The 540723-nt window shown below is 36.8% G+C and overlaps 1 protein-coding gene and 1 non-coding gene across 13 annotated transcripts; both read left to right on the forward strand.

Annotated features, from left to right (window-relative positions):
- Window positions 1-99077: 99077 nt before the first annotated feature.
- Window positions 99078-463757, forward strand: FER (FER tyrosine kinase). 12 transcript variants are annotated; one of them, XM_074360439.1, is made up of 21 exons: window positions 99148-99206; window positions 100889-100990; window positions 113539-113684; window positions 129756-130022; window positions 157632-157805; window positions 164224-164323; window positions 183185-183368; window positions 185474-185611; window positions 186230-186349; window positions 198630-198752; window positions 206926-207115; window positions 250362-250454; window positions 261021-261224; window positions 271771-271893; window positions 326846-326902; window positions 334389-334504; window positions 336895-336989; window positions 374088-374211; window positions 441617-441771; window positions 455940-456062; window positions 457127-463757. In XM_074360439.1, exons 4-21 carry the CDS (start codon window positions 129816-129818, stop codon window positions 457267-457269), a joined length of 2469 nt encoding a protein of 822 aa, XP_074216540.1. In that variant the 5' UTR covers window positions 99148-99206; window positions 100889-100990; window positions 113539-113684; window positions 129756-129815; the 3' UTR covers window positions 457270-463757. The 12 variants fall into 12 exon arrangements, 11 of the variants coding, with proteins under 11 accessions (XP_074216544.1, XP_074216547.1, XP_074216539.1 ...); XM_074360440.1 differs by lacking the exon at window positions 99148-99206 and adding an exon at window positions 99246-99515; XM_074360438.1 differs by lacking the exon at window positions 100889-100990 and having other exon boundaries at window positions 99094-99206.
- Window positions 159931-160005, forward strand: TRNAA-UGC (transfer RNA alanine (anticodon UGC)). The gene has a single exon. It is a non-coding gene; the product is annotated as a tRNA-Ala (tRNA).
- Window positions 463758-540723: the final 76966 nt, after the last annotated feature.

Here is a 540723-nt window from a genome sequence, read left to right on the forward strand (position 1 = left end):
GGATTGCTGTTTTACTCTGCTGAAAATTCCCATGCTCATGCAAACAGGAAAAGGGAAGAGAAGGATGTGGAAGTGAAAATACAGAAGAGAAACTTTCACTACTTGAGGAACAAGCAATTTGCTTCCCAAAAGTATAGTATTCCCAGAAAGTTCTTACTGTAAAAACTGAGTTGACTCAAGGTGGGAAAAGTTTACTGAAATCTACTTTCTTCAAGTCACATACCCCAAATTGAAATACATAGTGAAAAGAGCAAAGAGACAGGTCACATTCTAGTTCACTCACTCTCTGTGTAGAAACCTGGGCAGTTTAGATATTGTCAGCCTCAATACCCTTACCTGTAAATATGGAAATAATAATGCCTATCTAACAGGGGCTTTAGGACTACATGAGATAATCTATGCAAAAATCCCTTACACTGAGGCCAAGTCCCAAATAGGCATTTAGTAAATATGTTTCCCTTCCTCACACCAACTTTGTGGTTGCCAAATGAAGAAGTTAATGCACTGTAATTTATCGCTGCAATTCTTGTGGGGATAACAGTTACCTGAGCACACCAGAATGAATTTGTTGTACATTCTCACTGACTTGTTCCCTGGCAGGTGTCTTTAAGAATCAGCCCTTTGCTCTCCAGTCATGAGGATATACGATACAGGCATTGCATAAACTAAAGTCTTTAAGCTGTATCAAATAAAAGAGAGATCGTAAATGCATACTCTGAATTTACCTAAAGAGCACTATTCAACAGAGAAGAGCAGTAATAACAGGGAAATATTCTGTTGGAATGAGGAGATAGAAATTTGGTTGAAGCGAGCTGACAGGTCACCAAGCTTTATGGCCCCTCTGCTCTTACGGTTCTCAGACCCTCTGTATCTTAACCTCATGGGGGATGTCACATTTGTGAGAGATACTTATTTGTTCCTAGACCGCACAGCAAGCCGCTGTTCCTGTGTTAACAGTGTGGCCTGTACTCCAAGCGTGGTGTGCTGGACTTCCGGGATGCAGTCTGCTCTCTTGGTTGCTGTTGAAAACTATGATTTTACAACCTGAAGTAATTTGTTTGAGGGAGGGCGCTGCAGCTTTGGGTATTCTCTGCTATGATTGGTAGGATGGGCTTTCAGCCTCCATAATAATGCACAACAGCTGCTGAAGAACATCTCATTCTAAGTGACACCACATTGGAAATGGAGAACCAGCCTCCACAGCCATTTGTACAGTCATTTGTATGATTGAATTTCCCATTTTGAGGGAGGCAGATGACATTTTTATCTAAAAACAATTTAGCTTGCTTTCTTTGGTGAGAGGAGCTAGCTCTACCAGCAGAATACAAAACAGGTTATGGAAAGAGGGAGAACGTCTAAATGGAAGGAATTGCAGCAAAGCAATCAAGTGCAAAGTGATAACACAGTAGCTATCTCTGCCCTTGAATGTTTATTCCCTTCAGTTGGCTCCAGCCCAGTGCTCATAATAAGGATGGATTGGAATAACCAAAAGTTTAATTTGTATTTATCACATGATCCAATTGCTGGGCATTTGAGCATCTTGGGAAACAGGATAGCTTCCTGGGTGAGAAGTGAGAGCTGACTGAGACACTCTGTGTCCCTGTGCACCAGAACCTTGAGCAATTGAGACTGGTTGTCCACTAACTGAACTCCAGCTATATCTAATGCAGCAGCTCTCTCCCTCAAACAAATTACTTCAGGCCATAAATGTGCAATCTCTAACATGTTGTCATGACTGAGGTGGTGTGAGATTGTATTCCGCTTGGTTGTGACGCCTAAATTCAAAAAGGGTATTATGATGGAAAAAGGTGGGGGGTTTAGACATAGTTCCATGTATGGTCCCAAAGAATGTCCTCTGAGGGAAGAATTATGAGTTTGGTCCACCAAATCCAGTATTAGTTTGCTTCAACTTTGAGTTATCTGCATTGTCTCTTCCAAATGTCCCTTCTGCTCTTTCTGTTTTGGACTTTCTCAGAACTTCTTTGAAGAAGGAGGGAGCATTTTCCCTTGACTTCCCCACAGGCCTTTTTCTGTACGCCTCTGCACATTTCACAGACACAGAGCAGGAGGGTTGAACCTCTGTCTTGGCAGATTCCTGGGTACCACTCTGACCACATCTTCCTTATAACCTGTTTTCCTTTTAGTTGAACATGTGGTTGGACATTCTGAGTAAACCCATGTTTACACATGAACTGCTCTAAAATTGAGTTCATTCTTAAGGAAGTGGTTTGAATTCTTCTTGAAAATCGTAATGTGTTGGACTATGCCTTAACAAAAAGGAATAGGGTAACAAGAGCTAAGAGTCTGAAAATACAGCTGTGCTGGGTGCAAAGTAGTGTCCAGGGACCCTCTGCAGAGCTGGCACAGAAGTGAAGGAGCAGACCTCCTCACTGCAACCAGATCTCTAAATTCCGGGATATCTGTGGAAAGTGGGTGGTAATATCATCTCAACAGCTGTTTCTCCTTTGAAGGATGGCTTTTTCTCTCTCCACTGATACCTCTGTGAGCAGGAGGAGAGCCATCAAGGAAGAAGTAGCACCACAGCATTTCTTTCCTGGCACAGCCCCTTTCCCAGGTTGTCCCATTTTTACCAACTGGCAGGCATCCTCCTTGCGCTCAGACATCCATCTGGAAATAAGAAATTTGTCCTATTTGAGGGCAAGAGGGAAAAAGAAATGGGTCTCTGAGTCTTGGAAGAGAAAACCCTACTTAACATAAAGCACCCTGAAGTAAATGCTTGTGAAAATGAATGGGTGGACTGAGATTTCCTCTCTCTTTATTACATGCGGGGATTACATTTTGTCAGGAGAACATGTTGAATTAATACATGGAGATGTGACAACTATTAAGTACAACTTAGTTATAAACCAGAGCCCCTGTCTCTCTACTAATGTTAGAGAAAAACTGAAATTTAGAGAGAAATTTATTATTTGTAAACAAGAAACATGTAGCATTGTTAGCCATTGGCAGCCATCTCACCACCATGAAGAAAGCCAGGCTGAGGACCAAACCTACACAGGGGGAGGGCAAAGCCAAGCACTACAGAGAATTGGAGCCAAAGCCCTGAGAAAACCATGCTTGAAGCCTATCCTATCACAAACTCTTTATCACATGAACTAGTAAATCACTCTGTGTGTTCTAGTCCCTTCAACCAAATACATCCTGACAGACACAGAATTTATTCCCAGAAATAAGTTGTTGAAAGTAACAGACTATAAAATGTAGTTGTTGAATGGAAAATAGGTGGTGAATGCACTTTATTCTAGGCTGGAAAATTGTCAATCATTGTCATATGATAGCCAAATAATTGGTTAAACATAAGGACGGTGACCATGTGCCTACTGAGGCTATAGCAGTAGGAAAACCCAATAGGTTAGAATGCCTGTGGTTGTCAACATGATCCTAAGATTAAAAAGGCAAGCTTAGGCTTAAGAGGGCTTATACAAAAACAACAAAGAAGAAAGTATATATTTCCCAAGAGAGGCCCTCTCTGGAATCCTGAGTTTGGCAGTACTGGAAAAGCCCAGAGAATTACAGAGAAAGACAGGCAAGACTGATCAAAGCTCACCTAAAGCCCCAAACAGAAATGATATAAGCTGTAAACCCCCTGCCTTCCATGCTTGAGTTGGAGGTTCAGTTATTTACAATTACTTAACTTTCACTGAAATTTTACTTACCTTTAGTTACTTTCTTTAAATCAATACAACAAGGCTTAAAATGTGTTGTTGTTTTGGCTTTTAAACCTTTATTCCATTCTGTTGTTCCCGCCTCTTCCAAGAGATTCAAAGTTTGAATATTTTTCTTTTGAGTGCCTGGCTTCTGCTTAATCCAAAAAGATGGATAAGCTAAATGCTACACTATTTGAGTAGGGTGACTTCTTAAACTACATGATCTCAGATCGGGATTCAAAAAATAAACCTGAGTGTTTGTGCTTTAGCAGTAATTCCATGATAAGACATTCATCATTGAACCTAGTTCTGGACAAATGTGGTGTTTGAATGGTGAGCTAGCAATCTCTTCTTGGTGTTGGCTTGTGGCTTGCTCCCTGCCTTCTCTTCTTTTTACTGAGGGCTTGATGATTTCTCCAGGGACCAAGCCTTGGGAATACAGTTCTCCACACCTCCTCTTCCTCCATCTTCCCAATACACACATTGTTCTCTCCAACTCTTTATTTGAACTCCTTTCTAGGATGGTCATGACAACCATTGAATAGTCTTTTCCATATTCTTAACTAAAGCAGAAATCTCCATGGATTCTCAAGATCTCAGTCGTAAGGTACAGAAACACAGTTCCAATTATATGAAGAAGGAATGAATTAGCTCTCATAACACGCCATGGAAAAGCTGAACTCTGATCCTAGGGATGATTGGATATGGGACTCAGATGCCAACAGGACAGTCTCTCTCCAGATTTCTTCTTTGCTTCTTTCCATATGCCAGCTTTGGTCTTCCAGGCCAGCTGTCCTCCCAAGGATCTAATGATGGCCAGACTTAGGTTTATATTTTGATAACTTCCTGACCAGATACGAAAGAGAGTTCTGCCCTGCCAGCTCCAGGTAGGAAAACTTTGAGGAATGATAAAGCCATAAATGTTCTCACTGACTTGACACAGGTCACACACTCTAGCACAGTCAGTAAGGCCACGGGGAAGAGACAACAAGATTCAGCCAACCTGGGCAGGTGCTTTTCCTGATTGAAGAGGATCATTTGCATCTTTCTACAGAGTCATGTGATTGAAATGAGTGAGGAGCACTTTCCAAGAGAAGGTGAGGGGGAACTGTTCTAGGCAGACACAACAATGCCTGTCCACTAAAGACAGCAATGCTGGCAAAGGAACAATCTGTTTAGTGGTGAAGTGGACAAAGAGTATAATAATTGCTGACTCAATAAATGCTACTGAATAGTTAAGTTAGTCTTGAGTTCTCTAGCTTTAGAAGTGGATTTTACTCATTTCTTTGTCCAGAGATTTTTGTTTAACCTCTGACTCACCCCTGTTTGCAGTCTGGGGTCCTTCCGCCTAACTTCTCAAGAAATCTTTATGACTCGTTCAGAAGTAAAGCTACCAGTAAGTCAGGCCATTTACTTGCCTCATTCCTTTTGCAAATTGAAATATTTTCTCCTTCTCAATGTTTGCTATTCCTCAGCCTCAACTCCTGACTCCTCTTTGAACTTAGTGTTTTTTCTACAGCCACAGTCATGATAGCTTCCTAGAAGGTTCATCCTGTCAGCCAGTTGCAAGTTTTGTTAAGGGATATAAATACCCATGGAAAAGTATAATTACACACACAGTCTATGTTTAGGAACCTAGACTACCGTTCACATGGGGATGCCTCTATTTATTATAAATCCCTGATGTGTTGTTGGTGACAAGTGCAAAATGAATACAGGCATATGTCAGAGAGATTGTAGGTTCAGTTCCAGACCACCACAATAAAGTCAATGTTACACTAAAGTGAAAGTGAGTCACAGGAATATTTTGGTTTAAGTGGGCATATAAAAGTTATATTTAAGATGAATGGATAAAGAAAATGTGATACACACACACACACACACACACACACACACTGGAATACTACTTAGCCATAAACAGGAATGAAATAATGCCATTTGTAGCAGCATAGATGGACCTAGAGACTATCATACTAAGTTATACCCTTTAAATTTTGAAGTGAAAGAAATTAGCCCATGCATTGGTATAGGACCTTGTTTAACTTGTTCAAGTGATATGAGTATCAATGTGGAGCAGGGAAACTATGCCAGGATGTTGTGGAGATGCATAAAAATCAGCACACGCACACACACACACACACACACAAATTGCAGCTATGCATTTATGGCACAGAAAGCTAATAGAGGCTTAGTTTTAAAAGGTAGTAAAGTAAATCAAAGACAATAAAGATACCTTCTAAAAAAAATTATGTTTACACTATACTATAGTCTATTAAGTGTGCAATAGTAGTTCGTCTAAAAACAATATACATATCTTAATTAAAAATACTTTATTGCTAAAAATTGCTAACCATCATCCAGCCTTCTGTGAGCTGTAATCTTTTTACAATAGTAACATCAAAAATCTCAGATCACCATAACAAATACAACAATTTTAAAAGTTTGAAATATTGTGAGAATTATCAAAATGTGACACAGTGAGCACATGCTATTGGAAAAAAGGCACCAATAAAGTTACTTGAGGCAGGATTGCCACAAACCTCCAGTTTGTGAAAAATGCAGATTATGTGAAGCACAATACAGCAAATTGTAATAAAAGGGGATGCAGCTGCACTTCCCAAGTCCTATTTCTAACCAGCAATAAATGTGGAGAATCCTGAAGCCAGTCTTTGAGGGGTTTCTCATTGAACTTTCTTGCCAAATGACTGCCTTATTGCAATCAACATGTGGGACACAGACAAGAGTTCCTGAAGGGAGATCATTAGTTGACTATAAATAGCCATCAGACAGACATCCACTGAAAGTATAAGGAGGACTAGCTTGGCAACTAACGTAACAGAGAAGAAACAGAAATGGATAATTGCTTCCTTCTTCTTGGTACAAATACAGAGAAATGGAATAATCTCTCAATGTCTTAGAAATAAGGAATTGCATTCTTTTGAAAGACAAAGCAATAAAATTACGTATTGCATTGGAAAAAAAAAGTAAACTCAGAATCGCATCATTTGCAGCATAACTGCAAATAGGAAACTCAGACAATTTCAAATAGAAACACATGGTGTACAGCATTACCACCATGAATCCTGCTGTCTGAGACAGACACGAGAATCTAACACATTGATCCTGGCAACACTTGTATGACTTTCCATTACAGCAAAGTTACTGAACTGGAAACATGGACTGCCATTTTGCAGAAAGGATAATCTTAAAAACATGGCCATCTTGAGAATGAGAATATGCAGACATCAGACTCTTTATTTCTTGTCTGTTATTGCTAGATTTCTCAGAACTCACAAAACGAAACAAAATAGTTGGTTATCATTTACTAAGACGAGAAAAATAAGAATCTCCTACCTCATATATCAGATTAGTCATTGAGAAAAATGCAAATTAAAACAGCTTGTGGGGAAAATGTGATATTTTGTAGCTATATCTAGTAAGTTTAAAAAGGAAAGTGGTGGAGGATAAAAGGAAGCTCATAATATTAAGAACAGCTGATGTGACTTGTCCAAAAATATCTGTAAGAAACTTGTATGCTGTGAGCTTCATAGTCTATCACTGAAAATGTCATAGTCTCTCTTATTAAATGATGGCATTCAGAGTTCATTTCAAACACAATTTTTATTATTTGTGATTTTTAAAGCAAAATACATTTCAGGAGAAAATCATGAAAATTAAAAACCAAGATAATGTCAAATGTCAAACCAAATACACTGTTTATTTATGATATTAAAGATATTCTTCCCAAAGAAAGTCACATTATAAATGCATACATACTGTATTTCTCATATTGTAAGAGATGGATGTGTATCCCAAGATTCATGGCTAGAAGATAACATAAGTGAGAACTGGTATTTCCTCAGACAATTCACAATCATCAAAAAACAAACACACAAAAACAAACTATAGGCAGAAATCCAAGTGAAAAGAAAAAGAAGAAAAAGCAAGTGACTGTGACCTGACAGTAGTCATGGAGAGATGGCAGATGTGACCAAAGCTACAGCTTTAATAGAAAGGCAGTGGAAGAAGTGGTAACATGTCATAGTGGGGCTTTCGACCCCACACTCACCCATGTTACACAGTACTGGTGTGAAGAGAGAGCATGAGTTGCTTCCAGGAGGATGTCAAATCATGGAACATTTGCCCTAGAAGAAACCCTTCAATGAACCCCGCCCTTCCATCTGACAGACAGGCAGACCAAGATGGGCTGGGGGATTATCTCAGGGTCACAATGTCTTCCCAGCTCTTTCTGGCTAAAAGCGGTGAGAGTTTTTCTAGTTCTTCTCACCAACACAAACACAAAATCTTTGTGGGCCTTGTCCCTGGAAAAGAAGTGTAGATTCAATTTCATTTTTTTAAGTCTTCATTTTCTATCTTTTAAAAAGCAGCTTCCAATCTGTAATATAAAAAATATGTACTCTGGGGAAGGCCAAAGTAACAGAGCTTTTTCATTTCACTTGCATTTTGAATCAGCCCATGTGCCACCTAATGAATATTAGAATCCCAGAATATTTGCAATGAAAGGGCCTTAGGGAGCATTCAGAAGCATATCCCTGCTTAGAAACGGAAAGAGCTCTTTTCACAGGCTCTCTCACCTGCCAGTGTCTCAAAGGAAGCTGAGCAGGGTTTGGGTCCAGCTCTCTTGACCTCCACTCCAGTATACTTACACTGTTCCCTGCTTCTCATCCAGCTCTCAATTTCTTCCTCAGCAAGAAAAAAATAAGAGAAAGAGACTCAGAAGTTCTCATACTGACCTACAGAAATATTTGCTTTTGCTAACATATAATGCCTTAAATTGACATCTTTGCCAACAGTCTGTAGTGCCTATTTGGGGAAATCATCATTCAGGTAACTAAATCACTAGTCCAGCCCTCTCATTTACAAAGGATCATTATTCATGGACTGTTTGGGAACTGCACTTTAAGAACCACCTATGACAAATGATTCTTTCATTCATGCATTCATTCGGCAAATACGTATTGAGAAGTTGCTCTCTGCCAGGAACTGCTAGGTATGGGGGGAAGAAAGTCAAAACACAAGCCCTTCCCTTGTAAGAGAGGCTTACAGTCTCGCGGGAGAGATGGACATACATCAAACATAAGCGGACTTCTGTGTCATGAGGGCTGTGCCACTACTGCTGTCCAATAAAGTACACAGCGCAGTGGTTAACTGGCTCACACTGCCAGGGGGATGTCTCACTCCGGCACTTCTGAAAAATTACGTAATCTCTTTGAGCTTCAGTTGCCTCCTTTTTAGACTGTAAACAAATAATAGTTTCTATGCCATAGGTTGTTATGAGGGTTAACTGAGACTTGTAAACATAATTGGCACATAGTAGGTGCTGAATAAATGTTAGCCATTATTATTAATTTTTCTATAGTAGGAGCACAAAAGAAGCAGTGTTTTATTTGACTTGTGACCATTCTAAAGATGCTTCATAGAGAGGCTTTCCTCCAGCTGAGGTAATGATGGGGAGAAAAAGATTCTGGGCAACAGAAGTTAACATGAGAATACTGCTAAAATCAGGGCACAACCTGACTGGAGAATCTTCTGGCCACAGGGAGTAGCCAGTGCTCAGGATGCAGGCCTGGCTGTCCTACACACAAGACCCAGACAGGAACCAGGGCCAACATGCCATGAGGACCTGGTTCTGTCTTCCTCTCCCTGTCCTGGGCCAGTGAGTCCTATGCCTTGGCCTTTAGTTTCTTATTTGGGAATTAAGGTGGTAAAAGTAGATGATCTCTACTGACCCTCCTAGCTCCCAGATGCTATGGTTTTATCTTAGAATCTAATCAGATCAAGCCTGAAGGTTTATCTTACATTCTGAGCAAAACCAAATTAATGTTATAAGTTGGGAAGCTGCTTAAGAAAGCTATCAGTGCTTCTGTTACTGAACCAAACTTAGGTCAGCTTGCCCAATGCACAGCAGAGCCCATCTAATGACACTGGGTTTGGTGAAGGAAAATACAGCAGTTTTTGCAAGGTGCTCAACCTGGGGCCAAGCAAGGAGTAAGAGCAGCTCATACTCAAGAGAACCAAACTCCCCAGTGGCTTTTAGGGAAGGCTTTTTAAAGACACAGTGAGGGAGAGGGCCATAGCGTGTGTGATCAGCTTGTGCGTGATTCTGATTAGTTGATGGTGAAGTAACAGGTGAGGTGACAGGGGTCAGCATTATCAATTCTTAGGCTCCAGCTAGTCTGAGGGTTACATGTTCATGGTCATCATGCAGTTAGCTTCTTCCACCTGCTGGGGGTTTTAGTGTCTGCAAAACAACTCAAGGATATGCCTCAGGATATCATCTATAGCCCTTGAGGAGGCACTAAAAGTCCCTGACTTTGTTTTATGGCTAAACTATTATTCTTTTGTCTTGCTTGACTGTTTTCCTTTGTTTCTGCCTTTTCTCACTTCTCTGATTAAATTTGCTCTTTGGAACTAGGGGAAGGCAAAAGGAGGCTAAAGCTTTTCGACAAACAAGAGGCAGCCAGGAAACATGGGCGTGGAGGAGTCTGTCCCTGGGAAGGCCCCTCAGGGTCCTGCTGGGTTTCACTGCAAGGGTCTGTGTGAGGAGGTAGTGAGTGGACTGTGGGGAAATGGTGGTCACAAATTCCTGAGTGGTCACTGAATTAAAGAGTCAGCTCTTTTTGTACACACACCAGGGACTCCCTAAAAGTGAAGGATTGATGTGACTCGTGTATAGTGCCCTAGGGTCTTTCAAACTTGTGAACTCGTTCAGCTTCTATTGCAATGTGTTTCAAAAAAAATAGTCTGCTTTTGTCATTTGTAATTTCTTAATCAATGGATACTAAATGTTCTGGTACTATCATGTGGGGATCAGGAAGTACTTTTAACCTGTTAAATGAAGGGTCTTAAGTATGAAAATCCTGAGAATCACCAAACTGGACACTGCTAAATGTATGTATGACAGTTCAAAATGTGTTTTTAAAGAAAGTAAAATGATGCCAATGTAGATTAAATGATACAAAGGATAAGTGAAATACGACAAAAATGGAGAAGTATCCCCTGAAGAATGAGTACAGTCTTTCTTAGAGCATGTGTAGCTTTTCTGTTTCGAAAGTCTGATTCTGAAGATGCTGGTAATGTGGGAAGGATTGTGGACTTCCACAGTCACCCCTCACCCTCCGTGAGTTTGAAAGCTCCCAATAAGACAATTTATGTAAAAGACATTTGCACGGCAGAAGCCACCACCAGACCAGGCTAGTCCTCACTGGCTCTGACTTGGTGTGATAGTGAGAGCCGTTCGTGTTCACAAAGCGCAGGTGAGCTCCACGTTTGAAAATAGGGTTCCTTCATTGTGAAAGCTTCCCCAGGAAGGGTGCTGGACGTAGGCCAGAATCTCAAAGACCATTCCCCACCCTAATTGAGAGGCATTACTCCCCTCCACTAGGCACCTCTCTGAATATTCAGAGATGGTTTTCTAGGACGTTCAGACTCCAGCCTAAGAGATGCAGAGTGGCACTCAGGAATTGGGGACTGGAAGAGATGAATGTATGAAACTTGGTAACAGCTCTACCTGGGACTGAGATCGCCCGCATCCTTCTGTCTATCTATTGGCTTCAAACCATGACTTGAAGTGTGACCTGTACTTACAAAGGGCTTGTCCTCCCCCACCACTCCCACTCAACAGTACTCTTCTCACAGGTCTCCGCAACAATCTCAGTGTTAAATCAGTAGCAATTTTTTAGGCTTGAAGAGACTCTCTCACTTCTATTTGTATAAATCAGGAGCTCTTAATTTAATTTGTTTGTCTCTTTTGTCTGTCCTTGAATCTTCTATTTATGGTTGGAGGACTGGGGAAGCGTAATTGCTTATGGTTCTGGCTATATCAAAACCCTAAGCCAAAAATTTGGTGGAGTTCTTCCTTTGACGTTATCACAACTTACATGTCTGGTTATCCACCAAATCTTGCTTTGTTTTAGTATCTTGAATAGATACTTCATGGGTAATAGGCTGTGTACTAGCTGAGATGAGAGGACATCCAAGGTGAGAAGAGGGGGGAAATGAGCTCCCCGTGATGACCAGCACGGCTGCATCTAATACTGCAGCACAGAATCACTACGCCACTTGCCTCAGTCAGAGTCCTGGAGAAAAGGTGCCAGCAAGAAAGGAGATGGCCCCATGCAGGAAACACATAATTCGCATACATTATTTCATTTAATCCTCATACTAACCCCTACTGATTTACAAGTAAGAAATCTTCTGTGTCAAAAGTTGAAGTAACTTGCCCAGGGAGCCAAGAAATGACAGTGCCAAGATTAAAATCTTGCTATAATTTCAGGCTCAGGAGAAAGGATTTATTGAGAGTAAAAATTTATTGCCCTGACTGGTACATGAAATTTTGTTGTTAGAATTAAATTAATTTTGTGTAGTGGTTTTCCAAATACATTCTTAGAAAAACTACTTCTCTGTAGTTTTTGTGGTTCTTCAGTGGTTCTAGAATATTTTATCTTAACTTCATTCACAAATAGAGTTCTAATTTTAATAAAATACATGTGTTATATACCAACATCTAGGAAATCATGAAATTATTCATTTAAATTCTTATTGTTACTTTTGTAAGTAAATGTTACAAATTGGGAGTTGCAAAAAAAAAAAGATTCTATTAAGAAAAAAATTATTTTTATACAGTTGGAATTCTGTCACCATCCCATTTCCACCACCCTATTTTTCTGCTTCTCTTTTCAGCAATATTTATTGAAAGAATTCATATTTTTTTATCACATCTCCTAAACCCCCATGCTCTCTTCAACTCACTTCAGTCAGGGTTCAATCTCATCAGTGTCACAGAAGCTGACTCTAGTCTATGCCCACACTGCTTTGGCCAGGTTAAGCCAGCCAAATTTGGGGTCTTTTGTTTTTGCTCTGATTTTGTGGTCTCTCAGAAACATTCAATGTACATGCCAGCTCCATTCTCCAAGCCTCTTGCCCCCATGTCCAGGACCCCACAGTTCTCTGGTCTCCCTTCTGCTTTCCTGACATCTCTCTCATGCCCACTGCTGGATCTTCCTCCTTAACTTGGCCCCTAAATATTGGAGAGAAAGGCACTCTCCCCCCTGCTCCTCCCAGTCACCCTCTCTTCATAGGTTGTCTTATCCAGTCCCAAGGCCTTAAATACCATCTACATGCTAATAACTGTTACTGAGCTAGGTTCGCTTCGCCCAACATTTAGCAAACCAAGACGCTGAGATTGGCAGCAAAGCAAGAGTATATTTGCAAGGCAGCCAGGTGAGGAGACAGAAGTCTCATATCTGCCTCCAGAAAGGCAATGGTCTGGGGGTATTTATGGGATAAAGAATAAAGCAGCAGGAAGGTCTGAGGCATGAGGAGTGAGGGGAACTTGGGGAAAGGTGATCAGAACAAGGTGCAATAACCATTGTTCTGCACAGGTGTAACTGAGCTGCAAGCCTCTGCCCCTTCAAAAAATGAAGGTGCTTAGCATGATCTGAGGATGGAGTTTTCAGCCCTCTGATGTTGAAAGGTCACCGAGGAGACACACGCATGCCCAGTTGGAGGGTTGGTGGTCCTAACCAGACTTAATCAGCTCAGCTGGAACTAGAAGAGGCTGACTCCAAAGTCCAAGACAATAACTAGGGCGAGCATCTTGTTGTTTAGGCTGCATGCTTCTTGGAGTGTCAGGTAGTTAGGTAAGTGGTGCACCAGGCAGACAGGTGTTGTGCCTCCCTCCAGCGTAGAAGGACTTGACTTCTAAATGAGTGCCAGCAAGAAACCAGTTAAAACTGGACAGCCATGACTGCGCAGTAGCAGACAGGACTTAACCAGACAGGACCCAGTGTTCATTGTATCATAATTAACATTGTGGTTTAGGACCCCCCACCATGGGTTTTTCTGTGTACACCATGGGTAAGGACACACGCAAAGGGGCCAAACATGACTAAGCACTCCAGGGACAAGAGCCGTCAGTCAATCAAGAGACCACCTCTAAGTGCGGGAGTGAGAGAAAGGGGAGAAGGAAACCGCCACTTTCCCTCCTTGGATCAGCCCGCCTCCCATTCTTGGGGGTGTACTCTTCCTTTACTTTTAAAGAAATCTTTTAAAATCTTTCGCTACACAACGCACTGTCTCTCATTTGCAAACTTGTCTTTCGGGTATGACAAGAACCGGGGTCTTTACCTATTAGGGTAACAGGAGGGCATGCAAGTCTTTTGTAGACAACCTTGATTAGTGAAGGCAGATGAAACGGATTTGACTAGTGACCACCCACAGTTTCATAACTAACCCTTACCTTTAGTTTCAGACTCATGGATTCAGCTGCTCACTCGATACCTCCACTGTCTAACAGATCTCATATTTAATATGCCTAGAGCAAAACTCTTGAACTTTCCCTTCTCAATCTATTTCTTGCTTATTCTGCCCCATTTTCCCATCATGGTAAATGACTCACCATCTACCCAGTTGCTCAGACTAGAAACATAGGAGTCATCCTTTACTCTTTTCCTTAACTTCCTACAGGCAATTTATCAGCAGGTCCTATTAGCTCTATTTCCAAAATGTCTCCTGAATCACTCTACCTCCCTACAACTGTGCTGCTGCCATTTTAGTCCAAATAAATATCATTTCTCCTGGGTTTTGCTCGAGCCTTCTACTTCCATTCTTGTGCCCTTCCTGAAAAATCCATTCTCCACACCACAGCTCAGGGTTTCTCAGCTACAACAATCCTGACATTTTAGGCTGCCTATTTATTTGTTGTGGGGGCTACCACAGGCTTTACAGGATGTTTATTAGCATCCCTGGCTTCTACCCACTCGATGTCAGTGGCACTTTCTAGTTGTTACAGCAAAAAATGTCGACATTGAGAAATGTCCCCTTGGGGGGTATAAATCACCACCCCCTTCCCCATTGAGAACCACTGACATAGCCAAAGTAATTTTTATTTTAAAAATGAATCATCATTAATAATGATCATAAATATTAAAATAAAAAATGTGCCCTCCCTACTTTAAACCCTCCAGTGAGAACCCAGATTTTTTACCATGTCCAAGAAGGCTCTGCATGATCTAGCCTCTGCCAATTTCTCTGCCTTTAAGGCTCCCAGTGGCCTTATTTCTGTTCCTCATATAAATTAAGCTCCTTCTCACTGTAGAGCATTGCCCTTGCTATTCTTTCTATTTAGGAAATGCCTCCCTAACTTCCTAACTTCTGCATGACTACTCTCTGCACATATGGGATCTAGCTTCTCAGCAGTCCCCTCACCACCCTCCCTCATGTGTCCCACTTTACATTTCCTTATCTGCTTTCTTCATAGCATCTGCAGCCACCTGAAATTACCTTATGTATACGATGTGTGTCTATTTCCCCAGCTACAACATAAGCTCCATTCAAGGAAGCTCCTAGTCTGTGGTACACTCCCACTGCCTCTCCAGTGCCGAGAATAGTGCCAGACATGTAGCAGGTGCCTGAGAAATATTCATAGAGTTTTAATTTTTGTTATGTCTTAGCCTAACATGCTAAAGAATTATAAGTGAAGTTTCGCAATCAAATGTTTGTAGATGTTTTTAAGAGAACAGGATACCTGTCACACAGAGGTCAAATGAATTCCTGTGTTGACACCACATGTCTGACAGAACAAATGTGGAAAATGCCCCTCTGGTAAGGAAAAGATGCTAACCTGATTGGATTATGATTGGAGCCCAAAAGCCAATAAGAAAAAACGTTTGGCAAAGTTAACACCATGAAACTTGTTTTCAATTGACCTACGCTGTGTGGAAGCCCATTCCCAGAGGTGAAAACCTAATGAATCTACCTCCTTTGCCATCAAGCCTTCTGTTTGATATAAGCTTTGTCAGGGGAATGAGGTATTGACGTTTTAACGTCTGTGGATTATGGTAATGTGCTTAACGATATTGATCTATTTAGCATTCTGTACTTGCTTTGGCTGCCATCCCAAAAACTCCAAGAGAACGAGGTGTCCAGATGGTCCTAACACGGGCTGTGAAAAGGGATCAAAGAAGTAGCACACCAATGTAATTCATAAAATATTAGACATCACCTTTTGACACCTCACTTAAGCCACAAGCCTAAAGGGAAGGTGCGTAATGAGCCAAATTAATCCTGCCACTGACAAAAATTGTGTGTGTGACAAGAATGAGAACTTCTCAGCTGACCTGCAGTCTGGGAGAGACAGAGAAGCAACTATCCATGGTGAGCCCTTGGGCTCTGCCATTCAGGCAAGGACCTCAGAAGTAATTCAGGAGTGGGTCATACGGACAGGGGAGGCCCTGAGCACCCGGGGGGGGGGGGGGGTCCAAGCGGGCCTAGCAAAAGAACCAGGACAAAAATCAGTGGAGTGAAAAGTACTCAGGCTGCAAAGTTGGGCGGTCCTGGGTTAGCCCCCAGCTCTGCTCCTTACTAATAACTTTTATCTACATGCCTGCCTGTGGGTTGTTTTATTTCCCGATGCTTTCTTTCTTTTTTAACTACAAAATGAAGAAAATAAAGTTTCTTCTCTTATAAGATGGAAGGAGAATAAAAGGTTCTAATGTAAAGCACCTGGATCAGAACAGGCATGTCAGTTTTCCTCTTCCTTCTTCTCTATTTCCTTCCTTGACTCAGTAGCATCTACTGTAAATAAGACTCCATGGGCATTACCTTGAAATCAGCAAAGACCTTCAGAGAGGGAGCCCAGAGTCACTCTTCTATTCTCAGCAGCTTTTGTCAGCTGCCTCAGAGGAAAGATTAGCTGCTGACATTGAGTTGCCCTCTGTTCTGTAAAGGTGATCTAAGTTTTGGCAGGAGCTATTGGGGGATGGAAGGCAGTGCTTGGGGGAGCATCTGTGCCCACTACCCCAAATTGCCAGCCTGCCAGAGAAGAGCAGGAAACAGCAGACCCTGTCCTGCTAAGCTGATTCTCATCACAGATGCCACAGACACTTTACAGCTATTATAACAAAAGCTGAGTCTGCCAGACCTGGCTTCATAAGACGAGGGAATAAACAATAGGTTGCAGATTAAATAACACAGGACATTTTATATTCAAGTTTGAAAATTTAGTAGAAACTGAGAGCATAATAAATAAAAAGGACTGCAATAGCCTTTAATAAAGCAAACAGACCAAGGAGTCATTCATTTACCATATGAAGGATTTGTTTTCTAGGGCAATCATGCAAAAAGGCTTAGCCTACCCTGCAGATGAAAAACTGGCCTGACCCTATCGTGCCAACTTGAATGAACTTTGCAAACAGGATTTTCGAAGTGCTCTTTTTCAATTAATGTTTTAATATTTTGAGCCTTTTCATGGAAATTATAGCTTTAGCTGCTCGAGATGACCTAAGTGACTGCCTGATTTACAAATGCACCCAAGCAATGCCAATGGCCTTTGCAAATTAGATTTTTAAAATAATTCACACAGGCTTTTTAATGTACTCAAGTGCTTCCCCTATGCTGCCTTCTAGCCTGATTCTGAAGCACAAATTTTCAGAGCGTAGTGCACATTTCAACTCTTTTTTTCATACTTTTCCCTTTCCCTTTTAGATAACGTCAACACTCGTTTTTATTTATCAGAGAAGTGAAAAGAGAACCATAGGGCTCAAAATGAGGAGATGTCAATCATCAAGGCCTTCTTGACACTGAGTCTCAGATCATCACCAGATCTTCAGCCCTCTCTCATCATTTTGTGTCTGTATTGTTGTCACAGCCCTTTGCTGTTTTGATCCACTTTATACAAGGTGGCCAAGGTGTTCTTCTCAAAACCTTGCTCTTACCAGTTTTCCCTGCTCAAAAAATACAAAAGCACCCTACTGCCTCCAGTCTGAATTTTCAACTCCCTATCCTGGCTTTTTTCCACCATTGAAAAAAAAAGACGATTTTTTAGAATACTTTTAGGATCACAGCAAAATTGAGCAGATAGTAAAAAACTTCCCATATACTCCTTCCCCTACACACAGCCTCCCCCATGATCCTGCCCTAGATTGTACTTTTGTTACAACTGATGAGTCTATGTTGATCCATCACTATCACCCAAAGTCCATCATTTACATTAGGGTTCACTCTTGGTGTTGTATGTTCTTTGGGTTTTGACAAAGGTACAATGGCATATATCCACAGTTGTACTATTGTACAGAATAGTTTCACTGCCCTAAAGCCTCTGTCCTCTGCCTGTTCATCCTTCTTTCCTCTCTAACCCCTGGCAACCACTCATCTTTTTGCTGTCTCCATATTTCTGCCTTTTCCAGAATGTCATATAGTTGGAATCATACATGATGCAGTCTTTTCAGTTTGGCTTTTTTCACTGAGGAATATGCATTTAAGATTCATTCATGACTTTTCATTCTTTTTAGCACTGAATTGTATCACATTGTCTGGATGTACCAAAGTTTATTTATCGGTGCACCTACTGAAGGACTTATTTGTTTCCAGGTTTCAGCGGTTGTAAATAAAGCTGCAGTAAACATTGGTGTGCAGGTTTTTGTGTGGACATAAGTTTTCATATCATTTGAGTAAATCCCAAGAAGTGCAATTGCTAGATTGTACGGTAAGAATAGGTTTAATTTTGTAAGAAACTGCCAAATTATCTTCCAAAGTGGCTGTTCCTTTTTGCATTCCCACTGGGAATGAATGAGAGTTCCTATTGCTTCACATCCTTGCCAGCATTTGCTGTTGCCAGTGTTTTGGATTTTCACCATTCTAAGAGGTGATGCAACCTAACTGTTAAATCCTGATTTCAATTTACCTTGTCTCTGCAAACGCGTCTGCACTTTTCTCAAACAAGAGCACCCTCCTCTTGTCCAGCGTGTGCTCCAGCTGAGCTCCCACCGGCCTCGGTTCCAGCCTCATGCCTTTGCCCATGTTTTTCCTCACATGAAAGTCTGCCACCTTCTTTTTTTTTTTATTTGTAATTATTTTATTTCTTTTTTCTATATGTATTTTCTTATTGAAATATAGTCAGTTTACAATGTTGTGTCAATTTCCAGTATACAGTATAATGTTCCAGTCATATGTGAACATACATATATTCATTTTCATATTCTTTTTCTCCAAAAATTATGACAAGATATTGAATATAGTTCCCTGTGTTATACAGTATGAACTTATTGTTTATCTATTTTATACATAGTAGTTAGTGTCTGCAGATGTTGAAATGCCACCTTCCTCTGTGTCAAAACATCCTAAGCTCTTCTTTATGGGATCTTCTTGACTGTACCTGACATTATTTCCCTTCCCTTGCTGTGAATTTCTCTAAGGATACTGTTCTCAACCCTAGAGAGATTTAAGAGATTCTGGAGGGCTCGGTCCCATCCCTGGAGATTCTGATGTTATTGAGCTGAGAACAAGGACTTTTTAAAAGTCCTCCAGATGATTCTAAATGTGCTGCCAATGCTGAGAACCAAACACTAGGACTTAGCTTCTTCACTGGACTACCAAGCACTTTACTACAAGTATACTGTATACCCAGGTTCTCTGGAGGTAGGACTCAGCACTAACAATTTTTAAAGCTTCCCAAGTGATTTCAATGTATAGTTAAGGCTGAGAACCGCCGGCTTTCTACCTTACAGTTTGCCTCACATGTATCTTGTCTACCCAACTAGATTGTTAGTTAATAAATGGGGTTTCTACTTTTTGATTAATGATGCCACCCCACACGCTACTCCTAAAACACACCATAATACTGAACACATACCAGAAATTGGTCAGTAAGTTAATATCTAAGTAAGTCCTTCTGGTGGCCTGTTTGATTTTTTTCCCCTTATCAGTTGTTTAGGTCCAAGGAGCAAGATCATGTATCTCAGTATCAAATAGGTCACTTATCTTCACTCAAATTAAATTCCTGTCCCACCGCTAAAGGCTAAAAATGTACCCTCTGCTAAGTGCCCTGCAAATGTGCCATCTTTCAGAGCACAGACCAGCTGAGCAAATGTAGATTATATGGTAGGGCCTGTCACACCACTGAGGAAAAGAAAGGTGTCAGTCAGAGACGAGGAGAAGAAGCATTTACATTCATTACTGATTTTTTTATTTTGAGGATGTTGCTGCATCTTGTTCCATGGTTTTGTTATGATGCCATTATTAACGGCTTGCTGACTTAAAAAAAAAAAAAAGACAACATTAAGGCAGCCAACCAGACAACAGATGCTACTTTCTGGCCCACCTGAGTTGAGCTTCTAGGTCTTTCTTACCAACTTCAGCCTATCCTAGAAATATGATTCAGCTCTTGTATGGTCAGGCCATTCAAGATGACTGTACATCCCCTGCTTGGCCAGGCCTGCTTCACTCACATGACTCTCCAATCCTGTTAATCAAAGGCTTAATCAGTAGCTGCCTACAGGCTTGCCCCTGCCCCAGCTGCTGGTTTCCCTGGTAACTGATGAGCCAACCCGATGTCAGTTCCCACTATAAATGGTAGCCTCCTCCCCTAGTAGTGAAGATTGCGGTTGTGTTCTGTTTGTCATACACCAGCGGGTGGTGTTCCAGGACTTTTTGCTTCTGATTTGTTAAGATTCCCTATCCAATAAACAATTCATTGTCTCTGTAGCTGTTTCTGGGCTCTTTCTTTGGTCTTGCAGCTGAGTTATTCCAGGCTCGCAGGCCTGTAGGATGCAGCCCAACAGCACTCTAGAAATTAGTCTTATTCATTTCTTTCTGTCTTCTTTCCATAAGGAAAAATCTACTGATGGTCAGTCTCAGCAAAGTTTCCAGGGGATGAGTTCCTCCCAGATAGTGAGGCCAAAAATCAGTCCATGAGTCATGTGGTGGAGTGATTGAACTTTGCCTTTCCTAAAATTCACCACTTTTGAGTTTCCTGCTCATTATGATGCTGCTATAATACTAGAGCAGTAAGAGTATTTATTTTGTGAAAAAATATCACTTTCAATGATGCAAATGATGTTAAAGAGAACTAAGCTCATCAAAATGCAGAAGTCAGGTTCTGGTTCAGGACGTTACTGAAAACCTATATTTTTCTCCTTTCCCATGTCCCACAGAAATGACAGTAAAGATATCCAAAGAGGAATAAATCCACAGTAATATGTGACCCTACTTTCTTTTCCCTTTTAAAACAAACAAACAAACAAACAAACAAAACTCCTCCAAGTAGCCTTTGAACTTTTCTCTGAAATGTGTTGATCGTGTCTTCTGATACCATAAGGATGTAGAAACCCTCCCTCTCCTTTATCACCAATGAGCTCTCTGGGCACATTCATGGATCAGTGATCCATTCTGAGCTGGCTCGTCCTGGATGGGCCCAGCTTTCGAATGTCTGCCACTCCCACAGCCTGTTTCAGAAGCCATCTTCCCAGCAGTTGCCTCACTGTTGTGTGCGCTGCCAAGTGAATGAACCAGGGCAGCTCATTGATAAATCCACTGCTTGGGAGACACATTAGGAAGCCAACAAGTGAGATATGCCTAAAAAGATCTCTCTCAAGAGTTCTGAATGTAGGGCATTAGAATGAACCATTCATTTTGGAAACAAAGTGAAACATCCAAAGAGAGAGAGTAAGACATCAAAGTGGTGAATAATCGGGAGTGAAGAGGGGCAACAGACAGAAGCGATGTGAGAGAAGGAAGGTGGAGAGAAGCTGGTGGGAAGCCACAGGGGCAGCAGAAGCAGAGATAATAAGTAGATGAATGGGCCACGACACAAGATGGGGCTTCGGGGAATCCTTTTTAAGGAGAATGGCCTTGGTCAGGATGCTCTTCTGGCTTTTAGCCTTTCATAAAAATCAAAGTCCCATGCACTAAGAATATTAGTGCAGGAAGTTGGAAAAAGGCATAGACCACCTATATATAGTTCCTTTTCTAAGCTACTTACTAAGGCAAACACAACCTCTGTGATTTTTTTTTTTCTTTCTGCTAAAGTATAAAGAAGCTCTTCAAGTATATGTAGCCTATGGCAGTGAGGAAATAAAGGGGGAAAAGGTCTGGACTTCAGTCCTAGGATTCCTTTTTAATTCAGTGTTTGATTCCATAGGTTGATTTCATAGATTGTGTTTATGTGACATCAAAGTAACAGTCGTAACTTACAGGGTGAAAGGGGAGTCTTTGGCACCACGTGACACGAGACTCAAGGTGTCCAACTGGCTTTTTCTTATTTGACCTCTTCGGCTAGCATTTATAGAAAGAGTTCCTCTTCTGCCAGACTGCAATGTTGTTACCTTCCTCCTCCATAGAGGAGCCGTAAATCACTCAGAGGATAAACAGGCAGGTGTTATACAAACACTGAATACAACTGAACATTCCTTTCAAATAGTCTCATGGTAAAACCCACAAGGCTCAAAGAATTTGCAATGCTCTGAAGAAGAAAGCAATATAATAGCCTCAGAAATACTGACATTTCTAGTGAAATAAATCTACAATATTGAATGAGAAAAAAAAAAAAAAACCAAACACTAAAACAACAACAACAAAACAACAAAGTTTATCCATAAAAGGAAGCAACCAATATCAAAGTAAATAAAATGTCTTCCTGTAGCCAGAAAGTACTGCTGTTTCCCACAGGTTTAAACTAAGGTGCTTTTATGCTGCAAAATTATAGTTTACAGTTGCTTGTGTGATTAAGGAAGTGCAGTGAAAATGCCTACCAATCTTCTGGAAGAAACAAAAGCCAGGTGTGAAGTAGAAAGGATAACAAGCTGTTTCCTGTTATTCTTCTCAGGACTTACAAAGTCAGTTCAGTCCAACAAATGTTAGCTTCATTTCTACATGGGAAGCCCTTCATTTTCCTTTTCTCTTTGGCCTAAGTCACACTAGTTTACTGAGCATCTAATATGGGCCACTGGTGAAAGACGCTGAAAATTTAATGACAAAGAAGACTTAGTAGGGGGAGTGGAATTCAAACAAAGGCAAGAGCCTATGTGGCTGGGAAGTAACATCTGAAAGAGACCTTAGAAGGTTGGGCAGATGGAGATGGCTACAGACTGTGTTCCAGAATGAAAGACCAGCACAAGCAAAACATGAATATATAAAATCATTTGAGCTTTGAGACAAGAGCGAATAGTTCAGCTCAGTGTAGATGGGTAGGAGGAGATGTTTGGAAAGATAGATGAAAGCTGTATTTGTCAGAATTCTTCAAGCTCAGAAATGCAAGCATTGGCTCACCTGACTGGAAAGTCAAGGGATGCTCTGCCTGCAATCATAGCTGGATCCAGGGACTCCCACCTTGCTCTCTAAATTTCATCTCTTTTCTCTCTGTTGGTTTTGTTATCATGTTTTACCTGTTAACTCCTGGCAGCTTCAGTCTTTCATCATAACCACTTCTAGCAGTCTCAATAGTAAATGAGCTTTTTTCTCAACTGTTCAGCCAAAAGACTCAGAATAGAGATTCATTGGTCTGATTTAAGTCATTTCTGCCTTTGCCTGAACCAATTACAGTGTCTAGGAGAATGTGTCATATGTCCACTCCTAAAGCCAAGAAGAGGCATCAGTGCCAGCCAAGCCATTCTGATTCTGGAAGGGGGAGTCCCCACAAGGAATCTTAAAGGCACCTACCAAAAAATGAGCTACCTCCTGGGTAGGAAAAATAGCAGGTGTCCCTTCCAGAGGCTGTATTTTGGTGGCTCTGAAACCAATCTGAGGAATATGTACTTGATTCAGCAGGGGCAAGCCACCAAACATTTTTATGCAGAGAAGCAGCATAATTAGTGTTTTTCCAGAATAATATAGTTCCAAAATGAAGAAAAAATAAGAGTTGGGAGTGACTAGAAGTGAGATGACAGGTAAAAGGATCCAGTAATAATTCCTGAAAAGGAAAATGACATTCCAAACCAGAAATGTGGCCCTGATGTTTGAAAGGTGATAGATTAGAAATGGAAGCTGTATCAGCTTGGCTGTTGGCTGAATTCCATGGAAGAGAAAGAAAATGAAGCATCAGCAATAACTGTTGTTTTCAAATCTGGTCAACTGTGGAGAAACAGGGAGTCAGGAGGAGTGGTTTGGGAATGAAGCTAGTTTAGTTTGGCAGAGCTGAGTTTGAGGGTAGGTGGTACTCCCAATAGAGATGTTCATCAGGCAGCTGGGAAGTGAAGTCTGAGTTAAATCCAGCAGCAGAGCCCAGTCCATCCAGATAACAGTGGGAAACACCAAGGTCATCCCAGGAGGCAGTAGGGGAGGTTAGAGCAAGAGCAATCCTGCAGCAGAGAACGGCCAGCCCAACTGGTTTCTATGTTCATATCCAGCAGTTGTGTGGGGGGTGCCTCCAGGTACTGAAGAGCAGTCAAGGGCCTGGGGCTTTGCCTAGTGGTCACCATCGATAGGTAACAGAGGTGAGGAAACAGAACAGGACAGATTATGTAATCAGCTGATTCTTTTCTCGATCTCTCCACTAACAACTGAAAGATTTCATTTCTTCCTTCCACTTTCTTACTTTTCATTCCTCATGTATATTCTAACCCTCCAAGGTTGTAGGCTGGTCTACACAATCTTTCTCTTCCCAGGTCTGTAGTTAATCATTGTCAAAATAGCTGCTCCGTGGATTATCAGCTCCCCCACCGCTGTCACATGCATCCCAGTAGCTCTTGTGAAAGAAGTCATTCCAGACATGGGACTAAGATTTTGCTTTGGATCAGAGTCCTTGTGTGACTGTGGCCAAGTTATTAGTCTTTTGAAACCTCAATTTCCTCATCTGAGAGAAAAAAAGCATACTTCATAGGGTTGGCATGAAGATTAAATAAAACACGTGTGGTGCAGATTCAGTAATGTGGTATTTATGTTGCCCAGTTGTGTTGTCCTAGTGAAAAAAAAATTTGCGAGGGAGGAGTTCAAATCTGGAGAAGAATTCCATCTTCCTGTTCTTGAAAACTTTACTTCACTCCACATAGGGCCCTCATCCATACTACCCTCCCCAGAATCACATGGACAAGATCAGTCTGAGATTCCCATGGACAGTCTTCACTTTCACAGGTCCTGAACAGATGGAAGAGTGAGGTGACTTCCCTTCACCTTGATTGTGAGCACAGGGAGGCTGTTGTCACGGCACAGACCCTCATGGCCCTGGGTGTGCAGAAGCAGAGGAGGGTCGGGGAGCTGCCAAACCTCTGAGCTGCTATCTCATCCTCCTCCACAAATAAGCCAGGATACCATGTTAGCATTAATTCCAACCAAGGTGGAAACATAAGGATGTGTGCTATGTGGAGGGTGTGCTGACACTATGAAGGAGAGAGGCAGGCATGTAATAGTAAAGGGGAAAACAGCAGGAGTTGGGGGTCTTGGAGTCCTGGGGCACAGGGTTATGAGCACAGACCAGCAGGTGAGCTGGAAAGACAGGTGCTGAGAAGGGAACAGTGCCATCTGGGAGAGAAGCAAAAAGCAGGACAAGGTTGCCAAAGCCAAGTGGCATGCCCTTCCTTGTGTGTCTGAGGCCAGCCTCCAGCCTCTTACTATGCGGAGGGCAGAGAATAATAGAAAGAGTTCAGGAAGTCCAGGAATATACACTTTAGAAAATTTGCTCCACAGGACTTTCTGCTTTGTTCATTTGCTACAGATTAGAGTCAAGAGCCTACATCTTCCTTATTCTTTCAGTGTTGTGGTATCTCACCAGAAGGAGTGAAGCAGGAGGACATAAACAGCCAGCACAGGTGGCCTTGGACGGGAACAGGAGGCCTGTGTGGGCTGCAGGTGGGGCCACGCGCAGCAATGTGTAGGAATAACTCTTTAATGAATCTTGCTACTTTGAAAGGGCTGTTCATCCGTCAGGCTGACTCAAAATAAATACAACTGTCACAGCCGGAAGCCCTAAAGAAAGCCCTTCTCTTAGGCACTCATTACAGCTGGGGCTGACATTCGGCAGAATGCAATGGTTTATGCGGCAGGAAGATGACTGGCTGCAGGGCAACAGGGAGATTTTCTTTTGCAAGAATTTCTGTCATGGCCTTTTCTGACCCTTCACCCTGGTGATTGAAATTTGAAAGTAAAATGAATGCCTTTTCCATGAGCTATTGAGTTTTTCTACCCTGCACTTAGCATAACTTGCTACTTGGGGGAAAGAAGGGGATAAAGGGCTCTGTTCAGTCAAATGACTGACTTAATGATCTCCCCAAGCGTCTTGGATTTAAAGTAGGTTTGAGGGTGTAGAGAACATGGGTGTTTTCAACGAGCGATGCAGCTTTATTAGGGCTTGTTATAGAAAGAGAAGCTAATCAGCAAATCAGTGATGAAACCGCAGAGAGGAGAGTGACCTCAGTTTAGAGGTGACTTTAAGCTGTTCCAGTGAACCAGACAACCTTCATTTCCGAGTCCTCTCTGCTTATGTTGACCTGGCATTGGGAAAATGATTCACAAAAGCACCATCCCTGACCTTAGCAAGGAGGGTAGTAGAAAGGGGACAAAGTGTGTTTGTCTTAGGTTTGCCAAAATAAATCTGGTGATTTAACTGAAAAAGAATGGGTATCTATTAGATCTTGGAACGGACAAGGCCAAAAGGAACCATATGGCAGCTCTCTATTTACCTGAAATTGCTTTAGAGATAATTTTTATATTTAAACCCAGGATTTCCAGGATCTTTTTACAATAATCATCTGACACCACAGGAAAGGCCACATCAGGCAGTCAGAGAGGAGGGATGGATGTTGCACTGTAAAGGACACTCAGCACAGGCTTTTTTTTTTTCCCTAGCTAGAAGTTTTCCCGAAAGCCATCAGCATCCATGGCAAGGCAACTTAAAGCTAGTGAGGCTAGAAGTATAGGTGTCCATGCTAAACAGCTGGGACAAGCAGCGTAATTCAGGGAGAAGAGCCTCTGATTGTCCAGTTTGATTTCAAGGTTTGGAAAGTTGTAGAGTGCCCCCAAAAGCACGCCCATCCACTTAGTAAGTAATTCTAGTTATTTAAGAATGAAATTTGAAAGTTACTTTTTTTCATATGGCTACTAAGTTGTTGGACCTAATAAGTGAAACTGTTAGGTGTTTCTTTTGGCCTCGGGGTGCTGTGAAGAAGTACTGAGACCCTAGAAAAGCCATGAACCAAGAAAGTCTGGGAATCTCTGGGTTGAGGTATTCCTAAAACTTCTTCATAATCATAGTGCAACTCTCCTGGACCACTCTTTGTTTCAAAGTAGTCTGCACCCGTGTTTTATCTGTACATCACCATCCTCTGTGTCATAGATGCATTGGTGACGGACCATATTTTTAAGAATGCTCCACTACTGTTTCTGCAAAATGTTAAGCCCCATTTATTCTGAAAAATTTGTTGTTAGAAAATATTCCAAGATGTTCAATAGAAGGTTTGTAAGCAATAACCAGAACTCATATGCCTTCCTTAGGCAGTTGTTAGGAGCTAGCCGTTGAGTACAGTGAATTCCACTCATTTTATCAGGAGAAAATATGTTGGATTGAGCATGCATAGTCAACAACAAATACAGCACTACTGCTGCCTGGCCAATAGCAATTGCAAGTTGCCACTGAAAGCAAAACCTATTACAATTTCCAGTATGTTAAAATGTAGGGGGAAAAAAGCCATATGGATCAACAAAACCAACAAAATATGACGATATCTATCTCAATGCTGTGAGAGTTGAGGTAACAATGTGAAAACATGTTTTGGAAACTATAAAGCACTGCCAGTATTATTCTGATTAGGTACCAGGTGATAAGGGCTTGAAGGAAGGTTATTGAAAGAGGCCATAGAAAAGGAGCTACAAGGTTAAGAGGCAAAGAAATAGGATCAACAAGATTTTAAAAATAGAACGCAATGTGGATCATTCAGCAACTCTCAACTCGTGAAGTCCTGTAGGTGGTGAGGTACCTGCACCCACATTAGAGCTTATGAGAAACATACAACCCACCTGGCAACTCCTCGGTCCTCTATTATATCTCCTTCCAAAGCCACAGCCACAGGCTGAAGTTATGCGCTCCTGACCCGGAATTTATTCAGTGGTAGAACCTAGAGCCCTTAGTAAAATTATGAAGAAAATGTCCTAGATATTTACAGAAAATTACTTACGTATTTCATTCTTGAGAAGCAGTTTAGATTGGTAGTTAAATTTTAAAACTGGTTTTGGCAGAGACAAGTCTGGGTTACAGGTTATAACTATACCTTTTTTTTTAATTGAAGTGTAGTTAACTTACAATATTATATTAGTTTCGGGTGTGCCATAAAGTGATTTGTTATTTTTACAGATTACACACCATATGAAGTTATTATAAAATATTCACTATATTCCCTGCCCTGTATGTTACAACATTGTAACTTATTATTTTATAACTGGTAGTTTATGCCTCTTAATCCCCTTCACTTATTTTGCCCTTCCTGCCCCACCCCACACACTCCCCTTTGGTAACCACTAGATTGTTCTCTGCATCTATGACTCTATTTCCATTTTGTTATATTTGTTGGTTTGTTTTGTTTTTTAGATTCCACATTTAAGTGAAAGCATACAATATTTGTCTTTGACTTATTTCACTAAGTATAATATTCTCTAGGTGCATTCATGTTATCACAAATGGGAAGATTTCATTCTTTATATGGCTGAGTAGTATTCCATTGTGCATATACACCACATTTTCTTTATCCATTCATCTGTTGATGGACATAGGTTGCTTCTGTATCTGGGCTATTGTAAATAATGCTGCTATAATCATTGTGGTACATATATATTTTCTAATTAATGTTTTTATTTTCTTTGTATAAATACCCAGGAGTGGAATTGCTAGATTGCATGGTAGCTCTATCTTTAATTTTTTAAGGAATCTTCATACTATTTTCCATAGTGGCTGTACCAATTTTCATTCCCACCAACAGTGTTCTAGTGTTCCCCTTTCTCCACATGCTCACTATTTTTTAATAATAGCCATTATAACAGGTGTAAGGTGATATCTTATTGTAGTTTTGATTTGCATTTCCCTGATAATTAGTGATGTTAAGCATCTTTTATTTTAAAATACCTTTTATTAGCTGTGTGATTTTGGACCTCTAAGCCTCAGCTTCCTTTTATCATAAAATTGAAATAATTATAGTATCTCCTTCATAGGGTTGTAATGAGGATTAAATAAGATTAAAGCATAAATCACAGATTGTGGCTTACATTTAGTATTTAAATGTCAAAAAGACAAAGACATTGTAGTTCTTTTGCCATCTCTTTGGCAGAGTTGGAATAGTTTCTCATGGGAATTTGTTCTCCTGCCCAGAATTTCATTTGGAAAAGTTTCATGAGCAATTCATAAACAGAAGCCAAATGTGACTCATATGTAGGAACTTTTCACTCATTCCATCTTGCTTAGTATCTCCCTCATGTATGCCACCACTATGTTTTTCCTGATCCAGAACCATACCTTCTAACTAGAAATCTTGCTTCCACTCTCAGCTCACTAGAGTCTGATCTCTACCCACATTTCTAAATGTTCTTCAGAGTCTGTCACTACTCAGGTTAAAATCCCTCCAGCAGCTTCCCATTGCAGTAAGAATAAAATCCAAACTCAACACTTAAGATTTTCCAAGTCTGATGTTTCACCTTACTTCCTACCATATACGTACACTTCTCTCCAACCATGTTGACTTGCCTTGTTTCCTTCTACCTGCCAATCCTGTTCCCACTGCAGGAACTTTTATGTTCCCGTATGTGGCACTTTTCACTTTCTGATAATTTTCTTGTTCATTAATCTATTTAACAACCCTGTTTCCTCCATCTACTCCAGCCCCAGCCTTCAGAAGGTAAGCTCCATGAGAGCAGAAACTGTCTTGCTCTCTGCTCTGTACCCAGTGCCTAAAGCACCATCAGGCATATATGAGGTAGTATATAGATAGTTGTTTCATCGTAAGTGCATACATACAAATTAAACATCAGCAAAATACCATTATATATGTAACCTTCAGGGTACACATTTCTTAAGAGACAACATTCTGTAAGCAGTAAATTGTTACATAGTTCCTATGTGGTGGTGAAGGTCTGGAAGAGTCTTGTCCAGGTACTAACAGACTGAATTTGCACAAAATCAAGGAAATGGTGTTTTACTGTCATTTCTCTTTGTTTTAAAAATGTTCAGTAACCAAAGGCTCATTGTAGTATTTTTCCTTTTATATTAAGAATATCTCCTGGTTCTGGTTCCTGAAAGATTTTCTTGTCAGTTTATTTGAGCAGACAGTACATCTCAAAGATTGACATTCCGTAGCAGTTTGAACCCCCTATAATGACTTGATTCTCCTAGCATTTAACAAGTAAGCTATTCCAAAATACTAGGCTAGCAGTGTGCTCTGAATAACTATTAAAGGATGAAAACCTCATCTTCCCTGTGTATCTATACACATACAGGAATCTCTCCCTGCCCCTTTTCTCTCTCTCTCTCATTTTCTCTATTTGTTGTTGGTGGAGAAAATGTCAATTTACAGTGAGACTTATTTCTTCAAATTCTTTACTCATGAGGCTGGCAAAAACTGAGCCAAAGACATTTATTCTAGTCTGAAGGACTAGTCTCTTTCAAACAATCAGCAGTAACAGCATAGAAATCTGTCAGCATAATAATGGTTGTTCAAAGAATCTGTAACTTAATTGCTGAAAAGGTACAGTAGGAGAAAATGGTCTTCCAACTCTGAATCAATGTAAAAAAAAATTCTATTCAGTTCATTTGAATTAAAATTTTCAGTGAGCAACCTCTGTTACTCTCTAAGTACAATGCAGTCAGCAAGTCAGATATCCAAGGTGGAAGGAAGAACTTTGGGAGCAGTGTACACAGCGTGGAGCACAAGGCTAGGCACTCAGAAGCAAACAGTGGATTTCCCCCTAAGTCTCTTGATTTCTCCTGTGACTCTGGGGATGTGTCTTTAAAAATACTGTAACTCAACTTGACTCAGATACACCCCCAGGTGAGCAAAGTTTGGGGACAGCAGCTCGCTGTGACAGCCTAGTCCATGCCCAGCATAGGGCAGGACATTCACGGACATAAAATCTCATCTCCATCCTCTTAGGTAGGTATTTTATTTCTATTTGCCAAAATAGGAAATGGAGGCACGGGGAGCTTAAATAAATTGCCCAACAATATGTGGTAGATACAGAATGCAAATTAAATTCTGCTCATTTATAGCTATGTTCATTTCACTCAGAATATATTTATTGATTACCTTGAATCCCAGAGGCTGAGGATTCAAACAAACAGGACAGGACATGCTCCAAATGCCCAAAGAGCTTTCACCTAATGTGGGATGGTGTGCGTAAAACAAGTAACCTTTCCAAAGTAGAAATATTATGGCAGGACTCTTGGTAGGGCAAGAGAAAATGGCTCATTTTGCCATAGGGTGAGGGTGGAGGGATACTGAAAATTTTACCAGGATGTGATAACAGATGATTCTTGAAAAAAATGAACAGGAGCCCATGGGGCAATCAATGGGATGAGGAGAAAGAGGAGATGGGGGTGGTGTGGGAGTGGGGTGAAGAGGAAGACAGTGTGGGTGTTGGGAACTGCAGATGCTATGAGTGGGGACTGTAGGGAACTGCAAGTCATTCAGTTGGTCTGGAGTGTGGTGTGTTATCGGGGTGGTGGGAGGTGAACCTGGAGAAGGAGCAGGGGCCAGGCAGGAGGGGCTTGTGTCAGGCTGAGAAGTTCAGACTTTACCATGAAGGTCATGGGGACCCCATAATAGATGACATCCTCAGAATGGTATCTTCTAAAGGTCTTTCCTCAGTGGTATGGAAGAAAGATTAGAAAGAGACCTATTCAAGGAAGCTTTTAGAAGAGGCTTCTGCACCAGTCCTGGCAAGAGAGGCTGACTCCTAGATCCAAAGCAGTGGCTCAGAAATGCACCTGTTTGGGCCCTCTCCACTGCACAGTTCAGACTGGTGTGTTTCTTGAAGTGACTCTTGGTATGCTCCTTTGGCGATGTGAACCAAACTTCAAGGAACGGGAGAGTCTTGCTCTCAGCCACTGTCTGGCTCTCACTCTCCTGTTCACTCCTCCATTTGGATGTTATGAAGGTTGTTGTCTCAGTGATGTTGACCTTGCAAGGGTCCTAAAATTATCACATTAGTCACTCCTTTGCATCAAGTTAAGGGGACCCCTGTTAAAGTTACAGCAGATGCCCTGGGAGGAATACAGCATTATGAGCCACTAATGCCCTGCCCTTAATTGCTTCACCAGATTAATTAGGTGGCTCCCCAGCAAGGCCCTAATCAAAGGGGGACAGAACAGGTAAATGTTGATGAGGTGAGGGAGTAAATGAGATTCAAGCTGAGAGGAACTGTGTACAGCAATCTGGGCAGAAATGGAGCACCAGATACATAGGAGAGGAGTCAAGAAAGAAGGAAGGACAGAGAGTTTTAAAGACAAGGGAGGCCATCTGGGCTCATGAGGCATGGAACCCACTTAGAAGATCCCTTTCATCACCCATGACTGGTCCTCTGTTCTAAAGAGAGTCCCTCACTTGGAACGGGAATGTGGACTAATCAGTGTCATTTTACATTCAGCCAGCTCCTATAACGTGCTGAGCAGAGTATTAGATGCTTTCTATGAATTCTCGCACTCAACCCACATGGCTGTGCTATGAGCTCCACTTCTCCTTCCAGGTTTCCCAGGAGGAAACTGAGGCTCAGGGAGCTTAAGTAAATTGCCCACAGTCATTCACCTGAACAGCAGAGTCGGGATTTGAGTCTAGATCCATTTGGCTCCAAAATCTTAACCACTAAGTCAACTGTACCTTATCTCACCACCCACTCCAGCAATCACTACCTCAACTTTTCTGACTAGTTTAGGGTTCCCATGGCCTGCAGAGGTAGTCTGACATTTTTAAGTCCTGGGATGCATTTTAAAAAGGCCCAACCCCTGTCCAGCTCCCATGTGCACCCAATATGGGCACCTTACTAACCCTCATTGCTGGGAGCTGCACTCTGGGGCTCACCAGACTCATTATCCCTGCAGTTTGAGCACCAACAGAAGTTTACATCCCAAGGAAGCTGCTGGCTTCTTGCAGCAGTAACTGGTAGAGCTGGAATTAAAACCCAGGTCTGTTTGACCTTAAAGCAAATGCATGTCTACTCTATGACCCTCTCAGATGATGCTTAAACTGAACTTGAACATGGGTCATGAGGTGCAGAAGAGTAGAAGCTGTAGGCAGAAGCAATACCATAGGCAAAGGCATGTAGACGAAATGCAGTTAAAAAAAAAAAAGCTTGGAGAACAATGAAGAACTTAACATGCTTGTGAGAGAAGACAGATGGTAAGAGATGAGGTTGGAAAAGAAGTCTGGAATGATGTTGAGAAGGTGATGATTTGTGAAGAATCCAGTGGCAGGGAATGGTCTTGTCAATGAGATGATGCAGGCATCTGAAAACTATGGGGAGAACATGGCCTGCAGGGTTGTGGGCTGGTTATTACTAAGCTATACTGAAGCTTCACAGAGGGGCAGTTAGAAATCAAGAGCTGCTAACAGTTAAAGTTTCAATGTAAGCATTTACCTGGTGGTTTAAAAAAAAAAAAAGGCCCTTGTTTTTGGCAGAGGGCGAGTATCACAGCTGAGGAGCAAAATCAAGATCTGGTGGTTGAGGTTGCTGAACTCTAGTGACATTTAAGTGCTTAGCCAAACTGAGTCTGTGTGCTAAGGTATGGATTGAGATTGGGAAAACCTGGGACCCTGAAATGTCAAATGGGGACATCTGGGTGGGTGCTTCTTTGCAGAACCCTCTGAAAGCTCAGAGCTTTGAGAAGTGACCCACCTCTCGAGAGGAAGGGCTAGAAGCCCCAAGAAGGAAGATTCTGCTGAGTTGTTTCCTCCATAAGGCAACAGATAACCCCCTCAGGTGCTAATTCTACCTGCACTCCTGGCTACCAAGCTAATTATTAGGGTTAACCCTGTATAACTCGACTGGGGACATGCTGGACCTGAGAAGGAAAGAAAAGAGATTTCTATTGAAGGAGCTGCAAGAATTCTTGAGCATGTGTTATACATGAGCTGGGGGATTATCTCTGCAATTTAATTTGGGGAGTATATGATCACAGGGGTCAGAATGTAAAACTGAAAAAGCAAAACTTCAGTAACTTAGACGCTTTCTCAAGACATGGGATTTACCACCTTGACAAAGACCCAAAGAGATGGAACAAACCTTGAGCTATGATGGCTTAGAAACCTGAAAAAAAAAAAAAAAAAAAAGATGTGGAAATGCCTGAGTTCCCTGCAAATAATAGAGGAGAAAATAAAAAGGCTGAAGAAAGTGGGATGCTGCAGTGGATATACGATGTGAAACCAAAGGACCTACTGCACAATTATATATTCCAAGAAGGCACCCAGAGGATACACCATTCACCAAGGCCTTCGGGAATGTGCTGGTGAAGGGGGCACCAGCAACACTCAAGAATCCAGGGCTGGCCTCCTCTGCAGGCCAGGGATGATGGTAAGAGAGATGATCACAGAACCGGACTCATGATGAGAAGTGAAGTAACAGAGGCATGTGGTGGAGCTCAGCCACTAAAAGCCAGAAGGCCACTATCAATCATCATAATAACCAGCAGGGGTAGAGGGGCAGCCAAGGGTGTTTGACTCTGGGAAGTTGTGTAGAAAACTAAAAGAGCATGGTGTCCCAAGGGGCAAAACTGACCAGTGCTGCTTAACATCGATAAGCAGAAGCAAGACCAGAGGGCAAAGCTGCATGAACAGGCAGCTTAGCCCTCCACCACAGTTGTACCAGTACTCCTGTCCTGGACCACATCTGTGACCAGCTGTAGGAGGGGAAAAAGCCTAAGCTTGGTCTGAATGCGGATCAGGTCAGTATGTGAGTATGAGCTGAAAATGGATGGCAATTGTATACAGCCACATTCAGAGATGGCCCTGAAACAGTGGAAAAGGGAAATCTTCCCAGTGAGCAAGTGATATGTCTCATTGTTAACTCTGGGTGCAAGAATAAGTGGCCTAGGCAAGAATATATATAAATTCCTGGGAAATGACCACTGGCTTAACCAGATGATCAGGAACCCAGAAGGAAAAGCACTGAAAGATCAGAGAGAAGACATTCTGGGATTAGAAGCAGAGATAGCATGTGGTAGTGGAGACACAGTATGAGGGGGTTTATTTTACACATTAATGTTTATCAGAATGTATGTACTATGGAAGAGACAGTGAACAACAAAGAAAAGAATGGCAGGTGACATTAGCCACTTTCACCACTGGCAGCGCAGAACTGGAATGACGACCCACGAGCAGAGATGCAGGCTACACACGAATCTACAGCATGTACTTCCATTTGCTAAGGCTGATCTAGCTGCCACTGCCTCTGAGTGTTCAGCTTGTGAGCCACAGAGACAAATTAGTGGTTGATCCCCCTAGCTGGCACTATTCCTTAAGCAAACCAGCCATCTTCTTGGTGGCAAGTGAACACTGAGACCCTCCTACTTTACGAAGGCCAACAGTTCACCCTCCCAGGGACAGATACCGATTCTGGATATGAGTTTGCCTTTCCTCCTCATAGATGCTCAGGCAGCATCACTTTCTGGAGGCTTACAGGGGACAGCAGAGGGTAAAGGACTGGTTGAGGTTCTGGGATCAGTGTCGGGTTGGAATCCTGCTCTGTCCCCTGCTGGCCAAAGGACCATTTAAAGTCACTTAACCTCTCTGACTCTTTGGCTCCTTCTCTCTCTTCTCTCTTCTTGGTCTCTCTTCTATGACCTTTTGGCTCCTTCTTGTACTAATGGGATTAGTTTGAGAACCTTGTTCAAGGGCTGTTGCAAGCACACATGAGAAAATATACGTGACGCACTTAGCACGATGCCTGGCACAGAACCGGCGCCATGTGGTAAAGAGTGGACAAGCAAAAACAAACGAAGAAATGGCAGATTTAGTGCAACAAAACCTCAGCTGCTCCAAGCATGAGGATGTGCACTCTCTGAGCCGAAAGTTGCCAGATCACGACGACAACTCAGCCCCCATCCCTCGCCTCCCTTAACATCCCTCCTCCAGCACCCGCCCCTATCTAGTCTCCTGCCGTCCAGAGCACCCGTACAGAGCACTGAACAGTGGCCTTCAGGGAAGGCGCCATTCTCTGTTCCTGGATACTGCTGAGATTCGAGGGCAGACTCTGCTTTGTACCCCTTGTACCACTGCCTCCACCCTGTACCCCACCTTCTCGGGACTCATTGCTCCAAAGCTGTTGTCCATGTAGAGACTTGCGCCATTCCTGGCTCAGGGAAGAGGTGGAGAGCAGAACGTTTCGTGACGGGCCACTTGGGGGCAGTGTTTCTCCACTTTAATAGTGAGCTTTTCTTCCTGAGGTGGGGATCAGTCAGTTATTTAGGGTACCACGCATCAGCTTTCTGGGGATGGGGAGGTCCAACCCTGATTCAGGCAACAGAGGGAAACAGGAGAGCGGAGGTGGGCTAGGAAGGCTATTCTTTGGTGTAACTTCAAATTCTGAGAGGATTTGGGGAAAGCCTGGTTTCTTGTGTAAGAATGTATTATTCGTTCTTGGGTGGGAGAGCTTCTGAAATTTAGACTGGGGCTCCATCCTTTCAGGCTCAGATCCGGTGTGTGTAGAAATCTGGTGAAATGACAGATGCCCTCTCCAGGAAAATGCACTTACCCTCCCCAAATCAAAGTACAAAAAAAGCAATCCAGGCTATGAGAGGGGGATCCTGCTTTTGGCAGGCCCTAGACGATGGTCCCTGAGGCTCCTTGGCACTCCCCTTTTGTGTGGGAACCTAGCCCAGAGTAAAGCCCTATCCTGCACAGCAGTCCCAAGGAAAGAATGAGGCAACAGGGAGGCATCACTCATACTTAAGAAGGATGTTAGAGATTACCTTCTCATTTTACAAATGGGGAGACTGAGACTGAGGGAAAGACTTACCCAAGGTCACTTTTTTTTTTTTGGCTGATAGCCTAGATAATTTTTTTTATTGAAGTATAGTTGATTTATAATGTTGTGTTAGTTTCAGGTGTACAGCAAAGTGATTCAGAGATAGATATATATAGAGATAGATATATATCTATATATATATATATACACACACACACACACATATTCTTTTTCGTATTCTTTTCCATTATGGTTTATTACAAGATATTGAATATAGTTCCCTGTGCTATACAGTAGGTCCTTGTTGTTTATCTATTTTATATATAGTGATGTGTATCTCTTAGTCCCAAACTCCTAATTTATCCCTCCCCTATCCCCTTTCCCCTTTACTAACCACAGTTTTCTATGTCTGTGAGTCTATTTCTGTTTTGTAAATAAGTTAATTCGTGTCATTTTTTTTAGATTCTATGTATAAGTGATATCATATGGTATTTATCTTTCTCTGTCTGACTTACTTCACTTAGTATGATAATCTCTAGGTCTATCCATCTTGCTGCAAATGGCATTGTTTCTTTCTTTATGGCTGAGTAGTATTCTATTGTATAAATATACCACAACTTCTTTATCCAGTCATCTATTGGTGGACATTTAGGTTGCTTCCGTGTCTTGACTGCTGTAAATAGTGCTGCTGTGAACATTGGGGATAGGAGTTCTTTTTGGATTGGAGAGGCTTGGTCGCTGAGGAGAAATCAATGAAGAGGGCAAGATTGAAGGTACACTCAACATGGAATAAAATTAAATAAATGAGGAACAGAGTTTGTATGGGAGCAGAGGAGGAGGTGAGAACTGGAGCACCTGCCTTTAGGTCTCGGTTTTTCTAGTGTTGTAGGAGGAAAGATTATCTGCTGAAAAGGAGAATGGGGAGTGAGGCAGAGTAGAGACCAAGATGGGGAATGAAGGAAGTAGCTCCCAGCAGTGGATGGACACAAGAACACTCTGGAGCACGTGTAAGGTTGACGGAAGGGGTCCTTCTGAGGCTAGAACTGTGCATCTGTAATTCCAGCCAAGTGATTTCCTTCAGCATCCCTTAGAGGCACCTGTGAAGAACTGGAGATGTTAGCTGTGGTAATACAGGGTGGGGGAATGGCAACCTCTGAGGAGAGCTCTGGGGTGGGGTGAGGGAGAAGAGGGTGTTGGTGATAGATTTTAAATGGCAATTTAACAAGGTCCAGGTTTGGAGGAAGGAGACCTACTCCTGTTGAATGAATAATAAACTGACCACCTTTACTCCCTGCATCTTGTCTAATTCTCCCACATGAAAGTATTTTTCCGTCCACAGATGAAGTCCTTGAGGTGCAGAGAGGTTTATGGAACCTGCCCAGTTTCCCTTAACTCTGTGTAAAGCTTTTGTGAAAAACTCTTCCAAGATTGGAATTGGCTAGGTCAAGGAGACTTTTCTTAAAGGAAACAGAGATAATTGCCCTGGCTGTGTTCAGAATGGGCTCTGACAAGAATGTTAAGAAATTTTGCAAATGAGATTGCTCCTGGTAAGTTGTTCATTCATTATGAGGCCCCTTATCCATTATCTGATAAAGATAATTTGAGTCAAGTAAAGGGTGAAGTTCAAAATGAAAGCAATAAAAGAGGTTTTTTTTTTCAAATCTAATGATGACCATGTTCCCATAAGCATTCTAGTGAATTTAGATTTATGGACATATGTGACTCTGCAACATGTCTTAAAATTATAGTGGATTCCCTGTGGTGCCATCTTTGACGGCTGGCCCCATGCAAATATGAGATTGGACTATTAACCATACAATGTCACAGATGAATGTGGTTCAGGCTCTCACTGGTTTTTGGTTTTGTTTTTTGTTTTTTTTTTTTCGGTAAGAAATTAACAAGAAGAAATGTGAAAAGATTCATTATATACAGAAGAGGAAATGAAATTACTTTCCTGATGTTTTCTCATTGGAGCTGAAAGAAACAGTTCACTGAATTATGTGTAATGAATAAGCACTTCATTAAGGAGAAATTTTATTAAAATAATATTTAAAAAATCCAAAATGAATCAGATCTATCCAAATTTTGAGAACTGCTTAAAAAAAATTGTTCCATGCAAGTGCCAGAAGGAATTCATGCTACAAGTTGATTTTGAATCACTGTTAATGTTGTAAGCCCCTTGCTCATTACAAGTAATAGCCAATTTACTGTGGATTTTTGTTTCCATTTTTTCATTCAGAGCTTAGGAGACATCTTGCCACAGAACCAATATGGGTCAGACTTACATCGTGGTAGGAGTTTTAAATACCTACTCCTTTAGATTCTTAATCCTGTAAGGCTGTCCATTCCGTAAGTGAGAGTGGAAGCCCAGAGGTAACCTGCATGGAGCTACAGTCGGAACCAGCAGTGTCAGTCTGTGCCCTGCATCCTGGGAGAGGGCCATGGCATTCGAGAGGAGAGACATGAAGCTAAGAGAAACTCTACCTAATTCTTAGTCACAGAGCAGGGTAATGAAGAGGGCAAGCATCCTGCAGGTCTGGAAACTTCGGTGCTCAGGGGAAGGTTAAGACGCTTTTATTTTCGAAAGCCTGCTTCTTTTTTTTTTTTTTTTTTTAAGCAGCAGGACTGTATACAGAAGACAGGCTCTGTTAATTGAATAAGAAGGGAGAACTCAACCATAAGTATAGATGCCTTCTAGAGCCTAGAAGAAGTGGAGGAGAGGTGGGGTCTAGAGGTTGACAGTTGTGCCCAGTGACTGGCTTGGGGGCAGAGATAGCAGGAGCAATGATCAGCAGAAAACCACATAATCACGAGTAATGAGGATCTCAGTGCAATTCTGATGAGCTCAACACCAGCCTACCTGGGATTCAGGTGTAATGCTAGAGAGGAGGGCCCCCTAAACAGGACTCATACTGAATTTCCTCCCATGCAATATGATCTTGAAAACTTAAACAAAATACCCTTTCTTTCCCAAAGATTTTTGTAACCAACCCCACCCAGTTAAATACTTATGTTTCTGAATGACAGAGATTACCTTAACTATCCCAGAGATGTTTGTGAGACATATAAAAGGATTTGATTATGAATCACTCAAATAGATTTCTCATTGATGAGAATGTTAAGCAATGTAAAAAAGTGAAAACGTAAGAAGTCACGGGAAGACAGTGATCTGGGGCTTTGGGGGATCCCCCTGGATTTGAGCTGCCCTTCCTCCTGAGCATCTCCCTCCCTCCACTTCTGAAATGGCAGGATCTTTTAGAGTTCCGAGATGGTTTCAGCTTTTTGAATTCCAAAGTGATTTTAGTTTATTGTTCTCTCTGGTGGAGATGTCCACAAAATGTCCAGGTACACATAGCTATTGCTACGAATCAAATCGTCTCTATACCAGGGACGATCTCCCACTGTTCTCATTTCATTTCTGACCAGCCTTTAAAATAACCAAATCAGATCAGTCATTTGGGTTGAAAGACCCAGAAACTAATTGCTGGAGGCATTTAATCACTAATGTTGCCGCCTCTTCTCTCCTGGTTTCCCTTACTAAAATAAACCAGTTATTTTGCCTGTGTCCAAGAAGTAAGATTAGATTGACTACAGTCTTTTCTCGATATTTTTTCTCTCTTAGCCATGTATTATGGTTGGTTAGAGTGGCGATCCAATCTAGGTAGGAAGGTATTTTCAAAAACCTGCTGACTGATCTGAATTCCAACTCCATGAAGGAGACTTGGCCAGAATGTTGTTAGGATGTTCAAATATATGTACTGTTTAAAATCAAAGAGAGAGAAAAAAATTCTGTTAAAGGTGGCCTGAGATGAAGGCATTGAAACTCCTGTTCCAGAGAACTGCTGATGAGTTCTTTCAAGGTGAGGTGCGCCCTTGCATGCAGACAGGACATAAAGGGATCCAAGAAACGAATAAACAAACAGAACGTGTTCTCAAAACTCCTGCTTGATGGCCTCAAAGAAAAAGTAGAAATAGATCAAATCAAAGTCCTTTTTTATAGATGCCGAGGTGGCTTTTTAAAGATCAACACCCTAAATGCCAGATGGTTAATGAAGGTCAGGCAGGCAACTTTCATAATTTGTCATTATGAGTTTAGTCATGTGCCTTTATTAGGAATTGATGGATAACTTCCTACTTGGCAATATTTTAGGGAGTATTTTTCTTATAATATGTAAGGTTTTTTAAAATATGAGCACAAAAGTATAGCATAAAAGCAATTTAGAATTCTTTTTTTTTTTTTTTCTGGTAGAGCTAAGAAGGCAAATGAACCTCACAATAGTCATGTTTATGCAGCCAGATGAGATAGCTGCTTGCTTTTCTTACACCTGGGGCGTCTTTGTGAATCTGAACCACGATTTTGCTGGCATTTTTCCCCCTCTTGGGTCTATTTCCTTTTTTTTTTTTTTTTTTTTTTTGCTGACTTTTGACTTCAAGAACAAAAGATGAGGAAGATAAAGCCAAAGCAACTGCCTTTAAAATGGCCTTTGCAGTACAGATTTTAGAGTCTAGAGGGCATAATTGTTTTAGCTGATCCAAAGCAACAGAAAGCAAAATCTATTAGTCTGTTTCTTACACAGTGACTTAGAGGTTTTAAAATTTGAATCATGAATGCAAGCTTGTTTCTCATTAAAAATTCCAAATTGGTATCTGCAGGAAGGAGCAGCAGAATAAAATGTGCATTTTCTATGGTTGTGGGTGTTTTTAGCAGTGGCCCTGAGCTTGTGAGAGAATATAGAACACGCTCCAAGGGCCCCTTTGGTTCTGCATTTTTTCCTACCTTAGGTTTGTCAAGCTTCTACTCAATCTGTGGTTGAGCTTCATCCCTGCCAAAACAGCAGCCCTCCCCACGAAGAATACATATACACGAACATATATAGTGTACTTACCAAGGATCTCAAGTCATTGAATAGCGTTAAGAAATGACAGGGTTGATTCCAGGTAGTGAGATTTGACTTTTATGAAAATGGTTTCTTTTTAAAATGTACGAACCTCAATCATTTTTCTTCCAAAGATGTTAGCTAGTCAGTGATATTGTGTGGCCCTAACACTGTTTCTTAGTCTATTTGGCCTCTTCTTAAGATTTTCTGAGTCTTCTTTGCCATTTAACCTTTAATTTGATACACTTCTGTTTTCCCTTCTCACATCTTATTCCCTCCTCCTGACCCCCAGCCCCAGATCACATTCCTCTTCATTCATTTCTTCTTCTCCTGTTCATGCCAGCACACTGAGCTATGTCCCCCCTACCACTGGTAAAATGTAAAACACTTTTAAAGCCCATCTTTTCACTGCCACCTCCAAGATACATTCCAGAGTAGCAGGCCCAGTTGAGAGATAATGTGCCCATGGAACTATATTTGTGTTCATTATTTCCAGCAACAGTAGAAAACTATTAGAGCACTCATTCTTGTTATGTGGGATTTTTGTTTGTTTGTTTGTTTTTCATTTGTTTGGGGGAGGTAATTAGATTTACATCTTTATTTATTTTTAGAGGAGGTACTGGGGATTGAACCCAGGACCTTGTTTATGCTAAGCATGTGCTCTACCACTTGAGCTATACCCTCCCCCCTGGATTTTAAAGTCTCTGCTGTTTAATGTTTTCATTCTAGTTCTGTTCTTTGTAATCTAAAAAGAAAATTTATGTCTCCTTCTCAAATTGTGAAAAATAAATCCTAAAATTAGAACTCTCCCTTCTTTCCTGATGGGCTGTGGTATGTATTGGCCTTTTGTTGAAAAAATACAACTCTCTGAGTTGAGTGAATGTCCACCAAGGTCTAGGCTCTGTGCTATTCAGTTTGCAGATCCTACTTCTAAACTTCATAACAACTTTTATGTCCCAGAAAGAAATATAAATGATCAAATTAGGGAAGATACAGTAACCACCTCTGATGGTAAGAAGAACAAAAAATATTATCCCCAAAAGGAAGCAGGTATATAAGGAAACAGTTTATTTTTTTAATCTGACTCCAATATGCAGAATATCTGGGATTTCAGGGGCCAGCTACAGAGCAGAAATATTTCTATTTTTAAGTCTTATGCCACAAACTGAACTGTACAATAAATAGAATTTAATGTTTTTTATATGACAGCTTACTTGTTTACTTTTGTGTCCTGTAAAAGAAACATCGTGCCAGACCAGTTAAATAGTCAGGGGAAACTTTATTCAAGACAATTGCGGGAGAGAGAAATTGAAATAAGTTCCACTGAAACAAAAGGCAGGAGGAGTTTTTAATGCTGGGATGAGCTAGTGGTAAAGTACTGGGGGATTTTAGAGGAGGCTGGTCAATGTGACCAGAAAATCCATACTTACTAATTGTCATTTACCGAAGTTAGGAGTCTGCCCTCCCCTAGGGACCCTGAGACAGGGCATCTGTCATTCTTGATGATTCCATTTCAAGGGGTGGCTCCCTTGTCCTTGAGAAAGACATTTCTGAGTTGTAGAAAATTTACATTTCAAAGAGACAAAGGATTTACAACTGCAAATTTGCTGAAGTAAATACTCTGAGAAAAAGGCTGTCAGGAGCCTAGAGTCAAAAAGAAGCTTATATAAAGAATGGGAATGTTATGGTCATCTTGGCCAGTCCCCATTTTGCTTACCTTCAGAAAATTTAAACATAGTCTTTTTGTGGAGTTTTACTTCCCAATTCCAGGATTCATTACAGTCCCTACCTACCACTCATCAGTTGGGCTGTGGTTCTAAGCACCCCTCTGAATATCAATTGCCCACCTGCCCAATTTATGGCAGAATAGTCCATTGTGCTGGTTAGCACAGCTCCTTCAAGACCAGTGGCTCTCTGCTGCTTCTGCACCATTTTTAGAGGACAAGACTCTTACTTCTAAGTGGCTAGTGAGTCCGTCTAGATAACCTGCCTAGATAACCAGCCTAGTTAACCAGCCTAGTTCTCTCTGCCACATTCCTCATCTAATCAAACAATACATAGCCTGAATGGAGAGAAAGGGAGTAGAAGAAATAAAAAGATAAATACAGTTAATTTCTCAAATATATTTTCCTGCCGCACATCCTAGAGAATAGGCTGATTCAGTCAACAAATACGAAAGCATTAAGATGATGATGTTGTGAATTCACGTGCTCATTCAGGAACACAAAGAAAATGCATCTCATCAGTCTAAAGTCGCTAGAGTCAGTTTAACCTCTATAGTATTCAAGGAATTTTTCTAGATTGAAGCAGTAAATTTAAATATTAAATACATTTTTTTCTCAGTCGTACCCAATTTCAGAATCTTTTATTCTTTAAATATGCTTTTAACTCTCATACTCTTAAGAGTTTTTGACAGTGTGCTGTATTGCTAGCTATATAGGGATTTTCAAATCTTAAGATTTTTTTGACAACTCTGGTCATCACATTTAGTGAAAAAAGATAGGGCAGTGCGTAACTTACCACACAGACTGCAATCTACTTGTGTAATTCTGAAAATTTAGTGAAAAAAGATAGGGCAGTGCGTAACTTACCACACAGACTGCAATCTACTTGTGTAATTCTGAAAAAAATAAGGTATAGTTTTGTACATAATCTCTGTACACGAGGATGAAGCCCATGACAAAATTCTCAGAGACTCTTTATGTGTTGAATAGTCTGGGGTTCATCAAGAATAAGCATCATAAGTCCATGGAATGATTTCTGAAGAGACTGAGAGATAAAATGTGAATTTTTTTTTTTTTTTTTGAAAACTTTGCGGTTTTAAATAACATAGCCGACATTGACAAATACTAAGGTTGAACTGCTCAGGTCATGATGTTGCTGTGAAGACAGATCTTGAAAACTGAAAGTGAGGATAAAGTTGAATAAAAATTTGGGTTGTAGACTTTATAAAAGGATCAAATCCTTAATTAAAAGAAAAAGAAATTTTGCAATGCACATGGTTTCTGTAGGAGATCCCTGGGCAATAGTGCCCCTTCCTACAGGATTTTACTTCTCTCTTTGCTTCCTAAGGATCTCCTGATGCTGCCACCACACCCAGCCTGATTTCAGCACTGAGAGTCCCACATCCTGGGGAACCTCTTAGTCTTGGGCAGACTAAATGGTTCATTGTCCTACCTGTCTGTTAGGAGGGCTCTCTTATGGCTTTCTTTTCCAGTCCTTGAACTTTTCCCTATCCAACCCCACCAGTGTCCCTTTAAGGTGGACAGAATATAAGAATATTGGATGAGCTGGTCTCAGCCTGAGAATAGAAGTGTCGCACTTGTTCAGTTATGTTAGTGTGGCAATAGCTAGTCAGAGGGCCTTGGGCCATAGACTTATACAGGAGTATTTCACTGGTGCTCTTAGAAACAGATGTCATCAAGCTCCAACAGTAGACAGTTGCCCAGAGGTTTATCACAGGCATTACAGGTGCTGATATCAAAGATATGCTGGATCTTTGGATAATGACAATAGTCAAGTAATAGCTATTCCACTGAGTACTGTGTAAATAGTCAAAACACAGTGACTCTAAAGACTTTTTGACCAAATAATCCAGCACACTTGGTCTTTTGTGGACCCAACCGACAAGTATGAACAAAGAGAACGCTCTCAAAAATATTAAAATACCATATACGTGACTAATTAGAAGTGGAGGATTCAATTTACTAAAATTAGAGCTGCCATAACCTCAAATATGAGTGGAAATTTTAAAGTAACTTTTTTTATGTAGAAAAATGTATATACAGAAAAATGAAGAAGATAATGAAAATCATTAATAATTTTATTACACAGAGAAATCCACAGACAACATTTTACCATTTCTTCCTGATCTTTTTCTGTATATACTAACCCATATATGCATACGTAGCATGTAGATATAAGTAGTTCTCCGATTCTTTTTTTTGACATAACATTTGTTAGGGACTGAATGTTTATCTCCCTCTCCAGATTCTTATGTTGAAGTTCTAATCCCCAATGTGATGGTGATTGGAGATGGGGCCTTTGGGGAGTAATTAGGGTTAGATGACGTCATGTGAGTGGGACCCTCATGATGAGATTAATGACCTTATAAGAAGAGACAACAATTCTCTCTCTCTCCCTGACATGTGAGGACACAGCAAGAAGGCAGCCATCTACAAGCCAGGAAGAGAGCTCTCACCAGAAACTGAGTCAGCCAGCACCTTGATCTTAGACTTTCCAGCCTCCAGAACTGTGAGAAGTAAATGTCTTCTGTGAGAAGTAAAAGTAAATGTTTAAGCCACCTAGTCTGTGGTATTTTGTTACGGCATCCCCAGAAGACTAAGACAACAACCATGAAAAATTTCCTATGTTAAGCATTCTTCAAATCCTACATTTATAATGAATAGACAATCATCCACCATACAGCATGAACATAATTTATTTTACAAAACCACTAGTTTAATTCATTTAGGTATATAATGTACACTTTTGGTTGCCCTTCCTGTTTTCCAAAAAGAATAATGATTTTGTTCAGGAATATGTTTCTCCTCCACTTTTACTTCTCTTCGAGGTAACCTTGCACTGCAAAGAGAAGTAATTTCACTACCAGGTCCAGGAGTGGACCTGACTGGTCTAAGAATGATACAACTCCCCTTCCCAGAGATTGGCTCAGGAATGGCATGTGGCCATTTCCAGACAATTAGATGTGAAGGGAAAATCTGATGGAGAGATTTGGAGAAGTTTTCTCATGTGTAAGACAGAGTAATAGGAAGAAACAGACTCTCTTCTGATAGACATTATGAATTGTGGATGTACAGCCATCTTACTGTCTGCCAGCTCTGAGGAATGCAGAAGAGATGAATGGAACGTAGTTCTTTGATGACATTGATGAACCACTGAATCACAACCCTGAAGCCTACCTCCTCCTCTGTACTTCCTGTTATGTGAGATAAATTTCCTCTTTATTCACGTCAGCTTGTGTCAGGGTTTCTGGTATTTGCAGCTAAAATTATTCTGACACAAAATATTTTATAAATTTTGCTGTTACAGCCATCTTTGTGCGTAAATCTTTGTCTATATCTCAGATTAGTTGCTAGAATAGACTTTCTGAAGAGAAAATCCTAGGTCAAAGGTATGAGCATGTTTAATGGTCTTCATACCTATTGCCAAATTTATTCTGAGAAAGATCGCATCAATTTACACTCCCAGCAACAATATATGACTATTTCAGTGTACCTTTACTGGCATCAAATACTATCTTTTTAAAACTTTTGATTGCTGTGATGGAAAAATAATGGTGCCATGGTGTGATATCCATTTGCATCTTTGTTAAGGAGGATGAACATATTTTCGTGTACAGTGTTTATTAGTTACGCACATTTAGTCATTTGTACCTTGTCTGTTCATGTCCTTGGCTGCTTTTTCTTACTGTTTAAAGTGGAATTTGAGGATAAGTAGTCATTTTAAAAAGTTGGTTATAACCTGCTTTTTATTTTAATATCTTGCTAGTTTGGATGGAAGGGCATATTATTACAGGGTAGAAATTGATCTTGGCTCTTTTTTTTTATCTTGGGTTTTTAGCTCATTAAAAAAAAACAAAAAACCTCAAACTCACTAGAGACACAAAAAGCTTCTCTTTCTTAAAACATGTTAGTAGAGAGTTTGGGTAAATTCATGAAATCGTCTGATCATTGTAACCCAAATTCAGATGGAATCTTCTTTTTTATTTCTCTTAGGCTATCTAACTACTCATTTCCAAGCTCCATTTATGACCTTTTCAGCAATATTTAGGTTTCTCTCTACTATTTTAATAACCTGCTGTAACTTTCCTCATGCACCCTTTTGCTAAAAATAGTTTTATGTCAGGTCTTAGGAAATTTGTGTTCACCTGGAGATGAACATGGGTATGTGAAAGAAAAAATGATCTCTAATAACAATACATACTCAGTATATATGAGGCAACACCTGTCCATTTTTATTCTGATAGTGCCCAGTTTTCAGTGTGTCTGCAACCCTAGAAAATAGCACAATGCAGTCTTCATTATTAGTGTGTTCAATTACACCTTTTTATGTAGGTTGGAATTAGCTAGGTGCTCTCTTGAGAGAAAAAGGGAGATGTGATGAATGATACATTGCCAAACTCAGCCCATGGTTTTGTCTGGATTGGAAAGAAAAATATCACCAAGTGTGACAGCTTGCTTTGCCCAGAAACCTTATAAGAAGGAAAGTCAGTATCACCTTTGGGTCTAGCCTTTTATGTAGGTATGTAGGAAGAGTGACAGCCTCCTCAGTGTATTTCTACACATCCTTCTCAGGCAGGGGCACAAGAGTCAGGAATCCTGGATGGGTTATCCTTGAGTTATGTGGGTCTTATCCTAGAAGTCTGTCCCCAGATCAGGCAGTGGGGCTGCAAACACAAAACTCTGGGAGCAGGACTTTAATGACTTAGGAGAAGCGGGCAGGGGGAAGGCAGGGTAGCAGGACCAGAATAAAAAGTAGTCCTGGAACCTGAAACACACAGAAGTGGAAAGAGCTTCTATCACATTTGACTGGCAGCAAAGGAGACTCAAATGTGGAAGCCCAGTGGTTGATTCCACACAACCCAAATTCTAGGTCTGTTGGAGGTAACAAATCTCTGCAAACTAGTTTTAGGAAAAGAGTTGGGTACAGAAAGGTATTATGGGACCCACAGTCAGGAATTTAAGAAGAGATTAGAATCAAGAACAGGAAAATCATCAGGAACCCAGGCCATATTCTGCCATCTCTGCTTCTCAATGTCCATCTACTGCATTCTTCTATGTACCTATGGATAACTTACCTTGGTCCGCACAGAATGTAACAGCTCCCAGCTCGAGTTTACATGTAGTCCAGCCACACAGACCTTGAATCTTTTCTTATTACCCTTAGTCTCTTGCAAACACTTCTCTTTGGATAGGTAAGTAGGTAAGTAGATAGGTAGGCAGGCAGATAGATAGATAGACAGACAGACAGACAGACAGACTCTATTCCGGTTTCTATTCACTGATTGGCCCTAGCTCTAGTCCAGTAAGCTGTGTTTATGACAGGTGAGGTCACAGTGGACAGGTCATGAGCCAAACACAGCCCAGCAGTTTCATGAGTTGAAAGTCCAAGGAGGCCATGGTGGCTAGAACTTATAGGGCAAGGTAATGGGGAGAAGGAGCAAGAAAGTTTTATAGCTCTACAAAGGGCTTTCCTACATCTTCATCTGAGTAATTGTCTGAGTAAGTGTGCATTAAGGAAACTACCCAAGGCCAGGAAATGAACCAGCAGAAAGGAATAACCATAAACATCACTGGAATTAATGCATAGCTAGAAGTAAGTCATGTTCACACCAGTCCAAATGAAAAGATTTCCGAGTACATAGTTCATCAGGTGGGCCACTCAAAGATCTGTTGCCTTGGTGATGGGATCAAATTAGCTCTAGACTAAAGGCTGTTCTGGTCCAAACCAATGCTTAAAAGCAAGCCTCAAAAGATTAAAACTTATTCAAAGTGACTTAACCATGTCCCTAAACAAAGCCCAATGATGATTAAAGGAAAACAAACAAACAAACAAATATATATATAATCCTTAACAACATAAAAGTCAAAATGTTTGGTATCCAATCAAAAATTACCAGGCATACAAAAAGCTGTACAATATGATCCTTAGCTAAGAGAAAATCAATCACACGTATGTTAGAATCAGCAGACAAACTATTAAAACAGCTACTGTTCATCTATTCCATCTGTTCAAGAAGATAGAACAACACACAAACATGATGAGAAGAGAAACTGAAAATATAAGAAAAACCTGAATGAAATTTCTAGAGATGAAAATACAATATCTGAAAGAAATCTGAAAACAATACCTTGAATGAAAAATACACTGCATGGTGCAGACGAAAAGTTATCACTCGCCATATGCCTTTATAAGGGTTAGGTCACTAGCTACTGCAGTCTCTGACGTTCAGCACACCCCGAGAGGAATTCAGGATGGAGATCAGGAATGAGGCACTCTGCACTCTGGGGGAAACTGGCAGAACAGGCCTTCAGATAGTTAGGTATTTTCAGGAGAAAAATTTGTAAGCCCAATTTCTTGCATCTTCTTATATCTAAAAAAGCACTGAAGTCATTAATGGAGACATCTGCTAGTCCCAGACCAGCAGGGACCTTCTTGTGACTAGCAGTAACCTTCTGCCAAGATGTGTGCTTGATTGCACATATCCCTCCTTCACGAAAATCATATATATACTGACCTCCTCCCCGCTATGTCTTTGGAGCAGTTCCTCAGAGTTTACTGAGAGCTGTCTCTTGGGCTGTAGTCCTCATTTTGCCCCAAATAAAACTTAACCAACAACTCTCACGTTATGACCTTTTTTTTCAATTAACAATGGAATTAACAGCAGATTGACACTAAAAAAAAAAAAAATTGTTGGATTTAAAAATATAGCAGCAGAAACTGTCCACAGAGGGAAAAAAATATAAAAAGACTGGAAAAAAACAGAGCATCCATGACCTGAAGAAGAGTATCAAGCAGTCATAAAAGAAAGAATGGGCTGCAAAATGGAAAAAAAAAGTTTGAAGTATTTTCCCAGGTTTAATGAAATTTATAAACCTACAGAAGCAAGAAGCTCAACAAACGTCAAGTGAAGAAACATGAAAAAAAAAAAAAGACAACACTTTGGTAGGCAGAATCATGGCCCCCTAGAGATATCCATGTTCTGATCTCCAGAACTTGTAAATATGTTACCTTATATCACTTTGCAAGGTGAGGGTCTTGAGATGGGGAGATTATCCTGAACTACCTGGGAGAACCCAGTATGGTAACAATGGACTTTATAAAACAAGGCAAAAGAGTTAGAGTCCAGAGAAAGAGATGTGACCACGGAGGCAGAGGTTAAAGTGATGCAAACAACAGGCCAGGAGCCAAGGAATGGAAAGCAGTCTCTAGCAACTGATAAAGGCAAGAAATGGATTCTTCTTAGAGCCCCTAGGGGAAACCTGCCCTGCTACCTCCTTGATTTAGCTCTTTAGGACCCATTTTTGAACTTCTGACATCTAGAAATATAAGATAATGAATTTGTGTTATTTTAAGCCATTAAGTTTATCATAATTTGTTACCACAGCAATAGGAAACTAATGTGAAAGCCAGAGCATATCATAGTGAGATTGCCAAAAAAATGAATGATAAAGAGAAAAATCTTAAAAGCAGCCAAAAAAAAAGAACACATTGCTTATTGAGGTAGAAACTTAAAAGCATCCAGAGGGAATAAAACACACGTTATATATAAAGGAAGAGATCCATTCTGAACACACTGACTTAGTGTCAGAGTTCACTCACTATGCATTCAATAAATGTTTTGGCTTTCATTTTTACACAGCTTGGAATACCATCCTTTTATGAGTAATAATAATATTTCCATTTTTCATGAGCCCCTGCCAGAATCCAGGCTTTTTGATTATATTATCATTATTCCCAGCGCCACTCACGAAATAACCAGTAAGGTTTTGTGGGGGTTTTTTTTTTTTTTTTGTGGGTTTTGTTTTTGTTTTTACCAGTAAGGTTTTGAACCTGAAGATAGACAATTAGTAAGTGGAAGAGGTGGGATCCAAATCCAGATCCTCTTGAGAAGATATGCTCATTTCACCAGGAGCACTTTTCTTTCCTTAGGGAGAACACACACATCCTGCTGCAAAGTCTTAATTAAGTCCTACCTCTTCAGTGAGCTGTCTTCCTCGACAGTCCTAAATACAATAATCCTTATTGTCATTGGGCTACAGTAGCTTGTTTTTAAGGATATACCACTCTCCTTACCCTCAGCCCCTACCTGGTATTCAAGGCCTGCATAGCCCTCATCTGGGCTGACTCTGTAACTTAATTTTTGAACAATAGGATGTAATGGAAATGGAACAGCATAATTTATAAGCTATGTAATTAAAAAATCTAGTAGTTTCTTCTTGGGTCTCTGAAGTGACTCCCTCTTGGAATTCTTGCTCTGAGGGAAGCCAGCCGTCAAATGTGACCACCCTGATACTGCCATGATGTGAGGAAGCCAAACTAGCCAAATGAAGGGGACATGTGAAGAAAGAGACAAATGTCTGACTAGCCCCTAACAGTTCCAACCATCCCTGTCCCAGCTGAGGCAGAAAAAAATGATATTGGATGGAAAGCTGAACCTAAGTAGAGAAATGAAGAGCAGTGGAAATAGTAATTATGTACAGAAATAAAAAATAACATTTTTTCTTACTTAAAAAAATCCTTAAAAAAGACAATTGATGTTAATCAAAAATAGTAACAGTATATTACAGAGGTTGTAAAATGTACAAGTAAAATTTATTACAATATGACAACAATAGCAGGAAGTAAGAGAGGAGAGAAATGGAAGTGTACTGTAGTACAGTTCTTAAGAGTTAACTTGAAGGCATTACTTAAAGGCATACTGTGGTAAGTTAAAGATGTATATTGAAAAGCCTGGTGTAGGAATTGGCCAGCTGCAGCCCGTGAGCCAAATCTGACTTACCAGTGGTCTTATAAATAAAGTTTTATTGGAACACAGCCAAGCCCATTTGTTTTCATATCTGTAGGGCCCCAAAAGCCTCAAGGATTTACCTTCTGGACCTTTAAAGAAAAACTTGTCAATCTTGCCTTAGAATAACCACCAAAAAACCAATAAGACAAAGAAGTATAACTAATAAGTCAACAGTAGAGATAAAACAAACATTAAAAATGCAATTAATCCAAAGGAAGACAGAAAAAGTGGAATAAAGTAACAATCTTCCTGCTGCATCGTATGCAATTGAGCATACTATCCTTGATTTTCCCTCTCCCTATCTGGCTGTTCCTTCTCAGCCTCCTTTCCAGATTTCTCTTCCTCTTCTCCTCTCTTAAATGCTGCTCCATCTAACTCATTAGCTTGTCTGCCACTTGCCACATGCATCCTGCTCTCCAGACATGTGGAAGCAACTATCATTCTATATACTCTATGCTGAGTCTTTGCCGAAGATATTCCCTCTGTGTGAACCTTCTCACTCCTTCCATCCCCCAGTTCCTGCCCCTACTACTGCCCAGTGCCCTTGCTAACTCTGGTTAATTCTACTTCAAATTTGCGGATTCAACTTAGACATGATCTCATAGATCCCAAAAGCCTTCCCTCACCCAACCTCTTAGACCCCCCTACCCATGCCCAAGCTTCTTTCTGCTATTAAGGCTCTTACTGCACTGAATTGTAATTATATGTTTACTTGATTTTCTTCTCCATGAGACCCTAGGATCCTTAAGGCCAGGAGTAGTCTTATTTGACTTTTTTTTTAATCTCCGATACCTATACAGAGTAGGTGTTGAATAAATATTTGTTGAACAAATACACAAAAGTTTAAATGAATATCTACTTATAAAATAACTTGATTAATTTATTAAAGGATATTTATGTGCCAAGCACTGTCCAATGTGCTTTACATGAATTAACCTATTTAATTTTTATAGCAATACCTATTAGGCAGGTGTTATTATTATCCTCATTAACTGATAGATCAAGTAGTTCTCCTAAGGTGGTAAAGAAAGAATCAGGATTCAAACCCAGGCATTCTGATTCCACAGCCTAAGATCTACAATGTTGGAGTTGAAAGAAACCTTAGAGATTGTGTATTCTAACCCCCTCACTTTACAGATGAAGAAGCTGCGGTTCACAGAGCTGTTGTCTTGACCTTCAAAAGGCTAACTGAACATTCAGAAACATTTATAAATTCTTTGTCTTATTTAATTTATAAACTTAGTATCTTCAAACTATAAACACCTCCAGAAAGTGGCATTGTGTAATTCCAGCTGGGTTACAGGGCAGCTGGCAGCTCTCCTAGCAACCACTGTCTGAATGAAAGTGGAATGTGCAGAATTTAATAAACATTCTGAAATCTTTGGAAGAGAGAGAGGCTGCCAAAGACAGAGGAAGGTTAGTTCAAAGAGAATGTATGGATTAAAAGCACAGCAGGAGAAATGTTTGTGCTTGAAACTAAAAATAAAGAAAGATGATAGAAGACAGAAACACAGTAACTTTGTTATCTATAACTAAGCACTCATAATTGACACTGTGTGACCGTATTTGTGCTTGTGTTTATGAAAATGTAATATCCAGGAGTCTATATGCTGAGGTTATTTTTCCATTAATATAGACACAGCATAATAAGAAATAAAGTCCTGCATTCCTACTCATTCTGTGGTAGTCAGGTTTTGTTTTTTCAGCTTTGAAAATAAATGAGATAGACTCTGAGACTGGCTGTTTTTACCACGCCTCAAATAGGCTTTTAAATTTTTATATCATGTTTTGGAAGTGGTTATATTTTTTCTAGAAAGTTTTTTTCCACCTCAAATATTTATACCTGTGAGTAGATATTCCAAAATAATCCTGTAGTAATTCTAATGGTGAGACTGGTGATTCCAGTTACAGGTAGATTATGTTCTGCATTCCCAGTGTCCTAACACAGACATATTTTCAAAATAAATTGCGACTGAGACCTAAGAAATCAGTGCAGACAAAGCAAATAGGTAGAGAATTTCTCAAGAATAACTTCATATTCACAGAGTACAAAGTCTGGCAGTTTTAGATTAAGTTTTGCCTAATGAGCTTGTAGTTAAAAAAAAAATTCTCCAAATCCCCAAAGTTGGCCACCTTGATGGGTTCAAATACTGAATGTTAAATTTGTACATGACTTTGATTATGATGGAAAAGGATATGGTCTTCTATCATTCGTTTTTAAGTTGTAATTCAGTCTATCTTTTGAGGCATTTTTGTATATTTAAAGAAAATAGCCATGATGACAATCACATAATAAGTAAAAACTGTATCCCAAACCGCATTTGGATCATTTGCCTGTTTTTATTAGAAGGAAAAAAAAAAAAATCTTTAGAACAAATATGTATTTCCCATCAATGAGTAGTTTTCAACTTTTCAAACTCTGGGGACTTTTAGTCCTCTTAGACACCCCCCCCCCAACCCCAACCCCAACCCCGGATTAACATCAATCTCTCTCCGTCTCTCCTTAAGGAGATAGGGTGTGAGGGCTTTCTTTCTATAAGGTAATAACTGCAGTCTCTACTAAATAAACTCAGTGGCTGAGGTATTTGTGGGAAATAAACTCAAGGCTAAAAAGCTAAAGAATATTTTAGCCTAGGATTTGACGATAATTGAGTACTACCAGGAGTACACCCTCAAATTAACTCCATTATACTGAACTGGCATCTCTCTACACCTATTTTTCTTCAAGACCTTCTTTACTGACTCTCTCCACATTTAGGAGGTAGCTCTAGAAATTCTGTAGTAAATCTCTCATTTCTCCATAACAAATGCTTTATTTTTAAACTGTCAGTCTTCAACCCTCCTGCAAACTCACTAATTAAGAAGTCATCACACAGCATTAAAAAATTTAAAAGGAAAGAGCTTGGGCCTCCCCTTTCTCTAGTACAAGAAGCACAGGGAAAACATTTATTAGAACCCATGATTTAGAATTAATTAAAAACTATAATCATATGATAAAGAAATCAACTATTTTAAAACAGCCCTAAGCTCTGTCCTTTGGGGAAACTGATTTGACTGTTTACTACCTTAGTTTATTTCAGTTCTGAAATCCAGTTTGTTACCTATGTAAAGGAAAAGGATCTCTTAAATCAAATAGAAACTTTGCTTGCTTTATTTGCTACAGAATGAAAAAAAGTAGCAGAACAGATTTTCATCAATTTTGTAGGGTATGTTTAGGATGATCTGATGCAACAAAAAACAAACAAAAATTAGGTCACAAGAGTATACACACATTTCATTTTGAAAAATCATTAGGATGGCACTTCAAAGAGACAGGACCGTCTCGTCCAGAATAGCTGGAGGCTTTCAGATTTGCACTAGCGATCTGTGCACGTGTACATACTTATTCCATGCAAAAACAGCACTTATTTTTCTGACAATGTTAATGATACTCCAAAGCAATGCTGGGTTGGCCCAGTTAATGCTACAAATGTTTTTTAATATGTAAATCAATCTATAATAAATTCTAGCATGGTCTTAAAATGAGTATCATTCTAGTTTCTTTTTTTATATTATAAACCTTCCTTAAATTAGGAATTAAAAGCTAATTTATTTTAAGATACAATTTCACTGATGCTGAAATTCACTTATTTATGAAGTGAACTGTTCTAATACAATTAGTAAAATTTCTGGTTAATTGTTTTGAATTAACTCATGTCCTGTAGCAGATGCTGTCATGTCCCCCTCATATTCCATGGGCCCAACCCAAAGGTCACCTGTAACTTCAGTGGTGACTCCCAGACATACCAGAGACATCCCTCCTTAAGCACGTGCATCTCCTCCTCAGCTGGGGTATGCTACAGGCCAGAACTGCCAGGGAATTCATCTCTTTAGGAGCTAGGATTAATCAATGAGGGGTGAGAATAGGCAGAGAAATATGCCAGCTTCCTTGCACCTTTGTGGGTCAGTTTTGAGCCATGTTCTCCACTGGGTCTCGGAGCTCCTGGGGGACTGAGCCCACACAGTCATGTATTTGTTAATGCACCCTTGGTCAGTTCTCCTCCTCTCTCTGCCTTACTGCCTCATACTGTGATTCCCAGGATCACGTCCCAGATGACCTCACATACATCCAAAGCCTTGTCTCAAATTTGCTTTGAAGGGAATCCAAACTCAGATAAATTTAAAGCATTGGCAATTCCTTATCTTGGTAGCACTTTTTTTTTTTTTTACATCTAATTAGGAGGTTAGTATCACAAGCTTTTCCACCAAGCAGGCCTAGATTTAAGTCCTGACTTCTCCTCTAGTTAGCTGTGTAATTTGGGCAAGTTAATTAACCTCTCTGAGCTTCAGTCTTATGTATCTATAGAGTGGGAATAATAACAGCACCTGCTTTAAGGTGTTGTGTCTTGCATCTGTGAAATTAAATAATACACTGAGTGTAGTGTAATAACATATAGTGCAAATACCAGCATACCCCTGAGATATTGCAGGTTTGATTCCAGAACAACTCAAAAAAGTAGATACCGTGATCAAGCAGGTCACAAAAATTTGGGGATTTCCCAGCATATAAAAGTTATGTTTACTATACAGTATTACTATACTGTAGTCTAGTAAGTGTGCAATAGCGTTATGGCTAAAATACATCTGTATATAACTACCTCACTTCAAAAATACTGTATTGCTACAAAATGCTAACCATCAACTGAGCCTTCAGTGAGTTGTAATCTTTTTGCTGATGGAGGGTCCTGCCTCTATGTCAATGGCTACTGACTAACCAGGGCAGTGAATGCTGAAGTTTCAGGTGGCTGTGACAATTTCTTAAGATAAGACACCAACGAAATTTGCCACCTCTGTGCACTCTTCCTTTCACAAGCGATTTCTCTGTAGCATGCCATACTGTTTGATAGCATCTTACTCACAGTAGAACTTCTATCAAAATCGGAATCCATCCTCTCAAACTCTGCTGCTGCTTTATCAACTAAGATTATGTAAAATAATCATTTGTCATCATTTCAACAGACTTCACAGCATCTTCACCTGGAGTAGATTCCAGCTCAGGAAACTATTTCCTTAGCTTATCTATAAGAAGCAACCTTTCATTCACTAAAGTTTTATCATAAGATTGTAGCAATTCAGTCATATCTTCAGGCTCCACTTTTAATTCTGTTTCTCATGCTATTAATATCACATTTATAGTTACTTCTTCCACTGAAGTCTTAAACCCCTCAAGGTCATCGATGAGAGTTGGAATCAAGTTCTTTCAAATCCCTGTTAATGTTGATATTTTGACCTCTTCTCATGAATTACAAATATTCTTCATGGCATCTAGAATAGTGAATCCTTTACAGAAGGTTTTCAGTTTAATTTGTCCAGATTCATAAGAAGAATCATTGTCTGTGGCAGCTATAGCCTTACAAAATGTATTTCTTAAAGAATAAGACTTGAAATTCAGAATTACTCTTTGATCCATGGGCTGCAAAATGGCTGTTGAGTTAGCAGGCATGAAAATAGCATTAATCTTACTGTACATCTTTATCAGAGCTCTTGGGTGACAAGGTGACCACTGTCAATAAGCGGTACTATTTGGAAAAGAATCTTTTTTTTTCTGAGCAGTAAATCTCAAAAGTGGGCTTAAAATATTCAGCAAACTGTGTTGTCAACAAATGTGCTGTCATCCAGCCTTTGTTCTCCCATTTATAGAGCACAGGCAGGGTAGATTTAGCATAATTCTTAAGAATTCTAGAATTTTTGGAATATTAAATGAGCATCGGCTTCAAATGCAAGTCACCAGCTGCACTAGCCCCTAACAAGTGAGTCAGCCTGTGCTTTGAAACTTTGAAGCCAGGCAGTAAATTCTCCTCTCTAACTGTAAGTCGTAGATGACATCTTCTTCCAATAGAAGGCTGTTTTATCTACATTGAAAATCTACTGTTTAGTGTAGCCGCCTTCATTCATTTTCTTAACTAGATCTTCTGGATGACTTGGTGTAGATTCTAAATTGGTCCTTTTCATTTCCTTCAAGAACTTTTCCTTTGCATTTACAACTTGGCTAACTGGTGTAAGAAGTCTAGCTTTTGAGCTATATTGGCTTTTGACATGCCTTCCTCATAAAGCTTAATCATTTCTAGCTTTTGATTTAAAGTGAAAGGCATAGGACTCTTTCTTTCTCTTGAAGACTTAGAGGCCATTGTTGGGTTATTAAGTGGCCTAATTTCAGTTAGTTGCATCTTAGGGAATAGGGGGGCCCAAGGAAAGGGAGAGAGATGGGGAAACAGCCCGTCCATGGAGCTATCAGGACACATACAACATTTAAAGTTAAGTTCACTGTTCATATGGGTTTGGTTCCTGGTGCTCCCAAACAATTACAACAGTAACATCAAAGACCACTGATCATAAGTCACCATAAAAAATACAGTAATGATGGAAAAGTTTAAAATATTGCAAAAATTACCAAAATGTGATACAGAGACACAAAGTGAGCAAATGCTGTGGGAGAAATGGTATTGACAGTCTTGCTCAAAGCAGTGTTGCCAGAAGCCTTTAATTTGTAACAAATGTAATATCTGCAAAGTGCAGTGAAGTGAAGCCAATAAAACCAGGTCTGCCTGTACATGTAATACAATGCCTAATAATGTAGTGTAATACAATGCCTAATTCTACATGTAATATTTACATATGAGTAAATGCTCAGTAAGTATTAGTTGTGGTTGCTTCTTGTTTTGTTACTAGAAACACATAACCTGTAGGTTATTTATTAAACAAAAAATAAATAAATTTTAAAAATTACAACCATGGATGTCTAGAACGACCAAAGACACTCATAGAATCTTAATGCAGGAAGAGCTCTTACAGATGCCGTGTCCTCCTCACTGTAAAGTGTGAAGGAGAAACTTAGGCTTAAAAAGGTCACATGGGAGGAGGGTACAGCTCAAGTGGTAGAGTGCTTGCTTAGCATGCGTGACGTCCTGGGTTCAATCTCCAATACCTCCTCTAAAAATAAATACATCTAGTTACTTCCCCCTACCAAAATAAAATAATTAAATAATACAATAATAAATAAAACTTAAAGCTCTTTTTAAAAGTTATTTTTAAATAAAATAAATAAACAAGTCACGTAGCTAGTAAATGGCAGTGCTTGAGTTAGAACACAGGCCTCAGTGTTCTTTACCTCAGCCTGACACTTCCCTAAAAAGCAGGCGGTACTCAAACACCTGGCAGAGGCAGTGTGGGGCCCCTACTCTTGCCACTGTTGGCAGAGACACTAGCCCGTTCTTTCAGCAGCAGCACCCACCACCACTGTAGATACATACCACTCTCAAGTCCTTGCTCCAAAGTTCTGCCGCCTCCTGTTCCTCAGGGTTCTTGGTGGCAAACAACAGCTGCTGATTGTAGATAATTTAGGCTAAAAACAAACAAAATGAACTGACCATAATGTTACTGAGTAGCCCACTGAGCTGGTAGGCAGCTGGAATCTAGGCTCAAAAATGGACAGGAACCAACAGGGCCAAGCTACAGTCAAAATTACATCACAGTAGCAGCTCGTAGCCATTGACGCTCATGCCTCCCTGCTGAATGCCGCATTCCTGGGCACTAGGTACTATGAGACAACCATCCCAGGCTATCGAACCCTGACCCTCACCCCACAAAGGCACATCCAGTCAGCCTTCCCCTTCTCAAGTGCATGCAGTGGTGGGAGAGGGACTGACTACTTGCCACTCTTCATGTTCAGTCATGGTAAGTAGGGCCTTTTTTTTTTTTTTTTAATGATTTCTATGGGCATTTTTTTTTTACTACATTTCAACAAAATCATTGTCTTTATTAGAAATTAGAACTAGGATTAAAAATACATGTAATATTCTGCTCTTGGATTGGAAAACTTAATATTGTTGAAATGGCCATTCTACCCAAAGCAATCTACAGATTTAACGCATTCTCTATCAAAATACCCAGGACATCTTTCACAGAACTAGAACAAATAATCCTAGAATTTATCTGGAACCACAAAAGACCCAGAATTGCCAAAGCAATCCTGAGGAAAACAAAACTGGAGGCATAACCCTCCTAGGCTTTAGACAATACTACAAAGCTACAGCATGGTATTGGCATAAAAACAGACACATATGTCAATGGAACAGAATAGAAAGCCCAGAAATAAGTCCACACAAATGCAGTCAATTAATCTTCAACAAGGAGGCAAGAATATACAATGGAGAAAAGACAGTCTCTTCAGCAAGTGGTGTTGGGAAAGCTGGACAGCTACACATAAATCAATGAAATTAGAACACTCCTTCATATACAAAAATAAACTCAAAGTAGTTTAAAGACCTAAATATAAGACATGACACTATAAAATTCTTAGAAGAGAACATATGCAAAACATTCTCTGATGTAAATGATAGCAATATTTTTTTAGATTAGTTTCCCAAGGAAAGAAATAAAAACAAAAACAAATAAATGGGACTTAGTCAAACTTAAAAGGTTTTTCATAGCAAAGGAAACCATCAACAAAACAAAAAGACAGCCTATGGAATGGGAGAAAATATTTGTAAATGATGCAACCAATAAGGGGGTAATATCCAAAATATACAAACAGCTCATACAATTCAATATTGAAAAAACAAACAGCCCAATCAAAAAATAGACATTAGACCTAAAAAAGGCATTTCTCCAAAGAAAATAAACAGATGGCCAACAGGCACATGGAAAGATTCTCATCACTGCTAATTATTAGAGAAATGCAAATCTAAACCACAATGAGGTATCACACACCAGTCAGAATGGCAATCATCAAAAATAATCTCTACAAATAATAAATGCTAGAGAGGGTGTGGAGAAAAGGATATCCTCGTCCACTGTTGGTGTGAATGAAAATTGGTGCAGCACTATGGAAAGCACTATGGTGGTCTCTGAAAAAACTAAAAATAAGGAAGGGTATAGCTTGGTGGTAGAGTGCATGCTCAGCATGCATGAGGTCCTGGATTCAAACCCCAGTACCGCCATTAAAACAAAGAAACAAACAAACAAAACTAATTACTCCCCCCACCAAAAAAACCCCCTAAAAATAGACCTACCATATGATCCAGCAATCTTACATCCAGAAAAGAGGAAAACTCTAACTCGAAAAGATACACGCAGCACTGTTTACAATAGCCAAGACATGGGAACAACCCAGCGCCCATCAATAGCTGACTAGTTTAAGAAGATGTGGTAAAAATACCATAGAATGTTACTCAGCCAAAAAAAAGAATGCAATATTGCCATCTGCAGCAACATGGATGGACCTAGAGAACATATACTAAGTGAAGTAAGTTAGACAGAGAAAAGACAAATATTATAAGATATTAGTTACATGTGGAATCTAAAACTTAATACAAATGAATCCACGTACAAAACAGAAACAGACTCAAAGACATAGAAAACAAACTTATGGTTACCAAAGGTAAAGGGGAAGGGAAGGAGAAATTAGCAGTATGGGACTAACAGATACCAACTACTATACATAAAATAGATAAGCTACAAAGGTTTACTGGATAATACAGGGAACTATATTCAATATCTTGTAATAACCTATAATGGAAAATAATATGAAAAAATATGTGTATGTATAACTGAATCACTTTGCTGTATACCGGATGCTAACACAATAGTACATAATAGTGTAAATCAACTGTATGTCAAATAAACAAACAAACAAACAAACCATTTCCACCACCCCCCAAAAAGTACATGTAATTTTCATGGAGTTGAAAATTGAATAGAGCATGTAATTATTGATCACTAAAGTTAATATACTTGTGCTAAGAACCTTAATATATTCACTGTTAGAACTCCTTTATAGATTCTTTTCCCATTCATACAACCCACAGCAGTAGGTTAACAAAGTGACAGCTGTAACTGTAATAGGATTGTGATAGGAACAAATTATATTTAAAATATATTTTTAAAGTAAAGTATAAAAGTTTTTAAATGTCATAAGGATGTTACAAAAATGCTGTGTCATCTTATACTCTGATTATTTCTCAAATGCTTGATGTGTATTTATCTATTCTCACCGAAGTGATTCCTTGAAAACATAAGGGAGGGTTAGCTTGTGTTATTTTCTTAGTCCCCACAGACCTCCAGTATTCTGTGAATAGTAGTTAGTTAAAGAATGAATCGCTGGCTGGCAGACTAAATGAATATATATATATATGTGTGTGTGTGTGTGTATGTGTATATATATATATATACATACACACACACACACACATACACATACACTATGCATTGCTTTTCCAGTAGTAGATGTATTTTAATCTGCAGTCACTTTCTTGCCCATCATCATAATGAGAACCACTGGCATGAGTGGAGTCTATGGCTGTAGAACATGTTGTGGGTTTTCCTGAGGTTGGGATTCCATCTTGTTAGGCTACACCAAGTATTTGTTCCTTTGCTTCTGCCGGATTCATGTGCCATGAACTCCTGCTTAGTCATGAAAGAAAGAACAAATTCTCACTCTGGGAGAGTGGGAAGGGCAGCCTGTGACCTCGGGCAAGTTCTTCACCTCACTAAAGATTAGTTTCCTCTTTTGCACTTGGGAATAATAGTGGTACCTACTCCTCTTAGGATCATCCTAAGAATTAAAAGAAGGAACAATGGCCTCTGGCAAGCACTCCAAGAATGCTAATCGTTGTTATTACTTCTGCCTGTACATGATGTAGATGGTAAGGATGCTGCACTAGTGAACACATAGGTTCCCTCCCTAGTGGCCCAGTTAATTTTGCTCCAAATTGTTGGCCGCACCCCGTCCTGTGCTGTCCTTAGGGGAGGAATGGCAAACACAATGACACCACAGAGAGCTGGAGATTTTGCTGAGAGGTAGGAACCTATAAACCCAGCTCTACTGTAAGTTTTAACACAGAGGAAAGAAAGTGATTCTAAAACATTTCTATATATTACAGAGACAGTAGAACAAATGGCAATGTGAGGTGTTCTTCTATTCTATATGATTAAAATGTCACATGATTAACATATGTAAAAAATTTTAATCTATCTTTGATGACATAATTGAGCTACTAATACCATTTGTATTCCAGGCAGCGTGAGATTTGTTTTTACCATCTTACTTTAAACAATTTGTATTCTAAGGCAAGTTAAGGAAAATTTAAACATAAAAAGTTTTCTCTGCCCTTTGGCCTCCTCTCTCCCCTCTACTGTGTATTGTGTATCTGCACTATGCATTGACTATTGAACAGAAATAGCTGTTCATCCATTAAAAGCAACATTCTCCTAGCATCAACAAGACAACTCCTTGGGAGAAAATCGTTCTGCTTAATCTTGGAAGGGGTCACAATGACCCATCATCCATTACTTGCTTTGTATGCTTAGATCTGGATTTTGTAAACTGTCAGTTATATGTCATTTAATGTACAGTTCTCTGTCTCAAAAATTTATATATATAACTGTACTTTGACCTTTAACTAGTGGAGCAGTTTTCAGAGCTTTCTGAGAGGCTGTTTCTGGGTTATAATCCTCAGTTTGGCTGGAATAAAAGTTTCCAGTTCTTTCTTAGGTTGACTGATTAACTTCTTCATTGACAAACAGAAGATAACACCTCCAATTTTACTCCTTAGAATTTATTGTATTCTCAAAGATGCTCAAAGACACGTTTAGACTGACATTTATTAGTTCGTTGTTTGTACTAGCAGAATGCTGTAAGTGTCCGTATATCACTCCCCACCCCACAACACACACAGTTGGGGACTGGTTAAGTAATTTATTGTGAATGGATACTGTGGAACACTATGAGGTTTATGGTCAATTAGCATTCAGCCTCCATTTCAACCCCTTTCTATGTTCTTTCCCAAAGGAAGAAACTATTTTTCTCAAACTCTCTTGCTGCTAGGGTTCTGGATAAGAATTTGCTTCCACCAATGAGAATTGTTTGTGTGAGATTTGGAAGCTGGAAGTAAGATGGGAGCCTCCCTCTTGACGAGCATTAGTGTTTGCAGCCAGACTCAGCATTCCAATGCCGAGTTATCAGCCATGTCATTACCTAGAGGCAGTGGCCCAGATGCAGAAGTCAGTGTCTAGTCACCAACTGCAGAGGGAACTGAGGCAGCTGAGGGGCTGCAGCAGTAGAAATATCAGCAGTTTGCCAACCTCTGGACTAGAGTGATGTGCTGTTGAAATCAGTAGCTAGTAGCCCATCACTGCCTTCTCCTTGAACCCAGCCTACGGTTTTGTAAGTACTTAATTTCCTGTTTTATATTCCTTTCTGTCTGAAGTGCTTAGAGTGATTTCTGTTTCCTGCACTGAATTCTGACAGATAAAAATGCTATATGGATGTCAAGAAGAATCAAAATCTATATGGGCTGTAGAACTGTTACCCCAAAAGGTAAAGACCCCGGTTCTTGTCATACCCGAAAGACAAGTTTGCAAACGAGAGACGGTGCATTGTGTAGCGAAAGATTTTAAAAGATTTCTTTAAAAGTAAAGGAGAAGTACACCTCCAAGAATGGGAGGCGGGCTGATCCAAGGGGGGAAAATCGGCGGTTTTCGTCTCCCCTTTCTCTTACACCCACGCTTAGAGGTGGTCTCTTGATTGACTGACGGCTCTTGTCCCTGGAGTGCTTAGTCATGTTTGGCCCCTTTTGCACTTGTCTTTACCCATGGTGTACACAGAAAAACATGGTGTGTGGGGAGGCTAAACTGCAATGTTAATTATAATACAATTAACATTAGGGCATGTCCAGTTAAGTCCTTTCTGCTACCTCACAGTCCTGTCTGTCAGGTTTTAACCAGTTTTGTTTTCCTTGTTCTTTTGGTTTTTTTGCTGGAACTCATTTAGGAGAAGTAAAGTCCCTTTATGCTGGAGGCGGGCATAACACCATCTTCCGGACCATCCTCCCTCTCCTCCGCCTATCTGCTCAGTGCCCCCACTTACCTAAATACCTAACAGAACAATATTCAAGTTATTGCATTAGAGTACACAAATAGAAGTAGAAAATAGTATGTGTTGTTTTCATTTGTGTAAAAATTAAGTGTGTGTTAATTATATTGTTGACCTGGAACAAATAGACTATCAGATATGTCTCCAGCAAGAATGGGTTCACTCAGGATCAGCAGAGAACTGGAGTCCAGGGTCTGAAAGCATGTCAAGCCTTGTGCAAGTCACCACATGGCAAGGGGAGAAGCCTTTTATAGAGGGGGAAAGGAAGTTGGGAGGGCTATAGTAATCAGAGTCCATAGCTTTTCATTGTCTGAGTCCTTGCCAGGTAAGTCTCATTGGGCTCTGTTATCATCACAGGGCACGAGAGCTCCCCCTTCTGGTCTCCCAGCGCTATTTAATTAGGGTTTCTGTTTACTAATGTTTTACAATATATGCATACATATATGTGCTTGTTTATATGTAGAAACATTCAAGAAGTTTATATAAAAAAGTGAAATCAATAATTTCTTCTGGGAGAACAAAAATGGAGTCTGTGGTAGGAAATAGATTTACATTTCATTTAAAAAACCCTTGGAATCTTTGACTTATTTTTGTATTAATGAAACATACTTTTTCAATTGAAAGCATTTTTAATAATAAGAAAATGATAAGTTTTTGTAAGAATTTGCAAATGAAAAGAAAAAACATCCATTAACCCACCAACCTAACGTATTATTTGCTTTTGTTTATATTTTCTCTAAATCCATGTTTATTTGAATTTTTTAACAGCAAGATCTATACACATACTACTTTATAGGTTGGTTTGGGTTTTTTTTTGTTTTTTGCTTTTTGTTTTGTTTTTGTTTAGCTTATATATAACTAACACTTAGGAAGTGCTTCTCATTTGTCAGGCACAATGATTAGAAATTTCCTAGAATCGTAGTTCATTAAAACTAAGATGTTATTGACCGCAAGATGCACCATTATCTTATGTATCATTAAGAAAGAATTTTTAAAAAATTGCCTGCGAAATTCTTACACAAACAACACATGGGATTTTTTCCTCAAATGAACCGTATATCTCTGGAAATTAAGTAACTTCTATCTAAAGGCAACAGAACATTCCTGACCCACTGATGCTACCACTCTGATGATGGCTCTACAGAAGGTATGAATTGATCAGACCAACCTCTCATTACTTTGAGGTTTCTTTCATCTATTTCACCATTTCTCTTGCCTTCAGTGGCATTGGGCTGGTATATGATAGGCTCATCTCCCAGTGACAAAATGTAACACAGCTTCCTCTCCAAGGCTGCTTTGCATAAATGTGTGGAATTGCAATTTTTCCTTCAGGGACAGATATTTGTTTGCTAGTATCAAATATAAGCCCTCCTGCTCTTTCTTATACTTTGTCCATACACAATAACTTTTATTTCCATGCTAAATCACAGTGTAATGTTGAGGCATTTAAAATGACAATTAAATTCAAATTATGTGGTACCACAATGTGCATAATTCAATTGATGTGACAACCACATGAACAGTGACGGCCAGGTTTACAAGTATAAGCAATAGCCTCTCTATGATTTTAAGACACCTTCAATTATAAGTCACAGCCTGACATTACAGATGTTAAAATAAACGTGGGAAAATATTCTCCTTAGAATGGATGAAATATTATCCATTTGATCTTCAAATAATCTTTAAGTCAATTCTATTATTCCCCAAATGAGAAAACAGGGAAACAAAGAGGTTTTCAAGGTACTTAACTATTAAGAAGCAAGTCTTTTTAAATGCAGTCAATCTGTTTCCAATTCCCATAGTCTTAATCAGTAAACTATGCTGTCTTCTTGTTTTAAAACTTTTCCTTTGTTACTACATAATATTCATAATATGGCTGCTTAATATTCCATCAAAAGAACTAATCAGAATTTAATTAATCATTATCAAATATTAGATAATTAGGTTGCTTCTGATTTTTTATGATAAATTATGCAATTAACATAACAATGTATACAGCTTCTCACAGTCCCAGAGGATGTATATATATTTTTAATACAAAAAAATACATGTTCTAAAAATTTTGGAAAATGCAAACTGTAAAGAAGCAAACAACACAGTTATGATCTCATTACCTAGAGGCAGTCATTCCCAACATGATAGCAAGTTTCTTTTCAATTTTTTTCATAAGTCTTTTCATACAGTTCAGATTATCATGGAAATACCTTTGCATGTTCTATTTTGTTCTCTTGAAGTGTTGTGTTAGTTTTCTGTGGCTGCCTTAATGAATTACCATAAACTTTGTGCCTTGAAACAACAGAAATTTATTCTCTCACAGTTCTGGAGGCCAGGAGTCCAAAATCAAATGTGGGCAGGGCCACTCTACTCCCTTAATTATGACTAATCAAAACATGTTGCTTTTATCATGTTCTAAGATACAATCATAAGTGAAGACAGTAATAACTAGTTGTGAATACTGGCACCTCATCGCATTCTCTTCAGAAGCTACACACACTCAAATCAAGGAAGACTCATTCTCGGTAGTCAGTAATCAGCACTTTCCTTGTTGCTTTAAAATTGCCCTGGAGAGATAGCAAATGAGGATGTGACCTCCTCAAGTTGATAGGTCCTGTGCCCTGTGTGAACCACTCTCCTAAATGCGACTGGACAGGTTTGCTTCAGATGTGTGTTCACAACACAGAAAAACTGAGACAGCTTTCAAGTTGTGGTGGATACCTCATTAATAGTGCTGCTTTAGGAAGAGACTGATGAGTCAACTGTGTTGGGTTTTGTAAGGACTGTTGTCCTCTATCTACAGGTGCTTAGTTTGAATGTAGAACTACCATTTTAAGCTAAAGAATGGATTTGCTGGAGAGGCAGTGCTTTGTGGAAAGAGGAAATATGAACTCAGATCTGGATTCAAACACTGGCTTTGACTGCTCTATTTTCTACAACGTTGGGGAATCTAACCTACCTTTGAGAGTAAATGTCTTCTTTTGTAAAATGAAGATTATAAGGAGTATTTTAGACATTTGTGAAGATTAGAGGTAGTGAATGTAAAAAAATTCATTGCACAGCCAAATTATTTTATATAGCAGGTTATCTTTACAAAGAATAACACAGTGGATACCTAAGTACCTTGTTTATTACTTGAATACGGTTAAGCTTCACTAGTTGTGCCATGTGCTGCCTTAATGCTAATGTCCTTTGTTTTGCATCAACAATGAAAGCCAGTTCAACCCTTGGTGAAAGCTTTCCCTTTGGACGCATATATTCTCCTTCTCCCTATTGTAAAAGCAAAGATTCCTGGAGTAAGACACAATTATGGAGTCTACATTTAAGGGTAAATCTACACTTTAATAGATCAAGTGGATGATTCATTATTCACAGCACACTGGGGACTTAAGTTGACATTGATGCTATGGCATTTCAAATAAAGTAAAGAAAATGATGAGAGATAAATTGATGTCTTTAGAGCAGCACAGCTTAATAAAGTGTAATGTAATTACAAGACCAGCTCATGGTGCTTCAGCACTGATAATTCTGACGCTGGAGTGATCTTGAAATGATTTATCAATGAAGATGTGTATTCTCTTTCTTACAGTAAAATGAAATTATAATCCTATTATATTAATGGTCTTTTGATACATTCATTGTGTGTCGCTTTAAATTTACAAAATTCTGTAGTATTTAGAAAACTCTATAATTCTCCTGTAAATTAAACCAAAAAAAGCTCTTTTGGAAAGCTGACGTCTGAGCCCAACCAACCATTCAGCCAGGGACTGACTTTGACAGCAACTGAGATGTCACATACCAAAGGCTTCTCAAGAAACTACAGGGATGGGAGCTCCAAGTGCAGGAGTTCTCTACCCGAGAGTTGCAAGTTCTTTGAGGGCAGAAACATTGTTATATATATTTGTCCCTTACACAACCTGGAACCTAGCACCATGTGGCTGGGCCAGAGTCGATGCTCAATAAATGTCTGAGGGATGAAGAGTCCTTCTAGTGAAGCAGCGTTTTCTATTGTGGGGCAGGATCACTGTTCAGAAAGTTCTTCACATACAGAACCTACTAAAAGTTATTTTAAAGTATTTTCATTTCTGGTCTATTCCCCTAGTGTTCTCCATGTGTGATATTGATTCATTAGATAGAAAAGGGAAGCATATTAAACTTATAATTAACCTTTTCTCTTGACATGTAATTAGCTAAGATTTATGAGATGCTAAAGGCTGCAATGTCTCAGCAAGGGAGCATAAATAGGGTATTTTCATTTTACTAATCTTGGAATAATACAGTCATTTATTTTCATTGAGACATTATGTATCTGATATATTTTTATTTTAAAGTGGCTAATGATCTTCTAAAAACTTAGATATATTATCCTAGTCCAGTCATGGAACAGAGATCTGATTTTAACTTTTTTTTCACCATAATTGAGGATCAGGTCAGCTCAAGTCCACATAAAATCTTATAAAGTATAAATTCACTTTTCATCTTCATTTTATTAAGATTATTTCATTATTGTGCTACTATCGTAATTCAAAATTATACTGTCAATAGAGTAACATTTTAGATAAACCAAATGATTTGTATAGGAGGATGTATTAAAATTTATATTAAACTAGAATTTGTAACTATTGCACTGTTTTGTAATAAGTTGTAAACTTCTATCAAATAATAGTTATTTTATATAAGACGGAATTAATTTTTAAGATTTCTTCTCTCTTATTTAGGAAGAAATATTTTCCTGTTAAATTTAATAGGCTACCTCCAAGAGAAAGAAATGCCTATAGTAAGGAAACAGATTATAAAGGGTCTAATTTTTCACTTATTTGGGGAAAAAAAAATCTAACTGGCTTGCCAAATGAAATATGAGAGATATTTTAACTTTGGAGTCTTTCTCCTAACTAAAAATGCCTCACAATTTCTCTGTTGTCAGGAACTTAGACATCCAACCTCACCCTGAACTGTCTTTTACCTTACATTTTTGGGGTTTCTAAATCTTGTAAAAACCTAACATCATTTAGATCAGACATTTCCTCCGAAGCCTATACTTTATCATGCCAGCCGATTAAGGAGGCTAAAATGAGCAGCCAGAACTCTTGTTCAAAGCACCACTTTTTCTCATCCATACTGCAGTAAAGCACTCTTTATATCTTTTAATTCACTTTCTAAACTTTAAACCAGAAATAAGAGATAGTTGCTTCATACTTAGCAATCTTCTTTTGCTTCTATTTATTTTAATTCTTGAATTGAAATTGAAGCCTTACCTATAATTATTATCATTACTATTACTATTGTTAGGCCTTTGTAAGTACAACTTATGTTCTGCTGATTCCCTTCCCTCGCTTGTTAGAGGTATGTGATCCTTCACTAACAGGCTTTTATTATAGTCTTCAAGATCCTTCTTTCCCATATTCACTTTTCCCAATCATTTGAATAACATCTATTGTGTTCTATGATTTAATAATTGTTGTTAAACTTATAATTGTGACTTGTAGACTAAAGACTTTTTTAGGAAACACATTTTAATAGCATAAAATATGTGAGTTGAAGGAAGTAAAAATGCCATAAAAACATGAAAGATGTATGAAAAGAAAGAAGCAAAGTTTAGTTAGCTGAACTGTGGTCTTTTGTGTAGGAAGGTCCATACCTTTCTTGTGAGACCTGCCATAAGTCAAAGTCAGGCTTGAAGGAGTAGGAAATGAACTTCCCTGATGCTAAAACTGTTTGCTGAGTCTTTCTAAAAACGCTCCAGTTTGCTTTCTCTCCCTTACTGCTTTTGTGCTAAGCAACCCCCAAACTTCTTCCTTACATTCTTTACAATAATTTTAAACCAGAGGCTATGCTCCAGGAAGAAGGTATGGGCCAATAATCTCAGAAGAATGCACAGGCCCTCTGTAGTAATTCCCCCATGACCCAGAAAGATTCATTGAGGTTAAGGAGAACGTAGCAGCACCCTGTTAAGCACCCTGATAGTTATCACCTCTTCTGTTCCATCTAGTTTTTTCCTATAAAACTTCAAGATCCCAACTCTAAGACACATTCACTGGCACTAGCCTAAGGCACTAGCCTGCTGTGACTCCCCTCTGCCTGGCAAAGCAATAAAGCTGTTCTTTCTAATCCTCTCAAAACTCTGCCTCAGAGTCTCAGTCTGTTTTCGGGGTACAGAGGTCGGTTTTGTGGAACAGGCTGGCCTAGGTTCTTTTTGATTTTTCCTTACAGTGAGGAAAAATGGCTTTTAGCTATTTATTCCATTTCCTGTTTACCAGGAATCTGGGCATTCGTTTTCATTCTCCATTTTGACTGCTATCCCCAGAGAAATTCTTTGTTTCCGGTGATAGCACTGGCTTCTCCCTTTTGAGAGTTGCTGATCCAAGGTTAAAGTTGATTAGTCCCTCAACCTTCTTACAAGTGTTTTATTAAATGGCACCTGTCTGTGCTTAAATATTAGGTAGCAGAGCTATTAGGAAGGAAAGCCAGGAGGATGGCAGACATAAATATCTTCTTCTGTGCTGCTGGGACAAGGTGACCTGGAAGAGAGTCACTGTGTTACTTTAATGAGGATAAACAAGCCCTGCAGGAAGATTCAGATTGTAGAGCCCAAATCATAATGTTCGGTTTGAAGCATACAGGCTCTGTGGTCGGAATGCAGAGATGAATGAGATGCTCTGTCCCCACAAAGCTTGTCTAGATTCTTTTTTCCTATGAAGATAGTAAAGCCCTATTGACCGGACACATCACTATTGGAATAACATAGTAGGATACCTCAGTGAGCATACCTCTATCTCAGGATGAGAAAGGACAGAGTTTGTGTGACACAGAATTTTTGGGGAGGGGGGAGGATGTTTGGCAATTAATACTGTTCATCTCCAACCTTTTACTACTAGATTTACCAAATAGCCGGTATGCCACTGCCATCTTTATTTCCTCGCCACTTCATTCCTTAACCTTTGAGATCATCCAGCTTGATCACTCCTCTGAAACTACATTCTGGTCTTTAAACTGAAACTACATTCTAAAAGCACATAATTTCCTGATTGTTAATTTAATGGTAAAATATAGACAGAACAGCAGGTGGTTATTAGAATGGGCTTTGGAATCAGCAGACCTGGGTTAAAAGTTGAGTCTACTATTGACTAAGTCGCTCTGTGACTTTGAGAAATCAGGATGATAAAATCTATCTCATAAGATTATCATAAGCTTGGAGATAAAATATGTAAAGTACCTAGGACAGAGCAAGGCACATAGTTGATACTCAATAATTTCATGATTATTATTTTTTAAAGGCTTTTTCAGTCTATTTCTCTTGATATTTCTATAACATGTAATAAATGTCCCCATCTCATACATACCAAAAAATGTTTTCTTTCTTTTTCTAGGTCACAAATCTTAAATAATCCTTAATGTCCAATCCTTGGACTGCTATTCTTTATTCCATAAGAAGCTGTTATCACTCTTTACCCAAAGGGATGAAAGGAGGGACTTAGAAGGAAAGAGAATTGTACCACTTTGAGAGAAGTAACCCTCCATGGAGGCAACCCTGTAGAGCAGTCAGTGATACCCTGACCTCACTCTCCTCCTTTCTCTCTGACCTACTACTGGGGCCCCTTATTGGTTGAGAGAGCCAGAGAGCATGGGGAAACCATGGATGTAGTCCTTGTAAGTCAGCCTCCCAGAGCAGAGAGCAAAGTGGAGAAAAGTAAGAGAGGACATGGAGAGGCAAATAGGAGCTATCTGACATAGACACACAGAAACAAATCTAAAGGATGTGTGTAAAAGTTTATGAAAAATATAAAATTTTCTAAACAGAAATCCATGTTTACAGATAAATAGACAATATTCTGAAAATGTCAGTTTCCCACAAATGAATCCATAAATTCAATGTCATTTCAAAAAACATCAAGAGTACTTGATGGAAATTTTAAAGCTGATTCTAAGATATATAAGGAAAAAAAACCGAACCAAACAAATGAACAATGTCATTCTTTTGAAAAAGAACGAAGTACCGAACACTTAAACTGGAACCCTCAAGACTAATTACAAATTTAGGAAAATTAAGACATTACCAAAGGCCCCAAATAAACCTGAATATCTGTGGAAACTTATTATAAAATAGAAGTTATATTATAGGTCAATGAATAAAAGATGAGTGTTAATAAGTGATGCTGAGAAAACTGGTTATCTGTATGGGAATTTTTCAGAAAATTGACTTCGACCTCCCAGAATACACAAAAGTCGATTTCAGGTAAATTAAAGACCTAACTGTAAGAAAAAAAAAGTAAATATTTGTAAGTAAATATAAGAAAATATCCTTATGATCTTGGTGTAAGGAAGAATTTTTTTTAAACAATGCACCAAAAAATATGTGATCTTAGATAGAAAAAATTCCTGAAACAAGGCAAAAAAGGCATAAATCATACAGGAAAAGATTTCTATATTTGGTCATATTAAAGTTAAGAACTTCTGTTCATAACAGACATGATAAAAGGAATGAAAAGACAAGATACAAATTAGCCAAGGAAGGCAAAAATTTGTAACACAAATACTGAGAAAGAACGAGTATACAGGATATAGAAAGAGCTACAAAACAATAGAAAAAGATATATAACCCACTAGAAGGACAGGCAGATAATGAACAAGAACTTCACAAAAGATGAAAATCCGTGGCTAACACAAATAAGAAAGGATGCTAAATTTGATTAGTGATCAGGGAAATCCAAATCTAAATGGCAAATCTGACAATACCAAGTATTAGTAAATATTGGAAACTCCTAATCCTATTGGTGGAAGTGTTAATTGGTACAGTTCCTTTGGAAAAAAGTTTAGCAATAACCTAGTAGAGTTGTACACTCATATTCTACCCAAAGGAATTCTACTCCTGAATAAGTGACCTAGAGGAATTCTTGTGCATGTGCACAAAGATTCAAATATAATAACATTCATAGCAGTTTGGTTTTTAATATGCAAAAACTGGAGATAACTAACCATTACAGTAGAGTAGATAAATTATGATATATTCATACAGCGGAATGCCATACAGAAATGAAAATAGACACTTAGCAATATGAGTTATGAGCTGCTCACAAAATATTGCTGAGTGACAGAAGCAAGTAAAAACAAAAACAGATTTTATGATTCCATTATATACAGTTCAAAAACAGACAAAAGTAAACAACATGTCTTTAAGGATGCGTACATAGGTGTGTAAATAGAAAACAAAGCAAGAGAATAATATAAAAGTAAATGTGGCTGTTACCTCTGGGGAGATGGAAGGGGATACATTAGATGAAGCCACAAAGGAGCTTCCAAGTACTGACTGTTTTATTTTTTAACCTGAACAGTAGATACTCAATGTTCACATTATTATTTTTCTTTATATTGTATGTACACATTTTATACACTCTTATGTTTACATGACATATTTCACAATTGAAAGAAAGCTATACTTTCTCCCTTTGTTAAAATAGATTACATATATTATACCATCAGCCCACTTAAATAAATTTTTATAAACATTCAAACCCATTTGTTAAATTTAAAAAATAGAGAAGGGGAAAACAAATGTATTTTATATTTTTTTACAATATGTGTATATTAATTTTCCTAAATTTATAATTAGTCTTGAGAGTTCCAGTTTAAGTGTCCTGAAAATATTGGTAAATTAAACTACAATAAAATTTAAATATACTATATCTCAAAATATAGATAAATATAGACTTTTACCTATAATATCTATTTTGTATATTATTTCTATATTTTTATACTTAGGAATAATATATACAATTTATCAGCATAGACTATATAGCTCAAATAAGATTAGTGTTTGCATATACCTTACATATTATTCACATATTATTTCTGATTCTGCAATGACCTGAAAGACATCACTGTCCTCATTTTTAAAATAAAGGCATTGAGAACCTGGTAAGTTAACTAATGCCTCAGCCATTTGGCACAGAGCCAGCTAGCACCAATGTAGCCATTTGAATTGATGGCCATCTGACTCCCAAACTGTAATGCTCTCCATTATATTTCAGAATGGTTCTGTTCTTCACTCTCCTGTAGTCTTTGGGTTCACTTCTTTGATATGTGTTATCTGAGAAAGCTTTATGACTTCCTAGGAAGAAGTATACCGCATTTATTCCAAAAGTCAGTTTCTTAATGTTCAAAATGAAGGGTCTAACATTAGTTCCTTTTTTCTAAATTGAGATATAATTAACTTGTAACACTGTATTAGTTTTAGGTGTACAGCAGTTCCTCTAAACACTAAAAGCCTGTGTTTTTTAACCATGATAGTATAGAATTGCCATTCACTTCAAGATTAATGATGCTCCTTTTTTGGGTAAGGTAGGAAACTATAAATAGGTTAAATTAGAAGAAAAGAAAATTATAAATACAAGCCAAGTCCTCACAGCAGAAGGTCATTCTTCCTAACACTTGTTTGTCTTGCTAACTTCTTTCTAAATCGAGGACATTGTGAGATACCCAGGATGAATTTATGAAAAGTCTAAATTATATATTCTGTTTGACAAAATGTCTTGTTTCCAAACTCATTTCAGAATTAGTTGATTAAATTAAAAGTGCAATGCCTCGTAAGTTGTTTTGTGGTACAGGTATAATGAATGATATGGAATGATTTCTGCTTAACATGTCAGTAGTTTAAATCTAAATGGTAATTCAAAAGTACTTAATGGGGCTTAGAAAGCTCTTTTCTTAAGAATTAAAAAGAATTATCCTTGTCAGTTGTTTAAACTCTTAATTTGTTGAAAAAGAAAAGGATAAGTAAGCACTGGCATACTTGAACTTAGGTTCCATCTAAATACTGACAAATTTTCAGATCAGTTTCATGCAGATTAGTTGTTCTACTGATGCTGTCTCTGGTATGTTCTATAGGAAATGCAGCTCTGATCTTATGAATATCTGAGTCTTGTATACAGAACAGGTGCAATTAGAAAAAATTACAGTGACAATGAATGAATTATCCTATTAAAAATCTGTTATTTGAAAATATTTTATCTATTTCTCACTGTTAAGTTTAGTGGGTATATACATTCTCAGGTTTGCATGTAAGCAGGGCTGATTTTGCCCCCCAAAGGACATTTGGCAATGTCTGGAGACATCTTTATTTGTCATACCAGTGGGTGAGGATGGTTGCTACTAGCAATTAGTGGATTTAGTGGGTAGAGAAGCCAGGGATGCTTCTCAATAGTCTACAGTGCACAGGCCAGTTCCCCACAAAGAATCGTCTGCTCCTTACAACAGAGATGGAGGGTTTTTATAGGATTGGGGTTTTTTTCCCCTTTATGGTGGGTTTGTTTGTTTTGGTTTGGTTTTTGGTTTTTGGTTTTTTCTTAAAGCTGTGGACAATGGCACTGCTTACCTCAGTGGGAGATGCCACATGGAGCACCAAGGAGGGGGCATTAAGGAATAATTTCTATGTAAGTTTTTCCACCTTAAATGCTAAGTGGTATTTTTCATATGTGAAGTCAACTCATTTCTAAAATAAAGAGAAACATTACCATCAAAAAAAATATATTATCTGGCCCCAAACTAAAATATTAACAGCGCCAGGAGTGAGAAACACTCCTCTAGCAGAAACTAAAGATACCAACAGCTCTAATGGACTTACTAAAAGTTTTTCTCTAAAAGTTTAGTATGTTAAAAAAGATTTAAAAAAATTTACACTGAATACACATGTATGAGATGTGCTTATAAAATAATGAGACCGAAAAGAGAGAGAGATTGAGACCACTTTGATAGCACATGAAATTAATTGCTAACACTTCAACAATGGTTTACTATTTATAAAATACTTTCTCAACACTCTCACCCTGGCAATATTATCTACAAACCACAGCCTCAACTTTCATCTCTATAATTATGACTTTCAACTATTTATCTCTAGCCCAGACTTCAGTATATTACCACATCCTGACTTTCTGTCCTCAGTATTACCCCTGTCACTCTCTCTGTCTTCATACCACTGCATTAGTTTGGCTTATCCTTGTTTGCCTGGACCACTACGTGACCTCATTGTCCCAGATCACACCATCCTATGGCTATAAAATAAGGAAACACCTTTTCCTTGGTGCACGAACTATAATAGCTGCAGTCCTGACTCACTCCCAGAAACTGGCTCTCATCAAATTATCTGCCAACTGCTTCGGAGAGCCCCCAGGGCTCTGCTGTGTGTTCTCCGGAGCAGGTCCACAGGGTTCTTGTGACTGCTAAGGCTTGAGGACTCCAATGTCTCCCTGTAAGCTCACACTGACTGCTTAGCTGGGTATGGCTTTTTGCAAACTGTTACCAGCACCCTGATCTCAAGAAGGAGGTGTACCCCTCCCCTTTGTGTCTCTTTCTGAAGCATGGGAGGAGCCCTTCCTGAATCTCCCACAGTGTAACCAAGTCCAGACTGTGACTTTTGACAAAACTTCACTGCATGTTTAGGAATAAAAGAAAAGATTAGAATGAGGTAGTTACTTACACCCTGTCCAGGCCCAGACTGATGCCAAGATTCCATATAGGGATCTCATTCCCAGCCAGTCCTCACCTGACCAAGGTGTCTTTCACTTTAGAAATGCCTCCGGAATCTTATTCTTGGAGTCCAATCCAAACTGATTCTAGGACCAGAAACAGACGGAAGTTTTCCCCTTATTCAGTATGAGATCTGCCAGTTTTCATTCTCGGTATAATTGACAGAAGAATTTAAATTCCCTGCGGACAAAACTTCACCACCCCCCCTTATAGGGATATGATTCAGCACCCTCAAAAGAGTCATATCAGAATACAGTGGCCAATACCAGTTCATTTAACCAAAGTCTGGATAATTCCATCTTAAATAAGCTCTCATGAGCCATCAACAACCCAGTGGCAGCTGGGCTGCATCAACCTTATTCTAGTTCATTTTCAGTCTCTCCTCATGAAGCATTTAAAATCTTGATGTCAGCCTCACAAAGAATCACCTTGTTATGATCAAGATGACTTTCCAATCTCCTTCCTCCAGTCTGGCCTCATTCAGTTCACTCCTTTGCTGCTGCCTGTGTCCCATCAGAAGTGCAAATCTGATCAGCCACTTCTTTACTTAAGACTCCAGTGTGGTCTCACATAGGCTTCACAACTCCCTTCTTGCCTATTTCTCCAGCCCCATCATGTTTCTTTTTCCCAACCACATCTTGTGCTCAAGTCCAGACATTCGCAATTACTGCAAATCCCTGAACATAGACTCTCTCTGGTGCCTCTGCCTTTGCTGTTGTCTAGACCAGCCTTTCACCCTGTCATCATGGGGTCATATCTTATTCATCCTTCAAGATGCAACTCAGTTGCCACCTCCTCCAGGAATCCTCTCTTTGCCCCAACCCCACGCCTGAATTAGGAACAACTTCTCTCTGGCCTGGAGTACATTGTACTTATTTCTGACATACCTCTTATCACACTGTACTGAAATGGTTTTTGTCTTCCATAAGACATGGGAGCTCCTGAAAGGCAGAGGAAATGGTGTTGCCCTCTGTGTTCTCAGGCACCTGGCACAAAGCATGCAATAGAGTAAACCCACAGTTATGTATAATGGATGTTGACTCAATATTTTCATTTGACCCTCCTAGCAACCCTGGAAAGCTAGTATTATCTCGAATAGTGCTGGTGGAAAACAGTGAGTCCATTTAATTTAAGACTAAGATGAAAGCAACCATGAAAATTATGGTTACAGAACAGAGTATCAAGTTTATGAATCATGACAATGTAGAAATAATATAATTAACAAAACAGGAAAGGGGGTGAAAAGGTGGGATGTGTGTAAGATGTTGATTTTGTCTGATTTATAAAGTTAGGATTTAAAACTGACAGGTCAAGTAATAAATGTACAGCCACACTTCAAGATATAAAAGTAAACATTATGAAATATAGAAAAATAATGCAGTTAATTAAAATCAGGTTTTAAAGGGTAGGGAGTAGATAAAGGGGGATACTATTCATGGTAGGGATATATATATATTTAGATATATATATAAAGAAATAGAGAATAAAGTATGTTACATAAAGTTATGGAAACTTTTAGCATAAACACACCTAGAATACAACTTTTTACATTTTCAGAAGAAATAATGTACATAATACAAATATAAAAATATATGGTGCATATATAGTAAAAAAAAATAAAAACTAGAAAACATAAATAGGGATATCTATCATATCAATAAATTTACCTATGAAGACAAAAATGGCCCTCAGAAGGATTATAAAAAGATCTAAATGCTATACACAAGATAAATTCCTAACACAAAATATCTAAAAATGTTGAAAATTAAAAAGTATAGAAGCAAGTCACAGACTGAAACAAACAAAAATAACTAATATTGAGAAAATACTATAAAATATTAAAAGACTGAAGGAAAAGAATAGAAAAATGGGCAAGCAACTTGAGCAGACACTGTCAAAAAGCACATCTTTTCATAAACACATGAAAAGGTGCTCTACTTCATTGTTGATCAGGAAAATACAAATTAAAGGCTCTTGAGGGAGAAGGTATAGCTCAAGTGGTAGAGCGCATGACTAGCATGCATAAGGTCCTGGGTTCAACCCCTAGCACCTCCTCCAAAAATAAGTAAACCTAATTACCTCCCTCCACCCACCAAAAAAAAAAAAAAAAAAAAAAAATTAAAGGCTCTAAAACCCCACCAGAATGGCTAACTATTAAAAAGACATTTTTAAAAAACCTCACATGTTGGTGAGGATGGAGGAAATTGAGAACTCTGTGGTGGAATAAACTGGTAGAATCACTTTGGAAAATCATTTGTTGTCATGCTATAAAGCTGAAGAATGTATTTTCTATGATGCAGACATCAATTTCTAGATATATACCCATCAGAAATGTGGGCATATGTGTACCAGCAGACATGTTATAAGAATGCTCATCAACCAAAAACCGGAAACAATTAAATGTTTGTCAAGGGCAGTGATTCATTCATACGATGCAAACAAATAAATTATACTGTAAGCAATGACACAGATGAATCTCACAAGCATAATGTTGAGCTAAAGAGAAAAGACTACATACACACTGTATGATTACTATAAAATTCCATTTATATAAACTCTAAAAATAAGCAAACCTAAACTCTAATGTAAACAGATGCACACTTATATAGTAAAAGAATTAAAAGAACAAGGAAGTAACTAGGTGGTATTTCCCATAAATATCAGGAAAGGATTACACTTATAGAGAGGGACAGGAAGCTGTGGTTGAGGATGGACATGGAGGTAGGGGTGCTTCTTGAGCTTTACCCGTGATTACTTCTTGAACTGAATTGGTGATTACATAACGTTCAAATTGTAGTAGTTCCTTAAATTGCATATTTATGTTTTGTGCAATGTTCTATATATGTGTTTCATTTAACAATAAAAAACTTTTTAAAAAGTAAAATGTAACAGATTCTACAAACTTCCCCTGAATTTTTAAAATAGCCTCTGAAAGATGTTTATGTTTTTACTGTAAGAATGGTTTTATTTTAAAAATCATTTGAAAACTAAAAATACAAAAAAGGTTACAATGATAAAAGTCTATCAAATACATATCTGTGCATGGAAACTTGAATCAAGATCATGCATTTACCAATTCACTCTCCCAAAGACTGTAAGTTCTAATGCTTATCTCATGATGCTACTAAAATCTTTGCTTTGAGATAACTTGGGCTTTATTCATTCAAAGTCAACTTTTAAATTTTAAATAATAACAAATCCATGAGTCATAAAGAGGACGTATTCTAAGATGAGAAAAAATTTCTAAATATGGTGGCATTACCTTAGAGTTTAATAAGGAGTTTAAAACATGTAATTTAAAAAATTTTCTAGTATTCACTTGATATTAATTATTTATAAAACAAACTATGAAAAGCAGAAAGCAAAGCATTTACTATTGATTTTCTAATAGCCATTTGGTAGACAGGTGTCAAGAAAAGAAAAATGATTAGCATTGTATTATATACTATATTATATAATTACATAAATTAATTGATTTTGTTCCCCAGGGGATATTTGGCAATGTGTGGAGGCATTTTTGCTTGCCACAGTGAAGTGTGGAGTGGTTCTAATGGCATCTAGTGGGTAAAGGCGATGCTGTTAAACATCCTACTATGCACAGAAAAGCCCTGCACCCCAACCCCCAACAGTTACCTGGCCCCAAGTGTCAATAACACTAAGGTTGAAAAACCCTGGAATAAACAAGAGAGAGAAGTTATCACATATTGTCAAGCAAAAAGGGAGACTGAAGTTGTGTGATTCCATTTTTGTTAAGAGAAAAAGTGTGTCTGTGTGTACACAAAATACACAAAAATGTTAACAGTGGTTGGCCCTGATTGATGGAATCATGGATGAATTTCATTTCCTTTTGCTTTGTTTTATTTTGCTTATCTGGAATTTATAATTTTTTCCTATTGATCTTTATATCACTTGAACAAGAAAAATGCGAAGTTTGGCTTCTACCAAAGAAAGAACATTGGCTTAGGCATCAGAAAGAACTGAGTTTGAGCACCGGGTGTCTTTCACAAAGAGTATGACCACTTTTACCCTTCTGAGATTGTTTTCTCATTGGTAAAATGGGGAATTAATACCTCACAGACTTGCTCCTTTCCTTCTGTTCACTTTAATACAACACGTACTCACACATGCAGGCACACACACACTGCAACTCAATAGAAAAAATGCTGAGGAAGAATTCATTTTACTGCTATCTTCAATATTTGAAGGAAAGTATATTTATTTAGAGGGTAAGAAGACTGATGAAGATGTGTGAAAATTCTGAAGGGAATTTCTACTCATTTACACCTATTTCACTTAAAACTTTGATTTAACAATGAATTCCTTTTCTTTCCCCATTCAAAACACATTCACTGAGTACCTATAATGTACCAGGCATTGTGCTAATGCTAAGCACAGGAAAAACAAATGGAAAGAAAAAAAGAAAAACAACAGACTCAGTCTCTACCAGTAAGGAAGTCTAATTAATGAGTGGAGAATAATACAAACAACTAGTCATAATACAATATGGTAAATACAATCATAGACGTATTCATGGGACAGGAAGGAAACAAAGAGGAGGAACAGTCAGCTGTACTAGCTACTATTACCAGTATCCTACAGTCCCATGCTTATCTTCTTGCCTAGAACTCTTTTTTAGTTCATAAATAAAACAGATTGATAAAGTAATTTTCTAATCATAAATAGGAAGGAAGAAAAAAAGCAATGGATATGGACGTATAGAAGTTGCCTAAAGTAGAATTATACTGCTGTGAGCAGCAATAAGTAAAGGAAATTAAAGAATAAGATATGGACATATCTAGTCAGGCAGTAAACGAGATGGGGAGTTGAGTTGGCCTACATCCTGTTACTATCTGAAGGGTCTGAAAGGCCTGCTGGCATCTGAGGTGGAGAAATAGATGAAAGGCTCCTGGGTGGGAAGAAAAGGAATCTGTGCACAGTAAACAATTTATATGTTGGATTGGGACACAATTCTTATAAATAAAAAGTGTGCCTGTATTCCATGATTGCAGTTATTTAAAATAATATTATTACTCTGTTGTGCTAGCAAACAGTGGGTTAAGGGCTAAACCTTTCCTGGAGTTAGGGAGATATTTGAGACACCAGGAATCAGTGTGCTAAATAACACAACTGCTCCATAAAGTGCAACGCTTTGAATAGCTTTTAGATTAGAGAATCGAGGTGAAGAGTACACGCTTCCAAAGGAAGTCAACATCAACTGAAGAAAACAGTGAAGGGTGCAGCAGAGTAAAAGTCGTAATTAAATATGAATCCTTGGTTCGATAGAGAACTTTGCAAGCAAGTTAGTTGTTTATGTTTGATTTAGAAGGCAATGAGAAACCACAGATAGTATGATACTGTTTTCTTCAGGTTTTCAAAAATACCTGTTTTGGTCAAACAGGAGATAGAAAGAAATGGCATGGTGCTTATTATAAGGAAAAACTACTAGGACCAAAATCAGCTGCAAGCTTCATCGCCCTATTATGGGGAGGTCAGGGAGACAAGGGGGTGGAGCGTGGGGAAAGATAACATACTGAGTAAAGTCCCACTACTGGGGCTGTGTAAATACTTTCAGCATGAGTCCTCACACTCGGCCTGGAACACTGGTAGAATCTGGCTGATCTCTCCTCATCTTTCAGGTCTCTTTGAAATAGTACTTCCTCAGGGAAGCCTTCCCTTTTCTCCTCTTACTCATCTTCACTGCCCCTCTATACGTTTCTCCCTGTTACAAGTTCTCAAAGGTATAACGAAAGCATATTTAAAGTCTATCTCTTCCATACTCGAACCAACCTCTCATCCTCAAATAAGCTTCAGAAGGGTGCAGACCCTGACAGTTTTCTTCACCGCAAAGCAGGCGTTCATCCCCAGCGCCTTGCAGTACTGACTGATACAGAGCATGTAATCAACAAACACTTATCGAATGAGTGAGATCAGCTTCTGTGTTAAGTGATAACAAGGCCAGGCTCATAGGAAGCACTCAAGACATAAACAGCTCTTACTGATCTTTACACTCCTTAGCTCATTTATGTCTCACAAAAACTCGGGAAATATTAAACCCAGTACTGGGGTCTCGAAAACTAAGGAAAGTTAAGCAAACCGCCCAAAGGCAGGCGACCCCAGAGCCACAGCGCCGGGCCCGGGACCGGCCCTGCGCACCTCCCTGGCCGTGTTCTTCTCGGTTACCCCCGGCGGCGGCCCGCAGGCTCGCCCTCCGCCGCCCGGTCTTCACCCGCTGGCCCGCGGCAGACGAGGCTCGTTTCCGTGGTTGGAAGGAGGCTGCGGGCGGGCGGGAGGCAGCGCCGAGGGCGGGACGGAGACGACCGAAGGCCAGCGCAGGCGGGCGCGGGAAACGCCCGAGACCGTGGTAGCCCAGCCGGCTGGAACCCCTCTCCTCCAAGGGAGCCACTCCGCCTGAGGACTCGGGGCTCACTCCACAGAGTGCAAGACGCCCGGCCTCCGCCGAGACCTGGAGCGGGCAGCGGAGCCCGGACCACCGAGACTCGCCCCAGGACCCCGGCCCCACGCCCGCACCCCCACCAACCCCACCGCGGCCGCTCTAGGAAGCCGGAGGGGCCTCCTCTCTGTGGTTGGGACTGGGCCGCCCCCGCCGGGAGCCGCCCACCCTCGGGCGGGGCCTGGCCTGGGTCCTGGGCGAGGCGCCGGGCCCTGCGAGCAGGGGCAGGATTTGTGCGAGGGCGAGGAGAGGGGCAAGGTCAGGCCTGTGTTCCCCTCACGTGCGGTGGCTGGCTGGCTCTAGGAAATCTCTGCTTTGTAAAAATCTCCGAGAACAACCGTCGTCAGTTTTTGCCCACAAGTCCACCTTCCTTTGCTGCTTGGGGGAAAACAAAAAAACTCTAGCATTTCTTACTTTTTCTTTATTTCACATGCTTTCTTGTGTATTTCTTAATTATGTCTCCAATTCTTGCTATAGAAGCTTCGATATGGTGGAAACAGATGCAAGGCGCCCCTCACTGCGATTTCCTAATCATTGGGCAGAGTATGGGATCAGGACTTATTTTCCCCCCATAAAGAGCTAACAACTTAAAAAAAAAAGAAAGATAAAACATTTGCTCTGCTGTGTCCACTGTAGCCAACTCCGCTAATTCATAAATTTATAGGTACACAACGATCAAGGAGAAGGAAAAAAAAACCACTAGAAGGACAAACACTAAAGATGAGCGGTTCATAAAGCCAAAAGTACTGAAAGTGAGCACGACAGATCCCATTTGAAACTTGAGTTACTCACTGTGAGATAAATAAATGGAAATAGCAAGGGAAGGTGAACTGGGTGGTATGTGTTTCTAAATCTACAATTATCACCCCAAAAAACCTTTCATGATTAGGTTTATTGAGGTGACATGCAATAATTCTTAAATATTCTGCAATTAGAAGAGTTTCTACGTTATGAAGGCATTTTAGAGGATTATAGCAAGAAGGTGAGCATGACACCTTTCATATACTTATTCTTTATTCAAAAGGCTTTTGTTAGTAACCCAGGTCTTTAAAAAGAAGCCTAATTCCGCTTATTTTCATATGAGTACTCTAATGAATACCAATAATGAAGTCAAAAGTTTCTTTGTGTTTCTAGATACAGGTAGAAGCTTTCTTGATGGGTCAGCAAAGGGGTATGGATGATTTAACTAAACAGAAAAAAAAAAAATTGATGCCCTTGACTAGTTAAGAACCCCAAGGAATTCAGTTTCAGTTGGAAAATCTTAGAGCTATTTCAGAATCCTTATTAGAGAGCTTATTATATTATCTGTTTTAAGAATCTGTCTTGGCAATCTTTTATTCTTAGTGGCTCCCTCTGATAACTTCCTCGTTTTATTGCTGTGTGCATAATGATGTTCTTTAGTATATCCAAGAGAGTTTTTGATGTTGGAATATGCAATGACTCAAGTTTCACTCTAGCAGCTTGAAAGAGTGATAATGAGGTGCTCTCTTTTCCACATTTATACTCCCCTTCCAGGCGTATAATTTCATTTAAAAGTTGATATTGTTCTTCTAGGTTTTCTATTCAATAATGAAATGTAAAACAGTGATTGTTCCCCTAAGAACAACTTAAAAGTTTTCTGAGAGCTATGGTAAGGACTTTACAGCAAACTCTAAAGGTATCACTTGGGAATTTAACACAATATGCTTCAAAGCCAGATAAAAAAGAAGGTTTTGAATTGAAGTGTGTGGATGAAAATCTATAATCTGACACTAAATCAGTCAAGATGTAGTGGGTGGCACATAGAATTGCAGGAAAAAAAGTGAAGATTCTGATTGCCCGGAGATTTTATGAGTAGGGCTCAACTCCAACTCAAAATTGTAGGAAGAATTACTTACACTACAAAGACAGAAGGAAAAAGGGTGTTCGAAGATGAGAAGCTCAAGCAAATAAAATACTAAAAATAACAGTAATAATAACTAACATTTTTAGAGCATTTATTAAATGCCAGGCACCAAGATAAACATTTTATATACACAATGCCTCTTAATCCCCCCAGCAGCCCTGTGAAGTTGGTGCTGTTATTATCCTCATCTGACAAATGAGAGAATTAAGATTTAGTTCAGTAATTTCCCCAAGGCCACAAAGCTGAGAAATTGTGGAGCTGGTTCTCAAACTTAGGTTTGCTGGACTTTTGGAGCTATAAAGAGATTTTTAATATCAGCTATGCTATTTTTCACTTTAAGAGATCTGATCTCCCCTGCCATTTGGTCATTTTGCTTGGATGTTGGTCATCCTTTATTTCCTCTCAAAATCACTCCTCTACTTCTGAGTCAATAGACCGACCTGGCAAAGCAGCGGAGGTAACAGTTAAGTGACTCTTGCATTAGATCACTTGGATTCAAATGATGATTTCAACATTAACAAGCTGTGAGACTGAAAATCATGTATTTACCTTCTCTTTGCTGCTGCTGCTTCTTGTTTCCTTTCAATCTGTAAATTGGGATAATATTAGTGCCTAGCCCACATGGTTTTTATAAGACTTAAATGAGACAGTGTGTGTAAAAGCACTTGGTACGTATCTGCGCATATAGTGAGTACTCAGTTTATATTATTTTTATTGGGACCCGATAGTGCTTATGGTAACATTTTCTAACAAGACCCTGTGAAGAATCAGAGTCCCTGCTGATAGGAGAAGGAAGTAAGACATTTACCTCCAGCCCCTTTGGATCTTATGAGTAGTTTACTCAGAGTTGGGGAAGAGAAGATGAAATAAAAGGTTATCTTTGACTAAATGCAATCTCTACCTGCTATAGGAAAAACAATTTTGGGGTATTTTATAACATTGGTGATGGACTAAGTACTAAATAATTCTCTCTAAATTTGGACATTGATTAACATCATTAAATAGTAAAAACTCAGGTTTACTCTGCAAGGAAAGGATTTATAAAGAATGCCTTTTTCATGTCAGTCAAACGGTGCTTAAAGCAGGAGAAAATACGCTGGTAAAAGTGCTAAATTAGAAGGCTTTTTTTCCTTTCTTCTTCAGCCTCTCTCTTTTTCTTTCTCTCTCAAGATGAGCTTTTTATTTGCTATGAAGTAAAGAGAATCTTTAATTTTAAATTATTAGCATGAATTTTACCATCCATCTTTCTATGATATAATGACAATTTTAGATGCAAATATAAGAGCATTTAACTTATATGTAGAATCATTAAAATTATGGAATTCATATTACATAGTTTGTAGGTGAATATGTATCTCATTCTTACCAGAACAATGCAAACTACACACTCAGTTTTTAAAATTTCACTTTTTGATGTGTGCACTTCCATTAACTTCTTTAGCTTTAGCTTACTAGTGAGTAAGAAAGGACAAAAAGGGGAAGTAACTACATGATGCCATATCTCTCCCTTTCCTTTTATGTCATTTTAGTGTAAGTAGTTGGCTAATACAGGAAGTAATACAAATAAGAAAGGGTATGAAAAGGTTTCTTGCATGTTTGTGTTTCTTAGAATGCCACTGCCTTCCTTCTGCATAGAAGCTAGTTCTGCTTTGAATGGAAAGCATAGCATCTCAGGATCGTCAGTGTCCCTGTTAACTCAGTCATAGATACAATGCCCTGACCTCATGCTCACTTTGAACTTGCTGCACTCTCACGAACTGTGCATCCACTGTGCATCTGCTGTATGCAGGAGGCATTGGAATACTAATGAAAAAAGAATGGCAAGAAACAGTGGACACGTGTATTGTGCATACCTTCTCTGCTTACATGTATGTTCCATTGTTCCTTTAGACTTCACTTACAAAACACAAGTTCAAAGATAAAAATTACTGAGAATTTCAAGATGGTGACAGGAGAGCATTAAACCAAGGATAGGGCCCTCTGAGTGGGGCGACCTGTAATTGCATTGTACCTGTGCCAGCACTATACCTGTGTTCACTTTGCTGAATGGACCCACCTTTCCTTTAATGTGTATGCATTGGGAAGCTCTGTATAAAGCAAACCTATTGTCTTAAAATCTTTGGAGAAACATCAATATCACATATTTTCCTGGACTCTTGGGATACTGCTGCATAGGATATTAATTTAGTAAGGGTGCCTCTTTTGGTCCTTAGCTCTAATCTAGACCTAGCAAAGGGAGCTGCATTTAAATTTAGCAGATCATGGCTTTTTGAAAAATGAGGTTAGACTAAAGGGCCTCCAGAATAGACAAAAGCTTCTGATTTTCAAAGAAAATAATAATACATAGTAATACATAGTAATACATAATAATATTTGGCAAAAACTGGAAGTGAATAGAAGAAATGCTATTTCAGCAAAATAGATAAAATATGTAACAGAATTTTTCCAAATTTTTCCCTTTCTCTAACTATAGTTAGACAAATACATGTTCACAGAGCCGTACAAAACATTATATATAGCTGCAAAATATACTTCACCAGACCTGCCCTTGTTAGATATAGCCTCCTTAAGGCGAAGACACAATGTGAGCAATTTGGGATCTGTAAGAGGATGCCATTCATCCACAGTATTTATTATTTCAGTCAGAGTTTTATTTCATTGCAAAGTAACACACTGCAGTGTATCAAGTGTCTGGCAAGTGTCTACATACAGGTTTTTAGTTAAAAAGGGACCAGCATATAAGGGTCTATTTATTAGCATATACTCCTTTACAGGAATGTAATAATGCCTGAGAAATGTTTATTCGTTCATCCACTAATGTTCCAGACATACGGATTCTAGCTCATCTGGTCTTTGAAGTTTTCACAAAGATGAGATTTGAGTTGAGCCTGAAAGAATGGAAAGCATTTCTTTAAAATTGGAGATTTATATGCTGCCTACATGCCCTTTGTCAGATGTGTGATTTGCAAATATTTTCTGTGGCTTGTCTTTTCATTCTCTTGCCTGTATCTTTCATAAATCAATTTTTTCCTAATTTTAATCAAGCCCAATTTACTAATTTTTTCCTTCTTTATATAATGCTTTTGGTGTTGTATGTAAGAACTCTTTCCTTAACTGAAAGTAATAAAGATTTCTCCTGTAATTTTTTCTAAAAGGTTTGTTGTTTTACATTTTATATTTAGGTCTATGATTCATTTTGAGTTAGTTTTTATATAAGGTGAGAGATATGGGTAAAAAACAAGCCACAGTAAATTTTTTCACGTCAATGTCCAGTTGTTCCAGCACTGTTTGTTGAAAAGACTACCTTTTCTCCATTAAATTTTCTTTGCACCTTTGCCAATAATCAATTGATCATATTTGCATGGGTATATTTCTGGACCGTTTATTCTATTCCATTGATCTGTATATCTATGTTTCACTGATACCTCACTCTCTTGATTACTATAGCTTTTTAGTAAGTCTTAAAATCAGGTCATAGGAGTCCTTCATCTTTGTTCTTTCTTTTCAAAACAACAACCAATTTTTAAAATGAGCAAAAGCTTTGAACAGATACTTGACCAAAGAAGATATGTGCCCACTCCTGGTCATATATCCAGAGGGAACTCTAATTCGAAAAGAAACATGCACCCCAATGTTCATAGCAGCACTATACACAGAGTGCTGTGAAAGGGGGTGGGGAAGGATAAACTTGGAATTTGAGATTTGCAAATATTAACTACTATTATATAAAATAGATAAAAGCCAAATTTCTTCTGTATAGCACAGGGAACTATGTTCAATATCTTGTAGTAACCTGTAATGAAAAAGAATATGAAATGAATGTATGTATATATATGTATGACTGAAACATTATGCTCTACACCAGAAATTGACACATTGTAACTGACTATACTTCAATTTAAAATAAATACGTAAAAGAAGATATGTGGATGGCAAATAAACACATGAAAATATGCTCAACAGTATTAGTCCATAAGGAAATATAAATTAAAACCACAATAAGATACCTCTATATACCTACCAGAATGAGAAAACAAACCCACCAATCCACTTCCCCCTCCTCAGAAAAACACCTGACAATACCAAGTGTTAATGAGAATGAGGAAAAATTGGAACTGTTATGCATTACTGGTGGGAATGTAAAATGGTACAGCCATTTTGGGAAAAGTCCGGCAGTTTCCTAGAAATATGCACTTACCACAGGGCCTAGCAATCTCACTCTTAGTTATTTGCCCAAGTGAAATAAAAATTTGCATTCACACAGTAAAACCTGTATATGAATGTTTATAGTAACTTTATTCATAATTGCCCAAAACTGGAAAAAACCCAAATGTCCCTCAACTGGGAAATGGATAAACTATGAAACACTACACTACGATAAAATGGAAGAAATGGCTGATACGCACAGTAACAGATGAATCTCAAATGCATTCTTCTAAGTGAAGAAGGTAGACTCAAAAGGCTATATATTCCATGACTGCGTTAATATGACATTTTGGAAAAGGCAAAACTATAGCGATGAAGAACAGATCAGGGGTTATGTGGAGGTAGGGTTGACTACAAAGGGGTAACATAAGGAGACTGCGTGTGCGCGCGCAGGAGCTGTTTGGAACTGTTCTGCATACTGACAGTGGTGGCGGTTCGATAGCTATGCAGTGGTCAAAACTCATAGAACGGAACACCAAATTTATATATACCATGTATATAAATTAATAATAATGAAATAATAATAAACGAGATGTGGAGGCAAAAAGCATTCCATTGTTGAAGGGGGATGGGGAGAGGTAACAGTGAGGTAGGAGAGAAGTCTGGATATTTAAAATGCTATAGATCAGTAAAGGTTGAAGTCAAGGTTAAGAAACTAGGTTTACCTCTAAACTAAAGCATTTGAATGTGGGAACATCAAAATTAAAATGACCGTTAGGTGGCTTACTCCACTGACAATGTGTACCTTAGAACCCTAGGGAAGCAGGCAAGGAAACTAATTAAGAACTGAAAAGGGCTCCCTTAAGGGTAAAAAAAAACATATCTGAATAAGAATTTATATATTGAAAATCCATTCATTTACACTACCTTAATTATCATAAGATCCAATGAGATTAGATTATCTTCAATTATTATATATAAAAATGGAGGCTCAGAATGTTTAAGGGATTTGCTTCAGTTCACAGTATACAGCTGTGAAGCTAAGACCTGAATCTTAGCTGTTTTATTCTTTACAGTCTCTTTATTTCCTCACTTTTTGTTCATTTCCTTCCTAGCATTTATCAAATCTATAGATGGTTTATCAATTTGTTTTCTGGCTTATGGTCTGTATCTCCTACCTGACTTCAGGTGAAAAGCCCTGTCCCTGCAATTTCCTGTAGTATCCTCAGAGCTTTTCAGTGTTGGTACATGGTGCTCAACAAATATTTATTGAATGAATAACCATCCAAGTTAGAAAGCAAGTTGTGTCTGGCATTATTCTTTTAAACATTTATGCTGTCTGTAGTGATAGGGACAGGTGTTCCTGTTCCTCATCCTGTTCTTTACCCAGTAGTTCTTAACCCTGGCTGTGCAGCAGATTCACCTAGAGATTTTATTTTATTTTATTTTTTTGATATTTATGTTTATCAAAGCAATGCAAGTGAGATGATAGCACACCGTTTATAATATGAAGGAGCCTCCAGCCTTAAACACTGTTACTCTTCAGTTCCCATCCCCATAGCTGTACTCGATATTTCTCAACACTGATGTTTATCCTTCCTAGCATGAAGCATGCTTTCAACACCCAGTCTCGATTTTTCAGAATTGTGGGGCCAACTGGCATCCTTTAAAGTCCAAGCACCCCCATTCCTGGGCACTCAGATGTCTGCCTGCGATCCCTCAAAAGATAAAGTACATTCTTTACTAGGTGTGTTTCCCCTAACAAGCTAATAGCCCTAGGTAATGCCTAATCTTACAATAGCCCAGGCTGGTTTGTTTCAGCTCTGTCTCCATCTTATTAGAGTCATACATCCCACCACTCCTTCACAGACCCTAAACTTCTTAACTCACCAACAACCAGTCAGGGACTTGTGCACAAGCCTATCAGACACCTTGTGACCCCTTGATACCTGGTGTGACCCTCCCTTATAAAAGACCCCAACAACCAACCCTTGGCACTCACACAGGCACCGCTCATCTGTGTGGCCCACTGTTGTCTATGGCAATAAACTCCTTTACTATTCTCCTCCTTCATCTCTAGTAAATTCTTTTACTGCCTGCACAACACCCCCCAACCCCCGAACCCAATGAGAAGAATTAGCAATTATCTTCTTCCTACTATGGAAGAAGAAGATTTAGCTCTCTTGTACTCACTTATACTTCCACTCAAGAGTTTCCTGCACTCTATTCCTACAATACTGTAGGAATTACAATATTGTAATTTTTTTTTGTTAAATCAACATTCAGTGCTTAGAGTAGGATGATTATGTAATTGTCTTTTCAGTCTGTGTCATATATAAACTGTGACTACATTTTAAATGTAAAATCTTTTTTTAAATAAAATTTTTCCCCCTGTGGCTAATAATTGCTTCATCTCTTAAATGCCTGCTCTTAAGTCATCTCCAAATTGTGTCATAATGCTAATACATCTCTCCAAGTAGTAAAATACATCAGGTAATTCACTGATGCTTTTTTTTTTCCCTTGGAGACATCAGTTCTGGAGACTTCCATTCTCCTGCCTCAGGGTGAACTGGCTGCTTTATAGGCCTCTCATACAGTTATTATCCTGGAAATTTCCTTCACCATCATTCTGGCTATTCCCTTTTCCCTTCTCCAATATTGATCCATGTCTTCATCTCTTTTTTTCAATGCCTCTTTTTGGTGAAAACACTTTCAAATACCTTACTAATAAAAGGTTCCATAGGAAGAAGACTTGCTGAGATCTTGCATGTCTGAGAATACCTTCATTCTGTTCTTAGACTTGTTTGATGATTGGGTTTATAGAAAATTCTAAGTTGTAAATAATCTCCCTTTGGAAACTAAAGTTATTGCTCTATTTTCTTCTAGTTTCCAATATCATTGTTGAAGAGTCGAATACCATTCTCTATTATCATGCCTGATCTGCTGTCTGCAATCTGTTTGTTATTCTACTTGAAGCATTTAGGGAATTTTCTTTATCTCTGTTGTTCTGATATTTTAGGATTAAGTGCCTTTCTGTGAGTCTTTTTCATTTATTTTTCCAGCACTCACTAGATCCATTTCAGTCTGGAAACATACTTCTTTCTGTTCTGGGAAATTGTCTTTCTCTGATGGTTCCACCCCCTCCTCCACCCTCCTCCTTTTCTCTTTTTGGAACTCCTATAGATTAGCTGTGCAATCTCCTGGATTGATGCTAAATTTCCTTTTCTCATACTTTTCAATTGGCATTTTGTTCCTCTTTGAGACTTCTCAACTTCACTTTATCTTCTACCATAAATTTAAAAATTTGCTATATTTTAATTTTCCCAAATCTCATTTTTTTCCTCTGAATATTTCTTTAAAAAATAGCATCCTGCTTTTATTCATGGAATTTCTTTCTTTAATGATGTTGCTCATAGTTCCAAAATTTTCTTCTGTTCTCTGCTTCGGTTTTGTTCATCTCTGTCCCACCTCTCCCCATAATTTTTGTTTGTTTGTTTTGGTGTGTGATTTTCATAACTATGGGTTTCCTCAAAAGTGTGGTAGTCCCCTAATATCTCTTCATATTTAAGAGTGAGAGAAGCTACCTGCATGGCTGGAACTTGTGGATTGGTAGACTTCTTTTTGATGCGATTAGGCAAGGAAACACAATGCTGAAAGATTTTCCCCTCCCCTCCAGTGTCCTTTCCAGTATTTTTCCTTGAGCAAGTCAGTTTCCCTAGAAAGTGTTGACCTTAAAAAGAGCCAGCTATTTTACCAGCAAAATAAGTTTATTTGAAAATAGAGAATTTCAACTTAGGACAAGTAAACTATGGTGAATCACAGGTAAATCTGGAGAACAGAGGAGAGGGGCTTGCTTTTTTAGAGGAAAGGAGGAAACTGGGGAGAGCTTTCATCGGCCGCAGGTACTGGGCAGCTTGTTGCTGGGCCAGAGGGCTGAGGTCTATAGACTGAGGTGAGTTACCCGCGTGTGAACTCCCCCTTCAGAGCTTCCCAATCCCGCTTTAAACGAGGCTTCCTTTATTCTTCTTCGCAAACGGAATCCTCCAGTATCCTCTCTGAGGGATACAACTCTGGAAACCATCATTATAGGAGCTGAGTGGGAGAGGAAGTTTCTCTTACTCCCTTCACCCCAGTGGCAGTAAGACACCTCACCCCTATATTCAGGTATGTCAGTGTCTTCAGGACCAGAGCATGTCTAGTTCACTTTCACCAAGGAGTAAATTTTATCGTCTCTGGACTGAGTTAGGGTGGTGTATCATGTAACTGCTTGGTTGGGGAAGTGATCTGAGAGTCTCCCTACTCCTGTTATACACTGTCAACAAATTCTCTTGTTTTCAGCCTCTCTCTCACCTATGCCCTCAAAGATCCCTGGGCCTTGGATTCCTGGTGATCTGCATATGCATTTACATTATTCCAAGGAGCCTGGGGTAGGAACAGGGCTAAATGCCTGTGTTCCACCCACGTGTTGACTAGATTCATTGTTGTTTTTTTTTTTTTTCCAAACACAGATTTTCTGAACTCTTTCCAGACAGAATCTTTCCAAGTCAGAATCACTGGGGGGTAAAGCTAGAAGTCTGTATTTTTGAAAAGATTCTCAGGTGATTCTGATGATGCTAGTGCATTAACCCACATTTAGAGATTACTCTGGCACTCTCCCATGGCACACATTTGACAGTTATCTTTGAAGGTCCAGTGACCCAGGAATAAGGGAATGAGGAAAAGGACAAGTAACTTCTAAGAAAATGATGACTTAAAAAGGGACAGGTCAGTGATCCAGGGGCATTCTGGAGAGGGCACGTCTTGACTGAGAATGTCGGCAGGAGTATTTCTCCATGGTGAGCAGAAGGTCAGGGAAGCAGGGGACCAGCACCGGAGTGCTAGGGACACAGGCAGTCTCTTGCTGGGTGGGATGGTTGTGAGATGGTGTTAATGGATTTGACATCCAATTTGCAGGCAGATAGAAGTCCTCCTCCTCCAACTCTATTTCATCTTCCTTTCTTCCCTTCTTTCCCTCCTTTATTTTCATTATATAGATTTGTAAAATAAAGAAAGCCACATAGCCATCTTGAAAAATTGAAATTTAGAAAGCCAGAAAAAAAAAGTCCTAAAGAAAATTTCACACAAATGTGATCTCTAGTGACAGTATTCATTCAAGAGGACAATTTTCAAAATCAAAGAAATTTATATTCACTGAAGACAGACACTGAGGTATGTCCAGAATAGATAGGTATGATTTCCAGATTGTATGTCTTATCACTCTTTCTATTTTGGGAGTGGTATGTGCAAGTGGTTCGGTATGAACTGTGGATTACAGAGAGCATAAAGCAAAGGAGCTGGTGGAAGGGAGGAAAAGAAGAGACACAAATTAAGGAAAAGAGGAAAGGATAGATATGGAGGCTGTTGAACTAAGATAGCACGTGGCCAATGTTTCTCTTGAAGCCTATTATGAGACAAAATTATACAGGTAAATGGGGGAGGAGGTTGCAGGATGGAAAGATAGGGTAAAATCATTTTTTTACTAATTGCTTAAAATTTGACATTCATGTTATTGTATTCATTTGTCCAGGTAAGTAATGTTATTAGAATAGTCAAAATTGGTATTTGGTAAAATAAAATATATACAGAAACTTATCTATAGGTAGGCAGTACTGTGGCATTTCTAAAGTCATGGTAGTACCTGGTACAGATCTAAATTTTAACAATAGAAAATGAATCTCTTAAGTCTTATGCTAACAACTTCAACTGAGATACACATCCCTTAGGCTCTTTGTGGGTGTCTAGAATTTTATGAAGCCCATGGATCATCTAGACAGGAAATTATTTTCCTTTATTCTTCCATCCTCTCTCTACATTTACAAGGTGTAAATTTACACAGCATATCTGAAATCAAGTGAAACAAAGTGTCTGCTAAATGTGTTGCAATGCAAAGTGATAGTTTTATCTGAGGGAACACTTTAAACTGGATTTGCTATAATTGTTTTTTTTAGTTTGGAAAATGCAGCATAGATTATTGCCATATTCATTTACTTCAAGTACATTCACTCAAATAGCATTTCTTAGCACAATGCTTGGCATATGGCAAGCAGTTTTTAAGTTTGAGTGAATAGGTGAGAACTGAGAGCACTGTTGAAGAACTGGAAAGATTCTGTTTTCAGAGATGGGAGTTCCTTAAGACTCAAACGCACGCACACAGACACACACACACATACAATGTACATCAAATAGTTCTATTTTCCACACCAGCCGTTTATTTAAACCCACTTTCTGCAAATCTGTAATAACAAATTCACCAACCACATCTTTCCAGATTTAGATTTTCTTTGTATAAAGGTAGAGAAGTCCTAGGGTTCTTGGAAAAAATATGCCAAGTTGAAGCAATCCCAAAAGCTGTATTTTGGCTTTGTCTAACCATTTAATGCATAAACATTGATTTCATTCATATTATCTTGACTTATACCACAACATTTAATAGTCACAGAAAATTAATTTCCTTTCTATTTTAAAAGGTTTATTCATATAGGTTTAGTTTGTTTAGTATAGTTAAAAGTCACTACGAAATATATAGCAAACATTAACTTTATTATAATTTCTGACTCTATTAAAATGTATTTGTAGTTCAGTGATAAGTTCTCACTTAATGTGTGGTAATTTTCAAGAACAAGTTAAAAACTAGACACTAATTTCTTTCCTTAACTTCATAGTCTCAATATTTTGGGCATGGGTATTTTTGGGGAAATACAAGTGAAAACAAAATCTCGTAACCCAGAAATTCTCTCCATAACATTTTTCTTATGATAAACATTAGACCAGAATGTGATGTAAATTACAGGCAATCAACAAAGAGATTGCAGACAGAAAGCAGTCTCACCTTTTTATTCAGCCAAGCAGATACAAGCCATTACATAAGTTTTCAAGATAAACGATTACTAGTCATTAAGGAATAGGCCTTGATAACACTGTACACATAACTCATGTTAAGTTTACTTGATAGTTGGAGTGACCATCAGCTTTAGCTAATTAACTTTATGCACAGAAAATACAAACTTCTCATCTTCATGACAGAAGGTAGTTTTACAACTTGGAGCAATTTGCCCACTGAAGTTAGGCATCTACTCTCCCATAGAAACTGGGAGAGAGGGGTTCTATCTCTCTCTTTCTTTTGTTTGAGGTACAGTTGACATATAATATTACATTAGTGTCAAGTGTACAACGTCATTCCATATTTGTATGTATTTCTAAGTGATCACCACAATAGGTCGTTAACATCTGTCATAATATATAGTTACAAATTTTTTTTCTTGTGATGAGAACTTAAGATCTACTTTCTTAGGACCTTTCAAATATATAATACAGTATTATTAACTACAGTCATCATGCTGTACATTATATTCCCATGACTTATTTAAATGGAAGTATGGAAGTTGTACCCTTTTACCACCTTCACCATTTTACCCACTCCCCACCCCCTGTCTGGCAACTTCCCATCTGTCCTATCTGTCTTTTGTATCTTTGAGCTTTTTTTTTTTAATTCCACATAAAAGGGAAATCATATGGTATTTGTCTTTCTCTGTCTGACTTATTTTACTTGGCATAATGCCCTCAAGGTCCATCCATGTTGTTGGAATGGCAAGATTTCATTCTTTTTTACAGTTGAATAATATTCCATCCTGTATACACATGTATACCACAACACCTTCTTTATCCATTCATGGCTGCTATGTCTCTTGATGTTTGCATTTCAAAGAGATAGAGCTGAGGTCCTTGAAAAAGATATTTTTGGGATGTAAAGCTAACAAAATACTAGCTGACGGAGACCTATCTAAGTCTCCAAATAACTTATACACATTTCAAAGCGATGAGAAAGTACTCAACAATTACAAGTTTTCTAAGGCAAATGCTCTAAGAAAGGAAAATCGCTTCCTCCATCTTCAACTGGGAGAATTCAACTTCTGATTTAAAATTTTTTTCTTTACATTTTGCTTCTAATTGGTTATGTGTAACCTTTGCAGTGTTACTTAACCTTTCTCATCTGTAAAATACAAGGTCTCTTAGGCTTAAAAGAAATCCAAATAAACAATCAAAACCCTCATAACACAATGAAAACAATTTTTTTTTGTCTTTACAGACTGTTTCTTTAAAGAAGGAGACAAGAAAAGTCTCACTTAAAATCTGTTTTTCTATGCGTAGGGCTGTTCACTATAGTAAAATAAGTAACTGTTTAGAAAATAAATTTGTTTATAAAAAATATTCATATTTCGTTGACTCCAGGTAATAAAAAAGTTTTGAATGGGGAAGGTGGAGATAGGGTTGACCTTAGAATTTACTTGTTCCAGCCTAAGAATGTGGTTCAACCAAGGCATTGAACGATAGAATGCCTTAAAAAGTCGGGTACAGAAACACACCCCGAAATAGTGACTAATAACACCTATCATATTGTTACAGATCAGCTAGTTATCTTTGTTTTGCTCATATTACTCATTTTCCACCAAATTCTTTTGGTGAATGACGCTTCAGAAACAGCGCTCACTGGAGGAGCAAACCAACTTCGGTTCTTCACATTCTAGACTCAGCAAGAGGTAAGGACTTACTACGGGGCATTACTCACAGAACCTGCCCTAGGCTTTTTCACAGCACCCATCACAACTTCAGCATTGGTTGTCTAGCCTTTTTTAAAAAAGGGGTCTCAGGCAATAATAAGAGGCAGTTCCCGCCTGTAAGGCAATCAGGGTCCAGTGGAGAAGCTGAAAACTATTCTAAAGGAATCAACGTTACAATAGACGCAGGTAAGAAATACACGAAAAGTGACTGATTTTGAGGGTGAAAAGTTCGTATTTAGGGTCCGCGCTCCAAAGCAGCTTCCGTTCCCGGAGATTTCAGCTCCCGGGAACGCCCAGCACCCCGCGGGCACACTTAACATTTTAATCACGCCTCCGCCCCCACCCTCCGAATTCCTTTCCGGCTGCCGACCCGCTGGGTAGTCCCTTCCAGGCGGCCCCAGCTTATCACCCCCGGCCCGGCCACTTCCCGGCCGCGGCCAGGCGAGCCTCCCAAAGTTTCCTGTGACGCCGCCGTCCGCCTCCTGCCGCATCCTGCCCTCACTCCCACCCCGGCAGCCGTGGACGCCGGCGGGAGAAGAGCGAGTTACAGGGACGAGGAGAGCGGCGCCAGCAGGAGGACCTGGTGACCCCACCCGAACCAGGGAGCCGGCCCACAGGGCGGCGGCCACAGCTCCACTCCTCCCCTCGCCACGCCCGCAGCCCCGGGTCCCTGCATACCCACCCGGCCCGGAGCCCGAGTCCCACCCCTCCGGGTCCCGGGCCAATCGGCCGCGCCCCGCCTCCTGGGAGGTAGTGGAAGAGGGAGTTGGGGGTCGTGAGGCAGCGCCCGCCTTCGGCTGGTGCCCATTGGCTGAGACCTCGAGGGTGCCCGGAGACCGGAGTGCAGCCGGATTGGCCGCGGAGCTTCGTGACAGCGGCGCCCATTGGTTGTGGCGGCCCCCGTGACGCGGGGTGGCGACTGGCTCCCGGGTCTGAGGGGCTCCTGCTTGTCAGGTTCTAGGTAGGTGAGTTTCGGGCCGCCGGCGGCAGGCGCTGTTGCCCGGGGCAACACTGGGGGAGACGGGAAGCGGAGGGAAGGCCAGCGGAGGACGGGGGCAACACTCCCTGCCCGCAGTGGGGCGCCTGGGGCTCAGCCCTGCCTGTGGCGGCTGCGCCGAGGGCTCTTTCTCCGCCCTCAGCCACCTCCTCCCTCCCCTGGCTGCGGGGTCTCCGTCCGTCCTGCGCCCGTGGCGGCGCATTCCTGTTTGGGGCTTGGGCCGGGCTGCCCACCCGGCCCGGCGAGGCCCGCCTCTCCCACCTACCGGGGACGGTAGGTTGAGGGGGCGGGTGCCGGAGCGAGGGAGCGGAGGCGGGCGCGCTGGCCCCGCCCCGTAGCCGGGTCGGGGGCCTGCGGGGTGTGGGGCGGTGCTGCGAGGACTGGGCACCGCCCATCACGGCTGGACCCCCTTCTCTCCCGGGACTCCTCTTGGCGCGGCCCTCGGGCTGGGGCGGCCACCCCCAACTCCAACCCCTAGGTGTTCCCCCAACTCCTTCCTACTGATGGGGCCCTGCGGTCTCTCCACCGGCGCAGTCTGCCCCCAGCTCTTCTCCCTTGTCAACCCCACCACCCCCAACCCCTCTTACATCCCTGCTCCTGTCTTGGCCACGGGTGACCCTTAAGAGACAGATTAAGTGTGAAGCTAGCGCAGCTGGGGCAATTTCTGCTCTGTTCTGTCTTTGCCATTTAGGGTTGAGGAGGTGTTTGGAATCTCCTTTAGCATTAGCTTTCTAGAAAACGCTAATTGAGTTGGTGGTGGTAGGGCGGTAGTCGTGCACAGATTTACTGTGAAGTCGCTTTTTACTTTTTGTGCATTTGTGATTTTGACATATAGTGTTGTACCGTCCAAAATCTAGTAATTTATTACGACTCGTAGACTTTCGTTTCCTTTTGTTTTATGGTTAAAAAGCCTTAATCTTTTTATTTCATAAGAAGCTGCTTATATTCATAGTGGTCTCACTGTCATTTTGGCATAAAGTTCTCTAAAGGTGTAGTGCCATTTTTTTTTTCTATTTCTCCTAATATTTTAAGATAATAAATTTCTCAGTTGAAGTCTCCAATATAAAAGTGCAACAGAAAAATCATTAAGAGTAGACCAAAACTATGTTAGTGATTAAAGGCTAGGAAGGGCTTTTCAGCCTATGGCGTGGGAACAGGATTTTTTAAAAGTGTTGCAAAATATTATTTCACTGTGCAGTGTTGGAATCCTGGTGTATCTACCCGTATGGGCTTTAGGAAGATACATTTGTGAAGAGCCACCCATTTGTCAGTCAATGCAAAGGAAGGCTCATTGTATGTTTTGTGATCCGGAAAGCCTTATCTACTAGTTCTCTTGAGCCAAGGGACCTATTTTCAAAGGTACTGGGAATACACTGAGTACATAGGTATACTTGGAAACTTTTTCTCTAGTTTATTCCACGAAAGACTTTTAGTGAAGATGTGTTTCGCTTCAGCACTGATGGTTGGCAGTATTAAATGTATGCCATGGAAATTGTTAATGCAGCTTCTACACTTATTTCAAAGGTTGATATCAGTAGTTGAAATAATTCAGGCTTTTGGTAGACAGATTCTTTTCGTCTTCAACTCTTACGTGGCTATAACTCTGTTCTGCGAACCTTTCAAATTTGCCGTTTTTTTTCCTCCAGCATTTCACTATGATAAATTTCAAACAATGCAGAAAAGTTGAATTGTGCAGTGAATATTCACCACCTACACAGCAATAACATTTTCAAGACAGCTGTCATATGGTATGTACTAAGGAACAGAGGGACTGAAGTGATCGATTTTGAAAATCAGCATAAATACTTATCATACCAAAATTTTGTAAAGTGCCTATTTCCATTTATAGATGGGAACAGCAGTTATAAAAACTATAGTAATTGAATTTCGTGAGACTATTATAAAGCAGTTCTGTGAGTAGAAGTCATCTTTGTAAGTTAAGGCCCAGATGAGTAAACTGCATCTTTTGGTCTGCAGAAAAAAAAAAAAAAAAGGAACTCTATTGAACTTGTTATACAAATAAAAGTTTTGTTTTAAAATTGGACTCTTGTGTAAATAGATTATAGTTTTGTACTTGATTTTTAAATGAGCATCTTCTTTTGAAGACAGGTCCTAGGGACCTGTCAATTATGCATTGTTTTGGTAACATAATAAATTGGACCAATCTTATGTATGTTGTTTTGGCATAAGAATGTATTTTGTAATGGAAAAAGAAAGCTTACAAATGTGAACTTTTTTTAGTAGAACTATTTCATGGAAATTGAAGTAACCTAGAGAGATTTTAAGTTAATTTTGACAAAACTTAAAACTATCTTGGGTATTGTTTCATTGTTTCATTGTGTTGCTAAAGGAATATTTTAATACAGAACTTCAGTTTATAATAAAAGAATAAGAAATGGATTTAAATTCACAAATGTCTATATTATATTTATAATTTTTCCATACTTAGGAAGTTCCTGCACTCTTCTTTAAGTATGTGAATCTGAATCCTGCTTTTCAGTTTTAGTATACCCTAAATCTGTTTTTCATACTTAACCTCATTTAATAACTAATTTCTTAAATACTATAATTGAGCTATGTCTCAGAATTTATAGACCTTTGGATTGCCTCATTATTATTTTTCCATATCTCATTTGACTTTGGCATGCTTATATATGGTTAATTTATCATACAATTGAGAGATAAAAGGGAACAAACAGGTCATAGTTTTGGAACTTTGGAAAGACTAAGATGTTCAGATATTTTTTTAATCAAAGTTCCAAGTTTCCCCCTCCCGCTGCTTCATTCCCTCTTTCCTTTTTTCTCCCTGTCCTATTTTTACTATAAAAATGAAATGCTTTAAAATTAGTTCAAAAAACTATACAGAAAAAAGCCATCAATAATTCCATGATAGTTACTATTTAGGAAAATAACTAAACTTTTGTTTCTTCTGTAACTCTCTACCAATCATTGCAATTTTATGGTCTTTGCTGCAGTGTGTCAGCACTCGCATCTAAACTTGAAGGAGTTACTGAACTTGAGACTCAGTTACCCTAAATTAGACGAGGGCTCCAAGATCTGGAGGAAAAATGGAAAAGAATAAATAGAGGACAGACTAGAGTCAGAACAAAAGAGTCAAACCAAAGCAATTACCCACTTTTTTAAAAAATATAAATATAGGTCTAATTAACCATCTGAAACTGCTGTAAGACTGACAAAATATGGACCCTCTCAAGGTTTTTCTTTGGAATTCAAAATGTCGAGGTGACATGAAGTTTACTTAGTGCCTTCCTACAGAAATTTTCAGATTTCTCTATTTTGGGGATTGCTTCATATTCAGCTTTTTAAAATTTAATTTCATTCTTGACTTAGGCTTATTTCTTAAATATTCAGATTTATCAGACTGCCTAATTTTTAGTCTATACATCCTCACCACTCACTATAAGCTTAATATTGTCTCTTCCTGGGGGAAAGCTGTGGCTCAGTGGTAGAGTGCCTGCTTAGCATACACAAGGTCTTGGGTTCAATCCCCACTACCTCCATCAAAAACCAAACAAATAAATAAACCTAATTATTCCCCCCCCCAACAAACAAAAAAAATTGTCTCTTCCTTTAGAAGGTTTTAATGAAGAGATTGAAAATTTTAATATATATGCTTCTTGCCAAGTCTCAGGGTGTAGTGACAAGAAGATCCATTTATTTTGGAGCCAGATAATCTGGGTTCCAGTCAAAAGTCAGGATTTTCTTCTTAATGTCTTTAAACCAGAGTTTCCTTATCTGTAAAATGCGGATGGTAAAATTGCCTCACAAGATTGTTATGAAGAAGAAATGAGACAATCTAGGTAAAACTGAATTTAGGAAGTCTGAAGTTAGGAAGTGTTCAACTTCCATATTCAGTTCCTTACATGGTAGCTTTCATTTTATCTCTCCTAGTATTACTGTGTTTATTCTGCCATCCTGAAAGTCCCTAAGTTTTGGATTTAGGAAAATAAAATAATGTACATTAAGTTTACTTCAGTTGAATGACATTTGCATTTGTGCAAACCAAATAATTAGAAATATCTCAGATTAGCTCTTCTTTTATAGTTTTTGGGTTACTGTATCTCGGTAGGGATAATCAGAAATTTACCTTAAATGATTTTTACCTCAAAATATATGCAGTTCATCTGAATTCCTGAATTTTTTTTTCACCTTAGATTATCATCTGTTGTTGGATGGTTTCCCTAAATTCCTTTTCTTTAAACCACAAATATTTGCTTAAAAGTGGTACAGAAAAACTAAATGTTATCTTTCTTAAATCTCTAACTAGTGCTCCCTGCCACCTCAAACTACATTTACTTAATCTGTTTAAAACTTAAACTTTATTTTCAAATGTAATAATATGTAAAACTCTGAATGTTTTCTGTCTCCTACTGATGTAAATAATTTTTTTTAGGGTGCACTATTTTACAGAGACCCAATTTCAAAATGTGTGTTATAAGTATGGGATTCTAATTCTTAAAGAACACACACTTAATAGTTTAAATGTACAGACCAGCCTGTAGTTATTGGGTGAGAAGCAAGCGCTGAACTGAGTAAAGAGGATTTGAACTAAATAGTCCTCATTGTCTCATCTAGCAGTGAAAAGATTTTGTCGTCTAAGTCAGTGATTCTCAATATTATTTCCCACCCAGGTACAAGATATTTACATGTGTGACATATTCTAATGTGTAGTTTTCTAGTGCGCTCTCTCTAATTTCTTTGTATTCTCTCCCACTTTAGGAAGCATATCAGAATACAATGAGAATGACATTATTATAGGAATAAACTTGAATCTACTCTGATTTATTGAGGAAAATTAGTCATTAAAAATGTATATAACTATTATTAGTAACTAACACTTGAGACACACCTCATAGTACTATCATTGAGACCCCATTTATTTCTCCATTTTCCTGAAATGACTGCTTCTTCACTTTTTCTTAACAGTCTTGTAATCCTGCAAAAGAAAAGATTACTAATTGTATATGAAATATGGATAATCAAGTGTTACATTTTTAAAGCTAGAGTAATTAATGATGAACATTTAAGAATATTTGAGTAATAGCATCATGGTTTTTATTATAAAAAAGAAATATTATAATAGAAAAACTGAAAGTAGTTTTCCAGTATAAATTATTTTACTTGCAGAAAAAGTATTTCCTTAGTGGGACAAATGGTTTTAGGAAAAGGGGAAACTCTTAATAGTAGAATATTTGTATTCTGGGTGTGTAGTATATAAAAGTGCTCTTTACATTGGCTCAGTTAGAAAAATTTCTTTAAAATTACATTTCTGTGAATGAGATTTCACTTAAATAGTTTGCCCTACATGGAAGTAGTATATACAACATACAGTTAAAAACTATGTTCATTAGACCCTTGACATTAGCATGTGGTATTTCTTGAAATCTTTGTGGATCTAGGATGCAACTCCCTCCATAAAATACAGTAAGATTTAATTGAAAAATTTAAGTGGTCCCCTCAGACCCTAATGATTCTGTAAACAAGACTGCAGTCATCAAAGTTCTTAAACAAATTTTTGCTTTTAAGACGAAGTCTGGGTGATTTTGCATTACATCATTAGCATACATGCAGAGTTTCTTATTCTTGGCTCTTTTGTCCTGGGGGTTTGTAGAACAAAAGAGTATTTCTGGCTTAATCAGAAGGCCTGCTGCACTGTCATAAAGTTGAAGAGTAAGTCCGTGGTCACAGTAGTGCTGCTTGCCGCTTGCTGCTGTTTCTTGGTAATGTTTGACAGGAGTTGAATGCTTCAGGAGTTTGTGTTCTTTCTGCTCTCTGAATGTCTTCAGCTTGGAAAGATTTCCCAAGCTTTTCTTGTCAGTTGTTTGGACTTTTTTGTTAATTACACAGTTTACAAAGATAAATGCATTTGACCGTTCTATCAATTTTCAGTTTTGGTATTAATTGGGTCAGTAGTCACCCTAGCGGCCACAACTACCTCTTGCTTCGTGAAAATGTTTATACAGTGCTCTGACTTTCTCTTGAATTATATTTTCTTCAGAATCACATGCTTTCTATATACATTCTTATTCAGGTTAACCATCATTGCAACTTTCACAGACGTTTTACAAATTTTGCTTTGATAGGAGCAAATGAAACATTTTTAAGCATCATTTTCTTGTTTCAGTATAGAGTCCGTGGTGTATGGTGGACTTTCTAATGATGCAGATTCAGTTAGTGTCACTTTCATATCCCTTCTGAATTTACTCCAAATTTATATATTCTGGTTAAGTACCATCACTTTGACAGATCTCTTTACTTTCTATGTATTGAATAAATTGGCAATAGTAGAGTAATTAAAAGGAACTAACCAATGCAGTTGTCCCAGATGATTTTTAATGACAACTTGACAGATCACTATCCCAGTTACTTATGAACTATTATGTTTGACAAAGTATAAGGTTCTTCATCTAGATTTGTATATAGTAGAACTTTCTACAAAGTAGGAAGCTTATTTCTTTCTCTTACTGATATTTATGTGTTTGTATATATGCGTGTGTATATATGTGTATAGTATATTGTATTATAATTCCTTATTTCTGCATAGCCCCTTTTTCTTCCCCCCTCAACATTTTAACCTCTCAAAAAGAAACAGTTTCTGTCAGTACAAGTTTTTGTGTAAATTACGTGGATTTAGATATTGTTATGGGTAAGGGGGGTTAATATTTCTTTAGTGCCTACTCAAAGTGCTAGACATTTTTGTACATTTGTTTTGATTTTCATGACAACCATGTAGATTGGATAGCTTGTATTTTCTTTTTGTGATCTGGAACCAGTCTTACATCACATCTTTTTATCCAAGGAGACCTAGCTATAAAGTACACCTAGGATTTGAATTTAGGTCTTTCATGTGCTAAACCTGAAATAAATGAAATAATAACAATCTAAATATAGTGAACCAATAGCAGTCCTGGATTTAATGTCAGTTTCACCTATTTGGGAGTGACTCAGAAAAAGTCCGTGCTGAAATATTTGAAGTTTTGCTGAAATGAATTCCTCTTATTGGAAGTGAGACCCTAAGATATGCATGACCCCAGCTAACTAACTGCCCAGTGTCCACATCTTGTCTTGGCTTTTTTCTCTATTTGAAGTTATCCTATAGAATGACTTTTGCCAAATGATTAAATGTTGTTTCTTTGTAAAAAAACTTTCCTTAAAAAGAAAGCCAGCTGCTAGAAGTAAAGAAAAAGTAGAGGCCTAAGAAAGTGGTAGATCTTAGCCAGAATACAGACATTTTTCAGTAAGTTTAAAAATGGAATGTTGAATCCAGTAAGTCTGGATGTGAATCAATTTACCACACCTTCTAGGGAAACAAAAGTTGACTTGTGAAGCATTGTTATTGAAATATTCCAGCTCTGTTGAAAAATTCTCATAGTTTTTAGATTTCTTGAAAATGTTAGAGATCTTATATTCATAAATTCTATCCCATTTCCCTTTTCTCTCACACTCAACAGTATTTGAAAGAGATTTGACTGTTTATAAATAGCTGCTACTTTCTTGAAGTTAACGTTGTTCTTATAAATATCCTAAAATACTAACATGAACAACAGTATTTTTGCTTATAATGTGGTGTCCTTTTCAGAGTTTCACAACTATAGCAGAATAATAGTCTGTGGTGATGGCCTCTCTCTAAGGTTCTGATGTCTTACTAGTGTTTTGGCGCCTTATTTACCCTGTGGCTGAAACTGGGATTCTAACATCAAAATGCCTTAGCCTAGAGACACTTGCTAGTATATACAGTGAACCCATGGTTTTTGAAAGAGAAGGAAGATGATAAGGAGGTGGACATGTCCTTAAGATAGCTTACATTATAAAAAATAATGCAGAAATGTCCTCCGTTACATAGGAAGCAAGTTGTTGCTGAGACAGAGCAGAAAGCCATAAGATTCTCCCTTTTTTGGTTATTGAACAAATGTTAGTAGAATGCACACTTTGTGTAAGGTCTTACCTTATGGCTCCAGATAATTATAAAGGCTAGAGAAGTTTTGGACTATTTTCTTGAGAGAAAGAGTAAGATATAGTGGAAAGAGCATGAATATTAGAAACAGACCACTTAGGATTGCATTTATGCTACCAGTAATTAGTTGTATGAATTTAGGCAAGTAACTTAATTCTTACAGCTTCAGTTTTTTTTTTTTCCCTTGTTCTGAAGACTAATACCAGTTTTGTCTGGTAACTGGTACTGATACTAGATTTTTTAAAACACCTTTCTGTTGCATTAGATCAAAACCCTACTCTCACTAGCTCAGGGCACCAGAATGAACAGGAATGTACTCTCTTCAGGTACAGATGGATTCAAGGGCTCAAACGATGTGCTCAGCAAACTCAGTGGCTTTCCCTTGTGTCAGATGTGCCTTCAGGTAGGCTTTCTCCATGAGGAGCTCCCTAATGGCTCCAGGTTTATGTTCTTTCAATTTAGCAAGCCCAGTGTGAAAAGAGCTTCTCCTACTCATAGTTTTAGCAAAAGTCCTGGGATTACGTCTCCTTGAATGAATTGGGTCATTTTCCATCCTTGATCATAGGGTCAGGAGGATAGTGTACGATGAGAGGCCAGACTTGAATCAGGTGCTAACTACTGGAATGAGGGATAGGAGGTGTGGTCAGCCATGTGCTCTAAACTATGTGGGTTGAGAGTCAGGCTGGGCAGTTCGCTGAAAGAGAAAGCAGGTATTGTGATCATGGGATGGGGGAGTGGATGCTGGACGAGCATAACCAACAGGTATTCACTGTAATCCTCCCAGTGTGCATCCGTGTCCTCCCTTACATATATACCCTTGAAAAAATGCCCTCACCTGACTTAACATAATCTTTCACTTAAAACTTCCAGTGCATTTACCGCTTGACCCCCAACAGAGGAATACAACTCAAAGACTGGTTTAATTACTGCATTTAACTTTAAGTCTAGGATCCCTGGGTAATTTCTCTCAGTTCTGTTTGACAGGGTCAAGGAACTTAGGGTTAAATGATAAATATAACTAATTTTAATAAAACCAGTGTTCAGTGATAGAAGGAAAATAACATAAGGCCAACAAAAATTCTTAGAGAAGAGAAAAAGGGGAAATAATCCACTGAGATTCTCCAATTCATGATATATTCATATTTCATTGGATAGGGAAGGCGAGGACTCTTTGCCTCAGCAGTGGAGTAAGATTTCTAATTAGCCAGTATGGCTGTCTCTTGTTCTACCACCTGGAAAGATCTTTGTTGTTTTTCCTCCTGGTCACAGCCCAGGGGGGTATGAGAAGGATTCCCTTTCTGAGGACTGCACAGCTTCAACAGCCCGTTTGCTGTTGATGAGGGGTTGGAGTCCAGGGAAACAACTTAAGGGTTGAATAGTAACAAATCTTTGTTGGGAGTTTCTTAGGCAATACAACTTTCTTATAAACTTGGTAAGTTTTTGATTTGTTTGCACTTGATCAACTTCTCCCAAGTGCCGAAGCCCAAATCCTAGTCCTTGAATCAAGGCATTGCCTGGTATGTCTCTAGACAACTTTGCCACCCTGACCAGTGAGTGGTTCTCCAACAGAGGCTTTTTTTTTTTTAAACCTCAAGAATGTTTGACAATGTCTGGAGACTTTATTATTGTTGCAAGGGGGTGTTGTGGGTTGAGTAGGCAGGTGTTACTGGCATATAGTAGGTTGTGCCCAAGGGTTCTGTTAAACATCCTGCAATGCACAGGACAGCCTCCCACAACAAAGAATTTTCCAGTCAAAATGTCAGTAGTACTGAGGTTTGAAAACCAGCAAATCTTAGGCTTCTCAGTCTTCATCTTGGCCTGTCTCTAGGCCCTTCAGAGCAACTTCTTGAGGTAATTGTACAGCCAGTTTATCCCTGCTCCCAGGCTGTAAAGCATGTTTTTTGCTACGATGCTTGGGGAGGAGCCTGGAGCATCAGGCCTTCCCCACCTTTTGTGTAGTTAAAAAGACTCAAATTTTAGTGTAGAGATACCTGATTTTCAGTGATGTAAATTGCAAGATTATCAGCCATATTGGATTGGTAGTGAAAGTCTGAAAAGATTTTCCTCTTATTAAGACTTTGTTCAAAGTGTGCTTCTTTTTTTAAGGACCTTACTGAAGACTGCTACATAGTGGGCAATATACCAACATCCTAACATTTTTACTAAGTACCCAACAGTTTCATCCTTAATAGGCATGTGGTCTGATTTGCAAGAGGTGAAACTTTACAAGATATTTTGCTTATTTAGGATTGCTGACTTCTCATCCTACAGTAGAGGGATACCAAATTCCCTTCATTTTCTGTTACTGATTCAATTAGTTGCACACTTTAGGGATGTCATTTGTAATAGCTGATTTTCCAGAATAAATTTTTGTATTTGTTAGTCTTTTGCATGCCAGTGATAGACATCCAATTAGAAAAATCAGTCCTTCCTGTCTCTGTGATTGGCAACTTCGTTTTTTGTTTATGCTCAGACCCCAAACCTTGAAGTTATCCTTACTCTTTTTCTTTCACTTCCCCTACACAGTCTTTCAGTATATTCTGTTGGCTTCAAAATATATCTGAAATCTGACCAGTTCTCACCATCTCTCTCTAATTGGGTCAGCCTGGTCCAACACCATCTTTTTGCTCCTCTACATAACTCATAGCAAGTCTCCCTGAATACTGGTACTCTCAGAATATTAGCCTCTGCATATTAATGTCATTTTTTTGAAAAGTAGGAGATCACATCACTTCTTTCTCAGAATCTTTCAGTGGTTTCCCATGTAACTCAGAGAACAAGGTCAAGTCCTTTAAATGAGCTAGTTTTGTGGTCCTGCTCTCCTTCTCTCCTGCAGGATCTTTCTGTGAACTCAAATTTTACTGTTGTCTCCGCTCTCTCCATGCAGGCCTCCTTGGTCTTCCTTAAAGAGGTATTTTGTACTTACTGTTCCCCCAGCCTGGGGAGTGCTCTTCTCCAGATATCCATATGACTCGCTTCCTTATCTTCTCTAGGTCCTTCCTCTGTAAGGTCTTTGAGTGCCTAACATAAATCTGAATTCTCCTGCCTCTCCCATGCTTCTTACTACCTTTTCTTGCCATTTTCTTCATTATAGCCCTTATCCTTTTCTTTCTTTTTTTTGTAGCCCTTAGCACCACTTAGCACTGTGTATTTTACTTACTTATTTTGTATTTTGTTTCCTTTCTCAAGAATATAATCTCTGTGAGGGCAGGAATTTTTGTCTGTGTTTGTGTGTGTGTGTGTGTAGGAAAATGTATGACACAAAGCTTAGTAGCCTCTCAGCAAGTATTTGTTGAGTGAATTAATAAATAAGAAAAAATACTTTATTGCCTCATGTAACTTAAGTCTGGAACACTGATGAGACTTATGCATCAAGCAGATCTTCAGGGGTGAGGGGGAAGTGTCTTTAGGTTTATTACCCTAGAATTTAAGTCAATGTAAGTAAAAAATATAAATTAACATAAGACATAAGTTTTTTTAAAACAAGAATATAAATTAATGTTTTCCAGGGAAGGGAAGGAAAGGCCTTTATTTCTCTAAAGGTCCCTGGAGATCTCTGTCTTTAGGGAGACACTATCTAGTTTCTAAGACTGTCTGTTGTGCAAATATACTTGTAGTACCTTTTGTTTAGAAGGCTCTGACTGTGCAGGAACCTGAGAAATCCAGAGAGAATTGTTTCCCAACAGTAATTGTAAATTCCAGCAGCTACATCTGTTCACACCTGAGAGATCTAGAGACAAAATGTTTTCAAAGTTTTCCTTATTTCTCTTTTCATCTCGTTGTGCTGCTTTTCTCTGGGTTGGCTCACTATCAAGTAGCAACCTCAGCTAAACATTCTCTTTCTGATTAGTTCCTGTAAGAATTTTGGGATTGAGCCTTATCTAGACAGTTGGGTCATGTGCCCCTTCCTGAGCTCTGCTTGGGGCAGAGGATATGCTGACTGTCCAGATCTGGACACTTGTTCCATCTGCACCTATTCCAGGAACTTTGTGCTTATTCCAGAACTTGAGAGTGGGAACAATTAATGCTACCCGAACTACAATGGTTGAGAATAAGAGAAGGGTATTTCAATAGAAGAATATTGAGATGCTGCTACCAAAAGAAAGGGAGTGGAAAACAACACAGGTCTATCACTTACCCATACATGCACTTCAGTCTTTTTTTTTTTTCATTTTTAAAGCTTAGAGTCTTATTGTATATGGGCATTCTTGCCTGATCTGTTTTTCACCTAACATCATATCATGAATAAGAAATTTTCTTTGAAAACATGATATTTAATTTAATTTTAATTTTATTTAAAAAAATTTTTTTTGCATACTTCCATGATTTTTATCTTTTGCCCTTCATTAACAGGGACCTTGTTTTACTGCCCTCCCCCAAAAAACCAGAAATGAGAAACAAGAGCCCAGTTTTTTTATTTGATCATTTCTCGCATTTGAAGTATTCCTCCATGACATCCTTGGCCTGAGACTCTTTGCCATAGTCCTTAACCACCACACAGCTGCAACCAACCACTTTACAGGGTTTTCCCTCTCTGTCAATTTTACAGAGGCCTACCCATTCCCCTAGCTTCTTGTTGTCATCAACCTTGATCAGGTTGATTTGGTGCTCAGCACAAAGAGCTTCACCAACTTAACATACATAGGCTCATCACAGCTGGATGCAAGCACACAAAGATGGGCTTGGCGCTTGTCTAAGGCTTTGGCAGCTTCGCGAATTCCACGTGCTAGGCCATCATGGATGAGGGCAGTCTTCAGCATGAAATCCCAGTTGAATAGTTGTCTTTCTTGTTCTTAGTTCTTTGAAAATAACTGTTTCTATATACAGTGAGAGACCAAGATACGGAATTCTAGACAACTCTCAAGTTCCTTTGCTGATAGAAAGGCTAAAATAATTTTAAATTAAACAGATTGTCCAGTAATTTTGGAGTCTGTCTTTGGAGTGGAATTTAATAATGTATATACTGTATTTTAGGTACACATTCACTACATTTTGTTTCTTGAGAATCTTTATAAGTAATACTGTTTACTATAGTCTTGGTGGTTTAATTGAAGATATTCTATTGAAAGCAGTACAAAAGAGAAATCATGATTAAAATTTTCATATTTAACTATCATTTTAAGCCATGAATTTTATTATTTAATGTAACAACTTTTGTCAAAGTCTTACTTTACACCACAGTATGCAAATCAGGGAAAGTCATAATTCACCTTAGAATTTCATCCATTCAGTAGTCATTTCTTTGGTTCCAGTTACTGTGTAGGATGCTGGCTATATTAACATAATAATCCCTGTCCTCAATCATGTCACAGTTTAGCGAAAGAAGAGGGATATAATAATACTTTCATTGTATGTAGATTAGGTTTCCAGCCAAGTTCTAGCATTGAGAATCTTGCCAAATCTGGAAGAGAATAAAAAGCTTGTCTGGGAGCAAAGAAGGAACATTTCTGAAATGGATAAAAAGCTTAGAAAAGTAGGAGACTTGGAAGAAATTCTTGACACACTGTGTTTGATCAGTTTCCTGACCAGAAGGAAAAGAGTAATTTTATTTATTGGTCACATCTATGCAGTGTCCTCTGATTCCTGTGAAAGTCAAGGAAGCAGGGGAAATGACAGGAAACAGAATAGGCAAACAAAAAAAGAGGAGCTTGAAAGAGGAGAGCTGATTATAAACCAAGAAATCAGGATTAGAAGTATGGGGGCATGAGGCAAAAAAATGAGAAACTGTGACAGGCCTGTAAACTGCACATTTTGATATCAACTGTAAAGAAGAGAGCCAGTGACCAAGGAACATCCTAGAAATTATTCTAGCTTCAAGGAGTGAGGGAACAGCCAGTGCAAGAGCCGTGCTTCTGCAAACTAATCCTGCTAGACAGAGAGTGGGTGTTTACCAGAAGAACCTTCCCAAACCTTCCCAGCCTTTGACAAAATCTTTCGTGCAGAGTTAATTATTTCTTTAGGTGGTAATATTTTAACATAGTATATTTAAAGTATTTAAAATTTTGCTTCTGTTGAGCTTCATACTAGAAATTAGTTTCATGCTGTGAAAATGGAGAAGAACATGAATGACCTCTTGGACAGTGAGGAAGTAGGTTAGGGAGAAAATAAAATACAGGACTCATTGGGAAAGTTGTGGGAAGAAAGATGAGCGAGTTAGCAGGGGATGGACAAGTTAGGTAAGTAGAGGATTCTTATTTGAATGTGGTGAAGTGATAAACAGCTGACATTGATTTCCAGTAGGAGCATCCTCTACCCCATGTGTCCATTTTTACCTTTTTCTCAGTAGTGAACAGTTCTGACTCCTTGAATTTCTTCTTGCAGCTTGTGTTTTCTGCCTAGACCTATGATCATTCCTGTGAGACCTCACTGCACGCTTTCTCAAGTGTCTTCCTCATCCCTTACGTGTAATCCTTCAACATGGACCTGCTACTTTAGCTAAGATATGACCAGCAATGAATAGTAGTAAGGTAGGATTACTTTACTCTTCTTAGTAAATTAATAAAAATTATATATATATATATTTTTTTTCTGAAACTGTAAAAAGTTTTGACTTGTCTTAATTTTGTGTGTTCTTTATGTTAGATTATTTTCCTACCTAGGCAGTCTACCTTCATTTTATATTTATGTTATTTATTTTTTGCTTGGCACTTACCTTACTGAATTCTATTCCATTTGTTATGTACTTATTATTTTTTTCAACTAACACTGAAAATCAGCAGAATCCCAATCTGTATGTCTCTTTTCCCACTTGTGCACCTACCAGTCCTGTATTTTCAACTGCCTGGAGCCAAACTCAACATAGTTTATTTTTCTTCTCAAAAACTTACTTCTCCTTCTAGTTTTTGTATTTCTACCAATAGTCTATTACCTAGTATAGTTCTATATTCATTTTACTATTTCATGCATTAATTTGATGCACATTAATAGGCTTCTGTTAAGGATCAGAGAATTTCCTGCTTCTGGGGATTTAATGATGAATAAGTTGGATTTCCTATCTTTATTTATAGCTTATATTTAGAAGTGGGTACAGGTTATAAAAGTAAACTGACAAAATAATTATGAATTGCAATAAATTTTTTGAATGAAAGCAAAAGAGCAGATGGCTTGGGGTAAGATGGCAGGAGCTACTTTAGGTAGGGCGATCACAAAAAGCTCCTCTAAGGAGTTGATATTTAAGATGAAATCTGTATATGAGAAGGAGCTATTTCAAGGAGGGTGTGTGTGTGTGTGTGGCGGTATTTTTGGTGGGGAAAGCAATTTGAAGGACTAGAAGAGTGAAATAAGTCAGAGAAAGAGAAATACTGTGTGTTTTCACATTTTTGCAGAATCTTAAAAAGCCAGAAGTGGGGGAGTAGAGAAGTCTGGTTGCCAGAGTCTGGGGAGTGGGGGAAATGGGGAAATGCTGGTCAAGGAGTACAAACTCCCAGCTGTCAGATGAGTCAGTTCTGGGGATCTAGTGCGCAACGTGGTGGTCATCATTACCAATACTGTGTTATATGCTTGAAAGTTTTTAAAGGAGTAAATCTTAAATGTCATCAACACACACACAAAATTATAATTACATATAGGGATGGAGATGTTAACTAGCCCTATTGTGATAATCATTTTACAATATGTATATGTATTTAATTATCACATTGCATACCTTAAATTGACATATATTATATGTCATTAATGTCTCAATAATGCTGGGGGGGCGGAATTAAGAAAAAGGAGGAATAGTGGGTGTAAAGCCTTTGAAGGAGGAAAGAGCTTGGCGAGTTTGAAGAATAGAAGAAAGCCTGGTGTGGCTGACATAAAGAGAGAGGCCGAGATGAGTAAAAGAGGTTATAGAAAAATTCAGGGCTTTGAAGGGTTTGGCAAGTAGTTTGTTTTGTTCTTAAATGATACCATCATTTCAGCTACTGTGTGAGGAATGGCTAGCTGGGGTGAAAGTAAAAGCTGGCAGTTTTAGGAGCTAAGGTGAGAGACGGTGGTACCCTGATAAGATGCTTGCAACAAGAGAGAGATGGATGGGTTTGAGATGCTTTTTTTTTTTTTTTCGGTCAAGATTTAATGGACTTGTGGATATTTGGGGCATGGAAAGAGAGGACACAATCGAGGATGACTCTGATTTTTGGTTTTGAGCAGCTGGGTGGACAATCCTTTTAGGTAGCTATCTTTCCCATTATCTCAAGAGTTTGTTATTTCACCAAAAGGGAAATTAATTATAATGCTACAAATAACATTAGTGCTGGAAATAAAAGCACCTGACAGATTTGAAATGTACTAGTTAATGCTTTATTTTTCTTTTTCCTCTGAAATTTAACTTATATGACTGAGTTAATTATGAATTTAATTTCATTTTCTTTCATTTTTCATGAAAGATTTCAGAATCTTTCTGGAAGTGAAATAATTATGTATACTTTTACACTCTATATTAAGCCTTCTCCCCCATGCTCTCTCTTTAAAAGAGATAAGTCTTTTGAAATTTTAAGCCAGTCTGAAGTCTTTGCAGACTGTTACCCGAAGTTCTGATGTATAATTTTATAGTTATTTTATTTTGCAGATTCTGGAGCATCCTACCCTTAGATTATATCATACTGAGCTCACTGAAAAGGATTTAGCTTGTCTAAACAGTTAGGAGGTTCATTTATTATCGTTTTGTTTTTCTGGTTTCATCAGAGCATATTTATATTCAGCCTTGTAGAACTGATATTTTGGGTACAAACTGAAAAAGTTTTTAATTCAATAGAAATTGAATAGATATTAAAGTAGATCTTCCCAATTCTGTGTTACTTATTTTTTTTAAATTAGTAGTCATATTTTTTGTTTTTTTGCTGAAGAACTTTTCTGATGTTAAGAGTGAGTTAATATTTATTGTCTGTGCTCTATGTGACAAGCATTTGGCTAGCTGTTTTAAACACTATATTTTATCGTTACAACAGTCCTGAGAGTTTTTCCACTTTGTACCTGGTTATCATTTGCGTTTTAGAGCTGAGAAGTAGTTGAGTAATAGGATTTGTAGCTGGGAAGTTATCTCAGGGATTGTCCCCTTCCTCCTCTTTCAGCTGAGACCTACAGAGGTTCCATGACCTGCCCAAGGTCATGCAGCTGGTTTTCACGTTGCTGAGACCAGTGCTGCTTTTACTCCTTATGCTTCCCTCAAGCCGGCCTCCTGTCATGCTGTCTTCCCCCTCCAATATTTCATTTTGAAAACGGTCAGTGCTACAGAAAAAATGAAAAATTCTGGACAGTGAACACCCATATTACCTTTCAACTGTATTCACTCACTATTAACATTTTGCTACATTTTCTCTTTTATATGTTTATATAGTTTTAAAACCACTTGAAATTATATTAATGATATATATTGTATTTATATTATGATATATAAATATATAATATAATATAGGTATTAAAGCATGCATATCCTAAGATTATGGAATTTCCTACATGATTCAAAATCAGTATCTATATAAGAAAATTAACATTAGTATAAGAATATGTTTAATATAATGGTCCATATTAAAATCTCCCCAGTTGTCCCTAAAAAAAGTGTTTGGGGTTTTTGGATTCAGGATTCAATCAGGTTTCATGTATTGCATTTATCCTTATGTCTCTCTTTATTCTCTTTTAATCTTGAAGAGTCCCCGCCTCTTTTTGTTTTTCATGATCTGTATTTTCATTTAAAAGATATAGTTTGTGTATACTTAATGTCTTTTTTGAGAACTGCCTGGTTTCTTACAACATTGTTCATCTAAAACTTATTTTCAATTTCCTTTTTCCTTCCAGTTCTCTGAGGTTGCTAGAGATAAAATTGTTTATTACTAGCTTTTTTAAAAGAAAACATTATTCCAAATTTAACTTTGGCTGAGGTTTTTACATTTGGCTGCATCAGGTTAAAGATTAAAAAAAAAAAACCAAACAAAATAGGAGATTTATGTTGTAGTCAACCCACTGGCACTAGTTGGCGGTTGAAATTCATTTAAAACAGCAGAAGTCTGCAGGAGTTACTCCTCCATGCACCATGCCCCACCCCCACCTTCTAACCAGGAATATGTATATGGTCGCTGTGTATATTATAAAGCTGTAGCAGTCTAAGCCTTCATCTTTGAAAAATGCACAATTCCAAGTGGGAAGTAGATGAAAATGCAAATGATACATAAGCAAGTTAGTACAGGCAGCTGGAGCTTGGCACTATGAGAGAAGGTGTAAGTGCCCGCTCTCTCTTGTCCTTGTGTAGAGTTGGCATTTAGTGAGTGTTCTCTTTCTTCTTTCCTTGCTTCCTTTTGAGCTTCACACATTTGGTTGGCTTTCTTTGAGAATTACATGGCATTTAGGAACAAGTGGAATTTTGTGGGAAGGAAGTAGGAGGTAAGTTCTAAGCAGTATTTTCAAAGTGGGGAGACTCATTTTGGTTGAGAGGGAAGCAAGAAAGTGCCAGTGAGGAAGGGACTACTCTGGAGGTTTTAGGGATGTCTGTGAAGGCTTTTCCTTCCCTTTACTTTAGCCAGGGTTAGATTATACTTCTATGTTCTTACTGCACTTTGCACAATGATTCCTTAGAGCAGTTACTATTATGTGTTAGAACTTTTCTTTTTCTCTAATAAGCTCCCTGAGTTTGCAACCAGCACTGTTTATCTCTGTGTACTCAGGACCTCACTCAGTGCACATTTAAAAAGCATTTATTGGGTGAATAAATGAATGAATAAAAGGCTTTTACTGAGTCATCCAGCAAAAAGACAAAGATTCCTTTCCTGGGCAACTGCAGTAATGGTTTGACCTGCGGTTAGACCAATTTGTTGTTAAGGTGTTGAATTAGAACTAGAATTGGTTAAGGTAAAACCTGAAAAAACGAGGGAATAGAGAAGGGTGAGACTTTCGGTTCAGGAGTCTAGGATATGGAACAGGGATGAAATTGTTCAGTGGAAACCAGAAGCATTCTATGAGAGGGGCCAAGATTCTGTTACACAGATAAAATTTGGGGATTTTTCTGTCTCATAATAGAAGTACTTTTGTCATTTTCTGAATAAAAATAAATCATGTATATTTGGAGGAGAAGTAAATTTTAGTGTTAGGCATTCTGCCTGTGAAATTTGATTTTTATCTTCTTACTGGGGGGTCTTTTCTTTATACCTTTTTTAACACTATAAAATAAAGATATCCTTCTTATAAAAATACAAACTAGAGATACATAAAGTAAAAATGACATTCTTCCCAGTATTCTGACAATCACTCTTCAGTGGTAGCTAATGTTAAAAGTTTGATGTGTATCAATTTGGATTTTTAAAATATATACAGTTATCCCTTGGTGTCTGTGAGGGGTACCACTGATCCAGGATCCTCTGCTAATAGCAATATCTGAGGATGTTCAAGCCTCTTGTATAAAATGATGTAGTATTTGTATTTGGCCCATGCACATCCTCCCATAGACAGGCATGCCTCAGAGATACTGTGGTTTGGTTCCAGGCCACTGCAATAAAGTGGATATTGCAGTAAAGCAAGTCACACAAATTTTCTGGTTTCTCAGTGCATATAGAAGTTATGTTTACATTATACTGTGGTCAGTTAAGTGTGCAGCAGCAGTATGTTTTAAAAAACAATGTACATACCTTAATTAAAAATTACTTTATTTTTGGAAAATGCTTACCATCATTTGAGCCTTCACTGAGTTGTAGGAATAACATCAAAGATCACTGATCACAGACCACCATAACAGATATAATAAGAATGAAAAGTTTGAAATATTGCAAGAATTACTGAAATATGACGAAGAGACACAAAGTGAGCAAATACTGTTGGAAAAATGGCACCGATAGACGTGCTTGATACAGTGTTGCCACAAACTTTAAATTTGTGAAAAACGCAGTATTTGCGAAGTGAATAAAGTGAAGCACAATAAAATGAGGTGTGCCTGCGTTTTACATCATCTCTAGATCACTTATAACACCTAATGCAGTGTAAGTGCTACGTGAATAGTTGCTGGCATGTGGAAAACTCAAGCTTTACTTTTTGGAACTTTCAGAAATTTTTTTTCTTGAATATTTGATCCACAGTTGGTTGAATCTGCAGATGTAGAACCTTTGGATATGAAGGGACAATTGTATTAAAGAACATGCAGGTTTATGTTTGTATAATTTAAAAATTAGGATCATTTGATATGTATGTTCTGAAATTTGCTTTTCCTACTTATCATTTGATTTCTACCTGCATTTCATGTACTTCCAAAATTTGTTAGGTGTAACTTTATTTCAGAATGTAAGAGGACAATCACTAGCAGAAGGTAACAGATAAAAACCAGAGTTAACTGAATATAAGGAGAAGATAAATTTAAAAACCTCATGTTAAGGAAAATACCTACTAGTTTTTACTTGTGTATTTGCTCTCTGTTAATTTAGAAATACCTCTTTTTGACCTGTTTAATCTTTATAAAGTTGTAAAAGAAATCATTTTTCATGTGTTGTACTTCAGAATAAACACATAAGAGATACTCAGAGTACAACTTTGAGACTCACTGAGTACATCTATGGTGTGCACTTGTATGCTTGACATTGTGTGAGGATGTAGTTGTGAGTAGGATACTGTCATTCCTGAGTGCTGTGATAATAAAGAGCAGAGACAGAGAAGGCTGCCTAGAGGAGGTGATCTGAGAGAGGCTTTAAATACTAGTAAGAGGTAGCCAAGCCTTAAAAAAATGGCTAGGGCGAGTAAAGAAGAATCGATTTAGAGTTGGAGGTTTTTAGGACAAGTGCAATAGAAAATCCAGTTGATTCATTATGTGTAGAGGAAGAAGTAGGAGGGCTCTGTGTCCCAGTTTGCCCAGGACAGACCAGGTTTTCACCCATAGTCCTGGCATAGTAAAGAACAGCACCCCATTTTACTCTTAAAATTACCCCAGTTCTGGATGATAAGTGAAATCCTTACCCTAGAAGGGAAGGAGTATAGGGGGAGCTGATAAATTTTAAGGAAAACAGTTTGATCAGTAGTACTTTTGAGGCTTAAAGTAGGTGTTGTAGCAACTTAGACTTCAGAGAGAGTAGGAAGGTAGTAGGTTTGACCTAAAACTAGAATATTAAAATTTAGCATTGCAGAGGTGAAACAATTTTGGATTCAGGCTCTGGCCAGTAGCAACGGGTAGTTGAAATGGATTTGATTGAATGGGTCTTTGGTGAAGAGAAAGACTACAGCTGTTAAAATCTCCATGAGTGAAGGTAGGAGTTGGGTTGGGTTCAAGAATAAGACTTGAGTGGCAAGATGGAGAGTGAGAGGCAGATTTGGAGACAAATAACAGCAAGGTGGGGTAGGATTTGGTAAGGCTGAATGGTATAGATTTCAAAGGAGAAGAGATTTTTGGATAAGATGGGAAGAGCAGTGGTTTGGAAATGACACTAAGAAATCAGGATAAGGTTACTCATCCCTCCACCACCCCTGGTACTCCAGCCCCATGGGTATGGGTGGTGGAATGTAGGCAGGGTGTATCCTCACCTGAGAGCCCTGTGTTTTGGGGGAGCCAGGTGTCAGATGGGAATTGGAGGGTAGAGATTTAGAGAAGTTTATTTACAAACTGAATGGAATTCTAGAAGAACAATTTAGGGCACTACTATAGAGAAGGATGGGACGGGAGCAGGGGTTAGATTTTGCCTTTTGGGGAAAGGTGGAATTATACAAAAAAGCCAAGGATGGAACTGACTTTCCTCTATGTTCTAAACAAGGGCACAAGATCTGTCCAGTCTGGGCTCCCTGACAGGCTTTCTCATTGCAGAGCAGGAGCTGGTTTTGACCCGTAGTTCATATAACTTAAAACTGATGAAACTTGTTGCTTGCCATTCTGTTAGTGTTTGTGTGCCTTTAATGAACCTATTTGAAAGTACACATACAGATTTTGAAATTATTTTGACTTCTCTGCACAGTGTTACTCTCTTTGAAGGAAAAAAAAAAATTGGCCTAATATGAAAACTGAACTTTTTTTATAATAATTGATCATATAGGAAGAGTTAAGTCAAGAGGTATCTATTTGTAAGTTCCCAGCAAAGTATCCACATTTCCTTAACTTAGGGCTGCTACTGACAGGTCCTTTCCTTGACTTAGCTGTAGACAGGCTCCTCTGAGACCTCTTCCTGACTAGGCCCTCTCCTTTTCATACTTTGTATCTGTCTTTCCATTGCTCAATTTTTGCAAGAATCCTGCAAAGTGCCCCAAATAATTTTAAATGTCAATACTTAAGAAACATTTTTAAAATAAAAAGAATTAAAAATAACACAGTGTTCATTTTTAGACTCACAGCTTTTATTCAGTATTCTCTCTAAATGGAACGTCATTATCTATTAATTCTGTTCCAGTAGGCTGGCTGGCCAATCCAGTGTGTTCAGTTGAATTTAACCTTTATTTTAAATTAAGCTAACAGCAACACTTTCAAATAAAGAAAGCATGGGAGGAATTTTAGATACCGTATCTGTTTAAGGTGGTCAAGTTTAGCATATATTAACTGGTAGTAAATGATGTTGTCTTTGTCATGAAACTTTGGTGACTGCTCATTCCTACCTGTTTAACTGCTTCTGAAAAAGCTCCTCACTTTGTATTCATGTGAGGTCAGTTTTTGGTTTGTAACTGTGGTTATTACTTGTATACTCGGTGGCTTTTTGTGACTGTTTCAGTCTTGCTGCAAGCAGCTTACTATTTTGTTCAAATAGAGTCACTGTTTCTGACTTCTGTCAGTATTGAAGTATATAAAAGTTAAGAAATACAATTAAGTAATTATTTTTGTACTTCAACTGGTTAATGATTTTATAGTCTTTATCAATGAACAAACATTTTCAGATAAAGTAACTTGAACCATAAATGGATTTTGATGGGTTTTATTAGTCAAAGATTATAAATTCAAACTCAATTAAATTTCTTGCAAACTCTATTAAGTCTATTATATATCTCTTGGGGGAGAAGTAAAAGATTTTTCTATTTCTATTTATTCACTTATTTTCTGATTTTTCTAAATAAGCATACCCCAGTGGCATATTTGAATTTCTCTGTCAATGTTAAAAAAAAAAAAAAGGAAATAATTAAATATTTTTTAAGACATATTTTTGACCATAAGATATTCTATGTTAAAATAAATCTCCCTTACTTGAAAAAGAGTATTCAATATACATTAAAGTTTCTTAATACTATATAAAAGCACTATGTCCATCTGTGTATTTGGAGAATGTAAAAGTTGCCAGAAACTCTTATACTTACAGGAACTACCAGGGGAATTCTATTATCCTGCCAAGGATATTTATATTTTGCTATCTAATAATGTCTATTTTTGTTTAAGAATTATGTATTTATGGATCTATTTTATATAGAATGAAATTCTAGTTTTTGAAAATATGGGAGTTTTTAATGGTTATTTTACAGTTTTTTAATCACTATTTATGGTGAATTGAAAACTCAACATAATTCACTTGATCCTAAATACTAGGCTGAGTACCTTTAAATAAGATAGACTTAAATAAATCTAAATAGTCAGTTTACTGGGATTTTTACTAGTTTCATTTTTTTAAAAAAAGAAGCTATTTGAAAATAGTCATCTTTGTTAATTAACATGCATGTACTTTTGCATAATACTCTGTTTCAGCCTGATTTGTACTTACTGTCCACTAAATTATAGAAATTTTTGTTTTGAAATCTTATTTACAAATTAAAAAAAATGAGTTTGCTCTTGCAATTATTTGTAATAAATTGAATGCCTACTGAATTCTGGGTGGTAATTTTAGCCCCAGTGATATAAACATGAAAATGCTGTAATATTCTTATTTCCATGTAGCTTCTCATTTAATGGGGGAGATAAAGCTAAACAAATAATTAAAATACTCTATGAGAAGTGTTGCATAATCACAGATACAAACATGATCCCTGAAATCTGAGAAAAGGGAATGCCTAAGTAGGCCTGAGTGGTTGTGGTTGTGGGGATGGTCAGAGAAGGCTTCACAGAGAATATAGCTTTAAAGTTAGTTGCTGATAATTCTCCAGGCAAACAAGGGAGAAAAAACATTTAGATTGAAGGAACAACATCTTCAAAGGCACAGAGGTATGTATGATCATGAGACATTTAACGAACCACAGGTAGTAAGTTACTGTCCTATTGAAGATTTTCAATTGAAGCCTAAATATTTTATCTATTATATTAGGAGACTCTGGGGCACAGGCCATCAGTCACTCTTCACATTTGACTTGCAGGTCTTGGTCTATCTTTGTGGGCTGTGGTTCCAATGACAGTTTAATTTTCAGGGTCTCTGTGCTGTTGTTTTGGTTTGCTTTATCTGGTATCGCTGGGGCTCCCACTGGTTCCTGCTAGAGCTGCTTGAGGGAGTAGAAGACCTTTCTCAGGCTGAGCTACTAGATGTCTCTGGTTAGAGGAATGAGATGGGATTTCTTTATCATGAATCCTAGCTACCCCGATGTCTCTGGACAGGAAAGGAGAGCCTTGGACCCACAGAGAACAAGTACCTTCCTGGACTGGACCTCTTGCTGAAGCTTGGTCCCTCTTGCTAGTTCCGTGCACCTGCTCTTGTATTTCTGGGTGGGGAAGGAGATCCTGGGACCTGTGGGGTCAGGAAGGCTTCCTGACTGGACTGCTTGCTGTAGCTGGGTCTCTCGTGCTGGTTCTTCCTGCCTAGTTCCATTTCTCTTGGCAGAAAAAGGGATTCTCAGGCCTGTCAGAGAAGGTGAGTGCTTCCGCTGGCTGTTTATTTTTGGTGCAGTTCATAATCTGTCTCCTTTGCTGATGATGTCTGGCTTGCCTGATGTTGTCAGAGGGACTCTTGTTGGATCCTGGGGGGAGTTAGCCTGTATGGGCTGCCTTTTGTTACTAGACTGGAGATTGGGAAAGGTCAGATTTGGATGGCCTTTTTCTATTGGGTGAGGGGACCACGAGACACCCTGCCTCTGTGCTGTTCTTCTGGTCCTAGGGCCAAAGGAATTCGCCTTCTTCCTATATTTTCAAAGTTCTTTGGTTGTCTCTTTCACTATTCCAGTGTTTATAGTTATGGGATTTGTGGAGTGTAGCTGGGAAAAATGGTCTTTGCCGTCTTGTCTGGATCAACAGCTAGGTTTTACTTTTAATTTGGATTTCTTTGTCACATGAGCATGGAGATAGAAGGGTGGGGAGATATTGGCTGGATCTGAGTTTGGCCTTGTTGGGTTTCCTGAGACTTACTCTGTCTTATGAGATTCCATAAACATCTTGTACTCCTGGATTTAATTATATCCCCCGTTTCTTCACGGAGCCCTGGAAAATGACAAGCCAAGGCCGCCCTCCCTGCATTTTTTCAGGTCCTGTCTTGGTACAGAGAAGCTTTTTTTTGGTTATTTTCTTGATTTTTCCCTAGGTTGGCTTGTTCAGTCTCTGCTGAATTTTCACATTGGAGCATTTCACATTGGTGACTTCTCATGTTTTGCTAACTCTACTTCCTCAGAGTATCTTCTGAAAGTTAGGGTAGTTTGGGCACATTTCCATGCTGCCTAGAACACCAGAATTTTCTCTTACTTTCCTTTGCTGTGAAACTTGTGGCATAAAGTTGTGCTCCTTTATTTGCTGATGATATGTTTAAATTTTTGTTTTTCTTTAAATATTTTTATACTTTTAATTGGTGATTGGAGATAGGAGCTTCTGAGGTACTGCTTTTACTATACCGACTTTACCTGAAAATTCCAATAGTGACTTCTTGCAGTTTTTACATCTCTCTGACATTGACATTGCCAATAACTTCTTTTTTATCCCAGCTTCTGTAACTCTGTCAAACCTGTTATTCTTTTGCTTACTTAATCCCTTCCCTTTGTTTGGCCTCTCTTCCTCTGGTTCTTCCATTGACAGGTTCTCCTGGGCTTTGTCCTTCACTCTGCTTTTCTGTTAGCATTCAGTCTATTGAGATTATCGCCTGTAAGCAAGTATTCTCAAAATTAAGATCTTTAGCTTTAATATTTTACCTAAACTTCTGTTTCCTGCTGAAATGAATGTATTTTCTTTAAATTAGCTCCGTATTGTCATTCTTCCATTTCTATTGATGTTGTCATCATTTCTTATTAAAGCCTTCAAGTTGTCATTGGATCATCTGTCTCTCATTTCTTCCCTAAATCCATTCACTAGGTCAAGCCTCTTTGATCTTAATTCTCACTGATGTTGTCAATTGTAGATCCTCACTTCTCAGGCTATGTAGCTGTAATGACTTACTAATTTGCCCTTTCATGTCTTATTTTGTTTTTCTCCCTTCAAGCCATTTTATACTTAGCTTACAGACTAAAATCTGTCTCTCTCTCTCTCTTTTAATTACCTACAATGTACATATAGAAAAGTGCACAAATCACAGGTGCTCAGCTTTATGAAATTTCACAAACTGAACACACTTGTGTAACTAGCACTAGCAGAGTAATCATTTAAAACATCACCTTTCATGACCTTGTCATTTTGTCTTAAAAATCCATTAATTAAAGAAATTTGGTCCTAATCAGTTTTCTTCACATTACAGTAGCAAGAGATAAATTGGTATGCCTTCTGCCACTGCTTGCCACATCTAGCTTGATTTTGGAGACTTTTTTTTTTTTGCTTCACCCCCTGTTCACTTATTTTCTCCATGCTGCTTCTACTTCCTGAAATACATTACCTTTTTGACTTTTTGCAGTCTAAATCATGGTTATTATTCCAGCCTTAGTTCATATCTTGCAATTTCTAGGAAGCTTTCTTTTCTGGCCTATTCTAAGCTGCATTAATACTATCTTTTTCTCTTCAAAAACTCTTTAATTAATTAATTTTTAAAATAGGTTATATCAACACATTCACTTAAAACAAAATTCAAATGTACAATGAAAAGATGTCCCATCCTGTGCCCCACACACTACATGTTCTAGAAAAATTTTGTGCACTTACAAGCAAATTTAGTCTCTGTTATTCTTCCTCCTTTTTACACAATGTAAGCTTACCAAGTTCTGTATTTTGCTTTTTTCCAGTTCTTTTACAAATTATTTATTTGTTTATTTGCTTATTTATTTATTGTTTTTGTTTGTTTTGGGGGGAGGTAATTAGGTTTATATTTATTTTAGTGGAGGTACTGGGGATTGAACTCAGGACCTTGTGCATGCTAAGCATGCACTCTAGCACTGAACTATACACTCCCCTCATCTAGTTCTTAATGATAGTTCCATATCAATACAAAAAAAAATTTCTCATTTTTATTTTAAAGCTGAATGGTATTCCACTGAATGAATATGCCATGATCACGTCTACCACACAACATGGTGGTGAAGGTTGGGCACTGAACAAATTCACATAGGCTATGATTTGGATGGAACTCCAACACTATTGAAATGATGTTTTATATATATTATTTGATATCTATGGAAAATTATCTATAGGATATCATTTCCCTAATTCCTAAAGTATTTATAATCTCTACTAATTTGGTAATTGGACATAGTCTTAGTTAATTATGGAGTTGTTTTGAAATGTTTTTATTTGTCATTCCTCAAGGAGTAGTACCATGTATTAGATTATTTTATATTAACCCTGACCTAGAATATTGCTGTATATAAATAAGTCTTTAGGATGGGTTGGAGTGTTTTTCAGATAGCAGCCAGATTCTGTTTCCTTTTTTATTCTTTTAAGCTCTTTATAATCTTTTCAAAGTTTCTGATAACGGAAGAAAAAAAGATTGTCAAGGCTTAGACTAGAGCTAGATGTATTTAGAAGCAGAAATGATATTTATTCCAAGTTACAGAATTAAATGAACCACAACTCAGATACAGTTTAAAAAAAAAAAAGCAAAATGTTTCACCTTTCTTTGTCCTCAAAAAAATGTTTCTTATTCTTTTATTGGAAACATGGAATGAGATAGAGTATATCTTCACGGAGACTTAGTTGAGCTATACATAAAATAACAGAAAAATGTTCATTTTTGTGACCCATAAAGATACAGTATATCAAAGAAAAAATTTTAAAGCTACTACCTACGAAGTGAAAAAACTGGAATTATACTACTTGATATTAAAGTGAATGTCAGGTCCCTTGTATTGATTTATTTATGTTAAGGCCCATTTAGTGTCCTGTTTGCTGAAGTACATTTTTCTACAACTTTTTTCCCCTCTTCTTGTTTGATCGTAAAATGGGGCAGTTTTCAGTTTGGAAAAACTGTAATTGTTGTTTTCGGCAAACCCACATTTTCACCATCTCTTTAGATGACGTCACTGAGGTTGGAGAGATAGACCTCTTCTCACTTTTCTGTATAGCTTAGAAGATTTCAGCTGAATTAACAAAAAATTGACTTCTGGTATGATGAGCCACCTAAAAATAAAAGATGTGTTTCTTTACTTCTTCTCACTGACCCTGAAGATTCACTATCTGAAGTTCTAGGAGAGTAGAGAGGAAAATAAATTCTATCATAGTTCTTGGGATTTATAGCAAACAAGCAGGATATTTTGGGGGAAGTTTCTGATAACCGTCCTTTAGATGATTGTAAGTTATGCTGCAGTGATTTTTCTAAAACAACTTTGAGATACAACTCACATGCTGAAGAATTCACCCATTTAAACTGTACAGTTTAGTGGTTTTGATTCTGTTCATGGAGTTGTCCTAAGCATCACCACAATTAATTTTTGAACACTTCCATCATCCCAAAATGAAATCCAGTACTCATTAGCAGTAACTCCTCATTTCACCTCAAATTCATTGGCTTTAGGCAACCACTAATCTAATTTTCTGTCTCTAGATAAAGATTCTGGACATTTCACATAAGAAGGTAATGTAGTATGTCAGTCTTTTGGTTTGGCTTCTTCACTTAGCATAAAGTTTACAAGGTTTATCCATGTTGTGGCTTGTGTCAATACTTCATTCCTTTTCATTGCCAGATAAGATTTCTTTGTATGATACATCATGATCCATTGATCAGTTGATGAACATTTAGGTTGTTCCACTTTGTGACTCTTACCAGCGATTGTGTTTGAACATTCATGTACAACTTTTTGTGTAAGCGTATGTTTTCATTACTCTTGGGTATATACATAAGAGTGGAATTTCTGGGTTATATCTGATAACTCTGTGTTTAACTTGAGGAACTGCCCATTTTACATTTACATTAGCAGTATATGATGGTACTAATTTTTTTCACAGTTTCCAACACTAGATATTATCTATTTTTTTTTATTATAGACTTCCTAGTGGTATGGAATGGTATCTCATTGTGGTTTTGATTGTTTGTTTTTCCTAGTGAATAATGATATTGAAAGTCTTTTCATTGCTTAGTGGACATTTATTTGTAAACCTTATTTGGAGAAATGTCTGCTCAAATCCTTTGCCCATTTGTAGTTGATTTGTCTTTTTTATTACTGAGTTCTAATAATTCTTTATATAATCCAGATAGAAGTATTCTTATCAGATATATGATTTATAAATATTTTCTCCCATTCTGTGGTCTTATCACTTACTTGATGGTGGCATTTGAGGTACAGAATTTTTTAATTTTGATGAAACCAAATTTATGTATTTTTATTTTGTTGCTTATACTTTTGGTGTCCTTTCTAGGAAACCATTACCTGAGCCAAGGTCACAAAGATTTACTGTTGTTTTCTTCTGAGAGTTTTATAGTTTCAGCTCTGATATTTATATCTGTGATTCCTTTAGAGTTAATTTTTCGTCTATGGTCTGAGAAGGCATCCTGCTTAATTCTGTTGCATGTGCAGTCCAATTGTCCTAGCACCATTAATAGAAAAGACTTCTTTTCCCCCATTGAATAGACTTGGCACTGAAGTGTGAGTCCTCAAACTTTGTTGTTCTTCTTCAGGGTTTTTTTGGTTTGTTATTTATTTGGTTATTCTGGCTCCCTTGCATTTCGATATATATTCTAGGATTAACTTGTTAAGTTTTGCAAAAAAAAAAAAAGCTAGCTTAGATTTTAATATGGATTGAATTAAGTCTGTAGATCAAATTGAAGAGTATAGCTTTCTTAAAAATATTAAGTCTTTTGGCTCCATTAACATGAGTCTTTCCATTTATTTAGGTCTTCTTTAATTTTTTTCAAAAATGTTTTGTAACTTAAAGAGTAAATGTTTGGGTTAGTTTTGTAAAATTTATTCTTAATTATTTTATTCTTTGTGGTGCTGTTGTAAATAGAATTTTTTAATTTCATTTTTGGATTGATCATTGCTAGTATATAGAAATACAGTTGATATTTGTATATTGATCTTGCACTCTGTAAACTTACTGAGCTCATTTATTAGTTCTAATACTTTTTAAATTGCATTCCTTAGGATTTTCTATATACTGTGTCACAACATCTGCAAATATATTTTTACTTTTTCCGTTCCAATTTCAATGGAAATTATTTCATTTATTTTATTGTACTGGCTGGAACCTCCATTATAATTTTGAATAGAAGTGGTGAGAATCCTCATCTTATTCCTGATCTTTGGGGGAAAGCTTTCAGTTATAGTGATTTTTTTTTTTTTCACTCTAAAAAGAATGGGCCATAACTTTGCTTTGAAGACTAATTTCCTTTTGATTTAAGATTTTTTCCTTCTGTTTACATATGCAGATATGTGCTGATTAGAAGGCTACTTGTGCAGTGTGGAGGATAAGACAGTGCCTTACAAAAATGGGGTTTGGGAGTGACCTGAAGAATTCACATGAAGCTGTGTTAAAATTGCAAGACTGGGAATTACGGTTACTGGAAACAGTGAAGAAATTCATGGCCCTGAGAATAAAAAGTGATAAAGAATACGCATCTACTTTACAGAACCTTTGCAATCAAGTTGATAAGGAAAGTACTATCCAAATGAATTATGTCAGCAATGTGTCTAAGGTAAGAAGAATGATTTCATCATTTATTTTCTATAGCATTATAGTTGTCCTTAAGGCAAATAGATCATACTATTGAATTAGCACACCCAAGTCAGCATTCTGAGTTAGTGGTTCCATAATCTTGCTGATTACAGAATCTCATGGGGGAAGTTTCAAAAATTCTAAAATTTTGGCCGTACTCCTGTTATTCTGAGTCAGGAGGTCTGATGTTTTTTAACTTTGAAATTTTTTTTTCCTAGTAGATAGCCAGATTATTCTAACGATCAGTTAGGTTTGAGAACCATTCTTAGAAATTTTGTTTTCTTTATTACCCTACCGTCTTGGGTCCCTTGAGCCTTGCTGTTTTCTTCTTTCAAAACAAGCTTTCATTATAACTCACCTTCTCTGAATTCTGTGATTCGTTAGTGCAGTGAATCACATGGAATATTTTAGTATATAGGTGTTCTTTGCTGTCATTTCATTGCTAAATAATAATACATTGATGATTTAATCACACTTAAAAATCCTTTGGATAAGCAGCATATTTTTTTAAACTCCAAGATTATAAAATATCATACAAAATTTAAAAAAAGGGCTATAAAAATAAAGACCAAAATTGTGCTGTTCTTTGAAGGCGTAAAAGGTAAAATGTTACACATCTGAATAATTCTTCAAGTTTTGGTGTATTTATTTTCATTGTCTTACTTAAGCATCACATTTTGCTATATTTATTCAAAGTTAAAATTTTTTTTAACCTTACTTTGAAAAGTTAAAAAAAATTGGTGTGTTTCTTGCACTCTAAGGGTGCAAGAAAGGGTCTTAGAATTTGAGTAAATTGTAGAGGAAACTGTTTCTTACGGGAAATGTGTGTGTGTGTGGTGTGTGTGATCAGGTAAATATTTGTGATTTCGTTGACTAACCCTAATGTTTATATCTTTCCTTTCCTGGGACAGTGAGATTCCCCAAAGAGCAATTCTCTAGTCTCTAGCCTGAAGGTAGGTTTGCCTGATGTGGCAAATTAAAATATAGAACACTAGTTAAATTTGCATGCAATATTTGAGACATGCATACACTAAAAATTATTTATCATTTATCTGAAATTCAAATTTAACTGGTGTCCTATATTTTGTTTGACTACTAGTGTTACGAATAGATAGGGAAAATACAGTGTTCAAAGAGTCATAATTTAGTTATTTTCTCCTGTTTTTGGTCAGCTGTCTTGGTGTTACTGAGCGCAGAGCCTCTTTGGCTCATGTTTACCTCTTGTTTCTTCTGTGCCGGGGGAAGAGCAGTTGCGTGTCTGTGTGGGCAGAGTAGTGGGAACTATAGAATTTTGGCTGTTCCTCACATAGGCTTTGGGTCAGTCCTCCTGCTTCAGTGCCCTCTCCTTTACCTTCATTTATATGTCTTAGTTTCTAAGCTTTACTGGAGTTACCTGACCCTATAAATTGCCTCCCCCCCGCCCCGTTTTACTTAAATATAATTGACATGCATCACTCTATAAGTTTAAGGTGTATAGCATGATGGTTTGATTTACATACATTGTGAAGTGATTACCACAATAGATTTAGTTAACATCTACCATGTATAGCTATAATAAAAAGAAAAAAGTTTCTCCTTTTGATGAAAACTCTTGGGATGTACTCACTTAACAACTCTCCTATGTATCACATAGCAGTGTTAATGACAGCTGCCATGCTGTACATTATATCCCTAGTACTTATTTATCTTATGTACCTTTTGATCCCTTTCCTCCAATTCCCCCACCCACCACGTTGCCTTTTCCCCTTGACTTCCCTTTTGCAGAACACTTAATGTTCAACTTTTCCTGATAGGCACATCAGTAACCACTTACTTGCTTTTCATTTTCTTGTATTTTGTTGGCATGTCTTATCTGTGATTGTTGCCTTTTCTGTTTTGTTTGTTATTGCAAGTGTATACTTTAAATAAGTATATTGTATTTTAGTGGGGTTTTGGAAAGGAGGGGAAAAATAGCCATGTGTTTTATTTACTATGTTTAACTGGAGTTACACTCTTTAGAAAAAGTAAGGTAGTGAAAGAAACAAGAAATAGGATTAATAGGTGAGAAGATGGAGGATTTATGAGGTTAGGATAGAGGAGGAATTATCCATGTGTGTACTGAAGTGTCATGTATTTTCGTGAGGAATAAATGGAGACAAATACTAAGATAATTAAGGAAGGCAGGCAGGAGAATTTTTGCGATGGGAAAGGAGGCTGGGAAAAGGTGACAGATTGGGAGGAAGTGGTTTTAAGGGAATAGTATTGCCTTTCACCGAAGAAATGTTGATAGATAACAGTTGAACAATGGTTGGAAACCCAAAGAAAAACAAGGAGTATGTCAGTCAGCCTTTCCTCTTGACACTGAAAATCCATCATTTATTCTACCTTAAAGAAAAGTCCAGGATATCCATTTTTTCTTTAGAGCACTGTGTTTTTGGTGTTGTGTCTAAAAAAAAAAAAACTTGGCCGTATCCAGAGGTGTTTTCTCCTATGTTTGCATCTGGAAGTTTCATGGTTTTAAGCATTTATATTTAGGTCTATAACCTATTTTTAGTTAATTATTGGATATGGGGCAAGGTATAGATTAAAGGTTTTTTTTTAACTAACAGATATTCATTTATTCCAGCAACATTGTCTCAATTGATATTCTGTTTTCTATTGCATTGATTTCTGCTCTGAAATCTATTAAATTTTTTTCCCACTTAATTTGGGTTTTGTTTGCTCTTTTTTTTCCCCTTGGGTTAATAAGGTATAAATTGAGATTATTAATTTAAGGCTTTTCTTCTATTGTAATTCATATAAACTTATAGTGTTTTTAATTTTGTCTAATTCTCATATGCTTATTTTCATTTTCTTTCAGTTTAGGATGTATTTTAATTTACCTTTTGATGTCTTCTTTGGACCATGTGTTCATTTAAAGTCTGTTATTTAATTTCCAAGTATTTTTTTTTCTAGAGATAATTTTGTTACTGATTTAAAATTTAGTCCCATTGTTTTCCAAGATTCTATTTTATGTGACTTGAATCCTTTAACATTTATGAATACTTGTTTCATGGCCTAGAGTATGTTCTGTCTTTTATGTGTACGTTATGTTCTGCTGTTGTTGTTTGGAGTGTTTTATAAGTGACAATTTGGTCAAGATGTTGATCGTAGTGTTCAAGTTGTTTGTACCCCTACCCTTTTTTGTCCACCTGTTCTATCAGTTATTGAGATAGGTATGTTGAAATCTCTGATTATAATTGTGAATATGTCTGTTTCTCCCTGCAGTTTAATCAGTTTTTCTTTCATGTATTTTGAGTCTCTGTTACGAAGTGGATAAATGTTTAGAATTGTTACTTTTTTATGATAAATGAATTAATTTGTATTTTAGGTGACTGATGTTTAGGATTTCTAAATCTGTATGAATTGACCATTTATGAAATTAGCTTCTTTATCTCTGGTAGTCTTCTTTGCTATGAAATCTATTCTGTCTGATATTAATATAACCACCCTAGCTTTCTTTTGGTTAATGTTAGCATGGTATGTCTTTTTTCATCCTATTTGTTATATTTAAAGTGGATTTCTTATAGGTAGAATGTAGGTAGGTCTTGCTTTGTTTCCTAATATGATAATCTTTGTCATTTAATTGGTGTGTTTAGACTGTTATCATTTAATGTGATTATTGATTTGGTTAAGTTTAAATCTGTCAGGTTGCCATTTGTTTTCCCTTTGTCCTACGTGCTCTTTCTTCATTCTTATTCTCCTTTTTTCTCCTTATTTTGGGTTGAGTTTTTTTATGATTCCATTTTTACCTTCTTTGTTGGATTATCACCTGTCACTGTTTATTGTGTTATTTCAGTGGTTGCTTTAGGGTTTATAGGATACATCTTTAACTTACTGTACATCTATGTTTTAGGGATAATGTAGAACCTCATCTATATAATATCCTTGCCACACTATACCTCCATTTCTGCCTATCCTTTGTGCTATTGTTGACATAACTTTAATTCTACTTATGTTATAGGCCCCGCAATACATTCTTCTCCTCCTTGTCCTCCTCTTCTTCCTCTTCCTCCTCCTTCTTGTTATAAATAATTGATTATCTTTTGTATAATTTAAATAATAAGAACGTAAGCTTTTACGTGTACCCATTGAGTTACCCTTCATTTCTTTGTGTAGATCCAGGTTTCCACCTGGTACTATTTTCCTCCTGCTTGAAGAGCTCCTTTTAACATTTCCTGTAATGGAAATCTGCTGGTAATTCATTTTTTCAAATTTTGTAAGTGTGAAAATATTTTTGTGGTTTTTGTTTTCGAAAAGTATTTGCTATATATAGAATCCTAGCTTGGCACAATTTTATTTCACTACTTCAAAGATGTATTGTTGTCTTGCATTTTTTTTTTTTTGATAAATATTTGTGCCTAAGTTTCCCCTCCTCTGACTGTGCTTAAGATTTTCTCTTTATCACTGATTTTAGGCAATTTGTTATGTGCCTTTGTGTAGTTTTTTTCATGTTTCTTGTGCTAAAGTTCTGTGGATCTTAGAAAACTGGGGGCTTACAATTTTTAGATGCTTTAGAAAAATATCTGCCATTATTTTTTCAAAAATTTTTTTTAGTCCTTCTTCCCTGTTCTTTCCTTTGGGGGCTCCAATTTCATACATATTTGGCTGTTTGAAGTTATCCCTTAGTTTACGGGTGCTCTGTTTATTTATTTTTCTGTTTTCTGTGTTTCTGTGTTTCAACTGTGGCTAGTTTCTACTGTTATGTCTTCCATTTCAGTAATCTTGTTTTTATGTAGTGTTACTATCATTCAATGTATTTTTCAGCTCAGATATTTTTCACTTCCAGTACTTTCCTTCTTTCCTTCCTTCCCCCTTTCCTTCTTATCTTCTTTCCTTCTCTCTTTCATGTTGGGATAATTTTTTTCTTAAATTCAGGTAAAACTGGTACATATTAGTTTCAGGTGTACAACATAACCGATATCTGTATACACTATGAAGTGATCATTGCTGTAAGTCTAGTTGTCAGCCATCACCAAACACTTGCTCTCTTCACTCTTTACACCTACTCCCCAGCCCCTTCTGTCTGATAACCACCAGTCTGTTATCTGTACTTGTGAATTTTGTTTTATTTTCTTTGTTTGTTTTGTTTTTTGGATTCTACATATACGTGAAATCATACAGTATTGATCTTTCTCTGACTGACTTAGTTCATTAGCGTAATGCCCTCAACATCCATCCGTGTGGTCACAAATGGCAGGCTTTCATTCTTTGTAATGGTTGGATAATATTCATGTGTGTGTGTGTACATGTATACATCTTATTTATTTATTTATTCATGAGTGGACACTTAGATCATTTTCGTATCTGGCTATTGTAAAAAATGCTGCAATGAACATTATGGGTGTATGTATTTCTTTGAATTAGTGTTTTTGTTTACTTTGGATAAATATCCAGCAGTGGAATAGCTAGATTGTATGGTACTTTATATATTTTGAATATTAGCCCCTTAATGGATATATAATTTGCAAATATTTTCTCCTATTCAGTAGAGTGACTTTCTGTTTTGTTTATGGTTTCCTTTACTGTATAGAAGCTTTTTAATTTAATATAATCCCAATTGTTTGTTTTTGCTTTTGTTGCCATTGCCTTTGGATCAGATCCAAAAAAATATCTCTGAGAGTGATGTCAAGGATCTTCCTTACGTATGTATTCTTCTAGGGGTTTTATGGTTTATGGTCTTACATTCAAGTCTTTAATCCATTTTGAGTTGATTTTTATATATGGTATAAGACAGTCATTCACTTATATTCTCCTGCATGTGGCTGTCCAATTTTCCCAATACACCATTTATTGACGAGACTATCCTTTCCCATTTTATAGTCTTGCCTCCTTTGTTGTGAATTGATTGACTATATATGTCTGGTTTTATTTCTTGTCTCTCTGTTTTGTTCCACTGACCCACATGTCTCTTCTTACTCTACTGTCATAGTGTTTTGATTACTATTGCTTGATTACTGCAGTTTGAAATGAGGTATCATGATACCTCCAGCTTTGTTTTTCTTTCTCAGGATTGCTTTGGTTATTTGGGCACTTTCGTCCCATACAAATTTTAGAATTATTTGTTCTAGAACTGTGTAAAATGTCTTTGGAATTTTGATAGGGATTGCATTGAATTTGTGGATTACGTTGGGTCATGTGGACATTTCAACAATATCAATTCTTTCAACCCATAGTCATGAAATGTGTTTCCATTTATATGTGTTTTCTTCAGTTTCTTTCATAATGTCTAATAGTTTTAAGTGTATAGATCTTTTAGTTCCTTGGTTAAATTTATTCCTAGGGATTTTATTCTTTTTGATGCCACTGTAAATTGAATTGTTTTCATAATTTAGCTTTGTGATAGTTCATTATTTGTATAGAAATGAAACACATTTTGTATATTAATTTGTATCCTGGAACTTAACTGAATATATTTATTACTTCTAAGAGTTTTTTGGTGGAGTCTTCAGGGTTTTCTATATGTAGAGTCATTTCATCTGAAAATAGTGGCAGTTTTATTTCATCCTTTCCTATTTGTATGCCTTTTATTTCTTTTTCTTGCCTAATTACCAGGGCTAGGACTTCCAATACTATGTTGAATAAAAGTGGTGAGACTGGAGACTGATCTTGGATGAAAAGCTCTCAGCTTTTCACAATTGAGTATGATGTTGGCTGTGAGTTTGTTATATGTGACGTATACCTAAGTTGAGAATTTTTATCATGAATGGATGTTGAATTTTATCATATGCTTTTCCCTATCGAGAAGATCATATGATTTTTAGCCTTCATTTTATTAATATGGTGTACCATAGTTATTGATTTGCAGATGTTGAATTGCATCCTTGGAATTCCTGCATCCTTGGAATTAATTCCCATTGTTCATGGTGTATGATCCTTGTAATGCATTGTTGAATTTGGTTTGCTAATATTTTGTTGATGATTTTTGCATTTATGTTCATCAGGCATATTAGCCTGTAATTTTCTTTTTTCATTGGTATCTTTGTCTGGTTTTGGTATCAGAGTAATGCTGGTCTCCTAAAATGAATTTGGAAGTCCCTCTTCTTCAGTTTTCTGGAAGAGTTGGAGAAGAAGAGATATTAAATCTTCATTTAATATTTGGTAGAATTTACCAATGAATCTGTGTGGTTCCGTAGACTTTTGAATGTTGGGTGGTTTTTTGATTACTGATTCAGTCTTCTTACTAGTAAAGAGTCTATTCAGATTTTCTACTTCTTCATGATTCAATCTTGGGAGCTTGTGTATTTCTAGGAATTTATCCAATGTTTTTCACTTTTCTAGTTTTTTTTGACATGTAACTATATTTGTTACATTTGTATCCTAAATGTATCCTTTGTATTTCTGGGGTATCAGTTGTAACATCTCTTTGATTTTATTTGAGCCTTCATTCTTTATCTTGGTGAGTCTAGATAAAGGTTTTTCAATTTTATTTTTCGTTTCAAAGAACTAGTTCTTAGTTTCACTAATCGTTTCTGTTGTTATTTTAGTCTCTATTTTATAATTTCTCCTCTGATCTTTATTATTTCCTTTCTTTTACTAACTGTGGGCTTTGTATGTTCTTCTTTTCCTAGTTCCTTTAGGTGTAAGTTAGATTATTTGGGATTTTTTTTGTTTCTTGAGGGCCTTTCTCTATTTCAGCTTCCCTCTTAGAGCAGCATTTAGTGCATTCCATAAATTCTGGGTTGTTTTATTCCATTTTCATTTGTCTCATAATATTTTTAATTTCCACCTTGATTTCTTTGTTGACACATTAGTGGTTTGCTAACTGTTTAATCTTCATATATTTGTGATTTATCCAGTTTTCTTCTTATAATCGATTTCTAGTTTCATACCATTGTTATCGGAAAGATGCTTGATATGATTTCAGTCTTCCTAAATGTATTGAGACTTGTTTAATGGTTAACATGTGGTTTATCCTTGAGAATATTCCATGTGCCTTTGAGAAGAATGTTTATTCTGCTTTTGTGTGGAATATTCTGTTTATACCTTTTAAGTCCATCTGGTTTTACATTTCATTTAAGGCTAATGTTTCTTTATTGATTTTCTGTCTATATGATCTATCTATTGTTGTAAATGGGGTTAAAGACTTCTACTATTATTATATTGCTGTCACATTTCCCATTGAGATGTGTTAATAGTTACTTTGTATACTTACACATTTCTGTGTTAAGTGTGTAAATATTTATAAATATTATATCTTCTTTTTGGATTGACCATTTTATTATTATGTAATGTGCTTGTCTTTTTTTTTTAAACATTTTTTAACTGAGTTATAGTCATTTTACAATATTGTGTCAAATTCCAGTGTAGAGCATAATTTTTCAGGTATACATGAACATGCATTCATTGTCACATTTTTTTTTTTTTTTTGCTGTGAGCTACCATAATATCATGTATATATTTCGCTGTGTTATAGAGTATAATCTTGTTTATCTATTCTGCATATGCCTGTCAGTATCTACAAATTTTGAACTCCCAGTCTGTCCCTTCCCACCCCCCCACCCCCTTGGCAACCACAAGTTTGTATTCTATGTCTAGTCTGTTTCTGTTTTGTATTAATGTTTTGGGTTCTTTTAGATTCCACATATGAGCAATCTCATATGGTATTTTTCTTTCTCTTTCTGGCTTACTTTACTTAGAATGACATTCTCCAGGGACATCCATGTTGCTGCAAATGGCATTATGTTGTCATTTTTATGGCTGAATAGTATTCCATTGTATAAATATACCACATCTTCTTTATCCAGTCGTCTGTTGATGGACATTTAAGCTGTTTCCATGTCTTGGCTATTGTAAATAGTGCTGCTATGAACATTGGGGTGCAGGTGTCTTTTTGAAGTAGGATTCCTTCTGGATATATGCCCAGGAGTGGGATTTTTTTTATTATGTTCTTTGTTTTAAAGTCTATTTTGTCTAATGTAAGTATGACTATTCCAGCTTTCTTTTCATTTCTGTTTGCATGGAAAATTTTTCCATGCCCTTCTTTTTCAGTCTGTGGGTCCTTAGATCTAAAATAACTTTCTTCTTCATAATGTATGTTAGTCTTGTTTTGTTTTGTTTTGTTAATCCATTTAGGCGCTCAGTGTCTTTTGTTGAGTAATTTAGTCCATTTACACTGAAAGTAAATATTGGTGGGTGTGAACTTATTTCTATTTTGTTAATTGTTTTCTGGCTTATTTTGTAGTTTCTCTTTCTTCCTGTCTTTATCTCTTGCTCTCTTCACTTGTGGTTTTATGAATTGCTTTAGTGTTATGTTGAATTCTATTCTCAATATCTTTTGTATGTCTGCTGTATGTTTTGCTTTGTGGTTACCTTGAGGTTCACATATAGCTGTCTCTGTATATAGCAGTCTGTTTTAAATTGGTAGCGGCTTAAATTCGAATACATTCTAAAAACTTTACATTTTTATTGCCCTCCCGGAAACTTTGTGTTTTTGTTGTCATACTCTACATCTTTTTTATTTTGTGTATTCCTTAACTAATTATTGTAGTTTTAATTTTCCTCCTTTGGCTTTTAAACTTCATACTAGCTTTATAAGTGGTTAATACTACCTTTCCTATATATTTGCTTTTACCAGTGAGACTTTCACTCATATATATATATACTATAATATATATATATTATTGTTAGTTGGTGCTGTCTTTTCAGCCTAAAGAAGACCTTTAACACTTCTTGTAATATTGGTTTAGTGGTGATGAACTCATTTAGCTTTGCTTATTTGGAAAGCTCTTTATATCTCATTTAATTCTGAATTGTAGTCTTTCCAGGTATAGTATTTTTGGTTATAAATTTTTTACTTGCAGTACTTTGAATATATTATGCCACTCCCTTCTGGTCTGCAGAGTTTCTGCTGAAAGGTCAGCCAGTAGTCTTAACGTGGGTTCCCTTTTATGTAACAAGTTGTTTTTCTCTTGCTGCTTTTAAGAGTCTCTCTTTATCTTTAACTCTTGACAGTTTATTTATAATTTATCTTGGTGGTCATCTTATTTAGAACTCTCTGTGCTTCCTGTACTTGTATGTCTGTTTCCTTCCCCAGGTTAGGGAAGTTTTTGGCCATTATTTTTTCAAATAAGTTTTCTGCCCCTTTCTCTCTCTCTTATTTTTCTGCTCCTTACCCCCGTGGGTTCCCCCTGGCCTCCATAAAGTGAATGTTATTTTCCTTGATGTTGTCTTGTAAGTCTCCTAAGTATCTTCACTTTTTAAAATTCCTGTTTCTTTTTGCTACTCTGTTTGGGTGAGTTCTGCTGGCCTATCTTCCAGGTTGCTGTTTTGTTCTTCAACTTCATCTAGTCTGCTTTTGAACCCTGTAGGGTATTTTTCAGTCCAGTTATTGTATTCTTCAACTCTGTGACATCTGTTTAGTATTTTCTTGTATTTCTTATAGGTCTCACTGTGTTCATTCATTCTTCTTCTTAGTTCAGTAAGCATCTCTTTAACTCTTTATCAGGTATAGTATTTTACTTGTCTCTGTTTCATTAAGGTCTTTTTCTGAGGTTTTGTCTTATTCCTTTGGAACATGTTCCTCTGTTTCTTCCTTTTGCTTGATGCTGTGTGTTTGTTTCTATGTATTAGGAGAAATAGCTATCTCTCCCAGTCTTGAAGGACTAGGCCTTATGTAGGAGATGGCTCTTATCATTCAGCCTTATCCTAGCTCTTGGTTATCTCTGAGACCTTTGTGATTGTCTGAGTAGCCTGACTTAAAAAAAAAAAAAAGTTTATTTATTAATTTTTTGGGGGTGGGGGTAATTAGGTTTAGTGCCACCATCCATGAGGAAAATCCCAACTAATTCCTGTCCATCCAGCAGATACTTTAAGATTAGCAACGGAATCTCCTTCATATATAATCCAGTCACCTTTCAAACTGCTGCCTTTGTGCTGTTTCCTGGAACCAGTGAGTCCACACATGAGCCCTGCAACAGAAGTACCTCAGATGGCCCCCTGGGTGTAAGCCCCATTGGTTTCTAAAGCCAGATGTCTTGGCGGCCTTGTCTCTCTGGTGTGGGTGTCAAGGGTTTAGGTGCCCAGTGCGCGGCACAAATACTTTGATCCTCAAAGAGAGGTCTGGGCTTATGAGATGCCTCCCTACCGTGTATCAGTGTGTTGGGATGGGGTTTTAGGTGACACTGCATCTTTGCCTCTACTGCCCATCTAGTTTTAAGTTCTTTTTAGCTGAAATTATTCCAGATGTAGATGTAGATTTGGTATGTCTTGGAAGAGGGTGAGATCAGGCTTGCTATGCCACCATGTTGGACTGCCGCCCCTCCAACCCCTGGGCTCTTGAATAACCCTATCAGTGATTTTAACTAACCCTCTCCCTAATCTCTCCTGTTCCAGCTGTGTCCCTTCCTCCCTCCCTCCTCCTCCTCTGGCAGTGTCACTTCCTGTCTCACCAGTATTTCAATTTACATATGCCTGTGTGCCAGTGCTTTATTTTTTCATATCTGCCAGATTCAGATCCTCCTTTTGCCCCATGCCTGTACTTATGGTGGAGGAATTGGAGAGAAGAAAACAGAAACTTGAGTAGTTGAGCCATTTTCATGTTGAAAATTAACAAGTCGTAAATAAATGAATCATCTATAATAGTTCAGTTTGAATCTTTTAAAATATTTTCCATTTGTCTAATTAATATAATTTATTCTTTTTTTCAGTTTCTTGAACAGATGGAATACAGTCATAATAACTTTTATTCCTCCTGTCTTCTATCACCGGTGCTACTTCTGGGCCAGTTTGATTGATTTTTCCCCCTTATTTTATATTCCTGCATCTGCATGTCTGGTAATCTTTGATTTGATGCCAGATATTATGAATTTAAATTATTAGTTACTGAATAGTTTTACATTTCTTTATATATTATTGAGCTTTGTTGGGATATAGTTAAGTTACTTGGACATAGCTTGATCTTTTTGGTTTTTGTTTTTTATATTTATTAAGTAGCCCAGCAGTATGTGTAGTCTAGAGTGAATTTATCTCTTCTGCTGGGGCAAGATCATTCTCAGTATTCAGAGGATGCTCCCCATATTATGAGGTTTTATACTCTGGCTGTTGGAACCTGGCACAATTCCGTGGTCCTATGTGAGCTCTAGACAGTGTTTTCTGTAATCCTTACAGATGGGTTATTTCCTTGGCATAGAGTAGTTTCCTCACATCCTGAGCTGATCAGCACTTAGCTTAATATTTGAGAAGGAGTCTTTGTGGATCTCCTGAGTCTTCTCTTCGTACACCTCCCTCCTCTGCAGTACTGTGTCCTTGTGTCTTCTCCAGTACTGTACCCTGATGTCTCTTTGCTCTGAACAGTCTCTTTAACTCACAGAGATAACTGTGTTCTACTTGGCTCTTCTTCCCTGGGCCATGGCTTGTACATTTTCTCCATTCAGTAAGCTGTGATAATCTCAGGACTCAGTTCATTTATTTATAGTCTTTCAGAGTTCAGTGTCCTTCCTTGCCTAATGTCCAATGGCTTGAACATTATTTCTTGTATTTCGTCCAGTTTTTAGTTGTTTTATGCAAGGGGATAAATATGTGCCTGTTTCTCTATCTTGACTGGAAGCGGAAGTCTTGTAACTAGTGATTTTTATGTCTTTACTTAAAAAATTTAAAATATACAGCAGAGTTTCAAGAATAGAACAAAAAACAGAGTCCCCTATCTACTCTATTGATTAGTTAACATTTTGCTGTATTTGATCTGTGGTTCCCTTTTTCTCTTAATATAACTTTTATATATGTATATATATATACACATATATATATATGTTTTGAATGATTCACAAGATAGTTGAAGACATCATGTCTCTTTATTCTTAAATATTTAAGCATGTATTTTCTAAGAACAAATCCACAATATAATGATCAAATTTGGGAAAATTGGCAATGTTACCACGCTATTATCAGCTTTTGTCAGTTGTTCCAATATTGTCCCTTTTTGGCAAAAAATTTTTTTTTCATCCTGATTCAGAGTCTAATCCAGAATCACTCATTTCATTTAGTTATGCTTCTTCAGTTCCTTTAATCTGGAATGTAAGTGTGAGAATTCACACTCTGTGCCATGTAGTTTTCCTTTTTTGGTTAAAGTTATTTTGAAGTGTGTACATTCTGTCTTTAATCCTGAGGGCATGGTTTTTGTGTGGTTTTACTTTTATGTTTTTATTGTTTGTGTTGCATTTGGAAGAGATATTGGGAGATAGAAGCCTAGGTAGCCATATTTGCTTTTAGTTACCCGAACTCTTTCCCTGTCATTCTTCGAATACTTCTTATTTCCTGACTTAATAAAATACTCCAGGCTCATCTTTTGAATCTTCCCTTTTCCAGTCCTTCATTAAAGTCTTTCCCTAAGGGATTTTTGGTTCCTTTTAGCAGAAAGAATATTTAGATATTCAGCCAAGTTACTATGTTGGAATATTATGTCTCAGAGTATATTGCAATCACAAGTAATGCTGTAATGAGTAACTTTGTTACAGATATGTTTTTGTATCCTTATGAGTATCCTTAGAGTAAGTTCCTGGAAATGGAGTTTCTTGGTCAAAGTGTAAATGTTTTTGCTATATATTGCCAATATAAATAAATATAAATTTCCTTTATAGCCCTGTATCATTTTGTGTATCCAACAGGAATATGTGAAACTACCAATTGTCACTTAATCTGGGCAACAGAGTATTATTGTTAATCTGATAGTTAAGAAATGATACCTACTATGGCTTTTAACTTATACTTCACTAATTATGAATGAAATTAAATACCTTTTCATATGTTAATGGCTATTTTAGTTTGAAGGCTTGTTTTGCTCTATGCTAAAGGTGAATTTTATCTTGTGTTTTTTTACACATCTACAATTACACTTGTCAGAAATAAAAGACATCCAGATGGGAAAGAAGCAGCAAAAAATTGTCTCTGTCTGTGGAGGATGTGTTATTATATATAGAAAATACTGAAGATGCCACCAAGAGACTAATGAAACTAATAGATGAATTCAGTAAAGTTGCAGGATAGAAAATCAATGTTCAAAAATCATTGGGTTTCTATACATTAACAATGAACTATCTGAAAAAGAAATAAAGATAACAATCCCATATACAATTCATCAAGTAACATTAAAATACTTAGGAATAAAGTTTACCGGAAAGGGAAATATCAATACACTGAAAATTGTATAAGATATTGATGAAAGAAACTGAAGGAGATACAAATAAATGGAAAGGTATTCTGTGCTAATGAAATGGAAGACTTAATATTGTTAAAATACCCTTACTATCCAAAGCCATCTATAGATTCAGTGCAATTCCTATCAAAATTCTAATGGCATTTTTCACAGAAATAGAAAAAAAAATGTTAAATACACATGGAACTACGAAGACCTGGAATAGCCAGAGTAATTCTGAGAAAGTAGACAAAGCTGGATGCATCACAATTCCTGATTTCAAAATTTATTATAAAGCTATAGTAATCAATACAGTATGGTACTGACATAAAAACAGATACATAGACCAGTGGAACAGAATTGAGAGTCCAGAAATAAACCCACGTAGATGTGGTCAACTAAAGTTTGGCAAGGGAGCCAAGAATAGTCTAATATTGGATGTTAGGAAAACTGAATGTGCCCATGTAAAAGGATATTTAAAATTGGACCCCTATCTTACACCACTCACAAAAATTAACTGAAAATGGATTGTAAACTTAAATGTAAAACCCAAAACTGCAAAGCTACTAGAAGAAAATATAGGGAAAAAATTTCTTGACATTGGTCTTGGCAACAGTTTTTTGGATATGACACCAAAAAGCTCAAGCAACAAAAGCGAAAATGTATAAGCAACAAAAGCATTAATAAAAAGCTTCTGTACAGCAAAAAGACAAAAACAAAAACAAAACCCTCAGCAAAATGAATAGGCAACCTACAGAATAGGAGAAAAATTAGCAAACTGTTTTTTTGATATAATATCAAAAATACAAGGAACTCATATAACTCAAAAGCAAAAAAAAATCCAGTTAAAAATTATCATGGCAGCATGAGATGATCCCTTTGTCTCTCTCCTTTAATCTGCAACCAGTAAAGCATCCATAACTCAACAAAGGAGCCTATTTCCTAAACACTAGAAGGCTGGAGAATTCTGCACATCATTACATCTAAAGGTGGGTATATTGAAACAGATAGAGGCGGGAGATGGGGAACAGTGAAGGCAGTGCATGTGATCTCATACCCTTGAGCCTGCAGACTCAGAGAACCTCGTAGCACCAGGGGAGGCAGCTTACACACCAGATTCATGGCTGCACAGGTACCCACAGCCACCTGGAACTCAACAGCAGTGGCAGTGGAGCCTGCAACCACATCCCTCCAGCTGCAGATGTGCCAACCACTCCAACTCCTCCCCTATGTCCCCCACCCAGTGGCAGAGCCTGTGTACCCTACAATTCTGGCCACAGCAGAGACACATGAGGCCCTGGCTGCCATACACCCTTTCCCTCCACCTGTGGCAGCAGAGCCTGCCATTCAGGAGACTGAAAACTGAAAACACAGAAGCACCTGACATCCTGGTGCCTCAGTGGGTGACACTGCTGATACCAGCAGCATTAAGGCACCAGTGACCCTGGAGGCACAAGCAGTGACATCTAGGGTACCGGGTGACACCTCTGATAGAGGCAGTGGAAGGTGTAAAGTGCCAGCTCTCAAATACAACCAGAGCTCAGGTAAGACAAACCAGGAATTTGTGCTGTAGTGCCATCTACTGGGAAATAAAAGAGCGACTCTATTAACTTACTGAATCCTTAGAATCAAGAGTTTTTTTGGTTGTTTTTTTTTAAGCTTTATATGAAGAAGAAAGCTATTCTCTTCTTCAGATTTGCTGGCAGAGTAGCAATTCATTAAGCACTATGAAGAACCATGGTAACACAGAATTGTAAAAGGAAAATGACTATTCTCCAGAAAATAAACTTGAAGTCATGGAATATTGCAATCTGATAGAATTCAAAATAGCTGTCATGAAGAAACTCAGCGATGTACAAGAAAACTCAGAAAGGCAATTGTATGAGCTCAGGAATAAAATTAATGAGCAAAAGGAATACTTTACCAAAAAGATTGAAACTCTATATAATAACAAAACAGAAATTCTGGAGTTAAATCAATAAATAAGATGGAGAACTCACTAGAAAGCTTTGGAAATAGAGCAGACCATATGGAAGAGAGAATTAACAAGCTCAAAGATAGAAATCTAGAAATGGTATAAGTAGAAGAGGAGAGAGCATTAAGATTTAAAAAAGAAGGAGGAGGAGGAGCAGGTGGAGGAGGAGAAGAAGGAAGAAGAGAAGAAGAAAAGAAGAAGAATAAGAGGAAGAATAGGAAGAGGAGGAGGAGAAGAAGAAGAAATTCTGTGAGAACTATCCATCTCTTTTGGGAAGGGCAACATTAGGATAATGGGTATCCCAGAAGAAGAGGGAAAAGGGAGCCGAGAATTTAGTTAAAGAAATAATAGCTGAGAACATCCCAAACCTGGGGAAGGAACTAGATATATGAATACATGAAGCTTAGAGAACTCCTAATTAATTCAATGCAAAAAGACCTTCTCCAAGACACATTACATTAAAATTCTCCAAAGGAAATGTGAAGAAATGATTTAAATATTTTTTCTAGTATTATTGAAATATTATTGACATATAACATATTTAAATTTAAGTTGTATGATGAGATGATTTGATACCCATATGTATTGTGAAATGGTTACCATAGAGAAGTTAGTTAACATCTCCACCCCTCACCTTTTTGTGTGTGTGGTGATAACACTTATGATCTACTCTCTTAACGAGTTTCAAGTATATAATGTGGCTAATGAAGACACAATTTTAAAGGAATCCAGGGAAAAAGGATGGTAACCTATAAAACAATCCACATTTGGCCATCAGTAGATTTCTCAGCAGAAACTCTACCAGCCTGGAGAAAGTGGATTGACATAATCAAAATATTGATATATTAAAAATATCAGCCAAGAAAATTCTGTGCAGCAAAGTTATCCTTCAGATATGAAGGAGAAATAAAGACTTTTGAAGACAAATGAAAGCTGAGGGAGATCATCACTGTTAAATCTGCTTTATAAGAAATGTTGAAAGGAGCTCTTCTACCTGAAATGAAAAGGCCAACATGCACAAAACTATGAATAAGGTGATAAATAGAAACAGAATCAGAAAATTGCAACTCCATATCAGAATAAGTTGTTTAAACACTTAATTATAACATGAAGGGAAAAAAGCAGTAAAAGAAAAAAACCTACAGCTACTTCCATTTGGTAATAAACTCACAATATAAAAGGGATAATTTGAGATGATAAAATATAAAATTGGAAGTGGAAAAGGATGAAACCATATAGGCAAATGAAAATGCGATGTTGTCAGCACAAAAAGGACTATTTTATCTATGAGATGTTTTACACAAACTTCATGGTAACCATAAAACAAATCTAGAGCAGAGACATGAAACAAAAAAGAGGAAACAGAAAATACTCTTGCAAAACCACCAAACTAAAATGGCAGACAGAAACACAAGGAAAAAGGAATGATGGAATTATAGAGCAACTAGAAAACAAAAGATAAAACAGCAGAACTAAGTACTTAAATAGTAATAATTACCCTAAATGTAGATGGATTGAATCAAAAGACACAGAGTGGCTGGCTGGATTAAAAAATAAGGCCCAACCATATGCAGCTTCCATGAGACTCATCTTAGCTCTAAAAACAAACATAGGCTAAAAGTGAAGGGATGGAAGAAGATACTCCAAGTAAATGGCAGTGAAAAGAAAGTGCCAACAAATTGGACAACCTAGAAGAAGTGGATAAATTCTTTAGTGATACTTTACAACCTTCCAATACTGAATGACAAAGAAGTAGAAAATCTGAATAGAGTGATCAGTAAGAAGGGGACTGAAACAAAAATCTCCCCAAAACAGAATTCCAGGACTAGACAGCTTCACTGGGTAATTCCGCCAAACATTCAAAGATTTAATACCTGTACTTCTTAAACTCTTCCAAAAAATTGAAGAGGAAGGAATGCTTCTTAACTCATTTTATGAGGTCAACATTATTTGGATCCCAAAACCAGACAAGGACTACACACACACATACAAATTACAGGGTATTATCTCTGATGAACAAATATGCAGAAATCCTCAACAAAATATTAGCAAGCCAAAGAAACAATACAGTTGACCCTTGAACAACACAGATTTTGAACTGCACAGGTACACTTATACACAGATTTTTTTTCAGTAGTAAATACAGTACTATATGATATGCGGTTGGTTGAATCCAAGGGTGCAGAACCTTGAATATGGAGGGCTAACTATGGGACTTGGGTGTCTGCATGTTTGGTATCTGTGATGGGTCCTGGAACCAATCCCCCTTGTATACTGAGTGACAACTGTACATTGAAAGGATCGTACGCCATGATCAAGTGTGATTTATTCCAGGGATACAAGGATGGTTTCACATCCACAAATCAATCAGTTTGATTCACCACATTAACAAAACGAAGGGTAAAAATCATATGATAATCTTAGTTGATGAACAAAAAGAATTTGACAAGACTCAGCACCCATTTGTGGTAAAAACTCTCAATAAAATGTGTATGGAGGAACATACCTCAATATAATAAATGACATATTGACAAATCCACAGCTAATATCATACTCAAAGCTGAAAAATTTAAAGTTGCCTCTCTAAGATCAGGAACAAGACAAGGATGCCTACTCACACTTTCATTCAACATAGTACTAGGAGTCCTAGCCACAGTGATTAGGCAAGAAAAAGAAATAAAAGGCATTCAAATTGGAAAGGAAGATTGAAACCTGTCACTATTTGTGGATTCCATGATTTTATATGTAGAAAGCCCTAAAGACTCTATCAAAAAACTATTAGAAATAATCAATAAATATAGTAAAGTTGCCAGGTACGGAATCAATATATAAACATTTTAAAATTGTTTTTCTGAATATTTTCAATCTGAGGTTGGTTGAATCCACAGATGAACCAGCTGATATGGAGGGCTGACTTTATGCCTTAACCATTTAATACATGTAAAATCATACGAAGTTTTTATTATGTTTCCTTGAGGAGTTTTTTGAGCGTTGTGCCTCTAATGCCATTTTCCCATATGCTGTGTGGTTTTTGTTGTGAGATCTTGCACAATCCAGTGATTATTAGGGTCACAAATGTTTGTTGCAGGAGAACTTGTACATTAGAATTACTTCAGAAGCTTTAAGATACTGATGCCTGGCCCCATCCCAAACCTATCAAATCAGAATCTCAGGTCATGGGATTCAAGAATTGGTAGTTTTAAAATGCCCTCAGGTGATTCTTACTGCAGCCCAGGTAGCTTTGAGAAAATGCAGAAAGACAGGCTCTTCTGAATGGAAACTACCTAAGGTTTCCTCTGTACTTACAAATGAGTCTTTGAAAACCTCAGTTTTAGGGAAATTTAATGACTTGTCTTTTGGATTTCTGTATCTCATAAGGACTCAGATTCTAAAAAACATTCTTATTTTGTAATAGTCCAAGTCTGAATAAAAAACTGATTCAGAGAAACATTTTGAATTATTGTGTGGTACAGAAGCTACACATTCTTCTTCATGCATTTTTATGCTGTATTTAAAAAATATTCAAGAAAGAAGAAAGAAAGCAAGTAGTTGGAAGATACAGTCTACAGAGAAAAGCTATTTATGACAACTAGTATTTAGGTATTTTTCAAGCTTGAGTCATTCTGTTGATTATTTTCAATGCTTTACTGTAATTATAGCTCTAGTAGTAGTTTGTTCTTTGACTCAATGTCCTGGAATAAATACTTTTTGGTATAAGAACTCAGAACACTTCAATTACTACCTGTTTATGAAATACTGATTTACCTTACCACACATCTGTTAGTTCAGAGGTGGAAAGCATGATGTGCTTTTCTAAAATATGGAAAAATTTCCCTTAAATGTAGTTTGCTCTTTTCAAAAGTTGAGTACAGTGTTTACTTTCTTTATATTGTATATTCATTCTAATATAACCAATACTCCTTACCTATATTGGCTTTCTAAGAGTAAAATAGACATTTTAGGAGTTATACTAATTATTTTAGAAACTTGCTGTGCTATTTAATATGCTATTTATTTAACTGATCTCTTTTTGGGAGGGGAGGTAGAGGAGAATAATATTTCTGTAAATTGAATCATTATTCCTTCTTTTTTACTGTGAAATAAGGGATGCATTTATTTCTAGGGATTATTTTTGGTCACAAGATGCCAACATAAAATAATCACATTTAGGAATTCAGAAAATCTTTTGAAATAATGCATTTCATGTAAAAACAGTATTTTATAATATTAATATTATTTAATGTACAACTTGGCATTCTGAAAATTTTTCTAAAACTTAAAAGTACTAAACCAGACATTTGTTTTCCCAGGACATAGAGAAATGTGTACTCTGTCTCTCTTAAAGTGATGCTGTTACTAATTATCCAGTGTGGAACTGGGGTTGGTTAGATAAGAAGATGGTGATTTATTTCTTAATTGTTATTGCTTAGGGATATTTGAAGCATTGGTTATGATTCTAGTTAGAAACGCAAAGAGTGAGAGGCCTCTTCTGTTTTCACCTTCATTTCTTCTAACAGAGTATGTCATATCAAGTACTCTCTAATCTTGGCCTCAAAGGGCTTCTTCACCTTAGCTGCTACTCATGCTACAAAGCAGGTGGCCTACAGGGAGTAGGTAGCTTTCCCCATGCCTCTTAGCTTGTACTTTAATGATAAAGTACTAAGTACAGGTTCGTGTAATATGTAACCAGTTTATAAAGTGCTCTCATCAGTTTAGCTTAGGTAGTTATTCTCAAAGTAATCTTTAGATACAAGAACTGGAGGTCTTTAGGTCCCCATGCTTCTGTATCCCCTGAGCCCCTTAGGTTGTATCCAGTCTAACACATTAAGAGGTAGATTTGGGCTGAGTCTGAGCTCTTGCATTTGTTAGCTGTGTGGCCTTGGACAGATTATTCTCTCTGACACCATTTATAAGATGAAGATATGTGTCTCAGAGTGTTGATATAAGGGGTAAATAAGAGAAAGCTTATGAGTGTATGTGATAAAGAGGAAGAGCAGAGGGTGGTCTAGGCAAGTAAGGTTAACTTTAATAGGGGTGGAATTGGGGAGAAGTCATGGAGAACATCAAACCACCTCTTGGTTCTGTGTTACACAGGATATGAGAGAAGAAAACAGAATATATTTGGTGGAGCTTCAGAGAAAGGGAATATCTTAAGTATACAGCCTGGTTCATACTTTCTGGGAGCAAATGCAGAGTTTTTAATGGTTTATCCCCTAGACGTCTGTTTGAGGAGTTTTAAAGAAGAGTAGATTGAGCAGTAGCTGGAAGAATTCGTTGGATTAGGAAAAGAAAGGCTTTGTTTTTTAAAGAAATGTTGAGCTGAAAGAGCCAATCAAGGAGATTTTGGGGATACAGAAAATAGGGAATAACAGCTAGAACAACTTCTTTAGGACATGGGTGTGGAGTGGGAATGGGGTGCAGCAGGGTGGAGAACAGGAATATTGCACAAAAGCTGGAGGGAAGTAGGCAAACATCTCCTGACTGTAATTTATTTGTCTTCTTTAAAATTTCCAAATAGGCCATCCCTGTATTAACAAAGATCCACTCGAGCTGGATCGATAAAGAAATCTTCTGTGGACACGAGCTACAAAGCTCAAGGAATTTATGAGGATGACAGCAGAGAGGGACGTAGCCAAGCAGCGAACAGTCACGGGTCCTGGGGCTGGGAGAGACTGCGGAGGTCTTGTTTCAACCCCTAACTTTTGGTAGGACAAACTGTTGAGCTTATGTGATTTGCTTCTGAAGGACAAAAGTGAGACTCTGGCCAGTTATCTTTGTTCCTCAGAAGAACAAGAAGAGTAGCCTCTCAGTCCAAGGAGAACAAAAGCAGTTGAGGGGCACTGAGTCTAGAAAGCGGGAAGAGAAAGTATTGGGAAAGAAAAGGTAATGTAATTTTCCTTCTTGTTTTGAATCTGTGCTTAGACATTTAGATTTACTCCTTTTTTAATAGCAGTAGTAATAACCTGGTGGTCATGTGGTTTCCAGAAATGACTCTCTTACCGCTGAGATCGGGCAGTGACTGAGCTGGTGCAGCTCAGCACACTTGGTACCACTCTGCAGAACTCAGATACTGACTTCAGTTATGTGGATTATTTTGATTCTCTTTTATGTAAAAATATTTAATAATCTTTTGTCTGCATGTTATTTTTATTCACAATTTGTTTTGATTATGATGTTAGTGTTTGATAACCTGAGAATTTATAGTACTTGAATAATAGGGACTTAAAAGTTTCAACTCTTCCATTGTTAGAAAGGCTTTAATTAAATAGAGAAGCCAAAAGTCCCCTGACATTAAAGGACATACTTAACTCAGATGATCCGTTTCTTGCTGACTCACCAAGTAACCTCAGTCCTTTGGTTTTTAAAAAGTCTCCACCAGATGAGAACTTACCTGTAGAGAATTCTGGATACTGTGATATAAACTATGCAGGAAAGGAGACCAGTCAATTCCTGCTGTATTTACAGGGGAAGAAATTTTAAATGCTGTAAGAAAAAAATAACATACCCACAAACTTTTCAAAATGAATTGTAGAATTCATGGGTTTCATAGATGTAATCAGTTTGTGGAAATTATTATATTATCATTGTAAAATACTGGAATGTCCCAAGGCTGTATGACTCAGCTATGGTACTGATAGTGTAGGGTTTTTTTTTTTTTTTTTCCCATGCTTTTTGTGGTGGGGTTCATTGAATTTCTTGAATCTGTGGGGTTTTAGTTTTCATCATTTTGAATATCTTCAGCTGTTATTTCTTCAAATACTTTCTCTGTCCCCCTCTGTCTCCTTTGATGTTTCTAATTACACATTTATTAGAACTCTAGAAGGTGTCCTACAGTTCAGTGATACTCTGTTTCTTTTTTAAAAATTCTTTTTTCTGCCTGTTTCATTTTTGATAGTTTACATTGCCGTGTGTTGTTGAGTTTGTTTGGGGACACAGTTAAGTTACTTGGAAAGAGTTTGGATTTTTTTGGATCTTGATTTTAAGATTTGTTAGGCAGGACTAGAGCAGTGCTAACTCCAGGGCTAATTACTCCCCACTGGCATGGCAAAACCTTTTGAATATTCTACCCAACATTCCATGAATGATGAGTTTTCCAGTGTGGCTGGTGGGAACAGGCCCTATTCCTGGCCGTGGGTGAACGCCAGGTGCTGTTCCCTCTATCTTGTCAGCTAGTTCTTTGCCCAGCTTGTGTAGTTTTCTCTCAGGCATGCAGTCATCAGTATTCCGCTGAATACTGGACAGAGTGGTGTTTGCTGCACATCTCCAGGCTTTTCTCTCTGTGTACCTCTGTCATCTCCAGTAGTCTGTCCCATGAACTCTGGCTGCTTTGCTCTTCCCAGACCTTCAGCTTTGTCTCCTCAACCCAGGGATTCCAGTCCTGTGCTTCCTGCTCAGTCCCATGTCTGAGTTTCATGCATTATGTTCAGCTTTCCAGTAGTTTTCAATGGGAAGATGAGTTTGATTCCAGTTAGAATGTCATGACCAGAAGTTCCTTACTTTACAAATTATTTTATCTCCTCTTTCTAGCATTGTTCCTGGTACAAAGGAATCATGACCAATGTTTTCTTACTTCCTTCAGATCATTTCTGAGTATCTGCTACAATTTGTTAATTATAAATTACTAATACATAGAAATATAAGCAGTATGGTAGGATCTTTACATCACGTTTCATACCTTTTTGTTGTTGTATATGCCTGAATGGAATAAATTTTTTTCCTGTGGAAATATTCTAGCATTAAAAAAAATTAATTAAGACTTTACTTCCCCAGAGTAACTTAAATTAGGGAGTTTTTTGTTTTTTTTTTACTACTTTATGGAGGAGCTGCTAATATTTTCTGCTATCTTTGAATTGATACTGTTTTATATTTTTTCACACTATCAAGTAATGATTAGAAAATAACTCATCTTAATCTGTATTATTTTACTTTAGATATAATTTTGGCTTCTAGTGTAATGATTGTTTCCTGTTACATGTGAGAGCTGCAGTTTAATTTCATGGAAGCATCTGTCCTAAATTTGGAATGATACAGTGTTTCATATTTTAATAGGCTCTATGTTTGGAAATGCTGTCGTTTGTAGTGGTAGGTCACAAGGTATGTGTGTTTTTAGCAACTTGTGAATGGAATTTGAGTTGGCACAGAAATCATTTTGTTTTTGATTAATTCTAATATTTACATTTTTACCAGGCAATTAAGTTTTTTTTTTTTAATACATATGCCCACACAGGACATTTATTTACTTTATAGAAATAATTTGGTACTCAATAAGTGGTTCTGAAGTTTGACTTTTTTTAGTTTATTATATATTTTGGGTTTTCTCTGTATCATTTTACTTGGTTAGTTTACTTTTTTTTAAAGGCTGCATATCATTTTATTCATGTCTTTCATTTCTTACTTAACTTTTTTGGCTATTAAAACTATGATAAATGTCCTTGTTAATATAATCTGAATGGTTATGCAAATGTTTTTTGTGAGATAAATTCCAAGAAGTAGAATTTCTGGGTATAAAGTTTTGCCCTCTTAGAATTTTAATAGCTATTGCCGAATTGTTTTTCAGTAATTTACATTTCTACTAACAGTGCAGTGGAGAACCTGTTTCCCCACACTCTCACCTGTAGTGTGCAGTTGTTTCTTTAATTTTGTCAACCTGTTACATGAGAAATAGTAATTTCAAATGGCTTCATTTTTATTTTTTGCTATTAAAAAGGGTAAACCTCTTCCTTTCAAATCATTCACTTCTTCAGAGGCATCTAAGAAATAATATTAAATAACACTGTTTATATTAAACAGCCTGGGTTGTGTTTGACTTATATTTGACTATTAAATATTTATATTTTTATGTTATAAAACATAGGTGTAGGATTTTTCTTTAAATGAAAAGTAAAGCCACTGTAGGCTTTTGCTACTCTAAGGGGAATAATTTGGAAAGGAGCATGAGGAAAAGAAAAGTCACCAATTAGGAGGTGCTGCAGTAGTCCAAGCCAGAGATAATCATAACTTCCAAAGGGGTGAGAGTGAAGATGAAGAGAAATGGGTGGATTTGTAGATTTTGGAGGAAGAATCAGAAAGACTTTTTTCTTTTTCCTTTTTTTTTTTTTAAACAAGAGAAAATCAAAAGTTTATTAGCATATGTGTTCCATTTACATTTGGGAGCACTTAGAGATCAGTAAAAGGGTTGGTAAGAACTTAATGCTTATATACCATTTTATCAAAAGAACAGTACATTTTTATAGAACAGAAAGACTTCCTGATGAATTGCACATGTGGGAGGATGACAAGCTTTAGAAGAGCTGACATTTTTTAGGAAGAGAGATTATGTTTATTAGCAGTATTAGGATGTTGGGAGTGGGCTCAAGCCAGGTTTTTGTTAAAACTGGGCTATAAATGGAAAGTCCTGATAAGAAATATAAGGAGGTTTCTAATCATAGAGCATCAGTTCCTGACAGTACAGGATTTTATAGACAGTGTCCTTGGTCTGATTAGGAGATATTGAGAGTGATACAGGGTTGCCAGTTGGGGTGGTTATATATACCTTGGGAGGTTTTGACTTCCCACAGTGACTACAGTGAGCAGGGCTATTAGGCAGGATATGTGCCCTCCTGAGAGGTGGAGGGCAACCTGATCTAGTTGTGTGATCTTTTATGTTAGCTTCTATGATGGCTTCTTCCTAGTCTGCAAGGACTCCTATACAGAATCATAAAAAATTATTGCTACAAAGCACTTAGAGAATATTTATTTTTTGAAGGTACAGAATATTTGTTTTTTGAGAAAGAAACTTATTCTTCTCACTTCAAAAATTTTTTTTTCGGGGTAGCCTTAACATTCTCCACGTTATAGAATGTTTTCTTAACATTGTATTTTTTTAGAGTGAAAATATAAAATGAAAAAAGCAAAGCTACAAGAGTTCTAGGGCCATTTAGTTGATGTTTTTAATCCACATTTGTATAGTTTTTTGTTGTTTTCATCTTTGTTAAACTTTGTGTTTTAATGCGAGTATGCCAGTTTTAAATAGCTTTGTGGTATCAAGAGCATCTTAGGTTTTTGATTTTGAAAGTAAATATAATGAGTTCATAACCCACCTATCTTATTTCATTTTCATAATTGCATTTTGCAACTAAAAATGACATTTTCCCTTAAACAAATGTCCTCAAAGATTACTTTTTTAAAAAACATATTGTGGTGTATCAGGACACTAAAATAAAATTACTAAATTAGACTGGTGAGTTCTGTGACTAAGAATGTGCTTCCTTTAGGCTATGCTTTTAATTTAGATACCTGTTAAATTTTGATTTAATATTATTTTAGAATATTAATAGAAACAATTAATTCTGTTCACTCATACGTCAAAAGTAATAGTATAGAAAATTTGTTCTTGTAAAATATCTGAAACCATATGTTGTGTATTTTTTGTGTCTTTGGCATGGATCCTTTCTGGCTGTGATAAATCTCCAGTAATTATTTCTGAATAGAATTTTGGAGACCTGAAAGTAACCTCTGTTACTTTTTTTTTTTTTTTTTGAGTATTTATAAGCTAGGAAGTCAAGTGACAAACGACTTGTCCATCTAGCAGTATCCATATGCCCACTTGTCCCAAACCCACCATTATGTGTGTCTGCTATGGTGGCAAAATGTTTTTCTACAAAAACCATAGAGAACTAATGATATTTATTAAGAAAAGATATTATTAAGAAAAGAGAAAAGATAGAAATATAGAGAATACATGTATTTAAGACATAAGCAGCAGAGCAGGTACAAAGATTGAGAAAGAATTTTTAGGAAGGGTGGAAGGCAGGTTGGTTTGTTGGAAGATAAAAAGCCATAAAAACCAAAAAAGAGTTTCAGGGAGAAGTGAGTCAGTAAGATCAGATGCCTCAGAGAAACATAAAAATGAAGATGGAGATAAACAACAAGGTCCCAAGGTGTAGTACAGGAAACTATATTCAGTATCATGTAATAAACCATAATGGAAAAGAATACGAAAAAGAATGTTTATATAACTGAATCACTTTGCTGTACATGAGAAACTAACACAACTATAATAAATCAACTATATTTCATTTGAAAAAATCAAGATGAGTAAATTTCTGTTGTATTTGATCATTAGGAAGTGCTGACCTCACTCAGGTCATGGTGTGGGCAGAAGCCATATATCAGTGTGTTGAAAAACAAACAAGAAGTGATAAAATGAAGACTGCAAGTGTGGATCCTCAAAGGGTCCCTTAATCCCTGTCCTAGTATTCTGCATTGTTTCTGATTACTGACTTTTAAAGCCTTTGCACTTGAATTTGAAGATGTTAAATATGAACTAATCATTTAGCTCATTACACAGTTGCCAGAAACCTGACATTTTTATCTTAATGTTATAATTTGTATAAAACTAATTAAAGTTCCTGAACACTTAAAGCACAGCTAAATGGAAACCTCTAATACAAGTGCTAATTTTATTTCTTATTTCTTTTAAAAAGTCTTGGCTACTTATGATTCAGCAGACAGAACAACTTAGTAGAATAATGAAGACACATGCAGAGGACCTAAATTCTGGACCTTTACACAGGCTCACCATGATGATCAAAGACAAGCAGCAGGTGAAGAAGAGTTATATAGGTGTTCATCAGCAGATAGAAGCAGAGATGATAAAGGTTTGTCTTTCCATGCTGGAATTCTTTCTTTAATTTGATTTTTAAATTCAATGAAGTACTTTCTCTTGTTTGACTTTAAAAGATTGTTTAGTCATCATTTCCTAACAACAAATAGATATCAGTATATTTTTATTGAATATAAAACATTATTGATTTTAAGATAAACTGTTATTTTACATACTCCCATGAAAGAAAAAATGCTCAATTAAACTATGATACAATACTTTTTTATCACTTAGAATTTTTATTTTTTACTTGCTGAAATAGCTCTTTTAAGCTTTTAAAAATATTAATTTGTATCATGTAATACTATGTATATAATAAAAAAGAAAATATAGGCAAAATAAATTAGTTGGGATATTTCTAAATTTTCTTTACATTCAGAGTCTGTCTTTTCTGGATAATTTTTTGCAATGGTTTTTATTATGAAAATTTGCCAATGTACAGAAGAAGAGAGAATAGTAAAATGAAATCTCATTGACCTATCCATCCAAATATTCAATTAAAAAAAAAAATCTGTACTCTTACCTACTTTTCTTTTACAGTGGATAATTTTAAAGAAAATTCCAGTTATTATTTTACCCATAGATATTTTCGTATGTATTGCTAAAAAAAAAGTCCTCTTTTAAAAAAAGAAAACATAACTATTATCATTAACCCACCTTAAAATAACAATAGTTCCTTAGTATTTTTAATTATCCTGACTGGGCTCAAATGATTGTTAAATTTTTTTTTATAGTTGGCTCATTTTGAATCATGACAGAACTGTATAATTTATTCTATAGAACTGAATTTCCTTCACTTTGGAGTTTGCTGTTAGCATCATGTGATACAATTTCACATATACCTCGATCCTTCAGTTTTCCTGTAAACTGGGAGTTAGATCTAGAGGCTTGATAAGATTCTGACTGTTTATTTTGGGTAAGGATACATCACAGTTGCTGGTATAGACTTATTATTATTTCATATCAGGAGAGAGGTATATAATGTCTGCTTATTTATCTTTTTGTGGTGTTAAACTTGACTAATAGGTTTCAATGTTGCCAGCCTAATCAACCTAGTAAAAGAGTTTCTTTTCAGCCTTTCAACTGATAGTTTTAGAAACAATTGTTCATTGCTTAGATCCATTTGTTCAATGGAGGCTATAAAATGGCAACATTTTACATCTGTCATTCCTAATGCAGTTGTTAGCTAGAATCTTTCAATAAAAATGTTTCCTGTGTCAGCTTTTTGACTACCTTGAAGTATAGTTCATACAGGAAAGGCAGGATAAATGCTTGCTTTTTGACATTAATTTGCCAATTTGCAGAACAGTGAATTGGTTCTTTAGCAAATTCAAAAGTTAAGACTTCCAATTTTCAGTCCAGCATGTAAGAAGTTTGGAAGTTGTCACTCCATCCTAACAACAAGTAAAAAGCTGAACAAACCTAAAGATGAACAACTCTTCTTGGATCCATTAGAGAAGGTAGGTCATAGATCAAATGCTGCCCCCAAAGTGGAGAGACCGACAAGCAAATACAGAGAATCACAACTTTTCACAGCAGCTCGGGAACCAGTACTGGCTATAGAAAAACCTGAATTATAATTGACAAATTCTGGAGGTTCAGTGTGAACAACTCTGACACTTAAAAACTTCAGGAGGACCCAATCTTTGAGAGGCTTTTATACTTTTGTAAGTTTTACCTCCCGATCCCTATGAGGTTCTTATGGTGAATATAGGAGAAAAATGGCATGCTCTTGTCATGATTTGCAAACTCTAGAGAAGCCACTAAAAAAAAAAAAAAAAAAAAAAAGGAAAAAAAGAAGTATAGCTGGTATGCTAAGAAATGACAGAAAATAGAATCATATAAAATACTCAGTTTAAAGCCATAAAGACAGAAAAAGAGTGGAAGACAAAAATAGGAACAAATAGTAAGGGTAACAAATAGGAAACAATAACAAATATAGTAGATATTAATACAAATATATCAATAATTACTTTGAAAGTTATTGGTCTTAAACCAATTAAAAGACAGGTTTTGTCAGAATGGATCAAAAAAATAGTGCATGTACAATTACTAATATCAGAAGTGAAATAGGAGACATTACTACATATCCTATGGATATTAAAAGAATAATGAAGGTGGGAGAGGGTATAGCTCAGTGGTAGAGCACATGCCTTGCATGCATGAGGTCTGGAGTTCAATCCCCAGTAACTCCATTGAAATATAAACGAATAAGTAAGTAAACCTAATTACCTCCCCAAAATAAAAATACTTGCTTAGTAAACATTAAAAAAAAGTAAAAGGATAATGAAGGAATAGTATTAACACCTCTATGCATACAAATTTGATAATTTAGGAGAAATGGGCCAATTCCTTCAAGGACGCAATCTGCTGAAACTCACAGAAGAAGAAACATAATCTGAATAGGCATGCATCTGTTAAAGTAATTGAATCGATAACTGATGACCTTCCAAAACAGAAAGCACCAGGCTCTGATGCCTTTAGGCTCACATGGCTTCACTGGCAAATTCTATCAGACATTTAAGGAAGAAATGATACCAGTTCTCTACAAACTATTTCAGAAAAAGAAACAGAGGGAAACTTCCTACTCCATTCTGTGAGGCCAGCATTACCTAACAAAAGCAAAGACATTAGAAGAAAAGAAAACTACAGACCAATGTATCTATCTCATGAACATAGATGCAAAAATTCTTAATAGACTATTTGGAAATAAAATCCAACAGTGTAGAAAAAGAATTATATACCTAGACCAAGTGGGATTTATTTCAGATTTGAAAGGCTGTTTCAAGATTTGAAAATAAGTTAATGGAATCCATGACATCAACAGACTAAAAGAAAAAAGTCACGTGAGCATACGAATAGGTGCAGAAAAATCATTTGACAAAAATCCAACACCAATTCATGATGAAAACTCATGGTAAACCAGGAATAAAGGGGAACTTCCTCAACTTGATAAAGGATATCTACAAAAATCTTACAGCTAATATCATACTTAATTGTGAGAAACTTGTAACTTTCCCACTAACATCAGGAGCAAGACAAGGATGTCCCGTCTCACCACTGCTTGTTAACATAAAACTGGAAATCTTAGCTAATGTAACAAGAAAAAGAAAATGTATACAGATTGGGAATGAAGAAATAAAGACATCTTTGTGTACAGATGACATGACTGTACAAGATCTACAGGAGGAAAATGACAGAATTCTAATGAGAGAAATCAAGGAAATAATTGTAGAGATGTATTATGTTCATGGATATGAGAAAACCCAATATTGTCAAGATATCAGTTATTCCCAATTTGCAGTATAGATTCAACACAATCCCAATAAAAATCTCAGCAAGTTATTTTGTGTATATTGCCAAACTGATTCTGAAGTTTGTAAGGAGAAGCAAAAGACCCAGAATGGCTAACAGAATAATAAAGGAGAAGAACAAAACTGGAGGACCAACACTACCTAACTTTGAGAATTACTATAAAGACAGAGTAATCAAGATAGTTTGGTATTTGGGAAAGACAATAGACAAATAAACAAAAGACCAGTAGAACAGAACAGAGGGTCCGAAGTAGATCCACATAAATATAACTACCTGATCTTTGACAAAGGGGCAAGGTCAGTATGGGGGAGAAAAGTTAATATTTTCAACAAATGGTGCTGGAACAACAGATAGCCGCTTGCAAAAAATGAATCTAGACACAGATCTTACACCATTCACAAAAATTAATTCAAAATGGATTATAGATGTAAATATAAAACATAAAATATTAAACTCTTGGAAGATAAATAGGAGAGAACCTAAATAACTTTGGGTATGGAGATGACTTTTCAGATACATCCATGAAAGAAATAATTGATAAGATGGAATTCATCAAAGTTGAAAACTTCTGCTCTGTTTTCCTTTCTTTCTTTTTTTAAAAAATTGTAACTCCACAGAAACATGTGTGGCACATGTCACAAACAGCAAAGGAACAACATGAATTTTCATCAAGAGAAATTTTACTAATACTGGACTTAAAGTACAAAGTGACTCCAATCTCAAAGGATGTTGCATCTTTAATACAAATTTAAGGGAAAGTAAGAGCATTGGAAATGAAACTCAAAAGGGTCTCAAGCACACTATGGGGTCCTCTATAAGCAAGTATGGAACTATAATGATTTCATAAATTTAAAAGAAATAACAAACTGAAAGCAGCCTGATATGCAAGATAAAATGAACCAGATTGGCAAAATTCTCAGACAGGTTTCAACAACAGATGTCAATGGGATACAACAGTTAAAAATTATATAAAGTGGGAAAATGTTCAATCCCATGAGACCAGAGCAGTAATTGTGATGACTAGTTACCCAGACGTAAGTGTCCATATTTCTTGCCTGCTCCAAGCAAACACACACACACACACACACACACACACATGTTCCCCTCCAAAAAACAAACAAAAAAAAACAAAACAAAACAAAAAGAAACTACATAATACAGTGTCAAAAGAATGAGAAGATAAGCCATAGACTGGCAGAAGATAATTGCAAAGACACATCTGATAAAGGACTGTTACCTAAAATATACAAAGAACTCTTAAAAGTCCACTAAGAAAACAAACAACCTGATTGAAAAACAGACATCTCACCAAAGATACACAGATGGCAAATAAGCGCATGAAAAGTTGCTTCTTTTATCATCAGAAATGCAAATCAAAGCAACAGTGAGATACACTACACATCTGTTAGAATGCTCCAAATCCAGAACACCAACACTAAAGCTGGTGAGGATGTGGAGCAACAGGAACACTTATTCATTGCTGATGGGAATGCAAAATAATCCAACCACTTTGGAAGACAGTTTCACTGTTTCTTACAAAACTAAAAATACTCTGACCATAGGACCCTGCAATTGAGCTCCTTGGTATTTTCCCAAAGGAGCTGAAAACATATGTCCACACTGAAGCTCACACAGTTGTTTATAGCAGCTTTCTTCATAACTGTGAAAACTTGGAAGCAACCAAATGGTCCTTTATTAAATTAATGGATAAATAAACCGTGTGGTGCATCCAGACAAAGGAATACTATTCGGCTCTCAAAGGAAATGAGCTACCAAGCCACAGAAAGACATGGAGGAACTTTAAATGCGTATTACTAAGTGAAAGATGACACCCTGAAAAATCTGTATGATTCTAATTATATGATATTCCAGAAAAGTCACAACTATGGAGACAGTAAAAAGATTATTTGTTCTCAGGGTTTAGTGGGGAGAGAAGAACGAATAGATGGAGTAGAGAGGATTTTTTGACAGTGAAAAATGACTGTGTGCTGCTATAATGATGGATACATGTCATTATATGTTTGTTCAAACCCATAAAATGTACAACACCAAGAGTGGAACTTAATATAAATTATGTACTTGTGTGGCAGTGATGTGTTGTAGTTTTATTAGTTGTAACAAATGTACCACTGTTGTAGGGGAATGTTAATAGTGGGGGAGGCTGTGCATGTATAGGGATAAAAGATAAATGGGAAATCTCTGTACTTTGTGATCAATTTTGCTGTGATACAAAAACTGCTCTAAAATGTAAAGTCCATTAAAAACAAAACATTAACCAGTGAAGTATCTTTTAAAAGGGAATCATTTGAATTTATTTATATCTAAATCATAGTTGTTGATATTTTGTTTATTTACACAGTGCCATCCTTCATGTGTCAAGAACATTGGTGATGCACAATTTGTTTAAAGTGGGTTCTGGCATTTTCCAAATTGCTTATGCCCCTTTAGCAAGTTTTTAATGCTGCTCATTTCTTACTTTTCTTAGAAGGCTTATTAGAAGTTTTTCGGATATCTCGGACTCTGATTTTTTCCTCAAATGCTATTTATGGCTTTTTGACAAGAGTCAAGGACTTGGGTTTGTCTAGCCTTACTGTAGATAATAACTAAGCTCATACGTGCATGGAGTGACCACTCTCATGATTGCTGCCGGGTCAGCAATGATCATTAGATGCATCTTCTTTTCACAGATGTTACAATGTAAAAAAAAAAAATTATTTTAGAGCTGGTGAATTGTGACAACTCAGAGTTATTCTGTATAATTAAGTATTTTAATTTTATTTTAAAATTAGCATATTTTAGAGAAAATATTTCTGTATGCAGCAATGAATTATTGGTCTTTAAATTTTAGAAAATGATGGCACTATTTCTTGACTTGCTCTTCTTTTTAAGAAGTATTTTTCCCTTTTTCATATGCTGTTGAATTTATCACCAATTTCTAAGCTAATTTTAATTATTGTTTGTAAATTGTATATTGAAGAGCAACTCTGACCTATAAGCAGTAAAATATGTATTAGTCAGTGCTTTGGAAGTTAAGTTCTTGACTGATGGAAATTTAAAGGCATTAAAAAAACTTTTTTTGTTTTTCTTTTTTTGGACAGGTTACAAAGACAGAATTAGAGAAATTAAAAACCAGCTATAGACAATTAATAAAAGAAATGAATTCTGCCAAAGAGAAATATAAAGAAGCTGTAGCTAAAGGTATGGCAATTTATGAAAAATGTTTATTTTAGTGATTTTTTATTCTTATCATTTGAAAGTTACCTTTGTAAGTGGTGGAATGATTCTTAGACCAATTCAGATTTTAAAATATTAAAATAAGACAAAATAGACTAATTAATAAGTCTATATTGTCCTAAAATTTTCATAATTAGCTTTGAAAGTAAATGGGACGAGAAACACTGTTATAACCAGAGATTTATGGTTATAGTCTTTAGTTGTGACTAATCTTCATATTTAGATTTTTAAATTAAAAATTTTTTTCTGTTCTTCCTGGTTAAATATAAGATTTATTTGCAATGCTTTAAAAAAATTCTTCAACTTCTGTTTCTCTTTTATTAATGTATTTTCTCTTTGTCTTTTACTTGTATATTATGTTGTTATTTTGTTGAGGTTATTGAAATAAACAGCTCCTACATTTGGATATACCTTGCACAATGAAAATACTGTGTTTTTGTTGTTATTCCCAGTAAACTAGGAGAGGTACTGATTTAGATGAACATTCCCCCTCCATCCTTACTTCCTCCCTTTCTGTCTCCCTTCCCCTCATCCTCCTCTCACTCCTCCTTGCTTCCTTCCTCTCCTTCCTTCTCTCCCTTGCTCTCCCTTCTTCTAATATTCCCTTGAACATTTATTCCCTTTGTGTCTTCCTTTCTCCTTGTCTCCACCCCTCCCACATTCACTTCACGTTTCTGCTTCTTGCCGTGTTTCTATTGCTGTTTTAGGGAAGATGAATTAATGTTTGTTCAGTTTATTTTTACTTATTTTCTTGGTACCTCAACCTATATTTTGAGATTATGATGTCTTTTTAATGCAAACACAGCTTTTAAAATGTTTTTGTAATTCAATTGTGTAAGTTATTTAAGTGAAGAAAAGATAAAAAAGGAATAGTGGAAAGTTCATAGACTTTACAGTCAGATGGTCTTGGATGTTAGTTCCGATGTTGTTTCATAGATTTTCAAACTTCATGTACCTAATTTTTATTCCTTTGTTATTTTAAAGAATGCTTTATATAATCAAGAAATATTTACTGAGCACTTACTATCTTTAAATTATTGAGATTCAAACAGTATTTCCTAGGCATTCAAGGAGCTTACCCATTTCTGGTTACTATTCTAACGGGAAATCCAAGTCTTACCCTTTTCCAAAATTTAGCGTTTATGCAAGGGATTTCTTGCTAAACCATCAAGAGTAATTTAGAAATAGTTTTGTACACTGAGCATTACTACTCAATCTGTCAAAGTAGTTCATTTTATAAAGTTCATTACCTAATACTTGGTTAGCATTCTCAAATTAGTTTCCTATGTTATAAATATCCATATTTAAATTTACCCAGAGCAAGTGACGACTTAATCCAACTATATTGTAATCCATCTATGCCTAGTATTTCACACTAACTCTATATCTGTTGGAGAATGAATAGTTAGAAAAAGGAATATATAATTGCTCCCAAGTCTTTAGTACCTATTTTTAATGGTATAGCTTACTTTTGTTTAAAAAAAAGAAATCTAAATCTGGTATCATAATAAAGTTTTAAATAGTTCTTTTACCTAATATTTATATTGTCAGAGATTATTCACAGGTAATAATTGTTCTTTATTACTTTTGATATAGACGAAACACCACTTAGTGTTGTATTAATAGTAGGAAGGCACTAGAAAATCTGAATACCATAGTTTTAATTGATCTTCAGAAGTATATCATTTGACTGAGTCTCCTGAACTTAACATATGTGAGTTCATTTACGTTACTCTTTCCAAAGTTATTAGTGATAGTATTTTCCTATTTTCAAGAATTTGATTACTCCTATTAAGTCAGTTTATAATGTATAGAGTATACACTTTTAAAGTAAGTTTTTATGTAACAAGGTAAATGCATGAGACATACATAAAGTTCCCTTTTATAATCAAAAGTACTATCTATATCTATATACTCATGTTTACATGTTTACTTGAAAAAGTATAAAATTATATTTTTGAAAACTTTGTATCTATTTTCAGACTGCTTCTATGTTTAACATAGAAGTAGGGTCTTATTTGTGTTTGTAAAATTATTTACTCTTTTTTAATTAAAAAGATTTTGTTCTTATTATTTTGGGGGGGGTAATTAGGTTTACTTATTTATTTATTTTTAGACGAGGTACTGGAGATTGAACCTAGGACCTAGTGTATGCTAAGCATGTACTCTACCACTTGAGCTATACCCTCCTGCCCCATTTACTCTCTATAAGGCTGATGTGATGGCAAATTCTTCCAGAATTTACAGGCTCTATGTCAGAACCTTAGTTCATCTGGAGAGGCCAGACCAGGCCATTTCTGGAATGGGCCTTAGCTGCTGGGGCACTGGCACTGGATACCGAAGCTGTGGCTCTGGCATTCAGAGTTATTAATTTAGACATTAGGAGGTTTTGATAAAGCTATTTAAAGCCCCAGTCTGGTATATAGCATCCAGTTTGAGAAGACAAGGCATTGGGAGAGATAGGATCTGGTAATAGTTCCTATAGTAGGTAAGGGTTACATTCAGGGTTTGATTTGGTTTGGAGTCAAGGACTCAGTTACTGCAACTGGAGGTTCAGCAGTAGCAGTAGATCAGTAGGAAGCCTGGGCTAATACTGAAGTTCCAAACTCCTCTCCCCTGCTGCATAGATTATACAAAATGCTTTAACTTTTGAATGTTAGAACTTACATCCAAAGGAACACTGACTTATGTTCAGTCTAATGTAAAACATAATGTTCATTTGTAATATGAATATAGCATCATTTTAGTCAATTTTTTTTGGTAATATACCTTAAATTTCAAACTCATTTTGCTCTATGCAGTGCTGAGAGAATAACTATTTGTCTTAATTTGACTTGGACTAATTTGAACATTAGTCTGTTGATTGTTATTTATAACAAGTATACTGAGAACAACCAAAATAATTTTAGCCTTTTAAGCTGAAGTTAATAATTTAGAGAGTTTCCTGATAGCATGTAATAACAAGTTTTTGAATGCAAAATACTCAGGTTTTACTTTCCTATTGCACATTAAGTTCTGAATACTTTAAGTTGGTTACTCACATGGCTAGGTTTGCCATAAAACAATTTCGTGACTATAAAGCTTGTATCCAAACTGAAGTTTTGACATAATGGTGGTAAATGTTGGAAAAATTTGCCATCACATCATCTTTATGAAGAATAAATGACTTTACCAAAGAACTCCTGCAGGATCGTATTATCTATGAACAAAGACAGTTTTACTTTTCCTTTTCAATCTGTATGTCTTTTCTTTTTTATTTTCTTTTTCTTGCTTAGTTGCCCTAGGTATAACCTCTAGTACAGTAGTGAATAGAAGTAGAAAGCAAGCATGTTTGCTTTGTTCCTGATCTGAGGGGGAAAGGCTTTCATCATTAGTATGCAGTCAACTATAGTTTTTCAAAGATTTTTCTTATTATCAGGTTGAAGAAGTTCCTTTTTATTCCTGCTTAAATTAAGAATGGATGTTGGGTTTTGTCAAATGCTTTTTCTATATCTATTGAAATGAGTATTTTTTCTTCTTTTAGCTTGATATGGTAATTTTTTTTGATTGATTTTCACATGTTTCAAATATTGTACCAACTTCACATTCTTAGGATAAATTCTTCTTGGTTATGATGTATTATTATTTTTTATGTTGTTCAATGTGGTTGGCTAGGTTTTTTTTAATAAATATTTATCTTTGTCTCTGTTTCTTTCATCTTTGTCTCATTTTTTTATAAGGATAATACTGTCCTCTTCATGATTACCGTCTCTTCAATTTTGTAGAAATATTTGTGTTCAATTTGTGTTCAGTAGTATTTCTTAAATATTGGTAGGATTCACTTGTGAAATCATCTAGGTCTGCTTGTTGCATTTTTTCTTTTTTGCTGAGGTTTTTAAACTATAAATTAAATTTCTTTAGTTTATATAGGGCTATTCAGTTTATCTGTTTTTGTTTGAATTTTAGTAGGTTGTATCTTTCAAGGAATTGTGCATTTCATTTAAACTGTTTAATTTATTGATACTAAGTTTTTCAGAATATTCCCTTATTCACCTTTTTATATTTGTAGAATCTGTGGTGATGATTTCCTCTTCATTCTTGATATTGGTCCTTTATGTCGTCTCTTTTTCCTAATCATTCTGGCTGGAGGTATATTGATTTTATTAACCTCAAGATCAGCTTTAGGCTTTTTTAAAAAATATTTTTCTGCTTTCTATTTAGTTGACTTAAGCTCTAATCTTTATTTTTTCCTTCTTTCTGCTTGCTTTAGGCTTAGTTTGCATCAACTTTTCTATTTTTTTTTTTTTAATGTGGAAGCTCAGGTCGTTGATTTGAGAACTATCTTCTTTTCTAATATAGGCATTTAGTGCTGTGAATTTCCCTAAGTACTGTTTTAGCAACATTCCATAAATTTGTATGTTTTATGTCTTCATTTTCCTTCAATTCAAAATACTTTATAACTTCCTCTTAGGTTTTTTCCTTTGATCCATAGATTATTTAGAAGTGTACTTAGTTTACTAACATTTTGGCATTGAATTTTTTTCTATTTTTGATTTATAATTTAATTTCATTTGGTCTGAGAATGTTCTTTATATGACTTTATTCCTTTTAAATTTATATATACATGTTATATGGTTCATAGTATGGTTTCTCATGGTAAATGCTTCATGTGCACTTGGTAAGAATATGTATTCTGCTATTGTTGGTTGGAGTGGTGTGTATTCCTAGCTTGATCCAGTTGGTTACTAATGTTATTAAAAATTTTTATCTTCTTACTGATTTTCTGTCTACATGTTCTGTTGATTATTGAGAGAGGGCAATTGAAATTCCCCACTGTAATTGTAGATTTGTCTATTTCTTTTCATAGTTCTGTCAGTTTTGCTTAATGTATTTTGAAACTCTGTTATTGAGTGTAAAAGCCATCATGATTGTATTCTTGATGCTTTGACCCTTTTGTCATATGAAGTGACCTTTATTATCCCTGGTATTTTTCTTTGCTGTATTATCTATTCTATCTGATTTTAACATGAGATACTTTGATTAGTGTTTACATGGTGTCTCTTGTTTTCATTCTTTTAGTTTAACATGCTTCAGACTTTATTCTTGAAGTCTGTTTCTTGTAAGCAGCATATAATTAAGTTTTACTTTTTTTATCTTGATAATCTCTACATCTTAATTGTGATTTTTGATAATGTTAGGTTTAAAGCTGTCATCTTATAGTTTTTTTCCTCTTTGTTCCATCTGTTCTTTGTTCTACTTTTCCTTTTTTCTGCCTTTGGATTAATTGAAAACATTTCTTAAAATTCTCATTATCTTCTTTGCTGTCTTATTAGTAATAACTTTTCTTTTTTTAATTTTACCTTTATTTTCTATAGTGTACCTTCAAGTCATATTTTATCACCTTATGTATATTATGAGATCCTTACAATAGAACAGTCTTCCTGTATTTGTGGTATTGTTTGATATATTTTACCTTTGTATATGTTTTGAACTTTACACTATATTGTTAACATTTTTGTTTTTGTTTAGTCAATTCTCTTTAAAATAATAATAAAGCATCTCACATATTTATCCATCTAGTTTTCTTTTCTAGCATTCTTTATTCCATCTAGTATCATTTTACTTTTGCCTAAATGCCTTACTTTGATATTTATTGTAATGTAAATCTGCAGGTAGTAAATTCAGCTTTTGTATGTCTGAAAAATTTTTATTTTACCTTTGTTTTTGAAATATATTTTTGTTGGGTATAGGATTCTGTTTGGCCAGTTTTTTTTCTGTTATCTTTAAAGATGTCGGCTTAGTGTCATGTCAAGAAGAAATCTGCTTTATCTTCTCGTTGCTCTGCATGTTTTATGTTCCTTTGGCAGCTTTCAGGATTTCCTTTTTATTATTGGTTTTGAACAATTTTATTTTGATGCATCTTGCTGCACATTCTTTTTCCCTTATGTTTGTGGCTTTTTGAACTTTTTATATCTGAGAATTTATAGTTTTCATCAGATTTGGAAACCTTTCAGCCATTATTTCTTCACATGTATTTTCTGTCTCCCCCTCTATTTCTGCTCTCCTCTGGAGACTCCAGTTACATGTGTATTAGGCTGCTTGTGGTTGTCTCACGGCCTACTGATGCTCTGTTCATTTTTTCCCCCTTGTCTAGTTTTGCTTTCTGTTTCATTTTGGTTAGGGTCTGTGGTTATGTCTACAATTCTACCAATCTTATCTTTTGCAGCATCTAATCTGCCTTTAATCCCATGCAGTGTATTTTTCATCTCAGGTCTTGTAGATTTTGCCTGAATAATTACAATTTGGGTCTTTTCTTAAATCTTCCATGTATCTACTTAACATTTTAACCTAAATTTTAGAGTCTTGGTGGACTTCATCTTCCTTCTTCATTTGTTCTGAAAGTTGTATGAGTTTATTCATTCTCAGATTTTTTTTTTCCCTCACTATAATCCCCGCTTGTTTATGCTGTAGAAAATATAAGCATCTTTATCTGTATGCCTACATGCAGGTCCTTGTTCATATGCTGTATAGTATTTTTTACCAAGTTAAAAAGTATTTTTTAAGAATAAATGTGTGCTAATTTTGTAAAATATAAGCAATATCATATTGAACCATATAGTATTGAATTAAGCAAATTTAAATATGATTTTGCTTTGAAGTTTTATAGTTGACTTGAAGATATACTGAAATATCAGAAAAGATGTTCAGAATAACGATTTCATAGTTATGTATTCTGATGGCTAGACCTATACTACAGGTTTACCTTCACTAAGCCTCAAAATACAAACAAAAGGATTTGTGGGACTTCTGTTACATGGGTAGAAGTCTGAATGCTTCTGCTTTATCATCATATTCAGGGAAAAAAAAAAAACAAGACAAAGTGAGCTACTCCATAGCATACATGCCCATGCCAGTTGGTCTAAAGAAGTTTGAAAGATGCACTCTTCACCCACTTTTATAACAAGAGAGGGGAAACAGACTCTCTTTCAAATTCTTCTTTCTCTATGACACATGTAAAAGAATGCTAAAGGATTGGTAAAATCCCTGATTATTTACAAGCCTTCACTTACCCTTTAGGCAGATGGAGTAAGAAAGTGTCTACTGCTAGAACTGTGGGAAATTGGTTGGAAGTCTCATTCAGAAGTAAATTTTTCTGTAATTGGGAAGTAGATTTTCTTAAATTGCCTCTTCACGCATTATGAATAGTTCTGCAATATTTTATAGCCAATTAAAATTGATTAGATCTATTGAGTTGTCTCTTTAGAGTACTTTAATTATGAAAACCAGTTTGAAATGAGTCCAGACTTGAGACAGATGGTTAAATTTCTGTTTAAATAAATCCAAATTTTAAAAAAATTAATAAAACTTTGAAAAGGCTATTTTAGTTGATTTCTTCATTTTGACTCCACTAAGAGTGGCATCTGACTTTCTTACTTGATAATCTTTATATCTTGGAGATTTAAAAAAAATCAGATCATATATGGAGGTCCTCTAGAAAAATACTCTGAAATTTAAATTTACCTCTCAGTTCTACATATGGAAGAAGTACATTTTTGGATACATGACTTACTAAAGACCAAACCAGAGCTCAGGGTGTGTTTGTTGATCATCAGTTCTGTTTAAATGACCTGAAAGCTGGAGGTTTTCTATTTTTTTTTTTCAGACCTACGTTTTAATACATGATATATCAGCAGGTAACTTATGGCATGAATGCTTCTCACTGCATGGAACTTAATATAATAGGGTCTTCACAGGGTCATAAAGAGTAATGGCCCTCAGTTATTAATCTAATTTGCATTGTGCTGAAGCCACAGAAATTGGAGTGACAGTTCTAATGTTCTCATTAGATGCTGAAATATTACATGGGATGGAATATGCTACATGATTCATTTGTATTCTGCAGAAACTTCATAAAAATAAAATGAAAGCACAATAATTTGATTTGTCCCTATTTGCTTAGTTTTATTAAGTAAAAGAGACCAAGTTTAATATATAAAGAGATTAAGAGAAGTTATATACTTTTGCTGATTTTCCTCTATATTTTATAGGTGAGCTCCTTAACAATATTAGTTTTGGACTTGATTACTAGAAAGATGATATAAACATATACAGAAGGTAAAATTGTAATCTTTCTATAACTTTTAATTTTTTAAAAATTATCTAAGTTTAAATTAAAAAAAGAACTATATCAATTTATGCATTTTCTTGTTATGTGCCAGGCACTGTTATTTGCATTAATGGTACTGTAAATAAGAAAACACACGGAAATCCCTGCCTCTTTGAGCTTATGTTTTAGAGCAGAAGATAGCTGAGTAGTAAACAAATGAGTAATGCATATTTAGTATGTTAGATGGTGGTAGGTATGATGGAGAAAACACAGTAGGTAGATAGGATGTTGGGAGGAGAATCAGGTTAGGTATCATGAAGAAAGACACATTTAAATGAATGATGAGAGGAGTGAGGGAGTGAAGCATGTGATTATCTGGGACAAAGAGTGCTCCAGGAAGAGGGAAAAGCCAAAGCAAAGTCATTGAGATGGGATCATGCTGGGCATATCTGAAGAGTAGTATAGGCACCTGTGCGCTGGACCTGAGGGACTGGTAAAGGAAAGGTGTGGAGGTGTGAGATGAGATCAGAGGAAGCATGATGGTGGATTATGCAGGATCTTGCTAGTTGTTTTAAAACTTTGGCTTTTACTCTGAGTAAGATGGGAAGCCCAATGGAGGGTTTTGAGCAGAGGAATGACATGAACTTACATTTTGACAGGATAATTCTTGCAGCTTTGTAGAGAATAGACTGAGGGGTGGGGGAAGGATGGAAGTAAGGAGATCACTTCCAGGCTATTGGAGTAATCCAGGCAAGGGCTCAGGCTGACTTCTTCCTGGGTGGTAGCAGCAGAGGTGATGAGAAGTGGTCACATTCTGGATATACATATAATCAATTCTTGTTATTTATGGCAGTTATGTTATATAAAATCACCATGATTACTAAATTAGCATTACCTGTTTACTGAATCATTGCCCTGGGTGGACATAACATAAGGGGTTAGAGCCCTGTAAGCATGGTCACAACATTTTTGACACTTGATCAGTACATCATTTTTTTTTAATGTGTATTTCTGCTAAAAGACACCTTCTTTAAAACACATTGTTGACTTATTAACATTGAACTCACAGCTAGCAGTGCTATTACTCGTGAGTAAACAAAGCTTTCTAACACACGTTTACTCTGTGAGGCACATCAGAACCTTCTTTAGTTTAAGAATACTAAACTGCACTTTAACATTATGCTTGGGGGCCGTTTTAAGCAGCAGAATCACTAGAAAAAGCACAAAAATGCAAAAAATATAAAACTGAATAGATTGCAAAAAGGACAGTTTACACTACAATTGCTGAAACAAAAAGGCAGAGCATAGCCTTTCAACCTCAGTTGAGAATGGATGTATCAAGTGACTCCTTTGCTGCTCTGCATGTGTACACGTCCGTGATTGACCTGGAAAGCACTGTGTGTATCGAGTTTTAGGCATTAGGCAAACTTGGAAATATGGAATACATGGATATTGAGGATCCAGTATATATTGAAAATAGAGCCTAAAGGAGTTGCTGATGAATTGAATGTAGTGTGGGAGAGAAAGAAGCCAAAAATAATTCCAAGATTTTTGGCCTGATCAACAGGAAGGATGACACTGTTGTTACTGAGATGGAGAAAAATATAGGAGGAGCATATTTGAAGGTGAAGATCAAGAGTTTGGTTTTGGGATTCTTATTTGACATCTACATGGAGATACCAAGTTTGCTCTAGAATCTCTTAAGTTTTGAGTTCCAGGGAGAATTCCGAGTTTGATTTATAAATTTGATTGTCAGTTGGTATTTAAAGCCATGAGATTTGATGGCATTGCCCAGGGTTTTAATTAAGATAGAAAAGAGAACAGCCCTAAGACTGAGCCCAATATTAAGAAGTCAGGGAAATGAGAAAGAAATTGTAAAGAAGAGTAAAATAAAAGGAAAACCAAAAGAAAGTATCACTCTGGAAGCCAGATGGGGTGAAATGATTTCAAAAAGAACAAGTGATCATGTAATGATTAAGAGTTGAGTACTGCTAAGAAACTCTTAGCGATTTGTATTTAGCGAAAAGTACGTTTTTGGTGACTTTGACAAGAACAGTTTCAGTGGAGCAATAGGGGAACAATCTAAATGGGATGGGTTTAAGAAAGAATGAGAAGGAAAAAACTGCAAATAACTAGTATAGACAAATCTTTTTAGGGGTTTTGCAGTGAAGATAAAGAGAAACAACTAAAAGAAGTAGAGTCAAGGGAGGACTTTTTCTTTTTCTTTTTCTTTCTTTCTTTTTTTAAATTTAGGAGCTGTTTCAGCTTGCTTGCTGACCATAAATACTCCCTTAAAAAAGGAAAAGTCATGAGGCAACAGAATGAAGGGAGAATTGCTGGAGCAATGTCCTTGGATAGGACTAGAGAATAGGTCTGCTACCCGAGGGAACGGATTGGTCTTAGCTAGGAGCAAGGGCAGTTTACTCATTGTTAAAACCTAGTAGCGGCTAAATACATACCCTTACTATTCAGAAAAGAGGTTAGGTAGGCTGGTAAGAGTTTGTGGAAGTTCTCTTAAGATTCCCCCCACCCCCCCGCATAGGGTTTCATGGGTTATACCTCTTCGTACTTACATGATTCTACATTCACAACCACAAGATACAGATCAGTAAGTAGACAGTGAAAACATTTTCTCCTACCTATTACACAGTATTTTTTTTTCCTCTGGAGGCAACCAGTGTGATGTTTATTACAGATGTAGTTTCTGCATAACCTGAAACTTTTAAACCACTTCATTAAAGATATTCATTGATTTATTAGATAACTTTCCATATTATCATCCATTATTAGGAATTTGAGGCCCCTGAGTGGTTGGTTATGCATACTAAATAGTGGTGATTTCTACCCTCCCTCTTCTACAGTTATATTCTAATGTTATGATGACTGTTTTGTGAGCCTCTATTTAGATTTTCTTGTCAAGCATCTTTTAGGAAGAGACTATGACTATATGTCCCTTATAGAATTTAGTACATAATGGAATCTGGATAAAGATTTATAGGATAAATGCCTTTTTCTGTAAATGTTGTTCTTCCACACATTTGACTAGTCTTGTCAAGTAGAATGATAGTTTTTAAAAAACATTCTGGCTGTCTTTATCTATTAATATTATAGTATAAGCATACTTTGAAACATAACATATTAAAACCAAGTTGTTTTCTTTCCCCTATCCTGGGAAGTCAGTATTTCAATATTCAGAGGACAAATCATTGAGACTTTTCATCCCTAAGCTAAATAACTCATTTATTTTAGATTTAATGAATATTCAAATACTTTTGAACTTTAGTCAATTTTCACAACTTTCCATTTTTTAACTTTTACTTTGATATTATATCAGACAACAGAAAATTTATAAGAATAATACAAAGAATCCCTGTGTGTTTCACCCATATTCTCCAAATATTAATATTTTACCACATTTACTTTATCCTCTTTTCTGTCTGTACATGAGAGAGAAGCTGAAACTGGTTCTTCTGTCCTTTTCACATGCTCCTGTAATTTATTTGCACTTATTTTTTGGCCCATCTTATACTTTTCCTGCTCGAGGTCTTGCTCCATTTCTCTAAGGAGCCACAGATCCATTTAGCAGAAAATAGTACTAAGGAACCAGTATTTGGGCACTGGGTTTGCTCATTGCTACTGGGATGTCTTTGTTCTAGATCCTTTCAACAGACAGACATAGGAAACAAGCAAGTGTACACACACACACACATACACACACACACACACACATACACACATACATATACATATACCATGCCTATTTCTATATCTATTGCTCTATCCATATTAAAACTGAAGTGTTCCCATTGATACTTCCAATTCCATTTGAACACCAAACAGTTCATTCTATCCTGTTCATGTATTTTTAACTTCCTTCTCTGACAGTGAGAAACCTGGCTTCTGTTACTCACAATCTACTTAATTTGCTCAATTGTAAAATAACAGAAGAATTGTTAATTAATGCCTCTGAAAAAGGAAGCCTACTAACTACAGTTTGGAATTTGTTTAGAGCTCTTTTTGTCTTTAGTCTTCCACTATAGTCAAATATTGTTTCCAAAGTTAGATTAATTCTTTTCTTCTTCACACCTTTCAGTGTAATTACATTACTCACTAGGAAATGCAGGTTGGTTCAGTTGTTCATATTGTATCCCATTTTAAGTTGTATGACCTCTCATACCCTTGTTGATTTTGTTTGCTTATTTATTTTGTTAATGGTTAAACACTGATGATTTCAAAAGTCAGAACTGTACAGAACTATATACTTAGGAAACTATATCTTCTTTAATCGTTTCTTTCTTTCTTACACAAAAACTACAATATTATGACATACTTTCTCATTTTGATTTTCTGACATTGTATCCTGAAAAATCACAATATTTCAGTTTGTAGATATCTTTGTTATTCTTTTTAACTGCTGCATAGCACTTCATCATAAGTTATTCAAGCACTTTTCTACATATGGGCATACAGTTTATTTCTAGTTTTTTCCCCCCAATTATTAATACTACTACCATGAATAACCTTGTGTCAAATTTGTTTGTTTTTTTGTTTTATGTTTTATTTTAACTGTTGAAGGGGTAAATTTCTAGAAGTATGAATGCAGGGTTAAAATGTAAATGTATGTGTAGTTTTGTTAGATACTACCAAATTTCCTTCTATAAAAATCATACCAATTGACATTCCCGCCAGATACGTATAAGAGTATCAGTTTCTCCACATCTTTGCCTAAACAGTGTTTGCCAATTTGGTCGGTAATTTTAATTTGTATTTTATTATAAGTTAGGGAGTGAGGTTGACCACCTTTTTATATGTTTAAAGGCTATTTTAAAGTATTTATTTTTAGTGAATTCTCTTTTGCCCATTTTTAAAAATTGATGTTTGATTTTTTCTTTTAAAATTTTAAGAATTTAAAACATACGGTGGATAGTCCTTCATCTATTATGCATGGTGCATACATTTTCTATGAGTTTGTCAATTGTCATTTGACTTTGTTTATGGCATTTTGTTTTCTTTCCACAAGTGACAATACTCTAGCTACTGATATTGCTGTGAGAAGTAAATTGTCCTTTGTCTCTCTGTCCCAGAAGTCTTGTATCTTCTGCCCACACCCATTAAATTGAGGCAGCCTAACTTTTTAGCTTGTCAAGTAGGGTAGAATCTTAACACCTTTCATGTTTCTGAGAAAGATTTAAGTGACCTTTTAATCTATTTTTATTTTTACTTTTTTTTCCCTTCAGGATTTTTCTTTCTTCTTTCATTTTAGCCATTTCTCCCTCTAAAGTGTTACCTTTCTAAGACTGCCTCTCTTGTCTTTGATAAGCACTTTTAAGTCCCTTTATTGAAGTTAGTTCTGTGATCTACCATTACACTTTTTCAGTATTTTCACCTGTAGAGTGGGCTTTCTTGCTGATGGTGGTTTTGGATGAGTCTTAGGCATACTGCTTATTCTTCTCTTCTCTCTTTAGTGTATTTTTCTTTTCCTTTTCCTCCCCACCCCATCCCCCACCAAGAATAGCTTTTGGTGTCCATGAAGGCTTGCAGTGGGAGGGTGAGAGATCATTTGCAAAGACTTGATGTTTATTTTTCTACTTGTAGAAAATTTTAAATTTGGACATTTTCTGCCTGTTATACTGAGGGTGCAGGTTTTATTTATTCTTTCTTTTTGTTCCTTACTATATTTTTAGATGATATATGGGAGATTCCAAACGATGCTGCAAACACTATCCCAGCTACCCAAAATCCCCCCATTCACAGCTTTGTTATTATAGAATATAGACTTAACCAGGGTGTATCTTTCAATTTATAGGGTATTAAAAGACTATGGGTCAATTAACTCTAGCAATCATTATATGCAAGAAGGTGGTATTGCATAGAGCTAGGGAGCTTGCTCTTTTAAGGTATTTTTTATTGAATTTTAAAATGCCACTATTTTAGTTCTTTGAACCATTTAAAACCCACAATGCATGTTCAGTAAACATTTCTTGACTGATACATCATATTTTCTTAAACTAGGAAATTTATTAAAACTAGCATAGTATGGATTTACATCTTATTTCTTTTTAATGCTTTATGGGAACATATAATCAAAAAGATTTTTTTCAGCTCTCCAAATTCTGTATCTTCTTTAGCCTTTGTTATTGACTGTGCATTTTGACAATTTTCTGCCATTTGATTTCCATCACAACCCAATGAATTGAGAAGGGCAGACAATATAACTTCCAGGATTAAAAATGAGAAGCTAAGATTTAGGTTAAACGACTTGCTTGGGCTGCATAGCTAATCAAAGGAGAAGCTGAGATGAAAACTGACTTCTTAATTTTGTTATTGTCAGAACATCACTGAATAAAAAAGGTAGCTCATTCATTGTTCCCACATATCATACTTGACCTTTAACTTCCATGTGAAAAAAAGTATGTGGACATTTGACCCAAGTAACTCATAAGTAAAGATGAATTCTTGTTTATTTTCTTTTTACTCATAGTAGTAAGAAAACATTGTATAGTGGAGGAGGAATGTTTTGAAAGAAAGGAAAAATTTAAGATGGTCGAATGTTTATTTATCCAAATCAAAGCAGAGACTACTTGTAAGCACTTTACTTTTGGAAAATAATCACTTCTCATTTGTTATCCGGAGACTTTCCACAATAATATTTAACAAACGGTAAATGATTCAGAAGTTTATAATAAAAAGATACTTGACTTTCTAGACTAGCTTAATGACTAGTATAGCCTGTCACTTGTAAATGTCAAGCTTACATAATTGTGTTTTACTAGCTTCATAATCTTGTTTATGGCATGACATGTTGTATACACATTCTTTTATTACAAACATTAAACAGATTTGTCAACAAGTCATGGCAAAAGAATTGTAATTCTATCTCTTTGTGAATTTCATTATGTGGAGGAGGAAAAATTAGATGTTTTCCTCCCTGTTAATTGACATGTAGAACAACTCTGTGTCCTGCTTCAGTGCTTCTCATCATTAAAAAATATATATATATATAGCAATGGAGGTATGATTCTGTGTCACATTAGAATTTATTCACTCTATGTACTTCACATTAATTTTAAGCTCAAATGTGGTTATTTAAAAGTTAGGAAAGCATAATAGTGATCTGAGATATTCTGAACCCAAAAGCTATGTGGCAGGAATCATGTTGGGTAGTTTTTTGCAATATATTTTGTTAAGTGAATGGAATTTAAAAAATCTTTTTGTAATTTTGGTTTTCACACAGTATTACTATTTCTTGAATTTACTTATATGATCTCTTTGGAACACTAAATATTTCTTTTAAAGCAAATCAAGAAAAAGTATAGTAGCATCCCATTTCAAATCATGGCAAGTGAGCATGTTTTTGAAACTTTTTGCTCATATCTACAAGGGTGGGAGTGTGGTGTGCATGCACAAGTACACCTTGTAACCAGATGCATAAGTGTATGTGAACTGTTGAGTACAGCAAACAAATAAACCCAAAAGCCCTACTAAGACATACCCCCAAAGTCAATTTTAAACCCAAAGCTGTTTTTAAAGAATTTATTAGTGTTATGTATTATTATAATTTTAATGTAATCGAGTCTGCCTTGGATGTTTTTAAAAGCATTAAATTTTTTTCTAAGTTGTGTTAATGACAACTGATAAGCTATTGGTAATTAGATTTTGGCTGTGAAAGCCTTCTTCACATTGTTTATCATTCACTATCTGATAAACAGAAAGAAGTATTTGGGAAATTCTTAACTTTTCTAATGTTATTTTGGACTATAAAATCTTACTCATCTGAGTGTTGTGTATTTAGTGAATCATTTCTACACCAGTTAGAAAGACAGATGGATAGTGTGCAATTTAAAAATCTGTGCAAATAGGAGGACAGATGGGTGGTTTAAATGTCTCCATGAAAATGTTTGCATGGAGAGCTTGACTCCTGAAGTTATACTAAAAAATCTGAGTAATTAATTGGGAATAATAGAGTTCATATAAAAAGGAATTTTTTTTAAAAAAGTGATATAAAATAGGAAATTCATTACTACCTATTATTTTAAAACTTATAAAAATCAACAAATTAGAACACAGAACTCAAATATTGTTGCTTTATTTTCTTATTATGAGCGTGTGGACTCTAGAAAACTTCTTTATTACTTGGAATTAATTTATCTGCATACTTGTACATGAACGTTTGATCTGTGTATTGTCAGAATTTGTTGAATTTCCAGTAACAGCGACTTAAACTAGCAAACAAACAAAAAAGCTGAAAAACATCAACCCAAAGAAAAGGGCCTTAGAAGGGACTTCTCTGGCAAATGTTCAGGAACTTTCACTGCAGCTGGTGTTCAGGCATTAATGTGACTTAGCTCTCAGCCAAAAGAATGGTTCCTATTTGCTTGGGTATACAATTTGGATCTTGGGTGTCGGCTTCAGATGGGAGTCTCCCCCTATGTGTATGAGTAGGGAAAAAGGGGGGTTGTCATTTTAGAGGTAGGCTGCAGGGCTGGCCATAGGTGTATCAATTGTACTGGATCTTGGGGACTTTTTTGAAATGTATTTTTGCAAGAAGGATGCTAAGTAGCAATGTTTATGGGTAAATAAATACAGTATTTTATGAAAAAAACTATTAAAGTAACTGAACATGTAGGAGGATGTGTTCCTGACAATGTTGAAAGTCATTTGTGATTAGTATTACCGAAGTGGTTTATTAATTGCTAAGTTAAAAACAATTATCCCTCATGTCATATAGAGTTACAGCTACTCTAGGGATTTATGTTAACTGAGGCAAAACATTTATTGGTTTCTGCATGAACATTTAAAAAAATTCTAAATTCCAATTATAGAAGTTTTGAAGAATCACACAGCTTTCTTCATTATAAGAGGAAGAAATATTTAGTAAGTTTTTCACTTCAGTTACATATGTATTAAAATGTATATGATTGTTTACTGGTTCGTGGCATAAAATATATTATCCTGTGGGTTGTAGTCAAAAAGTGAGAAAGCCCACTTCTTTAATGGCCAACGTTATCTTCTTCTGATCCTTTCAGATTGGAACTGAATTAATATATTTGCTCTTATCTTCCCACTCTGGTATTAGAACCGCTTTCCAGTCAGCTGTGAAAGGGATTAGGAAGGATACTCTGGTGATTATTTTCTCATCAAGAAGTTCTTTATGTTATAAAGTGAAATAGGTTATCGAAGGCAAGATTTTGAGAATAACGTAGGCAATTATTAAATCTGCATGTGCAGCTGATCTACTTTTGCTACAGAATTAAGCTCTGTAAGATATTATTTGCAGCTCCCTTAGAGAAGTCAGTGGTGGTTCAAGTACCTGGAAACACTTGAATTTGTTGGTAGTAGAGACATACCAGTCTGCTGGGAAGGTTTGTTTCCTTTTCACCAGCTAGATGGGGTTCCTGTGGCTCAGAATTAGATTGATGAGAAAGGCAAGAAAAGTGTTCTAATTCTGTTGCTCTGCCTGAGCATGGTCTGAGGTCTCCTTTCTCCACAAAAACCCTGGCTTTTTCTCTGCTTTTGGCCCTGGGCTGGGACATTCTCCTGTAGGAAACACTTTTCTGACTCCTGTCTATAGGGAATACTGAGATGGTTGCTGAGCCTCAACAGAGTGGCAGCAGAGGAGAACCTCTGGTGTTAAAAGTTCTCAACGAAAGATACATTTTGGGGAGAAGATTCATTTGGGGGACTCTCCTTGGATAGTGGGCAAAAATTAATAAATATTTTGAAAAGGTTATTTCCTCAATCTAAATAATTAAAGAGACATATTTGTTCAGTTTACAGCAAAAAAAAAAACTGCTTAAAAATTTCATTTATTTATGTAGTCATTCATTTATATTGCCAATCTGTAAATATTTTCTGAATGATTTTAGTAGAGGAACTATGAAAAGTTTTAGTTCATAATATTATCATCTCTTAGACTCCTTGCATCAAGTCTAAATTTCTCTGCTTGACTTCCACATCATTCATAACCTAAAATTGCCCTACTTCTCTAGATATATGTCCTTCATTTCCTCCAAACTTGCTGTCTTTGAGCTTATTTCTTTGCTTGCCTATGTAACATTGCTATTCTCTCCATGTTTTCACTCAATATTCCAGATCACCAGCCCATAGACTCTATGTCCAAGACTCTGTTTTGCCAAATACTGAATTCCTAATGCCTAGCACAGTTCCTGGTGGTGAAGAGTTAATGATATTTATTGAATGAAAGGAAGGAAGAAATGGAGAAAGAGAGGATGAGAGGGAGGAACTATTGTCTATCCTGTCTTTCTTATACCTTTCCAGACTTGCCTCATCTTTTAAGGTCTGTTTTCTCTGCAAAGTCTTCTCTGATTTCCCTGGTCTTTATTGGTGTTTCAAACACAGACCTCAAAATTTAACATTATTTACAAGCTTTCTTGTTTTCTTGGTTATACAATTTCACGTGTACTGTTGTTCCAATTTGGTGTGAGCTCTTTGAAGATGAGAAGGATCATATTATGCCTGTACAATTTTTCACAAAATTGTATATTAACCTTTATTCATCAAACCTTTACTGCAAAGCATAATTCCTTCAGAGCATTTTCTACACATAGTACCGGCAAACAAAGGGTACCTTGCCTTAGAGCTGAGTAGATAGTATATGTTCAAGAAACTTTTTATTATCTGTAAAGTATGTGAAATAACATAAAATAATGGTAACTCAGTGAAGAAAATAGAACTTGTTTTATTATCTCCGTGCTGACTTTGTCCAATGTTTTCTTCAGGGAAAGAAACTGAAAAGGCCAAGGAACGTTATGACAAAGCCACAATGAAACTTCACATGTTGCATAACCAGTATGTATTGGCATTGAAAGGGGCACAGCTTCATCAGAATCAGTATTATGACACTACACTTCCTCTGCTTCTGGATTCCTTACAAAAGATGCAAGAAGAAATGATAAAAGCACTGTAAGATACATTTCCTATTTGATGTGAAATCCCTTCATAAAATGATTTTAACATTTTTTTCTTATCTGGTTAAACTTTTGTATAAAAGTTTTCTTAAAAGTTTTGTAAGCTGCATTATTGAACTAGTTCAGAGGGTATTTCAAATCTGTTTTACGCTGAGTCTTCTTGATTTTCACTTCTGGTGTCCCTTCACTTTATACTCCTCCCAAACCATCTATCTAGCCCCAAGAATGGCTTTTGTTTTTGTATGTTTTTGTTTTGCTCCTGTTAGCTGGAAATTAAATTAGTGAAAAAAATCATTAGTTGACAAGTGTTAAGAAGTGGATATCTGCCTCCAGAGGCTTGGGTGTTTAAATCTTGAGCAACTGATAAGCCCAAAGAAAATACTTTTTTGGTTTATTTGCCAGCTTCATGTTGTATGAGATTAAAATCAGCAAATATTTCTTGAAGTTCTACTGTACGCTAAGCACACTGCTGCTTGGGGACATTGGGATGAGTAGGCACAGTTTTTGCCTTCAAGGAGCTAACAGCAAGCTTTGCTCAGTAATTCAAATGCATACATGTTTACCACATACATTGGTTCAATACAACAGAAAAAGATAAGCCACACTTTGGTAGACTTTATCTCCTTTATTGCTAGTTTAGGTGATCCCTCATTTTCCCAATAAAAATATAAAATGTTTTTAGTCAACTTGAATATGTAAACTTTTAAGGGTATTGATAAAATAGTGAAATGTCTACTTAAAATATTTAACCCATAAGTCTAGTTATATCTACTTTAAATTACTTATTGTTGATTTATAAATATTTCCTTTCCTACAATCATTTTATGAATCAATATTTTTTAAAACTGTCTATGCGTCTTCAGTAATAGTATCATCGTCACAAGGACATCCTTTTGAGACGTATGGTAGTTTCACACGGTGTATTATCTTTACTTTTAAATAAATTATTTTAGATCTAGCATTTAAAAAGCCCATGCACAATTATCACTGAAATTGAATCCTATGTCACAGATACTCATTCATCTAACATTAGATTTCTTCCTTTCCCTCCCCCCATTTGTCTTAAAGATGAGTATTAATGATCTCCACATCATAACCACTTACTGTATTAATTTATAAGAATTTTCTAGATAAGTTCATTTATACTAATATCATTCACTGTGTTCAACTGTGAGATCATAACCCCAAAGATATTTACTACATCTGTATTAAATTCTTTTGCCTCCCTCTTTTCTTTAAATTATCTATCATGTGATTTCTATAATCATTCCAAACTAGCATTGCCTAAAGCAGTTTAAATTTAATTTTTTTACCCAAACAGTATTTTGCTACTCAAAGTAAAGGAATTGAGAGAATACTTCATAATAAGAGAGATTTTGTAGGGATTACTTTTATTAGTAATGATTTTGGAAAAACAAAAAATGCCTTATATTTACTTGTGTTATGCAGGATCAGCTTGTCTGTCTAAACTTGTTAAGGCTGCTAATGAGCAATGGTATATTTTTACAATATAGCATTCTTAAGTTGGGAATTGGATCTTTGCAACAGAATAGTTTTTCCTTTTTCATTTATTAGATAAGGCTAATAACTTTTATGAACATTTTTGCTACTAACTGGAGGTCAAGAGAAGAGATTGCAATGTCACTGAAGGTATGAACTGGTTAAATTGACTAAGTATATGGAAAAGAGCAGAGGCTTGGGAGCAAGAGAAGAACCAGGAGGCAGGGCATGTGAGGAAGTGGCAGAAGCTGAAAGAAATATTAGAGACAGGCTTTGATCCACAGTCCACTTCTGTGGTAATGTTTAGACACAGAAAGTGATTAATACTGGCTTACATTTTGGACACATTAGATGGATGTTGGAAAAGGTAAGGCCTTATTCTAAATCATTTGCAATTATTATATCAGATGTATGCTAATCCGTACATTTGTAAAATCATTTCACTTCGCTCTCCAGGTCTGTGAAATAAGGTGGTGCATGAAATCACCATCTGTAAAAATTGGCATTACATTTCTTATGTTTATTGTTCTAAATCCTTTTTGAGCCTCTGTTTCCCTGATAAAACTTTAAAATGTAGTAAAATTTTATTTTTGTTTTCAGAAAAGGTATATTTGATGAATACAGCCAGATAACCAGTCTTGTTACAGAGGAAATAGTGAATGTCCATAAAGAGATTCAAATGTCGGTTGAACAGATAGACCCTAGCACAGAATACAATAATTTCATAGAAGTCCACAGGTATGCATGATATTTTCCTTCTTCTTTCAGTATTTATAACAGAATTATTTTTTTCTACCATATAATATTTAACTGAATTAAGATAAGAAATATTGAAGAGCTTGTTTAGGACATAAGCTATTTCAGATTAATTTGTTTGCCTTCGATTATTTCCAAAGTCCTTTCTCAATGATGATAACTAGTAAATTTATATAATGATCTTTAAATATTTCTCAGTTGTTACTATATTATCACTTAAATCCATATTTAATCTATGAAACTATTTTTTCCTTTTAACTTTTACATAGTGATTGTAGATGTATGGCTTTATATTTGTATTAAACTTTATAATGATAATGGATCAATTACTTTTCTATGCATGCATCACCATATTTTATACTCATTACCAGTGTGAAAAGAATAAAACAGGTTAATATCTATTTTCTCCAAATGAGGAAACTAAGGCTGAAATTACTTGACTAAATCTTTGAGGCCTATGGTTTAGCTTGATTTATTCTATTTGTGTTTACATTGTTAACATAATTTTAAATAAGAACAAATATTCTGCCTTTGGTGTGTACTAAATATATTATGATAATGTATTCATATTGATCAGAATTATTTGGCATGCTTTATTAGAACAACAGCTGCTACGGAGCAAGAAATTGAATTTGATACTTCCTTACTAGAAGAAAATGAAAACCTTCAAGCAAATGAGATTATGTGGAATAATTTAACAGCAGAAAGTTTGCAAGTAATGTAAGTATTTAGAAAATCTGAACAGTTTAAATGTTACTGTTATTATTTATAGTTGAACTTTATCAGATTTAAAATTCCAATTTTTATTTTCTTGGAAGTGATGAAAACGTAAATTAAAAATGAACTGGTCAGAGTGAAATACTTAACTCATTATCATCAGTAATTTTGGTAATTCTGAAAATTGGAATTCTGTGTGATGTTATACTCCTTTGCCCAATTATTGCTAATATTTTATTTAGAATAATGCTTTATTTTTTTCAAAATTTATATAAATTTTTGATCCCGTTTTACTCTCTAAACTTATTAGAAAAAACATTTTGGAGATGAGAGCTGGAGATAAGAAGAGACTCACAGATGTCAGAAGCATTTAGTTAGGAAAATTTGACTTTTAATTGAATTCCTTTCTCTTTAAGCAGAAATCTCTTTTAGGCTATTATATTAATTCCTTTTTCACTTTGTTGTTACTGTTGCATAAAATTTTAAGAGTTTGGGGAAATCAATGTATTTTTCGGTTCTTTTCAAATATTAAAGGCTATTAATAGTACATTTTTAGGGGTTCACTTCTGGGCTCTCTATTCTGTTCCATTGGTCCATATGTCTGTTTTTGTACCAATACCATGCTGTCTTGATTACTGTAGTTCTATAGTATTGTCTGAAGTCTGGGAGAGTTATTCCTCCAGCCTCTTTCTTTCTCTTCAGTAATGCTTTGGCAATTCTAGGTCTTTGATGGTTCCATATGAATTTTATTACGATTTTTTCTAGTTCTGTGAAATATGTCCTGGGTAATTGGATAGGGATTGCATTAAATCTGTAGATTGCCTTGGGCAGTGTGACCATTTTAACAATATTGATTCTTCCAATCCAGGAGCATGGGATATCTTTCCATTTTTTTAAGTCTTTTTTAATTTCCTTTATCAGTGTTTTATAGTTTTCTGTGTATAAGTCTTTCACCTTCTTGGTTAGATTTACTCCTAGGTAGTTTATTACTTTGGGTGCTATTTTAAAGGGGATTGTTTCTTTATTTTCTTTTTCTGTTGATTCATCATTAGTGTAAAGAAATGCAACTGATTTTTGAACATTAATCTTGTAACCTGCTACCTTGCTGAATTCTTCAATTATTTCTGGTAGTTTTTGTGTGGACCTTTTAGGGTTTTCTATATATAGTATCATGCCATCTGCACATGGTGACACTTTTACCCCTTCTTTTCCAATTTGGATCCCTTTTGTTTCTCTCTCTTGCCTGACTGCTGTGGCTAGGACTTCCAAGAGTATGTTGAATAGGAGTGGTGATAGTGGGTATCCTTGTCTTGTCCCAGATTTTAATGGGAAGCTTTTGAGTTTTTCACCGTTGAGTACTATGCTGGCTGTAGGTTTGTCATATATAGCTTTTATTATGTTGAGATATGTTCCCTCTATACCCACTTTGGTGAGAGTTTTTATATATTTATACAATGGAATACAATTCAGCCATAAAAACCGACAACGTAACGCCATTTGCAGCAACATTGATGTTACTGGAGAATGTCATTCTAAGTGAAGTAAGCCAGAAAGAGGAAGAAAAATACCATATAAGATCGCTCATATGCAGAGTCTAAAAAGAAATTAATAAATACGAAACAGAAACAGACTCATAGACATAGAATACAAACTTGTGGTTGCCAAGGGGATGGAGGGTGGGAAGGGATTGGGAGTTCAAAATGTAGAATAGATAAACAAGATTGTACCATGTAGCACAGGGAAATATATACAGGACCTTGTGGTGGCTCACAGTGAAAGAGAATGTGACAATGAATGTATGTATGTTCATGTATAACTGAAAAATTGTGCTCTACACTGGAATTTGACACAACATTGTAAAATGACTATAACTCAATAAAAATGTTTAAAAAAAGTACATTTTTAAATTTACAAAACATAATTAAGTCATTCTACTTTAAAATATTTAACCTATCTCCTGATTTTGTTCAGCAGCAACACAAAGAAACATATTTATTAATAAGTGTTGTATGTACCTATCCCTGGTGAGAACTAGGGGTAGAAATGATTACGCACTCATTTTCTCTTCGGTATTGGACATATCATCTGACCTGTTGAAATTTTACCTCAAAAGACTCAGCCGAAAGTCCCTATCTAATGTAATTAACAGAGCATGGGAGTACCCTGCATTAGAGGGTTTTCCTTAGCAGCCATATTGAGTTTCTTGAAGCTTCAAGTTTTGAAGCCCTTCACAGGAATCTCACTTTGACTTTATATACACTGTTATAATGTCAGCTATGTCTAAACCAGAGATTTTCCTCTTGAGCAACTTTTGTTCCCAGGGGACATTTGACACAGTCCGGAGACATTTTTATTTATCAGGTGGGAAGTTGCTACTGGTATCTCGTAGACAGAGGCCATGGATGCCATTAAACATCCGATAGTTCACAGGACAGCTTCCTACAACAAAGAATTATCTGGCAAAAATGTCAGTAGTGTCGAGGTTGGGAAACTGCTCTAAACAATAGAGTTGAATGCATGGCATAAAATGGATAGTAGTGTTTCTCATTCTTGTACAGTGACAAATTCCATTCATTAATTCCTGTGCTGCTTGGTGAAGGAACATGACATAAATTGCTCTTGCTTTTTTATTTTTAAATTGTACTGCTCCCAAGTAATTCATTGATTTATTTACTATGTGTTCAAGGTTGCAAGTGTTAATACTTCCAAGGAGTTTATGCTAAAATTGATCAATTCTTGTAATACACCAAGAAAGAATGAGCATATTGATATTAGAGTATTATGTGGTAAAATTAAAAATAGCTACCTGTTATCAGCTTATGTCAAATAAGAGATTTCGTGACCAAGGAAGAATTTGTTTTATTGCTTTTCAGGGTATAATTAGAGCAAAACTAGTTATACTCATAAATCATTATTTCTTAATTATGATGTTGAAGCAGTGAACAAAAATGTAATAAATTAAAAATAATAACTCTTTGATAATATGATGGAAGATTTAATTGCTTACCTCTTACTAAGGCAAAACTTTGGCTACATTTCATTGAACAGTGTCTAAATTCAGGATATGAGTTTGAGATTAGGCCCTCCTCAAGAATTTTATTCCAGGAATGAGTTATTCAGTGTACCTGTTGGCACTGTTAAAATAACCTAAGATAATTCCATTAAAAATATATATGTGTGTGTGTATATTTTTTTAATGCAAGAGGAGAATCTTTCTTTTTACCATAGTATTAGTGCTTTAAAGTTAAACTAATATCTTTTCTTTCCTGAGGCATTAATTTGTTAATTTTGTTGTTTGTGTTGGAATATTATGATTAATAGAAATGAATGAAACAAATCAACAGATAGTTTGTGGAAAAATAAATACAATGACCAATAATCCTGTAACAATTAAAGAAACATAATTTTTAAAAAAAAATACGTGTGTGTGTGTATGTGTGTGTATGTGTATATGTGTATATATATATATGTAATTTGGATAGAGCCCAAGGACTATGAAGATCTCAAAACAGTTGCCTTGTTTTGGCAAAACACTGGAAACACCCTAAATATTCATCAGTAAGGGATTGGCTAAATGAATTATATGTCCATACTAACTCCACAATTTTTCCATATTATTCAGGTTTTAAGTAGAATAAGATAGGCTTTTATATATGTTTGTATGGAAAGATCACCAGAGTGTATGACAAAGAACTAAAGCAGGTTATAATATTTATGGAATGAGTCCATTAATAAAAAATAGTACAGACATGTATTTGTATGTACATAGAACAGATTTTGGAATGGAGGTGAATGGATGGGCTAAGTTGGGAAGCATGTTGGGCCCAATATTTATAATAATGTTAAATAAATGTGGTTTCATTTCTCATCTCTTTGCAGTTTTATTGTTAGAATGACTGTCTCCAGAATATTAGCTATTTATTTTCCTTTCTGTTATATCAGTTCCTTATTCTTTCACTAAGCATTTGTTCCTTAATCATAGTGCTTTATGTAGTTTTGGAATAGAACACTCTTCAAAATTCTGTTCGAAAATGCTAATACTTTATGGCCTGTGCTTCCCTGTATTCTGCATCTACACTTTTTCTTAGGCCATCCAGAAACTCTAATGCATTAATATGAAATGGTATTAAGGAGAACGTCAGAAACATTTTTCTTTTTCTTTTGCATCCCTTTATGTTTATTTGAGTGATCGGTGACTCTATCCTTTGTGAAGTTTAGATTAGTTGGAAAGTGAGAATCATTACTTTTTGACTCTTGGGGAATTTTCCTATAAATAGAAGTCATACTGGCAATCTATCAGACTGCTGATTAGTAATGACTAGGAAAAAAAATTGGACCACATTTCTCTTAGACTCTTCAGAATTCTTGGCAAGATATCAAATGTTGTGAATGATTTATTAGTATCTTTGTTGAATGAGTAAGTGAATGAAGACGGTTTTATGGAGAGGTGTCAGGGAACTTTCTGAATAGTGGATCTCTTCTCTGCCTTTCTATTAGGATCACTTACGGAGCTTTAGAAAATGCTGATGCCTGGGGCCCGACCCAAACCAGTTAAATCAGATTTTCTAGGGTTATGTTACTGGACTCTTTGCAGAAAGAATTCAGAGAAGAGGCTCAGAGCGAAAAACAAAAAAGTGACAGTGAATATATGTATGTTCATGTATAACTGAATAATTGTGCTCTACACTGGAATTTGACACAACATTGTAAAATGAATATAACTCAATAAAAAATGTTAAAAAAATTCAGAATTCAGAGAAGAGACACAGAGGTCAAGAAAGTAAAGTGATTAAAATATGCTCATGGATTAATACTGGCATTTGACAGTACTCTTCTGCATGAAAAGCTATTTTTAAAGTGAAATACGTAAAATCTCATTACATATCTGCATTAACAGGTGACATGATAGTTGATTTTGATAAGTACTAACTTTGAATCCCAATGAAAGGAAATAATCACCCTCGAAAGATTTCTGTCCTTCTCAATAGTTGACTGGTATTACATTAAATTGTAATTCAGTATTTTGAATTTGTCAATGAAATATTTGGGATTATTTGTTTTCTCTTTTATTATATTACTGCCTTTATGATATCCTTGATTTTGCCTCTTGGGGGCAAAACCTAAAATGTTTACTCTTCAGACCTTTACAGAAAATATTTGCTGACTTCTGTTGTAAGGAGTGACATCACTTTAACCCATTAGACTGTCTGAATCAACCTTGTCAATCAGTGGAATGACAAATGCTGCAGTACTCTCACGTCTTCAGCAGAACTTTGGTTTTATCATGTCTGTTTTTGGTTGTTTTTATCTATAATCGTAGCTCCAGTTTGGTCTTTAGTTGAACATATACTACAGTTGTGTCAGGTTGTATTAGAGGAATACTCTGTGTGAGTGAGTTGGGAAGATTTGGAAATATGTAGTATTAGTAGACAGATGATATATTAGAAGGACAGTTTGGTCAAGGGAAACAAATCACACGGTAGATTTGTTGGATTGAGTTGGATTAGGTTGTGTATTAGGAGATAAATATTTTTAACAGAAACTCAGAAATTTTGCACAGTTGATTAGGAGCCATCCTCTCCTGTTTCTTTTTTTCTTTTTTTAATTGAAGTATAGTCATTTACAATGTGTCAGTTTCTGATGTACAACATAATGTTTCAGTCAGACATATGCATTTTCATATTCTTTTTCACTGTAGGTTACTACAAGATACTAAATATAATTCCCTGTACTATACAGAAGAAATTTATTTTTTATCTATTTTATATATAGTAGTTAATATTTATAAATCTCAAACTCCCACTTTATCCCTTCCCACCCCCTTCTCCCACGATCACCATAAGTTTGTTTTCTATGTCTGTGAGTCTGTTTCTGTTTTGTAAATAGGTTCATTAGTGTCTTCTATTTTCTGTTCTGTTTAATCTTCTGAAATGCTAATAAAGATTTTTGTCATGAGAGAGGTCATTCATAAATTGCTGTGTTGCTGCAATTGTATTTTAAGAAAGAGATCACAAGAAATTTTTTTTCTTTAATTTTTGTGATAGTAATAAATAGAGAAAAAGAGTTGTCAGAAAAGTTACAACTGTAACCCTTATCTCATTTGGCTTTTATTAACCCAAATATCACAATTAATGTGACAGCATTAGGAGATGGTAATTTACAATTGTTTTGGGAAGTCAGATCTCCACTAGAGTGCTGTAAGATTTAGATGAGAGCCAATGGTTTGAGTATATAAAAAGTATTGTGTAAGTTTTGAAAATTTGTTATTATCCACAATAATTGTTTTAGGCTTTTATATCTTTAAATACAGCTACATTTTAAAAAATTATCTGATTCATGCAGATGAAAACATCTGCAAAATCTTACAAAAGGATATGCAATGAAAATCAAAATTCTCCCACTTTTTTGTAGATCCTCTTTCACCCTTCCAGTGTGAATGCATGAAAAAAGTTTATATATCTTTCCAGATTATATATACAAACATATGATTGTATATAAATTGTTTTCTTTGCTTAAGTTGGGGTTATTCTATGCATACTCTTTTGTATCATCCTCTTTTTTTAGTATATATGAAGTGTTCTTAATAGTGTACAATGTCTTACAGCTCTTGTATATGTAATGTAATTCATTTAATTTAGTTAATTTAGTTATTTACTGGTGGACATTTATGTTATTTCCAGTTTTTTTCTGATTGCCAGGGGGTGGATGCAGGTTTTGTGGAGCCTGAAGCTATAAAATTTGGAGAGGGGACATCTAAAAGAAAAGCTATACAAATTTACAAATATAAAATTAAGCTCGGAGTCTTGGAAGGTATCATGCAAGTGAGGTGTCTAAAGGTTATGTGTCATTAGCACCATAGTAAATTCACCTTTGGTTATTGCGAGTGTAAGTAGTGGCACAATCAACATCCTTGTATTTACATCTTTGTGCACTTGTTGAAGCATATACATTGGATAAATTCTCTGAGGTGGAATTTCTAAAATGGAGGGTATTTGTTAAGATCATGGGCTTAGGGTCTAAGCTGTCTGGGCTCCATTACCAGGTCTTCCACTTAGCAGCTCTGTGAACTTAGACAAGATCCTTAACCTCTTTGTACTTCAGTTCCTCATATGACAATGGAATTAATAGTAATAGTTTTATAATAATAATAATGGTTTTGAAATGCTTAAACTGTGCTTGGCACTGAGTAAATGTTAAGTATTTTGTTAGTTCTGTGAGTTTTTTAATGCCAGTATCATTTTATGATATTTAAATGTTTTGCATCATAATTGTTTAAGTGTACTGTGATATTTAATTTAAAACTTTAAATAAGCCATTTGAACTGTTAATATTCTATTTGTGTACAAAACATATATAACAATGATATCATGTTGAATAGTGCTTTGAAATTTGCAAACTGTTTTTACATTTATTATGTCATCTATATATAAACTGTAATTACTAGTATGCTTCTCTCTTTACTTAATCCACCCTACTTCAGCTTTTTTTAAGGGGGATGGTAAAAAAGGGCTAATATTTTCCCCATATAGCTCCGTTCTTCTAAATTATGTCTTTTCTACTTTAAACTTGCAAATATGGATCTGTAGAGATTTATAATTATTAAGAAGTTTTGACTTTAGAAGTAAAGAAGTAAAGATTTGCCTTTACTCATTTTTTTTTTTTAATTTAAGAAAACTTTGCATAAAGCTTAGCTAATGCTTTTTTGTGCTAAGGCTGTAAAAGAGGTACCATTTTATTGATGTGATCAAGAGCTAGATAGGGTAGAGGAAACTAATATTATTTCCTTTCCTCTGATCTCCTCCTTTCTTTATTCATGTCTCCTTTCTTCCTTCCTCCATGCTTCATTGCTGAACCTAGCAGGTAGTAAATTCTAGCGAACGTAACAGACCTGCCACAGAGCAGAAGTGTTGGCTCTCTAGGCCTTTGTTTTAACGTCTAGGACCTTTCAAACTCTTTAGGGAAGCTAATAAGCTGGTGGTAGGTTTCTTTCTCTCTCTGGGTTAAAATTGTTTTAACACAAATCAGAAATTTGAAAAGTAATCATAAGTACTACCTCATTCTTCTCACAAATGAGCTGACATCTGTACTTCAGAAGTTTAGCATATAAAAAAACTCACATTTAATTTCTCATTGAAAGCTTACATGCTTTTTTTAGGAGGCTGCACGACGGCTAAAGGAAGCAGGGAGTATTAACGGATTTGGATTTTCATATACTGTGCTAGAATTTGCCACCTGCCAGTGATCTCTGATAGACATGGCTAGGCAGCCTAAGGTGGTTGAAACAGTGGGTCTGGACTCCGGCTTTCACCTCATTCGTCCCTTCCTACCCCATTTCAAAGTAAAAATAGCAGTTAAAAGCAGGGCAGCAATACAATTACCTAGGGTAACTATGATGTTCTCCACAATCAAATGTCTTCCCTTGAATTTTTCCGAATGATGAATATGAAGAAATCAATAAAAGCTCTCACTTTTTGCTTTCTGTTAGATTTGTGGTGATGTTATTATTGTTATGCCACATCACATCAGTGTGTGTGTGTGTGTGTGTGGGCACGCGCGCATGTGTGTGTGTGTACGTGCTTAGACGTACTATTTTATTTGTATCAAGGATAGCAAATAAGTACATGCTTATATTAATTTCTCATGGAACTGATATTCTTAACATTTCCAAAAAGTTAAAAGTTCTTAGAAATAACATTGTTGTAAAGGGAAAAGCAACTTTTAATTATGAGTAGCTCCAGTATTTTTAGTGTAGCATTCTTGCAGTATTTCTTTACTTGTCCTTCATTGGGAATAATGTGTAAATAATATAAGTTGTTCTTGTTTAATTTAAAAAATATTCAATCCTACCTCTGCCTTGGGAGCAACATTATTTTTTGTATCCAATGTTAACAAAATATTCTTTAAAAAAGGAGCAGACAAAATTTAAAGATACTTTTCAGAAAAACATTTCTTGTGAAATTAATAAAATTGTTTAATAATATAAAGTTGCATTTATAGGGAACGTGCTGTGCTTCAAAATCTATACTAGGAACTTTAAAAATATACACCATAGCTACAGGAACTCTTTACATTAGTTTTTAAATTGGTTTCCATTTTATTAGAGAAGGAAGTGGACATTTAGAAAAGCTAAGTAAAATTGCACCTGAGGGTGTCTGGTTCTAGACCTGGTGTCTGTTATACCAGAGTAAGGTGCTTTACAAGATGCACTAGAGATAAAGAGTTGTAAACACAAGTAATTCTCTTACTTGTTGTGTTAAGGTAAAGTGATTAGCTTGATGATAAAATTTTTACATGAAAGGAGTCAGCCCTGTACTAATGACATACATACATGTATATATGTTTATAATGTCATGTTGAGGGGAGAGAAAGAAAGAGAGAGAATGCTAAAGCTTCCTTCATTGCATCTCTGCAGCAGTGGTTCATATATCAGGTCAGCCCACATGGTGGGTAAAATTCATAAATTGTGCTGTTCACATATTGAGGTAGCTCTTTGGTTTCACTTTCTAGATAATTCAGAATGATACAAATCAGGAGAGTCTTGGGAATTATTAGGGAGTTGCAGAAAAAGCTTAGTGTGTGATCTTCTGAAGAGAAACGCAGGACATAGAGAATTGGGTTGAGCGCATATTGTGTGTAAGACACTGTACTAAGTGTCGGGGTATGCTGTGAAGAGTGAGCCCGTGGTGCCTGCATCTTACAGTTTGGTGGGACTATGTATGTATTTCAAGATGGAGCATAGGACATGGTACAGTGAGAAGAACTGAGAAGAAACTAGGGAAAGAAACAGTAATTAATAGTTAAAAAGAGGAAAGAAAAAGAAGAGGGTTGGAGGAAAACAGTTGAAGTCTCTTCTACCAGAATGTAAGTTTCCTGAATCCAAACTTGTTTATTGTTGTATTCCTGGTGTCTGGCTGAGTGCCTGACACAAGGTATGTGCTTAGTAAACACCTGTTTAAATAAATGAATGAAGAATTGAAAAGAGAGGTGAATGGAAAATTGAGCAGAAAAAGAGAGCATGAGCAAACTCTCTGGTGTCTCTTCTTATAAGGACACTAATCCCATCATCAAGTCTTCTCTCTCAGGAACTCATCTAACCCTAATTACCTCCCAAAGGCTCCATTTCCAAAACCATCACAGTGGGTGTTAGGATTTCAACATATGAATTTAGAGGAAATACAATTCAGTCAGTAGCACATATTACACATACATTTATTTCAATATAAATGGAACTATGCCACATGTTGTGTTCTGCATAATGCCTTTTAATTTAAAACTATGTCTAGGAAGAACCTTTTATGTGTGCATGTCATTCTTTTTAGTGACTATATGCTATTCTATTTCTTAAGTGGGTTAAAATTTATTCAGTTATTCCCCTGTTGATGAACATTTAAATGTTTTTTTAGTTTTTTGTTTTATAAACAATGTTGTAACGAACGTCTTCATATGGACTATTTGTGTGTACGTTGTAAAGTATTTTGGTAAGACATTTTTAGATGGTCAAAGAATATTCTAATTCGAAATTTGAGAGACAATTCCAAGTTGACCTCTAAAAATCTGTGCCACTTTTCTCACATCAGCAGGATATATGTCTTCCTTCCTTCCTTCCTACAATATTGAGATATTTTCACTCTTTCATTCTTGTCAGTTTTAGTAGGTGAAGAATAACCTTATTGAATCTGCAGATATTTAATTGTGGGTCAGATTACATTAAATATTTCCATGTGCGTATCAATCATTTGAATTTTTCTTGATTAAGTTCCCATTCTGTTCTTTGTCCATTTTCATATTAGGTTGTCTTTTTTCAAAGGATTTTTCTACATGGGGTTTTGCTTATAATTTACATTGCAAATATTTCTTTAAGGTTTTTTTTTTTTTTACTTTTGACTTAATCAACTCTTTAAATTTAAATTTTCATATACTTGAGTTATTTAATATTTTCTTTTGTATATTTTGCATTTCATATCTTGCTTTAAAAGGCTGAAGAAAAAATGTTAATGTGATATGATAACTGTGTGTATTTTTAAAATTATTGATAGCAATTTTTTTTAATTGAACTGTAGTTGACTTACAATAGTTTCAGGTGTGCAGCAAAGTGATTCATTGTATATATATGTACATTGTATATATATATGTATATATACATTTTTTTCAGATTCTTTTCCATTATAGGTTATTACAGAATATTGAATATAATTCCCTGTATGTACAGTAAATCCTTGTTGTTTATTTTAAATATAGTAGTGTGTATCTGTTAATCCCATACTCCTAATTTATCCCTCCCCTTCCTTTCTCTTTTGGTAACCATAGTTTTCTATGTTTGTGAATCTATTTCTGTTTTGTAAATAAATTCATTTGTATTGTTTTTTAGATTACAGCTGTTTATGTTTTTGTGGTGGAAATATTCCTATTCAGAACCAATTGCATCTTATGTAACCAAAAAATTATCTGGTCTATGTGTACATATTAATTTTGTGTGTTTAATTATCTTTAAATCTAAATAGAAAATACCCCTAAAGCATTATTGCAATATGTGAAAATAGAAATAGCTTATATCAGTTTAAATTGCCATGTGACTGAGCCTTTCTTTGCTTTAAAATGAGGATAATAGTATCTCTCTCATAGGTTGCAGTGAGGATTAAATGAGACGACATACGCAAATAATGCTAGATACCATTTACTCAAATGCCTACTAAGTACCAGTCATTACTTATGCATTAGTGTATGCGATCCTCACAACAATGCTTTCAAGCAGATGTTACAGTACTGAAAACACAAATGAGAAAATAGATTCAATGAGCTGAAGCAAGTTGTCCAGGATCTCAGATAAAAAGTGGCAAAGCCAGCATGTAAATAAATACATGTTAATCTGAAAGCAAAAACCATGGTTATTTCACTATACATTATTCCTGGGAGATGACAGGATTTTTTACTTTAATTCTTTTCTCGTTCTCCATTTTCTGTTTCTGTTTCTCTTTTTCTGTCTGTTGAATAAGACTCTCTAAAACAGACGCCCAAGAGTACTTACTGTCATTACTGATAAGTTCTTTTCTGAGCTGTCCAGTAAGGTAGCCATTAGCCACATGTGTCTGTTCAGCACTTGAAATGTGGTTGATATAAGTGAGGAACTGAAATTTTACTCTTATTTAAGATTTAATTTAAATTAAATTGCACGTGACTACTGTTTTGGACATCGCAACCTTAGATGTAGGAATGCTTTTTTTTGTGTGTATAACATGAGTATAATTAATGTATTGATTGATAATGAGAAAACTGTTCATTCTAGGTTGAAAACTGTAGCAGAAGAACTTATGCAGACACAACAAATGCTTTTAAACAAGGAGGAAGCTGTCCTGGAGCTAGAAAAGAGAATTGAGGAATCTTCTAAGACCTATGAAAAGAAGTCTGAGTGAGTAAAACAAAGATAATTTGAAGGAAGAAAGTTTAATTGATGTAATTTTATAGAAATACTTCAGCTACATGGTATTATAGACTTAAATTTCATTTTAAGTATAAAACTGTGTATGGTTGAGTTACTTTATAGGACACTAGAAAGTGATTTTGTGTTTTTATCAATATAGTGTACTGATCATATATCTCAGTATTTTAATCATTTGAACTATTTTCTGAAAAACCCTGTTAAAAGCTGTCTTTACTTCCCCTCATCAGTGTCCACCAGAGTCACTGTGAATTCCTTGTTAAGAAAGTGACAGGTCAGTATTATCTAGAAATTGGCTTCTACTGTGTTAGAAGAAAGCAGATAAACTTATTAGAAGATAGTCTGCTTCACCTATAAAACTCCTGTGATTTGCTGTACTGGTTTGCTTTTCTACTGTTTTTCTTGTTGCTTTCTGGATCTGTAAATATATTCATGGATCCTCTGACTTTACCTGTTTTGGTATATTCTTGTTTTTATAGATTTCAATAATTATGATTTCTACTGTTTTAAAGTTAAAATTTTGATCTAAAATTATAATTTCTAACCTGACTTTGGTCATTGTTTGCATCTCCAGTGGCTTACTACAGTTTCTCTAATCTTTGACTAGAACATATAGATTTCTTGCCCTCATACTTTCACAGTTGGCTTGATTTGTCAAGACTTTCAAGGAAATTGTGATGTGTAGGACTTCTCTGGTCTATACGTGCTCTTACTTCTATACAACTTTTCAAATATTTTTCACTTCTCTCAAATCTCCAGTCCTCTTGTATCCTCCGTTGTAGTCAGCAGATGGTCCTCTCCTACGTTACAGAAAAAACTAGAATCATCAGGTGGCAAGTGCCTTATTTTATGGAATTAGATATCTAAATTCACCATATTTGTACCCATTCTCTTTCCTTACTTCCATAGAGGATCTATGCCTTGTCCTGTCTGTTTCTTATGCCCGTTTTTTTTGTATCCCATTGTCTCTTACTTTCCTAGAAATCTTATATTATTTCATATATTATGAAATTCTCTTTCCTTTTCATCTTGACTGGGTCCTGTGCTCACTTTTTAAATATTTTCAAGTTAGTTAACCTCTACTTCTCTTCCCACACTAGATAACCTTTCTTTAATCTCTATATTTTCTCAGCTACTGTCTTTGCCTTCTGTTTCTTAGTCAGACATGTTCTAAGAGTGATAATGTTCATTCATGTTTTCAACTCTCACTTAGTACTCAACCCATAGATATCTGGCTTCTGCCCCATCACTATTTTTTTAAATATATTTTTATTGAAGTATAGTCAGTTTACAATGTTGTGTCAATTTCTGGTGTACAGCACAATACTTCAGTCATATAGGAACATACATATATTCATTTTCATATTCTTTTTCACCATAAGTTACAAGATATTGAATATAGTTCCCTGTGCTATACAGTATAAACTTGCCCCATCACTATTGAAATAGGTATCTGTAAGATCACCAGCGACTGCTCCATTCCTAAATTTAGCAACTCTCCTACTTGAACTCCTCACAGTTTCTTTGTTGACTTCATGTTGTTCTTTTTCCTTGGACTTTGGACCAAAATGTTAGATCTTATTCCTCTCTTTTTGGCCACTCCTTTATAAACTGATTCTCCTTCACTCAGAGTTACTCAAGGCTTGACCCTAGGCTATGTCACTCTCCTCCCTGCACTCTATCCCTAGGTGATCCCCTGAAGATGACCCATATTTATTACTCTTGCTTAGATTTCTTCTCTGAGCTCCATGGCCATGTAATCAAGTGCTTACTTGACATGCCGCCTTGGATGTCTTAGAAGTACCCTCAGTTTCTCATGTCTAAGGCTGAATTAAACATCTGTTCAAATATGTAGGAATGTATCTGACCAAGGAGATGAAGGACTTATAGGCAGAGAACTATAAAACATTGACTAAGGAAATTAAAGGTGACTTGAAGAAATGGAAAGATCCTATGCTCTTGGATTAGAAGAATTAATATTGTTAGAATGGCCATAGTACCCAAAGCAATCTACAGAGTTAATGCAATCTCTATCAAATTACCTTGGACATTTTTCACAGAACTAGAACAAAGAATCCTAAAATTTCATATGGAATCACAGAAGACCCAGAATTGCCAAAGCAATACTGAAGAAAAAGAATGAAGCTGGAGGAATAACTCTCCCAGACTTCAGACAATACTACAGAGCTACAGTAATCAAAACAGCATGGTATTGGCACAAAAACAGACATATGGATCAATGAAACAGACTAGACAGCCCAGAAATAAACCCACACAGACTTACAGTCAATTAATCTTCAACAAAGGAGGCAAGAACATACAATGGAGAAAAGACAGTCTCTTCAGCAAGTGGTGTTGGGAAAACTGGACAGTCACATGTAAAAAACTCGACAGCCACACGTAAATCAGTGAAATTAGAACACTCTCTCACACCATACGCAAAAGTAGACTCAAAATGGCTTAAAGACAAATATAACACAAGACACTATAAACCTCCTAGAAGAAACAGGCAAAACATTCTCTGACGTAAATCTTCGCAGTGTTCTTCTAGGGCAGTCTACCCAGGCAATAGAAATAAAAGCCAAATAAATAAATGTGATCTGATTAAACTTATAAGCACAGCAAAGGGAACCACAAGCAAAACAAAACGACAGCCTACGGAATGGGAGAAAATATTTGCAAATAATGTGACTGACAAAAGCTTAATTTCCAGAATATATAAACAGCTCATACAACTTAATAACAACAACAACAGAAAACCCAACTCAATCCAAAAATGGGCAGAAGACCTAAACAAGCAATTGTCCATTGAAGACATATAAATGTCCAATAGGCACATGAGAAAATGCTCAGTATCACTAATTATCAGAGAAATGTAAATCAGAATTGCAATGAAGTATCATCTCACACCAATCAGAATGGCCATCATTAAAGTCTATGAACAATAAATTCTGGAGAGGGTGTGGAAAAAAGAGAACCCTCCTACACTGTTGGTGGGAATGTAGTTTGGTGCAGCCACTATGGAGAACAGTATGGAGATTCCTTAAAAAACTAAAAATAAACTTACCATATGATCCAGCAATCCCACTCCTGGGCATATATCTGTAGAGAATTCTAATTTGCAAGATACATGCAGCCCAATGTTCATAGCAGCACTATTTACAATAGCTAAAACATGGAAACAACCTAAATGTCCATCTACAGATGACTGGATAAAGATGTCTTATATTTATACAATGGAATACTGCTTAGCCATAAAAAAGAATAAAATATAAAGCCATTTGCAGCAACATGGATGGACCTAGAGATCGTCCTTCCAAGTGACGTAATCCAGAAAGAGAAAGAAAAATACCATATGATATCACTTATATGTGGAATCTAAAAAAAAAAAAAGACAAACAAATTTATTTACAAAACATAAACTGACTCACAGACATAGTAAATAAACTTACGTTAACTGGGGGGAAAGGAGGTGGAAAGGGATAAATTGGGAATTTGAGATTTGCAGATACTGTCTACTATATATAAAATAGGTGAACAAGAAGTTCATACTATATATAGCACAGGGAACTATATTCAATATCTTGTAGTAAACCCATAATGAAAAAGAATGTGAAAAGGAATTTATGTATGTATTTGTGTGAAACATTATGCTATATACCAGAAATTGACACATTATAAACTGACTATAATTCAATAAGAAAAAAAGAAAGAAAAAGCAATAGCGTATTTGTTCCTGTAAAAATATAATATATGAAAGACTAATGTTAAAACCTTTACATAATTTAACATAAATTTCTCCAAAACATACTATAACAGTGAAAAAATAAACTCTATGAGAAATAATTTGATAGCTTTGATTCCTATAATTAAATAATGTGAAAAATAAAGTTAAAGAATGATTTTTATTTGACATAACATTCTCACTAACAAATGAAGAATTTTAACTGATATAAATAAGGCAGGTCTCAGTTGAGGTGTAGCTATTGCAAAATTTTATTTAGAAAAATAAAGTGAAAGGAATAAAACCAGTCATTTGAAATGGTATAATTTTAACACAACACAAAGTATCAGTCTAATATACATATCTTTACTCATTACTTCCAAAGCGTATTTATTCAAATGGAAATAATATCAGTCTTCTCCTGATTTATGATCCTTGACTACTGTATTAGAAAATAGCATATAGGAAAATATACCAAGCATATGTCACTTATGACTCATTGGTATAAAGTGCTGGTAGTATTACCGTTGATTTTAATGCTAGGTTTGAGTTCCAAAACGTGAACGGTTATTCAGTTTTATATTGTTCTGTATCATTATCACCCAGTACTTAAAAGTACTTTATACAATTAAAATCATAACTCTTAGAGCCATGCAGAATCTTAAGAGATCAGTTGGTTCAATCTCCCTATCTTTCAAATTATGTGACATCTGAAGGCCAGAAATTTTAAGAGACTTGCAAAGATTCACATCTAGCTTGTAACGAAGGTAATACTTGAACCATCTGAAGTATTCTGGTTTGCAAATTCAGGGACCTTTTATTTTTGTCTCAGAATTTTTAGATTATATGTATTTAAAATGTGCTGTGTAAATAGGGAATTCATTTATCAATATTTATTGCACATCCACTAGATGCTATGAATACAGTGAAAGGTAAGGCATATATGGCATCATGTCTCATGGAGCATATGCTTCTGCTGAACAGGAAGTAAACAATTGTGACAATTGCTGTGGAACAAGAAGTTCAGGTAGAGGAATAGCAAAGCACCTACTTAAGATAGGTGATCAGGGTTCTCCCATGAAGTGGTGTTTTTCCTGAGATGTGAAGGACAGAAGGTGCCCTCCGTGTGAACAGTACGTGGAAGGTTAAGTCCTAGATGGGGAGTAAATAGCATATGCGAAAGTCCTGATCCCTTCCGTGTTTTAAATTTATTTATGGCTTCCCATGCATCTTGTGTTACACAATCATGCATTTATTATAATTTTCTTCTTATTGAAATATGCATAGCTTGTTTGCTAAATGGTGGTATAAGCATATAAGTTACTGACTACAGCAGTACATTTTAAAAAGTAATTGTTGAACAAACTCAAGATGTTACTGTGTGTGAAATGGTCATTATGCGTAGAGCTCAGTGGGATTAATTGGATAAAGCTAAAGTTGCTCATTGATTTCATGATCGGACGTATTGATTGAAAAAAGTTAGTGCTTGAGCCACATTAAAGGGTATATACCTCCCACAAATCTCATTGTTCTGAAACCACTAAACTAAAAGCCAGGAAATTAATATTTTAACCTAATTCTTGGTGTTAGGACAGTGTCTCAGAATTCCGATTGCCAATGTGATAAAATAGATATTTGAAACTCCTGAAGAAGAATAAAAAAGGGTCTGTTTTCTAGAACAGATTATTTAGGGACCCATGGTATATGAGATGTCAAGAACCTCATGTTACCAGAGGAAGCTTGATGCAGCAGCAGGGATGCATATTTTTAAATTAATTTTTAAATTTTGAGATAATTACAGATTGACGTGTAGTTGTAAGAATTAATACAGATTCTGTAAACCCTATACTCAGTCTCCCTTAATGGTAACATCTTACAAAATTATAATATGATATCATAATCCAGATATTAACATTGCTACAGTCGTGATGTGTAACATCCCCATCACTGCAAAGGATCACTAATTTGGTACTTTCATAGCTGTGCTGCCTTCCGTCTACCCCCTTCTTAACTCGTGGCAGCCATTAATCTGTTTTCCATTTCTATAATTTTGTCTTTTCCAGAAAGTTATATAAATGGAATCACACTGTATGTGCTCTTTTGAAATTGTCTTTTTACATTTATCATAATTCTCTAGTGATTCATGCAGGTACTTTCATTCCTTTTTTATCCTTAAGTTGCATTCTGTGGTAAGTGTGTTAGTTTCCTAGGACTGCCATAACAAAGTACCAGAAATCAAGCAGCTTAAAAAGGACAGACATTTATTCCTTCATAGTTCTAGAGGCCAAAAGTCTGAAGTAAAGTGTTGGCAGACTGGTTTCAGCCTTTCATAGAGTTGAGAATAAAATGAAATACATGTTTGTTACTCCCATAAATACATTTTTTGAATTTTAGTCAGATACTGAGTGTTTACTTTTTTGGTGACTATTGTTCCTTACTTGTCATTTTGTATTTCATTTTTGAAAAGCTTATTTTCATTCTTTAAAGTATACTTTCCTATTGATTTTGTCTACATTTGTGAGGTCATTAACCTTTTTTGGGGGGACTGATCTTGCAGATATACTTGAGAAATTTTTTTTTACCATCTTATCTTGTACATTTAAAATAGCTTCTTATACTGCTGTCATTGGTGGGATTCTTTTGGTAGCTGGGAAATGCAAAGGGGGAACCATCAGGGAGCTTTAGGTTTATATGGGTGTAATCTTTTCCAGGACCTGGTCCTTACCGATTTGTGTTCACAAAAATAATTATTTCAAAAATCAACTTTATCTGTGGAGATTTGCCGAGAAATAAAAAAAGATAACTAATTTATTATGAGAAAGTAGTTAACTACCTAATAAGCAAACCAACATGAATTTATTAGGAAATCTGTGTGGATTGAGAGCACAGGTTACAGTTTGTTGAATGATAATGATGTAAATGATAATTGCCATTTACTGAATTCTTACTTTATGGTAGGCACTGTGCTAGTGATTTTTCAAATATTATCGCATTCTTGAAGTCTCAGAAAAAGCCTAAAAGTAAGTGTATTATCATCAGTTTTTCCAGTGATAAAATTGAAGATGAGAAAAGCATAGTGATTAAGTCATGAAGTTGAATCTGTCCTAATTCAGTATAATTACGGTCTTTCCACTGTGCCGTGCTGATTTTACTTGGGAAGGACGAATGAGCTCTGACAGTACAGCGTATCTCTCTATTACTTTTGCTGTTAACTCCATGGTTGGAGAGGTTTGTCTTTTGCATATTGCTAGGTCTCTCTTACAAATACTCATTTGTTATACTTTTTCCAAATTTCACTCAGTTCTCTGAGTCCTCTTTATTAGAATGCTCACTTGAAGCTCATTGCAGCATGATTGAGGGGATTACAGCTTTCTGTATAGCATTCACCGAGGCTGCATCTTGTGCTCAGTTTGATTGGAATTTAGTTTTCAAAATACTGATCAGCAACATATTTATAAACAAATCTCTCTTACTGTGTGTTCCTTTTGTCTGATTACTTATTCAGGTTATGTTGATCTTTAAATGTTCCAGTTTGAAAAGGTAACATTTTCTGACCTTATTCTCCAGCTCTGAAGCTTTCCCTAAATGATAATCTATTGTCTTTTATGTAGTAATAACTTACATTCAGTAGTGCATGGCACAATTCTTTAAGGTATTAATATGCTGTGTATGACAGTGTTTACAGATGTGTTCTCCACCACCACTACCTTTTCTCTTGTAGCTTTAATGTGAGTGAATTAGTTTGAAATCCCCATTAGGGGCAGCCTCTAAGGGCTAAAAAGTCACAAAAAGGCAGCATGTAGCCTATGTAGTTCTCTAAGGAGATATGGGGAAGTCTCCTGTCTGTATAACAGTGACACTGCAAAAATTTGGAGGCTTATGTTATACTCATTCCCTCAGTCTGTTCTCAGTCAGAACAGCTTTCCCCAACTCTAAACACACACCCTTCACAATATGTACACAGCTTAGTTCCAGGCTGTCACCTTGATTTGATTTATTTTACTCTAGGCACAGATCTGACTTTAGCTCTATTCCATTTGAGATTTGAAGTAAATTAAGATTCTGCTTCAGTCATATTAATTCATTTTAGGCTCTACACTTCTGGACCTTAGTGTCTGTACTTTGTGAGGTAGATGGTTTAGCTGTAAAATAAAATGAATGCCATAGGTCATAATATATTTGAAAGCATCTTGAATGTGCTTTTGCTTCCAAACATTTCCTTCAGTTTTGTTGATGTTAGCTAAATTTAATAACTACCATGATAACTCAAAATTTGTTCAGTTTCATAATTATGATTCTGAAGGACTCATAAAGGGGAAAATGAAGGAAAATAGGAGTATAATATACATGTATACTTTTGTTTAAATTTTATTTCTTAAAGAAATTGAAATAATTTATATTAAATGTGTTCTCTTTTAGTATTGTACTTCTGCTAAGCCAAAAACAGACACTCGAAGAGCTGAAACAGTCAGTCCAGCAGCTGAGGTGCACTGAGGCAAAGTTTATAGCCCAGAAAGAATTACTAGAGCAAAAAGTGCAAGAAAATGATGGGAAAGAGCCTCCTCCAGTAGTAAATTATGAAGAAGATGCACGATCAGTTACATCTATGGTAAGCCAAAGAATAATCAAATGAGAAACTTGAAAGAGTAGTATATAGGTAATGAGTGAATGCAAAAAAAATTCCAGTTGCTATAACAAAGTATTACTCTTGTTAATATGCAGGTCCTATTAAACTTGTTTGTAAATGCAAAATAGACTTGTCAGTCACCTCAGGTCACCTGGAGAGCACTTTCAGGAACCATCTGTAGAGTCAAAGGAAAAAGCTCTTCTCTCGCCTTCAAAACTGAAAACAAAGACTGCAATTGTTTTTATTCCTGGGAGACAGCAGGAATGTAGGGTGTTATTCTTAAGATAGAAGTAAGAAATAAGGAGAAAGATATTTGTTAATTTTTTTCCTTTTTAAGAACAATAGAATTTATCTGAGATTGATGATGTGTTTATTGTTTTCACAAAACAAAACATTGATTTTGTTTAAAAAAGATTTTTCCTTATAATTATCCTTAAACTACAATAAACACATGGAAATCTACCAACTAGAAGAAATTCAACTTTGTACAGCTTTCACTAACTGTTTAATAATGCCTAGTATAAATACTTTCTTTCTCTCTTCCCGTTCCTTCCTTCCTTCCTTTATCTTATGTTGGTAGGTCTCACCAAGGGGCAGTTTTGCCCCCCAGGGAACATTTGGCAATGTCTTCAGAAATTTTTGGTTGTCACAACTGTGGACACTCTTGGCTTCTAGTGGTGAGAGGCCAGTGATGCTGCTAAATATCATACAATGCACATTACAGCCCCGCCCTTCATACACCCCACACAAAATTATTCAACCTAAAATAGCAGTAGTGCCAAGGCTGAAGAAGTCTCAGCTGTATCCTTGGTTTATCTGTGGGTAACTGGATGCTGTCTATAAACAGAACTATTCTAGTTAGTGATGCTATAGCTGATATTTTAGTAATTTTTAGTTTATGTGATTCTAAATAGTACAATGTGATTGTTAAATGGATTCAAATGTCTCCATAGGGGAAGCAAAAGGCTGCATTTGAAATTCCCAATTTCAGATAAATCCGGAAATCAGTATGAAGTGTTTAAATTATTGTGGTTATTGCTATTTTTATTATTAATAGAGCCATAGTGATCTATACATTACATTGTGAATTATTAATTATAATTCTTTGCTCTCCTTTACTGTCCTACCAGATACTAAGGGTCCTACCATGTAGACCAAGGACCCTACTTGATTCCCTTTCTTGCTTTATGATCCTTGATAACTACCTGGCATATTCATTTTTTTTAGGGGAACTTCTGAAGTTTTTTCTTTTGCTTGGCTTTTGAGACCTTAGCAAGTAAATCTTTTACTCTCTGAGTGTGGTTTATAGTATTTCCTTGTCTCCATGTGGATGTGACATTATTTACTTCATAGTCTGATTTTGTGACAGATAGGTTTGTTTTTTTTTGTTTTTTTTTTTTTGTGGGGGGGTTAGCAATGTCTACTTTATTTCTACAATTAATAATCTATCACAATAGAGAATACATAAAACCAAGAGTAAAGATGCTTTCAGGTAAGAGACAGTTATTTGGGGAGAATTAAGACTATAATCACCAATATTACTATTATATTCTGTTTTTAATTATTCTATATAATCAAGTCAAGCCTCTCTTTTCCTCTTATATTTTACAGATAATTCTTTTTTTTTAACATTTTTTATTGATTTATAATCATTTTACAATGTTGTGTCAAATTCCAGTGTTCAGCACAATTTTTCAGTCATACATGGACATATACACACTCATTGTCACATTTTTTTCTCTGTTAGTTACCATAACGTTTTGTGTAAATTTCCCTGTGCTATACAGTATAATCTTGTTTATCTATTCTACAATTTTGAAATCCCAGTCTATCCCTTCCCACCCTCTGCCCCCCTTTGTGACAGATAGGTTAAAACTGGCTATCTAATTTATTTTAAGTAATTCTCTATGCAGATGACCCATGTTGGCATTATTATTATTATGATAAACTAAAGACAGTTATCCAGGTCACTAAATGATAGCATATCCCCATTTGATAACTACAACTAAAAACTAGACTGAATTTAAAATACAGCAGTTCATTAATTCTTACTTGTAATCATTGAAGTTTTTATCTTTCATAATCATTGAAGAAAAGATTTTTCAATAAATAAATTAGTAATATTTTAGAGAGAATATATAATACAGTTTAAGAATATAAACTACTTTCTGGTACTTTCAAATTTGCTCTTGTACCTGTTTATTAAATGATGATAATACCTTATTACCAATTAGTGCATCGTATTTTATTTTATTCAATTTATTTTAAATACTTGAAATGCTGTTTCTTTCTACATGTCGTAATTCTTCCTTGAAGCAATGCCTCTAGTAAGTCTTTAAGGAATTTACAAAGGAATGCTATATGTAGTTTAAAGTACTAAAGTAATAGTTTGTATATCAGACTGGGTATTCCCCAAATTGATGCCAGTTAATGAGATTTTACAGTGTATTTCATAAAACAATTAGAAATAGTTGCAGTACGTAGTTCTTAAAACTTAATAATACTCCCACGTATATCAGTGAAAGTTTTACATAATTCAGTCTGTTCAGTTAATAATTCAAATATTACTTTTTTATTGAAGTATAGTCAGTCAAATTACAATATGTCATTTCCTGGTGTACAGCATGATGTTTCAGTCATACATACATATATTTGTTTTCTAGAATATAACTTTTCAGTTTATTCAGAAACAGTCAAAATATTAAAACTGTAAATGGTTTTCCCCCAAATGATTGTTTAAGCATTGTTTTATGAATAACATTACAAAAAAAGCCTGAAATTAACATAAGCAGCTCTGTTGTTTTTTCCTCTTTATAAATTCCAACCTTATAAATGGTGTAAAATTTCAGCAAGGGAAGTTTAGTTGAATATTGGAAGAATTGGGAGAGCTAAAAATTAAACCATGATATCATGGAAAATTGTGAAAACTTAGCCTAAATATTATTTAAGAGTAAGCATTAACTATTTCACATGATTCTAATTAATGGCAGTGTTAACCAAAATACAGACTCTTCGGTGGTGAATGCTTCTGTGGAAGAGTAACTTTAAGGTGCTGCACCACTGAAATGGGCCAGTGATTCTGTATTCTTATAAAAATTCTAGGGTGATTCAGATGTGTCATCAGGGTTGGGACTGTAGTCAAGCTCTTAGATGTATTGATGTTTATTTTGACTATATAATTCAATGAAAATTAAAGCCTATCTATTAATTTAAATCTAAAAAATTGTGGAGGCTAGTAATAGAAACATCTTTGCCAAGAAAAGTCATTCATCTAATGTTGCCTTTTTTCACCTGTGTGAAATACCAAGGAGGAAATGATAAATATTAAGTGTTGCACAGTAATTCTCTATTACCTGTAGATAATATGTTTCATTTATTTATTCATGCAGTATTTGTTGAGCACTTACTATGTGTCAAGGACATTTCTAGATGCTTGTAATATCTCAGTGAATAAAACTAGTGAAGACTCTCTCTTAGAGGTTACATTGTTTGGTGAGTGGCAGTTAATAAATAAGTAAATTATATGTTATATTGGAAGATGCTAAATGCCAAGATATAAAAACAAAGCAAGGTAGGAGGTTGGGGATCTAGAGTGTCCGAGGTTGGGACACAATTTCAAATTCAAATAAAGGTACACATTATTGAGAAAGTGATGTTTGAACAAAGACTTGAAATGGGAAGCTAGAAAGCCACATACATTCTGGGAAAAGAGCATGCCAGTCAGAGGGTGTGTTTGTTGCAAAGACTATAAGGCTGGGGCATGCCTGGACTGACTAAGGTACAGTAAGGAGGTCTGAGTAGAGGGAAGGTGAGAGTATAGAGAATGGCATTAGAGAAATATGGAGAAGAGATCTCAGGGCCTGTGGGACATAATTAAGGATTATGGATTTTCTCTGAATGAAATGGGGAGCCATTGGGTTGGGGAGTTAGTTATAAGAGAGGAATGACATGCTTTGACTTTTTGATATAAATGGATCACTGTGCTGAGAATATACTTAAGGTAAATATGGATGGAAGAATGAAGTTATAATAGTAACCTAGGTGATGAAAGATGACAGTTTAAGCAAGGATGGTATCATGGGAAGGGACAAGAAATGTTTAACTCTGGATATGTTTTGAAGGTTAAGCCCATGAGATTTTTTTTTTTTTTTGACCTTAAGGAAAAACAAAATTTTATTCAAACAACAAACCATAGTTATATTCAGCTCAGAAAACTCCATAATAAAAAAGAAAGAAGTAAAAATGACAAACGATGTGAAGATGTATTTTGCACATCAACACAACATATTCAGTTGAAATATATATATATATATATTTTAGATATATATCTCTATTTTTTAAACATTTTTTATTGAGTTATAGTCATTTTACAACGTTGTGTCAAATTCCAGTGTAAAGCACAAATGTGAGGTATGAGACCTAAGAGTCAAGGATGACATAGTTTTTAGCAGGATTATTAGAGAAATAGAGCTTGTTTCAAGCACATGGAAAGACTGCACATAGAGGAGCTTTGATAAAGAAGGGTAAGACTTCAGTTTGACTCTCCAAACAACATCAAAACAGTCTGTGTGGAAATTGGTAGTTGGCCCTGGAGTTCCATAGTATGGTTTGAACTGGAGATATAAATTCAAGAGTTGTTGGCCTCAAATGGTATTTTAAATCATTTGGCTGTACAAGGTTATCAAGCAAAGAGAGGCTAGAGCAGAAAAGAGAAAGAAAGACTGAACTCCAGAGCACTTCAGGATAGGAGATCCAGACAAGAAAGAATCACAAAGAGACTAAGAAGAAATGAACAGTGAGGTAGTAGGAAATCAAGAGAATTTGGTGTCCTCGAGGTGTTCCAAGGAGAAGTGAGTCCAGAATTTGCAACAGGCTGAGTTAAGGCAAAAGAAACAGTTGTACTGACTGCAGGAATTTTCCAAACTTTTTGAATCAAAATGTCCAAGAGGGGAACTATAGCATGGAATACACTGTCTCTAGAAATATTGGTCCAATCCCTTTTCAAAGAGTGTCCTGAAGAGACCACTGTGCAATGGAATGTACTTTGGGGAATGCTGAATAAGAAGATAAATCCTTTCTTATCTAATTGCGGTACTGACAGGTTAAATGTGCTGATACTTCTGAAGGTGTTTAGAGTTGTTCAAATGCTCTATAAACCCAAAGGTTATTTTATCTTATTCTTCATTTCTAGCTCTGCAGGGCTGAAAAATCTGCCTTCTGGGGCAGACTGTTGGCTGCCGTTGGATAATGATGGAAGTAACCAGGATTTTCTAGTCCCTGAGTAAACATTAGCTGACTTTCTTCTCTCTCACGTGCTCGCTCTCAATTTATTTATTGGAAAACATCACATGTTTGTTTTTAGCTGTTAGTTGTAATCATAAGTTCTGAACAAGTATGTGTTGAATCGAGGAACTGGACTTCATTTTCACTTCAGAGTAATCTAGTTACTTTACTGTAAAACAGCAGGTGCTGTGGACCAAATATAATAATTTTTGTTCAAAGAATCTCCCTTATATGTCAGATATATCTGGAATTGATGGCACCATAGAATGATTTCTTAACTTTTAAATATGCTTAGCCATCCTATAATTGCCTTTACTTTGATGTTTCTGAAATTGCACATTTTTATGCCCTTTTGCTAGACTAATATACAACATATTTATATTCTCTGCATACTTTACTGTTACTTCTGCTTAGATGAACAGTACTATCAGTAAATTCTGTTTTGTTACATATCCAACCAACAAAATATCTGGTTTGTTGATTAAATATTGTCTGTCATTATGATTCAGTAGTACTTCATTTTACCATTTTTCTATATATTTTCTGTTTTATAGTTAAACACTAAATTGGGCTTATATCAATTGAGACATACTGTTGACAACATCATTGAGCTCTATATGTTTTCATTATCAAGTACATTTTCTTTCTTTAAATATATAAGATAAACATTAACTCCAAGCCTTACTCATCAAATACACTGAGAGACATACCAGACTAAGAATCAGGAGACCTGAATTGAACTTTGTCTCTGCTGTCTAACTGTAGTCAGTTTGCTTAACTTTTCTGAGTTTTCTTTTCCATAAAAGGAGTAAGTGAATATCTATTCATCTTGCCTGACAAGATTTCTATGGTCTGAAATGAGATAATATTTGTAAAGTATTTTGTATATTATGAAATACTGTTAAAATAAAAGATTGTATTTCAGTTTTTTCTAATAATGTGCCTTAGTTCACATGTAAATTAATTTATAGATACTCTTTGAATTCATAAGTATGAATTGTAGATTTTCTGCAGGATTAACTTATGTATTTCTTATTTGTAAAGGCAAAACCTTGATTAACTTCTCTGAGTAGATGGTACATGTACATGTACTGGGGTCTAAATGTCCTTTCCTTAGTCCCCAGTTCCCTACCTCGGAGATAACCTTCCAGAAACACCATATGCAAAAGCCAAATTTATATTGCATGTTTTCTGCTTTTTTATATTACACATCTGAAACTAATACAATGTTGTCTGTCAATGATATGACATGAATAATATGAAATGAAAAGACTAACTCAGAAAGCTATTTGCACCCCCATATTCCTAGTAGCATTATTTACAATAGCCAAGGTACAGAAACAACGTAAATGTCCATTAGTAAATGAACAGCTAAAGAAAATGTGAGATTGATATATATAAAATATTTATATAAAATGGAATATTATTCAGCCATAAAAATGAATACTGCCATTTGTGAAAATATAAATGGACCCTGAGGGCGTTTTGCTAAGTGAAATAAGTCAGAGAAAGATAAATACTGTATGATCTCACTTAAATGTAGAATCTTAAACAAAACAAAACAAAAATATGAACTCATAGATACAGAGAACAGATTGTGTGTGGTTGCCAGAGTCAGGGATGGGGTATGGGTGAAATGGATGAAGGTGGTCAAAAGGTATAAACTTCCAGTTATAAAGTAAATAAGGGGAATATAATATACAGCATGGTGATGACAGTTAAAGTACTCTGTTGTACATTCAAAAGTTGCTAAGAGTAGATCTTGAAAGTTCTCATCACAAAAAAAAAAATTTTACAACTGTGTGGTTATGATGATCATTTCTCAGTATATACAAATATCAAATCATTATATTACACATCTGAAACTAATATAATGTTATCTGTCAATTGTATTCAGTTAAAAAAGATTCCTTTAAATATTCATTTTTCTTTAGTTCATACAAATAAAGTCAGTTCATATCACAGACTAGTTAATGGATGATGCCAGAGACTTTTTTTGCATTAGGCCTCAGTATCTTCATTATCAGGGGAGAAAAAAGTAACCCTTAAAAATTCGAACTGTTTTTATTCTGTATTTTAACTATTTCCTGTGCTCGTATTTTTATGCATATACAGTGAATATATAAGCCAAATCAAGTAAACAGTAAATGAAAAGTAACTTTTTTATTTTTATACACATACATGCATAATATATACATGCATAATATATAAACCAAATGAAAAATCTACTTTTCATTTTCATATATTTATATATGAATATGTATATATGTGTACGTATTTCTAATTTGTCTTTTTAATTATGGATCTCTTAATATCTTAGTACAAACTTAACACCCAAAGGTTATCTAGCTCTAAAGGGATATAATAAAAGGACAAAGTAAAGTTAGGCAAGAATTAAATACCTGCTAATTTCCCAACATGTAAATTAGGAATCACAGTTTTCCTTACTCTTGGGTTTGTTGTGAGGAATGGTTCAAAGTTTACACATTTAAGAAGTGCATAGAATAGTGCCTGCCACTTAGTAAGCTACTGTTGTCTTTTATGTAGATGATATTTGAGTATCACAGGAATGATGACTTAATGTGTGCTTATTTCTCAGCTAGTCTTTATTCTTGGTCTTGGTATTATTTTTCATTAAGCATAAATCTTTTAAAAGTGTATCCTATTAGTTTAGATGATAGATAAGCATGTTTGAGATCTGCATTGTGTTTGAAGTACTGGGTATCCAAGAGGGATTGGTTCCAGGAGCCCCTGCAGTAGTTACAGTTTAGTATTTGCATATGACCTACACCCATGATGATACTTTAAATCATCTCCAGATTACTTATAATACCTAATACAATGTAAATGCAATGGGAATAGTTGACTGCACAGGGCAAACGGAAGTTTTACTTTTTGGAAATTCCTGGAATTTTTTTTTTCCCCAGATATTTTTGATCTCCATTTGGTTGAATCTGTGAATGTAGAACCTACAGATATGGAGGGCCGACTGTATTGTGTCCTTTAGCCATAATAGGTTACAAAATATTTTTTAAATAAAGTATCATGTAATTAACTTATTACTTATGTATTGCTGACATCAATAGCATTGACCAGCTAATTTTTTAAAGAAAAGTTTTAGTGTTATTAGTTTACTTGAAGCCCACTTTCTTCTTCTACTACATGGTTAAAATTTATGTTTAAAATTTTGCACAAAGCAGTTTTTACACAAATATTACTCATGTTATATTAATGCCAGTCTTCTTTAATAGTTTGAAAGAAAAAAATTCCTAAATGCCGTTGTATTTTATAACTTCATTCCTAAAATAACATTTTTCTTTAAAGTTTGCAGTTATAGAAAATTCAATTAACAGCTTTTAATACTCATATTGCCTTTTAAAAATAACTCTCTTTGTTGTCAATTTATGCCATACTATTATTTATTCATTCTATTAGTTGAACTCTGTTTTTTCTTCATACTTTGTTGATTCCTTTCTTTCAGTGTTATTTAAAGGCTGTCTTTCTACCAGCAGGGCAGGGTGGAGAAAATGTGGAAACTTGAATCTAATCATCATGAGTTCAGTTGCTTTAAGTGAATTTTTACACCCCTAAACCTCAGTTTCTTCATCTGTAAAATGTATTTAGTAATGTGCACCTTACAGAATTGTTACGGGGACTAAAGGAGTGAATGCGAAGACAAAGGCAAATTCTAGAGCCCCAGAGATAGTTAGGAAGGTGCTTAGTATGCACTTGGTTTTTGGTCCCTTCTCTTTTCCCTATCCTCTCCATTTCTCTTTTTAAATCTTTTCTTCTATACCTTGTACCTTTGTCCCCATTCTCCTGTTCCCCTCCTCTGCCTTATTAGACAGTGTTAACCAACTTCTATAAGTATCTATTGTGTGCCACAGATGGAGGCATCCAGGAATAATAGACGAGGTCTCTGCACTTGAAAATCAGCATTCAGCAGGCAGAAAGTTGCCATAAATAATTGATTAACAAGAAAACATCAGAGTTAAGTGCTGTGATGAAATTGGTCATTAATATTCCTCAGGCTTTAGCCTGGAGCCCTTGGCCTTCAATCCTTTTCTCTTCTTTTTAATCATGTATCTGTGGGCTTTCTTTCCCTTCTGTCATGATTTAAACATCAATTGATGACTCCCAAATCTACATTTCCAAGGAAATTAGGAATACTGGAATACCACTCAAGATAAAAATGAAAAATGAAAGCAGAAAAGTTAGGTGACTTATGCAAATTCACAAAAGAGTTAAATGTAACATAGCATTTTAATTTATTAATAGTGATTTTATTATTATTTACACGGTAATTAGATTTTCTTCCTGTGGATTTTTTTCTTGGATTACTGTTTACTTAACTTTTAGACAGTAATAACTGACATTCATTCTGTGTTAATTAAAAATTTAAGAAAATCTTTGGACTATTACATATTGTAGTTTAACACAGATACATTGTTTGAAAAGACAGGAGAAATTTAATCATCTAAAGAAAAAATATTTTTAGAAACATGGTTAATTTTTCATGATACTGAATAATAAAATTGCTAAAAATTTCTATTCATGAATGAATACAATTCTTCCTTTTTTCCTATATTATAGAATTTTGGGTTTTTTTTTTTTTTTTTTTTTTACACCCATTAAAGTAAATCAATCAAAAGCAACTACTTGGCATGTGGAGCACTGCATAACATATTCAGGACATTTCTTAAAAATTTTAAAATAATCTAATTTCCTTCTGTCTGAAGAAAGTTATTTCAGCCTCTACAATTTATTTGCTAAGTCCTTGATTAAACTGAATAGTGTCTGTCTTAAAATTTATCTTTTGACTTGATTTGTAGGTGGACGGTTGACCTTGCATGTAGTAGCGAAGGATTCATATATTTTTATCTCCGAAGTCTTTTGTCTTAAACTTTAAAAATTATTATTATGACAGATTAATTTCTTTAATTTAATTGAGAGGTTTAATAAAGAGAATATGTGAATATTATGATTTACTGATTCATTTGGTACCTAATGAAAGAATTTTAAATCCTAATAAATTTTCCCTTTTATTATAATGTTCTGCAGAAAATTATTTCTTATTATTAATATTTAAAAGATTAAGACTCAGCTGTTAATTTTTAAAATCATTGGTTTAGTTTGTAAATCTCAAATGAATGGTAAGATCTTGGACTAAGGAAAGATTTTTCTCTGTCAGAATTTACCTAGAGATCTTTTAGTGTAGGAGCTAATTCTTCCAGATAAATTCTCAAAATTGTTTAAAAATCATTTAATCCTTTGAAGGAGAAGCAACTCAATCAGAAAAAATCAGTTATACTTCTGTGTACTGTGTAGCACATGTTATAAGGGACTACAAGAAGAATATAAACAAATTTTATCTGCTTTCATTTTGAAACTTGATTGAATGCTGTCATACTGATGATGTTAGAAACGTAGCATTTGGACAGCTAGAAGTTTACATTATTTAAAACAGCATAGTTAAAATACAAGAACATTCAGGTAGATTAATAGAAAAGAATACTCAGCCCAAAGAAGCCTATATGTGGTCTTAATATAAGGATATAAGACTATTTTAAGTAAAATGAAAGATTGAAAGACTATTCTGTATGTTTGATAAATACCAGTTTGGATCTTAAGCTCATGCCACATAAAAAAATAAATTTCAGATATATTACTCAAATATAAAAAAACAGCTGCAAAACTACTAAAGAAAATATAAGTGAACATTTTTCTATGTTGAAAAACAAAAGTTAAATTACAGAGTAAAAGCTAGAAATAATATGTGCTGCAAATATGACAAAGGATTAATGTTTTAAAATATGCAAGCAAATCATCCAAATTGGTTTATAAAAGTAATGCATCAATTTAGAATGGACAAAGAACATGAATAAGAAATGAATAATAAAGAAAATATAAGCTTTAATAAAAATATGAAAAGTTCAACCACACTAGTAATGAAAATAATGATTAAGAAATGCAATTAGAAAATAATGAGTTATTTAACTTGTCTGTTACCATCCACAGTGGCCTCCTTTTAGCCTATTCACCATGCTCCAGCCGAAGTAATCTTTTAAAATTTCAGATCAGAACAAATCTGGTTATATTGTCCCCCTCTCCAAGAATGGCTACTTACAATTCTTAGGATAAGCAGCACTTTCTCTAAATGGTCTGCCTAAATGCTTTATATTTTTTGGCCCCTACCATGGACTCCGGCCAGCCAGAATGGATGCTGGTCCTATCCACCCTATGGAAGAAATAGCAAAAAAAAAAAAAAAAAAAAAAAAAAAAAAAAAAAAAGGTGGGATATAAGGGCTGAAGTCCTGGGAGAAAAATCTTAGAGTAGTTCAAGGACTGATTGTTTTAATCTAGTTTAAGAACAAGTATAGTTGAGTAAGATAAAAAGGGGTTTGTAAGAAGCTATTAAGTGTGGTCTGAACTCTCACAAGTGAAGCAGTTCTGACTGGTAGTTGTGAATGGGATAATGTGATGCTGAAGTTAAGCATGAATGAACATTGTTGGAGATGAAGACATCCAAGGAACTTAGAAATACAAGAATAATTCTGATAATGTTAGGGGTTCTTCTAGAAAAAAAATAATCATAAGCCACTTGCAAAGATCTCAATAAATGAAGGAGAATGTCTGAGAGGCCAGTAAATGATAGCATTGAGAATGAAAATGTCCTAGATTCACTTATGCTGTTAGTAGAAATACCTCATCTTATATAGGCAAAATCGTAAGCTTAGTATGCTGAGAAAGTGTTGCATCCTTCAAGTCTCCTGGAGTTGAAAAAAGTTTGAGAACTGCTGGGCAAAGGATTTTGTCTTAAAGAGCTCTTTTAAATTCTGAATGCCTCTTATCAAAGTAGCACACTAAGTGTTGTGAGATATGGATATGTACCTAAAATCAGGAGCTTGGGTCGCTAAAGAGAGTGGCAGTTACCCTCAGTGGGTAGTGCAAGCATGTTAAAAGAATTTGATGGCGGTCCCAATACAGGTAAGCAGGCTAGTGAGTGGGTGTGGTGTTAAAAGGAAAAGTAAGAGATTGCTGAAGGTGAATTTAATCTATTTTACAATTTCGTCTAGGCCTGGCCTTTCCCTTTTCAAAAGTAGTTTAGGTTGGAGAGATGTAGAAAAAAATTAGAGGAGAAATCAAAAGGAAAAGGTCTTGAAATTTGGAAAGGAGAACTGACTTCTTTTTCTGTGAGAAGGCCAGGGCTATAGGTGGAAAGAAATGGGCTTAGCATGAATAAGGAGGAAAAGGGGTAGCTAGTAACTTGGGAAATGTGAAAGGTGGCTGGTTTCAGAGGTCAGTGACTAAAGAACTGAGAACAGGATTGGTGGAAGGAGAAAGTCAAGTAAAGTCAAATGAGATCCAGCTATAAGAAAAAGCTCTTCTTTCTGTTTTTACTGATGTATAGTTGATGTATAATATTAGATAAATTGCAGGTGTATAATATAGTGATTCACAATTTTTAAAGAATATACTCCATTTATAGTTATATAATAGTATAAAATATTGGCTATATTCCTTATGTTGTAAAATGTATCCTTGTAGCTTATTTTATACATACTGGTACATGTATCTCTTCAAATTTATGTCCTTGTTTTCTTCAAATAAATACCCACCAGTGGAATTGCTGAGTCATATGGTAGGTCTATTTTTAGTTTTTTGAGAAACCTCCATACTGTTTTCCACGGTGGCTGCACCAGTTTACATTGCTACCAACAGTGTACGAGTGTTCCCTTTTCTCCACATCCCACCAACATTTGTTATATGTGTTCTTTTTGATGATGGTAATTCTGATAGGTGTGAGGTGATATCTCATTGTGTTTTTGATTTGCATTTTCTTTATGATTAGCAACGTTGAGCATCTTTTCCTTTGCCTGTTGGCCATATGTATGTCCTCTTTGGAAAATTATCTATTCAGGTCCTCTGCTCATTTTTTAATTGGGTTATTTTTTTTCTGATGTTGAGTTGTATGAGCTGTATAGTTTGGATATTAACCCCTTATTGGCCATATCATTTGCAAATATTTTCTCCCATTTAGTAGATTTTCGTTTTGTTAATGGTTTTCCTTTGCTGTGCAGAAGCTTTTAAGTTTAATTAGGTTCCATTTGTTTATTTTTGCTTTTACTTCCTTTGCTTTAAAAGACAGATCCAAAAAAAATTTGCTACAATTTATGTCAAAGAGTGTTCTGCCCATGTTTTCCTCTAGGAGTTTTATTCTTTTTCAGAGTGTAATACCTAAAGAAAAGAAATACCTAACGATAAGAAGTTACCAGCAGGTGGAGCTCAGTGTCAGAGAAACCAAATTTCTGAAATTGAGCTATTTTTCACCTTACATTTTAAAAATTAAATTAAATTAATGCATACAGTTTTGAAATTTATATGTGAAGGTTTTTCTGTTTTTAACATGCCTACCAAAAGTCATCACCCTGCCATGTGGTTCTTAAATATGTGAAAGTAACGCTTTGGTTATTCTGATCATTTAAAATTCTTTGTTATTTCTGGTATTATATATAATGTATGACAGTTCATTTGCATGGAGAAAACATGCTGAAAGTGAATTTAATTTATAAAGACTGACTTAGAATTTGATCATTTCATTCAGTAATTGGACTGATACGCTCATATTAAACTTGTCAATACCCTCAAATCTGCAAGTATCATAATATTGGTCTTCTTAGTAAATTGCAAATTAGCTGTTAAAGCCAAAAATCGTGGGAATCGCCCTTGTGTTCACTCTTTCACAAAGCTCACATCCGCTCCATCAGTAAATTCTCATGGTGCCACTTCCAAAATACGTCCCAAATCTGACTTCTTGGCAGCACCTTCACTGTGATCATCCTAATAAAACACATCAGAAAGTGTAGCTTGGACTGCTTCTGCCAGACTATCTGTCTGCTCCCTTGCTCTTCCTACATTATATTTTCTATATAGTAACTAAAGTTGATCTTAATGTCATCTTGTATAGCTCCTGCTTATGGCCCTCCAGTGGCATCCTTATGTAACTAGAATAAAATTCCCTAGCATAGCTTAAACTACATGATCATGTCCCTGCCCACCTGCCCCCAGCATAGCCTACTCCTCCTCATCTACCACATCTAGCCTTTCTGATCTCACTGCCCTTTGAGCAGACCAAGCCTCTTCTCATCCCAGGGCCTTTCTGTTTCCTCTCTCCTTAATAACTCTTTCCCCGGTTCTTCATATGACTAACTGCCTTCTTTTCATCATTTCAGCTCAAATGTCATTCTTTTGAGACATCTCTGTGACTTCTGTAGCTGTAATAGGCTTTTATATTATCATCCCTCCATCCCTACCATTGTTATGTTTCCTATTGCCCTTTTCCATTTCTTACATAACTTACTTCTAGTATTTTTGCTGCTACTACTACTGTTTTGTTGGCTAAAGTTTACTAAGTGGGAGGTTTCTTCTAAGCATTTCTATGTATTAAATACTTTAGTGTGTGTAGTTATATGTTATTAACTCATTTGATTGTGTATATACATATGTATGAATGGTTTTTAGTATCTATTTTCTTCCCCTATAATCTTTACTAGCGCCCCCAAAGTGCAGCTCCTACAAGACAAACACCCTCATTTTGTTTACCACAACATCCTTTGCCTTGAGCAGTACTTGGCAAATAGTGGAGGCTCAGTAAATATTTTCTGAATATTGGGCAAGCTCTTAGAATTCATAATAACAAATAGAGTGATCAAATATTTAAGTAAAATTACCTTCTAGGGGAAAGGGAACATTTTCAGAGGAAGAAATCGTGCCTAACTGATTATTCTTGGAGTTCTTTTACATGAAGGTAATAGAGCATATAAAATCATGTACTTAGGCTTTGGGAAAGACTTGACAGTGTTCTTTATCAAAGATGACTAAATGGTAAGTCACCGCTGGATGGGAAATGTACTTTTAGCACGGCCCAAGAAAAGGTTTAAAATCAGAAATCAAAGGGTGGAAATAAATAGGTATTTATTTAGCTGGAAAAGTATAAACATCAAGGTACTTAAGCAGTTAATAATCCCATCTGTTACGGGTTGAATTGTTTCCTGAAAAAGACATGTTGGAATCCTAATACCCAGTACCTGTGAACATGCCCTTAATTGAAAATAGGATCTGTAGATGTAATCAAATTAAGATGAGGTCTTCAGGATAGGTTCTGATTCAATATGACTTTATTCCTTATTAGAAGAAAACATAGGCTGACATGCAGGGAATACAGCCATGTGAAGAAAGAGGCAGAGATTGAAGTTACACTGCCACACGCAGAGATTGCCTGGGGCTACCTGAAGCTGTAAGAGGCAAGGAAGGATCCTTCCCTAGAGATTTTGGAGGGAGAATGACCGTGTCATAACCTTGATTTCAGACTTCTAGCGTCCAGAACTTTGAGAAAATAAATTTCTATTCCTTTAAGCCACCCAGTTTGTAGTATTTTGTTAACAGCAGACCTAGGACTCTAATGCAGCATCCTTTGTGTTTATTTTCTTTGTAAGTGATCTGAAAGACTGCCTAGTGAGGTATTTAGATGATATCAAATGTTTCTAGTTGTGAAGAGTAAAACCAATGGGTACAAATGATCACAGAAGGAATACCTGAATTAGATTTTTCTCGGCTAGAACAAGATGCGAGAAATCTAGCTTTTCTAGATTTTATACTCCTTGATTGTGAACATTAATTTTATTTTATCTCCAAGCTTGTTCCCAGACTTGAAGTTCTGTGATTTTATGAACCTCTGAATTTATATGCCAGGCACCTAGTAAATGCTCAATAAGTATTGAAAGAATAAATAAATACAACCAAACAGGAAATAAAGAAAGAGTGAAGAATATAAGTAAATCTACGTTATATGTTTTAAGTAGCCTAGGGAGAAAAATGAAACCAAGGAAAGAACTTTGACAGTTAAAATTCATTGTTTATTGAGTGTGTCAACCTATAGCAAAAAGACAAAGTTAATAAATTGCTAATGCATCCTTTGAGACACTGTTTTGGCAACAATACATTTGTTGAGGTAGAGCAGGGACTTAGCCCAAGAAGCATAGGATTGTAGTTAATTGCTTAGATTTTGGAGCACGGTTACTTGTATGTGAATCCTGGATTAACCATTTATTGGCCATGTAACACTGGGCAAGTTAGTTCACCTTTCTGTGCCTCAGTTTTCTCATCTGTTAACTAGGGCTTGTGTTAGAACCTACCTCATAGGGTTATTATGGGGGATTAAATGAGATAATCCACCTAAAATGTTTTAAACAATGCCTAGCTCATAAAAAGCTCATTACCCATGTTATCTATTATTATTTTTTAAATGTAACATTTTATTAAATTATTCTCAAAATATAAAATGGAGCTTTTCCCTGATGAACGTGATGTAAAGGTGGATGGTTGTTATAGGCAACAAAGTCAAAATGTTGATTTATTTAAAATAGAGAAATAGAGGAAATTATACAACCAGGTAAGTCATAATTTTTTTTTAAGTGCATGGAATTGGAAAGGGAGGCAAATGATTTAAAGGTGCTGTGTCAGAACTGTGACCCAGGAAAGTTTTGCCGAGTAAGACTTTTGTATAGTAGGTCTCTCTCGCTCTTTTCCTATTTCTCTTATTTGTTTTAAAAAAGATTTCTTAAACTTTGGTCCATTTTAAAGAATGTTCTGCATGGTACCTGAATATGGTATCTGGCATCTAGTATAGTTGCATAATATCTTCTTTTTTAAAAAAATGAATGAATAAAACAGCAATTTACATAGCAATTAACAAGCTATTATAGAACATATCAAAACAGGAGTCTTATTTTCTTTTTTTAAAAATTTGTTCTTGTTGTTTAGGGGGGAAATAATTTAGGTTTGTTCATTTGTTATTTTAATTATTTAATTTAATAGGTACTGGGGATCGAACTCAGGCCCTCGTCCATGCTAAGCATGCACTCTACTACTTGAGCTATACCCTCCCCCAGAAGTCTTATTTTCAAATTAAACATTTATGGTTTTAAGTCTCCCGACACTCTGCTGCTTCTCCAGCTCTGTCACTTCATTGTATGTTATTAAGTTTGACACAGTCTTGCAAGGAAATCTTTAATTTTTATTTTTATTGAGACCTTAAAGATCATTTGTGTGTAGATTCTTTCTCTTTGAATCAGAATTATTAAACATTGGAGATTTTTACCTCAGTAAAATTAATTAAAAACCACTGGATTAAGAGAGGCTTTGTAGCAAAGCTTTTTGCAAGGTTTAGTTTCAAAAAGTGCTTGAAAGTTTGGTCTGTTTTCAGAGAACTTAAGATTCAAGTTCCTAAAGCAGAAGACTTCTTGTTGTACAGGAAGAAAATGAGTTACTTTATTTAAAAAGTCACTTAGAAAACAGATTTATTTCTTAAATAATGGGTCTTCACTTAATGCATGAAGGTTTCCTCTTTACTGCTCAGTAAGCTAATAGCATTTGTTGGATATGTGAATGCCTGTAACCCAGAACTGACTGGTATACTTCCCTCCCAACAGGGGGAGATAGAGTCAAATAGGAGGTGCAGATCTGTCTTCTCTATCTTGCTTTTGGCTCAGACAGGAAGGTCTGTGGACAGACTGGCTTCTGTGGGCCCACTATCATCAGCTTTTGGCTAAGGTCTGAGATGTTGAAGAAAAGTAAATGTTTCTGTTGTGAGGGTAAGCTGCAGCCCAGTTCTGACTCCCAGTCCTGTCAAACATGTGCTGTAAGGTACAGCAAGGAGGCTGCCTTTCCTTCCACATCAGAAGAGAAAAGAGACCAGGTAAGGGGGAGGCCTCTCAGGCCTGCTCTGCTCCGGGCCCGGAGGTCGTCTGAGAGCCCAGCAGAGCCTCTGCTTTGTGGCTTTTCTTCATAACGGGGAAGAATACTTCTCTTTGGCTGCTGGATGTGAGAGTAGACAATTCTTTTGAAGGAATTCTATCACTTCTATTCTAACAGCGGCCAATCCAAGCCCATTAAAAAGTGAGAGTGGCTTGTCTTCCACTTTTATCTTTTTTGTTCCCTTTGGTCACCTCTCGGCTGTGAGAAAAATACGTGCTTTCTAATATTCCGAAACATGAGAAGGGAAATGAGTGCAGTTTTGTTGGATATCTGAGGAGAATCATTGCTCATTTTAAAATCTGTGGTGGTATTAAGATTTCTTTTCTCCAGATTTCAGTTTTTTTACTGGCTTGTGAACCTAATGTTACCTTCTTATTTTCAATTTCTGTCAGCAAAGGAAAATAACATTTTTCTTGATAGGTATTAAATCAGTGATAATACCTAATAAAGTTTTTCACTATGATGTATAGTTCAGTACTAATTTCATAATCAGTTCTTGTGGTTTAATTTAGTAACCTGGAACACACTAACTTCTTAATATTTTAATGCATAACATATCATTTCTATGAATAATAGGAATGGAGTCCTACCTTAGATAAGGATTATGCTTTTATGTTATTTTGCAGTTTAAACTTAATTGCCTGACCCTGCAAGTCCCTTAATTAATGACCCTATATTTTAGGCTGTCATTCTTTTAGATTCACTGTATTAGGAAAAATAAATTCTGGCCTTCAGATAAGAATGGTAAATGTCAAAAAGAACATTCAGTGATTATATAGCGTCAATATTTTTTCTTCTATTTGAAGAGAGTTTAATCAACATATAATTCCTGTTTTAATGTTACTAAATTCGGTAAGTTATGGTGTTCTAAATATTAGTGTCTTATAGTCACTGGGTAAGTATTTTTCATAAGTATAGGAATCATTCCTTATATTTGTAAGTTTTGTGTTATCTTGATTTAGAGAGTCATAAAAATGTTAGAGGATGTGGAATCCATTGGTGCCATCTTGTCCAGTTTATCATTTTTATGTAACAATGCCCCTGAAGCCTGAGATAATTAGTGACTCACATAGTTGGCTAGTGACTTACACAACTCTAATTTTCTGTAGCTTTAAAATAAAGTCTTGCTTCCTTTTCACTCTTTATTTCCTGATATGTTTTACGATCCTTATTTGATACTTTTCTGTATTTATATGTATTTTTTAATATATCTCATCATTGTTTTTTCAGACAACTTTATGTTCTTTATTTCTCATTTTTGAAGTTATTTTTAGTCCTCTTAACTTTTATTTTGTGTCAGCTCTGTTGCATGTTTTCAAAATAAAGTAGAAAAGATTAAAATTTTATTATTTATTGTATAAATTTCTACATCATCCTGCATTATTACTACACTATCTTAAGTAAATAGGATAAGAGTTTCTGTGTTGGTGGCTAACAGGCACCGTCCTGAGGAAGACATTTAATACAGGTATGCACACTATCTTTAAATTTTCAAACAATTCACCAAGTAAATACTTATTGAACTCTCATACCTGTGAACTTCTACCCATAACCATGGTAGTTTATCTTTGGTTATTAGCTAATGCTGGCCTAAATATAAGAAGTTTATGATAAATCTATAAATATACTTTTAAATATTTAAACATTTATCATCAGTCTGCTTAGGCAGATGTTACTACACCCACTCAGACACACACATGTTCAGATTCACATGTACTAGCTTATGTGATGAGTTCATACCTCAACTGATCAAAGGAGAAGGCTTCTGTATCTTTGTGGGGTCACTATTTGTCCTCTTTTCATAGCGGTGTTCTGACTAATTTGGTTTTTATTCTCTGATATTATTTGATGATGTTTCTAGTAAATTCTTATCACCGTTAAGATACATACTGACTCTTGAGGGCTAATTTTAGGCAGGAGCTGTTCCCTTTTACCAGAAATGTAGATTCTGATGAAAGGTCCAGGCCTAGTTTGTCTTATTCTGGTAACGCCCCCTGCCCCCACCATCTTGCTGTCACTAGCCATCTGCTGCCTCCGTCACGTCACGTAGCATGTCATGTTAGTTCTGCGTTGTATGTGGCAGACCCATTCTTTACTGTATTTTCACTTCTCTGAAGCATCCTTGTACAGCTCTTCATCTTCTCAGAATTTTTTTACTGTGAGCACTAGCATCTTATTCTGGTAAGCAAACTTTTCAAGAGAAGGTCATTCACCCTCTCACATCCCATATAACTCAGCGTTGAGAAGTGTTCCTTAATACTGCCTTTTTTATTCATTCACTTTATGTGAAAGCCTCTGTGTTTTTGAGGCTTGTGGGGTTCGGTTGTACTACATTTACTCCTTCTCATTGACGACAGCTCTTTCATATTTCTGTTCATTCTTCTTCATTTATCAAAGATTGTGTTCTCTGGTTCATTGTCTCTTTTTCTACCCTTAGCTATTTGGGATTACTTTAGCATTCATGTGGAAGACCCATCCAAAACCTTAGTTTCTGTGTCCATCAGTCTAAAAATAATGTTGACCACGGGACAGTGGCTGGTAAGCAAGTTTAGACCAAGAGGCTTCCTCTTAAAGGAGGAAGAGAACTCTTTGGCCTTCGTCCCTCTTGAGTTTCTGGCACCAGCTCTGGAATACTTACTTTACAAACTTCTTGTTTTTTAAGAAACATAGAGTATTATTAAGTTAGTTTAATTTTAGGCACAGTTTTGCCACATGTCTCTGAGTGTAATTCTGACTGAAAAAGTAAAATTTTAGTAAAAATAGAAAAATGTGACTCAGCATAGTTCTGCTATTTTCATTGTTATTATTTATTTGTTGGTATGTTTTAGAAGGTGCTCACGAGGTCACCAGAGCAGGAGGAGCAAGCAGATGAGGGGCTCTTGATTTCAGATATTTGAAGTTTGGGGTGTCCTAAACTTTACTGTAGAGATGATTAGCAGGCAGTTATAACATAACCCATAACCTGATCACTGTGCTAGTGATCATGCAGGACATGCATACCAAGGGCTGGGAATTGTAGAGACCACCCGAGAAATCTGCTTTCCACAGAGCTCAGATAAAATGAACACTGAATAGGCTGCAACAGATTTGGCAGGACCTCTTTCCAGGATGGGAGTGAAAACCTGGAAAATGCTACCCGAATTTAAGGCATGCAAGTGTAGTTTTACATATAAAAACAAGTAGAAAAACACCCGATTTCTCCACAGGTCATTCTCTCTGTGACCTCTTCTCTGAAACTGAAGTTAGGAGAAAAAAATTACCTATTTGGATTTCACAGATAAATGTCACTAAGTTCACACAATACAGATCATACGCCTTACTCAGAAAGAATCTTAGACCTTTTTACTCTTATTTAAAAGCAGTTCTAATGAACTTATCATCATGATTTCTCAGAGTGCTGTAGATTAGAAAGAGCAAATGGTAAATAGCGAGTGTAGGCGTGGGGTGGCGGAGGAGAGGGGGTGGAGCAGACTCAGGCACTGTCAGTAACAATAAGTGATAACCCGTATTTTAAAACCAAGGGAGGAATCTGGGATAGAAAAAGGTACAAAATACAGATGGAGGAAACCAAAACAGTTAAAGTCTTGATTTAGCAAGATAAGGCCAGATTATGTTCATTGTGATCTATGTAAGAAGACAGAAACATAAATTTGTTTTGTAAGGATAACCCTTTTTAAAGATATGGCCAAGTGAACATCTCATTAGTGCCATTTAGTTCAGAAGTAAGTTATTCTTTTAAAAATTCTCAATTCTACTCAAGTTTAAAGATATAATTAGCTACTTGATTGATTTTATTTTGACCTTTAAAGCCTTAAGGCAACTTGTGGGTAATTCTTTGAATCTATGTATAATTCTTAGAGCACTGAAGCTGCTTTTAAAAAATTCTAGATATTAGTCCTTCGGTTCCATAAATTATCTTGTTGCTGCACAATCAGTGTAGGGAAGAGAACAAATGGTATGACTGAGATTATATCATAGATTTGAATGTAAGAATTAGTATTCTGAGTAAGAACTTATTATTGTTCTTGCAAAAGTTATTTAACCACTCCAACCTTTGGCCTTATAAAATGAGGTAACAGGACCTGCTATATAGGGTTCTAGATGGTTAAATGTACAGAGGAATGCATGGACAGGGTACAGGGCTTTTGGCACATAGTTAGTGCTCAGTAAATATTAGCTACCTTGCACGTTAGAGCCATTTTCTAAGCATGTCAGTATTTTTTCAACAGAGATTTCAAGTGTATATTATGGCTATCCTCTTTGACATAGCCTACAAACCTTTAGCAGAGGTAGGGAGTGAGAGAAGCAATTGCTAATAACAATGATACTTTCAGTTTTATTCACCTATTTGAGTATTTAATAATACCTAAAAAAATCGTTTGACTTCTCACTGAACTATTTTGAGATTTAATGAATTTATAGGCACTGAATGGAGCATGTCTGAAATGTGGACCCAAACTTTCCTGTGTCTGTATTCAAAGGCCTTTCCCCTATCCTGGTGTTTTATCTTTAATGGCAAAAAAAAGATAATTTTATTTGTCATGAATGTTTTGTAATTTTCAGTCATATCTAACCTTTCACCATTCCAGGCCTAAAATTCTTGTGTGTGAGTGTGTGTGAGTGAGTGAGTATATCTTCATATTAGCAGCATTCCACGTCCTGTAATTATTTTAAATTAAGTTTTACTGGTATTTTTCTTTTTTTTTATTACAATCTTGGTGTGATATGCAAAATAGTGTATCATTTTGGGGGTATAAATGAACATGTTTTGTATTAAATGTTACGAATTTTGAATGTTGTTTTAGTGTAACAATTTAATTTTAGTAATCAGAGCCTTTCCTCCCCACCCCGTCATAAATTTTTGAATGAATGACCAGTGCCCAGCATTTGGTTGACTTTGGGGATGTAATCTAGGCAATGTGTTATAGGGGAAAAGGGAGAAAGGATGGAGTTAGCTTTGTCATCATATGTGTGTCACGAGTAAGGTTATTTTACCTCCTCTAATCTTCATTTTCTCATCTATTAAAAGTGAAAAGACTGAAGTAGATAAATCTCTCTCTAGCTTGGAAGATTTCTTCTGTCACTGACTCCGTATCAAACAGTTTTGTTACATGACTGCTCCGTGGAAAAAAAAGTATAATGGAATAAAGACTGACCTAGTAATTTTTATACTTATTTTCAATGTTAATCTTTTTATTACATGCCCTATCTATATAAGCTTATATTGATCAACTTATTTTTTCTTAGTCTTTGGTTGGCTTTGAAATTCCTTCTTTCTTTGCTCCCACCTTATTATCGGAAACAATGTTGGACCCCCAAAATATGAAAAGAAACTTCAAGCCACATGTGCTAATTAGTGTGAAAATAGATGCTAGCAAAGCAAATAAAAAAGTTAGCCAGTGTTCCAGCTCCAGCACTGTAAGTGAATGCAAAGCCCAAAGGAGACGTTCCTGTGACCTTGCTACTGCTGAGCTGTGAATATTGCTGCATAGTTTCTGGAGTTATCAGGGTTCCTGTTGAGAAAAACTGTCTTTGAAACTGCAGCTGTATTTCTGACTGTGAATTTTGGAGCAAAGTGTTGTTTTATTAAGAGATAAGGTTCTAAAACCTGGAGTGAGAAATGAACAATAAAAATGCACATATACACATTTTAATCTCACTGTATAGAATTTATGGGAATAATCCAATTTTTGACCAGTTTTTGTAAATAATAGAATTCATATAAGGTTTTTTTGTTTGTTTGTTTGTTTGTTTTTTGATGTTTAGGATAGCCGATGATCACTTTACAAGGTAAATATTTAGTGATTCTTTGTCAGATATGTTATTAGTTTCCTTGGACTGCTATAACAAATTACCACAAACTTGATGGATTAAAACAACATAAATTTATTCTCTCACAGTTGGTTAAAACTCAAAAGTGTCTACAGACTTGGTTTCTTCTGGAGACTCTGAGTTTAAGGAAGCTTCTCACTGGATTTAGGACCCACCTGGAAAATCCAGGATCACCTCATTTTGAGATCCTTAATTTAATTATATCTGCAAAAACTCCTTTGCAGGTTCTCCTTTTACAGGGGGAGTCACGTCCAACCCATTAGAGCTTGTGTGTGTATTCTCTTTAATTATCAAGAAAGTTTTCAAAAGTTGAAGCTTTGATTGTGGGTAAGACCCTCAACTTTGAGAGAAGCTACTTCTTTTGGCCTTTTATTCAAATATTTTTTAAGTATCTATTCTATGGACCTCAGAAATATTAAATAAATTAGCCCAAGGTCGTGTGGTCAAACTGCTACAATTTATCAGCTTTGATATCAAATTCTTGCACTTAATCATCGTGCTGTTTTGCCTGCCTGGAGTAGATTTTGCCAGCCCCGACCTCGTATTTTCCAAATAATCCTTTCCAAACATCTCAGAAAGGAATGTTGTTTAAATTTTGGTCAATAAATGTCCACTAAATTGCTATATAGGTACAATAATCATAGGACTTTCTGGTCTCTTAATACAGATGATGACACTTGATTCTAGTCCTGGTTTTGACTTTAACTCAGACTTGAACCAGAAACATCTCCAAACTTCTGGTAAAACAAGATTATTTTTATGATATCTCTCAGTTCTGAAATATTATGACTGTTTTTTAAAGGACTTTTTCCCCAAATTTTGTCTGGAGACATTTTGCAAGTAGAATGTCTTTGCATATTACAATGTGTACTTTTATGAGATAGAACTTTTCCTGTGGTTTTTTTGTTTAATTTATAACAGATTTTTAATGAAACACAAAAAAGCCAATGCTTCCATATGGAAACCTATAAACTTTCAGAAATGAATCTAAAATGTACGTATGTATTTATTTATTTAAATATATTTTTATTGAAATATAGTCAGTTTACAGTGTTGTGCCAATTTCTGGTGTACAGCACAGTACTTCAGTCATATAGGAACATACATATATTCATTTCCATATTCATTTTAATCATAAGTTACTACAAGATATTGAATATAGTTCCCTGTGCTATACACAGGTATACAAGATAAACTTGTTTATCTGTTTTATATATAGTAGTTAGTATCTGCAAATCTTGAACTCCCAGTTTATCCCTTCCCACCTCCTTCCCCTCCTGGTAACCATGTTTGTTTTCTGTCTGTGAGTCTGTTTCTGTTTTGTAAATAAGTTTGTCTTTTTTTTTTTTTTTAAGATTCCACATGTAAGTGATACCATATGGTATTTTTCTTTCTCTTTCTGGCTTACTTCACTTAGAATGACATTCTCCAGGTCCATCCATGTTGCTGCAAATGGCACTATTTTATTCTTTTTTATGGCTGAGTAGTATTTCGTTGTATAAATATACTGCAACAGTCAACTGTTGATGGACATTTAAGTTGTTTCCGTGTCTTGGCTATTGTAAATAGTGCTGCTATGGACATTGGGGTGCATATATTTTTAAAATTAAGGTTCCCTCTGGTTATATGCCCAGGAGTGGGGTTGCTGGAACATATGGTAAGTCTATTTTTAGTCTTTTAATGAATCTCCATACTGTTTTCCATCATGGCTGCACAAAACTACATTCCCACGAGCAGTGTAGGAGGGTTCCCTTTTCTCCACAGCCTCTCTAGCATTTATTGTTCATGGACTTTTGAATAATGACCATTCTGACTGGTGTGAAGTGATAACCTCATTGTAGTTTTGATTTGCAGTTTTCTGATAATTAGCGATACTGAGCATCTTTTCATGTGCCTGTTGGCCATTTGTATGTCTTCATTGGAGAATTGCTTATTTAGGTCTTCTGCCCATTTTTGGATTGGGTTGTTTGTTTCTCTGTTATTAAGTTGTATGAACTGTTTATACATCCTGGAAATTAAGCCCTTGTCAGTCTCATCTTTTGCAAATATTTCCTCCATTCTGTAGGTTGTCTTTTTGTTTTGCTTATGGTTTCCTTTGCTGTGCAAAAGCTTGTAAGCTAATTAGGTCCCATTTGTTTATTTTTGCTTTTATTTCTATTGCTTGGGTCTTTTCCTGTGTTTTGATTATAGTATTGGCAACATATTTATAGAAGATTAACTAGTTACTGGATACTGGGAGCTTTGCTTAGTCCTTTCCATGCCACATTTAATCCTTATAGCAGCCCTATTAGGCAAAACTATTATTATTTCTGATAGACAGTACTATTATTATTGAAATTGATGTACAGAGTCTTGTGCAACTTGTCTACAGTCATATGGATTGGAAGTAAGAGATCCAGGATTTGAACCCGTCAGTCTGACTGCAGAATCGGTTCTCTTTACAACTGCTTAGATAGCCTCTGTTGTATAGTTTCTGTACTTTAAGTGATGTAATAGGGGCTAAAAAATTATGGCCCTTTGTGCCAAATCTGGCCTACTGTCTATTGTTGGGTGGCCAAAAGCTAAGATTTGCTTTTATGTCTTTAAATGATTGAAAAAAAAATCAGAAGAAAGATAATACTTTGTGCCATATAAAGTTTATATGAAACCAGAGTTCAGTGTCTATAAATAAAGTTTTATTGGAACACAGCCTTGCTTATTTGTGATATATTGACTGGAGCTGCTTTCCTACTACAGCGCTGCATACATCGACCTGGTTGAGTAGTGGTGACAGACACCACGTGGCCCAGGAACCTAAAATATTTCCTGTCCTACCCTTCACAGAAAATATGTGCCAGCCAACGTAATATGCTGGTAATTTGTTGTTTTTATTATTTATTGCTTTTATAGCAAAAACATTAAGGAGAACTTTTTAGGTAATATAGTTTCTCAAAAATGCATGTTTTAAATAAAGTTTTAGATTATTTTAAGGTTATTTTTAATATTACATGTCAAAGTAAACTTTTGTCAGGAATCAAGAAATGGTAAAAAATATTTAGGAAATCATATAATTGAGAATTGTATTTGAAAAATACATTTGTAGGCATGTTAGTAATAATTTGTAAATTTTCACAGAATGTTATATCAACTTCATAATGCAATGTCCAAAAGTATTTTAAATATTTTCTCTATGTTTGAGGTAATTATCTAGTAGAATATCCTTTGCTTATTTTGATGACTCATATTTAATTATCTATATTTGAGAAGATTCACATTCTCCATTTGTACACTTAGTTCAGCCTTAGTATGAAGAAAGTGAAAATATTAAGTCTGAAGTGAAAATTTATTATTAATTATTTGGTAAATGTAATAATTATACTTGAATTAATAGTCCAGTTAGGTAATCACAAATAGCCATCCCACACGGATTTCTCATTTTAATCTGCATCACATGTCCTATTAAGAGAACTACATGTTGTGTTTCAGTGAAATTACATTCTTGTATTAATCTATCAGATGATTTTTAATGAACTGCTATAGGCCTTTTGAAGACAGGAGTATGAAATTGTAATAGTTCTCATGCAGACTAACCACATGAGATTTAGTCTACATACTTGTACATTTTTTTCTCTTCTAGTTTATGTATTTATGTAAAAGCAAAACTGGTTAAGAAAGCATTGTTTTTACTTTCTTAGGCGTTGTGGTTAGTATTGGCCAAATGATTAGTGTTATGTTTGTGTAACTTCTATTTTGCTTTGTTTTTTTTAAATCTCTCTTCAACATGCATTTTAAAATAACAAGTTCTTGTTAATCTTATACACCTATAATATCTAATTAACATTGCTTTTTGTTAAAGTTACGGGAATTTGAGGATAAACTCTTTAATCAATGTTATTTCTAGCAGATTTGAATCTTTAAAAATACAGTTATTTTTAAACTTAATTTTTCAAATGTCTTTACCAGACAGATATTCATTTGCTTGAATACTTTGCTGGTTGAATTCCTTCGTTAAGCATACATTGGCTGATACAGTTTTTCTATACTTTTAACTTGTTCACTCTTGTGTAAAAGCTTTAAAATAATGAGAAGCATGTATAATGTACTAGCCAGTATCTAATTTATGTATCTTGGTTTTTCTTTAAAATCTTTTTCAGTTTTATGATATTTTTGTAATTTACGTAAATGGACTTCTGAAGAATAATTTTACAAGTAAACATGAGTAAATGATAGGTCAAATATCTATATACATTAAATTGTAAAGACCCAGTTAAAATACCTTGTTCCCATACAGAGATTATTACTATCTGTAATAGCTTTGAAACTTTCTATCTCAGCAGACATTTAGAAAATATTACTTCAATAAAAATGTTTAGAGACAATTTCTCATGTTAACTTTGCAAACTAATTATTATAATTTATCTTTATAATAATATAGTTATTAGCTTATGTCAATGCATTAAGATACCATCATGTAAGTTTTAACTGGAGCCTGAGATAGAATAACTTATTTTATGTGGAAAAGTAAATATGAACTTTCTTAAGTTAGAAAAAGAACTTAGGTACATTAAAGTTCATATTAGGAATTTGGACAAGCTAGGGGTAGGAAAGAAACTTAAAACATCTGCTTGAATTAAAACTTATCCAAAGAGAGATGGGAAATTGAAGATGACCAAGGAAGAGAATTTAAAAGAGTTATAGATAACTAAGCTAGGTTTGGTATAGAGTCAGCCCTGTTTATCCACTTTCTAAGTTTTTTATGGACTCATTTCTCTTTGTCACATGGCTAAATATCATGGTGCTAAATGAAGATTATCCCATAAGGGTCCATAGAAGGATATCAGTGAACTTGAGAATATCTGTATGCTATTGCTGGACCACGTTTGAATGCTTGTAGAGTGTATTAACCATGCCTCTATTTGCTTCAGTCATTTACTATATTTCATTTTCCTCATCTGTAAAAAGGAGAAAAATAATAGTACCTACCTAGTAAAGTAGTTGCAAGGATTACATGAATTAATATATGTAAAGCTCTTTTAAAAAGTTTGTTACATAGTATTAGCTTTGATTATATTTATTTTCTTCCTCACCACCACCATCATTATTATTATTACAGTAATGAGTCTATTTAAAACTTTTCTTGATTTGTTTATAATTATGCTTTCAAAGAATCTAAATTTAAAAAAAATATTCATATAAAAGTCAAACATTTATCCTGCCTTTCCTGTATGAACTGTGTTATCAAATAATTACCAATTTACCAAATAAGTGATGAGAGAAAGCATCTTTTGATAGAAATATTCCAACTAATAATCGGGAAGTAAATGATCAAATTTAGAGCGGTATCACCATTTTATAATACCCCATGAATTAGTGAATATAGACCTTGAGCATCAGTAACAGCTAACATCACAACGTTGTCTCCTGATATATGCCACTATGATCTCCCTAAAGGTATTGAATCTAAGTCTGACCTAGCCTCTGATCCCAGCTGCCGCTTTGCATAAAAGAGGACAGAGGACGTGTTGGACTGCCCCATGAGTATGAAATCTTCCATATCCATGCTGTTCAAAACTCTGAGTCAGAGGCTGGGTTTTTGAACAGCTACATTGTAAGGAAAATGTAAGGATGGAGAAGGAATTTATAGATTAAAAGATGCTTAGAAATACATTAAATAAATTTTTTATAATGTTCAAGACTAGAATTATATTGTCTAGGGTTGCACACTAAAAACTAAAAATAAGACTAAAAATAATGCAAGTATGTGATTTATTTTGGAGGGAATGATGGTGGTTACTTTGGAGGGAAGGATACAGGTGCTTGTAATTGGGACATGTCATCTGGAAGCCTTCTGCAGTATTTGGCAAAGTTCTATGACTCGAACAGGGTGGTGATTACAGGGATATTTACCTTAAACTATGTATTTCTTGTGTTTGATTTTTTATATCAGTTTTTAATGATGAATAATTAAGATAATTTAAATATCCTAATTAAAATATTTGGAAATTGTCCTGTGCTCTATCCACCAAATCTAACTCATAGAGTAAAATTGATTTAGAAAATGTGTTCATGGATTCACCAAACTTTATGTATATGTGTGAGTATGTGTTGTGTGTATGTATATATGTTATTCTGTGTGTGTGTGTTTATGTACTCTATGACAGGCATTGCTCTGGTTATCTATTGCAATGTAACAGGTCACTGCAAAATTTAATGGCTTATATAATGAATTATTCCATTTGATTATGAAACTCCATTTGGGAAGAGATCAGTGCAGAAGGCTTATCTTTGTTCCATGTGTCATAACTTCGAACAGTTGGACTAGAGGCCTTAGAATCCGCTTCCTAAGTGGATAACTCATGATTTGCAGTTTGGGTGCTGCTCGCTGCAAGCTCAACTGAGCTCTGTGTATCTCCTTATGGGTCTGTCTGTGGGTCACTTGAGGTTTGTTATAGCTTGTGGTGGCTAGGTTCAAGAGTGTGTATTCCAGAAGAACCAGAAGGAAGCTGGTTTTATGACCCAGCCTCAGAAGGCATGTAGTGTCATTTTCATCATAATCACATACCTGCCCAAATTCAAGGAGAACATGCCCACTTCTCAATAAAAAAAGAATCGAAGTCTTCATGGCAGGAAGAGCCCGTGCGATGGAGATATTGTTGAGGCCATTTTTCAAAGTGCTGTATGCCACACATATTATCCCAGCTTTGTATACAAAGCAGAATGATATAAAGTCCTTGCCCTCAAGGAGCTCACAGTTGAGTGAGAGGCAAGTTAACAGATAATTATAACCAGAGTGTGGTGATGAGTTCCATGAGAGTGAAGGCTGGATACTGTCAGTGCATAAGAAGGGTGCTCTACATTTAGAGTGTCAAATCTCAGGGTAGAAGTGTGCTTTGGATCTGAAGAAGGTATAAGAGGTGGGTAAGCCAAAAAAAAATTGGAATGATATTTCAGGAAAAGGAAGAAGCATCATATATAACTTAGGTAAGAGAAAATATGATACGTTCTAAATCTTCAGTATTTATAAATGAATGTATTACAGGCGTGAAAAGTCAAGTGGTGAGAGATGGGATTGAATAAGTATGTAGGAGCTATAGTATGGAAAAACCTTTGTGTATGCATTGGGATTTTATTGTGAACTGAGTGGGGAAGCTGTTTAAGATGGTAAGCAGCAGAGTGAAATGATCTGGTTTACCTTTATACAAAGACCACTCTGAACAATCCAGGGCAGTGATGCTGGTGCCTGAGCTAACATCACATCAGGGGGCACTGGAAGAAGGGGGCTGATTTTAGAGATAGTTTATAGATACAGACTTTAGAATGTAGTGACTGACTGGCTACAGATATGAGGGAGAACGAGTACCAAGACAGACCTCCAGATCTCTGCCTCAGGAATTCTGTAGTTGTTGGTGCTAGTCACAGAAGATAAGGCTCATAGGAAAAGAAGTAGCTTGGACTGAGGGAAGGATGAGGAGTTCTAGTTAGAGGTCCAGCCTTGAGATGTAGCTGTTGGGAATCATCAGCATGCAGATGGTAATTGAAGTGATGGAGATAAACGTATTTGATTAGGGAAAGAGAAGTGAGGGCCAAGGATAGTAGTGTTGGGTGACCGGCATTTAAGGGGCAGGCAAAGGTTAGAAGATGTTGTAAGGAAGAATGAGGTAGAACAACCAGACAGAGAGAAGAAAAACCAACAGACAGTGATGTTACTGAAGCCTAGGGAAAAGAGGGTAAGAGTCAACAGGAAAACATTCCTGGCAAAGTCAAATAAAGTACCTAATGTTTTTGGCAACATCAAGGTTATATTGGGGGACAAATTAAAATTTCAGTGACATGAGAAGCAAGTAGATAACAAGGAATAAACAGAAGTGTTTATATAGTTGATTTTTTTCTTTTTTTCTCTTTTTTTTGGGGATAATTAGGCTTATTTATTTATTTTTAGAGGAGGTACTAGGGATTGAACTCAGGACCTTGTATATGCTAAACATGTGCTCTACCACTTGAGCTATACCCTCCCCCTGATTTTTTTTATTTTCTATCAGCACTTTCAAGTAGCTAAGTTTTGGGGGGAAGGAAAAGTTAGGGTAATGATCTGTGGAAAATAAAGTATATTTTAGTTAGACCACTATACCATTGTTGAGATTGATCATTGTGAGTGTCATTGGGCTTTCACCCATTGACAGAACACTTCCTAATTACCTGCTTTCTTGTATAATTTTCCTTGGTTAACTTATCTGCTTTAATTTTAGATGAAACAAAGAAAGGCTAGGGTACTTTTGATAATGCTTTCATAGTGCATCTGGTGGGGTTTTTTTGTTTGCTTTTGTTTTATTTTCTTAATGAGAGGAAAATTCCAGACTCCTTTTTTAAAATTAAAAAATGGTGAGATAATCTTTTTTCTTTATCTTTTTTCAGGATTGTTGTTTAATTAACATTCATCCTCTGTTGAATTATTGTTTCTCTTGGTATTATTTCAAATGAAAATATCATGTGTCTGTCAATCAGTTCTACAGATATTATACTACAGTTTGAGTAGTACTGATAAAAGATCATTCTTTTACTTGGAATAAAGTATAGTTATGCAAAGGTATTCTGATTAGAAATAATACAAACTAATCGTATAATTTCAGTGACTTATGTGGCCAAGGGAATCACTGATATTTTTGCCTTATATTGAAGATTAAAAAAGTAATACCTGAGTTCTTTCATCTTCACATCCGTTAGAGATAAAGTTCTTTATGCCCTTTGAATTTTAAATGTGAATTGTGAGCTTATCATGAATTAAGGGGCTTTAAAATGCTTTCTGAGGAGTGAATTTTTACTTCTGAGAAACTGTGAATATGACTAAAAGGTGTTTCAAGGCTGTGGAAAAATGTTTGCAGTGTCGAAAACCATGAAAGTATATATTAGAATCAAATGCCCTACACCTATATAGTGTTATTCTAATTCTCTTGGTTATGTTAAAAAAAAAAATCTGCTGAGCTTGCTCTGTGCCATTGAGCAGAGCAGCTCGTGTTAAATAGACCTTGATTGGCTCTTAACAACTTCCTCTTTTCCTCACCCATCCTAAGAAGTCGTGAATCCATCTGATTATTACAAGACATTACAAATATTTGTATCAGCCTTCCTCCTTTTTAATAGGAAAACTTTTCTTCTCTATAAACATTTCTGAATCTCAGATAAAGCACATTGCAGCAGCTCCTACCTTAGGAAGTTAATGCTTAACAGGGAGGAAGTATTTGCATTGTGGATCTTGAAAAGGAGTGCTAGCCTGACTAAGGAATGAAGACAGTGAAGAACAATCATGTCCTTTAAAAACTGTGCTTTCTAAGGTATGTGGGTCATGCGAACTTAGGGGAATTTAATCAAGACATTTGACATTCCCAATGGCCATTATTTTAATAAAATACAGCCTCTATATTTTCAGGGCCTCTACTTCCAAGCCAGCAAATCATTTTTTAACTCTAGTTGTTTCTTGAGATAGAAAGTATATAATCAGAGCCAAAAAGAATGTTGTAGGCTGGGAAAACTCATCAGGAATAAACATTTAACCACCATTCATAACCTTTCAGATACTTTTACTAGAATCTTCATGAAGTTTTGCGCTGACTAAGATAACTACAGGAAACCTTCCTGGAAAGACCTTATTTGGGGGGTTCAGTCAGCTCTGTAATAAGAGCTATAGAGATTTGCCTCAAGCTGATGGATGAAAAAAATACAATTAGTGTTTCTAGACTACGCTTTCTTTGTTATTATCTTTTCTTTGAGTGTTTGCAGTAGATGTGGATTAAGGTATTTTCTGTAAGGACAGAGATGGACAAGGCTAGCTATAAATCCAACAGGAACAGAGGGATTTAGGGGGTGTTCTGATTCTCATATCTCTAAACCTTTCTCCAATGTAACAATTTTGCTTAATAAAAAATATAATTTTAGAGGATAATGGTCATTTTATTCTACCTTTAATAATTTTATGAAACTGTTGATAAGGTTATTTGGTGATTAATTTTCAGATGAGGAATTGTGGTTTGGATGATGACACTTAATCAGAGTTCTTCCTGATTATAAGTCTGATGTTTAGAGTTACCCGTTGTCTGTTCCAGGACAGTAGTTTTGTATGCTCTTCATCTGTTATTGATTCTACTCTGCTTAGTGCCTATTGAAGAAATAGTTAATGAATTTCTGAAAATACCAGTATTTCCAGTGGGTGCTTTATTAACTTAAATAGACTAGAGCCTGTTATGTGGGAATAGACACTTGGTCATGAGAGTGCTATCCGACATAGTGAACTCTTTCGGTAATTTGCAGGGTAGGGGCAGGAATAAAGAGCAAGCAGTAGGTGGAGCAGGGTGTGTGGTGAAGGGAGAGGTTCATTCCTTCCTCTCTTCATTCCTCCCTCCCTCCTTTTCTCCATCCTTTTTCTCTTACAACCTCTCCTACTTTTTTTTCCCTATGGGAACAACTTAAGTAAATATAAAAGCTGATGGGACAGTACATCAAAGTTAGGTCTATTAGGTTTTTTAAGGCATAAGGTTCTTGGGAGGGCAGAAAGGGGTGAGGTACTAGTAGAGTGCTCATCCTTGGATGGGAGAGAGAAAGCTCTGTGTTTCCAGTAATGGGAAGAGAAGGAATGGATGTGTAGGTTTGAAAAGGCAAAATGAAGAGGTTGCCGCCTTGTAGTTTGTTTCAAAAGAAGCTGGAGGGAGTAGAACAGGTGGTTTTTATATGTAAGAAAAGTGAGAAAGGTTTGAAATGGTTGACAGTGGCAGTGGGAGGGTTAAGAAGTGAGTTGGCTGGAGAAATGTAGTCTTGTGAGATATTTAGGGCCCATTTGAAGTAATAATGATGTGATTCTCTCCAGCAGTGCTGAGTTGCTGAGTACAAGCTGAGAGAGATCAGAAAGTTAGAGCATCCAGGGTTGGGGTTTGCTACATGGGTATTCAACTGAGAGAAAGGATTGCAAGGGAGTTTAGACTGTTGGCAAGTGTGTCATTGAAATGATGTATCATGGCATCTCAGTTAGAAAAAAGAGAAGAAAAGAAAAGGTGATTGATTGGGAGAAATTAGCCTTACTAAGCCTAACTCAAAGCCTTAAAATTTCAGTAAGATTGAAAAATGGTTATAGTGGAACTGATTGAAAGCAAATTGATAGTGGGGCAGATGAGTGTGGCCCCAGAAACAGAGGAGCTGGAATTAGTTAATTTGGAGCTGTTGTATGTGATGATAATGTCCAAGAAAAAACCATGACTGAAAAAGTGGAGGAAAATGTTTTCCCTTCTACCCCTTCATAATGAAAGCTTTGTAACAGGTTTTCCTGAAGTGAATTTTGCAGAATAATATTTCCTCTAAAAGTAGAGTACATGTACTAATGCAGTATTGAGGCTCTGAGACATAGCGTATTTAAGAAATCCATTTAAATTTGTTTAACTGGGTAGTTCTAAAATCTGTGGGATTATTGAACCTTTTGTAGTATAACGTTTTCACCAGCATGTTAAGCAGTTATTTTGTGTGTCCATGTGCTAAAACTGTTAAATTAATGGGAATTAGTAAGAGTAATTATCTCAACATAATGTGTTTATTTTACAAAGAATTTTTACATTTATCTGCATGTATTTCAGTCTTAAAATATTTGTTTTCCTATTGAAAGTAAATATGTGTCCAAAACATTAAAAATGTTAGTGTATTATTTTGTTAGGGACAATTGTGATATTTGTAATCATTTATTAGAACTCTTGAAATTACTACTGGATATTCTAGGAACACCCTAGTGTGTCCATTCTATGTAATAGTCAACCAAGGCAGATTAGTTAAAGCATAAAAAGAGGATTTATCCACTCATGTAACTGGATATATGAGATATTCAAACCATGTCATCAAGAATTTGTCTGTCTTCATTCCTTAGTTCTACCTTTTATTGTATTGACTTCATTCTCAGGCAGATGGTACCATCAATCCCACAGTGTGGCAGTTTCTCTTAGAGGGCCTGAGGGTGACACAAATGCTTAGGACCTGGTTGACTTCTGTCTAAAACAGATTGCCCAGTTGGATGTTGTTTGCTGATAATAGAAGTGCTATATTATAAGCACCACATTCCTTTCTTTAAAATTCACTATTTTCTGTTCTTTTATTAAGTCTTAGACTTTTCTTTTAGGTTATGCAGTTTTTGATTCCATTCTAATAAGTAAAATCTTGACTGAGGCCTTGAAACTTCAAATGTTCTCAATTACTAGTTCCAGTAACAAAAGGAGCTCTGAACAGATAAGAGCTATATACATGTTCAGTATGAGAATATCAAAACAGTAAAAACCGTTCAGGAAATTTCTTAGATAAAGTTGGAAACTTACAGAAATGAAATATGTGAATAATAAGTCTTTATATTGTCCTTGTGAGGTCCTCTGCAGCAAATGTAAAACCAGTAATCTTCATCCCCCTACCCCATCAAAGCAATCAACAAAATCAAACAAACAAAACAAGATAACAAGAAGCAAAACCTTTGAGAAGTCCACACTTTAGCACTTTAAATAATCTTCTGAGGAATACAGGCTTTAACTCAAAAGGCCTTTTGTGGTAATTGACTAATTTAGGAAATGGTAGTTAAATTCAAGTCTATACCTTTGATAAATTAATGGCCTTTTTCTTTGTCATACCAAAGACCCTTAAATTGTGTCTTTATATTTTCTTGGTTTGTGGATAAAGGTAAATAAAATGATGACTAGTAGATTACTTGTCTTAATTAAGTACATAAGAATTCTGCATCCTGTTTGGGTATGGAAAGTTGCCAGACCATCATTCTTACCTCATAACCAAAATAAGGAGGATAAGCTACAAAATAATGTTAAAAAAATACTCACCAGAGATTTGAGCACTGAAAGAAATCTAAATGAACCAAAATCCAGGAATGACAAGCCTTTCATGGGGAAAAAAAAAAAGACCTACCACTACATGCATCCTTGGTGGAACTTTATGATAAGAGGAATCGTCCATGAAAGTGGGTAAGAAGAAATCAACTCAACAAGCTTTTAACACTCTTGTAATAACAGTGTGTAGGCTGATGTGACATATTAGAATCTGGAGGAGCCCTACCCACAGAGTGAGACAGCTAACACTGACTGGTATTTGCTCAGGGGGCTTCACTGAATGGAGCAGGGGATCAGAGAAGGAGACTTGGGAAAGAATATTCCAAATGAAGCCCTCCCCACGCCACCACAAGGTGGTGCAGTGTTGTTGTGGAGGGTGGTACTTGAGGTTTGGGCAGGAAGACTGAGCAGTCCAGATTTTCACAATCTGAGACATGGAGGTCAAGAAAGTAAAGTGAGCATTTATTAAGGGATAGATACTTTGCTCTCAAGGAGACAGCAGGCAGGCTCAGGTGAGCAACTACCTGAGTTTCTGTGTAACCCTGTGGTTACATAGGGTATAAAAATCAATGGGCAGAATATTCACTGGGGAGGGAGGGATTTGGATTCATATTCCCTGATTTTCATCACAGCTCCACCTTCCCAAGGAGGAGGGGATTTTTGTCCTTATTTAGTCTAGGTCAGAAGTGTCATGGTGTTGGTGCCTGATGGGTACTTCTAATCAGCAAGGCTAATTTTATTGTAATGAGGGCATAATGAAGAAAATTCAAACACTGGAGATTTCTGCCTTTCCCTACCTTTCTTTGCCTACCTCCAGGACACTTGTCACCCCAGAATGTGTGATTTCTTATCAGTTTGGAGGTTCCTGATTTTCTGTGTCTGCCCAAGGACCTCCATTGTTCACAAGAAGTGTGGTTTGCTGCCATTTGGCCCTGTGCCCCCCTTTCTCTGCTCACATCTAGCTGTCTGCCTGCTGTAACAGATACATGCCCCATAGAGTTGAAAACAGATACTGAAGTACCATGTATGTGAATATCCATAGCAGCACTGTTCACATTACTCAAAAGATGGAAACAGCCCAGATGTCCTTGTCGATATTGGTAAAACTCAAGTAATAATAGCTACTATTTATTACCGTTCGTTATGGTAAGGGAGAAAGGGAGGAAGAAAGAAGGGAAAATGGGAGGCAGAGAGGGGAGAGAGAGGAGAGACAAGGAAGCTGCTGTGAGAAAGACCCATGCAGCCCACACAGGTAGTGATCAAAGGTTTGTTTTAACTTGATCAAAACAATGTGCTAACTAGAGTAATGAGCCTGGGAGTTTGTGAGGGTGTGGCGGAATTTGGTAAAGTGCCTTGGTTTCTAGACGTAGGGATCGCTAATGAAATAATACTTTCATTCTCGTTTTCATGTATTTTTTGTTTTATAATTTATTAGTTTAATCAAAGAAGATAAATGGACTGCCGTAGTATGATGTCCCTTAATTGTTTTAAAAGTGCAGTCTCAGTTAAGATGAGTCTTGATAATTTAACTCATACTAGTGTAATTTTTCAAAAAACTGAAATGCACAGTTGGTTTACTGAGCAAGCTTTATCAGTACTTAAATTGTGGAGTTAGTGAGGTGCCAAAGGAAACTGGTTGGTGTGCATCTTGCACTACTGGATAATTTATAAAAAAGAATTATACTACATTTTTGCTCATACATTTGAGAAAAGCACCATGGGACATGAATTATATTTAGATATTGAACAGGAAGGGAGCTGATTAAGCCTCCTGCTTGGGACTTGTTTCCCTAGAGAAATCATTTAAGAGATATAGAGCCAAAAAAAGCAAGAAGAATGATAGGACATTTTACATCCTAGGTTTTGTTGAACTCTATTCTGTTACACTGTAAATTTCTTTAGCCTTGTGATTTTAAGACAAATTCTTAATCATTTAAATGTTTCTCTTGCATACTTCGTTTCCAGTTTCATTATTTCAGAATATAATTCTTGACCTAGCAACGGGGCTGTCTTTCTTTTAATAAATATTCTTAATATGCAAGCATCAAAGAAAAAAGACAGCATGACAAACTAGGTTACTAGGCAGTGAATACTTGTAAAATGATTTGTCTTCAGTCAGAACCTGATTGCTAAAATAAATCATTTAGAAACTGTTTTAATACTTAAATTCTGTATCCTGATGCGATTAGAAACTGTGTATCCTTCATTCTCTCCAGCAAATCAACATCTGCAAAAGACTAAGTTATTTGTTTATTTATAAATGTATTCCTTTGATGAGGGACATACTGATATTTGCAATATTTCTTTTTCATTGTGGAGTCATCAACAGTATAGAACTTTTTTCAGGAAACAATCTTCTCTAGGGTTATAATTTTCCTGTAGTTATTTCTCACAAAATCCCTCCAAGTTTCATGGTTGCTTTGCATAAGTAGTCCCAAAGATATTTGGCACTCAGCCTGGAGTTTGAGCATGCATATTATCTTTTTCTTGAATAATATTACCTCCTGATTTGAATAAGTATCTGACTGTTCCTACAGGGCCAAATAATCACTTTCATTGTTCCTTCTAAGAATGTTATTAAATTGAGTTTATTTACAGGAATCTGTGAGAAATAATATATGGTTATTTTTTCCATGAGCTATTATAACAGAGTGTTCTGGTGTTACCTTTCACCGCACATAGTTCACTGTTCCCTTTGAGGGGCAAGTTCTGAGCGCATCCTCAGGCAGAATGTTACTAACGTTCCCAGCCTAGTGCAATGGAACTCTTCTCAGGGAGTTTCCTCAACGATCAGTGCAGTGCAAATGACTGGGGAGTTGAACACCGGTCACAGAATTGTTGAGATGAAGATTTTAATCTAGTCCAGTGTACTCTTGTTTACTGATAGGGAAACTGAGAGCCAGAGTAGTTAAGTGATTTACTCAGATTTATACCCTTTATCCGTTCTGACATCAAGAACCTTATTCTTTCTACCTTAGTGCCTCCTTTAGAAGTCTTGCTTTGAGAACTGTTATGTGCCTTTTGGTTAAAATCATTAATTTGTAATTTACTGTAGCATCTAGACAGACTGTCATTTGGAAGAGCTGTTAATTTTTGTCAGTCACTTCAGTCAGCAAAATTTCAATACTTACCTTTTGTATCTCTGCGTGTGCTTTAGTGGACAGCGGAGGGAGGTAACTTGAGAGCCTCTTTTAATGCAATTTGAGAGTTTTAGTAAAGATTAATTTAATAACTTGATAGGTATGGTTTTACTTGAACCGTAATTTAGGAATTATTTTTTACAAGAATTTTTTTTTAGTTGATCATAGATAGACTTTTAATTATTATGAAAATTCCTTAGTTATCTTATATGTCTATAGAGGGAGAGATTGAGAGCCCCTGCTTCATTTAATTTTAAAGTTATGAGAAACTGCCCTTCAAGGAGATGTGAAACTGCATCTAGAACTTTTCTTTCAAAATAGGTTTACAGCTGTACTTTCAGCATTTTTATGAATGTTATTATTCATAGTATTACTTTGTAACATCATGTATTATTTTATAACATTGCCTCTTATTTACCCGCCTCACTGGCCCGCACCTACCTCTACTGTCCTTTGGCCAAAACGCATCTCTGTTTATCTGGAAAAGGCTCTTTACCTTGTCACTACTTGAGGTGGATAAAATGAATATATCACCTCCAGCCTTGACAGGCTTACAGGAAAAGTTAGGCACTGTGTTTGTGGTAATTGGATGGAAGCTTTTTCATTTTAATTTTAATTTTTTAAGTAGCCATTTAATTCTTTGATACAAAAATCAGCCTATCAGTGAATTCAGCGTAGTCTGATGTGTTGTTAGGTAGACCACAATTTAAAGCTGATGTGTAAAACTGATACGTAAAGACTAGAGCTTTAGCGAGTGAATCCCATGTTTTATTTGTGGAAATCTGGGCATCGAGTGAGCTGACACTGATTAAAATGTTTTATAAACCCTATTGATTATTCCTGTATGAAACTTAAGGTCTACTTATTGCTTCTGTTAATACATTTTTTGTATCAGCCTATTTAAAGAGTACCTTTAAATGAAAGAGTGCTTTCGTTAATCATATATCCCTTTGAGCACACAATATATTATGCTTTGTAACAATATTGAAGGAAGCAATTTTTGACGTCTTCTTTACCCCACACCTGGAACTATCCATTAGTCTTCTCTAATAATAACATCTTAAGAAAATGTTTTCTTTTTTAGTATTATTAAAGGGTTTGGGGAGAAATTGTTCTCTTTCGTTTTGTAGGGTTTGAGGCCTAAGATACAGCTTAAGGAGAGGTTGTTTTTTTTTTTTTTTTTTTACCATCTCAGGGGATATTATTAAATAATATGCAAATAAAATGGTTTCTAATACTTGAGACTCTTCCCTTAATTTTCTGCTTTTCTGCCTAACCTCCCATGCAATTTTCTGTTCTGTTCTTATAGTGCGTGGGGACTATACTCTCTGTAATATTTTGAGAGCACTGACTCAGAGGAGAAGCCTGAATTTACAGTAGAGGTGCCTGCAGCTTTCTTGTGAAACTTTGCCAGATCGGCAAGGTTGGCACTTTCATCTTACCTTCCTGTCAGTAGTGGCTACAGACTTCGCAGTGTGTGTGCTTTACACCGTTGTGGCCCACTCTTCATAAATCTAATTACAAAACAACTGCTGTGTGTGCCTTCCTGCCCGCTCTTCTATTCTCCATATCCTGGCTATACTTTTTTAAAATCAGTTTTTACCTTCCCGAATGTTTTTATTCCTGGAGAGTTCTCAAGCACCAGAAATAGATTAAAAAGAAAAAACACCCAGTTGAAGATGGACATGCTCTAATGAAAGGTCACCGTATTCCTTCAGTAATTCAAGACTTTCTTTTAGCACTTCTTGTGGCTCAATTACAGTGATTTTTGCTAAAAAGTAAAACTGAATCTGTAGCTAGGACTAAGGCTGTGGAGTGTGTGCTCACATTCCTAAGGTGATGATCAATTGTACTACAGTAAAGATTCATTTTTTAAAAGTCAATTTTATTAAATATGTACATGCTTTTAACGTGTTAATTTTTAACTACTTATGGTAATTTACTTCTGAGTTCCCTTTGAGGAAGGTTTGTATTATTTTTTCCATTTTATAGTGATCAAATTGAGTTCTAGCTTGTGATTTACATAGGTCATAAGCAAGTTAATGATTTAAGTGATGATGATGTTAAAAAAGAAGTTGAGATGATCTGTTCTGTTTCAGGGTTATCCTAAGACTATTTTCAATCATTAATAGGTATATGTTTGTGGAGTAATGCGAACTAATAGTGCCACAACTATTAGAATGAAAGCAAATAAAGTGAGAAGAGGCAAGTAGAGAGACAAAAGTTACATTTCAGAAACTATGGTGTTTATCAGGCAGCATGTAACCAAAAATGTCTTCGTTTACACAGACATATGCTAGGTATTGGACACAAAGGAAACAAAAGATAATATTTGTAGCCTACTCTAGTTATTTGCTGCTGACAAGTAAAATTGAGCATCACTACTGAAGGAAGACAAATGGAAATTCAGTACTTGGCAGTAGGGTATCTTGTTCTTTGTCTGCTGCTAACAGTTGATATGTAGTCATTATTGGAAAATTAGTCAATGCTTCCATTATAAATCCTCACACACGCTTTGCCATTATTCTCCTTCTTTCCTCCTGGTTCTCATGTTTGTTTTTCTCCTTTCTCTTCTTTCCTACCCTCTTATATGCTCCATTCACTTGTGTTTGTAAAATGGATTTAAGGCTTTGAAATTTTGAGGAAAAATTTCCTTCAGTTGTGGTATGTGATCAGAATTACGCATCCAACAGCAAACAGCAACCTGGATTACTTTCCTTAGTGATAGTTCTACAACTACTTCCTTCTTCTCCTTTCTCCTCTTCTCTTGTTGTCAACGAACAGCGTGGTCGTCATCGTCATCATCATCATATGAATCTTTGGGAAACTTTCTGGCCTCTTAAGTGGAATTCATTGTTTAAAAATGTGTTCCATCTAATTCTCCTCCTGTTTGTTTCCAATTTGTTTTTTCCTTGAAAATCCCTCACAACTACAGTACTATCTGAAATCTTTTATGTTAGAATGTTTCCTTCTAGCTTGTGTCTTTTTCTCCCCTGCATGCTAATAGCACTTGGTTTTCTGTGTGTTTCCTTTGCATTTCTTGTTTTCTCTCATCTCATGAATTCCTATTTCTTTCTTACTGCTCTCCCCACTCCTCCTCACTTCCCCCTTAATGAAGACATTTATTGAGGGGTCAGGAAGGTAAAATGCTGTAGAGTTTATATGCATTTGGTTATTTGTCATCTTTAATGATAGGGAGTTTACATTTTATTTAGTTGGAAGGCATAATGGATGGATGTAAGCTGTGGATAAGTACCTAAATACCTATAAGTGTGTATGTGTTGGATAGTTTACTATTGCTGAAGGCTTCTTTCTTAATCTCTCCAGGAAAGAAAGGAGAGGCTATCCAAATTTGAGTCTATTCGCCATTCAATTGCTGGAATGATTAGGTCTCCAAAATCTTCACTGGGCACTTCAACAGTAAGTAGGATGAACTCTGTGCTACTGAAAATCTTCATTGTCTAGCTTCTTTCTGATATACCAGTGAATATCATATGTAAATTTGTTCTTACAAATGGAAAGGTGGGTACAGCATTTAACTTTTTGTATGTGTATGAAGCTTTGCATATATGTATATAATAAAACCCCATATAACACTGATGTAGGAAGGAAGAAATATATGTGTAGATTTTTTGTACTACATGTTAATAATTACAGGAATCATTTTATGTACTTTGGGGCCTTATTAGAAGAAAAATATAAACACATTGTTTTACAGTGAAACATTTTTATAACAGGGATTATTGTATATGTATTTTTAAATGTATCAGTGTATATGTGTGTTCATATTTTTAAGAACCTTTTAATTAGAATTTAAGTCTGCTTGGAATTTGGGCTTGGCATATCAGAGTAATGCATAAATTACTAATTATTCCTAGTAACAGCAGCTATAGCCAAGCAAGATAAAAAAATTCTTATCCCATTTATATAGTAAAATCATAAAGTGTTTTTCTTACTTCATTATCTATAAAAGTAAATTATAAAACTTTTTATTCTTGCCATGCCTCATTCACAAAAGAGCTTTATAATCGTATCTTAATGATGGTTGAACAACAGTATTCAATACAAACTAATTATACTCTATTTCCACCATCTTGTCAAGTTTCTAAAGAGTGATATCTTAATGTTTGTTCTTATTCTTCAAAAGTTTAGCTAAGACAATGTACCCTACTCTTATTTAGAAAAAAATAGTATTTTCCTAACCAGATGAGTTAAATGTCCATTCAAATTTTGGATTCATTTGCTATAATTTCTTTTTAATATGTAACACATTCCCATATTTATTCTACTCAGGCAACAATCTTTTATACACAATAAAGGCAAAGCATCAGGTATTTTAATTAACAAAAAAAGAAGAAAATTGTATTTTTATATAAAAGAGATTTTCAACTTATATTTTAGCCTTTGATGCTCCCACTGTCACTTCCAACATACAAAAGTATTCTGTGGGAGTAGGGAGGGAGCCCTGAAATAATGCAGATGATCTCATGTGGCATTAAAAAGCAAATGAAAATAAAAATAATTATGGGCAAGAGTTACATCATAAGTAAATCTCTTTCAAATCTTATCTCCTATTCTTGTTTTCTTAAATTCATGATTTACAGCTTTGCAAATAAATAATAGTTCATAGGACTTGGTTTATTATGATTTGACATTCAAACTAAAGTGTAGGAGAGTAGATTAAGAATTTATAAGAAGTTCCAGAAACTCTGTGAGGCCAGTTTTTTGATAACTTTTATTAGGAGAAAAAGAAAATCAGGTCTTAAAATATTAAAACACAGTTTTTTTGGTGGGGGAGGTAGGTATAGCTGAGTGGTAGAGCACGTGCTTAGCATGCACGAGGTCCTGAGTTCAATCCCCAGTACCTCCATTTAAAAAATAAGTAAGTAAGTAAGTAAATAAATAGATAAGTAAATAATTAAATAAACCCAATTCCGCCCCAAAATAAACAGCTTATACAACTCAACATCAAAAAACAAACAAACAAACAAATAAACAAAAAACAGAAAGAAAAAAAAACCCAAGAAACAAGTTTTTTTAAAAAAAGAAAAACATAGTTCTAGAAAAGAAATGTTCAGATACCCCAGTGAGCCCTTTGTAAAGTTATTTAACATTAAAATAAGTCAGTGAAACACAGGGGCATAGTTAAGTTGTTATTAACTCACCTTTATTTCACTGAGGTCAGAGGTCTTTGTGCTGGCAACTAATAGCTGTATATTGGTGGCTAGTTCATGAAGGGTGTGTCCCACAGTTTTTCTTTCTGTGTGCTGTGAAAGAGCAAGCTTAACTTGAATAAAATGTTTTAAACACTTGGGAGCCAAGCTCATTATAAACTCACGGTTTCCTTTAGCTTTATTCTTAGAGGTAAAGGTAGGAGAGTAGAATTTAGAGCTTAAAAAGTTTAACTAGTCACAGAACAATAAGAAATCGATGATTGTGAGAATGGGGTGACATTTCCCATGTTTGTTTGTTTTTCTCCCCCATGACCTGGGATGTCTGAGAACCTTGTGCTCTCAAGACGGATGTCTAGGGGAGCACCAGTGGCTCTGAGACTTCATGTTACATACGTTACTTTGAAGCTCATAGTTATGAGAACTTCAGCTTTTGGCTGTGATTTGGTAAGTCAGGGCTAATCAGAAGATGAGAGAGCTTTTTTTTTTTTCCCCTTTAAGACACACTGATTTACAGAGGAGAAATCCATTTTGCTCATTATGATGAAGTTGTATAGGAGTGGCTATCCTAAAATATGTTAGGTATAATATTGGTATACACTATAACTTTTTTTCATACCTGAAGATATTTACATGTTGTTTTCTCCACTTATAAGTGGTATTTACCTTATTCTTAAGTAAAATTACTATGTTGATAGTCATTGACATAGGTTAATGTTTGCTTTTTAACAGAGTGCTTTTACCCTAAATGAAGTGCTTTTCCTGCAAAGTGTATGCCTCATTCAAATATACATTTTTTTTATAAACTTACCAACATCCATAAAGCTATGAGATGCCCATTTCATCTAAGAAAATGTTCTCTCTCTAATTGAGATTTCTAGGGAATGCTCACTTCCTCTCCCTAGTCGATCACATTTTTGTCTTCGTGATTAAGACAGTCATTATCTCCATCAGTTAAGTGCCCTTTGGTATTTCCTGATTCGTTTAGAAATCTCATGAACCAAAAGGATTGAGACAGTCTGGCTTATGAAGCTATGCTACACTATGAATAAAGGTATAAAACTAGTTCTCTGAGGTGTTAGATATCCTATTTATTTGGAGAAGGAGGTTTTTCCTTAAACTATACAGGTAACTGAAGTCTTGAGTCTCAATTTGAATGTGAAGGTGAAGGTTTCAGTGTTAAGCATAATAATCTAAGATGAATAACATTTAGAGGCTACTTAATCATAATTTAAAATTTTTCTGACATAATATAGTATTTTTGGAGTGTTCTAATTTGGTAAAGGTAACATAGAAAAAGGAAATTTTTTAGTTACTAAAAATGACTTTTTATTCATAAAAAAAGTTAAAAAAAAACCCTGCCAAAATGACATACATAAACACATTTAAATTATTTTATTGTGATATGCTTCATACAACGTTAAAGTCACCATTTAAAAGAGTACACACAGTGGTTTTAGCATATTCATTATGTTTTGCAACCATCATCACTATCTAATTTCAGAACATTTTAATCTCCCTCATAAAAAATTCCATTCCTCTTAGCAATTAGTCTCAATTCCCCCCTTTCTTAACTTTCTGGCAATCACTCATCCATTTTTGATCCCTGTGGATTTGCCTTTTCTGGATATTTCATATAACCAGAGTGATACAATATATGACATTTTGTGTCTAGTTTCTTTCACGTGGTATGCTGTTTCCAAGGTTCACCCGTGGTGTAGCATGTGACAGTCCTTCATTCCTTTTCATGACAGAATGGTGTTGCACTGTATGGATTTATCACAAATTGTTTATCCGTTCTTCAGCTGACGGACATTTGGGTTGTACCACCTTTGGGCTGTAATGAATAATGCTGCAATGAACATTCATATACAACTTTTTATGTAAACATATATTTTTTAATCTCTCAGTTATATACCTAGGAATTACTGGGTCATATGGTAATTCTATGTTTAAGTTTTTGAGGAACTGCCAAACTGTTGTCCACAATGGTTGCAACGTTTTACATTCTCACCAACAATGTATGCAATGTATGAGTGTTTCAATTTATCTGCAACCTCAACATTTTTTTCCCATTTTTAAAACATTATAGGCATCCTGTATGAAAGAAGTGGTATTTCATTGTAGTTTTATTTGTATTTGCCTGATGACTAATAACGTTAAGCATCTTTCAATGTGCTTATTGGCCACCTATGTATGTTCTTTGGAGATATGACTATTCATATGCTTTGCATACTTTTTAATTGGTGTTTTTTTCATTGTTGAGTTATAAAGGTTCTTAATATACTCTGGATACAATCCCCTTATCAGATACATAATTTGGAAAAAATTTTTCTTAGTTTGTGAATTTTTTTACTTTCCTGATAGTGTTCTGTGACATACAAAAGTTTTAATTTTGACAAAGTCCAGTATATCTATTTTTCTTTCCTTGCACATACTTTTGGTGTCATATCTGAAAAAAATCAGTGTCTAATGCAAGGTCATGAAAATTTTCATCTGTGTTTCCTTCTGAGAGTTTTATAGTTTTAGCTCTTACATATAGGTCTTTGATCTATTATGAGTTAACTTTTGTATATGATGTGAGGTAGATGTCTAAATTCATTCTTTTGTATGTAAACATATTTAACTTAAAATTAAAAAAAAGCAGGAACTATGAAATCACTTTCTTTACTCAAATAAACATACAAAAATTGGAAATATAAAACAATTTCAGATAAATTAAACAATTATTTGCAAGATATATAGGGAAAGGAATTAATCATAATATCCCCATTGGACTTGTCGTAGCTATTTATTTCAACATTTTTAACAGGCGAAATGTAGAACTATGGGTGAAGACAGTCTAATATAACACTTCAGTCAGCAGTGTTGCTGGAAGGATGTGAGACAGTTAGCTCATAGATGAATTTGGCTTTAGCTGAGTTTTAGTATCTGATGGTAAATGTTTGCTATTTATTGTTAGGATCATTTTAATATGTTACATCAGCTAAGCATGTGCTCTTTTTTTCCACTGTACTGAAAGAGTTTAATAACGTATCATTAGTACCTCCAGGCACTGAGATCTACTCCATACTCAACATCTTCCCATACTTCAGAAAGTTATAAATTTGCATTGAGAACTGTTTCTCATAGATTTCTTCTGAAGTCAAGGCCAGGTGTATTAGACAGGATTCGTTGCAGAATTTGAAAGCCTACTGGCAATCGTAAGTGTGCATTTCCATTGAAAGTCTTTCAAACCACATTATATTTGATGAGATCTGTTCTAGTCATGTCAAGAATACTGCCCTCCCTCCAGAGGCATTGTTTTTCTTGCAGAACGTTTGTTATAAGGGCTGAGCAAACAGTTTGTTCCATCTTACAGCCATTTTTGAGTACTAGTTGTTCACAGATCAATGGAGTGCAGAACACCCTTATAATATAACAGTAGCACTTTTTGAAAAATGTTCTTTAAAACCAGAATAAAGCACATTTTGGTCCAGATAATTATTCTTCAGACATCAGAAGAATTATTAAAGTTATTCAACTTCTGTCTCCTTAAAATTAGTATTTTTCTATATTCTGTTGACATATAGATTACTTTAATTTTAGAATTACTTTGCACTTGAATTTAGAAAATACAAATATTAAAAAAGAAAGATGTGCTTCCATTATATATAATAATATAGTAGATAAGATTTACTTGTTCGCTTCTTTTTAAAAAATTAGCAAATTATAATTCAGCTATGTTTAAGTTGTACATCATTTCTTGTGTTGGTATTATAATGCTTGGTTTCCACTATTAGCATAGGAGAATGTCGTAATTTTCATTCATAATATAATAAACTGCTTATATTTTTTACTGTTCTCCTTCAAGTCTTACAAAGCAACCTTGTTCTTCCTGAAACAAGGCATGTTGTTAAATTCAGCTTAAATAGTATATATTTTAAACCTCAGTTGTCTTCTTTTGTTCTTAAGGTCTTTATTTATTTTATTCTTTGTTTTACTTACTTATTTATTTTCGCCCAGGCACTAAGATGTAGAAAAATGAGAAACAAGGGAAAATGCAAATTAAATTTCTTGAATAGTATCACTGCCATAAATACACTAAATTCTCCAATATAGTCAGTCATGTTTAAGAAAACTAAATGTTATTCTCAGAACTGCAGGTTTTGAATCACTAGTACTATTATACATAATTTTCAAGAAGAGCCTATCAGGATTTATTTTCTTTAATTTCACTTTGTAGGGAGTAAATCTATTTTATATGTTTGCTCAAATGCTTAATTAAAACAAATGACCCAAATCATGTCAGAGTGATAATACATTCTAGACAAGCGATCCTAACTTGAAGATAAATGTTTAAATTTACTGAGCTATGATTTCATACTGACTCACTGGAATAATCTGGTAATAGTTTTAGTTGAGATGTGTAATTTTAAATTAGCACTGAGTACCATTAATGGACTAAAACATGTTTTTATTGATACTGTGTCACATTTTATATGTAATATTATATGAGCTTAAGGAAAGGATATTTGATACTGAAAAAATAAAACTGAAAAAAAAAACACAGTGAAATGATCGGATGAGAGAGGATGAGTGAAAGTCACAAGCACAATTAGAAAAAGTAAATGGATAAAAAGAATAAAGAATGATTACTAATAAAGAGAAGATGAGTAAGGGAATTAAAGAAGCAGGGTTAAAAAACCAGCAAAGTCAGGGGAAATCAGAAGGTGTTGGAGGAAGCACTCATGTTAGACCAAAAATGAATGACTTTAAAGAAAAAATATTTTGCTAGAGATAGTGTCTCCTATTAGAGATCCAATAAGGTGCACAAAAAGGCAATCAAGGAAATGAGAAATTGTAGAAGTAAGGTAATATTTGAGTTTGGCCTACCTGTCTATTTTTTTAAATAAAGTTTTGGGAAGAATTGTGTAAGAATGAGAATCTCTGATTAGTATGTAATTATGCCTAGTCATTTTGATAGACCACAGTTATATTACTAGCTAAAGACTGAGCTAAATCAAATTCTCATAAAGTATAAACAATTATTAATTAAGACATTTGTGAATAAGACTTTTGTTGCTAGTTGCATAGTGGAAAGTGAACATTAGGTGAAGTATATTTATCATGAAAATAAGATACCAATGCATGAAAAAAATAGTGAATTCTACTTTACTGCTGAAAAATTAGAATTTGCAGATTTACAGATAGGCCATAGTGCCTGTTAAAGACAGAACTACTGCTCTAATTTATTTATATCCTGTTCGTCTAGCTTAAAGGAAAATGATTGTTAAGGTCAAATATCCAGAATATTCTTTATTTTTCATTATTTTCAGAATTAACTTATTCAATAAATTCAAAACATAATTGTTTAGAAATTTGGGGTAAAAAGTAACAGGAAGAACATTATTATTCACGCTTTCATTTTATGTTAAGCATTTGTTCAACTATCAAACTCTAAATGATATAAAATACATTTCCTACCTATGGCTACATTTCCCTTTCACTGAAAATAACTTTTACTACCGTCAGGCAGATTTCTATTCAATACACCAAAATTTCCCACCTTTTGCAAGTGTTTGGTGATTCTCTTATTTCTGATTGTATGACATTTGATTCTTAATTGTCTCCTAAAATTTCCCAGTGATATATAGCTTTAAAATTAAAGAGGTCTTATGGAATTTTTGAGCAATGTCTAAAATCCTGTAGGTAACTTGTAGTCACCCTAGTAGTATATTATTATACTAGATTTGAAATAATTCATCACTTAGATTATTAAACTAATAACTAAACTTGATAAAAATTTTTATGATTGTGTTAAAGTTTTATTTAGTTTGTTCAAGCTCATTGAGAGGTTTCCTTGTATATTTTTCATGCTGTTTTCTTTTATTTTTTAATGGTTTCTTATTTAGGTGCTTAATTTGAATAAAATCCAGAGTTTGATTTTTTTTTTTAAACTTCTGTCGTTGCCTCTCAAGAAGGAGCTCATCTTGTGTTCAAATGTTTGTGGTAAAAGCATACAAATCTTCATTATATACTTATGAATTAATTCAAGAATTAGCCTGAACTAAGTAAGAAACAAATAGCTTATTTTTAAGTCAAGAAAAAAAGTATTTCCGTTTTCTAGTACTGACTCCTCATTGTCTCTTCATTTAAACCAATCTTTTAATTTCACTATCCCAGTATGTTTTGCTGGAATATTCTTTAGGAACAAGGCCCAGGGAAAATAACTAAACAGCTAGCCTAGTCAATCAGGAAAGCTTGTCTTATTATGTATAATTTAGTAACTGTTGGATTACTATACATTAAAAAAGGAGATTTCCCCTTTCCCATATCTTTGGCAAACATTTTAGATAACTTACTGACAAGGAAAAATCTTTCCCCACTGAGGCTTAGAAAGATGTGATACTTTAATTAAAAAACTTTATTTCATTTTTGATGTCGTTATGAAGGCTTTTGGGATGCTGGATTTTGTTGATACATCCTACATTCTTTTACTGTCAAGCTTGAAAAATTGTGTTGGACTTTAATTGAAATCATATTAATAAAAACATTCCTTCCGATGTTTCCAGGGAAGTCCCTGAAGGACCTGGTAGACCAGATAGGAGAAATGTACATCCTTTCCCTGTGTGTGTGTGCACACACACATACACACACACACACCCACAGTAAGTTCAGCCTACACTTCCTAACAGTATTGTCTAGGGGCTGGGGAACAAAAGATCCCTGAGCTTCCCTTCCTACCCAAAAGAAGCCAATATACCCAAAGAACTGGAGCGTAATCCCTATGAAATAGCATTGTAAGTTCCTTCCTATTCAATTCTTCTTCTTCTTCGTTTTTTAATAAACAAAGAAACAAACAAACTTAGATGTTTCAGGATGATTTTTTTCCCAAAGATATCCCTCACCTTCAGATCCTTAAAGTAATTTCTCAGTGTTAGCTGAGCTCTTGTGTTTCAAATGCCCTTTTGACTTAATGAATTCTCTAGGCTCTGCATTCTCTCAATTCTAAATAAATCAAAATTTGGGAGGATAGGTTGAATAGGACAAGAAATCAAGCACATGAACATCCTTGTTTATGATGCTTTTCTATTATGTAGACCTTTTTTGAGAGATAATGATAAAAACAAGTTCTTTGCACAGAGGTGACACTGAATTTCTTATTTTATTGATTTTTCCCCCTCTGGAAAAATATCAGTAAAACACTTTGCTATTGGCAAAACTTGGGAAATATCTCTATTATAGTAAAATTTTTAGTATTTACTGTATTGAAATGCACTGTGACAATTTTGGAAAAGAAATATTTAGTAATTTTGGCTATCTACTTTAATAATTATAAACTGTTGGTATCAGTATACAGAAGTTAATTTTGTGTGGATTATGCATTTGTTTTTAAAAGTATTACTTTTTTACCTCTTGTAGTTGTGGCTGGTTCTATTATATAATTCACTTTTTAAACCAATTTTAGGGAACACAGTTTAATTTTGGGGGAAATACTATACTTATAATTAGTACTGAAAGAAAAAAGGCTGATTTAACTTACAAAGTTTCCATGTACAATAACACCATGTATATATTTAAAGAATTAAAGATTATCCAAGTGGTAGAAGTAGAAACCAAACAATGGACTTTGGAGTCTATTTGGGATTTCTCAAGGTTTTTTTTTTTAAATCAGTAGGATGGATTTTTGAAACCTCCTCAAAGCTAGTTTTTATTTACCAGAAAAATACCGTATTTTTCCCTGTATAGAGTTCATAATATTATCCTGAAAAACTTTGTGTGTAGATATTTGCCTTTCATTTATTCTTAATTCTGATTTTTCCAGTTTGTAAATTACTTTCTCACCAGGTATTGTGCGTATTGTATTTTGAGAACGTTAAGAGTGAGTGCACATTACTGTACCTTCTCCATAAACTACTCTTACCATCTGGGGCAGTTTAGTTTCTGTGGATGATAACAATAAACAAATAGCTTTTTACTTGTAACCAGAAAATGTGGGATTTCATCTATCATTAATTAGAAACATTTCAAGGAGACATGGCCAGCTGTTACCTCTGCTATTTGTTATCAGCATTTGGCCTCCTAAAGGAACAGGCGATTTGCTTTTCTTGCTGCACTCATGACTTACATTCCTCCCTTGTTTTTGCCATATGTTTGTAATTGTGTGTGGTGGTTTTCAGTGATGCTGTTTTACCTAAGGCTTTATGTGCCATTGCCGTACAGGATCAGGACCAGCCGTGTGGCAGAGGTAATGGTTAAGGAAGTCAGAGGAATCAGTTTAAGAATGGGAGTTCACAGCAATAAGGCAGCATGAAATGAAGCCTTAGATAGTGCCCCGGGGGCCTATGACTTGGAAAGCCCACTGTCTATGTGATTAAGAGTTACTTTCATAAAAAGAAATAACTCAACTTTTAATTTAATTAAAAATGTAGTTGCTTTGTGATAAATTTCTCTGATAATGCTCCCTTTTCATCGTAATTCTCTGATTGAAAAAATTGAAATATATGGATTTATTTTATGATATGGTAAGACTGTAAATGCTAACTCTACATGCTAATACTGTGTTGTACCTATGTATGATAGACAGAAAAAAAGAAACAATAACCTTGAAGTATTGAAGGATATGTATTTGTGCTAAACTTCAGCACTAGTGTGCCAGGATGCATGTTCTTTAAAAGTTAGGAAAATTTCAGATTCATCATATAACTTCTAATTGATCAGTTAAAGGGAGGAACATATATAAGAAGTGTTTATAATTGCTATGAGTTTTACCGGAAAAGAATTGCTATTTTTTCTAATTTAGTTTTTTTTTTTTTTTCAATATTTGCTCAAGTTCTGTGATTCGATCCCCATAATTGAGAAGCCTCTGGCAGAACAGGACTGGTACCATGGTGCAATTCCCAGAATAGAAGCGCAAGATCTGTTAAAACAACAAGGAGACTTCTTGGTGCGAGAGAGTCATGGGAAACCTGGTGAATATGTCCTTTCTGTATTTTCTGATGGACAAAGGAGACACTTTATCATACAATTTGTTAATGTACGTTTCCAATTTAGTTTATATGCATATTTTGATGTAGTTCATTGTGGTAGAATTGTAATACAATAATAAATAGTTTGTGATAAATGAATGTAACACAAAGTTTAGGACTTAATTTTTTTTTTCTGAGTTCCTTAGATACAGTGCACCAAAATTCATTAAAATGTTAATCTTTTTAAGGAAATACATATTTTAAAATGTAAGTTAAAAATAATCATTACAAATTTACATTAAATTTAAATGCATAAATATTTAAAATATTTTAAGTTAAATTTGAACATTAAAGATACTTTAAATTAAAAATAAAAAGAAATAATGTGATTATCATAAATTTTTCTGGAGAAACTTAATTATGAATTTTATGCTCTTGAAGCTGGCCCTTGAAATTGCATTCAAAAATGTTACCATGAGAGATTTTTAAAATATTCTATTAAATAGTAATAATAACATTTTTTAATAAATGGGAAAGTGATGGTTGAATTGGTTTTATGATACATTGAGGATTAAGGTTTATTCCCCTCTTTTTGTATGAGCTATTATTTGTTAGCATTAATGAACAATACATAGGAATTGAGAAACAATTTTTAAAAATGATTTATTCACATTGCTTGTTCTAATACTGATTTATTTATCGAATTTTATTTAAGTATTGCCAAACTACTTCTTATTATCTGTTACATTCTTCATCAAGAAGAGATGAGTGATCTCAAAATTTTAACTTTACCCACTGAGAAATTTTTAATATTTTTTAGCATATGAAGGAATTGAGGCCTCTTTTTGTCATTTTTTAACCCATCATTTCAAATGGAATGCATTTTCAAGTTGGCTGTCTATAGGATTGAAGCTTATTTCCAGGCACTATACTGATACTAATTACATTACAAGAAGATTGAACCATTATCATTAGATGAACTTCATAGGGTTTTAGGAACATATATGTTCAAGTTCATACATAGTTCACATACATATAAGTTCATCTAATGATAATATGTATTACATATTGTATTATCTATTATGTAGATATAATTCTGAGATGAGATTCACATATCATAAAAGTAACCATTTAAAAGTGGCATGTAGTATAATCACATCTAGGAGTTATATTTAAGTGAAAATAGATACCATTCAGTTAGGTTAAGGGGAATAAGTCCTTTAAAGTATATATTATAATTTTTATACGGTTTGTTAATTTTGCATTGTATTCTGACCTCAACTTGATAATTATGGTTGCCTACTCTCATACATCCAAGCTACTGTTTCTAATAGTATGTCATTCCATATTTCCCTGGCAAACTCTTTTATAATTTGTATGTGCCTTTAAGTTATGGATGTAGATGATCTTATTACAACCTGTGACCATGTTGGCAACATTTATAAAATGGTATGAGAATTGTAGAAAGATCGTAGGTAAGGTATGAACTAACTACAATTTACATGAGTGTTTCCTTCTACTTCTAAGCTCTGAAAGTTACTATTTTGATATACGTCATATATTAGACTGAAATATTTCACTTATTACCTCTTGTAGTTTAAAATATAACCATAGGAATTTAAATTGGTATTTTTAGAAACAAAAAGGAAAGGGTTCACTTGCAAATTATCACTTATCTTTAATATTGCCATTTTGTTTTAAGTGACTAAAGTGAACAGCATAATATATTTTAAAAATTAGACATTGTTAAAAGGTCACATTTAAAGATTTTATTCAGCTTCCTCTGTCATTGAAATTTTCCAATGATCTCGATTAAAGAAGAGAGCTGTAAGTGCTTCAGGTATTACACTGCTTAATTTTATTTAGTTCGCCCTAACTATATAATGGTGAGTTCTTCAATCAGTTGAAAATAAGAGTTTTAAGGTGATATTGCATGTTTGGAGAATTTTTAATTCTTTTTCTTTTTGTGGAGATGAATCTTAGATGAGCTAAAATTATCCCATTTCATTTCTCATATACCTGTTGCCCGGAAGGGGTCAATAAATGGGGGAATTTATTATCAGATATTTAATGATTGCCTATTATATTCCAATGTGAGAATTTATAATCCAGTAGTAGATTATAAAAACTGTACATAAATGAGGGGACAGGGGTCCTAAGAAAGGAAGATATAAAGAAATATGGGATTTTAGAGAATGGAAAAAATGTTAAATAGTGAATCAATGGAAATGAGGTTTTAGTCCCAGATCTGCACTTTACAAGCTCTGTTGTTTGGGAAGTAATGAGGGTAATGGCCAATACAGTGATTGTGAGAATCAGACAGAGCAGTGAATACATTATTTGTAACACGTAAAGTGCTATGCAGATAGTTAAGCATTTTTACTGTTGTTTGATGACTTGATTTGAGAAAACCTACAAATGTACTCTGCAAGAAATATCAATGTAATTGGAAAAGTTAATTTAAAATATTTTTTTGGTTCCTATTTATTGGGATTTATTGGTGAAATTTAAATAGTAATAAAGTGTTTTAGAATTTATATATTTAGGTTTGAGGTATCCATTGATCACAGTTATTTTTAGCAACATTGCCTCTGTCAGCGAGAGTCTAGTTTGCCAGTTATTTTGAAGCTTTGTTTCTATGTGCATCTCACAGATTTTTTTTTAACATGGTGTAAAACTGCACGCAGTGAACATTATGACTGATCAACATAAACGCAGACACTTTCAGTTTTTTCAGTACTCCAGAAGAGAATATCTCTCTGTTGTTTTAGCTAATTCAAGCAAAAAGAGTTGTACTTTTTACTGGACATTAATTATATTGATTTCATAAAGCCAGATATATTAAGCCTATCTAAGTATCTGAATCTTAGTGTAATTTTAATGTTCTTTACTCTAACCTGTTTATGGTGCTTGATAAAAAGCCATAGTCAGAGTTTGTACCTAAAACTGTTTATTTTGTGTCATAAATGTTGATAGATTTTTTAGAGATTCCAATAGTATTGTTCCATTTGATTAGTTAATATATAATCAAATCCTTGCTTTTGTATATGATAAACAAGAATACACGTGATAAAACAAAGGTTCTCCAAAAAGAACTTTTTATGCCATTACTAATAGGAAAGTACCAATTCCTATTTCTCTATTTATCTGGCACATGTTTGCTAAAAACACACTAATGCAGAGTATCGTGTTATGCAGAGTAGGGAGGTGAAACTGAAAATGGTGGCCTTCTCAGTGAGCTTGAAACCAGGTAGATGAGACATTAACAGACTTCATGAACAGAGTTAGAATTAGGGATGATTGAGCCAGAAATTTGAGTTAATATCTGGTGATGAATTTAAAAATAACAACATAAATGTTTAAAAATAAAACTTGAGGAAAAATCCTCTATGTAATAGCATATCATTTTTAATTTTTTTATTCATCCATTCATTCATTCATTCAGGAAATACTAAATGAACAAGTACTCTATAAGGCCCAGGGATAACAGGCCAATAAAACAAAAATTACACAAAAGTGGAGTTTGTGAATAATTACTATGTGAAATTGGGTAGCTCAGTGTATTAAATCATCAGTTCATTCAACAGATAGTTATTGGATGTCTATCATGTGCTAAGTTCCACTTTGAGCTGATGGATATAGTCTCTGAATGTACCAGACAGGTTTACTTTGTTTTACTGCCACCATCTTTAGGCTCGTTGAACTACCTTTTACATTCATACTGTGGGTCTTAAGGAAGATTAAGTGAAAATAAATAGAGACCCAAAACTTGTTTGGATGACAGTTAATTCCAGGTTTGTGGCCTTATTCTTGTACGCTTAAGATCATTTTAACTGTTCTGCTCCAGCCATCCAAGGATTCAAGAGAAGGCAATGAATACCTTCATGTCAAAATGAAACCATCATAAGATAACATTTTCTGTGCCCTGACACACAGTTAGGGACTTAGGAGACTTCCTTCTTAACAATAAACAAAACCATTTCAAAACCTTATTAATTTCCAGGAAATTCTAATTTAGTGAGTACTTTTAAGGCCGCTAGATATAATGGTGGAGCTTATAGTCACAGTCATTCACAAATCATACACACAATATACTGCAGTTAAGTGCTGTAAAGATCCACAGTGCTGTAAAAGCTTTTAACTGTGAAACTTAAGGAAGGTTTAAGTGTGAGACAATAACTGAAGAATGAATACAGTTAAGTAGGAGAAGCCATATCAGAATCTTATTAATATTATTCTTCAGATACCCCAACAATTCTGACTGTGTGCTGGTTTAATTAGTTATATAACTATTCAGTGTGCCCTTTTTATTTGAGAAAGCTAATGTTTATGTTTAATAGTTTCATTTTCATGTGTTACCCCAAAAAGGGGTGAATTAGCTTTTTGTTTTTATTCCGCTTACTTAGCCTCTTTCAGAAATGATTTTTCTTTTTTTCCTAAGCGTATTTATCCTCAATTTTTGTTCAGGAGATCTACTCAGGCATATTATTTCAAATTACATATTTATTGAATCCCCTTCTCATTTTTGTGTGTTTATTCTGTTCTGTCTGACTTCCTTGCATAATAATAGCCCTCTGGAAATACGTGTAGCAACAAAATCTGATTCTGCTTCTTACATGTTTTTCATTTATATGCCTGATTGATTCTTCAGTAGCACAGTGATAGGTCTGGAAGAGATTCTAGATATAGTAAATGTTTAAAAAACAAAAGTAATGCCCACTCATAATAAGAATTCAGAAATATGTATCATGGAATGTGTGTTTCACAGTAACACCCCCTTAAGGGCTCAGTGTTTATTCTTTGAAATTTTTAGAATATATTCTAATTTTAATTGGAATGTATCTATATAGTTTTTATTTTACAAAAATTGAATTGTGCATTTTAAATTTATACTTCTTTTTTTTCTTTTTTACTTTTTTTTCAGGGGGAGGTAATTAGATTTATATATGTATTTTAATGGAGGTACTGGGAATTGAACCCAGAACCTCAGGCATGCTGAGAATGCACTTTACCACTGAGCTATACCCTCCCCCTTTACTCCTTATTTTTTAATGACATATTGCATGATATTTAACATGTAATGCAAATGACAATCAACAAATGATCTTTATAGGAATTTGTAGAAATGTATTCTATGCTATTATTTTTTATTGCTTCTTCTGGAATTAACCTAAGAGATCATTAGTAGCTCCAAAGAGAAGTCTCATATTTAAAAGTTAACCTGAATTCTCTGTCGTATTATTGTTAAAACCATGTAGAAGAACTTAAAAAAGAATCCATGTATATGTGAATCCAGCCTCAAGTCATCTGAACTATAAGAAATTTACACAGATCTGTACAAGGTCAAATATAATATTCAGAATTTTGAGTGTATCAAGAAACAAGTCCTCAATAGCCTTGGTGAATGTAATATTCTTGTTTTTTAATTGAAGTATAATTGACTTACAATATTATATTTGTTTCAGATGTACATCAAAGTGATTAGATATTTTTATACACTGCAAAATGATCATCGCAATACATCTAGTTACCATACAAAGTTATTACAGTTTTATTGACTATATTCCCTATGCTGTATATTACATCCTTGTGACATTTATTTTATGACTAGAAATTCATACCTCTTAATCTCTGTTACCTATTTCTTTCTCCCCTCCCCCCTCCCCTCTGTCAGCCACCAGCTTGTTCTCTGTATCTGTAAGTCTGTTTCTATTTTGTTATGTTTTTTGTTTTGTTTTTTAGATTCCTCATATGGTATTTGTCTTGCTGTGACTTATTTCACTTAACATAATACTCTCTAGGTCCATCTGCGTTGTCAGAAATGGCAAGATTTCATTCTCTTTATGGCTGAGTAATATTCCTGTGTGTGTGTGTGTGTGTGTGTTTGTGTAGACACACACATATCCTCTTTATCCATTCCCCTACTGATGGACTCTTAGGTTGCTTCCATATCTTGGCTTTTGTAAATAATGCTGCATTAAACATAGGGGTGCCTATATCTTTTCTAATTAGTGTTTTTGTTTTCTTCAGAATAATACTGAAAAGTGAAATTGTCAGATCATATGGTCGTTCTGTTTTTAATTTTTTGAGGAAACTCCATACTGTCTTCCATAGTGGCTGTAGCAGTTTACATCTTCACCAATAGTGCATGAGGGTTCCATATATGTACTATTCTTGACTTTTTAGTTGCTTATATGAACTGTATAAGCAAACCAGTCTCAGCATCATTTTTAGATTCAATACTTTATCTTCATCTTTAAGAAAGTGAGTTAATTGGTTTTGCACATGACTTAAAAAAATATAATTGCTTGGAATCGGTTCCTTTTTTTGGTCCAGGAAGGAAATACTGCTGCTTGTACCACTCACTGTATTAGTCGATGGTGATTACTGTGTCAATGACAGAAAACTATCTTTAGATTCAAAACTAGATATGTTTCTAAATTAAGAAAGGGATGCTGAAAATTCCCCATTATTTTATTCCCTACTTGTCTAGTTGTAGGAAACATATTAGAAATTTATGTAAGACATTATGACACTAGAGGCTGATTTGAAATTTCATTCTGTGTGAACTCCATCTCATTGCTTACTTTTTATTAAACATTGTGCCGGGGGTTTCTTGAGTGTGTGAACTTTCCAGTATTCATTTCTATGTTGAGTTGTCCTACTTGTCCCTTTAACTTTACAGTTGTTTTATATGCACTGCATTTCATTGATTCACATGTGTTTATTTATCCACAATATATGCCAGGCACTGTTTTTCACCATGGGGATACTCTGATGAACAAAACAAATGTAAAAATTTATCACCTTGTGAACTTACATTCTAGAAGAGGAGACAGGCAATAAAAAAGATAAATAAGTAAAATATATATATATATATATTTTGTTTTGTTTTTGTTTTTTCTTTAACGTTTTTTATTGATTTATAATAATTCTACAATGTTGTGTCAAATTCCAGTGTTCAGCACAATTTTTCAGTTATACATGAACATATATATTCATTGTCACATTTTTTTCTCTGTGAGCTACCATAAGATTTTGTGTATATTTCCCTGTGCTATACAGTATAATCTTGTTTATCTATTCTACAATTTTGAAATCCCAGTCTATCCCTTCCCACTCTCTGCCCCCTTGGCAACCACAAGTTTGTATTCTATGCCTATGAGTCTATTTCTGTTTTGTATTTATGCTTTGTTTTTTTGTTTGTTTGTTTTTGTTTTTGTTTTTTAGATTCCACATATGAGCGATCTCATATGGTATTTTTCTTTCTCTTTCTGGCTTACTTCACTTAGAATGACATTCTCCAGGAGCATCCATGTTGCTGCAAATGGCGTTATGTTGTTGGTTTTTATGGCTGAGTAGTATTCCATTGTATAAATATACCACATCTTCTTTATCCAGTCACCTATTGATGGACATTTAGGCTGTTTCCATGTCTTGGCTATTGTAAATAGTGCTACCATGAACATTGGGGTGCAGGTGTCATCCTGAAGTAGGGTTCCTTCTGGTTACAAGCCCAGGAGTGGTATTCCTGGGTCATATGGTAAGTCTATTCCTAGTCTTTTGAGGAATCTCCACACTGTTTTCCACAGTGGCTGCAACAAACTGCATTCCCACCAACAGTGTAGGAGGGTTCCCCTTTCTCCACAGCCTCTCCAGCATTTGTCATTTGTGGATTTTTGAATGACGGCTATTCTGACTGGTGTGAGGTGATACCTCATTGTAGTTTTGATTTGCATTTCTCTGATAATTAGTGATATTGAGCATTTTTTCATGTGCCTTTTGATCATTTGTATGTCTTCCTTGGAGAATTGCTTGTTTAGGTCTTCTGCCCATTTTTGGATTGGGTTGTTTATTTTTTTCTTATTGAGTCGTATGAACTGCTTATATATTCTGGAGATCAAGCCTTTGTCGGTTTCATTTGCAAAATTTTTCTCCCATTCCGTAGGTTGTCTTTTTGTTTTACATATGGTTTCCTTTGCTGTGCAGAAGCTTGTAAGTTTCATTAGGTCCCATTTGTTTGTTCTTGCTTTTATTTCTTCTAGGAGAAAATTTTTGAGATGTATGTCAGATAATGTTTTGCCTATGTTTTCCTCTAGGAGGTTTATTGTATCTTGTCTTATGTTTAAGTCTTTGATCAAGTAAAATATATATGATGTTAAATAGTGATCAATTCTATGAAGAAAAATTCAGTAAGGAAAAGGCAGTAAAAAATTTAGTTGGCATGAGAAAGTGGATATTAAATATTATGTATAATGGCCAGAGTAGATGTCACTGAATAAGTGACATTTGATGAAAGACTGGAAGGAAGTAAGGGAGCCATTACCCAAATGGTCATTTGAAGAACTATTTCAAGCAGCAAATGTAAACTCCCTGAGGAAGGAATGTGTGGTGTGTATAAAACAAGAGGGAAATGTGTGGCTGAAGGGGAAAGCAGGTGGGGTGGGGGATTTGGTAAGAGGTAAGGTGGAAAATAGGTTAGAGGACAGAGTGGAGAGCCTTGCAGACCATAGTAAAGACTTTGGCTTTTATTCTGATGGAGATGAGAATTTTGAGCACAGTAGTGGAATGGTCTGTTGTAACAGGATCTCCTGGCTCTGTGTTAAGAGTAGACTGAAGGAAGACAAAGAGAGAAACTTTCTCTCTCTCCCTTTCTCTCTATGTATATATATATAAACTTTATTGAGGAATAAATAACAATTATAATAGTGTAATCTAAAGTGTAAAGTGTACAACATGATAATTTGATATACATTGTAAAATGGTTTCCAAGATCAAGATAATTAACACATCACCTCACGTAGTTAACATTTTTTTTTTCTTCTTTCTGGTGAGACTGCTTAAGATCTACTCGCAGGAACTTTAAGTATATAGTACCATATGTTTGACTGAAATATTGTTATTGTTATTATTACATTTATACCTCTGTAACTTTTTATATTTCTTCATTTCTTAATTTCATATAAGAATGCTTTCTAGGATATTTGATTATTTACAGATAATCATTATTCCTTGAGAAATGTAATTTACACTTTTGAAGTGTTCTTTGAAAATGTTTTTTTATCACATATTCAGATTTGGAATTATTTTTGTAATCCAAGGTTTATTATTTGTATAATGATACATAATTGAGTGTGTAGCATGTGCCATATACTAAGCAGTGGTTTGCATGCTAACACTCAAGCCTCACACTCTGTGCGGAGGTCCAGATATTATTTCTGTTTCAGTGAATAAACTGAGACATTGAGAGGACTTGCTCAGTGCCTTGCACCTCTAGAAATACAGTACTGTCATCAGTGTGAATTATTCTTAAGCCTCTTTGCTAACATATCATAGTAGGTCTGGCCCTTATGTGCAAAAATTCCTTAATCAATTTATTAACGACTGCCTTGAATTGACCCTAACACAAACTGCCTAAGTTGAACTATATAGTTAAGTGTTAAAGTAAACTAATGCATGTTTGTCCCTCACTTGATGAAACAGAAATACTCATTTAAGAAGTTGTATATAAATTGAATTCTGGTAAATTGAATCTAGTTTTATACTGTAGAAAAGGAGCTTTGAGTGTTTTATCTTTTAACTGGGAAAATAATTTTCCAGTAATGTAAATAATATCCAAATTTTGAGAGTTTTGAAATTTTTATTTCTTAAGAGTTTTCTTAAAATGGCTCAAACACGTATCAGTGTCTGTACGCATCACCAGTATATGTACAGATGCACTCTTAGTGACCAATCAGATGGATGCCGTTATTACAGTACACTGTATTATAACGCCCGTTGCATTGAAAAATTTGCCCAATAAGATGTTTTTTCCTTGACAAATTTATTGCCATCTATTTATCCATATGATAACCGCCAACTTGCATGCCTATATGAAATATGAAGACAAAGATAAGGGTTCTTGGCAGAGTTTGGGAAAATGTGACTCACCTGAAACTTTATGAGATCAAGAAGTGCTAAGTTTTGACCATGCTGATATGTGCAGTTTTGTTGTTGCTGCATTTTATTTGTTTATCAAAGGTGTGTGAATGACTGAGTGGTTTTGGTGAAAGAATAACATGTGAATAACCCTAGTATAGAAAAATCAATTAATACTATGTTGATAAAAAGGAAATAAATGATCATTAGAGGTATTGTTAAAATATATTATTACATTGGATATACTTCCTCAAACTTTTGACATGATTTTTGATTTTGAAAATTTTATCTAATGAAACATATATGCAAACATATATACACATATTTCTTGTTCTTTAACTTAAATGTATCCTTGCTTTATTTCCTTTGGTTATCATTTTAGCAAAGTGCATTCCAGGTCTGTTTTTAAGTTTTTCTTTTTCTTCCTTTTTAACAATTATAATTATATTCAGTCATTATGAAAATTAATTTCTTGATGCAAAGGTACATTTTTCAGCACGCTGGAATTTGTCTATTTTCATTTTTACCATCTTAACCATTTTTAAGTGTATAGTTCGATAGTGTTGACTAGCTTCACATTATTGTACAGTGATCATTTTTCTTAAATGGAACTTAATTTATTGATGACTGTAGTGGTGCTGAAGCAATGTCTTCATATTTAATGTACTTTATTCTACTTTGTTGTTCTTTCTTCAGAATTTATATCGATTTGAAGGCACTGGGTTTTCAAACATCCCTCAACTTATAGACCATCACTATACAACAAAACAGGTCATCACTAAAAAATCAGGTGTAGTTCTGCTGAATCCTATTCCTAAGGTAGGTGCATATATACACTTTCTTTTTTAAAGACTGCTTTATAAGTTATTTCCACAGTAAATAAAGTTCTCAGATTATTTATAGAGTTTGGAAACAAAAGGGCATTGTGATTACCATTAATACTAGTATGATTGAAGCATAGAATTTCCTTGGTTTTATTAAGATGGGAGATGTGTTGCCTTTATTCAGTGATTGCTAGGTTACAGATAGCCTGGTTTTTTTTTTTTGTTTTCCTTCCCATGTTTTCTTGGAGTATTTGAAGCTTTCTTTCACACTATAAGGTTCAGAGTTTGAAAGATTCAGTTAATAAAAAATTCTGAGATGTAGAACTCAAAGAAAATGTCCAGCACTCATGAGTAAATTAGAATTTTAATTTGAAGTGTCAAGTTTAATATTTATTTTAAGACACTGGAACTTTTAAAAACTATCCCGTTCTCCTCAAAGGCAGTAAATCGTAACTTCACTGTGTAGAGCCAGGTAGCTGGGTGAGAGATTGTTCTAGGTCATTTTTACCTCTCACATCTATCATAGAACAGATTGCTTTCATGTGGTTTTAAAGAGATTTGTGAGGTAGGGAATGGATATGAGGAAGGTTTGTGTTTTTAAGGTAAAAACTGTGAGACCTGGACTCAGAGATACAGTACAGCTGGGTTAGCTTCTAAGCGCTTTGAATATTCCAGGAATTAGGCTGGGGTCAGTATGAGTCTTTTCCTTGGGAGCCCTCTAATAAGAATAGTACAGTGATAGGAAAGTCATCAAACCTGGTAGGTTAATACTTGCTGATTTGAGTTTTTCATATCTAGGAATGACTTTTAATATAAAGCAATTGTTATTCCCAAGAATGCTAGTATATAATCCAAATTAGCTGAGCTAATTTAAAAAACAATTACTATATTTCCCTTTGTAAGTCTAGAACATAATGTCAGTGTCGGTACCTATATTATTCAGTCTTTATTGAGGGGCTGAACTTTAACATTCTTCTCACAGAAGATTTTAACAGTCAGTTGCTAAACACTAAATTCTGAGGCTAACGAATTGGCCTCCTTGCATTATTTTCTAGAATTATGAGAACAGCTCATTCTTTGTTAGCATTTTTCCATTCCCCCTTTTTTCATTTTAATTGCAGAAAACCCTATAAAATTTCTCCTTTAATCTAGAACAAGCTGTCATATTTTTTCTTAAGTAAAAAAAAAGTATCAATGTTTTCTCTTTCATCAATGAGTAATAATTTCCATTGTTTTGCAGAATTCTAAGAGCCCTTTTCTTTAGTTCAGCTCATCTATTTTCATGGCTTCATTTACTATTAATGTGTCAGTGACTAGCAAATTATATTTCTAGCTCAGTTTTATATCTTTCTCAAATCTAAATATTTTCTACTTTTCACCTAAAACTGAGTTTATTATTTTTAACCACAAAATTTGTTCTATTTTAGTAAATGGTACCACCATATACCCAACTGCTCAAACCATAAACCTAGGGCTATCTTGGACATCTCTTCACCACTGCCCTCTCTCCAGCACTCTAAGTGACAGGAGTTTTGTATACTTAATTGTTGTACATGTGGAAGTGTGAACTCAATTTCAGTATATCCTAGTATGAAATAAAATTCACTACAGTGAAGATACTTTTTACCGTGTTAAGTTAATGAGATACAGAACGTGGTTTTCAGAGATACTCATATCTCATTTCACAGGCTAACTAAATATTTGCACATCTCCTTGCTTAACCAGGTCTAAATTGAGAGATCAAAGCCATAAAAGAGACACATAAAAATGCTCATGTGGGCTTGTATAGGAGTATATAATTGCAAATAAAGCAGTAGTCCTCACAGTATAAAATTTTCCATGAAACGAGCCTTGATGAATGGAGTAGATTCTCTGGACGGTTACACGGCCAATTATTCTCTTTCTCCCAAACCCCCAATACTGGCCGTGGAGCTGATTATCCTATCATTTTATAGCACTAGCCATGAAAATAACTGTAAACTGAAAGCTATACAAAATTAAGGGGCTACATATGATTGTTTTATGAGGTAGAAATTTGAAGTTTATCTAGCTGACTATTAACCTGATCTAAAGTACTGATACTTGAAATACGCAAATCATTATCTCAGTTTGTAGTAAATATTGTTATGCACTTGATTTAAAGAATCGTATCACTTTTTCAAAAGAAAATCACAAAGCAGAGGTTGTGAAAGTAGGTAATTTTCAATTATGACTGGAGAACAAATTGATATGGATTTCATTATGGGGGTATTATCTGTTACGTGTTTTCCTTTGGGAAGTTTTTTGTATGCTTATAACTGGTATCTATTCCTTGATTTAATTTGTGTAGAGTCAATATCTTTGACCATATAACGTGCTGTTAAATATCTAATTTCCACCTTGCTGAACTTCATTTTTAACCTGTGTAAAGAATACTACTTTGGTCTCAGTATAATTTCTGTTAATAGCAACTTACTTTTCTCCATTTATTTGTTTCTAACCCATAAAAATGGAAGTATAACATCCATACATAACTAGAGGACATGGTGGCCACAGCAGTCTCTTCTTTATCTCCAGGCATACAGGAAACTAGACAATCTAAATTAGAGAAATTATTTAATGTTCTCATGATAATAAAGCTAGCAGGTGCCTGACCCTCCACTGGCTGATTTCTCCTGCACTACTTCCCAAAGCCTGTGTAAAGATATGGGAGATGAAAGGCATGTTGTAAATGGGTAATTGATCCCTCATGATCATCATCCTTACATTACCAAAGACATTGGGATGCACAGGGCCTGCTCTTTACTGAGTTCAGTGTCTATTCAAATGTCACTTCATCAGAGAGGCCTTTTCTGACTACCATGTGTGAAACAGCACCTCACCCCTTATGTTCCTCTCTTCTCCTTGCTTTCTCTTTGTCGTGGTTATGTTTACCTGATATTATGTGATGCATTTTTAGTTGTCTGTCTTTCCCAAGAGAAACAAAAATTCCATAAGGGCCAGAATTACATTTAACAATCAGTGAAACTGTATTCCCAGTAGCTAGAACATTACTAGCCCATAGTAGGTGTTCAGTAAATGTTGAAGAATTGAATTCATTGAGCGATTGCTAGGATCCAGGTACTTCTGAGCTTTTTATATGTGTTAACGCTAGATATTCCTATGAAGTAAGTATTGTTATTAACCACATACAGTTTTATGAATGAGGAACTGAAGCTTAAAATGGTGAATGACTTGCATAAGATAACACAACTATTAAGAGGTGGGATTTGAGCCCATGTTCTTAACCACTATCTGCCTGGATTATAGAGTCCAGATTTTGGAGACTTTAGAAAATAAAATGTTTATTTTAAGGAACATAAATGTGGGTTTAAGGGAAAGGAAGTATCTTTGATTCCATAAAATGTCAAACTGAAAAAGTCTTTAACATAGCAGAAACAGTAGGTTTCTATAAAAGGAAAATTATTAAACAGTAACATTGGGTGGCAGAGCTGGGATTTGAGGTAAAATATAGGACTTTGTAAGATAGGTAAGAAAGACATCTAGTTCAACTTTAACATTTAAATGTGCCTTGAAAGTTTGTCTTGTTAAGTTTAATATTTCTTCAAATTTAGCTGTTTTAAAAACATTTTCTTTCTGAATGAAAGTTAAAGTTTAGGATTAAATTCAGGCAAGTTAGGCAGTGAACTGTTAAGTTGAACCTTAGACAAATGACTTGCCTACCAGCTTAAATCAAGTAATTGTGGCTTTTTAATCAGAATTTGATATAGCATGCCAGAATATTAGAAGCAGATTTTTGAGATGAAAGTAAATCTTTTTGTGACTGAAAGTAACTTGTCATGAGGAGACGGGCTCCTGGCTGTAGCATTCTTGATCAGACTCATGCAAAGAACAGTTTATAAGAGGGGAAAGCTGTACTTTTAATTTAGGTACTTCATTCACTTTTTGTTTGTTTGTTTAGCTTCAGACCACTTAAAGACTATTTACTTTACCTTAAACTTAAATAATGTAGCTGCTTCTTCTAATACTACCGTTTAATGATTTTCCATTAATAGAGGCTTACGATACAATTTTTGTTATGTTGAGGTGTTTTTTGATTTAACACTTTATAGAATTAAAGAGACTTCCTGTTCCTTAAATCTACATCCATGTTCCTTAATTCCTTAATTATTTCATTAAATTATTAAAATCATTTAAAATTTTAATAAAGAGAAAATTGAAAAATATATGTGATTCAATATTTATTCACTTAGCAAATACTTACTTGGCACTGAGCCTGTGCTTGTTAGTGTTCTGTATTATGTCAGAGTGTAATAAATGCTGTGAAAGTGAAGCAGGTTAAGGAGATAATGACCTGAGTGTGATGATGAAGGCAGGGTTTAGGTGGTGTGTGTGTGTGTATTTGTTTAGGGGAGAGCTGCCTTTTTAAAAAAACATTGTAATCAAAGAAGGCCTCCTAATGAATTTGGAGGAGAAATATCTAGCAAGAACTATAATAGCATGTTGTGCTAAGGGAAATACAGATAATATTTGAATGTTTAGCTTTCACTTAGCATAGTTTGGGAAGTCAAATTATACTTGGATTTTATGGTTGTTCCATTTAATAAAATTAAAAAAAGTCATAGAACATATAACATAGACTGACTCAATTTTTTATCTCAAAATTTACCAGCAGATATTATGAAAAAGAGCAATGTTGGATTCAAAAAATTGATAGACTTTGGAGACCAATATTTGTTATGTGATTTTTCAAAGGTATTTCATGCATAAGTCTACCTCAGACTTTCTTAAATATCATAATATTTTTAGTTTGAAGAGTCAAGTTTTTTGGTTATGAGTTGCATATTCTTATCTACCCTATAAATATTTGAAGAGAGATGGGGCTAGGCAGATGAGGCCTAAATGGCCAAAAGAATAAGTTACTGAAATTTTTTAAAATGCAGACTGAATGATCTGATTTGGTATTTATAGCACAAACATTGCCCGTTGTGTATCATTCCATCATTTTAAAGTATTTATGAAATCTGTGTACACAAACTCTGGGAAACATGTGGAAAGGTGCAAGAAAATGTATAAAGAGATTTCTGGTGTGAACATGGTTGATAATTTAACATTTTTTCCCTGTTCCTTATTCAAAACCATAGAATAAGAACAATAACAGCAAAAATAAAAAATCTATGAACTGCATTTTTATAAAACTAAGAGCTATATATAATTCACAGACCTCAAAATACATGTTGAGGTAATTAAAAGCACTTTATACTGGCAGAAGTTGTGTAATACAAAGTTAAGAAGTGATCAAAGAACCACGTTGCTATGGATCCTACCAAGCTCCTGAAAAAATGCCTGTTGAAAGGGAGGAGTTCACCCTGAAGTTTTTGGCTATATTCCTTGCTTGCATCAATGAATGTAGGACTGGGTGGGGAGAAAAAATTTTTACATACAGCTTAAGAGATGCAGCCCAAGCTGCACATAGAGAAAAATTCAGAGCCTTAAATACTTACATAAATAAAACAAAAAGAATAAAATAAATGAATTAAGTGTACAATTCAAAAAATTAGAAAAAAACAACCAAACCCACAATTAAACAAAAGGAAAGCAAAAGAAAGGAATTAACAAAGATACAATCATAAAGGAATGAATTAGAAAAAGGGAAAACAAAAAAAATGTATATATATACATATAATAACTGCTTTTTAAGAGATCAACACCAATTTAAAATATTTGCTAATCTAATCAAGAAAAATTATGCTGCAAAGGGTTAATCTCTTTAATATATAAAGAACATCTAGAAATTAATAAAAGACAGTCAAATAGAAAAATTGACAATGGACATGGGTGGATAGTTTAAAAATTAAAAATACAAATGATTTTTTAAAGATATGACAGGTGATTACCTCACTTAGTAGAATAAAGGAAAATTAAAACTATAATGAGATGTTATTTTTTTCACCTGTTAAATAGTCATAAACTCACAGCTGAATAATTCACTTCTTTGGCAAAGATGTGCAGAAAAAAACCATTAGGTAATTTGGCAATGGAAGTATAAATTAGAAAAACCTCTGTAGAAAATAATATGGCAGAATCTAGAAGAATTATAAAATGTATATACCTTTGACTTAGCAATAATGCTTCTACAATTTATCCTTTAGTTATATTTGTGTCTAAATGAAACAATATTAGTGCAAGGTTATTCACTTCAGCATTGTTTGTAATATCAAGAGATTGGAAATAAAGTGGTCATTACTAGAAGTCTAGTTAAATCAATTATGGTAACCCAGCCAATGGAATACTGTGAATGAGAAAGCTTTCTATATACTGATTGGCGAGTTCCAAGATACATTGTTAGTAAAAGGAACTAAGCTATGATACAGAGTTTATGTTATGTTGTCTTTATAGGGAAGGTATTAGAGTATAAGATTGTATGTCTGAATTTGCCTTTATGTGATAAATAAATTTTATATACTCAAACTAGGACTGATGTTGATGTGTATGTAACAGGGGTTACACGTTTGAGGAGAGGGTTGAAATTGGCAGCAGAGGTGTAAGGGAATCTTTTTACAGTTTACACTTGATATTTTCCACTTTTTAAAAGCACTGTGAATGTACTACTCATTCAAAGTTAAAAAAAAAGTATTGAAACCATGGTACCTGCCCTCAAGCATCTACAATTTTTCAGGGAGATATTAAAAAATGATTGTTAAGAGGATAAAATGTTCATGTTACATATTGTTAAAGTAGAAAAGGCAATTTATAAAATACCATTTTAGAATTACCTCATTTTCATAAAATGAAATAGAGTGTATATGTACATATATATAGCAAAGTTGAAAGACTATATTCCAAAACATTATAATTATTTTGGGTTGGAGGAATTATGGGTATTTTTTGGCTTAAGTGCAGTTTAATTTTTTTCATTGAACATATTATGAATTTTGTAATGTTAAAAATTTTCTAGGGGAGGGTATAGCTCAAGTGGTAGAGTGCATGCTTAGCATGCACAAGGTCCTGGGTTCAATCCCCAGTACCTCCTCCAAATACAAATAAATAAGTAAACTAAATTACCTCTCCCTCATAAAAAAAAAAAAAAAGGAATAAAGAATTGACACAACATTGTAAAATTATTATAAATCAATAAAAAAGTTAAAAAATTTTTCTAAAATCATATTATATGATAATGTTGAGTAGACTACTATAAAACAGTGTTTCTAAAACTTTTTTTTCCCCCGCAATGCATAGAAAGAAATTGCATTGTATATTGAGACTCAGGAAACACGACACTGGGAGTGTTGACATGTGTGTGTTTCTAACTGAGACAAATTTTAGAAAATAACTTTTTATATTTCTTACATGTGATGTAGTCTATTATATTTTTTAAAAGTCTGCATTCAAAAAGTTGATTTTATGAGCCTCAGTCTGAAAGATACCTATGTAAAGGAACTTTTAAAATTGATTTTTAAAGTAGCAATATGTGCTCTAGGAACTTAGAGGAAGAACATATGGCCTCGGAATGATTCATAGAGAAAAATGAGTTTGAAGTAGGTCTTGAGGTTAGGCAGAAGGGATAGGGAAATTATTTGGGGTTCTGGTAAGGGAATAATCAAAACATGGGAAATTCTGAGACTTGTTTTAAGGAAGGCAGGATCAGTTGCCTTGACAGAAACAGGTGATTTAAAAAGATGAGTAATCTGATAAGTTTAGGTTAAAGTCAGATTTTTGAGAGCCTAGAATACCATGATTAGGATTTGTCTACGGGAAATGCCATCTCACTGCAGGTTTGTAAGCAAGGGTGAATGTGAACTAAGTACATCTGAAGTACAGTTGGTGATAGATACCACATACCTCACTAAAATGCTGAAGGCTTTCTAGCCTTTTATTTGCTTGAAGAAGGTAAGATATTTATTGGCGTATTTAAAAAAAATGAAAATCAATTTTCATTTTTCTGTGTTTCACAAAGAGCTTGTGTAGCCATATCCAAATTATATTTCAGTGAAAAATGTTAAAATAAAATAGAAACAAATGATCAGTTACAGGGAAAAAATAAGTAATGATGGAAATTTAACAACAGTAAATAAAATATGAAATGCAGTTTCTTAAAGACCTGTAATAATTTCCATGTTGAGCCTGAAGTTTAGCTGTAAGCCATTGTAGAAAAAGTTAACTGGTTTTATGATTAGAGAGGAGGAAGGACATTAATTTGTTTTAAAGTTTTAGTATCAATAAGTTCTAACGGAAATTTCTCTCTTGGGATGTGGGATATAACAATGTCCTTAACAACATTTCTGCAAAAGTTTAGAAATAGATTTCATAGGCTGTTGCTTTTAGTGTCCTTTAATAATAACCAAGGGCATAATATTAAAATATAACTTAATGAAGAGCATTCTGCACTAGAATTTTTTTCTCTATTTTCAGTTTTTGCTGAATAGAATAGTAAAACCCTAGGATCCAGATTTATGATCAAATAGTGATAATATTAGCATTAAATACATTAAAAATTTAAACAAGTATCAAAATACCAAAAGATTATACCTGTGACATTTACAAATATCTCACTTAACTGTATACCTGAATACTTTAATATTTAGTTAAATTGGTAGAGAATCCACACACTGAGTATAAAAAAAAACCCTTAACATGTTGAAGTATTATTATTTTCATTCATACTTTCCCCTTACTGGGGAAAAAAAAAAGCCCACAATGTGTTGCCAATAATTGATTTTATTTTATTTTGTAAGTCATCAATTCTAAATAATTTAATGGAGGATCACTTTGACTGTCTGTCTTACTTTTCAAATCTTGAAACAGATATTGAAAACATATTTGATGTTCTAAAAACCCCAGGATACAATGAATTTAAATTAGTGAGATCTAGAAAATGAGGAAAGTCTCTAGGCATTCAACAGAGTAGTAGACAGAGGCATTCGAAGTCTGAGTAGTCTCAGGGTTGAAACTTACATAATTCAAAGCAGAAGAGGTCAGTAGCACAGGAGGGGCCGGTGAAAGGTGGTAAGGAGTGAGGTGAGTTGCTGAGAAGTAGAATACGACAGAGAGAAGAGGGGACCCATTCTGCCTCCCTCCATGCTGGGCTAGTCTCACAAGTCAGTTGACCCCTCTTCCTTATAACTACTCTCCTCCCTCTGCCCCTGTAGCCTGCAGCCCATTGAACTTCTGAGGTAGAAAACCTCTAATGACAATGTATAATTTCCATTTTATTGTTAGTCAACTTTATTTAATATAGATTTTCATGATGTATTCACAAAAATGTCCTCTCCTCTGGGCTCATATTGAACTTCGCAGTAGTTACAGTACTTACTTTGTTCAGTCTGCTGTTATTGTTCATTTCATATGTCTGACATCCCCATTAGATAATAAGGTCCTTGAGAGCAATAAGGACAGTTTTACTCACGTTTTATGTATCTCACAGTATCTAATGCATAAGTCAGTAAATATTTACTGTGACTTTTGAGAAAATCTAGACATTTAATAAATACTTAATATGATATTTGAAAATTTTGTAACTAAAAGATCTTAGCATTCTGTTTTTAGAATAATATAAAAATATTAGCTTTTAATGTTTCTAAAGTGGAGCATGGTTTAGATTTCTGAATGACATCCCTTTGGAAATGACACATTCCATTTCAATTCTACTTGTTTAATAGTTTCTTTTTCATATTTTCATTTCCTCCTTTTATTGCTCTATATTTGAAGACACTGTTTCACATAGTTACATATTCTTGCAAACTTCATAAATATTTTTAAGGACATTGATGCTCTCTTATTCAGTTTAATCTGCATTTTATACTACTCTGAACTATATTTGATTGGTTCCATAAAATTCATTTGACACTTTGATGAGATTTCTCTCTGATATTAACTTTAAAATGGTGAAGCAATCTTATGTCATATTTTTATTTCTTATTTGCAAATTATTGCCCTGTATTAACCCATATCAAAGGTGAAAATAAAATATAAGAAGAGGCATTGCTTGTTTCTACTTCTTAAAAGAACCATTTATCTTTCTTTACCATATTAACTAAATTAGTGTTCACCTTCTGCTACATTATCCTTGAAGGGGACAATGTAATTGTGCCACAAAAGACTTGTCCTACATTCTACTTTACATAGACTAAATATGCATGCTGAGAATTTTAATGACATTGAAATAATAGAACTTAAGTTAGAAAGACCAAGGACATTAAAAAGATATCTTCAAGTGATTTTTTTTAATGGAAAGCCTCATTCATGTATAAGCCTTAGAGAAAATGAAACTTTAAGTTCTTCCTTCTGTTATTTATATAACACCTGGCGTATATTAAACCCACACCAAGAAATAAGGTCTTATAACAGAAATGCCCATACAGGGACATTATAATCTCATGGACATCCTTGAATCTTGATTGATGACTATTTAATAAGAAATAAACCCAAGAGCAGCAAAGATGAGTTATAGTTTCGTGTGTGTCTCTTAGTAATAAAGGATCCTCATGTTCAAATCATGGCCTCACTGTTTTGTGGTCTTACCATTGGAAATATTTTGTAATGATGGGTTCAGAAGGTATGATTATACTAATACTTTCTAGTAATGCTACTTTCTCTTTTAAATAATGAATCTGTATCTTTTTTTGTCCTTGGAGTCACTTCAGTTGGAGACCACGAGCATCATTTTTTAATGTCCCTAACAGTAGAGTTTTTTGAATCTACTCTAGAAATAACTTCTAAAAGACTCCTCTTGTAGTTCTGAACATGGGGTTTCAGGAAGCTCACCAGTGTTCATCTGAAATGGTCAGAATTTTCTAGGAATTCACAGGATTTAAACATATCTCTGACTGTCTCTTTAGTTAGCATTCAGCAAATACATATTGAGTGCCTATTTTATAATAGAAACTCTATTAGGTACTGAACTTGTCCTCAAAGAAGTTAGAGTCTGGGAAGACAGACAAGTAAATAAGAATTGTGATTGAGGTCGTAAATCCTATTCTAAAGGAAATTGATGGTCTTTTACAGGATTTAAGAAGGGCATGTTCCTTGACAGATCATGGAATGCTTCCAAGAGTTGTGAAGGATGACTGAGGGTGTACAGGTGAAGGGTCTGACCAGAGCATAGTGTTTCTGACAAAGGAGTTATACCTGATCTTGGGGGGAGAAATTCTGGGCAACATTTGATGATGTAAGAGTTCCAGTTTGTACACTTGGTGTGCAGAGTATACTAGTAGTCAGGGGAGTAGGGGAGAAGAGGTGTTGTAGGCAAAGTAATGCTCCCCCAAAGTGGCTGTGTCCTAGTCCCCAGAACCTGTGGTTGTGTTCTGTTACATAGCGAAAGAGACTTTGTGGATATGATTATGTCAAACATCTTGAGATGAAGAGATTATTCTGGAATATACAGATAGGCCTAATAATTACAAGGATACTTAAAAGGGGATGGTGGAAGCAGGAGAGTTAGAGACAGACAAGGAATGTGACTCTGAAAGTACTGGTTGGAGTCATGTGGCCAAGAGCCAAGGAATGCAGGCAGCCTCTAGAAGCTGGAAAAGGCAAGAACTGATTCTCCTCTAGAGCTTCCAGAAGGAACGCAGCTCTGCCAACACCTTGATTTCAGCCACCAGAGACCCATTTCAAATTTAGGAGCTCTGGAATTTAAGATATGAAATTTGTGTTGCTTTAAGCCACTAAGTCTGTGAAAATTTGTTAATAGTATATTAGAAAACTAATAGAGGTAGTGAGATTGGAGAAGTTAAAAGGTGCCAAGTAATAATTACCTCATACTAAAGGGTTTGGTCTTTGTCTCAGGGGTAATAGGAAGCTTTGAATGGTTTTGTCATGGGAAAAGTTAATATCAGATCAGATCATAAGGCTTCACTGTGGAAACCTATTAGTGAGTGATTGACAGGTAAGACATAGAAGTTGGAGTGAATATGAAAAGGTAGAAGTGGGATTTAAAAAATGAGTATTTGTAGTTTGGGTGAGATTGCAAATGATTAGCTTAGTTGCATGTCAGAGTCAACAAGACTTGTCAAAGACTGTGGTGGGTGAGAGAGAGGTGTAAGGATTACTTTCAGGTTTATAAATTGAGCAGCGAGGTGACTATGTCACAGACTGAGATCTGGTCGAAAACAAAGTTTAGGAGGAAAACAGGGGCATGTTGAGTGCAAAGTGTATGTGACACTTCCAAATAGATTGTCTTGAAGGAGACGGATATACATAACTAGAATTTAAGAGCAATCTCAGGGATGCAGAATTGGGCTTGGGAGCCACCCACATGTAGAGAAAATACCTGAAGGCTTAAAATAGAAGAGAAAATACGTAGATGAGAAGAGGGCCTCTGACACATGGTCCAGGGATGGAGGATGAGGTGGCTCAGTGGTCTTCCTCACCCACTTCCTCCTCTACACTCCTGCTGCCTTTCGTCACTCTGAACCTATGTTGCTGTCTTTCCTTTAGGATCATTTTTTCTCCTCTTGTCACTAGATTTGCCTTTCTAAAATAATATTTTATCATATCAGTTTCCTGTTTAAAAAACCTATGATAATTTTTTTGTTTTGTTTTGTGAATCAAGCATGGTTATTAGTCTATTTAGGATTTTCTCTAATATGGTCCTTGTTCGTCTGCCCAGTTTAGCCCCTTCTTCCTTGCCTTTGTTTTTTTCCTTTCCTTCTGCACTGTGAGAATGCATGTATAAGAATATAGAACCTCAAAGTCAACATATACAAACATGAACTCATTATGCTGATTAACTCCTTCATCCCCCATGGGCCCTGCTTCTCAGTTGTGGTCTTTGTTAACACCATCCATTTTGGCATCTAAGCTATAAAAATTTTTGGAACATTCATATAATCCTTCTTTTCCCTCAGCCTTCACAGTTAATGAGTCATGGATCCTGAAACTGCTGCCTTGTAAATGGCTTTCAAATCTGTTACCTCCTTTACTCCTGTTCCCCTCCTTGCTGCTGCTACCTCTGCTGAGTCCGTCATTGAAAGGGGTCCAAAAGACACTTGTGAAGAGTCGCTTGCTTCTCATGCTTGCTAATCCTTTGCCCTGTTATCATGTTTAAGTGTTTGGGATGTCTAGGTAGTAACTGATCATGTCAGAGAAATGCTTCAAATATTCCAAGAAATCTGTATTTCCTATTGTTCAGGTTGAAACATCCTAGCATTCAAGGACCCTTTTTGATCTAGCTCCATTCAGCCTTTCCAGTTGTTTTTCCCACCAGTGCTTCACATGTCTGAAGTTGTAGCTTGTTAAAAAATCCCTTTCGCTTCTCAGAATGACATCTGCTGTTTCACAGCTTTCAATCTTTGTAATGCTGTTCTCTTTTCCTGGGGTGCGTTTTGAGTATCATTTCCTATTTACAGCCTTTGTTAACCCCACCAGTTCAATTTTGGTTCTCCTTTCCCTGTACTTCCCTGGAATTCTGCACAGGCCATGAGTGCATCGCTTATTTTGTAGTATTAAAATTATTTTATTTTTATATACTTTGAGTTGTGCATCTGTGAAGTGATGGACTGTATTAATTCACTTTTGTCTTCCTTAAGCCCGGTTTAATGATGGCCTACAAAAGGTGCCACAGTATTATGAGTTGAAATAATATTTAAAGAACGTAGGATAATATGAACTCATAGATGCATTTGTGTACAAGAAGTCCAAAAAAATCTAGGCATTAATAGGAATGTTATAATTAACAAAGCAAGTGATAGTCTGGGTCTTACTCATTGCCTGTAGTAGCACCTAGATGACTTAGACTGTAATTCCAGTAGTCACTTTCAAGAAAGAGGCAATGAAACCAGAAAAGATCCCGATTGGGAGAATTATAGGGATGACTAATTTGGAAATGTTATACAACTACCAATAATTAAGGAAACAATTGTTGTTCAATGATTCAGTGATTTTTCTTGTTTTGATTTTTTTAATGTGTGTCATCCTTCCAGGGCTTACTGGTAGCTAATGGAGTAAATTTCCACGCTGTGAAAGAGTGTGCTTCTTATTCCGAGCCATCATAGATCTGTGAATCAGAATACTTCCCTAGATGTTTTGGAGAAGCCCAAATCACTGAATTGATTGTTGGCAGTTTGCATTTCCTTTATAACCCCTTAGAAATTCTGATTTGGAGTTAGAGGCAGTTAAAGCGATGTCCTTCCCTTTAAGGTTTCCCCCAAATATTTCCTGGAGCTGAGTAGGCAAGAAAGGCTGTTCAGAGGCTGATTCAGCTTGACAACTATCCTCGCTGGACTGTGTTTCTTACAAGACTTTAGACAACACACTTGATCGCTTTGAGACCCAACCTTTTCTTACCTACTTTAAGTGTTGTTGTAAAGGCCTGGTAGTGAAAGCATTTGGTAAACTCACAAGTCCTTTAAAAATGTCACGTATTATCATATAGTTTGCAATGAAATTGTGGCTAACTGGCTTGGAAAGTATAATATCCACAAACTTGGGAAAATGTATTATCCACTGAGCTTTGGAAACTTAAAAAAAAAAAAAGCAAGATATTTGGATACTAGGTCATCTTTTTCATAAAAACACAAACTTCCTTAATATCCATTAGGTTCCTGTTACAGAAATATAAATTTGACCTAGATATATTAAGACATGCTTGCAATCTGGGACAAAAGACAGGGGAGACACTATATCATGTGTGGGTTATAGATTGAACTAATGAGTTATACTGAATTCTTTCTGAAAATAGATATTAGTTATATTTTGATGGTGAACCCTCTCAATAAACTAAGAAAACCGTGGAGAAAGATATGGAAGTCAAAGTTACTAAAATCGGAAAGTAGAACAATAACTGGAAAAATGAATTTAGACAGTGTTTTTGAGTGATAGGCTGTATATTTCATATTTATATATTAAGATGTATTTCACATTTGTATATTAAGTCATATATTATATATTACATCAAACCCAAGAGTTCAAGAAATGTTATACAGCATTACTTTGAGTAAAGAGAAAGACATAATTTAAAAAAATCATTTAAAAAAGTAATTTGTACTAAAATATCCATTTCCAACCTAAGCATATCAGGAACTGACATGAAATAATCCTAACTATGTTAATACTGAATATTATGCAGTGTTAGTTCCCCCCACCTTACTGGTAAAAAAGAATTCATACTACAGGCTGATTTTGCTGTGTTGACTAAGTGGCCATGAAAGATATTATCTTCTGTTTTGATAAATTCTTTATTGCTCCAATTCCTCTATCTTATCAGATTCATTCAAGCCAGTGTATTTGAAATTGTTTCAAAATTGGTTAATATTCAGGCGTTTTGGCGAGAACATAGGGTATACTTAGAAATCATGGTGAAAGAACTGTCTTTGAGGGTTTAGAGCAATAAAAAAAAAGTGAATTTCCAAACATCCTGCAGAAGATTGAATATATTTACTGTTGTCACCAGATTCCCATAGTCCTCAAGTGGTTGTTGACTGTCCCCATATTACTGAATGATAATGAAGAAGCAAGATAATGAAGAACACTGGCCTCAGACGTTTTGTTGCATGAACATGCAGCCTAATTAGTTCTCTTGCTGTTTGCTCAAATTTTAGTAAAAACTGAATGTATGTTAGTTAGAAGGGCAAAATCATGACTTCTTGGTGGAGTATTTTAGAGAAAGTTTCCTGGAAGGAATTTGGGTCATCATTTGAAGTAAATGAGTTGGTGGATTGAATGATTCTAATCTTGATGAGATGCTACGGCAATGTAGAAGTGTGTACAGCATCAGAAACAATTTTAGAGATAATTGAGCATCACATTTAGTATTTGTGGGGAAGGAGTCACTAGCACAAAATTATAAGACTGATGGCATCTCTGACCAAGATTTATAGAAAGACCATGACATAACACATTCTCGCAGTCTTAACTCTTTCCTGCTTGCTCAGCACTTGTTTTCTCTTACTTTTCTCTCCACTTTCTTAAAATGTCTTGGTGCTTTTGGGCTAAACCAAGTTGAAATCAATTATGTTTTAAAACTGAGTCGATTCTTGGCAGAAATCTAGACAGCTGATTCATAGTATTCTTCTAGGTATGAAATACATGCAAAGTAGTGAATTAACTTTTGTCATCTTCTGACAGTGAAGTTTTTGACATGACAGACGTTCTTAGCAGTTTCATCCACACATCAAGCAAGTGACTGGTATTTCTAAGCTCATATGGAACCCCTAGGCTGAGAGCGGAGGGAACAGTAGAGTTATTCATCTGGAGTTTGTCAGTAAAATTTGATTTTAGGCGCTTTAGAATTTTAATAGCAGCATCGAGGTCACAGAGGAGCAAGAGAATCAGCAGAATTTAAGGTCATAGCGGAGCAAGAGATAAATGGTAGTTTCAAAGTGGCAAGTTATTCTAGGTCAGCTAAAGTGTGTTACCCAGGTCCTTCTTCCAAAAAAGGATAGTGTTGTGAGACAATTCAAAAAACCTACTCAAGATGTGCTAATCCAGATACACAAATGTTCTTTTCCCCTTTGCTCTGTCACCTTTTCTCTCCCTTTTTCTGCCCTTCCGGCTTCTTTCATGCAGTCACCAAGTATTTATTGAGCACCTATTATGCATCTGGTGCTGGTAATGCAGTAGAAAACAAAACAGACCTAGTACCTATGCTTTTGAAACCTGTACTTTGGGGAATATGCCCACTAGATTACCAGAAACTACTCAGTTAAGTTAATAATAACTTAGAAGATAGAAATATAAAAGTTGAATAAAATGTCCTACCCTAATCAGGTAATTATATGCACAAGTGTAAGTATTTTTAGGGTCTAAAACTGAAAAATATAAAATTTAAAAACCTTTTTATTGAAGTATAGTTGATGTATGCTACTATATAAGTTACAGATGTACAATATTGTGATTCACAGTTATTAAAGGTTATACTCCATTTATAGTTATTATAAAATACTGGTTATGTTCCCTGTATTGTACAATATATCCTTGTAGCTTATTTTATATCTAATAGTTTGTACCTCTTAATTCCCTACCCATATATTGTCCCTACCCTCTACCCTCTCCCCCCACTGGTAGCCACTAGTTTGTTCTCTATATCTGTGAGTCTGTTTCTTTTTGTTATATTCACTAGTTTGTTTTATCTTTTAGATTCCACATATAAGTGATGTTATAGTATTTGTCTTTCTCTATCTGACTTATTTCATTTAGCATAATACCCTCCAAGTACATCCATGTTGTTGCAAATGGCAAAAATTTCTTCTTTTATGGCTGAATGGTATATCCTTTATATACACGACATCTTCTTTATCCATTCATCTGTTGATGGGCACTTAGATTGCTTCCACATCTTGGCAATTAAAAATAATGCTGCTGTGGACATTGGGGTGCATGTATCTTTTTGAATTACTGTCTTTATTTCTTTCAGATATATACCCAGAAATGGAATTGCTGGGTCATATGAAAGTTCTATTTTTAGTTTTTTGACAAACCTCCAGACTGTTTCCCACAGTGGCTACACCAGTTGACATTCCCACCAACAGTGTATGAGGGTTCCTCTTTTTCTACATCCTCACCAACATTTGTTATTTGTGTTCTTTTTGGTAGTCATTTGGACAGGTGTGAGATGATGTCTCATTGTGGTTTTGATTTGCATTTTCCTGGTGATTAGTGATGTTGAACATCTTTTTGTGTGCCTGTTGGCTAACTGCACGTCCTCTTTGGAAGAATGTCTATTCAAGTCTTCTGCCCATTTTTTGATCAGAATATTTGTTTTTATGATGTTGAGTTGCATGAGCTGTTCATGTATTTTGGATATTAACTCCTTATTGATCATATCATTTGCAAATATTTTCTCCCAGTCCATAGGTTGCCTTTTCACTTTGTTGATAGTTTCCTTTGTGGTGCAAAACCTTTAAGTTTAATTAGGGTCTATTTATTTATTTTTGCTTTTATTTCCTTTGTTTTAGGAGACAGATCCAAAAAAAAAATTGCTACAATTTATATCAAAGAGTGTTCTTGCCTCTGTTTTCCTCTAGGAGTTTTATGGTTTCCAGTCTTAATTTAGGTCTTTAATCCATTTGGAGTTTACTTTTGTATATGGTGTTGGAGAATGTTCTAATTTCATTCTTTTACATGTCGCTGTCCAGTTTTCCCAGCCTCAAAGCCAAAAAAATATTTTTTAAAATTAGCTTAGGCATGAAATAAAATCTGATGAATCTGAAAGGAAACTAATACTTACAAGTATCATTTTAGTGGTCAGTCAACTCAAGCAATATTAGAAGAAAAACATGATTTTGCTAACTTATTTTAACCTGGTGGTCCTCATTTATATTCCACTTGTGTAGATAAATATTATAATCATAATTGTAATAAGCATGGTTAATAATTAATTTTATAAGTTTCAAAGTGCCAGACTCAAATTCTGTAAAAAGTACTGTGTGTGACGTCTTGATTTATACATACATAGCAATGTTTCAAGTTAAAAAAATATGATGACACTTTTTGTAGTATTGTTGTATGCAAGTGTATATGTATATGTAACTACACCCTGCCTGCTTACTTACAATTCAAAGAAGCAAACAGAAGGGAAGGAGATTTGAAAAAAAAAATTACACTTGAAGGGACAATAAAGGAAATGGATGAGAGGATAGCAGAAAGTATGTTAATACCAGATGAGTAATTTAGAAGTGTCAATAGGAGTGATTTTTTGGTAGTTGAAAGAGATGAAGTTGATACTATTACTTGATTCTATTATAGTATCAAGAGAGACAGAAAATACATCTTTATAAGGCTAGAAATAAGGGAGAAAATGATGAGAGTGATTATCCAGTGAAATAGAAAGCTGAGTCATCTTCATTAGCATCTGTAAAATAAAGCTTAAATAAAACCAGGCAATACAGAGACCCTCTACTCAGGTATATTGCGGAACTGAAGTGTGTTTTTAGACAAACATTCATAATTTGTCCTACTGATAACTATTAAAATAATCTGAGTACTCTTAACATTAAAGTATGTACATAACTTATGCAGCATGAAATAAAGCTTTGTTGAAAATGTACCTGTGATCTTGACATAAACATTTTATATTTATACATACATTTGTTTACATACATACATATGTGTGTGTGTATGTATATATATATATATATATATATATACATACACACACACAGATATATCTTATATAACGATGCTGTTATTTTTAATGAGACATACAGGCGAATATTATTAGTAATACAACATATTGAAGAAAATGTCAGTATTGAGACTCAGTACCCAGGTTGCACACACACACGCACATTCAGGGGGCATAAGGGTGGGTCAGAGCTGGAGCATCTTTGCCCTTGGAAAATCAATCATTTTGTGCTTAAAGTAAAGGCATTTACTGATAAATGCTTTTCAGTAGAAAACATCTTGTGGCTGTCTGCCTAGAGAAATTGTGTGTGTGTGTGTGGGGGGGGTGTTTCCCCTGAATTCTAACTTATAACTAAAAAGTTGATTGGATTATTGCATAGTTTAATTGTTCTACTTATTAGTAGGGCAAAGGGAAAAAAGTAATCCTGAGTGATTACAAACAATGAGCTATCATGTTTCCGAGAAAACAAACTTTAAAAACTCCAATTAATGAAAAATTATTGATTTAGTCATCTATGTGTAAAGCTTTAAAATTTAGTGAAAAGATGCAGAGTTAATAGAAATAAAACACTTTTCAAACAGATAGACCAACTTTGATCTCTTATTTTTTAAGGGTTATATATGATTTTTAGGATTGCCATTTATACCACATCTGTACAAAATTCGTAATCTCAGACAGATGAATGTTTTTTCCGTTCAAATTCTGCTCCTTTAGTCATTACTTATTTATTTATTCATTCAAAAATTTTATCAAGTGCGGATTTTTTTTTTTTTTAGCACTTGGTATTTTACTCAGGAAAAATTCCCTTTAAGCAATTTCAAGCCCTCAAGCTATAGCCTCGCCACGGGAAATATATTAAATCATCTCAAAGTTTTCTCTTCCTTTGGCTGAATAATTCTAGTTCTTTTTCCTCCCCATATATCTCAAATTCAAGATGAGAATGTTTTTCTGATATTAAATAGTCGAATGAAATATACTGTCCCCAAATCCAGCCTTATCTGTCTTTATATTGAAAGCTTAATGTCAAACTTAAGTTTTGAAGGTGAGTGAAAGGACAGGGCCTTTGAGCTGGATATTTGACATTTGCTGCCCTGTACTGTGTGGGGATGCTTGAGGAATTAGGCAATAGTGCTAATCAATAAAATGAATAATATGAGTTGAGGTAAAAGTATGGCCAGAAACAGCCTTACAGAGCTGCAACAGATACCAAAATTCTTTTTTCTATTATAATTTTTTATTTAACATTTTTATTGAGTTATAGTCACTTTACAATGTTATGTCAAATTCCAGTGTAGAGCACAATTTTTCAGTTATACATGAACATACATATATTCATTGTCACATTTTTTTCCGCTGTGAGCTACCACAAGATCTTGTATGTATTTCCCTGTGCTGTACAGTATAATCTTTTTTATCTATTCTACATTTTGAAATCCCAGTCTGTCCCTTCCCACCTCCCGCCCCAAAATTCTTAAGAAGTAAAATCTAGTCTCTGTTAAAATAGAAAGTAACAAAGAGTTAGTGAAAAGGTAAGATCGAAAACACCAAACTAGGAAAAGAGATGCAACCTAGATAAGGGGGAAAAAAAGGGAAATCATGATATTTTTTCTGTATTGAACACCTGAAAAAGAAAACAGAGACAATAGAAAGCTAGTCTACTAGCTTCTGATCTGGAAGCAGAAACACCAAATTACAAGCAAATTAAATCTTTGAAATTCCTGCTCTCTGCCACTATCAGTATTAATTTATTAATATCTTGATATTAGTTCTGTATAAAGTAATCTTTAAGTGAATGTTTTAGATTTTTAAGTGAATATGGACTTCCTGATTGCTTTTTGGAATTAAAAACATGTAAATTTCTAGTTAAAAGTTCCTATTTTTACAGTTATATACAGTCAACTTTCCTCTTTTCAGTGCACACTCTGAGTTTTGATAAATATTTTGAGTCATGTGTCTGCTAAAGGAATCAAGATTCAGCCACTGTTTGTTCAACCCACCAAGTTCCCTGTGCTCCTGCTTTGTAGTCAGCCTCTCCCCTTAGCCCCTGGCAAATGCTGACCTGTTTTTGTCCCTATCATTCTGATTTTTCCAGAAAGTCCTGTGGGTGTAATCATACAGTGTGTGCAACTTGAAAGTGAGCCTGGGACTTGTGTTTCAAGAGGCCAAGCAGTTCCTAAGAGCAGCATGCTGGGATGCTGCTGGGTTTATTTGCTCACTTCCATAAACACAGTTGGTAAAGAAACAGTCTGGATGGATGGAGATGGTCTGTTAGCCATGTCATATAGCAGGCAGCATGAACTTTGCATCAGTTTCCCTTCCCCACATATCAGAGGTGTGGGAAACTCTCTCTCTAGCTTCCTAGGCTGTCTGCTGGATAAACATCTTTGAAAAGATGGTCTGAAATGTGTAGAAATGCCAGGGACAAATGTCTCCTAATGTTGGGATTATCTTCTCCAGCTTTCTCCTCTTCAAGATTTTCACCATACTCACTGATTCCCACTTTTTCCATTTTATTCCAGCCGTGAAGAGGGGGTTTCTTTTGGAGTTCAGATGCTGTGCAGCTTTACTTAACTGAGGTTGCAGTTGGGGTAAAAGGGTGAGAGAAAAGCAAGAGAAAAAGGATCAGGATCTCCCCCCGCACTTTTGGGACCACACAGCTTGCCTTTTCACGTTTCTCTTCAGGGTTAAGGTATTCCCCTCATTGTCCCCACCATGCAAACCTGTGACTGCAGCTGCTTTCAGGGACAGGCAGGTTGGGAGAAAAGAAAGAGGGAAAAAAAGACGGAGGTAATCTCTCCACCCTCTGGCTAGTAGAGGCCTGTTCTCCCGGTTCCCTGACCAGAAAGGCAGGGCTTCTCTCTCAGTTTTTGTACCCTTTCCTCTTGACATATTTCCTCTCCGAGTTCCCCTGTGGGTCAAAGTCAGGGGACAATAGAGAAGAAATAACCAGGAAACTCATCTTTACTGTGAGTTTTTATAAGTTTTGCATGTCCTCCCCAATCTGCCTCCCATTGTTAAATTTTCAGTTTGCTCAGCTTTTTGTATTTTGTCCAGAGTTTTAGTTGTAATCAGTAGGAGAGAGAGATGGTAGTGAGATTACTTCATTTTGTTTGTTACTGGAAGTCTCCACTCAAGTTGCTTTTTAAGTGATTTTTTACACATTTTATTTTGGAAAATTTTCTAGAGAATTCTTTGTAGGTTCTTTTATTATTTGTTTTGTTATATAAATTATTTCAAACATGAAAAAATATGCAGAATGAAATCGTAAGTACATATATCCAAACGTTTAACTTTTTTTTACATTTTACCATACTTAAGTTTTTTAGAAAGAAGAATTTAAACAGTATGGATGAATGTGAAGCCCTCTTTTATTCTACTCCTCTTTCAGTCCCAGTGTTACCTACTTATTTGATTTATCTTTTCTTATACTGTAATTATACTATGTTACTGGTACTAGCCACATACAGTATTTGTATGTTCTGCGTTTGTTGCGTGTTTTTCAATTTATAAAACTTTATCATTCTGCAACTTGCTTTTTGTACTCAACATTTTTAAAAATTATTTTTGTCCATATTAATAGTGGTGGTGTCTGATTTATTTATTTTAACTGGTTTTAATTTTTTGATCATTTAAAATTTTTTATGGATATAACGCAATTCATATATTTTCCTTTTAACCAATGTTTTGACTTTTTTATTTGCCATTAATTTTTAACACGAGTAGTGTATCAAGAATTATCCTTGTATAGATATGAGGTATGTGTGTGAGTTGCTCTTATTATTTATACCTGGAAGTGAAGTAGCAAGATGAAAGGGTATGCACATCTTTAATTTTGTCAGATGTTGCTGGAGTTAATTCCCAATGTGTTTGTGTCAATTTATACTCCTATCACTAGGATAACAGAGTTTTCTTTTCCATACGTCTTTACCATACTTTCTATTTTTGCCATTCTGATAGATACAGTTTCAGTTGTATCCCTCTGATCACTGGAGAGATTGAACATCTTCTTCTGTATGTATTGGCTTTTCTGGTCTCGACTTCTGTGAATTGTATATTTGCTGTTTCAAGCTGAGATCCTGGATCTATTTTTAGTTCCTTTTACTAAGTAGGAGCAAGGCCCTTGCTATAACTGTGTAATTTCAGACACATGACACACAGAAACACAACAGGTTGCAGCATCAACTCTACTTACTGTTTGTATCTCTGTTCTCTGAAAGTGTTTATTTTGTTCCTGAGTCCAGCATAGCTTTTTTGACTATTTTTAAAATTTTACCTGTCATTCCTACGTGTTTGAGGCAGAGGTGGTATTTTAAAGCATGAATTCACTGTTTCATCATGACCCTTTGTTTTGATAAAGATGCCGAATAAATTAGGCATAAATTGACTTGAGATTTTATCTAAATTGGCTTAAGATAAAAAGTCAAACATAAGATGAATAAATTTAGATTAAAATGTAAGACTTCTGTATATCAAAAAGCATCATTACAGAATTAGAAAATTATTTGCAACAGATATGGCAGGAATGCATTTATTTAATATACAGAGTGCATCTAGTCTAGGAAAAGCAAATTCACCCTCTAGTAGAAAAACTAGCGAAGAAAAGGAACAGTTCACAAAAGAAAAACAGATGGAAAACATGAAAAACTATTTAACCCGTGCATTTAAACAAGTATAAATTAAAAAGCAATTCCCTCTAACTTTTCCTTTCAAATTGACAGTATTGGAAAATAATACATGTCATTGCTACTGAAGGTTTGAGGAAATGAGGACTCATTCCCTGCTGATGAAAATGTAAATTGCTACAGTTTTTCTGGGGTGATGGGCGGGATGGGTATCTAAAGCTGTGCTGTGCAGTGCCACATAGCAAGTCATCACATTGTGATTTATTAAGTTAAATATTTATTTCTGCAGTCTCAGACCACATTTCAAGTGCTCAGTAGACATGAATAGCTAGTGGCTACGTATCGTACACAGCATATGTAGAACATTAGCATAATCACAGGATGTTTCACTGGATTTCACTCATCAGTAGTTTCAAAACATTCATATATCCTTTTTCCCCAGTAACCCTACTTCTAGGAATATAGTCTAAAGAATTGTTAGAAGTTAGGGATCTTCACCAAAGCATTGAAAACAATGGCAAAATTTGGGAAATAACCCAAATGTCCACAAAAAGGAACAGGTAAATGATTAAAAGTTCATATAAAAGAAAATTATGGAGCCCATTAAAATATGTTTTTGCATTAGTTAATGTCATGGTAACATGCTCATAATATGCTGTTAACTGAACAAACAGGTCATAAATATTTATTTATAGCATGATTATGGATTTGCTTTAAAATACTTTAAAATTTATATTACAAACCACAGTAGTGTTAGCAAATTTTTGGTGATAGTTTCTATCAGACACACATACACACTCATATATTACTTTTATAGTCACACAAAAAATAAAAAAATTAAAAGTACATTGGTTTGGGATCTGTCTGGTTTTAAACCTTGTGAAGAAGTTAGTAATTGTGACCATGTTAGGTGGTTAGTTTCATTTAACATTTAGTGTTGATTGGTATAGTTACATATTTAAGTATCATATTATGTGTGTATAGGTGATATATCTCTCTGTGTGCATATGTGAAGGCCTACTAGAAACCAGAATTCAACCCAGATGGCTTACATGAAGAGATTTTTAAAAAATTTCTTTAAAACTCCTAACAGAAACATGGACAGGATGAGGGATGGTTACTTCCCCAGAAACTGAACACAGTAGCAAGTCATTACTCTCCCGAGGAATAAAGGGACAAGAGGTAGAAACAGAATTCTCAGAGCCAAGTGTGTGCTGGAACTTTACAGGTGGAAATTCCCAGCAGAAGCTTTAATTGTGAAGAGATGCAGCAACTGCCAAAAACACAGCACCAAGCAAGAGTAGTGAGGAAAACACCACCCAGACCTCTTCTCTTTCACCCTTGGAATCTAACTGGAAGTCCATCAACTTTTCAGACAATCTTCATAGCAAAGTCTTTGGAGTCAGCCTCCGAAGGCACGGAACAGGGCAGGGTAGAGTAGAGGATAGAAGAGGTTAGAGGGGAAAGCAGGTTGGTAAGTGGAGAATAACCAGACTGTGTGTGTGCATTTATTCATACATACTCAGATAACACTTGTATATGTGGTACGTTAATGGGTGGTATTATATGACATGAGATGTGTGGTACATATATGTATAAGTGTACGTCATCTATGTGTGGGAAATTCCAGCATTTGCATATACTCACATACACATATGTACTTACACAAGATGTTTAAGTTCAAGTAAGTATAGAACACTGCTAAATTGGTTGGAAAAGAATTCTAGTCTAGAGAAGGGACTTCACAAAACCTAGGGAACCTTCAGAAAACACCCATTTTAGTTGTATGTGCTCTTGCACACAAATGAGAGCTTACCAAACACACAATTTAAATATACCTTCCGTTGAAGTTCCTTGAAAGCAAAGGCTATGTATCTAAGCTTGTATTTTCTAAACTCTAGTACAGTGCTGCATGTCTGGGAATGTCAATCATTGTACGAATGACTGAACAACTTCTCCCATCTAACTAAGTAAACATTGTTTTCCCTCAACCAGAGTATAAACTCACTTAAGATATATCCATATTTTTATGGAGACCATTTTTAGCACAATTGAATCAAAAGCAACTGTAAATATTTTTGAATTATTCTTGTTAATTGAGATGTACTCTGAGATCACCTCATGGTTTGGTTTACAGTATTTTACATAGCTACTTATGTGTTCTTCGTAAGACTCTCATGGGGCAGACCACAGCAGCGTTAAGATCATTTTGTACGATGACTTTGAATCTTGGGGCTATTAAACAATTTTCCCTTTTCTTTCTACTCTTTCATAATGAGATAGTGAAATGAAGAAACTTGTGAAGAGTTATCACTGAGCCGTAAGCAAGATTTTGCTTTTTATATTTACCACGTACCTGTAATGAAAAGCAGCTCTCTTCGACGTTTTTGTTTTGTTTTGTTTTGTTTTTGTTTGTTTGTTTGTTTTTATTTTGTTTTGTGTGTAGAGCACTAATAGAAATCGGGAACCTGGGGAAGAGAATTGTTATTTACATGTGATTTGCAAATGTAAGTTAATAATTGTATATTAGCTTCTTTTTGAATAAATCTACTTTTATTTTACTTTATAATGCAAACATCCCCTGAAATTAGCTTTAAAAAAGTGATTGTGATACTTATATAGTGGAAAGATCTAATCTATCTCACCCCACTTAAGATTATTAAAGCAATCTATTGATTCTTAAGAGCAAACTTGTAGAGGAAAAGCTTTGATAAAAACTTTCTTCAATTCTTTGTTTTAAAAGTTTACTTAACTTTAGTGTTGAATAAAATTAGAATACTTTGGAATCTATGCTTTGTCTACTCTGATGTGCTAAGCAAATGTCATGATTATTGGAACAGATCTAGTTCACCTTTAAAGATTGGTTATTTGGAAAATTGAGATGTAATCTTTAACTTTATTTTATTTAGGATTTAAAAAGCAGTTTTAATTACATGGTTTATTGATTGTTCAGTGGACTTTTGAAGTAATACTTGCCATTCTAAAACACTTGAGCTATTGTTATCATTATGTTAGTATAGTGGTCCTGTTTTTTTTTTTTGTTTTTTTTTTTGGCCAGAAATAGTAAGAGACAGCAATCTTTGCAATGTCATTTCATTTTAAAAGACACTTTACATGGTTTCAGTCAGATCTATGGAGGGATAATTTTTATAGAGAGAAATTAAAATAAATTATTTTAGCATATATTGTAGTATTTAGACATGCATATAGTTGTATAACCATTACCACAAGTTATAGAGCAGTTCTGTCACCCTCTAAAATTCTGTGCCCTTTTCTAGTCAACCTAGCCCTTTAAAACTTATCAAGAATGTCCTCTAAAAGAAATCTTCTACTGTATGTCCTTTTGTGTTTGACCTGTTTCATTGCACACACAGCACAGTTGAGATGCACACATACTGCTGCACAAATCAGTGATTTTCTCCTTTTTATTGCTGAGTAGCAGCTCATTGTGTAGCTATACCACAGCCTGTTTATCCATTCCCCAGCTGAAAGATATTTCGAGGTTTTTTTTCCTTTTTTTCTAAAGTTTATTTTATTTTGGGGGGGGGCAGGTAATTAGGTTTATCTATTTATTTAAATGGAGGCACACTGAGGATTGAACCCAGGACCTCAGGCATGCTAGGCAGGCACTCTAGCACTGAGCCATACCCACCCTGCCCATCTCCAGGTTTTGCCCGTTATTGATTTAACTGCTATAGACATTCACATACAGGTTGTTGTGTGAACGTAAGTTTTCGTTTCTCTTCAGTATATACCTAGGGATGGGACTGGTGGTTTGTCTGGTAAATGTATGTTTATAAGAAACCGCCAAACTCTTTTCCCAAGCAGCTGTGCCATTTTGCATCCCTGCCAGTAATACAAGGGAACTCTATAGTCACTCTACATTCTAGCCAGGGCTTGGTTTTGTCAGTTTTTAAAAATAACTTAGGCATTAATTACTTTCAGCCGTTCTCATAGGCAAGCCACTGTGTCTCATTGTGTTGTTAATTTACATTTTCCAAATGATAATGATGCTGAGCATAATTTCAGGTGCTTATTTGTGCTCCATATATATTTGGTGGGTGCTTTACTTTTAACAACTATGTAAGGTAGAAACTACTTAACTATCATTAAGATGATAATCCTGTGCTCATGGGGGAAATAAAGTGTGCCCCCCCCTTTAAAATTACATCACTGAGTTTATTAACACATGAAGTTGATTTTTAAAATAGTGTCTTCTTGTCTACTTAAATGACAAAATGGTACTTCTCCTCCCTGACTACAACTGTCATTACAGACATTTACCACGTTGCTGATAATAATAGTTCTCATGTCAGTTCTTTTCCCCACTTCCCACAGCTATTTCCAAACTGTATTTTTCTCAAGCTTGTAAGCCGTTTCATTCCTTGAATCTTAGCAGGTGATCTTACTTCTTTTAGTAAGAACCTGAGAAGAAACTCCCATGCACTCTGCAAACAATTACTTTCACCTGTCCTCACCTTCGTCTTTCTCTATTATCCCAACTCTTATCCATTCATCTAACCTGGGTCTTTGATTTTTTGTTTTTCTCCGGTTAAAAAACTGATATGGACTGCATGTTTGTGTCCCCCCCCCCCCCCCCCCAGCTCATACGTTAAAACTCTAACACCCAGTGGGTTGATATTAAGAGATGGGGTCTTTGAGAGGCAATTAGGTTCAGGTGAAGTCATGAGGGTGGAGCCGCCATGAGGGTGGAGCCGCCATGAGGGTGGAGCCTCCACGAGGAATAAGCGTCCTTGTAAAAAGAGAACGAGTCAGCAGCTTTCTTTTTTTGCCGTGTGAGGATACAGCAGGAAGGTGTTTGTCTACAAACCAGGAGGAGTTTTCTCTCCCGGCACCAGACATTATACCCATTGGCGCCTTGATGGTGAACTTCCCAGCCTCCAGAACTGTAAGAAATAAATATTTTTTGTTTAAACCACCTAGTATATGGTATATTGTTATAGCAGCCCAAACCAAGATACTCATCAGCTTTGTGCCGTCTCTTCACACTTCCCTTGTGCCTTTGATAGATCAGTTTTCTCCTTTTGAAAAATACTTCTCTTGCTCTCTTGCAGTCTTTTCCTCAGCCACTCCGTCCTTATCTTAAGCAATAATGGCCAAAGCCATTCAACTCATTTGAAACCCACTGAAAAAAGGCTTCTACCCTGACCACCTTGCTGAAATTGAACCCTCAAGTGTCTGAGATGACTTCTCATTACTAGCTTCAGTGACCTCTTCTCAGCCTTCAGCCTGCTTGAAATCTCTGCTACTTCTTGACAGTTCTGACTGCTTTTTTTTTTTTAAGAGACTATCTTCTGCCTCTGCTTTTTGCTTCTTCAAGAGTGCAGTCCTGTGCTGATTCTTGTTTCAGTTAATCAGTCATGTGTAATACACTAAGCAAAAACTTAGTGTCTTAAAACTGTTCTATTATTTTTCATGATTCTGTGGGTTGATGGGATAGTACTGCTGATTCAGCTGGGGCTCAGTCATGTGTTTGCTTTTAGGGGTGGGCTCAGCTGATGGCTTAAATGGCTGGTCTTTAATGCCAGGCTTCACATCATCATGATCTCAGCATAGTGCTGTAAGATCATGAAGATGACAACTTCAAGGCTTCTTGAGGTCTAGGCTTTGTAATTTGCAGAGAACCACTTCTGCCACAATCTCTGGGTCCAAGTAAGTAATAAAGCAGGTCAGGATTCAAGGTGAAGAAGAGACTTCCTGTCTGGATGGGAGGACAAAGTCACATTTCAAAATGGCATATATACTTGGACGTGGACATGAAACAGTCTGTCACAATTCTTAACTTTTGAAACTTACTCTGTTTTCTCTCTTGATTCTCCTTTCTATCCCTCTTTAAATGTTTTGTGCTCCCATTCTCTTACCAGTCTAGGGAACTTTTGACCAATTATTATCGCCTCCAAGGATCAACACCTGGATTTGAGTGTCCCAAATTAAAATAGTACAAAAAAGAATTATCTCCATTACTGGCCCCATGCCTTTGTCTCTTTTCCTGGTTTCATATCTTGATCCGTGATCCATGGCATTATCTGTGCAGTTATGCAGACTAGATTTGGGGATACCTTCCCTTACCTCCCAAATCCATCTGCTCAGGTAGTTCTGCTGATGATAAATCTTAAACACCTGACCATTCTCATTTTCTACCCCAAGCTGTTATTAAGATTCACATTATTCTCTTTACTTGACTTTTTATGGTGTCTTGGAGTTTTGAACATACGGGTTTTGGCATAAATAAAATGAATTTATTTTTGAAAAAAAAATGAGAGAGATGGATATACAGAAATACAAAAGAAATTAATCATTTTCTTCTTTGTGCTCTTGATACTTGGTTCATAATGCTAATATAACCGTTTATTGTGTTTATTATTGTGAAAGTGTCTGCGATGGGGAGAATGTAGAAGCCATGGGCCATTATGTGCCCACTACATGAGAGGCTGGCTTCAAATGCTTAGCAAATTAGGTTAGTAGAGAGAGTGATGACGCCAAAGATAATGTTTGCATAGGTCAATACAACACAGCTGGGTTCGTGATTAATTACAGAGAGGATGGTTGTGGAGAATTGGGGAACTGCTTATTTAGTTGGCTTTTCATAGCATGGGTAGCGACATTGCCTTCTGTTAGCTGGCAAGTTTGACATCTGCCGATGGAAATGGCATTTACTTATTTTGAGGCTCAATTTGAAATCCCATTGCTAGTTTAGTCCTTTTCAGAAGGTACTTACAACTCTTCCCCCCTTCTTTTTTTAATTCATTTGTTTCAAAGTAAAAGATTTTATTTTTAAAGCAATAGCTTTTCTTTGTGTAATATGCATTCCAGAAAGTCTTTCCAAAGGTTGCCTTCTCTGAGACCTGTGTGGTGTTATTGTGATGGTACTACAGCAGCAGTATGTATGGAGCTCAATATTGGAGAGATTTGTTCAGAGAGATAGGTTTGTGTCTCGATGGAACATTAAATGAATGTAGAAGTGTGGATGAAAATAAATGCTAACTACAATTTCCTTTAAATTATGAAGCATTTATTTCCTTCCTTTAGCTTTTGCCCAAAATGGAAAGGGAAAAAATAAAGGTAAATGCTGGAAAAGTCTAGGAGAATATGATGAATAATGAAATGAAGAAAAATAAAAACTATCCATGTCTTATTTGACAGACTTAAAATAACAAAAGTAAAGGACACTAGAATTAAATACTGCCTTCGCATACCTAACTCACTGATTTCTCACATTGCTGAACATGTGGAGTGGAATTACCCATTAGAAAGGATGGAGTCTGGAATGCATTTTCTGACTTTAGTTTTATCTTTGTTTTTAAAGTAATCTTTTTAGCTGTTAATTTTTAAAGAACACTCTAAGTGTCTCTATAGATGTTAATTTGAAATTATGATATTTGTGTCTCCAGAAATAATGTCAGACTCAATCTAGTTACAGGGAAAAGTTGCTCTTATGGTTGACAGTTACATGGGTCATGAATCTTATGTATGTATGATTTCATAAGCTCCTAAGAGTGATCATGAATATAAATAAATGACCTAATTTTAGGTCATGTGTTTTAAGACAGAAAGCTCTTGTTGCAAAACAGTAGTAAAATTTTGAATATATGTTGGTGTATTTAGTCAATACTTAGAACCTCACTATTCCTTATTTGGAAATTGGATATATTTCCCTCAAGATTATTCTAGATTTTCCCCATTTGCTATGGACTGAATTGACTCTTCCCCTTCATCACCCCCGCCATTGATACACTGAAACTCTACCTCACAATGTGGCTATATTTGGAGGTAGGGCTTTTAGGAGATAATTTAAGATTAAATGAGGTCGTAAGAATAGGATTTGGGGGTCCCAAAAAGGAACGAAGAGAGATCTCTTTCCACACGCATGCATGTGTATACTTAGAAAAAGCCATGAGAGGACACATGGAGAGTTCTCCCCAGGAACGACATTGGCTAGTACCTTCCTCTTGAACTTCCCAGCCTCCAAAACTATGAGAAAATAAATCTCAGTTGTTTTAAGTTGCCCAGTCTGTGGTATTTTGTTATGGCAGCTGGAGCAGATTCATATACCCCTGTAATAAACAAGCTGTTTCCTTCCTGTATTTCTTATTTCTCTTGCATAGGTATCTTAAGAATTTTTGCATTACATGTCTTTTAGTGAAATGAGACTACTTTTTTATGAAGCTCTTAAATGTTTGTGCTTGAGAAAATAGCAGGACCTATAGGGGACATGGAAGGAAAAATTTTCCTGAATTTGTGGATTTGTCTAGACTATAACATGAAATTTGTCAAAAAGATGTTACGCATTTTGCAGATCATAAACTATTACAGGAAACACAGAATTTAAGGTATTTTATTTTCATGAATTTCTAGATATAAAGCTAATTGATAAGAGAATTGTTCTGTTTTGAAGCAAAATGTTAGATATGTTCTCTGTTCATGATTGCTGAGATCACACACAAAGGGCATAGTAAGATTTTCATGCTTTATAAATAAGTATTACATATTCAGACATTTCATTTATTTTTGGATCTTTTGTCTGAAATAAAATTCACATGAAAAGATAAAAATCTGCTTAAGATACACATTTTAATTCTTTTAGCTTGGTCCAAATACAAATAAAATTCATTTAGTTTTTATTCTGTTGATTAATTTTGGAGAGTATATATTATTTCACTGTCCTTAACTTTATTATGGTCATTTTACTTGTTTAAAGTTAAAAAACATCCTTTTTTTTGCAATGGATAGATTTTTTTTGAAATGTAATAGACATTTTTAAGGTATTAGACAATTTTAAGGTATACAATGTGTTGATCTGATATATTTGTATATTATAGCATAATTACGACTGTAGCATTAGATGCCTATCACCTTACGTAATTATCACTTCCTTTTTATGGCGGAAACAATTAAGATCTAGTCTCTTAGCAACTTTGTAACTTATATAATGTAGTATTGTTGACTATAGGCTGTAGGCTTTTTTTAGAGTTCATATATAAGTGATAGCATACAGTGTTTGTCATTGTCTACCTGACTTGTCTCACTTAGTATAATGCACTCAGAGTCCATTCATTTTGTTGGCAAATGGCCAGATTCCCTTCTTTCTCATGGCTGAATAATAACTCCATTGTGTGTATATATATGTGTATGTGTGTGTGTATATATATAATCAAAACTTTATCCATTCATCTGTTGGTGGACGCTTAGATTGTTTTCGTGTATTGGCTGTTGTAAATAACTACTATCAGCATAGGGGTGCATGTATCTTCTCAAGATAGTAATTTGATTGCCTTCAAATATATAAACCCAGAAGTAGGATTGCTGTATCATAAGGTTTTCTATTTTTAATTTTTTAAGGAATCTCCATACTGTTTTCCATAGTGGGGAAATCAATTTACATTTCTGCTAATAGGGTACAAGGGTTCTCTTATTTCCACATCCTTGCCAACACTTGTTATCTTTTGTCTTCTTTATGATGGTCATTCTGACTGGTATGAAGTGATAGCTCGTTGTGTTTTGATTTGCATTTGCCTGGCGACTAGTAATGTTGAGTAGTTGCTTCATGTACCTGTTGGCTATATGGATGTCATCTATGGAAAAATGTCTACTTAGTTCCTCTGCCAATTTTTTAAAAATTGAATTGTTTGGCTTTGTTATAGAGTTGTCAGAATTCTTTATATATTTTGGATATTAACGCCCTTATTAGATATATGGCCTGTAAATATTTTTTCCATTCCATAGGTTGCCTTTTTTCTTTTGCTGTGCAGAAGCTTTTTAGTTTGATGTAGTCTCACTTGTTTTTGTTTTGCTTTTGTTTCCTTTGCTTTTGGTGCCTTATGCAATTACTTATACTGACTAGAAAGCGTTAGTAAGAATCATTAGCTAATACTTTTGCTTTATCCTGCCCATTTAGAAACATACTTGTTTTCATATTGATCATATAAAGATTTAGTGCTGATAAACAATTTAATATGTCATTGTAGAGTTAAAATAATACCTTATCATTGGGATTATACATATAGAGAAATCTAGATAACCAAGGTTTTTATACCCCTTTTTTCCATTTTCATTCACCTTTTCACAGTTTTCAATATAGTTTGGCAGTGAAGAATACAGACTTTAGTATCAAATACTTGAACCCTGATGGTGCAGGTGTGTAGAGTGGGTAAATTTATCAATCTAAACTTTAGTTTCCTCATCTATAAACTGAATTTATGATTGCCTGGTAGGCTTGTACAGATATAAATGGATTCATATATATATATATGTAAAAATCATATAAATCATATACATGTAAGCATTATAGTGTCTGGCGTAGGGTACTCTTTCAAAATGTCATAGCTATTCTAAATATTTCCCACCGCATTTTAAAGGATTCACTATGCTCTCTAAGCAAAATAGGAACTTATAGAGAGGACTCAAGTTGCAGAGTTGCATTTCCCCCATGTTGTTTTCTGAGCTATCTTTTGCTAGCCCTTTGGTGGATAAGCAATGAGGAAAAAATGCGAAACCAGAATATGAAAGCTTGATTGCTAGTTGGGTAATATCATTATTAAACCATGTCTGTCTGAGAAGCCACTTGTCTTAACTCAGAAGGTTGAAATGTCAAAGCTGATTCATGCAAATCACAGCTGTTATGCAACACCCAAGTATTACAGTAATTCAAAAGATCAAGCAGACATCAGGCACAGACGTAGTACTTCTTTCCTGAGGGACTTGAGTCCATGATATACGGCTTCAAAAAGAGTCCCTTTCTCCATATGTGGATAAGTTTAGCTTTTAAATTAATTATTCTTTTTGAATTGCTATTCTTTTGGTCCATTAATTTTATAGGAAAGAAACTCTTGTGTAACTACCTCCTATTCTCTAGCTAGCCATGCCCTCATAAATCCTCAAATTACAGGTTTATGTAAGATAAGCAATGTGGAAGACCGGGTATATCCTGCTAAGCTTTATAGATAAGTCCTCCCTGGTTACTTTCTCCTAGTATACACCAGAGTATTAGTGTTGTCAAAGTGTGATCCGCAGACCAGCAGCATCCACATCACCTGGGGACTTAGCAGAAATACAAATTTTTGGGCCCTATGCCAGACCTACTGAGTCAGAAACTCATGGGGTGCGACCCATCAATCTTGCAAGGTCCTCCAGATGATTCTGATGTAGGCTAAAGTTTGAAAAACCACCCTGTTCATAACTTTACAAAGAGGTCTGGTGGAGGTCATTCATTCCTTCTGGCATTCTGCCCTGCAGTGCCAGGAAAGAAGTAAGTCACAAGGCTGCGACAACTCTTTCCTTCCCAAACTTAACCTTTGATACATATAAATCAATCTACTTCTGTAAAGTTCTAAAGACTGAAAAAATACTGATGATAATGATAGAAGCTTATTATCATCAAGATAATCTTGGAGAAGAAAAATTCTACCAGTGCTGCACTTTAAAAATATTTAAAAATTTCTTTCTTTTGGGATTGACCTCATGGTAACTTTTCAACCAGCATAAAATGGGTCTTGTTACTTTGCTGTCAAATTGTTTTTCAACAAGTTTGACCACCTGCCACATCTACCAGGTTTGACCCTTAATGACTGACTTTATAAAATTAAATCTACTTGCAGAGGTTGGTAATCTGCTAACACTGGAAATGTCCTTAAGCTCGGAGGGCAGTTTTTAAAATGGATTCCCAAAGTTGTTTTGAGCAAGAGAGGTATTTGTGGAATAAGTTACTTTGAAATTGTGCTTAAAAAAAAATCAGTAATATTACTTTATAGTCATATAAAATACAGCATAAATTTGGTCATGTCACTTGTCTCTGCTACAATTGTAGAAATATTCTGAATCAAGTGGTATTTTTTATTACTGTCAAAGCATAAAGACCGTCAGGTTATTAGTATACCTGTAACCAGGAGTTAAGGAACTGTTCTACCTTTATTCTCCTTAAAATTCAAGTTATTTTCAGTGTTTTTGCTTCACATATTAAGTAAAATGATACTAGTGTAGCTCCTTTAACACATCTATTGTCACAAATGCCAAAATATTTCACGCCCACCTCATGATCAGATTCAAAAGAAACAAATGACTTTTTGCTCTACTCAGTGCTGTCTTACTACTATTTTAAGTAACAAACTTAGATATTTAGTTGGTATGCAGGAGAAGAGTGAAATTTAAGTTTTGACTATAAGCCTTTTTAAGTTTTCTTTGGCCTGAATAAGAGTAATACCAGATGCCATAATACTGGGTTCTCTGCTGTGGAATCTTCTTGGATCTTTCTTTTAATCTTGAAACCAAGAAACTTATAGTCAGATAAAGTTTCTCTGAAGAGATATAATTTGATACAAAATGAATATCATAGTAGTATATTTGAATAATTATTAAGTAACTTAATGAAATTTTGACTCCCAAGCAAAAATTGCCTTTCATTTTTACTGTTCTGACAGTTTGCTGCTTTCTGATTTGCTAGAAGCATGTTTGAATATTTTGCATATGCTGAATATAGAATATATTGTCTTCTAAAAGTAGTGTCTATTGGCCATTTTCCTACCTAATAGCCTTTAGTTTATAATGAAAGATTCTCAGTATGTATCTTAATACTTTATAGAATTACTAAGTCTTTGGGATAATATATGTCCCATCTTACAAAGTAGATAACTCTTAATAGACTGTTAAGTCTTATACAAATAAGATTAGTTGAAATGCAAATGCTTAGTTTCCTTAGATTTGGTAGGTATTTGTGAAACATGACCTCATAAAACATTTTTTCTAAAAGTTGTTCTGTTTTCCTGTTACCACTGTAAGAACTATAATTCAACAAACATTTTATGAAATATTGATTATGTATGTGTCAGACATTACAAGACAAAGCTCCTTAAGTGTGCAGCCTACTTTATACAGGGAGGAGATACAGAAAAGTAAACAAATAAGTTAAAAGATAATTATAGTTTGATGTTGGTGAAGAGGAAACAAGTGAAGTGGTGATGTCCTTAGATTGAGAAGGCGTTCCTACAGCTCATGCTGTGATTCCGCTTTGGCTGCCCACAGTTGTACCCTGCCCACAGTTGAGGAATGTATGTCCACATATAGTTTGTGGATTCCCCTTCAGAGTCTCGAGGACTTAAGATTTCCTGCCCCAGCAACCCTGGGCCCACCTCCATGGCCTGTCCAGATCCATGCTCTCAAGGGTAGACCCTCTAAAGGTGACTAACAGGTGACTGTTCATGGCACATATAGATGTGCAGGATGGGGTATCTCCAGGCATATACATGCTGGGCTCCTTGAGGAATGCAATGGAATCACAAGTGGGAAGAGAAGCACTATTCTTAGGGAATGAGGCCTGGATTAAAGTTCTCTTATAGCATCAAAATGTTTTCTTCTTAAAGTAACCTTTTTTTATTGGCCAGTTTCTTTTACCATGTTCTAGTGCAGAGCTCTTGAGAAGTATTTGACTTTCCAGATTGTTCAGAGGGTACATTTGTCAAAGGAATGTAATAACATGTTTTATGTAACAGTTTGTTAACTCAGTGTGTAACTTCTACATATTTAGGTACGTGATATTGGGCCCTACAAATGTTAATGATGTAATATAGAGATATTGTACTACCACTTGAAGTCTGTTTTGGATCAGATGGTCAGGTAAGATTTCTCTGAGGAAGTACAGTTTGACTCAAAGTCCTGGAGTATGAAAATGGGTTACCTGTGAAAGAAATTACAGAGATAAATAAGTTCTAGGCAGAGTGACTTTGTAGTACAAATGTACAGAGTTCAAGATCAACAATAACCACAGACTTTATATAAATAGTGAAAAGAGGCCCTCACAGGAGGGAGTGGAATGAGATAAGTGTAGAGATCTGTAGGAACCAGATTGTGTCCTAATGTGTTATGGGAAAGAGTTTTTATTTTAAGACCAGTGGGACACTGTTGGAGGATTTCATAAAAAGAATAAGTTCTTAATTACATTTACATTTACATATTCTGATGCATTCAGAATACTTGTGAGGTGAGAGTGGAAGTGGGGAATAAGGCTGAAAGACTGTTGGAGTGGTCTAGGGGAGAAATAATGTTTACTTGGTCTTGAGTGGTGGGATTAGAGAGGGACAGAAAGTTAATGTGTTAGATGATCTTCTGGAAGTAGATGCAACATTTCCTCATGGATTCTATATGGGGGATGAAGTAGAGAAGAGACTCAAGAATGGCTCTGTAAGATTTTTGGTTGGAGAAACTGGTTAGATAGTAGTTAATACTGATGGAGGTGGGAAAAGAGTTCTATTAAGAATAGGGTTAGTTTGAGATACTGTTAGACATTCAAATAAGAGATGTCAAGTATATAATCATGTATCTAAGTCTAGAACTCAGGACCAATATGGACTCTGTTTCTTGAACATACCATGCTGTTCTCATGTCTTGGAGCCTTTGTTCCAGCTGTGTCTTCTGTCTGGAATATTCTTTTCTTGTCTTGGCTGATTTCAGTAGCAGTTTAAATGCCAGTCTCTCTAAATGGATACCTCCACTTTTATTCTCTATCTCAGTATTGTTTGTGTTTTGTATCTTTTATTATTTTTTTTTTGTAATTTGCAAACATATTTTCACTTTCTCCTCACCTCACAAAGAGGGAATTTGCTTCTGTCACCTTCTTTAGGTGACACCCAGCACAGTAACTGTCACTTGATAGATACTCAATAAACACTTGTTGAAGGAGGGAAAGAATGTATGAACGGGGTCATTGTTTGCTTACAAGGAAAGACAACGTGATTGAGGTAGATGAGTGTGAGAGACGATGGACTGCCCTCTCCCCAAAGGTTTGAGGGCCCTCAAGTAAGGAGAATGGTTAGTGTTCAGTAAGCACTTATTGTGTGTTAAGCACTGTGCTGAGCACTTCATAAAAAAATCTCATTTAGTATTTAGAACTACTCTATAGGGTAGCCTCTGTTTTTTATCTTTATCTTGAGACCAGGAGACTGAGGCTGAAAGAGGGGGAGGTTGATGGAAACTACACAGCACAGCCACAGAGAAAGCCCAGGCAGTGGGCCTCCACAGCCTCCTCTCCTGACCGTCACGTAGCAGATGGCTCACGCTGCAGTACCATGGAGCATTTGGTTTCTTTAGCTTTAGGAACTGTTGAGGAAGGTTCTGACAAATCCCATGGACTCTTCCTCAATACCACTCAGCCCCCTTTTGCGAGCGTCAGGTTTCAGACTAACTCCACTGGCCCCAAATGGCCCTGCTCTGTCTTTCTTGAGGAGAGAACAGGTGGCACTCCTCACAGACCTTTTCCTCATGAGGCTGCCACGCACACAGAGTGGACAGTCGTTCCTAGGAGCACTGGGGCCCTGGCCCACTTCAACTCAGAAGTGTCTCCTTTCCATTTGACCACCGGAGGGAGAGCCAAACCCACCTGAAAGAGACCTCATCTTAATGGCCAAAGTGTGGAGGGTGGGGAAGAAAGAGCAAGGGTAGATGCTAAGACTGGAAGGAAAAAGCTAGAGGTTTCATCTCTGCTGCTCTCTGGGGATAAAGGTCCTGAGGAATCCTTTTCTTTCTCCTGTTCTCACTGGATAATAAACTCCTAAAGCAGAATCTATACTTGGTTCTCATTTTAATGACCCCTTGTGCCTTTCACATTCTATTTGTTACATTCAATCCCATCAGTAAAAGGGATAATTATTTAAGACATAGTATTTATGGATGAATACTAAGATATATCTTGTAAAAATTTGATAGGCCGAGTTGAACCTGCATATTTTTCTAGCTGGTTATTTTTAGTTATCCAGCTTCCAGAACCTGGAAAGGGCTGTGTCAGCATTTTTTCACCTATACCAGCTGCATGCCTCCCTTTCGAGGGTATCACTGTTAGCTCTGAGAGTTTTAGACAAGAAAAATGAGACATTCTAAAATAGAGGTGAATGGAAGTAAGTTGGAAAATATTAGTAAAAGTACCAGAAGTTACACACCCTTTCTTCAATTAATGGAACAGAAGTTTATAATGTAAGTAGGGAAATAGAGTAGACATGAATTAAAAATAAGCATTAAAATTCTCTGTAGAAAGACAGGATGAAAGTATACCATACAGAAACAAAAACTCTTTATGTAACTTGCAGATAAAATAATGAAGTAAGTCTTTCCTAAATAACCATTTGGGGGGAAAGAACTTGTGGATTATTTAGCATTAATTTATAGAGCATTTAAGCAAATATTCAATTACTAAAACCTCCTCAAGCAGATTCCAGACAGGCAAACTACTTTGCATACTTGTCAATAAGGATTTTTACTCCAGAGCAACCCTGATAACTAATGACAAAGCTGATCAAATTCTGAATAATCCCTGGACTCTAAAAATATGCTGTGGCTGAGATTTTGAGTGGAACAAATGTGCTAAGCAGGCTAAGCAGGTATTGAAGCAGAGTGACTGGAAAACTGTATGTAAAAGAAGAGCAGAGATAGCAATTACTGCTCAGTATGAATAGTGGAAAATTACAGACTCTGACAATCATTTTATGTTCTGTATTGTGGCATTTGGTTAATTATTCCTTCTAAGGATTATACGTTGGGCTTATGGCTTCAAAATAAAAGCTCTGAAATGTCATGTTGTCAATATGTTCAGAAATTTTATCTACTTCAGGTGTTAAATCTTTGTACTGAGATTTTTTTAAAAGTCTGTCCTTTTGTTTAAAAAAAAAAAACAACTATTATACAGGATGATTACTCCTATCCATTTGACCATGTGATGGGTTAAAGCTTACATTTCCACTATTTGTGGTCCAATTCTCAATTGGACCTACATTACATTGGCTCTTACTTAGAAATAGGATGTATTATTGGAGATAGAGTGTATTACTGTATTCATGAGTTGTCCTGTATTTGTTTAAGACAGAAGTAATTATCAAAAAAAGATTAAAGTGAAAATGTTGTATTAAAATCTAATTCTTCAACCTTATGGAAAAAATTCCTTTTTTATTGAATTTTGAATATGGGAAAGATATATAGGGGTAGGATAAGGTCATTCTGCAGTATCATTAGACGTATTTCTCTTAGGTGAGTTTTCTTCTTGGAGAACCAAATATGAATCAGAGTGAAGCATTCATTTAAATCATACTCCTAATCACTCTGAGTTATCTGCTTGATCTAATTTCATATGTGTCCCTAAATCCTTGTAAAGCCCTTTTTTAAAAGCATGACTTTAGGGGAGAAATGTACAGCTATCTCAGAGTGATTTGGCAGGGATTAATTGGTGTAATAGATAATGACCATCTGTACCCTGTGGCAGTCCACCAGGAAGTGCAGTTAGTCCCCTACAGCCTGGGCAGACGTGGCTAGTTGTCTTCCATAGGTGAACAAAGGAGAAGCTGCTTATTTGCCACTTTGTTCACTGCATCTAAAATAGCTACACTTGCGAAGCCAAAGTAATTCTAAGATTCAGGTTTTAACATTTTAAAGCTATCATTAGGCTTTATTTGTAGCTATTTTTATTGCTCATGCCTACTATTATATCTATTCATGTGCAAGGATGGAGGATTTCAAGAACCTAGTGTTTTCATGAAAGTGGAAAATACTATTATAATGACTTAATTTTTCTTTTTTAATGATTTCTTTAAATTATATAGAAAAATTGGTAGAGTTACTAATGGAAAATAAAATATTTGTTATATCTTATCTAGTAGGAATAAGTGATCTGGAGACTGCCAAGTAATTTTTTTAGGTTATAGATTATATAAAGGTTTTACAAAGTTGATTCATAATTCTGCTAGCTATTTAGTCATTTTACTTAATTACGACTTAAAAGTTTTATTTTATTTTTGACCCCAGAATTGTGATTGTACAAAATGTAAGGCATTAACTTAGATTACAGTCCAGTAAATTCAGTTAATGAAGAACAATCTATAATTGAATTACTTAGCAATCTTAATGCTGAAAACAGAGTATATAAACCATAAGTCAGAAATCTTTTAGGACTAGAATTTGAAACTTGAAACAGAATGTATAACCCATTGTATTTCAGTTAAAGCTGATAACTGCATGATAGACAATCTCTGAAATTGAGAAAGTCATATGCATTGCTTTAAATACATTATTCTATTGTGGGAGGCAGTATAATTTGTTAGAAAGAACACAGCCTTCAGAGTCAGATGTCGGTTCAAACACTGTTTCTGCCTTTGGCTGTACTCAACTGATCTCAGAACCTGAAAGCCCTCACAGAGTGTCTTTATGGTCCCACTACCACCTACTGTTTCATTCCTTCAGTGGACAGACTCACATAGATTAATATAAAGTTGTACTCGAGGTTAAGTTTGATTACAGCAAAGGAGACATGCAAGAACAGAAGGAATAGCAAAGGAGAGGTCAAAGACAGGCTTTCTTGCCCTATTTAAGCAGCAATTGCTTGGGCATGTCTTTCTTTCGACCTACAAACTACACAGACATTTGTGATACTCATGGCTCAGAAAACTTTGAGTCTTGGAGTCCAGAATTCTAGAGGGAGCAGATCACATACCTGCCACATGAGCAGTCGTGCTGAGGACCTCAAGCCAGGTACCAGATGCACAGCATGACTCTTCAGGTTTATTTTAAACATGCTGACAACATATTCATCTTGACCTGCCACTTCAGGCATATGGACCAGCATTACTGAGTAACTTTTGAATATTCCAGCAGTTTAGTTCTCAGTTTGACTGCAGGTCATCAATCACCATGACTATCAAGATGAGCAGGAACTAAGTGAAAATGACTTGCTGTGTTCAACTCTTTCTTCTCACAGAGTTGTTATGAAAGTTAAACGGAGGTCCCATAAGTCCCTTTTACAGTGTCTCATCCTAATTAGCCTTCTGACTGGCTTCAGTGTCTGCCCCATTGGAGTATCTGGGTACATAAAACAATTCATTGAGGAGTAGGAAGAAAGTGTTAGAACTCTGTTTATATTTATTTTTGATCACATTCTTTTAGTTTTCCTTCATCTGAGAATGTCTGTTTTCCCTTTATTCTTAAAAAAAATTTTTGCCACATTTCTTTTCTTTCAACACGTGAAAAATACTGTGCTACTTCCTTCTGAACACTATAGTTTCAGAGGAGAAACTTGTCACTTGAGTCGTCTCCTTCCAGGTAATATGTCATTGCTCTCTGGCTGCTTTCTAGACTTTTTCTTTGCCATTTTCAGAAATTTAATTATGATTTGCCTTAGTTAAGATAAGTTGAGAGAAACTGAAGTTTCTCTCAGCTTCCTGAGTGTGTTGGTCTGTCTCTCACTGAATGTGGCAGTTTTTCAGTCATTTTCCTTTGAGTAGTCTTTCAGCATGAATGTATGGGACGCAGATGATACAAATGTGGGACCTTTTGTTGCTGTTCCACAGGTTCCTGAGGCTCTGTTCATTTTTTGAAAAATCTTTTTGTTGTTAAAAGTGGCGCAAATTCTACTGATCAAGTTCAGTGATTCTGTCCTGTTGTAATCTTCACTTTACCGTTGAGCTTATTCAATGAGTTTATTTTTGTTGCTGAGTTTTTCAGTTCTAGGTTTTTCACTTTTCTTATAACTTCTGTTTCTACTGCTGAGATAATCTGTTTTCATTTATTTTAAGGGATTTTGATTGTTGAAGCATTTTTGTGGCTGCTTTAAAATTCTTGTCAGGTGATTCTAACATCTGATCTCTCTCAATGTTGGTATCAGTTGACTGTCTTGTCTCATGAAGGTTGTGATTTCTTGCCTGTGGTTGTGATGGGTGATTTTTAATTGTACTCGGGACATTTTACGTTGTTAGGAGACTCTGGGTCCTACTTAAATCTTTCATTTTTGCAGGCAGTTACCTTGTTTAGGTTTAGCATGCAAGTTCTGGCCTTCTTTTGTGGACTGTGGTTTAAGTGATCATTTAAATTTTAGAGCCTTTGTGGTATTATTTTGGTTTGCTGGTTGATCTGGTTTCCACTTGCTCCTTTAGAGCTATACTGGGATGGACAGAGTTTCCCCTGGGTGGGCTGCCAGGTGTTTCCCTGTGGTGGACGGAATTTCCGGCACACAGGCTGTTCGATGCTTTTTGGCTGAAGTCCCCTGCCTGTTGTCAACAGAGAGCACTTCCCAGGCTGGGAGTGGGTGCCTGCTGTGCGATTCTCTCTGTGAGTGCACCCCAGCTGCCTGTGTCTGGGAAGGACAAAGAGGCTTCCCAGGCTGGGCTGCCTTTTGTGGCAGCTTTTCCCTTGCTGGAAACTTACCTACCTTGTTATATCTTGATCAGGGTGGGAGATAGCAGGTCTGTAGGGACAGAGCACTTCCCAATCTTGGTGGCCTGTTGTGCTGGGGTCCCTCCTGCTGGTACTTCTGGGCCAATCCTGTACTTCTGTCAGGGCAGGGGAGTCTCAGACGCAGTGGGAAAGAGAGTATTTCCCTTGACTGCTTATTTTTAGCTGGACTCCCATTCAGTCCCCTTGCAGAGGGTCCTGGGTTCACCTGGTGTTGGGGAGGACGGCTGTTTGACCCAGAAGAATGGGCCTATCTGGCCTGTCTTCTGTTGCTAGGTTGAGAGCTAACCTCTTTATGTTGTGTGGAGGGGACTAAGTCATCCTGCCACTATGGTGTCCCCCCTTTCCTGGGATCCCAAAGCCATTCACTTTCCTCTTACCGCCTTTCAGAGTTCTTTCCTCGTTCCTTACATTGCATCCAGGTTTACAGTTACACTTAGTGAAAAGAAGCAAGGAAAGTTGTATTTATACCAGTTTGCCCAGTGACTGCATCACTTTAGTTTATGCTGTATAGGATATATTATGTATCGGTATAGTGGAACAAATGCTCATATTAAAAAAAATTAATGGGTTACACAATACAAGTTTAGAGATGCCTGGTTATAAGATTAAGTGAATGCTAGATTGCTTGGTATTTAAAGCTCTCCATGGTTTGATCAGAAAATGTAATTTTAGTTTTTTCACCCAACTCTACTCCCTTTAACAGCTCCTTGCTTTCACCATATTGGTGTAATCACTCTCCCTAGAAGATTCCCGCTTTTTTCTATGCATTTGCTAAAGTTATTTTCTCCTTTTAGTGTATCAGAATTATAACCATGTTCAAGGCTTATCTTAAATTCTGCCTCTTTTTTGAAGCTTTTTCTGACTTCTCTAATACAATATGGCTTCTTTTTTTCTGACTTTTATCATTTGTTATATTACTCTTATGACACTTTAAATAACGTTTTGAACAGACTATACTTTAAAAGTGTATCTCTGATTTATTCTTTGGAGATGAACTTTCCTAGAGAAGCAATGCTTGCAATGATGTTTGGATTCTTAAATTTATTGATGATGTATTTAAGGTATGGGTCATAACCACCATTTTATAAGGGCCTAATAGAATATACCCTTATGCTTTTAGAGTATGTCTTAAAATTCCAGGACTGTATTTCTCCCCAGCCTTTCATCTCTTCCCCTCCAGTTATGTATAACATTGAGTTCCATAGGAATAATGACTCCTGGGGCCTGTGGCAGAGACTGCTGCCTGGTATACAGGGGGAAAAATTTGTTAGGAATGAAACAGGAAAACAAACCCTCTGGTCTGAGGAGAGGCTGGGAATAAGAAAGCTAGCATTGGTGGAATGATGACAGGCACCACCCACAGGTGAAGAAGCATTGGGATCACTGACCAACCCTGTCCTCCACCCCTGAGCAGGTGTACATACATCCTGTGCCTTTGTCCACCCCAAACTGCTTACACTTAACCCTTTCCTTTCAAGGACCCTTGGGAGTACCATAGCTGTTTTCTTTCCACAAACACTATGACTTCTGACCACCCAAAGCAAAACTTTATGGTTTTCTTAGTTTGGTAGCTTGTAGGAAGTTAAGGAAAAGTTATTCTGAAAAATTTGGGAAACCTTTTTGCCTCTTCTGTGAAGCTTCTTTATCCATCTTCTTTCTACTGACCACCTGCACCTCAGTGTTCCAGCTCTAGACTATTCATACGTCTGACTCTTTAGTCTCCATATGCTTATGTTAAAGCCCTTGAGAATAGGAACTCTGTTCAGCTTATTTTTTAATTCACATGTCTTTGAATTTCTAGCACAATTCAGTACAAGTATGTATATGGTGGGATGGATTGGAAGCCAGGCTCTGAGCTGCATCTCAGCTTCCATTGTTTCCAAACATAATATTTTGCTGTTCTGGCTTTCTGTTAGCGAGTTGCCATAGTCTGGTATAATCCAGACTGTTTTATATCTCCCTGTGTATGACATTGTGCCTCAAAGTGAGTCCTGAAAAAGTCTTTGCTAGTAGTGTCTCTGACTCTGTGGAGCCCATTCATGTATTTTTTATGAACTAGACCAGACCTCTTGACTGCTCTCATCAGGGGTCCTGCTTTCTTCCAAGGGAGTCTGATTACATTTTATTGTTACATTGTAGTCGCAGGTGTGTGTTTTCTAGTTTCCACTCTTCTGTTCCCCATTTATTGTTTATATCCCTTTCAGAAAAGGAATGATTCTTTTTAGATAAATCTTAAGTTGTAAATTTTATTTGCAGTTCTTGGGCTAGAATGAATGCAGTTTGAAATTAACAGTTAGAATGAATCTATTGAAAACCTGTCATGTTTCTGTTACACCAATTTCTGTGAGTTAAATATGTTTTCTCTACGATAATGGAGATACAGAGAATAGAAAAGAGGTAGAAAGATTTCCCAAACTTTTCAGAGTAACTTTTCCTTAACTTCCTACAAGCTACTACATACTGTGACATGCTTCATTGTGAGAAAGGTTGAGTTTTAAAAATTCACTCTACTATAAGGAACTAATTTGGAAATTACTTCATGGCTTAGTTGTGAATTTTAGCCTTACTTGTGTTTCAGAAACAAATTTTCCCTTTAATTCACTTTGTCAAGCACTTTAATCAATATTGCTTCTTTATGCTTCAGCATGTCTTTCTACCTTTTGTCCATATTTACTAGTTAATTTCTGAAAGCCAGAGTTTTTCTGAGAAATAAACAGGGTATGAGTTAGCAAATAGAGTTGGCATGGAATTCTGCTGCAGAATATGGTGCTAAAATTGTGTTAACTGTTAAGGAAACTTCTAATCTCTGTTGTTTTACTTAAATTTCATTCTTTTTACTTTGAGATTTTGGTGTAAAACATGGACAATAACCCTTGTTAGGTAAATTCATTTCCAAGATCTGATTTTGAGCAGATTATTCATGTTTTCTTATAGAATTACCATTTTACCCTAAAAGTATGTGATTTACAAAGATTGATCACAATCACAGATAAGAAATTTGGCCTCAAGATACTTTAAAATTATATCATCCCTAAGAAAATGAAATTAGAATATTCAGTGTAATTTTACAAATTTCATTTTGTAAGCAACTTTTAAGTGTCCTGAGTATGTAAACAATTCAATGTTAAAAAAATACTATCTCAGAAGATTTTTTTTAGATACTGGAAAATTTTTCTAGCAGTGTTTGTCCTTTTAATCATTATGTCTTTTTGGTAAGACTTAAATCATCTATTTAGAAACATATCAGGTGCATTCTGATGGCTTTTTGAGGAAAAAGACCAGGAAGCCATTTTATGCTAGTTGTAGTATGCTTAAAGAATGCGGAGACTACGGCTGTTACTGCTAGAGCATATTGGAGTATTTGCTTCTTCCACGTGATGCAACACCTCCTCTCTTAGTAACAAGGGTGAATTCTGGATGCATATTTATAAGTCTCCTAACTAGAAACAGTGGAAGCATAGGTATATACTCCAAAATACTGCATAGAGGTTTAGGGTGAGGTCAGCAAAAACAACACTCACACTAAATATTAAGATAAAACCCCAAATGTTAATATCTGTAAACTAGACTGAGTATTTGTTTAGCTTACCTAAGTCATCTGAGTTATTGTTTAGTTTGCCTATTAACTTAGAATTGCCCATTTCTTTTTGTCTTTATTAAAGTAGGTATAACTGGTATTACCTTTGAAATTTAAACACATTTATTTTTACATTCAATGAGTAGTTTAGACTCTACAAATAAATATATATGTGGGAGATTTGGAGTAAAGCTAGAAAGAGGCAACGTAAGATAGATGTGTACTCTGGTATAGACAGGATTTGTTAAGGACAAGAGGGACAGGAAGCTTTAGAGGAGAGACATCCTTTAGGATTGTAAGTCTTTGAGAAATCAGGATACACGTAAGGTAAAGAGTTGCTGGAGATGCTGTCAGTGCAGTGCTCATATTGTTTGGACCTTTCAGTGTACTCGGGCCACCTTTCATTTTCAGGCATCATCTTTGATCTTTTTACTAGTTCCACAGAGGGCTCCTCTTCCCATGTTTGCTGCACAAACTGCCAGGGTATAACACTCCTTTTCCTTACAAGCTTCAACTAATGATTCTCAGGAGTTTCCCTATGAATACCCCTCAGTGGGCTAGTTCTGAGGCATGTGACTTGTATCATTTTACAGAGTTTGCCCAAGTTAGGTGACTGGCTTAATAGCTTACCTTTTATTGGTTGCCTCCACTTGCCTGTATCACTTCGCTACTTCCTTACTTACTTGCACTTCTCAAATTAACTCCTTACATTTGAATTCTTGTCTCAGGGTCTGCTTCGAGGGGAACCCAAACCTAAGACAGGGGCAGAAGCAGAAGTTATTAGAAACAGATTCAGCAGCCTCAGCCAGCTCCCAGGAGAGCAATGAGACCAACTTAACCCATTTCTTCTCAATTTCACTCACAAATCAACCAGTAAGATTAACTACTATTTTCTTAGATGAGCCATTAGAAGGTATATTGTGATTTCTTGGGCTCATATGGCCACAAAAATCTTTTATCTCCAGCCCCTGTCTTCCAATGACTATCAAAGTGCCTAATTTCTAGCTCTTAAATATGTCTAAAATCTGTGTCATGGCATGTTAATAGTTGTAGATCATGACATCCTCATCAATTACTTATTTTAGCCAAAAGATTTTTAAATTTAGTTGCCTTCTGTCCAACGATATGAAAACTAGGTTATGAAATGGTAAAATCCCAACAGTGGTGTTGGGAAGGCTGGACAATTACATGTAAAACAACGAAATTAAAACACTCTCTCATACCATATTCAAAAAATAAACTCAAAATGGTTTAAAACCTAGATGTAAGACATGACACCATAAAACTCCTAGAAGAGAACATAGGCAGAATACTCTGACATAAATTGTAACAATATTTTCTTAGATCAGCCTCTAAAGGCAAAAGAAATGAAAGCAAACTAAACAAATGGAACCTAGTGAAACTTAGAAGCTTTGACACAAGAAAGGAAACCATCATCAAAACTAAAAGACAACCTGCTGACTATGGACTGGGAGAAAATATTTGCAAATGATGTGACTGAAAAGAGATTAGTATCCAAAATATACAAATAGCTCATACAACTCAATTAAAAAAAAAAAAACCAAATCAAAGAAAGGCAGAAAACCTAAATAGACATTTTTCCAAAGAAGACACAAAGACGACTAACAGGCACATGAAAAGGTGCTCAACATCTCTAATTATTAGAGAAATGAAAGTCAAAACAATGCGGTATCACCTCACACTAGTCAGAATGGCTATCAAAAGGTCTACAAATAATGTTGGACAGAATGTGGAAAAAAGGGAACCCTTGTACACTGTTAGAATGTCAATTGGTACAGCCACTGTGGAAAACACTGCAGAGATCGCTTAAACTAAAAATAGAGCTACCGTATGATCCAGCAGTTCCACTCTTGGGCATGTCTCATTCAATAAAAACTCAACTTTTTATAATCAGTTGGGAATGCCTATGTCCTTCCACATTCTTCTTCTTGAAAATCCACTGTTTCCCTGCTAACAATTTTCAAATGAATAGTTACATTTAGAAACAGAAAAAAACCTATTCCCTATATCATAGTTAATGATTCAGTGAATACACTGTGCTAAGAAATTAGTAAAATGAATTTATCTTGGCAATGAAGGAAAAGTTTGAAGATTATGGTATTGTTTCTTTTATTTGTGGATATAATGTAAACAGGTGGTGTGGGATGTACATATGTTTCAGGAAGCTAAGTAGATCATGATGTATTGTTCGTTTTAATTTAACCATATATATGCTCTCAGATATATTTAATGCTTACTACATATATTTTCAGAAATGCTTAGAAATTACTTCATGTGAAAAAATGATATAAGGAATGTATGACATTTAACACTGGAAAACCTTGCCCTCTGGAGGATGTAATTTTTGTCCTTAAACATATAATTTGCTGTTATGTAGCAGACAGGGGTGTTCCAGTACTTGAACCAATTGATAAGAGATAAATCTAATAAAATCCATGTGAGAATTAAGGCAACTGAAAATTAGATTGACTTTGTTGATTGAGCTGAGTGTTCCCCATCACAGGGTGTTTTAGTTATTTCTCAGTTGCCTAAAGTCGTAATTCTCATCTGCTGTGAAAGCAGTGTTTGATAAAGATCTGTGGAATGAGTGGATGACTAAACTGTAGGATGGATGGATGGTAACTGTTGGGGCGGAAGGTTGGGCTGGATGATCTCTGCTGGATGGTTGGGCTGGATGACCTTTCCAGTCCAGGTTTCTTTGGTGTTTTTCTTCTAGTAGAGTGAGAGAAGTATATTCAACAGCAAGATGGGCTATAGTGATTGAGCTCAGGAGAGGAGCAGTGTCCCTAGTATAGGGAAACAAATATGCAAAGGGTTAAGGAACATCCACCATTGTAGTAAAGTTTTACAGACGTTAGTTAGTGGTAGCAGCACAGGGCTGGGAACCAAGAAACCTTCATTGCTTTAACACAATTTTTTTAAAAAATCTCTTTCGGATTTTTACTAATATCTATAAATTAAATATTTCTCATTGTTTAGCTTACTTTACTTTTAAATTATAATTGCCACTTGCTTCTTTTTTTCATTAAAGTAGGTAACACTGATGTTACCTTTGAAGTTTAAATGAATTTCTTTTGATATTCAGTGGGTAGTTTGGACTTGGTAGTATTTTCCAACCCAATTTTGCATGCCACAAGATTTCTGAAACAGTATACAAATAGCTTGATATATCCTAAAAACTTGACTGAGAAATGTTGTTATGACAACTATGTTTTTAAAATGTACTGAAAATTGGAAAATTTTAAATTTCCCATGGAAATAAAGGATGATCTACACTTCCAATAAAGACTTCTAAATTGGGATTTGGACAACTACTTATAATGTAGAGAGTAGGATGAAGTTCTGGGAGGTGAGCAACTTATTGCCATAAAGTTGGTTGGGAGGAGGTGTGTTATGAAGGTTATGCAAGGTGCATGAATAGGCTATCTAGTAACATAACACTCATTTATCATATATTGTAGATAAATATCTAAGATTTTAATATTCAGGTTATAGATAGTATGTTCCATATTTGACCCTTCTTTTCAATTACCTGACTTATTATTCTTATATGTATAATTTAGACTCAGAAAATTATTGTACTACTCAGTTTTATTGTAAATGTAATGCTCTTGACCACACTGAAGAGACCAGTCAGAAGCAAGGCAGAACTTGTTGAATGGTAGACCAAAGACAGAAGATCAAGGTTCTTAACTCTGTCACTTAGTACCTATGTGATTGTGGTCAGGATTTTATCTTCTCAGGGCCTTGGTTTTCAATGCGAAGTGGAGGTAATGCATTTCCTGCCAATGTAATAGGAGTTCTTCTGAGATTTAGCAAGCAGGTGTATCTGGAACATGTTAAAAATGTGTCCCCACTTGTTCTTTACCAGTGTGGATTTCAGACAAGTAGTAATACTTACTTGCCTCTGCCTGTACTATGTTCTGACTTGAAATCTACTTTTAAGCAGTTTTAAAAAGTATTCTGGTGAGTTGAAGAAACACAGAATTTCATAAGTTTTTAAAAACTGTATCAAGATCTTAGAGTTGCCCCCATTCCCCCGTTTAAAAATGAGTGATCCAATTTAGACCAAATAATTTGATGTTTCAAAATTCTATTTTTTCATTTTGAGAGAGAACTGATAAATGGGGGAAGTATCTATTTCTTTCACCACAATAATGATGTTAGTATTCATGAATTAACATAAGGAGTAGAATCCGAATGTCAGTAACACATAGACTCTAAGTCAAGTGTTTTGTAGTTTCAGCATCAGGCAGATTTAATCATTAGTTTTGAACATAGGTTTGTGGATATTCCTATATGGTCACAAATCACTGGCAAGCAGATGAAACAATAAAACTGTCAACTCTTTTCATTATTCTTTGAATGCATATTTTTATGTCTATTTCATTTCTGTTGATTTATACTTCAGTGCAACCTTTATTTTCATTCAGTACTACTAAATCTGTGAAACCAAAGGAGATGTTACTATTCCTGTTTCTTGGAAGAGAATGAGGCAGTCTGCCTCCATTCCTTCTGTTCTTCTCCAGACTCAAGAATGTTGCACAAACCTCCTTATCTCTCTATAGAAAACAGAGCAAAGCTAAAGACAAGAATATGTGGTATAATCTCTGTAGGAGATACCAGCTCTGAAGCCGTTGTTAAGGAGGGAGCTGCAGCTGTTTCTAGCAACCCTTCTGAGTGTGACTTTTCTTTCCTTTGGAACGAAAGGGACAGGAAGAGAGGTCAGTAAAGATAATAGGAAAGTCAAGGATCCAAACTCCATGTTACTTAATGTCCCTGTTCCCTGTCTTACCTTTGAATTATCTTCTGCTGTAGTCTGTTTGTTCGCTTTTTGTTCCCCCAACAATAAAGTTATAAAAAGAGTTGGACCTCCTTTTGTTACCGCATCTGTCATCATCTGAGAAGGATAGTGTAAGGTGAATCTTTAGTATCATCATCTATCTGAAGTTGCCTGCTTTTCTCAACCACTCAGCAGCCTCAGTAGGAGTATTTCTTACATTACCCAAGAGAGGAGTTGGGTGGTTCCCCTCTTCAGGGTTTCAGGAGTTTGACCCTCTACCCACGTTTCTATAAAATTTCACCTATCAAATTGCCACCAAGGCTCCCCTGAGGGATTTTGTCCCTCCCTTTTATAGACTGAGTCACAAGTCTTAATTCTGAGACTCTAGGCTGCTTCTCTTTGGTCTTCATTTTAGCTAAAACAGATTAAAAACAACCTCATTCTTGACTTTCTTCCTCTCAATTTTAGGTTTTTTGGTTATGCATTTAATCATGTCTCCTGGCCTTGTATTGACTAATGCATTTTTCTACCCATTGCTGGGAAGGTTATTTTTGTGACCTCAAACTAGGAGTGACCACTAGGTAGCAGCCATTCTGGCAACAGTAAATAATGGTTCCACATCCCTTTCAACCTCCCCTCCCCCTCCTTAAACCCTTTCCCTGACAATAGCACCCCTCATCCCCTTCCCCACCAGTAACACCTTAGCCGTTATTTAAATTACAGAGTCAGGGTCCTTTTACTGTTCCACCCCAGTCACCAACTGTAGAGAAGCATCCTCATAATCTCATGATATTGTTAATTTTTGTAATTTTAGTATTCAAATAGCATAAAGTGGCATCTTGTGGTTTGTATCTGAATGTCACTGACTAATGGTGTCAAGCTTCTTTTGATGTGCTTATTGTTTATTTGTCCATCCTTTGTTTTGGGGTTTTTTTTTTTTTTGCATTTCTTTAATTGAAGTATAGTCAGTTTACAATGTTGTGTCCATCCTCTTCTGTTAAGTGTTCTACCCAGTTTTGTTTTAATTGGGTTGTTCGTCGTTATGTTTCTGAGGTGTGTGTTCTCTTTACGTTTTACATGGAGATTATTTGCCAACTATATGTAGGCAGAAATGTTCTCCCAGATTGGAGTTGTACTTTTTGTTTTTTAAAAATGAGCCTTGTGAGGAAATGTTTTTAATTTTGATGAATTCCAGTTGTTTCTTTTTTATGCTTTTTGTGTCCTGTCTCAGAAATCTTTGCTCATGATTATCCACTTTGTTGTACAGATATTCTCCTGTGTTTTATTCCAGGACCTTTATCGTTCTAGCTTTAGGTTTAGGTTCAGAAACTTGTCACAGAGGGAGAAAACTTCCTTCTACCCATCTAGGTTCTTCTGGCTGGTCTAAGAATTAAATTGACATGAGACTGATTAACAGCAGGATGTCAAATCCAATTTTGTACATACAGGAACCCCACACATATGCGAAGTTTCAGAGATAGAAACGTAAAATGAGGTGTATATGTCATCCTGAGCTAAGGAGTGGGGTAGGGACCTGAGGATTCAGAGAGGAGGAGGGTCATTCACTGATAAGAAGAGCACATGTTTAGTAATTTGGACGTTTGCACTGTCATACAGATAGGTCCTAAATAGTTATTTCTGGTAATAACTCTTATTATAGGCAAAGCCCCCAAATTAAATTCTTTAAGGAAGAAGTAAAATTTTCCCTTGAGCCTGCAGAGTCTCAACTGTCTTTAGCTCAGAACAATCCATGTGGCAAAGTAGCACATCTTGGAAGGGGCTGGTCTGAACCCCTACAGATGATCCATGTAAACTGTTGTTGTTAAAAAATCATTGTTGTTCCCTTCTCTGACGTATTTGTCACATGGTGCTTCAGAAGGTAAAGTACTTCGCATGGCTGCCCAGGACATTTTAAAGCCATAGTTAGGGTGGATTTTCACTTCAAGATGGTGGATTCTTGTTAAAGTTACTTGTTAAATATCATAGTTATATTTCAGTCTGTATATTGATTTTAAAAATCAAGAATAAAATCTATCCCTCTAGGACTTTCTTTTCTTCCCTCTCTCCCCCATCCCCTCATTTTTCTTTCTCTCCTTTCTTTCCTCCCTTTCTCTCCTTCTTCCTTGCACCATTCATTTTTCCTTCCTTGTACTTATTTGTTTGTTGCTTTATTATGGTACAGGAAGTTACTTGGGAAAGATGTAGGACTTTATGCAGTGTCATAGACAGCCATAATTCATGGCTGGTTGTGGAAAAATAGCTCTCAGTAATGTGGTTTGTGTAGAAAAATATTTACGATCAAGTGAGAATTGGAATTTTACATTGCAAAATGAAATTCCATCATATACTGATGACAACTTTTTTGAAATGACAAATAATAGCATTGACTCAGCTTTATGGTGAGAGGAGAGTGCATGCTGTCTTCTAGTTACAAGGATACTATCATTTAGAAGGCTGAGAATTCTGATAGAAATTTGCTATAATGTAGATCTTAAAATGCTATTGTGTAGTAACATTTCTTAAATCTGTTTTATAACCTCTTGAGGTTACATCTTCTTAAGTGTGCTGATTGAATGGTCAGAATGAAATATCCCTTAGGTTTATTTACCACTGCCTCAGATGCATCTTAAAGGAACTGCTTTCATACTTGAGCTTAAAAAAAAAAACTGTTCTTTTTCTTTGCTGTAGGACAAGAAATGGGTTCTCAATCATGAAGATGTCATATTGGGAGAATTAATAGGCAAGGTATGTAATCCATTCAGCTGAACAACCAAAAGCCTTTATAGCTATTGTGAACTCTGTAGATTCCTTTATTTTCTTCAAAGCCTTTCATATATTCCAGCACACAGAAAGGCACATTTACACATGAACCTGGAAGAACACAGTACCATATCTGTTATGAATGCTGTGGTGGTCACTGAAACAGAAGTGTGAAAATCTTTGAAAAGTTTAAGGATTATCTTGACTTTTTAAAATAGTGTATGTATATTTTCCTCTGAAAGGACTAAAATCCACAATAATTTTATTGCAGGGTAGTAAAGCCAAAACTAGTGAGCTGAGATTTGAAAAGAAACTGTGAGGTAATTGAAGTTTAAACACCTTAGTCTTAATCCATTTGTTTCTGGTTATACCTGATAGTTCAAAAAAAAAAAAAAAAGCAATACTGCTCTTTTGGGGTTTCAAGGTTGTATATAGAATCACAGCATGGGAGAAGATTGGAAATTTTTTTTGTATACATATTTTTATCGAAGTATAGAAAGTTTACAATGTGTCAATTTCTGGTGTACAGCATAATACTTCAGTTATACATGAACATACATATATTCGTTTTCATATTCTTTTACCATAAGTTACTACAAGATATTAAATACAGTTCCCTGTGCTATACAGCATAATCCTGTTTGTTTATTTTATATATATTAGTATCTGCAAATCTCAAACTCCCAATTTATCCCTTCCTACCTGCTTCCCCCCTGGTAACCATAAGTTTGTTTTCTCTGTCTGTGAGTCTGTTTCTGTTTTGTAAATAAGTTTGTTTGTCTTTTTTTCCCTTAGATTCCACATATAAGTGATATCATATGGTATTTTTCTTTCTCTTTCTGGTGTACATGTTATTTCAGTCTGAAAATTACATGGACGAGACACATTTCAGTATGTTCATTTTGTAGCTAGCTCTGTTAGTGGTCAGTGGAGGCAGCTGTACATGATGAAAGTCCCTTTCTTCCAGCCTAGTTGGAAGTTTCTTCCAACACGTAGGCCATATGAAAGTGTGTTATGTCTAACAATAATGATGGACGTTTAATCATTAATGAAATTGTTTATTTGCAAATATATTGTTTATTCATAACTCAGTTCCAGTAGGTAAATACTCACTTCTTTGTCAATGACTTAATCAGTGATGCTTACATTAGAAAGTGTGAGTGGAGTTTAGGTTCATAATGAAATGTGAAAAATAGTATAAAATCCAACTATTTAGGGAAAACTATCACTCATACATTCCTGAGTGATCAGTACTAGAATTTAAGGCTCAGCATTTTGAGTAGAGAAGTAAATGATTATTCACTGCTTTTTTGATTCAAATGTAAACTTGATGAATTGACAGATTTCCCATTTTTTAGCCCTGATGTGTATTGAGAAAGTAAATCTCTCTCGAAATAATCTACCTCCCAGAATTCTTAATATTTTAAAATATTATTTCCAAATGCAAGCATTAAATTGCTATTAGAAAGCAGTTTCTATTGACTGCTAATACTTACTTAGTAAATTCTGAAGAATTTCAAGCTAAAAGCAGTAGCTGATGTGTTTATTTCCTCTGTGCGGTGGTCATCATTCTTAAGGAAATATTCCTTCTTATTCATTACCTTAGGTCAATAACCCAGTAGCAGAGATTGGGCCAAAAATTATTACAAGGAAATTAAGTAAATTTCCATGAAAATACAAGTAAATAATAAGTTAAAAAACTAAACCACTTACTTGAAATAGTGTGTTGAGTAGGGCAGATTTTTCAGTACTAAGAAAAACACAATTTCGGTTAAAGTGAAATATTTCAATTATTTTTATGTTTAGTTTAATATGTGATATGGTATTCCACATATTAGGATTTTTAGCCCTTAGGTCCTTAGTGAGGCTATTTCAAAGAATAATTATTTTCAATGACAAGGCAGTGGTATGATGTCAGTTTTAATAAATTTAATCATTTTAAAGAAAACACTTCAACCTTAGAGACACTGTATAGCTTAATTTTAGCTAATGTTTTTGAGTAAAATTTATCATTTCATATTTTCATTACTCTTCTGAATAAATACATATAGTATATTGCTTGAAAGTTCATGGGTAAAAAAAAAAAAAGAGAATTAGCCATGGTTCCTCTATTTATGGACTTTGGAATTTAATGGTAATATAAGGTTGAGACAAGAACATATTTTTTTGTTGAGTACTATATTCCTGTAGACTGTACTTGATGTATAGTTGGTATTCAGGAAATATTTTATTCACCCCTGAAATATTTATTGAATGCCTGCTATGTGTCAGGCACTCTTCTAGGCACTTGTAATATGTCACTAAACAAAGCAGACAAATATCCTTCCCCTTATGGACCTCATATTTTATCCAGGAGAGAAAGACACATAAACAGCAAACTTAATACATAGGTAAATGTTATAGTGTTAAAGGGTGCTAAACCTTGTGAAAAACATGGGCATGTATAATCTGTTAGTGCTACTGCGTTGGAGTTCTAATTCGTAGCAGGGAAATTTGGGTGCGCCTTATTAAAATTGTTACTTGGAGAGGAGGGATCTAGCTATGTGGACATATGAGGAAGAGGGTTCTGGGCAGAACCACTGCAAATTACATTAGAGGAGCAAGTGAGATAGTTGGCCTGTAACTGAGTAAGCAAGGAAGACTGATAGAACAGGAAGTCAGTGAGGAGGTGAGGGTATGGATCATGCACAGCCTTGTAGGTCACTATAATTACTTTGGCTCTAAGTATGTGTGAAAAGGTAAGCTGGTGGATGATTTTGAGTAGAGGAGCTGCATGATCTTACATTCCACAGAGTCCACTCTGGCTGTTGTATTGAGAATAGGCTGAGCTGGAAGGTTAGGGAACTACTGTACTTGTCTAACTTAGCGTGATGGTTGCTGGATCAGAGTGGTGGCAGTAGAGGTGGTGAGAAGTGGTGAGTTCTGGATTTGTTTTTCAAGTTGAACCAACTGAATTTCCTGATTCTCTGTGAGGCAAGAGACAAAGAGGACAGTGGGCATAGGTGCAGGAGGTTTGGGGGGACAAGGTTAGGAGTTTGGATGCACATATTGAGCTTTGTCTCTTAGACTTCCTAGTGGAACTGTTGGGAAGACAACTGGATGTTAAGTCTGGAGTTTAGAAAAGACGTCTGGATCAAAAGTACAAATTTAGTAGTTGTCATTTACAAATTTGGTAATTTATTTGTATGGTATTTAAAGCCATTAGACTAGATGAGTTCAACAGTGGAGTGAGTCTAGATAGAGAAAAGGAGACAGAAATTGAGCCATGGTCACTTAAAAATTAAGAGGCTAGAAAGAAGAGAAGCAAGATAATTGATGATGAGAAAGAGAAATCTCCTAGAAGGCAGTAAACCAGGAGATGTGATGCCTTGGAAGCCAAGAGAAGAAAGTCTGTCAAAGAGGAGACAGTGATCAATGGTGCCAAATGCTACTGAGAAACAGGTCAAATGAGATGATGACAGAGAACCATTGAACTTAACACTGAAGAGATCACTGGTGACTTGATTGAGTACTTTCTTTGGAATGCTTTACGTGAAAGCCAAGTTGGAGTATTTTTAACAGAGGATGGGAGCAGAGGGATTAGAGATAGCAAGGATGTAACTCTTTGAAGTTTTGTTGTGAAAGGAAGCAGAGACATGTGTTGTTAGTTTCAACAGAATTGGTTTGTGTGTTGTTTAATCTAGAGAAGTAGCATGCTAGTTTGCACTTAGGAATAATGAAATGAAAAATTAATGACTTTGGAAGGAGATGAGAATTGCCAGAGTAATATCATTGAGTGGGTAAGAGGGGATGGAATTTGGTTTACAGTGAAGGATTGATTTTAATGGAAACACAGTAGTTCATTTTTATAATAGCAAGGAAGATTGGTGAGAGGATAAATGTGGGCCTGAGAGTCTGGAAGTTCTCCTTAGATGCTTCAGTTTTCTCAGTAAATTAGGAAACAAAATTATTAGCTAAGAATGAGGGTATGGGGAGGTAAAGTGATTTTGAGAACATGGTGTAAGGGGGAAATAGTTAATTAGAAGAATGAGAGTGTGAATGATCTGGAGAATTGTAATATGACTATTGAGCAGCATTAAGGACCTCCTAGAGGTTTGAGTTGATAAATTTAAAATGAAACTAGTCAATATGGTTGTGAATTTTTCTCCAGCCACATTTAGCTGCACAGGTACAGAGTGGGCTGTATTGCATTTAATCCATGTTGTGGGTTTGATGAAGGAGTTCTACAAATTAAGAGGAACAAAGAAGCTGAGGGTGTATGGTAAGCAGTTGTTACAATTATTGGCCATGGAATTTAAGCTAAATAAGGAAGCAAGAGAGTATATTAAGGGTGTGGTGGACAATAAAAAGTAATAAATCTAAAAATTTGGAAGTTCCTATAAGGTCAAATGATTTTAAGACTGGATATTAGAGGAAGTAAGCCAGAAAAATAGATGCCAGCCAGAAGATGGGGTGAATTAAATAGATATTAAAGAGGAGTTGTGTTATTGGTCAGGGCAAAGTTATAATCATAGAAGATACAAGATCACTGGAAGAGACATGGTTATGAAATAGAGATTTTTGGAGTGTTTGGAGGATCTTTAAGTGTCTATTGAAATTGCAAAGTACTAAGATGGAGTAACACTGGATACAGTGATCCAGGAGTACAAGTTGTCAATAAATGAGGGAAAATATTTTGAAATTCAGTAGCTGCTAGCCACAGTAAGGGGTAGTAGGTATATAATCAAATGATTAAGGTTGAAAGCTAGGGTTTCCTAGGAATGCAGGATGGAAAATATCTTGAAAGCAGTGATAAGGAGCTGATAGAATCCTTTGTTCCATCTGCAGGGTAGTGGGAGAATGATGGTGTGTGTGATGGGGGGTGGATATGGGGGGGAGGGTCATCTCTTTAATTTTAGGAAATGAAGCTTACCTACTATTTAAGTGTTCTCAACTGAGAGCTAGGTTTCTGTTACAACAAGAAGGGGACGAGAATGACCAATGAATAGGTTAAAGATAAGATTTTGGTGGACCATGAATTCCAGAAGGTACAGTGGAAGTTGGGGATAGAAGGGAAATGGTTGGAGATAATGGGTGGAATGGAAGTCTGCAGAACCTAATGAGAATTAGAGAGGGGGAGGTAAGGACCTAAGACCAGGACCTCCTTAGGAGGACTGACTTAAACATGGACAAGACACACAATGAAGTTTAGCCACATGAACTTAAGACTGGTAGTGGAGATGAAGCTGTTCCCACTAAATGGTAGGGAGTGATGGGTGTCGTAGGCTTTTTCCTGATCTCTTTGGATGAAGAAGCAGTGGTCTGTGATAGTCTTTTTCTCAGTGTTTGGGGATTCCTCCCTTGACCATCCTTGATGGAGTTGAAGTCTTCTGAGTAATGATTGTTAAATGAGAGTTCAAAATTTTCAAATGCCTAGTATGTACCAAGACCAGTTATATAGGGCAGAAATCATTAGAAGGGTACAAAAGGGCAATGGGATGGTAAGTGTTCAAGAATGAGATACGTAATTTTGAGAAGATCAAGAAAATCTTCATGAAGGAGGGGCATAAGAAATGGACTTCAAGTTTAGTTGGCATGTTCTCTGAAGATGGGGGGAACTGTAGAGAAGGCATGACATACATTTTGGGATCAGTAAGTATTTGAAATTATGGCACATGTTATTAGTCAGAGGCTGTGATGTGGCATTAGACAAAGGCTGAAAAAGTGATGTAATGGAAGGATAGATATTAAATAAGGCAGTAGTATAATCACAGTGTCTCTTGGGAAGATGAATCTGGGAGTGTTGTGGTGGATTGGAGAGATGAGGGGCTGATGATGAGATTAGCATAGGTGAGAAAAATGAGGTCTTGAATCAGGTTAGTGAGTCTGAGGTGCTAGGAGGGAGACAAAAATATTCTGGAAGAAGGATCTGAATGCTTGTAGAGAGAGTAATGGTCCTTGTAAATGAAAAAGGTGATTTAGTCAAGAAATTTCCTCTAATGAATAAAATGTTAAGTTTTAGACAAGATGAATTGGAAGTGCTTCAGAATCATTCAGATGGAGGCCCAGCAGTAGTCATGTGTAATATCTTCTCTAAACACTATCAGTGTTGTAATAAATGATGTGATAATTGTGGGAGGGAAAAAAATCCTAGAATGACAGGGAAGGATGTAAAGCTAAAAATTTTTCTTCTAGTTTGTGATGAATGTGTACTGTGTTGAATTTATGTTTACTTTTCATGTAAGAGTGATTAATCCTTGTTTCTAATAAATAGTTAAGAGTTGAATATTAAAGAATATGAAAACAAATTTATGTATATGTATGACTAAAACACTATGCTGTACACCAGAAATGACACATTATATCTGACCCATTGTAACTGACTATACTTCAATAAAAAGAAGAGTTGAATATTAGATTTAAGAATAATACTATTCTTTACTGAAATATTCAAATATACTTAAAATATTAAGTAAAGTAAATGTTAAATTAAGCAAAATAGTAATTATTTAATGAAGTAATTTAATACATTTATTAAAATAAGGATTTTAGTAATTTTAAATTATTAGTAACAAAATTTATACATCTTGAACTATTGGTTAAGTTACATTGATCTTAGAACTCGAACTCACTAATTATCAGACTCCTATTTTAGTTACTTCTTACTCAACAAGGATAGCATTGAAGCTTTTTATAATATAGTGCTTTCATATTATGCTTATAGCTATGTAAAAAAATGTATGTATACATAGAAGAACTTGAAGGGAATACTCAAAATAGCTTTTGTATTAAACTTATAGATCTTCTCTGTATTATTTATTTCACAATTATAATAAAGGTGACTTCAAACTGGAAATAAGGCATTTTAAATTGAAATATGTTCTAGCCAGAGGATAAGGTTAGAAGTTTAGATGTTTGATAGAAATGAGTTCACGGGTGGCACTGGCATATGGGCAAGCACTTCCTCTTCTTGGTACCTTTCAGAGATTGACAACCTGCAGCAGTGGCTGTTGACTGTCCATCATCTGTTGCCTCTCCCCTAGTCTTCTCCAGCTGACCTCTGGCTGTGTGGATCAATACCACCAGTCACCTCACAGAATCTTTGTTTTGTCTTTAAACATTAATGGATATATATTTTTAATCTAATAAAATTTAGATCTTAGGGAGTAAAGGGAACTAGGTGGAATGAAATTTAAGTCCTTCTGACAGTGTTAGAGTTTCTCCTTTTATTTTCTTTCATTTTTTTCCCCCATTTTCCTTTTCAATTCTCCTCGAACATCAGATACCCCAAATGGCTGGTGTGTTGGGGGGTATGTTTAAAGGTGGAAGATTGGTAGGAACAGTATTCCCAATCTTCATTTCCACTTAAAACACTGAGCTGACAGAGTACTTTGATTAACTCAAAACTCATCATTATATACTTTCCTTGTATTTTGCAAAGATTTATGTGGATGTCTTACACCCCAAACAATAAATATATTTGTATTTTCAGGGAAATTTTGGTGAAGTATTTAAGGGCACATTAAAGGATAAAACTGCTGTTGCTGTTAAAACATGTAAAGAAGATCTTCCTCAGGAACTGAAAATAAAATTTTTACAAGAAGCCAAGTGAGTTCTCTAAAGTAATGTAAATATGTGTTTATAACAGAAGTGATTCATTAAAGTGTAAGTTTGAAGATACCTTAAATTATGATTAGGTGAAGTAGAAGTAAGCACTTATCATACAATGTGGAAACGTTTTTTTGTTTTTGAGTTAGATTATAGGTTAGTTAGGCAATCACAATCAAAAGAACCAGATTCTAAAAAATACTGAGTATTCTTCGGGTCTTAAAAGCAAAAAATATTGCAATTTTTTAATCACACATACGTATATATGCAATGCTGTGATTATCTTTATAATAAAAATATTACTGTATTCTACATATAAAAGACATAATTTACATATATATAGGTATATAATTATATCTATCCTACCCCTTAGATATTGCTTAAGTCTTTATTTCCAGCTGTTAGCTTTTTTTTTTTTCCTGAGAACCTCAGATTTCTTCTTTAACTCAGTTCTGGCATTTGTTCCAAATTTTGCATATTGTTTCTTTTCTATCTGATATTCTAGGATGATAGTCTTCTCTTTCTTCTATTTTAGCTAAAATTTAATGTTCCAACTTGCCAGCCCTGTGTTGCAGATATTTAAAACTATCACATTAGTGGTAAAATCTGGTATATACATCAAAACACAAAACAAATGGAAAGGTGCTTTGGACAGAGTGGAAATGGACGTATGAATGAGATGGATGGAAGGGAGAGAAGGAGAATATGTAGATCCACAGATTGGTGGTATAAAGGGGAGGAGAGAAAGGTGTGGGTGCATGTGTGTGTGTTTTGTCTCCATGTTGGTGTTGTATATAAAACTGAAGTTTTTTGTAAAGCACTATTGGAGAACAGAGGGCATAGCAATGAAAGAACAAAGTTCCATGGCAGAGAGCACCTTGATGTCATTTCTCCATTATCTAAAAGTGAATATTTATAGCAATGGATTAAACTAGTCGGGTGCATTTATTAAATATTATCTATAGAATAAAATAATTTTTTTCATGTATATTATTAGCAATTCAGAAAAAGTATTCTATGAGTAATTTAAAGGTATGCTATCACAATTGAAGTTCATATGCTCATTATTTTCGTTATTCATAGGTATTTTAAGGTACAGGTTATATCTAACATTCTTTAAAAAATATTTAATCTTCTAGCTCTCTAATTTTTTATTTTATTGCAAAATAAAAAGTTTACTTTCTTGTAAAGTGAGACCATGAAATTTTATGTTAAAAATGAAAATTATATTCATGCAAACTCCCAAATATCCTTTAATAGATGATAGAGCTTTATATTTAGATGTTTAATATTATTTGGGTTCATCTTGGCTGTTTTGTGGAACTTGTTTATTAAGCACTTTTCAACCTAAGAAATGACATTTTGGATTAAAGTCAAATGTTCTAAAACTTCCTTTCTAGTTTCTCATAGAAACTGCAAGCTCAGTTATTGACAGACTATTTACCTCATCTCTAGAATTCCTCCCAGTCTATCTTTTCATTTATAAATCATTATATATTTTTCAATTGATAACATTTTTTAGAGCTGTCTCTGCTTTAGTTGTGCTTGTACAAAACATATATGAACTCTTATCTTTCTTCAAATGAAGTTATTTTTTCATTATCTTAGGAAAGAAAGTGCATTTTTGAAACATGAGTGAATTTATAACTGTATCAACAGGATAATATGGAATAACATTTGGTAACAGAAATCATCAGAGTAGACAGGCCTCTGAGGGAGTCTAATCTATTTTTAACTCATACTTGGAGCCCTATGGATGAGTCTAAGCTACTTTTATAGCCCTCTGAAATTCTGCCTTTATCCAAACAAGGTCTTCTCTGCCTCAGCCTAAGTCTTACATTACTCATTGTTTAACCTTCTACCAGCTTTCTCAAAACTTTTGACTTTTTACTATTTTGAAAGTGATCATGATCACCAAGAAAGTATGGAGTATAAAATCTCAATATGAAGTGATTACCCTATAGCATTTACCAATATGAATTGTTCTTACTTTTATTTATTTTAAATGAAGTATGTACAGTGCTGCCCTGACAGTGTATGGATTTTAGTCCACTAATACTTTGCAGCTATGCTTTTGTGAGAGTGGTTAAAATCAAATATTATAAAGGGAATTCTGCATACTTTGAACTAAATAAGTTATTACTATTTAGCATGGTTGTTATTCAGAGTGGCTAATAATTCTTAAGTGAATATGTAATTGGATTAAGAATTGACTCATTTGTACCTTTATTTTGACAATATTTATCAAAAATTTATACATCCTATTTATCATAATTTGGGTTCATCCTAAAGTTTTAAAAATTGTGTGTTCTACTTGTGCACATTACTCATGTTCACAAATTAATGCTTATTATTTAAACGGTAACTATTCTTATACTTCTCTCATTCAGAATTCTCAAGCAGTATGATCATCCCAATATTGTCAAACTTATAGGAGTATGCACACAAAGACAGCCTATCTACATCATTATGGAACTGGTTCCAGGTAATACAATTTCAGAGATTTCCTCGATGACATTTTAATGTCATGTTTTACTGCTTTTATATGTTCAGTCTCTTTGATTTCCCCTTGTAAAGTTTGAGAATTTTGTTTAACATTTTCCTGATGACAAAGAGCTTGTACACGTACTCGATATTTTTATAGTCCATAATACTATGCTATTTTCTAGAAAATGTCAGCCAAACTTTTTAATAGAAGATATATTACTACAGTGTGGTTACACATGGAGTTCAGTTATATGTAATGTTGCTGTGAGAAAAGCTATTTAGAAAAATAGTCTACTTAGTTTGACTTTATAATAATGATAGTATTATCTTATATTTAGTTCACTGTATATCATTTTCCAAGTACATTACCACACATCCTCTTGTTTGGTTGTGCAAAATAATACCATAATGCTTTGGGTCACAATCTATGAACTTCTTTCATATGTGTACAAAAAAAATGTAATCTGTAGGAATTTGTCCTTGTATTTCTTTCTGGTGACTTTCAACACCTCCAGGTATTTTGGTTAGCCACTTTTGCCAACAAACAAGAATAGCATCAAACTGATATTGTATATCTTTAAGTTACTTTTATTGTATTTTTTTCTGTTGTAGAAAATATAATCAAAGGTAAAAATTTTATCTTGATAAGATTTACAAATACAATAATGTTTAATAACTGAAAAGGATTTACTTTGTTACCTTAGTACCTACTTATTCATTTTTAAAAAAGAAAAAGGAATATGAAAAATATTTCTTAACTTTAACATATAGCAAGTAAATCTGATATTGTAGATTGCCCCTTAGAAACTGTTCACAGAATTCTTTTATGACTTAAGGATAATTGGTCTCATTTTGTCCTGCTGGTTTGATTGCTCTTGGAACATTTCTTTATTATGATGTAACTGTAGGATTCCTAGCGCATAGTCATTTTCATCCTCAAGATAGCAATGTATATTTGCATGATTTACAGTATTTATGATTTATATCTTAAAGTAGGTTTAGTGACGTTATGGAAAAAATAGACTACAGTCTGAAATTTTAAAAACAATTGCATAGCCTGTAATTTTAAGTAAAATAGAATGTTTAAGTATTATAAATACATACAATTGTTCACATAAGTACAAATGAAGCCCCCAGTTAATAAGGGATGTCACTGAGAAACTTAGATTTGAGGGATAGAGTAGACTTGATGAGGAAACGTGATATTGTTGTTACTATGAATGATTAAAGGAACATGGATAACAAATTCCTGATGGCAGTTCCAAGTTGAAAAAAACAAAAGATAGTCTTGCAAGCAAGCCAGGGAAGTGTTTATCTAGACACTAAACTAGTAACCTTTATTGATTTTATTTTTTAGATAATTAAGAATAATGAACTTCATTAGAAAGTTCAAACTGTAATGAAAGTAGGAAATAAAAAATGAAAAATCTCCCACTCAACAATCTAATCCTATCCCAAAGCTAATTGCTGTTTAGTTTTTTGTGTTTTCTTTTCCCCAGGAAAATATTTAATATAGATACTTTGATTTTATGCAAATCTTTTAATTATTAAAATCATAATACTATTTCTGATCTTTTTTCTCTTATTAGTGTAACATGGTTTCCTTGTTTCATATTCATCCATATAGTTCTATGTTTTCTTTATAATGGCTACAGAATATTCCATTATATGGTTTTATATAATTTAATCAATCTATTTATGGATACTTTGGTTGTTTCCATTTTTATTTTGGGGGCTTTTTCTATTTTAAATTGTGCTCATTTAATGTCTGTGGATTTATATCATAAGAATCATTTTGAAGTATATGTATTGGGTAAATTTTCAGCAATGGGATGGTTGGAGCTGAGTTTATGTGCATTTTGATTTATGGTTAATATATTGCTGCACAACAAATGATCACAACTTAGCAGCTTTAAACAATATCCATTTATTACCTCATTGTTATGTAGGTTAGAAGTCCAGGCAGGATTGACTGGGTTCTCAGCTCAGGGACTCACAAAGCCAACAATCAGGATATCAAACTGAGTTCTTATCTGGAGGTACTGGGGAAGCATCCACTATGAAGTTCCTTCATGTTGGTGGCAGTCTCATTTCTTGCAGCTGAAATAGAATAAGGTTTCCTTTCTTGCTGTCAGCCAGGGGCATCTCCCAGCTCCTTAAGGTTTCCTATATTCTTTCATCTTCAGACCCAGGGTGTCACATCATTCAAGTTCCTTGAATTTCTCTACTTCTTTTGTTGTTATTGTTGTTCTGTTTTGTTTCTCAAAAAAGCTGGGAGAGTACTCTATGCTTTTTTGAAAGGGCTCATAATTGAATCAGGCTCACCTGGATAATCACCCTTTCTCTAGGGCAGCTGTGCCGTGTGACAGACATAATTACGGAACTGATATCTCATCATGTTCACATGTTCCAGGGGTCAGGGTGGACATTTTGGGGAGGCTGTCTTCAAATTCTGCCTCCCACAGTAGACTTTGCTAACTTTTCTTGAAGATTAGTTGCAGTGTGGAATCTGAAACCACACTGACTTTTCATACTGTTAATTCCATTGGTTGAACTTGTATGATGAATCCATGATTTTGTAGCATCATGCTTTGTCATTTCTTATTTGGAAAATGTCTACTGACCAGGTTATATCCTATCACTATCTTCTAAATAGTGACATAATTCATTATACAATATCAAAGGTTCATGTTCATTAATGTCACTGCTGATCTCCCTTGAAAAGTAGTTAAAAGTGGTGATGGTGGCCAGTATGTGTTTTCCAAAATGGTAACTTTTATTTGAAAGCTTGGATTTTGTCACTGGCAACAAAAACTGTTTTTTCCTTCAAGTGCCAGGCTTACTTCACTCAATTTTGATAGAATGTCTGTCAAATAACTAATTTTTGAGAACCATAATTTGTCCATCTTTTTGAAAACTGATGTATACTTTGTATATGTACACTTTATTGTATTGACATATGTATACACGTGTGAAACCACCACAATCAAAGTAATGAACACATCTATCATCCCCCAATTTTCCTTATGCCTCTTTTTAGTCCCTCCCTCCTACCCTTCTCTTCCCCTTGTTCCAGTCAACCCCTTATCTGCTTCCTGTCACTGTACATTAGTTTGCATTTCTTAGAAGTTGACATAAATGGAGTCATACAGTCTGTATTACCCCCCTCTTTTTTTTTTTTTTTTGGTCTAGTTTGTTTCATTCAGTGTAATTTTGAGATTGATCCATGTTGTAATGTTTATCAGTAGTTCATTGTTTTTTATTGCTGAGTAGAATTATATCATGAATATATCACACTTGTTATCAGCTCTGAAGAGACTTTCAGATTGTTTCCTGTTTGGGGCTACTGCAAAGTGTAGAAAGTGTTTCACTGTGGTTTTAATTTGCATTTCCCAACTGACTAACGATGTCATGTGCTAATTTGCCATTCATAAATTCATCTGCCCATTTTAAAAATTGGGTTGTTTTCTTGTGAGTCTTGGTTCTTTATATATTCTGGATACAAGTCCTTTATCAGACATATAATTTTCAAATATTTGCTCTCAGTCTGACTTATCTTTTCATTCTCTTAACAGTATCTTTTGAAGAGCAGAAGTTTTTAATTTTGAAGTTTAAATTATTCTTTTATAGTTCAAATCCAAGGTCACAAAGATTTTCCCCTATGTTTACTTCTATAATATTTATAGTTTTAGAATTTATAGTTGAGTCTATGACATTTCAAGTTAATTTTTAAAGGTGAGTAATGGTTTGAAGTTCTTACTTTTAGCATATGAATATCCAGTTGTTCCAGCATCCTTTCTCTCCTGACTTTTTACCTTCATTTTTATATATTTATGTATAGTTCTATTTCTTTATTTTCTGTGGACCTTTTCTTAAATTTTTATTTTATTTATCTTTTTTTATATTTTTTAAATTGAGTTATAGTCATTCTACAATGTTGTATCAGATTCCAGTGTAGAGCTCAATTTTTGTTATACATGAACATACATGTATTCATTGTCACATTTTTTTTTCACGGTAGGCTACCACAAGATCTTATATATATTTCCCTGTGCTATACAGTATAATCTTGTTTATCTATTCTGCATATGCCTGTCAGTATCTACAAATTTTGAAATCCCAATCTATCCCTTCCTACCCTCCGCCCCCTTGGCAACCAGAAGTTTATATTCTACGTCTGAGTCTATTTCTGTTTTGTATTTATGTTCTTCTTTTTTTTTTTTTTTTTTTTTTCAGATTCCACATATGAGCGATCTCATATGGTATTTTTCTTTTTCTTTTTGGCTTACTTCACTCTGTGGATCTTTTTGTTTGTCTTAATGCCTAAATACTATATTATCTTCACCACTGTAGCTTTACAATAAGTCTTGTATCAGGTAATGTTAGTCCTGTAACTTTCTTTTTAAAATTGTTTTGGTTGTTAGAGGTACTTTGAACTTCTATGTCAATTTTATTATTAGTTTTTCAGTTTCTATAGAAAGGCTTGCAGGAATTTAGATTGGGATTACACTGAATCTGTAGATCAGTTTAGGGGTGAATAGACTTCTTAACAATATTGAGTCTTCTGGCCCGTCAACATGGTATATCTTCCAAGTAAGATAGGTCTTCTTTAATTTCTCTCAGCAAGGTTCTGTAGAGTTTAGTGTACAGGACTTTATATCTTTTGTTAAACTTACCTCTGAGTATTTGATTTTTTATGATGCTATTGTAAGTAACTTTTAAAAAGTATATCCACCTTGGAAGTTGTAGAAGATACGAAGAACACTGTTAGTCACCTTGACCTATTGGCATTTACAGGACATTTTATACAATATCACCAGAATGTGCATTTTTCTCAGGTACACAGAGAATATTTACTGAGATAGACCATATTATGGGCCATAAAAAAAAGTCTCAATACATTCATAAGAATTTTAAGTTCTGGGGTGGGGAGGGTATAGCTCAGTGGTAGATTGTGTGCTTGGCATGCAAGAGGTCCTAGGTTCAATCCCCACTACCTCCATTAAAAATAAATAAATGAATAAACCTAATTACCTCCCCCTCCAAAAAATAAATAAACAAAAAAAATTATTAAAAAAAAAAAGAATTTAAGTTCCATGAACACAATGCAAACAAAGTAGAATTCAAGAATAGAATGATCTCTGAAAATTTTCTAAATATTTGGAAACTGAAAAATGCATATCTGAATAACCAATGGGTCAGAGAGGAAATTAGAAAATCTTTTGAACTAAATGGAAAAAAAAATCATAGTATTTATGCAATGCCTGTAAAGCAGTACTTAGGGAAATAATTATAGCACTAAATGCCTGTATTAGAAAAGAAGAAAAGACTCAAAATAATGACCTCTACTTCTACCTTAAACAGAAATGCAAATTAACCCAAAATATGTAGAGGGAAGGAAAAAATATAGATAGAAGAAATCAGTAGAATGGAAAAAACAAAATCAATGAAACTAAACACTAGTCCCTTGAGATTAATAAAATTGATAAACCTCTCCATAGGCTCTTCAGAAAAAAGAAGACACAAATTACCAATATCAAGAATGAGAGAGGTGATGACATTACAGAGTCTACAGATAATAAAAAGATATTAAGGAAATATTATGAATAGCTTTATGTAAATAAATTCAGCAACTTAGATGAAATGGACAGATTTCCTGAAAGACACAAACTACCAAAGCTCATTCCACCTTCATAGTCCCATATCTTTTATAGAATTGGTCAACCATCCTTCAAAGAAAACTCCAGGCTCAGATGACTTCACTAGTGAATTATACCAAACTTTTAAGAATAAAACACAATTCTACACAAATTTTCAGAAAATGGAGAAGGAGAGACTACTTCTCAACTCATTGAGACCATCATTACCTGATTCTAAAACTCAACAGGATAACTATAGACTATATATAATTTTATATATAATATATATTATACATATATATAAATTATATATAATAATTATATATATATATATATATATATATATATATATATATAAAAAATTCTGGGCACACTTTTAATCAAGCAAATACAGCAGTATATAAAAATACATCGTGATCAAGTGGGATTTATCCTAGGACTACAAGCTGATTTAACCTTCAAATGTCAATTTAACTCATATTCATACAATTTAAAACTATAGAATCATCTCAGTGGATGCAGGAAAATCTTTTGGAAAAATCCGACATCCATTCCTGATAAGAATTCTGTGAAAATGAGGAATAGAAGAAAAGTTCCTCATTATGAGTGTCTTCTAAGAAAGACCCACGGATAACATCATATTTAATGGCAAATGACTGAATGCTTTCCACATTTATATCAGAAATAAGACAAATATGCCTGCATTTACCACTTCAACATTGTACTGAATGTTCTAGCTTCTAGAACAATATAGCAAAAAAAAAAAAAAAAAAGAAAAATAAATGAAAAAGCATCACTTAACATATTTAAGGTATTTTTTATCTTTGCCACAATACTTCTTTGCCAGTGTTTGAAATTGAAATAATAGCTATTACACTAATATGAGACATTATAGCAGTCTGGTAAAACTACTACAACACTTAAAAATAAGTGTCTGCTTTTTTGTTTTAAATATTTTTAAAGTAATTTAAGATAACAAATTGCCTTCAGTGAATTTTCAGACACAGCTTTGAAATCTCTTAATAAACCAGTTATGTCTAATAGTCTAATGTCATGAGAATTGGGCCAAAATTGCCTGTTCAAAAACAAAGAGCTAGTAATTTTGACATTTTCAAGTTAAGCCTTGGTAACAAACTTTTCTTGTTTTCTACTACTTCCTTTCAATATGCTGTTTAACTTTTATGCACCTTTTCCTTTCCCTTTAGTAAACACATGTACATATAAGAATATAAAGATAAGTCAGCCAAATACCATAAAGTTCCTTATAAAAATATTTCCACTGTACAATGAAGATCCAATGAGTATATGGTTATGAAAAGCATAGGTGGGATTTATCCCAAGTATACAAGCCTGCTTCAGTATTTGAAAATCTATTAATGTAATTCATCACATCAACAGGCTAAAAGAAAAATCACATCATATCAACAGATACATAGAAAGCATTTGACCAAATATAATACTCATTCATGATAAAAAAAAAATTAAGTAAACTAGGAATAGGGGGAAGCTTCTCAATTTGATTTTTAAAAATCTATAAAATTCTACAGCTAAAATCATACTTAATGATGAAAGGCTTAAAGTTTCCTACTAGGATTAGGAGCCATGGCAAAGATACCCCTCTCACCATTCCTTTTTAATATCTTACTGAAAGTCCTAGCTAATGCAAGAAGACAATAAAAGAAAACAAAAGTTAAACTGATTGGAATGGAAGAAATAAAACTGTTTTTGTAGAACACAGTTTGGCAGCTTTTTACAAAACTAAATGTACTTTTACGATGCAATCCATCAATCACAGTCTTTAGTATTTACCCAAAGTAGTTCAAAACTTAAATCCACACAAAAACCTGCACAAGGATATTTATAGTAGCTTAATTTATAATGCCAAAAGGTGGGAACAACCAAGATCCTCTGCCCTAGGTGCGTGGATAAAGAAACTCTGCTATTTCCAAACAGTGGTTTCAGCGCTCAAAAGAAGCTGTCAAACTATGAAAAGTCATGGAGGGAGCTTAAATGTATATTACTAAATAAAAGAGGCCAATTTGAAAAGGCTGCAAACTGTATGATCCCACAAATATGGCATTCTGAAAAAGGGAAAGCTGTGGAGTCAGTTAAATAAGGGAAAGTACATTAGTTGCCAAGGATTATGGAAGAGGGAGAGATGAATAGGCAGAGCGCAGAGGATTTGTATAGGATAGTTAAACTACCATGTGTGACATAATAGTAGATACCTGTCATTTCACATTTGCCCAACACATAGAATGTACAACACCAAGAGTGAACTCTGATGAAAACTTCGGACTTTGAGTGATAATGATGTGTCAATATAGGTCCATCAGTTGTAACAAATATAACAAATTCTGGTAAGGGATTTGATATCGGGGTAGGGCTGTACTGTGAGGGGCAGGGATTATAAGGGAAATCTCTGTACCTTCCTCTCAGTTTTCCTTTGAATTAGAAACTGCTCTCAAAAAGTTGTTTTGTTTTTGGTATTATATTCTAACAGAACTATTCTACTTTTTTTTAAATTGAAGTACAGTCAGTTACAATGTGTCAATTTCTGGTGTACAGCACAATGTCCCAGTCATGCATATAGATACATATATTCATAAAAAAAATCTTAATATTTTAAAAAAAATCAGATAGAGACTTCGTTGTCTTTGAGTCAGTTTTAAGATCTGTCTCCCTCCTCCATTCACTTAGCTCCTCCTTCCCTCCCATTCCAACATTCAGTGACATATGTGCATAGTCACTGAAAGCCTGTAGAGGATAGTGATCGAGATCTTGAGCTCTAGTAAGTGTTCGTGAAGATGTGGAAAAACTGGAACCCTCTCATATTGCTAGTAGAATGTAAAATGATGCAGCCACTTTGCAAAAGAATTTCACAATTTCTCAAAAAGTGAACACAAAATTTCTGCATAAACTAACAGTTTTGATCCTAGGTTATCTACCCAAGAGAATTGAAACATATGTCCACCTAAAGACTATGCACATATTCATAGAATCATTATTTATAATAGCCAGAAAGTAGAAAGAACCCAAATATCCATCAACTGATTAATGAATAAACAATATAGTATATCTGTACAATAGTAATATTACTATTAAGTAATGAAGAGTGATAAGCTAATAAAACATGACAGAGAATAGATGAACCTCAAAAACTTAGTGCTAATTGAAACAAGTCCGATGCAAAAGACTACATACTGTATGATTCCATTTCTATGAAATGCCCAGAAAAGATATCTATAGATAAAGAAGATCGATGGGTTTCTGGGACTTGGGCACTGGGTGTTTAGATGGGGATTGACTATACACAGGCATCAGGAATGTTTTTGGAGTAATGAAAGTGTTCTAAACTGGATCATAGTAACAGTTACATACCTCTGTAAATTTGTCAAAACTCATTGAACTGTACATTAAGATAGGTAAATTTTATGTATATAAACTGAACTTCAGTACAGCTCTTAAAAAAATAGAAGTCCCAAGAGCCAGGCATTTTTGGCCAGAAGCTTATATGTTGCTCAGTCTGCTTAACGCTTCTGTGCTTCAGTTTCCTCACTTATAAGAATAATTGGGTGGTTATAAGAGCTAGTATACAGTGATTGTGTGTGTGTGCCAAACACACATACACACATTTTATATATATGTACATCTTAAAGTGTTTAACCATAATAACCCCTCTATGTGTTCTTATTATCATGTCATAATTTTTATTGTTATTTTATAATTGGCCAAGAGAAGAAAGTGACAAGTTAGAATGACTGCTACAGTCCAGCCAGAACTTTAACCCAGCCTCTGAATTTGCCCCTGCCCCTGATTCCAATCCTACCCCTAGATTTCTGTAGGCAAGAGTGACCTGACAACAAATTGGAGAGCATAAAATTTGTTTGTATTCTTCCCTTTCCATCACCATTTGTGACTGTTTTGTTTGTATGTTTTAGTATTTAGCCTTCATGGTTCTTTCTTTCCTTAATATGTAAAACTAAAGTGGCTGGATTAAATGACTACTAAATTTTAGTTCTAACCTGTAATTATTTAGTTAAGAAGATTTGTCTTAAATTTGAAACCTCTCATAAAAACACTCAGACTACTTCAGAACAGTACCTTGCTGTCCTTTCCTCCTTTTGCAAAAGACATGATGGGGAAATAACCAGCTAGTTTTAATTTTTATAAAAGTAGCATGATAATGTACAATATTTTACATTTACATAATATTTTATGGTTGTCAAAACACATTAATTAACATTGTGTCATTTGTTCTACCAGGCGGTATTGTTATCTCTATTTACAAATAAGCTAAATGAGGTTCAGAGAGCTTAGAGTGACTTGTCAACGTCAGTTAAATAGCAACTGGGAAAATAGTGCTCTTTCTATTTTCTGTTATGTCATTCAATTTATAAGTGGGTCAAAATATATAATCCTTTTATGAATTGAAAATATAAATGAAAATTCGAGCCAAATGTCTATGCAAGATACCCTCTAGGCAAATAAGTGAATCTCTGTTCTATAATTTCTCAACCTTGTGCACAGATAAGTAAATAGCTTATTACAGTCAACAGGAAGGTTTTTGTTTGAGTTAGTGTTTTCTCTACTGGGAATCAAGCTGTGGATGGGAGATTTAGAAAACTGGTAGGTTAAATGCGAGATTTAATAGCTGCTTAGTGTCTTATATGCAAGCCATTTCTAAAATGTATTGTGCAGAGATTTAATATGCTCTTGTTCCGTCAGATAACTGAGCCCTTTGGAATCATAAACCTGAAACATATTTTAACTAGAGTAATGTTTGAGGAGATTATAAGTATTTGAGAATTCAAGTTTAGAGTGAATACTCCAAGATGATCCTGTCTTCATTTGCATCATCTCTTGAATTACAAATACTTTATTTACTTGCTTGTGGGTTGCTGGATAAGTGAAACCAAACAACAGGCAATTCTAAATGGTGCTAGGAAATACTGAAAACAAAAACAAACTCTAATATGCTAAAAGATGACCCCATTTTATTTTGCAAACAAGTGGTTTATTAATTAGAAATTCAAATAAAGGAAATATTGAGAGGATTTTCTTTAAGTGACAGGCTATTCCTTAAAGGAATATTAGTGGTGCGGGCAGCTGTCATTTGTTTTCATATATGTGGTTAAATTAGGGCTGTGATAAGATAGCCCGATGAATAGGAAACCAAGCACCTTAACCTCCAAGCATACAATGTTAAGTGCAGATCCTGGATAGAGGAAATATTTTTAGCAAGCCTTAAAACATTAGTCTTCACTCTTTTACCAGAAATGTGTAACTTCCTTTCTCTTTTGAACCTGGATATTCTCTGAGTTCAGAACTTACTGAAACTAATTGAATGTTATATTATTTGGTACATTCCTCAGCTCAGACGCATGCATGATCTTTGGCAATCCTCAAACTTACCTTAATTTTAAAATGACTTACGGTTTTGGAATTCTTAGAATTATTGAAAAATTTTTACCAAGTTTTACACATCATCAAAATATATCTCACCTTTGTAAAAAGTTTGAAAAAAAATTTAGCTTATGCAATTTGTATTGTCTATAGAGATTTTAGCTTAGAAATTTGGACATGATTATCTATATTGTTCTTGTAAATGTCTTTGAACTTTGAGTAGAAATCTTACCATTGTCAGAATTTTAATTTTTCATTTTAATTATTCATTTTCATTTGTAATTTCTAGGATAAGTTCACTAATTTTAGCCAGAAGGTTAAATACTTAAAAAAAATAAATATTTTACCCTTCCAGTTCATAGTGAAATTTTACATTTTTACATGATTCTCAGAGTCGATTTCTGTTATGTGATATCACAGTTATCTAAGGTTATTATAGAGTCCTTGTAAGTAACAGCTTCTGTTTCTTTGATAACAAAGTCCCAATGTTTTGGCTCTGGATACTTGCCTAACATTTGTTTCTTTCAGTCATAAATGTAGAAAGGGTAAATTGTACCAACCAAAGGTTAAGGAACGTGGCTCCTGGCACTCACTAAAAGAGCTCTCAAAATCTGAACTAGCACCTTACCTTACACAGATTTAACCCATCACCCATCATACAGTTCATCACGAGTTTATAACAGTAGCACTTCAAACAGTAAATTTTTAGTTCAAGGAAAAGGACAATATAGTAATTCTCAAATTAATATTTTCTGCCTCAAATTATAAGATACGTTGACTCAGCAGCTTAATTTTTTAATGTTGTTAGTAAATTACTAAAGAACTTAATTTTGTGGAGCTTCTTACTTTGTTGTTTAGAGATGTTGCTAGAATTCTCTTTTCATATAAATTTGGTGTGAGTCTAAATGAGTAATTACAAATTCATACATTGTAAATTTCAATTTGGGAGAATGGGTAACTTTCCTGTGTTAACTGATATTATAACATCTAAACTTAGATATTGGTCTTTGTTTTATAATTCAAGCATATTACATTAATGAAAAGTAAAATAAATTGGCTTGGTTGCCATTTTATATCACAGATAATACTTTTGGTATAATGTAAATTACTTCCAAAACAACATTTTAAAAAGACAGCATCTTTAAATTGATATTTCTTTCTCAGCCAAATGATAGTGGGTTGTCCTAATGTTTCATTTGCTGCCTAATATCCCAAAGCAAATGCAGATGGAATAGCTTAAACTGGCCATTTTTCCAGGCACTAAAGGCACTAATATCTCTTGAAATTAGTTGCTTTATTTAATTTATGCGTGACGTAAATTGATAAGCTGGTGGTATTCCACACATGTGGTATTGGCATTTTTCTAATTTTTGGGGGTAAACCACACCCTTCTAGCAGTGCATATTCTTTCCCAGAGGTTTAACTAAACACTAAAAACATTAACTCAAAGCTGTAAGAAATGAAATCTAAAATATAACAACTGTTACTGTTATTACCTCTTTGACTTGAGTGGTTGTAAAGAAGTGCTTAGGGACTTTCGTTTCTATCAATGAGCAAAGGTTTGTATATTAAAACAGAGACTAAGTTTTCATGGAACATTTGAGCTGTAGATACATTGTGTATATCTGAGCAATGTTACTCATGTTTTTTATGTTCTGGGCACCTGAAGGCACTTGGACCTGTAAATACCTCCTGCAAGGAAACAGATTGTCTGGTGAGCAGGACAAAGCATGTTCTGAACCATAGTCTCTTAGATCCTGTTTTATGTCTTTATGGTAATTGAAGTCCTTAACGATTTAAAGGAAAGTGGAAGAGTTATGAACACATACATATCTTTCTACATGGGAAAAATACTGATTAGCTTTACTATTGTTTTGTTACCATTTTTTAGTTTTTGTTCCTATACATGGGAAAGTCTTAAAATTCAGAGAAAGTTTAATATTTTGAATGATAAGAAAATTTACTTTATTGTTGAAAGCCTACTTATATTTGATGTAAATGTTAGAAGTATGAACAGGTAAAACTGTGGTGAATTCAACTGAAATAAAAAATTTTTACATATACAATCTTTTATTCTTTGAACAAACAAATGGGTTTTCCCCTATAATCTATCTATCTGATGTATATGAGTCTGACAGTACTTATTAGTATGAGATTTTTGTATTATTAGAATTGTAAGGAAAACTCTTATTCAAACAATGAGAATACAAAATATTTCAAAGATAAAGAGACAACTGAAAATCGGTCGAATCAGAGTTCTTAAAAAAATACTGTGTTGTTTATGTTGAAAGTTGAAAAGTGCAGATGTTGGTTTTTTTCCTACTTGCATTACAGTACCATATATATTCAGACTATTTTATGTAGAAATCAAACAAATGCCTCTCTTGTCAGCATTAGCTGAAGATCTTGCAATGCTCTGTTCTTTCTTTTGTTTATAAATTTTATCCCTTTCTAGTTGTAAGTTATTTATATTCCTTTCTAGTTGTAAGTTACCATGCGTATTGTGAAATGATGGGCAAACTTCTTAAATTGATGGAAGAAATGAAAACCTTATCCATTAATACTTGAAAAGGCATCTCACTCTTCTCATATATACCAATATTCTTTGAATAGAATTTTACTTAAAAACTACTTAAGGCTAGATATTCTACTGGGTTATTTATTCATTTGCTCAACAAACAGTTCCTGAACGCCTACCATGCATGCCACATACTGGTGATTCAACAATGAAGAAAACGGATCAAAAGACCCCACAAAAAGCAAAACTTCCTGCTCTCATGAAGCCTTTGTTCTAGTTGGGGAAGAAATATGATAGATAAGCTAAACAAAAACAGTATGTTAAACAGTTGAAAAAAATAAAGCGTACAGGGAAGAGGATAGCAACTGTGTGGATGGGCAGAGGTTGAAGTCTTAGAGAGACTGACTAGGAAAGGCCTCGGTAAGTGTGGAACGTGTGGGTGAAATGCGGAAGGAGAGGGAGCAAACAGGCATGTAGGCGTCTGGAGGATGGGCACTCCAGGCTTCACAGAGTTGGAGAAAGAGCAATGTGGCTGAAGTCATGGTAGGAGAGAGTAATAGGAGATGAGGTTAGAGAGGGAGTGGGGTTCAGACCACGCAAAGTCTTGTAGCTCATAGCAATGACTTACTTCATTTTAAGGAGTCATCCTGTGGTGATTACCCTAAACTGAACATGCCTATATTCTTACTGACCTTGTCAGCTTTCAAGGTAAATAATATAAAGACAGCTTCATCTTCATGACAAATTTCTTGGGAAATACTGAATATCTTCTAGGCCTTCAAGGCCTACGAGTCTGTGTTACGTTGTCTCCAGTGGATGAGAATGTCTGTTTTTGACTTTTTCCCCTTTTTCTTCCTAAATTTGAATAAACTTTTATGGATGAAATCATTCTTCTACTTACTAAATGGTCATTTTTATGACCAGCCAAATTAATTACTGCTGAAAATCCATTATACATTTTTTTTTCCCTTTTCTCATTTCTCCACTGGTTTTCTGGTCATATTTAATCTCTCTCTTCTCATTTAGATGCTCTTTTTTTTCCGTTTCCAGGTTTTCAGGTGCTATATAACATAAAACATTTTCACAAATTCATCTTGAGGGATCGTACTTAGATTAAGTGCTGCATAGCCTCATGTCATTGAAAATGTGAAAATAATATTAGAAACTGTCATTATAATAAGGTTTTGTGTATATGGAACTTTCTGCTCTTTATTTGCCTTCATTTGTCCTTCTGTGTGAGACTGAAGTAGATTGTCATTGGCACCTATTTATGAGCATGAATTTCAATTCCAGGAAGAATATGATTTGGTACCTGACACAGCTGTGCCTTAGATTGAGAGCTTAATAAATACACCTAGAAAATGTAACCTTTGCTAGAAAGAACAAATTTGCCTAAATTCTTCTGTGTCAAACTTGAGAAAACAGTATCACATTTGACAATACCTGCATTCAAAATGAAAGTCTGTATATAGCAAGCTGGGAAAGATTTCAAAAGTGACTCTATATAGCATCTTTAATAATTTTTTATTTTAAGAGATACATAGATTAAATATTTTCTGTTTTCTAAGACATTGTTTTATTTTGTATTTTCCTTCTCTTACCTGTTAGTCTTTTACATGTTTGTCTGTGGGTTCATACTGAGAGTATTTTCAAGATCTTTGATAAGACTTCCAAATGAATTTATCTTGTAAGATGACATTTGCTACCAGCAAAGTGGTTGATTTTCTATATTTGCTATCTTGGCTACTAACTATCAAGAAAGAAACCCTTTCTATATTTAACATCTGTCATTTGTTGGTTGTTTAGTCAAAATGTTAATTAACTAATTAAAAATTAATCCAAGGCATTCATTTCTTTCTCTTTCTACTAGAGCAACACCAAACAATTAAATTTTAATTTAATAGAAAAGAGTGCTATTAATATATACATTGGTAAATTCTTTTTTCTTGATTTTTAAAATATAAAACCTTTAGATTTCAGGAAAACACAAAATTTCAGATAGCAGCTTTCATTAGACCAAACATTTTATCTAAAGTCAGCCATAAATAACGAAGGAAATACGATTCTGAGATAAATTATGAAACATACTTATTTGCAATAGGAAAGCATTTGAAATGTAGTCCAGGCAAAATCACAGTTCACAGACTCAGAAATTCATACCAAGAGACAGACAAGTCAAGATTAGAAGACTAGTGGATAGTAAGTCGGTGGTTTGGAGGTCGTATAATCATTGGAGAGCTCAAAACCTGTCAGAGGTGGACAAGAATGAGTGGAATAACAATGTCTGTAATGTGCTGGTTGTATAGAAGACTTACAGCATGTAAGACAAGATTAGATGATAAAATAATTTGAACTGTCTTCATCACCTGAGTGTACTAAAGATAGATTTATGAAGAATTTAACTGTAATAGTTGAGGTGGAAAATGATTAAGCTATGAAGAGTAGTTTTTGAGTCCAAGTTAAGGTAGGTGCTGGCAGTATTCCAGAGAAAATAGCAAGGTTTTTACCAAAAGGAAAGATGATGTTGATGTCAAGAGTCTTTCAAAACATTCTTGTATTTCCAAGACAATGTTGAGGTGTGTGTGTTATCCATTTCATAAAGATCAGCTTATGGGTTTTTCTATTCGAATAATGTCTAAGTTGTTAAGGAAATAAAAGATGTTAAATGCATTGAATTAAATATTTGGCCTGTTTTGCTTCATTTTTAAGACAGCTAAAATTTTCATTGTAGATTGGACATTTAAGTTGTTTTGTATAATCCATAGGCCAGTGTAAGTTTAAACTATTGAATAATTCCAAGAATGTGCTTGTATAACTTTTTACAGTGGCTGATCATAAATTAACCCATGGGGTTTGTGTGGTCTTTTGATGAGTATAAATTGGATTCATTGACAAACCATTTTTCAGATACAGTATGTTACAGATTAAGTGATGTGAAACGTGAGTAAATCTTAATTTACTGTGCCTAGTATTCACTAATAAGACCGAACTTCATTTAAAAAACACCTGATGATTCTCGAACTATAAACAGAGACAAAATCAGAGAATTGACATCTTGCTCTTAGTATTCTATATAGATAATGATACACCGTATACCAAATTTAATTTTTATCTGAAACAGGTATTGCTATTTTAATGAAAATCAGTGTTTTAAGCATCAAAATTCTGCATATGTGGTTAGTTTTCTAATGTTTCCTGTGTCTCCTCTATATGCTCCCCTCCTGAATCATTCATTCTGTCTCTCGTCTCTCATCACTCATCATCTCTCATTTCTCTTGGCGTAATCTTGCTGCCCCTGCCCTGCTTTTTTACTAAGAAATAATTGGCATGTATCACTGTATAAGTTTAAGGCCTACGACATGATGGTTTGATTTATGTATACTGTGAAATGATTCCCATAATAGGTTTAGCGAACATCTATCCTCTCATATACATGTAATAAAAAGAAAAGAAGGAAAAGGTTTTTCCTTTTGATGAGAACTCTAAGGATTAACTCTCTTAAAAACTTTCCCTTATATCACTCAGCTGTGTTAGCTACAGTCATCATGTTGTACATTACATCCGTAATCTTAAAACTTGAAGTTTGTATCTTTTGACCACCTTCTTCAAATTCTCTTTCCCCGTATCCCTGGCCTCTGGTAGCTTTAAATCTGATTTTTTTTCCCCATGACTTCTTTGTTTATTTTTTTAAGATTCCACATGTAAGTGAGAACATACAGTATTTGTCTTGCTTTCAAGGTCCATCCATATTGCCACAAATGGTGGGATTTCCTTGTTTTTAAATGGCTGAATAATACTCCATTGTGCATGTACACACACACACACACAACTTTATTCATTCATCCATTGATGGACACTTAGGTTATTTCCATATCTTGGCTATTGTAAGTAATGCTGCTATAAACATGGAGATGCAGATATCTTTTCAAGTTAGTGCTCTTGTTTCCTTTGGGTATATCCCCAGAAGGGGAATTGCTGGATCATAAGGTAGTTCCGTTTCTAATTTTTTTAGGATCCTCCGTGGTGTTTTCCATAGTGACTGTACCAGTTTACATTCCCACTCACAGTGCATAGAGGTTCCTTTTCTCCCCATCCTTGCCAGCATTTGTTACTTTTTTTATCTTTTTGATGATGGTCATTCTAACAGATATAACACAGTGTCTCATTGTAGTTGTGATTTGCATTTCCCTAATGACTAGTGATGTTGAGCACCTTTTTTTTTTTAACAATTTTTATTGATTTATAATCATTTTACAATGTTGTGTCAAACTCCAGTGTAGAGCACAATTTTTCAATTATACTTGAACATATATATATTCATTGTCACATTCCTTTCTCTGTGAGCTACCACATGATCTTGTATATATTTCCCTGTGCTATACAGTATAATCTTTCTACATCTATATCTTATCTTATACAGTATATCTATTCTACAATTTTGAAGTCCCAGTCTATCTCTTCCCACCCCCCACCCCCTTGGCAACCACAAGTCTGTATTCTGTATCTATGAGTCTGCTTCTGTTTTGTATTTATGTCTGGTTTTTTTTTTTTTTTTTAGATTCCACATATGAGCGATCTCATATGGCATTTTTCTTTCTCTTTCTGGCTTACTTCACTTAGAATGACATTCTCCAGGAGCATCCATGTTGCTGCAAATGGCGTTATGTTGTTGGTTTTTATGGCTGAGTAGTATTCCATTGTATAAATATACCACCTCTTCTTTATCTAGTCACCTGTTGAGGGACATTTAGGCTGTTTCCATGTCTTGGCTATTGTAAATAGTGCTGCTATGAACATTGGGTGCAGGTGTCATCCTGAAGTAGGGCACCTTTTCATGTACCAGTTGGCCTTTTTTATATCTTCTTTGAAGAAATGTCTAGTTAGGCAGATCCTTTGCAGATTTTTTAATTGGGTTATTTGTGGGGTTTTACTATTGAGTTGTATGAATTCCTTATATATTTTGGGTATTAACTCCTTATCAGATATATGGTTAGCAAATATATTTTCATTCTGTAGGTTTCCTTTTCACTTTGTTGATGGTTTATTTTGCTCTGCAAAAGATTTTTCATGTGATGTGGTCCCACTTGTTTATTTTTGATCTTGTTGCTTGTACTTTAGGTGTCAGACCTAAAAAATCATTTCCAAGACCCACATCAAGGAGCTTTATTCCTGTTTTCCTCTAAGTAGTTTCATGGTTTCAGGTCTTAAATTTAAGTATTTATCCATTTTGAGTTAATTTTTGTGAGTGTTGTAAGATAAGGGTCTATTTTCATTATTTTACATGTGAATATCCAGTTTTCCTAGCACCATTTATTGAAGAGACTGCCTTTTCTCCATTGAATATTCTTGGCTCTTTTGTCAAATACTAGTTGACTGCATATGCTTGGGTTTCTTTCTGGGCTCTCTATGCTGTTCTGTTGATCTATTTGTTAGTTTTTATACTAGTAGAATGCTATTCTGATAAGTATAGCTTGAAATAAGAAAGTATGATGCCTCCTGCTTTGCTCTTTTTTCTCAAGATTGCTTTGGCTATTTGGGGTCTTCTGATGTTACATATAAATTTTAGGAGTGCTTTTCCTACTTTTATAAAAAATGCCATAGGAGTCTTAATAGGAATTGCTTTAAATCTACAGATTGCTTTGGGTAGTATGGATATTTGAACAATTCTTCCAGTCCATGAACATGGGATATCTCTCCATTTATTGTGTCTTCTTCAGTTTGTTTCATCAGTGTCTTGTAGTTTTCAGTGTAGAGATCTTTGATCTCCTTGGTTAAGTTTATTCTTCAGTATCTCATTGTTTTTGATGCTGTTATGAGCGAGTTCATTTTATTTCTCTTTCAGGTAAGTCATTTGTGTATAGTAATGCTACTAATTTTTGTATGTTAATTTTTGTATACTGTAATGTTACTGAATTCATTTACTAGATATAACAGTGTTTTTGGTTTGAGCCTAGGATTATATATATATAATCATGTCATCTGCAAATGGAGCACTTTTGCTTCTTCCTTTTCAATTCTGATACCTTTTTTATTTTTCCTTGCCTGATTGGTCTGGCAGACTTCCGGTATTATGTTGAATAAAAGTGAGGAGAATGAGCACTCCTGGCTTGTTCTGATCTTGGAGGAAAAACTTTCAGCCTTTCAAAATTAAGTATAACATACTTATATGTGGGCTTACCATATATGGCCTTTATTATGTTAAAGATATTCCTTTCACACAATATTGTTAAGTGTTTTTAAGAATGGATGTTGAATTCTGTCAAATACATTTTCTATGTCTATTTAGATGATTATATGATGTTTTTTTCATTCTATTAATGTGAGGTATCACATTGATTTTCATATGTTGAACCATCCTTGCATCCTAGGTGTAAACTGCACTTGATTATAATTAATGATCCTTCACCTCTTTTAAATATGTCTACCTTTTAGTCACTGTCCTTAATATCAGCTACCTTCTCTGGCTTTGCATTTCCCTAATGATTAGTGATGTTGAGCACCTTTTCATATACCTGTTGGCCTTTTATACACTGCCTTTAATACCAGTTTAATACATTATTAAAAGCAATAATAGAACCACATAGTGCGAGATTTTAACAGTAGTTCTAAAGTAAAAGAAGTTGAGACTTTTTGGGGTAGAAATGTTTCTGAATCAATCTATGAGAGAGTCAGGTGTCACAGTGGGCTGTTCCAGGAGAAATTGTATTTAAAGCACAGATTTAATTGTAATGGAATTTGTTGAGATATTCACACCATTTTTATTTCCCCTTACTATATAAATTAGCTCCTAAATCCAGTCTAGTCTGGCCACTTAACTAGAAATCCTTAAAAAAAAATCTTAAGGTGAAACAGTCTTTTGTTACATCAGTGAACTGTGGAATTTAATTTTTCAACAATATTCTCCCTATTTACCACTCATATAAAAAGATAATATCAGTTTGTTATGGATCACTTACAATGCAAGGCCTTTTGGAAACTGTCCTTAAACCTAGTAGAAGCAGACCACTTACTCTGGGCCACTCATCAGCGCAATACTCCTGGTTTCCTGGCCTTTTCTAGACAGCCAAAGGGCCCGTTTTCATTATGCATACTCCTTTCCCTTTCATCTGGTTTTTACTGTCTTGTCATTAATCTACTTACTTGACTTTCTTTCATCCATAGCCAGCAACCACTCTCTATATCATTTGGCTCTGTAATGACAGCCAAACAGAAATATAAGAATAATGGCAAAGGAATGGATATTACATTACTAATACAATTTTTTAACTTCTTCAAATTCGGCAAGAAGACTTTATTTTATAAAGGACTTCAAACATATTATTGGGTTAGTTTGTCATAATCATGAATAAATCTACTTTGTTTTACCCTACATAATACTTAAGTGTTACTGTAGTTTCTGTTTTAAAGAGGAGGAACTTATGACTCAGAGAGGTTATTTAGTATAAGTCTGTAAATCAAAAGAGTATAAATTACACTAGCAATCACTGGTATTAGCTATCACCAGTGCCCCCAAGGTGTTGTAAAAATTCAAGGCTGAGCCCAAGAGTTATCTGGGAGTGCTTCAAAGTGGTTCACCATCTATGAGAAGAGCACCCAGAGTGTAAGAATAATAAAGGAGCAAAAATGAAGACATATACTACTAGTGACATCCCTCTTTACTTCATATTATACAGCATTAATGGATTCAAGTATATGTCCATGGAATCTACAAAGTATCACGGCAGTGATGATCTTGAAAATAATGCTTATGGAGAAGCTGGTGGTTTATTAGTTCATTACTAACCAGAACTTTTTTTTTTTTGACTCCTTATGTCAAGAAGGTGATTAAAATCTGCATGACTTACTTAATGGTGCATTATTTATACATAGCCAGCTCTAGGTACATCTTTTTAAAAGTAGTCACTGTCTGACTTCCATTTTCTTCTTTTTCTGAGTCAACTAGGGTAGGTCTGGAGAATCAAGCTAGGTCGCACTCAGGTCCTTTGCTCTTGGGCTTCCCTCAGGAAAGTTGAGTGTGCCTTTGATTGGGTGTGTTTACTGAGTCCTCTCCTTTCCTGTCATTTAAGCAATGAGAGGAAGAAGGTGATAAACTGCTTTAGCGTAGAAAACTGTTGTAGAAACTAGGTGTACACTCAGTAAATATTTACCAAGTCACTCTTACATGCTGGACATACTCTCTAGGAATATAAAAAGATCATAAGTTCTTTAGTAGATGGCCTATAGAAGTTTACATCTGGAAAATATTGCCACCAACAGATAGACATAGAATGTCCTGACTGTATTTGGTATCTTAAATCTTGCCACAGCCACCAACTTGAATACCAGACTGAGTGAATGATGGGCGGCTTTTAAAGATAAATTTGTATAAAATAGCCTTTTCTGTTTTTTTCTGGTAGTAGTGAAAGAAGACTACATATTTACCAAAACCTGTTTTATCTTAGTTGAATAACATAGACCTATTCAAAATCAATTAAATAAGATGCTGTGATTATGGAAGTATCCTAACCATTGCTACACCAGAGGAGAAGGGAAGAGAGAAGAAATAGTCCTTGAAAGTGAAGGAAAGCTTCTATGAAAGATGATGTATATTTAAAAAGAACAACAACAACACTTTCCTCTGTCTGGGAAAATGGAGAGTAGGAAGTTGATGAAGGGTTTTTGACATATGGTGACTCCAGGTTGGCGCTCTAGAGCATGGAACGAAAAGTAGTCTTTCATCATAAATCTTGAGTGTGTTTTGGTGTGGTTTTACCCCATATTTCCTGAGTGAATTAATTGCAAGACACAGTAGTAGTAATTTTAGGTTTTTTCTCACTTTTTCCTTGCATTTAATAAAATATTTCCTCTTTTTGTATAAATGGAAGTCAGATAAACAGTGTCCTGGTTGTAGAAGGGAGACTTATCTGTGTAAATGTTAGAAACCCTAGGGAAGATTCTGCCTGGAGGGCACTGTAGCTGGGCAAGAAAATGATAACCCTTAAAAGGTTATAGTTTCAAGGCAGAAGGTGTCATGTCAGATTAGATCCGGCAAATTGTTAGGGTACCTTTCTCCTGTGTACACTGCCCTGTAGTGTGCTTGCTGTAAGACACTAGAGCTGGCCGCTGCCTGCGGTCCAGCTCGTTCTCCTCCTGATCCCACACTCAGACTAAATGCTAACATGTGCTCTGGGAGCCATTTCTAGCAATTTAGGGATTATTTAAAGGAACTCATTTCCTTTTGTCATTCTTTCTGCATTGTTTGGATCGCTGTCTCACCATGGTCTACATTTAAGGTTATGAGTTCGGTTGTTTTAATAAAACTGCCTTTTTTTGATTAATACAATTGTTTTTGTTCTTAGGTATAGTGAATAAAGTGTAACCAAAGTGAAAAAGAAAATCCCAGTTACATATGGCGTTTGTCTCTCTGCTTGCTCACTGAGCTTGTATTCCTGTCATAAAATGAAAATAATATTCAGTAAGAAATGACCAACAATAACTTGACAAGAATACTCAGGTATTCTGAATTCTTTTGTTGGTGGCATTTAACTACCACTTTAATGAAAACAGTTTTAATTGCCTGTTTGCACATGGTGTTGTACAAGGTGACTTGCCTACTAGGCTGTGCCTTTTGGGAGTTTGAGATAAAAGACTTGGAATACTCCATTTGAATAGTTGTGAGAAGGTCACATAGATAATAACTTAATAAAAAAAATCTATATAAACAGTTAATGAACTATTTACTGTTTGTAAAAGTGAAGTTATATGGGTCATGAAGGGATAGAGGACACATTACTAATCTGGAATTGATGATATTGGTAAAAGTCATCTTTTGCTGAATGAGGAAGGAAGATGCTTAAGGATTTTAAGTCTGAATACTGAGAGTTAATGAACTGGCAAACTGTAAGGCAGGATGATTCCTTTTTTTTTTTTTTGGCTAGAGTTTGTTATTTAAAAACAAAGTTCTTACTGGTCCAAAAGAAAATGATTAAGAGTTTGGTTTAAAGCACCAACAGTAAGGCTAAATGATAGAGACAAGGAAAAGGATTGCCAATTGGATATGCAGAATAAAGTACGTTAATAAATGAATCATTATTCTCAGATTACTTGAGTCAGATGTCACAGAAGCAGCGGCACTGATGATTGGGATGGAGAGAGTCGGGAATGGGGAAGAACAGAGAGCTTTATCAGCAGATCATACACACAGATGACAGTGTCACAGTCGTGGCACAGAGAGAGACGACCCTGGGTAGTAAGAGTGGAAGAAGATTCTCCAGTAAATATAAAACAAACAAAGTTAGAATGAGAAGCCATTCTGCAAGTTTACATGGTAGAAAACTATTGAAGTTAATCTTAAAGACATATGGAAACTGGGTTTGTTTGTTTTCCTTTAGATAACTAGAATTTTATTGCATGCATGAGTCTTATCTCTTTCCTGAACGTATTTGTCCAAAGGAAAATGTTTAAGTCAGTTTACTTTAATGTATCTCTTTTTCTACTTTGACTTGGGAGCGTTCAGTGTAATTGGGAACCTGTTTCATTATGATCTGAATTAGGGGGAGTATCTGTTTATGGCCCAACATTCTTGTGCTTCTAGAGGATTCTAATTGTTTCTAACACAGACTTACATTATACTAGAAAAAACTCCAAATAAAGCATTTATATATATATATATATATATATTTTATTGAAGTATAGTCAGTTTACAATGTTGTGTCAGTTTCTGGTGTACAACATAATGCTTTAGTCATACATGAACATACATATATTCATTTTCATATTCCATTTCACCATAAGTTATTAGAAAATAATGAATATAGTTTCCTGTGCTATACAGGATAAAATTGTTGTTTATCTATTTTATGTATAGTGGTTAGTATCTGCAGATCTTGAACTCCCAATTTACCCCTTCCCACACCCATCCCCACCCCCGGTAACCATAAGTTTATTTTCTATGTCTGTGAGTCTGTTTCTGTTTTGTAAATGAGTACCCCCCCCCCTTTTTTTTAAGTTTCCACATATAAGTGATATCATATGGTATTTTTCTTTCTCTTTCTGGCTTACTTCACTTAGAATGACAATCTTCAGGTCAATCCATGCTGCTGCAAATGGCATTATTTTATTCTTTTTTTATAGCTGAGTAGGATTCCATTGTATAAATGTACCAAAGCTTTCTTTATCCAATATTTGCTGATGGACATTTAGGTTGTTTTCATGTCTTGGCTATTGTAAATAGTGCTTCTATGAACATTGGGGTGCATGTATCTTTTTGAATTAAGGTTCCCTCTGGATATATGCCCAGGAGTGGGATTGTTGGATCATGTGGTAAGTCTATTTTTAGTCTTTTGATGAATCTCCATACTGGCTGCACCAAACTACATTCCCACCCCTAGTGTAGGAGGGTTCTCTTTTTTCCACACCCTCTCCAGCATTTATCATTTGTGGAGTTTTGAATAATGGTCATTTTGACTGATGTGAGGTGATACCTCATTGTAGTTTTGATTTGCTTCTCTGATAATTAGCAATATTGAGCATTTTTTCATGTGCCTATTGGCCATTTGTATGTCTTCACTAGAGAATTGCTTGTTTATGTCTTCTGCCCATTTTTAGATTGGGTTGTTTGTTTTTTTCTTATTAAGTTGTATAAGCTGTTTATATATTCTAGAAATTAAGCCTGTCAGTCTCATGTTTTGCAAATATTTTCTCCCATTCTGTAGGCTGTCTTTTTGTTTTGTTTATGGTTTCCTTTGCTGTGCAAAAGCTTATAATTTTAACTAGGTTCCATTTGTTTATTTTTGCTTTTATTTCTATTGTCTGGGTTGACTGCTCTAAGAGAACTTTGCTAAGATTTATGTCAGAGAATGTTTTGCCTAAGTTTTCTTCAAAGAGGTTTATAGTGTCTTATGTTTAAGTCTTTAAGCCATTTTGAGTTTATTTTATGTATGTTGTGCCAGAGTATTCTAGCTTGATTTACATACAGCTGGCCTGTTATCCCAACACCATTTGCTGAAGAGATTGCCTTTACTCCATTGTATGTTCTTGTCTCCTTTGTTACAAGCTTTTTATGACAAACCTACAGTCAGCATAATATTCAACTGTGAAAAGTTGAAAGCCTTCCCACTAAAATCTGCAACAAGACAAAGATGACCACTCTCACCACTTCTATTCAATATAGTACTGGAAGTCCTAGCCATAGCTATTAGTAAAGAAAAGAAAAATCCAAATTGGAAGAGAAGAGGTAAACTTGTCATTATATGTGGATGAAATGATACTGTATGTAGAAAATAGTCTAAAGGCTTCACACAAAAATTACTAGAGCTGATACAAGAATTCAGCAAGGTAACAGGATACAAGATTAACATACAGAAATCAGTGCATTTCTTTACACTAACAATGAAATATCAGAAAGTAAAGAAACAGTCTCTTTTAAAGTTGCATCCAAAAGAATAAAATACTTAGGAATAAATCTGACCAAGGAAATGAAAGACTTATATGCAGAGAACTACAAAACATTGACTAAGGAAATTAAAGATGACTTAAAGAAATGGAAAGATAATCCTGTGTTCTTGGGTTGAAAGAATTAATATTGTTAGAATGGCCATAATACCCAAAGCAATCTACAGATTGAATGCGATCTCTATCAAATTACCCAGGTCACTTTTCACAGAACTAAAACAGATAATCCTAAAACTTATATGGAATCACAGAAGGCCCAGAATTGTCAAAGCAATACTGAAGAAAAAGGGAAAATTCAATATTGGAGTGAACCCAACTTAGCTTTTCCTCTTAAGCAGTTACTTAGGAGAAAACTTCAAAAATTCACCATCTGTAGTGCCAGTTTAGTGTAAAATTTCAGCAACGTGAAAATATTAACAAACACATACAGAAATCTGAGTCTTGTTTATATGCATATTTGCTTTTCATGAGCTCTTTGTTTTTGTTTATGTCTAGCCCTTTTAAAATAAACACAGGTGCTTCTTTGTTTTCCTTCCATTGAAATCCTGCTCCATCTTTCACAGCCTTACCTACTTTCTGAATCCTTCTTCAGTCCCACAAATCAGATTTCATTGTTTCTGAATCATTATAACATATTATTAAATATATGCATATTATGCATATATTTAGCTACTGTTTCACTGTCATTTAATATAGTTTATTTCTGAAATTTTTGTCTTTCCTTATTAGACTGAGAACAACTAGAAGATACAGTATTCAGTAATCTTTAGTAGCCCTTCAGCAATTTACCTAGAATCCTGTGGAATTGAGTTAAGCACTGACATTTTTTTAGTCTTAATTTTTCTACTGCAAAGTCCTTTGAACATTACTCCTTCTTGTATCCTTTCTAGATACGATGCTCTATCTCTGCCTGCATTCAATATCTTACAGTAACCTATAATTTAAAAAATATGAAAATGAATATATGTATATGTATGACTGAAACATTATGTTGTGCACCAGAAATTGACCCATTGTAAACTGTCTATACTTCAATTTTAAAAATGTCTTAAAAAATCAAGTTTTATGGATAGTGAGTCACAAAATCAAAAGAGATTCTGCTGTAGGCTACCTTAGATTTCTGATAAGTGATTTTAAAAATGTGTGTAATTTGTTCCTTGATGAGTAAGGATGGCAGTTAGTATTTGACATGAAAGCAAAGACAAGAAACAGTCAGGCTTCGCATAAGTAGCAGACAGTAGATTATAGATGGAGAAGATGGAAGGAAATTTATTATCTCAATGTACTTGTGTTTTATGTGTAAATGTGATACAAGGATATTTCAAAATGAAAATCCGTAAGTGTAAGACACTACATTAACAGAATAAACAACAAGAGTCACAAGAGCATCTCAATTAATGCAGGAAAAATTTTTGACAAAATTCAATACCTTTTCATGGTCAAAACACTCAAGAAACTAGGAGTAAAAAAAAAAAAATATTTCTATATAATAAGACCGTATAAAAAAGCTCACAGCTAACATCCTTCTCAATAGTTACAAACTAAAAGTTTTTCCTCGAAGATCAGAAGCAAGGGAAAGATGCCCACTCTTAACATACCACTTCTGTTTAACATAGTACTAGACGTCTTAGCCAGAGCAATTAAGTAAAAGAAATGAAAGGCCTCCAAATTGGAAAAGGGAAAGTAAAATCATCTCTGTTCTCAGATAATGTGATCTTACATTGAGAAAACCTGGAAGATTCCACATACCAGAAAACCCCCACTAGACCTAATAAAGAAATTCAGCCAAGTTGCTGGGCATAAAATCAGGACTCAAAAATCAGTTGTATTCTTATATATTAATAATGAACAATCCTAAAAGGAAATTAAGAAAACAGTCCCATTTACAATAGCATCAAAAAGAATAAATTACTTAGGAATAAACTTAACCAAATATATAACAGACTTATACGCAAAAATTATAAAACATTGCTGAAAGGAATTAAAGAAGACACAAATAAATGGAAAGACATCCTGTGTTTATGAATTGAAAGACTTAATTAATATTGTTAAAATCTTCATACTACCCAGAGCAGTCTAGAGATTTGATGCACTACCTATAAAATCCCAGTGGCTTTTTTTTTTCTCTTTTTTTTGGCAGGAAAAAAAAAAAATCCTAAAATTCACATGAATCTCAAAGGACCCAGAATAGCCATATAATATTGAGAAAGAAGTGAAAATTTGGAGGCCTCATACTTCATGATTTCAAAACATACTGTTTTGATTACTGTAGCTTTGTAGTATGATACTGCCATAAAGACAGGCAGCCAAATGGACCTAAATAGAGGTCCCAGAAGTTAAACCCTGGCATATACAGTCAAATGATCTTTGACAAGGGTGCCAAGAGTACAGAATGGGAAAGAATAGTCTCTTCAACAAATAATGTTGGGAAAACTGGATATTCATATGAGGTAGAATGGAGATGGACCCTTACCTTACACCTATACAAAAATTATCTGAAAATGGATTAAAGACCTAAACAAAAGATATGAAACTGTAGAACTAGAAGAAATCATAGGGGAAAACTTAATGACATTGGAATGGTCAGTGATTTCTTGGAAATGACACCAAAATCACTGGCAACAAGAGCAAAAAAAGACCCTAAAACAGGATCTTGGAGAGCAATATGCACACCCATGTTCATTGCAGTATTACTGACAATAGCCCAGAGGTAGAAACAACTTGTCCCTCAGTGGGTGAATGGATTAAGAAAATGTGTCATATACATACCATGAGATATTCTTCAGCGTTAAAGAAGAAAATCCTATCAAATGCTGCAACATGGATGAACCTTTAGGACATTATGCTAAGTGAAATAAACCAATCAGAAAAAGACAAATACTGTATAATTCCATTTATATGAGGTATCTAAACTAATCAAACTCATAGAAACAGGAAATAGGGTGGTGGTTGCCAGGGGCTGGTAGGAGGAGGAAACAGAGTTGTTCAGTAGGTTTCAGTCACACAAGATGAAAAAATTCTAGGGATCTGTTGTACAGCAATGTGAATTTAGTTTACAATATTATACTGTACACTTAAAATTATTAAGAGGATAAGTTTATGATTTTTATACCATAACTTTTTAAAAAGAAAAAACGAGACTCCTGTTTTTCCTGACTTTTCTTTAATACTGACATTCCCAACTCTTTGGTGCAATTTCTTCTTTAAAAGTATATTTTAAAGTAATATTTTTTAATCTGATAGAAAGTTTCATAATTTGTGATCAAAACCTTTGTGTAATTATATTCTATGTCCAAAAGCATAAATATGGAGATATAAGTATACGTTTCTAATTATTTTAAATAATAAGATTATGTAATAGTTCTTGTCACTGATGTTGACTTGGGGATTTTAACATCTTTAAAATATCTAGCCTATGATAAATTCAATTTCTAAAAATACTGTTAACTTTTATAAACATTTTCCCCTTATTAAATTGCAATGTACTTTTGGATGGGTCTTTTTGTCCCATATCTCTTTAAAAATCTATCTAAGGAAGCTTGAATTGATGCCTTTTCCTTTTTACTCTGCAGGTTTTCCTGTAGTAGATAAAGACATCAAAATAAGCATTGCACTGTTTTTTTTTTCTTTTTTTTTAAACAAAAATGCCATTGTAGTATCTAAGTATTTGAAGGGTGTTCCAGGAGGCTTTAGAGCCAACATCTTTATACACCTGATTTTCCTATCCATGTTTGTCTTTATACTTTATGTCAAAGGCAACTTTGAGGGGCATAAGCAGCCACAAAATAGAGAAGTAAGTAGTGTAGCATGAAAGCAGGGAGAGACAGACAGTGGAACTTCTTTGCCCTGGTGGCAGATGGTGGGTTGTGGATGGGGAGGGGAGCAGGGGATTTATGATGTCATTCCATGGTATGTTTTTGTGTGTAAATCTGTATCAGCCTTAGGACATAAAATTAGTTGGTAAACTTACCTTTCCAGTGTCCTTTTTGAGCATTTAAAAATAGCGCTACTGAGCCCAGATGCAAAAAACACACAGTGAAAAGTAAAATTTTGGTTGAAAGTAGCCAGAGCAATCATAAGAAGCATTTAATGAGAGGGACTACAGCTACATGGAATACTGAGTAGTATTTTAAAACAAGAATCAGCAAATTTTTTCTGTAAAAGATCAGATGGTAAAATTTTTAGGTGTTGAGAGCCATACAATACAGTCTCTTACCACAACTCTGCCATCATAGCTTGAAAGTGTACTGTAGGCAATGTGTAAAGGAACGAGTGTGGTGGTTTTCCAATAAGTATTTACAGAAACAAGTAGCGAGCTGATTTTGGCCTCTAGGCCATAGTTGGCAGATAATTGCCTTCCAATTTCAATAATATCACCAAAATCACCCTTTTAAAAGTCAAGTAAATTCATTTCCCTCTTCCACAATGTGAAAAAGCTGATTATCTCCAAAGTCCCTTCTAGTAACTGACATTCTCGGAGTTTGTGAAAGATGACTCTGGTATCTGTCCTGGCCGATCACGTCAGGTCTGGCAAGATTATAGCTGGTGCCCTTTGAACCAGCAAGTTAAAAATACTGTAAAACATGCTCTTTTATTTCAAAGAACTGTTATCCTGACTGCTTTGGAGTTATGTTCTCAAAGATCATCTCTGAAGGAGAAATGCAAAAGGTCCCACTATTCTGCAGTGTTAGCAGAACACGGCTATTACAGAGCCTCATCTGAAAAGACTGATGTCATGTATTAATCTAAACTGGGAAAACCACATACTCAGCTCTGCATTTGGCCCTGCTGAATTACGTTACTTAGGTAGCAAGCTGTTTAGCAAGTGCATCTTTAAAAAGAAGACAATGGTGACAGAAAAGCCAAGTATATTCTTGGAGTCATTTTCAGTTCTTCAGTGTTTCATATTTCTCTTCTTTTCCCACAAATGGGCTTTCTAGCTTACTGTTGAGTATTATCAGATAAAATGCTTTGGGTTTTTTTTTTTTTTTTTTTTTTGATAGTTCTTAGTATAAACCCTCATCACCTCGATTAACAACTAGAGAATCCTCCTGGCTAGTCTCTCCATGGAATCCTCTCTCCTGGGGGTGCCTACGTGTAGCCGCCATGATCCTTTGCTTCAGTGTTTGCATTGATCCTTTCTTCTTCGAGAACTTGTTTTGGCTTATCTCCTATTATATAAAATCTGTTTTGCGTTTCATGTAGTACAAGTTGAATCAGCATTCATTGTTAATTATCATATAGATCTTTTCTCCTTATTTATTATTGTTTGTTTTTTTTTTTTAATTTTGGTGGTGAAGGGAGCAAGGAGGTAATTAGGTTTGTTTACTTTTAGAGGAGGTACTGTGGATTGAACCCAGGACCTTGTGCATGCTAAGCATGCACTCTACCTCTTGAGCTCTTCCCTTCATCTCCCCTTATTTCTGATGGGCTGGTTAACAGCCACAACTCTCATTAAAGAGAGAAAAAAGAGCAAAAAACATTTTTTGATGAGAACTCTGAAAATGACATAAATGGAGCCCCCATAATAGCTGCTGTAATTTAATAGTTGCTTTGATTATGATCCTGTTTTAAATGTGTAAGTGAATACAACTGAACCAAACTTCTCAGGAACAAATTGATACCCTAAAATACAAGGGTAATGAATTATACATTTTGTATATCACCAGGGATTGATACCTCTTAATCTGATAACCTTTGAAGTTGTTTGAAGATAAATTAAGATATCTACATGATTCAATGACAGAAAATTGTTAGTGGTATGGCCCTGATGATCCCTTTTCTCTAATGACAAATTGATAAATTAGTATTCTTGTTTACATAATAACCTCTGAGTTGGTTTAATATGATCAGTTCCTCAGAGTCCCATTAATACTGAAAGAACAGGTAGGATCAGATTTCCACAGCATGGAGTAAGAAATCTTTGAGAAAGAGCTGTTGAGATTAAAACAGCCTTCTCTCCTCTCACTAGAAGTTGGCTGCAAACAAAATAAAGCACTTCTGCTTATTATTTCCTACTTGTTCCAGGCATTGAATATATATATATATATATATTTTTAAATCCTCAAAATCTGATGTAAATATTGTTTTAGCCATAAGGAATCTTTGAGTTGCTAGTATGGGAGATATATGAAAAATTTATAGGGATTTTATTCGTTCACTTAATAGAAAAATCTAGAGGGAAGTCATTCTTTAGACAGTGTTTGATCCAGTAGTTCAAACATGTCACCAAAAACTATTCTCTTTCCTTCACTTTTCCTGCTTTTTGGGGTGATAGCTTCATCCCAAGGCTGCCAGTCTTTGTGGCACCACGTGCTGTCCTTTACACTTCCACTTGCAGAGAATGCTGCCTTTCTATTACTGCTCTCAAAAAAAAAAAAAAAAGTTTCCTTGTATGTCAGTGGGCTGAATTAAACACTGTGCCTGTCCCTGAGCCAGTCAGTGGGGAATGGGCTTCATTGACTGGGTTAAGCAAATCTAGAACCCCTCACCCCCTTACTGTTGAAGTCAGGTTAATACCTTTCAAAATGGGAGAAGGACAGTCTTCTAAAGGAAATTGAGGGGAATGAGGGAAAATTGACATGCAACAAACAACTAGTCCCCGCTGTAGCTCTTCCTCATTTTATATGCAAAGTAACTTCAATAATAAAAATAATAAGTTGTACTAGTATTTCTTGTGTGTACCATGTGCAAGGCATATGCTTAGTGCTTTAGATACCTTTTAGTCTTCAAAACCATCTTGAGAAATAAATGAAATAAATCCTTATATTTTAAAGAAGTTTAGAGAGATTGAACAGCTTACCAAAGGTTACACAGATAATCAGACATAGATCAGTGTAACTTCAGTGTCCATGCTTTTCACCATGTCATACTGTTTCCGTCGTAAACCAAAAGTTGGCTATAAAAACATGCTAAGAATTGTCTGAGAAATTCATCATTGGTGAAGAATTCTAGAAAATAATCCACTTTATCTTGGTTTAATGTGCAGTATACCTATACAGAAATAAGCCTTGTTAAGAGAGAATTATGAAAGGGGAATTGCTGTCTTGTTCTGCCCATTTTTGAATACCAAGATCCTTACCACAATGGTCAGGTGAGATCCTCTAGGCTATGTGCACACACACACGGACGGATACCAACACGTATACACATAAATACATGTGTGCTGCAAATATGATTATTGTATATATCACACGTTCTAAGAGAGGTTCTTTAACTTGGCACGTAATGAAAATGACAAAAGGATGAGTTCAAAGGAACAGATGCTATCCTCTACAGTAACTTCACAGTGAATACTAAGGGTTATATCATCTGATGTGGTCTCCAGTTCTTCATGTAGTGGTATTAATCAAGTAGAGTGCCTAAAGGAATATTTCTGGCCCAGTCCGAGTTGTTTTCTTGGTGTCTCATAATCTGTCCTTTGGAGAGTTTACTTTTTGCTTCAGAGTTCTTAATGCGTGCACTTGCCCAAGGCTTCGGCTTTCAGTACTGAATCATAATCATTTAAATTTCTACTGGAGGTCTTTCTTCTGTACAGTGTTCTGCAAGAAGCTGACGAGGGCTTTGGGATGGTGCAGCTCTGCTCCTTTACTTAAGATCACTGGGTCTGTGGCATGAATAACTAAAAATTGGGGAAAAAAAATAAATTTACTTTAATGATTTAATGATTTTAAGCAGGAAATTTCTCTAAGGCAGAAATATTGTTGGATTAGCTAAGAGACAATCAGATACACCTTCGTCTGTATCTTTGTGTCACAGTATTTGCAAATAGCTATATCTAACTCTACCTTCCTAGTACTTTTATTGACTTGGCATCATTTTTTTCAGGCAATTTTTAATGCAGTCTAAGTGTTGTCTTTTCTTTGTCTATTAATATAGTATGCATTTGTTGGTTTATAGTCTTATCTACTGAGGATTGCTCCTCTGCAAACTATTATTTTTTTTAATGATGCAGTTTGAAGTAGTGTTACAGAAGCATCTATCAAGATGAGCTCAGTCTTAAACTAAGTTTTGTTGTCGGAATATGAAGAATTTTATGGCATTCATTAGATGCCTTTGATAAGAAATGTAATGTCATCCTTTCCTAAACATTATTTTAGCATTTAACAAGTGCTTGAAAAGCATAGTTCTAACCATTGAAGAGGGGCTTAGGAAGAAATGTTTAAAATTAATAAAAAATTTCATAGGTAGCTTGTCTTCATGGGTAGTTTATAATCTGCAAGAACAAGGAGATATTTATACATTGCTCATTCATTCATTCAAGAAATGTTTACTGAGGTATTGCATGCTAGACATTCTGTAGTAGGTGCTGAAATTATCATGCTGAACAACAGAAGCACAACTCTCTTTACAGGATGTACAGTCTGGGCTGGGGGTTGGGGTGCCAGAAAGACTATATGAAGGACTAAATTTAAAAAGAGCAGGAAGCAGAAGGAAAAGTGGTGAATGTGAGCTAATTTTGGAAAGAAATTATATTAGGATTCCACAGAACACTGAGGGTATGTCAGATGATGCTTTAAATCAAATTCCACAAAAGATTTTTTTCATTTGAAAGTCATTCCAGTGGGGAGGGGTGTATTGTAGCTCAAGCGGTAGAATGCATGCTTAGCATGCACGAGCTCCTGGGTTCAATAACCAGCACCTCCTCTAAAAATAAATAAGTAAACCTGATTACCTCCCTCTGCCAAAAATTGAAAAAAAAAAAAAGTCATTACATAGTTTAAATAAAATGCTAATGTGGTTTCAAGACCAAGAGGGTGCACTTTTTATAAAATAGACCAACATATATCTAACAAAATAATTAATACATGTGAATATTGGTCCAGGTAATGAACTGAATATTGATTTCAAGTCCATTTTTGGTGCGTATAAAAGTTGAGAAATTAGTAGTTAATTTTGCTATTTACTGTTACAGTTACGTGTTTCATTCAGAAAATTAAGTCAAAATTGATAGAGGCTATTTTAGTAGTCTTCATAGTAATACATGTGTATTCTTTTTAAAAGAACAAAAAAAAATTATCTGACACCATTAAGATTTTTTTTAAAGCATATAGCTTATTGAGTTTGTAAATAGTCCACCTAAATTTGTGTAATACTTGGTTTGTGAATAGAAGAGGAAATTAGAAAAAGAGAACATTGTAAGGAGAGTTAGGCAGGTATTTATTTTCTAGATACTCTCATTAAAGAAAAAGCCATTAAGTCTCCACCTCTAGAGTAGTTGTATTTAAGGCCTAGATCCCTGGTGAAGAGGATAATAAAGATCAGGAAACGACAATTAAAATGCTAATCCCTCTCTCAGAGTTCTGGCTTAATGTCTGAGGGCCTAATAGAAAGAGGAAAGTAGGAATGACTGTTTTTAGAGAACATTCATTCTAATATATACTTTAACTTGGTTTTGTTTTGTTTAATAATGAACTGCATTATACATTAACAAGGAAAAATAATCAAGCCATTGCCTTTAATGCTATGTTGTTAATGAACGTGTAGTTTAAGGCTACACTATTTTTTTTTAATTGAAGTATAGTCAGTTTTCAACTTCAGTTTATTGTGTCAACTTCTGGTGTATAATATATATACATATATAAATTCCTTTTCATATTATTTTTTATTATAGGTTAGTACAAAATATTGAATATAGTTCCCTGTACGATACACTAGAACCTTGTTGTCTATTTCATATGTAGTAATTAGTATCTGTAAATCCCAAACTCCCAATTTATCCTTCTACCCTCCCCTCTCCCCGCTGGTAACCATAAATTTGTTTTCTATGTCTGTGAGTCTATCTCTACTTTATAAATAAGTTCACTTGTGTCATTTTTTTTTTTTTTTTTAGATTCCACGTATGAGTAATATCACATGGTCTTTTTCTTTCTCTGGGTTACTTAGAATGACAGTCTCCAAATCCATCCGTATTACTGCAAATGGCCTTATTTCATATATTTTTATGGCTGAGTAGTATTCCATTGTGGATATATACACCACAGCTTCTTTATCCAGTCATCTGTCAGTGGACATTTAGCTTAAAGGCTGCACTATATAATGTGGTCATTGCTGGCCACATGGGGCTGCTGAGCTGTTTAGCTTTTGAAATGTGGTTAGTGCTTCTAAAACACTGAATATCAAATTTGATTTAATTTTAATTGATCTAAATTTAAAAGTTGATACATGATTCAGTTATTGGGAAAGTTTAAGTATGTTTGGAACAAACTAGGTATATGAATCTACCTTTTCCAGCTGTAAATTTGATGAAATCTAAATGCAGATCAAATATTTCAAATGAAAATTCACATCTAAATTGAGATGTCCCATAAATGTAAAATGCACCTTCTATTTTAAAGATGTAGGATGATAAAACGTAAAATATCTCTACCATAATTTTTATAATGATGCCTGTTGTTATAATAATATTTGGGGTATATTGGGCTAAAGAAAAAACTTAATAAAATCAGATTCACTCTTTTGTTGTTGTCACTTTTTTAAATGTGGCTAATGGTATATTTAAAATTACTACGTGGCTTGCATTATATTTCTTTTGGACTGTACTGGTTTAATGAGTTTCTCTAGGATGTCACTGGAATCTGTCTGATGTAATCTGGCTCAGCACTAAGTCTCATCAAAATCATAGCTTTTTTTTTTTTTCTGTCTGACTCTACTGTCAGTGATGGTGTTGTTAATCTCAACTTTTTAAACAATCACTTATTCTGATGAGTAATTCAATATGATCTACTTTTTTGTTCCACTTATAACAACTGTAATTTTAAATTTGGCATTAGAGACAATAAAATTTCCTAGAAAATTTTAGTCAGGCAAATTGGTGAGAAATTGTGACAAAGGAAAAAGTAGAACTTTGAATATTATTATGTATTAAGTACTTTCACTGACAAAGTACTTTCACTGAAAAAGTACTTAAAGTGCATCTAGGAAAATTTGTGGTGTCTGCTTTCTCATAAGTTCTGTTCTTTTCATGTTTTCTTTTTATCCCCACCTCAAACAAAATGGTCAAAAAATATGGTTAAACGTGGAATGCTTTTCTGTCGGGTATCTCTATAGGTGACAAATATGACTTTCATCATGATCTTGTCTCATCTGTCAATTCTTCTAGGAGGTGATTTCCTCTCCTTTCTGAGGAAGAAGAAGGATGAAATAAAACTCAAACAATTAGTGAAATTTTCATTGGATGCTGCTTCTGGTATGGCATATCTGGAGAGTAAAAACTGTATACACAGGTAAGGAGAATCATTTTGAAACATCTTCCAGTTTTATTAATAGAATGCTAGAAAGCCGATATATTTGCTATCGTTCAGCAATGAATTTCTTTCACAAAACATGTATTTCCTTGTTGCTTTTCATATTTTGTGTGAAAGCATTCTTTGATAGCTGTTTCCATAGTCGACAGAAACACTTGTTTTTTGTCTTACCTGAGGTAAGTACATCTCATTAGACAATGACTCGCTTACTAATTAACATTTGTTTTAGTATAATCATGAATAGCATGGTGATAAGATGTACCACATGTTAGTCACATACGCAGCTACAATCTTAGAGCCAGAAAAGATTGATTCGTGTGTTACCTATTCTCATTTTTCAAAGAAACTACTTACAAGGTCATAGCAAAGTGTAACAGTAAAACAATTCATGACAGTGAATTTGGCCAAGGGTAAAAGATTTTAGCATACTAGTTATTTCAAAGGAGATGTTAGAAAACTTTCTCTAATAATATAAGACCAGCAACTTGGTCTTAATGTTTTATAGATGGTGGTTTTAGTTGCTTTTAGCTGAGTGTCCTTTATTGCTAAATGTCAGTACACCTTAAGCTTTCTTGCAGAATTTATGTCAGATCCTAAATATGGCTAAGTGTATATAAGCAAAATGAAGTCGGGGATTGATAAAGTTTTTTGCTGGAAACAGCACCGTATACTGTTTAATGTGAAGCAGGGTTCATTGTTAGACCGAACTATTGTGGGCTTTATCTAAGCTGGTTGGTTACTGAGGTGTATTTTCCTCTAATGTGTTTCATTATTAGCCTTTGACTTAACATTTTGGTGAAGTTGTGTAATGTAGAATTGCAGCAGAACAAAGTTATTTTCACCTGAAATATACATTTATTTGATTTCAATGAATATTTTTGACTTAATTTTCCCAGAATATTTTGTTTAGTATTCAGTTTTATTGTGAAACTAGAATTATGACTTATATTTCAGATATAGTTCAATGACTGCATGTGTTTTAAAATACATTTCAATAGGGATACTATTTTTCTGGAAATTAAGATAACTAAAACTAAACCACTGTCACTGTATTTCCATTTTTACTTTGTATGAATATAGACTGTGTTTCCTTTTCATGAATATAAGTCAAATCACACTCTAAGAAATTTTTAAAGACTTAAAAATTTGATTTTGGATAAGAATTACATTATCACTAATTTCAATGAGAGGAAACTTTTTTTGTTAAAAGTAACAATACAGGATTTTGCCCTTTATTTAGGGAAAGCTAACTGCCATCTGCAATTTAGAATGGTTTCAATTCTGTTGATAGAGGCACTTAAAAAAAATACAGTCATACATTTGCAACGAAAGCAATCACTAAAAGGCAGCAAGACACTGAAACAACAGTTTACTCAACCACAATGCACCGGAAATTAAAGGCTGTTATTGGTAACTGACAATAAGACAGTTTCAATAATGTGTATTTATTATGGTTTAAAGTCATAGATAGACTAATTGTGGGTGGCAGTTACCTTTTAAAAATTTACCCCACGTACCAGTTCATAACATTATCTGCTGTAATATTTTTCCACTTTGCTTTTTGAGAATTTTCATTCTATTACAAATTTTTAATAGTCAGCCCATGCTTGACCACAACCTGGGAGACTAGACACAGTCCTCTCCTATTTGCCTGTGGGAAAGATTCCTGACTGAGCATTCTGAACAATGTCACTGAGAGCAGGTTTGACAAATAGGTTGCAGTGCTAACTTTCAGTGATTGGTAGTGGCTGTCTGTGTTGTGCATTGAGAAGGATTCCAGGATCAGTGACGATCCAGTGATCGGTTAGTCACATCTGTCAGGGTGCTGACAAGCGGTAACACAAAAACCTCAAATTTGTCATCTGTCGCATAGCATATTTTCTTTTTGTCTTCATTTTCATAAGTACTTTTTTCATAAGGGTGTCCTTACTAACTATTATAGCAACAATATATTATTTTTCTGTAGTCACGTTCACTGATACCATCTCAACTATCTGCTATCCTCATTTCCCTTGTTAACCATGATTACTGGATCAATTTTCTGGTATCTCTAGCCAATGGTCTTAGAGTGTTCCTCTTCAAACTTATGTAAGTGCTCTTGTAGATGAATTCATTTTTTTTTTCTTTTCATTTTGGTACTTCACCAATACATGACACAATATTGAGAAAATAAATCATTTTCTGTGTTTTATTTTTTGTAGAAGTGAATTGTGCTATAGAACCTGGTTCTTTGTGTCTTCCTGTGGAAGTGTTTCTTTGGTAGTAGTAGTCATTGCAGTAGAGTTTTAACTGATTTATAGTTTAAAGATACACTTAGGACATGTTATGTGTTTTTCTTCTAAGAAATATCAAATATGTACCTATACTTACATAGTGTAAGTATAAAATAAATATATGAATACTATACATATAGTATTCACTACAGTGAAAAGTGTTTTTTCCTCATTAGAAAAATTTCTGAGGTCTTTCAGAATTTAAAGTATCTAAAACTTGATTGAAAGTTTCCTTTCATTTTTCAAGTAATAAAGAAAGGCACCACGCCCAATTCTTGACATTCCAAAATATCTGCATGTCTAACAGTTCTAAAGTCTGTGTCCCATAAATCAAAGCAAGAAATTTAAATATGCTTTAAATTTTATATGAACTTATATATGTTATTCTGTTCACTAAATTAGAGGTCACTGGAATTCAGTACTTGAAAATATTTCTAATTGTATCTCCCCAGGATAATATCTTAAGTTCTGGGGGACACATTATCTTTTTTTCGCTATGTTTTATTATTTTGATTACTATGAGAAGAACAGAGCAGTGATTCATTATTGATAAATAAGTATGACAGCTACAAAATGGAAACAAGTAATTGCATAAAGAAATAGCCTGATTTTGGAAAATGTTCTTGTTGTAATTTCCATTTAACTTTCAAGAATGTTCTCTTGATACACTGAGTTTCTGACTGAAACTTTTTCTGTTTGTAGTTAGAGAATGCTGGATATATTGTGTTTCAGTTGAGTTGTAAACAACTCCATTTTCTTTATAATTATTCTGTAGGCGAATGTGAAATTTTCTTTCCTACTTGCACTTTATAAGAATACTTGAAGTACACTGATGAACTTTGGAGGGAGGTTTACTTACAATGGTATGTTATTAGATTGTTAGGTGTCACTGTAGAAAGATTATTAAACCTAATTATTTTTGATGGTAAATGGATTGAAGTTTGACATTATACTAGATTTAAATGGTAATAGCATTTACAGTTTTACTGCTGATGAGTTCTACTGCAAGATTTATGTTTACTTGGATTTATTTTTAAAAGTGGTTCAGTGCCATCTTCTTTGTTTGTCCATAGAAAATAAAGGGAGGATAAACTCTTGATTGCCGCATATTTGAGTTAAAGTCCATAATCTGTGGGAGTATTGGAAGCATTTCTTCATTTTATGATATTCTGTGTCGTTGTCAATACTGGAAAAGGTGTTTTGGAGAGGTGCCATAGGATATGATTTCTTAGTCTATTTTAAACCTTGTGCTGATTCCTCTTCATTTTTGGTTCTCTTCCACAATGATGTTTCTTTGTTATGGAGTAAGGTTAACAATTCTACAAATGAAGGTATATAAGACCACATATATTTTATTATTTAGTAAGGGTTTTGCTTCTCTATTGAGAAAAATATTTCCAGTACTTCACAAACACAGAGAGTAGCCTATTCTGCACCAAGGTGATAGCAACATGAAAAGTATGGTCCCTGCCTTCAAATGGATGTAACAGAAAAATAACAATGCAAAGAGGTAATCAATTTAAGTGATAATATGTACAAAATACCATGGGAGTAATATCAAGAGGGTCTAATGTGACTTATCAGTATGAGAGCTATGGTGGTGAGTAATCAGAGAAAGTTTTACAGAGGATACTGTTTGAGACTTGATGAATGAGTGTGTTGTTGAATAGACAGAGAAAGAATATTGTGGCTGAAGGAAAGTTGAAAGCAAAGTTACAGTGTTTTTCCTGAGAAAGCACAACTTAATCACAGAGTGACAAAGAGTTCAATATTATCAAAATGGGAAGTCCAAGGGACATCGGGCTGAGCCAGATGTACAAGGTTATTCTTACCAAGAGCCGTGTATACCATTTAGTTTGGCTAAACTTCAGGAATATCTAGCCATACATTCAGGTACTTTTAAGACACTTAAAATGATACGGTTTTTAACTGGGAAAGAAAAATAATTTGAACAAAATTTACAAAACTCTGAAAAATGTATAGTCTTGTGAAAAGGTGTAGGCATGGGATCGATTATTTTTATGTTTCAATGGAAAAACTAATTTAGGAAAGCTAAGAGCACCCAGAAAGGAACAATATTACTTTCACTAAAATAGGTTCTAGAAGATTGTTTCATCCAGTGATTTCTGATAAGTCTTAGGCACATGTACTTTTTAAGATAAATGGAAGATGCCACTTCTATCTTATTTTTGTTTTTCATGATTTCATTTTATAAAGCTAAAGATTTGGGATGAAATCAATCATTTACATTTTTTCCAGTGATTCTTTAGAGTTTTTCTTTACTTTTTAAATGCAACTGATTACCTAGCATCTGAGTTCTTCCAAAGCTTTGAGTGTACTGAGGAAGTTTCCTTGTGCTCAGTGAATGTTCGTATTATTTAAATGGTAGGATAAAACTAAAATAGGTGAAGTTTTTTTAATGTTTTGAACCCTTCATATTTTCTTTGTCTCATGTTGAGCCATATATATAATGGAAGGGAACTTAAGATCACTTTACAGAAGAAGTAATTAAGGTCCAGAGAGATTAAGTGAAGGTCATATAGAGAATTTATGGCGGGACTACTGCCTACACTACCTAACAGTGGTCTTAGATGTGTAGACTTCATTCTAACACATTCCCAGTCCTTCCAATGCCAGTGTTCTATTCTGTCTCCTTCGAGTGTTAGTAATCCTAACAGCTGACATTTATTACTTACTGAGTACCAGGCACTATGCTTATTAAGTGCTTTAGATGCAACATCTGAGAATGTAAGCTCCACAAAGGCAATAATTTTACCTGTATTGTTCACTGTTGGATCAGTACCTGGCACTTAGAAGTGCATGAATGAATCCTCAAAACAACTGGAGGTACTATTGCTATGTCTGTTTTAACATGAGGAAATGCATGATCAGGGAGGTATCTTGCCCAAGATCATATGAAAAGAAAGTGGCCAGTCCAGGATGTGGATCCCAGAACTCTGGTTCGAGAGCCCCAACTCTGAATCACTGCACTGGTCTGGACTGCTTTCCATAAGAAATGCATGTTCTGACCAATTAGGAGATTCAGGGCAGAAAGCCAGATAGCATTTGGTGTGGTGGCTGTAATCAGCATCTGGACTCTTTGTGATCATGAGTAAAAAACAGAAGAGGATGCTGAAGCCTGCAAAATGAATTTTAGAAAGATATACCAAGGTGTGTTTTTTGTTGTTTTTTAAATGAACAGTTGCTGAAATGCAGCAGTATTTTGTTATTGCTTCCCCATTTAATTAAAGGTTGAAAATTTATTTTTTTCATTTTTTATACACTATTGTTTAGATACCTCCTTCTGCTTTATCTGTTAATTAAAAACACAGGATTAGCATAGAAATGCTATAATCTCAGTGAGTTGACTAAGCATTTATGACTGATTTTCTTGTTCTAACATTTGATTACAATTTTGAATATATTAAGCTGTATTTTATTTTTCGCTTCTAAACCAATTTTGCTACAGTACAGAGAGAACTGCTCAATAATTTTAAATGTGTCAAAAATATTTGGTCCTTCTCTAGTTTAACCTTTTTTGTTTCCCTAGTGCAATTTGGTATTTGCATATACAGTGTGATTATCCTCCAAAAGATATCACAAGAACAACCTTTCTAAAAATTATTTATCCTGCTACTTTATTCACTGTCAGAATTTCCCATCTCTCATTTCACTCACTTTAATTAAGTGATTTTTACCTAAAGTCACATGTCTGTTTCCAGGAATGAAAAAGGAATCCTTCTCATACTGGAATCAGTGAACATGTTGGCTCGAGTTAAAATACCGGAATATCTAGCTGTTTTCTTAGAAAACAAAAATGAGGGATTTGGAGTAAGTGGTCAGAGAACAGAAAAGCTTTGCTTTACGGTTACTGGTGGGAAAGGTGCAGCATGTATAGGATACTGTTCAGGAACTCAGCTCAGTCTAGTAAATAAAATGCACATGCTGGAGACTGAGAAGCAGGGAAAGGAGGAAGCAGGAGTACCTGACAGCTATTTCATGGTTCAGTTACTGCCTTGCCTGTTACGTAGAAATGATAGGAAATCTGGCCTGTACCTCATTCTCTATTATTTCTGACTTTTATTCAAATAACTACGTTAAGTGCATTTCTGGTTCAGAATGTCAAAAGTGATCTTTATATTAAACAAATACAAATGGTTAGGTTACCGTTTTCTCTTAGGGACTATTTGATTACAAAGAACAGAAATTGCTTAAGCGAACTTAACTCTATGTTCTTATAAATTTCCTATTGCTTATCTCACAGAACTCAAAAGACAGCAAGTTCAGCCAGCTTTGGGAGCTGTTGGAATTAGGAACCGCAAAGCAGTCAGGAACCAAGGCAGCATCTCTTTTTCTTTACCCTCAGCGCTCTCTTGCTTTTTCATTATTTCTTCTTGTTATGTTGCTGCTTCATTTCCCTCTGGCTCTGAAGACTACATTCCTCTGCCCCATTTGCAAAGGTCTCTCAAGTGATATTTGAGTCAACATAACCTTCCTGGCCTCACATCTGCAGATAATTAATTAGTCTTTGAGATCTAATATCAAATACTTGGCAGAAAGAATTGATTGGCCCAGCTTACATTAGGTGTCTGCCCTTCCTTTAATCAATAACATGACCAGACAGGGAAGAGTAGGCAGGATCACGGTTACATAGATTTGCAGGAGCTGATTTCTGTGTGTGAGGGGATAATTCTCAGAGGATGGGACATGTACTAAGCAGGCTCCCTAAAAGATGGCCATCACTCATTCATTGAGTACTTCCTATTTGGAAAGCACATTAATTATCTTATTTAGTCCTCATATTTCTGTAACGATGGTGTCTCTATTTTACAGTAGAAAAAATTGAGCCACCAAAGTAAGTAACTTGTCCAATGCCATAGAGCTGGTAAGGGGAAGATCTGAGCCTAGATTGAGTGAATGACAAAACCTATGAAACTTAAGCAAAATATTTAAACTATGTGTTAGATATGTCTCTGCTTTTGTGAATATGATCAACCATGTGGACATCTCTCTTACAAAGTACATCTTAAAACCATGTAATAAATGCTGATTTAGAGAAAGCCTCATTGTAGGGATGAGAGAATTTTTTACAGGTCTTACCTCCATGTTTTCCTGGGGTGATTCATTACCACACAGTTGCATGTGGTAGGACTGGCTGACTTTTTGCAGCAGGTGGTCCATGCAGTCTCCTTAAATCCCAGCTCACATCATATCCATACAATAGGCGGGAGATCAAGCCCAGAACCATGGAGTTGGGTAACCGTTCGTTAAATTCCGGTTCCCAAGTAAACCTGAGTTATGCTTGCGTAGCTAGCTTTTTCTAGTCTTGGTCAAAGAGAAATTCTGGCCTCTGAGGACTCCATCAGAACATGGTTGACACAGAGGCAGGCTTACTCTTCTTGCTTGCAAATTGTTTCCTGCTCTCTGGTGACCAAGGCAGGATCAGAGCCACCAGCAAATGGAACTAGAGAAATCAAACCTGAGCCATTTACTAGGTATTGACTCACCTCACTAATTTTGAGAATCGCTAGGGGTTTTTTGCCCAGTTATTATCTTAAAATATTATTTTTATTTTATGAAATACAGAAGCACAATGAGAAGCCCTTTACATTCCTATATTTCCCTTTTCAGGTATCTCAATGCCAATCAGACTGTCTCCCTCTGCATTTGCCAACTATAGTAGCCTGGAAGGCTAGCATTTGCAGCGCTGTTTAACAGCTTCAGCATAGTGGTTAAGATCACAGATTTGGCACTGGAATGCTCTGTGTTTGAATCCTGGCTCTGCTACACATCAGCTGTGTGACATTGGACCTCTGCCTCCACCTTGACATTTCCTATTACCTTTACCCTGTTTATTGTTTTATCAGTTCTTATCATGACCTGGTATTTATTTTACTTACATCTACATATGCATGTATGTGTGTATAAGTATATGTATGGCAGTGGTACATACAGACTTTCCCTCTACCCTTCTAGGTTCTCTCAGCTAAGACCCTCCTGTAATGAAAGACAGATTAATTGGAGAAAAATAGAAGTTTAATTGCAAGTATACCTCCTGTATACATGGGAGATACCCAGGAAAACAGAGTAACTCCCCCAAATGACCCAAGCCACTATCTTAAATATCATTTTCAGCTAAAGACTGGTATTGGGGTAGTGGGAGGCCAGTTACAGGAGGTTACTAGGAAAACCACAGTGAACAAGGGTAAGGTTGTTATGCAGATCGGTCCAGTATCTCCTCCATTGATTAGAGTTGCTAGAGATGTAGTCATTCCCCTCTTCCTGGTACAGAGAGGGAGACATCCTTACAAATGGAGATCTCCCTTATAAGTATAAATGTCTCTTACTAAAGGGTTAGTCTTCAGAGCTTCTTCAGTGTCTGCTCAAATAATCAGCTCAAACCAATTCCTAACCCTAAGAGGCATATTTTGAGGTGGCAAATTCTGCTCCCTTTCAGTGGTGAATCAACAAACTCTGCCCTTAAAAGCTTATAGAAGTGACAGAAAGCAGGTAATAAATGAATTTTAAAAATAGTAAGCAAGTTATTATTAAATATTCCACGTAGTGGTAAATGTTATAGAGAGGTATAATATAGGATTAAAGGGAATGAGAAGGTGGCAGCAGGCACTGTTTTATAAAGGGTGTGAGAGGAGACCCAAAAGAGATAAAGGAGTGAGGGCTGTGTATATCAGTGAAAAGAACATTCCTAGCTGTGGATGTGGCAGGTACTGAGATAGGTGCATGCCAGATGTGTCCAAAGAAGGCCAACAAGGGAGACAGGAAATGAGGTTAGATGGTTATTGGATGGCCAGATCAGGAAGATCTTGTAAGTCACTTTGCTTTTAGTCTGCACCAGATGGGGGCCCTTGAGGACAGACTTGATCTGCCCCAGGTTTTAGAGTAGTTGGAATTCTTTAAAAAATATACTGGCAAGGAGCAAGTGCAGAAACAAGATGAGCAGGTAAAGAGCTATTGCAGTGATGTAAATGAGAGATTATGGGAGCTGGACCAGGATGGTAGTGGTGGAGACCACTAGAAGTGGCCAGTTCTGGGTGTATGTTGCAGATAGGGCCATCAGGATTTGCTACTATGTTAGATCTCCTACGTAAGCAAAAAGAGTGAAAGATGACTTCACATTCTCAGAGACTTTCAACAGTCTTCTGGTATTGTTTTCCTCATAAATTCAGGTAGCTCTAAGATACTCTCCAATGTTTTATATTTTCCGGAATTCTAATAATTCTAACATGACTCCTTCAAACTGTAATGAGCCAAAAGCATAACACGTAGCTTTCTTTTTACTGGGAGCCTCCGAAATGCCAAGAAACATGCTAATGATGGTGACAAATCCAACAGCGGACCGAGCGCCCCTCCCACTGGCAGTCAGGCTTTCCCTCACTAATGCCGTCATTCTTGTAATGGAAGAAAATACAAGCAAGTGACCTCAAGATCTTATCTGCAGGTTTTTGCACTTAAATTAGACATGTTTTCCAAATAAGTTATAGATCTTTAAGAAGGCTACCTTGCACATAGTATCCTAGGTCACAGACCCACTGATTTTAAAGAGATAAGTAAAATAATGCATGCCAAATTATGCATAAGTAAAATTATATATGCATTATTTATACAGGGTCGTATTTTTCCCCAGGATCTCTGGTTTTATGATTTGTAGATGAAAATTATTATTTGCCTAACCTAATAACTCAGTAATGTTGCTGGTTAATAATGCCAGTGATTCATGTCTGATTCTCGGAGAATGTGATCTGTAGAACTAAAGTGCCACATAAGAGACGATGTCATTCACTTGCTGTTTTGTTTAATACTCAAAAGGCCATTTTCTTCTAATGTAAGGATTTGGACTGTGAGATAAAATGACTTCTATTTTGATAAACATTAAATTTTTATAAAATAGCTTAGAAACAGTAGTTAATGGTCTGGTACACTTAATTATACTCCTTATGAATAGGTATTTTTATTATAGAAAAGAAACCACTTGATGCTTTTGTGTTCTCCATTTGACCTTTTAATGCTGAACATTTTTAGTGCACAGTTTGATTTGCTTTTGGGGGTAAGGAAATAGTGCAAATTTTCTGTGAACATTTTTCATTGAGTACTTTTTATAGTAAGGATGTGATAAATATCTGATGTATGAATGAATGAGTAAATGGATAAATTAATGAGTAAATGAAATAGATCTCTTATCTGCTATCCAGAGTTCTAGTTGGATGCCATTAGATGACTACTAGGAAAGTAATCCTAAATTGCTTCACCCTTAAATATTAATTGTGTATTTTCATTTTTCACTGGTTCATTTCTTTATGTAGCATAAATGAAGAGGTAATTATGTCTAATGCAGACCAGTATGCGGTATACAAACAGACCAAAACTCCTTTTCTGTCACAGGTTAAAATGAAGGTTTTAGGATGCTTAGAGCATTTTTTGAATCATGTGAATGTGATCATTCCAGAGTTTTAGTGAGACAATATCAGTTCTGTTCTCAGAATACTGTCATCCTCCAAGAGTCACAGAAGGTGAATACTACCGTGTTTCAATCCATTTTTCATCTAACAGTAGTTACTTGTTATATTGACCCTGTTCTATTACAGGCAGTGATCAGGGCTTAAGAAAGTGGCAGTAATTTATAACATGCTGAAAAGTATTAATTTTTAACATGTACTTTGAAATAATTGGCAGTAAATATCAGATGTGTTATTATGCATTAAAGTGCTTGGCAGGCACATACTTCATTTAGCCTCTTTCTCCCTCACCTGCCCTCTGTCCATTCATCACGTGAATAACGAGAGAATGTGAATGGATGGCTAGAAAAGTGCCGGGGTACTTAGTTCCTTACCACTTCAGAAACTTTAATTCCCAGTGAGTAATATGTCTCCCTTCATTTTTAAAATTCCCATTATGCCTCTTTAAAGTTAGGCTTCTATTTACTTACATAAATTAGTGAAGGAATAAAATTAAAATAATTATATTTGCTGTTTGAGATCTTTTAAAACCCAAGGCAGGACTTAACCATATGTCATTCATACAAGAAACTGTTTAGAAGTGGGATATGACCCCATGATGAGGCCATGGAAGGCATCTCTGAAGAAGTGACTCTTGAACTGAAAGTTAAGAGGTAACCAAGGAAAGATGGAAGAGAGGAGAGCAAACAGTCAACAGGGAAAGAGAGTGGCTTGGAGGTGGGAAGGAGAATGGGCTTCCAGGACAGTGAAAGACAATCATATTATGGCTAGGTTAAATACCAACTTAAGATGCAACCAGAGAGGTGGCAGGGACCAGACCCTGTGAGGTGGGCCCGGAGCAGGAGTTGCTGCTAACCGTGAGAGTAATGGAAGCCACTATAGGGTTTTGCTTAGGAGAGATCAGATTTATGTTTCATGCAGGTTATGCTGGCTGGAGGGAAGAGTAGAGACAGGGAAGGGAAGCTTTCAGGGAAAGTCATTACCAAGACACCTTCCATGCTTCTGACTTGTGCAGCTAGATCATGGGTTGTTATACTCAGGAAATACTGAAAAGGAGCATGGTTTTTTGGCTTGTTTAGTTTTGGGTTTTTGAGGGGAGAAATTGTGGGTGAAATTTATTCTGAGGCATGTTGAATCTGAAGTGCCTATAAGATATCTGTGAAGCTATTGAATAGGTAGGTGAGTATTTAGACCTAGAACTCAAGGGAAAAGTCTGATGTGGAGATAACAATGTGGAAGTGATGAAAGCAAAATGAATACATAAATGGATAAGTGAATCAGTGAAACTGAATTAATCAGGAATCAATGAAAAATATTTGAGGATAAAAGAGCAAGGAAGAATATATTTGATTTTTAACTCTACATATAAATATTTTAAAAACTATCAGCTTATTTTGCCTCTAGATTTTTTTAAATGAGAAGGCAATTTAAATATTACTTCTAACTTTTGTTGGTAGTATCCAGTATTTGTCATTTCTAGTACCATTAACGTAGTTTGACACTAAAATAACTCTAAAATAAGGTTTACTTATTTGCTTACTCAAGAATTCACTCTTACTTGCTTCCTTTAAAATTAAAAAAAAATTTATTTCAGCCTTGATAACTTTGTAGCCCCACAAATAACAATGACAAGTAAAAAATGAAAGAGGAAAATGTATTTTCATTGTACTCAGAAATGTTCCTAATTCTGTGCAAATAAATTACCAGTTGAAAAAAGAAATTTATAAAAGCACCATATAGAAAGAAACCTGTTTCCTTTGGAAAGTTTTCTTCTCTGGGAAGAAAACGAGGAAAGTAACTGATCTTGCTTCTTGGAGGTCTTGCTGTCTGGCCAGTAGACCTCATTTTGTAACATCTGAAATAAGATAGCAATGAAATCTGTGAGCTCGGAATACAGATTTGTGCTATTCTCCAGTGACTGGGCTTTAACGATGGCAACAATGAAAGTGTCTCTTACTGTTTTTTTCACATCTCAAGGCATGTATGTTAGTTTACATAAAATAAGACATTTCCCTAGTTTTTCTATGATTTAAAAAAATAAATTTCAAGACAAAAATAATCATCTTTCTAAAAAAGTATATTATATCCAGATTTTCTCCCCTCTGTCAAGAGAGGATTAACAATGCCTCCTTCACAATCAGTGGCTCTAAGCTTAAATTAAGAGATAGGAAAGCCTTTGAGAAAACTAAATGGCAATTCACATTAAACAGTGTTAAATTACTGTCCAAGTATAGACGATGAGGGAGTTGCTCACCAAGGCATATTAGAAGATGAAAGAAAACAAAGATGGATGAAGAAATAAATAGGTTAAAGTTGCCAGTTAAAAAGGTTTGACTGGGGTAAAAGCAGGTGGTAATCATTATTCTGTGTTTAGAATGTGGTCTCTGTGTAGCTGCTGCAAAGGACGACAGTGTCAGCTATTGTGGTCGGAGGTAGAATTTACTATTGGCGGCCAGTGCTGGGCTTTTCCTGGGCTACGGCTCCAGACCACGTACTGAAAGAGATCGCTCTGTGTATACCTTTTCTCTTATTTTCCTATTTCCATTTTCAAGGCTTTATTTATGTAGAAGAAAAACACAAAAACATTGAAAAAGTTTTACCTAATGTGTTTGTTAGTTTTCCTTCCTTTATATGCAAGAGAGGAATTAGCTTTTCCCTCATCATCTTTATGAATCCCCTATTCGTGCTGAATTGCAACCATTTCATGAAATATTGGAGTGTTGCTTGAACAGAATGTCTAATGCAGAAGAGCCACTGCAGTTTTCAGCAGTGTGTGTTCTGCCTGTTTTTCACAATGCTGTTTGCACCCTGCTGGGGAGCGTAGACAGCCAGTTTTCTGATCTGACATGTGAGAGATACTGCCTCCTCGCCATAGCATGAAGCCTTTCACATTTTCATAGATGTCTGCACCCTCTTGATTCATCTCATCTGCCTGTCTTTCCTGATCCCTCTGCCTATCCAAGTGTCTTTCCCAATGCAAGAAAATATGGTCATGGTCTAGAATCACCTCAGTTTTGAGAAGAGATAAGGGTAGATTTGCATCACTGCTGAATCTAAAAGCAGCCTGGTGACACCGGGATACAATGCTTATCTTCCAGGAGCACTGTTAACAGTGCAGTTAGTAGCATGAGGGGCTTGTTACATTGCTGCTGGAGGGATGGGTGGTTACCCCCTGCCTGAGCTTGATCTGCTCTTGGATCTGCTGCCTGTGTACCTATGACTTGGATCTGTCAGGGGTCCTCATTTATGCAGGAGGAAGGGATCCAGGAAAGGTGTGAATTTCATTTATCTTTTTTCTCATTTTTTAAAACTTTCCAAGAAGCAAGGGTAACAGGATATTTCAGAAACCTTTTTATATTACAGGATGAAAAGGTGTGAGAACCACTGCTTTCAAACTGTACGTTAAAGGAGATCTCTTTTTACTTGTTGTTGGAGCAACAGAAATCTACTTAAATTTTTCATTTGAAGCTCATCTGTTGGAGTTACTGTTCCTCTGAAGTTGTTCAAATATTGTTGCTTTATAAACACATACACAGCAAAAGCTGTGACTCTCTTGAGGGATGAAACTGTATTTTATTCACCTTAAGGCCATATTCCCATTGGTGGCAAAGTGCCGGGCATATATAGTACACCTGAGTAAGGCATACATTAAAGAATCAAATGTAGATTAAATTGTTGAGGAATCTTAAATTTTTGCAGCACAAAATATACTTGATTTTTATAAATACTCTTGGATGATGATACTTGGTAGGAAAAAAGGAAATTTCCCTAATTTATTCCAAAAAGCATAATGTACTCAACATGTTATGCCAAATTATTTAATATGCAAGAGAAAAACCATGGGAAATAGGTAACAGATGAAACAAGAAATCAAAAGAGAAAAATATATAATCAGAGTCATAAGAGTGGCATTTCTAAGACAGTATTGCCCTTACATGTGGTAATGATGGTTCATGCTGAAGGACATTCTTAGAAATGAAAGTCTTTGTGCACACAGTGAGCAGTTTGTAGGCAGTGATGGGCGTTCATTTCCCTGCGCACTGCATTGATGCTCCTCCCTTGAAGATACAAGGACTTGCCATGGGGTTGATTCCATAAGGCGAGCCTTTTGTAACTTACCATGAATACAGATGGTGAGCTTGGCATACCCAGGACTGGGTTTAATATCACTCATTTCTTTTAAGGTTCCTAGTAGCTACCAGTTATTCATTTTTCTTCTGTCATTTTCGGATTGTGCAATACTAGAGATGTTTGGATACAGAAGTAAACTGTATTAAAGTGATATTCTGTGAATGGAACTGTCATCCTCATTTTTGATACGTTAATATCAAATCTCATTGCATATAAAGTTATCTACAATTGTACAGGGTTTTAACTTGGAACTTCTGAGGATAATAGAAAGGGTTAGACAAACATGCATGAATCCTTGCTCTAGAACTTTTTCTTTAGGGCCAGACAGTGAATATTTTAGGCTCTCCAGGTCATATGGTCTCCAACACAACTACTCAACTCTGCCATTGTAATTCAAAAGAAGCTATAGAAAATAGGTAAACAAAACAGCCTGTGTTGCAATAAAACTTATTTGCAAATACGAGCAGCCAACAAGATTTGGCCCCGGGGCCATGTTTTGCTGACCCATGCATTAGAATAACTAAAAATATTTAAAAGAGGGTTACATCCCTCTTAGCCTTTCTACCTCTTATTTTACTTTGAGACCAGGCTCAAATCCCCTCCACCAGCTTCCGCTCCTTCTTGTCTCTTCTCTCTGTTACCTGTTCCGTATCTTCTCTTCCAAAATGAATGGAATGTCTTGTTTCTCCAGCTACATTGTTAGCCATTTGGTTATTTCCTTCCTTCCTTCCTGACCCCTTCCCTTCCCTACTCTTTCTACCCCCTCACTTCTTACTAGATGAGCCAGTAGATAATTTGTTGCTAAAACTGAGTTCAACTCTTAACTATCATTATAAGAGATACTATGAAAGTAATTAATTAGTATCTTTTAATTTCTCAGGCCCTAGCATAGTCACCATTCAGTGCTTATTTTTGCTAATGAAGATCTTAAATCTTTTTCTAACATTTTTAAAGAAAGTTTTGAAGGCTAGGGAGACCAGTTAGGCAAAATATTACATAGTAGTAGAGATGGAAAAGAGGTGGGAAATTAAACAGTTATAATTTATTGAAAGGAGTCATTTATCTCAGACTTAGATTGAATCCAGATGTTTTCCAAGTATCAAACTATTAACCAGCCTAGGCAGTTCAATGGAAAAAGGCTTATTACATGGGCATAGCAAAGTGGCATAGCGACAAAGTGTCTCTACATCCAGGAGTTTTGTGTGATTTATAATAATGGTTTTCTTATCTGCAGGTTATGTTCACTGTAAGATTATGAAAACAGGCCAAGTTATTTTTAAATATCTCTGTAGGTAAGCTTCTGTTAGTTCTCCACCAGACAGATTTTATGGGTTTTTTCCACCAGAAAAACTCCTCTTTTCCTTTGGGAGGATTAGAATTTTCAGCTTCCATTGACTTGTGGTTTGTGGTATTTTTTATTCTTAAATTTTGTAGTTAGGAGCTTTTTCTTTATAACTCAAAATTATAAAAATATACCATATAAAAAATGACTATAAATTCTTCCCTTTTCTTCCTACTCCTCCTCCTCCTTTTCTCAAGCCACGTTGGCCCACCCTGTGCAAAGTGTACTCTGTCAGTTTTGCGAGAGAATTTTAAAATGAGTAAGAAGTTCCCTTCCAAGGGGTTTTCATATAAAAGAAAAATGTAAGACACATGAGTACAACCGGAGTATCACATGGAAAATGATGAGCTACAAAAGAAGTCAAATAAAGTAGTATGAATTAGGAAAACTTTTCTTTCATTAGGTCAGATAAGTGAGCAGGAGACAGTGTGTGAGAGTTAGAAGTGTCAGACGAATGGTACTGGTGTCCTGAAGAGGTCGCTACACTTCCAAAAATGTTTAACCTAAGCTGGAGAGATGGAAACCTGTGAAATACAATTTTTACCAGTTTTCTTTGCTGATAGATGTTGATAAACAATGTAATATTGCTGATTCTAGATACCAGTTATAATGGAATTGTTTTAGCTTTAGCCCTGGTAAAAGTTTTGACTGCTCCTGTTACTTCATAGATTTTCTCTTTTCTCTTTGTAAGGAGAATGCTGTTAGATGATAAAAAAACAAAACAACACTGTCAACACATTGCTTTATTTCTGTCTGCAAGTATAATTTGACCATGTCTTTGTTATGTAAAATGTTAAGAAATTTATCACTCTTCCAGTTCTAAAGCATACCTGATGAATTAAATCAAATCGAAACCAATTTCTTTGTCTGAAATGTTGCAATTTTGCCTCATTCTGAGAAACAAATGGATATTCACATTCTTCTTGTGGTGATGTCCTTGATTATAGGCTGCCACCACATTTCAAGATAATTGTTACTGACACAGTACACATACAACATTTGCATTGTGTTTTGCCTTTAGGATGCCAGTCTTCGTAAGTAAAGACAAACACATAGTTTGAGTGAAGACAAATGGCATTTTAAGCATAATACTCTTTCCCACTTTTTCCTCTTATATGAAAGAAAATTATTCAGCAGTTCAAAATACGGACTTAAGTGGAACGAATAATGAAAAAATACATCTATATGTGATCACGCTTTTTAAAATGTCAGAACAGAAGATGAATGGAATTTTGAGGCTGACGTTAAAAGATTTAGCTACTTTCTGTCAATATACATGTCAGAGCTCTTGGGTGAGACCCTGTTGTGAGACGGCTTGCCTAGGCTTTCAGGTTTCCATTTCGTCCATCCTATGGGATTTTACCTTTATTTTAAGGGACTTTGTTGACAGTACTGGTTCTTTCTCGGGTGTAGTATGCTTACACCATTAAGCTCATAATGTTACAATTTCAGAGAAGTCTCTTCCCCTCCAGGATAGCATTCTAGAATGGTAAAGGTCATCCATTAAATGTTGAGCTCATTTTTCTATACATGGATGAGATCACTGTATGAAATTCTATGGGTCAGAAGTGTCACTGACTACAACATAATTTGAATCCTGTATGCCTTACAGTTCATGTTTGTGCCAAATAAAGAAATACCAAGTTCTTATAAATCATATGGGCATTCTTATATACTAAGGTAGGGGTAAATGTAAGTTTATCATTTTGTGAATTTTAAGTACCAATGGTGGTAAACCTTATGCAAAATGAGGTACCTGAGGACTTCCAGATGCCTGAATTTTTGGTGATAATTAGCTGTATATTATTCTGACATCCTCCCTCTATAGTGAAATTTGATGACAGCTCTGCCTCCCAGCAAGGGGCTTTGCATAAAGTGGTGGTCTACCAATGTTAATTGACTAAATGATAATCTGATAATGTAAATTAAATTTATTTAAAAATGGTGAACTATACAAATACGTAATGTTGTAATATTCATTGTATAGGATCAGCCCTCAAAGCTATCTTGTTGAAATAAAAATAGAGAATCAAAGTATTAGTTACTCCTTGTGGAGTGTATATACCTAAGTGTAGCGGACATAGTTCTTATACCCCTGAGAAACATGCTTTAACTATTTTCTCCTTGTTTTCTTTACTTAGTAACATTGCATTCACATTTGCTTCTAAAATCAGAAGCTGAGTAATCATTTTATAGGTAGAGATTGAAGTTTTCCACGATCAGTGACTGCTAGGAAAAAGGTTAATTCACATTTTCATCATTGCTTCTTTTAGCTAAAGAGCATTTTAACCTCTCTGTCATCTCAGAATGTCTGTCAGTGTCTCTACATGAACAGTGATACTGTCCAGAAACCTTTCAGAGGAACAGAAAACTAGGTACTTGGCAGTTTCCTTTATCCTTCTTATAATAACGAATTTGAAAGCTTTGAGAAACAAAATGCAGAGGAAAATTATTAGCCATACTTTTCCATTCAGTGGCTTGTACAAAGACCCAATAGTTCATATGGAGTATGAACACTTTGTGCACTGGTGAAATGGAAGAAGTTTTTCATTAAATGCCTGTGTAAATTCCTAAAAATCACTGTGTGGATTCTCTTCCTTTACTCTGTATTCAGAAAGGCATCAGTTGTCCTTAGAAACGTAACACCTGTCAGCTGTAAGATTTGCTCTGTGTTTTCATAGAAGAAAGACATTTTTGTTAGTGGTTTTCTTTACTGCCTTCCTTGATGGACTGCAGCCTTCAATTGAGATCTCAAAACTGTGACTCTGAGCCAATTACTTAACCTCTTGTGGGAGAAAATCATTTAATAGGAAGAGAATATAAGATCAGAAATGTGAGTCCTCCCTTTAAGACAAGTTGACTACTACTCAGCAAGGAAAGTCTTAAAGCAATTTTTTTTTTTCCAGTAAACTTACTCTTCTCAAGATCCTAGCACCTCAGGGGATAAATATTTAGAAGTATTGGCTGTACTTTCCTCTTAAATACATTAGAACTGTATACATAATATAGTGGATTCAAATGATTTGTAAACCATTGTTTGGATAATTATATAACCATAAAGTAACTGTCATTGTGAAAATTGTGATTTAAACATCTTATAAGTTTATATAAATGATTTTAGGTAAATAAGTTTGCTAAGTTTTTCTCAGAGGTGCATTATATTCAAGGACTGTAAAAACATCTATAGTTCAGTTTACTCTCTCCTTCTGTGGTCAGATTTTTTTAAATAACATGATTTTAGTCCACCTCTCCATCAATTCATACGTAAATCTGTACAATTAGGATGATAATGGTACTTAGGAGTTTTGGTGAGTTTGTGTTTGGCACAGCGCCTAGAATATTCTAATCACTCCATCAGTGTGAGCTGCTAGTAGTAGTAGAACTGTTTCTGAAATGTTAAAGTAGCAGACAGGAAGAACTGAATTTTTAATCTCTTTGTGTGCTTCGTCTAAAAACTTGATACCCCCAGGGGTTTTATATTATAAATCATCTCGTGGAAGACTTGGTTACTTGAGACGTAGGAGTTTTAGGGTAACAGCATTCATGCATTAGCCATAGTATCCTTGTTCCTAAATTGGAAATTCTTTTTAGGCATCACCTGATGCCTCCAGGACTCCTTGTTCTTCTGACTTTTCATAAAGGATGAAACAGTGACGGCTGGGACTGCTACATCCAGGGATGGCTCATTCATTTCTAAGTGCTCAGAACCTCATATCTGTGGCTATTTTTTCTTTCCCAATGCAGCCAGTAATTGGCTCAGTTCCAGAAACCATAGTTTCAGTCTGAGAGACTCCCTGACCTTTATTGAATTTTCTGTGGATAACTACAGCTATGTGCTTGGAAATAATTGCTGCTGTTACCTTTAAAACGCAGAAAAATACCTCTTAAACATCCTCTGTGTGATCTTGGATAGCTCCTCAAGCCCAAAGGGCCCTTCTTCTCCTCTCCCTCGCAGCCAGTCCTCTAGTCATCTGAGCTGCATCTTAGGTGTGTCCTGAGATAGGGGCGCTACAGGTTCCCACGCTAGCTACCTCTTAAAGCAGTCTAGCCTCCTTCCCCTCGGATGGGCTGGAGCCACAGGAGCAATACTCCCTTGCTTTGATCTGCTGTTTATTTATCTTATCCATTATATGTGGAGCTACTGCATAGAAGGTGCTTGGAAAAAAGACATTGAGATCTTGATTTCAGAACTGAGCCCTTCAGAACCCAAACATGGGCCAGGAAAATTTTGTAAGTCAAAGTGATCAGATAATATTCATTTTCAGTAAGGGGATTGATTAATGAATAAGAATTCAATGCCTGCAGCATTTCTCACAGCTCTGAACTGACAGCGAATAGAGACAAACCTCCTCACACCTGATCTCTGCTTTCAGCCATTTCGCAGACACTTAGTGCAACATTTATTTTGTGCAAAGCATTGCACTAGGTACTGGCTGTATCACTCTTTGTAATTATATAGCTTATAATCATTTAGGGAAGGTAGATAAAAAGGTAAACACATAATTAGATACTCTCCAGTTGTGATAAAAGCTGTGATGGAAGCAAACAGGATACAATGATGAGAATAAATTGTATGGAAGTGGGAAGGGAAAATCTACTTTCTTAGGGGATCAGGAAAGACGTCTGAGAATTCTACATTTTGATGAGAACTGAAGGAGTTAGTAATGTGAAGACTGGGGGGAACAGACTCCCAGGCTATATTTGAAAGGTCACTAGGGGGTCCATCAGCCAGCAGAAAAGATGGCTGTCTTTTCTGTTGCACACATTCTGTCTTACCCTTGCACATACTTCCAATACACAGACGCCTATTACTAACCACTGCATTCTTAACTGGGAAAATTGTGAGATTATTTTTTTACAATGTTTTAAATATTTATTGGAATTTATTGTATATATTTCCATCTAATCATGACTTACCTTTCAGTATATTCTCTTATGGGAAACAAGAAATCTTTGTCACACATCTGTATTGAATGCCAACACAAAATTCGAAATAGAGATCATTTTAAGGTTATCTGCCTTTGAGAATTATCTCTGCTAGTATTTCATTGTAACACCTAATGAAGAGTTGTATATACATTGTGTGTTTGTCATACCTAAAATAATAATAAATCATTAAGTAATAAATGTAAATATTTAGTAATAATATTACTAAATACTATTAATAATAAATTGTTGACTTCTTAATCCATATAAACCATGCTTCAACTTTTTTTTACAATTTTTTAAAGACTGCTATTTAAGATGGATATTCCTAATTAGCTGTATTAGAAGTCATAAAAAGTGAAAATATCCTTCATGTTTTTATGTTCAAACTTAATTTTTATATTTCACTAGGGGCTCAGAATCAGCCAGTATTTTCAGAAGTAGGCCCCTGAAATCAATACATATGTTCTCTAAATAACAATTATTATCTATAATAGCATAAAAATGCTAATTTATGTTCTTGGTAACTTTTTTCTCCTCCTCTCATTTTCAACATTTGATCTTTACCTATAGTAAACAGAAACTAATAAATGTCATGTTAGAGTCATTCATTATTCATTGAATAACAAGTCCCTCCTGTGTACAGGGAACTATGCTACAGGCCAGAGGTGCAGACAGATACTGAAAGAATTCATGTGTGATACCAAGCTATTGGTTTTTTTCTTGAGTATAGTGAATATATTTTAGTATTAGGTGACTGTAAAACAAGCAGATTGTTCATGTATTCATTGTTGCTATAAATTTTTGATCACTTTATAACTTGTATGTCACTGTATTATGAAGGGTCATTGCCAGCAGGAAGAAGTAGCAGTTCTTATACAGACTAGGCATTTTATCTTTTTTTTCCAGTATTGCTTCACCCATGTTTGGTTTCAACTTTTCCCAGTTTTATTGAAAGCTGTAAATCAGAGATTTTATGTCTCTGATTTAGCATTTAAATTGATGTGTGAAATATAAAAGTGGCCTAGCCAGCTGCAGGGCAGCAGTGTTGAAGGTTCAGTTTATTCTAGCATGGACAAAAAACATAGATTTCCTCAGCCTCTCCTTCTCTATCCAGTTATTGATTACACAGATCTTTGTCATACCTTTGTGAAAGATACAAGTTTTTCATGGAGAAATACATAAAACTGTTTCTTAATAATGAAATAGTTTTCAAGTTCCTAGAACCTCAAGGTACATTTTTTTTTACACGTAATCCTGAATTTTGGCATATTGTGAATATCTGTGACCACTTTGAGTTGTCAGTTTTGTGTGCACAAACCAGGTCTTCATCTTAATAAGGCATTCACACTTTTAGTATCAGTATATGATTTTAGACTGTTGTCTAAAGCCTCATTAATGATTTGATATTTCTAATTCATGTTTGGGAGTTACTTAATGAAAAGCAGGAAAAATGCTGTAAGGATAGTTTGTCATCATTTGGGTGTTTGCTGTTGTATAATATACACTTCATCATGTGTTTTATCTCTAATGTAGCAATGCAGAGTGAGGATTAAAAGTATTATGATGCCCACATTAATATTCAACAATATCCATAGGTTAACCAAGTACAGAGTTCTAAAGTATGTGGGTGGCAATATACTTAAAATAATAAATTCACATATTATGCAAATAAAAATGGATTGTAATTTTTATTTTACTATCTGGAGCATGCATTTACTATACCACCTATTCAAATGCAAATGTAGTTTTGGTCTGGAAACTTTATAAAATGATTCTAAAGTATATATAGAAAGATAGATATGCCAAAATAATGAAGAAAACACTGTAAAAGGAAAAAAATATGATGACCTTTACCATTTGTGTGTTAAAACATTTTATAAAGTATAGTAATTAAAACAGTAATGTGTGGGCATAAATACATACAAAAATATTGGTGAAAATAGAATAGAATGTCAAGAAAAAGACTTAAGATAAATCTTTAGAATATGGTAAAAGTATTATTATAAATTAGTAGGAAAACATTTATTTTAATAAACGGTGCTGGAACAATTAGCTAACAATTAGGGGTAGGACTGGAATAAGGGCAGAGGAATAAAGTTACTCATACTTAATTTTATTACAAAACGAAGATATCTTTCCCCACATAAATAATGTTACAGATAATACTAATGAGTACTTTTCGTCTGTCAGTAATAATATGTCAGCCATCAAATGCCAATATGGTGTTAGTTAAGAGCACAAAATAATCTATATGTGTTTTCTGATGTGCTTTTAGCTAATAGTTTTATGTTAGGTAGAGGCATAGTCGAGGCATGTTAGCATCATGCATACTGCTTGTTAGAACAGTCAGATATGTAAATTAAAACAGCTTTGCTGTCAGACCCGTTTCAAATCCTGGCTTTGCTGCTACTCCAGCGTCTCCAAACCTCATCTGTATGTTACCTAGCTCATAAAGTAGTTGCAAGGATTACATAGAAAAAAAAAGTCTAAAGTACTTGACCACTTATTGCATAAATATATAATAATCAATTGCTATTATAATTATCACTAACATTATTGTTATGTTTTCTTTGAGGAATCAACCAAACATGCTGTTATCAGTATTGGAAACCAAATTCTGGTTATTTTCAGAAACTTAAAAATGACCAAAACCTGAAAATAAAACCAAAATGTGCAACTGGTAGTAAACCAAATGCCAAATTTGGAGTATGCACTGTGACTTCCTAACCTTCCCCTATAGGAAAGATGCAACAAGTTAAGGAAATTCCTGAAAGGGGGACAACTAAAATAAGTACACAGATAAATTACTACCTCACAAAGGCATTCATTTATTCATTCATTCAGTCTATTAAGTACTTTATTATATGCCACACACTATTCTATGAGCTTGGGATATGTCAGAGAACAAAACAGAAATGGCCACCTTACAATCTTTTCAGTGAAATTCATACTGTTAGCCTTTATAACCCCAACAGACTCTTCTGTGAAGCCAAGATGGGAAAACAGCAGGCTCGTAACAGGTAGAGCCAGGGAAAGGAGGTCATTTTTTGAACTATCTCAAGACAGAAGACCATCAGGCCAAAATCCAATGCCCATTATCTGAGGAGACTGGTGTCCTGAAGTCCAGTTCAGGCTGACATTGACATCCAAGTGGCCTGTGGGTCTGTGAGGAATGGCCAGGCTGGGGGGAATACAGTAAGAGGTGGAGAGGGGACAGGCTATACTAATTTTTTTTCTTTATTATATATATGTATATATTTTTATTGAAGTATAGTCAGTTTACAATGTTGTGTCAATTTCTGGTGTATAACACAGTGTTTCAGTCATACATACACATACATATATTTGTTTTCATATTCTTTTTCATAATAGTTTACTACAAGATGTTGAATATAGTTCCCTGTGCTATACAGTATGAACTTGTTTATCTATTCTATATGTATCAATTAGTATCTGCAAATCTCTAACTCCTAATTTATCCCCTCCCACTCCCCTCCCTCCCTGGTAACCACACGTTTGTTCTCTATGTCTTGAGAGTCTCTTTCTGTTTTGCAAATAAGTTAGTCTTTTTTTTTTTTTTTAAGATTCCACGTATAAGTGATATCATATGGTATTTTTCCTTCTCTTTTGGCTTACTTAGAATGACAGTCTCCAGGTCCATCCATGTTGCTGCAAATGGCATTTTATTCTTTTTTATGGCTGAATAGTAGTCCATGGTATAAATATACCACAACTTCTTTATCCAGTCATCTCTTGATGAACATTTAGGTTGTTTCCATGTCTTGGCTATTGTAAATAGTGCTGCTATGAACATTGGGGTGTATATATCTTTTTGAATTAAGGTTTCCTCTGGATATATCAGGCTATACTAATTGAAAAAGAACAGTGACAACTTAAAATATGGTCCAGATGGCAGGTCCTGGGGGAAGGGGACTGTCAGGTCATCAGAGCCACAGTTGATGGGAGCCAAGGGTAGACTCCAGGCTCCTCTCAGTAGGCAACTGAAATAAAAAACAAACCAAGAATAGAGACTGACTCTGTGGTGGTTGACAGAAGGGCTGGGGGCAGACAGAATGGGGTGTTGTGTGGAGGGAAGCCTGTTGTTTACTAGTCAGAGCATGTTTACACCTACATAATTTCTACGATGATTTTTTTCTAACATGTATAAGTCATTGCATAAAATGTTTACAGCAATTAAGTTGTAAGTCTTTCCTAATGAAAATTTTGAATTTTATTGGAAAGAAAATACCTGTGTTTTGGGAGGAAGGGTTGTCCGTCTTAATAAAGTATGTATTGTAAATTGATGAGTTTGGAATTAACTGTAAGTGAGAAGTAAGTTAATAACTTCCTGGCCTTCACTTTAAAGAGTGCTCCTCTCAGAAGAGAAAGGCACTATGAAAATACAGAAACAATGTTAGAAAATTTGATGATATGACTCAGAGACAAATAGAAAAGTTCTGCCTTTACTATTAAAATTCATCCTGCAGCAACAGCAGCAGCAAAAACAAAGTAGTAGCCCAGATTATTACTCGCTATTTAAAGAACTACTTATTCCTAAATATTGATAAATAATAATAGTTTGGTGACTGGCTATTTTACTAGAAAACTTCACAAAGAATAGTGAACACCACATTTTAAAATATTTGTTTATAGATTTAAGTTGCAAAAATTTTATCTGATACTGTATAATTATCAAGATTTTAAAGGCACTTACTAATATATCTGAGATAAAAAGAAGGCCCATGTTACCTTCATTTGACTATGTGAAAAATTGAAGCAAGACCTTCAAGAAAACATGATGTAGTCGCTAGCTTCTCCATTTGTCCAATGATTGTTCCCTAGATCCAGATTAATAGACCCAAACTACATTCCATATATTTCCCATCAGAGAACTAGTTTCTCTTTAGTGTCTGTTTTCAGCACTCTCTTCAGGGCTATGAACAAAATTTAGAATAAAAGATTGCATCAAATGTAGCTCATAATCATTCTTAAAAATGTGTTTCAACTCCGATATTTGTTCTTAAAAACTAGTGTTTTAATCACAGATGTTATTTTTACCTCTGATTAATAATTGGGCCCTTAATTAATACTGATAGCAAAAAGATTTGTCTAAGACATCAGGAATAATTTTCTCTCTTCCTAAATTGTTATGATAAATAAATAATTTTTCTATTTTTAAGGAAGTGTACCAGCCCATGAGTACCTCATTTCTCTCATTTAAAAGACAAAATAATGTCTCTTACATTTTATTTTCCTGTGAAACTGAAACATGGAAAAGTATATAAGTATCAAAAATACTCCATTGAGCTGGTATAATAATAAAACCTCAAATACTTAAAGAAAAAGTCCATACTGTGTAGTCCATACTGCAGTCGTTTAAAAACTAAACATAGAACGGTGACATATCCCAGACAATTGGTTGTACAGTTTTATTTTTAAAAAATGAGGATAGCCATGTTCCAAGAAAAAATCAATTGAATTTATTTTACAGTATTTATCAAAATTAAGTAGATGAAATAGAAATGTAACATCAAGAGGAGAAGTTTTTACAATCTTGATGTTTTTCTTCTGTTATTTATTAAAAATGATTGTAAATAGTATGCTGATACAGGTAGACTTCTCCCTCCAGCTGTTGAGGGGCCTGTCCCAAACAAGTAACTCAAATTAGATTTTGTTCTTAAAAATTTCAGAGTTGGCTCCTACATAGATTTAGCTTTGATAATTAAACCAGACAGTGACTATTGATGCTTCTGTTAGAAGCAGTTTAGCCAGAAACTCAGCTCAGCAGTCAAGCCCTGAGAAGGACATACGGTCTCTGTTGTGGAAGAGCTTGAAGGAGGAAGAGAATAGAAATGTCAGTGAAACCAGTGCAGTCGCACTATAAAGGTGTGTTCCTAGAAACAAGATTAATATACAGGAAGAATGATGCACCCTGTCCGAGGACACCAAAAACAGCTTCCTAGGGGACATGGCTCAGGAATCTTGTCCTGATATCCAAGTGGGGGGGTCACCCTTTAAACAGCAAAGGTTTCTTTCTCTCATTAGACTGTGAACTGCCTCAGGGGGGAGACCATGGATAGTTTCTTTACCAACTATTTCTTCAGAGCCTGGGATAATAGTCACTGCTCAAGAAGGCATTGCTGAATGAATCATGTGAAGAGAGGAAAGGGCATAGCAGGCAGAAAAGTAATCATCTACATTAGATGTTCAGGAGACCATAAACTGTGGGTGCCCTTTGAGCAAGTCAAGACAGGTGGGAGAATGGTTAGAGGCCAAGCTGGAGGGATAGTAATAGTGACAGTTAATACGTAGTGCTGGAGTACCACAGATTATTTTAAGTACCTTATGTATATTAATTCATTTAATTCTTACAAAAAACCTCATGTGCCATTATTATTCCTCCATTTTTATAGATGAGGAAACTGAGGTACAGTGAAGGTAAGTAATCTTCCCAAGATCATGTAGCTGATTTTCAATGCAGATCACTCTTAATAGTGTTGAGCTTTTTGTATTTAGTTGAAACATACCTAGTTGCCATTTGCCATTTTTAAACATGAAAATGGTTAATCATCAGTAATTACAATAAGTATCAGTACTGTCATACAGATGAGTTTGGATATTATAGCCATAGATGGAGTACTGGAAGGGCTTTAAGCAAGGGAAACAAAATGAGATTTATTTAGGCAGTGAACTATAGACTTCTGACTCACCATACACCTATAGGTAGGACACGACAGAAGTATTCTCCAAAATTGTCCAGGACCCTCCCACTCCAGGCCTGGCTTATTCCCATTTCTTTGTAAATTGACCTGACTCGTCACCGTTTGGCCTCACACCTTTGGCCTTCACTGTTCCATGGACTTTGGCTGACACCTTGCTGTTTCTGATGGCTTTTGCCACTGCAAGATGGAGTTCTAATAACCAACCCTCAAATGTAAAAACGTAAGTGAAGAAACTCTCTGTAAACGTTTACACAACCACGCTTCCTTCTTCTTGGCTTGAGCCATCCCAGATCCACCCATGAAGCATATTGATATTAGACTGGATAAGAGGTAACTTGAAACATAAGAGATGAAAAAAAGAGTACATATATAAAAAGTGTTTTCACCCGTTCTTTTCTGGTTTTGTGTTTTGGAAATGTCGCCAAGTGCGAATAGCACATACATACCACGTACACAGGCATTTTGGAATGTTCTCACGAGTAGTCTCTACTCTGTACTCTCTTGAAAGACAGTCTTGAAAACAATGATAGAAATTACATTTATTGAGATAGTTATAGCTTACAAATTACTTTCAAAAGCAGATTCTCATTTGATGCTCTTAGAAACCAAGAGTAGTAATTATCACCATTTTAGAGGTGAAAGAACAGAGGTTTAATGAGGATACATGTGCTTTCAGAGCTTCCATCTAGGCTTCCTACCCTTCAAATCCATCCTTTTTTCCCACTACAATGCAAAATCTATCCACATTTATAAATTTAATAAGTCAAAATAGTATTTTATTAATAGTGGATGATAGTGGAAACACATGGGTCTCTAGTCCATGCTTTAACTTAGTTACGTCTGCTGTATTTGTACAAACCAAATAACCTCTCAACTCTGTGATTATTACTAGGGTGACCTATGGTATTTCTGTGGTCATAAAAGTAATTTTGATATTGTCCATATGAAGCAAAGAAGCCTTATTCTAATGTAACAGTCAGGTAACACAGGCTGTGAAACTTGTCTGTACAATCTAATGCTGTAGCTTCAGTTTTCCAAAGTCTCTTAGTTTCTTTGGGAGGAAGTATTTTTTAATTGCGTCTTAATCAGTTTATAAAAGCCACTGTTATAATTACCTGGCCTTTTCAGTTGGGACCTTACTAGGCTCTGTAAGAGAAGGGGGAGATGGATAAGGAAGCCTCCAGCCTAGAGCAAGTCATGAGGGCTTCAAAGCTTTACTCATGACTTCCAGAAGAAGAAAATGGGAAGGAACAGGAGTTGCTTTGTCGGTGCCTGAGCAGTGCACCCACCAACGTGCCCCTCCCTGAGGGTTTACTAAAGTTGTGTCCTTCTGCCACGTTTGTTCCTGGTCAGCTTTCATGCCAGGCCTCCTCTTCTCTGTTCAAATGTGCCTAAAGCCTCTGCTAAGGCACCAGCCTTGGTCTGGCTTTTAGGAATTTGGGGAAGTGCAAGAGTAGGGCAAGACAGGTTTCCAAATACTAGGAATAGAGCCATGGCAGAACCCATGACAGTGTCCAAGGTAAAATCCAGCTGATAAATCACAAACTGATTTAACAAGACTCCCATCCAGAGGTACTAGAAAGAGAATGAACCAGTGTCTGATGGAAAGGAGCCACGTACAGGGATAGAGAGATCAGTGACAAGGAGGTGGTAAGAGGCTAAGCCTGATGAAAGGCCCATAAGAGATGAGCACTCTTTAGAGCACCCCTGTGGCTTCAGCCCTATGAGGAAGGAAGCAATTAAGGACACCAAAACCGATTCTCAACCCACTCCAGTCTTCAGGGCTTGAAGTTTCTACCAGGCTTGATTCTACTCTTTCCCTTGTGAACTTGGCCAGCATCCATTTAACTTGGGAAGGATAGCCTGTCCTGGTTTCCCCTTGAAGACACGGTAGGCCTACTGTCCAGCCCTAGCTCCTGACTCATGCACTGGTTGGGTCTTCCCAGTTCCCTGCAGTCCAACTCAAGCCAGGACGATTTCTGTCACATTGGAACTGGAGGGACTTCTGCCTAGAGGAGCACAGGAGAGAATGTCACAAATAGGATGCACAGGAAAAGGAGGGTGGGGGAAAAAGGGACAGCTACTCTACCTCTTGGTTTAATAAAAGAGGAAAGTAATTTATCTCCTTAAATTGCCTTTGGGATACTTGTAGGCCTTCAGGAGGTTTCATAATTCTTATTATTTCTTATTAATTATCTTACATGTTTCTTGTAGTGGGCATAATCAAAGACAGTAAAAAGACGTTTGAAGAAAAATTCACTGAGACCTTAATGTTAACTAAAAGACTTAGGCTTAGTGACTCCCCCCAGAACTTCTATTTTTCTTGTTTGAAGCAGTATTGTCACCTCAAAAATTCTTCATTTCTCCAGTTACTCCCCTACTTTTAGTATGCAGTCAGTTGTCCCTGGGCTTCCCTCTGATGTTTCACAGATTGGGAGCGGTGCAGTCACTTACCCTCTCTGAACAGTTAGGAGACAACTATAGTTGTCAAAGAAAGAAAGAAGGGCCTTTTCTATGATGCATGCAATGTGAATGCCAGGGAAAGGTTGAATTCAAGAGCTTTTTCAGAGGTAGAATAATGATAAATTGTTAGTATTGGTAAATTATGGATGTGATAAATGACAGAGTGAAGGAAAGGGAAGAGTCAAAGGAGATTTTGAGAATACACTTCTAACACGGGTAGGGGGCCCATGGCAATCCATGAATCCGTGAGTCCAGGATAGGGAATAAGGATCAGGAGCAGATTCTGGGGAAGGAAAGATCTGACATCTGTTTTGGACTGGCTCAGTTTGAAATACCTGTAGTGTCTCTAAGAAGAGGAATCTTTACAGTCCAGCTGAAATAGTGACTTGGGAGATACAGAACTGGGATCTGTTGATGCCTATGTGATCATTAAAGCCATCAGAGAGAATGAGGTTGCTAAGGAGAGTGAGGAGAAGGGGCCTGGGCTAGAGCAACATTTAAGGAGAAGGAAGAAGAGCCACTGAAAGTGACTCAGAAGGAGCACAGAGGTGCTGAACAGGTCACGGGAGGTACAGGTGAGCCTTGGGTCTTTTCTTTAACATTGTCTATCACTCCCTTCCTGTCTCCCACAGATACCTTCCTGAATCTCTGTCTTGCTACCAATCTTGCAGAGGATTCCCACTCCCACCCTGTACCCCTAAAGGATAGGGCCCATGTCTTGTCTTCTCATTCATCACAACTTAGGGACCTTGCTAACGGAGAGGAAGCTTGTTCCTATTGAACCTTACCAAGGGGGCATCTTTTAGGAAATACAGTTTGACTGTCACTTCATTTGCAGATGTCAAAATGATTTTTATTTCATTTTTTCCCCACTAAGATGTAGATGTTTTCTGGTTAAATCAACATAAAAATTGTAGTAACTCTATGCCCTGGTATGAAAGCAAACCCCCAGTTTTCTTCTGGATAGGATGTGTGGATATGGGAACACACATTTTGCTGACAGGTTCTGAAGCTTAGTATTTTGATAAACTGACCTGGGAATAAGAAGTGATCGAAAACCTTTCCGTTTTACAATGACCGAAGTAAGTATCAGCTAGGAAGATGGGCAGCCACTTAGCTGACAGGATCTACACAGTGCTAGATGAATTGCAGTAAAAAAAAAAAATGGAATCAAAGAGAGAACACTGCTATCAATTACCAGCTGACTGGCGAGTATGTTATTGAATCATATCAGAAATACAGGCCAAAACTTTTTTCTCTGACTCCCCGAAAAAGCTCAAATTGCAGATACTTGTAGTGCCTAGTAAGCAAAGCAGTGCTGCGTTGGGTAATGTGAAATATTATTACAGACAAAGTGCTTACTTTTTTTTCTTTTGCTATTGGCAGAGTAAGCCTATTTTTATTCTGTGCACACGAAAACCATATTCATATTACATAAAAAAGTAATGCATTACTTTAGTGGCTCTTAATAGTGATTCATATAAAGCCTTAAATAGAAAAAAATGGGTTAAAGTAGAGCAGAATTACACCTGTCATAAATTAAAATCACATTTCCTTTTTCGTTATGTTGGATAATTACACAGACACAAATGGAGAAATAGTACAAAACATAGCCTTTCCGAAGCAATATTAAAGGCATCTTGAACCGGCAACTTAGCACACATTAATCATAAGATCGGTCCATTACATGCTCATATTGGCCACATTTTTCAAGTAAATTCCCTGGGAAAGAGTTTGGCTGTCATTTGTAAGATAAGTATCATCAGTGATATTGTTCCTAGCAGCACAGAAAATTTCTTTAAAAACAGTGTTATGAAAGACCTAGGCAACCAGAAAACTGTATCTTTTTAAAATTCTCATCAGAAAGCTATTGATGATTTTTAAGAGAGCAGGAAAGAAAATGACTAAATGCTAAACCTGCTGGAATGACTTCATTGTTTGATGCTGCCCCTTAGGAAAGTCTTGGACTTCAGATGCTTTTTCTTTTAGCACTCCTGCTAGTGACAGAAAAAGATGAAAGCCTTCCGTCTTAGAACTGGAGACATTTAGGAATACGCAGAAAATGCCTTTCATAATCTGTTTCATCTGACAATAGTGTGGAGTATATTTAAATTGCAGTGAATTGGGGAGAAAAAGAATGTTACGTGGTGGAGTAGACATCCTTACGTCCTTATCACTTATGTAAGTGGAGCGCTTCAGAGCAGAGCCTTCTCCACATAAACTATTATTTCCCTTCAACCCTCAAGCAGGGCCATAGTCCACTGAGAAGTCTTCTTGGCCCCATGCTCTGTGCTAGCTCTTCTTCCACACCTCTTGATCATATTATGGCTAGAGAATTGGAAAAGTTTGTAGGAACAAGTAGCTACATACAAACCTCTGTAACATTCAAGTGTCTGACTTAATGGAGGCCCCAGTCGGTCAGCACCTCCAGAGGGCAGAGCAGTGGCCTCTCTTACTTACCTTCTGTACCTCACATGATGAATTCTGTGTGGCACTAGGAAGGACCTTTTTCATGAGTGAAAAAAATTTTAATATTTTTAAAATATAAATTAAACTTCCTTTCTCCCTTTTCCCATAAGCGATGTTAATGATACCCTATTCTATCCTGTTTCATCATGAGTATCTGAAGTATTTATTAGGAATGAGAAAAACTCACAAAAGTTTCAAGTTATAAAATACGGATAAAGGGAGCAATTTTTTCCTCTGCATTGAAGTTTCACTAAACTGAAAAGCCATGGGAGGTACTGCAGATGAACTACAGACATCACCCATGCTCTAGCCATCACCGAGGGCAGAAAAGTTTTGCCTTCTGTATCAGTGAGAACAAGAGAGATTATGTTGCAGTAACAACATGAGAATCTTAGGAACTTAAAACAGCTACATTTATTGCTCACTGCAGTCCATCAAGGGTCAGAAAAGGAGCTCTACTTACAACAGTTGCTTAGGGACACAGGAAGATGGAGGGTCTGTTGCTTCTACGATCACAGAGGCAGGGACTTGCCAAGACATGCACTGGCTCTTAAAGTTCCCTTGTAGACATAACAACCATCCCATCTCAAATTTCACTGACTAAATCAAGTCACATAGCCATACCTGAGTTCAACATGGTGAGGACGTATCATCCTCCTACAGGGAGGGACACCATGCATCTGTGCGCAGTAATGTAGCTACCACACTGGCAATTCTGTCTGCCGTGCTGGTGGAGTGTAGGTTCCTGGACAGTTTCCTTGGTTTATCGTGGGTTTAAAAGCCACCAGCTTAGAAGTCTAGAGACACATCAATTGGGAGAGGCCTTAGACCTCATGATCTATTGTTCTTCCCAGTATGTCTACCAGAGTGTGGATTCCAAAGTACCTTCTTACTAGTTTACAGTGAAATTTCCATGAAAATTATCACCTCCTCCATGGACTTAACATAGTATCTTTGGGCTCAGGGGAAAAAAAGCATTAAAAATAATCTTTGTTGGGAGACTGAAGGTAGGAGAAGGGTACACAAGACTGCTATAAAAACCTGTTTACCTTCCATTATAGACTTAATGGGATTTTTTTTTTTTATTAGGAATTGCTTTTTTACATGAGTTACCAAAATAAGTTGTCAGTGAACCATACTAGAGCATTTGAAAGCTCGATTTTATATGACCCTACCTTCCTTCTCCACTGCTTTTACTATAATAGTTATATGTATGACAAGACTGGTGCATCGTTTGATGGTGAGCCACTGACCAGGTGTGGGAATTATACAGACCAGGACGCTGCAATCTGGGAAGTTTTCATAGAAGAGGTAGAACTTTAGGGACTACAAAATTGTTTTAAATTTTTAAATAACAAGAGCTGTACTTGAGGGAGATAAAAAGAATGGCATGCCTTCATGGAGCATTTATTAAACTGCTATCGAGTGGACTGTGCAAGGTGTCAGGGAGCCAAAGAAGAATGAGAAATGATCTTCTCTTGAAAAGCTGACAGAAGCATACTTAGCATACGGTATAGTTCTGGGGAACTGTGGAGGGAGATTAATTCAAAGGAATCAGAAGTAAATTTAGCTAAGAAAAAACATGAAGACGGACTAGAGAATAGGAAGAAATTAAGCAGCAGACCTCTCAGTGACTAATCTATATATAGATAAATATAATAATAAATGTAGCTTAGGTCGAGCTCCTTTTACACTTCATTGTGGCCTCTTCTGTGAAATCTAGTGTTTTGTATGAAAATATGGGAAGTACAGAGTATTAGAATTGTAGATTGTATTCTGGTAGCCGACACCCAGAGAACCTAAAATTTTCACCTCTTCAATGTCAGGGAGATTGATGGCCAGACAGTGACAAATGGGTCTTTGTTCTTTCGTCCTGTCACTAAAGATGGGCTGTGATTCCTTGATGACAGAATCAGCAACCTTGCATCACTTCTGGTCGCTTACATTTAGACAAGAACCAAGCTACGTTGAGTGATCTGTTCCTGTTTCATTAAGAAGGAGTTCAGGGTCAATGAAAAACGCTAGCAGCTCTGTCATCCCAGTGAGTAGCTCGGACAGTCCAAGTCAGCACTTGCAGCAGTCCTGGGAGCATCAGGAAGAGTTATATCAGGGAACGAGAAACCGCACTGCTTGAGCCAAACCCGCTCCCGGGGCACAAAGGAAAGCGCTTGTTTATGCAATAAAGTGCTTCACTGTAGACACATAAATTTAGTTGTCTTCTTGCCAACCTCAAAGACAGATTGTCTAATCAGTCTTGTGAGTATTGAGTTAAAGAAAGGACAGGGAAAAACATCTGGGGGGCAAACAGAGCCCTAAACTAGGGTCCAGTGTGAATAAAGTTTTCTTAACTTGACGTATTTTTCACCTTTGTACCAGCCTGACTGCAACTTGCACTTCAAAATTTCAGAGGTCTCCTCCTCTGCTCAAATATCACCTCCTCAGAGGCCTTCCTGTAAACCCCATTAAAATAACCTTCACCCCCACTTCCCTTACACTCTATATCCACACCTGTTCTATTTTCCCAATAACACATACAACTGTCAGCAGTTGTATTACTTACCTATTTATTGTCTGTGTGGAACTAATTTGTAAGCTCCCCGAGGAAAGTGATTTGTCCTATTTATTGTTGTATCTCAAAAAATATTTGTTAATTGTCAAAGCCATTACTCACCACAAATGCATGATTTGGGAGACCACATTTTTCCTGGGGAAGGCAGTTCTTATAGCTGAAAGTAGAGAGCTCTCCAGACTTCGAATCCCCTCTTCCCCTGCTGTCTTTTTTTCCTAATACTTTTCCTTCTACCATTTTTTTTTTACTATAATTGTTTTTATAAAAGTAAATCATGTTAAAATATTGACGCTTTTATAAATTGAACATCAAAATAGTTCCTTGTGGTCTCAGAGACTGTGTGGGGGTCCTTGATAAAGAACCCACTTGAAGGGATGAACATTCATCCTGTCCCTGGTGGGGCCTCTGAGCAGCCTTGGGCCCTGGCTTCCTCGGAGATCCGGGTCTTCCCTGCAAAATGAGGAACTCCGTGAATCCTTCCGGGGCCCTCCACTCTGGAGCTTGCTGCTTGTGATTATCTGCATCTCCATGATTTCTTCTCACTCTCATTCACATCCTTAAAAGTGGAAACATCTAAGAAATGGAATTAGTTTGTATGGTTATTTGTTTTAGGGTTTTGTTTTTGGTTTGGTTTGGTTTTCCTACTGCTGAGCTAGACAGAACCATGAAGCTTTTTTAGGACTGAGTCAATTTCTCTTCATTCTTGGAATCACTAAGGGCCAGAGAGCTGCTACAAAGCACCGTTCAGACGTACTAGGGACACAGTGTGTTTCAAGAGCTTACTGCATCCCCAGAGCAAGAAAGGAAGTATAATGAATATGAAAACAAATGTGGATATCTTGTATTCATTCCAATTCCAAATTAAGAAAACTGGAGAATATGAGAATAAACAGGGTATTTAACTTGTAACAATTTCTCTTGAAATCTTCCCTCTATGAGGAAGCTTCAAGTTGTGAACAGGCGAGTAATGCTGCTTGTACTTGTCAAACATCCTTCTCCTGGTTTTTTCAGGGAGCTCAAACAATTTGACTAGGATTATTTCCTCTCTTTATTTTACTTTGTTGATTGAAAACATAACCAAACTTTTGTTGTTATGTTTCTTAAAGACAGGAATATACATTTTTGCTAATAATGTACAGCAAACGCAGCTATAGAAAGCTTTGCCTAACAGAAGTCAGTTTTTCCCTTAGTTGTAAACTTTCAGACAGCCCCACTGTGCCCATGCACATAAAGTCACTGACCACCCAGTGTGTCCCAAAGAACAAGGTGACCCTCACCAGGACTTGCACAGCCGAAACAGGAAAGCAACTCTCTCCCCACAGAAATACTGTCTTTGAAATACACATGCTAAAAAATAGCAAAAGCGTTCCTTTGTGGAGTTTTACTACAGTGACATAAAAAAGGAAACAGGATGTTTAAAGAAAACTTTTTCACATGATTTTATGAAGTTAAATTTACCTTTAAATTATGTGCTTCAGTGCTTTATGTTTGCTTTACAAATATGTTCTTGCCTGAGTTATAAAGACTTCCTCCCGCCCGTGCTTAAACCACTCATCTGTGTTTTGCAATACTTGGCATCTGCCAGAATCTTTCCAAGGAGGCAGACTGGGGGCATCCTGAGTGCTAGCAATTTCTAACATTCAAAAGCAAAATAATGTTTTTCAGGGAATCTTTACTCAAGTGTGGTAGAATGTTTTCTGAGATTATTCAGAACTGAGATTGGTGGAAGAGAGGCTGTATACACAGAGAATGTTATTAGTGAGACTTTATTATTGTCACATTGATATTGCATTTCTCAGGAAATGTATGCTAGTGTTTCTGCTTGCTCTTTTTAAGGCCTTGAGTAAACAGGCTGACATTGAAGCTATCTGGCTACCTACAAAATAGACCTTACAGTTTATAAAATCTACATTAGTATGTTTAAAAAACCAGTAATCTCCCAGAACTTTATACAAATAACAGAAATAGAGAAACGTCAGTGATACACATCTTGGTATTTAGTTTTTAAGATATGTGCAGATAACAGACCAGGCAAGCAGTAAAAAACCATATGATACAAAGATTCCTCAATAAAATTAAGAGAATTTTTTCAAATATATTTTTATCAGAATTATCTGAATTTGAACAACGAAAGAGGAAGACTGATAGATATTTGCAGCATAAGTATCTTCAGTTTTCAGTACTTTTTGAGTGGTTTTAAATATTTTTAGCCATGAAGTAGAGACTTAGGGCTAGCCCTTTCCCAACTCAGGAACACAAGCAGAGAACTCCAGATCTAATCCAACTGGCAGTAAAGAGATTAAATATTTGTATTCCAAGGTTACTGGCTTGAGTAATATTATTGACTATAATGCTTTCATGGTTACAGCATTTTAATCTATCTACATCTCTTCTTTCATTAGTGTAGTTGTTTTATCTGGCTTGTTTTAAAGTTTCCACATGAAGTAACATTTTCTTGTATGTCAGAATTTCTAAGTTATGATTTTGTGACATTTATCCATGCATTCAATTGGTGTGAAGTACCTATGATTTATAAGACGTGATACACATCCTGTAATTATGTGTGCTTCCAAAAAGACAAAAAGTTCTTCCCAATCCAGTCATAGATGAAGTAACAGCAGAATGAATCACAGAGTTTAAGATACTGCTCCATATGGCAAGCACTGCATTGGCAGGACTTTACCTTACCATGTTGTATGTGTCATTATCTCAGAATTGATGGGTTGGCTTAAAGTGCAATGGAGGTTTAAAAAAAAAAAAAAAGCAGAGCCTTAGGATATTTATCAAAGGAATCAGTAATGTGAAAAAGGAACAATTAAAAGAAAATAGATTTTTAATTTTAAACACCAAGAATAAAATTAAGACATTAAAATGTTGGGAAAATATACAGTATATATGACACATGACAGCTTTTAATCATAGAGACTATTTATAAATCAATAAATAAAAATTAAACAACCCAATGGAAAAATTTGTTAAGGAAATGAAAAGGCAATTGAAAATGAAAAAGGCTATTCACAGGAAAATGATTACACAAATGCCCCCCCATAGGAAAAAATTGAATTTAACATATTTGAAAAGTTGTTAAAATTTCATAGTCATAAAAGGAATGAAAATTAAAAATGAATTATTTTTCTCTTGCATATCAAGAGTGAAAAAGCACGCTATGAATCAGTGTGAATGAGAACATGGAGAAGCAGATGTGCGTATGCCCTTGGTGGGAGTGCAAATCGCACAGCCTCTTTGGGCAGTAATTTTAAAATATGTCTCTAAAGTTATGCAATTTTGCATTTTTACTTTATCCCAGATATTTCACTTCAAAGTATATATTCTGTGAAACTAACTACAGATGTACAAGTAGATATGTGTGACCATGTGTTCACTCCAACATTACTCATGGCAGCTGAAAAAAGGGGGGAAAAATCTGGAAAAATAAACCAAAATGTACAGCAATCAAGTATTAGTTATATAAATCGTTAATACACCCACTAATGGAGCATAAATGCTGACATTATAAATCTTGTAATGCAGAGATTTTTTTTTGCTCACTGATTTCTCTATTTCTTAAAAAAAGTTTTTTTATTGTATAGTCAGTTTACAGTGTGTCAATTTCTGGTGTAGAGCATAATGCTTCAGTCATACATATACATACATATATTTATTTTCATACTCTTTTTCATTATAGGTTACTATATGATACTGAATATAGTTCCTGGTGCTATATAGAAGAAACTTGTATTTTATCTATTTTATATATAGTAGTTAGTGTCTGCAAATCTCAAACTCCCAATTTATCCCTTCCCAATCCCTTCCCAATCCCTTCCCCACCTGGTAACCTTAAGTTTGTTTCCTGTCTGTGAGTCTGTTTCTGTTTTGTAAAGAAGTTCATTTGTGTCTTTTTTTTTTTTTAAGATTCCAAATATGAGTGATATCATGTGGCATTTTTCTTTCTCTTTTTGGAAGTCTCACTCAGGCTTCACTCTCTTAAACCAAAATTTAGTCATTGTTACTCATCATGGGGGACAGAGAGAGATTCTTTTTAGTCTGTTTAGGAATTTAATAAAGTGTGTGCTATATTTTACAAAATTTTTCATTAAAAGTAGTTAAAACTGTTTAAAGGGTTCTCTCAAAGGGTTATTAACCCTTAGTTACTTGGATATTTTCCTTATGTAAAATACTTATGTCCATGGCCAGGCTAGTCAAAATGAGGCTTTGCTGTGTGTATATATTTTCACAAAAAGAGTCACCTGCAACATGCTCTGATAGTTGCAGTGTGCAAGATAGGCTTGGAGATGCTGAGAATTAGAAACATTATAAAATAAGGATCTTATACAGACTTGCATATTAACTTGTAAATAAATAATATTATTTAGGGGAGTAAAATATTGCCAAACTATATCTGCTTTACTCCTTGCAATCAATTTCCACCTCATCAAGTTCGATCAGAATCTTAGGTCAAAATGGTTACTCAGGTCACTTTCATTTTTTAGGTTATATTAAAAACATGAAGAAATGCAAAACCAGGTTATAAAAATTGTGGCATCTTTTACTGTCAGTCTTAGCAGACTGTCTCTGTGATCGTCTGTGTGACCTCATTTAGAGATGATGAGAAAAGTCAAATAGAGGCCTCCTAAATGGAGGGTCTCACAGATGACTGTCCTGCTCTTCTCCCTCACCACCACTCCAAAGAGCAAACAGGATTTGAAGCTGTTTGCTTGTAATGGGGATCGGAGGAGGAAGAGATAGAGGAGAGTCAGACCCTCTGAGTGCCCACAGTCTTATCCCTTAGACTGAGCATCTAAGACCAGAAGGTCCTTGGGGTTGCGTGACCTGCCCAGCTGGCACCTCACTTCCTCTCACTCACCGATGCCATCCTCCAACCCCACCTTTCCCAGGGCACCTCTCTCGTGCCCTGTTGCCTTTAAATATACCTTCTATACCCACCTGACCTTTTTCTTTCAGATTCCAGGTAGAAATCCCTTAGCAAGCCCTGTTTCTGTACCAAGTCTGGGCTTCTTACCCATCTTATAACCCTAGCATAGCACTTACCACGCTAAATTGTGATTGTTAAGCTATCTGTCTCACCAGTAGGCTTTAATGACAATGCTCCAGAATATAAAGTACCGCCTTTGGTTATCTAGGACGTAGGAAACCAGCAAACAAATTCATAGAATAGCATGGAAGTCAGGTAGCTGGTTCTCAAGAGAGGAAATAAAGCAGTAAATTATCCCTTTTCATGTCTCAGAATAAAAAATAGGAGCCAATGTATCTTTGAAGTGATAGTTGTTGTTTTAATTCCTATCATTAGCATTTTCCTGGCATATAAATCTACTGAGAAGTTACTAAAAATGAAGTTTCATGTGTCTTTGCTCTTTTATTATTATTAGAACACTCTGTGATGTATTTGTGAAATTTTAAATGTTAGACCCTGAAGTAGAGCCCATTGCAAATTTCTCTTACTTAACTCTGAGTCATCCTAACAGAATACATTATGATTATAACTAAATGATTTTAAGATGATCAGAATGACATTTTGTAAAATTGCTCTTATATTGGAAGTAAGTGATGGGCTTTATAAAATAATGAATTATAGACAAGTATTTGGAAGAACTTGTATCTTTGACTGTTTCTTTTTCCCTTTGAAAATGGAAAAATGGTCTAAAATGGCCCTGCTGAACAGAAAATTGTTATAACTCATTGAATGATGCTTTCCTGCTGTGCTATACTTTTTTGATGGAAGTTTCAAAAAATTCCTAAAGAACATTTTCTATATTTGTTTTCTCTATTTTTGAGTGTTAGGGGTAATAATTTTTTCCACAAACCACTTCGAGACACAAGAACTAGACTCGTAAGTTTAAATTCAGTCAAATTGGATTGGTGGCAAGACTACCAACTTCAAATTTAAAATTAGGTTTTCCATTTTATATATAATATACTGAATTATCACTTTAAAGACCATTACCAAGAAACGTGCTTTTAATAAGAAGAAAAATGCAGAGATTGCTAAATCTATAAGCTGGTGCAAAAGCTACAGGCACACATTTGCCCAGGGTAAAAGATGGAAAACGTGCAGTTAGAAAACATGCCCAGGGTATGTAATTTCTGTCTTGCTTTTCCTCGTGGGGCATATTTTCCATCATTGATGTATTAGGGCATTTGCTATAGCAGAAATTAGTGGAGAAGTTGATCCCAGGAGAGATTGCTCCAGCAAAGAAACTTTTAGAAATAGGTGGTTGTTATTACTTTGACAACTGTCATCTTCTGGAAGATAAGTCACAATGGCTATGATCAAGTTATAATCTGACATCAGCTCAAAACATATTTCATATTTCTGATGTCTTAGAGACAGTGCAAAGGATATGTTTACAGACATTCAAACAGATTTTCCAAGCCTCATCCCAAATTAATTTATAAAATCATAAAACAAATAATTGCATTATTTTTAGCTCCTTAAAAAAATGTGCCATCACTGAGTTACAGTTTACTGTGGTACCTCCTGCTCTTAGGGAGGATTAATACAAGAATTGTCAGTTTGCACAGCATTTCTAAAACTTTGGGGCAACATAGTTAAATATAGTCAAGATCATTTATTCTAAGAGAGAAACACTATTTCTACATGAGCTTAGTTCCAGGAAGAATTTGCATGTATGGATGATTTTGTATGTCACATGAGGAAATACAGCTATGTAACCTCACCTATTTCTTATTCTGCCTTAGCTGCCAAAGTGTAGAATCAGAATCAATGTCTGAATATGATTTAGATGGTCTAGATTTTTTTTTTTTTAATCCCAAATCTGTGTTTTAACGTTCCAGACATCGTCAACATAGTTGCATAGTTTGTGCCCGATGCTAGGGAGTGAATGGGAACTGTAGCCTGCAATCCACTTGCCCACCCAGAGAGGGCACCCTTTTTAATTTTCACAAAAGAATCAAAAGGGTAAAGGTACTCCCTCTACTGTAAGCTCATTAGAATTAGGCAGGGATAAATCATTAATAAATATAAATATCAGTGTTAGGACTCATACAGCCCTCTGGGAAAAGGACTGAATTATAATTACTATCAGAAAAAGATTGTTTGTCTCTGATTTATGTGTATAAAATATATATAAGTATAAAATACATAAAATGTAATAATTCAGATACATATTGAATTCCAAGTATCTGCAACAGATATTTGGTCATTATACCTCTCCACTACAGGTGTCAGGTCTGTCTATATCATTTATGAACCTTTACCAGAAATATGAAAACTGAAGGAACTGGAAAAAACCTTCAAAGATGGTACTGTGTTTTTCTTGCGCTAGAGGGTATCATGTTAAATGCAAGATGATCTTTACAGTATATAAGGTGAAAGTCTTGATGAATTGATTCTGTGTTCCAATTTACTGGGTAAGATAAATAATTCAAAGACAGAAGCAGGGAAGAAATACTCCTACAGCAATAGTTGATGAATTTAAAAGATCTTCAGTTGGCAAGAAGGGCAGGGTTTTGTTATTAATAGAATTTCAGGGCAGAAATACAGTGAAACATCAAACATGTCATTCTTGAGTATCACTTGAGCAACTGAGTGGTTGTTGGTACCATCCTTTGTTAAGGGAGGACAGAAGGACTGACTAGGGTCATGAGCGATTTTAGGTTTTCTGTGGAGTAGTAAAATGGAGGTGTCCAGAGGCATGCAGGTAAGCTCTGGAATAAAAGAGGGCTCCAGGGTAGAGATAAAGAGGTGGGAGTCATGAGGATATAGATGATAATTAGAGATGCAGCAGTGTGTGAAATCATCCAGAGAGAGCCTGTAGACTGAAAAGAAAAGCATTTGGGACCAAACCTTGGGGAACATGGATGTTGAAGGATTTCGTGGGCAGGAGAGATTAAGAGGGTGTATAGCTGCAGGGAATCTGGTGTCTGAGAAGGTAAAGGGACAGTTTCAGGGAGGCAGTGATGTCCAGTGCTACTGCAGGTCAAGGACAGGAAGGCCTCTGGGTGTGCTTAGCAAGTAGCCACAAGGAGGCCAGGGCATGTTCAGTGAAGCGGCAGAGGTGAAACCAAGTTATCATGGGCCAAGAAAGGAGGTGAAGTCGCAGACAGAGAGGAGAGAAATGAGGTGAAATGTGAAGGAGGTTGCATGGGGTCAAGGGCAAGATATGTTCAGATGCTAATGGAAAGAATCAGAGAGGAGGAGGCAGAACAGACTTGCTAATAAGTAAACTACACTAAACGGAGACCTAGTCTTATTTCTCATAGGCCTTTTAACCCAGAAATACAGTAATTTTTGAAAACTGCTCAGTTATGTAGATTTCACACTGGTTACGTTGTTTTGAAGCTGACTATAGCCTCTTACTGTCTCCACAAGCCAGCCAAGCCTGTGCACTTACTATTTTTCAGGGAATCGAAAATATATCCACAATTAGATTGAATCAGGTCTTTATTATCTTCTGAGAGACACTGTTGTATTCTAAAATCTGCTGGCAGTTCAGGGTCACACAGGTTTTCTTAGTGACTCTTTCTATGAAAGCACTTTAAAATGCAATTTACTGCTGTGATCAGCAACAGGGGAAGGCTGGAAAATTTCCACTGTTCTAAATTCCATTCCCCTTGATCTGTCGTGCCTGGATATAGTTGTTGTTTTTTTTAATAATTTATCTTCTTGTTGGACTTTTTGCTGGCATGTCCACTGCTAGTGGTTTTATTTGATCCCTGCCAATGAGTTCTGATACTCTTTTTCTGACATTGAGCATTTTAAGCAGTTTCCTAATGAGTCTACTTCTGTGCTCCAGGGCTGTTAACTTTGATAGATTTCCTATTATGAGAATAAGCTCCAAAAATAATTGACTTGGTTTCCTTAGTGATTCCCCATTTTTGTGGAATTTCATTATTTCTAAAATTTTGGATTTTCATTTGTCTACCCAGAACTTCCCTAGTTTAAATTTAGCTTCCCAGTTTAAGTAAGATCGGCATGTTGGGGACTTGAGAACTTGGGAATGTTCACGCATTTATTCAGCAAACATGTATGGAGAACTACGCCGTGGCATATACCTGAGTGTGGAGGTGCCAGGCTCTCATCACAGGCTCTGCACAGAACTGACATTTAAGACAGTCAGACAAGTAAATCTGTGATTACCATTCAGTGAGGTACACGCCAAGCTGTGCTGTGATGCACAATCGGGGAAGAGGTTCTAAAGGTAACTGTGCTTGGGTTAGATTTTGAAGAACGAGTAGGATTTAGCTAGATAAAGATAGGAGGGAAGATCTGAGTTAGAAGAGAAAAAAAGTGTTTTAAAATATAGTTTGTATTTTATATAAAGAACCTGGGAGTCTGTGAAATAGATGAATTGGAAAGAATGATGGCAGGGAGAATGCTTCACTTAAGAACACCCATCTCCTCCTAGAAGTATGGTCTCTATTTTCTCTTTCAATCTGCCACCTACTTTTCTGTCAATATATATTTTTTAATCTTTTGTTGTTGTTGTTGGAAGGGAGGTAATTAGGTCTATGTATGTATGTATTTATTTAGTTTTAATGGAGGTACTGGGATTGAACCCAGGACCTTGTGCATGCCAGGCATATGCTCTGCCACTGAGCTGTACCCTCTCAGCTCTGTCCATGACACTTCTCTTCAGAACTCTTCAGTGGCTCAACACTGCCTTCTGATGACATTCAGCATCTAAAACTAGTCTTCCTGGGCTTCGGACCTCCTGATCACCCTCAAAAACCCAAGTCCTCGCTGTTCCCTGAACCCACTACACTTTCCTGTTTCCTTATCTTTGCTTAGGTTGTACCTCCTGCTTTGAATGATCTTCTTTCCTTTTCCCTCCCTTCCCTTTCATATCTTACCTAGTTAAAAGCCTGCTTCTCCTAAAAAGCTAAAATTTGTTGAAAAATGATATATCCATATCATGGAAGTCATTAAAAATAATCTTGTCATTAAAATAATTTTTAAGTCATAAAAAATGATTGTGTGGGATGAATATTAAGACAAGATTATTTAACGTGTTAATAGGCAAAGTAGGCTACAATACCGAATGTTTAGTTTACTCACATTTTTAGGAAATGGACCTGCAGGGGACTTTAGACGTATTGAACATGGCATGAATAGTCACTGTCTCTGGCTAGTTGGTAACGGCTGCTCTTTCTCCCCTTTTTAGCCTACTCTGTATTTTCAGGTTTTTTCCTAACAGTGAACATGTGGTTTTTCAGTAGGAAACAAAATGATAGCTGGTATTTTCAACTTTTTAAATAGTTTAAAAAACTCTTACTTTTCCTTCAAGGGGCTCAACTCATTATTTCCATCTTAAGATTCTTCTGCCATCCACCAATCAGAAATAATCTTTTACCTTGTCTCTAATACCATTGCCTGTTTTTTGTCTTCTTATATAATACCACACCTTGTATATTAATTATGTGCTACAATTCCCACAGTATCCAACTGGTGCTATAAACAGAGATCACTATTTGTTGAGTGAATGAATGAATGTATGCTAATGGGAATTCAAACACAGTTCATTTTTTTTAAAGAACATAAAATCTTACTAGGGAGGCAGTACATGCAGTCAAGAAAAACATAAAATAGAAATTCATAAGATAATAGGATAATAATTGTCAAGAACCATATAATTAATGTGGAATGTGGGGTATGGTCAGTGGTGAAGCTGTTTTATAAACAGTGTCAAAAGAATCCTGTTTCTTAAAAGGAGATTCAGGGATTATAGCTGAGATGGACAGGTACCTTTAAAAGAAAGCACTTTTATTTGGAAACATACTTCAGTGACATTTGAAGGTCAAATTATGAATGCAGAGTCACGGACTAAAGTCAGTGAATATAGTTCCAGCCCTCCCTCCTCAAGCCTTTCATACTAGCTCTGGACAAAAATAGAATGTGGCTGCAATAATCTACAGAGCAGATCATCCCCACTGATAACAGGCCATTGACTAGTTTTAATTTACCTGCCTATTGAAATTCTGTTTTCCTAGTGATCATTATGACAGTGACAAAGAAAGGAGTGCATCTTTTTCCTTTTTTTGGTCCCAATTTGAATCTTGTGAAAGCATCTGCCAGGAGGGAAGAAAATGAACCCAAGACATCTTTCTGTCTCAAATCAAATACTTTGTGATAAATTGGAATGCTATTCATGCTTGCTATTTTCTGATATAATACACTAAGAAATAAGGCATCCCAGATAGATTTCTCCCTCTAAAATTAAGAGGTAGCCTGTGGAGCTATACAGGTGTCTCTCAGGGATTCAGTCATAAACCAGACTCAGTAATACTGACTGTTTTTCTTCAGTCTACGTGGGAAGAAGCAGTAATGAATCAAATGACAGGGATAAGAAGTTCATGAGGCATCCTGTCCACCAGGAAGCTTTGCTGCCTCCAAATGTACAGCTGGTTCAGTCAGTTTTCTCTCCTCTCCTTTCTGTACTGGTAGCCTCACAACTTTCCTTGAAGGAATGTTACAGACATAATTACAAATATTCTTTGTAAGTGCTTCATGAGAAGAAAAATCCTATTATGGAAGCTTCCAGTCGTAACTTGTTTTGCAAAATACTAGCCCATCATAGAAAGTTCCTGCCTTACTTCAGGTATTCATATCTAGAGCTGTTAAATTTCAGTTCCCAGTACTAAGTAAATCAATTCATCAAAATCCTGGTTCAAGCTACCTCTTTCCCTTTTGTTTTCATTTCTATTGCCTTTAATTTTAATTTGTCTCATTTTAAAATGAAGAGTAGACATCGCTTGGTAGCATCGCATGTGCTTTCCTGAGTCTCTTTTTGTGAGCAGAATGTCACCTGTCTGCATCATAGATACAGGAAGAGATGGACCTTGGGGACCATACCAATTCTGTGACTCAATAAAAACACACTGAGAATTTTTCTATCTAGTAGCTTCTGAATTTAAGCTAAATATAGATCTCAATACTTTAACTTTCTCAGGAATCTGATAGACTGATGGGTGCAGCATGTGGGAATTTGGAGGGAAATCAACACCTTGATGTATTATTTTATTTTTTCCCACTCTGACCATAATTACCTTTTTCAGATTCTCTCTCTTCAGGGTACACTAAAAGCTTTGGAGAAAGTGTCATATATAAACACAAGTGCAGAGAACACGAGCAAAGTAAATGTGAAAAGATAAAAAATTGCTTTTGGGGAGGGCATAGCTCAGTGGTAGAGTGCAGTGCTTAGTATGCACAAGGTCCTAGGTTCAAACCCCAGTACCTCCATTAAAAATAAAAATAAAAATAAAAATAATAATAATAATAATAATAATAATAATAATAATAATAATAATAATAATAAATAAACTGAATTAACCCCCCCACCAAAAAAACATTGCTTAATATAAAGTGTGACACTGATGTGGTAAATGTATTCTATTTCCAGCTTCATTGTTTATAAAACGTTCATTATTTGTGTAATTAGCCTTTTCTAATACTTTCTAGGAAGCTTTTGTAATTAAAACTTAAAAACTTTTAAATTCTGAGGCCATGAAAATTTTGAAAGAATTTATTAAATTTTTTAGTGGTCTAAAAATAGGTACTTTTCCAGGAACGCCTTGCTCTCAACTCCTTCTTGTACTGTTAATATCTTTAAAATACTAATAAAAATATATATAAATAGGAGTTGTATAACATTTAACAATATAACAATGTCTTAAGTTATGGGTTCTAGTTTTTAGTTTATTTATTAACAATTTGGCATTATAAGCGTTTAAAGGAAAATTAAGGGAAATCATTTGGGTATTGATTCAAACACCTTTTTATGGCATAATACCCTTAAAATAAAGTAATACAAAGATAGTTTATTGAATTTTCACTTGACTGTTTTATAAAAAAATAAAAGAGGTCACAATAGAAAATACAAGTGCCATAAAGACCAGTAGCTGTTCAGCATAAGAAAAAGCCGTTTTAGAGCCATACACTCCCCTCCAAGCCTAACTCCTTCACTAACAAATACTGGCCACAAGGGGTGCTGATCCTGTGAAAATGACTGAACAGAAATCTTGCCAAGATGGTACAGAAAGCAGAAAATTTATCCTCAGAAGCACTTTCACATATTAAAGATAGGCAGTATTTTAATACAGTTGTTTGTTCAGTTTAACTTAAAAAGTAAATTATTTGACTACGTGGTCCCTAAAATATTTTGAAATCCCAGGTGACGAAATCCCATAGTAACATGCTACCCCAAGCCCTCTAGTAATAATAACACACACCATTAACTTTGTCATGATGAAATATATTTATAAGAATCTTAAGGTGCCTTACATATTTTTAATTATCTTCAGTGTGATAAACTTTAAATACAAGAAAATGCACCAATTTTAAGGGTACGGTTGGATGAGTTTTACCCCATGTGCACAGTCATGTCACCAGCACTACACCCCATCACCGCAGAAAGCTCCCTGTACCACTTCATAGTCTGTCCCCTTCTCCCACCCCTGGCCCTGGGAACCGCTAATCTGTTTCTGTTCCTATAGTTGAGCCTCTTCTAAAATTTCAGTTACATGGAACCATTCAGTATATACTAGTGTTCTGTTCCTGCTATTTTCTCTAAAAACGTAATGCCTTTGAGATCCATCCACGTTGTTGCATATAGTTTTTGCCTTTTAAATTCTGAGTAGTATCCCATTTTATACTACAGTTTATTTTTCCAATCACCAGTTTGAGGGACATATGGATTATTTCTATTTGGGGACTATTATAAACAAAGTTGCTATGAATACTCATAGATAAGTCTTTGTCTGAATATATATATTCTTTTCTTGGATAAACATCTAGAAGTTGGATGGCTGGGTTGCATGGAAAAAATTATGTTTAACTTTGTAAGAAACTACCAGTTGTAGTCCAAATTCTGTTCCATCTTGCATGTCCACCACTGTGTATGAGAGTGGCATTTTCTTCCCACATTGAGTAACACTTGTTACTGTTAGTCTTTTTCCCCAGTTTTTCTGATGGGAGTGTAGTGCTCTCTCATTATGGGCTTAATTGTTATTTTATTTTCCAAATGACTAATGATATTGAGCTTCTTTTTATGTGCTTATTTGACATCCTTATGTCTTCTTTTGTGCACTGTCTCTTCAAATCTCTTGCCCTTTTTTCTTTTTTTTCGATTAGGCTTTTGTCTTGTTCTTGAGTTGTAAGCATTTGTTACTTTTTTTTTTTTTGGATTCAAGTCCTTTATCAGATAAAAATTTTACAATTTTTTTCTCTCAAACTGTGGCATGTCCTTTCCTTGTTTTTCTTTCCAAAGAAGTTTCTGTTTTGAATGAAATCCAGTTCATCAATTTCCCTTTTTATGAATCATGCTTTTGGTAGCATATTTAAGAACTCCCTTGTAACCAAGGTTCCAAAGATTTTCTCCTGTGTTTTTCTTTCTAGAAGTTTTATAGCTTAGCTCTTGCTTTCAGGTTTAAGACCTGCACCGCGCCTGCCTCTTGTCCGCACTGACTTGAGGCTCTGTCACTCTTCCCATTTGGTCTTTACTTCTTTATCTGTCCGTATCTGGCTTTGCACAACTTCTGATCAGACTATATCCTGTTGCCTTTTCTGGGGACCCCCAGTTCCAGTCCTGTCCCCTTTCTTCCTGGAGGTCAAAATACATTGGAAATCCCCTTTTAATTGTCTGCCTTTCCCTTTTTCTTTTCAGTAACATTTCTAAGAATATTTCCTTAGGTGTCCTGTACACACCTATTTCATGCCATCCTTTAGAAAAAATGTCAGTTGTTTGTTTTTTTTGTTTTTTTTGTTTTTTTTTTTTTTGGCCTGGTGAAATCTGTGGAAGTTCAGACATGTGTAGGGCTCAAAACAACCCTTTTAAATTTTTCAACAACAAATATTTAAAGTCAGCTAGAACTTAGCGCAAAGTTCAGAAAATTCCACTGTGTTAATGTGACAGCAGTCAGCTATTTAGTCAACCCTCTGTGTAAGGAGAAGATTGAGAGGTTTTTCCCCTAGGTGGTGTCTGATGTAGTTTCCATGTCTGGATCGTTGCCCTAGCAAATATGTAATAATTTACCAAGGCTCTCTTCAAACTGGAAGCGTTTCTGAGCATCCTTCCCCTGTCTACTTCCTCTTCTGCCCATCATGCCATCTGTAGACCTCGACTCTCTCCTGTAAGATCGCATGTTACTACCACTGGATAAACTTCCTAAGGACAGAACCTGATCTTTTTTTAAAGCTGCACAGTACGGTGCTTGCTACATATTTGGTGCCCAGGAAATGTCTGCTGACTCAATGATCTGACCCTTTCTTTAACATTGCCAGAAAAGACGTGCTATCGAGTCCCTATATGCTAAAATATTAAAAATTCCTATGGACAGAAGTTCTGCTATGTCATCTGCTAAATAATTTAGACCAACTTTCTCCAGTACTGTCTTATTTTTCTTAATGACATTATCAACTAAAATGTGTAGTTATACATTGACTGTCACTCTCTTGTACATTCTTGACAGTTTATTAAAGCCAATAGATGCTTTTGAGTTTTTAAGTAATGATCCTTTGAGTTGAGGCTTTATCTCTCTGACACATATCCTTTGGAACAGGAAGACTTCTTTCTCATAAATCATCTTCTTGAACCATTATTAGTTCAGCATGAGTGGAATTCTTTGTTATTGTTGGAGAGAACTTTGGTAAGGCAAATTTTACAGAAAAAAATTTTGAATGTTGGTATAAAAATAAGCATGTTCTCTTCCACTACAACCAGAAAAAAAGGACATTACTTTTAGTACATTGAATTCAATTTTAAAGAAAAGACTCATTTTTAAACATTACTACTACTTAGTATATTCTTTGATAATCTGACATAAATATGATCCAAAATATGATAAAAGAAAAAACCTTCATAGAATAGTTTGGGTACCTGATGATTTTAGACAATAACTTCATTGTTTAGCACATGGCAATGATGAGATTTGTGTGCCTGTTCTATAGCTAACATAATGGATTATAGAAGCATTCAGAAAATAAAACCAATTCCTTATCTGTACCATGGTTGTTCTGCCTATTGTTATATTAATAGAGTCAGTCACCAAAATAACTAAACTGCAGAAAACCTAAGCTAGTTAGCTTAAAAAAAAAAAAATTGGTTCTGAGATTACAGCTGGAAAGGCCTGGTAGCAGATTTGCCCATTCTTTCTCAAAGAGAGATTTGCTCCCAGGAAGGTGTTCCCACAGGCCCCAAGTAGCCTTCCTTCAAATAAGCCGAGCACTGAAGCAGGCACAGCTTCTACAAAAATGACATCACTGCCTGTTTAATAATCAGACCACACACTGGTCTAGTGTGGGATTCCGTAATTACTCTGATTCCACATGGGTTGAATTTGAATGACCTCCCTTCCATTAGTGATAGTATTATTAAAATACTCAAAGGTGGCCTCCATTCTGCTTTGCTAGTGTTTAAGTTGCTGTTTGCTTGAAAAGCAGGTCCTCTGGCCCCTGTTTGGTATTTGCTCCTGATGCTGTCTCACTCCATCTCTGCGGATACTGCTGACGTTTCGTCTGTCACATGTTACACATGGCCCCCTTCTAACTCCCGTCTGTGTCTGTATTGAATTGTGCTGCTTTTGTTTTTGCCCTTTACTATATGTCTAGATTCCCTGTTGCTTTCACTGTTTAGTGCATTTCCCATTTAGTGTCATTAACATATGCCTTTTCGCTGAATCCTCCTTTTTAGAAATGTTTTTTATCCTCACAGACGCTCTTCTCTCAGTTCTGCTCTCTGAGGGCCGTATTGCCACACCTGCTTTTGTTTGTTAGCATGTGCTTCGTCCACCTGATCTTTTCACATTCCTCAGTACATCTTTACCGTCACCCTGCTCCCTCCCTCCTGCTCCCTTCCACTTAGCTTCTTGAAGACTTCTATGATTTTGCCTCCATTTTTTTTAGCAGAATCAATCAACAGTTATTTAGACAGATTGGTGTCATGAATGCTTTTGCTCCTGCTGTTTTTGCTCACATCTTCCTCTTCACTGAATTCCCTTTTTACATATCAAATATGCCCTTGATCATTCTTTTAGATGTGTCCTATCTGCTAATGTATCATTTAACTAGTTTGTACCAGAGGAATGTAAGTTCCATGAGGGCATGCATTTTTGTGCGTCTTGTCACTGTTTTGCCTAGAACGGTGCCTGGCAAATGGTAAGTGGTAAACACATACTTTTTGAGGGAATTAAATCACTTCATTTTCTCTCTTGGCCTCCTCCTTCTCAATTTTAAGTCTTTGATGTAGTGACTATACACTGTCCATCACATTTTCCTGCTTTCTGTTACCAACTATTCCCCATAATTGCTCACCTTTGTTGATGACTCAGGGTCATCATTATCTGCATCACTTACTGTGATTTCTTCTCATCTGATATCACAATTTGCTCAAAGCATCTCACATATGTTTACCTCTAAATTAACTAGCTTCCATGTGCCAGATAATTTAAATTTCTTTTTCTTGTTAGATCAGGTTAGAAGCGGTAGTCCAGAAGCTTGGGACCAGGTAGAGCCCTCTGAGAATGTCATTTGCTAGATACAAAGCTGTCCCAAGAAGCAGTGTCTACAAAAGCTACAGCCTGGTAGTCGTTAGTGTAAAAAAGCTCGAAAGGGAAAATTCAGCCCATAAAAGCTTTGTGGCCCATAAAAAGTTGGATGAGAAAACAAGTTCAAAGCTGAGGATCAGAAGCCAAGCCAGGAGAAACTGTACCAATAAGAAGGTGCCTCCAACAGTTCTCTATTAGGTATGGGTGAAAAAGCAGCAGGTAATAGCTTCAGACCTTCCGTGAAGTGATCATTTTCCTTTTGTCTCTCACACCCCTTGCTGCTGAGCTGTCATTCTCAGTCCTGTTCATACGTCTGCTGTACCAGCGATCTATCACTCCGTCAAATACCACCCCCAGCACGGTGACTTAAAACAACAAACATTTCTTATTTCTTTTTGTTCCATCAGTTCAGGTCACCAGTTTGGGCCTGGCTCAGCTGAATGGTTTTCTGCTGTCTGCCCCTATGGTCACTGAAGTGGCTTCAGACATCTAGAAACTTGACCAGGGCTGGAGGGTTTGGTACAGCCTCACTCACGAGGCTGGGCCTCACTCTTTACATGGTTCCCCTCCCAGGCTTTTTCACATGGCATCAGGAGTGTTCCAGGAAGACAAAGCAGGTGCTTCAAGGCCTCTTGAGGCTACACTCCAGAACTTCAGAATATGACTTGTGCCATACCTACTCGTCAAAGTCACAGGTTAGCCTAGACACAAGGGATGGAGAAGTACAAACATTGTGGCCATGTTTTTCATACCTTATCTGTCTCTGAGAGCCCATTCCTCAGTTTCAAATTTGTAATTTCCAATACTCTAACTTATGTGCTCACATAGCTATTTCTTCTTCCAAAATTGAACTCTTTAAAGGAAGGAATTAGGTTACCTTTGTCTGCAGCACATAGCAGAGGACTTGGTATCTATGAAAGACTTAATAAGGAAAAGTTGAACCAATGGTGGACTGATTGGTTGATATGTACATACAAAGACATGTATGGCTGTCCTGTTTTGTGTGCTTTTAGTAGCTAGATTCTAATGATAAGATTAATGGAATAGCACTTTACAAAGTGTAAAGTAAATTAGAAGTATTGCTATAAAGTAGTATGGGTTTTTGTGTATATTGAGCAGTAACCATAGAATGCTGGGTTCTTAGAACATAGAAACTCATCTGTGTACTAGAGACCTGGTAGTGTTTCCTTTATTGGTTCCCAGATCAAATAACCAGAAATGACTTCCTCTCTTTTCTCTACCATCATTGTTATCAAACATGTTGGGGCTCGTTGTCTAAGATATATATTGTCTTGTGACATGCATTTCATGTGAGATTAATAGCCATTTGTGCCAAAATAACAAGATTTTAATAAGGAAAGTCTGTTTGCAAATATAGCCCTTAATTTCTTTGCTTTAAAAATACTTCGAATATTCTGATAAACCCAACTATTAACCTAGTATCAGCTAAGAACCAGTGGATGGCTTTAAAGTAACAATTTGGTATTTCATGGAATTTAAAAATCCTATATGCTAGTTAAGTTTCCACATAGGTAATTATTCCATATGTGATTTCACCAAGACACTGTGATAGCCACTTGGATTTGCCCCCATCGCTGTACACTGTGCTGAATGTTGTTAAGCAGCTCTCACCTTTTCCTCTGGTAGTTTGGCGAGGACCATAATTAGCAAAAATCTGTGGACTCCTTTAGGCATGACAGGCTTTACATTTATATAAATTATTATTTTGTCCACTTTGAGTCTTTTCAGACGCTTTTATTTTATGTGACTGCGGTCTGCAAGTTAGTAAATGCAAATTTCATTAAGAGACTAAAAGCACATGTGTATGCAAAGTTAATATTTGCTCAGACATGTAATCCTTCATGAATGCAAAATGCAGCTTTTGTGTGGATTACATCAAAGAATCACAGAATGAATAATAACTAATCATAGAAGGACATTTGGTGAATATTTTTTAAAACTTTTATCTTGTAGAAGTTCAAGAAGAGAAAAATGGTTACATATATGAAATCAAGTCTTAATATTACACCACAAAAATAGCCTTATCAAACATAATACAGAATTAAAAATGAGCGAAGATAAAGCAAGCTCTCCTGACTATGGAAAGAAAATACAGAGAGACACAAAAGAAATTGAATTTCAGACCTTTGTTTCCAGATAAAAATGAATTATTATAAAACAGACCTTACTCATAACTTTGGCTCTGCTATTTGGATTTTATATACTGAAAGCAATCAGAGGACTGAAGGGAAATTTATAATAAAGTCTCCTGGGATATCACTTCATAAACCTAGAAAACAACATTAGAAATTGAAATGGGAATAATGAAAATTTCATTTTAAAAGAATGTAAATGAGAGGCAAGGAAAGAACTGTTCAGATACATGAAAGAAAAAGTCATTACTTGTCTTGAATTCCTATAAATACTGAGAAGTGTTTTCCATTAGCAGGATGCTGGTGCCATAGTAAATGTGATTGGACATTTCCCCTCTGTACACAGGGGCTCAAACTGTTCTAAAGACACTTGCTGTGTTATTATTGCCAGATGCGGCTGTCTTCCCACTTGGCTAAGAGTGTGACCTAAGAGTCTATTAAGCATCACCAAACCAGAGGCAGAAGTGCAACTGGCCGTGTGGCTCTGGCTGGCTGGGAGAAATAGCGGGGGGAGGGAGCACAGGGCATTTGGGGGACGTAGTCCATCACTGAGCCTCCCAGCAAAGTGCAGTCTGTTCCTTGCACAGAGAGGATAATCCTGCAAAGAGTTAAGCATCTGTGGATCATTCAGTATCCACATCTAGGTGCATTCCACCATAATTGGGGTGTTTGTTCATTGGTAACTGAACATTCTACAGACTGTAAAAATTTAAATGATCTTGAAGTTCATTGTGGCACCTTGTGCATCACAGATTACACAGTTGCGCTCTCTCCTTTATGTGCCTTTTATGTCTTAAATTAGGTGCCACTGTGAGTATGTATATCACATAGTGAAAGTATAAACAATAACAAATGGTTTTGGGGGAATGTTATGTGCCTTTACACAGAAGAGAAAATAAAATAGAAAATAGAATAGAAAAAGTACTGTATACTTTAGTCCTCTCAATATATTCTGTATTCTCGGGCCTAAGCACTGAGCATGGGCTCTATTTCATCAAACTTAAATGGTAAAGAAATCAGGTCTCAAGAACAAAGTGACAGAAACCTATCTACTCAGGGATTGCAGAGGATACATTTTGTCAAGATAAGAATGAACAATATTTCAAAGGAACTAAAAGAATACTCAACATTGTAGCATACTGAAAACACATAGGCTTTGGAGCAAGACAGATTCCATACTCAACCACTTACCAGCTATTTTTCTTGAGCAAGTTATTTAATCTCTGAGCCTCAGTTTCTTTATTGGTATAATAGAGGTCCCTACACTTTAAACAGGGGTTAGGGATAATAAGTGAAGCTCCTAGTCTCGAGCCTGACACATACAAGGTGCTAAATAAAATGGTTACAGTTATTACAGGCTGAGAAGTGTGTTTTCTTGGTCATAGCGCACAGTTATCCACCAGAGACAAGTGAGAGGAAGTCTGCATTGTGCCCTGGGCTGGGTAGGACTGTTGGCCATGGGGAGTGGCACTCTTGTAGCTTACCCTCCCAGTTTCACCTCCATTGGTGGCTGGCATTCACTCTTACAACGTACTATTTTACTGTTGCAATTAACGAAATACAAAGTTGTTTCATTTTCTCTGTCAGCCATTATAAAATAGACAACTCTTACATCAGGGTAGATGTGGTATAAAGGAATTATAAAATTGTGTCACATTATGCAGGGACCCTTATGCTCAAAGAAGTCAAGAACTAGTGCTCTCATTGCCGAAATCCAGGAAAATGACGTGTGATGTACTTGTTTACACAGATTGTTAAGGAAAACACTGGTAAGACTGGTCTCCAACCCCTAGTCCAGAACCTCCAACGGTGGAGATGTTTGCATAACTGTTTCTGGAAGAATCTGAAATGTATTTAATGTTCAGATTAGTATGCGTGATGTTGAGTATTGACAGACAATACAATGAGTTATGTGAAAAAGATTTAAAATAGCACCTGAATGTATAAAGCACTCAGTAAGTGATGGCGTTTATCATGATGACTATTCAGTAAGGAGTGGTTTTGTCACTTTTCCGTGTGTTACTCAGAGTAACTTTACTGCATCCAGATGTGACATTACAGGTTTTCTCATTAGTCACTCAGGTAAGTGGCTATCATTTTCACTTCTCATACTCTGAGGAATGGGATTGGGTGGTATTTTTATAATCTTTCTTTCAGAAGTCTTTCAGGAGTTGAGGCTTTTGTCATTAGTACTGAGGCTAACTTTGGAGGCAAGCCTTTGCAGTCCATTTTATAGCAGCCTCAGACAGCTACTGGCCTTTAACGTGCAAGCTTAAGACAGCTCGGTTTTGTTGTTGAATTACCCGTTGGGATTTGGTATATTTCTGCGAACTAAAGAGATTTAAACATTTACTTTCCATCAGTGTTTTTTAATTCCGCCCCTCACCTCCTGCCACGGCCCAGTTCCTTTAGACTAGACTCTTTATTTATTAATAGGTTCATCATTAGATCAATATTTATTTAAAATTTGTACCCAGAAATGTAGTCTCTAGAGTTCTGGTATCTCATTTCACAGTGTGGCCAAAGGTGACAGCAGTAAATGGTGAATGAGAGATATTTATATCTGACTATGCAAATAGAGCACCCATTTATAAAACTATAAGCCACCCAGATTAATTATAGTAGTTGAGTACAAAGAATGTTCCCCTTGAGTTTTTCAGGTAAATTTAGCACTGAAGCAAGTGTTAACGCTCTGTGTTTGGTTGTGAATTTTTTTTTCATTATCTGTATTTAGTATGAGTTCCCTTTGCTTAGTTAAATTTGATTTATAAGCTAAATAAAAGACGACGTGGAGTTTGCACTTGTGCGTGTACAGCTGGAAATCTCTTACAGAGAAGTTACCCAAGGAGAGGAGGTGAAAGAGCCCCGAGAAGCACGCGCTCCGGTATGTGCCGAGCGCGCCCATTTGTCAGTAAAGGCAGATGACTTCCGGTAGCTCCCATCGGTGGTTCCCATGCAGGCAGCTGCGACAGGCATGTCAGGCAAGTCAGGCAAGGGCTGTGTTGTCTGGTGCAGCAGCCTCATGAGAGGAGATCACCGAAGGCTTCTGTTTCTGCACAGACGCAGCCCAGGGGAGCTGTATAACGTGTGTATAATACAGCAGATACAGCTCAGCTCCAGTATAAACAGGTGCAGCTGTTGAGGCAGCTGCGTCTCCACTGGTGAGCATCCTCCGCTGTTAAGGAGACAGTAACCTGGTTTAGAACAAACACACTGGAGCTAGGCCTAGACAGTTTTTTAGAAGCCGTGACTGCATTTAGCCCCCACCCAGTGCCTCATCACACTCTTAAATACTTGCCCAGCGCACAGATGGACTTTCCCATAGGGGCCCGCTGCATGCCTCCCCGGCCTGGGCCAGCTCTCCTCAGCCGATTCCCTGTGCTGTTCAGTTTTCCCTGCCTCTTCTTTTTTTTCTCACTATCAGAACGTTTCTGCCCCATCATCTCATTTTCTAAAGATTTTGTATGATGTCTATTCAGTTATCTATTGAAACAATTTATGCCAAATTGTGAACAAAGGGTAGTAAGTGTCTTCTTCCCCACAGGTAACATATTTGCATTTGAGCCGTGGCTTTAAGTAAAATGTAGAGACTCTGATACTGAGGATCCTAAGTGCCTGGCAGGCACAGGAGAGGGGTTTCAGGAACAGGGAGCCCTTGGGCTGTCACCGTGTATACGCCCAGGGCACTGGACCGGCCCTGAGTGGAAAAGCATAAACTACACCGTGACCCACCCAGCACACCTGGCTGCTACTGCATGCCCAGAAGCAGCACTTCCCTCTCGCCCTCCCGGAAGCCTGTCACACTCGACAATTTTTCAAAGGAACAGGAAAAGCACAGTTCAATATTTTGCAGCTGGGGCTTCCTTTGGGGCCTGTTCTTTCAGGAGTAAGCGCCCCATTAACAATGGGCTTGGAGCTGACGAAGGGAGAGGTATGAGGGTGAGGGAGGAGGTTGCGAAGGGAAGAGAGGCAGAGAGGAATCAGGGCGCTAGACAATGAGGGATGTAGAGAGATGTTCACACTTACGTGGATTTTACTCACAGGAAGGATAAGGCAGGTTCTCCAGTGGAAATGAGCCACGTGTGATCTGCAGAAGGATCTGTGATCCTATCACTGTCAGCTAAACAGTGGCTCTGGTATCATTCAGGATGAAATAATTAATTAGGTGCCAGGTCTGTTGCCTAAGCCAGACTTCCCCTCTTGCCCAGCCTTTGTTTCCTGGTGTGTTCTCTGAGACAGTTTCTGGTTCTGTTTGTTGTTGTGTACCAAAGTGTTTTTGGGTTTGGGTGGTTTGTTTTTGTTTTTTGCAACAAGAAACAGGCAATCTTACTCTCCCCTTCTTTGAAAACACTCATGTATATTGTTTTAAAGCAGTTGGTGACATTTGGCTTTTTCAGAAAACAGATTTTTTCACGTGCTTACTATATAGACAGTTTGTTTTTTTCCCTTTTGAGAGGGCAGAGAGTTTGAAATGTTACTTCCTTTCTTAAAGGTAACCAACTTTATTTCTTCTTTTGTTTAAAATTCAGAAGTTGTAGCCATTGGCCGAGGATTAATTGGTACATAGTTTGATTTAAATTCTGAAAGAGGTTTACAAGATGTGTTGAGTGGCGTTAGAACAGGGAGCTACAATTGCAGACTCGGGATTGGGCTGCTGGGATTCCTGCTTCCCCTGCAACTGGCTGTGCAGCCTCAGGCAAATCACCTCACTGTCTAGGCTTCAGGTTCATCATGTATGAAAATGAAGATCATCGATACAGTAATTAGAAAAACTTAAGTGACTTAATATACGAAAAGACCTTAGTATGTACCACATGTCAGGCACTATTCTATATAAATTGTTGTTGTTAGGAGAGCTGAGTTGAATGGCTCTATATTCTAATAGAAAATCCTCAAATAGTTATTCTAAGCAGAAGGAGGAAGAGGGCAGTGATTTTCCAACACATGGTTTCTGTGGCTAAAATGAAAGCTATACTGTGATAAATACGCAGTTTTATATCTGCATGTGGGTATTTTCCAATTACTGGGCTAAACAATTTATATATTTTATTTAATTTTCACTACAACCTTAGGTAGGTACTATTATGATACCCATTTTACAGATGAGAAAACTGAGGCTAAGAGGAGGTAAAAATTTTTTTAACTGAAGTACAGTCAGTTCCTGGTCAATTTCTGGTATACAGCACAATGTCCCAGTCATTTCATATTCTTTGTCATTAAACGTTATTACAAGATAGTGAATTTAGTTCCTTGTGCTATACAGAAGAAACTTGTTTGTTTTTTAATCTATTTTTATTTATAGTGGCTAATATTTGAAAATCTCAAACTTCCAATTTATCCCTCCCACCCCCTTTTCCCAGTAACCATAAGATTGTTTACTATGTCTGCGAGTCCGTTTTTGTTTTTAGTTCATGGTGTCCTTTTTTTGTTGTTTTCACTGGAGAATTGCTTGTTTAGGTTGTATGCCCATTTTGTGATTGGGTTTTTTTTTTTTTTTTACGTTGTATGAGCTGTTTATATATTCTGGAAATTAAGCCTTTGTCAGTCGCATCATTTGCAAATATTTTCTCCCATTCTGTAAGTCGTCTTTTTGTTTTGCTTATGGTTTCCTTTGCTGTGCAAAAGCTTATAAATTTAACTAGTTCCCATTTGTTTATTATTTTTGCTCTTCTATTGCCTGGGTAGACTGCCCTAGGAGAACATTGCTAAGATTTATGTCAGAGAATGTTTTGCCTATGTTTTCTTCTAGGAGGTTTATCATGTCTTATATTTAAGTCTTTAAGCCATTTTGAGTTTGTGTACACTGTGAGGGAGTGTCCTAACTTCACTGATTCACATGCTGCTATCCAGTTTTCCCAACACTACCTGCAGAAAAGACTGTCTTTTCTCCATTGTATATTCTTGCCTCCTTTGTTGAATATTAATTGACCACAAGTCTGTGGGCTTATTTCTGGGCTCTCTCTTCTGTTCCATTGATCCATATGTCAATTTTGATGACTGTAGCACTGTAGTATTGTCTGAAGTTTGGGAAGGTTATTCCTCCAGCTTCGTTCCTTTTCTTCAATATTGCTTTGGCAATTCTGGGGCTTTTGTGATTACATATAAATTTTAGGATTATTTGTTCTGGTTCTGTGAAAATGTCCTGGGTAATTTGATAGGCATCACATTAAATCTGCAGATTGCCGTGGGTAGTATGGCCATTTTAACAATTAAGGTAAACTTCTAAAGGTCCAAGAGCTAGTAAGTGATGTAATGCTTCAGTATTGGTACTTTTAATCACTATATGATGCCCCTCAAATAACCTTGTACCTATCAAAAATAGGTATCTTGTACAGTAATAAGATTCTAAGTTCTGCTAAAGAGTAGAATTCTAATAAGGCAAATGCAGTCTGCTTCATTTATCTCCCACCCTCTGCATTGCTGGTTTTATACCATATATCAGTCAGAATGAGGAAACCACAGGGCCTAAAAGAGGTTTTCTCCTCCCAAATGCTGATTGTTGTTTGTGGCTCAGGACCCAGTGGGGAAAGAAGCAAATATTTCTCTAACTCCTTTCCTATGTGAGGGGTAATAAGTCCTGATTTTGTGGAATTACAGCTGCAAGTAGTAAGTGACATTTGGGGTAAAGCACCGGCAAAGGAGAACACTGGCGCAGCCTCCTGGTTGGTCCTGGTTTACCAGAGGATTTGCTTTGAGAGGAAACATCACTGCAGAGCAAGATGCCCACTGTTGTACTTTCCAGACAGCAAAGCAAATATGCTCATCTCCACTGTCTGCTGGTGTTAGATTTCCTGTAACTGCTCTCATTCCCATTTTATCCATAATTAGCCCATCTTATTATATACGACCTGTAAGACACCCCTTGGTATACACACTCAGAAGTTTGAACTTTGACTCTTCCAATAAGATTACCAGGCAGACCTGCGCGGAGCATTTCCACGTGCTGTGATGTCCTCTGCACGTGGTGAGATACGGCTATCTCCAACAACTCCTGTGACTACCACACCAGCCTGTTAGATTTCTCAGCTCTGAATTCCTAGGGGGCTTGCAGGCTCTAGCACACTGGCTCATATTGACTTGTTCTCTAGCTGTTTCACATGTGAAGAGGCAGGAAGCATAAATGCATCTCCTAGAGTATCTGACTCGGGACTGGGCAACCCTGAGCTTCATCAAGAAAAGAATGGAGAGAAGAGGGGGGCAGAGGTATGTGTCGGCCTTATCTCCCAAATTAGATTGTTGGCTGCTCAGTCCAGAGATCATACCTGTTTCTCCTATCTCCTTTAATACTTTTTAGAACATTAGGCAGTGAGTATGCAGTGCATACTTATTGCCGGCAGACCTCAGGTTTTATTGTAATTCATAGTGTATGCCAAAAAGATACCATTTCCATGCAGTTGAACTTAATGCAACCCAAAGGAAGTAGAGTTTGCTGTAAACGTTATTTACACTGAATTGAAGGTATGTCTATATTAGTTTTAGACTGGCCCCGCATGGAACTGCAATCCTCATTTCAGAGGACTGACTCTAAGCTGGTGTTGCGGTGAAGAGAGTTATGACAGCAGGGGTACATGGAGTTGCGCATAGGTGGTATTCTGAGGAAGGTACTAACAAACGCTGAAATCCTGTGAGTGACTAAAACACTGCAATGATAAAAGCTCGTTCTAACTAAGAGTGACAGCATTTGGCCGCGAGGAGTCGTCACCGGTCCACTGACGAGGACTGGGAGGGGCGCCCCGCTTTGCCACTGTACCTCTGTCGGAAACCAGTTGACCACATGCCTGTAGTCTAATCGATTTCTGGACCCTCTGTTCTGTTCCATCGAGCTGTAATGTATTTTTTCCTTTACTGAACTGAATTGATAACAATAGCTTTATAGTCAGGTTTAAAATCAGGTTAGGTACGTCCTTCAACTTCTTTCTTAAAATTATTTTGATTATTCTAGAACCTTTGCATTCCCAATCCATTTTAGAATCAGTTTGTCTAATTTTACAAAGATGTCTGCTAGAATAATGTTTGGGAGTAAATCTTTGGATTCGTTTGGGAAGAATGGCCATCTTAATCTTATCTTCTACTTCATGAACATGGACTTTCTTTCTATTTATTTATTATTTTTTCTCAGTCAAGTTTTGTAGGTTGAGGTATAAAGAACTTAATTGTCTTATTTTTAGGTATTTGTTTTATTGGCATTACTTTAAATGGAATTTATTTTCCAATTGTTCGCTGCTAGCATTCGAGAATATTTTTTAATATTAACCTTCTTCCTTGCAATGTTGCTCAGTTTATTTATTAGTTCTACTTGTTATGTGTAAATTCCTTGAGATTTTCTACGCAAAAAAAAATCATATTCTCTGCAAATAGTGCAGACCACAACCTATCTCACTGTTCCAGACCTTTTATAGTAGTAGTGGTAATAGCTAGTCTAAGACTTACTTTGAGCCACATGTTGCGTGCTAGCACTTCACAAACATTAGCTAATTTAACCCCGCTAGGGTGTGTTTTTTATACAATTAAAATGAAGGTTAATAAGCCAAGGCCACACAAGTAAGTGGCAGAGCTAGGATTTGTTCTGCCCATCTGCGCTGTAAGTAGGACTTGGGGTTCCTGACCCAATATGATACAATTCCTTCCAACAGATCAAGATGAACCAGCATTTCACTATTGCTCACCTTGTCTAGCAACAAACCAGAGTCTCTCACTCTTGCCCTGGGCACTCACACCACATCTTAAGATTTGGAAGTGACTCAGATTTAATTTTAACCTTGGGCTTTTTCTCAGGTTCTTCACTGTGAAACGTGACCTAAATGAATAAAGCCAATCGTAGCAAATTAGTAAGGCAGGAAATGTCACATTCTTTTCTGAATGTCTTTAGGTTCTACCACCCAAGTTTCCTACTAAAATATAAAACTATGATTTCTCTGATCATCAAATCAGTTATGCATGTCAATTCCAAGGTTAATTTAACACCCTCAAAAAAATACCATCATCACCAGCCAACAGTTGATACAAGTCAGTTGCTAAAGGTACTTCCTAAGTTATAAGAACAATCATGTCAATTAGACTAACTTTTTACAGGTCTTGAGTCATTTTGATATGTAGGGGTGTATTCCAAAGGTAAGTACAGAAAACAGTCACAGCTGAAAGAGAAACAAGTAGTTGATTATTCCTCAGGAGAAAAGAATTACAAAGGAAAACACAGAATAGACAACCGGCCTTCAGCAGGGATCACTCCTAGCCTAAGATAGTATGTATGTATTCATTCAGTAAGCATTTACTGAGCACCTACTATGCGCCAGGTACTCTACCAAGCATTGGAAAAACAGCTCTGAAGAGCAGATGGATCCCATCACCTCTTACATTCTCAAGGGCTTCACACCTGCAGTTGTCACGTTTCCTTCCTGCATTAGGTTTACCCTCTGTACAGTATTATTACCGTCTGCACATATACATGGAACAACCCCCATTGGGGGAGGCAACTCCTTTGACCTGAAACTCCCTCAAGTGGCCTCCCCATTTCTCTCTACCCTTTTACACCAAGTTTACTCAAAAGAGTGTCTAAACTTACTCTCTCTACCTCTTTTTCTCATTCTCTTTGAACACACTCCAATCATTCTTTTACACCCACTGCTCCACTGAAATTGCTCTTGTCAGTCTTATTCAATTCCATGTTGCCAAATCCAGTGGCCAGTTCAGAGTCCTCATCATTCTTGTCTTCTCAGTAGTAGTTGACAGTTAATTTCTGTTCCTCATTGAAAAGCTTTCCTCATTTGGCCTCCAGGACATCAGCCTCCCTTGCTGCTCCTTCCCAGCCTTCTTTCTTCAGCCCTTCTCTAAATTATGCAGTGCTCTAGAACTCAGTTTGTGAATATCTCTTTTCCTGTCTATACTCACGCTTTAGTTGGAAGCATTCTCCAGTCCCAGAGCCTCAAATGCCATCTGAAAGCCGACAACTCTGAGACCTCTCTTCTGACCTTTAGACTAATGTACCCAGCTCCCTACCCAACATCTCTGCTTGGATATCCGATAGACATCTCAAACCCAGCATGTCCAAACCCAAACTCCCCACCCTCAGAACTGGATTACTTTCGACTGCATATAACACAACACACACACACATTAAAAATCCCAAGACACAGATGTAGGCAGACCAGAACATGCATGGCAGCCGTACTCATCAGGGACTTGCTCCTTGTCTCCTGCTGTCTTTCAGTGTGCTCCCTCTTTTTGTCAGTGGGAGGGAGAAATGGAATGGTACTTCTTCTTTCTTTTAAAGAAACTTCCTAGACATTCTAGACAACTGTTCTGCTCACGTCCTATTGACTAGAACTTAGATTACGGCCTTATCTAGCTGCAGAGGAGGTTGGTACTGGATGAAAATATATTTAGCTAACATGAGGATTTTTTTTTTAACTGATAAAGAGGAGGAAATGGACATTAGGAGCCAACTGGCTGTCTGGTCCTCCCCCAGTTTCCCATTTCAGTGTCAGCTCCATTCTTCCAATGGCTTAGGTCAACATATCTTGAGTAATCTGCGACACTCCTTCTCTCCTATTCTGTATCCAATCCACCAGCAAATCCTGTTAATTGTATATCCTTTCAAAATATATTCTAAATCTGATACCTTCTGACCAACTCCACCACTTTCATTTTAACATAGACTATCATCACCTCTCCTCGACTTCTGAAACAGGCTCCTTACTGGTCTCTCTAGCTCTGCCAGTCCATTTTCCACTTCAAAACATAAGTCATATCATGTCATTCCTGTGTGCAGAACTCTCTGGGTACCTCCCAGCTCATGCTGAATAAAATCCAAGGAGCTTACCACTGAAAGGCCATACATCATGTGGTCCTGGACAACTCTGATTAAGTCCCCCGTTCTCTGCCTTACACATTTCACTCCAGCTCTACTGGCTCCCTTGATGTTCCTTGAATATATCAAGCATGAACCACTTTTAGGGCCTGTGTATCTACTATTCCTTCTACCTTGAACCTTGAACACTTCTCCTAGGTGCCCCCATGGCTTGCTCCATAACTGCCTTCAGGTCTTTGATCAAATATCCATTATCAAAGAGACCTTCCCTAATAACCTGTCTAAATAGGATTCCCTCTTAGAAATCTTTTTCCCTTTATGCAGCTCTTTTTCATAACACTTGCCATTTGACCTGTTATCTGACTTTCTGCACACGTGTGTGTATGTGCATGTACTTTATATATATCTAGATATAAACATGTATAGGTACATACATGAATTTGATTATTGAATGTCTTCCCCACTAGAATTAGGGTAGGGACTTGGTCTGTTTTGTTTACTGCTGCCTTTCCTTTTAGTTAAGGGTGGTCAAGACAGAGCTCTCTGAGGAGAGAAATGGAATGGTACTTCCCTTTTCTTTTAAAGAAACTTCCTAGAAATTCTAGACAACTCTTCTGCTTGTATCTCCTTGGCCAGAACTTAGATGATGGCCATAGCAAGCTGCAGGGGAGGCTGGGAAGTACAGCAGTTTGAGCTAAGAAGGAATGAAGAGGACCCAGCTTTGCAGAAGTGTAGGAGAACACCTAGGCGAAGGGGACAGCTGAGTGCTCAGCCCTCCACTGGAAATAAGCTTGCCCTGTTTGGGAGATTTGTCCTGTGTGTCTGGGAACAAAAGGGAGCTGAGTATGGCTGGGATATAGCAAATTATGGAGAGAGTGGAACAAGCTGAGGTGGGCAGAGGCAGGGCCAGAGCATCACGTAGAGTGTTTTGTATCCCAGACGTACAAAAAAAGAAAACAGCAGCCAGCCTCTCCAAACCTCAGCCATCCTACACTGCCAAAGACTACTTCATAGCTACGAGCCACATACAGCTATTTAAATTTAATTAACCAAAAAGAAAGTTTAAAAGTTCAGTTTCTCCATCCCACTAGCCACAGCGCAAGTGTTCAATCAGCACACATGGCTAACAGCCACCTATCCAACAGCACAGGCAGAAAACATCCCCTCACTACAGTCCCCTGGTAGGCAGTGCTGCTCTGGGAAAGCCAGTCAGAGAGGAAATGGTGCCACGTTTGCTTAGCCTCTCCTCTGTGGTTTTTCTCTCTTAACCCTGGAATCGGTGTTTTTCTATTTAAATGTAAGTAATACATGTGGTGCCCAGAAAATTTGCATGTGGCCTGTTCCATATACAAATGTTCTCATGAATGATTTTTACCTATGTCATAAAAGATGGGACAGACTGGTAAATCACAAGCGTTCTTAACCTCATTATGAATACACTGCAAATGTAAAAATGCAAAGTGTGGAAGTCATGAATGTGAAAGCGGCTTTCAATTTGTTTTAATAGGTGTTTTCTATGTCTTATTGTAACCTAGGGATCTTGCTGCGAGAAACTGCCTGGTAGGGGAAAATAATGTTCTGAAAATCAGTGACTTTGGAATGTCTCGTCAAGAGGATGGTGGAGTGTATTCATCTTCTGGCTTAAAGCAGATTCCCATTAAATGGACAGCACCAGAAGCTCTTAATTATGGTAAGAATAGACTTTTTCTTTTTGGCCGGTAAATATGTTCTCCATTAGCACAAAACCTTCATTCACAAGTTCTTTCAGGAGTAGAGCAGACCCCAACTTAGAATGATCCCAGGAGCAACAGAAAAGATGTCTAAGTATTCACTTTGCACTTAAATATGAGCGGAAATGTTATGAATTAAGGTTAATTCACTGACCATATTCAGATTTTTATATGTAAGACTGCTAGATATAAAAGATGGAAATACTTATAAGCATTGGTAAGTATGACTGTGCATCTGAAAGTTTTTCTTATCCAAAAAAAAAAAATTATTTCTATTTTAATAGTCAAACTATACACAGAGTTAAAAAAAAAAAAGTATTGCTGGGGCTCTGGACCATTTCTTTTGAATGTCTTGTAAATTGGTCCAATAATCTCATCTAATGTTAGGTTCTTAAAATATTAAGTCTATCAATTCGGTAGTTTCTTATTCTGAAAATTGACATGGTTTCTTAGCATCTCGGCCTCTGGAACTTGTATAAATCCTATGGGAAGAGAGAGATTGGAGTTACATTTTAAAACAGCAGGGATTTTTTTTTCACTTGCATTTTTATGTGTCATTGTAATTGGAAATAAATACAACTTGCATTATCTGTGGTTGGGATGAAATGGGCTGTAACAAGATGGGTAACAGCTCAAGAATTTTGTTTTAAAAAATTGTGAAATAAAAAATTACATTTTCATTAAGGGAAGCAGCACATGAGCCATGGAGGATGGGTGTAGTATGTTTTGAAAAAAGATACTGTAAAATGATTCTTTGTTGATTTGAAGTCAGAAATTACTTTACTGTGAAAAATTAATAAGGTGTATACAAAGGCCTTAGCTTAATGCCTAAAGACAGGTAATTTTAAAAAAGATTTGAGGTGAAATTCACATAACATAAACAACCATTTTAAAGTGAAAAATTCTGCGGCATTTGGTACAGTTCACAATGCTGTGCAACCACTCACTGCCTTGATCTAGGTCCAAATAAAACCTTATAACCATATTAAGCAGTTACTCTTCATCCCTCCCTCCCCTCAGCCACTGGCAACCGCATAACTGCTTTTTCTTTCTATGTATTTATCTATTCTGCATTTTTCATATCAGTGGAATTATAATACATGACCTTTTTTATATGTGGCTTTTTAGCATAATGTTTTCAAGGTTCATCCATGTTGTAGCATGTATCATTATTTTATTCCTTTTTGTGGCTGAATATTCCATTGTGTTCACTACAATTTGTTTATCCATTGATGTATACTTGAGCAGTTTTTACCTTGTGGCAATTGTGAATAATGCAGCTGTGAACATCTGTATACTAGAATCTGTTTCAGTACCTATTTTCAAGTATTCTGAGTATGCACTAGGAGTCATGGGGTGATTCTATGCTTAACTTTTTGGGGAACAACTAAATGTTTCCAGATTAAGTTTTGGAGTATAATTGGTTTGGAAGTGACTTTGGGTGGATCCAAGACACCAGAATCTGCTTTGTAGCCTATCAGCGACCCCGTGGAATAGATAAATGTAGGTAGTTGTCATTGTGAGAAATTGGCTAAGCTGTTCTAGTTCCCAACAATGATTTTTAGCTTAATACTCCATAGATACTAATCCTCACCCTTAGTTTGTCTTCCCATGTGCTGGCAAGAGAAGCTTTTTGTAAGTTTTCTAGTGATCAGGAACTAAGATCACTATTCCTGAAAATCTAGAGAAAACGGCAGCCCTGCGATTTTCCATAGTTAAGCTCTGTTCCTAAGGAGCAGAATCACAGGATAAGAGAAAGGATTATAGAACGTTTGTATTTACGCAGAGGTTTTCTTTAGATGACAAAACATTGTAAAGCACCTTCTTGTTGATCCTTACAGCATCCCTGCAAACTTGGGAGCCCTAAAGCCTTACCAATCAAATCCAGCTCTCTAGAATTTGTCCTTAACCCTGTTTGCCAGATTTTCTACATTATATTGCCTTTAAAAGTCCTCTTGCTGTTAAACAGTTATGCCAAGCAAAATTCTGCTTCTCAGTCACTGTATTTTAATTGTATTTTAGCTGAATTTCAAGCTGACTAAAGTATTTACAAATCAAAATTCTAATTCCAAGTATCTCTAAGAGCCAGACCTACATGTCATGTAATAAAGACAAGCATGAAGATCTTTGACTGGCAGTGAGGGACCTCTTTTAGCAGTCTTTAATATTAACTTTATAAAATGCAGACCAGCTTAGATGAGACAGAGATTTTAATAGTACATGAGAAAGAAGTTGGGAGTATTTATTACCCAATCCTTAGGGTCTGCAAGTCTCATGGCAACCCTGAGAAATTTTTTGTTTTCACAGACTAAAATTACTAAAGATTGGCTCTTAAATCCTAGCATTCTTTTAAAATAAGAGAAAATACAAATATTTTATGAAAGTCTTATTTCTTGTTATACTACTTGTACGTGTCATACAAATAACATTTTATGATTGGTGGTAAATGTTGCCTCATTTCCAAGGGCCATTTATTCCCCACTGATTCTTTTCTGATCACTTTTGCCCTCAGGAACGTGTGAAATGCTGCCCAGGCTTCCCTCAGTGTGGGGTCAGGGCAGACAGAAAAAGCCTTAGACACACAGAAGTGAACTTATTTTCACCATTATTTTGTCGTTAATGTTATTTAATTTTTAAAAGAGTTACCAAATTAAGTAACATTAATTTTTTTCTTAGTCAAGCAGTAGTAAAGGGCCTACAATGAAATGTAAGCCCCTCCCCCATCCCTGCCTCTAGCCATGTAATTCCCCTGCCTGAAGGCAAAAACTCTTACTCTATTCTTCTCGCCTTCTATTTGTCTATCTCCCTCCCTCTTTTTAAACACACAATGGTGGCGTACTTCAGTCTCCTCAGCATAAATACTGCCTCCATTCTCAGTCCAACTGTCTGCAAAGGTACTGTGTTAGGAAGGGGCAAATAAAAAAAATCTATTTAACAATCATTAGAAGTTCATTTTGTCACCTGGGAATTTGGGACTGATACAAGCTCTAATGAGAGGGAGGTAGGGTTTATAATGGAAAGAGTCCTGGGTCACCCATCAGGACCAGGTTTCCCAACCAGTTATCTCAGCAGTTACGTGACCTTCGCAAGCTGTCTATTTCTCTACACCTATGTTTTTTTCATTTGCAAATAAGAATGATACCTTCCCTTGCAAAGGGTATTGTGAGGAGCAAGTGAGAGACAGAAAAGTAGCTATGACTATAAATTACTTTTAGCCCTTTAAAACTATCCAGCAAGATTCCAGTTTAAGATGGTAACATAGGTGGATCCTGAACTCACCTCCTCCCACAGACACACTAAATCTACAGCTGCACTTGGAGTAGTTGCCCCTAAAAAAAAAAAAAAAAAAAAACCCTAAAAACTAGCTGAACAACTTGTACACATTGGGCAAAGCATTCGGCAAACGAGGAAAAAAAGCCACATTGAAGCAGGTAGGAGGCTGAGATACAATATTGCCATAAATCCCACCCCTGGTTAAGGGACCTGCAATCAGGAGGAAACTCAAAACCAAGAACTTCTCCCATGGGAGTACGGGGGTTTCAACCCCATATCAGACATCCCAGCTTTTAAGATCTGCACCTGAGAGATGAGCCCCAAAACATTTAGCTTTGAAAATAACCTGGGCCAACTGCATGTAAATCAATGAAGTTAGAACCCTTCCTCAAACCATATGCAAAAATAAACTCAAAATGGCTAAACAGAAGACAAGACACCATAAATCTCCTACGAGAGAACACAGGCAAAACATTCTCTGACATAATTCATAGCAATGTTTTCCTAGGTCAGTCTACCAAGGCAATAGAATTAAGAGAAAAAATAAACAAATGAGACTTAAACTTATAAGCTTTTGCACAGCAAAGGAAACCATAAAACAAAAAGACAACCTATGGACTGGGAGAAAATATTTGCAAACAACTCATACAACTCAGTAACAACAACAACAACAACAACAAACAACCCAATCAAAAAAAGGGCAAAATACCTACACAGACATTTCTCTAATGAAGACATACAAATGACAAATAAGCACAAGAGAAGATGCTCAATGTCGCCAATTATCAGAGAAATGCAAGTCAAAACTACAGGGAGGTATCACCTCACACTGGTCAGGATGGCCATCATTAAAAAGTCTACAAATAAAAATCTTTTAATCTGTAAAGTATTAATCTGTGAAGTATATGAGGTCTGAAAATTAAGGTAGTATAATATAAGCATTTTTTTAAAAAATCCAAAAAGTGGATATATTTCTCTTTATAAGAAGTCTTGATTTGTCATTTCAGATTTATGTTAATTTAAAAGGCTATGTGTTACCATAAACAGATTTTCTTTCCTAAGAACATATGAATCATGTTTTAGATTTTTTTAAAAAGTCTACAAATAAATGCTGGAGAATGTATGTAGAAAAGGAAAACCTACACCGTTGGTGGGAGTGTAATTTGGTGCAGCCACTATGAAAAACAGTATGGAGATTTCTTAAAAACTGAGAAGAGTTACCATATAATCCAGCAATCCCCCTTCTGGGCATATATCTATAGAGAACTCCAACTCGAGAAGATACCTGCACCCCAGCGTTCATAGCAAGCAGCACTGTACACAACAGCCAACTCATGGAAACAACCTAAATATCCATCAACAGACAACTGGATAGAAAGTTGTTTTGTACGTATACATACAGACACACACGCACGCACATATCATACACAATAGAATACTACTCAGCCATAAAAAGAATGAAATACCATTTCAGCAACAGTGATAGACCTAGAGACTATCATACTAAGTGAAGTAACTCAGATAAAGACAAGTACATGGTATCACTTATATGGGGAATCTAAAAAAATGATACAAATGAACTTACTTAAAAAACAGAAACAGACTCACATAAAAAACAAATGTAAGGTTACCAAAAGGAAAAGGGGCTGGAGAGATAAATTAGGAAGTTGGGATTTGCATACACGAACAATTGTATACAAAACAGATGAACAACAAGATCCTACTGTACAGCCCATGGAACTATATTCAGTATCTTGTGATAAACTGTAATGAAAAAGAATATATATGTATAACTGAATCACTATGCTGTACACCAGAAACTAACACAACATTGTAAATCAACTATACTTCAATTAAAAACGAGAAAGAAAAAGACAGACCTAGGCTTGTATTGCATTTATGAGACCCACAAGGCTATGGGGAGCTGAGAATTGAGTCTTAAAGGGCTCGCCTGCCCCAGGGCCCAGCACAGGAGCAGCCAAATGAGAGGTTCCTAGACTTTATGTGAAAGAGGCTCATTTGCTAATCTAAAAGCATCAGACTGAGCACAGGCATCTAATTTAACACATCTAGGAACCTGGTAGGGTATTTCCAGGGATGGACGCCAGCGGGCACCATCTTCACACTTCCCCTCTGCTATGCTCCAGAGTGCCAGTATCTCCCAGAGTGCCAGTATCTCCCAGAGAGGAGCTTTTATGCATGTGTGGTGCCCTGGTGTTTGTGGCTGCCACCCAGGAGATGGCCTCTGATCACCAGGCTCTGGAGACCAGGGATCTCTCTCCCTGGGTCCCACAGGACTATAACAATCTTAGAGATTGTTCTTCTGGCAGACTACCACTCCCACGGCACTGCACTGACAGCAGACTGACACCCACCCCTAGTCTTTCTGAGAAACACTATTTGCTGGTCCAGGAGCTTCAGCCTGCAGGGCAGGCCTCTGGGCTGGCACACTTCTAGGGGCCTAGAGAATTGCTCTCAGGGAATAAGGCCAGTGGATGCAATCTTTGTGCTCTCCCTCTGCCTCAGACAAGCTCACTGCTAACTCCAAGAAAGTAGCTTATACTCTCGTCCAGGGCCTCAGTTTTTTTTAAGCTGCTGTCAGGGGACACCTCTACATTGCCTGGCTCTGGCTGCCAGCAGTGTTTACACTCCTGGGTCCCACAGGACTGAGAAAGAGTTCTTGAACAGCTGCCCCGTCAGGCACACCAAGAGCCAAGACTGGGAGCACAGTGTTTCTGTGCGAGGCCTATACCCTCGTCCTGGAGCTTCAGCTGAGGGCAGGCTCCACGCCTGTCACACATCTGGAAGTGCTCTGAGGGAATGCAGGCCAGAGCCCATTTTGTAATGTCCCGCTCTGTGTTACTAAAGCTTGCCAGCATCTCCCAGAAAAGGAGCTTATACACTTGTTTGGAGTCCCTGTGTTTGTGCCTGTCATCCGGGGGACACTCCAGATCACGTGGCTGATGGCCAGCAGGGCTTACACTTGCAGTTGCACAGGCCGGGATGGTTTTACATGCTTTAAAGTTGCCGTCTGAGGGTCTGGCTTCCAATCAGAGTGAATCTAGATGCTAAGACACTCCCCTCCTGGACACTGACAGGTCTTGTAATCCTCAACTACTAGGAGCTACCAAAAAAAAAAAAAAAAAAAAAGGCTGCCTAGACAATCACAAGGGCTTGAGAGACAAGCAGGTTAGGCCAGGGTTGGATGATAAGTTTCATCTTCATCTACCTGATTCAAAGTAAAGGTGGTAAAGAATGGATGAACAGGATGAGAATTTCAACAAAGAGAAAATATAAGAAAGTACCAAAAAGGCGGAACAGAACTGAAGAATACAATATACTAGAAGGTTTCAAAATCATATTGGATGGAGCTGAATCAGTGAGCTCAAAGACAGGGCAGTGGAACTCCCCCAGTCTGAGCAGTGAAAAGAAAAAAGAATAAAAACACGTAAAGATAGCTTAAGGGAGTTATGAGACCAACATCTAGCAGACTAACATTTGCATTATAGGAGTCTCAGATGGAGAAGATAGAGGGAAAGGGGCAGAAAACTAATTTGAAGATATAATGGATGAATCTTCGCTACCTGGGAAAGGAAACAGACATCCAGATCCAGGAAACCCATAGAGTTCCAAATAAGATGACCCTAAAGAGACCCACACCAAGACACATTTTAATTAAAAAGTCAAAAGTTAGAGAATCTTAAAAGCAGCATGAGAAAAATAGCTTGTAATAACAAGGTATCCCCTACACAACTATCAGCAGGTTTTTCAACAGAAACTGTATGCAAGAAGGGAGTGGCAGGATTTATTCACAGTGCTGGAAGAAAAACATTTCCAACGAAGAATATGCTACTTGGCAAAGTTATCGTTCAAAATTCAAGAAGAGATAGAGTTTTCCAGAGAAGCAAAACCTAACGGAGTTCATCACCTCTAAATTGACCTTACAAGGAGTGTTAAAGGGACTTCTCGAAGCTGAAAAGTTGCTAAGTAGTAACAAAATATATTTCAGTATAAATTTCACTGGTAAAGGTAAATGTATAGTAAAGGTAGTGAGTTAATCACTTATAAAGTTAGTATGAAGGTTAAAGACCAAAGAAATTAAAAATAACTAACTATAACTACAAAAATTAGTTAAGGGATATACAAGATTAAAAGATGCAAAATTTGACATCAAAAGCATAAAACATTGCAGGGGTGAATGAAAATGAGGAACTTTATAATGTGTTCGAACTTATGTTTTAATCAACTTTAAAGAGACTATTAAAAATGTATGTTGTTATATGTAAGACTCATGGTTACAACAAAGTCAAAACCTATAGTTGATACACAAAAGATAATGAGAAAAATCTAAGCATACCACTGAAAAAATCAAACCACAAAGGAGGAAAGCAAAAGGAACAAAGAAGAACAAAACAGCGAAAAAGAAATTTAAATGGCAGTAAGTACATATATATATATATATATATATATATATATATATATATATATATATATCAATAATTACTTCAAATGTAAATGGACTAAATTTGCCAATGAAAAGACAGTGTTGCTGACAGAATTAAAAACAAAATCCATTTATATGCTGCCTTCAAGAGACTCACCTCAGATGTAAGGACACACAAAGACTAAAAGTGAGGAGATTCAGAAAGATACTCCATGCAAATGGAAACCTAAAGAAGCTATCAACAAAATTTTGTTTATATCAAACAAAATAGACTTTAAAACAAAGACTCTAATCAAGAAGGGCATTATATAAAGGTAAAGGGGTCGATCCAACAAGAGGATAGAAAATTTGTAAATATTTATGCACTTAATGTAGGAACACTTACATATATAGAGCAAATTTTGACAGACCTTAAAGGAGAAAATAAACAGCAATACAATAATAGTAGAGAACTTCAATACCCTACTCACATCCATGTATATTGTAAAAAAATCAATATGGAAGTGTTAGCGTTAAGTGATACTTCAGATCAGATGATGGACTTAACAGCTATATATATATTCACACACACATATATAATTCCATCCAAAAGAAGAATACACATTTTTCTCTAGTGCACATGGAATATTCCCCAAGATAGATTATATATTAGGCCACAAAGCAAGTTTTAATAAATTTAAGAAGACTGAAATCATATCAAGCATATTTTCTGACTACAATGGTATGAAACTGAGAATCATTTACAAGAAGAAAACTAGGAAATTCACAAATATGTAGAGATTAAACATACTGCGGAACCACCAGTGGGTCAAAAAAGAAATCAAAAGAAAAATTAAAATTACCTTGAGACAAATTAAAATGGAAATAGTACATACCAAAAGTTATAGAATGCAGTAAAAGCAGTTTTGAGGGAAGTTCATAGCAATGCCTGCCTGCCTCAAGAAACCACGAAAATCTCAAACAATCTAACATCATACCTCAAGGAACTAGAAAAAAGAAAAAAAACACAACCCAAATTAGTAGAAGGATCAGGGCAGAAATAAATGAAATAGAGACTAAAAAGACCACAGAAAACATCCATGAAACTAACAGCTGTTTCTTTGAAACGAACTGACAAAATTTTAGCTAGACTCATTAAGAAAAAAGTGAGGGAACCCAAATTAACACAAGTATAAATGAAAAAAAGAGACATTACAACTTGTAACAGATATATAAAGGATAGTTAAGAGGCTATTATAAATAACTATATTCCAACAAACTTGGACAACCTAAAAGAAATGAAAAAAATCTTAGAAACATACAACCTTTCAAGACTGAATCAACCTTTCAACAAACAAAAGCTTAGGACCAAATGCCTCACTGGTGAATTTTACCATGCATTTAAAGAGGATTAATACCAGTTGTCCTCAGACACTTCCAAGACATAGAAGAGAATATACTTCCAAACTCATTTATGAGCCCAACATTACTCTGATACCATAACCAGACAAGAACATCACAAGGTAAGAAAATTACAGGCCATTGTTTTTGATGAAATAGAAGCAAAATTCTCCAACAAAACATTAGCAAACTGAATTCAGCAATACATTAAAAGAACCATACATCATGATGAAGTGGGATTTATTCTAGGCATGCAAGTATGGTTCAGCATCTGCAAATTAATCAACATGACACATCACATTAACCAAATAAAGGCTAAAAATCATGTCATCTCAGTAGATACAGAAAAAACATCTGACAAAATTCAACATCCATTTATGATAAAAACTCTCAAAGTGGATATAGAGGAAATGTATCTAAACATAATAAATGCAATATATGACAATCTCACTGCTAATATCAGACTTCATGGTGATAAGCTGAAAGCTTTTCTTCTAAGAACAGGAACAGAACAAAGATGCTCACTGTCACCACTTTTAGTCAACATAGTATTGGCAGTTTAGCCAGAACCATTAGGCAAGATAAACAAATAAAAGGAATCCCATTTGAACCCTCCTACACTGTTCATGGGAATGTAGCTTGGTACAACCACTATGGAAAACAGTATGGAGATTCCTCAAAAGACTAAAAATAGACTTTTTTGTATGATCCAACAATACCACTCCCGGGCATATATCCAGAGGGAACCTTAATTCAAAAACATACGTGCACCCCAGTGTTCATAGCAGCACTATTTACAATAGCCAAGACATGGAAACAACCTAAATGTCCATCAACAGATGGCGGGATAAGGAAGCTGTGGCATACTTATACAATGGAATACTATTCAGCCATAAAAAATGATAGAACAATGCCATTTGTAGCAACATGGATAGACCTGGAGATTGCCATTTTAAGTGAAGTAAGCAGAAAGAGAAAGAAAAATACCATGTGAAATCACTTATATATGGAATCTAAAAAAATTAAATAAAAAAGACAAACCAACTTATTTACAAAACAGAAACAGACTCACACATAAAGAAAACAAACTTACAGTTACCAGGGCAAGGGGGAGAGGATGGGAAGGGATAAATTGGGAATTCAAGATTTACGGATACTACTATATATAAAATAAAGAAGTTTATACTGTACAACACAGGCAACTATATTCAATATCTTATAGTAACTTATGGTGAAAAAGATTATGAAAACAAATATATATTCACATATGACTAAAGCATTATGCTGTACACCAGAAACTGACACAACATTGTAAACTGAGTATACTTCAATTAAAATATATATATAATAAAATAAGTATTCTCTCAGTTAAAAAAAAGGAATCCCATTTGGAAATGGACAAGTAAAACTGTCACTATTTACAAATGACATGATATTATATATAGAAAACCCTAAAGTTGCCACCAAAAAAACCCCAAAAAACAAAAAACAAAACTGTTAGAACTAATCAATGAATACAGGATACAAAATCAATATACAAAAATCTGTTGTGTTTCTATACACTAACAACAAACTATCAGAAAGAGAAGTTAAGAAAACAATTCCATTTACAGTTGCATCAAACAGAACAAAATACCTAGGAATAAACTTCACCAAGAGGTGAAAAATCTGTACACTGAAAACTGTCAGATGCAACCAAAGAAATTAATGAAGACACAAATAAATGGAAAGATATTCCATGCTTTTGGATTGGAAGAATTGATATTGTTAAAATGTTCATACTACCCAAAGCAATCTAGAGATTCAGCGCAATCTCTCTATCAAAATTCCAATGGCATTTTTCAGACATGGAACAAATAATTCTAAAATTTGTTTGGAATCACAAAAGAGCCAAAGCAATCTTGAGAAAGAAGTACAAGCTGAAGGCATCATACTCCTTGATTTCAAACTATACTACTAAGATGTAGTATTTAAAACAGTATGGTGTTACAATAAACAGACACAAAGAACAACAGAACAGAATAGAAAGCCTAGAAATAAAGCCATGCATATATAGTCAATTAATATATGACAAAGGAGCTAAGAATATACACTGGGAAAAGGACACCTCTTCAGTAAACAGTGAGAAAACTGGACAGCCATATGCAAAAGAATGAAATGGACCATTACCTTACACCATATGCAAAAATTAAGTCAACATGGTTAGACTTACAAGATCTTATGGTAGCTCACAGAGAAAAAAATGTGACAATGACTATATATATATGTTCATGTATAACTGAAAAAGTGTGCTCTACACTGGAATGTGACACAACATTGTAAAATGATTATAACTCAATAAAAAATGTTAAAAAAAATGGTTAGACTTGAATATAAAGACCTGAAGCCATAAAATTCCTAAAAGAAAACCATGGGCAGTAAGCTCCTTGACATTAGTGCTGGAGATATTTTTTTATTTTGCATCAAAACAAAGAGAACAAAAGCAAAAATAAACACTTGGGGCTATTTCAAACCTAAAAGCTTCTGCACAGCAAAGGAAACCATTCACAAAACAAAACCCTACTGAATGAGAGAAAATATTCATAAATCATATCTGATAGGGGTTAATACTTAAATATATAAAGAACTCATACAACTAAAGACAAAAAAAATCCAGTTTAAAAATGGGCAGAAATTCAGAATAGACATTTTTCCAAAGAAGAGATATATATGACCAATAGGTTCATGAAAAGATACTTAACATCACTAATCATCAGGGAAATGCAAATTAAAACCACAATGACATATCACCTTACACCTGTTAGAATGGCTTTTATTAAAAAGACAAGAAATAACAAGCGTTGGCAAGGATGTGGAGAAAAGGATCCCACCTACCCTGTCAGTGGGAATGAAAAGTGGTGCAGCCACTATGGAAAATAGTGTGGCGTTTCCTCATAAAATTAAAAATAGAACTACCATAACATCTAACAGTTCCACTTCCGGGTATTTGTCTGAGGAAAGCCAAAATGCTAACTGAAAAAGATACATGCACCTCCCCATTCACTACCACATTATTTATAACAACCAAGATATAGAAACAATCTAAGTGTCCATCAAAAGAGGACTAAAGAAAGAAGATACGGTGTTTGTGTGTGTGTGTATACATATATATATGCAATAGAATATTATTCAACCATAACAGTGAGATTTTGCCAACTGTGACAACATGGATGGATATTGAGAGCATTATGCCAAGTGGATATGTCAGACAGCGAAAGACACATGCTGTATGATCTCATTTACATGTGAAATCTTAAAAAACAACAACGAAGACAAAACCACTCTCATAGATACAGAGAACAAACTGGTGGCTGCCAGTAAGGGGTTAAACAGGTGAAGATGGTCAAGAGGTACAAACTTCCATCTATAAAACAAGTAAGTCCTGGCGGTGCAACATAAAGTATGGTGGCTGTAATACTGCACTGCATACTTGAAAGTTGCTAAGAGAGTAGATTTTAAAAGTTTTCATCACAAGAAAAAAATTTGACTACAGATAGTGATGAATGTTAGACTTAGTGATTATTTTGCAATATATACAGATATTGAATCATCATGTTGTACACTTGAAACTAATGTTATATGTCAGCTATACCTCAATAAGAAAAACAAGGAATTAACTAATTAATTAATTTTTAAAAATTACCCAGGAAAACCAGATTCAAAAGCCCAGGTTATAAAGTTAGGTTGTAAGCTTTCACTTCTAGGCTGTGACCTTAGTTTACAATACAACCGGCTGTTCTTGATCTGTCCCGGACACCACCTCACAAAAGGACGCATTTGGCTCTCTGTGCCTTGTGCGTCCTTAAAGCGTTAGTTAGTCTTAACTTGTAGCCACTGAATGGTGTTCATGAAAAGTGTTCAATTAATGGGTGCCAAACATGAAAAGAATTGATATGCAGACAAGGAAATTAATCTTCCTACCGACTAGCATAGTGAATGTCGATAATTACTGTCTAGGAAGAAGGAAGCTAATTCACACAGCTGGAGATGATAATCAGCAAGTACACTCCAGACTCTAACGTCAGAGCAGTTATCACGGCACAGCCATACCCTCGTTCTCCGTTTGCTTTTTTCAAGAGAAAGGGCCATCCTACTCAAAGTAACAAGACATTTTTAGAGGAGAGGCATTTATAAATCCTAGAATGGCAGAAACATGTTGGAAAAGTTTGGAAATTCATAACCTTTTGGAGGTTAGAAAGGCCTTTCTTCTTCCCTTCCTTGATTTCACATTCATTCCTAACGGTATCTTGTATTGGCTTTTATCTCTGTGCTTCTCTAATCGATTACCAAGAAAAAAACAAAAACAAAGAAACCTAAGAGCTTATTAGCTCATGTAATTCAGTGAAACAGGTGCACCAAGATATTTTGACAAATCAAGACACCATGTAATTTAAAGAAGTTGTTTTTCTTTTTATCAGTCAACTATGTTAATTTCTGCTCTATTCAAAACACAGAAAAATGTATTTTCCATAAGTGAAACTATCAGGAGAAAATGAGACCTTTTAGCATGTAGGACTATCTGTAAACAGTGATGAGTAAAAAAAACTGAAGTTAAGAAACTTCCCTTATTGCTTTAAGCTTGTTTGTAATTTTAGCTGAAAGAAAATGATGCAGTCAGACAAAATTGCAGAAATCCAACTATTTTAGTCTTCTAGGCATAGATGTGTACAAATTTATATCTTTCTGATATAACCCATCCACTTCACTTGGATGCCACAGGGAAACTAAGCCTGCATGCTGAGTGAATAGTTGTTCTCGGTGGGGGAAAAGTGACTCGGAAGGTTTTTCAGGTAAATGAGCAGCCTGAAGACTGTTCATTTAGTTGGTACTATTACTATTGCTGCAAAGTAAAACTAGTGGAGAATAAGATCAGTAGTTACTCAGTTCCTGATAAGTTTAAATATGTTAATATGTGACTGACATAGACAAACACAACCAGAAGTGGTCGCCCACGTATCCACCAACCTGACCATGGTTTTGTTCGCCCTCCAGGGAGATACAGCTCTGAGAGTGACGTGTGGAGCTTTGGCATCCTGCTCTGGGAGACCTTCAGCTTAGGGGTCTGCCCATACCCCGGAATGACGAATCAGCAAGCCCGAGAGCAAGTGGAAAGAGGTGAGCCCCCAACACAGGGCAGTGTGTCCACATCCAGCGACAGTGCTGTGTCTACATTTCCCGGCGGAGGCGGGGATGTAAACAGCAAGAACGGGTGTTGGTAAATCTACTTTTGAACCTTACAGATGGTGTGGCTCTTACACAACAAAAACCAACAACAACAACAAACTTCAAAAGATTCCAACATTTTAAATATAAAAAGCGGTAGGCTTTGCTCCCACTGCCTCTGCCTCGCACGGCATTTGCAAGGCTGTGCCATTCACTGTCTTCGAGGGAAGTGAGGTTGAGGAACGCTACCTATTTTTTTTTATTCTATGCCAAATAAACACCATTAATATTACTGCAAATTGAAATGTAGTTAGACGTCAGGAAGAAGCAGTCGAGTGTTCCCAGACAGAGATAGGAATAAGTAGGTGATGGTGACACCCTCACCGCACTTGTGTCATCCACGCCTTTCAAAAGAGAAAATACTGTGGACAGAATGGCAGCCCCCGGGCGGGGCATGTGGAAGGACTGGCTTGCTTCCTGCCTCTCGGAATTTGACTTCCTGAGGCAAATGCACACAGGCACGTCCGTGCCACCCAGCACGCTGCTCGGACACTGCCAGGTGACTGAATTAAAGACAAGATTCTTCTCAGACCATAAGGGAATATAACTCATATTCATTTGTATTTCACTTTTGAATTGGTGTTTATAAACCCTCATCCACTCTTCATCTTCAGAAACCTGAATTGAGGAGATGATTTTTTTTTTAAAACTCTGCCCACAGCATTGAAAGCAAATACTTAGAGCAACTAAAGCATGCATTTGTATGTGATTTACGTTACATCAGACTTTGTGACACATGAACAAACTAAAAATGGGTTCTTTGAACTAGAAGGTAATTCTATAATGTTGAAATCTGCATCACTTGTAGAAAAAAAAAAGTTTGCTCTAAAATGGATTTTTTGTTTCTATTAACTGACACTGTAAGGTACTAAAAATGACAAGCAGCACAATGCCCTCTGTGAATATTTTAATCTTATCTCCATTCTAAATTCTCTGTTCTCCTCTTGGGTGTTCAGGATACCGAATGTCGGCCCCTCAGCATTGTCCAGAGGACATTTTTAAAATTATGATGAAGTGTTGGGATTATAAACCTGAAAACCGCCCCAAGTTCACAGAACTTCAGAAGGAGCTCACTGTCATCAAGAAGAAAATCACATAGTGACGGAACAGCGCAAACCCTGCCCGCCTCCAGGACTCCATCCTCCACTCTCGTTCACAATGAGTTTATACCACATTATGTGCAGCAGTCTTCTAAGGTTATTTTTTTTTATTAACTGTTTTTTTTACACTATGTGCCATTAAAAAAGGTCAAAGTTAAATGCATTCAAGAGACAGACAGTCCTACCAAGGGCTTTCTTGCTCCCCACCGCAATCCTGCCATTTCAGCCTGTTGTAAATAGAAAAGCACAGGCTCTAAATGTGAGGGGGAACCAGTCCGTCTTTGTCACACCAGGACCCTTGCTGTTTCTCAGAGGTTCTGACTCCCGGCCCAGCTCATGGGCCACTGGCCTCTGCCACAGACCCTGCTCCGTCGGTGCTGTTGGCTGCACTGGTCACGCCATGTTCGCAACATTCCAGCCAAGGCTGGCTTTCCGCTCTGCTAAGGAAGAGTGTATTTGTCAACATCATTTTATGTTGGGAATTATTTGGACCTCCTAAGGTTTTTCTTTCCTTTCTTGCCAGAAATAAGCGCAGCGTAAGAATCCTCATGTTCCGGTTTTATTAGTAAGGCTGCTGCTTCCCTCCGCTTCCGTTCAGGCATCAGAAAATGATGCATGAAACGTCCTCAAAGAGCACACTTTTAGTTGAGGCCACAGCTTTTCAAGGATGTTGTAGAGAGCTGTGACAGCAAGAAGTAAGTTGGAACAGGAGGGTGGTCTGGAGAAAAGGGCAGCTAGACGGTCATCAAAGAGAAGAAAAGGAAAATATAGAATCTGCCTTCTTATCAGAGTTATGCCTTCACACACACACACACACACACACACACACACACACACACACACACACACACACCCTCTTTATTTTATGGTTTGAATTCATCAAAACGATTCTAAGAAATGTTTATTTTCAGGAGTTCATATTTAAAGCCTTCTTAATGGCCTCAGAAATTTTTGTAGAGGAACTTCAAAGCACAAGTCCACAGAAATAACAACATACTTTTGGTTAAGGACCTTCCCTTAAGAGGAGAAATCCCAAAATTTAATTCCCTTCATGTGAGCCAGTTTCCAAAGCTGTCAGAATTTCATGATCCTAGTTCATAAACATATCCATGTGTGTACACACGTGGGCGTGTGCATGTAGACACACACACACACACATAAAACTAAGAAGCCAGGAAGCTGTAAATGGAGTAAATGGTCAAGAAGTGAAATGAAGATTATTAAGGAAACAGAGAGAGAGAGAGTCAGCCCTCCTACCGCCACTTGCCCCCTTCGTTTACTCTTACACTGTTACCTGGAAATCCCTATCATTAGCTGACAGGTATGCAAGCACAGCTCTGGAGATGCTTCACAGGAATAAAATGTTAACACAGAGTTGAAACTAGAATTCTGTTTAGCTGAATCTTAGCTGCATCCAGGGAACTTACCCCATGCTCTGTGTATAGTTGCCTCTCAGGATAAATATGTGTGGAAGAGATGGTCACGCTCAGGGGTAAATGTGGCTTGGGAGCTTTTAATAAGAGCTCAGGCCTGTGTCCAAAGAGCACATTAGTGACTGTTTGGTCTCCATTCATTGGAAGAGCTTCTGGGATAGAAAATTCCTCCTACCACCTCCAGCTCTTTGCTGCCCGTGAATATCACTGCACAAAACTCACACTCAGTTGATTTTAAAGAGTATACAGGATAATACTGAAGAGAAAAATGGCTTGTGTCCACCATTTCAGTCTCCTTGCCAGCTTTGTACACATTTAATGATTACCACACCCAGACTAAAATGAAAGTTTGAATACACTTGCCCTCAAAAATACTGCAGTATACAAAACAGCTTTTTTTTTTAAATTAGCATCGTTTCCCTTCTGTCAAATATTGGAAAGAAATGAAGCCTTCTCTTGATGGTGTATACTATGGTCAGTTAAAGCACAGATTCATGAATTAAGACCTCTAGTCTTCGGGCACTTGCCAGCTTTCAAAAGCAAGAAAAAAAATGGGGACATTTCCACTCTTTGTCAGTATTTCCAAGTGCATCTCTCTGTACTATTCTTTATTTAAAGAAAACAGCCTCCCATCACTGAGCAGCCCCAATGCTAAGCTCTCAGTAAAAGAGAGAATGATGGTTCGGGCTTCAATTTTGTGAAGACCTGAAGTTTAAATCTTTGCATTCTGGTGCAAAGGATGAACATGGCATTGATATTTCACTCATCCAGGCTGTTAGAATTTGCAATTCACATCATAACTCTGTGCTTAAATTAAAGAAGCTTTTCAAAACATCATGACATCTGCAGCATTTAAATTCTATTTTCTTCTTTGTCCCAAAGCAAGCAGTGGTATAGTTCAGGATTAATAACGCATTGGGAGTCTTTCAGGATCATATCAGTTGCAGAGAATATTAAATTTCATATAGGCACATGCATTAAGAAAAACTTATGCAGATCATTTTTTACCGTTAATTTTGTTGTGCTCGAAGCATAATTTATTCATCCCTTCTGTCACTGATAATTATTGGAATTATATACTTCAGGAGGCTAATCCATATCCGAAAAGCACACGTACAAATACTGTTCTGAATTTGCAAGTTGATGTAGAAAAAGAAGTCTTCAGAAATACATAAAATCATATGACTTGTTTAATAAGAAAACAGTTGTAACCAAAACTGCCACTGGTCTGAATGCAATTCAGCCAGGTCACAAATCTTTGTGTTGTTAATGGCTTTTTTCAAGCATTGCATATATTACTCCTATACAGTTCCTGTCATAATTCCTTAAATTTATGAATACGGAATGAGGGGAGGGTAAGCCCAGGCAGTCTGACTCTCACCTGCATTTTTCTACCTTGAATCATCAAGGAGCCTTTATGACAAATATATAGGTAGGTTATCATTTTTCAAGGAAATAAGTCTTTTATTGTCAAAATAACATTTATTACCAACATTTGAAACCTTAAATTATTTTGTATTCCATGTAATCTAAGGTTACTTCCCAAAGCCAACATATTCTTTCTCTTCCAGGAATATAATAATAAAGGATTAATAAGTTTGTTTAGACTTTCAAAACCAGAGATTTCATTTCAGTCCATCCTGCCACTAGGTCCCCAGTGAAAGGTCTCATGTAATCACTTCTCTTTTCTCTCCCTAATTTCATATTGTCAATAAAGTTCTTCATCCATAATTCACCATTTTATCACAGATACGCTCTTACTGAAACATCTCGCTAGCAGGTCAGTATAGAAGATGAGTCTAATTCTATCAGCCATTATTCAGTGCACATTTCACAACTATTTTTCATTTGAGGGTTGTTTCTAAAAGAAAAGAAAATGTTTATTCATTGAAATAGTCTTAATTTCCTTTAAGCCACGATATAGTTTCCTTGTCTACGTTATACTAATGTTTCAGTTCTGACATACAGTTTTATATGAAGTTTGGCTAATAGCACTAAAATAGCCATGGCTTCACAGTACTGGTGTGAGATTGTGTCAAGAAGTAAGTGTTTTAATTATAATATATGCCACACACTGTGGACCTTGCAGAGGGACAAACATAAAAATTAGGATGCAGAAATGCATGTCCAGGTCGTGTGTTGCTGCCATTCGGTGATCTCAGTCACACCGCTGTATAGTCCATTCTGGGGAGTCATCAGCTGTTCTAGAAACGTACCTGGAAGCCTTCCTTAGTATACAGTGTGAGCACTATTCTGTGGCCGTGTGTCCTTTGAAGTGACGTTGATGGATTCTTTCTGAAAAGAGGTTGTTTGCCTCAACCCTGTTTACATATATATACACTCCCCAATCACACCATTGATATTTTAGATATTTCTTATCAACAGACCTGATTGTCCATAAACACCATTCTGAGTCATATGAAGACTGACTTTTGTATTTAGGAGTTCAGAGCCCTCACACAAAACAGACTAACGCAAAATACAAAGAACAACAAAGGGGACAAATAATTGAAAAAGACAAGGTTTCTTTATGTATTAATATGTTAATTAAATGAAAACAAAGATTTTATATGAAAATGAGTTTATATGACATTTCCATTATACTATTAAGTTAGCATGAAAGTTTACCATTAAAATAAAGTGTTACCTCTTTTGTTACTAACTCTGATTTGCTGATACATATCAGGAATTTTTTAATTAAATATTTTAGTTTTATTTATTTTTTTCTGTTTTGATTAGCTTCATATCAAATCTGAATACTGTATTATTTGGGAGAATACAGACCTACATATTAATTTCTGTAAGAGAAAACACTCTGATTTAAAAGTCCAGATTTCAAGATGACCTCCTTGAAGGAAATACTGGTACAGTTGTGGAGTCCCATAAAATTCTCCTTTAAAAAATAATGCTGTAATACAGAAGGTGTATAAGCTATATATGTTAGTCATAATTCAATTTAAGGAAATATTTATTGCCCCTTGAAAACCATCCTACTGCCTCATACTGCTTCAAAGATTAAATTCTGAATTGTTAAGTGTAGCCATTAAAACTCACTTAGCTGCCCGAGAAGGACAGATTCTTGGAGGTGGTAGAAAAGTCCTGCTGTAGTAAATTCCTAGTCACTTTAAACTGCAGAGCAGTAATGAGCAGAGGCTTCAGCACACCTGTTAATAAGGAGCTGAGGCGAGCATCCACAAAGGAAGAAAGGAAAGAACCGGTTACTCTGAGGCAGGACGAAGCCACCCCTGCAGAGAGTGTGGGATAATTAAAGTGGAACAGTGAAGACCCGGACAATGAATGTCATAGGAGGCCTGAGGGAGCAGGGCCACCAGGCCACAGCCTTCCTGTAGAAAATGTAAAAGATATTGCAGTCAGAAGAAGCAAAAGAGGTCACCCCTCCCGCGCACTTGGGGCCGTCCTCCGTCCCCAGCTCAGAGGCCGTGCTAGGTGGGGAGGGAGACACGTGCTCAGTGTCCTGCCAACTAAAGGGTTTGTCATGTGTGTTTAGACTGAAAAGAGACGACTCAAAGTCTCTCTATGTGTGAGTTAGTGACACCCTCTCTTAAGCTAAGATCACTGATTGTTCTCACTGTATTATAAATCTCTGGCAGCAGTGGGTGAGAGCATGCTGAGATCGGCCTTGTCTCGTCTCTCCTCTAACGTTAACTACCTGGCCCCTGGCGTTACCCCACCTCCCTGCAACGAGCTCTGCTCTGGAGAAGCATGGAACCCAGCAGGGAAGGAGGAAAAGACTCATTCTCCTTGCCTTTATACTCAACATTTTAGGGAAAGCAATCGCAAAGTCATCCTAAAGCCAGGCACAGCCCGGCGAAGGGCAGGCGTGGACGGCAGAGAGAGAGGCACCCAGAAAGACTGAAGGGCAGGAAGGGCAACAGCAAAGAACCACTGCAGGGTGGCTCGTGGGCTCACCTTCCAACAAATCAATGCAGCATCAGTAAGGGAAAGCGAATCCTCAAAAGCCAATTTAGAGGCGCTTCCTGCTGCATTTTATTAAAGTTTACATGCCTCTCAAGTCTCTACAACATTTCTTAAGGGGCGTTGAATTGGATATTGATTTGATTTTCTTTATGCTGCCTCTATTTCTCAGGAGGTAGCCACTGTTGAATGAGAATGACTCTTGCTGGGTGTTTCTGCAAGGATGCAGACATGGCAGGGGTTCTGCCGGCTCCCTAAGCAGTGAGGAGCTGAGCAGTGGGGCACGCATGTCTGGGGTCACCCACACTGGGGCAACTGCTGTCAAAGTTTCTGCCTTTAATTTTATTAAAGAAAAGATACTTGCAACATAAAGACAGATTTAGCTTTCCTCCTTGCTGGCAAACTTGGAGGAGCCCCAAACCAAAAATATTTAAGATTCACTCTGAAAAGATTCAAATCTTCAATTTCTAAATCATCTTCCCAAACATTCCCATTAAAGCCAGAAGATGTGAGTGGTCTACAAAGTAATAAAATGTTGTAAGTGATGGTAATGACCCCAGGAGCAAAATTTTGCAGTATGTTTTCCCTCAGTGTGATTTATTCAGAAGCTTTTCTTGAACTACCACCATGTCAGGTTCAGGGAAGCCTGCTGGATGCTAGTTTTTCTGGGTTTTTTTTTTTTTTTTTTTCTCCTTTCTGGTTGGTACTTCTTTTTCTCATATTCAGTTTCTTAATCCTTACTTTACCAAAACAGAAAAGCCTTTTTGTCATCAGCTTTTATCAGATAATACCTTAATTGACGTGGACCAAAGAGTTTCTCCTCAGGCTTTCTTTCAGGAGGCCCTTGCTTTGTAGGGAGCTCCCTGGCCTCCACTTACTGAGGCCAGTGGCACACCCTGTACATGAGCGGCCCCGTGGCAGACACAGCTTAGAACACAAAGAAGGCCTCGCTGTAGTCTTTGTGGTGGAGACAGGACAGTTAGGCCACAGATGTGTCTGACGAGTGACGCTACCAACAGAGGTTCCTGGGAGACTTTTCGGGATGGAAAGATCCCTGTGTGCAAATGTGTCCTGGGAAGCAGCCTGCTGACTCAGCCAAATAAGCTCACTAGGTGACCCGTCTCCAAAGAAATGTTAAAATGCTAATAATGATTATTTTAAACCCCTGGGCATATTCAGCTTTTCCATTCCACTCTTCTGTGCCAATTCCTTTTGTTTTCCTTCACACTTTTCTGGCCAGTGTATGTCTAAAAGTATTGCAGGTTTGCAATGGCAAAGAGGTTTTCCCTAGCTTCAGAAAAGAGGGTAGCAAACATAAAGACTTAAGTTCAAAAGAAGCCAATCTACCCAGACACACCGACCGCAGAGCGCCACTGTGTTAAAACATAAGCTCTACCCTACACTTCCCCCAGAGCAGTGCCTTTCCTAAAACGCCAGACATCACACCTTTCTCCTGTCTGCTACGAACAGCTCTAGGATCCAGATAGGCACCTTCCAGAAGCAATCCAAAACAGAAGTTAAAATGACATGCTAAGAAGCCAGATTTCAACCATTAAAGCAGACAACAGAAACACTACTTCACCCCTTTGTACTTGTTAGAGCACCCATGAAAAAACTGTAACCATCTAGGCAATTCACCTGATCACAGGAGCTAATACCTTATTTTGAAAGCAAAGAATAGATGTCACTGGGAAAGATCAACATTTTGGGCAACACAGGATGAGGAGAAGGTGGCCGTTAAAAAGGAATCCCAGTTCCCACACTGGAGCAGCAAAAATCTGAGAATGAAAAAAGAAGTTGTGTATGAGTCCAAACTCATTATTAATATTTTCTTCATATAGCTCTTGTCAAACTGTACAACCTTGGGGTCTTTCGAGTTGCCTGAGCAATCTTTATGATGCAAAAAAACTATAACCACCCCCTCATCCCCAATGGGAACTCAAATTTCCAAGTGCCCTGGATTCAGAACCTCAGGGGCTGAGAGGGAATCTGGAATGTTATTACTGAGATTCCAGGCAAAAGGACCATCTTGGTAGTCCTTGCCAGCTCACTGATCCATGCTTTTGTTAATTTTTAAACAGGAAAGGCAGGGGGGATGGGGGTGCAAAACATCCTCTTACAAAGAAATTTTCCTTTTACAAATAATTTGATTTGGTAGAAATAAACTTGCCTGCCTGCTCTTAAGAAATGCCAGGCTGTTGTAAGCAAATGCAGAGGGCATGGTGCCCAGAGCCATGCTCAACATGAGCATGAATGTTTTCTCCAAACCCAAAGCACAGCAGTTCTTATATTTAGACTCTAGGATGCTGTGGAGACCCATCCCCTGCCAGCTTAATTACTTTGCTTCAGCTGCAAGTGGAAGACCAATCCCCACAGAAGCGAACTTGTTCGCCATAATTCCTCCTCAGTTGCCAGCCTTTGCACACTTGCAGTGCACAGAAAATATGCATGAATGAATTCATTATTTTTGGCCTTAGTGTCAAAGAGATTGGTTCCACAAGGTTCACCTGATTCCCTATAATAATTTCATATTTTATGATCCTGTGATTCTCTAATCCTACCTATAGGCTCTGAGCATCAAATCAGAATCAAAGATAAAGGGGAACTGGTAGAGACATAGAGGTGTCTTGGTTATTTCAAATTCATGACCAGAGTGGCCAAAGATGTGAAACTCCCTTTCACTTGATGAACAACAGACACTTCACTGTATGAAATGTCAGTTACCGACACCATCCTGGGACATAATCAGGCTCTCAACATGAACCACTGGTCAGGAGCACACTTCTCATGGTCCTTTTCTGTTTGTCATTTTCCTTCATGAAGCATTGAGATTTCTCACTGAAACAGCTTTATTAGTCAGATGTCTATAGACATGTTTATGTTTAATTTATGTTAAATATATTAAATTAGACGGCCTGCTTAAACAACATGAGTATAGTGGGGGGGGTGAGTTCTGCTGACTTTATGTGATGGTTTTCTTTGTGCTTCTCTTGGTTTGGTCTGGCAAGTGCCCTAAAGGATTGGAACTCTCTGAAGTCACAGCCATATGACCACATAGGGTTAGGAAAAGCCAGGTAACTGCAGGAGAATAAAATCAAGTTGTCGAAGTCCCAAGAACAGCCCTGACTTCTTCAGGAACCCGAGCACACTGAAAGCAAAGATAAAATGTACAAATGGCGGCCATGCCGTGTGACTGTGGGCAGCCCATTGGCCTGAGGCACCGCCATCCCCCTGGTGCAGGCCCACAGCAAGTGGTTGCAGAAATATGACTTTCTGGGTTGCTTCTGCTTCCCTTTGTTAGAAGATGAATGTGGGTCGATGGGGGGTGGAATGGGCCTGCCCTCGGCCCCCCAGGTACAGATGTTCCATCTGCAAGCATAATTCTGAGCAAAGCACTCCTGTGGTGCACAGTTTCCTTTTAGTGCCAGTGCTGTCAGGTTAAAGCACCTTTAATATTCTTCTGTGGTTATTTTAAAATAACATATTTGTGAAGTGGATAAAAGAAACACTGGAAATAGGGTGCTTCTTATAAAAGGCTCAAGTGTAAAACACACCAGCAAGGCCTGTGGTGAGTTTATCTGGCTTTGTAAACAAGTCTAAAGATGAATGAGAGCTAAATATATCAGCAGCTAGTTGTCTGTCTTTTACCATTTTTAACTCAGATCTGTATTTAACACTTATTTATTTGTTAGTTTTACATTCAGAAGAAATACACTTTGAACTTTGGCTAATGTAGGATATTTTAAAATTGTTTTCTACTTTTTAAAAACACTATTTCACCATTTTTGTAAATGTAGACCATCTTTGAATAGCCTTTTTCTTTTCCAAGAGACCAATTACCACTCCTAGGTCTGCTGGACTTTTTTTTTTTTTTTTTTTACTGTATTCTTATAATAAATGTAAAATATTTGTAGCAAACTGTGCCTCGTCTTGTTTAATCTTTCCATTGTGTTTGTATTTCTCTTCCTTTTCCATATAAATTTCTCTAAACAGAAGAAAAGGAAGGAGAGATTTCCATGGTAACTGGCCTCCTAGGGATATAACTGCGTAAAAAATTATTAGCTTTCAGTTTCCCTGTAACTAAGCTTATGAGTTCTGATGATAATGGGTGTGTGTTGCTTACAGTCCAATCACCGCTTCCTCTGTCTCGAAATCAACACTGAAGTGTACTTCGAGTTCCATTTCTCTGTGAAAACTGGCTGTTGGCCAGAGTTTCTGTTATTGTTGTCTCATAACAGGATTTGTTTAGACATAACAAAAGGATTTAGAGGAGAAAGGTGGCTGAGGTGGATGTCTGGAAAGAGAAGCTGCGAGCTGCTACCGTGAGGCAGTGACGGACATGCGTCCTTGCTGGCTCCTGCAAGGGGCCGAGCCCACCACAGAGCCAAGATGCTGGACTTCTGTTTACCCTTCAGTCAGCAAATCGATCACCTTTCTAAAACGGCACACTCTTATTTACACAGGTTCCCCTGTGTTAAAGCAAGCCCTCTTCCCATCCCTGATCTTGGATTAGAAGAGCCAACCAGTGCCTTCTCAAAAACACATTTTCTGTTTGCAGGACAGCCCCCAAGCTTCTTAGGACAGGCAGAACAATACAGCCTTCTTCCACCTCCCCACTTCTGCAGCACTCAGGCTGACCAGGGCTGGGGGTTTCTGGCCCTGGGTGAATCGTTTCACCCTAGCTCTTAGTGGTCTGTCTGAGCCTGCATCCTCCTCTCCAGCAGGTGTGATTTCTGATCCATCATCCCAGACAATCTGTGCTTTTACTGACTTCAGTTAATTAGGACCAGGCGCATCCGTCACCAAGGAAGGTAGACTACTGGACCGAAGTCCCGTTCCCCAGGATGGATGAACAGCATCTCTGAAACTCCCTGGACTTCTCATAAAGCCCTGGACTTCAAGTATCACTGTACATACCCCTCCAGCTAGTGATTTCTTTCAGGCAGATGGTGGTGATGTTGCTTGCAAGGAAACATGGAGGTAAGAGCTAGTTTCTTTTGAAAACATCAATGGTTGCTCCCTCAGTTAAAAGCTGAGTCTAAATGAAGTATATTTTTAAACTCCCCAAATCTGCTACAACTGGACTACATACTTAGGCCAAAACTCATGATTACCACTGAATCAGACAGTTGGTGCTACCTCCTGAGGCATCTGGCGTCGAAACAAGAACCAGGCTGGGAGCTAGGAAACCCGTGATCTCATCCCTGATTGGCCTCTCACTAGTTTGTAAACTTGAACGAGTCACACCACCTTGTAGGCCACAATTACCTCACCTGTAAAATAGGTTGGACTAAATAATTACCTAATACAACCCTTTTTTTTCTTTTCATCCACCACTCTCCCTTCCTAAAAGCATCCTGATTCCCTCTTCAGTATTTGGTGTGATCCTGATGGTGCCCTCTCACTATCGAAGCCAAAAGACAGACCCATCATCTTTCCTTATTTACCCAACTGGAGCTTTTCTCCCAGGACTGAGTCTCACAGGATGGAAGGGACAGGTGGAGGGCACTGCTCCTAGGGAAATACTGCTGTCAAGTTGCCCTGGCCCTCCAGAGCGCCCTTGGTGTCTTTCCATTCCCCAAGCCTTGTTCTCTAGCCTCCTGTTGACCTCGGAGCCTCCTGATGGCCTTCCAGATAATTCCCTTTTAAGTCATCCACAGAGCAGTTCTGTTGCCTGCAGTCAAGGATCCTGACTGATACAGTGATCTCTAAGGGGAGGCCCCTTCCAGCTTCCAGAGACTGTGCTCACCCAAATCTTCTTGGGCTCATTTTAGAATCCCTGAACACCAGCGCTATGCAGGATGGGTTCTGTTCTCTCGCTTTTACAGTGTAGCTGTCAGAATTCAAGAGTGATGAGAAAGAGGAACACTCCCTTAAGGTTCAATCATCTGCTGTGCGATTATCCAAACTAAGCCTTTTAATGTCTCCCCAGCTCTGGACCTAGGTAATTCAAAAGTATAAATGTTTCCTTTGCAGTCTCCCTGTGGTGACAGTGGCACCATAGGATAGTTAAATGAGAAGGTCAATGGACTAGAACATTGTGAGAGGCTAATTGATCTATCACAGCAATACAAATGCCAAGAATTAATAGAAAAATTAACGTCACAGGAAGCCGAGGTATTGACAGCCTTAGAAGCTACTCCCTTCTGGCCCCTCCCACCTCTCACTGGGTTTGGTCTTATTCCAGCCTCAGGAGGGTATTTCCCTTTCCTGCAAACACACTCACACCCCAAATGCTTCCTCCTAGACCTGGGTAAAAGCCAACGAATAATGTAAGCCTGTTGGGTTTTCTCCCCAAGTTAATTTTTAAAGCAGCTCCTGGAAGCCTTCCCTCTGCCTGCAGTCCACCTCTTGTCCCGCTGCCAAACGTCCAGGAATGATTATGACACAGTAATACAGCACAGCGGGACTCCAAGGAGCACACTTACGATGCGTGCGCTGGATGAAAGGCCGTGAGTGCGGCAAGTGGGAGGACTCGCTCACTGGTGTCCCATCAGGCTCACAGTCCTGGGCGCTTAGAACACGGACGCTCCTGCTGCAGCCGCCCCAAAACCCGGAAACCAGGCTTTCGCTCTCCCAGAACTGTTAGTCATCCAGGGAACGCCGATCAGAGACAGGGGGATCCCATCTGCTCTGGTTGAACTATTACTTTTAATCTCAATCAAGTAAAGGGACAGGCAGCTGTCAGCCCCAGCCAGATTGGTTCCTAAATTTCTTTTTATATCAAATGACATCCAGCCTCTCTTCTGAGTAGCTCTGATGCATGGAGAAACTTAGACATGGGAGACCAGCAGAGTTACAAGACCATCGCTCTCTTGGCTTCACCATTCTCTCCCAACCTTCCTCCTCTCCTCCTTCATGCCCACCCTTTCTCATGGATTAAAATCAGTCCTCCATCAGGACACACCCAGTTTCCTACCTCAAAGCAGAATGCCCAGGAAAATAGTCATTGGTGTGTATTGAAGTATATTCTTCAAGTACTAATTTGGGAATATTAGAGGTCATCTACAAGGTTAAACATAAGGTAAAAAAGGAAAATTATAAATAAAAACAAAATTAAATTATAAAGAGCAGAGAAAAACAGAAAACCAAATATCTAAAATTCACTTATTAGGCAATGAATTTCCTGAGAATCAAAAAAAAAAAAGCTGAAAATTCATGAACTAAGCATACACCTGAACAGATTGGAAATGAAGTGAATCTAGAACTTGACGCTTTCTAAGATGGAACATAGAAGTCATGGCAGTGGCTTCCAACTGGAAGCAAATTTACCCCCCAAGGGACATTAACATGTCTGTAGATGTTCTGGGTTTGTCACAGCTGCCAAGTGCTGCTGGCAATGAGGAGGCAGAGGCCAGGGAGCTACTCACCAGCCTACACAGCATGATAGGCACTGGACAGACCCTCACACCAAAGAACTCTCTCACCCAAACGTCAATAGTGCCATGGGTGAGACACCCTGAGCTATGAGACATCTCTGAATTTCCATCCAGTAGAAGAGGAAGACTTTCTTTAACTGGACAAATTTTAAAGGAACAATCGAAGACAAAACAGAAAAATGCTTCTTAATTTATTTCCCTACATTGATACGTTTCACATACTGCTTACATAGAAAAACTAAGCCAAGAGTTGGTTCTTCAATGAGATTTACCAAGAAAAAAGGAATAAACTATCTTAGGAATAAAAAAGTAGAGATGAATAATTACAGCAACAGCAGATTGAAAAGGTAATAAGCGAATACTTATTATGATATAATACTTGTTACAATATGATAATAAATTTGAAAACAAACTTTAAACAAAACAAATTCCTAGAAAAAAATGTGCCAAAGCTTACTCCAGAAAAAAAGACATTCAGAATAGTTCAGTAACTATTAAAGAACTAAAATCATTAGTTTAAAATCTCCCCACAGAACTTAACACAGAGAACTGAAAGCTTACTTTATGCATAAACTTTTACACACATGTTCCTAGTACCTTTTTGTTTGTTTTTTTTTTTCACTATTTTAAATGAAGCTGGAGGAATTTAATAATGAAATCCTTTAATATGGTTCAGTTCACTGCAGGGCTGTTAGAAAATCAGGGATGATGTTCCTAGGTTTAGGAGAGAGATGTAATAATGTATTTTGCTGACATACTTCAAACATCTTTCAAACCATTTACTTTAAACCCTGCAAGGTCACAGAAGGATTTAAAATAACTTTTAACCATAGCAGCTTTTTTCATAACAGCCCCAAACTGGAAAATACCCAAATGTTCTTCAATAGGAAACTATGGGATACACCCAACCCACGAAAAACTACTCAGCAATAAAAAGGAATGAACTGTTGGTACACACAACCTGAATGAACCACAAGAAAATTATGCTAAGTGAAAAGAGCCAGTCTCAAAAGAATTCACACTGCATGATTTCATTTGTGTAGCACTCACCACATAACTGCACATAGATGGAGAACAGATTAGTGATTGCCAGGAGTGAGGAACAGAGAGAGGAGATGGATGTGGCTACAAAGGAGAAACGTAAGGGAGACTACTGGTGGAGACAGTGCAGTTCACTATCATAATTATAGTGGTAGTTACACAGGTGACACACGTGATAAAATGGAAGAGCGCTACGTACACAAACAAGTGACTGTGTGCACAGGTAACGGATGAATTCTGAGTAAGTCCTAAGTATTGTGCCAACGTCAAAATTGTGGGGAAGGCTGGGGAAACATACAGGATTTCCCTGTATATTTCCTGGTAACCTCTGTATATCTATTATTATTTCAAAGTTAAAACTTGAAATCTGTATCTGTATATGAATATTAAAATCTTCTCACAAAGGCAATACCAAGCCTAGAAGTGCAGGGTTTAGAGGGGATGCACCAAGTTTTCAAGGATCAGATATTCGTTCTTACAAACTCATCCAGAGAGAAGACAAAAAAAAAAAAAAAAAAAAAAAGCCTCTCTAATGCATATAAAGAACTAACATAACTCTGAAAACAATGAGCAAAAAAAGTACCAGAAAAATTAAAAGCCAATCGGCATCATGAACATGGATGAACCTCCTACAAAGTAAAGGCAAACTTAATCCAGCCATGAATGAAATATTTAAAATATCAATTCATCAATTTTGAATTAGATTTCTTCCAAGAATAAAAGAAAGGCTTAACTGTATAAAATCTTTTTCACGCAAACTATCACATTAACAGAGAAAAAAGGGAAAAAAAAGTAGAGAAAATTCTACTGGTAGTCAAAAACCTAGTAATCTGGGTAGAAAACTAACTTATTTATAATCGTAAAGGAATCTACAGCAGCCTACAGTCAACACTGGTGAAACATTAGAAGCATTCCCTTTAAAATCAGAAATGAAACAAGGAACATCCAGCACCATTTTCTATACAAACTTGTACTGGATGTCCTAGCTGCTACAGAAAGTCAAGAAAAGAAATATACTGTTATAATTAGAAAGAAAAAAATAAAACTTATCCAGAGATGATATGATAGTTTACATTCTAAACCCAAATACTTATAATGAATAAGAGAATTTAACTAAATTTCTAGATATAAGATCAACATGAAAAAAATCAACGACATTTCTTCACAAGCCAAAAAATAAGAAAGAGTAAGAATAATATTTTAAATGCCACAGCAATAGCAACAAAACTATAAAATACATAGCAGTAAACTAACAAAAGTTTTGAAAACATCAAAGAAGACCATTAAATAAACAGAGTGCTATGTCTTCTGATGTCAAGGGACACTCAGTACTGTAAAAATATCAAAGCTTTCTAAATGATTTACTACAAAAATGCAATACTTGTTTAATATTGAATGCAGATCCTTACAGAAATTAACAAGAGGATTCTAAATTTATATGAAGAACAAAATGGTCAAGAAGAGCAAAGATCCTTAAAAAGAAAACCAAGGATTACAAGGTATAGAGCTTTGCCCTATTAGACAAAACTAATCATAAAGTTACAGTATGGTATTAGCACAGAGAAACAAATAGAAAAATTAACCAGAACAGAGATACTGAAAATAAACCCAATTACAAACACCTGATACACCGTGAAGGTGGTGCTGCAGGTGAGTGGGGGAAAGACAGACCATTCAGTGAAATGTGCAGGGAGACTGGGTTATCCACAAGGGGGAAATGATGTGAAGTCCCGACTTCACAGCCTATGTATACATTTTTTTTTTTTTACTTTAAAACTGACAAGTAGATTAAAACCTTAAATGTCAAAAACAAAACATTAAAAAAATTTGGAAGAGAATATCAGAGTTATTGTTACAACTTTGGAGCAGGAAAATGCTCCTTAAACAAGTCACAAAAGGAAAAAATTACTAAATTAAATTTATATTAAACACTTCAGTTAATCAAAAGACATAGAAGATTAAAAGACAAATTATAAACTGTAAGACAATATTTATAAAACATGTAACTGACAAAAAAATTGATAATCAACAATATATAAAAGATTCCTACAGATCACAAAGAAAGGACATATAACCCAAAAGAAAAATGCCCCACAAACATGAGAAAAAAAGTCAGTAGTAATCATGGGAATGCAAACTGAAACTACAATTACGTATCACTTTATACCTACAAGGTTGGCAACATTTCAAACGTGGACAGTTGCAAGCACAGGTGAGGATATGAAGACTGATGCTCATACAGCCAGGGCACAGACCCAGTGACCCGGCCCTTCCTTCCCTGGGACACGTCTGAGAGCGCGCCTTGTGCAGGTGTCCCGGGAGACATTTTTAAAAATATTTATAATAGCATGGCTTGTAATAGAAAAACAATCCTGAAATGTTCACCAACACAAAAATGGAAAATGAACTGTGATACATTTTTATAGTGAAGTACTCCACAGCACCCAAAGTTAATGAGCTACATTCACAAGCATCAACACGAATGAATCTCAAAAATAAAACTTTGGACACTTCTGCTTCTGCTTGGGATGTAGAAAGCCACAAGAAAGGGTCACTCCCACCCTAAAACCTACGAGAAAATAACTGAATAATCTACAGTATCATGATTTTTTAGACCATCAGAGAGCTTATGTCACAAGGTCACCAAGGAGAGTAAACCGCAGAGTGACAAGTCCTTTGAGGAGACAGGGGCACACAAATTATTCATCTTTGGCCAAGCACAGGAAGAAAGGACGGCCACCATGATAGTGGTTATGTAGAAAACAACTGAAATCAAAACAAATTAAAGGCAAAGTGGAGATGGGTGACCATCTTGGAGCTCCAGTCACAAGAAGTATCTGCAGCCACTTGCCATCTCTTTTCCATGTGTGTCCACCACATGCTCATGAGGGTGGGAACCTGAGAGAACCCTTCCGGGTGACTTAGGCATGAAGAAACTGCCAAGATTTGAGAGTGGAACAAGAGGCCTATGAGAACCCATGTGCAATCTCAGCCCAGCAGAAGTGCAAGGTCACCACTGGTTGCTGCTAGAGGACAGGCAAGAAGCCGGCCTGTGCCCCAGATGTTACACATTCCTGTCACAGGAAACAAAGCCACTTGCCCATGAGGCAGGAAAGCCCCTGAGCCCTAGAACCTTCACTGAGTAAGAGGATGTAGAAGCGGTCTGCCTTTGGGGTGGGGACAGCAATGCTGAGAAACTCCCATTTCTAAGCTCAAGGAAAAAGGGAAAAATAATACAATTTCTGGAATGTATCTAAAGCACTGCCCAGAAGGAAATTTATACCATCTAATGTTTTTACTTATAAAGAAAAAAAATGTTTCAAATTGATGATATAAACTAACTTGACGAGCAAATTAAATTCAAAATAAGAAGATGATAGGGAATAATGAAATAGATAACCAGAAAAAAAGAAAAATGAGAAATGAAATACTAATTTCTTGAAATGACCAATAAAAACAAAAGTCTATCAGATTGGTCAAGGGATAAAAAAGAGAATGTACAGATGACATTCATCAAAAATGAAATAGGGGGATAATCCTACTGACTCTGTACACATTAAAAGAAAAATAAGGAAGCATCATAAACAACTAGCTATGCCAGTAAGTTTGCCAACTTACTAAAATCAACAGATCCCTCCAAAGACACAAAGTACAAAAGCTCAGTCAACAAGAAATCAATAACCTGAATAGCAACACTGTTGACCCCTGAACAACATGGGGGTTCAAGATGCTGACCCTCTGTGCGGTCAAAAATTTGCATATAACGTGTAGTTGTCCTTCTGTGGGAGGTTCCTCCATATCCCCAGTACACACATATCCATGGTCCTGCACCTGTAGATTCCACCAACCACGGTGGTACTGAAGTATTTACTGTTGGAAAAACACCCACCTATATATATAAGTGGACCTGCACAGTTCAAACGTGTGTTCTTCAAAGGTTAATTGTATATTTATCAAATAAAGTGAATTTGTAGTTTAAAACTTTATCACAAAGAAAACTGCAGATGGCTCCATTGATGAATTCTATCAAATACTGATGGCTGAAATAACAATATTACACACCCTCTAGAATGAGGAAAAAGGGAAATACTTCTCAAGTCACTTGATGAGGCCAGCATCACACTAAAACCATAAGCACACAAGGATATTTTGAGAAAACTCCAGACCCATAGTACTCAGGAACACAGATACAAAAACTCTTAACAAAATATTAGGAAATCAAATCCACCAATAGGTAAAAAGGAAAACAAAGCATGAACAAATGTGTTTTATCGCAGGACCACACAGTTGGTTCAACAATCAAAATAATAATACAAATAATAATCAACATTGTCAAAAGACCAATAAAGACCATCCATATGATCACCTCATTGGATGCAGAAAAACATTTGAGAAAATTCCATAGCTTCTGACAATAAAAATTCTTAAAACACTAGGAATAGAAAGGAATATCCTCAACTGATAAAGGGCATCTATGAAAGATCCATGGCTATCATATTTGGTGATTTAAAAAAAAATCAATGTTTTTCTTGCCCTAAAATTGGGAACAAGGCAAGGATACCAACTGTCACCATTTTTATTCATCACTACACTGGCGGTCATAGCAAGACCAATAATGTAAGGAAAACAATAATAAAATCTGAGAAGAACAAAGTACAATCATCTTTATCTGCAGCAATATGACCCTCCATGTAAAATACACTACGAAATTACAGAAAAACCTACTAGAACTCAGTAACAGAAGTTAGTAAGATCACAGGATAAACAGTTAATTTACAAAATCAGCCTGGGTCTATATACTAAGCAACAAAGAACTGAAACTGAAATTTCACAAGACCATTTAAAATAATGTCAAAAACATATACTCTCAAGGATAAATTTAATAAACTGTATGTAAGAACAGAACACTAAAAATACAAATTATTGCTAACAAATTATTGGAGAGAGAAATCATGCTCATTGGTTAAAAGACCAACTATTATGATCTCAAGTTCTCCCAATAATTGATGTAAATTTGATGTATTTCCAATCAGAATTCCATCATGCCAATTTTCAATATTGCTGAGTTGATTCCATAATTTATGGGTAAAAGCCAAAAATTTTGAAAAACAAGACAAAGACTTACACCACTTAATTTGCTATAAATCAGCATTGTATTTGCATTAAAATAAACATACAGATTAATGAAACCAAATTGTGATTCCAGAATATATCCATATATCGTCTATATGATCAAGTGATTTTAAACAGACTGCCAGAATATTAAATATCTCTATATAAAAAATGAACTTTGGCCATTACCTCGCACCATATAAAAATTAACTCTAAATGGATTATAGACCTCAACATAAAAGGTAAAATTATAAAATCTCTAAAAGATAACACAGGAGAAAAATCTTTGTGACCTTCAGTTAGGCAAACAATTTTTAAATAGAATACAAAAGCGCAAACCATAAAAAAAATGAATTGGACTTTTTCAAAATTAAAAACATTTGCTTTTTAAGAGGTACTCTTAATGAAATAACAACAAATGATAGGCTGGGTGAAAATAAAGTCTCCGAACCAACATTTTACCAAAGAAAAATGACAAATAACCAAGAAGCACATACAAAGATGCTCAATGTTGTTATCAAGTAAACACAAATTAAAACCTCAGTGGGATACCACTGCAGAGCCAGCAGAATGGCTAAACCTGTACAGACTGACATTACCACCACCTGCAAGAATGCTGAACTGGAGCTCTCAGACAGTACTCACAGGGATGTAAAACAGCACAGAAACCATTTTGGCCTCTTCTTTTAAACATATACCTATCATATGACCCAGAAAATCTACTTCTAGATATTTACCCAACAGAAATGAAAGCAAAAGACCGTACTTGCAAAAGCTTTTATGCTAAGTGAAAAAAACTCTTACACAAAAGAGTATAAGAGTGACGTCACCAAGATGGTGACATAGGTTGTTCGGACTTTCCTCCCCCTCACAGGAACAGCTAACAACTGCTCATGGACAAAATGCCACTGAGAGAAACCGAGAACACAGGGGTGAGGCGGAGGCACCCTCTGCCCTGCAGAGACCGAGACAGACTGCATTTGGAAAGCCCAGAGGTCTCCCCTGAGCCAGCGGGCTCCTCCAGCAGGAAAAGAGAGCTCGGGTGGACCTATAGCTCCCCCGGCATTGTGGGTCACTACTTGGGAGCCCCCGTTCTCGTCTTGCCCCATGAGGACGGCAGGGGCATGAGCTGACCACCGGGAAACTGATTTCAAGGGAGAAGCCTTGCAACAACCAGCACTCTAATCCTGGCTGACCGAGTTCCTACCTTCAGCGTCCAAGTAGCACTCCCAACCAGCCGCTTTTCTCATTTGCAGAGCCAAGGCGGTGGCACAGTGTGACTGTAGAACTCGGTGCGGTACAGGTCTGCCGGATTCAGGACCTCAGATGAAGAGCCTTCCTGGCCCTGAAGTCCGTTCTTCCCCGAGCAAGGCAGGAGGGCTTACTGATCCAGCCCAGCTCGTTGCTGAGATGAGCTCCCCACCCCACCTGGCCAGAAAGCAGATGGAGAACACCTGGGAGCTGCCTAGCCCAGCAAGTCTCAGGCACGGAGTACGGCAGGCACACACGATCTTCCGCAGAGCAAAACCAGAGGCTCCATTTGGCCAGGAAACGTGGGGAGTGGGTCAGCTCGAGTCAAGACCACAGAGAGCCTTACTGAGCGTGGAGAGTTCCCTTGCTTCATGCAGGCAAGTGGGCTAATTCATTGCCTGGCCCGCGGCTGAGCGTAGCTGCTGGCCCTTCCTGACCAGAAAGCCTGATTGGGAATACCTGGAAAGCTTTATGGAGCTGTCTTCCTGACCTCCCCAGGCAGGAGACCTAATTCAAAGCCTGGCCCACTGCAGAGTGAAGCTTCTGGCCTCTCTTGACGAGAAAGCCTGATAGGGAACACCTGAAAGTGCACGGCCCAGCAAAGCTCAAGCAGAGAGGACAGCAGGCTCAGCTGATCATCCACAGAGCAAAACCAGTGGTACTCTTCAGCCAGGGAACTCGGGGCATGGGTCAGCTTGAGTCAAGTCTGCAAACAAACAGCCTTGCGCGCCCACTTGACGCCGGCAGGAAAACTAACTCATATCCCTGCCCGTTGCTGAATACAGCTTTCAGCCCACTCAGCCAGGGACCCGAACCACAGCACACAGGAAGCTGTATAGCCGTCCAACAGCCAGGCCTACAGTGGGCACTTCAACAAAGAAATAGCCCCTGGCTTCCACCTGGAAGATTATGGAAATCATAATCTACACAGTGGTGGGGGGTTGGGTTTTACAAGGTGTCCGCAGCCTTAAGTGAGTAGGCCGTGGGGCCCAGGCCAAAGTTCACAATAGCCTGCACTTGGTAAGAGGTAAATTTACGCATGCGCCAGTAGCATGAGTATGCATTATAAACAATACGCATGCGCCGGTAGCGTGAGTCCGCATTATGAACACTACGCATGCGCCACTAGCATTATAAAAGGACAAGTGTGTACACCTGAGCTCCGCCCGCCGCGTGAGCCACCGAATTGTTCTGCAGTAAAGTGCGTTTGCTTCATGTCAGCTCCTCACGCATTATGTCGGCTCCTTATGCTTTTTTCTAGTTGGGCAGCTCACCTCCTCGAATCCCTCCCTCTTCGGCCTCCCTCGGCTGACACAAGGACATTGATTTGTCACAATCAGCGAACATACACCGGATTTGTGCACTTCATTGTTTGTAAAACTTATACCAAAGAAAAGTAAACAAATGTTGAACTCTAATGATATTCATGCTGAACTATATAGGAGTGTGATGATGTCTGTGATTTACTTTGAAATGTATTTTTTTTTAAAGATGAACTGATAGAGTCGTGAGATGAAAAAATGAATAGGTATGTGATTTTTTTTAAAGTGTAGAAAAATGTTAATTGTTAAATATAAATAATGGGCATGTGGTTGATCTACGAATTGTTAAAAATCTTCCAACTTTGTTCTTTGTTTGAAATCTGTCATAATAAACTTTTTAAAAAAGCAAGATGCACAACTGTAGCTATAGTAGGTGGTCTTTTATTTCAGAAGTATCTAGAGTAATGCTAGAAAGAAAAGGGGGAGTGATGTGGGCATGCCAGCACACACCTTTAATAGTGTTTTACTCTTTAAATCATGTACATATATAACCTATACAAAACATTTTTTTTAAAAAAGAAGACAGCTTGTCCAATGAAGGAATAAAAGCTTAGGGGTCTAGTTGACCAGCTCCTTTCTCCTGCCTCCCACAATATTTGGAATCCATTCATTCCAAGGTCTTTGGGGAAAAGGAGAAAAGGCAAATGGTTGAGCTTCTTGGAAGCTTGCCTGGAAACTCATTTTGAAATAGTGAGATTTTTGTTTTAGCTACACCTCTATCCTCCCTCCTGCCCTACACACACACTCACCCACACTCACTGTCACACACACACACTCACTCACATAGGATTCTGCATGAATAACCCCATCTCCAGTGTCCCTGCGCCTCCTCCACACCTCCCTCCCCTTGTACCCCAGTTTCTCTCCCCACCACTAGCCTTCCCTCCTCAGAGTAAGGTTTCTCAAGAAGGTACACAGGATGGCAACGATAGGGATTCTAGTCAAGAAACAACCTGCTAAACCACTTCACACAGTTTCTCAGGCAAGTATCCTCCCTGAGAGGTTGCCACTGGGAAATGTTTTGCTCAGAAGTGTGACTGGGCTCAAGAGATATGACCTTGGGAAAGGAATCACCAACTTACACCAGAGTTTTCCCAAGGCTCAATAACCTAAAATTGATACATTGTTCATCTGAATCCTGCCACACATTTTCCCACCCCAACAAAACCAAGCGCTTTGGCCCGCAGCTGGCCCCGAAATGCCAGAGAACACGGCAGGGTCCCTGGTCTAACAGATGCCTGAAGCAAATCAGTGACTCTGAGGGGTAAGGAATTTATGAGATGATAGAGTATTTGGAGAGATGAGAGAGAAAGCATTTTTCACAGGGCGGCAGAATGCTTGTTAAGGCTGATTACTCGGGGGAAAGGCCAGGGAAGGGCAAATACGTTGACTCCACAGCTAAAACTTGGAGCTATGAACAGCAGCCAAGAAAACCCAACTGGTTACGCTGCCTCTAAATGAGAAACATCAAAGAAGAGATTAAATTAGAGCAGCGAATTTTAAATCATGGAGGGGCTGTCTGTCTTTATCAGTGCACATTGCTAATCAAATCCGAATCTCCGTGGTAAGCAGGGAGGATAATACAGAAATAGAGAGAATGTCAAGAGGAGGCTGGCTTGAGAAACGAGTGTCCAGGGACCACAGAGATGTTTAAAATTAATCAGCGAGCCTGCGGGAACTATCCCTGATCTTCCACTTCCCCTTCCTGGAGCCCAGCCTGGCTCTGGGCGAGCCAGAGCCCTGAGGGGTAAATCAGGGAAGAGAAATCACCGGAAGGAAAGAATGGAATTAAAGGATGCAAACAAAAATAAGAGGGGCCGCACTGGAGATCATTTTACACACAACGTGGGCAGCTCAGGGTCTGTGGACATGCTGCTCAGGGCAGTGCCCGGGCTGCACACGGGGCCTCCACAGCTCACAGGACCCCCACGTTTGGATCCTTTCTGGCTGTCAGCCTGGGCTTCGCCTGTATATCCTAACAATTTAGTAGCTTGGAATAATACATATAAATTGAAAAAAAAATTTTTTTGATTTTGTTCTTTAAAAGCCACAATAACTTACTAATGGGATGTGTACCTGTTGGGCACTGCACAGCTTCTCCAACTTTGGAATCAGATTGGACTTAACCACCCCTTATTTCCGGTCCCACACTGGTGTTTATTCAGTACTGGCTTTTTATTGCAGCAGCCATTGAAGATACAGCTTCATAAAGATATGATATCATCAAATAGGCTGAAGTATGTTCTAATGTTGAAACTGTAAGCTACATGGAGCTAGTAATTCACATGATATTCAACAGAGGTTTCCCTCAAATTATTTTTCCATCAAATTTTTAAAATATTCTGTGGGATGCCTGTGAATTTCTATGGTACTTTGGGATGCCTCAGCGCACAATTTGGGAGCCATAGTCCTAGTCATAAGTATTTAGTTATTGGAAGTCTACCTGGGTTCAAATCTTGTCAGTTTCCACATGTATAAAATTTGTTAAATTATGGTGCCTACTTCATATGGGTCTTGTGAAAATTAAATGAGACTATACATTCTTAAACATCTAGCCAAGGATGTGACAAAAAGAAGGACTTTGTATTAGGTTTCTATTGCTACATAACAAATTACCATAAACTTAAAGGCTTTAAACAATACACATTTATCAGCTCACAATTTCCATCAGGAGACACGGCTTAGCTGGGTCCTTTGCACCAGGTTGCAATCTAGTTGTTGGCCAGGACTACAGTGTCATCAGAGACTCAAATGGGGAAAAAATAACTTTCAAGCTCCCTCAGGTTGGTGGCAGAATCCATGTCTTCGAAACTGTAGGAATGAGCTCCCTGTTATTACTGGCTGTTGGCCAGAGGTTGCTTTCAGCTTTCTTAGGCAACCCACAATTTCCTGCCATGTGACCCCCTTCACAGGCAGTTGACTTGACAGCAGCTTGCTTCTTCAAGGCCACTGGAAGAATTTCTCTTCCTAGTCTTAGAAGACAGAGTCTCAAACAATGAAAAATAACCATGGGAGTACATTTGCCACATGAAATAATCTCTTCAAGAGAGTGACATGGGGGAGGAGAGGAGGGGAGGTTTAAATTAAGAGATTAGGATTAACAGAAACACACTACTATATATAAAATTAAATAGATAAACAACAAGGGCTTATACTGTATATTACAGGGAACTATATTCAATATCTTATAATAACTTATAATAAAAAAGAATATGAAAAAATACATATATAACTGAATCACTTTGCTGTACACCTGAAATGAACACAACATTGTAAATCAACTCTACTTCAATAAAAAAGTTAAAAAAAAAAAAAAGAGAGTGACATGCCATCATTTTGCATCACATATTCTGTTCAATAAAAGAATACCACAGGTCCACCCACAGTCAGAGAAGATTATTATAAAAGGACATGACTCACTGGGGGTCACCTTAGGTTTTGTCTGCCACAGCCTTGAAAGTAGTGTCATGCCCCTCTTCTCTTCTCCAAACTAAATATGCCCAGAAGCATCAACTGTAGCCTGTGTAGCAGGTTAAGATTCCTGGCTCTATCCTCTATGCTGACATCAAAAGACATTTGCCTTAAGAGGAAAAGTGGGGTGGTGAGGGGAGGGGGTCTAGCACTACTTTGCTGTATTGAGGAGCTGGGTCCAACGAACAGTGGAGGCACTTTCCACTTTCATTTAATTTACTCACCTTCCCACTCATTTATTCAACCATATTTTATTCAATCATTTCTATGATTCAAGCCCTGGTCTATCCTGAATGAAGACAAAGATTAAGGAAAATTCTCATGGTCCTTGTACATAGGGACTTATCCACCCACACTGGACACACCACCGTTTGAATCCATTCAAATGGTACTTCTAGCACATTTCCCAGCCTGTGACTCCTTTGAGGTTAGGGAATTGACTCTCCCTGGGAAGAGCTGTGGCCACCCATTTAGTACTGATGTGGTCAAGAGCTACTGGCCCTGAGGAGAGAGGGAGATGGCAGAGGTGAGTGACATAGAGGAGAAGGAACATGACCAGAATAGGGTACCTGAGTTTCAGGGCTCTCAGTGTGTGTCCCTGGAGTTCTCCAGACCTCAGTTTCTTCATCTTATCAGAGAAGGGGTGATCTGAACCAGTGGCTACTAAACTTTCCACCACTAAAAACCCATTTTTATTATCCCCTCAACACATATACTTTGAAAAAAAAAAAGTCTATCCAAATCAGCTGTGCATATTAAAAAATAGTCAGTTGATCTCATGAAATCTGCAGTGTTATACCTGTGTTGATATCATTCCAGTCAAACATTGAGAAGCTAAAGCTTTTGGTGGACCCAGATAGCCAGGAGGGGTATGCCACTGAGTCCAAGGCATTAGAAACTGGAAAATGCTAACACACCCAATATTATGGCTGCAGCCCTCTGCATACAGGGACCCCACCTACCCAATATTTCCTCCAAGTGGTATGGAAGCTACTAGGTAATCCTGGAGATGACTTAGGTGATACATCTTATTTATAGTACATGTTTATTCCAATATGCGGTAATAAAAATTTTTACTAGCCCATCAAACCAATGAGATAATATCCATTTAAGATAAACTAAATGAAAAAAATTGTACAGAGTAAATAAACACCAATCCAGGTGGTATATGGCTACAGAAACACTGTGAGGGCTGTATGCAAATAATTGGCATTTGGAAAACCCTGGCTTCCTTCACTCCCAGAGACTCTTCACCCCACATTCAATGATGCTGTGTAAGTGCATTTCCTTTCTCAGGCCAGCCCCCACATACCACCCCAATTCCTTCTGGCTTCTACAAGAATGGGGCTCTTAGACCCACTAGGAAAATTGTGCTCAGAACAGCCAAACTGGCTAACAGGCTCTTTGATTTCTAGGTTTTGAATTGCTGATCAGCTATTTTACAAGAGCCCTAGCTTTCCCATCCCTATAATTCGCTGTCAAGTATCAGACTGCAAAGCAAAACACGACCATGGTCAGGGATATTTGGCCTTGGGGTTTAAAAAAAATAATGATATTGTTCTCACTAAAGATCAAACACAAGGCTTTTTCACTCAGAAGCACATCAAGAACTGTGTTGCCTTGGTGCTTCCTCTGACCCTCCTCTGCGTGATACATGAGGATGCCTGCTTTAAAAATCTTTTTCTTTTTTCTTTTTATTCCCTAGCATTTTTTCCTTGTGAGATGTTGACAGTGAAAAAGTACAAAATAAGCCTAGAGCCTTGACACTAGAGATTACCAGGAGACTAAATGAGATCTGTCCGTCTGTCTGTCTGTCTTGGGTACATCTGCAGGCTCCCTTGCCAGCTCAGCACCATGGACAGAGAGCCATATCGTAGTCTCCTGATTCATTTGTGTTCTCCACGTTCCTTGGAAGCACATTTTTTAAAGGGAGGAAATTGGTATTTTTATATCTCTTATGGATGGGATACTTTCTCCCTATCTATAACTGTCTGGAAATGCTTTTTAGAAATAGAAACCTCAATGATGAGGTAAGGAATAAATCTTTCTTCTAGCTTTGGAGTTAACTGAGAGAGAAAGAATGAATGAGGGCCTCACAGCGAGGCCAGCAGAGCAGCAACACCTTCTCATGTGTCTAGAAGGACCATGCCACTCCACTGTCGTACCCACCCCTCCACGAGGCCAGAGTGGGGAACGGGGGCTGCCTAAGTACTGTCTTCCCAAACTTAGCCCCAGGTGTGGAGTGTGGACATGAGGAAGATCTGCCTTGTACAAAGGCACATGTGCTAAGGACAGATTAAAGGAGGTGGCAACTGACATCTACTCATTTATTACAGAGCAAAATATGTTCCTAGATTGTGGAAAATAGAATGGGTGACAGGAGAACCATATGGGTTAGTTCTCTGAAAGGTTTCAAACACTATACCTCTTCCAGTGGTAAGTGTCATGTGGGAAACTTCCCCCACTCTTTTCTCCCTTTGCATCTGCCCTTCTAAGCTCTGCTTCCCAAATTCTGGCTCCCTGCAGCAGCCCTAGATTTCTCTGTCTGTCTGTCTCCTCATGTGACTCAGTCCTTGGGCTCACGGATCCTTCTTTGCCTACAGTCTTCATATCCCTCAGGGTGCTCAGAAGCCCAGGAAAAGAGCACTTATAGAATACTGCCACCACTCACAGTGGGAATATTCTCTAAGTGCAGGGAGGAGGGAGAATAGAGGAGGTGGAGGAGAAAGTGGTTGATACCCTTTTTTTTCTTAGGAGCCTGTTCTTTAATTTGTATCACTGTTGGAATTTTGGGGAAATCTTCACCTTATGAACATACTTGAAGCTCTTTTATGCCAGTTATGACATTAACAGCCACTGGAATATCTCACATAAGTACAGCTTAGGCTAAATATCAAGGACCTATCCTATCTATTACCTCATCCACCCCAAAGCAATTCTAGCTCAGGACACTCTCAAAGACCTGCCTTTTGGGGGGCATCTACAAGGAAGTGGTGTTGACTGACAGAAATCGCAAGAATCATGCTACTTTCATGCCCACAAAGTAAAGCAATGTCTCAGCTCACTGGTACACAGATGCTAAAGCGGGGTTGGAAGCATGAAAGGGTGGGGCCATAAATGTCTATGGGATGATCTTGACAGTGAAAGAGGATGCTCTTAATAACTAAGCTGGGACCACAGGACCATCACCAGCAAGGTGAGAGGTGCAGTCACCAATTCTAAGACTAAGGGACCCTGCTGGACATTGCCTCCCTAACTGTCCCATTCAGAGCCCTCTTGTTTGCAATATATTAACTTTGTGATATTGAACTTGTGCAAAGTGAGGTTTATTTAGGATGCAGGCAATGCATTGGGGGTGAAGAGGGGCAAGCTTCCAGAAAATATACCTAAAAGGAAATATAGGGAAAAGGAAAAAAAATGATTCCTCATTGGAATTGAACTATATGGAAAATACTGGCAATGTAATTCAGAGCCAGAAATGTGACTCTGCTCAAGTACAGACATATTTCACTCTAAACTGCTCCCCTTTCATTATCTCGTCAGTGCAAGTTCAGCCATCTTGGGCTACTGTGTACAGTTGATTATAAAGGCAGTGTGCTGCTTGCAGGACTCAGTGAAGCTGGCTGGTGCAGACTGGGAAAGAGCAAGGCAAGCAAACAGACTGGCCTGGCACATGAGAAGGAAAGCTTCCCCAGCTGTGGGGGCATGAGTAAGCGATGACATCCCTCAAAATTTCAGTTACCTAAACTGTATGCAGCAGGGGACACAGCTCAAGCCTAAAACACATCCTCTGCAGGATTCAGGCATCAGCTCCAGTTGAAACCACATCCCTGGAGGATTCAGGCCTACCTGGGGATAATTAGAGGACTGGCGGGGCAACCCTCTAGGGGCTATAGTTAGAGAAATAATTAAGGAGTCATGGTCAGTATGGGAGGGTGGAGAGATTTCAGGCACATAGTGTCTGTCAGTCAAATGATTCCCAACTGACACATCCCATTCAGAGGGGCCAATTTACATGCCTTTGTCTCTTTTTCAGAATACCAACTCTAAGGCCAGTTTTACCCTGATATCAAAACCAGATAAGGACACCACAGGAAAAGAAAATTACAGGCCAATGTAGGTGATGAACATAGATGCAAAAAATAAATAAATAAATAAATTCAGCAATACTTTGAAAGGATTATACATTATGATCACATGGTATTTATTCCAGGGAGGTAAGGATAGTTTGACCACCACAAATCAAGGAATGTAATTCACCACATTAACAAAATGAAGTATAAAAACCATATGATGATCTCAACAGATGCAGAAAAAGCTTTTGGCCAAATTCAACAACCATTTATGATAAAAAAGAAAAAAAAAACCTCTCAACAAAGTGGGTATAGAGGAAATGTACCTCAATATAGTAAAGGCCATATTTGACAAACCCACAGCTAACTACATACTTGATGATCAGAAGCTGAAAAGTTTTCCTCTAAGATCAGGAGCAAAACAAGGATGCCCACACTAACCACTTTTATTCAACATAGTATTGGCAGTTTAGCCAGAACAATTAGTCAAGAAAAAGAAACAAACTATTCAAATTAGAAAGGAAGAAGTAAAACTGTCAGTATTTACAGATGGCATGATATTATATATAGAAAACCCTAAAGACTCCATGAAAAAATTGTCAGAACTAATCAAAGAATTCAGTAAAGTTGCAGGATACAAAATCAATATACAAGAGTCTGTTGCATTTCTACACACTAATAACAAACTATCCAAAAGAGAAGTGAAGAAAACAATCTCATTTACAATTGCATCAAAAAGAATAACCTAGGAATAAATTTCACCAAGGAGGTGAAAGATCTGTACACTAAAAACTACAATTTACTGATGAAAAAAACTGAAGAAGACACAAATAAATGGAAAGATAACCATGCTCATGGATTGTAAAAATTAATAGGATTAAATGTCCATACTACCCAAAGAAATCTAGAGAGTCAGTGCAACCCTTATCAAAACTCTAATGGCATTTTTCACAGAAACACAACAAACAAGCCTAAAATTTGTATGGAACCACAAGACCCTGGGTATCCAAAGCAATGTTGAGAAGAACAAAGAACAGAGCTGGAGGCACCATATGCCCGGATTTCAAAGTACACTACAAAGCTACAGTTATCAAAATAGTATTGTATTGGCATAAAAACAGACACATAGATCAATGGGACATAACTGAGAGCCCAGAAATAAATCCACACATATATGGCAAATTAATCATGACATAGGAGCCAAGAATATACAGTGAGGAAAGAACAGTCTCTTCAATAAATATTGGTGGGAAAACCGGACAGCCACATGCAAAAGAATGAAAGTGGGCCGCTGTCTCACACCGTACACAAAAATTAACTCAACGTGGATTAAAGACTCGCATGACAACCTCAAGCCATAAAACTCCTAGAAGAAAACACAGGCAGTAAGCTCCTTGATATCGGTCTCAGTGATGATTTTTTTTGGACTTGACACCAAAGCAAAGGCAACAAAAGCAAAAGTAAACAAGTAGGGCTATATTAAACTAAAATACTTCTGCACAGCAAAAGAAACCATCAACAAAATAAAAAGGCAAGCTACTGAATGGGAGAAAATGTTTGCCAAGCATATATCTGATAAGGGGTTAATATCCAAAATATATAAAGAACTCACACAACTCAATAGCAGAAATAAAATAATAGTGATTAAGTTTAAAAATGGGCAGAGAACCTGAATAGACATTTTCCCAAAGAAAACATAAAGAAAGCCAACAGGTATATGAAAAAGTGCCACTAATCATCAGTGAAATGCAAATCAAAACTGCAGTGAGATGTTACCTTACACATGTCAGAATGGCTATTATCAAAAAGATAAGAAAGAATGAATGTTGGCAAGAATGTGGAAAAAAAGGAAACCCTTGTGCACTGTTGGTGGAAATTTAAATTGCTGCAGCTACTATGGAAAACAGCATAGAGTTTCCCCCCAAAAATTAAAAATAGAACTACCGGCAATTCCACTTCTGGGTATTTATCCAAAGAATATGAAAATACTAATGCAAAAAGATGTACACACCTCCATGTTCACTGCAGCATCGCTTACAATAGCCAAGACATGGAAGTAACCCAAGTGTCCAAATGAAAGATTAATGAATAAAGAAATGTGGTATTTATATACAATGGAATATTATTCAGACATAAAAAAGAATGAAATCTTGTCATTTGTGACAACATGGATGGCACTTGAGACCATTATTCTAAGTGAAGTAAGTCATAAAGACAAATACTGTATGATCTCACTCATATGTTATCACTACTTTCTTTTCAAAAGAAAAAAAGAATCCCCCCCCTCCAAATGAGTAAATAGACAACAGGCTGGTGGTTGCCAGAGGCAGAGGGTGGAGGATCTTGGTGAAATAGGTGAAGGAGGTCAAAAGGTATAAATTTCCAGTTACAAAGTTAAAAAGTCATGGAGATGTAATGTACAGCATGGAGACCATAGGTAATAATATTGTATTGCATACTTCAAAGCTGCTGAGAGTAAGTTTTAAAAGTTCTCATCCCAAGAAAGAAAATTTTGTAACTACATGTGGTGTCAGATGTTAATTAGATTTGCTGTGGTGATCACTTTGCAGTATATACTAATATGGAATCATTATGTTGTACACCTGAAACTAAAACATTGCATGTCAATTATAGCTCAGTAAAAAACAAAAAACTTGTTTATTACTCACAGAAATAGTAGGAGGCAGAGTAACAACTTGCACTTGTTCTCCAAAACCCAGTCCCACAGAGAGACACGACTGGGCCAACTATTACCTGCACATGCAGTGGGGAGCATTACAGGAATGGAGCCCTGAGATTAGCAAGCCCTGATCTCATCTAAGTGTTTCTGGAAAACCTGCCCAGACCTCCTTTCCAGAGCAAGAGATTATCCTGGAATGTAAGGGAATCTGCTCTGAGAAGGGGAGGTGGATGCCCCATCTTTATTAACCTGTAATGTAAGAGACATTGCCATCTTTCCCAGGCTGCTTGCTTGTACAAACATTCTTGAAAACATACTCCAAATCAAATTGGTTTTTGTGCTTAGACATCTAGAAACTTGAGAGATTCATGGAGAATCATCTCCCAATCTGTATGCCAGCACTGTAAACTTGGGCCTGGCAGAGGAAGTAGCTAAGGAAGTTGTTATCTGATGGCCTCAATTTTTCTCTTTTCAGTTAAATACCAAGTAAGATTATTTGCCAAGAAGAAAGGGTGCTGCAGTTGAGGAGGGGATTTTAAAAAGGCAATTCAGACTGGAAAAGCAGCTGATGAAAGTGGAAAGGAAGCTGGCTCAGACTCAGAGAAGACTATTTCAGCATCAAGGGTCCAGCTAAGGTTGGTGATGACATACGTGGTGCACTGAGCAGTGCTCAGTAGCAGAGACCTCAGACTGAAAGATGGATAAAGGAGTGGGAGGGAGACTGCAGGGCAAGCACAGTGTAAGTCAAGAGAGCAAATGCTAGACAGACTGAAGTGAAGGACCATGAGATCTAGGCAGAATTTCCTAAGTCTTTGCAGCTGGCGGCACACAGGGCAAATGGAGACTGCTTGTGGTTAGATGCAACTGACCAGGGGCTCCAGCGCCAGGAGACTGACGGGACTGGTATTGCTACATACCTGTTGCTACATCAGACCTGTTAGAAGGAAGCTCAGGGTTAGAAAAGGAAATAGAGTCCGACGGAGTTAATATATGGGGAAGATTCCAAGGTTAACAGAGGGCTGAAGAGTCTGTATTAGGGGAGAGTGAGGGAAGGACTCAAGGCTATGGTCAGAGAATTGGTACCTTAATAACACTGAGTCTTCCGAACCACACACAGACTTTCCATTCACGTAGGATCCCGCCCAGGGATGTGCCACAGTGTTCCTCTCCTTCTGTCCAAAAAGGCGCCTGCTGGCCTAGTGATGCTCTGTACGGAGGGAAAGGAGGAGAAATATTTTCTCTCTTGTTTTTGAAAACCTTCCACCTACTCTCAGAAGTCTCTGGAGATGCTGTCCTACACACCTGGCTGGTCTGCTCAGCCACACAAGGCCACTAGTGATGCCCTGGGGGCAAGGGGTCCTGAGTCCCCAAATGCCTCTAGTTGATGTGAGTTTCTGCCTTCGTGGATTTTGGAGAGGGGTGGAGACACAGCAGAGCTCCCACTTGCTCCTGCCAGCATCAACCCATGAATTACTCTCCTTTTTCCCACGCAGGCTCACAGTTGGGAAGGATTGTTCTTGATTTCCACAGATTTAAAAAATTTCTTGATTACCTTCAGGGCCCAGGTTTTTGAAATGTAAAACTTTCTTTTTCTGTGTTTCTGCAGTAATAACCCTTCTCTGAGGCAAAGACTCTCAAGTGGTCCAGCTGCTGTCTGGATGGGGGTAAGGGACAGGAAATACAGGGAGGGGGAGAAGCGTCCAGCAATATTTTATTATTTTACTTTATTTTCATCCCAGTACAATATCCAACCCATGTGGCACAGTGCCTGGCCTCCAGCAGCCATGGTAACTCCAGGGCCCTTCACCCCAGTCTCCGTGCATGTGAATTTCTTTCCAGATCTAACATTATCTGTTTCCCCACAACTCTGTGCCTCTAACAGCTAGTCTTCCTCCCTCCTTTCTCCTCGTTTCCCTCCCCGCCCTGCCTGGGAGTTCCCTGGGCACTCTGTACAGGAGCTTACAGAGGACTACAGCCGGGAACAAAAGAGGAGCCTGTTCAACCCAGAGGAAAGAAACAGTTCAGCTCAACCTGGCTGTTTCCTCTCTTATTTTTTAAAACCTCTTACCTACTCACAGAGGTCTCTGGGGATGCAGAGTAACAGGTGCTGACTCCAGCTATTCTTACATCCCCCTTTTCAGTTTATTGGCTTTGAGTTTGATGCTTCTGTCTCCCCTTAGACAGTGCTCTCTGTAAAGACTATGATTTCTCTTCACTGATAATATTGCTCTAAGATGCTTTACCTTCCTTAGAAGAATGTATTCATATCTAGCTTTTCGGATAAGGCTTCTCCTCTAACAGCACAGGGCTAGGACTTGGAGTGTCTCACATTTATTCTGTCTTCAGATGTATTCTTGTCCACACCCACCCTTTGGGCTGGATAGCTGCTGAAGGGGCCTCTTTCGGAACTGTTGGGCTGCCTTCATCTTGCCCAAGGTGATCTTGACAACATTCACAGAAGTTTGTTCTCCTCCTGATCCTCTGGGAACTGATAATACAATCAGCCCAGAGAGGCATCAGGAGACTCGCATGGCTGTGCAATGCCACCTTGCCCAAGCAGCCAGCAATTTGTAGCTTTTCTTTTCCAAAGTCGAGTTGCTTTGTCATGAAATGGAGACTCATTTGGATCCCTTCAAGGGGTATGAAAGTCATGAGAACAGCCAGGGAGGAGAAGAGCTGGAAGTAAGCCTTAGGGTTAAGGGGGAGATGGAGGCTAAAGTTGCTCCGAGACCCTGGGAGTCCTCATCTGTCACAGAGATGGACTTTGAAGATATGCTCCCCAGCCTCTAAGGTGCCTGACCTGAGACAGTGAACTCACCACCAGTCGGCAAGAAATAAGCAGCAAATGGGGAGAGAGTTTCATTTCACAAGAGCCAAACATGGTTCAAGAAATGCACGCATAATCCAAGCTTCTCACCTAAACCAATGATTTAAGTGCTTCTCCTAACTTGGGCTTTATAGACATTGCAGAAGGGGGAAGGCAGAGACCATGAAGAATAAGAACACTGAGGATACTAGGTCTTGGTAATTAATTCAGGGGAGACTAGGACTCAGGGAATTGGTTCTTAGAATGCTTGGAAATGGATCCAACCAGTTGAGCAATGAGATTGTGTGTGAAAATTCAGAGGATAAAGGACATAAAACTCTGGACCAGCAGAACAGCCTGCCTTATTTGAACACTTGCCAGCACTGAACTTCAGAAGACTCCACTGATTCAGTTCTGGCCCCTAGTCTCCTCCAACAGGCTGATGGAAAGAGATTCTCCCCCAGGCATGCTAGGAAGCCTCTGTGAGTAAGCTCTCCATGGAAACCAGGGCAGCTGGCCAGGTCTCCTGCGCCTGCTGGGGTTAATGGTCCCACTCATGGTTAGTTTCCCTTTGGGCCTCCCGTTCTTCCCCCTCTCCCTCCCTATCCCTTGCAGTGCTGCTGTTGATGCAGTAATTCTCAGCTGGTCAGGTTGTTTTGCCAACAACGATCAGGAGGTTCATTTCTGCACACCCGCTCTGGCCTGTCTCCCCCCTGCGCTGATTCAATGCCTCTGGGTTGTCAGGTAGAGGCACAGGTAATTCTGAGGTAGAAAGGTGGTTTTCCTCCACTCAAGTAAAAATTAAAATTACAAAAATTACTGAACATAACCTTACTAAGTATTGCTAATCACTTAATAAGTATTGCCATCTTGTTGCAGATTCCTGGGTTCCTTTAACCAGTTGATTCACCTAGAAACCTGGAGAAGAGTCCAGAACATTCTCTGTAGCCTCTTCTTCTTCCCAAGCAGCCTTTCCCCTCTCATCAGCTTTGAAGACCAGGACACTTTAGTCACACTGACATTCCAGGGAAAATGAGGGGCCTCAGGGTCTAGTGCTGCTGAATTTTACTCAGCTCATCGTCCCTAGGTTTCCATGAAGTATTTGCATTTGTGACAGACGGAATTAGCCTTTTCCTGGCACCCCTGCAATTGTTTCTCTTTCAGTTGCTCCCCATTCCTCCTTCCAGGCTATGGTCAGGCTCACTCTTTGGAGGATTCACGATACCAAGAAACAAATAAAAGTGCAACTTGGTGCTTTTCATCTGATGACTGGATGTTACTGTCATTACTGATTCTGGCAGGATTTTTTTCCCCTCAGGACTGAACAAGGTCTGATCACTTTGGTTTAGTAGCATCATTTATGGAGCCTTTATAATCAGTAGCATTATTTGTAAAGGTGGCATCTTCTAAGGAAAGTTGCATATTTTGACTCACTCTGAGCACCTGCAATAGTCAGACAGGGAAATCTGAGACTTCCTGGAGAGAAGAAAAGCACTGGGGGAGATTGCCTACACCCAGGCTAGGAACTAAGACTTAAAGGACCGATGTGTTCTTGCATGAGGTCCCCACAAATGCAAAATGCACCCTGACTCCAAATGCATTTGAGTCCCTCAGTGCTACCTTCAAGGGAGGCTCTGCATCCCCATACACTCTTCAGAGTCCTGCCAGGGATGAAGGCTAGCCTCGGTGTTCCTTCTCCTCTCTGTGGTCATGAGAGTCTGTGTGGCTATTTAGGTTTTGTTTCTGTGGGGCTCTGGTTTTTTTTTTTTAAAGCAACCTCCTGATTGTGTCAAGTCAAACAGGTACCTGACATCAAGCAGATAATGGTCCCCCTGCAGCAATACTGTTCAACAACTTCACGCCACAGCCTCCCTTGTGGTTTCAGAAGCCCCAAATGCAGTGGCTTAAACGATATAGAAGTTCATTTTTCTCCCACATGTTTCCAGAATTAGGTGGACCAGAACCTGCATGAGGCCTTGGGGAGGTGGGAGGGTGTGTAGGGCTGTGCTGAGTCTACCTCGCTGCCCAGCCACGTGGAGCTCCCGTTCCCAGGCCACTGATGGCTGAGGTGGCTGTCCCAGCTCCAGTTGTCCGTCCACACTCCAGGCAGAGAGAAGGCAGGAAAGTGAGGACAGGGGGCTCTCTCCCTGGAGAGATGCTTCTCAGGAATGGCAAACACCATTTCCACTTAAATATCTGTGACGAGAACTTTGTTATATTTTCATGCCAGCTCCAAGATGGGGGAAAATATAGTCTTTTTTCCTCCCTAGAAATCCTATGTCTCTCTACAAAATGGGTTTCCTGCTACTACAGGAGGAGGAGGAATGGATACTTTGGAGAACAGCCAGCAGGTGTGCCACAGAGCCCCTGTTCCATTCCCCTCAACACACGTAATTTTACATTAAATTATCTTTAATCTTATTCTGTGCTCAAATCCATTCCAGAGGTTGCCAACAGACTCCAAAACTTCACACTAATTTGGATCAAAATCTCTTGAAATTTCCTTCAGTAGCTACTTTGCATTTCCTGCTGAAAACCCACTGACTTTTCTTAATCATGCAGCTGTAGTAGCAGCCTAGTCTTTAACTCCTTGACTCCCACGGCAGAAAGACACACACGCACACAAACTCTCTCACACACACACACACACACACGGGATCCCAAATTCTTATTTTTCCATTCATCCAGAAAGAAATGATAACCACAGATGTCATTTGTTGATAGAACCCTTGTGGCTTTCTTTTGCAACCAGAAGGTGGTCATTTTCCAATCTCCTGTTTAAGAAGAGACAGAGGGCCCTCCTGCAAACAGGAGTCACCAGAGCTGTGTGCCCTGGCATCTCTCGACTATCAAAAACAAGGCCTTCTCACCCTTTAAAGGGAGACTGCTTTTTAATCATAGGAGTAACAGTATAGGTAGAACATGGGGAAGTGAGGTAAAGAAAAAATAGATATTACATATCATCTATACCCTCATTAGTCTCATATAGGCACTGCCATCACTGGGGCAATTTCCTTCTAGCCTTTTTTCAAATGTGCATAATCTTATAAAATATATGCATATATCTTTATTTGACATTATTTCCTAGTATTTTTTGTATATCTACGTTAGTTTTCAATAAGCTCATTATATTAATAGTTATATAATGGAATAGATATATCATAACTTATATAAGTGTTCCCTGTTGTGGGCATGCATGTGGCACCCAACCCTCCTTTCTCTGAGATAATCAACAGTCAGAACTCTACTAAAGATTTATTTCATCTTCAGAATCACAGGGATTCAGAATTTTAGTTTTTAAATAGATATTTTTAACCAGAGTATTTTTACTACACAAATAATACATTCACATTTTTTTTTTAAAGCTAGCCAGACAGTAACCAGAGAGCAGGGCATACAACCATCTCTCCCCACTCCTGGCCCTAGCCCATGCCCAGCTATGCTTCTGCTGTTCCTCTTCTGGTGACCTTCTAACATAACTCTAAACAATATTTATGTGGCTTTAAATATTTACATCTATGAGCTTACGACTCCTGAATTTATATTGTCCTCTTGAGTGAGGATTCTATGTGCATCAAGGTCTAATGGATTCTTTTTTATTTACTTTCTCTAGATTTTTTTCACATTGCCAGGCTGTTACTCAACTCTCTCTCTTGTTTCTGATGCCAGTAATTTTCTGGACTCCTTACTTGTGTTTTTCTGGAACACCATCTCAAATAATTTTTTCAAATAAATGTATGGGGGAGTAATAAACTTTAAAAGTGCTTTTAAGTTCAAAAATGCACCCCAAACCCCACATGCAGGCATGCGCGCGCACACACGCACGCACACAAACACACACACACACACACACACACGTGTGACTGACAGCTCAGCTGGACACAGAACTCTAGGACTAAATTCCTTTTAAATCCCTTTTTCCTTGGACTCTGAAGACAGTCTTTTAAGGACAGATCTCACATTAGTGCTGAAAACTCTGATGTGACAACAGTCTGATTCTTTTCCTTGGGATTCTGAGCACTCACTTCACAGGGTTTCTCAACCTCAGCACTATTGACATTTTGTGTCCAATAATTCTTCATTGCGGGGTCTGTCCTGCACATTGTGGAATGTTTAACAGCATCCCTGCCTTCAACCCACTAGAAGCAGTTACGGTTTAGTAACTGATAACAGAACTAGCCATGGTAGTCTTTGAGCACAGATGAGGGTTTAATCCGTGGTGGTGGCAGGGACGTAGGGTGCTGTTGGGTGAGCTGGGTCTAACAGGAGGAGCAGAAGGAGGGAGCCGAGCAGAGACTGGGGAGACCATGTTCCTGGCAGGGTGAACAGCAGTATAAAACCTGGAGCCTGAACTCAAACATCACAGTCAGGGGACTTGAAGCAGAGCTGCATGATGGGGGCCTGATGGAGAGCAGGCAATGGGATGAGGAGGGAGAGGAGGAGAGGGCCGACTCCTAGAGATGGTGCTACGTTCTAGGACAAGGAAATGTGCATCAGGACTGTTCTGGTTGCAGACGATAGCAAAACCGTCACTCTCTCCTCTCCTTCTCCCTTCCACCCACCCTATTTCCTTCCCTCGCTCCATCTCTTGACTCAGATCTCCTTGATCTTGACATTCTCAGGTAGTCAATCCTCAAGTGATGGATCACTGGGGATTAATGATTTTAGAAATAAACAAATGCCACTTTCCTCACCACTCCAGCAGAAGTCCTGGGGTGGGAGTCTGGGTGAGCCCTGCTGGGGCTGGCAGGGTAACTATGACCCAGTCAGCACAGACAGGGTAACTTGGGGTGGGCCTGGGTCATGTGCCTGCCCTTAAGTTGGGAAGTGGGTTGGAGATGCTAACATGCAAAAAGCACATTTCCTGTAGAGAACTCCTGAAGGGATTTTATAATGATGGTTGCTGGCAATAGTGTAGCAAGAGAGTGTATGTGAGGGAATAGCAGCTAGAAAGATGGGTTGGAAAGGCTTGCAAAGATCAGGGACGAGCAGATGAGGGCCATGGACTAGAGGAGAAATGTTGCACTGGGGCGGTGTTTAGGAAGAAGAAAGAACACAAGGTGAGGGCTGCTTGAATCTGGTTGTGAAGAGGGGGCCATCAAGGCTGACAGGCTGATATCTGATTTGGAAGAGGGTATCCACTCGCCAATTCACAGCAGACAAACCTTCTTTGTGCCCTGGAACGTTTTCGAGCTGAAAAACTTCAGGGCCCGAGAGAAAACACGTCTGATAAAACAAAGAGAAGTGCAAAGGGTCTCCAGAGTGCTGGGGGAGTTCTAGTCCCTTTCTCTCATTCCCTACTTTTCTAAGTGTAAATTTTTCTTAGCAAGAAAAAGGGCGGGCTCTGACTAATTGAATCAGTGTGTAGCAGTTATGCATTAGTGAAGATTATTCCACGATTCACCGTGGTCCTCACAATCAATCTCCAAGCAGAAGGTAAGTGCAGAATAGAATTCTTCATGATAATAATAATATCTCTTAGAGAAGAAGAGTTCTCAGCACCACTCTTGCTAGAAATCTAGTCAGGAGTAAAGTACTTGACAAACTGTCCACCAGGGGTTGACAAACAGGCAGCCTGTGTGACCAAACAGCATGGCTCTGCAGAGGCTGTCTCCAGGCTGGGATGAGGGGAGTGTCTGCGTGAGCGGGGGATACCCTAACAAAACACCACTCACTGGGTGGCTTCAAGAATGGAAATTTGCTTTATCACTGTTTCGGAGGCCAGAAGTCCAAGATCAAGGTTCTAGTCCATTTGGTTTCTGGTGAGAACTCTCTCCCTGGCTTGCAGGTGGCCATCCTCCCATGGAGCCTTTCACTGGTGTGCTGTGGAGAGACAGCTCTGATGTCTCTTCATGTTAGAAAGACACCAGTGCTATAGGATCCGAGCCCCACACTGATGACCTCACTTAACCTGCATAACCTCCTTTCAGACCCCATTTCCAAGTACAGTCACATTAGGCGTTGGGGCTCCAACATAGGAATTTTGCTGTGGACACGATTCAGTCTATACCAGGAAGTCTGCCACAATACAAGTAGTTTTCACTGGAGGATACCTCATTTATAGAATTTCTGAGATTACTTGAGCTGAAATAGAAAGTGATAGCTGGAGTTGTCTAGAACTAATATGCTACCTGGTGCTTTTCCGTCCTGTTTCAAGGCTTCCTTGCTATTCCTTGTCCAGCCCCAGGGATAGATAGCAGAGGTGGCCTGCATTTCCTCTGAAGCCCCCACCACTCCCAAAACCCAGATCCTGAGCCTTGAACATTTATAACATGGGGACGTGGAAATGGGGCCACAGTGGCCAGACAACAACTTCAGGGCAGCACAGTCCTGGCAGTGAGAACCGGAGGTTCTTCTAGGAACACATTCTTCAATCTCTCTGCAGCTCAGATTTCTCATCTATATGATGAAGCTGATGATGCCAGTCTCACAGGGTGGTCAGCATATCAGATATGGTGATGCATGTAAACAGCTGGCCTTTGAGGAATCATGCGTTTGGTTTTCCATTTTGGCACAATGGGGACTTTCCAAGGGCTTCCACTCTCCTTGCCTAAAAAATAAACCTTCCTCCATAGAACAGAGCCAATATGGAGATTCTGCCCGTAGCTAATTTCATCTTTTCTAATTATACCCTCAAGTGCCTGGGAAGTAGGATGAACCCATCAGACACACTGTGAGGTGGACATGGACCAAGATATGAACTTGTACCAAAACACCATTTCCAGCTGATCTCATATTCCGACTGGGAGACCACACTGGCATTTTAAGAGCCAAGACCAATGATTCCCTAAATGGCTGGACATGTTCCTCCTCCGGTGCACAGTTATCCTGGTGACTGTCAGCAGGTCCCTTGGAGGAGGCTAAGAGGGGGATTTAGGAGACATTTTCATGATTTTATCCTCAGGTCCTTCCTCAAGGTTGTGTCACATCCCTTCTCTTAGGGAGCTTCAGATTGGCAAGCCACCTCAGGCTCGGAAATTAGGTGAGGGGGCCTTGATCCTCTATGTAATTCATGCTCACCTCTTTTTGAGGTACAGAGTTTCTTCAGCTGCAACGTTTCAGGAGTGCCTTAGGGGGCTGCCTGTCCATCTTAGTTCTAGGGATGCTGTGACCAATCAGTCACCAACAAAGGTTCTTAAGGGTCAGACCATTCTGATATGCCATCTGGCCATTTGCCCACGAAAGAAATCATGCCAACCTTGACCCTGGCAAATAATTAATTCCCCCACCCAGGAAGCTAAACATCCACACTGAAACCAAAGAGGCTATTTCAACAGCATCTTCCACCTTCATCTCATCCCTCAGAGGATGGCCACCTCTGTACTTTTCAAAGATGTGAGCTGTCATAGCTCAGATTACCTAGAAGCAGAGCCTGGCCAGGGTTTAATTGTGAAAATAACTTACCAGTCAGTGCTCTCAGGATAAGGGAAGTGAGAGAAGCAGGATAGAGCAGGGGAAGAAGGTGAAACAAGGAGGTCTTGGCTGGGCAGTGGATTCAGCTTGGTCCCTAGTGCTGAGGTATGGACTACACCACAGAGCTGGTCCTACTTTGAGGCAAAGGCACCTGCCTTAGAGTTCTTGTGTCCATCAGTCTTTGGCCTCTGGCTGCCTAGGAGAACAATGGGAGTGGAGTAATCTCCCAGGTGAGTGGCTTCTGTTGTAGAAGGGAACTCCACGGAGAAGGCAGTAGCCAGTGAAGTGTCCTCTGGATCTTTTAGGGGATGTAGGGGCAAGTAAGCCAGCAGCACATGAGACAGTTACTCCGACATTTCCGCCTACATCCCCAAGTCTTTAAATCCTTCTACATTACACCAAGGAATTTCTGACATCTCACTTTTGCTTACTGTAGACTGAGACCACCACACTAAATGGAGGGAGGGGAGGAGTGTTCCAAAGAGAGGAAATAATGACTGTACAAAGACACAGACCCAAAGTAGAGCATGGCGAGTTCAAGGACATGGAAGAAGTGCAGTACGCCAGTTTGAAGACAGTGAAGCAGGAATGACCAATGTCAAGCTAGAGCGGTAAGTGGAGGCCATGTGATATAAGGCTGGGGGCACAGTAAAGGCATTGGACTTTATACAACAGGGACTGCGGACATTCAAGGGAAAACAGCATGATCATACTTCATCTTGAGAAAATTTCACTCTGACTGTATGTTAAGATTGGAAATGGATTGAAGGAGATCAAGAATGATCAAGGGGCAAACAGTCTGGGGGCGGTTGTGGCCATCCATGCAACAGATGATGGGACACTGGACTTAGGAGATAGCAGGGGCAACAGAGAGAGGGATTAGATCCAAGAGATGGTTAGGATGGTGTTTTTCAAACTGTGGGTCTTGACTGATTAGTGGACATAAATTTACTTAGTGAGTTTTAGATTTTTAGAATTGATTTAATGAAATACAGCTAAATAAAAACTACCGGTGGTGGGGTTTATTCAGTTTTCCTGAGTATCTCCCATGTACACAGGAAGTATAAATGCTAACGAACTTGTTTTTTTCCTCTTGTTAAAATAAATAAATAGAGAGATAAAAATAAAAGCTACAGGAGGACTTTGCATCTAAAAAGGTACTGCTTCATCAAATGGTTGTTTCAGGTATGTGTGTGTGCAGTTATGTTTTATGGTATGCTAAGCTGCCACATAAAATGTATTTCTTCTTGTGGGTCACAAGAAGAGTTTGAAACTACCTACTGAGTTTGATGATGGATGGGATGTGTAGACTGAAGGAGGGGCAGGTGTGGGAAGTGACTCCCAGTTTTCAGGTTCCCCCACTGGGGGATAAACATCACTGAAGTAGGGACAGACGCTACTGGCTAAGGATGTGATAAATGATGTTTCTTTATCATTTTAGGTGGGCGAATATAGGTTATAAACCCTGTGGGGACAGAGGTCCTTGGGATACATGGTGCTCCCAAAAGAGGCCTCTTGGCAGGAGTGAGGTGGACCCTATGCAGCATTTCCTGTCCTTCAGAAATGGCATCAGCAGCAGCTAGGCTTTGGGCAAGGCCTGGGCCTGGGCCTTGACCCTGGTCCCCTCCCTGGGGCATCCCCTGCTCGGTTGCAGACCGCCCCACCTGCCCATCACCAGCCCCACGTGAGAGGCTGTCAGTGGAGTCAGCGCGGGGTTGTTAGCCTCATAACTCACAGACTGCTGCTGGGGTGATGGATGGCCTGTGCGAGGCTTGCCATTGATCCGGGTCCGTGCGCAGAGTAAAACAACGGTGGCCGCAACATTTACATCGCGTGCTGACACGTGTCTGCCAGGCTGCGCCGAGGCCCACGGGACGAGTCTGCGAGGCAGCGCACGGCTCAGTTCCTCCTCCTCTCGCCCCCGTGTAAATTGCCTTTGTCAGCTTCTCCTGGCAGAAGCTACTCTCTTCATCAATCAGAACCAATGGCCTGTTGGAATGAAAAATCCCCTTCCCAGCCAGCTGAGGAGAAGGGTTTCAGGCCCCAGCGCTTCCTCTTGGCTCCCAGGCAGCCACCATTGCGCTCCCACACCCTGCTCAGGGCTGTTGCCAAGCACTCATCTCCCACCTGACAGTTTTGGTGCCTGAGCAGAATTCAGATTTAGTCCCTTGATTGTAGGGGTCAGGACTGCCCAGTTTCTAGTCATAGTAAAGACAATATCTGCTTCTATGTGTTTAACACTGCATGTATCCATTAAAACTTTTCATTAACTCTTCCTTTATGAAACACATGCTAACACCTGCTTTCTGGAGGCAAGAGATTTCCAAGACAGTTTCACATAGATTATCTGGGGGAAAAGTTATGGCATAAGGTTAGGAGAGGAGGCCCTGAGGCCAGGCTGCCCAGGGTTCAGCTCTGTTCGCTACTCCTGGCTGGCTGTACAGCTGTGAACAAGCAAGTCACTCAGCCTGTTATTTCTTTTGTAAAAGGAGGTTTGGGCACCTACCTCACAGGAGCGATAACAGATGTCTTCCAGTAGTGCCTGGAACGTGGTAAGTGCTACGTAGGTGACACCTGTTATTCAGTATCGTCCCCAGCAGCAACAACACCATCATCACCATGTGCATCAATATTTGATTAACCCTGGAAGAGAAAAAGATTAAGCATTATTACACCCATTTTATAGATGAAGGAACTGAGCCTCAAAAACTTAAAGATGTTAAGGGGCTAACTCACAGCCCTGATATCAGGAAGCCTGTCCCACCTCCAGGCCTAATGCTCTTGCCACCTCAGTTAAATAGGTCTACAGAATTAAGAAGGCTCTTTTACCTGCTTTTCTACAATTCTGAGAAAGCATCTAGAGCTCACCACTCCCAGTATAGTTAGACCAGACTCTTCTGCATAATGTCTCCTCCTTGTGGGCAGGATAAAGCACCCCCAATGCAAATGAGGACTCCCTAGGAGGTGTCTCCAAGGACATCGCCAGGGGAGTGGCAGGGGGCAGAGCAAGGGTCGCTGTCCTGAGAGCCACCCCCCACCCATTCCTGTAGGCTCTCCTGGGCCTCTGGGAACAAGTGTGCCCTGGACATGGTAGTTGTCCAGGAAGCTGCGAATCGTTTCCCAGGTTGTTGGTGACACACGAAGCTACAGGTGTTAGTGTCAGTCCTTGCATTTCAGTGGCTGGCTGCCCACTAGCACTGCAGGGGCGCACTGCCACAAGCAGGACGCACTGCTCCCCAGCCAGGGAGAGAAGTGGCTCGGATTCTGCTTTCTGTTCTGCTTGGGGTGGGAGCGCAGTGTGGAACCAGGTGGCTCATTTGATAGGGGATCTGCTGAGCTAGCTCCATGCTGACTTGAAGCCCCCAGTCCCCCTCCTTCCGATGGGTGACCTGCTCCCAGCTCCTGAATGTCGCCCTGTCTAGACAGACAGCCCAGCCTGTCCTGTAGCACCCTATCCTGAGCCCCTCACTGCTGCCTCCCTTCCTCTCTAGACTCTGACATAGACACATGGAACTATGTATCCAACAGCCAGACCCAGCTTCCCAAGGGCTCTCTTGAGTCAGCACTTTTGGTTAAGTCCTGACTTGATGTCACCCTGCAGCGCACCCTCTCCTGCTGCAGCCCTGGGCCCGGTGGGCTTCCCCACTCTCCCAGGAGGTAGTAGCCTTTCTTCAAGGGTGTTCCTGCCTAACTGCACTGAGCACTGATGGCCCACACAGCTGGTTTCTGCCTGTGGCTTCCCTCGGCTGCTTTCAGCCATCCATTTCCTTTCATGCCCCTCTCTGAAGTGACAGAGCTGATCAATCTTGACTAGCCCACCTCGGAGGCATTAATGCAGTTGACTGCCTACTGACAACAGCTGGCGGAAATACAAGGCTCTTGTCACGAGGTGGGGGAATGTTTATGTAAACAGAGAAGCCCCAAATTTTTACCTCACAGAGGAATGGATGCCAGGATTGGAAGCTGGAATGAAAACGCTTTTCTGTACTTGCAACGTGCATCTTCCTGCCTCATACAAATTCTTCCTAAGAAGTGTTATGTTTCCTACTGCTGGAACCCTGAATATGCCCAAAGCAAAACAGCAGCAATCTAAACAAGAAAAAGGCATTTGCTGCAACATAAACTCACTGCTGGGACACACTCATTAAACACGCCTGTCCTCTTGTGCTGAGAAGGCTAAGCCCATAGAGGGTGGAGATTCCTTTGCAAGACCCTAAAAACACTTGAACAAGCTCAGGAGCTGATGTCTAAGCTCTTCAAGGTCAGTGGAGGTGCCCCAGAGAGCTTTTGTGTATGCTTGAAGACAAGGACATTGGGGTGTGTTGAGAAGACAGCACAGTTTTTGAAGTGACCGCTAAGCTCTTCTGCATCTTCATTCCTCTCTGCAGCTTTGGAGGTGGATTTGGTGGTGGCCACAGTGAGCAGAGGCAGGGACATGGCTGCTGTCACCTGAGCACAGAGAGAAACAGCTCCATGAGCACAGCTGTGCAGCCACACACTCTGGAGAGGCAGCAAATGCCTGAGGATGTCTCCCTGAGTGCTGGCAAAATCACCGTGGGTCTCGGGTCAGTGAAGACCGGACAGATAGTAGTTTGGGGAAGGGAAATGGGAACTGTGGACTCAGGACTCATGAAGACTTGGAACTTTCTGGTCCAGGAATTTTAGAGCCTCTCTCCCGGCTGCTTTCAAATAAGGAGTTCCTTTGTGGAACTAAGTGTTATGCTTGCAGTATGTTTTGTTGTGGTTGGCATTAACCCCACAAAGAAACAACCTAGTTAAGTTCCCCCAGATTTACCTGTTTATTTTTTGCCCTCTCCATCTCAGTTCTTCTATTAGAATAAAATGTTATTGTTTTAGGTTTTATCAACCTTGGAGCTGCCTCTGTTCTCCAGACCAAACCAAGCCGATTCTGGTTTTGTTCCGAGGAGCTAGAAGTCACAGGACACTGAGAGACAGTCAGCGTGCTTTCTGCATTCTTCATTCCCTGTCAAATGCCATATGATGTCCAGATAGAGTATCCACACTGCTCCTGGCTTCCTGCCCACAGTGGGATTCTTCACCTGTCTGATCAGGGCCCCCAGGACTGGCGTTGCTTCTTCTGCAGAGGGTGGGCATCAGAAGAGAGAGACCCAAGGGGGTGCCCACCTCTTCAGCCAGCTCACTGCAGGTCTGTGGGGGCTCTGTTCTAAGGCAGCAGGTGGAGGGACCCAGATGCCTTTTCTTGGTGTGGACCCAGGTCCACATGCAGCCTCAACTCTCTCACCTGCTTTAGGACAACTGAGGCAGGTTTCCCCCTGTCTTTTAATGGCAACATAAAAGTTAAGTAATTATGATTTCTATCCCAGAGGCACAAAGAAAGAATTTGCAGATATTACCTTCTGTTGTAAGGTTCCCTCTCTTCAGGGGAGAGGGTGCATGGGCCTGGGTCTGTCTTGCTACAAGAAGAGGGGGTGAATTCCCAATATATCAATCACATGTTCTTCCCAGAGGAGGTGTCTTGGGTCTCCGGTCCCTGTGGAGGGACAGTCCTGAGAGCCCCCTGGGACATAAAACAATTGAACGAGGAGTTTCTTGATACAAAAAAGGTTTCTCTTTCTTGACATATTTGCCTCCCCCAGAAATCATTTCAGAGTAGAACACGGAGCTACAAATCTAATACTGAAGCTTCGGTATAAGACTGTGTTGATTTCCTCTATACTATGTTCAGAGGGGAGAGACACTTTTTGCCTGACACAGAAATCCTGCTGCTTTCTCATCACCAGGTTTCCCCAAACAACAGCCAAACTCCTAATTGACAAACACTTTCACCTTCTCCATGGCCCCTCCCTGGGCTATTTTCGGCCACTTGCTGAGGAACAGAAGCAAAATTACATTTTAAAACCAACCATTAGTTTTTTGACGCTGAGAAGATTTGTTAATCAAGTCAGACTTTTCCCTTTCTTGATCAATACAGATCTGGCTTGTTCTGCTAATAGACAGTTACCCGATTACCTGCCCTCTAATCGCAGCCTCCACAGCCTTTAAAAATTAGGTTTGTTTCATCGATCAGGTAACAGCTAAATGGACACCCAGGCTCTTGCAGAACAGATTTAATCTGGCCTGCATTTGATTAAAACGCCTAGCCAAAACCAGTGCCAGATGTAATTTTATCGTTTTTTACAGTGCCCTCAGGAGTTATCACAGCACAACATGTAACAAGGACTAGCATTGGGAAATTGAAGTTATAAGTCCACTCACCAGCTTTTGGAGACTTCCAAATGGATGATGGGATAAACGTGCCGTAGAAACACCGAATTTCCCGGTCCTCACCTCCTTGAGAAAAATGTCTGAGTGGAATTCTCAAGTCAAAGGGGCAAATCCTTAACACATCTGATGATTCCTTGCTGGCAGAACAATAACAACAAAAAAAATCATAATATAAATATCACTACAATATAACTATGGGAAAATACAGTTTTCCCTTTCTAAGTTGATTTAATAAAAGGTGAATTTCGTGAGAATCACAGTGTAATACAGAAATAATTTTACAGAAGACTTTAAAATGATTCCTATGTCCTCAAGCATTTATGTTGCTAAAATTTACTTAATGAATCTCTCATATTGTGAAAAAAATTTTAATTAAAATGGAACTGTAGACTGCAATTCATTCATACAGATAATCACTTACCCTGTCCTTGGGGATTAAATAATGAAGTTAAAGGCTTTCTAATTACCAAGGGAGAAAAATCTGTTATCTGTGTCATTAGTTTTCACCTCAGCCTTGCAAAGGGAGAAAATGCAATTAATTCATTTGCAATAACAATCCTGAAACTGTAAGTAGAAAACCAAAATATAGCCAATATTTTACAATGTATAAGTGATGTGTGATGTAAATATAAATGATTCATAAATGGGTGACATTACATGTGCACAGAGGAACAATGAAGTCCTTGTCCAGGATATTGCAACTAAGGAACACAGTAACTCTGTAAGATGCCTTAGAAACCACAGGGGGAGGTGAGTGTCAGGATTCCTGCCTTGACGCCACATAAGCTATCTAGGCAGCCGTACAAAGGGAGCTCAAACTCAAAATATGTGCTCAAAAATACTGAAACATAAAATACTAAAAATATATAAAATATTTTTAAAAATCTGATTTCTCACCTGAGAGGGAAGAATAAAATCTGTTGTAGAATAACACTTTACAGTCTTATCTATGATATTAGAGTTGGATTCAGATGAAAGCAGAAACAATAACACACCGTTAATAAGGGGTTATTGACAAGAAACATGAGGTGACAATTTCCTTTCTGTAGTCAGTGCGACACACTAAAGTTGGGGCAAACACAAGGGCAACGGGTAAAAAGAATACCTGCAAACAGTAAATCGTGGGATTTCTAGATTTCACTTCTCTGAATCAGTCATGCTGCTCTGAGAAAAACTACCTTAAAATAACAGACATTAGTACCTGGAGCTTCACAGAACAGGCACGAAATGGGAAATCTTCAGACCGCTGGGGGCCACGATTTTCTTGCTGTTTCCCAACTACCAGAAACCCATCCTGTCTTGCTGGTTAAGTACAATCCAGCTTGTCATTTCCCAGGACACACTGTGACGTACGTTCTTGGGTGGAACTGTCTTTAAAAGAATGTCTCTAGGCATTCGTTCCCCAGAGACAGCTTTTCCTTCCTTCTGCAGGCCTTTCACGATTGCCTTAACCCTGGTTCCATTCTTCCGTGTGACAAGGGGACTGGTTTGGAGGTTGAGATCAGTAACAGCCAAGCACCTCAGCTCTTCTCAGACAAACTGGCAGATTCTCCCCTCTTTTGACTTGGGTTTAGCTATAGCTTGCTTTCTTCTTTTTTTTTTTTTTTTTCAATTGAAGCACAGTTACAATGCGTCAATTTCTGGTGTACAGCACAGTGTCTCAGTCTTGCATATACATACATATATTCGTTTTCATATTCTTTTTCATTAAAGGTTATTACAAGATATTAAACGTAGTTCCCTGTGCTATACAGGAGAGCCTTTTTTTAAAATCTATTTTTATATACAGTGGCTATTGCAGTCTGAGGAAACAAACAACTTCCTTTCTTCTGAGGAAATGTCAGAAACCATCTGCTTTAAAATAGTAGGGGGCGCTATCTTTCAAGGTGGATAGCATCTTCAAGCTGGGTGGGAGTGGGAACTCTGAAGGCTTGCCTGTCCGCAGGTCCCCAGATTGGCATATAACCTGCAGGCCCTCAAATGGAAATACTACTTTTTTGTGGAGATGATGCTGAGAAAGAGTAAAAGTGATTATTGAAGTGTTTCCTGTTAATGAGGAGTTGGAGCCAGCTTCCTCTGGGTTTATCATGGCATGTAGTAGGTACCTACACAGAAGGTGCTCAAAGAGTGTTACCTGAATAAGTCTACTATGCAGGAGGGTGGGGCTTTTACTGCCACTTCTGACAAGAGTCCTTCAGTGTCAGAGGCACCAGGGCACCTAGGAGCCAGTGGTGGCCATGGACCAGGCTCGTCAGCTCAACAACATCTGGAAGTTTGTTCACTGCAAGGTGTCCAGTGTCCACAGGGCTTCAGAATCTTCTTGCTGTTTACATGCTTCCTCCTGTGCCACGAGCTCCTCCTTTTTCTATCCCTACTTCATTCCAGTGTGCTTCCCTTCCCAATCTCCGCTTGCTTAGTCTCCTCTCTCTCAGTGTAGCCAAAAGTCATCCACATTAAGAGAAGAAAAAAGCATTCATGACTTTCTGTTCCAGTGCTTTCATTTCACCCATGAAGAAGCCAAAGATCAAATTACGGGATTTGCTCAAAGCCACATAGCTGGTAAGTAATATTTATGAGAGTTACCATGTGAGTATGTACTGTGTGCCAGACCCTGCGAAGTGATTTACAGCAGTCATTTTAGCTTTACAATGACCTACGATGTAGGTTCTTGTGGTGTGTCAACTTGACTAGGCTACAGTCAGCCACTATGCAGTCAAATGCTCATCTAGCTGTTGCTATGAAGATATTTGTAGATTTAATTAAAGTCCATAGTCCATTGTCTTTAAGGAAAGTAGATTGTCCTGGATAATATGGATGGAAGCAAAGGCTTCCATGACCAGGGTGGGTAGTGGGGGAAGGGGAAGAAATTCCACTGTTTTGGTTTGTGTCCTGTGGAGTTTGGAATTGCTCAGCCAGCTCCCACAATCACATAAGCCAATTCCACGTAATAAATATACACCCTGCTGATTCTGTTTCTCTGGCTGAACCCTGACTGATATACTATTGTTATCATATCCATTTTAAAGATTGGGAAACTGAGGAAGTGGAGAGATTAACTAAATTGCCCAAAGTTGTACAGCAAAATAACAGAGGCAGAATTCAAAGCTAATCATCCTGATTCCAAATCCTGGGTCTTATCCACTGCTGCCTCTCCAGGCCACAAAGTAACACAGTGTGTTTCCTTGTTCTTAACTCTGTGGTTTTTTTTCCCACAAAAAGTAGTTTATTAGTGACACATTAGCAACAGTAAATTGCTTGTGGTTTTGTTAACTTTTTCCTGGAATAAACATAAGCCACTTTGTCTTCACCCACTGACCAGTTCACATATGTAATTTCTAACAGACCATAAACAATTATTCACTAGCGGAAAGATCACTGAGTTGTCTTACATTCAATTCATTTTAAAATAAGCATAGTTCTGCTAGTCATAAAACTTGTGATTATTACAAATTTGGTAGTTAGACCAAATATGCATAACAAATCTAAAAATCAAACACAGAACTATGATTCATACCTGGAAAAAAAAATTCACATAATCACGAATTAGGGTTTCTTTGTTTTTTTTTTTTTCCCAGTGTCAATCATTGGTTAAAATGAGATCATATACAAACATAAATAATAAAATATATTTAGCATTCTAGACAGATATTTAAATTTTTCAATTTTATTTGAAAATAAGGACCCAAGACCAGCCAACATTTTCAAAGAAAAAGGTCTAAAATACAAAAAAAAAAAGCATTAAAGAAGTAGGAATGATGGGAATTTAGCTGGCTGTCACTCCCTGAGGTGTGCTCATTGCTTTTCCCTTGTGGATGTCCCAAGAATTTATCCACAGTATAGGGGCCCTAAGAGTTTAGACGGTCCTTAAAGCCCTTGCTCCCCTTGATGGTACTAACGGGTGAGGACTGAGAGTGTGAACATCTTGCTGGAGGCTAGATCTGCAGGCAGGCTCTGCATCCGCCCAGCCCAGAGGCCCAGGACGGTGGCTCTTCCTCCTTCCTGCTCAGCTGGGGGCAAGGGTGCCGGGCTTTCATCAGGGAGGGTAACAGTGCACCCACCCCTGCAGCCTGGGGGCGGGTGGTGGGGTCGCAGCGGACTGGCATCTGACTCTGGCTAGGGGCAGCTACAGAGGAAGGGCTTGACCCCACAGCACCTGTCAGGGCGGAGGGGCCAGGCTTCCTGTGGACCAGCTGTGAGTTGTGGGCAGAGGCAGCTGAGGCCCAGCTCCAGAGGACCACCTGGAGGCGCAAAGTTCCCTTGGCCTGAAGAAGCTACAGGTCATCATACTAAACGAAGTAAGTCCGATAGAGAAAGACAAATACCGTATGGTAGCACTTATATATGGAATCTAAAAAAAAAAAAAAAAAAAAAAAAAAAGCCACACAAATGAACTTATTCAGAAACCAGAAATAGACTTATAGACATAGAAAACAAACTTATGGTTAAAAAGGGGAAAGGCTGGGGAGGGACAAATTACAAGTTTGGAATTAACAGATACACTCTACTATGTATAAAATAGGTAAACAACAAGGTCCTACTATATAGCACAGGGAACTACATTCAATATCTTGTAATAAACTATAAGGGAAAATAATTCGAAAAAGAATATATATACATATATATGTACACACACACACACACAATACTGAATCACTTTGCAGTACACCCAAAACTATCACAACATTGTAAATCAACTATATTTCAATTTTAAAAAAGGGAAAGAAAAAAAAAAGAAGCTACAGGTGAACCACTGAAGTTCAAGACACGTCAGGAGAGTAAGTCGCCCACATCAAGGGGCCTGCAAGGGACAGGTTCAGGCAAAGGAGTCGGGCAGGGAGGGTCTGCAGCCCCGATGAGAGAGTCAGCAGTAATACCTGCTGGACTGTGTGTTAGAGGGTGACACTCGTAAGTGCCGCACAGGCAAGACCTTTCCTCACCTGTGAGGGGGGATGGATAGAAGACCTCTCTGAGGGAAGAGAGAAGCCAGCCATGACCCCCTTCTGCTTTCTACTTGCAGCTTCCAGCCCAAGCTTGGTGTCAGGAGATGCCTCAATTTTAAATCTAGTTCATAGTTTTGATTATTATAGGGACTGGGCTTACAATTTCTAAATGCTGTGCTGAAATTTAGAACACCTGGAGGATTTGCATAACGTAAGAGTGACCAGGAAATTCATGTGATGCCCAACTCCAGGAAAGGAACTGGCCCTACCACATAGATTTAAATGGAAATGTAACTAAGGAGGACCCCATGGGGCCTTCCTAGAACAGGCTCCCCACCATGTCCGATGCCGGCCTCTTGTGTATAGGAAAGCTTTAGCCTCTTAGGCCCTCCATGAGTTCCGAAGAATGAATTTAATCAGAGAAGTGAGAAAATGCAGAAAGAAAGGAAAACAGTCAAGCACGACAAAATGGTAATAATGTAGCCATTAAAGTCAAGGACCTTTAGTTCCTCCTCAAGAGCTACAGATAATATTCTAAGTCATGTCCTTTGAGCTGTTTTGCAGACACTGAAACCCCCTCCAGTCAAGGACCTTTAGTTCCTCCTCAAGAGCTACAGATAATATTCTAAGTCATGTCCTTTGAGCTGTTTTGCAGACACTGAAACCCCCTCCAGGTGGAAAAAAATTAACTGTAAGATGCCCACAAACCCGTAGACCTCAGACTGGTTGGAATCAGAAGGCTGATGATGTTGACGCCCGATGACCTCACCACCAACCACGCAGAAGGATGTCCGTGAGCTGGTTACTCACCCCACATCCCTGCTTCCCTACCCTGTCGTTTAACACCTTTCCCTGAAAGCCACTGGGGAGTCGGGCCTTTTGAGCACTAGCTGCCTGGACTCCTTGCTTGGTGCCCTGCAGTAGAAGCTGCTCTTTCCTTCACCACAACCCGGTATCAGTAGACTGGCTTTGCTGCAATAGGGCAGTGATCTCAAGTTTGGTTCGGTAACAGAAACAAAAATAAAGTGTTTTTGATTTTTTAATACAATGAGACACCTGCATGAGATGAGTCTCTTCTATGTACACGAGCTATAACATTTCCATAAAATTTGGTCCCTCGATGCCCTAGAATTGGAAGCCTTCTTCTCCAGAGAACATAGCATTGTTTTATCTTCTTTGAGGGCTCTTTGCAGTCTTAGGTGCTTGAGTTGAAAACTCAGGTATCTGTTTCTTTCTTTGAAGTTACTCATTATCTTGTGAGTGACTCTAATGATTGTCAAGATGAAAAGAGAAAAATGAAGCAAACAACTTCTTATTTATTCTTCAACTTCTGACAAATCACTAGTCTTCACATATTCTTCAGCTGTCCTACTTCTCAACCATCCTTAATCATTTTAATCCTCTTAATTTACAATGTTATTTTCGGTCCCCAATTCTGAAGTTAGGAACCAGCACCACAGTGGGTCTTAACTTACATTGTTTTCACTCCGTTCCAGGAGGAGGTAAGAAAGTGGGAGAGATTTTTTTTTTTTTTTTTTTTTAGTAACACACACACACACATCCACACATTTAGAGGGAGATTTTTATGTATTTGTCCTCAAGCACAGAAGACTATAAAGGAAGAATGCTACTCCCCAAGGTTATGACTCCAAATAAAACTTCCTTGTGGACACAGCTCAGATGTGTTTGGGTCTCATCTACCTCAAAATTTGTCCTGTCCCTTCTCTCCTTTTCTCTCTCCGTTCCTTCTTTCTCTCCTTCTAAAGCAAGCCTCTGTGGTAATGTGAGGAGTTACACGTCTTATCCTTTCCTCGGTGGCAAGGACACGTCTGCCCATCTCCTGTGATGACACACCTCTTTCACGAATGGCAGTTTCCCACTTGCTGAGAGGGATGTGCTCTCCCTTTCTAATCCACAAAGGGAGATAATTGTCAAGTGTGCGAACACAGAGAGCCGGGCAGAGCTGCTGCTGGACTGGCGATCTCGGATCTTCCGCGTGCACTGTGTGAAATACCTTGTCTCCCTCACCTTCATGAAAGACAGAAAGAAAGATAAAGCAAAACAAACCCCCAACCCAATAGAAAGCAAAATCGTTTTCAATTAACTCAAGTGGCAAAAGAAAGCAATTGTATAGGGTTATATATTTGGAAAAGCATCTCTGCATTTCAATATTGGGCCACCTACAAAAATAACCAGCGGAATTGAATGTAGGTTAAATGGGTAAGATGCAGCATCTCACGGAAGTGTTACAATACATGAAAAACATGTCTTCATTAGGAAATTACAGTTATATCCTCTGCTTGTTATGAGGAGAAAATACAAAGGTGCAGATAAGAAATAAAATGCCCAGAACCTTGGACAGGATTAAACCCAATCATCCTTTTGGAATTCCAATAAATTCTCCCAAATTGCCTTCTTGCTAAGAAAATTGTGTTGCTGTTTACATGAGCTCCTTTCTCCTCTCCATGCTTCCCAGCTGGCAATCACTGTCACAGAATATTGTGTTTTCCTCCCCCGATTCTAGTCTAGGTCAGAGGCAGAACAGAAATGAGTGACACATTTATTCAGGACAGAAATTTCTGACTGAGTTTTCCAGCTGACAGCAACCTGAGAATATCTGTGACCCTAAAAAGTGACCGTGGACTCTTGACCAGAGACCCCCTGTTTCCATTCATTTTGAGTTTTCTCAGGGTTTTCAGTCTGTGACATGAACAATGGTGAGGAGGTGGAACTCACCACAAAGAACCTGAAACAAGCCGATTTTCATGTGGTCCAAAGCCAACCTGGAATCACCCTGAAAGATGTCATCTGGTATCGAACTGAGTGTGTTACCATGAGGACATAGACTCCTTGGGTGAAGGGATTAAAGGGACGGGCAAGTTCGTGGGCAGAGCGGGAGCCGGACCCCAGGTCAGCAGAGCCTCCCATGCCCTCCCTGGGCCGCCTCAGTCCGGCTGTCCGAGATCTGTGGACGCAGCACAGCCTCGGGAATCTCATGGGCAGCTAACACATTCATCGTGTCTCTGGTAAGGGGGGAAATTGCCTAGACTGGTGAGAGGAGAACATCTCCGAGCACCCCAGTCAGTGCTCCACAACCACCACAGAAGGTGTTACTTTCTCTCTGATTCCTACCGAGGTGGGAACAGACAAGCAACTCTCCTGCCACTGTCTGGCTATCCACTCTGCCTCCCAATCCTCAGTTTCAATTAAGGTCAATTTATTAAGGTACAATTTGCACACAGTAAAGTTCACCCGGTGCCTGGCAAGTTCTGATCTGTCTTCTGTTCCTATAATTCCTATAATTCTGCCTTTTTCAAAACATTTTGTATCCGACTTCTTTCACTTAACAGAATGCTTGTAAGATTCATCCATGCTGTTGTACATATCAGTATTTCATTCCTTCTTCTAGCTGAGTGGTGCTTCATTGAATGGATGTTCCTCAATTTGCTTATTCATTGACAGTTGACAAACATTTTGGTTCTTTCCAGTGCGGGGAAGTTATGACTAAAGCTGCCGTGCAGGTCTTCTTGTGGACATATATCTTTAGTTCTTTCTCTTGGGCAGTATCTTAGGAGTAGAGATGCTGCATTACATATGGTAAGTGTATGTTAAGTTTATAAGTACTTGCTAATTGGCTTCCGAAGTGGCTGTACCATTCTGCATTCCTAACAGCACTGTAAAAGAGTTCTGGTTACTTCACATCCTTGCCAGAACATGGTATGACCCACTTAAAAATTTCTAGACATATTAGTGGGTGTACAGCCGTGTCCCATCATTATTTGCATTTCCTTCCTGTTAATGATGTTGAGCATCTTTTCATGTGCTTACTTGCCATCCATACATCTTCTTTTGTGGAGTGTCTAAATCTTCTGTCCATTTTTTAGTCAGTTATTAATTTTGTTCTTGAAGTGTCACGGTTTTCTTTTGAATCATTCTGGGGCTCAGACCCTGACATGGGCTGCAGGATGGGGGAGGCAGGAGGCAAGAGGCAGAGTGTGAGACCCTTGGCTCCTGAAGCAGTCAGCCTCACAGCTTGGCACATTGTTCACGCAGCTTCTGACACTCTCTGGCCTTTGGGACCCTAGTCCTGGGGCTGAGCTTCCCCCTCGATCCTCAGTCCTTGGAGCAGGGTCTCTGGTACCTGTGGCCAGGTGTGCCTGATGGCGATCTTCTGGCCACTGGATCTTGGTGCTAACCAGCCACAGTGGCCTAGGGAGCTTTTAATGGTCCTTACCCTTCTACCAGGCATGAGCTAGTTAGCTTTCCTTGGAGTTTTAACTTTATTTGTGAATGTGTATCTGGGCTGCCTGTCCCAGGCAGCTGGCACTTGTGTTCTGAACATCACACACATCAACGAGACCAAAGGGTGTTACTATAACATTGAAAGTTTTCTGGAGGCCGAGATTCCACTATTTTATTGGTTTCATTGTGTTTCTCTTTCAGTGTTTTAATCCTCTAAAAAAACATGTTTCTTATATCTCCCTGCAGTACTCGCCCCCTAGTGATGCTCCTGCCCCACTTCTAAATCCACTGTCATTTCAGGACAAATTAAACTCACATTTTCCTGTAAAGTTCACCCTGACCTCCTTCTATCCCCCAACCATCCTAAAAGGTCCTTGTTTACTCTTGAATGCTCCCACTCCTCTGCAATCTTTACAGAGCACCAATTATTTCTTAACATCCTCTGCTAACTCCAGTAGTTAGAGGACTTGGAATATATTTTACCTCTTGGGCAACTTGAGAAGTTTTCAGAGTCTTTTTTTTTTTATGTTTTGTCTCACCTGTTCAAGGGCAAACTCCTTAAAAGAAGGAGGAAGGTGATGTTGTCTTATTCACCATCATGCAGTACACTGTATATAATAAGCACTCAATAATTGCTTGTCTATGTTTATTTTGTCAAATCAAATTCTCTCCAAAGAGATTCTTTTTCCCTCTTTTGTATTGTGGCACGGAGAGAGCTCACCAGCAGGGTGTGTGTGTGTGTGTGTGTGTGAGTGTGATGGAAAGACAGAGAGAGACAGAGAGAGAGAGTCAGAAAGAGAGAGGAACAAAGGACGAGGAGGAGGAGAACCATTTCCTTAGCTCTTTCCAGTTGAGGCAGTTTCTTTGGGGTTGGTCTGCTATGGTTTGAATACTTGTGTCCTCCCACAATTCCTATGTTGAAATCTGAACGCCCAGTGTAATGGTATTAGAAGTTGGTATGGAGAGGTAGAGCCCTCGTGAAGGGGATTAGTGCTCTTATAAGAGAAATCTCACCCAGCTCCCTAGCCCCTCCACCCCGTGAAGATACACTGAGAAGTCAGCAGTCTGCAATCTGGAAGGGCCTTCGCTACCTCACCACGTTGGCACCATGATCTTGGACTCCCCATCTCCAGAAATGCGAGAAATAAATGTTCATGGTTTAAAAGCCACCCAGTTTATGGTGGTTTTGTTACAGCAGCCTGAGCAGACTAAACCAAGGTCTTATCTCTCCACTCAGGGACCTGGTTCCCATTCATCTGATGGTCCACAATGCAGACGTAGTCTTTGCCACCCCCCCACCCACTGCATCACCTCTGCAAACCAAGGCTGCATGACTGCCAGTACCTGCCACTCTCTGAGCACTTTCTTTTCCTTTTGCTGCAAGAGCCTGTGCACCAGGAAGCAGCCCTCAACCAATGAAAGATAGGGAGTTGATGGATCAATTTCCCAGCTTCCTCACTGCTCTCCTCCCAAGGTGAAATGACTGATGTGTGTTCCACACTGTCCCCAAGATTCTACGCAGGACTGAGCCCTGGTTCCCCACAGCGGCAATAGGCTTTCTCCTCCCAACTCCCTTCCCCACTTCCTACCTGGGCTTCTACGGATTCTAGTGTCAGCCATCAAATAACCTAGTGGCACCTAAATCCTCGTCTCAGGGTCAGCTTTCGGAAGAACCCAAATCAAGACAATTTGCTTTGCATTCTTTTGTACATCTCTCCTCATATGTCAAAACATAAGCCAAATCCTCTCTAGAGAAAGCCCTGGCTGATGCCAAAGAAGCAGAAGGACTGATTCAGGCAGCCTTGTATCAGGCTCTTCTGAGTGGTCCACTTAAAGCACTCTGGGCTGCCTCTCAGCTAACATGCCCCCAAAAGATTCCAGGCCTGGCTATTTCTAAACCTCAGAGCCAAATACAGTTGCACTTAAGAGAACTGACTGGGTCTGGCATGACATGCTTCACACCAAGCCAGTCAGCTTCTGATTCTCTGACGTGAGTGGCTGTGGACAGACCACGTTTTGGTCAAATCATCAATGACCTTCACAAAGTGCAAACCAAAGAACCATTTACATACATGGAATTCACTCAAGTACTTTCCTAAACTAAAGAGTCTGGGATATTCTATCTAACAGACAGGAATGCTTTAAGAACATTAGAAAAGAGTCTTGCAATAAGGGTCAGTCTAGTATGAGATCAAGCCCATTTTGAAGTATCCACTTTATGAACCCAGGCCACTTTTAATGCAATGAAACTGCATTCTTTACTGGCCTATATCATGTTGGAATCCACAAAGCAACATGACCCAGCTTTGACATTATTTGTAGGTATAAAAACATGGTGTTCTGAAAAGCATTATAAATGCTTCACTGAGCTTTAAGAGGAAAGTCTTCTCTTGAAAAATGGAAATCAGTGTCTAGTGTAACATGTAGCACTCTTCGAAATGAGGCAGATTTTACACAGGTGACAGAAGCTTGCAGGGAACAAGAAGCTTGAGTGCACTCCATCCAGCCATTGCTGTTACTCTGAACAATAGCTGAAGCAGGTTCTTAACAGGAGGGATGGGATTGCTGCAGCCACAGCACCATGAGAACCACATATAACCTACCGTTGTGTTAGGCTGAGCCACTGTGCCCACTGTTCCCCAGAGTCTCACGTCAATGTCTGCAGCACTGTCGCTGAGGAGTCGCTGAGAACATTTGGTCCCCTGTGACCAGGGACTTGTGCCTCTTCTGGTCTGGTTGGGTCCGGGTCGGGGAGTCTCTTAAACTTGTCCAGTTACGCTCGTGTTCATCTGCATGCCATGAAGGCCCTTATCATCTTCTTTATTACCAGAGTTTTTACTAATTTTCAGAAAATTCTTAGCTCCTGTGTATGCAGCTGTTCAATGCTCACATTAGTACAGAATCTTCACTCAACTGCTAGGAGGAGTCTATATTCCATCACTGTGCCAGGCAGCACTGCCCACCGGTTACTCACCCCCTGCAAGGGCATCTCTCTACTGTGCTGCGGGGCAGGGCTCTGAGTGTGCACGTCCCCGCACAGCTGCCCACGCTGCCATAAAAGTAAGCATGCCATTTATTATGCAAGCTGACTTCTAGCTGGGACGTAAGGAGCATCCACAGCTCACAATATTTAAACAATGTACGGGAATATGAATTCCAGGACTAATAGTCCCAATTTAAATAGTTCGGAGAGACTCTTTCCCATCTGCATTTTCCATGGGATTCTCTTTGAAAATTAAACCTGTTAATGCTGAACGTAACTAAACAGCAATGGTGAGTATTATCCCCTTAGCTCAGGTCTTTGTTGGGCAGAGCTGAGCTCTCTTGAAATCACATGGTGCTCTGAGTCTGAGTCAAACTCGTTTATGTCTCAGTCAATGTCTTGCTTGGAGAGGACGTTTGTTTTTAAAACAATTAAAGGCAGGGCAGATGCAATAGATCTTTAGAGGGAAAAAAAAAAAGTTCCCAGGATAATGAAAATCAATTGGATAATGTTAATGTGGAAGTGGCTTTCAGAAATGGTTAGAGTGGTTTATCATAATGTTAGTCCCAGACCTCCAAGGACATTAAGAAAATGTTACCCACGTATTAGAGCCCAGGGAGGCTTTTCTCCATCAAGTAACTTTAGATGCAGACGACCTGCCATTCCTCTTAGATTTGTTTAATGGCTCCCGTGCTCAAGATCCTACTTAATGGTGATTCTCAAGCCTCTTGAATGTGAGGGGGCAGCCCGAAACCTTTCCCTGCTCTTGTTTGCTGGATCTCAGCAACAGGCCAAAGGCCAGGCCACAGTCCTTTGTCATCTTGCATTAAAATCCCAGCCAGTTCCAGGCCCTGTGCTGTTGATCGTTCCCTTCCTCTCCTGCACCATCAACCTGTTCCTTGTAACTGGCTCCTTTCCAGTCACATGTAACATTTAAACATGCTCCGTGGGCTCCTGTCTTAAAATTTGAAGATCTCCTCTTACACATTTGGATTTCTTACACTTAATGGCTCCAATTCCTTACATCCCGTTCACTCCTCAGCCCAAGTGCCACCTGACATGAGCTCCGAGAACACTGCTCTTGCCCAGGTCACAAGTGGCCTCCTTGTCATCGAATCCAGTGGACACCTTTCTGTCTAGACCTCCCTTGACCTCTTGTCAATTTTTCGTGCTGTTGACCTCCCGGGGATTCCACTGGGATGGGGCAGAAGGTGACAGGTGGGGGAGGCAGCTCCCTGTGATGCTGACGAGATTGTAAGAGGCAGAGGGTGTTAAGAGGAGTGGGAACCAGGGGAGGACAAGGATTCAGAGTCACGGGACTCATGTCACCCTTCAGTTTGGCCCATACTGATGCTGGAATTCTGACCCAGACTCTGTGCTATTTGTTGCAGGAGGGAAGAACCAAGACTGGCTTTGCAGCACAGTTTTTTTTTTTTTTTTCTCCTTAAAATTCACCCATTCGAGTAAGGATGACAGTTTTCAAGCAACATACCAAAATAAGGGCATCATCCTTTACTCTGAATTTCTGGTTATTTTATCAAGCATAATATGCCAAATTGTAAGCAAACACTGTGTTTTTTTTAACTGATGGAACTAGGCAGGTTAGCTGTCTTCTATGTTTTCCCCTCCTTTTCTCTTCAGTCACATGTCCTTCCTCCACATCACCCCACTGTCAGCTTCATGAGTTCTATCAACAGCTGTAACTTCTTGATTTACAAATCACACCTTCACCCTTGCCAATATATTGGTTTCCACCATGATTCTGTAGCCATGACTTCTATCCAAGTAGCTTTCTGTAGTGCCTGGAATGACAGTCACAAATTTGTTTTCTTTATAGTTTGCTTTTTTAATTTCCTAGACAGAGCTCTTGCACATGGACACAGGAGGCCACAAATGCTGGTCTTTGTGACCTTCTCATTCTCTCCTACGGGAATGAGACCTTCTTAGGTCACCATTTTGTGATGGTGCCTTTTTCTGTGCAATGCCTCTGGTTGAACAGCTCTCTCTGCTAGGAAGCCCTTTTTGCACACAGTAATGCTAAATAAATGTTTTGGTAGCACTGCAAACCTCTTTCCACCTCCAGGAACTTTCATTCTTCTTTCCAGGGTTACCTGAGAACACCTGTGTGTTGGGCCGGAGCACAGTGTGTGTGCAGAGCTGACGGCTCTACACGACAGTCGTCACAGTGAGGGAAGACAGTGCCATGTCTTCAGATAGGGCAGTACCTCAAAGCACCCCCTCTTTCCTATTAAAGTGAAGAAAAATGGTTTTTACTCTGATAAAAATAAAAAATGCCAGTGTTTCCAATGGTTGATAAGGCCATACTCTCACCATCCTCGTGCAGACCTCTTCCCCACTCACTGCTGCTCTCCAGCCTCACAGCTTCCCTGCTGGTCCTCAAACACCCAGGGACTGTTCACCTGAGGATGCTGCCCTCCACTCCCTCTGCCTGCACTGCTCCCACCTTTCTGGAGAAGCTTATCTGTGCCAGGCCTGTGTTGGGACATGAGAAACACGGGAAGACCATGGATGCAGCAATTGCCCTAAAAATGCTTCTCCTTGAGGGAGAAGACAGATGTGCCACTACAGATATCAATCAAAGGCCTTTAGTCTGAAAGTTGAGAGATTGTTTCCGTTTGGAAGAATCAGGGAAGCTTTTGTAGAGGAGGCAGAGGATAAGCTGAGATGGGAGAACAGGTGGGAATTTAGTGGGAGTCCACTCCTGGCAGAGGGGCTCACATAGGAAGAGACACGGAGAGGTGGGGAAGGGAAACTAAGGCAGACTTTCCATTCGGTAAGATACATGGCACACTTCAGGAGCGGCACAGAGAGACAACGGCAGAGAGAAAGTTGTGTTCACAATGGGGAAGACCCGACAGTCTAGTCTCAGTGCTTCATTCTGACAGCAGTGCCAAGTCACTGGGTGTTCCTTAAGCAGGCATTTAAATGGATCAGAGGCAGTTTTTCTTCAGAGGCTGAAAAGTCAAGTCTTAAAGGAGCCCACTGGGTGGGAGGCTGCACAGATCTGAATTATTCTCTGGTTGAGCTACTGTGATAAGACGTGAGAGAGCAGAAACGGAAAGTACAGAAGTCCAGGAGGCTGCCCTCTCCGCTCCAAGCTATGAGTCACAGGGTCCGGGCCTTTCTCAGGACCTCCCTAAGGCAGGTGGCCACAGGCCAGAGAGACAGGCAAAGGACATCCAGGCCCAGGAGAAGTTGCAGTCGTGTATCTCAAATTTATGTTCCCCAAATAGATTCTCTGCCTTAAATTGCCCCTGCCCGCTTACCAATTTCTTTTTCTGGTTTTACATTAAGTCAAATGTTCTTTTTGTTTGTTTGTTTTTATACAACCTTTAAAAGGAAACATAATAGACATACTGAGTGAAAAATAAGCAGAAGGGAGCTGTAAACCGTATTTCTAAAAGCAGTAAGATGGAATGATCACATCCATTTGAGACTCTTGGTCACAAAGGCATCATCTAATGTCGGATTCAATAGTCCTCTTCAAGAAATAAATATAGATGATGACAATTTTGTTGTTCTCTATGTCATCCCAGGTCTGACTTCTGCAGAGGTTACAGGGCATGAGTAGAAAAATGGCTCTAAAAATAATCCCCTGTCATTTTTCAATTTCCAAATAAAATTGGTTACTTGGCTCAGAAAGTACGGCACTAGAGATAAATCATTTTTAAGAAATATTTGAACGGCTATTAAATTTTTCCCTTTATGTGGTAGACACCCCCACTTTAAATACATACTTTACAAATTAAAGTATAGCAGGAGCATTTGTTCTATGAAAGTTGACAGGGAAACATGTTTAAAGGAGCACGCCATCTGTTCCCCGCCTTATGCTGCCATGTCCCCGCTCCTCTGCACCCACGCGCCTCGATGCATATCATGCATTAATAACAGACAGTGTGACAGATGCTCCCATTTCTGCTGCTTGTGGAAAACTGAACAGATTGTGTTGAGCTATCCCGTGATTATATTGTCTCATGTTGAACAACCACCGTAGACTTACGCTGTTCCTCAAGTAGCCAAAGCTAAGCACCAGCCGTGCGTATCTTTGCACGTTACCCGAGGGCATTGGCCGTGGAGCTGTATCTTAAAACTGTGATGGTTGTCTCAGACAGTTCCGGCTGCTACAACAGAACACCGTAGACTAGGTGACTTATACACAAGGGAGATTTTCTTCTCACAGTTCTGGAGGCTGGAAAGTCTGAGAGTAGGGTGCTGGCAGATTCGGTGTCTGGTGAGAGCTTGTTCTCTAGTTCATAGACAGCCTCTCCTCACTGTGTCCTCACACAGTGGAAAAGGGGTGAGAGCTCTTTTTGATAACAGTCACTTTTATAAGGGCACTAATCTCATTCATGAGGGCTCCACCCTCATGACCTCAGCACCTCCCAAAGCCCACACTTCCAAACACAATCACACTGGGGATTAGGTTTCAACATAAGAGTTTGGGGGAGATACAACCATCCTGTCTATAACAAAGGAACAGCAGCTTTGTCTGGCCTCCTCAAACTTCTTTGTTCTCTCTTCTGTAACAGGCCTTAAAAGGTATCTTAATTTTTAAAATTTCTATATATTTTGATTAACTAACACGTGCTATCAATATATATAATTAAAACATGTATTTTAATTAAGAACTTCATTTTTAATTAAAAGTAAAATATTGTGTATATGTGCACAGGTGCATGCTCACACACATACACACAGGCACACCAGGATGTTGAGATGGCATTTTCCCTTAAAGATGTTTGGCTAAAGATCATGGAGCCAGCCCAGTACTTGAGGTAAAGTCTAGTTTGTACCCTCAATCAAGCTGCACATTTGTTTCAGTAATTCCACTCAATTCCACTCACACACATCTTGATCTTTTCACAGTACATCCTTGGAGTATTTTAACTTAGTTAAAAAGCAATGCTACTATTTACAATAGCCAAGACATGGAAGCACCCCAAATGTCCATCAACAGATGACTGGATAAAGAAGATGTGATATATATACACAATGGAACACTACACAGCCATAAAAAATATGAAATAATGCTATTTGCAGCAACATGGGTGGACCTAGACATTATCATCCTAAGTGAAGTAAGTCAGAAAGAAAAATGAATATTATATGATTCCACTTATATGTGGCATCTGAGAAACTTACACAAATGAACGTAATTACAAAATAGAAACAAACTCACAAACATAGAAAACAGACATGGTTACTAAAGGAGAAAGGGCAGGGGAAGGGATAAATTGGGAGTTTGGGATTTGCAGATAATAACTACTATATATAAAATACATAAACAGCAAGATACTATTGTATAGCACAGGGAACTATATTTAATATCTTGTAATAGCCTATAATGAAAAAGAATATATAGGTGTGTGTGTATGTATATAAATGTGTAACTGAATCACTATGCTGTACACCAGAAATGAATGCAATGTTGTAAATCAAATATACTTCAATTTTTTAAAAAAGTTAGCAATGCTAAAAATCTTTATCGTTTCAATACATTTACCAGATAGAAGCACAGGCTGTGTCTGTTGGTGAAAATTTATAGAGCCAGTTTGACAACTCAGCCCCTCCACAATGCATAGGAGGTTTTTTATAGCAGTGTTGTTGCATTCAGGCTTATCATGCAGCATTAATGGATTTATTAGCTTACATTGAGGGTTTTCTGTTTACATGCAAACATAGTTTTATTTTCCTTTTAATATAAATACCTCTGATGAATATAATGTATCTGGTAGTTAAGTGTGACACTTCCCCACTTCTCTTCCACCTCCTCCGACCTTTTACGTATTCGCTGAATACCTTTCTGCTGTAGGACTTGGAGAGCCCTTCCCACGGCGCCATGAACCTAATCAAAGGTTTGTCCTGAAGAAGATGGAAATACTGACATTCCAGGAGAGGAGACGGAGGAATTCAGGAGCACAGGCTGTTCTGAGGTGTGGGTGTTACTACGAATATTACCCAAGAAACTCCTCTTGCAGTCCCAACCCATGGCCTCCAGGGGACCACGCTTCAAACACTTTACCATTCTGGGCCGTGTCCGGAAGAGTCCAGAAACTCTGCTATATGAAGAATGAAGAAGCTGCTGCCAAGTCTTCTGTTCTCCCCCTTTAAGCCACAAAAGAAATGGCGAAGGGAAAAGGAGGGAGAAAATCATCCTGTGTTGTCTCTGGGAACCAAGTTAGGATCAGAGTGTGGAAGTCCAAAAAGGACTGACTTTAACCTTCCAATATTAGGATGTAATTTGTACCCAGATTTGTCCACCAGTGGAAGGAATGGCCTTGGGAACTCCATGGCACTGTTTCCATGGGAACTAAACATGTCCTTCTCTGCTGAGGATGAAGTTGGCCTGGATCAGCAGTGCTTGGAGCTGACTGTACTTGAGAATCATTTGGAAGAATTTTAAACGGAGGTTTCTTGGCCCTACACCAGACTTACTAATCAGAATATCCAAGGGGAGGCCCTAAATATATGACCTGTTATAAACTCTCCAGATGGTTCAGATGTGCAACCAGCCATGGGAACCACTTGTAACAACTCTTAAGATGCCATTCCAAATCAAACTTCTACTCAAGTATCCACAACAACATGGTAACAGTAACAATAGTAATACTTTTATTATCCTTCTCTTGTCTAAATTTTGCTTTCCTTGGTTTTGGATCAGCCAGATTCTCTCCAAGGGGTGGTAAACTGACAACTTGTACATATTCCTTTCCAAGTAACCCTTACTTGCTAAAATCTTGTATCTCCTATTATATATATAGAGGTGTGAATTGAAACAGGAAGAAATTTTTAAGGAAAATTTATGTGGTGCTATTAACTTAGAGTTATATGAAAGTTTATTGTCTTATAGGAGGTGATCAGCTGGTCTCAATTCCTCTTGAGAATAGTGCAAGACAAAACCAGTTTGGCGTAGACACAAAGACAAGCAACTTGTCGCTGAAGGTCAAGCACATGCTACTGAAGTTACACACATTACTTCCCGGAATCTCTAAAAACTATGTGGGCTCCTTTGTGCCCAAGAGGACTGATTTCTATCTATAGGTCAGAGGCTCTTGTAGCCCTAAATTCTGTATTAACTTTCACCCCCAAATGCACCTGCAATTTTGACTGCTTTCTCTGGTGTGGCTTCAGTGTCTCTCTGGGGGAAGGTGTGTCTGCATTTTGCGGTCGGGGTTGTAGTAGTGGTGTGGCCCAGGGCCTGACTTTCATTTTCACCAAGAAACTTTATTTTCACTGTTTTTCTCTGAAACCGGGGCACAGCAAGATGATTGGACTTCTGCGGTTGTTTCATTTATTCATTTATTCTCTAACTGCCCTTTCCAGAATGGGAGAATTAAATTGTTTGATTGGCTCAAGGATGTTTCCGCAATGCCTAGAACTTTTGTTGAATAAATAAATCAGAAAAATCATTTGTTTGAAAGCTGAGAGATCAGTGGCCAACTTACAGGTGTTTCTTATTCCCTTTGCACGGATTTTGTATGTTCCTGGTCCAGCTGACCACACACTAGATCCCTTCCCTTCTGGGGAGTGAAATCTGACCAGGGTACCCCCAGAGTGATGAGCTCCAAGGAGAGTCTGTGGCCTGTGAGCAGTGCACCTTGCGGAGAGGTCGTGGTTGAGATCATTGGCCTCAACAAACTGAGTCACAGACCATGGAATACCACCCTGCAGGAAGCTGGGAAGGTGGTCGGGAAGCGTGGGTGGTGTACAAAGTGCAGGAGGGCTGTTCACTGCGCAGAATATCCAGGTGCTCACAGGAGTGTCCAAGAGGCTCCATGTTGTGAAATCAGGGAACGTGAGATCGACGTTTACTGAGCCAGTGTCAGTGGAAAGCAATTTCCCAGGTCAACCAGTTAGAAGTCATTTCATCCTCTCCTTTTGCTTTCTCATTTAATTTTACCAGTAACATTCTCTTCTTTGGATATGTCAATGTTGCAAATGAAAAATAGTTTACTGCTTTTTCCTGTGGAAATTCCAATTCCTTGAACTACCTTGTCCATTTCTAAGATTGTATTTGATAGAGAAGACCCTGTGTTCATGAGAATCAGAAAAAGTGATCAAGGTGGCAGCCTGAGAGCCAGGAGAGGGATGGTTTGTGGATACCATTCCACAGGTGACCTGTCCTCCATGGGAGATGCCAACTGGCTTTGACAGTGCCACTCATATTATTTTTGGATCCAACATTCTACAATTCACACTTAAACAAGACACAATGGAGTGAATGTCTTGTATTTTTTAAAAAACCTAGAATTTCTTTGGCCACCCACCACCTAAACATGACAGACCAAATCTTCTGAAGAGTTTTCAACACCCACAGCCTGGCAACTCAGAACAGGGAGAACCAAAAAACAAAAACCTTGTGTACAATACACACTTTAAAAGTATTTTTAGTTTCTTCCATGAATTGACATTTTATCTTACTCTTATGAAAAACATTTAGCTGTCAGCAATGGCTCATGAATGCTAAGTTCTGTAATTTCTATCAACAACTTGGTTAGTTCTTCAAGACAATGGACAGCTTTGTCATAACTTGTTTGCCCAAGTTATAGCAGGCTCAGAGCAACTTGGTGTGGTTGTGAAACAGTGGAAGTTTACCACAGGGAATGGTGGGATCTGCTCTCCCAGAACAAAGAGTCCAAGTTTAGAAAAGTAAAGTTTGGGAATGCCCATGGACATGCACACAGCAGAGCAGGACGGCAACACACACCTTCTGACTCCAAGCCTGTTGAGCTCTGGAATCCACTGCTGCTGCATGTATGTCTATTGCTGTGATTACGAGGCCCCCCAGTACAGTGGCTTCAATAAGATAAACTGATTTCCCCCCCATGTTAGTATAGAAGTCAGTGTCTCCACCAGCTGGAAGGTGTAGCTTCCCTCTGTGGGTCCAGGCTGGCTGTCCCGGGGGGTTGCCATGAACTAGCCAGAAGAAAGGGGAAGAGGGGGGGGTCGCCGCAGCTTCCTTGGGAAGACACGATGGGGAAGTTGCACACTTCACCTTTGCCAGAGCTGCAGGAGAAGCTGGCAGACGAACTGGCTAGTTTGGAGAACATGTGCCCAATTAACACGTGGTGAGTTGTATTACTGAGGGGAAGAAAGGGAGACCAGATGTGGGGACAGTAAGCAGGCTTCTAGGCCTGGTAACAGTCACAGTGGATAGAAATTAGTATCATTTCCATTTTACATATGGAGAAACGGGGGCTTAAAGAGGTCTAAGATCACACCAGTGGTCAGTGAAAGGGCAGAACTCGTAACAAGATTCCATTTTAGTTCCCCATTTAACATTTCCATCTGCCCACCTGTCTTTCTTCCACACACACACACACACACACACACACACACACACACACACACACACAGCTTGGTATTCCCTGCTTAGGTGGGATTTATCCCATTTTCACTCTTGGGATGTCATTCAGCCTTGACCTCTTACAGAGAATTCAGTCAACAAGGACAGGGAGGAGGCAGAGGTGAGCGTCTGGAGAGCCAGGTCCCCATCTGACCCTCCCACAGCAGAGTTTGCTCCCTGGTTGCACGGGGCTCCCGGGGACCCTGCCTCCGGGGCAGCCTGTACTCATGAGTCAGGACCTGGGTCTCAGGTGGAGGGGAGGGGGCTGAATGCACACTGCGGGCTTTGTGAATAATGAGAGCAGGGGTCCCTCACTACCGAGCAACAATAACTCAGAGGCCATCAGCCGGCATGGTGGCCCGTGTCCTTGTGAACTGAGCTAATCTGTGGACACAGCTATTGTCCCAGTGTACCTAGTAAAAGTACCCATCTCAGAAGTGCCCCAGCTTGGATAAATTATATGGTCACCCTAACAACATCCCTATGTTACTATGGGTATTCAGTCTTAAACACATTGGGGCAAAAACTATGCAGAAGTTGAACAGCTAAATAAGGAGGAGAGCTGCCTAAATTTATTTGCCATTCATAAGTCCCAATAAGAAACTGATCAGCTCTTCAAATTATCAGTAATTCCACCCTGCTGGATGACCCGAACAATGTAATTATAAAGGTTAATTTTATAATTCACTCTTGGATTTAGAGTATAAATGTCGTGGAGGGTGTTTTACGCTGCAGAATCATTAATGATTAAAATGTCTGGGAACAGAAGCTTGCATAGTTACAAATTATTCAAACCACATAGGACTTTATAAAATTCTATCTATGAGAGGCATTCAATAAATAACCCAGAATTCATCTGTTTCATGTCCATGCCCTTTGGTTTCAATGACATTCTCATTTTTCAAAACAATATTGAGTTACACTGCACATGGAGTTTCAGAAAAGTTCTTCCCAGTTAATCAAAATTTACTCAATTTGTAGCACAAGAATTTTATTCCCCAGAGGTCATCATTGGCACTCTGTAACTATGAACCTGACCAAACAATCCTGGAGGGAGAGTTGCTAAATGACCATCCACAAGAAACTTTGTGATTTGGAATCAGAAAGATGTAAAGAACAACACATAAAAGAAGTTTTTGCTTCTTGAAGTTCGAATGAAATATAGGACATGTTCATTATCTAAGGATAATGGATAAGAGAAAAAAATAGCAATTTAAAGTGAACTCACTTAAAATAAGGACCAACATTTCATAGTAAATGATGAAAACAAAAAAAGTTTCCATAGAATTCAAAGAAATTAAAGACTGTAGATTTTGGTGTAACTTTCCAACAAAATTGTACTTTAGCATACACCATATTCCATTTGATGCTTGATTTTCACAACATGACCATAAGGACGATCATTTAACAAAAAATGTGTGAGGCCTTCCTTGGCATCCCCAGGGGATTCCTTAAACCCCCTCATGCCCAAATATTCTCTTTTGGGCACTTAGCTAGTCAGCGTCCATGTCCTTTACTCCTCTCAGCTGTCAGTCAGTCTGACTGCACCAAAGCTTTATTTATCAAAGTCTTAGCATGTGTGACTTGAGCTGTTCTCTGACACAACTTCCATCAACTCATGAAATCCTACATCTTTCACAAGATTTGCATTTTCACTTCACAATCAATGTGCATTGTATTAACAGTCGATATTCTAAACAACCAATAATCCTGGAGTCTGCACAGCAAAGACATTGAAGTGACTGGTGAGAGTCAACACTAAATGGAGCAGAATATATGAATGAGGAATAACCTAATGACTTTTGGGTCCATTAGATAATAATTCTTCTTTTAAGCCCTCCATGCCAACTGTGCAGAAGCAAGGCCTCAGATAATGAACTCTGAGGTAGCCAGGACTCCCTTGTATTTCAGGCTCGAATCCTAACTCCAGCAACCTGTTTAATGGTCTTGAGCAAGTCACTTTATTTCAACGAACCTCCAAGGCCAAGAAATCCAGATTCTGTTTCTGGGATCCAAGGTGTTCTGCATATATATTTTTTGATGTGAGTGTTCTCAGAGAGTTTGCTCAAATGTTTCCACAGATTCTCAAAATAATTCAGATCATGAAGTATCTCATATGATCTCTAAATTTGCGTCCAGCACTCACATTCTCTGATTTCTGATTTTTCTCTGGGTCAAACTATCTGTAGGGACTAAAAGTAGATGATTTGATTAGGCCAAGGAGCCGAAAAATAAAATCTGTGAACTGTTACATGTAATCAGTGTTGAAATGTAGGTAGGTAATCCACTTGAAACTTGTTTTGAGAAAGTAAAGTTTCACGTTTGTTGTTTCAGAGGAGGCAGAATGCTATATACGAGATTTAATGATGCATGTGCCATTTGTTAGAGAAATATGGGGCACTCAGTTGAACCTATTTCTAAGGATTTGAAACATCACTAAATAACTACCTAAGTATTAGTACTTAACTATGAAGTCATTGTAAATATCAGAACTAGAAAGATAGAAAACGACACATAATATCTGATGTGGGCAGAGCAAGGAGGTTTTCTAAACTGGCCTTTAATACATTTATTCCAAACCTTGACATCATCATGGCTATAACTTTATTAAATACAAAATGATAAATTTACATTTGAAACTCCAAAGATGATCTCAGTATGCTATTCTTACAATAGCAAATACAAGAGGAAAAAAGAGGAAACTGCCTTGATGATACCAGTTTCACTTTTAAAGCTCTTTAGAATCTCCTTTGTTGGACTCAAAGGATTCAAGTCTCATTTATAAATAAATGAGAAGAAATGGAAGGGACCCAGGATGGGAAATTTGGTATGACACCATTGCATTAGTGTAAGCCTGAGCTCATGAAATCTTGAATGACAATATTCAACAGTGGATGGGCTAAGGCCCAGGACTTTAGGAAAATAGTTTATATGTTTCTATTTAGCATACATAGGCAGATGGAGCCGATCCCTTTGTAAGTATGGAGTTGAGAGGTTTATGGAAAAACTTAAAGGTTGTAGGGAATGAGTTAATTAAAATATAATCAGAAGTTAGGACACAGAAATTGTTAAAGTGATTTTCTGATCTATTTTCTCAACAACAGAAATGTTTTGATTTTTAAAGGGCTCTGAGAGACTATATATGTTGGACTCCTTGTCAGACCGTGGTTCCTTACAGATATGGAAAGACATATGAACAAAAGAACTGAAACTGTGCAGAGAAACAGAGAGTGTAGCTTATTAATTCAAGTATATGCCAGCGTTTAGATACAAATTGGACAGAAATACTGAGTAACTGACAATAGGAAGGAATTATTTTCTATCACCAAACTGCCATGAGCTTATTCAAATCACAGATTTTCAAAAAGTACACCATGGTGAAAGTAAAGTCATTGTTTGAGAAGAGATTTGTAGGTTTTATGACCATAGAAAGGAGGACACTTTGGACATGTGTGGACATATGCCGTCCCAGCACTCATCTCCTCTTCTTTCTTGGGGTCACCTCTGTTTTCCCCTGGGGCGCACCCCTTCCCCACCATCAGTCCACTGGTCCATGCAACTCCACCCAAGGCTCCGGGGGTGGACTTGTGCTCAGACACATGACTCAGGCCTGACCAATTACAGCACCACCTCCTTCTGATCACAGTGACTGGAAGAGTAAAGGGTATCACCAAAGTGGTTGCAGTAATATTGAGTGTCTGAGCTGCTGGGGGAGCTCTGGAAAAGACCCCTCCTGATCTAGATTCAAACATAGGAGGCTGTGAGATGGAGCTGCTGTAGCAACTTTGTTAGCCACCACCTTGAGGAGCCCGAGGACAACACACCGCCACCATCGAAGCCCAACACCTCCCTCCGGTTTAGGCAAAAAGGTCCAGGTCTGAATCACGTGTTGCATCAAATGAGCACGTCTGGGGTCCTCTAGTCTGGCACAGTTTCTCGGTTTTTCTTGGACTCTCCTGATCTTGACTCTTTGGAAGATGACAGGCCTTTGGAGTGCTTCTCCACTTGGGTTTTTCTGACGATTCTTCACAGTTAGATTCACATTATGCATCTTTATCTGGAATCCACAGAAGTCCTTCTAAAGGCCTCTTACCAGGTGGCTCAGGGACTCAATTTATTTCATGACTAATGACGTCTATTCACTGTGGCAACTTGAATAAGGTGATATCTGCCAGACAGTTCCACTGTAGAGTTACTCTTTTACCCTTTGTAACTAATAAGTGTTTTGTGCAGAGGTACTTTGAAATTACGTAAATATACTTTTTTAAAATCAGACTTTCATTTACTTGTTTGTTTGTTATCTGAATGAATTCATAGTTTCCTGTTTTATTTAATGGGTTATAGTCTTTCATGACCATTATTTATTTTGATGCACACATTGTCCCCAGTTTGGCTAGTGGGAGTCACTTCTAGCCAATCTGTGAATCTTTGTGACCTGTCTCCATTATTCTCTGATTACTTCATTTTCTGACTCAAGGTATTTTCAGCTTGTCTTGTACTTTTCCTGACTCAGCCCTGGAATCGGCCATTTCTCCAATAAGCCCTGGTTCCTTTTAGTGGAAGACATTTTTAGTAACCCAGTTCTGGGTATTAGGATTATCACGACCCCTGGGCATCTCAGGGAGAGAGGTAGGCACACACACATACCACGTGTGTATCTGTATTTCTAGATCTGTCTGTGCTGAAAACCATGAATTCACACTGACATGTCGCATTCTAACCAATACCACAGGGTTCACTCTACCTTCCTCCCTCTCCACATTTGTAACTCCCTTCACTGGTAGTGAAGAATCTGGATTCCATATAATGAGTATTTTTATTTATTTTACCAATTTCCCTGGATGTAAGTGGTCTCCCGGCTCTGCCACCACCACGTACACCCTGCACCCACCTCATTGGCTCTGGCTCTGTATGCGGGGCTGCCCTGCATGGACATCCTCCTCACGCCACTTGCCTGTGAGGCACTTGCTTTAAGGCAGTCACCCCACCACTGCTTGGGATCTGATTACCCTGCTGGGCCCTTCTCTGTGGGGACACTCTCCATACCTGTTGGGCTCCAATACACACCCCACCGTGGGACCTGAGCACCCGGTGCTGAGTCATCCTTTTGCAGAAATGCCTCCTTCCTCTGATCAGATGCCGGCACCTACTCTGGGCCACATGGCTCCCCTCCCCACATGGCCCAGACTTTCCTCACTCTGCCTGACCCAATGGGTCTAACACTGAATAATTCAGGAAGAAGAGAGAAGGAGGTAAGCTTAAGATTTTTTTTTTAAGTAAATTTTTTGTGCTTTGAAAAATAGCTTTGGTACTGAAAAATGAATTCTTTCTAATTGGAGAGAAAGAAAGATAAGGAAATTTTGAGGCTTTCCAGTGGTGGTCTGGTCTTCTCTTAAGCTTTTTGTTAAGGGTAATGGATGAAGGGATTAAGAATATTTTTAAAGAAGCAGGTCCTGGCAGAAAGTGTTTCTCCCCTTAGTGAGTAAGGGAGACAAGAGGCCTGGGGAACGACCACCATTGGCCTAGCCTTGGGGGTTCCTGAGCTTGGTCCTTCAACACCAGGTGCACCAGTAGTGGGCAAGTGTGCACATACTTCAGAGGGCCTCCTGGATCATGGGTCTGGCCTCCTTGGCTGCCCCTGCAACTTGACCCTCAAATATAGTTGTCTTTTGCTGCAGAAAAGATCATGTCCTGGGAGCCTTCATTATTTATCTTCAAAGCTTTGAAAATAAACTTGGGCCTTATGTTCAGCGCACTACTTAATGGAAACCCTGCTGTTCAGGAGAGTAGATTATCAGTGGATTTGAATATTATTCATGAATTCTGTGAAAATGTGATGATCATTTTATTCCTGGACAGAAGTTACAAATGATTATAAAGGAAAGCATGAGCTTTTTACTAACTCAGCATGCTTACTTCCACACACAGGAGGGGATGGAAGTTTGCATTTGGGCGCTGGGAGCTATAATGTAACAGAACTTAGCGACATGAGCCAGGACCTCCTGACAATGCCAGGTAGCAACTAAGGGCTGGACCCCAGCCTGTGCGCCTGGCCTTTCTCCACCAGCAGAGCACACGAGGCCTCTGGAGCCCAATCCCAAAATAACAATGAGGAAGGAGTCTGTGCTGGGGCTGTAAAGCCCAGGAAAAAGCCTCAATTTGTTTACTTTTTATGTTTCTGGAGAAGATTAGGGAAATTCTTGCCTCTTCAAAAAGATAGCTGACCCTTTTTTGGAAAGGTAAAATACCATTGTGATTGGGTGAAACCCTGGGCTCTCAATTTCTGCCTTGAGTGAAATTCTTAAAGTATGTGAACGTTCCGCCCGCCCCCTCCCTCCAGAAGAGTCCTCCTCCTGGCCCAGCGGGAGCCCCAGGGTATCAGCGGAGGGCCCGTCCCTCCCAGCGCCTGCTGCCCCAGGCCTGGGACTCCTAGGACAGCCGGAGGGTCCCACCCTTAGTTGGAGGGCTGGAAGCAGTGGGATCATGACTGTGTATTTCTTGGCATTATAATAGTAGAGAATTAAGGAAAGCTGAAACCCTTTGGCCAGGCTTTGGACTTGAATCCTGTGGTTTCTGTTTTATTGTGATCAAAGATCCAAAGTAAAGGGTGTCCTGAGTGGACAGTTAGTCCTAACTATGCAGGAACTCAACGTAGACAGAAAGAAAATAGCAGTCTTATGACAAGACAGCTTGCTTGTAAGATAATACTTTAAATTAAAAAATTATTAACAATGGAAAAGAATCTGAAAAGGAATATGTATGTATCTATATAACTGCATCACTTTGCTGTACATCTGAATCTAACATTGTAAATCAACTACACTTCAACAAATATTTTTTAAAAAACTAACAAATTATAAACAAAAATCTCTGAGGATAAATAAAACTATTTCACTGAGTCTTTAATTTAAAACACTCATGCACACACACAGCATAATTTCAGTGGATTAATTTTGCTTCAAGAAATAATATAGATCACAGAAATCCCTGTGGGATTTTCCTTGAGGGCTTTTGCCTCCAAAAGAAAGTTTGCCCCAGACTTCAGTGGCCAGGAAATCTGTATACAATGCAGATTCCTCAGCTCCATCCCTGAAGACTGTTTCAAATGATACAAAGAACATACTTCAAGAAACAACAAATTAGGGAGTCCCTCTGTTTAGTGTGACTCAGGCCTGGGGACCTAAGACCCTAGCCCTTGGGCTGCAGACTGCTGGGAGAAAGGCAAGGCTGAGCCTCTCCTGCAAAGAAAGCATTTATTAAGTTATATTAAAGTAATATAACTAGACCATTTTTGGTTTTAAAAGAAGAAACAAGAAATATAATAATCCAATTATTTTAATGTATTACTTTTTTTTCCCACTTTTTTTTTTTCCCCAGAGTCCACATTTTCCCTAGTTACAACCACAGGATATTCATTTATAAGATTGTGTCACCTCTTGTCCTCCCTATTTTATTTCACAGAAGTCTTATTCCACATCTCTGTCTGGATTCCCTAAACACAGCACTCCATACTGGTTTACTGACTGGTTTAACAATCATTTAGTTTATCATATCCTACAATTAGTGAACGCTTAGCTTGCTTCGAGTTTGGCTACGTTGAATAACTTCATTCTTAAAACCCCTTGACTTTTTGGATTAAATGCTTAAGGTAGATGCCCTTCATGCTGGGCACCTTGTTTTTTAACCCATGAATGCACCTCTCTTGTCATCTTCCCCTCAAGTCAGGGCCCAGGTACAGTCTTTGGGCCTCAGGGGTACTGCAGTTGAGGGCTAGGAAGCGATGAACTGTCACTCAGTCAAACGACTGACGATGCTAAGAAGGAAGGGGATTTCTTTCAGTGCTAGGTGTTGTCCAGGTCTCTGGAATGACCATAAAAACAAATAAACAAAACAATAACAAAAATCCCCAGTAATCTCACAGGGCTCAGAGAAGAGCTTACAAGCTTTTGGGAATGGAAGGAAGAGACAATGAAAAATATATGCAAGCTGAGGAGGTGGTTCAAGATGGCAATGTAGGAAGGTCCTGAACTCACCTCCTCCCAAGGACAGACCGAATCTCTAGCTACACGTGGAACAATTTCCCCTGAAAAAGACCTGAAAACTAGCTGAACAACTCCTACACATTGGTGAATGAGAAAAAGTCCACACTGAAGTGGGTCAGAGAGGCTGAGGCACAATCTCACCATGAACCCCATCCCGACACAGGGACCCACAATCAGGAGGGAACTCACAAACCCGGAGCTTCTCCCTGAAAAGTGCAAGGTTCATGTCTCACATCTCAACTTTTAAGACATGCACCTGAGAGATAAGCCCCGAAAACATCCAGCTTTGAAAACCAATGGGGCTTGTATCCATGAGAACACAGGGCTACAGCAATCTGAGAAATCCCTCTTAAGGGCTTGGGTGCGGCGTCACCCACCCCAGGGCCCAGGGCAGAAGCAGCCATTTGAAAACTGCCCAGACTTTATGTGAAGGTGATTTACTTGCTCATCACAGAGTGTTAGCCGGAGGAACAGGGGCTATTTCTGCATTCTCCTCCTGCCTTGCTAAAGCCAGCAGACACTATTATTTTTATTTTACTCTAGATGTTTGTTTTTTTCTCAGCAAGTGCTATCGTCACCTTCCAACCGGCAGGCACCATCCTGGTGCTCTCCCTCTGCATCTCCCGAAGGGGAGCTTCCACGCATGTCTGGTGCCCCTGTTCTTCCATCTGGTACCCCAGTTTTTGCAGCTGCAGCCCAGGGGATGTCCCTTGATCACCAGGTTCTGAAGGTCAAGGAGTCTTGCACTCCTGGGTCCAAGGGGACTGTAACAATCAGAAAAATAGATCTTGACCGACTACCACCTCCCGGGTACTGCACAGATAGCTGACTGGAACACACCCCCAGCCTCTCTAGGAAAAAGGTCTATTTGCTTGTCCTGGAGCTTCGGCCTGAGGGTCAGGCTGCAGGTTTGGTACACATGTAGGGGCCTAGGGAAGTGCTCTCAGGGAACATAGGCTGGAGAACACCATCTTTCTGCTTTCCCCCTGCCTCACTACAGCATACCAGTACCTCCTAGAAAGGAGCTTACAGCTCATCTTAAGTCCTGACTCAAGTGATTTTCATCCAAGGAACACTCCAGATCACTCACTCTGGTGACCAGCAGGGTTTACGCTTACAGTTCCATAGGACTGTATATATGTGCATACTTTAAAGTTCCTGCCTGAGGACCGGCTTCCAATCAGCCTGAATCTAGGTGCTGACAGAGAGGCCACCCTTTTGGGACACTGACAGGTCTTGGAATACGCTCAAAAACTGGGAGCTATTAAAAATAACATAGGCTACTTGGAAAATCGCAAAGGCTCAGGGGGCAACAAAAAGCTAGGACAAGGTTGAATGGTAAGATTTCTCTCCTACACAAGGCCACTCTTTCAAGACTGGGAAATGTGGCTGTTTCACCTACTGCATAGAAACAAACACAGAGTCAAGCAAAATGAGAAAACAGAGGAATATGTTCCAATAAAAGAATAAGATAAAATCTCAGGAAAAAGCCTGATGAAAAGGGGGACAAGTAATCTACCTGATAAACAGTTCTAAGTAATAGTCATAAAGTTGTTTACTGAACTTGGAAAAAGAATGGATGAACACACTGAGAACTTCAACTAAGAGACAGAAAATGTATGAAAGTACCAAACAGAAGTCACAAACCTGAAGAATACAATAACTGAGTCAAAAAATACACTAGAGGGTTCAACAGAAGACTAGATAAAGCAGAATAAAGAATCAGTCAATTTGAAGATAGAGCAATGGAACTCACCCAATCAGAACAGCAAAAAATAAAAAGAAATTTTAAAAGTGAAGACAGCTTAAGGGATTTATGGAACAACATCAAGCAGACTAACATTTGTTTTACAGGGCTCCCCAAAGGAGAAGGGGCGGGGGCAGAAAATTTATTTGAAGAAATAATGGCTGAAAAGTTCCCTAAACTGGGGAAAAAAATAGACATCCAGATCCAGAAAGTTCATAGAGTTCCAAGTAAGATGAACCCAAAGAGACTCAAGACACATTATAAGTAAAATGTGCAAAGTTAAAGACAAGAAGAAAATCTTAAAAGCAGCAAGACAAAAATCATCTTGTTATGTACAATGGGACCCCCATAAGACAATAAACAGATTTTTCAGCAGAAACTTTGCAGACCAGAGGAATGATATATTCCAAGTGCTGAAAGAAAAACACTTCCAACCAAGAATACTCTGCCTGGCAAAGTTATCATTCAGAATTGAAGGAGAGATAGAGTTTCCAGACAAGCAAAAGCTAAAGGAGTTCATCTCCGTTAAACTGACCTTAGAAGAAATGTTAAAGGACATCTCTAACCTGAAAAGAAAGGGCATAGTAACAAGAAAACATATAAAAGTAATAAATCTCACAATTAAAAGCAAATATATAGTAAAAGTAGTGGATTAATTACATACAAAGCTAGTAAGAAATTAAAAGACAAGTAATAAAAATAACTTTAACTACAATAACTATTTAAGGGATACATAAGATATAAAGATGTAAAATCTGACATCAAAAACATAAAATGTAGCAGGGGGATAGAAAAATGTAGAGCTTTAGACTGTGTTCAAACTTTTACCAACTTGAAGTAGACTGTTAGAAATATAGGTTGTTATATGTAAGCCTCATGGTAACCACAAAGCAAAAAACTATAGTAGATACACAAAAGATAACAAGAAAGGAACCTAAGCACACTACTATAGGAAGTCATCAAAACACAAAGGAAGAGAGCAAGAAAAGAAGACAGGACCAGAAAGGACCTGCAAAACAACAAGAAGACAATTTAAAAACTGGCTAAGTATATACCTATCAATAATTACTTGAAATATAAATGGACCATATTCTCCAGTCAAAAGACAGAGTGGCTGAATGGATTAAAAAAAAAAATAAGACCCTTCTATGTGCTGACTACAATAGATTCACAGCAGATGTAAAGACACACGAGACTAAAAGTGAAAAGATGAAAAAAGATACTCCATGAAAATGGAAACCAAAGGACGCTGGGGTGGTTATACTTACATCAAACAAAACAGACTTCAAACCAAAGACTTTAATCACATACAAAGGAGGGCTTTACATATAGTAAAGGGGTCAATCCAACAGGAGGATATAATATTTGTAAATATTTATGCTCCCAACATTGGAGCACCTAAATACATAAAGCAAATATCAATAGACAAAGGGAGAAACAGGCAACAATGCAATAATAGTAAGGGACTTTAATACTCCACTTACATCAATGAATAAATTTCAGCCTTACAAGACACGTTAGACTTAACAGGTGTAAACAGAACATTTTATCCAAAAGAAGCAGAATACATATTCATCTCAAGTGTACCTAGAACATTCTCCAAGATAGATCATATGTTTAGCCACAAAACAAGTCTTAATATATTTAAGAAGACTGAAATCACATCAGGCATCTTTTCTGACCACAATGTTACAAAACCAGAAATCAATTACTAGAAAAAAAAACTTGGAAATTTCCCAGATATATGGAAATTAAACAACTTAGCATTGGCAACTAATTGGTCAATGGAGAAATCAAAAGAGAAATTTAAAAATACCTTCACACAAATGAAAATGGAAATACAACATATCAAAATTTATGGGATGTTACAAAAGCTGTTCCAAGAGAGAAGTTCATAGTGATAAATAATCTCAAATAAAAATAATCTCAAATAAACAAAATAACTTTACACCTTAAGGAACTAGGGAAAACAAGAATAAACAAAGCCCCAAATTAGTAGAAGGAAGGAAATAATAAAGAACAGAGTGAAAATAAATGAAATAGAGACTAAAAAGACAAGAGAAAAGATCACTGAAACTAAGAACTAGTTCTTTTAAAGATAAACAAAATTAAACTTTTAGCCAGACTTATCAAGAAAAAAAGAGAGGAAACTCAAATAAATAAAAATCACATATAACATGGGAAATGTTACAACCAATACCACAGAAATACAAGGGATCGTAAGAGACACTATAAATAATTACATGTCAACGAATTGAATGACCTAGCAGAAATAGATAAATTCCTAGAAACATGGAACGTTCCCAGACTGCAGTATGAAGAAATGGAAAATCAGAATAGAATGATTACTAGCAAGGAAATTGAAGCAATAATCAAAAACTTCCCAACAAACAAAAGTCCAGTACCTGTTGGCTTCACTGGGGAATATCATCAAACATTCAAAGTAAAATTAATACCAATTCTTCTCACTCTTCCAATAAAAAAAAAAAAAAAAGGGAACAGGAAACACTTCTAAACTCATTCAATGTTTAATGAAGCCAGCACTACTCTGATACCAAAACCAGAAAAGGATACAAGAAAACAAAGTTAAAGACCAACATCTCTAAGAAACAAAGAAGCAAAATATTAGCAAAACAAATCCAACAGTACAATAAAAGGACTGTACACTGTGCACAAGTGGGATTTATTCCAGGGATATGAGGATGATTCAATACGCAATCAATCAACATGATTCACCACATTAACAAAATGAAAGATTAAAACCGTATAATCATCTCAAAAGTTGCAGAAAAAGCACTTGACAAAATTCAATATCCATTTATGATAAAAACTCTTAACAAAGTGAGTATATAGGCAATGTACCTCAACATAATGAAGGCCATATATAGCAAGCCCACAGCTAACATCATACTAAATGGAAAAAAGCTGCAAGCTTCTCCTCTAAGACCAGAAACAAGACAAGGATGTGGACTCTTGCAGCTTTTACCCAACATAGTGTTGAAAGTCCTAGCCAGAGCAATGAAGCAAGAAAAAGAAATAAAAGGCATTCAAATCAGAAAGTAAAAAGTAAAGTTGTCATTATTTGCAGATTACATGATTATATTTATATATTTATATATATATAAAACCTTAAAGACTTCACCAAAAAAACTGTTAACTAATCAACGAATACAGTAATGTTACAGGATACAAAATCAATATACAAAAATCTGCTGTGTTTCTTTACTCTGACAACAAACAATCAGAAAGAGAAATTAAGGAAATAATTCTATCTAGAATTGCATCAAGAGGAATAAAATACCTAGAAATAAATTTGACAAAGGAGGTGAAAGACCTGTATGCTAAAAACTATAAGACATTGATGAAAATAACTGAAGTCACAAATGGAAAGATATATGTGCTCATAGACTATAAGAATTAATAGTGCTAAGATGTCCATACTACCCAAAGAAATCTAGAGAGTCAATGCAATCCCTATCAAAATTCCAATGGCACTTTTCATAGAAATTGAACAAACCATCTCCAAATTTGTATGGAACCACAAAATACCCTGAAAAACTAAAGCAATCTTGAGGAAGAACAAAGAAGGCGGCACTGTGTACCCTAATTTCAAGCTATATTACGGAGATATAGTAATCAGAACAGTATAGTATTGACATAAAAACACAAATAGATCAACGGAACAAAAACAGAGAGCCCAGAAATAAACCCAGGCATATACATCAATTAATTTATGACAAAGGAGCCAAGAATATACAGTTGGGAAAGGACAGCCTCTTCAATAAATAGTGTTCGGAACACTGGATGGCCACATGCAAAAGAATGAAGTAGGCCATTATCTTACACTGTCCACAAAAACTAACTCAAAATGGATTAAAGACCCAAGTTTAAGAACTGCAACCATAAAACTACTAGAAGAAACAGAGGCGGTAAACTCCTTAACTCAGTCCTGGCAATGGTTTTTTGGAT

The sequence above is a fragment of the Camelus bactrianus genome, chromosome 3 (genome assembly GCF_048773025.1).
Source record: "Camelus bactrianus isolate YW-2024 breed Bactrian camel chromosome 3, ASM4877302v1, whole genome shotgun sequence".
Taxonomy (NCBI): domain Eukaryota; kingdom Metazoa; phylum Chordata; class Mammalia; order Artiodactyla; family Camelidae; genus Camelus; species Camelus bactrianus.

What these genes read in the sequence shown, in the direction of transcription:
- FER (XM_074360443.1), top strand. Translation starts at nt 129,816, where the DNA reads ATGGGGTTTGGGAGTGACCTGAAGAATTCACATGAAGCTGTGTTAAAA. An exon ending in TGCTGAATCCTATTCCTAAG is followed by an intron (nt 271,894 to 326,845) that starts GTAGGTGCATAT and finishes TCTTTGCTGTAG; the next exon opens with GACAAGAAATGGGTTCTCAA. An exon ending in AGTAAAAACTGTATACACAG is followed by an intron (nt 374,212 to 441,616) that starts GTAAGGAGAATC and finishes ATTGTAACCTAG; the next exon opens with GGATCTTGCTGCGAGAAACT.